This window comes from Mesoplodon densirostris, chromosome 3 (assembly GCF_025265405.1).
Source record: "Mesoplodon densirostris isolate mMesDen1 chromosome 3, mMesDen1 primary haplotype, whole genome shotgun sequence".
NCBI classification, from domain to species: domain Eukaryota; kingdom Metazoa; phylum Chordata; class Mammalia; order Artiodactyla; family Ziphiidae; genus Mesoplodon; species Mesoplodon densirostris.
In genome coordinates, this window is record NC_082663.1 from 12741549 (window position 1) to 13318264 (window position 576716).

General features: G+C 42.0%; 3 protein-coding genes and 2 long non-coding RNA genes across 10 annotated transcripts; 3 read left to right on the forward strand and 2 right to left on the reverse strand.

Annotated features, from left to right (window-relative positions):
* Positions 1–4142: 4142 nt before the first annotated feature.
* Positions 4143–25934, forward strand: OTULINL (OTU deubiquitinase with linear linkage specificity like). Its single transcript, XM_060092737.1, has 8 exons — positions 4143–4322; positions 19212–19371; positions 19458–19489; positions 19596–19687; positions 20465–20614; positions 23030–23158; positions 24062–24331; positions 25147–25934. The coding sequence occupies exons 1-8, from the start codon at positions 4259–4261 to the stop codon at positions 25318–25320; spliced, it is 1071 nt and encodes a 356-aa protein (XP_059948720.1). The 5' UTR covers positions 4143–4258; the 3' UTR covers positions 25321–25934.
* Positions 19067–81304, reverse strand: LOC132486059 (uncharacterized). Of its 4 annotated transcripts, XR_009531438.1 has the most exons (9): positions 81198–81304; positions 72311–72414; positions 68481–68605; positions 66459–66548; positions 65115–65322; positions 35055–35205; positions 29308–29515; positions 26354–26542; positions 19067–25173 (listed from the first exon to the last, which is right to left on the reverse strand). It is a non-coding gene; the product is annotated as an uncharacterized LOC132486059 (long non-coding RNA). The 4 variants fall into 4 exon arrangements; XR_009531437.1 differs by lacking the exon at positions 26354–26542 and having other exon boundaries at positions 68517–68605; XR_009531436.1 differs by lacking the exon at positions 26354–26542.
* A 170-nt stretch (positions 81305–81474) lies between these two features.
* On the forward strand, positions 81475–115244 carry OTULIN (OTU deubiquitinase with linear linkage specificity). 2 transcript variants are annotated; one of them, XM_060092739.1, is made up of 8 exons: positions 81703–81783; positions 84595–84687; positions 89754–89830; positions 94906–95000; positions 98839–98982; positions 104349–104474; positions 107115–107384; positions 109954–115244. In XM_060092739.1, exons 3-8 carry the CDS (start codon positions 89764–89766, stop codon positions 110146–110148), a joined length of 897 nt encoding a protein of 298 aa, XP_059948722.1. In that variant the 5' UTR covers positions 81703–81783; positions 84595–84687; positions 89754–89763; the 3' UTR covers positions 110149–115244. The 2 variants fall into 2 exon arrangements, with proteins under 2 accessions (XP_059948721.1, XP_059948722.1); XM_060092738.1 differs by lacking the exon at positions 84595–84687 and having other exon boundaries at positions 81475–81783.
* Positions 115245–123770: 8526 nt separating this feature from the next.
* On the reverse strand, positions 123771–269182 carry ANKH (ANKH inorganic pyrophosphate transport regulator). Of its 2 annotated transcripts, none has more exons than XM_060092740.1 (12): positions 268738–269182; positions 188061–188277; positions 179313–179431; positions 175942–176025; positions 169181–169351; positions 166616–166750; positions 164393–164485; positions 160750–160845; positions 128822–128951; positions 126899–127022; positions 126172–126271; positions 123771–125721 (listed from the first exon to the last, which is right to left on the reverse strand). In XM_060092740.1, the coding sequence occupies exons 1-12, from the start codon at positions 268831–268833 to the stop codon at positions 125608–125610; spliced, it is 1479 nt and encodes a 492-aa protein (XP_059948723.1). In that variant the 5' UTR covers positions 268834–269182; the 3' UTR covers positions 123771–125607. The 2 variants fall into 2 exon arrangements, with proteins under 2 accessions (XP_059948723.1, XP_059948725.1); XM_060092742.1 differs by lacking the exon at positions 268738–269182 and adding an exon at positions 243533–243606.
* Positions 269183–388295: 119113 nt separating this feature from the next.
* Positions 388296–394251, forward strand: LOC132485112 (uncharacterized). Its single transcript, XR_009531391.1, has 3 exons — positions 388296–388499; positions 389479–389592; positions 392986–394251. It is a non-coding gene; the product is annotated as an uncharacterized LOC132485112 (long non-coding RNA).
* The last annotated feature ends 182465 nt before the right edge of the window (positions 394252–576716 follow it).

Here is a 576716-nt window from a genome sequence, read left to right on the forward strand (position 1 = left end):
AAATGCTCAACATCCCTAATCATTAGGAAAATGCAAGTCAAAACCACAGTAATATATCACTTCACACCCATTAGGATGGATATTATTTTAAAAATTGAAAATGTGCCGGTGAGGATGTGGAGAAAATATAATCTTTATGCATTATTGGTGGGAGTGTTTTCTGCTGTGGAAAAAAGTATGGCTATTCCTCAAAAAGTTAAACATAGAATTACCACATGATCCAACAATTCCACTTCTGGCTTTATATTCAAAAGAATTGAAAGCAGAGACTCAAACAGTTATTTGTACACTTAGGTTCATGGCAGCATTATTTACAATAGCCAAAAAGTGGAAACAACCTAAGTGTACACTGATGGATGACTGGATAAGCAGCAATATGTGATATACACATACAATGGAATATTTTTCAGCCTTGAAAAGGAAGGCCATTGTGACATGTGTTACAACAGCAATGCATCTTGAAGACATTATTATACTAAATTATGTGAGCCAGTCACCAAAGGACAAATGCTGTACGATTCCACTTGAGGTTGTTAGAGTAGTCACATTGAGAAAGTAGTCAAAGGCAGAAAGTGGAATGATGATTGCTAGGGGCAAGGGTTAAGGAAGGGGGAGGAATGGGGAGGTACAGTTTAATGGATACAGAGTTTCAGTTTGGGAAGCTGAAAAAAATTTTGGAGATGGATGGTTGGTGATATTTGCACAACAATGTGAATGCACTTAATGCCACTCAACTATACACTTAAAAATAGTTAAATGGTAAATTTTATGTTATGTATATTTTACCACCAAAAAGAAAGACAATGAACTTGGATAAGGACAGTTGGAAGTGAGTACAGTTGGGAAAATTCCCCTGATTCTTAGTAGTAAGTCCAATCATTGCCTTCACTCACACATTCACTCGTTCTCATTCAATGAATACTGAATAAGTACCTTCCACGTGCCAGGCACAATTCTTGGGGCAGGAATTACAGCAACCGACCAGCAACTCCCTTTGCAACCTCCCAGCTAGAGGAGGATATTTAACTAGAAGCCCGTTCAACGAAGCAAACTCTCAATAGAAATGAAGATTGCAATTATTGCCCAAAGGTGTAACGAGTTCCACTGTTCTCAGAACAAACGTCAACTTGTCCTAGCCTGAGGCTGATCCAGATATGAATGAGTGAGCCTTGAGTAACGTGAAAAGTTTGGCATAGCAATGGAGAATACGTTTTGCAATGTCTTCAGGGGTTCTGGATATTCACATTCCATTCTCAGAGTTCAAATGGTCAAGAAAACTTTATGAAAACAAAAATTCTCAGAAAATATTTGCTATGCTTTATTGACCAGTGAGCCTCCCCCTCCCCCCACCTTTCTCTCTTCTGCTGTGGACCATATCAGTTCCGTCCATGTGATTAACTGGAGTAGCCGTTGCCCCTGGCCACTCAGTCCAAACTCTCCAGCATCACAATCAAGCGATGTGCTTCTAGGCACAATGCTAGGCACTGACTTTGTCTTCAGTTGTTCTAAGGTCAATATTTCCGTGAGTGTAATAATATGTGTCAGCATTTCAGCTGAGGCAATTGCTACAGGCATCTTTGTTGAATGCAACCTTTATGAAAGTATGGCCTCACCCATTCAAAAAATTCAAGCTCTACATAATAGGTCCATGAAATATGATTTTATTATACTGGGCTCAGTGATAGTTATTTTTCTAGTGCAGCACCAGCCAGATAGTTTTTTTAAGCCTATGTATTCAAGATGTGATATAATGTAAAAGGCAAGAATGTGTGTTAGTAAAGGCAATAAAGGTTTGTCACAGTCTATATATATATATAAAAAAAATTCAATCACTGAGCTAGACACTAAGGATTCTAGATCAGAATTCTTGCCCTTAAAAAGCTCACAATCCATGTTGATAAAAAAGATCGATAGCCTCGTAACTGTTAAGACAGGTAGTAAATCACACTTGGGTAGACCAGAAAGCCAATCAGAAATCTCTAGGTGTAGTTACATCCTCTACTTGATGAATAATTATGTGGTGTTTATTATGTGCCAAGCATCACTCTAAGGGTTTGGGATATATTTAATTACTTCATCCCCATAACAATGCCATGAGGAAGATACTCATTTGAGCTCCATTTTACAGATGAGGAAACTGAGGCACAAAAAGTTTAAATAATTGAGCAAGTCCATATGGCTAGTATGCAGCCAGGCCAGGCAGTCTGGTTCCAAGGTCTAGGTCTGTAAGTACCACACAAAGAGGCCTTCCACTCAGCTTTCAGAATAACAGTGAACATTACAGCAAACCATGGAACCCTGACTGTGAATTAATTGAAAGGATTTTAGGCTGAGTCCAAACAGCTGTGCTCATAAATTTTCTCTTGTGGGAGGAGGGGAAAGTTACTGGCTCATTTGTTTTGTGGTTAAAGGACTCAAGAAAATTTTATTTTATTATATCACAAGAAATTAGTCCTGGTACTTTCAGCTTCTAGAATAGACAATTTATACTCATCACAGCTCATAACTTTGTTTAGGTTTAATTATACACAGCAATTTTAAGTCATTTATTTTGTATAACAGGGCTCTATACACGCAAATCATGGTTTATGGCTGTGGAAAACTACCCCTCTAGGTTAAAACCTGACTTGGTTAGAAGGGATTTTTTTTTTTCTAAACATGCAGCAGAGTTTGGGAACGTTTCTTATTATCTTCTGTGAATCGTGGGTTGCAGAATGGTGGGGTGGTTGAGAGATCAGACCTAGGTTCAAACTCTGCACCAGCATTTACTGAGCCTCAGTTTCCTCATCTGTAAACTGGAGATAACAATAGTACCTACCTTGGGACTTCCCTAGTGGTCCATTGGTTGAGAATCTACCCTTAATGCAGGGGATGTGGATTCGATCCCTGGTCTGGGAACTAATATCCCACACGCCCCAGGCAACTAAACCTGGCCGCAACTAGAGAGAAGCCTGCAATGAAGAGCCCACGTGCTGCAGAGAAGACCCAGCGCAACAACAAAACAACCAATAGTACCTACCTCCTGGGCCAGTGTGAGGATTAGGTGAAATAATACGTAAAATAAGACATAAAAGGATTACCAAAGTGCCTGGCCTGATGTCAGCTCTCAGTCAATGTCCAGCATGATATTAATTGCTGTTGCTCTGATTCAGAATTTTCCTGAAGGTGCCAAAGACCTGTGGGATCCTCTAATCATTTGCTCTGAGACTCAGCGGGGGGAAGCGGTTACTTGCAGACATTGCCCTAAGTATACTGGAGCCACCTAAAATTCCAGGGTGTTTCCCACATCTTTCTTTAGTTATGGAATTTTTCAAAAGGTACCAAACCATGTTACATGCAAGTCTGTTTGTCTCTGGAGTTGTGTATATTGGAGAAGGAGGAAGTGTTCACCAAGATTTTAAGTTTCTTCCTTTTTCTCGTGAAAAAAGAAGGTCATCTGACAAGGAAATCAGGGGTGAAAGAACCTTGTTGTGAGTGCCTTTTTATTGTTGGACTGTTTATTTTTACTATTCGTTACTGCCTTGTTTTTTCCTTTTGATAAACCACTTTAACAGATGATCAGCTTTGTCCATAACCGCTCCTAATGTAAACTGAGTTCTAAGTAAGCACAACCCCGTTCTGCTGAGCCGCAGGGAAATCAAGATCAGGAAATCTGCCCAGTCTAGTGGAACAGGCCCTGGGTCAACAGCTGGATTCCAGTCTCGCCCACCCATAACCTTGACCGACCAGCGGTTTAACGTATGGGCCAGGGAAGGGAATGCTGTAACTTTGCCATGAGAGGAAAATGGGACCAGTCCCTCTCCCACACCATCTCACCCACCCGTATTCCTTCCTTCCCACTCAGTGGGCCTTCGATATAAAGTGCCAGGGAGGTCGTAGGACCCGTCCAGGTGGAATCCCCAGGATGTTTCCCGAGAAGCGGCGTTTGCATCCCAGCAGTATCTTTCCCAACCCCGCCCCGCGGAGTACCAGCGGCTCTGCGCAGCCCGGGCTGGCGAACCAGAAGGCGCAGAGACCCCGCCCACCCCGCAAGGCCCCGCCCTCAAGGCCCCGCCCCCCCGCCGCGGCCTCCCATTGGTGGCCCGGTGTGTCAGTCGACCAGCGGGCTCCCGGGGCGGGAGCGCAGGCTGCGGTCTCCTCCCGGCGCCTCTATCGCACGCCAGCCGCCGGGGAGCAAGAGGGGGCGCCGGCCGGCTGCCGCCGCGTCTGACAGACCCACCGGTCGAGGCTCCGCGCACATCAGCAGCACGCGGCCGCCATGGCGGCGCGGAGGAGCCCCCAGCAGGAGCGGGAGCGGCAACGACCTCGCGACCCCGCCGCAGGTGGGCCCGGGGCCCGGTGGGGCGGGGCGGGAGCCGCGGGCGCCCGGGAAGCGCTCTCCCCCGCCGGCCGTCGGCGCAGCCCTGGGTTGGAAGGTTCGGGGCCCACCATACCAGGGGTGGGAGGTCCGGGGCGCCCTGCCCGGGGCGGGGAGGGGGACGGGCTGCAGGGTTTGGGGGGGCCGTCGGGGGCGGGGGTCGCCCCTCAGTGAGGAACTGCGCCCTCGGGCCGAGGCAGCGAGCGACCCTCCGAGGCAGAGCAGTCGGGTTCCTGGAAAGAGAAAGCGGGTCCTGCGGGCTCGGATGCGTTGCGGCGGGGTGAGGTGCCCCGGCAGCGGCTGGGGTCGGGCCCTGGTGTCCACTGGCGCCGGTGTCCCCTTCTCGGTGTCCCCTCCGAGCCCTTGATTGTTGTCGGAGGGAAGTTGACGGGTTTCGCGCTTTGCTGGCAGAGGATGTGGCCCACACCTTCGCAGCAGTCGAGACCTGATGAGAAACAGAGAAAACTCTGGCTTTTGAAACAAAACTGTCACCAGGGCCGGGAGCTGCAGCACAGTGTATGGCACAGGTGGCCGGGGACGCCGCGCGCCACCTGTGTCGCGGCGTCTCTGCCCTCTGCGTGCGTCGCGGGGCCCTCACCGCACGAGTGAAGGGTGCTTTCCTTCCCATGCTTTCAGCCCCAGGTCTGAGGAAGGTGAGCTGCTTCTCAGCTTGGAGCACATTCCCGATTGTGTATTTCCCTGGAGGCCCCCCGGGGGTGAGAGCCCACTGGTGAATTTGGGGAGCACGCCTGTTCCAGGTGCCACAGCGTCAATGGGAAGTTCCTGGGACTGCTTCTTAGTCCGGATTCTTGGTCACAGCAGGAGCTTTTGATTCGCACAGCAAAGTGTCGGGTGTGGTGAAAGCAGCCCGGTTCTAGGAGACAAGACATGAGTTCTAGACATCCTTTTGCCCAGGACTGCGGGCCTCGAAGCTTCTGGGTCCTGGTCCATAAAATGAGGGCACTGGGCTAGCTGATCCATAAAGCCCCTCCCAGTCTAGAATTCTGTGATTGACGTATCTCCCACTCTCAAAAGTTTGGAGAATGAACTCATTTTCAACCTTTCTGCACCTTGGATTCTTACAGAATTAGCCAAATATTTCCTGGGGGTGTATCCATCTGAACTTTTTCTTATGTGATTTTCTTCCCGTCTCCCTGTGTTGTTTCGGCAGAGCAAAGCTGGAAGCGGAGGTGGGGCACAGCTGGGAAAAGCTGGCTGGGGGGCGCGGAAGGGTATCTACTCTGGGCTTAAGGTAACTGTCAGGAATTTTCCCTTCCAGTGCACCAAGTTCAAGGTGTGCCGGCACTGTGAGCACAGAGAGAATTCTTTCTTCAGCTCCAGCCTAAAAGGAAACATTTTCCTTCCTTAAAAAATAGTTCGAGGGCTTAGGAAAAGGAAAACCAACACTGCAATCGAAAACACATGCCCGCAACAGAGCCTACAAGAGAATGCTTACAACCAAGCGGTCCACAGTTGCTATTTTTTGCCAGCCTGTTTGTCACTTTTATACTTCCACTCTTACGTTTCTGTGAGATGGATTAAATAGCAAATAACATGTAAGTTTTGGCACCATGTGTTTCAGCTAAGTAGAAGTTCTTGATTGGCACAGTGACTGAATTTGAAAGTGATCTTTCCCCTGGCTCCCCGCAGCGGGTGGGCGCTGTCCTGTGTATCTGCAGCCCCCAGCCTTGTCCCTGCCACAGTAACAGTGGGTAGTGGAGTTCTCTTCACAGTGCTGGACGCGGAGACACTGCCCATACGTAGTCTTATGTAATCTCTACAACCGCCGTCCTGTGATGCTCCATTGAATGGTCACGGAATTTCCTCAGAGTTTCCAGCTAGTAAGTGGTGCCGGGATTCAAGCCCTGGCGGCCTGGCTTCTCCTGCAGCATGTTCTTAACCGTTGCCCGCTTCTGTCTCCTAAAACAGTCAGGCTTATACCTGGGAGCACTCCAGGTTCCAAGGGTACCTCATCACAGTTAAGCTGTTCTAAAGTAAAGTTGGCTTATCAACTTAATACCACTGTTGTTGCTCAAGGGAACTCACAGGTGTGTGTGCAGGAGAAAAAGTCATCGTTATCAAGCTAAAACTTCCTACATGTGTGTTTCTTTATACGTGGCTCTGAAGTCTCTATGTACCATTTAAAGGACTTAGTGGACTAGCGTATCTGACCTTTCTCTCCTGCCCACTTGAATCCTCTGGTCCATGTTTAGTTACTTAGGACAATCTGTTCTCAAGACGCAGAGGTTATATACACATTTATTGATTTGTAATTAATTGAATGGAAGAACACTTAAATGTCACTTTACAATAAGTCAACAGGGAAAAGTTTTTGTTTATACACTCATTTTTCCATTGATCTTTTGTTCTAGTCATACTCTATTTTTCTACTTTTTCATTTAATTGAGCTGGAATAGACAGGTGCCATCATGTTTAAAATAAGAGGATAATAAAATGTTTATGTTCATTTCTAGGAGACTAAGGACCCTTGTCTGTTAGTACTGTTGCTGGGATTCCCAGGTAATAAGCAACAATCCCAGAAACTGTGGCACGTAAGATGCTATGCTCAATAAACCCCTGAATTAAGTTTAATAGTAAGTCTTTCATTGTTGATTTAACCGGGTGAGTCTGACTTTGAGTTTACGTGGGACTGTTGGATGTTAGATACATAGTAATTGAAAACACCTTATTAGCTCTTTCTCTGCTTGCCAGTGTTATTGATTTTTATTGAATATGAGTTAGGGTTAGTCTTCTGGCAGAGGGAGTAATAATGTATCGATAATTGGAAGTTAGCTTCTCAAGAGTCCTCTCCCAACTTAGAAGCAGAATCCCAGCCCGCTTCCCTGAGCACCAGCAGCTGCCCAGATACCTGGGTTTGGCCTCTTGGGTGGGGTCTGAGTGCCTGTGACCCCCAGAGCCACAAGATGCCTTCCTGACCTGGCCTGGACTGTGGGTCGCCCGCACTCCGGGTGGGCTCTGTGCCGTGGGCCCACCTCAGAGGTCAAGCAGGACATCCAATGCTGAGGCCCAGGCAGCCAGAAGGGACCCAGAAGACCTGGGGGTCCCGGTCTCGGCCTGTCAGGCTGTCCTGGAGGCACTGCCCAGATCTGGGGGGGCCAGGAGCCCAGGACCACCCCTACCCCTTTCTGAAATCTTGTTAAATATAAATCAAATACAGCTGTCTTTTTCACTGGGGAAAAAAAAAAAAAAAGTATCCTGCCTTCTCGTGTGCCCGTACAGTGGACCTGAGCTCCTGTTCCCCCCAGGCTTGGAGGACCTTGTGGGCACAGGCCAGTTCCCAAGTGGTTCAGGAGTGGAGGTGGGCAGGAGCGTGGGCTTTGAACCTTGTGTATCTCTCCCCTAAGCCGGGGCAGAGAGGGTTCCCCGGAGCGTCTTGTCTCCCAAGTTGAAGAGAAGTGGACTGAACTTCTTCCCTGTAAAGAGAGAACCTTTCCCTGGGTCTTGGAGTGACACCAGGCACATCGTGGGTATATTTGTTGATCTGTGACAAGAAGGCCTCAACTTTGCTGTGAGATCTCTAAAGTGACAGGAAAACTGAGTGCCCTGTGTCTTCCAAATCGCCTGCCAGGATAGGTTGAAATGCTGTGGGAGAAGCAGAATGGCTGAGAGGACAGGGGAAGTGGAAGAGATGGCCAGCCAGGCCGGCGTGGGCGAGGACAGTCAGTCACCATCCAGATGTGAAGGGCTGAGTGGCACTGAAGTCAGCGGACCCGATCAGCTCTGTGTCATTTTACTTGGTATTTAACAAAGGAACTGGGAGTTCAGTTCGTAGCTAAGGCTGGCCTCGCACCTTGAAGTGCAAACGTAGCCAATCGAATTATTAATATAAATGTTGGGTCCCTCAGTTTTGCACCTGAAGCAGTGCAAGCCTCGGGTGCATCGATTCCTTCCTCTGAAACCTGAAATAAAGAGAAAAATCACTCAACCTGAGAGTTTATTCGATCAGTTTTATCCACGGTGTATCCCTCTCTTTTGTTTCTTAAACATTTGTTAAACTCAGTTTGGGGTACTCAGCTGATTGTCATAACAGAGGACTGGTACGGCCACTGCTTATAGACCTACCTTGTACTGCACTGTTCCTCATGCTTGGATATTCCAGCATCTTCTCCCACATATACCTCATGATTCATTCAAAGTTTGGAGCCTCTAACATGTGAAGGTACAATTCTCCTTTCCCTCCCCGCTCCCCCAGGCTCCTTGACCTTCCTCTTTTATTTCTTGCTGTCATTTAGAAACGGGGGTTCCACGCAAGCCCTTGTGGAAAAGGCTCTTTATCACAATTCTGCTTTCAGGTCAGCTGGTGTAATAGACCTGCAGACCTAAGCACGCATGTCTCGGGTGGAGTATTTGCTGGCATTTGTCAAGGTCTCATGTATCTTCTGTACACGCTCAGGCATCTTTCCTGTAGTGCAAGTTTGGAGTAATGTTTTGAGTTTAGTGGAACATCAGTTGTTTCACAACTACTTAAAATCCTGTGCCTGTACCCCAGCGTGACTATTTCACTAACATAACTCTGAAACATGTTAACATAAAGAGGCGCTTGGAGGAGGATGGCGGTGAGTGGCCTGGCCTCCTTGTGTTTGTTTATAGGGGAGGAAGCTGAGGTCCAGGTTGCTCGACTGTCTAGGACCAGACCTGGAGTTGAGTTCCTGACTCCCTGGGGCCTGCTCATTCCACTACCCTGAAGCCATCCCCCGAGGTGACCGCTTCACAGCCTCACTTCCTGCTTTATATTTACATGAGTGTATTTAAGGGAAGGGAAAACAGAGTGGTGGCTCACCATTTCGTTTTTTTCTTTTCTTTTTTGTTTTTTTGCCACGCTGCACGGCTTGTGGGATCTTAGTTCCCCGACCAGGGATTGAACCTGCGCCCCCTGCAGTGGGAGTGTGGAGTCCTAACCATTGGACTGACAGGGAATTCCCACACCATTTCTGACATGCATGTTAGAAGTCAGAAGGGACCAGCAAGAGAGAAGCTGGTAGGCAGGATTAGGTATGGTGGGATAACAGAACAGCCCCAAATAAGTGAATTAAGTTTATTTCTTTTATGGCAAAGCTCAGACGTGGCTCCCCAGGGCTGGAATGGGCTCCACAGTGTCAGAGGCCCAGGCTCTTTCCACTTTGTTTCCACCCTGCATGGGTTTCACGCCCACAGCTACTTCCTGGTGCAAGATGGCTGCTGAATGTCAGTTATCACACCTACATTCCAGCTAGTAGGGAGGTGGGAGGGCAAGGAGTACACACCCCTCTCAACAGAACCTTGTGGAAACCGCACATCACACTTCTTGGCCAGAATTCACGTACATGGCTATACCCAGCACTTAGGGAAGGTGGAATGTAGCCTTTATTCTGAGTAGCTAGGTATCCAGCCAAAGTCAGGATTCTATTCCTGTGGAAGAAGAGAGAACAGATACTGGGGTTGGCTGGCAGTCTCTGTCGTGGAGACATGTGGACTGGATTCCGACTACATCGATTCATTTTATTTATTCAACAAATATTTATTAACTATCTACCATGTTTCTAGGGACCAAGAAAGCAGAGAGAAAACAGACACAGTCCCAGTCCTTAAGACATTTCCCTACACAGGGAGACAGACACTAATCAAACACAAACACAGTTGTGTAAACTGTGATGAGTGCTGTGAAGGAAGGAAAAGAACACCGTGTGCTGTGAGAGAGTGGAGCAGGGGTTTGACCAAGCCTGGGGGTTGGGATTGTGTGCCAGAGAAGCTTGGCCCCAGGAAGTGACATTTGAGCTGAGAGCTGGAGAATGAGCAAAGTGAAGGGTGTTGCAGATGAGGGAAGAGCATGGGCAAGAGTGAGCCCTGATGGAGGACCTGAGGGCCGCCAGTCATCTTGGAGCCAGAGGAGGAGGTGAGAGAATAGGGGAGAGTCAGGGTCAGACCAAGGGGCACCCTGGAGGCAGGATGAGCACCCGTCCTGGTTTGCCTGAGACCAAGGATGTCCTCGGCCGAGGAGCTTTTCACCACTAAAACTGGGGGAGTCCCAGGCAAGCCAGGGGGAGCTGGTCAGCCTCCCCGGAGGTCACATGAGTAGTTGGGTTCCTTTATTATTGATTTCAGCAAAGTTCTTTTTTAGGTAGGCATAGATCCCAGCCTTGGAGAAATAGCAGCTGACTAGTAAAAGTAGCCCCACCTTGGCCAAAGGGAAAGAGACACAAAACACAGGCAGCACTTACTTGTAGCTGACCAGTGAGACTTTTCTCTATCTGGCATGATTTCCCCTAAGGGTAATTTTGGAAATCAGTTGGCGTGTGATAGTACATTTGAACTAACAGAAACAGCCGAGGATGGAGGAAGCCCTGACTCCAGAGCGGTGTGTCTCGCCACCAGTGATACATTGGAATCACCTGGGAACTAAAGAAAAGACCGGCGCCCAGCCAATAAATAGATTCTCTGCAGGTGGAGCCAGGGCAAGGATGGTTCCCTCTCGGTGGCAGCGCCTCCCAGGCTTTGGTTACGCTTGAATCACTGGGGATCTTGTAGAACACAGATTCTGCTTCCATGGGGCCCGAGGATTGTCTTTCTGAGTGCCCAGCTGGGAAGAATGTTGCTGATCCATAGACTTTGAGTACAATGCTCTATAATGTTTGGCGAGTTTGTTTTGAAGCCTCTGGTTTCTTTTCAGGAGAGCAGATCTGAAGGACCACGTAAAGGTAGGTGGGTCCACGAGGGGTAGAGGCTAGGGGAGGAGGACAGGGACGCCCCCCGCCCTGGGCTCCCATCAGGGGTGGGCCCAGCCCGACTTCTCAGTTGGTTTCACCAGTGGCTGGGGTTACGTGGTGAGGCCGGTTCCTGGTTACGGGAAGACCAGCTCTCCGAGGCCTGTGGCTGGGATGGTGCAATAGGCGATGCCCCATCACTCTCTCACTTGTTCAGAGGCCTTTCCAGATGACTCCACTGGCTGCCAGGATGTGGGTCTTTCCTATAAGTAAGAAAAGCCAGAAAGATTTTTGAATAGGAGATGACACGTCCATTGAATGTAAAGAAAGATACAAAAAACAAACCAACAAAACACACACACCATTGGCTTCAGAGCGGAAAATGGCGTTGGAGAAGGGAAGCCAGTTAGAAGGATGAGTAACCACTAGCGACAGAGGCCGAATGATTCCGATTAACGGAAAAATCACTGTGTGGCGAAAGTGGCTTGTCTCAGGGTGTACCTTATTTCTCTCTTGGTCACGTGTTCATAAATGATCTATTTTGGGATGTGGAAGACAAGCTTAATTTTTTTTTTTTTTTCCCCTTTTTTTGCGGTATGTGGGTCTCTCACTGCTGTGGCCTCTCCCGTTGCGGAGCACAGGCTCCGGATGCGCAGGCCCAGCGGCCATGGCTCACGGGCCCAGCCGCTCCACGGCATGTGGGATCCTCCCAGACCGGGGCACGAACCCGTATCCCCTGCATCGGCAGGCGGACTCTTAACCACTTGCGCCACCAGGGAGGCCCGACAAGCTTAATTTTTGAAGGTCTAAGAGTTGAGAGAGGGAGCACCACGGAAGCCATGACAGGTCAGAGCAGTGACCAAGTCCAGGAACGTGCAGTTTAGCAGGGATGTGTGTCAGCTCCTGGGTCTAAAAAGCACGGAGCTTGCACACGGGATCTGGATAACCCCTTGCTTCCCTTCCCAGGTTCAGAACTAACTAAAAGGTGGACACGGAAGTCAGGGATTTTTTAAATACCGGCTCAGTCATAAAATCCCTGTGTCTTAGTCAGATGGCCAGATGGGCTTGCAGGCGGTGCCTGAGCTGTACTCTCCCCTCAAAGGTCAGGCCTCTCTCCCAGAGACACAGCAGCCCCGAGGGCACCTCTCGGCAGGCAGGCAGATCCTAGTGGAGAGGAGGGGGCTGAGCTGAGCAGAGGGTCTTACACCTGCCATCAGGTAAGTCTCCCGCCCTCAAGAAAGAGGAAGAGGAGAGGCTAGAGGGGTGGAGGCCAGTACCGGGTCTCCAGGCCAGTTCTTGCGCCTGGAGGTTTGAGGACAGTGGGATGAGAGCACCTCTTCTCTTTCCCCCTTCAGCAGATGGGAGACTTGCTGAAGCAACAGGTCTGAACGGCTTTAGGTTGGTGGCAGGCTGAATACTAACACAATTGCAGGCTGCATTAGTGTGCATGTATCATCTAGACAGAGTCTGGCCAGCCACGGCCCATGGGCCAGATCTGTCCCACTCAGTTTTTATATGGCCTGTGACCTATGAATGGTTTTTACATTTTTTAATGGTTGGAACAGAGATCAAAAGAAGAATACCATTTCCCGACATGGGAAACTTCCATGAAATTCAAATTTCAGCATCCCTAAAAAAGTTTTCTTGGAACACCACCCCGCTGTGTACTGTCTGATGGCTGCTTCCCCTGTGTCGGGGACGATCTGAGTGGACGGGACGGAGACCAGATGGCTGGCAGTGCCTAAAATACTCTCTGAGCCTACACAGAAAACTTGCTGACTCCCGCTGGAGCATGAAGAAGTGGTCACGTGGTTGAATTCTCTCCCGCTTGGTCACACTCAGGACAGTGTGTTCTGACCAGCGGTCTCACTCTGAGTGTGGGGTGGGTCCCGAGAAGAGTGACCGGGATGATGAAGAGACGACGCCCCTGCCCCTCGCCACCAAATCACGTCAAGTGAGGCCTGGGGGAGAGAAGGGGGCGTGTCTGACCTAGAAGAGAAAAAGGCACAGCGGGAATGACGGCTGCCTTCTGAGGTCATGCTTGTTAATTGTTCTGAATTCTTGAAAGAGAATTGCTCAGGAAGCGCAGTTGTGTAGTTAATTCAAAGGGCACTGACCTTGGGTCAGAACATGTGGGTTCAAGTTCAGGCTCCTGCTTGCTTTCTCCGGGCTTCAAAGATGAAGTGTGTGTGTGACAGCTCATCAGGTGGCCAGGTCCACAGTGAGTTAAGCTTCAGCTTTCACCTCAAAAGTGCTTTCCAGCCAGTGGGGGACGCACTCATGAATCCACTGAACCGGAACCCACCTGCAGTGTGGACAGTGTGTGTGTGTGTGTGTGTGTGTGTGTGTGTTTGTGTGTGGGGAACCGGGGGAGAGATCCATTCTGCTTGAGGGCCTAGTGTGACTCAGGCCTTGGAGAACCAGTGGGATTCCAGCCCCTTCGGCCCAAGCATCCCGTGTTTCTGTCAAAGATCTAAAAGGCTGTCGTGTGGAGGAAGAATCAGACACATTCCTCGTGACCCCAAGCAGTAACGATTCAAGTTGTGGTGACAGATCTGGTCACACAAACCTCTTGCCTCTTTGTTGAGACAAAGTGATTCATCTGAGGTCCCGCAGCTAGAAAGTGGAGGCATAAAGACTGGGTCCCAGCCGTGTTCTGCCAGCCTGCTGTCTCCACCAGGCCAGGGCCAGGGAGTCTGCCTGGCTGGGTACAGTGACCTGGAGTTCTGGGGTCCCCGAAGCCTATCCCACCTACTGCTTTTGTGCTTTTGTAGTTGGGTGGGTCTTAAACCTCTGCCACGTGGTTAGAAAATTAACGTGATGGGTGGAATTGAACACACCTAATGCTGTGCCCAGTACATGAAAATGCTCTGAGCTATGATGTTATTAAAAACACGCACACAGTCCCCTCAGTGTTTGGCAAGGAGCATTTCCTGCTGTGTTTGATGACTCTTGGTTGGCAGGAGCCTCGGGTGAAGCGTGCCCAGTCCCATGGGACGTGGGATTGCACGTATAGCCTTGTTACGTTGGTTGCACGACAGGGCTACCCTTGTGTGTCTCGCTGGTCATGACTTTCGAGATTAAAATCTTCCACGTTGGGGGTTCTCTTCCTCAGTGGAACTGATCTTGTAGTTGTTGGTTATAGAACTCTTCTAAGTGGGAGGCCGTTGTTTCTTAACTGAGCAGGATTAATACGTGAAATTCAAAAGTGTAGAAAGTCTTTTGACCTCACCATTTCAGAGATTTATTAAGGGGATATTTGTTGGGGCTTCCCTGGTGGCGCAGTGGTCTGGGCAAGCTGATCAGTAGCCTTTCCTGACAGCAGAGCATCGCGCCTCCAGACCAAGAGCTCCCTGGGGCCAGAGCAGGTGTCTTTTCAGCTCACTGCTCGCCAGCCTGGCGCTCAGCCCAGGGTAGGAAGAAGTAGGCGAGGGGCAGGAGGGAGGGGGGCTTCCCGGGTGCTCCCAGCCCACTGTACCACGTGGCTTGTGTGTACTCCTCTCTGGGGCACCCCCACCCCTTCAGCACTCCTGCCACAGAGAAGGGGCGCGGCCGTCCCGGGCCCTATTTGCTTCCTAACCCATCCATCTCTCTTGGCCACTCTTCCTACCTGCTAATCAGCCAGAATATGGCATTGAAGCTGATAGAAATATCTGTTGTATTTATTATATTAAATTTAGTATTTTTCACCTTAAAGTTGTCAACAAGGTGATTTTCCCATGTGGTATGTCTCGCTGCCCCTGCTGTCTGCAGTGTCGAAATTAGATCGCCTTTTCCGCCGTTTAGCTCAGGCCTAGTCTCCGCCCCGCTCAGCCCGCCCCGGTCAGTGGGCCGGACCCGGGGCAGACGAACCGAGGGTGGAGCGAGCTCCCCGTGCGGGGCAGGGGCCGGGCCCACGGCAGGTGTGGAGGCAGGTGTGGAGGCCAGCCGGACCCCGGGGCTCTCCCTGAGAGCGCGCCTGGGCTGGGGCCAAGTGCTGTCAGGGTGATCACTTGGTTTCCGGCTCCTCTGGGGCTTTTAAGTTTTGTTTTCAGGTTTGTTTTTTTCTTTTTGGTTTCCTGTTTGAGTGTTTGAATTATTTCAGTTTTGGTACAGTTTAGAGAACGGAAAAAAAAAAAGGCTGAGTAGAATTTTACCACAAGAGAACAGTGGCTTTTTATTTTCTCAGTTCTAGTCAATGGTCTCATCTGCCACATGTAGCCTGAGTGATCACAGGTCAGAGTTCCGTGTCAGATGGCCCCACGGCTGGCTTCAGGAGGCTCTGGTGTCATTACCCAAAGGACGTCGCAACTACCTGAGTGTTACCTCGGATTGTGTGGGTTGAGGTCTCCGCAGACGGTCACGCTGATGACTGGGGGGACGTGTAAGACCTAGCTCATCCTCTTTCCGCTGTCATAGGAATGTCTGGTGCCTCATGTATCACCTCATTCAGCCACCACCGGAGCGGTCCAGCCCAAGAGGGTTAAAAAGAAATTTCACTTTTATCTCTTGATGAGCATTAAAAAGGATCAAGTCCATAATTCCTGGCAACGCTTGTTTTCCGCCTCTTCGTTGCCAAAGCCACCCCTCGTCCCCTACTGCCTGGTTTCTTGCCCTTGTCCTCGCGCCTCTGTTTATTATGTTGAAAGACTGACTCCATGGTGCTGGAACTTCTCTCTTTTGCTGTTAGTCCGGGGGGCGCCCCCCAAGGCCAGCTCCCCGTTAGGCAGGGCACTGGGCAGCGGAGGGGAAGTTGGGCTGGCGGGTGCTGACTTCTCCCTGGCCGGCCGGCCGAGGGGACCCCGGGAGGATCCTGACGTGGAAGATCTTATCCCGTCTCGGCTGCTTTGGGGGAAATGAGATTTGACTCAGGAGATCATCAAAGCTGTGATCACGATAGTATTTTGCTGGGTGCCTCATTGATGGCGTTCTCCTCCGTGTCTGTTGTTTTGAGTTGTAACCCAGTTATTGACACATGCAGGAGAAATTTTTTAAACTCTGTTTTTAAAGAGTCTGGATTCCACTTGCTGTAGCAGAGCTGGCTTGGGATTCACTCAGCTCCATCATTCAGAGGCAGGGCAGGCAAGTGGGACAGCGTCCAGCTTCCGCATCGCAGTGCCCCGTGCGTTTGAATTCTAGCTCTGCGGCTCATTTCATCTTTCTCTCCCTCGCAGTGTCCTAAGGTGATAAAATAATAATGAACATGCTTTGGGTACTTGCCGCGTGCCGGGCCATGAGCTCGGCACTTTTCCCAGCATTTCCTCGGAGCATCCCGCAGCTCCAAGGGGGCCTCCGTGTTGCCAGGGTAACGGCAGCGAGAGGAGCCCGTGAGCCGCCCTGCGTCCCCGGCGCTGGGCTGTCCTGCTGCCCTCCCTCCCGGGGTTAAGGGACAGGCACTTGGGGGCACGGAGTCACCCACCCCGTGTACTGCAGGGCCAGGGCCTCCTTACGCCACTGCGTTTCTAGGAGCAAATGAGACAATTCCTGTAGAACGCTTGCCCCAGGGTCTGGCACATAGCAGAAGCTCAAACTGTAGCTCTTTTAAACTGTCACAAAAGCCCCACTCCTGATAATATTTTCATACGAAGTTATGTGAACACCTCGGGGTTCTCTCTGAGCTGCAGCCCACTCCCCTGTGACCTCCTGAGTCCCGCCTCCAGGCCGCTCCCTGGTACCCGCACCGGCCCCCATGATCCGCTCCCCGGCCCTTCTTGGCTAGTACCTGTGGCTGCACTGGGTAGAGTGGATACAAGGAGTTTAGGCTCGTATTCCTGGTTTGCGTGGAAAGGGGGTGTTCAGCCCTCACATGTTTTTTTCTGAGAAGTTGATCGTATCGCCCTTTCTTGGGTGGGAGGTGGGTTTAATTTCAAGGATTAGGGCAGTAGGCTAGGGAAGTGCGTGCGTGCGTGTGTGTGTGTGTGTGTGTGTGCACGCGCGTGCATGTGTGTGTAGGTGTGAGGAGACCAGAATCTGCGGTGGGTCCCCTTGGAGGCCCTGGCAGCTGTCGAGAGGCCTCAGGCTCAGGAGAAGCCCCCATTTCAGGGGTCTCAAGTCAAATACCCCGAGGGGCCGGGCAGCATCTTTTAAGAATGCAGCACGTCGACTGGAGTCTGTGTGTGACAGATGAGAGCAGTGCCCATGGAGCGGGCAGCAGCCAGACCCCAGCCCAGTGACTGCAAGCCCTCCAAGTCCACACGAAAACCGGGACGAGCCGGTGGGAAGCAGGCAGATGCTCTAAAAGGCTCTTCACAGAGGAAGAACTATGAACGTGTTACTGCAGCGAGAAATCATAACCGGTCCTGGGGTTTAGGGAAATGGAGGCTCGTACATGTGGCGGGAGTGTCAACTGTTTGAGGGGGCGCTTTGGCAACATCTGGAACATCTGGAAATGTGCACACCCTTTGACCCAGAGTTTCCTCTTCTAGAACTTAGCCTAAAAGATACCGTGAGTCCACGAGGACTGTTGGAGGAAAATGTTTGTAAAAGTGAAAAACTGGGAAACAATCCAAATGCTCGTCAACAAGGCAGTGAATATGTATACATGTGATGCTCTCTCTTTATACTAAAATATTATGCATTCTTTAAGAAGAATAATGTAGACTTTTTAATAAAAGTCTGAATTATATATGCAAAGGCATTATAGCTTACATTTTTAAACAATTCATTAAAAACTTCGTACTAAATATCTAGGTAGAAGTAAATACATAATTAACAGCTAATCAATTGTTCTAAACAGGTAAGTACCTGCTTTTGAAAATGTACTTTTCCAGTAAAGGGTACATGATGTCTGTCTCTTGTAAGCTTATTTCTTAGAGCTGCATATGAATGTACAACGATCTAAAAATAAATAGTTTAATTGAATAATAAAAAAATGTACTTTTAAATAATTATAAACATGCATATTTTTATTTGCTGGTAACTTTTATTTCTTTATTTGCTGGTAAATTCTTTCTTTATTGAGAGTATATATATTTCTTTATTGAGAATGTATAGCAACTTTACTGAGATATGCATATCAAATATCCATAGGATCAAAAATGCTAAAATTGTAGATTCTGAATCCAGGAGGCTTTTACTACAGTTAATCATTGGAATTTTACTAAACCAATGTGCCAGGGAGGGAACTATTTCACAATGAACCCCAGGAGGTTTGGCGACCATTCAAAAGTTCTCTTCCTCATTTGTACTTCAGCATTTTACGTGTTCAAACATAACATAATTAGGAATCTGCTGCACATGGTAAAATATTGCAAGTATGTAGTTTGGGCTCTCCTGGCCTGTGAATTTTCTCTCCTATCACATCAGGAATCGTAGTGTACCCTGTAAGCTGCACACCTAGCTCCACCCACGACTATTCTAAGTGGCCCACTTTCTGGAAATGATGTCTCTGTGCCTGCTGAGTCTCGTTCTGTGCGTTCAGATGATGGCATGTGTTATGGCCCATAATGACCCAAGAGTATCGCCGTGGGCAAAAGTGGGTGGTGGCCACATGGCAGGAGACGCCCCTGGTGTGACTGACTCCTGTGGGCTCGGTGCTGAGCAGACTCCCTTGATCATTCTTGGATTTAACAGATATTCTACACAGTGCAAGGCGCACTGTGCTAGTTCTTAAATGATTTCATTCCATCTTTCTCCAGCGAGGTCAGTATTTTTACTCCCATTTTACGGTCAAGAAAATTCAGGGTAAGAGAAATGAGGTGTCCCACAGTCAGACAGCTGAATAAGTAGGAGAAACGGGTTTTAAATTCGGGTCTGAGGGATTCCGGAACCCATGCGCTTTATGTTCCCTATTCCTCTTGAATTCTGTAGAACAGAGATATCTTTATATATGACACTGATTATAGGAGAACTAGGTGTTTCTTTAATTTTTAGATTGAATTTTCAAATGCTTTAAAAATGTTTATATAAATCAATGATAGACTCTTTACAGGTAAAATTATCCAGTGTATCTTTTTTTTCCTCTTAAACAAAGCAGGCTTGTGTAATTGTGATGTATGTTTATTTTATTTTTTATTGAAGTATAGTTGATTTACAATGTTAATTTCTGCTGTACAGCAAAGTGACTCAGACACATATATACATTCCTTTTTATATTCTTTTCCATTATGGTTTATCGAGTATATTAAATATAGTTCCCCATGCTATACAGTATTATTATTATTGAATTTTTGTAGGAAATGACCAAGTGCACTCCTGGACACTCGTCACCAGCCAAGCCTTGGATACCGCGTGGAGAGTCGCAAAGGGGTCAGTGACGCTGGCAGTTTCATTTCTGGTGGGCACCCTCTGGTACTTCAGAAGGCTACATTTATATTTAGGGCACCGGCTGAAAAGGTATGTGGCTATGTCGTCTTTAATTTTCAAAAATGCCCTTGCTGTTTAAAGTAGAATTTTGATATTATCGTTCCCTTATCTTTTAGGTGGATTGGATATCTGCAGAGGAGATTCAAAAGTAAATATTTTCATGCATATGTTTCCTTATTTTTAAAGTGCAGAGAGGGTTCAAGAAGGGAAAGGAAAGGGAAAATTCACCACCTTGTATCTTTGATTTGGTTCAGGGAACCTCAGTGTGGAGGCAGAAGTTGATTTACTCAGTTATTGTGCAAGAGAATGGAAAGGAGAGACACCCCAGGCCAAGCTGATGAGGAAGGTGTGTCTGTTTATACAGCTCGTGGTGGGTGGAGAATCTGTGTGTAAAAATCGGGAAACACGCATTCCATTCTGCTTCACCAGATGTGGCACCAGGAACCACTGTGGCTCTAATTAAAAGCCAGACAGCTGCTAGACGTTGCCTTCGGGCCTCTCACCTAGAGCTAGTGCCTTCGAGGACTTGGGTAGATTAGGCCCGTAATTTCAGGACACTTGAGCCTTGTACCCTTTTCAGCTCCCTCCTGGCCAGGCCTATGAACCCATCTGAACATGCAGTGGAGACTTCTGTCCTTGAAGGGATTCAGGCATCTTGACATAAAACATCTTGAGGATTTTTAGAACTTTCCATCAGACCAATCTTGGTAAATATTCCCAGCAGTGCTGTCCAACCTTGTCACTAGCTAAAGCTCCCCGCCCCCCGCCAAAAAAAAGAGTGAGAGAAAGAAAAAGAAAAGTACATTTAAATGACACTTTAGCATGGACTTAAAAGTATATATGGTATTTTTCACTGTGTTCAAGTTGTAGACATCATCTCCCCAGAATGACATTTCCTGGCTCTGGGCTTCCAGGAAGTTACCAACTAAAGTAGCATGTAATGGACTCCATACACACACAGGTCACTTGAAAATTGCACGTGTTCGCATTCATAACTTATAATGGTTTTGTTTCTTTGTCCGCTTTATTTGGGAGTAACACCTTGCTGCAGATGCAGGGGGTTTGCTTTCTTTGTTCTCTCATCCAGCGGAACTAAAGACAGCCTCTCCCCCCGTGCTCATAGGCTTACGAGGAGCTGTTCTGGCGGCGGCATATTAAATGTGTTCGACAAGTAAGAAGAGACAACTATGATGCGCTAAGGTCGGTGCTCTTCCAAGTCTTCAGCCAGGGCCTCTCTTTCCCATCCTGGATGAAAGAAAAAGATATCGCGAAGGTACGTCCTCACACCGGAAATGCGGGAAAGGTCGCACTGATGGGGACTGCAACACAGATGCTCGGGGTCTTCTGTGGGTGGCTTTGTACACAGGGCGTCAGGAGACTGAAGGTCCTTTAGCCCAGTCCTCTGTCTCTCATGTCAGTTTGCAAACAAATCATCTCAGAAGGATAGTCGCACTCCATTTTGTTTGTTTTTAACGCCGGCGTCTTTTCTTGAGAAGGGCATCTGTCCTTTATAAGTTAGGTGGTCTGCTAAAATTCACTTTTCTACTCTATGGCTATTTGAGTGTTGACAAGCACAGTGTGTAACCTCCACCCCAGAGAATCCCTTGTATCCCTTTTTGTCAAGCCTTCTCTCACCCCCAACCCCAGGCGACCACGGATATGTCTTCCGTCCCTTTAGTTTTGCCTTTTCCAGAATGTCACATAAATGGAATTATTCGGTGTGTAGCCTTTTGAATCTTCCTCTTTCACTTAGCATAATGTATTTGCAGTTCATCCACGTTGTTCCATGGATTTGTAGTTCACTCCTTTTATTGTTGAATGGTGTTCCTCGATATGAATATCACATATTTTGTTTATCTATTCATGAGTTGAAGGACATCTGGATTGCTTCCAGTTTATTTATTTGGGTCTTAGTTGAGGCCGATGGGCTCCTTAGCTGCAGCTCGCAGGCTCCTTAGTTGTGGCATGTGAACTCTTAGTTGCGGCACGCATGTGGGATCTAGTTCCCCGACCAGGGATCGAACCCGGGTCCCCTGCCCTGGGAGCATGGCGTCTCAACCACTGTGCTACCAGGGAGGTCCCCAGATTGCTTCCAGTTGTTGGCAATGATGAATCAGGCTGTTATAAATATTCCCATACAGGATTTTGTATGAAGGTAAGTTTTCATTCCTTTTGGGTAAATACCTAGGAGTGAGATAGCTGGGTCACATGATAGGTTTATGTTTAACTTTATAAGAACCTGCCCACTCTTTTCCAAACTGGCTCTGCCATTTTGCCACCAATAACGTATGAGCTCCAGTTGCTCTACATTCTCAGGTTCGTTGTTTTGGTTTTTAGCCATTCGAATAGGGGTGCATTTGTATCACTGCCTTTTGTTTGCATTCCCCTAATGGGTAATGATGTTGAGCATCTTTGCATGTGCTTATTTGCCATCCACATTATCTCCTTGGAGAGGTCTCTGTTCAGATCTTTTGCCCTTTTTTTTTTTTTTTTTTTTTTGCGGTTCGCGGGCCTCTCACTGTTGCGGAGCACAGGCTCTGGACGCACAGGCTCAGCGGCCATGGCTTACGGGCCTAGCCACTCCGCGGCATGTTGCATCTTCCCGGACCGGGGCACGAACCCATGTCCCCTGCTTCGGCAGGCAGACTCTCAACCACTGTGCCACCAGGGAAGCCTCGCCCATTCTTTATTGGGTTGTTTTTTTTTTAATATTGAGTTTTGAGAATTCTTTATATATTCCGAAAACGAGTGCTTCATCAGCTATGTCATTTGCAAATATTTTCTCCCAGTCAGTACCTTGTTTTTTTCATTTTCTTAACAGGTGAAGCAGCACAGTCTTACGAATAACCTTAATTTTTATTTGAATGTAGCATGCCTAACCACAGGTGTACCTTTAAGGATGGAGGAGCAAAGAAATATAAAGTATTTGCACATATATAACTACACATGGTCTATTTCCTTCACATCTTTTATTTAGAGCTGTTTTTAGTGGTAGTTTAAGTGCATCTAGTGGTTAAGTGTATGCTGTGTGCCAGCCCTGCTGCTAGTTGCTGAGGGCAGAGAACTTAGCTGAGGCCCCGGGCTCCACAAGCTCAGCTGGGTGGGAAAATGTATCAGATACCCCCAGTGGATCAGGTTCTTACGTATTGTATAATCTTACTTAGTCCCAACAAGAGGCCTGCAAAATGGATCGTCCTGTCGTTGATTTTTGACAGTTGTCATTGTCTCCATTACAGTGGAGGATGAGGCTAAGAGGTTACATAAACAGTGCTGGGTGAGTCATCTCTCGGCAGGCGAGTGACAGAGCTGGTTTCCAACCCCAAAGTGCGTCCTTGTACAATCTACATTCCCCTGATGTACTGTGTTACTCTAACGGCGCTTGGCTAAAAATAATTTCTAAAGGGGTATACCCAGGAAGTTCGGGAAATGTTTCATCCAAAAAGATTGTTTCTGTGGACGTAATCTGCATTTAGGTTTTCATCAGTTGTGAAACTGTGCATTAAGAAGATGATCCAGATCACTTAATCCACAAATCTAAAACAAGACTGTGTTTTTACTTAACTGTTGTTATAGTCTTTTAAAACGAAGATTTCTGAATGGGATAAGATTATCTCCTGTGACATAGTCCAAATTGTGTGTCAGACACGTTGAGATACTGATCACTGTTGGCATCTACTTCCTTTTCAAGCTTCCTGAAAAACTGCTCTTTTCACAAGGTTGTAATTGGATCCAGCAATACAGTTTTGGTCCTGAGAAGTATACAGGTTCGAATGTGTTTGGCAAATTACGTAAATGTGTGGAATCATTGAAAGCACAGGTGAGTCTTTAGGGGGGAAAGCATGCGCCCCACACGCAGCCCCTTTTCTCTCATGCCAGGCATGTCGCTCTATGCCCCGCTAGTAGAAAGTGCAGCAGGAATAGTCTTCTGGCAGCTGACCACTTCCTTCCCTGCTCTTCTGTGTCCTTCCCAGTAACGAACGGGAGCGATGCTGTTCTACACGATGATTACACCCATCACGGGCTAAGAGGGCTTTTGTGGACTGGCCGGGAAACCTTAACAATCACGTACCTCTGTCGTTTCCCCAGAAAAATGTGGTGCAAGGTCCAGACAAGGCACTGGGAAATGCCCTTCTGAAATGTGCCTATGTGTAACTTGGGGACAGGACAGATGTTATAATTTGACTAAGATTGTTTTTCCTGCCCTGAATAAACACAGATTTTTAGATCATTGAAATGAATCCTCCTTGGGAAATACCATTTCTCTGCCATGGTTTTCTGATCTGTAAAACTAAAATATGAATAGTCTTAACCCTGTACAGTTAGTTATTGTGACGTTTTAATGAGAGAATGCACGTAGATCGCTTTATACTCCGCCCTGGCACACAGTGAGTGGTAAAGAAAGAATACTAATTAGTACTATTGTCACTGGAATGTCCTTTGTGTCACCCAGCACCCTTAGAGGCAGCTTTAGGAAACTGACTTGTTTAGTATTTTACCTAGTGGGTGGTGCTTTTTTGAAAAACTAGTTTAAATGAAATATTGTAAAAGTAATAAGTACTTAGGGTTAAAAAAATCAGGGTCAAATGATATAAAATGAAAAGTTAAAGTTCGATTCCCCTCTATTAATCTCTGGTTTGTTTTATAAGTACTTTAAAAATTATGCAGTAGTGTATGTATTCACCTTTCCTGTTTAAGTTTCACTTTACATCTGTGTTTTTAGTGGGCTGAATTTAGTGGAATTAAAGATTATCACAAGAGAGGAAGTATGTGCAACGTCCTTTTTTCTGACGCTATCCTGGAATATAAACTTTACGAAGCTCTGAAGTTCATCATGCTCTATCAAGTCACTGAGGCTTATGAACAGATGAAGACCAAAAAGGTCATTCCCAGTCTTTTTCGACTCCTGTTTACCCGGGAAACCTCTTCCGACCCTTTAAGCTTCATGATGAATCACCTGAATTCTGTAGGTGACACGTGTGGACTAGAGCAGGTAAATGGGGCAGGAGAATCGTGTGTGTATAATGAAGGATGATGCTGGCAACACTTGAGCACATAGGTGTTTGTTTGTTTGTAGTTTGCTTTCAGCCATGATAAGTCCAGCTGCAAAGAGGTGGCGGGTGTGTATGATTGCCCTCAAATGAGGAAAAGAAGAGTGATAAACCTTCCTGCCCGGTGCTGGCTGCTGCGTCTTTGCAGCCCTGGGGCTGGCGAGTGGCAGTCCTGGGAGTGTTCCTGACCTTCCCGCTGCCTCTCAGGCAGTAACAGGCTTTCCCACAACAGAGGTTACCCAGGAGGAAGTCCAGCTGCAAACTGAGGCAACATCTGGAAGAGCATTTGGCTACTTAGTGCAGACAAATAGAAGTTATTGACATTTTAAAAGAAGTCCAGACAATGCTTTCATTTCCCCATAGAAAAGGGCTTTCGTTTTGCTTTGCTTTGCTTTCCTTTCCTAGGAGGTGCTCAAAATCATCTGACATTTTAATAAAAATTGATTTAAAACGATTAAAAAAAACCGTTGGAAAAACAGTGTAACTTTCACTGTAAGCATTCCTTTATTAGATTTTTTTTCCAGGCAGCTTTCCTTGTGATTGCTTCATGCTACTCCCCAGAGACGTTTCTCTGCTTGTCCTCTGCCCTCCACGCAGCGGACGTTCGTTCCCAGCTCTGTGCCCACTCCCTGGTTCATGTGTGGGTCAGCAAGTACATCGTCATCTCATGAGCTGCAGAAGAATACCCGCCCTCTGCTGGTGAGAGGTGGGAAGTTGGAAATGTGTATCTGTGACCTCTCTTTCATCTCTTCCCCAGATTGATATGTTTGTACTTGGATACTCCCTGGAAGTAAAGATAAAAGTGTTCAGACTGTTCAGGTTTAACTCCAGAGACTTTGAAGTCTGCTACCCAGAGGAGTCGCTCAGGGAGTGGCCGGAGGTCTCCCTGCTGACCGAGAATGACCGCCACTATCACATTCCTGTCTTTTAAGTCAGCCTGGACCAGGCACCAGCTCTCGCCGGTGACAGTGGTCACACTTGCAAGTAATGTTTCTAGAAAAGCAAAGCTAGTATTGCTGCCATTGGAGGAATCAGGGCCTCCCTCTCCAGGATGACAGGTACACTGGACGGAGACCCACGTGCCTTCCCTTTGTTTCCAGTGATTTCCTCCAGAGCCCCTGCACTGATGTATTTGTGGGTTGGTGGTTTGACCTTGTCTGTAAAGGCTCTGGTCATTTCACACACAACAGAGCACAATGATATTTAGTTTGGGAAGAACAACAACAGGAAGAAACCGAGAAGAAAATAAGTAGGGGAAAAGGACTAAAGGGAAAGAATTTTTTGTCTATAATCTTTATGTTCTTTGTTAAGAATCTTGTCTTTGACTGATTTTGGATCTTCATAAACATGGCCTTATTTTATAAGCATTACCTTCCCAGGAATTTCTATGGTATATTGATTTTCCAGAACCATTCGATTAACTTTAAAATTGTGTGTGTGTGTGTATTTACACTCACACACAAACATGTATAATTTTATCTATACATATCTAAACACATACGTACACATAGCCACTACTTTGTAAAATTTGTTTTATATCTTTTTTTTTTTTTACTGTTGCATCTGGCCAGTTTAATATGTTTTATATAGATCAAAAAGATACATTCTGTAGATTAAGGCAACTGAATGACAATTATTGTACTGTCACAAAAATATTAAATGGTGTATTTAATGTGTATTTACATGTGTATCTAATGTGTGTAGGGAGAATCCTGCATCCTAATCCCCAGAACCTGTAAATATGTTGGGTTAAATGGCAAAGGAGAATAAGGTTGCAGGTGGACTTAAGGGACTAATCCACTGACCTTGAAATAGGGAGAGGAGTCTGGGTTCTGCAGGTAGGCCCAACATAATCACAAGGGTCCTTAAAGTGGAAGAGGGACTTGGGAGAGGGTCAGTCAGAGGGAAGTGTGAGGTACGGAAGGACAGAGACAGATGCAACATTGCTGGCGTTGGTTACTTACAGCAGATACAGGAAGAAAGTTACTGCAGGTTCAGGAAGGAGCCACAAGCCAAAGAATGTGGGCGGCCTCTGGAAGCTAGAAAAGGCGAGGGAACAGATTCTCCCCTAGAGCCTCCAGAGAGGAACGTGGCCCTGCCCACACTTTGATTTTAGCCCAGTGGAGCCCGTGTCAGACCTCTAGCCTACAGACCTGTAAGACAACAGATACGCTGTTTAAGTCGCTAAGTTTCTGGTAATGTGTTACAGCAGCAGTAGACAGCTCATATACTCAGGCTAACTAGCTTTTGGTCATCTTTATTCTGGAAATACTTTTTCAGTTTATTGTGGTAATCTTTATTTTGGAGGTACTTTGCTCGTCTGTTTTGAATTTCAACAAATATTGAATACAAAATAACCTTTAAAATCTTGGCTAATGATCTACTACTTCAAAGTTACACATCCCTTCTAAGAACGTCTTAACATGTTTGACGCTAACGTTTTCTCACATTTCTATATTTGACTGTAAATAAAAAAGAGGTATGTTAAATGCTGTGGTGTATGAAAATAACATTCAGATTCTTCTGTAATGGGGACGATCACCTGTATGTACTACATAAGCCAGTGCTGTGCCTGCGGTCATTTTGTTTTCTGGGTGAAGAGTTGGAGAGTAACGAGCTCGGATCCAGGGGCTTGCATTACCTTGACAGGCAGGCGGAGCAGGAGTTCTCACTAGAACTCTACAGCCCTTTCCTGCTTGGAGGCATCTATGGTTTTGCATCACCCCTGTCATTTAATTGACACTGTTGCAAGTTATCCCCTTGATGTGTTACTGTGACCAAGAAGAAATGGAACTCTCCCCTCTGTGTTCACAAGCAGATATGATGACAGCCTGCAGCAGTTCTGCTGAGACTGATACACATAGAATTGCTGCCCCGGACTCCTGGCTCCACCTGAGCCTGTCCAGGTATGTACCTGGCACGTGTGTGTTCCCACTGGCCTTGCATCTCCTTATCCAGTGCAATGATTTCCACATCAATCCAGGACTGAAAGGAAGAACTTTTTCACAGGGATGGGCAGCCTATAACTCTGTGACATATCAACCCGTGATGTTTATCCTTAACTGTGTTGGGGCGATGGGGCAGGGTGGGAAAAGAATTCTTTAAAAAAAGAGGGGCAAGACCAGAGATTGTGGAAAACATTTCGATTCAATGAAAGTAAAAAATAAAGACGACTTCTCAGTAGTTGCTGTGTTTTGGGAAAGCATCAAAACACAAGATTTTAAGGGAAGAGGTACTGGGTGTTTTTATGTTTTTAATTCAGTTGTATAATTGAATGTAACAAACTAATTAAAAGGAACTGCATATAAATTAGCACCACTTTTAAATGCCAACAATAAATTGGAAGTGAATTTCCTGTGTGATGCCAACATTTAATGTCTCTCTAACCTTATAGGGTTCAAATGATGAGAGGAATTTTAGCAAAGATGAAAACATATGCCCTTGTCCTTTTTTGATTTTAGAATAAGTTTCTCTCTTAAATTTTGGCCATGTGTGTCCACACTGAGGGGTTGTATGAATATTAGTACAAGACTGACTTTTTTATTGTGGTAAAATATACATAATATATAATTTACCATTTTAACCATCTTTAAATGTTTAGTGGCATTAAGTACATTCACATTGTGCAACTATTATCACCATCCATCCTTAGAACTTTTATCTTCAAGACTGACTTTTTTGATAAGCAAGTTTAATTCCCCTGCTTGGTACCTGGATTTATTTTCCCTTTCACATTATCTTTCTATCGTGCCCTTCTAATCTCTTTCCTCCAGCCTTAAAAGACCCTCAGTGTAAAATCCAACGTGAGGGAGGTTTAGGTGACCAAATGAGTCTTGCAAATTGTGTTTTGCTTTGTCTCCAAAGTAAAGAAATAACTACAGATGGCTTCTGGTTTCACCCTAGGAACACTATCATTTGAAAGGTCCCCAAGAAACTGTATTAGTTCAGGGCCACCTTAGTGACTTGAATTTCTTGGATGTGGGCCTTCACAGCCCTGAACCAAAGTCATTTCCACTCACGGGGGAGCCAGGGGAAAGCCCCAGGGCCTTCTCTGGTGTACGGGAGAGCCCAAGGCAGAGCTAGCATAGATAGGTTCAGCCCAGCCTCCAGGAGAGAAGAGCAGCCCATATCAGGGGCATTCCTGTTACTTTTCCAGGGACTTTCTGCAAATGAATTTTGGATGGAAATATTTGTTTTTGTTATATATCAGATGATTTTCTCATATTTTAATGAGATCTAAGAAAGACCATTTTAATTCTGTCCAAGCAGGCCTTGGGGAGGAAAAAAATATATCTACTTTATGAGTACTCTGAAAATGTTGGGAATCCACATTAAAGAAGGTATATGTTTTTTAACTGATAACGGACTTGATATGTGAAAACCTATACAAATAGGAATAAAGGAATGACTAATTCAGAATTAGTTCTCTTAAATAGCAAGTTTCTAAAGCTGTGTGATTCTTTTTATAAGAATGTGTTTCACACTGCTTAAGACTAAATTGTTACCGTGTAAATTTTTAAAATATGTATTTTTATAGATCTAAAACTTTAACGGTCTATTGGGTTGCTTGTCATACGTTGAATATTGTTTCATTACCTTAGTATTGACTATACTTAGGTTTCTATACTTTTATACTATATAGTATAAAAGTATATAGATTATACTTTTCTCTATAGTCACTCCGTTTCCTTCAAGTCCTGTTTGTCACAATGTTTGTTTCATAGTCAGACACAAAATTAAGTGGGTCCAAACGGTACAATCACTTCTATATTATTTGCTGCAAACAGTTGAGTCGTCCGTCAGTTCACGTTGGTTTTAATCCTGTCATACTCCTCTAGGCTAAGAAAATGAAAGCTTATCTGGACTACATTTATGCTTAATATCAACATGGTTTATAAGTGATAGAAAAACTACTCACATATTCAATCAGCCCTGGGCCAGAAGGCTCTGTAGAACAGCCGGAAGTGCATGCCATATGTCTGCACTGGAAGACCATAGAATGCGCTTTAGGAAGCAAGAGCTCAGCGTGGAATGAGTGTGATTCAAAGGCAGCGTGGAGGCGTGGACCCCATGTGGGACGTTCAAGTCATATTCCTATCCGGTGTCTCTGGGGAAAATACCACTCTCTGTTTAAAAAAGAAAACACACCGAAGTTCTGAATGGAATTGACCCATTGGTCCTCACAGTCAACGTCATCAGGTCTCAGATTATGTAAGTCATTTTGCTGCCACCTCTGTCAGTCACTGGGACACTTTAGTCGAGACAATTTCCTAAAATTTTTTTTTTTTTTTTTGCGGTATGCGGGCCTCTCACTGTTGTGGCCTCCCCCGTTGCGGAGCACAGGCTCCGGACGCGCAGGCTCCGGACGCACAGGCTCAGCGGCCATGGCTCACGGGCCCAGCCGCTCCGCGGCATATGGGATCCTCCCAGACCGGGGCACGAACCCGTATCCCCTGCATCGGCAGGCGGACTCTCAACCACTTGCGCCACCAGGGAGGCCCCTAAAATTTTTTTAAATGCTCACTTTAAGTATTTTCAGCTTAGTCTAGATGGGTTGTAAAACCCAGTTCTGTACAAGTAGTTTATTTAATAAGGAATGTGCCCTAAGAAGCATTCCTGAGGTACAGAAATACTTTTTCCATGGAAATAATATTCTTTGTTTACGAATAGGCTTTCTTATTTCTAACTTATAAAACCTCAGACGGAACATCTGGACAGAACCATGCAGAGGATGGTAGTTAAAACTATCAGCATAGCATTCTACTATTCTGTTTTACTCATCCTCGAGTTTGAAAAGGTGGGGTGAAGGTCAAATCAGTAATGCTAGAAGGCTTCATGGACAACGTATAACTTTACTCCATTGCTCCTTAACCATACATCAACACCTTTACAAGGACAAACATGAAGGCCTGAGACTTTCCTGGCCCCATGTCTTTTTATCACTGTCATCCCCAAAGACAGAATCTGGGAAACCACTTGGGATCTACTTCATGTAAATTCAAGTCTCAGCTTTTGTCCACTGCTCAGTGTGTGCATGGACTTCCTTTGGGTGCTGGCTTCTCTGTTGTCATGAGCTTCATGGGAAGGACCCCAGGGCTAGGTGATGAGAAGCAGCTGGTGTAAACTGACAGTGGGGGTGAAGACCTGAAAAGTTGCGTGAATGTTCTGGAACTTTCCGTATGTGATTCCAAGTAGACACATTTATGACTCCCTTAAATAAAAAAGGAGCAGAGATGAGGTGATACCTGGTGAAAATGATGTTTATTATAAAATATTCGTATCATTATAGCTAAATAGGAAAGATAACTATATGTTTATATCTCTCTTATCAGAAACTACCCTTAGCTATAATTAAGCATGCTGGACAGATTAAAAGAAAAACTCAGCACTGGTGTATATTTGATCTATGTTTAAATTCATTAGTCAGAAAGTGGTAAATGAGAAATTAATTTTTCCACTTGGTTTATATTTCACAAGATAAGAGTGGACACTTCAGTCTGCTTGTGAGGCCAGTTGTATTACTGGTTTCATTTTCAGCTGTCCCTCCTGTGTGTCTTTCTAGGTGCTAGCAGACTGGAAGACACTCCATGTACTGTACAGGAAAAGGAAATGTCACATGATTCTCTTTTTAAAGCAGGAAGTAAAGTGGCTTTTTCCCTTTGAAAATTGTAACAGAACAGTGCTTATAAAACTATCTGTGGTGAATCTGTGGTGATGGACCCGTTCTTAAAATTTCCAATTCTTTGCAGACTGGCACTTTTGTAAAATTAAATTAAAATGTTGCACTGAGATCAAATTGCTATAGAAGTTTCTAAACACTTGCTCTCAGTTTCTGTACACATTCTTGCAGATGCGCAGAAAGAGTTTGCTGTGTGGCACTGGTCTGTAGAGCACGCTTTAGCAGCAGTGAAACATGAGTTTCAGGCAAGGGTCAATAGCTTCTGATATTTATCTGGGAGTTTGGGAGTTTGCCCAGAATGGGAGGGCAGTGCTTTTGTTTTGTTGTTTTGCTATTGGTCCAACTTTTGTGTAGAGTTGTCCAGTACGTGCCTTGCTCAGGGCACCTGACTGAGGAGGTGCATGGGGGCTGGGATCTCTCCTCTGAGTCATACCCTCTGCTTGGCAGAGGTCCTTGGATCAGCCATCAGATAGTCCCAGTTACATTTGCTACTTTTTTGAGAAGGCTTCCATAGGTTTCTACATTCTCTTAGTTGAAATCAGCAAGAACCTCCTTTTGATTTCAGTTCATTATGGTTAACAAAAATCTTCATCACATTTATTTCTTTACTGGATTTCAAGCTCCTGTGGGAAGGAGTGTGGGTCTTATATGTGACTAGTACAGTGCTCATACTAATATCAAATGAATTCTGAATTGCAGGTTGATAGTGAAAGCCACACTCAGCTGTTAACCTTCTTGAAGAAGCAAAGAATCTCATAGTGTGATGATTTTTTTCCTTCTTTTTTTTATTGATCCAGGACTTGAAGAGACCAAGTTTTTAGATGTAGTCCTGGGGAGAGAAGCTTCCTGAAGTTAATGATACCCCATATTCATCCAGTCAGAGAGGCCTATGGAATGGCCACAATAGACATAAGAGGTCAAACCAAGTATTGTTAACATTTTATCTTTAGTGAGGTTAAAATTAACCAAGGACATTGAGTTCACTGAGAAACAGGTTCTTAAACAAATATAGCTCATGAAAAAACCTTGCTTATTGGGGTCACGGACTCCTAACAATGAACAGAACCTTAATATGTCTGGGGAATGCCATGTTGCACTGCTGGTGGAAGAGGCCTGACCCCAGCCTGGACTCTGCAGAGCCTCCTGGCAGGTTGCACGTAGGGGACAGTGGTGTAGGGTGAGGCTGGTGTGGCAGACAGGGAAGCAAAGGCATAGCAGCCTGAGACCACCTCAGGTATTTATCAAAGTCAGAAGCAGGACGCAACCCTTGGCGTACACAACTGACATCAGGAAAAATGAAGGCCTGGAAACTTACCACCAACACAGAGGAAATAATTTTTGGTGGCAAATGGGACAGGAGAGAGTTCTTAAACAAAGGTGGCTTGTAACGGTCTCTTCTCACCAGACACATCCATCATGCCTTGGTCCTGCGGGTCTTCACGCATCTGACAGGCACACTGTGTTTGACCCTCACAGGCCTCGTCGATGGTGGCCTGAAGAGGGGGCATGGGCTCAATGTCTGTAATAAGGATGAGTTTTGAGCAAATCCATGAATTCCAGTTCTGTGTGGGATTTTAGTGTCAATGACAAATGTTTATGAGCCTAAGTTGCTGTTTTATGATTAATATGAAGTACTGCCTGAGCCTAAAAGACAGTCTTGCCAGAAACGCAAGAAGTATGTTTCTAACATATTTTGGGTTCTGTTCAAGCAGTTAGGTTGTGAGGATAGAAAACCACTAGTCAGTTCCATAAGGAGAATCCCACAGGCCGACAGGGCAGGAAGTACAGCCCGTCCTCCTGGAAGGCAGCTGAGACCTAGAGAGCCAAGAAGTAAAGCTTCCAGCAGCATCTCTCACAATCCACGGAGAGACGGTCTCATCGCTCAAGATTTCCCCGCCTCATTCACTCTGTACATGATCTCTCTCTCCTTCCTTTCCTCTCTTGGTCTCTCTCCACCTCCATCTCCCACTCTTCATCCTCCGGGCACACAAGGGTGCTCCTGCCACTGAAGGAAGCTGCATCTTAGTTCACCAGTCCGAAATCCTGAGAAGTAGAATCTGATTGGCTCAGCCGACCTACGGTCCTTGAACCACGTGCACAACTCTATCCAATCATCCGTGGCCAGGGCATGGGGCCCGGGCGCCTGCAGCACAAAGTTTCTGGGAAGCAGGTGTGTTCAGGGCGTGCCTCAAACCATATCAAATACACGTGGAGTTTTCACAGGTCAGGTGCACACACGAGTGACCTTCAGCGAAGGAAGAAGAATCAGCGTAGTTCAGAGCGCCTCGTAATTAAGGTTGGTGATCATCCAGTCAGCATCTTTGCCGATGGAAATGTTAACGAGCTCATCAGAGAAGAGCAAAGACAAATGCAGATGACATCAAAGCCTTAGGGTAAGAGTCACACAAGGTTGCCCTCATGAGGCAGTTTTCTTAGTGGTTGGAGGGAAGATAGGAAGAAAAAGAGTTACAGGTGTCCAGAGGAATTCCCTTCGTGTGCAGGTTTATTGCTGTTGATCTGCTTAAATAGCCTAAAAGACACACACGTGCTGTTTTTAAAATGCAGACCGAAGTCCTGCGAGCTTTCCTGCAGCTTTTTGATGGAAAGGGGATTTACAGTTCTGTCCTCTAAACCTCAACTACGTGTGTTTGCAGCCCCATTTTTGGCCTGCGCTTGGCTAGCTCTGTAAAGTGCTCTGGCTCCAGTACTTGCACTTCATGTTGCAAAGGGTAAATTTGGCATTGTCTGCGTCCTCCAAGTTCCATGACGACTTCCTTAATTTGTTGTTCTCTTTGTGCCCTGGGTAGTAAATTCTTACCGACAGGGGAGATTGGCTCCTGCACTCTTAAGCCTAAGCACCAAGGTTGTCTGGAACCTTATGCACAGAATTCCCAACAGCTCTATCACAGGTTAGTTTAATGTTTACTGTAATGAGGTATTGTTTTCCCTATGCCTCTTATTCCTTCTACAGGATATTATATGTGTTAAGACACAGCCTGGAGCCAGGGAACAGATCAGAGAGCCCAGACCCTTAGAAGGGTAAACCTGCTGGTTGTTCTCATCTGTCAGATTACGTTTGTGGCTTTCTAGACACGAAGTAAATAAAAACAACGGGAAACCTTTGGAGAGCCTCATGGTGGATATCAGGAAAGACCGTTTGGTGTCGTAAAGGAATGTTCACTAAATCTATTCCTGGGCCAACTTGTGTTGGGGACATTAAAATTACCAACATTTCAAAGGTTAACAATGCAACTAAACTAAGCCAATGTAAGTTTAGGCTTAAACATACAGAGAAGGGGAACTATTTCCCACAAGCTAATGGTCGGCAAGACCTAATGGAATGAGTGTGTTGAACAATGCTGTAAAAATCACATAACAAAAGCAGTCAGACTTAAAGCTTCATTTTAATAACCTCAGACACCAGGTTGAATATCCATGTGGGAAGAAGCAAACACCTTATAAAATAGATATTGTTGGTGCTAAACCTATACTTACCCCAGCTCAGGGAAAAAGAAGTAAATAGATATGGTGGAATGATTTCAAATGGTTCCAAGCCATCTCCCTTACTTTACTCTTAAACCATCCCCAGATAATGAGATTTTCAAAGTCAGTTATTGTGTTGAACAAAGGACAGTGATGAAAAATAGTAACCAAAGTCATTTTCAAATGAGTGAAACAAGATATGCTTCTTCAAATATGAAGAAATCTCTCAACATAAAACCATTTAACAACTTTTATGAAGTTTAGGAATTAAGCAAAGACGTGGTAAAGGACAACTGCTTCAAAATTGTAGCAATGCCTCAAAGTTCCTATTTGTAGGCTGATGGTCATAAGGAGATGCATTAGGACCTCGCAGATTAATGCAATCTTCAGTGCCATTTAATCCTAACAGGGACCAGAAAGTTTAGCATTATCTATGTAGCAGGCCAGAAAGCTGCCAAGTCCTTGTATACAGAGAGAATCAAGTATCACACTGAATTACTGACCTGGTAATTAATGATCCACTATCCGCCAGCCACTTTTCTTTACAGGAACATTCTAACTGTTTCTCAGCATCCAGCCATACGTTTGGTCCCTCTATGCAACTGCAGGCAACCTCAGTTCCATGTTCCCCCACAGCAACTCTTTGGTCTCAAGCTGTACCATGTGGAGAGAGGATTTTATAAATCTCTTGCCAAGGTTCTTTCAGGTCAAGGTCAAGCCACGAATCTTTTCACATTATGCCTTCAAGAGACCAGCAGCCAAAGTGACTGTTCAAGAGACCCAGAGGGTCACACCTTAGTAGTAGAGCTAAACTAGCCCAGAATAGAGACTACTCCAGATATACCCTTAAACACTTAAAAAGAAGCCACGAAAGGATCAAACCAATCTGATCTTCCAGGACTTTAACTAGCTTCCAGAACAAAACCAACATTCTTTAAAGGAGGATAGCTAAGTTCAGATACTCAATGACCTAATAACTCCATGTTCAGGATCCAAAAAAAATGACTAGACATGCCAAGAATCAGGAAATATGACCCATAACCAGGAGGAGAAAAAGAGTCAATAGAAAAAGACCCACCAATGACAGAGATGGTGGAATTAATATTCAAAGACAATGAAATAGCTATTACAAACATGCTCAACATGTTTAAGGATCTTTAAATAATATGAATATAATCAGGAGAGAGAGTGAAGACATAAAAAACCAATTGGAACTTCTAGAGATGAAAATTAAGATATCTGAAGTGAAAAAATACACTGGGTGGGACTAACTGCAGCTTAGACGTGGAAAAAGACCAGTGAACCTGAAGCTGTAGCAGTACAAACTATTCAATCTGAAACATTAACTAACTAACTAAATAAGCCAGGCCTCAATGACCTGGGGATAATATAGAGTGGTTCATTATATGTTTGATTGGAGTCCCAGAAAAGTGTGTGTTGGCAGGAGGAGAGGAGAGGGAGACAGAAAGATATTTGAAGAAATAATGGCTGAAAAACTTCCCAATTTAATAAAAACTATGAACCCATAGATCTAAGAACCTTAAGGAACCTGAAGTAGCATAAACACACACACACACACACACAATAACATCAAAGCACATCAAAATCAAATTTCTGAAAGACAGTGATAAAGAGAAAATCTTAAAATCAGCCAGAGGAAAAAGGCACGTGGTGTACAGAGGAATAAGGATAAGAATGAGAGCAGATTTCAGAAATGATGCAAGTCACAAGACAATGGACATCTTTAAATTGTAGAATGAAAAAAAAAATACTGTCAACATAGAATTCTATATCCAGCAAAAATCTTCTTTAAAAATTTTACCTTAAGGTGAAATAAAGACTTATTAAGACAAACAAAAGCTGAGAGGCTTTGCCATTTAACATCACTATAAGTATTGTTAGATGAAGTTCTTTAGATAGAAGAAAAATAAAACCAGATGGAAACTTGGATCTAACAAAGGAATAAGGAGTACAAGAAATGGTAAATATGTGGGTAAATATGAAAGTATTTTTTCATTTTTAAATCCCTTCTATGACTAGTTAACTATATAAAGCAAAAATAAACATGTTGTGTTCATAACTTATGCAGAAATAAAATGTACAGCAACAATAGCACAAAGGAAGGAAGTAGGTTGTTAGAAGGTTATGATACAATATTGAAACATTATTAATTAAAGTATACTTGGTAAGTTGAGGATATGTATTATAAACATTAGCACAACCACTAAAAGCTCAAAGGAAGAGGTATAGCTAAGAAACCAATAGCAGGAAATAAGGGTAAAAAATGAACAGAGAACAGATGGGATAAATAGGGAACAAACATCCAGATGGTAGATTTAATCACAACCATTCCATGTAAATGGTACAAACACTCGAAATAAAAAGCATGAATTAGATCCAGCTGACTGGAGGGAATTCCTCATGCCCTGTGAAGTGGAAAAAAGCAACATACAGAGTTGCTGTTAGTATTTGTTTATCTATGGGTAGTAGGAGGGAGAGGTGAGGGAAAAACAAAAGGAGACTGACAAAATGGAAACATATGCAGGATAAAATAACAAGAAGTGTTAAATATAATCTATGACAGTGTTGTTGATAATAAAAATGTGTTCTGAACATAGACCAAGATTAGAAGATGACATGAACATGTGAAAACACTGAATTGACCTAGGATGTGATTGTGGTTAATTTTATTCTTAGATTCTTGACCTTCCGTATCGCTTTTATAACAAAATATTGAAATTTAAAAATAAATGTATGAGGTTTGAAGATACAGAAAATCATGACCCAAATTCCCTTTATAGTGAGTGGTTCTTGGACTCTCTCGTTTCGTGGAAGGAAAATGAAGACCTTTTGTGCAATAATTCTCCCAAGATAGTTCCAGCCCTGTAAATGCTTTAGCATCTTATCTGGTATTAGCACAGGGCACTGGCTGTTGTTGTAGGTAGTCATTTAACATGGAAAGAAACTCCACCTGAAGCTAGAGTTGGTCAGAGTTCTTTGGTTGCAGGTAGCAGGAACTGACTTTGGCTGACTTAAGGGAGAGAAAATCATTGGGAAGACCAGAAAATTAGTCTTGGAATTGAGGCAGCTCCAGAAGGAGGAAGCAGGAATTCCAGGGATGGTCCATAGCGGCAGCAGGCTGGTTGGGTTGCTTCCACTGGAACTAGTGAATTCCAGTCTTACTTCAAACTTACATCACGGGCTCAAGTGTCAAAGTCCCAGAAAAAAGCACTGGGCTCATCATGTGCTCACTCTCTAGATACACTAGGACCTACTAGGAGGTGCTCAGGACCCCTTAGGGTCTTGGTAGCAGGAGGGCTGCTTCCTGTAATCACAGTTCTACCAAAGTCACATGCACATAGAGAGGGAAGGCTGTTTCCCCAAAAGAATTCAGGGTGTTCTAAGGAAGGGCTCATGGACACTGGGTGACCAAAACACCTTTCTTGGTACTGGAAAAAGGAAGAGGAATCATGGGAACTTTTTCACAGGGTTGAGCGTCATACCAAGAATGTGGAGTCTTGGGCCTCCCTGGTGGCGCAGTGGTTGAGAGTCCGCCTGCCGATGCAGGGGACACGGGTTCGTGCCCCGATCCCGGAGGATCCCACATGCCGCGGAGCGGCTGGGCCCGCGAGCCATGGCCGCGGGGCCTGTGTGTCCGGAGCCTGTGCTCCGCAGCGGGAGAGGCCACAGCAGTGAGAGGCCCGCGTACAGCAAAAAAAAAAAAAAAGAATGTGGAGTCTACCTGCAACACAAGATCCCCCTGCATTCCTGAGTCTGGGGTCCAAACTGAGGAGGGCAAGGTTTGCAAATGCTTTTGTGCTACGAATCTGTGGGAATTGAATTTATGATCCAAAGCCCAATATAATAGACACGATAAGGCTTGCCTTTAGCCTAAAGGAATTTGATACAGTGGTTTGTGTTGGTGGCTTATTTATAAATATTATATGAATTTTTTCAATATACATTTGTTTCAGTCTCTCATCTCAAGTGCTCCCATAAATATGTATTAATTATTATGGGTTGGGGTTTTTTCTGATGGGGCTTTAAAACTGACCAGAAAGAAACCACATTAATACATTTGGGAAAAAGATATTCTAAATATAATAATGTTGCTGGGTGATATGAAATGATATGGCATGATTAAATTAAACCTTGAAGAAGAGTATAGACAGGTGGGCAAGTCAGGAAAATCATTAAGGAAATGAAGCAAACTGTTGAAATTCTGTGCCCCACAAAAGAATAGCCATCTTGCTGATGGGCTTATAGTTGAAGAAAGCAATAAATAATCACTAAAGGAGAAAGTAAGGGTTAGATAAAGAATAAATGAAATGGAAATGGGAAGTGTTTGCTTTTGAAAACATTTGGACTCAAGATCCATTCCCAGCTTCTCAGAATGATAGGGGTTCCTGTGTGTGCCTGCTCAGGGTGATGCTCTTCCTTTTCCTCAGAAACAGAAGTACTATTTATGACGTTTGTGTTAAGAAATTCCAGGGCTCCTACGGAAATGTACTTTGACCTCTTACACAACATTTTTACTTAAGCCAGAGCAAAGGAAATAATGGACGTTGAGAGATCAAATGGCTGCCTTCTACTCTGTTCCCTTTAAAAATCAATAATTTTTATGTACTTCTTTTTCTTCTTAAGGAAGCAGCATCTGGCTTCATGGAATTTGGCAGAGTTAAGCATCCTGTTCTAGTTATGTTGATTTTTAAATACAAATAGGATTGGTAAATGGCAACTAAAGTTGAACCATGTGAGTAAGAATGAGAATAATGAAAGCCAGTGAGACTGAACCATACATTTTTAGTTAGGTCTTTGTAGGTCATCTTTTCCCTCTCCCACCCACAGTCATACGATGAAAACATGACGTCACATGATTTGACACAATTTTTCTGTTCAAACATTTGTGGGAACTTTCTATATAATTTCTTATTTTGAAGTGCTATTTTTTACACAATTCTTTTATAACAGTGTTGTATGAGGTTAGAATTAACATCTACCATACAGATAAAGTCTATTATGACAGGACTGATCACATGGAAATATGTATAGGGGACATGCAGCTGCAATTATGTGCTGAAGTTCATCTTTGGACTAAATTTAGAAAGGTGAAGGATTGGATACATAGCTTTTAATCCTTTCCTCATCTTTAGGAAAGGGGCCCATTTCTAGGCCAGGGCCAGGATTACGTCTTAGAAATTTGTGCCCATGTGAAGCATGGTTAAGAAGATGATTCTTACCATGAAGGCTCTTAACAGAATTAATCTTAAGCCTGAGTATGACCCAGACACTAGTCTGGGCTTCTAGTGTCACAGGATATTACGTGCGCCCACAATAAAATAAATTGCTCAATAATGTAATGGGATGATTTGCTCAAAAATTCGGTAATAAAAACCTTTCATGAATACAAGTCATATGACTTATTTCACAAATATTGTCTTAGTTTATCATGCATGTATAATTATTCACAAGGTTTAGATAAGAAAATGAAGCTAATAGAGGCAAGTGACTTGTCTAAGAACTCATGCTGAGTGAGTGCCTGGCATACAACTATATATTTTGCTAAGTGGATTAATGAAGTATTGCAGCAGATCCTTTGTCTTCTGGTCAACTGCTTATGAAATGTACAAATGAAGACGAGCATGGCTGTCATAATATACAGCAGTGTTGAAAAGAAGAAAAGCATAATAGAAATGTCACTTTTAGAAAACTTTTGCAGGACTTTAGTAGCCGTTTGGAAGCTAGTTTTGAAAAGATGGCAGGCAAGGGAGCTGTCCTTGGTGCTGAACCTTCCATGAGGCCAACAGGTCAGAGGATGGCCTTAACCAGTTTTCCTACATAATTTCTTCTGGGCTTCTATTACCAATGACAATACTATCAATAAAAACTTATATTTCTAGGAGAAGCAGAAGATGGCGGAAGAGTAAGATGTGGAGATCACCTTCCTCCCCACAGATACACCAGAAATACATCTACACATGGAACAGCTCCTAGAAAACACCTACTGAACGCTGGCAGAAGACCTCAGACCTCCCAAAAGGCAAGAAAGTCCCCACGTACCTGGGTAGGGCAAAAGAAAAAAGAATAAACAGAGACAAAAGAATAGGGATGGGACCTGCACCTCTGGGAGGGAGCCGTGAAGGAGGAAAGGTTTCCACACACTAGAAGCCCCTTCACTGGCGGAGACTGCGGGTGGTGGAGAGGGGAGCTTCGGAGCAGCGGAGGAGAGCGGAGCAACAGGGGTGCGGAGGGCAAAGCGGAGAGATTCCCGCACAGAGGATCAGTGCCGACCGGCACTCACCAGCCCGAGAGGCTCGTCTGTTCACCCGCCGGGGCGGGCGGGTCTGGGAGCTGAGGCTCGGGTTTCGGGTTTCAGTCGGAGCGCAGGGAGAGGACTGGGGTTGGCGGCGTGAACACAGCCTGCAGGGGCTAGTGCACCACGGCTAGCCGGGAGGGAGTCCGGGAAAAAGTCTGGAGCTGCCGAAGAGGCAAGAGACTCTTTCTTTCTTCCCTCTTTGTTTCCTGGTGCACGAGGAGAGGGGATTAAGAGCACTGCTTAAAGGAGCTCCAGAGACGGGCACGAGCCGCGGCTAAAAGCGCGTACCCCGGAGACGGGCGTGGGACGCTGGGGCTGCTGCTGCCGCCGCCAAGAGGCCTGTGTGCGAGCACAGGTCACTCTCCACACCCGCCCTCCAGGGAGCCTGTGCAGCCCACCACTGCCGGGGTCCCGGCATCCAGGGACAACTTCCACGGGAGAGCGCACGGCGCGCCTCAGGCTGGTGCAACGTCACGCCGGCCTCTGCCGCGCAGGCTCGCCCCCGCACTCCGTACCCCTCCCTCCCCCCGGCCTGAGTGAGCCAGAGCCCCCAAAGCAGCTGCTCCTTTAACCCCGTCCTGTCTGAGTGAAGAACAGATGCCCTACGGCGACCTAAACGCAGAGGCGGGTCCAAATCCAAAGCTGAGACCCGGGAGCTGTGCGAATGAAGAAGAGAAAGGGAAATCTCTCCCAGCAGCCTCAGAAGCAGCGGATTAAAGCTCCACAATCAACGTGATGTACCCTGCATCTGTGGAATACATGAATAGACAACGAATCATCCCAAATGGAGGAGGTGGACTTTGAGAGCAAGATTTATGATTTTTTCGCCTTTTCCTCTTTCTGTGAGTATGTGTATGCTTCTGTGTGAGATTCTGTCTGTATAACTTTGCTTCCACCATTTGTCCTAGGGTTCTATCCGTCCGTTTGTCGTTGTTTTTAAATTTTTTTCTTAATAATTATTTTTTATTTTAATAACTTTATTTTATTTTACTTTATTTTCTTTCTTTTTTTCCTTCCTTCCTTCCCTCCTTCCCACCCTTCTTCCTTCCTTCCTTCCTTTCTTTCTTTCTAATTCTACTAATTCTTTCTTTCTACATTTTCTCCCTTTTATTCTGAGCCGTGTGGATGAAAGGCTCTTGGTGCTGCAGCCAGGAGTCAGTGCTGTGCCTCTCAGGTGGGAGAGCCAACTTCAGGACATGGGTCCACAAGAGACCTCCCAGCTCCACATAATATCAAACGGCAAAAATCTCCCAGAGATCTCCATCTCAACACCAGCACCCAGCTTCACTCAACGACCAACAAGCTACAGTGCTGGACACCCTATGCCAAACAACTGACAAGACAGGAACACAACGCCACCCATTAGCAGAGAGGCTGCCTAAAATCATAAAAAGTCCACAGACACCCCAAAACACACCATCAGACATGGACCTGCCCACCAGAAAGACAAGATCCAGCCTCATCCACCAGAACACAAGCACTAGTCCCCTCCACCAGGAAGCCTACACAACCCACTGAACCAACTTTAGCCACTGGGGACAGACACCAAAAACAACGGGAACTACAAACATGCAGCCTGCAAAAAGAAGACCCCAAACACAGTAAGATAAGCAAAATGAGAAAACAGAAAAACACACAGCAGATGAAGGAGCAAGATAAAAACCAACCAGACCTAACAAATGAAGAGGTAATAGGCAGTCTACGTGAAACAGAATTCAGAATAATGATAGTAAAGATGATCCAAAATCTTGGAAATAGAATAGACAAAATGCAAGAAACATTTAACAAGGACCTAGAAGAAGTAAAGATGAATCAAGCATCGATTAAAAACACAATAAATGAAATTAAAAATATTCTAGAAGGGATCAATAGCAGAATAACTGAGGCAGAAGAACGGATAAGTGACCTGGAAGATAAAATAGTGGAAATAACTACTGCAGAGCAGAATAAAGAAAAAAGAATGAAAAGAACTGAGGACAGTCTTAGAGACCTCTGGGACGACATTAAACACACAAACATTCGAATTATAGAGGTTCCAGAAGAAGAAGAGAAAAAGAAAGGGACTGGGAAAATATTTGAAGAGATTATAGTTGAAAACTTCCCTAATATGGGAAAGGAAATAGTTAATCAAGTCCAGGAGGCACAGAGAGTCCCATACAGAATAAATCCAAGGAGAAATACACCAAGACACATATTAATCAAACTGTCAAAAATTAAATACAAAGAAAACATATTAAAAGCAGCAAGGGAAAAACAACAAATAACACACAAGGGAATCCCCATAAGGTTAACAGCTGATCTCTCAGCAGAAACTCTGCAAGCCAGAAGGGACTGTCAGGACATATTTAAAGTGATTAAGGAGAAAAACGTACAACCAAGATTACTCTACCCAGCAATGATCTCATTCAGATTTGATGGAGAAATTAAAACGTTTACAAACAAGCAAAAGCTGAGAGAGTTCAGCACCACCAAACCAGCTTTACAACAAATGCTAAAGGAACTTCTCTAGGCAAGAAACACAAGAGAAGGAAAAAACCTACAATAATGAACCCAAAACAATTAAGAACATGGGAATAGGAACATACATCTCGATAATTACCTAAAATGTAAATGGACTAAATGCTCCCACCAAAAGACACGGATTAGCTGAATGGATACAAAAACAAGATCCATATATATTCTGTCTGAAAGAGACCCACTTCAGACCTAGAGACACATACAGACTGAAAGTAAGGAGATGGAAAAGATATTCCATGCAAATGGAAACCAAAAGAAAGCTGTAGTAGCAATTCTCATATCAGACAAAATAGACTTTAAAATAAAGACTATTAGAAGAGACAAAGAAGGACACTACATAATGATCAAGGGATCGATCCAAGAAGAAGATATAACAATTGTAAATATTTATGCACCCAACATAAGAGCACCCCAATACATAAGGCAAATACTAATAGCCATAAAAGGGGAAATCGACAGTAACACATTCATAGTAGGGGACTTTAACACCCCACTTTCACCAATGGACTGATCATCCAAAATGAAAATAAATAAGGAAACACAAGCTTTAAAATGATACATTAAAGAAGATGCAATTAATTGATATTTATAGGACATTCCATCCAAAAACAACAGAATACAAATTTTTCTCAAGTGCTCATGGAACATTCTCCAGGATAAATCATATCTTGGGTCACAAATCAAGCCTTGGTAAATTTAAGAAAATTGAAATTGTATCAAGTATCTTTTCCGACAACAATGCTATGATACTAGATATCAATTACAGGAAAAGAGCTGTAAAAAATACAAACACATGGAGGCTAAACAATACATTACTTAATAACGAAGTGATCACTGAAGAAATCAAAGAGGAAATAAAAAAATAGCTAGAAACAAATGACAATGGAGACACGATGACCCAAAACCTATGGGATGCAGCAAAAACAGTTGTAGGAGGTAAGTTTATAGCAATACAATCCTATCTTAAGAAACAGGAAATATCTCAAATAAACAACCTAACTTTGCACCTAAAGCAATTAGAGAAAGAAGAACAAAAACCCCCCAAAGTTGGCAGAAGGAAATAAATCATAAAAATCAGATCAGAAATAAATGAAAAAGAAATGAAGGAAACGATAGCAAAGATCAATAAAACTAAAAGCTGGTTCATTGAGAAGATAAACAAAATTGATAAACCATTAGCCAGACTCATCAAGAAGAAAAGGGAGAAGACTCAAATCAATAGAATTAGAAATGAAAAAGGAGAAGTAACAACTGACACTGCAGAAATAAAAAGATCATGAGGGATTACTACAAGCAACACTATGCCAATAAAATGGACAACCTGGAAGAAATGGACAAATTCTTAGAAAAGCACAACCTTCCAAAGCAGAATCAGGAAGAAATAGAAAATATGAACAGGCCAATCACAAGCACTGAAATTGAAACTGTGATTAAAAATCTTCCAACAAACAAAAGCCCAGGACTAGATGGCTTCACAGGTGAATTCTATCAAGCATTTAGAGAAGAGCTAACACCCATCCTTCTCAAACTCTTCCAAAATATAGCAGAGGGAGGAACACTGCCAAACTCATTCTACGAGGCCACCATCACCTTGATACCAAAACCAGGCAAGGATGTCACAAAGAAAGAAAACTACAGGCCAATATCACTGATGAATATAGATGCAAAAATCCTCAACAAAATACTAGCAAGCTGGGCCTCCCTGGTGGCGCAAGTGGTTGGGAGTCCGCCTGCCGATGCAGGGGATACGGGTTCGTGCCCCGGTCTGGGAGGATCCCATATGCCGCGGAGCGGCTGGGCCCGTGAGCCATGGCCGCTGAGCCTGCGCGTCCGGAGCCTGCGCGTCCGGAGCCTGTGCTCCGCAACGGGGGAGGCCACAACAGTGAGAGGCCCGCATACCGCAAAAAAAAAAAAAAAAAAAAAAAAAAAAAAAATACTAGCAAGCAGAATCCAACAGCACATTAAAAGGATCATACACCATGATCAAGTGGGGTTTATTCCAGGAATGCAAGGATTCTTCAATATACACAAAGCAATCAATGTGATACACCATATCAACAAATTGAAGGAGAAAAACCATATGGTCATCTCAATAGATGCAGAGAATGCTTTTGACAAAATTCAACACCCATTTATGATAAAAACCCTGCAGAAAGTAGGCATAGAGGGAACTTTCCTCAACATAATAAAGGCCATATATGACAAACCCACAGCCAACATCGTCCTCAATGGTGAAACACTGAAACCATTTCCACTAAGATCAGGAACAAGACAAGGTTGCCCACTCTCACCACTCTTATTCAACATAGTTTTGGAAGTTTTAGCCACAGCAATCAGAGAAGAAAAGGAAATAAAAGGAATCCAAATCGGAAAAGAAGAAGTAAAGCTGTTACTGTTTGCAGATGACATGATACTATACACAGGGAATCCTAAAGATGCTACCAGAAAACTACTAGAGCTAATCAATGAATTTGGTAAAGTAGCAGGATACAAAATTAATGCACAGAAATCTCTGGCATTCCTATACAGTAATGATGAAAAATCTGAAAGTGAAATCAAGAAAACACTCGCGACTTCCGGGTAAGATGGCGGAAGAGTAAGATGCGGAGATCACCTTCCTCCCCACGGAAACACCAGAAATACAGCTACACGTGGAACAACTCCTACAGAACACCTACTGAACGCTGGCAGAAGACCCCAGACCTCCCAAAAGGCAAGAAACCCTCCACATACCTGGGTAGCGCAAAGCGGAGAGATCCCCACACAGAGGATCAGTGCCGAGCGGCACCCACCAGCCCGAGAGGCTTGTCTGCTCGCCCGCTGGGGCGCGCAGCGCTGGAAGCTGAGGCTCGGGCTTCGGTCAGAGCGCAGGGAGAGGACTGGGGCTGGCGGCGAGAACTCAGCCTGAAGGGGGCTAATGTGCCACAGCTAGCCGGGAGGGAGTCCGGGAAAACTCTGGAGCTGCCGAAGAGGCAAGAGACTTTTTCTTCCCTCTTGGTTTCCTGGTGCGCGAGGAGAGGGGATTAAGAGCGCTGCTTAAAGGGGCTCCACAAACGGGCGCGAGTCGCGACTGAAAGCGCAGAGCCCAGTGACGGGCGTGGGACGCTGGGGCTGCTGCTGCCGCCGCCAAGAAGCCTGTGTGCGAGCGCAGGTCACTGCCCACACCGCCCTTCCGGGAGCCTGTGCAGCCCGCCACTGCCGGGGTCCCGGGATCCAGGGGCGGCTTCCCTGGGAGAACGCACGGCGCGCCTCCGGCTGGTGCAACATCACGCCGACTTCTGCCGCTGCAGGCTTGCCCCGCACCCCGTGCCCCTCCCTCCCGCCCGGCCTGAGTGAGCCAGAGTCCCTGAAGAGGCTGCTCCTTTAACCCTGTCCTGTCTGAGCGAAGAACAGACGCCCTCCAGCGACCTACACGCAGAGGCGGGGCCAAATCCAAAGCTGAGACCCAGGAGCTGTGAGAACAAAGAAGAGAAAGGGAAACCTCTCCCAGCAGCCTCAGAAGCAGCGGATTAAAGCTCCACAAACAACTTGATGTACCCTGCATCTGTGGAATACATGAATAGACAACATATCATCCCAAATTGAGGAGCCAGGAGTCAGTGCTGTGCCTCTGAGGTGGGAGAGCCAACTTCAGGACACTGGTCCACAAGAGACCTCCCAGCTCCACATAATATCAAACGGCAAAAATCTTCCAGAGATCTCCATCTCAACACCAACACCCAGCTTCACTCAACGACCAGCAAGCTACAGTGCTGGACACCCTAAGCCAAACAACTAGCAAGACAGGAACACAACGCCACCCATTAGCAGACAGGTGGCCTAAACTCATAAAAAGTCTGCAGACACCCCAAAACACACCACCAGACGTGGACCTGCCCACCAGAAAGACAAGATCCAGCCTCATCCACCAGAACACAGGCACTAGTCCCCTCCACCAGGAAGCCTACACAACCCACTAAACCAACCTTAGCCACTGGGGACAGACACCAAAAACAACGGGAACTATGAACCTGCAGCCTGCAAAAAGGAGACCCCAAACACAGTAACATAAGCAAAATGAGAAGACAGAAAAACACACAGCAGGAGAAGGAGCAAGATAAAAACCCACCAGACCTAACAAATGAAGAGGTAATAGGCAGTCTACCTGAAAAAGAATTCAGAATAATGATGGTAAAGATGATCAAAAATCTTGGAAATAGAATAGACAAAATGCAAGAAACAGTTAACAAGGACCTAGAAGAACTAAAGATGAATCAAGCATCGATTAAAAACACAATAAATGAAATAAAAAATACTCTAGATGGGATCAATAGCAGAATAACTGAGGCAGAAGAACGGATAAGTGAGGTGGAAGATAAAATAGTGGAAATAACTGCTGCACAGCAAAATAAAGAAAAAAGAATGAAAAGAACAGAGGACAGTCTCAGGGACCTCTGGGACAACATTAAACGCACCAACATTCGAATTATAGGGGTTCCAGAAGAAGAAGAGAAAAAGAAAGGGACTGAGAAAATATTTGAAGAGATTATAGTTGAAAACTTCCCTAATATGGGAAAGGAAATAGCTAATCAAGTCCAGGAGGCACAGAGAGTCCCATACAGAATAAATCCAAGGAGAAATATGCCAAGACACATATTAATCAAACTGTCAAAAATTAAACACAAAGAAATCATATTAAAAGCAGCAAGGCAAAAACAACAAATAACACACAAGGGAATCCCCATCAGGATAACAGCTGATCTCTCAGCAGAAACTCTACAAGCCAGAAGGGAGTGGCAGGACATAATTAAAGTGATGAAGGAGAAAAACCTGCAAACAAGATTACTCTACCCAGCAAGGATCTCATTCAGATTTGATGGAGAAATTAAAACATTTACAGACAAGCAAAAGCTGAGAGAGTTCAGCACCACCAAACCAGCTTTACAACAAATGCTAAAGGAACTTCTCTAGGCAAGAAACACAACAGAAGGAAAAGACCTACAATAACGAACCCAAAACAATTAAGAAAATGGGAATAGGAACATACATATTGATAATTACCTTAAATGTAAATGGACTAAATGCTCCCACCAAAAGACACAGATTGGCTAAATGGATACAAAAACAAGACCCATATATATGCTGTCTACAAGAGACCCACTTCAGACCTAGAGACACATACAGACTGAAAGTAAGGGGATGGAAAAAGATATTCCATGCAAATGGAAACCAAAAGAAAGCTGGAGTAGCAATTCTCATATCAGACAAAATAGACTTTAAAATAAAGACTACTAGAAGAGACAAAGAAGGACACTACATAATGATCAAGGGATCGATCCAAGAAGAAGATATAACAATTGTAAATATTTATGCACCCAACATAGGAGCACCTCAATACATAAGGCAAATACTAACAGCCATAAAAGGAGAAATCGACAGTAACACACTCATAGTAGGGGACTTTAACACCCCACTTTCACCAATGGACAGATCATCCAAAATGAAAATAAATAAGGAAACACAAGCTTTAAATGATACATTAAACAAGATGGACTTAATTGATATTTATAGGACATTCCATCCAAAAACAACAGAATACACATTTTTCTCAAGTGCTCATGGAACATTCTCCAGGATAGATCATATCTTAGGTCACAAATCAAGCCTTGGTAAATTTAAGAAAATTGAAATTGTATCAAGTATCTTTTCCGACCACAATGCTATGAGACTAGATATCAATTACAGGAAAAGATCTGTAAAAAATACAAACACATGGAGGCTAAACAATACACTACTTAATAACGAAGTGATCACTGAAGAAATCAAAGAGGAAATTAAAAAATACCTAGAAGCTAATGACAATGGAGACACGACGACCCAAAACCTATGGGATGCAGCAAAAGCAGTTCTAAGAGGGAAGTTTATAGCAATACAATCCCACCTTAAGAAACAGGAAACATCTCGAATAAACAACCTAACCTTGCACCTAAAGCAATTAGAGAAAGAAGAACAAAAATATCCCAAAGTTAGCAGAAGGAAAGAAATCATAAAAATCAGATCAGAAATAAATGAAAAAGAAATGAAGGAAACGATAGCAAAGATCAATAAAACTAAAAGCTGGTTCTTTGAGAAGATAAACAAAATTGATAAACCATTAGCCAGACTCATCAAGAAAAAAAGGGAGAAGATTCAAATCAATAGAATTAGAAATGAAAAAGGAGAAGTAACAACTGACACTGCAGAAATACAAAAGATCATGAGAGATTACTATAAGCAACTCTATGCCAATAAAATGGAAAACCTGGAAGAAATGGACAAATTCTTAGAAATGCACAACCTGCCAAGACTGAATCAGGAAGAAATAGAAAATATGAACAGGCCAATCACAAGCACTGAAATTGAAACTGTGATAAAAAATCTTCCAACAAACAAAAGCCCAGGACCAGATGGCTTCACAGGCGAATTCTATCAAACATTTAGAGAAGAGCTAACACCTATCCTTCTGAAACTCTTCCAAAATATAGCAGAGGGAGGAACACTCCCAAACTCATTCTACGAGGCCACCATCACCTTGATACCAAAACCAGACAAGGATGTCACAAAGAAAGAAAACTACAGGCCAATATCACTGATGAACATAGATGCAAAAATCCTCAACAAAATACTAGCAAACAGAATCCAACAGCACATTAAAAGGATCATACACCATGATCAAGTGGGGTTTATTCCAGGAATGCAAGGATTCTTCAATATACACAAATCAATCAACGTGATACACCATATTAACAAATTGAAGGAAAAAAACCATATGGTCATCTCAATAGATGCAGAGAAAGCTTTCGACAAAATTCAACACCCATTTATGATAAAAACCCTGCAGAAAGTAGGCATAGAGGGAACTTTCCTCAACATAATAAAGGCCATATATGACAAACCCACAGCCAGCATCGTCCTCAATGGTGAAAAACTGAAACCATTTCCATTAAGATCAGGAACAAGACAAGGTTGCCCACTCTCATCACTCTTATTCAACCTAGTTTTGGAAGTTTTAGCCACAGCAATCAGAGAAGAAAAGGAAATAAAAGGAATCCAAATCGGAAAAGAAGAAGTAAAGCTGTCACTGTTTGCAGATGACATGATACTATACATAGAGAATCCTAAAGATGCTACCAGAAAACTACTAGAGCTAATCAATGAATTTGGTAAAGTTGCAGGATACAAAATTAATGCACAGAAATCTCTGGCATTCCTATATACTAACGATGAAAAATCTGAAAGTGAAATCAAGGAAACACTCCCATTTACCATTGCAACAAAAAGAATAAAATATCTAGGAATAAACCTACCTAAGGAGACAAAAGACCTGTATGCAGAAAATTATAAGACACTGATGAAAGAAATTAAAGATGATACAAATAGATGGAGAGATGTACCATGTTCTTGGATTGGAAGAATCAACATTGTGAAAATGACTCTACTACCCAAAGCAATCTACAGATTCAATGCAATCCCTATCAAACTACCACTGGCATTTTTCACAGAACTAGAGCAAAAAATTTCACAATTTGTATGGAAACACAAAAGACCCCGAATAGCCAAAGCAATCTTGAGAACGAAAAATGGAGCTGGAGGAATCAGGCTCCCTGACGTCAGACTCTACTACAAAGCTACAGTAATCAAGACAGTATGGTACTGGCACAAAAACAGAAAGATAGATCAATGGAACAGGATAGAAAGCCCAGAGTTAAACCCACGGACATATGGTCACCTTATCTTTGATAAAGGAGGCAGGAATGTACAGTGGAGAAAGGACAGTCTCTTCAATAAGTGGTGCTGGGAAAACTGCACAGGGACATGTAAAAGTATGAGATTAGATCACTCCCTAACACCATACACAAAAATAAGCTCAAAATGGATTAAAGACCTAAATGTAAGGCCAGACACTATCAAACTCTTAGAGGAAAACATAGGCAGAACACTCTATGACATAAATCACAGCAAGATCCTTTTGGACCCACCTCCTAGAGAAATGGAAATAAAGACAAAAATAAACACATGGGACCTAATGAAACTTCAAAGCTTTTGCACAGCAAAGGAAACCATAAACAAGACCAAAAGACAACCCTCAGAATGGGAGAAAATATTTGCAAATGAAGCAACTGACAAAGGATTAATCTCCAAAATTTATAAGCAGCTCATGCAGCTCAATAGCAAAAAAACAAACAACCCAATCCAAAAATGGGCAGAAGACCTAAATAGACATTTCTCCACAGAAGATATACAGACTGCCAACAAACACATGAAAGAATGCTCAACATCTTTACTCATTAGAGAAATGCAAATCAAAACTACAATGAGATATCATCTCACACCAGTCAGAATGGCCATCATCAAAAAATCTAGAAACAATAAATGCTGGAGAGGGTGTGGAAAAAAGGGAACACTCTTGCACTGCTGGTGGGAATGTGAATTGGTACAGCCGCTATGGAGAACGGTATAGAGGTTCCTTAAAAAACTACAAATAGAACTACCATATGACCCAGCAATCCCACTACTGGGCATATACCCTGAGAAAACCATAATTCAAAAAGAGACATGTACCAAAATGTTCATAGCAGCCCTATTTACAATAGCCCGGAGATGGAAACAACCTAAGTGTCCATCATCGGATGAATGGATAAAGAAGATGTGGCACATATATACAATGGAATATTACTCAGCCATAAAAAGAAATGAAATTGAGCTATTTGTAATGAGATGGATAGACCTAGAGTCTGTCATATAGAGTGAAGTAAGTCAGAAAGAGAAAGACAATACTGTATGCTAACACATATATATGGAATTTAAGAAAAAAAATGTCATGAAGAACATAGGGGTAAGACAGGAATAAAGACACAGACCTACTAGAGAATGGACTTGAGGATATGGGGAGGGGGAAGGGTAAGCTGTGACAAAGTGAAAGAGCGGCATGGACATATATACACTACCAAACGTAAGGTAGATAGCTAGTGGGAAGCAGCCGCATAGCACAGGGAGATCAGCTCGGTGCTTTGTGACCGCCTGGAGGGGTGGGATAGGGAGGGTGGGAGGGAGACGCAAAAGGGAGGGGATATGGAAACATATGTATATGTATAACTGATTAAATTTGTTATAAGGCAAAAAATTAAAAAAAATAAAAATAAAATAAAACTACTCCCCCTCCCCCCCCAAAAAAAGAAAACACTCCCATTTAGCATTGCAACAAAAAGAATAAAATATCTAGGACTAAACCTACCTAAGGAGACAAAAGAGCTGTATGCAGAAAATTATAAGACACTGATGAAAGAAATTAAAGATGATACAAATAGATGGAGAGATATACCATACTCCTGGATTGGAAGAATCAATATTGTGAAAGTGACTCTACTACCCAAAGCAATCTACAGATTCAATGCAATCTCTATCAAACTACCACTGGCATTTTTCACAGAACTAGAACAAAAAATTTCACAATTTGTATGGAAACACAAAAGAGCCCGAATAGCCAAAGCAATCTTGAGAACGAAAAACGGAGCTGGAGGAATCAGGCTCCCTGACTTCAGACTCTACTACAAAGCTACAGTAATCAAGACAGTATGGTACTGGCACAAAAACAGAAATATAGATCAATGGAACAGGATAGAAAGCCCAGAGATAAACCTATGCATATATGGTCATCTTATCTTTGATAAAGGAGGCAGGAATATACAGTGGAGAAAGGACAGCCTCTTCAATAAGTGGTGCTGGGAAAACTGGACAGGTACATGTAAAAGTATGAGATTAGAACACTCCCTAACACCATACACAAAAATAAACTCCAAATGGATTAAAGACCTAAATGTAAAGCCAGAAACTACCAAACTCTTAGAGGAAAACATAGGCAGAACACTCTATGACATAAATCACAGCAAGATCCTTTTGGACCCACCTCCTAGAGAAGTGGAAATAAAAACAAAAATAGACAAGTGTGACCTAATGAAACTTCAAAGCTTTTGCACAGCAAAGGAAACCATAAACAAGACCAAAAGACAGCCCTCAGAATGGGAGAAAATATTTGCAAATGAAGCAACTGACAAAGGATTAATCTCCAAAATTTACAAGCAGCTCATGCAGCTGAATAACAAAAAAACAAACAAGCCAATCCAAAAATGGGCAGAAGACCTAAATAGACATTTCTCCAAACAAGATATACAGACTGCCAACAAACACATGAAAGAATGCTCAACATCATTAATCATTAGAGAAATGCAAATCAAAACTACAATGAGATATCATCTCACACCGGTCAGAATGGCCATCATCAAAAAATCTAGAAACAATAAATGCTGGAGGGGGTGTGGAGAAAAGGGTGTCCACTGCTGGTGGGAATGTGAATTGGTACAGTCACTATGGAGAACAGTATGGAGGTTCCTTAAAAAACTACAAATAGAACTACCATATGACCCAGCAATCCCACTACTGGGCATATACCCTGAGAAAACCATAATTCAAAAAGAGTCATGTATCAAAATGTTCATTGCAGCTCTATATACAATAGCCCAGAGATGGAAACAACCTAAGTGTCCATCATAGGACGAATGGATAAAGAAGATGTGGCACATATATACAATGGAATATTACTCAGCCATAAAAAGAAACGAAATTGAGCTATTTGTAGTGAGGTGGATGGACCTAGAGTCTATCATACAGAGTGAAGTAAGTCAGAAAGAGAAAGAGAAATACCATATGCTAACACATATATATGGAATTTAAGAAAAAAAAAGTCATGAAGAACCCAGCGGTAAGACAGGAATAAAGACACAGACCTACTAGAGAATGGACTTGAGGATATGGGGAGGGGGAAGGGTAAGCTGTGACAAAGCGAGAGAGTGGCATGGACATATATACACTACCAAACATAAAATAGATAGCTAGTGGGAAGCAGCCACATAGCACTACCAAACGTAAAATATATACACTACCAAACGTAAAATAGATAGCTAGTGGGAAGCAGCCACATAGCACATGGAGATCAGCTCGGTGCTTTGTGACCACCTAGAGGGGTGGGATAGGGAGAGTGGGAGGGAGGGAGATGCAAGAGTGAAGAGATACGGGAACATATGTATATGTATAACTGATTCACTTTGTTATAAAGTAGAAACTAACATACCATTGTAAAGCAATTATACTCCAATTAAAAAAAATAGTCAATAGGAACAGTCATTTGAATTTTAAAAGAATGACTTGGATGGAAGCATGGAAAATGGAGTGAGATGGAGGAGAGACATCAGAGGCAGGGAGATCAATGACAGGGCTTAATGACCAATTGGACACATGAGGCGAAGAAGAAAGAGGAATTTAATAAAACTGGGACTTTTTTGATAACCTATATAAAATAGCATATTTTGTCATTCACTATCCCTTTACTCTGCTTTATTTTTTCCCTATAGAGCTTGACACTAACACACCACGCGCACACACACACACACACACCCGTTTATTTTAGCTATTACCCATTTCACCAGTACAATGTAAGATTCATAAGGAAGGGGATTTCGCTGTCTTTACTGTTATATCCCCAGTGCCGACCACCAAAAACTACTTATGAAAGGATGAATTAAATGGCTAAGTGAAGAGAATAAGTGACTTGCAATATCATCAGCTCGGATAGGAAATAGAGAAGGGATGGCAGGGTTGTGAGACTTGGGACAGATTCGGTTTGAGGTGGAACCTCGAGGTGGGATATATGGTCTGGAACTTGATAGAGAAGATGGGGCTATAGATTGATATTTGGAGGTCATGGGTGCTCGGCTATCAGTAAAAGAACACATTTCTGACTGAGGAGACGTGATATACTGTGTGTGGATCTCAGAGTTTTGTGTGACTTCTGGCCATCAGAACTATCATCTTAATTATCTGCCTCTGGTTCACAGAATTTGTAGGTATGCTTTACAGATGTTAAGGCCATTGGGAATGCTGTTCCTGTGGCCACACCTAACACATACCTGCCTGGCTATCCCTGTCTGCTCTGTCATTGACTCCAGTTTACTTTGGAGGTGACAACTTATATATACGTTTTCAATTCTTTGGACAGTTTTAATATTGTTGGCTGGGAAACATATGTATATGTATAACTGATTAAATTTGTTATAAAGCAAAAAAACAAAAATATTGTTGGCTGAGCATGTCTGCTCTCTTCCCATAAGCCACTTGAAATAACCGCTCCACTCCCTACACACAAAACACACACAAACACACATGCATGCATGTGATAAACCTAGAAACTAACAATGAATACAACAGGAATAAGTGATTTGAAAACTCATAAAAGATGTAATGGCAATGAAGATGTTCTACAATTCAGTATTTAAGACTATTTGGGAGGTAGCCAAGACATCCCTTACTATTGAGGGTCAACTACTAGAGGTCATATATTTTTGTTCCTTAAAATAGCAAGGGCATAATGGCCTGTAACAAGTATAACCCATGTCATCTCCCTTCTCATTTTCCAATGTCACTTTAATTAAAAATTACCTGGATGTGATAAGACAGCTCTCAATTTGACTGCCATTCTGCATGTATCTTGAGTCCTCACACTTTTCACAGCAATTTGATGTTTCACATGTTTCATGAGAAAAATAAACTGTAGTATAATTTACTCCATTGGTTTTTAAGCAAATCTGAAGGATACAGTGTAGTAACCAGCATTAACAGTTGGATACAGAGGATATCAAACATAATATTTGTTATAGGCTAAGACTCATCTGTCAAGGTTCAAATTGGATGAATTATATTATTCAGTTATTAAATACTTTCATTACATTTCATTTAAAATGTAATTATTGTTTCTATGACTATCAAAATATACTTTCCCAATGACCTTCATTCGGGGTTGTGCTCCTTTTAGGAAATGTTGCGACTTTAGGATAGCCACCTCTGTACTTAGATAGAACAGTAGTAGTTCTGAATCAGACACCTCTGACTGTCTTAACTGACTCCTTCCTTCAAAAGACATGGCTTAACTCCTAGACTGTGCCCCCTCCAGCACCATTTTTGCTGCATTTGTCAGACTGGCTGAAGTCTGAGTTATAGGTCCAGGCTTGGAGTCTCACATGCTGTTTCCCTCCCTAACTTCTGGGTTTGGATGAAATGCTACATCATGCACAATGGAATCTAGCGTCCTGAGTGGCCACTGAAAGGCTTGATGACACCACACAGTAACGTGGTGAGTTAGCTTTCCGTGGGGGTGAACCTTGACTTACAGGAAATAGGAGATGGGGGTGGGGGGTGGGAAGTCAGGCAGGTAGCATCTTCCTACCATGGAATAGTCTGAGATGGAATTCTTTCTTGCAGCCCTTCTGGAAGAGTCCAATGTGCCAAGCCATGACCAGCCTTTTTTCTTTCTTTTTTTGAAGTTTTGTATGATGTGGTAGCCAGCCTGGTAACACATTATATCACTTTGCCTTGGTTATTTTCCCCCTCGCACTCACTGTTTTCAATTTTCACCTCCTGTTATGCACTGAATTGTGTCCCCTGCCCCAGTCCAAAATTCACAGGTTGAAGCCCTATGACCAATGTGACTGTATCTAGAGACAGGCCCTTTAGGGAGGTAAGTAAGGTTAAATGAGGTTGTAAGGGTGGGCCCTAATCCAGTAGGGTTGGTGACCTTTTATGATGAGGAAGAACAGAGCAGCCAAGATGGCAAAATAGAAGGACCCTGAACTTACTTCCTCTCACAAGCACACAAAAATCACAACTATCTGCAGAACAATCATCAATGCAAAAGCCCATCAAAAAAGATCTTCTACAATTAAAGCCATAAGGAAGGAACCACGGGACTTCCCTGGTGGTGCAGTGGTTAAGAATCCACCTGCCAATGCAGGGGACACAGGTCCAAGCCCTGGTCCAGGAAGATCCCACATGCCGTGGAGCAACTAAGCCCATGCAACACAACTACTGAGCCTGCGCTCTAGAGCCCACAAGCCACAACTACTAAAGTCCACACACCTAGAGCCTGTGCTCCACAACAAGAGAAGCCACCGCAATGAGAAGCCCGCGCACTGCAACGAAGAGTAGCCCCTGCTGGCTGTGACTAGAGAAAGCCCGTGCACAGCAACGAAGACCCAACACAGCCAAAAATAAATAAATAAAACAAAGAAATTAAAAAAAAAATAAAAGAAGGAACCACAAAGACACAGGTAGGAGGGGTGGACTCACGATATAATTAAATCTCATTCCCTCTGTGTGGGCAACTCACAAACTGGAGAATAATAATATTGCAGAGGTTCTTCAATGGGACGGAGAGTTCTGAGCCCCATGTCAAGCTCCCCACGTCAGGTCTAGCGCCAGGAAGAGGAGCCCCCTGAGCATTTGGCTTTGAAGGCCAGGGGGGCTTAATTGCAAGAGCCCCACAGGACTGGGGGAAATAGAGACTTCACTCTTAAAGGGGGCACACAAAATCCCATATGCACTGGGACTCAGGGCTAGGTAATTTGATAGAAGCCTGGGCTAGACCTACCTGCTGGTCTTGGACGGTTTTCTAGAGAGGCAGGGAGCAGCTATGGCTCACCCTGGGGACACAGACACTGGTGGCAGACATACTGGGGGACATTCAAACACCTGAACACTGCTGTTGGTGGCTACCATCTTGGTTCATTAATGCCAAGACCTGGCCCCACCCAACAGCCTATAGGCACAAGTGCTGGGGACACCTCAGGCCAAATAACTAACTGGGTGGGGACACAGCACTAACCATCAGCAGATAGGCTGCCTAAAGACTTACTGAGCCCACAGCCATCTCTAGAAATACCCTTAGACATGACCCTGACCACCAGTGGGCCAAGATCCGACTCCACCCACCAGTGGGCAGGCACTGGCCTTCCTACCAGCAAGCCTACACTAGCCTCTAGTCCAGCTTCACTCAGAGGGCAGACACCAGAAGCAGAAAACTATGATCCTGCAGCCTGCAGACTGAGCCTACCAGCAGCAAGCCAGAGCATACCCTGGAACCAGTTGAACCCTGGCCCTGCCCATTAGCAGGTCAGTGCAATCTTTGGAACATCCTGGACCCCATACACAACTGTGTCAGGAACTTTCCCCCTCCCAACAATCTGAAACAAGCTCTGGGATCCCTAGGCCTGCAGCCAGACTCCAGAAGCCAGATCTGCCTGCAAGTAGTTTGGCACTGACTGCAGGATCTGGCTTCACCTGCAAGTGGGTGAGCAGCCACCCCAGTCTTTTGGACCCTGACTCTGCCCACCACTGAGCAAACACTAACCCTGGGGCCCCCTAGGGTTCTGCAACCAGCTGCCTTGTAACCAGGCACCACTAAACAGCAGCCAATAGCATCCACAGAAGGCAGGGCCTGGCAGCCAACTGGACTAGGGAACAACCAAACCTACCAGTCTGCCCACAGAGTCAGCCTAACACAACAGAAGGACCCATGCAGCCCTCTTAGGGGGAACCACCAAGCATACAGCTTGGGTAATGAGATGGGAGTGCACTGCTGGGATGCATAGGACACCTCCTATAAAAGGCCACTTCTCCAAGGTTGAGAAACGTGACTAACCTACCACATATATAAAATACAAATAGCAACTTAGGAAAAATGAGGTGACAGAGGAATATGTTTCAGACAAAGGAATAAGATAAAACCTCAGAAGAAGAACCAAGTGAAGTGGAGATAGGCAATCTACCCAAGAAAGAGTTCAGAGTAATGGGCCCACAGAGCCTACATAGGGAGCACTCCTAGAGCATATAGCTCTGGTGACCAGAGAGGACTGCACTGCTGAAATGCATAGGACATCTCCTACAAATGGCCACTCATCAAAGATTGGGAAAAGTAAGCAACCTACCAGAAATAAAAACAGAGAATTAGGCAAAATGAGGCAACAGAGAAATATGTTCCAAACAAAGGAATAAGATAAAACCCCAGAAGAAGGACTAAGAGAAATGGAGCTAGGTAATCAACACAATAAAAAGTTAAAAAATACTGATCATAAAGATATTTGAGGGATTTCCCTGGTGGTCCACTGGTTAAAACTCCACACTTCCACTGCAGAGTGTGCAGGTTCGATCCCTAGTCGGGGAACTAAGATCCCACATGCCACATGGCATAGGCAAAAAAAAAAAAGAAAGATGCTCAAAGAATTTGGGAGAAGAATAAACAAATACGGTGAGAAGTTTAACAAAAAGGAAAAATAATGAAAGATGAAATGGAGCTTAAGAATACAATAAGTGAAATAAAAAATACACTAGAAAGAATAAACAGTAGATTAGATGATACATAGGAATGGATCAACAAACTAAAAGAGAGAGTAGTTGAAATCACTTGAACTGAACAGAAAAAAATAAAAATGAATAAAAAGAGATGAGGACAGCTTAAGAGACCTATGGTACAATATCAGGCATACTAACATCCACATTATAGGGGTCCCAGAAGGAGAAGAGAGAGAAAGGGGCAGATAACATATTTGAAGACATAACAGCTGAAAACTTCCCTAACCTGGGAAAGGAAACAGACATTTGGGTCCAGAAATCACAGAGTCCCAAACAGGATCAACTGAAAGAGAACCATACTAAGATACATTGTAATTAAGGCGGCAGAAATTAAAGAGAGAATATTAAAAATAGCAAGAGAAAAACAACGAATTACTAGAAGGGAACTCCCCTAAGACTATCAACTGACTTTTCAGCAGAAACTCTGCAGGCCAGAAGGGAGTGATATGATATATTTAAAGTGATGAAACAAAAAACCTATGACCAAGAATACTCTACCCCTCAAGGCTATCATTCAGATTTGAAAGAGAGATCAAAAGTTTTACAGACAAGCAAAAGCTAAAAGAGTTCATCACCTTGAAACAGTCTTACAAGAAATGTTAAAGGGACTTCTCTAAGCAGGAAAGAAAAGGCCACAACTAGAAACATGAAAATTATGAAAGGAAAAATCTCATTGGTAATGGCAAATACACAGTAGTGGTAGTAAGTCAATTACTTATAAAGCTAGTAGGAACGTTAAAAGACAAAAGTAGTAAAATCATCTATATCCACAATAAGTAGTTAAGGAATACACAAAACAAAAGGATGTAAAACATGATGTCAAAAACAGTAAACATGAGGACTGGGAGTAAAAATCCCAGGTTTTAAAAATGTGTTTGAACTTGAGAGATTGGCAACTTAAAACAATCAGGTAAATATATAGATTGCTATATATAAACCTCATGGTAACCACAAATCAAAAATCTATAATAATACACACACCAAAAAAAGGGAAAGAAATCCAAACATAACTCTAAAGATAGTCATCAAATCACAAGGAAAGAGAGCAAAAGAAGAAGAAAGGAACAAAAAAGAATTACAAAAATAACCCCCATACAATTAACAAAATTGCAATAAGTACATACCTATCAATAATCACTTTACATGTAAATGGACTAAATGCTCCAATCAAAAGACAGAGTGGCTGAATAGATACAAAACAAGACGCAAATATATACTCTCTACAAGAGATCTAAAGACACACACGAACTGAAAGTGAGGGAATGAAAAAAGCTATTTCATGCAAATGGAAACAAAAAGGAAGCCAGGGTGTAGCAATATTTATATCAGACAAAATAGATCGTAACAAGAGACAAAGAAGGGCATTACAGAATGATAAAGGGATCAATCCAAGAAGAAAATATGATAATTTTAAATATATATGCACCCAACATAAGAGTATCTAAATACATAAACCAAATATGAGCACCTAAATACATAAACCAAATATTAATAGATATAAAAAGAGAAATTGACAATAACACAGTAATAGTGGGGGAATTTAAAACCCTGCTTACATCAATGGACAGATCATCTAGATAGAAAATCAATAAGGAAACACTGACCTAAAACAGCATATTAGACCAAGTGAACTTAACAAGTATACATAGAACATTCCATCCAAAAGCAGCAGAATACACATTCTTTTCAAGTGTCCATGTAATGTTCTCCAGGATAGGTCATATTGTAGGCCACAAAACAAGTCTCAGTAAGTTTAAAAAGACTGACATCCTATCAAGCAACTTTTCTGACCACAACACTGTGAGACTAGAAATCAACTACAAGAAAAAAGACTGCAAAAGACACAAACATGTGGAGGCTAAATAATACGCTACTAAACAACCAACTTGTCACTGAAGAAACTGAAGATGACACAAACTGATGGAAAGATATATCATGCTCATGGATTGGGAGAATTAATATTGTTAAAAATGACCATACTACCCAAGGCAATCTACAGATTCAATGCAATCCCTATCAAAATACTAATGGCATTTTTCACAGAACTAGAACAAATAATTTTAAAATTTGTCTGGAAACACAAAAGACTCCAAATAGCCAAAACAATATTGAGAAAGAAGAACAAAGCTGGAGAGATCATAATCCCTGATTTCAAACTATACTACAAAACTACAGTAATCCAAACAGCATGATACTGGCACAAAAACAGACATATAGATTAGTGGATAAGAAAAGACAGCCCAGAAATGAACCCACAGTTATATGGGCAATTAACCTACAACAAAGGAGGAAAGAATATACAATGGGGAAAAGACAGTCTCTTCAATAAATGCTGTTGGGAAAACTGGTCAGTTACATGCAAAAGAAGCAAACTGGACAACTCACACCATGCACAAAAATAAACTCAAACGCATTAAAGATATAAATGTAAGACCTGTAACCATAAAACTTCTAAAAGAAAATGTAAGAAGTATACTCTTTGACATTGGTCTTAGTAATATTTTTTTTGAATATGTCTCCACAGGCAAGGGAAACAAAAGCAAAAATAAACAAATGGGACTACATCAAATTAAAACATTTGCACATACGGAAACTATCAACCAAATGAAAAGGCCGCCTACTAAATGGGAGAAGATATTTGCAAATGACATACAGTAAGTCCCCTACATACAAACCTTCAAGTTTTGAACTTTCAAAGGTGTGAATGTGCGTTCCATCAACGTCAGGCGTGAGTGAAATGGCAGCTTGCCCTCCGTCTCCTATTGCTGATGATCCTTCAGCTCTACCATCTCCCACCTCCTCTCCCTCCTCCAGTAACTCTTCTTGCCTGTTCCCTCGATGCCAGCTGTTGTACTGTACTACTGTACTTTTCAAGGAAACATACTGTAAGATTAAAAATGTTTTCTTTATTTTGTGTTTGTTTTTTATGTATTATTTGTGCGAAAGGTACTATAAACCTATTATAGTACAGTACTATATAGACGATTGTGTTAGTTGGGTACCTAGGCTAATATCACTGGACTTACGAACAAACTGGGCTTATGAATGCACTCTCAGAAAGGAACTTGTTTGTAAGTAGGGGACTTACTGTAGCTGATAAGGGGTTAATATCCAAAATATACAAAGAATTCATACAACTCAACATCAAAAAAACAACCAAATTAAAAAATGGACAGAGGACCTGAGTAGACATTTTTCCAAGGAAAATATGCAGATGGCCAACAGACACATGAAAAGATGCTCAACATCACTAATCATCGGGGAAATGCAAACCAAAATCGCAATGAAATAATCGCCTTTATATCGGTCAGAATGACTATTATCAAAAAGACAACAAGTAACAAGTATTGGCAAGGATTGGAAAAAAGAACCCTTGTGCACTGTTGGTAGGAATGTAAATTGGTGTAGCCACTATGGAAAACATTATGGAAATTGCTCAAAAAATTAAAAATAGAACTACCATATGATCCAGTAATTCCACTTCTGGATATTTATCCAAAGAAAATAAAAACAGTAATTAGAAAAGACATATGTAACCCTATGTTCATAGCAGCATCATTTACAATAGCTAAGATATGGAAGCAACCTAAGTGCCCATCAACAGATGAATGGATACAGATACACACACACACACACACACACACACACACACACACACACAGTGGAATATTACTCAGCCATAAAAAGAATGAAACCTTGCCATTTGTGACAACATGGATGGCCTAGAGGGTATTATGCTAAGTGAAATAAGTCAGAGAAAGACAAATTATGATATCACTTACATGTGGAATCTAAAAAACAAATGAACAAACATAACAGAGACATAGATACAGAGAACAAACATGTCGTTGTCAAGGGGAGGAGTTGAAGGGGAGATAAGACATAGGTGAGGGAGACTGAGGCACACATTTCTAGTTACAAAATAAATGAGTCATGGGTATGAAATGTATAGTGTGGGAAAAATAGTAAATCATTATGTAATATCTTTGTATGGTGACACATGGTAACTAGACTTATCGTGGTGATCAATTTGAAATGTATAGAAATATTGATTCACTATGTTATATATCAGGAATTAACATAGTGTTGTAGGTCAATTATACTTCAAAAGCAAACAGACGCATGGAAAAAGAAATCAGATTTGTGGTTACTAGGGGCATGGGTGTGGGTGGGATATTGGGTGAAGGCAGTCAAAAGGTACAAAACTTCCAGTCATAAGATAAAAAAGTACTAGAGATGTAATGTAGAACATGATAACGATAATTAACACTGCTGTACTATACATATGAAAGTTGTTAAGAGAGTAATCCTAAGAGTTCTCATCATAAGGAAAAAATGCTTTTTTCCCTATTTCTTTAATTTCATGTTGATATGAGATGATGGATGCTCACTAAACTTATCATGATAATCATTTCATGATGTATATAAGTCAAATCACTATGCTGGACACCTAAACTTATACAGTACTGTATGTCATTTATATCTCAATACAACTGGAAAAAAAATTAAATTCTAAAAAACTTGTTTGTATTAGTCAATATTGTGTAGGTTAGCATTCTCCAAGTGTGGTCTGGGGACATTTTCCGTGGGTCTATGAGGTCAATTTCAAAATCAATGATTAAATGCTAAAATGTTATTTGCCTTTTTCATTCTCAATCTCTCATGAGTGTATTGTGGAGTTTTCCAGAATGTGATACTGCAGCTCTTTGAATGCAGAAGCAGACCCCAAAATCCAGCTTTATTCTGCTTAGCCAGACATTAAAGAGATTTGCAAAAATGGAAACAGTGCTACTCTTCTCACAGTTATTTGTTTTAGAAAATATATTTTTCATTAAGGTATTACTATGCTAATGTATAATGGATTCATTTACATATTTTTAAAATTTCTGTTTTAATATCTAAAACAGTAAATATCAATATATAGAACCCACATAAAGAAAAGCCCATTGAGGTCCTGTTTTAAAATGTAGGCTCTATTATTACTCGGGTATGGTTAGGTCAATAGACCAGGAGATGACTGTCACTGAAAGGGAAGTCTGTTCCCAAGAGTAGGAGGCCTGTCATGTCACACAGGGACACACAGGGACACCGGGAAGCACTAGTCAGTCAGAAGGTTGAAGGCGTGAGGGGAAAGCATGGGTGAGAGCCTTATTGTGGTTTTTGCAGAAAGGAACAGGCAAGGCAGGGTAAGCAGGTTTAGGATTGGCTAGTTTGAATAATTTCAGCAGGCTCTTAGGTGTGGGGGCTGTCCTAGGGTTTCCTGGATCTGGCCCTGAGGTGACTCAGACAGGTGAATACAGGCATACCTCGGAGATACTGCTGGTTTGGTTCCAGACTATTGCAGTAAAGCAAATGGGGCAATAAGGCAAGTCACACGAATTTTTTGGTTTCCAGTACATATAAACATTATGTTTACACTATGCTGTAGTCTATTAAGTGTGCAATAGCATTATGTCTAAGAAAACAATGTACATACCTTAATTAAAAAATAATGCTGGGTTTCCCTGGTGGCGCAGTGGTTGAGAGTCCGCCTGCCAATGCAGGGGACACGGGTTCGTGCCCCGGTCCGGGAAGATCCCACATGCCGCAGAGTGGCTGGGGCCGTGAGCCATGGCTGCTGAGCCTGCACGTCCGGAGCCTGTGCTCAGCAGCAGGAGAGGCCACAACAGTGAGGGGCCCGCATACTGCAAAAAAAAAAAAAAAGTCATAATTTCAGAACAAAAGAAAATCATTTAAATTGAATTACTTTAGCTTAATGAGAAACTCCCTATATTATCCTTATTTGCTCACTTTTTTATCAGGAATTAGTGAGATTTCATCACTACTTAGGAAGAGTTCAGGGACTGGTGCTTGGAAATTTCTGACATCTAGGACAATTGTGGATGGAAATGACATGAAGGAGAGGAAAGACCTTACCTTGTTTATATGCTGAAAGGACCCAGCAGAGAGGGAGAAGATTGAACATACTGGAAAAAGAGACACCTGAGAGAACTCCTGGAGGAGGTAAAAGAGCAAAGGAGGGAGTGGTCTGAAATAGGAGGATAGAGACAGAAACCTCTCCTTCGAAAATTGGTTGGATAGGAGAGGGTGCTCTTGAAGATAAGTTAGTTGAGGGAAGGAGAGAAGCTGAGAGAGTCCACCCCGAATGGCACTGATTTTCTCTGTGAATCACAGGCAAGTTTACTGCTGAAGGTGAGCAGCGCAGGGAATGTTGAAGGTTTAGGCCCATTGCAGGGATTGGTGAAGGGAGCCCACGGAGCACAAACAACAGGAGATGGCACAGAACTGAAGGCCCAGCTGAGTTTAGACCTTAAATAGTAATAGCATGAAACACATGGTAGCCTGCCTTTTCTAACTCAGCTTCTTAGCCCTGGCATTGAATAGAGATGGGGTTGGGGTGAGTGTAGGGAACTGATGTTTACTGAAAGGCTGTGTAGGGTGATGGTTAAGAGCACGGCGTTTGAAGTCAGCTGGCCTGAGTTAAAATCCTGTCACTTTCCTATTCAGTAAAATGGGGCCAATAATAGTCTTGTGGTGCTGTTTTATGTGCGTAACAGTGGTTTTGTGGAGTTGTTTTGAAGGGTAAATGACTAAATATATGCTGTGGATCTTCTTTCCACATCCCTGCTTCTGGGGGTTAAGGGACCCACCTAGGTTTCAGGGTTTCACGATTAGGTGAATGTAGGACTCTTGAAAAGGGACTGTTGGGCTGCACCCCACAGGCCTGTGAGCCCAGTATTTGCCCAGCTTGAAGACCGTAGAAGGACCCCAGAATCAGTGACAGAGACATCAGTGGTGTTAACGGATAGGGGGATCTTACCTGTGTGAAGCGAGGTCCGGGCGTGACTCCCCGTCCTGTGGAGCAGACAGCGGACCGTCTTCACTACCACGGGGAGAGGGAGGCTACCAGCTGCAGGGGGAATTGATGTCAGGTTGGCTCATCGGTTACCAGGGAAACCAGCAGAGGAGCATGCCCCTCACCACCCCTTTGATGAGCTAGCAAGGTGCAGATGTTCTGATCTAATGAGCAATCACTAGTTGGGGCCCGGGGTGAGTACGTAGCCATTTTCTGAGGAGGGAAGGTCGGTCAGGTGAGTAGGTGTAGGTGAGGCAGGGACTGGTCAGCCAGGGGATGCACAGAGAGCAAGGGAGCAGCCATCGTGGGGGGCCCGACCGTACGGGGCCAACCCAGCCCCTCTGCCCTCCCTGCCCGTTTCCTGAGGCTCCTCCTCCGTGGTCCTCATGATCCCCTCTGGTTGTGGTGGGGAATAGAAGGCAGGTATACCTGGGTCTCCCGTTTTGTTTCCAAAGTATATTTTGGCATAATGTCTAGACCCTACTTTCTTCGGGCCTTTAGTTTTATATCTCAATGACCTGCTTTAGAAGTAAACTACACCCTGCCTCTGATTCGCGTTTTACTCTGATAATCCCAGTCTACCTATTCATCCACGTGCCCTCCAGAGAAGTACCTCTGCATCGCAGGGAGAGGTCACATATGTGGAAGAGGCGAAAGATAAAAGCATAAAAATATGTTTGAGAAAATCTCTTCTTACCTACTAACTCTCTTAATTCTCCTGTGGGTAGATGTTTTCATCCCCCTAAAATACCCAGTGCTGATGCTCAGAGGGATCCGTAATGTGGGCAGGGTGACTTACACAGCTGTTCGCTGTCAGAGTCACAGAACAATTCTACGCCTGTGCTCTTCCACCTGGTGCTCTGTGCGGCCTCAAACAAAGGGCTGCATGGGTCCTGTGGGGGCCTGAGGGCTGGAGGCATCGGAGCACTGGGGTGAGGGAGTCCTAGGTGCTGGGGAGAGAGTACAGAGCCTAGGAAAGAAGAGAAGGAGGGGCTCTGTGCGCAGAGAGGCGGGGGCTGAGCAAGTGGGGAGGGGAGAGGACGGGTGACTTCTGGAACGATGGGACGTGAAGCTGATGATTTTAAGCGGTTCACTTCCAGAGGATGACGAGTAGCCACAGGACTACTGAAGAGACGCTGAGCACCACTGTGTGGAGGACACTAAGAAGCATGAGTTTCAGCTGTTTGAGTGAAAGTTGAGAAATAGATTTGATGTCAAAGTCCTTTACAAATGTTTGAGGAGTGAGCTTGTGGTTGAAAACAGAGTAGGCAGGGGCCAGGGTAGCAGAGGCCCGGAGCTGGTGCAAGGCAGGAGCCTCCCAGGAAGAGGGGCTGCAGAGGTAGAAAGAACCTTGGTTTTTAATCGTAGCACATGGCAGTTCTCATACATGACTCTGTATGGTCCTCCCAGCAATTCTGTGAGATGCATACAGGTCGGGAAATAGACTTTCTCCACAAAAACCAGCTGCGAAGCATCAGCACTGGGACTCAGACCAAGCCTCCCGACTTGACCCGCGCTGTTTGTAGTTTCCCACGCGAGTCTTGATTCTCTGCGTACTATTCACAGTAGGAGAGCAACCTCTTAGAAAGAAAACTTATAGACTCTACACAGAAATGAAAGAACTTTTCTCTAAGTTTTCTTCACCCTAGACTCTATGTGAAAAATCTTCAGGCTGTAAATTGTGAGAAAGAGCTGTTGGACTGTCAGGAATTGGTGCAGGTGAGGTTCTTATGGTGCCATCTAGTGTCCGTGATTGGACTTACAAAACTTTGGCTATAAGTATTCTGAAAAATAATTTATGTAAGGAAATAGCAAGTAACTGATTAATTTTGCAAAACAATAGACATTAAAACACCTAATATTTTCCCCTCCCTGCCGGGAAGATTTATGAACCTGGCCTCTTGATCACCCCGAGAGCTAGACCAATGCAGTGAATTACTTCATTGCATAACACAGAAATTATGACCTAGTGAAGTCCAAGGTTACCTTATTTTCTTTCCATTATACCAGTTGATCCAATACCTTAAAGATCATGAAGCTTGGTGCTAGAAGTGTCTGAGGCATTCAGGTCTTCATTCAGTAGAATGATGTATACAGCAGTGCTTCATAAACTGTAAAATGGTAAGCAAAAGTATTATATAGAGCTATTATTTCACATATACGATTCCATACCCTTGACACACCTCCCTTCTAAGCCTCATAACATGTTTATAAGATAGGAGTTGCTATCTAGACTTTACATCTGAAGAAGCTGAGGCTCAGAGATGTTATATGACTTGCCCAAGGTCACAGAGCTAGTTTTCTCTTTGCTATACTACATTGCCGCTCTGACACTGATATAAGGAATTAATATGAGTTTATTCAGCAGAAATTTATTAATGCTCACTACTGCCATCCGCTGGGTTAGGAACAAGGTATATAACGATTTATGAGTGTTGGGAACTGAATGTTTGTGTCCAACTAAAATTCGTATGTTGAAGCCCTAGCCCCTAATGTGACATATCTGGAGGTAGGGGCTTTGTGGAAGTAACGTTAAATGAGGTCATAAGGGTAGGGTCCTGATCCAATAGGATTACGTCCTTAAAGATAGGAAGAGAGACCAGATCCAGATCTTGCTTTCTCTCGGCAGGCACATGCAGCAAGAAGGCAGCTGTCTGCAAGCCAGGAACAGAACTCTCAACAGAACCCGACCATGCTGGCACCCTGATCTCACTTTCAGCTCCAGAACTGGGAGAAAATTAATTTCTGTTGTTTAAACCACCCAGTGTATGGTATTTTGTTATGGCAGCCCAGCCCAAGCCAACTAAAACAATGAATATCTACTCCCCCTAAGCTGCTTCCAACTTTGTTAGGGAAGTCAGCTGTTAGATAAATCACAACCCAACTTGCTGAGATAGATGTATGGACACCTCATATTTCTAAATGATTGCCTTAGAAAGAATCCTAATGAGACTGGTGGTGACAGGCTACCACAGATGTCAGACAGCTCTAAGCTCAAATACATTTAAGAGATGACCTCTTACTTAGAGGTACCTTGTCATTAATAAACATGGACTTTCTCTCAGAACCCCATGTGCCCTCTTTGCGTAGGAGATGGAATGGGGTTGCAGAGCCAGTGACTGAATGTGGCTTTGGGTTCTGGTTCAAGAACAGAACTTGTGGTCCTCAGCTGCTACATCTATAAAATGAGACGGTTTTGACTAGCTGCCATCTGAGGCAGTCATCAGAATATTTTTGCTCACTTTGTCCCTAAAAGAGTTTTGAAAAACTGTGAAACTGTTTCAAAATATTATAAATTTTGAAAGTTGACATCTAAAATTTTCCATTAGAAATGTAGTTTTAAAGAATGTAATTTCCATTATACTATAAATATTGACACTTTAAAATAAAATCACCACATGACTCATGTTTCCAGTACCATCAAAATAACATATTTATTAGAAAGTCACTATTATTCATAAAAAAGACTGCATTTCACATCATTCCTTTTTCTCAATGAAATATTATTTTCACTCCATTCTCCATTCCCAGAATTTTATGTAATGCAGTGTATTTTTATGTTTGAAAGTCTTTTAAAATTAAAATTAAAAATTACCTGAAAGTTTTATTATAATTGTCAGTAGTTAAAATTTGAAACAATATATTATAAATTTTGAAAATAATTACACATAATTCGTAAAATTTTATTGGATACATCTCTCAAAATCTATTGATGAATGTTATTTATTGTTAGAAAGAGATAGAATTTAATCTAGACTCAATTTCTATTTTGGGGTTTTACAGATATAAGCACTCAGACACACTGTTCTCATAAATAGATGAGAATAGTTTTATTATAGTAAAGTCATTCAATTATTTCAACTTCTGAATTGCATGCCAGAAGTATCACAGTAATCTCTCATTAAATGTTATTTTAAATCATCAACTTTAGGTTCTCCATCAAATTTGTTGAAAGCAAAGAATGAGAAACCCCCTGAATTACAAAAGGATTGATTATCCAGTCTTTACAGTCAATCTGGGACTATTATAGGACAATCATCTCACTTATAAACACTAATTCTAAGGAAGAGTGCTAAGTAAGGCAGAGAGCCTTGCAATGAGCATGTCGCCTGGATGACCTAAGATGCTACCAATGTTTCTTACCTATACTCTGCTTGGTTCTCTCAACACTCTCACTCAGGAGCAATGCTTTCTTTGAGTAAAATTATCATCACTCTTATAACCACACTCTACATTATATCTGAATGAACATATTGGGCAAACTGTTCTACTGAATATCAAAGTACCCACTCATAAAGAGAAGAAAAGGAAAGACACAAAGCCTGAATGCAAATTTTTGATGCCTTATATGGGAGACTTCTCCGAAAGCAGAAGTGCCATCCAATAGAAATATAATGTGAGCCATATAATGTAATTTAAAATTTGTTTAAAAAGCAAAAAGAAGCAGGTGAAATTAATGTTATATGTAATGCAATATTTTCAAAATATAATCATTTCAACATTCAGTCAATATAAAAAGTTAAAAATGAGGTAGTTTTACATTTTTTTGGTACTATTCCTTGTAGTATTTTATACAAGCAGCAAATCTTAATTCACACCAGCTACATTTCAGGTGCTCAATATCCACATGTGACTAGTGACTATTATATTGGACAACACAGCCCTTGAGAGACACACTGTAGTAAGATTTGGGATGGATAATAGAGCAGTCTTTTGTTTTTGTAAAGTAAGAATATGGTGAACATAAGAGAAGTGGTCAGAAAGGAAAATAGTCCTATCCATGCCCTCGTACAGCTGTGAAAGGTATCTTTCACCCCAGGGCCTACACTGCACAGCTATACGAAGTGGCCCTGGTGTACCTCAAGAGATAGAGGTACCCCAATTTGAAGATCATTATTTTAAGATGAATTCTAGCTGCCAGGGTCTTTGGAAAATAATGCAATGATAATGAAATTATGCAGCCTTATCTTCTGGAGAAGACCTAGTCAACTATTCTCTAAAATACTGGAGCAAGTAAAAAGAAAAAATTCATGAGACAATGATTAGCAAAAGATCCAGAAAGCCCTTGTTACTTTGTCAGCAATATCCTGGTATGACTTTTCTAAGGTATGGTTGACAACCTACCATATTGCAAGTAGAGAGTTTTTGGTAATAGTAGGGTGATGTTTTCCCCTCTGACTTTGATGGAGATAAGATGAGGTTATATGAAAATCATCAACCTAACATCAGATTACTCTAGGAGGTGAAGATTTCTTATGTTAGGGCACAGAAATGACTAAGAATCTCTTCCTTACTTTTATTTTCTTAGGAAACGTCTACAATTTGTCCCTCTAGCTCTTTCTAAATTCCAGTGTACAGTATGAATGTTGGGCTTCCTTTCCAAAGGAACACAGATGCTTGTCCTAAAAGGTAAGTATAAAGAAGTATTCTATGATACTGTCTTAGTTGGCTTGGGCTACCATGACAAAATACCATAGACTGGGTGGCTTAAACAACAGAAATTTATTTTCTCACAGTTCCAGAGGTTGGGAAGTATAAGATCAAGGTGTTAGCTGATTTGGTTTCTGGTGAGAGCTTTCTTCCTGGCTTTCAGATGGCTGCCTTCTGTGTCCTCCATGGCAGAGAGAGAAGCCTGGTGTCTCTTCCTTTTCTTATAAGGACACCAACCCTGTCAGATTAGGGCCCCACCCTTATGACCTCATTTCACCTTCATCACCTCCTCACAGGTCTTATCTCTAAATGTCTTAGTGAATTCAAGCTGCTGTAACAAACTACCATACACTGCATGGCTTAAACAACAGAAATTTATTTCTTACAGTTCTGGAGACTGGAAGTTCAAGAGCAGGGTGCCAGTATGGTTGAGTTCTGGTAAGGAAAGTTTTCTGATTTGTAGACTGCTGACTTCTCCTTATATCCGCACCTGGCAGAGAGCAGAGAGGAAGAGCAACTTTCTTGTGACTCTTTTTTAAAAAAATTAATAAATGTAATTTATTTTTGGTATTTATAATTTTTTACTGAAATATAATCAACTTACAATGTTTCAGTTGTACAGCAGTGATTCAGTTATATATATATATACATATTCTTTTTCAGATTCTTTTCTATAGGTTACTCCAAGATACTGTATATAGTTCCCTGTGCTATACAGTAGGTCCTTGTTGTGTATTCTATATATAGTAGTGTGTATCTTTTTATCCCAAATTCCTAATTTATCCATCCCTCCCTCCTTTCCCCTTTGGTAAGTGTAAGTCTGTTCTCTGTGTCTGTGAATCCATTTCTGTTTTGTTAATAAGTTCATTTGTATCATTTTTTAGATTCCATATATAAATGATATCATATGATATTTGTCTTTCTCTCTCTGACTTACTTCACTTAGTATGATAATCTCTAGGTCCATCTGTGTTGCTACAAATGGCATTATTTCATTCTTTTTTATGGCTGAGTAGTATTCTATTATATAAATATACTATCTCTTCTTCGTCCATTCATCTGTCACTGGACATTTAGGTTGCTTCCATGTCTTGGCTATTGTAAACAGTGCTGCTACAAACATTGGGGTGAATGTATTTTTTTGATTTAGAGTTTTCATCTTTTCCAGATATATGCCCAGGAGTGGGATTGCTGGATCACATGGTAACTCTATTTTTAGTTTTTAAGGAACTTTCATACTGTTCTCCACAGTGGCTGCAGCAATTTACATTCCTACCAACAGTGCACAAGGGTTCCCTTTTGTCCACACCTTCTCCACCATTTATTATTTGTAGACTTTTTGATGATGGCCATTCTGACTGGTGTGAGGTAATACCTCACTGCAGTTTTGATTTGCATTCCTCTAATTATTAGCGATGCTAAGCATCTTTTCATGTGCCTGTTGGCCAGCTGTAGGTCTTCTTTGGAGAAATGGCTGTATAGGTCTTCTGCCCATTTTTTAAAAATAGATTTATTTATTTTTATTTATTTAGTTTTGGCTGTGTTGTATCTTCGTTGCCATGTGTGGGCTTTCTCTAGTTGAGGTGAGTGGGGGCTACTCTTCGTTGTGGTGCATGTGCTTCTCATTGTGGTGGCTTCTCTTGTTGCAGAGCACGGGTGCTAGGTGTGCAGGCTTCAGTATTTGTGGCACTTGGGCTCAGTATTTGTGACTCGCAGGCTCTAGAGCGCAGGTTCAGTAGTTGTGGTACACGGGCTTAGTTGCTCCACAGCATGTGGGATCTTCCTGGACCAGGGCTTGAACCCATGTCCCCTGCAATGGCAGGCAGATTTTTAACCACTGCATCACCAGGGAAGTCCCTTCTGCCCATTTTTTGATTGGGTTGTTTCTTTTTTGATATTGAGCTGTATGAGCTGTTTGTATATTTTGGAGATCAATCGCTTGTTGGTTGCATTGTTTGCAAATATTTTCTCACCGTCTGTAGGTTGTCTTTTCATTTTGTTTATGATTTCTTTTGCTGTGAAAAAGCTTTTAAGTTTAACTAGGTCCCATTTGTTTATTTTTGGTTTTGTTTCCATTACTCTAGGAGACAGACCCAAAAAAATATTGTTGCGATTTATGTCAAAGAGTGTTATGCTTATATTTTCCTCTAGCAGTTCCTGTACTCCAAAAACTATATGATGAAGATGACACAAACAGATGGAAAGATATACCGTGTTCTTGGATCGGAAGAATCAATATTGTTGAAATGACCATACTACCCAAAGTAATCTACAGACTCAATGCAAACCCTATCAAATTACCAATGGTGTTTTTCACAGAACTGGAACAAAAATTTTTTAATTGTGTGTGGAAACAGAAAAGAAACTAAATAGCCAAAACAATCTTGAGAAAGAAGAACAGAGCTGGAGGAATCATGTGCCCTGACTTCAGACTATACTACAAAGCTACAGTAATCAAAACAGTATGGTACAAAAAAAAGACACATAGATCAATGGAACAGGATAGAAAGCCCAGAAATAAACCCATGCACTTATGGTCAATTAATCTATGACAATGGAGGCAAGAATATACAATGGAGGAAAGACAGTCTCTTCAATAAGTGGTGCTGGGAAAACTGGACAGCTACATGTAAAAGAATGAAATCAGAACATTCTCTAACACCATATACAAAAATAACTCAAAACGGATTAAAGGCCTAAATGCAAGACCAGATACTCTTGTGACTCTTATAAGGCACTAATCTCATTCATGAGGACTTTACCTTCTTGACCTCATTTGATCCTAATTACCTCCCAATGGTCCCACCTCCTAATACCATCCCATTTGAGTATAGGGTTTCAACACATGAATTTTGGGAGGACACAAATATTCAGCTCATATCACCAAATATAGTTACATTGGGGGTTAGGGTTTCAACATATGAATCTGGAGGGGCCATGATTCAGTCCATAGCAGATATTAAGGTACTAAGGGTATGGAATTCCATTTTAGAAGCTCTTCAAATAATTTAAGATAATCAGCTGCCTGAATTATTTGTTTAGGATGAAATTCTGTTTAGCTGGAGGCAAAAGACTCATTTAATATTGTCTAGAATTCCAAGTCTTTTTATAACATCATCCTCTGTCATTTCCTTATGTATGAAATGGTTTGAATTTCATGATAAAATTTCATTATGACACACTTCTCCCAAGAAAAACTCTTGTGGACAATTTTGGGGGTTTTCAGGTAAGCTATTACTAGTGCAAGATATTTTTTAATGAACTATTTCTCCTAATTTTTTCCCTGTAAAGTTATTTCTTCTAGTCTCAGAACTGCAAAAAAATAGTAGCTCCCACCCCCAAAGTCCTATATAAAAATAATGAGCATTCTACAATCAAGAGACATGCTGAAAAGGGGGGGTGTCTTTCAAATAAATACACAGGTATTCCTAGAGTAGTTAATTTTTAAGTGAAACTAGTGATACTTCCTGCCAAGCTTGAGTATAGTACATGAACCTGTGAAACTAGAATAAACTAAAAAGTACCTGTGACTACTTTAGAAACTGATGTACGGAATACACTTGTAGTCTATTTTTTATAGCTCTGACATTGGGAAATTCCATAGAGTAAAAATATAGGGTGTTTTAACTTTGCTGTAAAATATGAGTTTTTGGTATTGAAAAGGGAGATATGCGTCCAACTTGTACTAAGTTCCTTATAGAGAACTTAAAAAATCAATCATTCCAACAAACAAATAAAAACTGTAATGGCTCAGTAGTATTCTTCATGAACAGTTACTGTAAATAAGGGCTGAAGTATTCAAAGAAAAGGAGCTCAGAATCTTTCATGCATTAACTATTCTAGGAAAGGCCATTGAAGAAGTAATATCAGTTTGAGATGGTTCAAAATATGTTACCAAGTCTAAGGACTTACACATTATTATGTCACCATTTTGCTTTTAGTTATCTAATTTAGGAATGTTTGATTTTAAGAGGAAGCTGGAAACTAACTGGAATTGTCTCTAGCAATGTTATTATATAGGCTTTTACTTAGGCTTATAGATTTTTCTGCTATGTTTTTATTCATCTTGACATAACAATAGGCTAATTGTAATTATATCACAGTTCATGGGCTTACGTTTCACAACTTCCTCTTAGAAACTCTGATTTAGTTTTTGACTTATTTAGTTTACACACTTGCTCTCTAATAATTTAGTTCTGTAATGCTGGTTAAAAAATTTTTGGACATTCCCAATATGCACATATACATTAAAAATACACGTGTACCTCTGTGTTTATGTATTATGTATACTATAAAACACATACACAATAGCAATTTTAAGGGATTAAAGATGAAATAATTAAATTTTAAATTTAAATCTTTCTATTGAAGTACAAAATAAGAACATGATTTGACATTCTTCCTTATTTTGGAAAGTGTTGGTTTAACATTTTGTGACATGGTGATTTGAGTTTGATTTTTTTCTAATAGACTTTGGGGGGGAATAGTTTTATATTTATAGAAAAATGGATATGAGCTCCTATATACCCTGTACCCAATTTCTCCTATTACTAACATCTTACATTAGTATGGTATGTTTATTCCTTAATGAGCCAATTTTGATCCATTATTGTTAACTAAAGTCCACAGTTTATTCATACTTCTTTTGTTTAACCTAATGTCTTTTTCTGTTCCAGGACCCCATCCAGAATACCACATTACATTTAGTTGTCATGTCTCCTTAGGCTCCTCTCGAGTGATCGTTTCTCAGACTTTGCTTGTTTTTGGTGGCCTTGACAGTTTTGAAGAGAACTGGTGAAGTAATTTTTAGGATGCCCCTCTAATGGAGTTTGTAATTTGTCCGGCGTTCCTCTCATTAGACTGGGGTTATGGGTTTGGAAGATCACAGAGGTGTGGTGCCCTTTGCATCAGATCATATCAAGGTTACATACCATCAATATGATTTATCACTGAGCTCAGGTCACATTGTAACTTGGCCCATGGGTAAGTATTCATTTCTGCTAAGGTCCATCAGCAAGCCCAAACTTGTTTCTCACAAGGAGAGTAGTTATCTTCACAGGATGGCAGGGCTTTGCTACAAAATCCTCAAGGTTTGCATTGTGATTCACTTATATGTACTTGCCAAAGACTCCAAATATCATCTCTATCTGCCACTTCAAGCATCACTGGATCAACTGAATCATATGACCCAAGTGGCAGAGTAAGTTGCACAGCAGCCCGGACCGTTGCAGAGACTTCTCTTCTCTCACTTGGTGTTATGCCTCTTTTTTTTTTAACAGTAGGAGGGCCAGATGTAACAACTTATCCTTCACTTAGAATTGATATCTTGATATACTCAACTCCACTGGACCCCTAGAAATTTCACTGAGGTAGGAGGCCTCTGAATTGGGGTGGATTTATTTTCCATCCTCTGACATACAAATATCTTATCAGTATGTGTACAGTAATTGGTACTTCCTGTCTACCAGGACTAATCAGCATATCATCATCAACATAATAGACCAGTGTGATGTTCTGTGGAAGGGGAAGGGGATTTAGTCCCTGCAGACTAAATCATGACATACGGCTGAAGGGTTGATATAACCTGTGGTGGGACAGTGAAGGTGTGCTGCTGACCTTGCCAGTTGATTCTTTCCGGTGGTCTTTTTCAACACATATAAAGGAAAAAGCATTTGCCAGATCAATAGCTGCACACCAGGTACTGGGAAATGTGTTGATTTGCTCAACAATGAAACCATATCTGGAATAGCAGTGTAACAGGGATCATCACATAATCGGACTTACAAAAATCCAGTAATGCTCCAAGATCCATCTGTCTTGCACATGCCAAATAGGTGAGTTGAAAAGGGATGTGATGCGTATCACAACCTTTGCAACTTTCAAGTTCTTGATAGTGGTACTAATCTTTGCAATCCCTCCAAAAATGTGGTATTGTTTTGGTTTACAGTTTTATAGGTAGCAACAGTTCTCGTGGCTTCCATTTGTCCTTTCCTACAGTAACAGCCTTCACTCTACAGGTCAGGGGACCATTGTGGGGATCCTGCCAGCTGCTGAGCATGTCCATTTTTTATGCATTCCGGAACTGGGGAAATAACCACAGGTGTTCAGAGACCCACTGGGCCTAATGTAAGATGAACCTGAGCTAAAATTCCACTGATAATTTGACCTTCATAAGCCCCTACTCTGATAGGTAGATACTACAGTGATATTTTGGGTTTCCATGAATTAGGTCAAAGCCACTGTCTACTAAGCCCCCAAAGTCTGGTTATTTCCTTTCCCCCAATGAACAGTCACTCTTGTTGATGGCTATAGGACCCTGTGGGGAAGGCTGGAGAAAACATTAACACTATACATTTTTGTCACTGAAGTAGGGTCCTTCCTCAAGAAGACCTGGCCTGCCCTTCATTCAGAGTTCTGGGTATGTAAGTTGGCTCAAGCCTGGGAACTGATTGAGGGGCTGTGACTTTCTGTTTTGGTGACACAAGTTACGGTTTCATAGATCCAGAACTCTTCTGCTAATCTATTTTTTGGCTGTGCTGTGCAGCTTGTGGGATTTTAGTTCCCTAAGGATTAAACCAGGGCCCTCGGCAGTGAGAGCACTGAGTCCTAACCACTGTACCACCAGGGAGTTCCCAGAACTCTTCTGCTTATAAAGACCAAGTAAGAATTTAGTAATTATCCATCTATTTCTTTTCTAGGGACACCATGATCAACTATCCAATACCACAGGTCTCTGCGAGTCAGACAATTCTGATTACTGCTTTGGCTCAGCTGTCCATTACAGCAACCACACTGGTACCTACCTGCCACCCTGAGATCCCATCATCACCACTGCATTTAAGAATCTCAGTTTGATGATAACAGGTTCCATTGTAAGATACATCTGAATACAGAGAGGAGCAATTGCAGATCTCCTCAAGGGTGCTGGGACTCACTTCACAAATTACTTCTCGTAGTCATGTTGATGGGTAATGTCCTCTGGACCCTCCCAAGGTGGGTGAGAAAGTCTTACATGATAAATCAGCTCTAAGATTCCCATCTTCCCAAGACTTTGGAGATCTTCCTCTACAGTATCCTAGGCAGTTCAACTTCATTTAGTGTAGGCACTTTTGGGTGGAAGGAAGTCAAGTGATCAATGGTGTTTTCACTCAGTTTCTTCTCACAGTGGGTCCATTGGGCTCTGAAAGCCATCTTGTGGTTATTTTCTTAGTTCCACAGGTACAATTGGAAGAGACATACTCAGCAAACAATCAAACAAACTCAATCTTTTTCTAACCCTTTCTAGCCCTTTGAGGTAAAATGTATCTGCTTTGTAGGCTCTTATCAATAAATTCAGCCTGGCAGGATTTTACAAGCCTTCATCTTTATCCCTGTATTAGTTTCCTAGGGCTGTTACTGCAAAGTACCACAAACCGAGAGGCTTAAAACAACAGCAATTTATTCTCACAGTTCTTGAGAGTAGATATCTGAACTCAAGTTGTCAGCCTCTCCTGCAGGCTCTTTGGAATAAGCTTTGTCTTTTCCTAGCTACCAGCAGCTCCTGGCATTTCTTGGCTTCAAGCTACATCACCCCAATCTCTGCCTCCATCTTCACATGTCCTAATTCCTTCTGTGTCTATATATGTCTGCATCCTCTCTTCTTATATAAGGATACCACACATTAGATTTAGGACCACTCTAATCCAGCAGGACCTCATTTTACCTGATTACATCTTCAAAGAACCTATTTCCAAATAAGGTCACATTGCATTTCTAGTTGGAGAATGAATTTTAGGGGACACTAGTCATCCCACTATAATCCCACACCCTTAACATCCATACAAAATTTGACTGCATATTCTTTTGTATGCTCTGAATTTTTTTAGCATGTGTATTTTACTTTTTCAAATAAAATTAAAGCAGAAAACCCGCCACAGTTTTTTGCCATAAAATGCAAGTATTCTTTTCAGCCAGTTTCTACCTTTGATGCCCATTACTACATAGTCTCCCTATATTGATTTCCCTGTCTTGCCCTTCTCCAACCTTTTCTCTAACTGCAGACAAAATGACCTTGTAAAATAATCTCCTTCCGATCTTTCAAGGAGGATCAAACACAAGGTTCCTCATCAGCTGAAGGAGGCTTTTCAAGATCTGGTCTCCAGTACCCTTCTTCCAGGTTCATCTTTCAATAAAACCCCATTATGAACCCGTTTTACCCCAGAACCCCTTGTAGGTTTCCAAACTGCCCAAGCCATTCCCTTCCTCCATACTTTGGCCTGCGCTCTTTGCCCCTTGCACCCATGACTGCTGCTCATCTTTAGCAGCTACTCCGCTATTCCCTCCCTGGACAGGAAGCATTTTTGTCTTCTCATCTTTGAAGTCTGTTAATATTTTCCCTTTGCTCTTGCTCCTCCTAAATCAAATTTCCTATTAGTTTTTTTAAAATAGATTTTATTTATTTATTTATTTATGGCTGCGTTGGGTCTTCGTGGCTGCAGGCCTTCCCTAGTTGCGGTGAGTGGGGGCCACTCTTTGTTGTGGTTTATGGACTTCTCACTACAGCAGCCTCTGTTGTTGTGGAGCATGGGCTCTAGGCTTCAGTAGTTATGGCACGCGGGCTCAGTAGTTGTGGCTTGTGGGCTAGCACAGGCTCAGCAGTTGTGGCTCAGCAGTTGTGGCACGTGGACTCAGTAGTTGTGGCTTGCAGGCTCTAGAGCGCAGGCTCAGTAGTTGTGGCTCATGGGCTCTAGAGTGCAGGCTCAGCAGTTGTGGCACATGGCTCAGTAGTTGTGGCGCACGGGCTTAGTTGCTCAGCAGCATGTGGGATCTTCCTAGACCAGGGCTCTAACCCGTGTCCCCTGCATTGGCAGGCGGATTCCTAACCACTGAGCCACCAGGGAAGCCCCCCAAATTTCCTATTTTAAAGAATGTAGTCTAACAACACACACACACACACACACACACACACACGCTGCTGCGCTGGCTCACCGGTTGGGTAGGACCGTGTCCCCCTTCTCACGGAGGGGATGGCTGTTAACTCAGCTCTGGAGCGACAAGCCCGCACCACGCCGAAGGCCAGAGCCCAGCGGGCTCCAGGCTCGGGGCAGGTGGTGATGGCATTGCCCCTGGGAGGCCGGTGAAGCAGCACATCACCCACTTGGACCACATCCCTCGCTCTACAGCCGAGGAAACTCCTCCGGCGGAGGGCGAGGCTTCGAAGCCCAGAGCGACACTGTAAGGCGCCCAAACATATTAACGCCCTTCACGCCCCAGGCCGGCCCTCCTCCTCCTCACCGAGGCCGAGTCCCGCCGCTCGTCCAGCACTTTCTCTCCCTCACGCCCGGGGACGCGAGGACAAGGAGCTGCCGCGACTCTTAGGTCAATGACCGCGCGCGGGGAACTCTGGGGCTGACCGGCGGCGCGCGGGGGTGGAGCACGCGCAGTAGTACTTCGCCTGGGCGGTCCTCTCGGGCGGCTCGGCCCGCGCAGGCGCATGCGCAGGCTCCGCGTCGCAGGACTCCCAGCCGTCGCGGGCCGCGCCCCCTCGCCGCGGGTCAGAGGCCGCGGGGCGGGCGGTGGTGACGCGCGCGGAAGTGTCCTGTGAACCGTCGGTAGCCGGCGGGCAGCAGAGCTGCAGCGGCGGCCACGGCCTGGCGCCCAGACGGGAGGGGCTCCGGATCGCTGGGAGGCGGCCGAACCCCTGCGGCGCCGCCGCCGGCGGAGGCCCCATGAGTCGGGGGACGATGCTTCAGCCCGGAGCATGGCCGGGGGAGAGCTGTGCCGAGAAGCCGGCGCGGGAGGCGGGGGCCGCGGCGCTGGAGGGCGAGAAAGCGGTGGCCGGGGGGCAGCCGCGAGCCGCCGTGCGGTGCCCGGCCGAGCAGTGAGTGCGGGGCGCGGGGCGGGGACGGCGGGGGCGGCGTGGGGCCCCGGGCTCGGCACCCACGGGCGGGGGAGGAGCCGGCGGAGGGCCCTTCACCCCCTTGCTTTTAAGTAAGGTTGTCGGTGAAGACACTTTTGTATCCAGTGTGTCCGATGACAAAAGTTTTTACGGAAGGCGCGCTTTAAAATTATGGTTATCCAGTACTCCCCCCGCTTTTTTGACATTTCCCTAGCTCTAAAGCTAAAGAAAGCTTCAGCAACTTGGGAAACAGACTCCAGAAGCATATTATCTTATAACCCACTCTATTAGCGCTTCCCCCCAACCTGTCGCGGCAGCGGACTAAGGTTGTCGCTGTCACAACCCCAGGAAAGCTGAGCCACGCGACCTGTTTGTTCTTGGAAGGCAAGTCTGTGCTTGATGAGCATCCCGCCTGTTGGACAGACTTTGGACGGAATCTGCCCCCATTCTTTTGCCTGTTAGCTGCTTAACTAGATGTCCCCAACCGCCTTGATTTTCAAATGCGGAAAGGCAGTGCTGCTTAGATCAATTCCTTATTGAACTATAAAGGCGGCTGCGTACATCGGAAGAGTTTACAGTTTCTGCAAGGATTTGGGGTCAGGGGTGGAAGCAGAATATAAACTTGAAGGCTGAAACTTTTCTGCACTTTCAAGTTCTAGTCACATATAAATGCTTTTGGAATTCCAAAATCGACAAAAGCACTCAGGTAACCAGTTTGACAGAGATCTTAATTGGCCGGAAAGTGTGCTTTCCACCCCCCCCCCCGCCCCATTTCCTAAAAAGGGGTCCTGGGGGAGCTGTTATTGCAGATAATGTATTACAATAATTCTCGCATGCATGGCTCTTTATCGTGGGCTTTGACCTTCTCCTTGAGCACCCAAGCCCCTTGGGGTGGTATATTATCCACACTTAATGGGTTAAGATTTAGAGCAGGAGGTCTCAAACTCCTGCCCCCAGGAGCTAGGCAGGTGTCCCATGGGCTCCTGGAGATCTGAGTCCTATGGGGACAGGGTCCACTAAGTTCCAGCCTATAGAAGGTTCCAGATATTCTGACTTTTGTTTGAAATGTCCTGATTTTTATTTTATTTTAAAATTACATCCAGGTGTTTCACTTTTATTTTTTAAATTTTTTTGTCCGTGCCACACGGCTTGCGGGATCTTAGTTCCCCCGCCGGAGATCGTCACCACTGGGCTTCCAGGGGATTCCCCTGATTTTTAAATAGTAGCCTTTTATTTTTTAATTGAAACCACTGTGCAGGCCCATGTGAGCAGAGGTGGCTGCAGTTTTGCTCCCTGGGTTTGAGCCCTACCTAAGAGTCTGCAGCGGGTGAAGTTGGGGTGCACATGGGGGCGGTCTTTGCCCCTGCCCCTCCCCAGCCCGTGCTTGTTCCTGCCTGCAGCTTCCAGGCTGACTGCTGCTGCTGCACTTAGGCCCCGGTGGTCTCAGCTGTGCTCCCCACCTAGCGGCCCTGGCCCCCAGATGCTGCTTCTCAACCTCAGCTGTGTCGTGCCCTCCTGGGAGACGCAGAAACTTTGAAGTCCAAACCACGGTCCCCCAAATACACAGAGTTATTTGGCAAGCATTTCTGCTGGATGTGGTTCCCAGAGTCTGAGCACCTGGGGAAATGGGTCATAGTGCAAAAGGAACACTCTGCCCGGATGAAAAGGTCCTGCGGCACCGATGTCTCTTCTCTCTACTGTCAGTAGAATTACGGGCATGCAGCTGAAGGGAATGTAACAACCCAACCTAGGTTTGTCATTTTATCGGTTAGGAAACTGAGTTGCAGATTTGATAGGTGCAGCTTGGCCAGGGAGGCACAGGGAGTAGGTTTCAGGGCCAGGTTCCCTGATGCCTGGGTGGTGACCTCCCCCCATGTCTTTCTGGCTTTCTCAGCAAAACTCGGTAGAGGGACATGACATATAATCATGCAGACTTCACTTTTTTTTTTTTTCTGGAATAGATATTCCAGTTTGACGTTTACTTACTAGCTTAATTTCTTTTTCTTCCTATTTTTGTTGTCTTTGATGATCTCATTCTCTTTTAACTCTCATAAGAGAGCAAGGGGGAGCCAGGGAAAGGAGGTGAAGATAACTTCAAATATCAGCTTCTGAGCATCATATCTTACGTTCTGGGCTTCCTTGTTTATTATATGGGCAGTGGGGCTACTTCTCATTGCACTCTGATATTTTCTTAAGGGCTAGAGAAACTGTACTGCAGCATCTAAACATTGCCATTATATAGTTTGCAGTATAATGTGTGCACATCAGTCCTTACACGATGATATATGCAGCCTAATAGTTGAGTGTAGATATAAATAAAGAGTGCAATGCCTAAACTAGGTCCTAAAATAGTTTTTGAATCTTGTGCTGGTCTCTCATTGGAGCCAAATCCCTTCTTCCCACCCAGAGAGTTAGGTTTGACCTGCACAGGAATTGAGTAAAATATTTGCATCTGGAAATGTGAAACACCATAAAATGCAGATGTTTTGAGATACCCCGCAGAGTCATTTTAATTCATTCAGTGGCTAGAAATTATGAAGACAAATCACAGCCCAACTTTTGTAGCCATTATATTGTACATCTGGGCTGTGACTCTGAGAGGTACAGTGAAGGGTAGGGGAAGGGATGGCTCATTTCCTACAGGCTGTACTGTAGGACACAAATTCCTTGTGACTAAGCTCACTGTGTTTTGCAAGGGAGTGAAATAGTGGGGAAGAAAGACATAAAAATCATATGGATAAGCTCCTTCCTAAATCTCTTTCCTTCCTTTCCTTTCTTTCCTTTTTTTCTTAGTTCACCTGAGAGCTGTGGTTGGCTGACATCCCTTGGACAAGCCCTAAGGATGGCTCACAAGATGATTCAGGGTCCCTTTTGAGGAAGTATTAGGTCGGACCAGATTCAGTTGACTTTTTTTGGAAATGTCCTCGCTCCTCCTATCAGCAGGTCTCCTGTACTCCATCCCCTGCTCACCTGACCCATACAGTCGAAACTTAGGCTGTGTCGCTTCTTCCTCTTAGCTAAGCTAGTACTACAATCCTTGAGGACCAGGATGGTTCTGGGACATGGTTGGTGGCCAGGCTAGACATGCTTAGGGAATTGAGAAGTGAGACTACTCCATGGTCCTTCTCTGTCTGCCTGACGGTGGGACAGGGTTTGAATCTGGGGTCCACAGGCTGGCTGTGTGTAGGGGGGAACATGATGTGTCTGTGTACCCCTCTGAAGTGGAAGGCAAAATTGTGCGTGTATTTATGTTTTTCTGGACTGAGGTTCTGAGGAGAGCTGTGGATTCTCAGAAGGGCCGTGCACAGCCAACTGTGACGCCGTCGTCCTCGGGTGTTGCTCAATGTGCTTTTGTGCGAATGTGTTTTCCCACCCACCTTAGCAGCCCCGGGGAGGGGGGTGGCTGTCTTTGACGGGGTAACAGCGACTCCCTCCTTCCCCTTCCCCCTCCTGGATGTAGAACCTGCTTCAGAGCTGGGATGCCTCTGAGAAACCTCCTTGTTGAGGGTGTCTGGGTTGTCCCCAGGCACCTCTGGAAGTCACGTGGAATAGCCCGAGCCAGTCGTGGAAAGTCCACTTGCAGATGGGAGGTGGAATTTCAGCCTGGGTGCCGGTACTTTCCCGCATTTGATGTGTTGTTCACTCATCTCTACAACCGCTGAGAGGTGGAGAAAGGCTGGGTTGAGTGGTCTTTGCTTTTCCTGTGCCTGTGTGGGATGGTGCGTGGTGTCACAGTGGTTGACACTTCAGCAACACTGCCTGGGCCATTAGTCTTCTAGGACAGGCCAAGTTAAGCACGAACTGCCGCGTTCAAGTCCAGAGAGCTGAACAGAGCCATACTCAGATGAGCTTTTTTAGATAACTAAGGGAAGCTTGGTGCAGATGCTCATAACAGTGAGTGATTAACGTGCTGTCTTGTTAGCTTTGCATATATGTTAGCATTCACTTTTTCATATCATGTGTTTACTTGTATCAGAAGTTGAAAAATTGGCTTCACAGAAATGTCTTCTGCTTCACTGAGCCCTGGGTTTTTAGTTTATGGCTTTTGTTTTGGGGAGTAGTGTAATTTTGTCTACATGTAGTAAGCATTTTAAAATTAAGTTTTCAAACATTTATTGTTATCCAGGTCTTTGAAAAGAGCAAGAGGAAGGTTATAATTCAGTAGACAATGTCATGTAACCTACTCAATGGTGTATATTGCCTTAATATTGAGAGTAAAATAATTCATCTCTGAGAGAAAATGGGAGCTTGAAAATACTTTAAAGTAACATTATGGTACTAAACTAATAATTTTCTAAGTAGGAATTATTAGCATTTTGGTTTTAAAATTTAACTCGACTGTGTACTTGAGTATGACTCACATGCCAGCGTCCTCAAGAAATCAAGTCAGATTTAAGACTTTTACTTTTCTTTTTTTTTTCCTTTTTTTTTTTTTCTTTTTTTTGCCGGACACGGGCCTCTCACTGTTGTGGCCTCCCCCGTTGCGGAGCACAGGCTCCGGATGCGCAGGCTCAGCGGCCATGGCTCACGGGCCCAGCCACTCCGCGGCACGTGGGATCCTCCCGGACCGGGGCACAAACCCACGTCCCCTGCATCGGCAGGCGGACTCTCAACCACTGCGCCACCAGGGAAGCCCAAGACTTTTACTTTTCTTTACTACTTTTCTAGTGATGGGTATGTTTTCTAGAAGGAAACTTTTTGCTCTGGTGATCATTTGAGCCTGTGGACTTCAGTGGCCTCTTTGTACTAAGTGGTGGACACTCCTCATCCCCACCCCAACTTGACACACACAAAAGATTGCCCAATTTCTGAAACTGGTCAGCATCAAGGATTTTATCTTATCATATAATATCCCCTTTCCTTGCATTGTTTCACTGTCTTCCCTTCCCATGACAAAAATTTAAACTTCTAGCTATTTCAGATTCCCAACTTTAAATATAATTTCTTTTCGTTGTTATTTTCAGCTTTAATATTTTGATACTTAAAAAAGTTAAAGCAGAAGTTTATTGAGTGAAGTATTTTCTTAAATAAAATTATTTTAATTTTTCTTGCTTTCACACATCTCTCTCACTTTCCAGTTGATGGTCCTTATGTTGGATGAATATTTCATTTTGGCTGTTAAATGTCTTATTTTCTGATCATATTGATTGAGCTTTATTGCTTGAACCTCTAACTTATCTTCTCTCCAAGGAGATACAGTGGCTTTTAAAAGCCATATTATAGTTTCCCTGGTGGCCTTGGCAAGTTAGCAAATGTCCTTGGCCACATGTCCTTGGTGGCCATGGAAGTTCGCAAGCATTTGTGCAGGGAATCTGAATGAAATCTAGTGTGGCTTAAGTCATTTGAATATACTCCGGGCCTCCCATTCCTCAATTTCTGCTTTACTTCTTTTGTATCTCTTGAGTTACCGCATTTCTACTACCAGTAATCTCCCTTTCTGCTCTGTCTTCCTTTTGCATTTAGTTCTCCCGTTGACCTCTTTGCGTCCCTTTCCTGTTGGTCTTTGGCGGAATTTGTATTTGCGGCTGTGCAGAGGGATGCTTGTTTAGAGAACCTCCTCTGGGCACTGGTGTTGCCATTGCACTTTGGTTATTTTGTAGGTTAGAAAGGAAGGAGACAAGAGTGCCGGCGAATATGCCTACCCGTAGCCACAGAATTTGCTTGAAGTGTGAATAGATTCATAGTCTGTTAGAACTAAGAACTGGAAGAGGAACCATGTAGATCATTTAGGTCTTGTCTAGCCTTCTTGTTTTGAAGATGGGAAAACTGAGGCCAAGATTAGGGAAGTGGCTTCCCCAAAGACATGCTTCTGATAATGATACTGTGAAAATGATTCACTTAAATGCCTGTTTTATAGGATCAGAATTTCTCTCCTATTTGATAAAGCTAGGAAGGAGGCCAAAAGATAACATTAAACTATTGAAAAAAGACCTTAACACATTTAGTCACTTTTTATTTTAAGCATTTGATGTATAGTCCCTGCGAGTTTGGTTTCTGTTTGCTTTTAACCCTGGCACGGGCTCCATGGGTGACATCACACCTGTTACTTGAAATCTCACTGGGGTTAGAGCACATGGAAAGTACCTTTTCCCTAGTATGTCCCCTCAACCTCACAACGTTAAAAAAAGACAGGCACACATGCCCCATCACCTTTATGTGGAGAGGAGAAAAGGAAAAAAGGAATAAGAAATGATCTTACCACTGCTCTACACGAATGGATGTAGCATGAGAATTAATCAGGCTAGCTAACGCTTTTGAGTGTTGAGTATTTATGCGTCTGTTTTCACAGCAGTCTCTTGAGGTGAGCGCTCTTACTGTCCTTTTTACAGGTGGATACATTTAGGTGGTGAGAAGTGTGGCCCCTTGAGTTGCACGGTTACACGTATGGCTATAGTGAGGAGTGGTTGAACCCTGGGTGACTCCAGCCATGGCACCCCCAGCGAGGCCACCCGCACGGCATCTGCCCTGAGGTGGTAGGTGGTAAGCCATTCGTGCCGGGGCCTGGATGGAGCCAATCACAGGCATGAAAGCGTAGGCTAGGGTCGGTCAGGTGTTTGGACACAAGTGTTGGGTGTGTGTAGGGCAATCGCAGAATACAAGCTGGAGTGGCGGGACGGGTCCAGATGTAGACTTCCTTGCTTATATGGGAGCCACTGAAGGGTTTCAGCGGGGCGGAGGGTGTGTTAGTGCCCAGCGCAGCCTGTCTGTCTCAGCGGCCCTTCTCCTGTCTCTTGCTTCCTCTCACCTGGTCCCCTTTCCTCCGGCGGGGCTGATGGACGCGGAGCTGGGGGGCTGAGGGAATCCAGGGTGTGAGTACGTCTCTCGAGTCGCTCACCTGTTTCCTTGGTAACTCCTCCTTCCTGTGTCCAATGTCCAGGGTGCCTGGAGCCTCCTGTCTTGTGTGAGGAGTGGGGGGGTGCTGTCATGGGGAGGGAGTTCTGGGAATTGGGGGTCTGATCTCTCCTGATGTGTACACCAGCCAATTTCCTTGTGTTCAGCCCTGGGTGTCTCCTCTACCCTCTGAAGCACTGGGCACCTCTAGTTCCTGAGCCTTCCTGGCGCCCTGCAGGGTGTACTGGTCTTCCCTTCCAGCAGATGCCCCTCCGCTGGCCTCGAGGCTTCCCCTCTCCTCCGTCCCTTCCAGCCCCTTCTTCCACTTGTGGATGGTTTGGGCTTTCACGTGTCTTGTGGTTTCAGCAAAGATAGAGTTGGCACTTCTCCTTCCCATCATTGTCACGTTGTGGTGTATCTTGAGGGGAAAAGGAGGCATCTTAAAACTCAGAAGTCCCGTTTTTCATCCTTGTCTGGCACCCAGTGGGGTCTTCTCCCTTTCCAGGACTTAGTAGGTTCTTGTTAGCACACTGAAGGAGCCTAGAGACTCTTTTGGGAGCTGTTGTGCTAAGTCCCAGTGAAAGTAGGCGGGGTGCCGGGATGTGCTCGGCAGAAGGCGGGTGGCTGCTTGCGTGTGGGCCTCAGGGACCAGGAGGGGCCTGAGGGAGGTTTTGTAGCTCCGGGGACTTGTAAATCTCCTATCCTTGTTTTTAGAGTCGCTCTCATAAAATTTGTTTGCGACATACTAAAGTTGGCACTTGGCCTGCAGTCCTGTAAATTTTATTAGCACCATCTCCAGCATGGCATGGCTTCACTGATAAGATGCACGCTAAGATGCTTACATACGTGAGGCATTAAAGACGTTACATTTAAAATGGCCTCAGAGCCGTGCAGCCAGTGGAGTGGTGTAACATGTCTCATTTAAAGTAAAAAACTGAATTGGAATGCTAGAAACACGAGTCTAAGATTAAAGACCCATATTTTATCCGACTGTCATCATGTAATGTGAAAAAGTTAAACTTTGAGTGTCTTATAAATTTTTTCAGCAGTTGCATGTTGTGATAAGAGGGAACATGTCAGTGCAACAAATTTTTGAAATGTCTAACTTGGTATGATTTCAGCGAGGAGGACATGTATCGTGCGGCGGATGAAATAGAAAAGGAGAAAGAATTACTTATACATGAAGGAGGGTCATCAGGTATGTTTGGAATTGTTTTCTTTATAGAGTTCCTACTGTTTATAGTAGAAAATGCAGTTACCTCGGTATATCCATTTCCATGAAATATTGAGATGTACTTCCTAGGAAACATGCGTGTACGTGTGGTCTTATCTGTATTGGATTATTCATTTTGCTGAGGTATGTTTGGGGAATACTGTTTCCTGAGGTTTTACAGTTTTAATACATATACTTCCCCTGCGTTCTTTACATTCATATGGGTTTTGCACCCGTGAGGCTTTGTTTAATCTCTTGACACCACTCTCTCTCAGTTCTTGACTTCCTGATATTCTTAGAGGGAGAGTTTGGGTTTGAAGGGCATTTTTCATTTCAAGTGGAAGGACTTACTGAGAATCCGGCTCTCCGGGTCTTTGCGTGCAGAAGGCCATGTGAATTTGATTAACTGATAAGGAAGAAGGGTCATGGGACTGAGAGCACTAATTCTCCCTCCATTTCATGATCTTGTGTCCATGCTTCTGCTCAGTCGTGCCTGCTCTGCTCGCCCCACCAGGACCCATGGACCCACGGCTGCTAGGGTGAGCCTCTGCTGGGGGCACGGCCGGCGGGGCTGTGTGTGGAGAAGTGCCTCCTGCCTTCCCGGCTAGGCTCGTGCGGGAGCCCAGTGAAGATGCTCCGATGTCGGGGTGTGCCACAGATGGTTCACAGGTGGCATTTTCTCGTGCACCACTCGTGCGATGTGTGTGTTCTGGTTTAAGAACTAGCTCCTGTTTGTCGTATGGTTAGCAAAGCACCATACGTGTAATTAGGAACAAAAGAGACAAAGTGGGGTCTTTGATGATAATTTTTGAGTCTTCCTCACAAGGAGTTGGTGGACCTCTTCACCGTGGTAGCCAAGGGAGATGGGATTTGTCCTGGTCTGGTCCCCCATAACCTTCAGAGGATGCTCGAATCTTCCGCTGCAGTTGCACACAGTTCACCTCGGATTCAGTCCTTAGCAGTCATGTTCCTGAGGAGGAAGTGCTTCTGCAGCCCTGGTTTGCTCCTGCTGTGTGTGCAGGGGCCCCTTGCTTTCTCGCTCCCTCTGCAGGCCCTGTGTTGGAATTCTCCTCTGCCCCCCAGGGAGGGCCTGTGCAGGTGCTCTAGCTTTTCAGGGGGCCTTGTCTGAGGCCTTGTCCAACTTTAGTCTGAGGTCAGAATGGATCCCTTTATACCCTGAATCTCAGTCCTCCTGGGTTCATGGCCCTTCCCGCAATAACATCCTGTGGAAGTGCCTCTGGTGGGAAGCTCTTGTCCATATAAAAATTTCTTTATTTTACTTTCTTTCTTGAATAACCCCAGATGACTATTTGTTTTTTCTAATTTTCTTGATGATTTTATTGCATTGTCTTCTGGTTTCTGTTGTAGTTGAAAGTACTGCAGTCAGTCCCATCCTTGGAAATCTGTGTTTTTTTTTTGTCTTCTCTTTGTCTTTGGTGTCCTACAGTTTCTCCTTGAGGTTTCTTAAGTATGGATTTTTTTTTTTCTTTTAAACATTTGCTTGGGATTTTTTTTTTTTTTTTTTACTTTTTGAATCTGAGGATGGCTAGTTTTCATCAGTTCAGGAGAATTCTCAGCCACTATCTTTCTGAATATTGCCTTTTTCCTATTCTCTCTACTTACTCCTTTCATAGCTCTAATGAGGAGTCATTAGTCATCCAGGTCCCTCTGTTACACACCCTTTTAATGTTTTCTGACTTTCAGCCTCTGTTGCCTTCAGGACAGTTCCTTCGGAAATATTTTCTTTTTCTTTCTTTTTTGGAAAAGTTCTATTTTCCCTCTGAATTTGCTTGGTCTTTTTTTGATAGTGTATTGCTCTTTGCTCATGTTTTTATTCCTTCTTTTATTCCTTTAAGCATGTTGAACATACTCTTTCAGGCCTGATAATCCCATTATCTGAAAATCCTGGCAGGCCTAATTATGCCAGTTGCTATTTTTCCTTATTTCTTGTTTCTTCAGAGTTTGAATTCTAAGCTCAGCTTTTGTGTATCTGTGTAGAGTTTATGCAGCCTGTCTTGAGTGTGAGAGAATTTGGCCTTGTTTCTGCCAGGCACCCAAGGAGTCACCTGCCTTGGGCCACGTTAGGTTAATTTCTGGGTTTGAGCTTCCAGGGTCTTGCAGCTAGTGTAAAGTCACACCCTGTCCCTGTGTGAGAGCCGGCCCGTGGTTATGAATTCTCAGGGGAGGCTCCCTCTCTCTCCGAGTCAGAGCCCAGGCCAAGGCAGAGAGTTTCTGTATGCTCTCTCTTTGTTAGTGAAAAGGTTTTTTTCACCTAGTCCAGGGGTCAGCAAACTATAGCTCCCTGGCCAAATTTGACATGGCACCTGGTTTTGTAAATAAAGTTTTATTGGAACTTCTTGGTTTACACATCACCCATGGTGATTTTCATGCATAGTAAAGTTGAGTAGTTGTGAGAGAAAACTTTATACCCTCAAAGCCTACGTTACTTACTCTCTGGCCCACCAGAGAAAAAGTTTGCGATTCTTGCCCTAGCCTCTCAGTTGAGAGTCCCAGCGTTCTGGAGGGGTTCAGTTTTAACTTCCCATCCTCTGAGAGTCGGAATCCTTGTCTTTGTCACCACATGGTGGTTAAGGAACAAACCTCTTGGTTATTTTGGCTTCTGGTTGCCACTCTGATTTTCATCTTCCCCCCTTGTGTTTTTCTGTGTTTGTCTTTGTGGGGGTTTTTTGCCACTAGAGATGCTCTTTCCTGGGAACAGTAATCAGTCTGTGTTGGATGCAGTTAAACAAAGCAAGGAACTGTTGTATACTTAAACCGCTTGAGGTCAGGCACTGCCTGTCCTGTGTCTCCAGCTTCTAGCCTAGAGGAGGGCATGCCGTGGCTGCTGGAGTCCTCCTCCCAAAGAATGGCAGCAACATGGGACTGAAAGTATGATTTTGATGCTCGCGCTTTGCGAGCACCCCTTTTCCACCCTCAGCTGTGCCCCGCGGACCTCTGATTCAGCGCAGGGCCGCCTCAGAGCCCGCTGAGCCTCCTGCCTCCTCCCCTCAGTCCTGAGGTGTGGCCCGCCTCCCTGACCAGGGGCCGGGTCCTGCCTTGGTGCACACAGGAAGAGCACTGCAAGTGAGGAGAGTGGCAAGGCTGGACCTTCTTCCCGGGAGGCCCTTCCTGAGCTGGAAGCATGCTCTGCCTTGTGGCAGAACGTGCCCCGATACGCGTCCTCAGCTCTGGACATTTGTACTTCCTCAAGCTTTGTGGGGAGGTGAGTAGGAAGGCGATAAAAGGGAAATCTTCCCTCCACTAAGTAGACACTCAAACAGTGTTTATTGACTTCAGACAATGACTGGTTTGTATTTGAGGGTTGGCTCTGCAGCGGTGGTATGTGTGGTCTCCGTGTATTATGCTCCGGGGTCTGTTTCACCTTTAAGCCAGTCCTGACTTATGCCACAGATAAATGTATCAGTTATCTGTATATGTGTTATTTTCCCTTTTGTATAAAAGGTTTGTTTTCCTTGTGAAAGGATTTACCATGAGATTTTTAAAACAGGCAGTTCTTACATTTTTGTGTTTAAAAAAAAAATTGGTTTACCTGAACTGCAAACAGGGATTAGGGGCTCCTCCTGGGCTCCTGCATCAGTCACCCCTCATCTGTCACACCCTGCGTGGTGAGTACCTGTGGTCCTTTCTTCTTCAGTAGTCTCTAAACACATTCAGGACAGAATCTGGGGCTTTAACGTCTTCATACCCACCGTTCCTAGCTCAAAGCTTGGCACATACTAGACACGCAGTAAGTGTTTATTGAATTGAGCTGAATATAACATCTTTATTTTGTGTTCAGCTTCCTCCTGAGTAGATATGTTGTAAGGTACTTCTGTGTTTATATCCTCGTTTCTTTGCAAACATTTACTTCTTCAGTATTTTAAAAAGGAAGTCAAGAGATGCCTGGGAATTTACCTCTCTTTCTTCCTAGAACATCCACACAGACATACGCATGTGCGTGCATATGCCACAAAATCAAATCTCAAACCTCACACGTTAAACAAGGAAAGTTTAAAGGCCGTTTTTTTACTATATCATTGGATCATAAGTTGTATTTTTTAATTTGGGGGGATGTGTTATTAGAGTCAGACAAGGCCTGTGGTTCAGTTAATGTTGAGAGCTCCGTTAGTATCTGGCTGATTATCAACAGTTTATAGCCCTTTGGGATCAAGGCAGGATGTAACTAAATAAAGACAATTAAATCTACTTTTGTAATAGAGGTGTTATCTCTTTGTATAATGGATGTAAAAAACAAATTACAAATCATTAGATGTATCTTCTCAGAGCTTAGACTGCTACGTATTTTATTTGAACATTATTCATGGGCACCTGGGTCCGTGTGGTTACAGGTGCTGAGGGCACAGCTGAGAAACAAAACAAAGCCCCTGCCCTCAGGGAGCTCATGTTTTGCCGTGTGTGTGTGTGTGTGTGTGTGTCTGTGTGTCTGTGTGTCTGTGTAGGGGTGGGGAAGGCAGGGTGCAGAAAAAGAAATATGTCAGGTGTTGATCAGCGCCAATAAGAAAAGCAAAACCATGTAAGGGGAATAGAGTGAAGCGGTGTATGTGGCATTTTGATACTGGGCATCAGTGTCAGGAGGTGAGCAGAGACCTTCAGGGAGTGAGGAGCGGGTGCCATGCAGGTAGGGCAGGCACCGTCAGCGTGGGGAGAGGTGGGAGCTGAGGCCAGAAAGGCAGCGGGCGGCCCGGGCTCGAGGCCCTTGTAGGTAGTGCGGGAGTAGCATCGAGTGTGATGGGAGCCCAGCGGTGGGGGGTAGCATCTGACTTACGTTTTAAATGCACCCCTCTGGCTGCCGTGTGGAGAATGGTTGGTAGGGTGCAGTGACAGGGAGGCCCACCGGGAGACCTCGGTGGTCACCTAGGAGCGAGGTGCTGGAGGTCTGGACCAGGTGGTAGGCAGTGGTGGAATTCTGGATTTGGGGGGACTGCAGTGAGCGAGAAAGGAAATCTCAGGTAAAGCAGTACCATTATTCTGATGATGCTTTGTTTCATTGTTTCCCCCTCCCCACCCCCTACCCCCTTTTTTTTTTAATTCTTTAACAGAATCCAGATTAAGTGTAGCTCCTGAAATGGATATCATGGACTATTGCAAAAAAGAATGGAGGGGAAATACGCAAAAAGCAACATGTATGAAAAAGGTATGATGCCTGGATGCACGCATTTTGAGTCTTTCCAACAGTCTATCATAAGTAATTATTTAATGTGTCCTTTTGCATTTTTAGATGTTAGTTATGACAACTGCCACTAGACGATGTAATTACTGGTGTTCTAACGTTAGAGATGAGGAAACAGGCTCCAAAGATAAGGGACTTGTTGGGAGTCACAGTATTAACATAGAATCATAATCAGTTATTCAGTAACTTGATTTCTTTGGAAAACACATAAATGGCTCTGTGCTGTTCAGGGTTGGGCCAGCCATTGGTTGTCCTCTTGGGATCATTTGGGAGCACTGCCCTTCTGGCCTGGTGAGGTAAAAGGCACAGACGTCATACATCTGCTGTCCCCACTCAGGTTTCTTTCCATGTCCTCCAGTTCTAGGGGCCTGGACTGTCCTGTACCTTCTAAGCAGAGGGATCTGGAACTACTTCCTTTATTTAGGGCAGCGGTCCCCAACCTTTTTGGCACCAGGGACAGGTTTCGTGTAAGACGATTTTTCCACGGACTCGGGAGGGGGATGGTTTCGGGATGATTCAAGCGTGTTACATCTATTGTGCGCTTTATTTCTATGATTATTACATCATGACACATAATGACATAGTTATACAACTCACCGTAATGCTGACAGGAGGCGGAGCTCAGGCGGTAATGTGAGCGATGGGGAGCGGCTGTAAATACAGATGAAGCTTTGCTCACTCGCCTGGCGCTCACCTCCTGCTCTGCGGCCCGGTTCCTAACAGGCCACAGACCGGTACCGGTCCATGGCCCAGGGGTTGGGGACCCCTGATTTAGGGCATCCCAGGAGCTGTCCCCCTTTCAGTCCCATTGCATAGATTGGTGACCCTGAGGTAGTCCTTCCAAGGCTGTGGGACATCAGGGATTCCCATGACATGGTCCCGCTGTGCCTATGACTGGGTTGGGTCATTGCTCGAGTCAGGCCCCTTGACCCACTCCCACTGCACAGCAGGTCGAGCAGCACACCCTACTGGTTCCCCCTCAAATGTATTCTGAATCCAGCGTTCCTTCGTAGACTGAAGTTGCTACTCCAGTTGACGCTTGAAAAACACAGGTTTGAGCTGCTTGGGCCCACTTCTATGCAGATTTTTCCACTAAATATGGACTACAGCACTACATGCTGCATAGATGCAGAGGGCTGCCTGTAAAGTTACGTGTGGGTTTTTGACAGAGTTGGGGGCCAGCGGTACAACTGCGCCCCGCACGTGCACCCCGGCACCCGGGCTGTTCAAGGCATGGCCATATCTGACTTCCTCCGAGCTACGGAAATGGCAGTTTCACCCTAACGCTTCTACCACCTCTTGTAACTTATGGATTATACCCTTTACTTATTTTTCTCTTGGGATTATTTACGTTACAAGTTTGAATGCACTTCTGGCACGTTAGGGATACTGACCTAAAATTTTTGTTTGTGTAGAACTGTACTGTTTAGTATTTAAAATTGTTAAGTATTTGAATGTATTTGTTCTTGTCCTCAGAGCTTCATTTTGTAGAAAATGTTGTGCCCCTTTCATCAGGCGCCTCAGCTGCCCATGCCTGCCCTGAAATGGGCTGACCATACTCGAATGTCACTGCCACTTTTGAAGCTCTGAGAGCCAGTGTCAGCCCTGTTTCCCGCAAGTCTGGACTGTAGACTGCTTGTGTCACAGACACTCGTTAGAGAGCTCAGTCACGACATACCTGGCACACTCAGTTCCTGCCAGAGCTTAAGAACGTTTAGATTTGTGTGGCCATCTGCTGAATATGCGTATTGGCTACTCGTAGATTTTGTAAAAACCTCCAGCTCTGTATCAAAGTAGATAACCAGAGGCCAGGTATCTAAACTGTATTTTCTCATCTTCCCCAGAAATGCTTACACTGACTTGCAACCTTATTTATTTATTTTTTTTTGCGGTACGCGGGCCTCTCACCGCTGCGGCCTTTCCCGTTGCAGAGCACAGGCTCCAGACGCGCAGGCCCAGCGGCCACGGCTCACGGGCCCAGCCGCTCCGCGGCATGTGAGATCCTCCTGGACCGGGGCACGAACCTGTGTCCCCTGCATCAGCAGGCGGACTCTCAACCACTGCACCACCAGGGAAGCCCGCAACCTTATTTTTTGATCTCAGTCTCTTTAAAGGATCTCTTCTAACAGTTGGCACCTTAAAGCCTGTAATTGAAGATGTTTACTAAGTTATCCAAGTGTTCCATATTTTGGAACTCATGCTGAAGTCATTCCTCTATGATTTCAGTTTGAGGTAAAGATATGACCCTATAGTTGGACCCTTCGGTGACCAAATAATCAAAGGCACATCAGTTAGAAAAGCATCCCATCGGGACCCGTGGCAGTCATTAGAGCATTTCTGGGCCTGATAACAGCTTGGATCTCAGTTATCTTTTAGTCCTTATTTGTCTTAAAATTGTTTTCTTTTGGATATTCATTTACACACTTGGAAAGATACAGTTACTGTTGAACTAGCCATCGTGAGTATTTGGGGTAACTAGGGGTTCACCATAGGGAAGATGTGCATATCAGCAGGCATGAGGCTGCTTGACAGGCCCTTACATTGCAGCGGTTGGGCTGCTGAATAAAAATGCAACTCTCAAAATTTTATTATTGGAAAGACGTACTTTCATATCCACTTAGAACATCATCCTGTGACTTGAACCTTGAAAACAACTAATAACAGGGTCCAGTGCCTGGACACAGGATGACTGTCTACATGGTGCCCACCCCATGAGGGCGACACTTCTTCTTTTGTGTAAATGTGGGTAGGAAGCAGGGTTTCGAGAGATTGTTGCGGAAGAACAGGACTAGGGAAAGGTCCGCGAGGTCGGGTGCGAGTGAGGTGGGGAAGCCGCGAAGTCGACGCCGACGCCCGAGCAGCGTCCAGCGGAGAACTCAGTCATCTGGGTCCCCGGACCAGGTCGCTGGGATTTTATGGTGTCCTCTTTGGGGGGCATGCTCAGAGTGGTCCATTTGGATGGCTGTATTTGAGTTGACTGAGCGTGTCACTGAGCATTTTCATTTCCTTGTTTCACTTCCAGGCTGAACAAGAATGACACTTAAATCCACTTTTTGAAAAAGTCTAACAATTTATCCAGGCACCTCCTAGCATGTCGCTTTTTTATGTATTTCACGGAAATTTGGGATTTGGGGGTATTATTATTATTATTATTATTTTTTTTCCGTACACGGGCCTCTCACTGTTGTGGCCTCTCCCGTTGCGGAGCACAGGCTCCGGATGCGCAGGCTCAGCGGCCATGGCTCACGGGCCCAGCCGCTCCGCGGCATATGGGATCCTCCCAGACCGGGGCACGAGCCCGTATCCCCTGCATCGGCAGGCGGGCTCTCAACCACTGCGCCACCAGGGAGGCCCGGGGGTATTATTTTTAATGTGGAGATACGAGCTGGGTACATCTCTCTTTTCTTTCCTGTCTCTTCATTAAAGAGTTTAGGGTCAATCTAAACACAGATTAAAGCCTTCAGAATGTTGGTTATTAATAAATGAATGTTACAACGGTTGCTAAGGGGCATATAACTCCAACTTTGGGGGTGACTAGTGTTTTAATAATACTTGGTGTATTATTTTATATGTGCTGGTATGTTGCATCTGCTACATATGCTGATACCATGTACAGTACTAACATTTGTTAATTTCCTTTGATTAATTAAAAAAAGAATTCAAATATCTTACATGAAAGACTCAGCCAGTCTTGTTTCCGATCTTCTAGTGATCGGGGCACAGTTTTTCCACAGGAATAAAATTCTCCCCACTCTCTGAAGTCAGTAATGACCATTTTGAATTCTCTGATGCTTTTGTCCAGGGCTACGAGGAGGTGTCTCAGAAATTCACCTCCATCAGGCGCGTCCGTGGAGATAATTACTGTGCGCTGAGGGCCACGCTCTTCCAGGCCATGAGCCAGCCGGCCGCGCTGCCCTCCTGGCTGCAGGACCCGGAGCTCACGCTGGTACGCTGCTGCTGCAGGTTTGAGTCTGCAATGTTTCCAGTTGCTTTTGTGAGAAAGACTTCCCCTTCTCTGCCCTGTGCTATGTGCTAGTCCTGTCTGCAGTGTGATGTCAGTGTGTGTGTGGGTTTATTCAGTTTTGTGGGGCTGAGATGCTTTTGCATAGCAAAGTGACCAAAAATGATTGATATTTCCCCAGAAGAGGAAGATGATAAAATTTCTTCAGTGCTTCAGCTGAATTAGAGAACAGGTGTTTAGGGTTTGTTCAAAGCACTAAGGGCGGTTTGACTTCAGTGTTGGAGTCTACCAAGTGGGCTGTATATTGCACTATCTGAGAACCTGCTGGGGTTTTAAGAGGCAGATTTCTGTGATTCTAGCTCCAGCTCAAGGAATCAGCACCCTCTGCAGAGTGTTAGGAGAACTGGCTTGGCAGGCAGCAGAGCAGCAACACTAGAAGAGAGATGGTTGCTGTCCGCCTGGGAGAGGCTTCCTGGGGAGGTGAGGGTCCGGGGCTACGTACCATGCCTGGCCGTCTTTAAGGTTTTAAATCTGCAGCCTGGTCGTGACACCCCAAGAAGTCACATTATCAGTGTGTCGTGTATCCACGACACACATCAGCTTGAGGTCATGATAGGCTGGATGATAGAATATCCCAAAAGAGTTTGGAGGGCAGGCACGATTGAGCAGAACTCACAATATGACATTACTTGGAAGAAAATAGGAAATCTTGTGCCTGTATTAAAACAAAACCCCAAACCAAAACTCAAAGTGCTAGCTGTGGGAGATCTGCCTTACCAGCAGCTTATGAGGGGGGCAGAAATAGTCAGGATTTTAATGGATTGCAGGCCCAGCACGAGCCCACTGGTGTGTGATGCCTGCAGTGATAAGGAAGCCCTGTCTTAAAAGGAACACTTCTAAAACACAGGCAGTGACAGCCCTGTCTTGAACAGGGCTGGTCAGATCCCATCTTGAGGACCGAGTGCAGCTCTGTGCCCGTACCCTCAGTACAGGTGGGAGTGTGCCCAACAGGGCTCATCTGCTTTGGGGAACAGTTGAAGGAGCTGGGGTATTTGCCTAGAATAAAGACTCTTAGAGGATACCGGTTGGCAGTTAAGCTAACTAGAGGTCTCTTAGGTGGACGGGGTATCACATACCCTCAAAGAGCAAAACCAGGATCAGTGGGTGGAGGATACCACCTGTCTCTCAGGTGATTATCTACTTTATAAACTGGTATAAAATCACGTGTGTATAAACTATTTAAATCATATCTGTGAAAGATACTTTCTTCTAATCAAAGATACATCATCTTTTTTTATATAAATTTATATTTATTTTATTTATTTATTTTTGGCGGCATCAGGTCTTTGTTGCTACGCGCAGGCTTTCTCTAGGGGTGGCGAGCGGGGGCTACTCTTCGCTGTGGTGCCTGGGCTTCTCATTGCGGTGGCTTCTCTTGTTGAGCATGGGCTCTAGGCGCATGGGCTTCAGTAGTTGTGGCTCACGGGCTCAGTAGGTGTGGCTCACGGGCTTTGTTGCTCTGCGGCACGTGGGATCTTCCCAGACCAGGGCTCGAACCCGTGTCCCCTGCATTGGCAGGCGGATTCTTAACCACTGCGCCACCAGGGAAGTCCCAAAGATATGTCATCTTAAGCAGATTTCTCAGTATTAGCTTGTTTTTTTTTTTTTTGAGAAAGGAGCAAAAGAAATTGATACACTAGGCTATTTTTAGCTTTGCAAATTAGACATATATTAATACTGAAATACTTCAGAATTGTTGGTCAGTCAAAAGCATGCCTGTGGACCTGAGATACTGCTTGGGAAGCAGACATGGGTGATCTCACTGTATTTTGCTTTAACTTTTGTTGGACAACCATAGCTTTATTTATTGGTTGTGACAAAATCCTCCTCAATTTTAGGCTGTTTTCCTTTGAGTCTTTTACTTTAAGGGGCTGCTTAGATTTATGGACTTAACTGATGTAATGAATTTGAATTTTTAACTTTCCCAGGAACTCTGGTGCAAGTAGTGTGCTACGTAATTAAACATACAAAATACGCTCCATGAAAGTAAAGCACAATTTTTATTTTGCTAACAGGATACATTTGGGTAAGGTTATCTGCCAAATTAAAAATAGTCTAGGTAGGTTGTGCTTGGTTTCTGATCGGTATAGAGCACGTTGCGTATATGAGCAATGGGGGCTTTAAGGTGGTTTTCCTGACTTCATTTGAGTCATGCGGAAATTCTCAAGTACTCTTTCTAATTTCTTCCCTTTTCTGTATGTATCAGTCAACAAGTAGAGTTTTTCTCTTGGGAGCGTAATTAGTTGGTCACAGTGGTATTATTTTTGTCATCTAACCTTTCTCGAATGCCAAGAGGCCCACGTCAGAGAGAAAAAGCACATCATACCTGTCCGTGAGTTTAGTATGAAAGTTTATTAAACTTTTCTTGCTCTCATCCAACTAGGAGACTTGTCCCCGTGTTGACTTTTCAGCCCCCAGCAGATTCCCTCGATTTGAGCACTTTCCTGACAGGGTCTGTTTCGCTGTGTGTCTTGGGCAGGTGACAGATGCACCACATGCTTCTCATTTGAAGTGCCAGTGCAGGAAGGGGTACATAGACTTGGTTGTCGCACTTGACCAGACTAGTTTTTAACCGCCTCCCAGGTGTCTCAGGCAGCCTCCTGTGGATGACATTCCATCCCTGTTCTCACGCCGGCCCTTCCGCCTGGTCTCCTGTCGGAAGGTCCACACTGACAGGGGTCTCGCTGAGTGAGCGAGAGGGCGGTGCAGCGTGACTGGAAGAAGTCAGGGTGGAACCAAGTACGAGTACCGCCGGGTGGCGAGGCCTGCAGAAGCTGGCGGCGCACCGTGGTGGTGGGGTACCCGGACCTCCTCGCCCCGCGAGTGGGGCCTCTCCGTTACCAGAGACCACTTGTGTAACCGTAATAAGGAAGCGTCTTAATATTTGTTAACGCCCGTGATTAAGACAAGCAGATCAGGTGATACTTAACTCTGTTCTACAGAACAAGAAGGTTTTACAGGAGTTTTGGTATGAAAGTCTCTGTGCCCATTTCCTACCCATCTTCCTACTAAATCAGAATAACTTGTATCCTGTCACGTTAATTAAGCCACGCTTGCTGTTACAACTTGGTATAAATTACGGGCTTTAAAATGGGGTAGGCTCACTGTTATAAACACAGTAACTATCTGACAAATAAGTCCGTCTCAGTTTACCCTGATCCTTGATCTTTCTGAATTGCCAAGGGCCTCTTCTGACCACTACCCTGCATCCAGTGACAGTCATATGTCCTGGTGTCCACGGGGCTTTTAGAAGTCCTTGGAGCACTGACCACTTCTGGGGACGTAAAAAGGCTGCTCTCAGCAGGCAGGTTGGAGGGAACCAGTTTCAGCATCATTAGGGTCTCCTGAACTGCCCAGGCTCATTTGCTAGAGACAACAGGCTGTTTTGATATTTCGGTCACCCATGAAATTATACCTAAGCTAATTGCCTGCTTTATTAAGTATTTCCCGTCATTGTTTCTTGTTTTTAATTTTGTTCCTTCTTTACGTCTCCCTTACCCTAACAGAAGCCCAGTCTCCATGTGTGTAGTGTACAAGGATGGCTGTGTGTGTGTGTTGTATGTGTTGTGACCCCCTGAAAGCATTGAAAGCTATACTCATGTTTTCCGTCTGAGTACAGAATGTCAGCTCCATTATTCTTTCCTCGCAGTTTCTTCTCACACCTCAGTTCTGGGCTTTCTCCAGGCTCTCCACAGCTCCCAGCACATACAGCCCTTGATAATTATTCCAGCAGGACTTTGGCCCATGCATGGAAGGAATGAGGAAACGGACCTTTATTTGGGTTTTGCTCTGTGTCGTTAGATCTTTGGGGTCTCTTGAGTAATCGAGTATCGCGCCTGCTTTTTAGGTATATGCGCAGTGTCACGTGATGCTCATGTTTTCTGGGCCTCCCTCCACCCCGTTTCCCAGCTCACATCCGCGTGGCCAGTGTCTTCTGCTCATTGCACTTCTCTGTGCCCAGTTGTGATTACAGCTTATTGCCACTCGAGGGCATTTTAGAGTCTGCTGATAAACCAGAGAACCTGATAGAAAGTTTGCAGCAGAACTGCCCACATGTTGCTGAAATGTAGGACAGTGTGGGCACAGAGCTGGGCGGCTCTTGGCCGGGTGGTCATTTGCCATCATCATAAGGCGAGAACACAGCCCCTCCCCCATCAACGCCATCATTGCGGTAACCACCTGAAGAGGAATTTACGTCCCTGTTGTGGTTTTGTTTTTTTGTAGAGATGAAACCACCTTAGTTTCACATGACTGCTGTAAAGTGAAGGTAAAACTGGAGTTCCCATTCGTGAAAGGGTCTTCAGAGCCTTAGATTCCAGGGGAACTGAACACATGGCCTCATTTAAAACTGTATTATAACTGTTAAACAAACTCAGCTTCTAGGGAGGAATTAATTATTCTCTACTGATCTTTTGACTTGGAGGTGAACTCTTTTTTCCTTTCTGCATTTTATAGCACTGAAGGGACATGCCTGTGCCCGGCCTAATTATATGGATTTCTCCAAGACTGTTGGGAAAGTCTGAGTTCCCATGCTGACATCGATCCGGTTATGTCCCAGCTTGCTTTTCAGACTCCAAATTCTATTGATGATGAGGGGAAGACAGAATAGCAAACGCTCCAGGAAAAAAAAGGAAACAGGCAAAATAATCGTTCAGCTGTCAGTTCCTTAATGAGCTAGCCCATCACAGCTCCCTTAACCCCTGCTTCTTATCCTCAGTTGTATTTTTTTATCTTACTACACTGATGAGTTAAACTAGATACCATATTGTTTCTTTCTACTATTAAAACTTTGATGATAGCGTAAGTATCAGAAGATAGGTTTTATTTTCCTAGTCAGGAAAGGAACAGGTTTTTACCCTATCCTGGACCATCTCACAGACCCAAAGCGCCTTCCTGAGTCAGGCATTAGGGAGTAGTAGGGAGGCACCAGCGAGCCCCGCAGCCGCTTGGGTGGTTTATGCGAAGACCTGGTGTGAACGCTGCCTTCACGTACCCTTACAAAGTGCTGTGGGACGTTCCTGCCCGCGGCTGGAACTCAACCAGGTACATTGTGCCTTTGGGTCTCAACCAAAACTGCCATTTCACTGTAGAAGCCCTCCTCAGGGTGGGTCTTTCTGAGATCCTGACTTCCAGATTTAGGTCCGCCGTCCTAAACCCAGACAGATGTGCAGGAACTAATTCTGGAAACGAAGGTAGGTCTCGTAGGCTTCATCGTTTCTTATAGCTTGGATCGTGTGATGGCCTTTCTGGAATGTTAACATTCTCTCTCTCTCTGTTTCTCGATACTCTAGTTACCAGAGAAACTCATAAGCAAGTACAGCTGGATCAAGCAGTGGAAGCTTGGACTGAAGTTTGAGGGGAAAAGCGAGGCCCTGGTTGATAAAATTAAGGAGTCCCTCACCTTACTGAGGAAGAAGGTTTGGAACGTGTAGTTTCCTTTCTGTGATACGTGCAAAGCTCTCGCCCCCGAGTGCCCCAGCACACCACTTCTTAGTCTTCACTTAGTGGATTACCACACGCTCTTGGCTGGTTTTTAGGCAAAATAATTCTAAACGAACACAAACACTTCCTCCTATGAAATGTTCGGTAAAATGAATAAATACCAACATCGTGTATTTTCGGAGGAGGTGATGTGTTTAATGAAACGTTTAACTTTGTTTAAAGGAAACCGTACAAATGTAGTCTTTTCTTCTAAGTTCTTTCAAGTTTCAGGGATATCATTTGGTCCATATCTCTTACAGGATGATCAATGATAACGAATTCACATTTATTAAATTCTTCCCAATTATGTTCATGTTTTAAGATTCTGTCCATATTTATTAGACTTGTTTTCTTTCATGATGATTTTCCAGTGGAGCAGATTTAGTAACTTTTTTTTTTTTTTTTTTTTTTTTTGCGGTACGCGGGCCTCTCACTGTTGTGGCCTCTCCCGTTGCGGAGCACGGGCTCCGGACGCGCAGGCTCAGCGGCCATGGCTCACGGGCCCAGCCGCTCCGCGGCACGTGGGATCTTCCAGGACCGGGGCACGAACCCGTGTCCCCTGCATCGGCTGGCGGACTCTCAACCACTGCGCCGCCAGGGAACCCCAGTCACTTGTCTTTTGACAACTGTCCTGAGGGTTTTTCTGAAACAGAATTGTGAGGAGGCACTTGGCCTGCTGATTCCCAGTGCTTTGGTTATTAAATGCTCCCTCTTCTGTGGCTTTCTGCTGCCTTATGTGGGTCGATATCCTGCTTGCACACTGGCCCACACAGATCTCTAGGTTGCTGGCCTTTGAACAGCCTAAAAGCTCTCCTCACCAGGGACCCTGGATTGAGGGCCTGTTAATTGCTCCAGGCTTTGTAGCTGGAGGAGGGAGGCCGGTAAGGAGGTGTCAGGCATTGGCTTTCAAGATTCCCCCAGCACATACCCCGGTTGTCGGTCTGTTCACTTGACTGTGGTCTGCCCCCATGAGACTTTCAGCTTCACCAGAGACTGTCCTGTCGATTCCTTTACAGCCAGTGCTGGGCATTGAGCCTGACACATAATAGGCATTTGGTAAATACTTTGTTGAATGAGTGGAGGGCCCTGAGTTCCTGGAGCCTAGTTTTTATTTACAAATATGGGAAATGTGTACTGGAAACTATACTTTCGAAGGAAGACTAGTGATGAAGACATGGGAGCAAGAGAAGGGGAGAGGGGGTCTGTTCTTGTTGCCTGTTGGAGGAGAGCACAGGATTCGAGGGGGCTGGGGGACCTGCGCCCGCCCCGGCCCTGGGTTAGCAGGGGGTTGAGCACAGGGCTCTGGCCCTGTGGGAGTGAACAGGAAGGCTCTTCAGCTCAGCCACTGGTGACAGTTTCCTTTTTAACTCTTTTAAGTTCTTGTGAGGCTGCTTTATTAGCTGTGCCTACCGTAACTAGATCCTCATTCGGGGGAATGTTTAAGTGATTCCAATTTGTAATAACATTAAAATTATACATTAACACTCTGAGCCAAAAAAAAAGCCTCTGAGCCGGCATCGTTAGCACTTTGTACGTGCCAGGCTGCACACTAAAAGTTTGATATATTGTTTAATTCTCACGACTACCTGGGTATCGTTGCTGTGGTTTTCCTCACTTTGCAGATGAGGAGACGGAGGCCCTGCAGAAGCCACCAGCTGCTCGGTGGCAAGGCCTGTGCTCCACCCTGACTCTCTGACTCCAGAGCTGTGTTCTTGCCTGCCAGCTTGGTCCCCTTCTGGAAACTATGAGGTGTTCCAGCTTGCAACCCAAATACTGGAGCGAGTCCGGTGGCACAGTCATTACTATGAACACTTACTCTTGTATTTAAAATTTTAATGGCTTTTGGGAGGAGCAGTAGTTACTGGTTATTCATAAGGATTAGTTTTCTGTTGGCATCTCCTATCCTCATTCACTTTAACTTAAAAGCACACGTTTATAGGCTTTTCTTTTTCACTTAAAGAGTTTGCTTATGTTAGCTGAATACCCGACCCTCTAGCTTTACTCTGAATCAGAAGTCGGTAAGAATTTCCGGAGTGGATTTATTCATTTGAAACTCAAGTGTATTTTTAAGAGGTTAGAAGGGTAAGTGTAGTAAACAGATATTCAGGATACCCCGCAATCTTCCTGGCGCCTCTCCACGTTTGAGGGTTGGCTTGGTGTTTCTGGGTGGTAACGCTGCCATAAACCCCTTAAGGGGAGGAGTAGTTTCAGCTTCGCTTCACAGCGTCTCACACAGGCCTCACACACGTGTGTTAGCTCTCCTGTAAGTATTTCTGATTGGCTGGTTTGATCTCTTTGCCTGGGAAGATAAGGGAGTTGAAATTTCCATTCCATGGCCCTAGAGGTCTCCTTAGTGCATTATACTTTTGTTTCAAGTTAGTGGGGGAAGAAGTGAATAAGGAATTCCTGAGGTCTAAAGAGTGCCATCGTTTGAGCTGGAAGCTTGAGCGTTGAGCGTTGGTACGTGACCCATGGTCGCCTGCCTATTTTGAAAATAATTTTGTGCTCATCGTGTGGAATTTTACCAGGGACTTTTAGAGCAACAATTTAAGTATCATGTAACTTTCTTATTACAGTGGACAGGCTTGGCTGAACTGAGAACTGCCGAAGCGAGGCAGGTAGCTTGTGATGAACTGTTCACGAATGAAGAGGAGGAGTACAGCCTCTATGAAGCTGTCAAATTTCTCATGCTAAACAGAGCCATCGAACTATACGACGATAAAGAGAAGGGGAGGGAAGTGCCGTTCTTCTCTGTGCTTCTGTTTGCTCGGGACACGTCCGGGGACCCCGGACAGCTGCTGAGGAACCATCTGAACCAGGTGGGGCACGCCGGTGGCCTTGAACAGGTGAGCTGGACCCTTGGGAGTCTATTGGCCCAAACAGCAGCTTCAGCCGCCAAACCTCATCCCAGTTCTTGTGGGCCAGGAGTCAAGGAGCCAGCTGAGCTGTACGGCTCTGGCTCAGGGTCTCAGGAGGCTGCAGTTGGATCTTGTTCAAGGCTGCGTTCATCTGAGGGCGTGATTGGGGCTGGAGGGTCCACTTCCAGCATGGCACACTCACCTGGCTATTGGCAGGAGGCCTCAGTCCCTCACTGGTAGGTGGTGGGAGGGTTCTGTTCCTCACCACGTGGGGCTGTCCATAGGGCTGCTTGGGTGTCCTTGTGACATGGCGGCTGGCTTCTCTCAGAAAGTGATCCAAGAAGAGAGCAAAGAGGAAGCTCCAGTGCCTTCTGTGATCGAGTCTTGCGAGTCACGCACGGTCAATTACACTGTATTCTGTTTGTTAGAAGCAAGTCACTTAATCCTTCCCACATTCAAGTGAGGAGTGCCAAAGAATTGTGAACCTATTTTATAACCGCCATGGTTATCTCAGCCTGGGCTTGCTTCTGTAGTGTGGTGGATGGGATCAGTACCCTTGGCTCCAGTAAACAAATAAACCAAGCTCTTGGAAGAGTTCTCTGAAGGGTCTTTTTTTTTTTTTTTTTGCTGCGTTGCATGGCGTGTGGGATCTTAGTTCCCTGACCAGGGGTCGAACCCGTGCCCCTTGCAGTGGAAGTGCCGAGTCATAACCACTGGACTGCCAGGGAAGTCCCTGAAGGGTGTTGTTTAATCTTGGAAGCTGTAGCTGTATTAGGTAACATCCTTTAGAAATAGAAATGGAGTCACTTTAGCCAGTAGATCCCAGCCTGCTCTTAGAGCTTTCACAGATACGCTAAGTTTGGAGTCTCACACAGAGACCCAGTACTGTCCTGTGGGTCAACAGTTGACTCACCGCACCCTGCACTCTCTACCTTTGGTGTGTTCATTACGTTGCCCTGAACAGCTGAAGTGTTTTTTTAGTGGCATAGCCAACCACTAGAATAGCATTAAGCCTCTCTATCCAGAGTGCTACTTTCCTGCTTGCACGGCTGACTCTGGTGCTTACCTTTTCCTGGGAGAGAGGAAAGAGTAAAGATGGTGGTCACTGCTGGGTCAGGCAGGATTGAAGATAAAACTATTTTTAAAAATTATCTGTACTCCGAATGTACGTTACTTAGGTCTCCTGAAGCATTACAGATACCTTGCAGTAACAAGCCTGGTAGAGCGTGGTTTGCATATTAGCCTGAAGTTAGTCCTTTCCGAGTCCCTACAAGGTCTGCTGTAACATTTTTTAAATAACGGTTTTACTGAAATATGATTTACATATCATAAAGTTTACCCTTTTGACGTGTGTAACTCAGCGGTTTTTAGTATGTTTATAGAGTTCTGCAGCTATCACAGCAGCTAATTTTAGACCATTTTCTCACCCCTGCAGGAAACCCCATGCCCTCATTCCCTTTTTTCCAGCCCTAGGCAGCCGCTAATTTACTTTCTGTTGTTATAGATGTGCCTATTCTGGGCATTTCATATAAATGGAATCTTATAATATGTGGTCTTTTATGACTGGCTTCTTTCACTGAGCCTGCTGTCTTCAAGTTTCATCCATATTGCAGCATGTATCAGTACGTCATTCCTTTTTATTGACAAATAATATTCCATCGTATGGATATATCACATTTTGTTCATCCATTTGGGTTGTTTCCACTTTTTAGCCATTATAAATTATCCTTCTGTGAACATTATTTACAAGTTTTTTGTGTGGAACTATGCTTTCAGTTCTCTTGGGTATTTACCTAGGAGTGGAATTGCTGGGCCACATGGTAATTCTGTGTTTAAAATTTTGAGGAACTGCCAAACTTTTCAAAAGCAGCTACACTGTTTTACATCCCCTCCAGCAATGTTTCAGAGCCCCATTTCTTTACATCCTTACCACACTTCTTTTTTTTTTTTTTAATTGAGGTGAAGTTCATATAACACAAAATTGACCATTTTAAAGTGTACAACTCAGTCACTTCCGGAACATCTGCGGTGTTGTGTGACCATCACCTGTGTCAAGTTCCAAAACTGTTTCCTTCCCCTGAAAGAAAACCTGGTGCCCGTTAAGCAGTCGCCCCCAGTGATTATCTGTTTGATTGTAGCCATTCGAGTGGGTGGGAAGTGGTTTCTCATTGTGGGTTCGGTTTGCATTTCCCTGATGACTTTTCATGTACTTACTGGTATTTGCATATCTTCTTTGGAGAAATATCTGTTCTACTCAAGTCTCTTGCCCAGTTTTTAAACTGGTTATTTGCTTTTTTATTGTCGAGTTGTAAGGTGTTCTTTGCATATTCTGTACACGAGTCCCTGATCAGACATAGGATCTCTTCTTGATGATGTGCTTGTTTATAAGGACCCATATATACAAAAGGACTGGGGCTGGGCCCACGGGGAGGAAGAAGGGTTGTGACTGAGCCGTGCCGTGCACCTCGGGGACGCCAGGGCGGGAGTGGATGGGTGGTGAGGCTTATCCTTCACCCTGGCTTCCCGCCACGTCCTTCAGTGTTTGCTCTTTCCCCAGGTTGAAATGTTCCTTCTCGCCTACGCTGTGCGCCACACCATCCAGGTGTACCGGCTCTCCAAGTACAGCACTGAAGAGTTCATCACCGTCTATCCCACCGACCCCCCCCGGGACTGGCCGGTGGTGACCCTGATCGCCGAGGATGATCGCCACTACAACGTCCCCGTCAGGGTGTGTGAGGAGACGAGTGTGTGAGACCTGCCGGGCGGCCTGGCAACTCGGCCCGGTCCTCGGGCCTGCGGGTCGCTTGGGATGACCTCTGAGGACTCTTGGGCCCTGTGAGCCAAGCCGGACTGGAATGTTCTGAAGACTGGCTTTTGATAATCAGAATTAATCAAGTTTTCTCCCTCACCTATGATGCACTATGTTTCACTGGGGGCCTTCAGAGCACACCTGTTGAAAGGTGCAAACTGCATCTCCATAAAACAAACCGATTTGTATCAGAGGAGCCTTATTTTGGAGAGGAATATGGTCAGAGCGCTCTCTGTTAGTAAACTGGCTTTCCGTTTTTTTTAAAGATGGTAATTTTTTTGTTTTGGGGGTGATGGGTCTCTGCGGTGCCCTTCCTGTGCACCTTCGCAGTCTGCTTACATGGTGGAGTTCTGGGACAAAGCCTGTCAGCGGCCCAGCCGTCACGTCCTCTGGTAGTCTCATCGAGCAGTGGTTTGGATTTACCTGTTAATTAACGCTGTTCGAAGCAGATTGTCTAGTGGAAGGTTAAGAACTGGGTCCCCAGTAGTGAGTTATTTAAAGGCTGGAGAGGGAGCTGCAGAAACAGGCAGTGGCAGCAGGATGTCCTGGCTCTGAAGAACGTGACAGGCGCCTGCGGTCGCGAACACCCCGGGTCTGGCGCTGGGTGCAGGCGGTAGTTGGCGGGCGAGCGCGGCTCGTCGCTCTCTGGGGTCGGGGCTGCTCCTTAGTCTCCACTTCTGTGGATCCACCATTTTATAGTCAGAACAAGGCTTAGATCCACCTGCTTTTTTAGAGGAGACCAAGGCCAAATGATCATTTTTGTGGAGAATGCTTCCATTGCCAAATCCGTGTGGCTCCTCTGTTGGATGAATAAGAGCAAAGCGTCTCAGGCTCTTCATGGGTAAGTTTAAACAGAGCGTGTGCTTAAAACTGACTGTAGAAGCATGGCCGAGCTGCACCTGCCCTTGATTTGGCTGTGCCTGGGGGAGGCAGCGTTCTGGCCACGAGTGATTGCGTGTCACAGGCTAGGGTGGTGCCTGGGGGCTGGACAGGGCAGCCCAGCTGAGCGTGGTCTGCATTCGGGCCCGAATCATCCACGTGGGGCGTGTACTGTGGCCACGGTGCAAGGGATGGGACGCGTCACTCTTTAGGGCTGTGTCAGTGGCATCTGAATTGGCTCAGTATTTGTGGACGTGGTGTTACCCTGAAGCACTGAACTTTACTTTATAGTAAGTAAGATCTTTATTTGGTCCAATTTAAGCTTTTAGTTTATAAGATAGCTAATCTGTTGGGTTTTTTTTCTCAGAGGGGCAAACCTTTTGTGATAGTGTTAGTTTTGCTTTCACTTAAAAATTAAAATTCTTGGTTGAGAAAACTCAGAGGACACATGAAACTATGCAGACTGTTACATTAATATTGATATTTTTCCCATTACCTCATCAATAATACTCACCACGTTTAGGTAGCTACTTATGCATTGGAGTGTTTGAATTAAATTCTGCTCTAAATGTGTGTGAATGTGTTGGAGAGGCTTTGTTTTTCACTGTGAAATGCAATGGTGCCTCAAATAAGGAGGTACCTAGAAGCCAAATGAAAGTAAAAATGATGAATTCTTGTTGGCTTTGATGCTTCATTTTATGTAACTTATTTTTCATGTAACTTAAAACAGGAAATGCTTACCATTCATTCTTGAACATTTTTAAAAGCACAACTTTAAACACTTAGGTTGTATAAGGCAGTAGGGGTCTGTGTCCATCCGGTTCATAGCTGCTGCTGAATTTAATAATACTCACGATCACCTGTCTTTGCATTTTGAGAATGTTCTAATCTTAGTGAACTTGAGTTGAGCTGGGCTTCTGGGCAGCTTGTTTACGTTTCATACTTTTTTCTTGTTCCTGTGTGTGATATTGTTAGAGTGTGTGCAGAAATTGTGGTCTTAACCACCCCACTGATAAAAATTCACAAGGGTGCGTTTAAGTTGCTCTCTGTCCCAAGAACTTATTACACTCTGCTCTCAGACTGCCATCCAGGCTTAGAGGGATCACAGCATAAGAGAAGTAAAACTTTCAGAGAGACAGTACCTCAGGAAATATAGATGATTGGCCAACTTTAAAAATGTTTTTTTGTGTGGCAACATGCAACTACGGTTGCCCCAGGTTTTAATTCCATTTTTCATTCCTGCTCTTGGCCTGGTCGGGTGACATCAGCAGAATTGAAATTGAACTGAGACCAAATGGATTCAGGAGGATGATCTACTCAGAGGGAATTTCTAAAATGATCGTGTTCCAGAAAGAGGAAGGTAGTAGGAACGACACTGTGCTTACTTTCTATCCCAGAGTTTATTGCAAGAGTTCAGTGGTTTTGGGCCCTATGGTCTTGGCAGAAGGATAATGTCTACCTTAAACAGGCCTGACTTAAACCTTTGAGCTCATTTAAGGTGCATTAAACCTAAAAGAATTTCCCTGTAACAAGTTCCAGGAATTAACGCTGCTCCCTGAGAACTTCTCCCGCTTCCCCTCCTCACCTGCTGAGCTCCGACGTTTACAGCATCCACTGATTTCACTCATAACACACGGAACAGTGAGGGTGGCAGTTGAGAACAAGCTGCCAATGTGCGCTCTTTCACGTATGACCTGAGCGTCGGGGGGGATTTGATCTCAAATGTCAGTTCCTCTTCCTTAGAATCCAGCATATCCAAAAATGCTTTAAAGGCACAGAACAGGATTGACCCTGCTGTCTAGATAGAGCCATTTACACTTCTGTTATTCTGTTATACATTCGGTTAATATCTGATAAATACTGGTGTTTTTCTTTGATTGCGGAAAACAGACATTGCCTTTGTTTTCTTTCATTATTCTTCTTTCCCTCCAATTCTAGAGCTTATCAAGTAAAATCTCAGGCCACCTGAATCTCACACCTCTGTCGGAAGAAACACCTTTGTTGGGTTTTGTGTGCTTGTATTTTCCTTTGTTTTTTAAGAGGCTGTGTTATTCCTCCTGCCCTCTTCACCCCAAGGCACTCTTTGACTTGAGAGTTTGTCGTCTGCTTTTTGAAGAGCTTCCAGATGGTGACGGTTAGGTGCTCTCTCCCCTTTAATGATCTAGCATTCTTACGTCACAGCGCAGAAGTAGGACTCAGATAGATTTCCTGGCTTTTTCTCCTTTTTGGTGTTAAAGTTTGATTGTTTTCCTCTCTCTCTCTTTCTAAAGCAAGACTTGGCAGGTACTCCCCCTTTGAAAGCCAGAAAGTGTTTTCAGAAGTGTAAACCTCCGGGGAATGTTACTTGTAGGCATACACAAAAACACATAGGTGCCTTTTAAAAAAGATCTGTATCTACTTAAAAGCAATAAAAAGGAAGCCCTGAATGTGTGTGGAGTGAATCTGAATCTGAAATGTGTGTGAAAGGTATAGAATCCCCAAATAGTTGAGCAAAGGCAGGGCACAGTGTCAGGTAATTTAAAAATGGCCCAAGGAACTGTAAGAAGTGAACTGAAGAAGGAGGAACTGATTTTAGATTAAAAATGCCTTTTAAAAACAAAACAACAGATGCCTGACAGACCTCCGTGGCTCACGTTATACAAGGATAAAACTCGGAACCAGTGGAAGACTTCTGTGCGTGGATCCTGCAAATCCCTTTTCCTAAAGTTTAAGTCCCCTACTTAACAGAAGGAGACTGTGTAATGCTTAACTCTTTCGGAAAAACTTCTTGGTGATGTCTTCTGAGGGGCTGGAGAGATCAGGGAGCCACTGCTGAGTTATGCAGTGAATTAAGACGTGGGCAGCCGATGATTAATACCTGTGTGATCCAGTTAATAACTTGGAGCCATGAGAAGCACAAAACTAAACTGGTTTGGCTGCTCCCCCCCTCCTTGGTAGCAGTAGCAGTAGGAGCAAGGCAGGCTCGGCCGTGACCAGAAGGGAGGTGTGCGTGTGTATGAATGTGCCTGCTTGCTGGCCTGCAGTTGCACTGGGACGTTCTTACGTACGCGAGGTCCCACAGCCTGAGACCCGGCCACATTTGGGAGGGTGAAGGTGAGCTGTCCCGTGTGCATTTTTTTTTCATGGTAAATTGATATTTATTACCGGGGATGGTGGAATGGCTTAGTAGGCATAATTGAACTATACAGAGTGGTCGTTAAGTCTAGAGGTAATAGGTGATTGTAGTGAAAGTCTTATCAACAAGCCATTTATTATGTATATCTCTGTTCCCAGGCCTTTATGGCCATCTGTATATTTCCATATTTTGAATACTCATTAATAGGGAGAACACTGACCAGAGCTTTATCGCATTCTTGTTGATTTCTTGGGTGTAGCTGTGGGTCAGGGGTGAAATCGCCAAAACATGGGTAATCCAAGAAAAGGATACGGGGCTGGAGATAACCACAGTCTCGGCAATCTTTTGGGTGGTTGAGCTGAATTCTGAACTTTAAAATAATTTTTTGTACTCAAGACCTTTTGTATAGTGAAAAATGCCTTGATCTGTATCCTCATAAATGGTGCTAAAATACGGTACTCCTACAGGAACCAGAGCAAGCCACGGTAATGCTGGTCACCTCGAGTATTTCACTGTGGGAAGAAAGCCAAAGTGAATGTATCTAATGAGCTCCCTTCTCGTTTCCATTGTCTTTATAAAAATGTTTTGGTGTTGTTACTCGCCTTTTAGCCGCTTCCGACTCTCTGTGTTGTGAATTCGGAGAGGGTAACGACCGACCTCCTGTCTCTGGTGGTGGTTTTCCTTCCTTGTCAGCCGGACTGCAGGCTGCAGGGGGAGGGCGGCCGGGAACGTGGTGTGAACCTGGCCCGCTCGTCTTGGCTTGTTTAGCAGTGTCCTGTTTACACTGTAAAGTGTCAGCATCTGTCAGAAACCGCGCCTGCTCAGAAAACTGTGCCCCCCAGGCTCCCGTCAGCTTGGGGCCTTGGTCCCACCTGCGTCCGCGGCAGGAGTTTCCTCCTCCGCGACGTGTTGGGTCTTCGTCGTCTTCACCGTCAGAGGCAGAGGCTACTCGGTGTTTGCTGATGCCCTGTAGCAACCTGGCCACTAAGGATTGTAAAAATAAATAACAAAAAACAAACTTAGAAAATAAAAACTCAGAAGCCTGGCTGTGTTGCTCTGGTTAAATGCCTGACTTTGAGGACCTGGGAGATTTGGGTTCAGTGCTTTAAAGTTTCCAGCATCTCCAAGACGGGCCTGTGATGCCCGATGACTTCACAGTGCTGAGCCTGTAGGAAGTGATCCGCCCAAATTAGGTGCACACTCCTGGGCTTCTTGGGTCTGGATTCAAGACCAGTCTCCTCACCCACCACTCGGGGGAGCCGGGCCCAGTGACCCCGCCTCTGTAGCCTCAGTCCTCACCTCCAGCACGGTCTGTCTCCCCTGCGGGTGGGGGGAAGCAAGGTGCAAGCACTCAGCAGAGGCTTCCAGGAAGATCCCCTAGGCCTGCAAAGCAGGGCTGCAGTCACAGTCCAGACCCAGCCTGGCCGTGTGTTTGCCGAGGAGAGGCCCTCAGCGTGTGCAGCATTGTTAGGTGTTCAAGAACCATCCAGACGGATGGGAACGCACCCAGAGGTGTGATAGCAGGAACTTGTATGCACTGCGTGTGAATCGGACTGCCGCTGACAGAGGTTACTCATCTGAAGAACGGGGAAGACAGCGGCCTTCAGAGGTGTTCTTGGGGTTAGAGGGCGAAGTTTCAGCCTCCGGTGCCCTACCTTCCTGTGAGCCAAAGAACTGAGTCTTGGCAAAATGGTGCTGGGCTTCTGAAGCACCCACTGCTTAGGGGTTGGGCATCCAGAGAGCAGCAGTGGCAGGTCGGTGATGGCAGCAAAAAGACCTCCCATATGCTGAACAGCAACAGCAAGCTCTCCTGCCTTCATTGCCCCATTCAGTTGGGTTAATAAACTAAATGCTGTAAATACACTCTCCCCTTTCCCCCTCCTCTTGTCGGAGTTGTGGTGCTGTCCTCAATTCCGAGGGCATTGGTGTTTCTGGCATTTCTCCTCCATCGCCTCCCCCCATGGTAGGAAGTGTGGAGAAAAACAGGGATCTGGGCTATGGATCCTAGGGAGGCCCTTAGGAATTATAACCATCAAATGATCAAGAAAATACCAACTGTCATATGTGTGTAAAACGAGAGTATTTATGTGTATATACAGTGCATTCCCACTTACCATGTCTCCCTTGCTCGAAGTCTGGGCGTTCTTTCTGCAGATTCTCTGAATTGTCTCCCCTTCCAACTCCTCCGGCCCCTGCCTCTTGTCTGGGCTCCATGTGAGTGGCCTGGTAATGATCTTCTGACTTGCTGGGTCTGGAGGCTTCATCCCAGACTTCCGGCCCCCAGCACAGCTCCAGAGGCAAAACTGATTTGGCCCTGGGGTGGAAAAGCCCAGGGTGACACTCTCCCAATCAGCTCCCTAGGGCTGAGTGCGGATTTTTCCCCTCCCCTGTCCATGACCCTGCAGCCCAGCCCTGCACCCTTGCAAGACCCTAGCAAGATGGCTGAGAGGTCTGGTGATGGTGGGTTTTCGTTCTCTGTTACAATTTGGAATATTCATTTAAGCTATGGACACTGTCTTCCAAATACCCGCCTAGTGCCGTCTCCCGAAATCAGGAACTGGGATGCAGTTTATGGCAGATAAAAACACTGCCATGCGGTGCCATTCCTGAGGAGACCCTAGTCCTCAGAATGTTGGAGAGAATGCTGAGAACATAGCAAACACGCCATGGAAGTTGTCTTTTACGTTCTTGGAGATCACATCCTAATTGTGCTGGATGGTGAGGAACTGTGATACACTAAGGGTTAAAAAAAATCTTGAGAACAATTATATAATTAACATCATTGACTATTTCCAGTGTTCTCAATTATAAGTAGTGCTATAATGAGCCTTCTGATTCATCGATCTTTTTATGCATCCTTAAATTGACCCTGTTTAAGGCTCTTGGAACGTATTTCCAACCTTCTCTTAAAAGAGTTGCAGGGGTGTTCCCTGGTGGCGCGGAGCCTGTAGAGCTGGATTCCCAACTGAGGTGGAAGCAGGCCTGGGGCCTGGGGTGTAGGAGGCCGCTTTGAGTCTTTCTTAAAGAGAGTGGAATTAAATAGCATTGAGAAACACAGTTGGAGGGTGAGGAAGGCTGCTGAAGTCTGGGCCCTGGCAGCATTTAGGGGAAGGCAGAAGAACAGAGCTGAAATAGGACGTGGCATTGCCAGGCATGGGGAAGTAATTGCTTTTTGACTCCATCATGCGTCCTCTGTCCTAACAGGGCCCCCGGGCTGGGGGAGACCGGAGCCGACCACAGGCAGCTTTCCTCAGCCACTTCCCATCAGAGCAAGAGAGCCTGGTATGTGAAGCAGATGAAAGGATTTTAGGTGTGTAGTATAATGTAAAGTTTGATAATAATAATTCTATTTGTTCATTCTGTTTTGGTCTTTGGATTCAAAGGTTCTGAACCTGAGATACGATTAGTCTTTGTTTTGTTCTGTAAAAGCTCTAGTAGTTTTTCTTTGTTGAAGGCAGGCCGGCAGTAATGTTCATAGGTTTGTTGGCTGGGGCACTTCCAAACCACTTGGAAGGTTAGCAGACGTGCACGCCTGTCTTCACACACTGCCATCGACGGCTCTGCAAATCCTGATGTCGCAGTAGATGAGGCCTAGAAAAGATCTCGTTCTAGAGCAGGGGAGGCGGAACCAGAGGCATCCAATAACTTGCCTGGCTCACAACAAATAAGCCACAGAGATAGAATTAGGCCTCGCGGCTCCTGATTTCTTTTGTTCCTTTTGCACAAAGACCAGTGTGTTGAACTGTGAAATTAGCAGGATATGTACTGGCTTGCATCGTCCAGTAAGAAACCTGGAGCTTGCTGGGGGCAGAAAGTAAGAATATAAGCAATGCCAGTGTACCTTTCATCCCAGCACTGCCTTTGACAGTGTTGAAAAGGAAAACTTAGAAGAGGGCATAGTTTTCTCCCTGATATTAACCAAAACCCCCGTTAGATTGTATCTGTGAATGTATCCAAACTAGTTATCATACGGGGAAACATTCTGGAAGTTTGCTACCATTGTATAAGGTGTGGATGTGGTGGCTTGGGATAATTCACAGATAGGTAAAGAGGGGAGGGGCAGGCGTTTCAAAACCAGGAACTGGCTCATGACGGTTACTCTGACATCCTCCTGATTGGAAGCCCTCAGCCCTCATAAACGAAGACAGGTATGAACACTCAAGGTCTTCTGCAGTGTGAGACAGGGTGGGGGTGAGGTGATCTGGTGGCTGGGAGTGGTTGTGCAGGTTGGCACTGCAAAACTCTTGGAGGTGCCATTTACATCGCTGTCCAGGGGGACGCACGAGCCTGGAGAAGGAAACTGTTCTGGAGGCTTCTTTAGCATCCGGGCCTTAGATGACCAGGAGCCCCTGAGCTAAGCCAGTGGGACTTAAGCTGCAGAGGGAGGGAGGGATGTGCGAGAAACTAGGAGGGAAACTGATTGGGGTTAGTGGGACCCCCACTGGTGGGGGATGGGGGTGTTGTGGAGTAGGTTTTGGGGAGGCTGATAATGTGATTCATCTGGGACATCAGGAGAAAGTGTGGGAGGGGTGAAGATTTGCCCCTTGTGGTAGGACTGCACCCCATGGGGAAAGCTGACGATGCTTGGGCCAGCACAGCTCCACATCCTGGCATCACAGCCTAGCAGGAAGACATGCCATATCCCAAGTGCCGTGGGTGGAAAGGACGATGACCTCTTAGACTTCAAAACCCTGTAATGTTAGAGGCAGTAATAGGGAAGCATGGTAGAGGTAGTGCTGAGATCTTTGATTTAACTCAAAAACATCATGAAACAGTAAAGAAAATATGCGATCTCAAGCAAGTCAGTAGCACGCTAACATCCTTGTTGATTTCAGGCAGGTAATAAAACACATTATATAATCTTTCATAGGAGGTTAAAAAAGAGAGCCATCAGTCTCTGAGGTTAAGACGTTAGGGTTTAAAAAGAGAAATGCTTTTCACATAAAGACAGATAAGAGCAAGAGTCCCTTAGATGTGGGCAGGAGGGGTTTTCACCTTCTGTTCTTCTCACTTTCCTAAAGCCGGGCTATCTGGTATCCCCATTCTAGAAGGGGTGGGGAGAAGCCGGGCCTCAGAGAACTTTCAGTATTATTGCAGTCATGGGAAGTAACAGTTCATTTTAGTACAGAATAAAATTTGAAGAAATAGGTCATATTTAAGTAAGACACAGAGTTTGGGGAAATATCCCAGTGGGTAGAGGTTTCAGCTCTTTACCAAGGCAAAGGGCGAAATTTTAATATCCATGTATGTTTGACAAAAAAAGGGAAATTGTAGTCAGAGTTATGTAACCACGTAATTTGGGGTGTGTAAACAGACTAATGGTTAGAATAAGAAAATCAAGAAACTAAAAGCAATCTCAATCAATACACTGACAGTTTAAGCTTTACTTAAAGTAAAATTAGAGTATGAAAGCTATTTGACAATATATGAGCACAAATTTCCTCCCCTCCCAAAAAAACCCGCAAAAGAAAAGCACATATAAATGCTCGTAACAGTGCAAAAACTTACATCTATTTAATACATACACAGCACTTGTTTAAATGCAACATATATTTTATACCGACCTCTGCAGTCAGTTTTAATCAAGGCTCCACAAATATTTTTTTTTTTTTTTTTTTTTTGCGGTATGCGGGCCTCTCACTGTTGTGGCCTCCCCCGTTGCGGAGCACAGGCTCCGGACGCGCAGGCTCCGGACGCGCAGGCTCAGCGGCCATGGCCCACGGGCCCAGCCGCTCCGCGGCATATGGGATCCTCCCAGACCGGGGCACGAACCCGTATCCCCTGCATCGGCAGGCGGACTCTCAACCACTTGCGCCACCAGGGAGGCCCCACAAATATTTTAATGTGATTGGTTTTGACAGTTTAAATTAAACCCACAGTGATGAAAAACTGAAAAGCTTGTAAGCTGACAGCCACACAGAGAAAAATGACTCCCAGAAGACTTACTTTTGTTAAAAAAAAATTCTGGATCACTGCTAATATTCAGATCTGAAACGGAGAATGAGGTAATTTTATTTTTCCATTGCAGGATCCCGTACCGTGTTCTAAACCCCAGATCCTGCATAGACTGTTAGACCAGGAAGGAGCCTTAGCAATAATGGCCTGAGCTTCTCATTGTTCAGGTGACCAACCTGGACAGAATCCCGTTTGTGGCTCTGTCAGGACTCCTGAAGCTCTATGACTAGCTCCTTGATCATTCCAGCTTTAGATATTTGCCCTCTCAATACATCACTAAGCAAACCAAATAGCGCATGGACCCAGGGAGCAGTGTACTTGCCCAGGAGCCCTGCGAATGTGGTACCCCTGGGGGCGTGACCTGCTTCCCAGTGACTGCTCCATGCTTTGGCTGCTGGGTGACTGGTGGTCACGTGAACCCTGTACTGCCTTTGTTCCACCAGAGTAGCTTGAACTTCTCCTTCAGTGTCCGGTTCATCCAAGCTGTGGGTCCCCCATGTCCGCAGCCCCACACTTCAGGGAACCAGAGTCCACCTGGCCGTGGTGTTTCCCACCCCCAAGACACCATTTCTTGTCCCTGGTTCATGGTCGGAGAACATCTATGCCTCTAAATCTTATAGTAACGAGCAATCTCCGTACGTCACTGAATTTCCACGAAGCTGGATGGTGAGCGAATGGTACAAGCATTTTTAGCTGGTCTGCCCCGTCTCCCCACTTCTTGGACCTAAGGAGACCACATATACTGCTGGAGAGAGAAAGGCTTCCTGGCTCTTGTGCGCTTCTGTTTGCATGTACGGATTGTAGAAGCCGATGCCAAATCTTGTTAGTGAAGTGCACTTTGGGTTACATCTCCTAACTTAAAAAAGGGTACCATATAGAAACGTGTGCTGAAGCCGTGGGCAGCTGACAGCAATCTATAGAAGTGCGTGGATCTTACACAGTCTTTCAGAGACCCTGGTTGATTGCAAATGAAGCAGAGAAAAAAGTTCTTCTGGAACCACTTGGCTTGGCAAGGATGATTTTTAAAAAAAGACTTTGGAGGCACATCTTTGGCGCTTCTTTGCGCAGAGTGCAATAGCTAATAGTTCTCGCCTCCCCTCTGGAGGAGAAAGTGAAATCTTCAGCTCTCACCAGCTCCTCTTCATTGTTTTCCCTTTTGAGATCAGACAGTAAACTCTATAATTCGTTACACCTTTTCTGACTTCGGAGTGGGGTTTGGGCTATTTTGATTATGTAGTAACATAGCCCTCATTTTGCACATTTGGGTAATTTTAGACATAACCTTTAAAAGGGCAGGCAACAGGGTCTTTCCGTGTATCTTCAGATTTTCTCTACATCCTGTTTTATGTGTGGTTAGATCAGTCGATGAATCACGTGATGTTTTGCTGCTTCAAAGGACAGAAGTAGAGACTCCCAGTAACCACACAGAGGAGGATCCTGAATGTTTACCAAACACGTTGCTTAAAAACATGCTTTTCTAGGTTCAAGTGCTTTTTATGGAAGAGCCGTGTGAGGGCGCTGCCCGAGAGTGCCTGTCTTCTCAGAAGGCGGGCAGGAGCCTGCTTTTAGGGAATTGGCTGCACGTGCAACACAGACGTCTCAACACAAATCTCCACGAGCTGTACAGCCCTGCTCATTGCACTTTTGGTTATATATTTTAAGAAAAAGGTTAGGACTTAGAACATAAAAGGCCCCTTTCCTGGACCAGGCATTGCTTTGATGAAGACTTCATCCTAGGTTTAGAGGTCAGCTCACCTGCAAAGAGGCCAGAAACCCTGACTAATTGGTACACACCAGCTCATGCAGTCCTGGGCACTGGTCTGTGTAGAGATTTACAGAAGTAGAAAGATGATTAAATACAAGAAAATATTTCTCAAGATAATGTCATTTAATTACAACTATATAAATACTTTCTCAGTCTCTCTCCCACTTCAGTTTGAAGAAAAAAAAAAAAATCCAGTCAGAGAACTACTGAGTCTTTAAATGGCTGTGCTTCTGGAAACTCAGGGTACACAAAAGTGGCTCTCCCCCTGCCCTTTCCTTCCAGAAGACCCCCAAATGAGAATGAGGTAGGAGGGTAGGGAGGTGTTAACTTTTTCACCTCTTGCTCTAGAGGTATCACTGAATAACTTTTCTGATATTGGGGAAATGCAGTGATTATCCCAATTCCAAGAGAGACCAGAAAAGGCTGCATGTGGGGACCACAGAGCTGGCTTCTGGTTGGGAAGTGCCCTGGGGTCTTGCTGGAGCTGGACTACAGCGGAGCCGCCGGGCCGCCTTTCTCGTGGGCCTCCCGGGCACCTCCCGAGGTTATTTGCTGGGAGGACTCAGGGAGTGAAAAACCAAGTGCTTTTGCTACTGTCGTGAAGCCTGGCCCCATCCCATATGCCCTCAACTATCACTAAAAGTTTCCATTTCTGAGCGTATGGGCCATCCCTGGACAGTTCCAGAGCCAAACCAACTGCTGGTGCAAAACACACGTGCCAAACAAAGAAGATGGACTTTTGCACAAGACCAGCCTGAGGCGGGCAACGAGGGGGGCGTGACTGGCTCTCACACAGTGACGTAAACCAGTGACCTTTGTGCCCAAATTAAAGAGTCTCAAGCAAGTGAGGGCTTGCAGCTAACGTGCAAACCTCTGGACACGCCCTGAGCCGAGTGGCGGCTGGCAGGTCCCGGCCTGTCCTGGCTTCCCTGGAGCAAGCCCGGCCTGCTTCCTCCGGCTCAGATCTTGGTGTCTCACCCACGCCAGTGACACTGAGGTCCCGCTCAGAGCCCACAGCAGCTGCGTTGAGAATGACCTCGCCTGTGCCCCTCAGAAAGCAGAGAGGCCACGTGACAAGCTGCTCTTGACCTGAACTGGCCCAGAGAAGGCCCTCAGGATGGAAGGACCACTTTGAGCAGCCCAGACTCGCTTCTCAGCATCTAAATACAAGCAGCTTGATGGCCCCGTGGTTTTAGATCCTGTGTGTCTGCGAGGCATGGGTCCACACTGAGGTCACGTCTGGTCTTTCCACAGTCCTTGACCTGAGACTCTCCAGGCACGGCTCCCTAAACACTTCTGTCAGCTGAGCGACTCACATGAAAAAGGAAACCTGGGTTGGAGGCACATTTCTTTGGGCGCCGAAGTCAAAGGGGTGCCCCCCTCACCCTGAAAAGTGGGAAGGAGACCCATTCCTCTTCCTCTCCTATCTGTGTTGGTTAGAACAGCTGCAGAAGAACCTGCCAGCAGCGGGTTTTGCTCTGGAAGTTAAGGTGTGTGCTTGTCAGCCCAAGCTGTGAAGTGACTTTAGCAGCCCAAACGAATGAAGGAACCTGGGAGGAGAGGGCATGTGGCTGGAGGAGAAAGGTTTTGGACATGTGCGCCCTGCACAGTCGGCAGCCCCGTCATCGCAGCCTGGGTCGGGGCTTGTTTCCTGTGTTTTCTGAAACTCTAACAGAACACCCTGGCCCGTGACTCTTCATCACCGAAGGTGTCTCTGAGGTTGTAATGCTGTGTTCTAATCGCATAATGAAGAGCCTAGCTGGTCTTCCCCGATTCGGAGGGAAAGAATTTGCTTTTTCAACTTAGTCTTTAAGCTCCAACCCCACAAGCATGAAATACTAGTCACACATGTTAAAAAATACTGCTGTTTAATTTTCTAGTCATGTACTTTAAAAAAGCCGATACAATTAGGTTTTTTTCCCCATCTTCTCAGATCTGCCCCTGAAACCACCCCAAAGCGACGCATCTTAATTCTCAGCGGAAAACCCGCTCAGAGGAAGCACATGAGGATTTGTCCCCCGGGGTCACTGGGTGTCCAGACATGTGAACGAACCCTGTGATATTCATGGCTGACTCCGAGCCTTTACATTCTTTTTTCTGTGAGGAACAATATGATTACACGGCACTGAAAGCAATGAACGCAAAAGGCTTGACTTGTTTCTTTTTTGCCCTTCTAGCATATATTTCCATTCCCACTATTGTCTACATCAGCTGACCCATTTATACCCCTGTTGCTCATAACGAAAAATAGTTCTCTTGTCATTTACTGACCCTTACATTTATATACAAATGACAGACTGTAAAACTGCTGCAAACAAGACACACTGTTCATCGATACAATACGTTTCAACTGCAGGTATGTTGAGCACACGAGCTATCACCGTATTGTATTAGAGACATTTTATTGAAAATGCGAAAATAGGAAATGTATCACATAGCCTAAAATAAATTACATAACATATACAGTATATATTTATATCTTTAAAATATTTTTGTGTTTAGGTTCTTTCAGTCTAGGAATTTTGACTAAATCAAGAATTTAGTGAACCGTGTCCATAATTTTTTTTTAAAGAAAAAACCCGCTTTCCAAAACTTAGAAAAATATACTGCACTGAATGGATTTCAAATGTGTCGTTTCAGGGAATATCACATAGTGACTTTGCTATCGTTTATAAAATGTCTTGCTTTCTCTTGTGGTGTGAGAGGGGCGTACAGGAGTACACTCGGAATTACCTGTGCCGCACGGTTAGGACTAAGAACGGCGGGCGGGACCAGGTCATAAATCTACTTCCAAAGTGATGATACAGCAACCTGGCATTAGAATGCTAGATTATGACTTAAAGCTTCAGTTCACTTTAAAAACTAAAACGTAAAGTTAGAATGCTCCATCCGTTTCCCTTGCTCTAGTGCCATCTTCGGGAAAGGTGAGTGGAAAAACAAGCCTTCAGGGAAAGTCATGCCCAAGGACGCGGCAACTGGGAGATTCGCTTCAGGACAACTTTAACAAGGCAGCTCACGTATGTACAGGACAGGGCCTGAAAGTGAGCGCACGCTCAAATCTAGGAAGAGGCGAGGTGAAGTGTTATCGTTTGCATGTGTCAGTTTCTGCCCCCAAGGCACCTCACACCTTCCCACGGGAGATTATTTCCATCCGTCCACCTGTCCAGCGTGTTCACACGTCGCATCCACGGTGCAATGCCTCTGAGCCACATCTCTTGACACAGTCACGTTACTGGGAAGCCGACCAAAGAAAGCCGAGTTGTCACCTGTCGGTTCTCAAGAGCGATGCAAGGGGACAGGGTCAGTCTGTGGCCCGCCGGGCGGTGGTGTCTAAGGGGCGATGGACGGCACAGCCGCGGTCCTTTGGTTCCAAGGGGAGACTGTCCGAGGGGGTGGGGAGGCAACGTGGGCTACGAGGCAGCTATGTCTTCGGGGTCCTCACGGAGCGGGGGGCATGAAGTCAGTCGTTTGGTTTGTTTCCACAAAGCAACGGCGAGACCGTTCTGCAGGTCCTCACATCAGCGTGGGCATACCCAGTATGCCAGAGTGGCCGTGAAACCGTAAGATCAAGGCCTCTTTCCTTACCCAAACGAAAACCAAAGACGAAAGCGGAACAAAACACGACGGGAGAGCAGATGACGCTGACGTGTCATCTCGGCCGTCCCTGCAGCGCCCGGGCGTCCGCGCCTCATTCGCGCCCCTCCTGCATCTCCACGGCGTCCGTGCCCTCCTCTGCTGGAGGTATGTCCGTCATCGCCGAGTCCTCCCCCTCGGCGGCCGACTCGTTTTCCATCTTCTTTTTCTAGACCAAAGCAGACTCATCAGCGTGGGGCTGGGGCAGGGACGCAGCGCAGCGGAGCCAAGAGCAGGGGGAGGCCACGGGGTCTCAGGGGACCCCTCGCCGCGGACTGGGATCTCGTTTATGGCTGGGGCGACCTCGCCGAGGCTGCATCTTAGGCCAGCATGTTCCTTGCAGTGGGGTTACTCGGGAGTGGGCTGTGTGCCTGGCTCTTGTGTTAAGCATTCGGGGCGCGGGTGAGGGGTGGGCGGATCCTGTCTCCCACCTCCCCGCCCGCCCATCAGCTGATGGAGACCTGCCTCTGCCTGAGGACGCCCCTTCCCTGCAGCCCTTGCCAGCGAGGGCTGTGCCCTCCCCTCCCCCCCCCCCCCATGGCCGTATGCAGACCGTGCAGACTGTCTCTTACACCTGGGCAGGGCCAGGCAGGTGCGCGGTTCTGGTGCCACCTCTCACCTGTTTCCGATAGACGTAGCATGCTGCTATGGCGACCATGGTGGATTCTCCCACAAACCCCGCGAGGAGGGAGCCCACGCCCAGGGTGGCTCCATGTACCCTGGGGATGAACACACAAAGGCCATTTGTCTGTTAAAGCCCCGCTGAGGCACAAAGAGAGTCAAAACCCAGCCAAAACCCAGGAAGGGTGTAGACAACAGGGGGACCGGACGATCGTGTTCGAGATCTGCTGGTTAGGGCTGCAGCTAGTAAACGGGCCACCTGCGGGGGGAGGGGCCCGGAGTACTCTCCTGCTTCAGGTCTCAGCTCAGCGTCTCCTGTGGGAGGGGCAGGGCCCCCGCGTGTAAGCCCACAGCATCCCGCCCGTCCTCTCTGCACCGTGGGGTTTCCCAAGCCGTGGGAAGGACCATGCCCCTTCCCCAGGGGACCGGGAGCCCCTGAAGACCAGGGCGACACCCTTGCTCCCTTGTGTTTTTCACCTTCCCGTGCCTGCCACGCCGTGATAGATGCTCCATGCGGTTTGTGTATGGGCCTGACCCCGGAAGTACTTTTCTAGAATGGATCTCGACAGCCTCCCACCTGGTCCTGGGCAGCGAACCAAGGCATCCCTCGGCATTTCTAACTCTAGACGTGCTTGGGGATTTCCCGGGAAAGAGCAGACGTAGCCTTCTGGACAGAGCATGTAGGTGGCGGCAGACCTTGCAGCCCCAGCCCCCCGACAACGTACCCCAGGTAGGGCAGGACCACGAGGCTGGTGATGAGCACGATGATCCGCAGCACAGAGCTGGGGGCCAGGACGAAGGTCTTCTTCAGGGTCATCAGCCACCCGGTGAGATGGGCCCTCACGGTGACTGAGGGGAGAGCCGAGGACTCGTCAGCAATGCCCCGCTTCTCCCATCCTGCCGCTTCTAACCCCCCAGAGCCCCCCGCAGCACATCCAGGGCCCCCGGGCGGCTGCGTGGGACGCAGGCCTTGCTGCCATTGCCCTGCGCTGGTCACCTCGTCTTCCCGCCGGGGCTCCTGATCCCCGCCTCTGGGCCTGGGGGAGCCCCGTGCCCACCTCGGCTCCCTCGCTTCACAGCCTTAGTGTCCAGAGGGTGGGTTGTGGGCAGCCCCTTTCGCCGCCGTGACCGCCATCCCTGGGGCATGGGGCTGCTGCCGGTCCCTCCCACCCCGCCCCAGCCCCCGCCTAGCCTCAAGCTCTGATCACGCCTGTCTAGAAAACTCAGAGAGAAGCGGCAACTTGATGGTGATCCAGGTTGACTCTGGGAAGAGAGCAGCTGGACCAGAAGCTGGGTTTCCCAGCCCACAGGCTGTGGGGGGGGGTGTTGCGGAGGACGGAGGTGTGGGTGAAGAAGAGGGATGGGCATCCCTTCCCTGTGTCCTCCCCAGCATCCTGACCACCGGTCCGCAGCTGGCTCCCTCGTTTTCATAAAGGCCTCACAACGTGTTCCCTGTACCCCATCTCCCCAGCCTGACTTGTGAGCTTCCGGAGGGCAGGCAGGGCACCGGCCCCAGCGCCAAGGAGGGGCTCCAAGGACAGCATGTCAAGTATCGACGGGCTGGTTTGGGGGCACAGACACCCTGGGCAACATTTAGGTTTGATCTGAAACCAGGTGGGGTTTGGGGAAGCGGGAGGCTTAGCCCTTCATCCCATGTGGGCGGCAGCAGGCATAGGCCTATCGAGGGGGAGGAAGTGCTCACTCCTGGGGTGACAGCTCGTGTCCAGGGTCCCTCTGGAGAAAGAACCTGTAGTCTTCCTGGTCTGACGCCGTGCTCCGCCCGCCCCAGGTGGAAGCATTGAATTTATGAGACATAGACACTCACTTGTGTTTGGCCAAGGGAGAGGGTGAGGCCACACGGGCGGGATGCTAACCTGATTGGCCCAAACCCAGCAGGTGGCAAAGACAGGTGGGGCCGGCTGTCTGCACGCCCGCCCGTGGTCTGACAGGCGAGGAAAGATGAAAGGCGAGTCCCACCCCAGTCCCAGCTCTGGCACCTCCAGCCCCCGCTCAAGTCCAGACTGGGGAGTCAACGACATGCGCCTTGATCTCCAGCAAGCGCAGCCTCTTCCAGGTGGCGCCAAAGCTTGGCTCCCCCGGTGACCCCCACCCCACCCCCAAGGACCAGAGGGCACCCCAACAGTCTCCAGGAATGCTTGGCATCTCAGAGCAGGGGCAGCTCGTGGCCTGACTTGGGAACAGGCACAGGGTGGTAGGTGTGCCATCAGCCCCAGCTTCGACTAGCTCCACGGCCCATTTCTGGCCTCCGCTTTGCCTCTGGATTCTTCTTTTCTCCAGGAGTCCTTTTAGAGCCTCAATACAGGCATAGATTTGTGTAACCGTCACCACAGTGAAGACACAGAACTATTCTACTGCCCCCGGAACCTCTCATGCTCTCCCTTTGGGCTCCTTTTACTGAGTTTGCAACCACTGTACCTTTAAGAAACACATGACGCCTGATCGACTTGTTTCTCAAACTTTCAACTGACTGGATGATGTCTTTGCATCGTTTTAATCCACTGTGAAATTTAAACACTTAAAAAAATTTTTTTTTTTGGCGGGGGGACAGGACTGCAAACGTTTGCCAACAAAGAAGACTGAATCAGGCATGAGGGTAAATAAGAATTTTTCTTTCATTCTCTGTTTACCTGGAACCGGGAAGAAGGAGAAGATTCGCAAGGGAACAACGCAGAGTTCTGCGAAGGCAAAGTCCACGCCAATGATGTCTATCAAAATTTTCTCGGAAACATTGGGGGTCCAGAACATCACAAAACAGAGCTGCGGGGAAAAAAAGCAGGAAGCAAGGTTGTTAGAAAAAGGTGTATATAAGTGAAATGAGAAGGCAGGTATCACGTGATCCCTGAGGAGCTAGGAAAGAGGGTGAACCTGCCCGATGGGGGGACTGGCACATGGGTCCTCGAGCTGCTTCCGCCTTGCTCTGTTCTCACCTGACAACATAGGCCCTGGCCCATGCGCCACACTTGCCCCAAAGGGAGCCTGGCAGTGGGGCCCATGTGACAGGCAGGCATCTGAGCGGGTAGCCGGGCCAGTGTGGAAGGCTTACCTAGGCTGCTGGACAGCTCAGTTAGTTCAGGGTGAGCATGTTGATTAATGTAATTTTTACATTAATTTTAACCAAATAATAAAAAGTGACCTGAAAGCGTTTGGATGCAGGCAGAATTGCATTGAACCAGATCTGGGAGTAGGAGAAAAGGCGAGGGCAGGTTGGGAGAACAGCTATTGAGGGGACCAGTTCTTAGAGGCCTGACTTTTTAAGCTTTGTGTGTGTATAACCGATTGAAAAGCTGAATTTAAAAATGTAACGCTAGGACTTTGGAAGAGAATGTTAGAAAAATGCCAGTTGCATAAAATACTTCTCTCCCTTTCTTAAGATGCAAGTGATTCTTCTCTAAAATGAAAGTGAATGCATTATAAAATGAATTGCATTCATGTAAAAACAGAACGCTGAAGTTTTAGAGTATAACGACCTTTAGGCTTTGGGTAAATTAAGTTTCAAGGAATTAGCCTGGTCCTATTTATTATGTCATGTTGAAATATGTTTAAAAAATACCTTGGAGGGTCTGTTATAAATATGTTTCACTTTTATCAGTGCAATGGAACTTTTATTCTATCTTGTATTTTTCAGCATCTGGGAAGAATATCCCACTTGATTTTCAAAGATGACAGATGTACTATCATTTAACCCTACTGCCTGATGCAAGTACTTACACCCCATCTCTGACATGAAGGGAAAAATACTTCCTAAGATCTAGCAACTCGGAGCTCGGAGGCTTTATTACCTAGTGTCCTGGACAAGTAGCCCTGCCATCTTTTCTCACTGCAAAGCTGCCAGCCTGAAATGGTGAGCTATCACTCACGCCTACGGCCCAGGAATAGTGGCAATTTCATGATACATTCACAACGACACTGAGCACAGCACTGGGACACGGTTCATTTTCTTGACAAGTGGATTGATCGTCCCTCCCTTCAAATATTTTCCACAGCAGTAAAGCTGTAAAGAATTAAGATAAGTGAGCATTGCCCCAGCTCTGGATTTGACTGTGCGTCAGGACTGATGGAGGATAAGCTATCCTGGGTTTCCTCTCTGGCTGGAGGGAGCTCTCTAGGCTGCGTTCTGCTAAAAAAAAAACCCTTAAGCTTCCAGGAAAACCATCGGCCTTACTTATTTTGTAGCCAGTGATTATCTGAATGTGAGATAATGCCTCCTGTTGCAATCTCTCTGTGCCTTGCAAAATCACTGTGAAGTACCTTTTAAATGACAACAAACCAAGGAAAAAGGAGCATGTAATTGCATGTCAGAGAGGAAGGTGCAAGCAGGCACCGGTGGCAAAGGACAGTCCTCCCTCTGGCTTCTCTGCACAGATAATGGTCACCTGGAGGCTTTCCACTGCCCTGGAGGAGAAGGTCAGTAACCTTTGGAGGAGTCCAACCTGAGGACGCAAGATAGCAAGTGCATCCAAATTACCGGAGACACTGACATAAATATCGAGTAACCAGGGCGGGTGACTGCAGTTCTGGTCCCTTGAAAGCAAAACAGTAAGGCTTGGTGGATCTCTAATAGAGCTTCCCAGGAGGAAGGCTTGACATGTCATTTCTAAAAGTCTACAGTATGATTTAACTTGACACCACTAAGCCCCTCTGTTCTCCATCTGGTATCTGTCTGTGCCAAAGACACCCTACAGGCCCCTATCGAGGCCACGTGCCACAGAGGTGCTTCTTCTGGAGTTTTCAGCCTCACGCACCTACAGCCTAGATTGGGTCTTTCTAGATCAGTGTAACTGAATGCTCTCGGTCTAGTCTGGGGCTTCAGCAATCACAGGTTTAAAGGGAAGCAATGCCACATGGATCGACACTTCCTTTCTTTTTCTCCCTGAAGTCTCTGAATTTGACCCTTTGCCTTTGCTATACTTCCAGTATGAAAATGCTCCTTACCTTCCAGCAAGTTCTTTAAAAAAAAAGTGACTTATTTCCAGCATTGCCCAGAAAGAAATACATGCAACTCAGAAGTAGGTTTGGTTTTGGTTAAAAGCTGCAATCCCTATATGCCGATCAAATTTTTCCAAGAAACATACTGACCCTAGCATCATAATCAGATGAGATTTAACCAGCCTGTTTCAGAAAACAAGAAGCTCTAGAAGCTAATCTAACAAAGAATATTTCAGGAAAAGTGTCTTTCTGATGAGTTCACCCAGAATAGTGTTGACTTAGAACACGCCCTCCTAGTTGACCAGGACATGCAGTGTTCCTCAAATATTTGCAGAGCCTAATGACATTGACTTTTCCGAACCAGAACGCAAACCTAATAAACGACTGACAGTGAATATGATTTGTTCCCGGGAGTAGCTGCAGGGTTGGGTTTTCTGCTGCTGAGCTTGCTGTCAACATTGACTCATTAGGAAGCAGCCAGAAAAGCAAAACAACCCACTCCATGCCCGGATCTTGGTTCTTCTATTTATTCTCCAATAAAAGGAACCAGGGGTCCTTGGAGAAATGGCTCACTCTAGGACCAGGGTGGGAAATATACAAGACAACCAGCTTGGAACAATACATCGAAGGACACAGGAGTCCAGAAGAGAGAACTCCCACTGGCAAAGCTGGAGGAATCTGAGCAACAAAAAATGATGTAGTATTGAATTATGAGCCACAGCACAGAGTAAATACCCATGAGTCTATACTGATATATCTAAATAAATAGGGACAAATCTCCAGCACAGAATTACAAGTAATTTCTGTAGAATACTCCCCCCTTAGGGAGGTGGAGTCATATCTCCCCACTCCTGGAGTGTGGGCTGATCATAGTAACTTCCTTCCAAAGAAGGACGAGATGGAAAGGGGGGAAATAACCTTCACGGTGGAGAAAACTGGCAAACATAATGGGCCAGGTGATCAAGGTTAACATCATCAGTGATGTCATGTTGATAGCACGTTCTCTTGAGGAGATGTGATGAGAATGGCCCTTTAACTGTGTGGTTTTCCTTCCGAAAGCCCACATGCCCCGTCTAACCATGAGAAAAACCCCAGACAAACCCAAACTGAGTGACATTCTACATAGTGCCTCACCAGTGTTCCTTGAAACTGACAAGGCCACAAAGACAAGCAAAGTCTGAGAAACTCTCACAAACCAGAGGAGGCTAAGGAGACAAGATGACTCACTGTAACGTGGCAGCATGGATGGGATCCTAGAACAGAGAAAGGACATGAGGAAAATGCTCATGAAATCTGAATGAGCTGTGGAGTTTAGTTCACAATAACGTACTGGGGTTGGTTCCTTATTTGTGACAAATGTACCACAGCGGAGTAAGATGGAGTGTAGGGTGAAGGGTCCATGCTAATCTTCACAACGCTTCTGTAAATCTAAAATAATTCTAAAACAAAAAGGTTAAAAAAAAAATAGAAGACCCATGACCCACTCCTCTTTTATTTGGCAGACTGTGACTATTTTTCTGAGGTCCAGGCACTGACCATGAAATGTTTACTTTGAATTTTGAGATGCTTATTTGTTGTTTTTCTTTTTCTTTTCTTTTCCTTTCTTTCTTTCTTTCTTTTTTGAACCAGTGACTTGTTTGCTTGCATCATTTTAATCCATTTCTTGGGAAGATGCGGCATCTATGTTTATGACAACAATGATGGGGATATTAAAGTAGCAAACACTACACAGCACTTCTTATGGTCCGGGAGCCAGAAGAAATGCTTTGTACATACTAAATCATTGCATCTTTACTTTCCTATGAGAGCTGTGCTATGACAACCCACTTTACAGATGAAGAGACCAGGCACATAAAGTTTTCTTCACTTGCTCAAGATTACACAGCTAGCAAGTGGCCCAAACAGGACCCCTGCCTCTCTGGTTAAGCCCCCAAACATGTGATGAGCATGTCAGTGTTGTGGGCATGATTCCAGAGTAATTTTCAGGACAGGGTCACTGCCACCTACCATCACAGACAAATTTACAAACGTACGTAATGATGAATACACATTGATTCATTCACAACATTTACCTGCCCCAATGCAGCTGGAGAATACCTGAGCTCCCCTGTGTATCTTTGTGGGGATAGAGGTATGGGTCTTATACCTGCAGCAGATCACAGTTTCCAGGTTGGGAGAGACAAGCTTGGTTTCTACAATCTCAGATTCTCATGCATCCCTCTAGGGGTCTCCCCATTTGAACCCCTACCCTAGATACTGATGAAAACAGAATCTACTTGAATTATTTACCTTGTTTTTTAAAGTTTAGGTAAATGAGAGTATCACGTTATTTAATACATTTATTAATAACATTACTCCATCTATTCTTATTTACCCAGTGCATTATTTACCTATCTACTCTAGATGAATTTTTGTTTGTTCTTCTTTCTCTAGTTCCTTTAGGTGTAAGGTTAGATTCTTTGAGATTCTTCTTGTTTCTTGAGATAGGCTTGTATAGCTATAAACTTCCCTTAGAACTGCTTTTGCTGTATCCCATAGGTTTTGGATCGTTGTGTTTTCGTTGTCATTTGTCTGTAGGTATTTTTTGATTGCCTCTTTGATTTCTTCAGTGATCTCTTGGTTATTTAGTAACGTATTGTTTAGCCTCCATGTGTTTGTGTTTTTTACATTTTTTTCCCCTGTAATTTATTTCTAATCTCATAGTGTTGTGGTCAGAAAAGATGCTTGACATGATTTCAATTTTCTTAAATTTACCAAGGCTTGATTTGTGACCCAAGATGTGATCTATCCTGGAGAATGTTCTGTGTGGACTTGAGAAGGAAGTGTAATCTGCTGTTTTCAGATGGACTGTCCTATAAATATCAATTAAATCTACCTGGTCTATTGTGTCATTTAAAGCTTGTGTTTCCTTATCAGTTTTCTGTCTGGATGATCTGTCCATTGGTGTAAGTGAGGGGTTAAAGTCCCCACTATTATTGTTTTACTGCCCATTTCCTCTTTTATAGCTGTTAGCATTTGCCTTATGTATTGAGGTGCTCCTATGTTGGGTGCATATATATTTACAATTGTTATATCTTCTTCTTGAATTGATCCCTTGATCATTATGTAGTGTCCTTCCTTGTCTCTTGTAACATTCTTTATTTTAAAGTCTATTTGATCTGATATGTGTATTGCTACTCCAGCTTTCTTTTGATTTCCATTTGCATGGAATATCTTTTTCCATCCCCTCACTTTCAGTCTGTGTGTGTCCTTAGGTTTGTAGTGGGTCTCTTGTAGACAGCATAATATATGGGTCTTGTTTTTGTATCCATTCAGCAAGGCTGTGTCTTTTGGTTGGAGAATTTAATAAATTCACGTTTTCTTTTTTCTTTTTTTTTTTTTTTTTTTGCGGTACACGGGCCTCTCACTGTTGTGGCCTCTCCCGTTGTGGAGCACAAGCTCCGGATGTGCAGGCCCAGCGACCATGGCTCACGGGCCCAGCCACTCCGCAGCATGTGGGATCCTCCCGGACCAGGGCACAAACCCACGTCCCCTGAATCGGCAGGCAGACTCTCAACCGGTGCGCCACCAGGGAAGCCCAATAAATTCACGTTTACAGTAATTATCGATATGTGTATTCCTATGACCATCTTCTTAATTGTTTTGGGTTTGTTTTTGTAGGTCTGTTTCTTCTCTTATGTTTCCCACTTAGAGAAGTTCCTTTAGCATTTGTTGTGGCGCTGGTTTGGTGGTGCTGAATTCTCTTAGCTTTTGCCTGTCTGTAAAGCTTTTGATTTCTCCGTCAAATCTGAATGAGACACTCGCCAGGTAGAGTAATCTTGGTTGTAGGTTCTTCCCTTTCATCACTTTAAAAATATCGTGCCACTCCCTTCTGGCTTGTAGAGTTTCTGCTGAGAAATCAGATGTTAACCTTATCGGTGTTCCCTTGTATGTTATTTGTCATTTTTCCCTTCTTGCTTTTAATAAATTTTCTTTGTCTTTAATTTTTGTCAGTCTGATTACTTGTGTCTCGGCATGTTTCTCCTTGGGTTTATCCTGCCTGGGACTCTCTGAGCTTCCTGGACTTGGGTGGCTATTTCCTTTCCCATGTTAGGGAAGTTTTCGACTATAATATCTTCAAATATTTTCTCTGGTCCTTTCTCTGTCTCTTCTTCTGGGACTCCTATAATGTGAATGTTGTTGCATTTAATGTTGTCCCAGAGGTCTCTTAGGCTGTCTTCATTTCTTTTCATTCTGTTTTCTTTATTCTGTTCCGTGGCAGTGAATTCCACCATTCTGTCTTCCAGGTCACGTATCCGTTCTTCCGCCTCAGTTATTCTGCTATTGATTCCTTCTAGTGTAGTTTTCATTTCAGTTATTGAATTGTTCATCTCTGTTTGTTTGTTCTTTAATTCTTCTAGGTCTTTGTTAAACATTTCTTGCATCTTCTCGGTCTTTGCCTCCATTCTTTTTCCAAGGTCCTGGATCGTCTTCACTATCAATATTCTGAATTCTTTTTCTGGAAGGTTGCCCATCTCCACTTCACTTATTCGTTTTTCTGAAGTTTCATCTTGTTCCTTCATCTGGTACAGAGCCCTCTGCCTTTTCATCTTGTCTTTCTGTGACTGTGGTTTTTGCCCCACAGGCTGCAGGATTGTAGTTCTTCTCGCTCCTGCTGTCTCGAGATACCTATTTGTATTTCAAGATACATTCATCTCGAGTAGAGTGTAAACCACTCCAGACAAACCTTCTGTCTCCATGATCATTGGCTTCTTCTTCTTTTTTTTTTTTTTTTTAAATCATGATAACCTGTGTAGAAACTAACCAAAGGGCTGCAGCCCTTTTATTCACAAGCTTAACATGAAGTTTCTGGTCAGCATATGTATCACGGTCACATTTCTAATGAGGGTTTGGTTGGGCAAATCAATGAGTAATCTAACACCTCCCTTGGAAGCAATCTGTTAGCAGGCTTTGGCTGTATGTAGTTGTTCTATATTGGGGGCAGTATTTAACCTGGCACTTCTAAGTCCATGCAATAGTGAGCTAAGTTCTGACACAGTTTTACCATGTATTGAGATTCCCAAATAGGATTAGAGTGTAGAGCAAGGATGAAGGAAGCCCCAAAACTTACAGAAATAACACTTCTGGGCCTAAGATGTTAGAGTCTGAATCAATGTGACTAGAACCACACCACAGGCATCTTTCCCAAGACCTTCCTCATCCACAGAGTCAGTCCCTAACTTGCCCTGGGACTGAGTCTCTTTCTCCAGAACCTGGGATTGGAATTTGAAGAAGCTAATTGTCTCCCTCAGCATTTGAACTCAGAGAACTTAGAAAGACAGCCGTTCCCATGCAACCTGAGAGGATTCCATTCCACGAAAGAACACTGCCAAGAACTCTGGTTTTGACTTAATTTCCAGAAGCTGTTGACCACGCTTTTGAGGAACTCACAAAGCTGTCTCCATTACCCTGAATAATCAGGATTAGCATCAAGTCAGACATTCTGAACCCCTGCATTTAGAAGAAGTGAAATACATGCAGCTGTTTTGTATTACAATAGCTGGCCCTGGGTATCAGTCTTATTTGGAGGTTTTACTTAGAAAGAAGGCATCAACTTATGTTTAATTGGGGTTAAGCCTCCACTGGGTAAACCAGTGGTAACCCTCAACAATGCCGCCCACACAGCGGTGGTTACAGGCTGGGCTCTGGACTGTGTGCTTGATGAGTAAGTTGACTTACATTCTAGTGCCAGCTCCTTAGGGCACCGCCAGCACATCTGGGGGCCCAGGCTGAGGGGCCCAGGATCTGCACAAAATGCTCCTACCAGTGCCGGGCACGGTGAATGTGATCAATCTCAGCTATCATCACTGTAAAAGGTTTCCTGGAACCGCAATAAGATACCAACGGTGGGTGTTGAGATTAGGATTGATTTTATTTCCTCTTTGTACTTTTCCCTGTTTTACCACAAAGAGCGGGTCTTCTTTCTTCTGGTTCAGAAAACATTTTAGAATAAAAAGGACCCCGTGCGTCTGTCTTCAAAGATAAAGTCAACCTTCGTACATGCCGATGACAGGGATGAAGCAGTCTTGCTTCAGAACGAGGGGAGGCTTTCAGAGGTGTCCGCCGGCTCGGTTTTCAAACTTCATCTAATGTCCAGGCAGAAGGCACCCTGATTCGATTTACTTGAGGGTTGAGGTTGGAGGCAAAAGAAGGCGGACTCGATAGGATACACACACGCCTACCTCGCTTGAGTTTTCAGAGACCCGGGAATGCCATTTGGCCTTTCGGTTCTTAGCATCACGGTATTGCGCTGTCTGCACACGTGTGGTGGGAGTGGAGGAGGGTAGGGGTGGGGCAAGGGCATTTCCCGAAGGGTTTTGCAGGTCATGGTTGTGACTCTGGGAGCCTCAGGACTTTGTGGACTGGAGGAGTGACGCGATCGGACTGCTGTTTTGACAGGCTCTCCCAGGGCCGTGTGAGAACAGACTGTGGAGGTCGGGGGAGTCCTGTGGAGGAGAGGCTACTGTAATAATCCAGGGGAGAGATGGCCTCGGACCAGGAGGTGAGAAATGGTCAAACCTGGAGGCGCCTGAAGTTAGGGCTCCTGGGGTGTGCTGAGGTGTCCCCGTGCAGCGTGAGAGGGTGTGATGGGACGTGACTGAGCAAGCATCGCTCTCCTTCAGGCTGGAGGCCTGGCTGCCCACGGGGGGCCCTCCCGGCCTGCACTCTCCACGGTTACTCTCCGTGCTGGCCGCTGCCTGAACTCGACGGGGCCGTTTCTAAGAGCTTTCCTACTGCCGTCGGTGAGTTCATGCGAAGTCGCCACATCCCCAGCGGAATGACAGCATTTCATCAGGACTGACTCTTGAGAACCAGGGTGAGTCCCAGTGTTGAGGGAAAAAAAGTGCTGTTTTACTAGTGTGGAAATGCTCAAGCAGACCATGTGTGAGAAGGCTGACGAACCCAATTCCTGGGAAGCAGCATTAAAGGGGGTGACAGGAGCAAGCCTGTAGTAATCTCCAGAGGCAACGGGCGGCTGCCCCTTGGAGCTGCCGACCGGGGACCGCTGACCCATCCTCTGAAGAGGTGAACAGCCACGTGGGCACGAAAGTGAAGGCTCAGCACGGGAGGAGGCGACGGAGAAAAGCATTTCTGGGCGGGACAGAGTCATGGGTAGGACAGTGAGAATTACAATAGTGTACAGTGAAGAGATACGTAAAAAGGGTGACTTCTGATGTAAGGTCAGGCCCGCAAGAGGTTCAGTAGGCTGCAACAGATAGAGTAAATCACCTCTATTACTGAGAGAAACAGAGCTTGGTTTTCGGTTAAGCTAGGGAGCGTGGCAAAGCCTGGTACCGAGTATTTAGGTACCGTCTAATATTCTCAGCGTGGCTTGTTGACAGTTACAATTATTATAAACATCTACCTGGAATATTTTCATAGGGGAGTTGACGTAACCATGAACGGTTATAGCACATTTTGGATAAAATATTATATGAACATTTTCAGATGTAATTTTAAAAATCAGCTTAAGAATATGAAAATTAAATCATCCCTGTTATCATTCAGATTCAGTGAAATTGCCATATACACACTTAAGAGCAGTTGGTGCATTTTTCCCATGTAAGATGACTGAATTCTTGGTAAGAAACAAAGGGTTGATTGAAAGAAACAACACACTTCAAACAGCAGGGGGCGCCATGCACCAAGGCCGCAGGTGGCTCTCCAGTTGTGAACTCCCACCCATCCCATCTATATCTGCAGAATGGTATTTCTTTCCTTACCCGATCTGAAGAATATTTAGAAAGTTCCAACCTTAGCTTATGTTTAGCCTTTACTTTTTTTGACTGCTAGTAGTCAAACTGGAACTTGCTAGAGGCTGCGTGTGTTGGGGGCGGGTATAGAGAGTGATTATTTAATGGGTAGAGAGTTTCCAAGTTCTGGGGATGGATGGTGAGGACAGGAGCACAACAATATAAATGTGCTGAACTGTACACTTACACACGGTTCAGGTGCTAAGTCATATGTGAGGTGTATTTTACCACAATTTAAAAAAATAAAAAAAAATTGGAACCTGCTTATAACAACACAATATGCACGTGCATTTGCTAATTGCTTTAAGAATTGCACATGTGCACTGTTGGTGGGAATATAAACTGGTGCAGCAACTACGGAGAACGGTATGGAGATTCCTCAAAAAACTAAAAATAGAGTTGCCATATGATCCAGCAATCCCATTCCTCGGCATATACCCAGACAAAACTATAATTTGAAAAGACACATGCACCCCAATGTTCATAACATCAGTATTTGCAATAGCCAAGACATGGAAACAACCTAAATGTCCATCGACAGATGAATGGATAAAGAAGATGTGGCACATATAGACAATGGAATATTACTCAGCCATAAAAAAGAATGAAGTAATGCCATTTGCAATAACATGGATGGACCTAGAGATGATCAGACTAAGTGAAGTAAGTCAGAAAGAGAAATACAAATACCTTATGATATCACTTATCTGTGGAATCTAAAATATGACACAAATGCACTTATCTATGAAACAGAATCAGACTCACAGACATAGAGAACAGGCTTGTGGTTGCCAAGGCAGGGCCGGGGGGAGGAGGGATGGATTGGGAGTTTGGGATTAGCAGATGCAAATGATTAACATCATTTATAGAATGGATAAACAACAGGGTCCTACTGTGTAGCACAGGGAAGTATATTCAATATCCTGTGATAAACCATAATGGAAAAGAATATGAAAAAGAATGTGTATATAGGTATAACTGAATCACTTTGCTATAGAGTAGAAATTAACACAACATTATAAATCAACTATACTTCAATAAAATAACTTCAAAAAAGGAATGCACCTGTGGATTTGTACTGTCATTCTATTATGAGGCAGAGATTTGGGGACCAGTCTCAATTGTTTTAATCTCCCCTGAACAAATCAATCGAACCCTCAAATCTACAACATATGATGACTTAAAAAGCAAATGCTGGACGACTGAAGCTTTGGGGAGAAGTGTGAAGGAGGGCAGAGGCTCAGTGGGAAGGGACTAACTCTTATCAGTTATCTACTATTTGCCAAGAGCTTTCCATAGGTTATGTCATTTAATCCTTATCCCAGCCCCAGGGTCATGGCTTTGTTTTTGGGTCTTCTATTGAGGACAGCAGGGCCCAGAGGGGCTGTATGACTTTCCCCAGGTCAGCCCATTTGTAAAGGGTGGGGCCAGGATTTCAACCCCGGCCTCGGGGACTCAGAAGCCTTGCTCCCCCCATGTCTCTGGGATGTCTAAAGGCACCCAACTGGCCCAATGGTACCCGGTACACAGACACCGTGAGGGACGCCAAAGGAGAAAGTCTTAAATTCAGCATCTTTGGTCCTTTCCGTCCTTCCCCCATGCACAAGAGGTCCTTTTCTTCTCCCGTATGTGAACAATGAGAAGGCAGTCTCGGGGCACGGGGGTAGGGCAGCCCAGCAGGAACAAAGCCTCAAACAGGCCGTCCTTGCTGGAGACACAGGGCCAGCGTGGTACCACGCTCAGAAAAAGTCCACTAGTGTCCACCACCCTGATGGCTGAGGGACAGCTCGTGGGTCAGTTTAGCCACAGGAAGTGAGACTGGGTCACCCTCATGAACTGAACTTTTAACTCTGAGCACAGGCTGAGGTCCTACGGGATGGTGGGTTTTGCTATTTCTCAGCTCAGATTTTGCTGCTGTCCAGCACACAACTGAAGAGCTCAGGGCTGAATGCTTTACTGAGATGCAGCTCTGCCTGGTGGGACGCAACTAAGAAAAAGGGATTCTTGATGTGCTTGTTGGATGTTGACATATGTTGGACGCTGACATATGCTATCCCGTGAAGCAGCAACAGAGGAGAATTAGTGTGCTGACCAGGGCACTCGAGATTGTCCATTATATATGGAAATGGAAGTAGGGGAGCTCATCCTGAACTGCAAGATGCCAAACTGATCCTTAAAAGATGAAAAAGTCCTCTAACTGGGGGGAAACTGAGGCTGTGACAGGCAGGACTGGACGAGACTCCAGGCCTGTGAACTGCGCGCAGGGCATTTTCTGGTGTTTTCTACCTCGCGGGGAGCAGGTGGCCAGAGCTGACCTGGCAGGATTAGAGGCGCTATAAATACTGCCACTGTCAGTGACCTCGCTGTCTTTCAGAGGTGGTGGCCGTTCTGCGGGGAGGGGCAGAGTGGAGTTCCTCTGTTTGTATCTGTGGGATTTGTGCCTCCCGAGGACATACCTAGTGTGAACCACAGAAGTATTTTAAGGTTAGCTGAACCTCCCCGAAAGGGATTATTTCAGTGTGTCACAGAGAAAGAAGCTGATGGTGCAGATTTTTTCGACTGCTTCTTTCTCTGATGGAAAGCCTTTTTGCTTTCTTTCCCTCTGGGAGGGTACCTGTGAGGCCCTGAAGTTCTGAAGCTTTAGGACCAAAATGTTTTAAATACGAAACATCATCACCTTAAATTTTACGGTGGCCTCCACCCCTTGGATGACGCGTATTTTCGCGCTGGCTTTGGCAAGATGGAACAGGCAGCCGGGGGTGTTGCAATTCCGTGCCTGGCTTCTGCAGAGCACACACTCACCCCGTCCCTCTCCAGCAGCCTGCAAGCTAGCCCCCCAGACGAGGATTAGCTCAGGAAGCTGGGGACCAAGACGAAGAACAGCCTCATTGGACGGAACGGTGACCATCAAGGAGGAGATGGCCACTCACGTGGCAGAGAGTGACCACGTCCTTGTTAAGTTCACAGTGACCAGGGAAATTTAAAAAATGAAATAAAGAAAAGAGATTTCGGGCTTCCCTGGTGGCGCAGTGGTTGAGAGTCCGCCTGCCGATGCAGGGGACACGGGTTCGTGCCCCGGTCCAGGAAGATCCCACATGCCGTGGAGTGGCTGGGCCCGTGAGCCATGGCCGCTGAGCCTGCACGTCCGGAGCCTGTGGTCCGCAACGGGAGAGGCCACAGCAGAGAGAGGCCCACGTACCGCAAAAAAACAAAAACAAAAAAACAAACAAAAAAACAAAAAAAAGAAAGAAAAGGGATTTCAAAATTTGTGGGAAAGAGTCAAGTAAGATGTGATAACACCAGAGATTCTGAAAGGAGCTGGAAACCTCTCGAAAGAGAAAATTTCCCCCCCAACCCCTGCGACAAGTGGAAAAGAGAACAGAAGGCACCTGAAGACGTCAGGTGGTCCCCAGGCTGCTCTCGGCGGGGAGGGAACATGCCAGCTGGGGAAGGGGGTACCGGCCATCTCCCTGCCTTCATTTGCTGGCTCACAGGCTCTCTCTTCCCCAGTTCCTGAGAGGTAAGCCTAGATAAAGTCTAAGAACTACCACGTTCAAGGGCTCACAATCTCATGGATGAATAAGGACAGGAAGGCAAAAGCCCAGATACGCTGAATGGGTGCAAGTGCTGAGATCCAGAGAAAGGGCTCTACGAAACTACACTCGAGGTAAGAAGAGGAAGAAGAAAGAACCAGTAGGGGCCGAGGGTACATTCCAAGCTCCTCCTCCAAGCTCCTCCTCTGAGTCTGCCTTTCCACGAAGGAGGGTCATCTTAAAATAAATGAGCAAACATGGTTAAATGGAATCTGAAGACCGAAACTGGTAAGAGGGAGTGAAGCATTTTGCCTGTGCAAGTCCCAGATCACTAACATCACCTGAAGTGAAAACACTTGTTGGCGTGGCTGAGAAAGCAATGAAGTGGGGAGACACCAGGAAGCTCGAGGTTGGCAAATCCCCCGAAGATGGATTCGAGAAGGGGCCAGCCCCCGACGATCATGAGAATATGGCCAACTGGGTCTTACTGTTGGCTAACAGTGCCATGTGGCTAAATGAAAAAGCCCATGTAGGCTTAGGCTGCATTAAGGAAAACTATAAAGTGAAAACTGGACAATTCTAGCCCATCAGCCGAGGTCAGACCGGATGTGGCGTTTGTGCCCCACGTTCTCAGAGGCCGCTGACAACCTGGAACAATTTCAAGGAGCACAACAACCAAAACACCGCGGGGTCTGGAAGCTAAGCCTGTTCAAAAGGCCTGGAAATGGGCTTTGGCTATTTGGAGGGCTGCCACATGGAAGAGGGATTAGATGGACACTAAGGGCAGAGAGGAGTGTCACCAGCCCTTCGTCTGTGGACACTGCAGTCCGTCTTCACAGCCTCCTTCCCGCCTCTCAGGGAGTCGGATCTGTTACTTCTATAGTTTTGATTCTACAGTGACCTACTGATTCCCGCAGCGATCCGTTTGTTATTATGACACTGGGCTTCATACATAAACTCACTCAAAAAATAATTACTGGGCACCTGTCCTGGGCCAGCCACTGTGCTGGATGCTGGACATTGACAACGGCAAACACAGCAGAGATGACGCCAGTGCTCATGGAGACCTGGTGGCTACAGAGCGCTGAGTCACGAGGGGGGACTTGGGGCATGACGGGGACAGCGGGGGCCTCAGGGGGTGGGAAGCTGGCTGACAGTCCAAGTCACATACGCTGAACAAGGAGTCAGGGAGGGGGTTTCAGGCCAAGGGGACAACGTGAGCAGAGGCCTGGGCTGCGCGAACACACAGTGGCCCCTCAGCTCCACGTGCTCTGTGCGGCTGGAACGGGGGGCAGGACATTGAGATGCGCCTTGTACTGCTTGACTAGGGTTTGGCCCCTGGAAGGTCTCTACACCAGCCGCTCCATGAGGACTCGTTTGGAGGGCACGTGTCTAGAGCCCCACTGGGGGCTGTGGTCCCCGTTGAGCGGGAGCTGTAGAAGCACAAACAGGGAAGCGATATGGGGAATGGAGGGGAGGGAGGTCCGAGGGGTATGGAGGGGGAGGCTAAGGCCCGGCCCTGTCCCCGAAGGGATGTCAGGGTGAGGAAGAGAGCCGAGCTGAGGATGAGCCCAGGCTTCTGTCTCTGGCAAAACCAAGCAGGCAGGAGTCCTTGCTAGTCACTGAAATAGGGAGCAGAGAGGAGAAAAAGCCCAGGGCCACGAGCAGGCCATCGAGTCCGCTTTGGGACAGGAGGAGTTGTCAGCGCCCCTGGGAAATCAGAGTGCATCTCTGGGCAGGAGGCAGTTAGATGTTTGGGCCTGAAGCTCAGGAGGAGATGGGAGTCAAAGACGCTGCTCTGGGAATCAGCCAGACACGGCACCTGAAGCCACGACCTGCAGAGAGAGGGCTTAGGAGGGAGATGGGCAGAGGGGGATGCTCACTCAGAGTGAGGAAGAGGGATGTTCCACCAAGGAGCCTGTGCGGGAACACTCAGAAAGGAAGAGGGAAAAGCGGCCGAGGAGAGGGGCGCAGAAGCCATGGGAAATGAGCAAAGGATGCATCAAACACGGCAGGTGAAAACCGGACGGCGCCCGGGGGAGCTGGGGCATTAGCCCGCAGGGACCGGGGCAAGCTCTCTAAGGAGACAACAGGGAGTGGTGACAAGAACGCAGCCCACAGGAACCATCTAGGAAGGAAGTGGGGCCCTTTGCCCCTGAAGAAGGAGGCGGGGGGCTGCGGTGGGCACAGCAGATGGCACAGGTGGGGAGCACAGATGTGGCCAACAGCAGCGGGAAGGGTGGGCTTGAGGTGCTTTTGCATAATTCTTTCAAGGAGCTTGGATGCCAAGGGGAGGAGAAACGTAGGGGGGCTGCTGGATAAAGACATGATTTTTATGTTTTCTTTAGATTTTTTTTTTTTTTTTTATGAAGTTGGGAGACTTGAGCACATTGAAACGTAGATAGGAAGGAGAGATTTGGGAGAACTTGGCAGTGGGGACAGGGAGACACTGAGCAGAAAGGATGGCTGAAGTAGTGCAGGTGAGTGCATGGAGGTACCACTCAGCCGGGGGTGGGGGTCTGGGGGGGGATGTCCCTGCCTCCACGGCTGCGAGCGCACAGAGGGCACTGGCCTGCAGGACATCCTGCTTACTGTAAATGTGACCCCTTAGTCCAAAACAGCATCTCCCTCCTCCTCTTTTCTTTTACTTCATTTTTTTCTCCCAAGCAGCTGTGTTTCCCTGTAGAAGGCTGCATTATGGCCACCCAGAGAGATAGTCCCTTCCTAATCCCCAGAACGAGTATTCATTCCTTTATATGCTCGACAGAGGTGATTAAGTTAAGGATCTTGAGATAAGATTGCTTGGGAATGTCTGGGCGGGGGGGCCCTAAATACCATCACGAATGTCCTTATTATAGAAAAGGTAGGCACACAGAGGAGAAGGCGACGTGAGACAGAGATTGGCATGATTCAGCCAAGGAATGCCGGCCGCCCCCAGCAGCTGGAAGACTCAAGGAATGGATTCTTTTCTAAAGCCACTGGAGAGAGTATGCCCCGTTAGAACCTTGATTTCAGCCCAGTGAACTGAATTTTGACCTCTGGCCTCCAGAACTAGGAGGGAATAAATTTCTGATGTTTTAAGCCGTCAGGTTTGTGGTCATTTGTTACGGGAGCCACAGGAAACTAACGCACCATCCAACACCATAGTGTATGTTAATTGCCTGTCTTCTCCATGAGATTATGAACCCCCCCTAAGAAAAGAGACTCTGTGTGTTAATTTCACCATGGTAGCCCTGGGACCTGGTATACAGCAGGGGCTCAAGCATTTGTTGAATGACTGCGTGAACAAATATGCACGTGCTCCTTCTCTGGGGAGCTGTGCTGTAAATAGAGAAACCCTAGGCATCACCCATCCCACTGAAAGCGTTCCATCACCCACGCTCTAGACAAGTTTGGCAACGCATCCAAGTGTGCTTAAAAATCTTTCCTCACTGGCATTTCTAATATTTGGTTGGTGTGTACTGATGTATCAGACGTCTAAGCCAGAGGACTAAATATATCAATTTTTCTCTTTCAGCGCTCGCTGAAGCTTGTGGGTAACTGACATTTCTGAATTAACAAGAGGAACAAAGGCTGGAACGAACACTGTCAGCACCGGGGATTGGAGGCTTTAAACAGGAAGGGGTGATGGGACATCAGGGAGAAAAATGCACGATATGTGTCTCGTGTGTGGGTGAGGTCTGTCTAGAGAAGGTATGTATAAATCTATCAAGAAGCTGAATTTATTTTAAACACCAAAAGAAAAGAAATCCCACAGAAATTGGGAAGGGTATTATAGATATCACTAGAAAAATTCATAAAATTATTCACTGGCGTCGAAAATACCAGTAGCCACTTATTTACAGATACAGCCGTCCTTTCCTTACGTGGAAGCCCACGTGTCTGGGGACCAAGGAGAGAGCTGGAATTCTTTGCTTCCAGCGTGCCAGGCGCTGTATGCTAAGCTATTACCCCTTTGCAAAGTCTTATAAGGTGGGTATTCTTCTCATGCCCACATGGCAGCTGGGGAAGCCCAGGCTTATAGTTTTCAGAGACCACCCAGCTGGTGAGCGGTAGGGTCAGGGTTTGAACCCAGGCCCTGGGGCCTCTGGGCCCGCATCCATGAACACTGTGTTATGTGGCCCTGAATTCAAGCCTAAGCTACTCCCTCTCCTTTGGTTCTCTGACCCTTCCCCACCCACCCCTTTTAAATCAAAATCCTCAAAGAGGGCAGTCAAGTGTCACAGAGCCCAGGGCCCTTGGCACCATGCCCAGCCCTGCATCTGAATCCATCTCCGGTTCACAGGGGCCGGCTCTCCAAACCTTCTTGTTTTTGTTTGTTTGGGTAAGGGTCGATTCATTCCTCGAGCCACATTGGTTAAGAGCCATCTCTGAGGGAGGATTAAAGGCAGGCCTTTGAAAACTGTCTGGTACCTGACGAATGATGAGGAAATTTCTCAGGCACTATTATTTGCCACACGTGCTTTTTCTCAGTGTCACACGGTGGTTCTTTGTGGCTGGCCCTGGGCTCAGGAGGTTCAAAAAGACTCCGGAAATAATCTCACGGCACAACTCAATCGTGTTTCCTTCACTGCCTGAACAAGTGGGCACTCCCACCCAGAGCTGGAAATGCAGTAAAACGCTTTAAGGTAAAATAAAGAACATTTTCAGTAAAGGCCATGTATCCGTTAGCTAAGACTGACTTTACTTCCCCGTTCACTCTATTACTCTGCCTGCAGGTGCAGAATACACCTAAGTGCCGGGAGAAGTAAAGCAGGTATTAAATTCTCCACTTGCTGTTTCCATAAGACATCTCTGTTCTTGTATTTCCAGCTTCTCCAGGTGAGAATCTGAACGCAGGATTTGCTTAGAAATACTGTTCATGCAGGTCATCACTGTCCCCAGATTTATGTGCTTAATTATGTCTTTGCTGATGGGGCTTTTAGGGGGTGAGGGTGGAGGGTGGTTGGTATCACAGCATCCAATAGAAGTACCAGTGTTTGATTTATGTTACCTTAATGTTTTGGGGAAATACCTCTGTGTAACCAGAATAATCCTTGATTGTTTTCTCTTGTTTCTGGGTCCAATGTTCTCTGGCTTCACTAAACACAGAATGATCACTTAGCGCACCTAACGGCGTTTTACGTACTCATGTGCTGATTTCACTACGTCTATTCAGTGTTTCCTAAGATAATTTACAAAAAAAGTTTTAAGATATTTTACATGGGCTTTGCTGACCCCTTACATGTCTTATCAGCATAAATCCACAGGATATCAAAGTTCACCAGGAAGTTGCTGGTGTTCAGAGCCCAAAGCACCTGGGAGCGAGAGCAGATGCTGAAATCAGAAAACCAAGCGGCCACGAATATCACGGCATCATTCTGTCCACACGTCTCATCGTGATTATTGCGGGGAGGGTCTGGACCACACATCTGACCATTACATACTGTAATGTGCCCACCGGCTAAGAAGAAAAATGCTCCCCTACTGCTTCTGTCTTTAAGCTGAGATGAATAAAAGTGATTTTTGAAAAAGCCACAGAGAGTCATAAAATATAGCTCCCGGAAGTCTATGAATTGATCCCCACTGGGTTATCTTGAATATTGTGTGGAACGATTCCTGACTGCCTTCTCCCTCTGATAAACCTGCTTTTGCACCAGAAAACCCTCGGAGTGGAGCCTGTGAACCACATCCTCGATGTGAGGCTGGGGTCCGGCAAGCAGCACTGGGAATGTGTAGGATCCACGGGCCAATCAAGACTCTTCTGCAGGAGCTGGGGGAGAACACAGGTGTCTTCTCCCTGGTTCCCAAACCCCTTCAGGGGGCGGCTCTGCACCTGTTCTTTATAGAACACAGGTGTGTACTGACAGGTGATGCTGAAACTAAGTAATTTTTACGGTTTTGTGCCAAATCAGATACTACTGTTTATGCAGGAAGCAGCAGAAGGGATCAAGGTTTTGAGACAATTTGGGGGTATAAATACTACTGGATAAAATACTAGCAACTTAATTTGTTCCTTGAAAATTGTGAACATGTTTTGGCTTTTCAGTGCTCGTGATGGTGGCTCTGCAGGGCCGGGGTGAGATGCATTGGATTGTTCAACTAATGGAAAGCAGAATAAACCCAAAAAGCAAAACAACCTAAATAGAACGCTGGTACTTCTACTGGATGCTATGATGCCAACAACCACCCGCCCCTCAAAAAAAGAGCCCCATCAGCCCGGACATAGTTAATCACATAAATTTGGGGACAGGGCTGACCTGCATGAACAATATTTCTAAGCAAATCCTACACTCAGATTCTCACCTGGAGAAGCTGGAAACACAAGAATACAAATGTGTTATGGAAACAGTAAGTGGAGAATTTAAAAAGAAAGCAAATCAGTTGATTAATTAGTTCTGGTCAATCAATCCATGTGGCCTTAAATGACAAGAGGACTCCGTTCTTTCAGAAATATCAGTGTATGAGTTTGCTAGGGCTGCTGTAACAAAGTACCACAAACCGGGCAGCCTAACAATTGATTGTCTCATAGTCCTGGAGTGACACCAAAATCAAGGTGTGGGCAGGGCCACGCTCCCTCTGAAGGCGCCAGGGAAGAATCTGCTCCAGGCCTCCAGGTTTCTGGCGGCATCACTCCAGTCTCCACATACCGCCCCCCAGCCCCGTGTGCATGTCTGTGTCCACACACCCCCCTCCTCTAAGAACACCAGTCAGACTGGATGAGGGGTCCACCTGACTCACCTACCAGGACCTCATCAGAACCGTATTTCCAAATAAGTCCTCATTCTGAGGCACTGGGGCTAGAATGTCAATATAGGAATTTGGGGTGGACATAATTCGCCCCATAATCATCAGAATAGAAGATTCGGGGTAGAGTGCAGAGTCGCACTTTCCCTTTTTACCACGCACTGATGTCAAAAGGCAAGGCTCAGGGTGGATCCAGAGTAAACACCTATTTTAACTCTTTTTTAAAAAGAAATAGATCCTTAAGTAGTAACAGCCACTGGCCTCAGATACCCTTGCATCCTACTGTGTGAGGCACTGTGGTTGGATGGCAAGTCTCCCTTCTCTCTCTGCCTTAAGTGACGGAAACACACACACACACACACACACACACACACACACACACACCCCACCGCCACTGCTGCCGCTGGGGCCATCCCCACGCAGCCTCCATTTGCTGAAGCTGAGGGAGGCCAGTGTGACACAGTCTGGAGACCCTGGCACAGTCCCATGACCTCAGCATAATTTGAATCTGGGGTCATGAAGCCCACCCTGGAGCAGCCTGTTAAGAATCACTCTTCACGAGTCCCTCCCATCAGGAAACTTCCACAAGCCTCTTAGATAGCCTCATCCACCAGAGGACAGATGGCAGAAGCAAGAAGAACTAAAATCCTGCAGCCTGTGGATTCACAGAAAGACAGACAAGATGAAAAGGCAGAGGGCTATGTACCAGATGAAGGAAGAAGATAAAACCCCAGAAAAACAACTATATGAAGTGGAGATAGGCAACCTTCCAGAAAAAGAATTCAGAATAACGATAGTGAAAATTATCCAGGACCTTGGAAAAAGAACGCAGGCAAAGATCAAGAAGATGCAAGAAACGTTTAACAAAGACCTAGAAGAATTAAAGAACAAACAAGCAGAGATGAACGATACAATAAATGAAATAAAAACTACACTAGAAGGAATCAATAGCAGAATAACTGAGGCAGAAGAACGGATAAGTGACCTGGAAGACAGAATGGTGGAATTCACTGCTGCGGAACAGAATAAAGAAAAAAGAATGAAAAGAAATGAAGACAGTCTCAGAGACCTCTGGGACAACATTAAATATAACAACATTCACATTATAGGGCTCCCAGAAGCAGAAGAGAGAGAGAAAGGACCCGAGAAAATATTTGAAGAGATTATAGTCAAAAAATTCCCTAACATGGGAAAGGAAATAGCCACCCAAGTCCAGGAAGCCCAGCAAGTCGCATACAGGATAAACCCAAGGAGAAATATGCTGAGACACATAGTAATCAAACTGGCAAAAATTAAAGACAAAGAAAAATTACTGAAAGCAGCAAGGGAAAGATGACAAATAACATACAAGGGAACTCCCATAAGGTTAACAGCTGATTTCTCAGCAGAAACTCTACAAGCCAGAAGGGAGTGGCATGATATACTTAAAGTTATGAAAGGGAAGAACCTACAACCAAAATTACTCTACCTGGCAAGGACCTCATTCAGATTTGATGGAGAAATCAAAAGCTTTACAGACAAGCCAAAGCAAAGAGAATTCAGCACCACCAAACCAGTTCTACAACAAATGCTAAAGGAACTTCTCTAAGTGAGAAAAACAAGAGAAGAAAAGGACCTACAAAAACAAACCCAAAAGAATTAAGAAAATGGTCATAGGAACATACATCTCGATAATTACCTTAAACGTGAATGGATTAAATGCTCCAAACAAAAGACACAGGCTTGCTGAATGGATACAAAAACAAGACCCATATATATGCTGTCTACAAGAGACCCACTTCAGACCTAGGGACACATACAGACTGAAAGGGAGGGGATGGAAAAAGATATTCCATGCAAATGGAAATCAAAAGAAAGCTGGAGTAGCAATACTCATATCAGATAAAACAGACTTTAAAATAAAGAATGTTACAAGAGACAAGGAAGGACACTACATAATGATCAAGGGAGCAATCTAAGAAGAATATGACAATTATAAATATATATGCACCCAACATAGGAGCACCTCAATACATAAGGCAACTGCTAACAGCTATAAAAGAGGAAATTGACAGTAACACAATAACAGTGGGGGACTTTAACACCTCACTTACACCAATGGACAGCTCATCCAAACAGAAAACTAATAAGGAAACACAAGCTTTAAATGACACAATAGATCAGATAGATTTAATTGATATTTATAGGACATTCCATCCAAAAACAGCAGATTACACTTTCTTCTCAAGTGTGCACAGAACATTCTCCAGGATAGATCACATCTTGGGTCACAAATCAAGCCTCAGTAAATTTAAGAAAATTGAAATCATATCAAGCATCTTTTCTGACCACAACGCTATGAGATTAGAAATGAATTACAGGGGAAAAAAAGTAAAAAACACAAACACATGGAGGCTAAACAATACATTACTAAATATCCAAGAGATCACTGAAGAAATCAAAGAGGAAATCAGAAAATACCTCGAGACAAATGACAATGAAAACACGACCATCCAAAACCTATGGGATGCAGCAAAAGCAGTTCTAAGAGGGAAGTTTATAGCTATACAATCCTACCTCAAGAAACAAGAAAAATCTCAAGTAAATAATCTAACGTTACACCTAAGGAACTAGAGAAAGAAGAACAAACAAAACCCAAAGTTAGCAGAAGGAAAGAAATCATAAAGATCAGAGCAGAAATAAATGAAATAGAAACAAAGAAAACAATAGCAAAGATCAATAAAACTAAAAGATGGTTCTTTGAGAAGACAAACAAAATTGATAAACCATTAGCCAGACTCATCAACAAAAAGACAGAGAGGACTCAAATCAATAAAATTAGAAATGAAAAAGGAGAAGTTAAAACAGATACCACAGAAATACAAGGCATCCTGAGAGACTACTACAAGCAACTCTATGCCAATAAAATGGACAACCTGGAAGAAATGGACAAATTCTTAGACAGGTATAATATTCCAAGAATGAACCAGGAAGAAATAGAAAATACGAACAGACCAATCACAAGTAATGAAATTTAAATTGTGATTAAAAATCTTCCAACAAACAAAAGTCCAGGACCAGATAGCTTCACAGGTGAATTCTATCAAACATTCAGAGAAGAGCTAACACCCATCCTTCTCAAACTCTTCCAAAAAACTGCAGAGGAAGGAACACTCCCAAACTCATTCTATGAGGCCACCATCACCCTGATACCAAAACCAGACAAACATACTACAAGAAAAGGAAATTACAGACCAATATCACTGATGAATATAGATGCAAAAATCCTCAGCAAAATACTAGCAAACAGAATCCAACAACACATTCAAAGGATCATACACCATGATCAAGTGGGATTTATCCCAGGGATGCAAGGATTCTTCAATATATGCAAATCAGTCAATGTGATACACCATATTAACAAACTGAAGGAGAAAAACCATATGATCATCTCAATAGATGCAGAAAAAGCTTTTGACAAAATTCAACACCCATTTATGATAAAAACTCTCCAGAAAGTGGGCATAGAGGGAACCTACCTCAATATAATAAAGTCCATATATGACAAACCCACAGCAAACAACATTCTCAATGGTGAAAACCTGAAAGCATTTCCTCTAAGATCAGGAATAAGACAAGGATGTCCACTCTCACTGCTATTATTCAACATAGTTTTGGAAGTTCTAGCCTTGGCAATCAGAGAAGAAAAAGAAATAAAAGGAATCCAAATTGGAAAAGAAGAAGTAAAACTGTCACTGTTTGCAGATGACATGATACTATACATAGAGAATCCTAAAGATACCACCAGAAAACTACTAGAGCTAATCAATGAATTTGGTAAAGTTGCAGGATACAAAATTAATGCACAGAAATCTCTTGCATTCCTATACACTAATGATGAAAAAGCTGAAAGAGAAATTAAAGAAACACTCCCATTTACCATTGCAACAAGAAGAATAAAAAACCTAGGAATAAACCTATGTAGGGAGACAAAAGACCTGTATGCAGAAAACTATAAGACACTGATGAAAGAAATTAAAGATGATACCAACAGATGGAGAGATATACCATGTTCTTGGACTGGAAGAATCAATATTGTGAAAATGACTATACTACCCAAAGCAATCTACAGATTCAATGCAATCCCTATCAAATTACCAATGGCATTTTTTACAGAACTAGAACAAAAAATCTTAAAATTTGTATGGAGACACAAAACACCCCGAATAGCCAAAGCAGTCTTGAGGGAAAAATACAGCTGGAGGAATCAGACTCCCTGACTTCAGACTATACCACAAAGGTACAGTAATCAAGACAATATGGTACTGGCACAAAAACAGAAATATAGATCAATGGAACAGGATAGAAAGCCCAGAGGTAAACCCACGCACCTATGGTCAACTAATCTATGAAAAAGGAGGAAAGGATATAAAATGGAGAAAAGACAGTCTCTTCAATAAGTGGTGCTGGGAAAACTGGACAGCTACATGTAAAAGAATGAAATTAGAACACTCCCTAACACCATACACAAAAATAAACTCAAAATGGATTACAGACCTAAATATAAGACTGGATACTATAAAACTCTTAGAGGAAAACATAGGAAGAACACTCTTTGACATAAATCACAGCAAGCTCTTTTTTGATCCACCTCCTGGAGTAATGGAAATAAAAACAAAAATAAACAAATGGGACCTAATGAAACTTCAAACTTTTGCACAGCAAAGAAAACCATAAACAAGACAAAAGGAGAACCCCCAGAATGGGAGAAAATATTTGCAAACGAATCAATGGACAAAGGATTAATCTCCAAAATATATAAATAGCTCATGCAGCTCAATATTTAAAAAGCACATGAAAAGCTGCTCAACATCACTAATTAGTAGAGAAATGCAAATCAAAACTACAATGAGGTATCACCTCACACCAGTTAGAATGTGCATCATCAGAAAATCTACAAACAACAAATGCTGGAGAGGGTGTGGAGAAAAGGGAACTCCCTTGCACTGTTGGTGGGAATGTAAATTGATACACCCACTGTGGAGAACAGTATGGAGGTTCCTTAAAGAACTAAAAATAGAACTACCATATGACCCAGCAATCCCACTACTGGGCATATACCCAGAGAAAACCATAATACAAAAAGACACATGCACCCCAATGTTCACTGCAGCACTATTTACAATAGCCAGGTCATGGAATCAACCTAAATGCCCGTCATCAGACGAATGGATAAAGAAGATGTGGTACATACATACAATGGCATATTACTCAGCCATAAAAAGGAACGAAATTGGGTCATTTGTAGAGACGTGCATGCATCTAGAGACTGTCATACAGAGTGAAGTAAGTCAGAAAGAGAAAAACAAATATCGTATATTAACGCATATATGTGGAACCTAGAAAATGGTACAGATGAACCGGTTTGCAGGGCAGAAATTGAGACACAGAAGTAGAGAAAAAAACGTATGGACACCAAGGGGGGAAAGTGGTGGATGGTGTGGGTGGTGGTGTGATGAATTGGGAGATTGCGATTGACATGTATACAGTGATGTGTATAAAACGGATGACTAATAAGAAAATAAATAAGTAAATAAATGAGCATTAAAAAAAAAAAGAATCCCTCTTCACACCTGCCATCCTGAAACAGTCCAGTTCACCCAAAATCAACCTGTGAAATAGCCTATTTGGCCAACCAACAATTTGTCACAGTTACTGGTTTCTTAAAAACCTACCTCTTTTAAAGTTTTCTGAAGTTTACAGTAATATGCCTTGGAAGGGTTGGCAGGGCCCTGGGGGGCTGTGAAGGCTCTAGGGGTCTCTGGGGCCTTCCCTCCTCCCCACGGTCTACTGTACCCACCTCTGTCATTCTGCTCCATTTCCTCTGACTCTCCACCTCCCCTTTCTTTTCCCGACCCATGGTCTCTCTCCGCTTCTCCTTCTGAGCTGCACTCTCCATCTCCCTGACAGTGTCTCTCCCATCTCCTGCTCTTTGCACTTGCCCTCCTGCCCCTCCGGGTTCAGCATCTGGGCGGTGCTCGGTGTGACCGTGTAGGCTGTTCGCTGCACAAAGCTGCCATGCTGGCTCTGCCTACCAGCATCCATCTGGATGCACTCCCATTTCCATTTTGTAAAAAGGGGGTTGGGGAGGCCTCAGCAGCAGCCCAGGCTGTGCTTTGCAAGGATTCTTCCCCACCCCTCTGGCCCCAGAGGGGCCCCCTCTCTTGGCAACAGCTCCCCCAAACTAGAGCAGTGGGGAGCTTAAGAAAACACCAAATGTTTAAAAAATGCCATTGTGAAGTCAAAATGGAAACTGATTAACTAAAATCATCTAAAGCTGTTAAAACTTCCCCATTTAATATGATTTGCCACGAACTTTAGAAAAAATTAAAAAAAAAAACCCACACGTTTGGGGTAAGTTGGCAAGTCTGGTAAATTTAGCAAGCCCATCCATTGGCTTCAGCAAACTGGCCTAACATCCCAGAATATGGAGGTCTGTTACCTTTTTTTTTTTTTTTTTTTTTTTTTTTTGCGGTACACAGGCCTCTCACTGTTGTGGCCTCTCCCGCAGCGGAGCACAGGCTCCGGACACGCAGGCTCAGTGGCCATGGCTCACGGGCCCAGCCGCTCCACAGCGTGTGGGATCCTCCCGGACCGGGGCACAAACCCGCGTCCCCCGCATCGGCAGGCGGACTCTCAACCACTGCGCCCCCAGGGAAGCCCCTGGTCTGTTACCTTTTGAGGATGCTGCTCTGCACAAAAAAGGCTGTTGAAAAGACATACCCTACGTTGGTTCATGGTTACTATCTTACCCCCAAATCTGGAATCCAGGAGGGAATCGTGGTAAGTCCCAACGGGTTTACAAGTGGCCATGTTTCTGTAAGTTTAGCATTACCAGTTCCTCTCCCCAAGAGGAAGGAGCGATGCTTCTGCTTCCTTATATCACAAGCTCGTTGCCACCACCCTCTGTCTGTGATCACCACGGTTGTCTACTAGAGAAACGCGGCCTTTCAGGACACACTAATCATGATGGGGCTTTACAGTCAGTCACATAAGCAACGGAGACCATGGTTCTACCAGAAGGTTCAGGGCAAAACTGGCTGTTTGCTTCGGACCCCAGCACCGCTTCAGCCTTATTCTCTGTGGTCCTGCCTTCTCCTGTGCAGCTCTGATGGCTGGTCTGTGATGCTTTCTCCTCTGTGTGGCCACTACACCACAAGCGCCCACCAAGCAGCATACCATCTGAAGCTGTTCTTCCAAATCGATTTAAACTGTACATATTTTTGAACTGTGTGTTCCTTTGCCCCTAACAGCGGCGTGTCAGTCTGCAGTCACCTTGCTAACCCTGGTTTGCCTCGTGCCCACTCCTTTGTTGCTATTGAGGGGATTAATTTTGATCTGATAGTTCTACCATTTTGAAGGTAATCTTCTAGATCAGCTAAAGCTCCCCCTGTCCTCATTCGCATCAGATGGTCTAAAGAAATCAATCAGCACTCCACTAAGCGTTCCTAAGGCAGCTCTGAAGGCAGGAAAGCCAGGTGCTACTTGGGAAATACTTCTATTTTCCTACTCTAGTCTCCTCCTAGATCCACTTCCTCTTCCAACTGGGCAGAAGGCATTTGCTGCTTTTCTTGAAGCCCAGTGGATCAGACAGACTCCTGGATGAGAAAATGAGGGAAGAACCAACTTTTAGAGTTAGATAGACACTCTAAATTTAAATTGAAAATCTATACTAGGGAATAAACACATACATGCATTGTAGCATTCTGAAATATTAGTCTCTTACTAACTGTCAAAAGTATCTTTCGGGCTTCCCTGGTGGCTCAGTGGTTGAGAGTCCGCCTGCCGATGCAGGGGACACGGGTTCGTGCCCCAGTCCGGGAAGATCCCACATGCCGCGGAGCAGCTGGGCCCGTGAGCCATGGCCACTGAGCCTGTGCGTCCGGAGCCTGTGCTCTGCCACGGGAGAGGCCACAACAGTGAGAGGCCCGCGTACCGCAAAAAAAAAAAGAAAAAAAAGTATCTTTCACAGGCAAAGGAGGGTGTTGAACCCAAAATGTCAGGGCCTGAAGAGTAAACCCATCCTGACTGCAAGATGAGTTTTTGCTGTAGACAGTACACCTCTTCGTTTGAACAGCAGTTAGCGTCACTGGGTCATTAAGTGTCTGCAGGATCTGTGGGGTCAGCTCTTCTCAAAGTCCCAGGCAGAAGAGCTATCTATGCCCAAAGGAACAGAGCTCAGGAAAGTGCTCTAACACTAGGCGATGCATAGAAAGCTGTGGGACCATCAGAAGGCTCGTACTTTGTACACAGTATCATCCACTGGAATCCACATGATGTGCTGATCTTACGTGCTCTGCTACGTTAACTTCCTGACACTAAGAAGTTTCAAAATTAAAAAAGGGAAAATAGACTTGAGAGTAAAGGGCATCTTCAAAGCTTTAAAAATAGAATAAGCTGAGTATAAATGAGGAGATTGTTGCTCATGGTGGGGGGTGACATCGGTGCCTTTCTGATCCTTATCTCACAGGTAAGTATTAATTGATTCATGTATTTGTGTTCTGCTTATTGTGCCCCTTCTGTGTCAGGCAGGATGCTAAGCCCTGGGGATAAGAGGTGACTAAGCCACAGACCCTGCCTAGGGAAGTTCAGAGCCTACAAGGAATAACAGATGTGAAGAACAAATAGATAAATACTGTAAAAAGGTGTACGCTTTATAGTGACAGTGAAGCACTGAATTTAGGGGGAAAAAGCCCTAACATTTTTTTCTGTGTATCTTTTAATGGCAATTCCTCTAGCCAAGATGTTGGACCAATTGATTGAATCGTTATAAGGATAACGATATGTATGTGAGATATGTATGTAAGGATATGTATGTGAGACACACCATAAGCTGCAAACTCAGATACTACTGTTTTTAGTGTTGAAGAAACCACCGCTTCAAGCATGCCAGCAAGTGCCTCAGTCCAGAGCCTCAGGGCCAGATACCTGTTCCTGCCTGTTGGAAACAGCACAATACAGAGGAAAGGGCCCCAGAGAATGAGCTTGGAAGTCTGGCTTCCAGCTAGCGTTGTTACAGGCAGAACTCGGAGATACTGCAGGTTTGGCTCCAGAGCACTGCAGTAAAGTGAATATCACGATAAAGCAAGGAAAAAATTTAAGTTTTATTATTTACAGGTATACCTTGGAGATATTTCAGGTTCAGTTTCAGGCCACCACCATAAAGCGCAGGTTGCAACAAAGCGAGTCACGTGAATTTTTTGGTTTCCCAGTGCATATAAAAGTTATGTTTACACTATACTGTAGTCTCTTAAGTGTGCAATATAGCGTTATGTCTAGAGAACAAACGTACGTGCCTTAATTTAAAAATACTTCGTTGCTAAAAGATGCTTACCATCGTCTGACAACTCAGGGTTGCCACAAACCTTCAACGGGTAAAAAAAAAAATGCATTATCTGCGAAGTGCAATAAAGCGAGGTCTGCCAGTACTGGGTACTGGGGCAAGTCACTTATCCTCTTATCCTCTCTGGGTCATTTCCTTTACTAAAAAATGATGGGATTTGATCAGTTCATCTCCAAGTTCCTTTCCAACACAGGATTCTGAGTCTCTGTTTCTACGGGGACAAATCTACCGAGATACTTCTAGTTACAGATGGTAGGATTAGACTAATTGAATTTATTAAGTAAATAAAACCTCTACATGGGAAACCAAAGCGTTTTTCTAGATCTTACTTGGTTATCATTTCAAGATACACTTGTGGCTCTTGTTTGAGAAGTACAGGTTATTGCCCGTGAACTGAAGGAGGGAAGGAATATCCTCAAACCCAGTCTGGTAAAGTTCTCCACTGGACTCAAGCACAGCTGCAGGAGGAGGTTTAAATGCAGAGACGGGAGACCCGGCCGGACTCTGGATAGCAGAGCGAGCAATGACCGAAAGCTCCCAGCTCTCGGCGACGGACGAGGTCACAGTCGCAGAGCCTGGCACCCGAACCAGCTGAGCTCTCAACTCCCAGTCACTTAACACAGTCTCCAAAAGCTGAGGTCTGTTCCTGGGGCAGAAATCTTCTCTGTTTTTTCCCCCAATACTCTTTTGAACGGTTTCAAGGTTGTGTAGTGTTTCGCTAATATTTTAGGGAACTATGGAAAAACGTGCCCACCACAGGGAGAAATAAGGCAACCAGGAGAGCAGGGTTGCCGGGGGCAACCCGTCCTGACTCAGCCAGGCATGCTACCAGAGATTCCCCCCACCCCTGGGACATGGCCTGGAATAGGCTTCTGACACCCCCCCCCCCGCCCCTTGCGGTTTCCCAGTTTCAGGAGGGAAGGACTGAGGGGGGAAGGGCTGGGCTGGAGTGACGGGACAGCTGAGAATGCAAGGTCATGACTCGGTGTCAGAGGTGTTGGGTGATGGGCTCTATATCTTGTGTTGCCCTTGATACAATCTATTCAGGTGTTGGATCAATGGATCAAATATTAAGCTGTGGGTTTTGAAAAAAAGTCCATAAAAGGCTTAAAATGTGTGTCGGGCTTGATTTTAAAGGACCACTATGAGGGCTTATCTAGCTAAGTGGTTCTTGTGATAATGGCCAGAGGGACAGTGGTCAGTGTGTTCCTGTCATCAGCATGTCCCCAAACCTCATTGCCTTACGTCCACCTTATCAGTCATTTATGATGGGACTGCACACACCCAGGCGTTTCTGCTACATTCTTACATTGTACTATAAAAACGGAGAACTGCTACAGGACTTAATAGGACACATGTAGTCACAACAACAAACAAGGAACTGAGTTCAAAAGACCCCTATTTCTTTTTAGCCTCTTCTCATCTCCATCTTTAGAACCCAAAAGGCACCGTCTACAATGTGAAGTGGATGATGTTATTTTCTTACGACTGTTGATAAATGTCATAAACAACCTTAAATTATACACAATGTGCTTTGGATTATAGAGCATGTAGGAACCTTTTCCATGTTTTTTTTGAACGTTATGTCTCCTACATTTGAATTACCCAGGGGAGTTGATAAAGGAAGGATGTGTGCTGTTTATTTAAGGCTGTGCAGAGTCACTGACAGGCCCTGCCAACAGTGAGGTGTTATCCACACTTGTTCACACCTGTATCCCTGAAGATGGCACAGGGCTTGGGATCCAGTACGTGCTTGACAAGCAAGTGTTGAATGATAAATAAATAGGGAGGTTACATCAGCGTACACGTATGAGGAAAGGCACTTTTACCAGCGAAACAAACAACACCAATTAAATTTGGAAAAGGGACAGAGATGGTTATATAGTTGACTCTGGGTGTTTAACAATGGGCTGGAAATTATCAGTAAGAGTATTAAACATTAAAGGCAAAGCCTGCCTTTCTTCAGCACGTAAGAAGCCCTTAGAAACGCGAGAAGTTGACTCTCTATTCTTAGACTCAACACCCTCCTTGAACAATGATCGCTCATATTTTGGGATGAAAATGTCTCGAAGAGGTTGTTATCTAATCTAGCACAACATCGTATTATGGAATACAAGACCTCTCCCTTTAAAATGGCAATTACCCCCCTTTCCAAAAACAAACACAGGCGGGGGCGGGGATGGGTCTCTCCTTACCGTCAGTGACAAGGCCATGCAGACGAACGTGAACTTCTTGATGTGTGCTGCAGTGACTGTGTTGCTTGTGCTCACCAGCTTATTGCTGGGGTTATTCTAGGGGGGCAAGAAAAGGCTCCAGGTTATCCTTGGCTGACCACACGTGCATCTTACAGAGCATCTCGTTTCTGTTTTACTTGATGCGTCTGAAGTGTGGATGTCAAGTGACAGCTTAGAAGACAGCTGTCGCTCTGAGTCTCTCTCAGACAGCTGACATGTTTCTGGACATGAATGCTAACGAGAGGGAGTTCTGGACTGAACGCCCGGCAGTGTCTCCTGAACGAGTCCCCTCTCCTGGGCGCTGGGTGCCCACCCAGCTAGTCCAGGGCCCCAGCCCATCCTGCAGTTCCCGACCACCCTGGAGCTCTGCAGGCAGGCGTGGCATCTGGGCCCGTATTTGAGGGCACATGTCAAGGCCCTGTGAGGTGCGCGTTTGCTCTCCGAGATAAAGGACTGCGTGTCTCACCCATCTCTTTATTTTATTTTATTTTTTCAAGATTTGTTTTTTGATGTGGACCATTTTTTTAAAGTCGTTATTGAATCTCTTACAATATTTCTTCTTTTTTTTATGTTTTGGTTTTTTGGCGGCGAGGCATGTGGGATCTTAGCTCCCCGACCAGGGATTGAACCTGTGACTCCTGCACTGGAAGGTGAAGTCTTAACCACTGGACCACCAGGGAAGTCCCTCACCCATCTCTTTAGCTCCTGCAACTTAGCACCATCTTTCTTGAGTAGAGAAGATGCTCAAACAGGCTTTGTTAAATTGAAATGTAAGCAAATGATGCAGATGGCCCAGAGGTCCTCTGACACATGCCTGAGGGCTTGGTGGGGCCATCCCAGGGTCACTGTTAGGCGTGCCCGTCACCCAATCAAAACGAGCGTCCGGCCCTCAGCCTTGAAAGGCAGCAGAGGAAAAACAACGCCAGCCTCCTTACGGATCCCATTAGCCCCAGAGCTGACTCACAAGAACTAATAAGAACCTCCTGTATAAAAAAGTAAACAAAATAAAATTCCAAAAAAGAAAAGAACAAACGGTGAGCCCCTGGCTCCCATATCCAGCCCAATGAAAGACACACAAGCGGAGGTGTCATAGGTCCCACTTGCAAAAGAGCTTTTGATGTTTGCTTCCCTTCAGAGGCTGAGGCAACCTCTCGAATCCCTTCCCCTTTACGCCACCTCTGGAGGGGCTGACATTTTCTTAACTCCGGTCTCTAAAGCACATCAGCCTTTCTGAAAAACAGACTGTGCACAGTGCAAATCACAGCAGGTAGGATATCTCTCCATCTCCTCTCCCCCAAGGATCTGCGAGGGTGGTGCCCCGGTGGCCTGGGCGAGAAGGAGGCCATGCCGGAAAGAATTAGGAACCTCCAAATGCACACGCCACCCATGGTGACAGCCACGGGCTCCAGCTCCTTCAGGTGCGCTTTTATTTTTTAAATAGCAAATATTTCTGCAAGTACGGTTGGGATAAACTAGCACATATCGTTAGATTAACATCTGTGTCTCACCTTGTTTGCCCCATCTGCTCTTTTGCAGAAACATAGTCTTTTGCATATAATAACCGAACATTAGAGAGAATGTGGACGAGTGGAAAACTCTCCCAGCTCACTGTTCAGCTAGAAACGGCAGAAGTTATGCGAGAAAGTTTAAATCTCTTATTCTGGAACGCACAAGGAGGCTAAGGATTTCAACTGTCAGTGCAGCAGATTCTGGAAGTCCACACAGAGGTGTCTTAAGATTCGGGTGAATAGACGGCATTCGTGGAATGGCTTGGAGTAGCGCAGTGGAATGCATGGCAACAATGGGGGAGGTTTCAAAAGCGTTCTGAGTCACTCCAGCCTCTGGCTAGAGGTGCGCTCCATAAAAGAATTTTTTTGCAGTGCGTAACCTCTGTGATGGTGACTAAAACAATGCTTATCTAGGCTTCCTGGTGGCGCAGTGGTTGAGAGTCCGCCTGCCGATTCAGGGGACACGAGTTCGTGCCCCGGTCCGGGAGGATCCCACATGCCGCGGGGCGGCTGGGCCCGTGAGCCATGGCCGCTGAGCCTGTGCATCCGGAGCCTGTGCTACGCGACGGGAGAGGCCACAACGGTGAGAGGCGCGCGTACCGCAAAAAAAGAACAACAACAGTGCTTACCTTGGACGCTCTTAGTGAAACTGTATAGCGCTGCATTGTTAAGTTTTACTATTTCAAGGTAGCCACAAACAATTTCAGGTGAGACGCTCACAGCCAGGAGGTTCTAACACTTTAGAACCTGCTATTGAGTTTTATTATATAATCATATTCCAAGAGCTGGACATTTAGCAAGATGACTTATATCCATTTTGGTTTCTGAGGACTTACTTCTATACACATGTTCCTTGACATGAAAACACTGATTTCTATCAGTGGAGTGGATTAAACCCACTCAAACACAGCTCTCTTCTGCAAGTGACTCAGGCCTTTGGAAGTCCACTCTCAAAGGCCTAGGAAGCAGGAATCAAAAGAATTTTTTCGGAAATGCTCTGCATCCTAATGATGGGAATGAATGTTGTCAATCAGTGGAGGGTCCAGCTTATCGTTTACTGGGGAAGTTCCACACCCAGTAAAGAGTTCTGGGCAATAGCCTACCCTCTCTCACGTTAGGCTGCGTGGGGGCCATCCCTGAAGCACTTGGAGGTGAGTTGCTATTTGTGGGTGATTGATTATAGGTGTGGGAATAGAGGCAGGTAATCTGCTGGGGACCCTGGTGAAGAGGCTTCCTCTCCTCACCTCCCAGGGCTCTTTTTGGGATCACATGAAATGATATCAGCAATGGCTCTGAGCTAGTTCTATAGAAATTCAAGGCCAAAGAGTTGCTATTAAGAGTACAAGTGGCAGGTTCTGTGCTTCTTTCCTATTTTTTATTTTAAAACATTGTACACTATCTTGCTGGGGGTCTGTTTTTCTACTTATTTGTTTCAGGATACAAGTCTACAGGTTCAAATAATTAAGCTTTAATGAAATAGGCATTTCTCAAATGATCTGCACGCAGGTCAGTCCTGACCTGGCCTCAGGTTACAGGTCTGAAGGCTTATGCGCCTTCTGGGCTGTGTCAGCAGCTGTGGAGGGACGCCGTGGCCATCACCAGAAGCTTCCAGCTGGAATAACTGCACCACATCCCAACCAGCCTGGACCCATGGCTGCTGCATGGACAACTTTGGCGTGCATGTACCCCAGCACCCCGTAAGAGAGCCTTAAGCTTATGAACTTAAGCACACAACATCCTGTACCTTCACATCTGCTATAAAGTATCGGTTTAACTAAAAAACAACAAAAGAGAAATGAAATCCAATATATTAAAAATTTTTGAGAATATAATTTCCCTTTTTCAAATAATTTCTTGACAGGAATAACCTTGAAGTGAGTATCGGTTTGCAGAGGCATCATGGAAGCGGCATCAAGGCAAGCGTAAGTTCGCCTCTGTTATTTTCTGAGTTACGTCTGCCAGCCCCAACGCCTCATTAACCTTGCAGAGCGAGATGAGGTTAGAAACATCACGGCGTCCATCAACGGCGATCCCTGTCTATCAAACACTAATTTTAAAGAGTGTGTTTCAGAAACCACGCCGCAAGCGGTTCTCACCTTGTCAAAAGCAGGGTAGACAGCACGGATTTCCGTCAACCAGCCATATGGCATGTGACCCACGGGGTACGTGGCTGTCAAAATTGCCACGGCCTGCAAGAGGAAGAGCCGGCGGTTAGCAGGGCATCCGCAGAGCCTGTGTCCAGCCGCTGCCCGCCGTCTGCCACGTGGCGGAGCAAGCCGTCTCGGGTGTGGTCCCCCCTGACAGGTCACCCCACCCTGGGTGACAGAAGGAGCAAGGGGCAGGCGCTCCCCTGCATCCCGGGAGTGGGCGGAGTGGACCCAGGGTGTGCACCCGAGACCAGGGGGATGCGTCTTGTTTTACATGAATCCAATGAGGAACGGGTCCAGATCACTGCCTGAGAAGCCAAGATTTCAACCCAGGTCCGCCAGATTCTCACTGAGCTAAACCAAACCTTCTAGTCTAGCCCAATTCTTGAGTCTCCAAATGCGACTCTGAGCCCCACCCCTGCTCTCCGGATACTCTGCACTCAACGTCCACTGCTCCGTCTGCACGCCATCCTCCAGGGAAGCTGACGGTGTGCGCCGGTCGATGGCTTTATGGTATCCTCCATCCGACTCAACTCACTTTCAATCTGTTCAGCCAGGAGAGCCCAATGTTGATGTTTAACTTGAAAACTAAATTAATACGTCTCACAGGAAGCCTCACAGGCTCATCCATGAAAATGAGCGTCTCATTTCTTAGGTGAATGAAGAGGAAGAAAATTTAAAACAGGGCACCTAACCCTACCTTTTTGGCAAAGTTCAACTCCCTAACGAGCTAGGACGGGAGGAATCGGGCTTCGTCTGTTCTAATGACCATAACAGCGATGCCAGGACCGTGAGCGAGGTGGGTCCCCAGTGGGTGAAGACACTGCTGTGAGGAGTGGGTGGTGGCATCAGGCGGCCCTGGATTCAAACCTCACTTCATCACTTCCCAGCTGTGTGAAGCACGAACGCTCTCAGGCCCCGTTTCTGTTCCTCCGGCAAAACCGTAAGAATAACGATACCCATCGTGCAGGGGTGTCGGGAGTCAATGAAACGTCCATAAGTGCCGACATTATCAGAAGCAGATGATCAATTTATGTCATTTCTGTCGCCGACCCTAATGCTAAGGTCTGTCTCTGTGCACTGAGGTCATTTAGAAATGGCTCTAATGTATAACGTCTTGGTTTTTTTAGGGGAAGATGCAATTCTAGCACACAGGTGATGGGGGTCCCACACTTTTTACTGGGCAACTGAAACTGAAGTATTGAAGTGAAAAAGCTGCTGTGTTACAGAAGCCAGCCCAGATGGCATTCATGATTCAACAAACAAAATCCAGGAACCAACGGAGACAAGGGAAAGCCTTCTGCTTGTGATTTATGTGCTTCTTGTTCCAAGCCAACATGAGCTGCTTCCCAGGACATGGAAACTGGCAGCAGATCCCAGCCTGGAAACATGCTGACAGTGCATTCAAGGGCAATGTGTAAACAGGAGGCTCTCATGAGTAGCCACCAGCCTTCCTGAAGGATCAGCAGTTCTTGAGACAATTAATTCTCCAGAGGGCAGCGGAGGAGGAAACAAATGAAGTCATTCTGCTTGTTCATACCACATTTGAAAGATGGAAAAAAGCGCTTCAACTCTGTCTTTGGAGGAGCTGCCAGTTTCCAGATCAGTTTCTTGAGTTGAGTACCTAATGGAGACCCTCCTTTGGAGGAGGGCAGATTGCCAGAGTACATAAAGCCATGGTAGGCTCGGTACAGGAGGTGGAGAAAGGACAGGTGAGACTAGGTGGGTCAAAATGGAGGCATCAGCCCTTCACCCCCTGGTACTTTCACTTCTGCTGCTGCACATGGCATGTTCCACTGTCCTCTGCAAAGAGGCACCAGGCTGACTCCATGGGAAAGTGGAGAGGCCGTTGAGTGGAGAGAGAAAATCTGGATTCTAACACTAGCCCAGCTTCTTGCTAGTTGTGTGTCCCTAATCTTGGTTTTCTCATATGGTAAAAGAGAGGGATGAAGGAGATATTTTCTCCCATACTCATAAAAATATAAAATCACATGATTCTAAGTCACTGATGGAGATCCTTATGGGTTCCTTGTGTGAAGTGTCACATAATTTAGTATCACAGAATTTCTTGAGCTCTCAAGAGGAATTGGAAACAAATTTGTAATCCACCTCCCCCGCACCCAGTTTTTACACGGTGACAGTGGGGACCCACAGCCCCAGAAGCTGCCCTACCTCCGTAGCTGCAGAACTGCCACCAAGGTCCCGGGAAACAAAGAGGTTGACGATAGGCCTACTGATTCTCTGTGTAGCCAAGATGAGAGCCAAAGGCCACCAGAAGCTCAGCATCTTTCTTATTGTTGCATCTCCCTGCATCAAGAAAAGGGGATAAAAGTTCACTGAACTCTGGAAGCAGAATAGAAAAAAACAATTCAGAGCCAAAGCGTTTTCTTTCTATATCAATCATGAGTCAATTCACTACACTTAAAAATAATATAGAAAAAGCCTCTGTAGACAAGCCAAGTTGAATTAAAGTAAAATGTACAGTCTTAATAGAAATGAAGTCAGACAGCTGGCAAGCTACTGTGAAATCAAAACACATGTTTAAGCTTGATGGATCCAAATGCCTATTTTCCAAACAGGGCAACTTTAACCCAAGCAGAACCCAACTTCATAGCCCAAGAAACAGGCTGGAAATTAGTTTCTGTTTAAATTATCAAACTGACTGGCTAGAAGCCATGTCAGTTAAGAGGTAACTCTTAGAAGTAAAACATTGTTATACTTTATTTTGGAATCAGTCTGCTCACAAATGTGCCTAATTATTTGGGCACTGTATAAATCTACTCAGAGGTTCCTATTCTCAAAGCTCTGACAGAAGTCATGTAAATGTTCAGAAGCACAAGCCAAATAAAAGCATGGTAACGAGAAGGCGACTTATTAAGAATTCTACAGTGAACATGTGCACTATCTTATTATTATTATTATTTTTTGCGGTACGCAGGCCTCTCACTGTTGTGGCCTCTCCCGTTGCGGAGCACAGGCTCAGGACGCGCAGGTTCAGCGGCCATGGCTCACGGGCCCAGCTGCTCCGCGGCATGTGGGATCTTCCCGGACCAGGGCACGAACCCGTGTCCCCTGCATCGGCAGGTGGACTCTCAACCACTGCGCCACCAGGGAAGCCCAAGATGTGCGCTATCTTTAAAGCCTGGCTTTCATCATGTGATTTTGGTTTTGATTCTTCATGAGGGTAAGAGTTCCATCATGGAACCATCTCAGTCACTTTAACTTATTTCCCTTTGCTGGGAGCTGAATGTTGAGGTGGATTGTTACAATCAAGACCAACGTGATGTGGTTGTCCTTATGATGGAAATATTGTAACTAGATCTGATATTATTGATGGCCTGACCTCACATCAAGGTGGGTGGTCAATACAATTACTGGTTTTTTGGTTATTTTTGGCTGCGTTGGGTATTTGTTGCTGCGCACAGGCTTTCTCTAGTTGTGGCAAGCGGGGGCTACTCTTTGTTGCGGTGCGCAGTCTTCTCATCACGGTGGCTTCTCTTGTTGCGGAGCACGGGCTCTAGGCACGTGGGCTTCAGTAGCTGCAGCACACGGGCTCAGTAGTTGTGGCTCGCGGCCTCTAGAGCACAGGCTCAGTAGTTGTGGTGCACGGGCTTAGTTGCTCCACGGCATGTGGGATCTTCCCGGACCAGGGCTCGAACCCGTGTCCCCTGCATTGGCAGGTGGATTCTTAACCACTGCACCACCAGGGAAGTCCCGCAATTACTGTTTTGACATGACAAAAGTAACACGTGGTCAAAGGTGGGACCAAGGCGTGGAGTGTGGTAATTTATTCAGGGCCATATTTATATAAATATAAATATATATATATATTATATATATATATATATATATATATAATATACATAATCATGCATATCTGCCTTATATCTAGATGGATACCAACCCAAATGATACCTAAGGATAGAGAAATTAGCAAACATATAAATCAGATACTGTTTATAATGATGATGAACAGAACGCTTTGGTCACTTGTATAAGATTGTGTCTTGCTTGTACCGTATTCACCTTTCGAGGCACAGGCCAAGCTCTGACTCCATCAAGGGGGCTTTTTAGACCTCATCCCTATCTACGTTCTCTCAGCCTCAGTGAGCGAAGTTCTTGAACTCCCATTGCAGTCTCTGTACTTTCTTGGGTTCATGTCTGAATGTCGCTTCTGTGTTGGATAAGCCAAAGGGGACGTAAAGCTGCTTGAGGCCAGAGACCGTCTTTAAAACTTTCCTGTGTTGCCCTGTGGTACCTAAATACTCCGCTCCCTCCATCGAAGGCACCTGAATGAGTGATTGTGTTTGGCCAGCACAGAAAGTACAAACACAGCCTGGATCCCTGGTGTGAAATTAAAAATCATCAAATGTGAGTTCCATGGTACCAGGGGTCCTAAAATCTCTGTCGAGCACAGAATGACTTCCTTTTGATAACAGAGAGTAAGGAGGACGTCAATGCTGTGTCTCCTCCTCGGCCTGGCATGACTCAGTGTGACTTGGTCTCCTCGTATGGAGGCCAGGAGGCTGGAGCGTGACCTCTAAGGACTCTTTCATCTCCAGAGTTCATCAGTTCTCCAACTGTCTTTCCCTGTGGACACTGTGAAGCACTTGGCCTGGAGATATAACATCCCAGAGCATGTGCTTGTTACGCTGATGTCTCGTTTCATACGTGTGGGGTGAAACTATATTCCACGTGGATGGACAGACAGCATGTCCTCGAGGTCTAAGGACCTACCCCCAGCTCCGGTCCACTCCTGTCCGGGATGATGTCGTGGATGTTCTTGTAGTAGCCCAGGCACAGGGTGGTGCAGCGCACAAGGGCACCCATGTACAAGGATAGGATGGGGATGAGCAGAGGCTCTCTGCATTCCAGATGACTGTGAAGCAAAATGGCGACAAAAACGACCTGAGAGATGGGGAAACAAGAACAAGTCAGTAGGGAGAAGACGGAACCAATCATTGGAAGTGCAGCCCGACCTCTTGCACCCAGGTGAGATGTATCTCTGAGCGAAAACCTTGACACTGATGAGAAGGAGAACAGAAACAGTATTGGGCTACAGCTTGATACTGCTCTCAGAGAATTCAGGGTCATGCATTTGGGATTCCCTGGAAGAGCACACAATCATTCTGTTATATTCATCATTAAGATTCTTTTAAGGCAACTGCACATCTGGTTAAGGTTATCGATTAAAAAAAGTCTAGAAACTTTGGATTCCCAGACCCCAGAGGATGCAGAACAGCTTTGCCCCATCGATGTACACATGTAATCCACACCAGAGGACCTAAGTGACCTTCCACAAAGGATAGAACAGTGACCAATGATGGTACACAGAAAAATGGACACTAACATTTATAACATGAAATCCACTAAAAATGCTGCAAAAGCACCAATGCTAATTATTATAAAACAAGATAATTACAATTTAAGATATTAACTTACAGAAGTGGCATAGGTCAAAAAATACAAAGTCAAGAGGGATTGAAATAATAGTAAAGTGTCAATCTCTACTGAACAGTACGGGCTCTAAAGCAAACTTATCAATGTATTTAACCTCCTATCCTGCAGAAATCAGAGAATCAGCCCCACCTCTGCCCAGAGTCCCTCCTGGGATTCACATGTTTGGAAGACCACTGAGGCGTACTGAGTGCACAAATAGGGTAATGGGGGAGGGGAGAGATTGTCTGGGCTACAACAATCTTTTTTTGTTTGTTTGTTTGTTTAAAAAATTATTTGTTTAACTTATTTTGAAGAGGAACACGGTGATTAAATATCAAGATTTATAAAAAGTCTACGTAGTACCTTTGAACCCCATCCATCCATTTTCTATCCACTACAGCAATGAATCTGTTTGATTATTTTCAGGAGTAATATTCTAAATATTTACCAACAGACTGAACAACTGAACAGAACAGACAACATGCCTGGCTATTATGGTAAGAACCAGCTGAATATCAGCCCTACATTAGTTTTGTATTTGTCCTTAGAGATTTTGTTAAGTAGTATCCATTTTCCTCTCCTTTTATTTACTTATTTATTTTTAATTTTTTTAATTTTTAATTTTTTTGGGGGGGCTACATCAATCTTAATAGCCAAATATCCATGGAATGATAGGCTTGTGAAATACACCACCACTAAATGATCCTGACCAAAGGAGGCGTACCCTGATCACTGCATTCTCAAGAAATCAGTGATGACAGAAAGTTAAAAAAGAAGCTGGAGAATGAGCACAGTTCATCACGTGAGTGCGTTCAGTTGCCACAGGGAACAGAGAAAAGCAGGGTAATCCAGGGAAACTCTTCTGAACGCAATAATAGTATTAGATGTTAGAGGAGGTTTGCTTGTAGCACAAACCGACACTTGTGCCCGGGTTGCTGTTCTCAAACCGGTACATGGGACAGAGACGTCCTTAGGGGAACGCAGGGGACAGAGCTACTACCGCTTGGCTGCATGGACATGACCAGGCTGCCCAGGGCATGGACGCGTGAGTGTCCACTCACGCTCACGATCACACACTCACATTCACTTTCACCAAGGGTACAGTGGAGCCCGTTGATGGAAAGAAAGATGCCCGTGACTGTCTCCATGCCTGTTGCTTCCCAGTGGAACAAATGTACTGTATTAACTGAGGGATGCAAAGACCAGCTGGGGGAAGCCTTGTGAGGGACCCATTGTGTTTGGAACAGAAGATTGAGTTCTGTAATGTGGCCAAGATGCCCATTTATTTCTCTAACTAATCAGAGGCCTTAAGGGGCCCTAATATGCAAGCAGACTAGTCTGTCGGCAGCAAGCTTAAGATTCGACATACACAAACCTACAGTGTACACGAAGATGGTCATGTTTAAGACTGAAAACACACTGGAGGGAAAATGGATATGTGAAGACCAACCCCTTCTCTGCCCAGTGCAGAAAGGCTCCCGGTGACGCCATCAGGATGGCCATGCAAGACGAGCAGGGCCAAGGAAGCGGATGTGGAACTGAAGGAAAAGGGAGGGGGAGGTGTGACAAGAAAGTGGCCCGACGGGCAGAGCGGGCTAGAGCGTGACAGAGGGCAGGCGGGAGGCATTGGGCCAGTAGCGATCAAGGCCGAAGTGAAGATTTTCTCAGCCTCCTTCACGGTACTAGCTTGATGCCATGTGGTCCAACACATACCATACATCTTACATCTTCACCGTGGGTTGTATCATTTATCAACGTAAAATACCACCTGGGCCTTTTGCCATTCCATCCAGAATTCAGATGTTTGATTCTGATGCCACCATCAACACTGTGTTGGATTATTTTTTGCGGGTAAGCCACTGCCTCAGTGGTGAGGAGTTTCCCCGGGAAAGCCTGTTATGTGCTGGCCCCGTCCTGGGCGCTGGGGATTCAATGATAGAGACGATTGTACCAGGCTCTGTTCTCCTGGAGCTGACAGCCTCGTGGGGAAGGCAGAAATGGTCATCAACCTGTGAGAAGGCCTGTGAAGGAAAGAGGGCAGTGGTGCCGGGAAAGCCAGGCTGTGGGGGGAGGGAGGGCACCCCATGAGGGGTGCATCTGAGCCGAGACCCAATGCCTTGGAAGGAGCCGGCAGGGGCTGACAGGAGCCAGGGTTAGGTGGGGAGAGCCGAGGCAGGGCGTCTCCTTCCGGGGAGAAGGATCCAGGCAAAGCCCCCAGGGGGAGGCAGCTTGGCCACACTGAAGAGGTCGGAAGGGAGGACCGTGGCTGGAGGGCCACGGGGACAAGAGGAGAGTGACGGGGCTGGGGAAGAAGCAGAGCCTGTGGGGTTTCAGCACCTCATAGACCATGATCAGGATTTTGGCTTTTTATCTCAAGAACACCAGGAGGTGATTCGAAAGCAGGTTCTAGGCAGGGGGTGAGACGGCCAGAATTTCACTGAGAATAGATCCCTGTGGCCACAGTGGGGAAGGATGGAGGAGAGCCGGAGCAGAGGGGCAGGCCCGAGTCAGGAGGCATCGCTGAGAGTTCAGGTGGGAGGGGTGATCCCTCAGACCAGGGCGAGGGCAGCAGAGATGGGGAGAAGAGGGCAGATAAAGAAACATCTAGGATTAAAAAATTTAGACGGATGGTCCTGAAGAGGGATGCTCCTAGGGTGGCTCCCAGGTTTCTGAGCTGATGTTAGGGGCACAGATTCATTCAAAACCACAATCATCAAGATCATGAAGAGTATGAATTGAGGCTTATGATGTCTCTGAAAGATGTGAGTGGAAATAGCACAGAGATATTTAGATGGCTTGTCTAGAGCTCAGAGGAGAGGTCTTGGCCACAGATATTTACTTGGTGATCATCAATCATGTTACAGATGGTTTAAACGTAGGGCATGCAGTAGATTCTTCATGAATAGAATACACAGTAAGGAGAGAGATGGATCTTGAGGAACTTCAACATTTACACATCAATAGATGAGCTCGGCCATCAGAAGTAGGAGAAAAACCAGGACGTGGTGGTGTGAGACCCAATGGGAAGGGATGTTTCATGGACGAAGGAGCAGTCAACAGAGTGACGAGTTGCTGAGACATCCATTAAGTCAACAAAAAGTGCCCGCTGGATTCAGTGGCAAGAGGGTCACTAGTGAGAACAGTGTGGGTGAAGTGATGGGAATGGAGGTCAGCGTGGGGCAGGTAAAAGGAAGAAAGAGAATTGAAAAAGTGGAGACGGTGAGAGGAAACTGGCCTTCCAAAAGGTGTGGCTGGGAAGGAATAGAGAATTGTAGCTAAAGACATACATGAGGAAAAGCTTGTTGTTGCTGTTGTTATTGTGTTAAGATGGCAGATGTCTGAGCATGTTTCCATGTCAAAGAGAAATGATCCAGGGGAGAGAGAAGGAGTCACCGATAACCGATCAAATAAGGTTCCTGAGAAAGCAGGACAGGATAGGCTTCAAGGCACAGGAGGAAGAAGTGGCCTTGGACGGAGGAGGGACACCTCCTCTCCTGTAATGGGAGGGGGAACGGAGATGAGGCAAGGGTCTGAAAGTAGGCATGTGGGTTTAAATTTCCCAGTGGGGTAGGGAATGAGGTCACCTGCCAGGGAGAGTGAGGTGGGTGGAGACCCTCTGACATGGTTACTAGAGTCCGCCGAGGTGAGTGATGAGAGTATGAATCTATACTTTGATCAGTTTGTCCCGCTGTGTAACTTTTTGCTGGAGTGCTTGCTACCTGGGTGCAGGTGGTGCAAGGTGCACACCTTTGGGTGGTTCAGGACGGGGATCTTGCCTGAAGGCTGAGCTGGAAAGGCAGGAGACAAAGGGACCTACAGTAGTGCAGCCAGATTACTCAGCTGGGATCCTGGGATCCTTGGATCCCATCCCTGGGATCTCAGCTGACTTCAGAAGGCCAGGGCTGATGACAGCACAAAGGGGAAAGGACTAGAGGTCCCACTGAGGCCCAACACCCCATGAGAATTCTCATTTGATACTGAGCAAGCTGAGAAAATCTAGATGATCAAAAAGTAAATCAAAAACATATGACTATTACAATAATGGTGACACAGAAAAGCATGGCATGTTAGAACCAAAGCAAGAGGGTTTTCTTGTATTATGATGTGAAATTAATTAGCTTAGTAAAATTTTTTCAAACTGAGAGTTGCCACTGAAATTCAAGGCATTATAAACTCTTTTCATTTTATCATTGGTGATTACTCCCTATCTATCTGTGCCAAGGTGGTATTTCAAAGGACTTTGCCTAGGATCTATTTATTCATTACCAAGTCTGGTAATTAACAAATGCTTTCAAGTAATGAGAGGACTGAAGCTGGGGGTGGGAGTGGGAGCAGAAAACTTAAGAACAAACATTGAATTTATTCCACCAACCAAATTGTGGCAGGAACTCCAGCTATAAGGTTTAAAATAGAAACTTCACCAGGAAAAGCCCAAGGCCAGATGGCACCTGAATCCAGCTTCCATCGCCCCTACTAACCAGTTATGCTTATTCTGAACTTTTGAGCCCTCCCAACAGGCAGCGGCCAGGACCAGGTTTAAAATTAAGAAGGAAAATGGCTGCAGGAACACTGGCAAAGAATTTTTCAGGGATATGATTTTTTCCTCTACCCTTGGATGCTGCTATATTTATCTTAGGCAAAGATAGGTGGGTTTTTGGGTTTTTTTTTTTTTTTGCTTTTGAGATAACATATCTACAAATGCTCACTGAGTGGCTGATGCTAATGCTGAAAATAAGAGCTGTTTCCTTAATTTCAAATTAAGTGATTAGAGTGAACAAGACAGTTTAGTTCATCCCTCAGAGGATGAATTAAAAGTAAGACCAGGCAAAAAAATCTCTAATCACTCACCAAGAAAACTAACAAAGATATATCAGAGAATGACGTTAGCTAGTATTCAAGCATGTGTGTGTGCACACACTCACACACACAAAATAATGTTAGCAGGAAGTAATTTTAATTACTTTTAATAGTGATCCATGGAGTAAATGCAATTAATTTGGAAATTTAATTCTTGGTCTTTAGGAGGTACTGACAGTTGAACAGTAGATTATTTCAAAAACGTGGCTGAAAGACTAGCGTGTGCAAAAGGGAAGAACCAGGAAGAAATGCACGGACATGTTCGTAGAATGGAACTGAGAATTGGGAAGGGAGCTTAGAAATCAGTCCACCTCCTTCTCCGTGAAGAAATCGTTCTCCAAACCCCTGACTGTAGGAACTAAGTCTCACTTAGAGACTATGGGAATTAAATCTAATTTGCTGCTAAAATTTTTCATGGAATCTTTGGAGGAAGAAGACAGGAAGGAGAATGGAAACCAGGGCTGGTGCCAGACCTCAGGGAACTGGCCAGAAGTATAATGTTCTCAGACGAAGCCAACCTCCTGATTCTTTCCAAACATGGGAGAATGATGCGTGAGTGGCAGCCCCAGGTGACAACAACATTTAAGAATAATTCCTAGGGCTTCCCTGGTGGCGCAGTGGTTGAGAGTCCGCCTGCCGATGCAGGGGACACGGGTTCGTGCCCCGGTCTGGGAAGATCCCACATGCCGCGGAGCGGCTGGGCCCGTGAGCCACGGCCGTTGAGCCTGCGTGTCCGGAGCCTGTGTTCCGCAATGGAAGAGGCCACAACAGTGAGAGGCCCGCATACGGCAAAAAAAAAAAAAAAAAAAGAATAATTCCTAGGAGCGTTCTCTAGAAACTAGCACCTAGTGACTTGGCCACACAGAGGCCCATGTGTGCACATCGACCCTGTGACCACCCACTAGCTTTGACTTCAGAGTCATTTCACGTGCAAGTGCCTTAACAATAAAGGGCAAAACCTCTGATAGTAAATTTAAATTCCTACAACACCCATTCCTGCAAGATCCTATGTGCTTGTATCATGCGGGGGGGGGGGTTCCATTTTCTCATTCACTTAACAAGCATTTATGGAAGTTCACGTTTGATCTGAGTAATGCAGGGATGCTCGCGGAGTGGATGTTTGTAAAATGAGGCATCAGCCGGTTCTGTCCATCACCTGAAAGGGGCTCTGAGCAGCTTTGATGGACACACGGACCACTTACCTGAGCTATGACGTCTGAGATTGAGGCACATCCAACCAGGAAACTGTATTTGTGTTTTAAGAGAATGCCAGCATGGGTCCATGCCTGTCAGGAAGGAGAGAATAGGGTATGAGATACACCTTTGGGATTAGGTTATTTCTGGTCGTTACGAGTCCCTGGGCATTCCTGCAATAGAATAGAAACGCACCCCCCAACCTTAGTAGCACAGGTTTCATAAATCTTTGATTGGTAAAATGACTGTAACTTAGCCTGGTGGCTAGGACCACATGAGACTTTTAAGTGGAACCAATGACTGCACAGTGTTTATTTGGTACCAGTTCTATGCAGACTAGTGTACTGGTTTGTGTGCCTGGCAGGAAACCTGGCTGAATACCAGGAATGGGGGACCCGTGGGAGTCACAAAGCACAGCATTCTCCGTCCGTGAAGCATGTTCTAATGAGGGCTCTAAACTGGATCTGAGTTACTACCGTCATTGCAGGCACTCACTGTCTGATCAGGGTTCTACTATTTCCTTCTCTTTAAGTTTGGGCAGGATCCATCTGTCACTTTGTGCCTTTGAGGAAAATTAAGAGGAAGGTCCTCCAAGGGTTACAGACAATGAAAGTTCCAGGGGATGGCAGGTTTGGAGAAGGTTTGAAGTTCAAAGTAGGATCCGCTTAAGCATCATCCTTCTAACCAGTAAAGGCTGAACTGAACTGACAAAAGAAATACCATGTCACGTGAGCTAAACATAATCAGACAAGTATGATTTATTTCCTAGGTCTGTGTCAAGACTTTATAGCTGCTGCTACATCGACTTCCTCCTCAGTTCGTGGGGCCAAAGGTGCTAAATGTGAAAAGAAATGCAAAGTGTAGATAACATTTGCAAATTGTGGCCTGTAGGCTCTCTTTGTTGACCAAAAGCTGTCTGGACGATAAGCTTTGTGATTTGCAAATATTATCTCTCCAACAAATACATCAGGGCCATGCTGCAAGGTGTGTGTGTATGTGTGTGTGTGTGTGTGTGTGTGTGTGTGTGTGTTTGGGGTGATGATATGTATTATTTTGGTTTTTATTAGCAATCTCTTACTACTGGGCTTTTTGGGGGAGTTGAGAGATGAAACATGGAAGAAAAGGGTGTCCATCACAGACGTTCTGGTGTTAGACTGAGTTTTGGAAACTTCCGTGGCAAATAATCAAAGAAGGGAAGTGGAACCCAGGGCACTAAAGAGTCTGTGAGTCACTTTTAGTCCTGAGTCCCCTGAGTTCACTGTATACTTGTAATTCATCTATGTGTTTACACAGTCCCAGTAAAGATAGGAGGGCAGGCATTAGAGCAGAATCATGGACTCTGCTGAAGAAGCTGGGCTTTTACTCTCTTAGGTTGTGAAAAAGGTCACTCCATTCAGTTCTCTCACTGCTTTGAAAGCACTGTGGTGCTACCGCAGTCCAGCCTGGGCCCAGTGGGGAATCTGGTTCTACACACTCCAAACCCTTGGCTGTTTTCTTTTTGGGGTAGGGGGTATGGGAGCAAGGGGTATGCGTCAACTACCAGAGTAAACACACCTGGTGATAAGCAAGAAAAAGAAAATAAAAGAAAATCCAGGTACAAGTGTTCCAGTGGCCAAATTCTCCAACTAAAGTGAGGTCACGACAACTGAAAATCGGGACCTCCGGTGGAAACTAAGGGTTTAATATCTAAGGCTCCCTGGCCCACCAGTAGGAAGCTGTCAGATTCAAGAAGGCTGCCCCCATAACCCAGCTACAGGCACATTAAGGCTTCTGATGACATCTGAGAGGATGGACCACATACATTTTTACATTGCCTCATTCCTCCGAGGATTTGGGGCTAATGCCATACCTCAATACCTCCATTCATCTCACATGTCTAATGTATATAGAACTGGAGGTAAGGAATGGTAGAAAAACCTATATAGATTATCATATGTTAAAGTCTCCTTCCAAGGGTAATTTAAAATGGAGCCCAAAGAAAAGGTTTATTTTCTAGCATTAGACATTGTTGGAAATATATAAATATAAATATATATATTTGGCTAAGTCTCTTTTATATCTATAACACCGATGAATAGGAAAAAAGCATTCTCTGAGGACTCTTCAGTATCAGAACAAAGAATTTAATCTATGGAAGTCAGCCACCCTTAGCTAATCTAGCAAAGCTGGCTATTAAAGTAATAAAATCCTATCAGTATATTCAAGCGAGTCTTTTTCTAAAAAGCTTTGGGTGCTTATACCACACAAGTGGTAAGTTTAACTGAAAGCTATTCTGATCCCTTGATCCTGAATATATCAGAAAGGAATTTATATTTGAATCAAATTTTCAAACAAGCTCTCTTGCCTACTGCCAGAACTTGTGGCAAATATAGATAATTCTCATAAAATAAACTGAAAAGATGGACTGGTTAAAAGTCAGCGGTCAGTTGGAGCCCTTCTGCACTGCTGGTGGGGATGTAAAATGGTGCAGCTGCTGCTGAACTCAGTATGACGGGTTCTCAAAAAATTAAAAACAGAATTACCATATGATCCAGCAATTCCACTTCTGGGTATATACCCAAAAGAATGAAAGCAAGGGCTCAAAGGGATATGTGCACACTCATGTTCATAGTGGCATTATTCATAGTAGCCAAAAGGTGGAAGTAACCCAGGTGTCCACTGATGGATGAAAGGGTAAACCAAATGTGGCGTACACATACAAGGGATACTATTCAGCCTTAAAAAGAGGGACATTCTGACACATGCTGCATACAACATGCATGAACCTTGAAGAGATTTTGCTAAGTGAAATAAGCCAGTCACAAAAAGACAAATATTGTATGATTCCACTCACGAGGTACCGAGAACAGTCAAGTTCATAGAGACAGAAGTAGAGTGGTGGGAGCCAGGGGCTGGGGTGGGGGTGTGGGAGTTAGTGTTCAATGGGGAAGAGACTCAGCTGGGAAGATGGAGAGGGAGGAGGGTGGACGGCGGTGACGGGAGCACCACGATGTGAATGCACCTAACGCCCCTGAACTGGACACTTCAAAATGGTAAGATGGGAAGTTTTATGTTATATGTATATTATCACAGTCGTAAAAAAAATGTGGTGGGCGGTGAAGCCAGCCTCAGATGTGCTGGTCATTTCTGGGGGGGAATAAGTGGAGCCATTTCCATTTCTGGGTTGCCAGGGGCTGGGGGAGAGGAGGATAGGGAGGCAGTGTTTAATGCGAATAGAGTCAGTATCCCAAGATGAAAAGAGTTCTGAAGAGTCACAGCAATGTGAATATACTACATGCCATCGAACTGTATACATAAAAATGGTTAAAATAGTAAAGTTTAGGTTATGTATTTTTTACCATAATTTTTTTAAACAGTGCCAACGATCTTCTCTACTCACCATTGCATCCATAAAAGGGAAGGCAGCAAGATACAGGAAGGCCCTTCTTGTTTTGTTCCCCACTGACTCATCCACGTGGTGCAATTTATTGATGATGTAGTAGCCTAAGTCGCTATATGCTGCAAAAGGTAAAGCAAAACAAAACAAAACATGGCAAAATTTGAAAACATTAACCTTATAAGCTTTTTATCTCAAAAGTTTTTTTAAAAATAAATTTATTTATCTTATTTTATTTATTTTTGGCTGCGTTGGGTCTTTGTTGCTGCCCACGGGTTTTTCTCTAGTTGTTGTGAGCGGGGGCTACTCTTCGTTGCGGTGCGCACGCCTCTCATTGCAGTGGCTTCTCCTGCTGTGGAGCACGGGCTCTAGGCACGCAGGCTTCAGTAGTTGTGGCTCGCGGGCTTAGTTGCTCCGTGGCATGTGGGATCTTCCCGGACCAGGTCTCGAACCCGTGTCCCCTGCATTGGCAGGTGGATTCTTAATCACTGTGCCACCAGGGAAGCCCTCAGAAGTTTAAAAACAATTTTAAATATAATATTTGGGTTTTGGTACAAAAATTAGAAAATTCAGATAAGCAAAAAGAAGAAAATCATCTACAATCTCATTCATCCCTCTACCCAGAAGGGGTCACAGTTGACACTCTAGGTTCTAAGTGCCCAGTTCTTTCACAGGTGTGTGTGGTGGGTTATGCGTGGGTGTTTTAACATAACAATGGGATAACATACCTTTCAATAAAAATGTTAAAGCTAGCTTTTCACTGTTTGTCATTCCTTTTGTATCATTTTTTTTGGGAGGAGGGTGGTAACTGTGGGTATAGTCTCCCCAGTGGAAAAATGCTATCTCTGTGCTTTCCAAGTCCCTCCAACATGAGGACCTGTGACCAGTGCGTGAATGGAACATAATGGGCCTTAACCAACACAGGCTTAATGAATGTGTTGGTGCCAAAGGGAGAGAAAGGAAGAAAGAGAAAGGTCTCCTAGTGTCTGCTAGGCATTCTGGCAGACATTGGTAGTAAAGGTTAAATACAATATTAAGCTATTTGCTACCTCACTGATACAATGTTTAGACTATATAGGAAAACAACGATCTTTGTGTGTTCATAGTGCTCTAATAGTAGTGTTCCCGCTGTGTTCATTCTTTTATAAATATGAATATTCATGTACTTGACAACTGCAGAAGCTGCTTTGAAATCAGAAAGGACATAAAATTTAGTGTCTCTCTCACTTTGTGAAATAATAAGAATCCCTTCCCCCATTTCAAAGTTTGGGGGACGACTTATTACCATATAAACTGGTAAAAAGAAATAATCCTCCATCCTCTGTTGGGATTAGTCTGGAATTATGGGGATGTTGGATTAAGTGTGCTCTTCAGGATGATATCAAAGTTATTTAAATGTCTATAAATAGAAATCCCAGCGAGGGTAGAGGTACAAGTAAGTGACTTCAAGGGGTAGGGGGCTGGAATGGCTAAGACATCCAGCATACAATGCTGGTGGGACAGGCAAATGCAGGAGAGGAGGTCCCAGTCCTCCCAGGAAGGGCAGAGGTGGAAACCAAGAGGCAAGCTGCCAGGTGAGCCCAGGCGTCAGGTGTGCAGCGTGGCGGGACCAGCGAAACCACTGAGGCAGCAAGAAGAGAAATCCAGGAGGGAGGGTGGCACTTGGCAGAAAGAGAAAAGACTGGGGAAATGGGATTAGTTACGGCCAGGGACAAGGAAGGCAGCTGTGATGCCCTGCTTGGATCAGAAGGCACGTGGGTGACCTGATCCTGGAAAGCAGGAGGAAGCCCTCCAGCCCGACTTGGCAGCGAGGTGAGAAGTGCATTCAGACCTGAGATTAGCTGGTGGAACACAAAGCCAGGATAAAGATGTTGCTGGATCACACACACAGCTGAGTTCGGGTGCCGAGATTTGGAAATTGTGGCCGCTGTTGGTTTGTACACTCCTTTTCATTCAGTCAAGTTCATTGCACTGAGACCTGCGCAGAGATGGTCCTGCCCCTGCCCCCCCCAACTGCCCCTCCCAGCAGAGACCGCTGGCAATAGTAAAGGCAGCCATGCTGGGCGAGAAGAGCAATGCCAAGTGCACGAGCCCGGGGCTGGTTCTGAAGAGCTCAGGAACTAAACTTCCCTGGTAAAGGTTAGTGCCCATACAAACACCAGCTGACTGGACTGGACTGGATGGCTAAAGCTGGGACCTTGAGATTAGAAAAGGCTGAGATCCGGAGGGCCATGTATGGGTTGACCTGTGTCCCCGCACAATTCATTTGTTGAGTCCTGGTCCCCAGGACCTCAGAAGGTGACCTTATTTGACAACCAGGTCATGGCAGGTATAAGTAGCTGAGATGGGGTCACACTGGAGAAGAGCGGGCTCTTGGTGTCCTTCTAAAAAGGGGGAATTTGGACACAGAGATAGACACGCACAAGGAGAAGCCCATGAAAACATGAAGGCAGAGATCGGGAAGATGCGTCCACAAGCCAAGGGACAGTGCACGTTGCAAACCACTGGAAGCTGGAGAGGGGCCTGGGACAGACTCTCCATCACGGCCTCGGAAGGAACCAACCTCACTGCCACCAGCTCGACCTTCCAGCCTCCAGACCGTGAGACCACACACTTCTGCTGTCTGTGATGCTTTGTTAGGACAGACCTAGCAAACTCATACAGGTGGCTTCTAGGAAGGAGAGAATTATTTTCCCGTGAGACTCTGGGGTAATGGCAGGAAAAGAAGGGACGTGTGAGTTTGAACCGCTGAGAGCAGGGCGTGCAGTTTGCTCATGTGGCCTGAGTGTCTAGGGATCAGTAGAAAGAAGCTTCTCTACTTCTGTGAATATACCTAAGTGTACCAACTTATTAGACTATTTTAACTAAAACATCAAAAACAGTGCCTTTATGTAGAGCAATGAAGAGCTGACATCTAAAGTGTAACAGGGTCTGAAGGACTGCTGGGTGCTGAGCTCAACCAAGCCTCTGACTCTGCCAGGATGTTCCCCCCACCTCACCCCCTTGCTTTGTTCAGACTGCAGCTCCGGGGTCCCCAGGTGCCAGGGGTACTTTGAGACCAATGGGCCCAAGGATGCTTTGGCTTCTTTTTACTTCTTGTCCTCCTTTAGCTACTAGAGAAAAACTTCAGAGGCCAAGGGAAGAAGCTTTCTTCCCGTCTTTCTTCCTTCCTTTCACTCCTCCCATATGCAGTAGAAGAAGAGTCTGGTTATAACTACAAAGGTTGTTTCCACTCTGTGAGCTGGGAAAGTAAAATCCCAGCGGCTGTTTTCCACCCAGTATCCCCTCACCCTCCCCTCCCGTGTCCCAGAGCTGTTTCTGGCTGGAGGTATAGGCTGGGGGTAATTTGTTTAAAGCACTTTGCATAGAGTCTATAATTACCAGGCTAGCTGCCTTAATGACATTTAGTAACCTTTAACTTCTATAAGCTGCCTTACCAAGACTCTTCTGAAATAGCTTATATTCCTTATGAAAAGTAGAACGTTAGAAAGAAAAATTAAGCAAGGTTTTTGAATAGATGTAAATGGAGTTCATGGCTGCAGCAGGACACAGACTTAACCTATTTACAGGTAGACAGCTTTGAGCTGCCCAAACAAGAAACAGGAAGGGCCATTCGAATCCCTAGCTCCTCTGACCTCAGAATTATTTTCCCGTGAGACTCTGGGGTAATGGAGCGATGGACCTTTTCAGAATCACTGGTTCTCAAACTTGTTCATCCAGAGTCGCCAGCACTTGTTGCAAAATGCCATGAAATTTAGTATTAATCAAAATAAGCCTCATTACCTATAATTTTCCCGTGGGAATTGAAGAAAAAGCCTCTTTCCATTTTTAGTAAAAGAATAATATGTGCATTTCCAAGGGGCAAATTTGGGAACCCTTATTCTAATTCTAATTCCTTAGTTCCCATGTTTAAAAGTCTCACAAGTGCTACGGATTGACCCACTGTGTTCTGTTTAGCAAGGCTCCTGCAACTTGGGTATCTTGAGCCAGGCTCCAAGTACACATAGAATAGATATCAACTTTTTGGCCAGCGGGTCTCTAGATTTTAAGTCTGTCAGTCCAACACAATTCCAAGTGTCTACTCATTTGGCTGCTAATTGCATAAGGTTTGGGGTGGTACATTTTCTAGAGCCATCTTTTCCTCACCATCTCCACCATACATTCCTGGGGAAGTGCCTGTGTGATCAGTGGGACCCACTCCAGCCATGTGCAAATGTCTGGGGAAACCCATAACCATGTGCAAATCTCTCAACGATGAGAGAATGCATGGCTTACCAGTCTGGTCCAAAAAGAGAAAAAAATCAGAGAAAATGAATATGAAACACAAGAAAAAACATTATTTACAGCAAATGTAATAAAAAGGACCTAGTGAAAGTTCTCTCCTTTATTGGGGCAGGCACAATAACAGCTGACCCTACAAAGGAGTGTTTGGTCCACTCTGACCAGAGTCTACCTCTAATGTCTCACTGTGGTCAGTAAACGGATGCCCAGATGTGACACCAGGTTAGTGAAGGAAAGGAGCTACAGCTGAAACTGGTTTTTCAAAGCTGGTGACGCTTAGGTTTGAAGTCCCTTCTAAGTGAGAAGATCCTCCAGCAGTTGGTAGATTATTGGTAGATACTGAAAGTTTGAAATGTCAAAGTTCATCCAGATCGGGGAAAAAAAATCTAAGATAGAGATCATGCTGGGAATCAGGATTTCTCCAATGGCTGGAGGTGCCATGGAACACACAAACTTTAAAAAAAATATCTTAAGAGTACCTTGCCCCAGCACTAGTTCATAACCCAGGAGATTATGCAGACTGACAAAATACATTGAACTTTCCTAAATATTAAAAATTTCTTTAGAGATCATAAGGTTATAAAGCAGTAAATAAGCAGAATATACAGATCTTCCTTGTTGTTAAAGCTGTAGTAAACATACTTACATGAACACTAGAATCAATCTGCTTTATTCAATATAGCTGTCCCTGAGATGTCACAAAAAAATTCTCACTGGTGTCAAAGGCTCTCCAAGGGACCCAGCTACAGCCTCAGAGCTCAATGCCTAACGCCCTCCCTGCTGGTCCTCTTTCTACTTTGCCCTTCCCTGCTCTCCTTCCCTTTCTCTCTTCCTCTCTTCCCCTTTTCCTGTCCCTGTTGCCTAACGGGCTCTTCTATAGTCTCAGGCTGCACACCTCCTTTACCTGGCTACCTGCACCCTAGCACTGGGCATCCACCCGGTTACCTGTGATATTCAACACTGAACTCATTTTCTTGCTTTATTCTCCCCTGATTCATAAATGCGTGGTGGCTGTGTGCCTCCCACTTCTTTTCCTCCCCAACGATGAATATCTTTTATATTTATCTCACCTCCGTACCCAACTTTTGATCAGTAGGACCTGAATGACATGCACGTACTATTTGTTCAATAAGTAATTTGTTGGACCACTGATAGGACAGATGGGGAGTGGACTATTTTAAAGGTGAGTTAAACAAAGGGAAATTCTTTCACTCTTGTTTAGTCAAAGCCCCCCACATTCAAAGCAGGAAGGTCAGCTCTACTAATACTAGTGGTGTGTCTGCTTAGGGTTAAACATTCATGTTAATGACATCATAAGGGGAAATGGATGAATTTTATCAGTGTTTGAGTGTATCTAAAAAAAGAGAAATATTCATTAAATATACAGAAGGCATCTTGCTGGGGAAAGTAACTAATATTGTAAAGAATAAAATGAATAAACAGGTAAATTAGGAAACAAAGCAAAAAGAAACCAAGGAGTTGGCCATTAAACTGAAAAAGCATAGAACACGGTGATTTTGTTAAAACCACGAGCCTGAGGTTAGACAGAATTAACAGAAATGTAATAGACAAAAAGAGTCACCATTTGTAATCTTATGTGGCTACAGCAAAGTATTCATTTAGAGCACTGGGTCAAATTCTCCACTCCATCTTGTATCAAAGGTAAGGGAAAAATCAGAAAGAGTTGTGCTGGAATACAAACAACACTTTCAGAGCCAGTTAAGAGATGACCCACCCCACAAGCCTTTCAGAACCAATCCCGAAGAGAAAGAACTTCTCCCTTCTCTATGCTCTTGGATGCCCTTATATAAATGCTATGGAAAAGTTAGAAGGTCTAGATAACAGAAATAAATCTATTAAGGAGATAGGGAAATAGCACCTAAAAAGGAAAGTTTAAGGCAATTAGACTAGTTTTGCCTAAACAAAATAATATAGAGAAATTTGGTTATAAGCCTAGATTACTCTGGTTCCTATCTCACTCTGGGCTAAGCTGGTGAATGTGTAACATGTGGCTTCTTGTACTTACTCTAAGCCCTACTGAGGAGCTGTTCATGTGGGGAATGCATACCCATTTCAGTATCAGGCCAAGCAAATACAATTAGGAAGACTGCCTGAGAGCAGACAATGGCTTCTCAAGTCAAATTATTTGGAATATTTGCTTTTGTGTTTATCTATGTCACTGTTCCCTTGTCCCAAGCATAGATAGCCGAGAGCTGACTGTTAAAGTAGAGATGTCAGTGGCTGTTTCTAGCATTACTAAGATGTGAAAATGGGTTTTAGTGTCTAGTGTAGGTGACACATTGTAAAGCAGAAACTGAACAGGGGGATGTTTATGGATGGTAGGAAAATAATGTTGGAAAAAGTGGAGGATGACAAGAGAGCAACATCCCACCTGGAGCTTGTGGTCAAGGTTATGGGGAAAAACTGGCAAGATCTGAGTATAGAAAAGCTTACAGGATTAGGGAAAAAATGGAGAAAGGAAGGTGAGCAAAGATGCCTGATGCAGCAGACAGTAGAAGGCAAGAGAAGAATCAAACCATGAGGCAGAAAATTGAAATGAGGCCAACAAACTAGAAGAGGGAAAATCATCAAAATTTGAGTTTTAAGCCTTTGAAAGAAATTGATATTGCTTTCTTAGTAACTGTAGAAAGCATTTGTTTCCTGGAAGGAAAAAAAGTGATAATTGTAAAAATATCAACAGTGATAAAAGCAATTGTTAAATATATCTGGGAGGTAGAACCATTTTGGTTCAAAGGTAAGATGTTATGATTCCATTTGAAAATTGAAAAACTTGCATTTAACTTGGAAAATGAATTTGATTTTTATTTCAGGGACCAAATGTCCCTCCCCACAGGGTCAATAACACAGCACACTCAAGTTTTCCTTAATTACTGACATCTTGTAATTAGCTGTTAGCCCCAAAGTCTCATTTGAGCATGACTACAACAGGGAATGTTGGGTTTATTTGGAAGTAAGTAGCTAAAAGGAAACTAACTTATCTTCCTTTTTAGGCAAAAATTTATTTAGACCCACTCATTTCACATATGGAATTTTCTCAAGTACATATACCATCTGTGAAAATGGCCCAGATCAAATGTAGCTGCAGAAGTTTTCTTTAAAACTCAGTGGATAAGTTAGTATTCGGGGTTTAAGTTAAGGGAAAGAAAGGCATCTCCTCTCTGCCCCATGCCCTGAAGCTCTGAGCCCAAATGAAATGATCAATTGCAACACTTTGCCTAGATATTTGGCCCATGAGAAGCATCCTCTTGCCCACATTGTTCTTAGCACAAAATCCTATGCTGTATTAAAAAGGAAGACCACAGAGGCCTCAGTCTATTTACTTTTAGATTCACAATTATATGAGTAAACATGAGTTGACACCTGAGTACACTGTAAATGGTTTGGCATGAGTAAACATGAGTTGACACCCGAGTACACTGTAAATGGTTTGTGTTAATCTCCTGGCTCTTCATTCACCACGGACATTCATGGTTCGCATACAACCAGTGCCAATTTGAAGACACACAATGGGTTTGTGAAGTATTGTTCACAGGCTTTACGTAACTGGGTTCAGTAGGTGTGCCATTCAACTTTTATGCCAGGTAAGCTGAACTGTTTTGAAGCCAAGAGGTTCTGAGATCATGCCCTTAGGGTTTTTTATCACCACCAAGAAGGCAGCAGAAGTAGAACTCCAGCTCTAAAGGAAGGGGCTTTCCTAGGTCTTGGTGAAACCATAGGCCAGTCACTGTGTGTGATAAAATTTTCTTGTTGTTTCATGGAAAGAATGTTATGCCCAGAGTATTGAGTCTCATCTGAAATAGAAACATGGGGCCCTAAAATGAGATAATTTTAATACATAAAACAATCTCATTTGTTTTCACTGCTGATAAGAATTAATCCTGAATAACACTCATTCTATTTTTATTCTTAAGATTGAGTCTGATAAGATAAACACCAAGGTCCTACTGTATAGCACAGGGAACTATATTCATTATCTTCTAATAAACTATAGTGGAAGAGAATCTGAAAAAGAACATATCTATATACTGCATATATATGATATACATATACACATATGTATATATATAGCTGAATCACTGTGCTGTACACCTGAAACTAACATAACATTATAAATCAACTATACTTCAATTAAAAAAGAAAAAAGGAATGTCTGTCTCTAACAAAAGCACCTGACATTTTTTTTTGACTTTACCTAATGCTAATCCTAGATCTGCTCACCTGTTAATGAAACTCCTTCCTGACTGACACAGGGTTTGGGAACCAGAGACATACAGCTTGCCAGACAAAGGACATTTTCTTTTCTAGACTTAGGAGCACAAACTCCATTCCTTCCATCCCTTAAAATTATCATGATATTTAATAATTATGGAAGAAATCACTTACTACAATAAATACACGAAAATGAATTAAGAGGAAGAAGGAATTAGCAAAGCTAGCCAACAGCCTTACCTATGAGGGTGTGGAAGACAGCAGCTATGGCACCAGCCACCACCATGCACAGGACAGCTTTGGTCCTGTCCCGCTTGCTGTTGACAAACACCAGGCCCACGTTCTTGAAGTCACTCATGGGCCCCGTGAAGAACTTCATTAAGGAGTAGGCCAGCCCATAGCTGGCCAGCATCTCCACTGCATCTTCCTTGACAGCAGCAATGCCCCGGTTCAAGGCCTGTGGAGGGAAGAAACCCACAAACAGCATTAGGAACGGTGTCTTGGGGCTCCCCTGGTGGCGCAGTGGTTAAGAATCTGCCTGCCAATGCAGGGGACACGGGTTCAAGCCCTGGTCCAGGAAGATCCCACATGCCACGGAGCAATTAAGCCCCTGGGCCACAACTACTGAGCCTGTGCTCTAGAGCCCGCGAGCCACAACTACTGAGCCTGCACTCTAGAGCCCGTGCTCTGCGACAAGAGAAGCCACCATGATGAGAAGCCACTGCAGTGAGAAGCCCGCACACCACAACAAAGACCCAACACAGCCAAAAATAAATAAATAAATAAGAAACGCCATCTTATATCTCCTACAATAAAACTCAGCAGGTCATGTTTCCATAGGCACTCTAAGCAGCTTATAGGGCAAATCTCACTGTAATTTGATAAAGGTTATTAGTTTTCATTATCATCCATATTAACTTCATTTTGAAATATCTTCTTGTGGGGGAGATAGCTGTCCGCTGGGGTGAAAGTAATAGAAAAAAACCCAACAAGCATTTTATGTTAATATCAGAAAATAATTCTGAGAAGTTCTGGTTAAAAGGTTAACATGTTAAATTTTATTTGTAGGCTGAACCTACATAATAGCAACAGGCATTCTGGAAATGGGTCAGCCACTTTATATGGAGTAGGTGATGGTTTCTCTGTCCCTTTAAGGAAGGTGTGTGTGTGTGTGTGTGTGTGTGTGTGTGTGTGTGTGAAATACTAGGTATCTGTTATGTATGTATCCTTCACAGCATAAAGTAAGTTCCATGCTATGAAAATAGGTATTGAAGGAAATTATTATACAATCAATGGATGCTATTCACCTGATTCTTACTGTATCTTAACTTGAAATAGATTCCTGATCTCTGTGCAGACAAACAGGAAAAGAAAAATCTTTAAACCAAATACACCGTTTTTGAATAATTCTTGCTGGAGAAGATGTGGTCATAGAATATTCTGTTTTAACCATCCTCCATGAGGGACCCTCTGAGGTACTGGTGGCCTTGTCAGGATGGCATTTCCAAACTAACTTTCCCACCTAGTAGACAATAAAGTAGACTGGAGGTCGTGGGAATGGATGTCCAGGAAGAAGCACTTTATTTTAAAAATGTCCCCAGAACATCACCTCTGTCTTTAGGCACAGGCAACTGACTGGGCAGGAGAGTCAGCTTTCTGTATAGTAATACACTTCTAATTAGTTAATCTATTTTTATTGAAGTATAGGTGATTTACAGTGTTGTGTTAGTTTCTGGTATACAGCAAAGTGATTCAGTTGTACATATGTGTGTGTGTGTGTATATATATATATATATATATATACACTTTTTCAGATTCTTTTTCATTATAGGTTATTACAAGGTATTGAATATAGTTCCCTGTGCTCTACAGTAGGACCTTGTTGGTTATCTATTTTATATATAGTAGTGTGTGTGTCTGCTAATCCCAGACGCCTTAGTTATCTCTCTTCCCACTGCCTTTCCCCTTTGGTAACCATGTTTGTTTTCTAAGTCTGTGAGTGTGTTTCTGTTTTGTAAGTAAGTTCATTTGTGTTATTTTTTTTGGATTCCACATGGAAGTGATATCATACGGTACTTGTCTTTCTCTGTCTTACTTCCCTTGGTATGATCATCTCTAGGTCCACCCATGTTGCTGCAAATGGCATTATTTCATTCTTTCTTGTGAAGCCAAGCTAGCTGACACAGGGGTATAAAAGGTCACCTCCCCTGCCTCACTGTGGGACTCATCACTCTGGTACAATTCATGCTCCAGAGCTCCCTGTGGGATCAGGTGGAAGCTAGTCTCCAGTGGAGAACACATCCTTGTTTAATTTTTCCCCGCTGCCCACTGCTTCCCTCTCCCCTTCTCCAGAGAGCACACACTCAATAAATCACTTGCACAAGAATTTCCCAACGCAGGTTCTGCTTCCAGAATCCCCAGCTCAATACAACTTCTAATTACGTTTCTCTCAGACATAGAGAACAGTGTATGGTTTGTTCTTTTTCCTTCTCATCCTTCCCCAATCCATGACTGAAAACTGTTTACTTTTTATTGCTAAAATACGTGTTCGAACTTAAATGATAAAACTGTATATTAGCACAAGTTTTAAAACTATATAGGAGGGCCCCTAAATAATGTAGGATTAGTCTTTTTATATGTCTTGTTGGCAAAATTTTATTCTTTGCTAAAAAGGCATTAGCTCTGGCTGGAGCATCAACGGCAATGCTTTCTATTTCCACCAACTGTTCCTTGATGGAGTCCTAAACCCAGCGCTGAGGCACGAGAGCAGAAAGAAGGGCACAGGGAAGAACAGCTCTGTCAGCAAGACTGGGTGTGAAAACTCCACTGAGCTCAACAATTACGGTAATTTGAGGAAAGAGCACAGGGTTTAGAGCCAGGCAGACGTGACTGGATCTGCTTTTACCACTTAACTACTGAGTGGCCTTGGCCATGGTACTTATTCTCGCTGAAAGAATGGATCTTAGATTGTCTATAAGTAGCGTACAGGGCACCACCCATGACTGGCCTAGAAAAGGCACTTGAAAGCAAGGATTTATGTCTATATTGTTTACCACTGTACACCTACCACCTTGCTACCTTATAAACACTCAAATATTTGTTGGATGAATGAATGAATTAGGTATTTTCTGCCAGGAATTTCAGCGTTGATACTAATTTGTAGGCACTTTAAGAAAATCACATTTTGATTGTAAGACGAAGAGGTTATTACTTGTAAGATTTACTATTGACTTAACATTTTTATTGGCCAAATTAAATGTACATCGTGATGGGAAAACATATCCTGATTTCAAGAAGCATTAAAATGCCAGAAGAAAGACCTTTAGAATTGAGTAGATATGCTATATTCTTATTATTAGCTTTTTTATTATTTCCATTTTCAGCACTTCCCCCAATTTGTTCACTTCCTAATTTTATGATTTTCTTTTGATACCAGAAATATTAAGTTATTATGTAGTTGATCCTTCATTTCATGGAGTTTCTTTCCATACTTTTGGACTCTGTCATTCTTACCCATCTTTAGCTAAGGTAATTTTGTCTAGTTTATAGTTTCATTTGCGCATTTAGCTTTTTACTCCTCCTGGAACTTATGCTGTGAGGTATGGCTTAAAATTCATTTTCTCATAATAGTTTACTTCTTCAACACCAGTTTGAATAAAACACCCATTGCCCACTTATTTGTGATGTTTTCTTATCAGCCATTAGTTCTTATACTTCCTTCCATCACGTATTGTTCACTTTACCTGTCTGTCTCAATTTGCTTACCCTGTTTTTCTTCATAGCATGTTCACTACCTGACATTATATTGTCTATTTACTTGTTATTTGTCTGCCTGTCTATCTTCTCCATTTGAATGTAAGCTCCAGGGCACAAAGAGAACTTTGTCTGGTTCACACCACATCTCCAGACCTAAACATGATAGGGGATCACATGACAGGTGAACTGATAAGGATAAAAGAATGAAGTGAAATATACACGAACAGGATAAACATTTCCTGTGATAGGAACTGAAGAAATGAAATTAATGAGCTGGGGTTTCCTTGGAGGAGCTTATTCAGATGAACTAGACAAGGAAACCCCTTGTCTTCAAAGAGGTGATATCTGAGCTGAGAGATGAAGAATAAACAGCTGTATAAAGAGTTGGAGGAAGGCACAGGCCTGCAGGAGGGCTTAGTGGTCTTAAGGAACAGAAAGGCAGGCAGTGAGAGTAGCGGGGAATAGGTGAACTTGGAAGAGAAGACAATGCTGAGGTCATTCCAGGTCACAGCGAAGAACACGGTGCTTTGTTCTAAGAGCAGTGGGAAGCCATCAAATGGTCCAAGCAGAGGTGGGATAGAGGCTCCAGTTGGCTGCAGGGATGGACGTGGCCTGGAGAGGGACAGGCAGAGCAGGAAGCCAGGAGTTCTGTGGTCATCCAGGTAAGAGAAGGCGATGGCTTGGACTAGGGGGCGTAGGGAAGACGGAGAGAAGTAGATTGACTTGAGAGCTTTTTGGAGGTAACATAAATGGACCTGGTGATGGACTATGTGGTGGGTGTGAGGAAAAGGGAGAAATCAAAGCTGACTGTTGACTTTTTTGGCTTGAGTCATTGGTCAAATGGTGTTGCTACTTACTGAGATGAAGGGACTGGGGGAGGGAAGGTTTGGGAGGAAAAGGCAAGACCTCCACTGGGGAGTCCCCTATTGGGTGTGAGACACCATAGCATTCCAAACACAGAAGTCAGGTAAGAGAGTTGACTAGGTGAGCCTGGTGTCCAGGGGACATCTCGGCTATGGATCTTTGAAGGTCGTCAGCATACAGACAGCACTTAAAGGCAGGAGACTAAACGAGATTATCTAGACAAGGTTTAGATAGAAGGAAGTCTGAGATTCAGCCCTAGAAATAACTTTACACATTAAGTATGTGGCAAGCCTTGCATGTTACCTGGGGGCTATAAGGATGCTGTCGTTCAGCATCCATCAGTTAGCTACTGCTATTCTGGCCATGTCACTCACAAACACTGCTGCACCTCTAGCCAACACCAGGAAGAATAGCCACTGTGGCTGGGAAAGAGGAAGAGCTATGGCCTTGAAATTCACCTAAGAAAGTGTCTGAGATGTCTTTGGAATGAATTAGGCCTGGAGTCACAATTCTGTCCCAAGATTGTTGTAAGTACAGAGGTTCACCGGCTGTTCAGAGGCAAGTGTCTATGAAAGGCAAGTGTCTAACCATTCATGGGCTTTCCAGAGTAAAGACACTTTAAATTAGGGCCACATCTACCGAGACTCCAACCACTGTAAATATGAAGCTGACCTTCAAGCCCAGCCTGGTTCTGGCCCCAGATGGCATGGCACGGGGGCCTCGTTACACTCCAGATCAGCATTCTCTGTGCTGTGGGTAGTCGTCCATATGTAATGTCTGACTTCCAAACTTATCTGGCTCCAGAAGGCTTTTCTTGGGTCCTACCTGCCTTAGTAAATCCCGATATCTGCCAGGTTCATGGTGTTCTAATGCCTAATTTTTTCCCCCAGAAAGTCAGCAAAATGACAGGATATTAAAAAGTGAAACAAAACAAAACCAAAAAACCACAGGCTCCAGGGAAATGGGTAACAAATCCCATGTGATCTCCCTGGTATGAACTGTCTTAGATCTTTAAACCCTAAAAGGAATCCTGACATTTTAAACTTGGGCTCTAGAGACCAGCAACATCTCTAACGGCCGACTGAGCATCTTGAAACCAAGAGTCACCACCTCACCTCCGTCCTGCCAATCATTTCACGCCAATGTTAACAGCGAGTGTTCCTTAACAGCTGGGCCCTGGCTGGAGTGTTGTACCTCCTCCCCTCCCCCGGCCCCAGGAGCGGGAGCGGGACCAGTAGGTGATACCCTGTCCCTGAGGGTAGGTCTGGTGTCCAGGCGGCACAGTTGATCTCCTGTCCGGGAGATCTGTGAGGCGCTCTCTGCCCCTCCCCCTCTAGCTACTCCAAACGCCATTGAACTCTTCACCCTCTTGACCGCCCTGTCTTCTCCCTCCTCCTGTCTGTCCTTCCTCACTCTACCGTACATTTCATAGTCATCACCTTAACCTCACCCTTGTCAGGACCCACAACTCACTGTCCGCAAATCTCTGACCTTGGACTCATCTCATTATTTACCTATTCCGCTCTTATCTAGATTTGCAGACTTCTACTTGGGCTTTGGGAGCGGCTGGAATCAAATGTACAACACAGGGAGCTGCCCCTACACTCTCATTGCCTCCATCCTCAACCGGGCTGTTCACTGTGCAGTTATCTGTCCATCTTTCCCACCCCTGTTCTCTGTATTCCCAGGCTGCCTCGTTCCCTCTTTCTCAGCAGATAGACTCACCTCTTCCTTCATCTGCAATATGGAATCCATCAGGCAGAAACTAAATTTCTTGTGGCTTCTCTCCCTAAAACGATCCTCCACAAAACACATCTGCCCCACACCCTTCGTCACCTCCTCTCTCTTGTTATGCTGGAAAGGCCAGTCTGAGCAGCGCGAGTCTAGGGCTAGCCCCCTGGGTCTCTGCATTTCTGTCTCTCTGACCTTGGCAGGAGCTGCCATCTTCCCCTCTCCCGCTTGTCTGATCTTGGCTACTTGACGGGCTCTTTCCCATCCTCGTTCTCACATGCTTAAGTCTCTTCCACGTGAAAACTAAACCTTCTCTGGCCTCCTCTCTTGCTCTTGTTACCGCCCTCTTTCTCACCTCCCTTTCACAGATGACTTCCGTAAAGTGGTACCTGTGCTCCTTAGTCCCACTTTTGTTCTCCCATCTACCCCTCAGCCTGTTAGAATAGCAGCTCCCGAAGTGCAGGAACCCCGTCTGTGGCCCCAGAACCACAGCTCTAGCACACTCTGGTCACATGACACACATAATGCTGTGTTGAGCGCACCCACTGGGTTCTGGCTTCTCTGTCCGCGGCCCTCACACACGCTCTTCCTGTTAAGCCAGACGGGCACTTGCTGTGGTCGTCTTTCTGACCCCTGGGCGGATCTACCCTGTGGGCCGCTCCCTCTGGGACACGCTGTTTCCTCCTTGGCTTCAGGGATGCTGAAGTTTCTAGGTTCTCCTCCTAGCTCGTCTATTCCAGCTCTTTCTCCTGGAGGCCTCCTCTTCCTGTGTCTCAAATATCGGTGTCCCCAGGGTTCTACCTGGGGCCCTCACCTCCGCTCCCTCTCCCCTCTGGCTCAGCAATCCCTCCCCCTCCCACAGCTTATTACTCCCTGTCTGCTCAGGAGTCCCTGATCCATCTCTCCAGATTTCTCAGGCTTCTCTTAAGCTCCAGACCCACCCATCTCCACCTGAGTGCCCCTGTGGCACCTCACACTCCACATTTCCAAAACTGGGTTCACCATCTACTAGACTACCTGGGTTCCCACAGACCCAACCTTCCTCTTGGGTTCCTTTTGAATGAATGCATCCCACCCAGAAGCCTGAGGGTCTCCCTGAATCCCTCTCAGTCCTCATAGGCACAGATTTCCTGGTCCCAAACATACTCTTTCCCTAGTCCCTGTTATTTTTCTTTAAATACATTTAATTTATTTATTTATTTATGGCGGCGTTGGGTCTTTGTTGCTGCGTGCGGGTTTTCTCTAGTTGCGGTGAGCAGGGGCTACTCTTCGTTGAGGTGCACGGGCTTCTCGTGGTGGCTTCTCTTGCTGTGGAGCACGGGCTCTAGAGCACAGGCTCAATAGTTGTGGCACGCGGGCTTAGTTGCTCCGTGGCATGTGGGCTCTTGCCGGACCAGGGCTCGAACCCATGTCCCCTGCATTGGCAGGCGGATTCTTAACCACCGCGCCACCAGGGAAGTCCGTGTAGTCACTCTTAATCTGTCCAGTTCTCTCCAGCCCCACCACCAGGCCTTGGGTCAGGTCACTCGTGGTCTTCTTGTCTCCAAGCCCTCCTTCCCTCCACACTATGGTCAGATCACAAACATCCAAATTCCTACAAGGGTATCTGAGGTGCTTCAGGGCTGCATCCTGTTCACAGACCGTGGGCCCCACAGATGTTGCTCTAAGTGTCTGTGACAGTGTCCGGCACACGGGTAGATGGCATCCAATAAGTATTTGTTCAATGAGTGACCACAGGCCACTCACGGTCTGACCTTGCTTGTCTGTCTGGTCTCTACGCTTGCCCTTGCACTATGTTTTATGAGGCTTAAACTGTTTGTAGTTTTCTGGATAGGCCATGCTCCCTTTCGGCTAAAGGTCTCTGCTCAAGCTCTTTTCTCTACATAGGATTGCCTCTACCCCCGTCCCCACTCCCACTCACCTGGTAAACACATAATCAGTTCAGTTCCCAGGAATCACATTTCTGCGAAGCCATCCCCTAGGCCTAGTCTCCTCTGTGCTCCCTGGCACCCTATACCCCGGGTCCCAATGCTGCACTCATTGGGCTGTACTGTGGTTGCCTGGTTACCAGACTGCCTTTCTTGCCAGATTACTTTGAGGCAGGGTTTGGGCTTACTTGTCACCAGCTTTCCTACATCTCCTCAGCACAATGCCTGACACATAGTTAAAATTCAATATGTGAATGAAGAATTGTGTTAACTAGCATCCAGCTGATTTATCTGGTCCTTCATAAAAATCTTCCAACTGCAGGTTTGGTTTTTTGGGTAAATAAACCCATTTTTGGTAGAATCTATAGATTTAAAATATGCAAAGAGATGGCAGTAGCACTATACACCTTCCTGTACCTCTGATATTTCCCATGAGATAGACAGGGATATCCACTGCTATTTCTATGATGTCACATGGGCACCCAGTAAGTACTGGGTAAAGGTGACTCCTTAGCTGCAGACACACAGACATAGACAGGATGCAACAGGGGGACACATGATTAGCCTCTTAAGTATAAACCTTAAACAAAGATTTTTTCCGACTTCTTTTTTTCCTGTCCTTTGGATGTCAACTGGCACACAGGACAAGCTGTTCCCCTATGAAGTCAAATCCTATAACAGAAGTCAGCTGCCGTGAAAAGAAAATCAGAAGTTTAGATTCAAAGGAGAACCTTCTCGGAGAAGCTGAGAGAACCCTGCTAAGAGCTAAGTGTGCCCTGACAGGTAACCAGGGTGATAATCTCCAAATTTGAAAAGATGGGTGCCTGTAAGGGCAACAAGGCTTGGAGAGAGATGGCCACACAGTCCAGGAAGTGCCAAGGGCAGTTGGACTCGGATCTTCTAACTGACATTCATGGCCATACGGTAAAAAAATGATCAAATTGCTCATATAGAAATGGCTCTTCAAATTCTTCCACAAAAAGGTGCTGAGTGGACACAAGTGAACACATCTACGAAACAGAAATAGACTCATAGACAGTAGAGAACAGACTTGTGGTTGCCAAGGGGGAGGGGGCATGGGGGAGGGATGGACTGTGAGTTTGGGATTAGCAGGTGCAAAATATTACATACAGAATGGATAAGCAACAAGGTCCTACTGTGTAGCACAGGGAACTATATTCAATATCCTGAGATAAACCATAATGGAAAAGAAAATTTAAAAAAATGTATATATGTGTATAACTGATTCACTTTGCTGTACAGCAGAAATTAACACAGCACTGTAAATCAACTATACTTCAATTAAAAAAAAACATATTGCTGTCAGAAAAAGGTGTTGAGCTGGAAACTGTTATTGTTCCCTAAAATAGCAGTGAAATTATTATATGAAAGGCTGAAAGTCCCCTTATTTTACTTTTAGTAAGATGAATACTTCCTTTACTTGCCTCATCCTGGATTAGGAAAACCAATGGGACACAGGGCTGGGTAATCTCCTGTCTTTGATAAAGGACCACTCCTCTGTCTACAGCTCCAACGCTCCCATTACACCTTCTATGACATGAAGCAAACTCAACCATTACTGTGGCAAAAGAATACAGTTTAAAAATCTTTCTCAAACCCAAGGTCCTCAGAAAATTTGCATTTGTGGAAGCGTGGAAAATTCAGAAGTACACGTGGAGGCAAAGCTACCTGTGGGAACAGCGTCTTCCAAGAACATAGATAGTCAGCAACCTTTGGATTTCAATCCCCTCAAAGAGTCTGGGTTCCTATAATTTCCCACTGTTACTGTTCTGTTCGTCTGTATTTTAAAAAGTGGTTTGGGTTGGGCTTCCCTGGTGGTGCAGTGGTTGAGAGTCCGTCTGCCGATGCAGGGGTCGCGGGTTCGTGCCCCGGTCCGGGAAGATCCCACATGCCGCGGAGCGGCTGGGGCCGTGAGCCATGGCCGCTGAGCCTGTGCGTCCGGAGCCTGTGCTCCGCAACGGGAGAGGCCACAGCAGTGAGAGGCCCGCGTACCGCAAAAGAAAAAAAAAAAAAAAGTGGTTTGGGTTAAATTAGATCATTTGTCTTCCCGGTAGTTTTCCAGCCATGTTTTATTTTCTCAAGGATCTATATACCCCTCTAAAGGAGACAGCTCACTCTGTCTAGCTGGAGCTGTGGCCAAGAACTTGACACCCACACATGAGGTTGTGGTTTACAGGGAGTGGCAGTAAAACGAAGCCTGGTCTCTTTGGTCGTCAGAGTCATTGCTCTGGGCAGTGTTATCCATACTTAGCGCTTCCTGGAAACAGAGACAACACAAGGGAAGTCCAAAATATACCCCTGGTTTTCTCTGTCACTTCTCACACCTGGACAGGAGTTCTACAAAGAACAAACTACCCAACAGCTACCACATTTGGCTAACTCAGTTTTCTCCTGTTGGTTTCTTGAGTACTTCAGGGAAAACAAAGAGCATTTTACGCTTGATGTATTAATCTAGAAAAGTGTTAGTTCGTTCCAGGATATATTTTAGTGTTATAGGCCCCTCCTCAGACCCTCTTGACCTTTCACTTAAACATGAAGCGTATATACTTAAATTTAACTTTAATTCAAGACGGTAGGAGGCTTGACCAGGAAGAAATATGACTATGAAAATTCTAGTGTATTTTAAAACAACCAAAGCTTCCCATGTAATTGAAGATTCCTTACTTATCTCTCACCTTGATCTCACATCTTTACTGTTGTGAAAATTTCCATTTCCTACTCATTTTTTAATCCTTGTAAGGTTATATGGTCCCCAAATGATGTTATCTCTTGGTTAATATCTTAAGACTGTCTATTCCACTGTAGAACCGAGTTTAACAGGCTTCTTTATTAACAAGACAAAACGAAACAGCTCACACAACAACTCCGTAAACAACAGTCTGGAATAGATTGACTCTGGGATCGGGGGAGTCTTTTCACTAACTTTCTATGCTTTCTCTCTGCCTACATACTTACGCACCCTGCTGACGTACATACTCGCTCCATGATTAGGAGTCGATTCTTTTTCTTGATTTCTCTAGCACCTTAAATCTGGCTGTAGATCTCTGAGCAAGCAGCTCCGAGGCTCTGTTCCTTTCTCTGACTCAACTGTAACATTCTGAAATGTCATCTATGAACATTTACAAATGCATTTATTCTAAGAGAAGAAGAAGCGAATGCCTATTTGCATTTGGAGCTTATGAAACCCAATGACCACCATCATAATGACGATGAAACTATCTCGGCTAACATTTCCTGAGTGCTTGCTCTCTGATGGACACTGTTCTGAGATCTTTACGTCTCCCGAGCACTCTGTGAGGGGTGTACGATTATTTCCCAGCTTACTGGTGAGAACACTGGTACACGGAGAGGCTAAGCCACTTGTCCAGGGCGACACAGAGCTGGGAGAAGAATCCAGAACTTCTTGACCTCTGGGCTTGAGATCCTAACCATCACTCTATTATCCTGAACCAACCCCTCTTTCCACTTTGAATTAGATATCGCAGTTGGGGCCAAATGTTTACTTTAAACAGAGAGGATTAGCTGAGCAGAACAAAGAGAACTTTTGGATAAAGATGGATTTTTATGGAAAATTCCAAAGACCCTGAAGCAAAGATTATTTTTTAAACTATAATGCGTAGCAAGCACTACAAGCATAAATGTGGAGGATGAACAGAGTGAGGCTGAAGTCATCATATATCTGAGCCATGCCAAGAAAATGAGGAAAAAAGAAATCAGGTCACTAATGCTCTGGCATCAGCACCACACAGCATGGCGAAGGGTACAGACGGAACCTGGGAACACAGCACCACGTGGGCTGTCTCCCCAAGCTCACGCACCAGTCTCCCATCACTAGGGTGGTAGAAATGCTAAGAGGCTCTCCACGGTGGCCCTCTGGAGACGTGGACAAGAATGTTTATGAGCTTCTTTTCTACATGGGATAATGCATCATCCCAGTATCTTTAACTTGTGCAAAATTTTTACTTGCTTCTCAACTGTGGGACTGATTTATTTCTGCTTGGGGTTCGGCTATGACTCACTGCTGGTATTTATATAACCGGGCACACGTCAAATTTTGTGAAAGATTTCTAAGGGCCTGGGGCGTTTGATCTGATTGTTTTTAGGAGGCTAGTGAGAGTCAACATTAGTCATTAAACAGGTTAGTCCATCCAGCCCATGGATGTTACAAGCCAGTGTTGCACACACACGTACACATGCTGAGAGAGGAACCCCGACAAAATTCAAATGGACCATATTTGATGTGACAAGCTGTCTTCAGTGGTTGCTTTGCTGTGGGCAAGTAGGTTTGTCACGGCCTCCCCATGACCCCATTGCTATTATTGGCCTAAATGACGGATCCGACTTATGAGATTCCAGGTAAAGTAAAATCATGTCACTGAATAAACTGTTTAGAACCCCAAACAAGAAAGGACAAAGAATGTCACTGCAGCACAAGCAAATCGGGAAAGTCCAACGGTGTCCATAGTGGTAGCAAGGATTTAAGAATTATATCTCCTGAACTTATTCTGTCTTTACAACTATAACCATGCTTTGTGCCAAATATTTTTCACCAAGAAACGTGATATGATCAAGGAATAAGCTACAGAATAGTGCGGGTAAAATTGAAGTGCTTTGAAAATTTCTAGACTAAAGAGAGAATGAATACATTTTTGTCACTTACTACTTCATGTACATAATAATGAGCTAGTAAACACACATGCTGAACTTCATTCTGTAAATCCAGATTTACTGTAATTCAGATTGTGGATCTCTGAACATCAGAGTAGCCTGAAGTGCTGTCTTGCTCTAGCCCTTTGGCCTACATGAACGAGAGGACGAAGGTGACCCAGTGAAAGGAGACATCTGCGCCCCTGTCCACTTGGCCACTGGAGCCCCAAAGGATGCTGCAGCCATACAGGCATATTTGTCGAGGGTGTAAATAATTCATTCAAGAAATCTGACTTATGGATCGCATGAAGGACGCCAACCTCCTACACATGCAGTACGGCTGAGTCTTTTTTTTTTTTTTTTTTTTTTTTCTTGCGGTATGCGGGCCTCTCACTGTTGTGGCCTCTCCCGTTGCGGAGCACAGGCTCCGGATGCGCAGGCCCAGCGGCCATGGCTCACGGGCCCAGCCGCTCCGCGGCATATGGGATCCTCCCAGACCGGGGCACGAACCCGTATCCCCTGCATCGGCAGGCGGACTCTCAACCACTGCGCCACCAGGGAGGCCCCAACGGCTGAGTCTTGAATGTACCTTCACACGTTATCTTATTGGCTGTATCTAACAATGCTACAACAACAGGGTAGGTATTGAAAATTCCCGTTTTGTAAAAAAGGGAACAACGTTCAAAGAGACTCCGTGACTTGCCCGAGGGTTTTGGTTAATCTATGGTGTAGCCCAAACCAGAAGACTGGGAGACCGGTAGCCTGGTGTTCTTCCCTCCTTCGACACTAGACTGAAGACGGTGGGTGGAGGGGTGGCGTTGGGATAAACATCCCCCCACTGTCAACAAGGCTGGGGGAGGGGTGTGCACGTCCTTACTCATCCAGACGGTTATTATTAGAGATAATTATTACTAAAGGAAATTGTTACTTTTACCTGATGGCAACGTAGTTAGGGGACTTGGAGAGCCCTTATAAGGAAGGTAGGTTAGGCTGCGTCACAACTTCCTTGAGGTCTTTCCCTTTTTTTTTTTTTTTTTTTTCTCGGTACGCGGGCCTCTCACTGTTGTGGCCTCCCCCGTTGCGGAGCACAGGCTCCGGACGCGCAGGCCCAGCGGCCATGGCTCACGGGCCCAGCCGCTCCGCGGCATATGGGATCCTCCCAGACCGGGGCACGAACCCGTATCCCCTGCATCGGCAGGCGGACTCTCAACCACTGCGCCACCAGGGAGGCCCGGGTCTTTCCCTTTGAAAGGAGTCAAGGGCAGGCTCCTGGCTTTGAGTGATGCTGCCTTTGGTGGCAGAGCGTGGCCTGGTCAGCCTCGACCCTGCAGTCTGGGCAAAGAGGTCCTACAGGATGAGCAGTGGGGAATGCTCCTTGGACCCAAGCTTCCCGTGACCACCCGAGAAGGGCGTCTGTTAAAGTCGTACAGCTCCATTCAAGGCCCCAGTGATTCCACACGGTAAGGTGGTGTCCCGGCTGACAGTGGGACAGGAGCTCGGGCACAATCTGGGTCCAGACAGGCCTACTGGTCACACTCAGTGTTCCTTCTGTGACTCCAGGATAGAGTCGACAGCTAATGGATCTCTCCTGGTACAAACTAAGAACGCACACTGAAGCTTCCCCCAAATACCCACTGCCCACATGGGGTTATTTAAGCCTTTTCAAGTCCTGTGACATTTCCACAGACTCGAGACCCCACAGGAAAAAGGACTGATACGTAGTGCCAGCCCTAAGTCTTACCAGTTGATACTGACATTAGTTTAAAGCATCATTTAAGAAAATATTAATATACATGGATAGGAGGAGCACACTCTAGTACAACTCCTTATCACATGTTTGTTATTTAAGAGTCATGTGTTGAGGAAACAAAGAAAAGCCCATTTTTCTTTGTTCCTGATGGCACAGTCTGTCTTATTAGACTAATAAACTGCCTCACTCCCATTATAAAAGAGAGAGAACTACACAATCCTTGGGAATAAATTCAACAAGGAGTATGGGTCTTAAATAAAGAAAACCATAGAATTTTCTTGAAGTTCATAAGACGGAACGAAAAAGACAAGCTATGTTCCTTGATGAGAAGACAGTGTTATGAATATAACAGAAATCTTTCTGAATTCACCTGTAAGTTTAATGGAGCTTCAGTAAAAAGTCCAGCAACTTGGGTGTTCATTTGCACCTGGGTAAAATGATTTTCAACTTTGTATGGGAGGATAACCAAGAAACTATGATAAAGAAGTCTAGTGGGGCTTCCCTGGTCGCGCAGTGGTTGAGAGTCCACCTGCCGATGCAGGGGACACGGGTTCGTGCCCCGGTCCGGGAGGATCCCACATGCTGCGGAGCGGCTGGGCCCGTGAGCCATGGCCGCTGAGCCTGCGCGTCCGGAGCCTGTGCTCCGCAACGGGAGAGGCCACAGCAGTGAGAGGCCCGTGTACCACAAAAAAAAAAAAAAAAAGAAGTCTAGCGAAGGGGAGCTTCGTTTACCAGGTATTAAAGTCCCCAAGAACAGGCGACTCACAGAAGGAAAAGTATCAATGAAACGTATATACCTGAAACAATGCTCTACTCTGAGAGTAAAGCAGTTAGGGAAGTAAAAATGGAAACAAGACTGCCATCAGATTAAACATGAAAACGACGGATAAAATCCAGGGCTGGTGAAGATACGGCAGAAAAGGAAATTTCATTGCAGTATTGGCTGGGTTGTAAACGGTTATAGTCTTGTGGCAAAGGAATATGTCAGAAAGTATTAAAATTTAAAGTGTACCAACTCCTTGATCCAGCAATGCCCCTTTAGAATCTATCCAAACAAAATAAAGCCCTAATACGTGATGCCACCCATACAAAGGCATTCACTAAAGCATTCTTTGAAATGGCAGACAGTTGACAACAATCTGTCTGCCAATATGGGAAAGGCTAAGTAATTATGGTTATTATTTGGTGCATGCACGGTCCATGTACATAGGGGCATGCTGACCAGCAATCATAGCGCATGAGGTGCAACTAAACACATCCAACTAGAAGGAAGCCCGTGACACAGTGCTAAGTAGAAGAAGGTTGCACCGTAAGCAATATAGTATATTCTCACTCCATTAAAAAAATAAAAAAGACACTCAAAATGTGCAAGTATATGGGTATGAGCAGAGAGAAGGTTGGAGAGTGACATATACCACACTCTTAATACTGGTTATTTTAGGAGAGGTGGGTGAAGGGGGGCAGGAAGAGGAAAATTCGCAACTTTACACTCATATCTGTATGGTTTTACTTATGACAAAGAACACGTTACTTTCATAGTTTAAAACAACCACAAGAAAAGAATACACACAAAATAGATGAAATGTCTAATTCTTAGGGGCACAGCCAGAGGACCACCCCACAAAGCAAAGGGTGGTAGGTTATTGGCGTGCTTTTTGTGATCACCTGGCATGATGCCTCTTAAAAGGAATCCTCCATTCATCTTGCTTGAAAAACGTCCTGATTTCCGACAGTTTAAACACAAGGCTGAATTCTAGAAGCCGTGTGCTGTCCAAAAGACAGCTGCAAGCCTCCAAAACCTAGACCTCTGAGCATGAGAAAAGAGGAAGCTTCTCTTGTGTAACTCACCCTCCTGCTGCCACTTGTTTAAGCCCTTTGTTACCTACTTCTGCCTTTTGTGACTAACACCTAAGTCATGATATACTTATGAATAAGTAACACAACAATTATAACCCAGTCTGACTATAGCAGAAGGGCATTTAATCCAGTCTGCAGGGGCAGAGAAGGCTTCTTGGAGTTCTGTGAACTTAACGGGACTATCAGTGCTCGCCTTGGGAACACTCCAACCTCTGAATCTCCTTGCTGTGCTAGCCCTTAATCCTAGCTGAAATGCCAGCATCTGCCCATCCTCTGAGCTCAAGGTTAAGCCTTTCTTTCCCCAGGAACCCCTCTCTAACCAGTTTCAGCCACATGATCGCTCCTGTCATGGGAATTATTGTCATCATTTCTTTATTCATGGAACAATTTCATTCATTCACATATACTTAATGAGTATAGAACATCTGCCTGGAACTGTGCCCTTTATTGACCAATAAACATGACACGATGGTCAGACTGTTAACCTTTTATGGCCACCATGTCATGCACACTGATCAACAAAGGGCACAGGGCCAGGCAAATATGCTGGACTCATTAAGTGTATTTGAGTATTTCTTTATATTCACCACAAACCTTAGAATTAAGGGCTTGTACGAATCGTTAATTAGTGAAAGACTGTCCTGAGGATTAGGGCAGTTTTGTATGACAAGGAGGAGGACAGACTCAAGGGGCTGAAGATGGAAAAAGCAGTGGGCAGGAGGGGGACAATACAAAGGCTGAGAGAGTACACATAGAAGGATTATTGCTGCAGCCAGTGCTAAGACACAAACATAGCAGTCCAGCTGTAAAAGAAGTACAGATAGTATGATAATTCTAATTGCTCAGAACGAGTGGAAAAGGGCACTTTAGAACACAGGTGTATGGAATGAGCCCTACATAGCTGTGCAAAAGGAAATGTATAAAAAAGGTCTACGCTTTGGATATAACTACATCTGAACTCATTTGGCATTACATATAACAGCATTTATAGAAGAATTTAAGAATCATTCCAACCTCAATGTTAGAATTGTTTTACCCAGTCTCACTCTTGAGCTTCCTTGTGGCTTAAATGCATGTTGTTGAAACCAACTTTAATATCCCCACTATACATTTAGGTCCACTTCAATTACTCTAAACTCGTGTGTCCCAGAGCGTTGGTGACAAAAACACTAAGCTCCTTTGCTAGAAATTCTTTGAAGTGCTCAGGATTTTGGCTTGATAACCTCTCCTTAACACTTAGGAATAAAGCAAAGTAAACTTTTCTTCCTATTTCACTGAGAGTAAAAGGGAATTACCCAAGGCTGTCTGTTAAGTTTCTAAATGGTAAAGTGCAGATTTTTTTTAATGGTACATTAAGGATAAAACCAATGGTAATTCTGGATTTTGAGTAGTAAATAGATTTCCTCATTGCATAAAATAACTCTGACAGTATATCTGAATCTGTTCTAAAGAAAGATTTATAATCCCTTTCAGTTGCTCAATATAGAATATCATGCTTCCTCACAAGTTAAAATGCGTTAAGATTTCTCCCTTGGTGTTACTAAAAGACCATTTCTACAGAATGAAAGCAAGCTCTTTCTCTATACTTACTTCTATGTGAAGATGAAAGGACACTAAATAGATAAAATATGACATAAACTATTATATCATCTCATTTCTAACGCACATATGAAAGTAAGACTAGTCCCATATGACCATACCACATGTTTTCCTGGCTGATGCAAAAATTGAAGAATTCAAAGAGAAAAACACTGATCAGGGAAAAACAGGAAGTTCCAACTTTGAAAAACACTCAATCCACCTTCTCTGCAAACCACAGAAAGATTAGGCAAACCAAGTTTTTGTTGACATTGGCTGTAAGTTTTGAAAGGGAATAGAACCTTAAAATATACCTGGAATGAGACTCAAATCCCATTTTCACTGGTTCTTTTTCTTTCTTTTTGGAAAATGTATTTTAAAGGAACTGCTAGGTAGAAATCTAAACGTACATATTCATCCCTGTAGAGATTAACAGCTTTGTATGAAGCGCTGACTGTTTTCAAGTGCTCTCCTAAATGTGTATAAGTGTCTGTGCTGGCCATCTTCTCATGAGTTTGTCACAGTTCATTTAATCCTTCTGAAAACCCAGCAAGGTAGGGAGTCTTAGTTCTTGTGAGAGATGGAGGGGCTGACGCTCATAGGGAAAAATAATTTACCCAAAGTCAGAAAGCTATTAGTGGCAGAATTGGGACTTTGGCCTCTAAATCCAGCAGAGTAAGCTGGGGAGCATGTGGCCCATCAGGTCAGATCTGAGTTTCCCCCCTACTGGCTGTGTTCTCTTGGGCACACGACTTTACTTCCCTGAGATGCATTATGCTTAGGAAAATAGGAATGCTCACCCAAACTGGTCTCCTGTAGGACAGATTTTAGGATTAACAGAGATTATGTCCATGAAAGTGCTTACTACCAAAGGAGGCTAATCACCAACCCTTTCTCCCTCCCCCAAATAAGAATTCTGGAGACACAATGGACGTCTGCTCTGACCTAAGCCAGAGCACATCAGGGATCTCCAGGGTCCCCATGGGATCTCAGGATGAAATTTTGGTTCAGGGTAGATTGAAAATTACTCCTGAAGACCTGTGGCAGGTCTAAATATCTTCTGGAATTTACTTGTTTTTTAGAGTAGCCACAGCCTGTGGAGAGATTCAGGCCAAAAATTCCATCCAGATGCCCTGGGTCACACTCACGTGGCCCTCAGCGTGGTCACACGGGGTTGGTGCAGGACCCTATTTCTGGGTGATGGATGAGTTTAGCCCTCCAGCAGTGACCGTGTTGACTCAAACTGCCTGAAATTTAAAGCTCCCCTGTCAGTGGGGAGGAGAGGGGCAGCAAGAAGATAACAGTGATAGGTGCTTTGTGATGTCCATCAAAATCGCAAAGATAAATGAAGGAATTCCCAAAGCACCTTCTATACCAAGTCCCTGTGCTGCCAGCCAGTCCTCCAGCTTTAATAACCCCTTCCTGCCTCTTTTTTTTTTCTTAATAAACTTGGTTCCCTTGCTTAAAAGATGAGTGGAAATTGGTTTTGAATAAATTCAGCCATGCAGTCAAAATTAGTAGTAGCTAAGCAAAACCAAGCCAACTACTCATTACTCAAAATATATCCTCATTAATCTGACAGCTTTAGAAGGAAATGTGCACAGTGTGTGTAATGCAGTACTGGTTTTTACATGTTCAAAAGCAGCTTTCAGTGATAGCTCATTAAGTCAAACATAATACACAGGTATCTACCTCGGGGCCCTCCTAGCTCTTACTCTCCACCCAGGAAATCTCTGCCACGCAGGTGCCACGTGGACCTGGCCTGTCTGGCAATCACTTGATTAGGAAGACTGACTGGTTCAGTAGCTCTTATGTGTCCAGTGCTATGGAGCACACAAAAGAGATGATGAGGTCCCTGCCTTCAAAGAGGCTATGGTGAGAATGTGGAACCAGTAAAGCGTGATTAAAATGCTCCGTGGTGGTAATTATAAGGACGAGCAGTGAGACAAGTCCAACAGCGACAGCCACTGTGTGCCCAAGAAGACCTGAACGGTCCTGGGCTGGCTGGGAGGAATGGGCACAGCTCTGGTTGGGGGATGGGATTGACGGATTAGAGCCTGCTCTGGGCTCAAGGAGAAGAGGCTGGGCCTGGGGGAGTGGAGAGATCTGAGGTCAGGTGGGGTCAGGTGACCCCAGGCAGGGGAGTTTAGATTGGATATGACTGGCCACAGGAAAGACCGAAAGCTTGTGAGTGTAGAGTTTAGAAGGCTGATCTGGTAGGAGTGTGTGTCATGGACTAAGACGGGAAGGAAACAGCCAGAAAACCACCTCTTATCACAATACCACAAGGAACAGGTGTTCAGTCCAGGACCCATGGTGCTGGTAGAAGAGAATGGGGGCCACCATTTATGTGGATGCAAGAAGTAAGATCTGCTTCTCATCTGCCTTGAGCAGCCTTTCCCGGGTCAGTCTCCCCGAGGGCAGGGCCTTATCTAGGTTGTCAATCAACACTGGTGAAAGGAAAGAATGGTGTCAGGGTTTCTAGCTGAGGTACAGCAGGGGTGCCACTGCCTGAAGCTGGGTGCCAGAGAACGCAAGCTGAAAATGCTACCTGGGACTGTCCATCCTCCAAGTTATGAAAAAAACAATAATAAAACAATACTTAGCTACAACAGAGCCTTAAAAAAAGAGAGGCAGACATTCTTACCAAGTTTAAAGAGGAATACAGTCTTTAGGGAGGGATGTTTGACCAGAGCCAGGCTGCCTTGACCTTGACGTCTAAGGATCTTGGACTTGAAAACTGCCCACGGGATACTGTGAGCTGCTGCGGGCTCCACTGAGTCCACACTGTGTGCAGTGACAGCTCATGGGACCCAGTTTATCTCTGGACCACGCATGGCCACAGACCTCACCCTAAGTGTCCCCCCCGGCCTCATATCTTTGCTCAGAAATTTCCCACAAGCCCGAGGGGTTGTGTCCATGCAGCGCTCGCAGCCCGGCGAGGCCTGCAGGGATCGGGGCCAGTGAGATCCCCTGACATCCACCAGCACAGTTTGCTGGAAGGTACCCAGGCTACGTGGTCTGAGATGCACAGGGCACGAAGAGGCGGAATACACAGGCCAAGGGCCAGGCAGCCAGAAGCAGGAGATCTACCGGGCCCCGGAACACAGAGTAAGATGGCAGGATGGGTGACAGGCAAGATGGGACCCCGGTGCTGCTCAGCTTCACTGTCTCTGCTCCTCGCTTGAGAAACGCTATCCCAAGTGAGTTTGCCGTGGACATTTGCAGGTGACACCTAGTGGCCTAGCTAGCTAGGTGGCCTCAGCAAGGGCAGCAAGCAAGGTCCTGGCAGGAGCCGTTTCCTGCCCCGTTCGCTGTCTCCTGGGGCAGTCGGTCGTCTCCCTCTTCGTTTGCCGTCACTGATTTTCTTTGTTGGTGACTGCCTACTGGGGGAAAAATGTGTTTCTCTAAGTGTTAGAAGTCGTGCTAACCAAGGATGCCTTCGAGTCTGCAAAGTAAACGTGTTGGCTAAGCTAACGCTTATCTGATGGCAAACTTCTGTTGGGATAAACAGAAATATCACCGGGATCTGTTGACACTGGTGAGAACGAAATCCCGTGGGCTGCAGACGGAGTCCGTGCAGCTGCTCTATTCTCTCGAGCAAAGGGTAACACGGTGTGTGCACCCTGGGAGGTCCTCACAGTTTCAGACAGGGAAGCATCGTCGGGAAGTGTGCTGGGAACACCAGCTGTCCTGGGGCAGCAGAACCCCTTTTCAAAGGACACTTATGTTAGCCACACTGGAGGCCTGGAAAAAAGCTGAAGGACTCAAGCTGGAAGTGTAACGCGCAGCTTCCTAACGGCCAGCCCTGCCTCTGCATCTATGGCGACCCCAAGAAAGGAGGAAGAGGGGCTTCAGAAAAAAGCCCTGACCGTGACCGGAAGGCAGCTGGTGCAGCACCGGAGCTTTGGGGATGTTCCAATGAAATCCCCTTTTTCTCTCTCCTTTCTTCATTGTCACCCTAATTTGTTAATAGTTCTCCTTTCGCAGAAAATCCTTTTGCTTGCTGTTAGATCAGTTTAAAGATACATCTTCTCAGGTTTACTAACTGCTGTAATTTGTAAGTGTGCTGTGGTTAAAAGCTGAACCCACACACAGAGCACTTCTTTTTTTTTTTTTTTTTTTTTTTTTGCGGTACACGGGCCTCTCACTGTTGTGGCCTCTCCCGTTGCGGAGCACAGGCTCCGGACGCACAGGCTCAGCGGCCATGGCTCACGGGCCCAGCCGCTCCGCGGCATGTGGGATCTTCCCGGCCCGGGGCACGAATCCGTGTCCCCTGCATTGGCAGGCGGACTCTCAACCACTGCGCCACCAGGGAAGCCCAGACAGAGCACTTCTTAAGGCACTGCTGAATTCTTCCCATGGAGGTGATAAACCTAATACGCAAATGACAGCTTAAGATAAATCATAACGGTAAGCCTGCTTTTTAACAGACATGGCCTTAAGATCTGTACACCAAGGTTTGGAACAGACCGGTCTTCTTTTCTTGGAATTGGATTGAGGTTGCACTTAGCACTTAGCACTACCTTGTCCTAAAACTTCCAAGAAACCCATATTGCGTTCGCTTCAGCACCAGGTGAGGCAACGGAAATATAATTCCTTTTGTGCTTTGGGAGGAATGCTTTTGTGTTTCCCTTTGCTGTGCTGTACGTTTCCGGAGGTCATGGAACTAGAAGGCACAGACACAGTGTGTACTCTCTGCTACTTGACTGAGGGACAGCAAATGCCTGGACCCAGGTGTGGTCCAAAGCTTATCCGCCACACCTCACTCATCACACACTGCTGCAAACAGCTGCTCTTTTCTGAAGCTGGATTTTTCATGTTCCTGCTCAGAAACATTTACCATTTTCTCTATGGCATGCTACTGGCCGCACAGAATTTGGTCACTGATTTGGAGCCCCTATCACCAAACATCAAAATCAAGCAAGAAGAGGGTGGAAACAATCGACCTTCTAACATAGTAAAATCCAGTCATGACCTACTAAGCATCGTTGTTTGCTATTTGAACAGGAAGCATTTTTTTGCATTTGAGAAAAAAAAAAAAGATGCAGCTTTTCTTCTAAATTAGACAATTCCCTTAACAATACTTTGTGGTTCTTAAGCTCACTTTAAGTGAAAATAAGTCCAAAATCATGTGAAATTGACTAATGAGATAGGAAAAAATGAAGAAGGAATATGCTGGATTCTTTAAGCAAACCCTCACCCTTTTCAAATGAGAACTTAATAAGACATAGTGCAAAAGCACGTTGTAGCCCAAAATATATAAAAGCAAATATCCTGAGATGAGCCCAGAGACTGTGAGTCTGGTTAATTATTCCTCTTGCAATGTAACACCTTATTAGTGTTCTCTTCCTTGGAGCCTGGTAGAGTTAAAATTATATTGGACACATTTTCCTTTCGGATTGTCAGAGTAAATCGCGGCTGAAAAAATTCTTTTTCATGTGATATTTTTTACCAAGGAATTTGTATCTGGGCCTTTTGAGTATAATTTGATGTATATATTTTAGAAGGTTTAACAGAATCACTGGACTAAAATGTTTCTTTTTACCAGGCTGTTTCATTTACCTCTTCTCTTTACATAGGACCCTACTAGATGCCTCTAAGTCTTTGAATTCTCCTGAAAACAAATTCCACTATTTCCACTCTGTCCCTAACGCCTAACCTGGGGATTATCAACACCACTCTGAAATAGTCTAGGTTTTGAAAGCTAGTGTTTCTGAAAGTATGTTCCAGGAACAGTTTCCTGCATGTTAATAAGTGCTGTATATAAAAAAAGCACAAGGGGGAGAGGGGAGAGATAAACTGGGAGGTTGGGATTGACATATACACACTACTATATATAAAATAGATAACTAGTAAGGACCTACTGTAGAGCACAGGGAACTCTATTCAATACTCTGTAATGGCCTATATGGGAAAAGAATCTAAAAAAGACGGGATATATGTGTCTGTATAACTGATTCACCTTGCTGTACACCTGAAACTAACACAACATTGTAAATCAACTACACTCCAATAAAAAATTTTTAAAAAGGCTAGGAGATGAGCAATAAATAAATAAATAAACGAACAAATAAATAAATAAATAATTTTTTTAAAAGCACAAGGCAGGCAAATAACTTTAGGATACAAAGTTAAACTTTTTTTTTTTTTTAAGAACATCTCAAAGCCTTTATATGCCAATGTGTGTTATAAACCTCTAAGGGGACAACTGTATTAGAGAGTTTCCCAAATGCTTTTGCTTACAGAATCCCAGTTTTGAGGCACATGTCACGCTGCTGACTTTTCTACATAAGATATGGTCTTGCTAGGTGTGCACACACAGCTGAGGAAATGGATACAGAGTAGAGGATATTTTTTGAACAGGAGAATAAAGACGAGTTATCAGTCCTCACCGAGGGCTCAAACAGGGTGATACTGTTAGGAGCTGCAGGCTCCTTAGGATCTGGTTCCTGCTCTGGGACAAGTGGCTTTGGGATCTTGAAGAAGTCACTGGGTCACCTGGCATGATTTGGATGGCCTCTACGTTTCTCGAATTGTGTGATTCCCAGTATATTTATATGACAGCTAGAGGTTACCCAGGACTCTTCTGAAAGCTAGTTTAGCCTTTCTTGCTTCAGGAATTTATTCTGAGGCATCTAGTTTGCATGGAATCTGCCTCATCCTTCTTAATTACCTTTTAGGTATCTATAGACCTAATCTATATACTTCTTTTCTGTACTAGATAGTAATTCACATTGATTAGTTGACATATGTTATCAAGGCTGGATGTATGGCAACTTTGTAGATGGTTCCATCCACTGCAAAAATATTCACCTTGCCTTCCCACACGAAGTTAAGACAACACTGTCACTGGGTAGCACGTGATGCTAGCTGTTTACCCAGGGCTCCCGATCTAACCAGGTGCCAGTCAATAGGTAGTTTTGACAATCTTCCAGCTCCAGCGGTCTGTGCTTTTCAGTATTTTGATTGGCACCTGAGCTAGACGTTTTGAGAAGATACATATAACATTAATAGGTAATTTCTGACTCATTCACAATCTAGGTGGAGAGATAAGATAAACTTATAAAACTTATACAAGTAGACATGTAGTTATATGCAACGTGGGTGCAATTTTGTAACCATAATTTTCAATTCTTCCACACTTCTGCCATCTCAATACATTTGTGTCAAAAACACCAAAGGAACAAGCTGCCTAATTCAATAGTGGTTGAATAAAATAAAACCATCGGTTAAAGAGAATTATCCCCTGTAGCACCTCTCTCCTCTCACTACCTGTCCCCAGCCCCCCCAAAAAACAACAGAACTCTAAACATCCCGTCATAAAATATATTTGGGAGGGGAGAAACAATCTATGTAAGCCTACAGCTTGCACAGAGTTAAAACAAGGGATTTTAATGTATTAAATGGAATGTTCATCACAACTTTAATAATTACCATTTAATAATTATCTCGGAATCCAACAGAACACTCCGCTTCCGGCAGCATCTGATGAGCATTTGCTATTTCACCTTCACGCACTAAGAACCTTCTTCTCAGGAAGTCAGGGGAGTGATGCTCGCTGTGGCTGCAGCAGGAGGTCACCCTCATGCTAGGAGGGCAGGGATGACTCCATAGAGCATCAGGAACCACCAGGGCAAGTTCCTGTGTGTGTTGATCTTGGAGACCCTTCTAATGGGAATGGGCCGTGGCTGCTCTTCCATCAGATGTGATCCATCTGCAAGACAGTTTTAACTGTCCCCTTGTGACCTCTTGTAAGTATTATAAGGAAATGTGGAAAAGACAGTGAATCCCTGAACTGATACCTGATGAAGTAGCAAAGGAGAAAGACAGCGGGCATGCAGTACCTTTGCATGGCAGAATTATTTTAGATAGAAAATCACAGTACCGGTTGTCGTGAATTCAGATTCAGATTTTCAAAATCTCAGCTTCTAAAAAAATTAAATGTGATAATATGTTTCTTATGCCTCTTCCTTACTAGCCCAGCCTTAAACCAACTATCATGGAGTCACAGCTACACAGGTATCCTTCCTATCTTATCGAGTCAACACATTGAGTTCGTGAGAGCTACGGATTTGAATACTTCCTGGTGGTTTAGGTACCAATTTTCTTAACCTGAATCCGTTGTGAGAAAGGGAAGCCTATTGAAATATTTTCAATTTTTGTGTGTACATGTTTACACGTACCTTCACTAGGGTCATCTATTGAGGTTATAAATCTCTAAAAATCAGGCACTGTGTCCCCTACAGTAAGTCTATAAGCCAGCAAAGTGGCACAGGTAAGGGGGGTGTTTAAATGCTTTGATGAGATATGTATCCATCACAGCAGAAAGCTCTGATTTCCCCCCTCCACCCAGTTTTCTATTTCTTCTTGAAACCAACTGTTCATGGGATGAAAGGATGCCTTTCTATAGAGATACAAGGCAGAAGTGTGTCCTACAGATGTTCAATTCTTATTCTTCTGAGCTCCCCAGGCTTTTCAGGCGAAGGCCAGGGACCACTTGGATGAGAAGCCTCCAAAGAAAACTCTGGACCCACAGGAAGTGGAGTGGATGACTCAACAGGACAGCTTCTTCCTCTGAGTCAGCCCGGTTGGTCTCAATGTGACCCTGGAGTGGGCACCAGGCTCCTGACGCCAAAACAGAATTAAGATCTGAAACCAAGCTTTTGCTCACAAAGGAGCCTAAACAGGAAGTTAGGTTTTGGATGCCAGCTGAATTGCAGCCACAGACACCGACTCTGTTTTCAGTCTCTGGTGGTGTTGCTGCCCATTATTCTGACGTTTCGGGGGCTGTGTACCACAAACAGTTTCTGAATCCCATCCAAGGGAGGGAAGATGCAAGATGCAATTCTGAGTTGCATGGGAGAGGAGAATAACACTTATGAAAGCAAGCAAATTATTAACTTTTTAAGATGCAAAGTAGAATAATGAAGGGCATGTTTGCACCTGATTGCACTGATAAGTTTGCCCAGGATTAACTTTCATTGATTTTGAGTTTAAAGTACCCAAGTGACAAGACTAATTACATTAACCGTGAATTCAGTGCCTGGCCATTCACCCCCGTATTTTCAGGATTCAGGAATCTCTTGCAACACTAAGAAACTAAAGAGACAAGTGCATGTTTAACTTCCACTTCTATGGCCTGAGGAGCCATTACGTGTCCTTGGCTCCCAACTTATCATTCCACGGTGGACTTTTTGTTTCTAAATTAAAAAGTCAGCAAAAGAACAAAAGATTCAGTATGAGATCAAACCTTGTGAATCACTGTCAAGGTCATTTTTTTTTTTTTTACCTCTTCTACACCTAGACCACTGCATGGTATAGTGCATTCATAAAATTCCAGATTCAATGCTCTCATTTCCATGGTGACAAAATGTCATTTGACAGAGAATTATGACTTCAACAGGGCACCATGGGGTGAAGAAGGGAGGTGGGAAATAAATGGACTATTAAAAGCCGAAGATAAATTATGTTCCCGCAAGTACAGCTCACGCTCCCTCCGGCACAAGCCCACACAGCCTCCTAAATAAGGGAACCTCTGTCCCCAGCAGCATCTTGCATTCCCAACACTTTACTTCGGCTGTAATGAAATAGTTACTTGGCTCTGCCAATGAAACAAACTCAGCCACTTCATGACCTGACTCACACAGAAGAAAAAGACAGGGCTGACCAAGATGGACAGCCCAGAGACAGGGGAGACGGAAGAGGTGAAACCAGGAGTCTGGGCGTCCGGACTCTCTTCTCTGATGACTCCACTGGGCACCCAGACTAGATACATTATTCTTTTCCAGATGAAGAAGCCCCATGCACAACTGTGCAAAGTCAGTGGGAGGCAGGGTTGCTGGTTTCAGCTCATAAAAACCCCAGTACACTGTAGAGCCCTTTGAGCTGCCTGGTGGGCGTGCACTGCTGGAACTAACAGTGTAACAGCATTCTGATGACGTTACTCATTGTCCCCAAGTGCAAGACAACAATTAACCTTGTGTGACACCACACGAATAAAAAGAAGACTGAAACTTCTATCGTCAACCCACTGGATTTTTAGTTTACTAACATTTGAACACATCTCTGTTTCAGAGGAAACCCCTTTCCTTATAGTCCTAGGGTCTAACGCAAAGAGAAACTTTGACCGCTTTCTGTTAAGTTCCTGTTTTCTGCTGAACAAATTCTTGACTGCTACAAACCCTTTCCCAAGTTAAACAATCACATCCACCATGGCAGCAAGGTCCCAGAGCTGGTATATCTCACCCACTTTTTCATAAAAAGTCATGCTTGCTATTATCCATCTTATTTTTTTGCGGTACGCGGGCCTCTCACTGCTGTGGCCTCTCCCGTTGTGGAGCACAGGCTCCGGACACACAGGCTCAGTGGCCATGGCTCACGGGCCCAGCCGCTCCGCGGCATGTGGGATCTTCCCAGACCGGGGCACGAACCCGTGTCCCCTGCATCAGCAGGTGGACCCTCAACCACTGCGCCACCAGGGAAGCCCCCGGTATTATCCATCTTTATTCAATTTCTTCTTAATTATTCAAGGTCTGAAGACCAACAGGAAAATACATGGCACCACTGTGGCTCATTAGAAATCCTTCCTCAAGTTTGAACATAGAAAATAATGTATTTTTCTACTTTAATTCATGGCACCATCAGAGTCCTTTCTTCCCTCTCCCCCTCCATATTTCCCTCTATAAAATTCTTGATTGGATACTTTAAATCATTTGATCCTGAAGTTAGCTGTTTTTTTTGTTTTTTTGTTTTTGTTTTTACAGTTAAGAGTATTTATTTTTAAAAATAAACCAAATAGGGCACCAAGAAGTATGAAAGCTACCAAGGGAAAACAGATTTTTCTGTAAGGGTTAAAGCTTCCTCAAGTTAAAATCAAAATCAAAAAGTCATTTTCTACCAAAATGTAAGTAAATTGGGTAGCCAACTTTTGGGTAAATGTTTCTGATTTGGACAATGTTCTCAAAATGTCCCTTCCCTTTGCCCATGTTAATATACTGGCCACCTCCTTCCTCCTTTGACTGTTACACAAATCTCTAATGATGCCTCTTGGTCTGGAAACAAACTGTACAGGGGCATTACAGGTCCTACACACACACACACACACACACACACACATGCCACGTTTTCCAGGTTTAAAACATCAAACAAGCAATTCTGGGCCTTGTAGCTGACAAGACTCTCTCACTGACCCAACATCAGTTGGGTTCCTCTGAGCCCTCTTTTCCATTACGTCTCATTGACCTTGGGCCCTGTTTTCAGCCTGCTTAGTCTATTTGTAGTGAGAATCCTGCCATGTCAGTTTAGCAAGAATTCTCCTACCCTTGATATCGGATCACCCTCAATTTCTGATCAAACGCCTCATCCCCCATGCTTGGCCTGTCTTGAGCAAGAATTCTGTTCGGTCAGGTTAGCAAGGATCCTCCAGTCCTTGATGTCTCCTCTTAGTAATTTTCCATCCCTGACCCCCTCCCTCTGCTCATTGGCTATAAATCCCTACTTGTCCTGCTGAATTCAGAACTGAACTTGATCTCTCTCCCTTATTACAATAGCGTTAACCCCTATTGCAATAGTCCTGAATAAAATCTGCCTTATCATTTTAACAAATATCAGACTAATTTTTTCTTTGACATGGGGGGCAATCAAATGATGAATAAAGTATATATGCTCTCAAGCAACTGACTGTCTAGATGGGGAAAGAGACCTGCAGTACAACCAACATAAATACAAGGCGTCATGAACTGACTGCTGTTAACAGTTAACAATACAAGCAAAGTGCTGTGTTTTAATTTTATTCTGTGTAATCATCCTTGTCATAGTTATTTATGGTTGAATAGGTTCTTCTGAGCATAACCCATTTTTCAGTGCACATAAAGGTTTTAGGACGTTCCAAGGTGGTGCTAAAATAGGCTTCACAGATACTCTTGAGAGTGTGAATTTCAGCAAAAATACTGTGCAGATTCACAATGCCAACTGAAGCCTGAATTCCCTAGGGAAATGTGAAGTTCAGGTGACTACTACAGAGTTATTTTGGCCAAAATATAAATAAAGAAGAGTCACAAGAAGTCACAAGCAGAAAGGAGAATTAAATTTAATCAAAATGTGTAACAGCATCCTCAGTATCCTTGTAGTGCTAAGTGATCACAAAGTTCCGTATCATTCTGGAAACTACCAATGTGAAGAGGATCTATATTTGTGTGCACCAGGATACCCGTCCATGCCTGGATTCTCCCTGTGGACCCCTGGGTGGGGCATCACTCAGAGGCTGAGCTTTACGGGCACTTGGTTCCCAATGAGTATATCTGCCACAGCTTATCAACTTCAACTCGAATTTCTTTTTTTTTTTTTTTTTCTTTTTGTGGTATGCGGGCCTCTCACTGTTGTGGCCTCTCCCGTTGCGGAGCACAGGCTCCGGATGCGCAGGCCCAGCGGCCATGGCTCACGGGCCCAGCCGCTCCGCGGCATATGGGATCCTCCCAGACCGGGGCACGAACCCGTATCCCCTGCATCGGCAGGCGGACTCTTAACCACTGCGCCACCAGGGAGGCCCCAACTCGAATTTCTTAGTTCTCTTATTGCTTCTCTATACTGCTTCAGGGTCATCTTCTTAAGACATGGACAAAATCATGCCACTTCCATCTTCAAAACCCAATAAGAACTCCCACTGGCTACAACCATAAGTCTAAACTCCTACCTGTGCATGATCTGTGCCAGGTCCTTTTCCAGCTTCTTCTCCTCCTGTCTTTCCCTGCATCCCATGTTCCAGGTGCCCCCCAACTCCTCACTAGCTCCTGAGCATCACTCCCCTCCTACTTCGCTTGGATCAGTTCCTCAGGTCATGCACACCTCTCTCCTAAAGCCCTCCTTATCCTTCAAGGTACAGCTCAGGTGCTAAGGTCTTTGAGATGGCATTCCCACCTCTCACATCAGAATCAGTCATTCCTTTTTTCAATATAGTTTCGACAGACAATTGTCAATCTCTGCATGACATTGACTTCATTCACATACAGCTTTATAAAATTAGTTATTTATATGTTTCCCTGCTCCACTAGATCACAAATCATGGGAGGGCAGAAGACTGTGTGTGTGTGTGTGTGTGTGTGTGTGTGTGTGTATGAGAGAGAGAGGGAGGGATATTAATGTACTAGTCCAGCTTCTGGCAGATATCAAGTATCTAAACATATAAACAAATGGACCCCAAAGTGGATGGATTAAGCCAGATCTATTCTTTTTTAAGTTCAATAGTCTGTTTCTGACACCAGGTGCATTTTATAGCATTCTTTGACTCCGACTCAAGGATACACCTTGGCTCTATCTATTTAAGCACTTATCTGGGGCTTCCCTGGTGGCACAGTGGTTGAGAGTCCGCCTGCCGATGCAGGGGACATGGGTTTGTGCCCCGGTCCGGGAGGATCCCACGTGCCGCGGAGCGGCTGTGCCCGTGAGCCACGGCCGCTGAGCCTGCGCATCCGGAGCCTGTGCTCTGCAATGGGAGAGGCCACAAAAGTGAGAGGCCCGCGTACCACAAAAAAAAGAAAAAAAGAATTTATCTGAACAGCTCATGCTTTCAACCTACAGCATCTCCTGGGGTCATTAAATTCACTCATAGTCTCCCAATCCAGTTCTTTCTCTCCCTCACTCCCTCTCCTCCCTAAATAAAATTTTACTTCTTTCAAATTTCATGCAGGGTGCTAAGGGCAGTGGAGTCCTAAATCAAGAGAGCCAATATTTATTAAACAAGGTTATTTTTACTCACTCTATACTTGAAAATAGAATTGGAATACTTCACAGAGTTTTCATCTTTCTGGTCCGAAGAGCCCTAACCTCTGAAGTACGTTCTTATACACCAGCATCTTATTATCTCTGTCTTTTTGAACATTTCACTTGGCCCTTTCTGGAAATTCTGTCATTCTACATAGACAAACTATGCTCAATATTTTAGGTCTGTGGCTATTTAGAAAAATAAGGTAACATTTTCTGTTTCATTTTCAGCACCCTCCACCTAATGATACAAGGCTCTAGCAGGACCTCTGGGCTGATGTGTTCAAGAGAGATTAACAAGTCTCCTGGGTTGTACCACAGGTGAAGATTTAACAATTGATGCCCATTGTGCTGTAATAAAAGGGATTCCCTTCCCCCATAAATTCACTAGTTAATAGTGTGCATGTATGTGAATGGGTGTGTGCATGCAAGTGCATGTGTTGCAATAGCACGAAGCCACAGCCTTGACATTTCTCATTGATAGCCATTCTTATCATTTGTAGTCTTAGCTATTTCACCATTTACTTCCTTCCACAGATTATTATAAAAACATGAGAGATCTTGATTTTCCATATAATTCCAAATCCATATGATTTCCAGGGAACTCCATGGGTTCTACATTTCCCTGGAGATGTGCCGTTTCTTTGGTCAAAGTCAGTTCTCATGGACGACAAAGTCTTCATTGGCTCTTACCAAGGAATATTCTTTATAAGATGATAACCACAGCTTGGCCATTTCTAGAAAAATACAACAAGGAACACCAGGGGTCCATACAGAGACAGGGGCTACAAGGCAAACAGAAACAATGACCAGAGTGTCAAAGAGCACAGAGGCACCAAACACAGAGACCAAAACTGTTAAAACAACTTACTATTTCGAATGTTGCCCTGTTGAGTCTAGCCATTCTAAAAGTCAGCTTGCTCAGACTCTTAAGGTAAAGATCAAGGGCTCCAGCCAGTAAGCTAGGTGGATGGATTATTGTTATACATTGCCAAGTCTGAGTTCCAGTCCCTATATTTTTCTGTTTGCAGGTCCCATTCACTGGACTGCCCAATCCAGCTAAATGTATCGTTGGTAAATCAGTTGACAAAGCACCGAAGATAAGCTGGTGAGAAAGTATTCCTGATCTAAAAATGCCCCCCATTGTTATTCTAATGTGGAGACATATTATGCTGAATTTTCCTTTTCCCAACCTAAAAACCTTCTACTTTGTTAACCTAAAGCAGTTGAAGGAAGGAGGTGGTTGTCTTAGGACACATTCTACTTCTGGATCTGCCATATCTGAGTGTGTTACTTTCAACAAATAACCTCTCTGGGGCTCAGTTTCCTTATATAAAATAAAAGAGGGTTGATTTAGAAGCTATAAGAAAAGAGAGAGGAGTTACTTTAAATGAATCTAAGTTTAGTTTCTTCTAAACCTCAAATAACTGGACTGGTGATTTTTTTCTCACTGTGCTTTCACTCCCAAATGATCTAATTCAGCACCAGAGAGTGATTCAGAGCATACGAAAGGAACAGGACCTAGCATGAGAGGGAAGAGAATGGTTCAGGTTGGAAAGTGTTAAGTTTAGAAGTGGGAATAAATCATGACCGCCTTATAAAGGATGTAGAAGTCTTGTTGATTTCTTGTTCTCTGGCTCTATTCTCTCACAAAAGGTTTTTATTCAGGCATCAATATTTTCATGAGGCCCATGAGTTTCTTGGAACATGAATGTCAAGTATACCTAACTGCTCCTCAGTGGAGCCTCTGTAATAGCCTGGTCTGGAACCAAGAAAAGCTTCTACAAAATTCACCCGACCAAGAGGAAGGGCAGTTGACACGACAAGCCACGAGTTTTAGCCGCTCTGCAACATGATGGCAAAACAAACTCTCCCACAGGGAAAAGAAAAACACCCCTTTGGGATGGGAAGAAAGAAAGGGAAACATGAGCTTTTACCTAATTCTATGGATTTTGGCTTCATACATGTATTGTCACGAGTTTCTGTTGGATACATTTTTTTAAACTAAAAAATAATATAAAATCTGCTTTGATCATTCCGTGGCATGGTATTTTCTAAATTCAGATATTTCACTGGATAAAGTGCTTCAGTTCCTTTATGACATGGGTTCTCATTTTTCTGTTGTTTTTGCCAAATAGACAGATGGAAAGGATGTATTGTGTAAGAGTCTAGGATTGGACACCGTGGGGTAGAAATGATGAATCAAAGCTTACGGTTTCTGTTTGGCTTTCTGTGGCGTACTTTGGCAGCCTTGGGGTACATGTGTCAGAGGCTGTCTGACCCTGCATGCTGGTCAATGGAGGTAGAATTCGGCATGTGCTGCTAAAACACAGGGAAGAAAACAATGGAAACTGTTAAACATGGGTGGAAATGAGTGAAGTGCAAGAATGGAAATAGGAAGTGCCAAAAGGGAATGAAAGAAAAAACGAAGAGCTCGCGTGCATGTAAGCAAGAACACAGATATTTCTCAAATACCATGAAATGAAATACGTTCGTAGTGTTGAATTAATCCTCTGCCATTTATACACTGTGCATCTACCAGAGATTGTCCAACCAGCTTCCTTCTTTCTCTTCTGCCCTCCTTCTGTATTTATCATAGATAGAAAGAGTCAAGAGGTGAGACTTGGCTTCAGAAAGTGTGACACCTGCCATCACTTTACATGTCTACCCCTCCTTGAGCTGTCCAGCTTTATAAAAAATTTTTTTTTAATGAAGCAAAGGAGGAAAAAGGATCATAAGCATGTAAGTAAGCACATCTATGCAAATTGGCCTCCATACTACCCCCAGTATCACCGCTGTCACTTTTCTAATATGAATATAGTGATTTTGGAAAGAAATAAAAAGCGACACTGAAATACTATCATTTCAGTCTACGGCTTGTTGAAATGTGCACACAATGCACACTCAGTAGACGATCCTACAGCAAAGGTCTTAACAAAGAACTTATATTTAATTGCTTCTGTGCAGCTACTTTTGAAAGAGCTAATTTTTTAAAAAAATCATTAAATATTTTATTCTAAAAACAAACAGAAATTTATTGATGTTTTAACACAGAGATTGAAAGTGGCTTCACGATAAGGCTCAACTCTGAATAGGGAATTAATGATTAGGCCACTGGCACAAGCTGGCCCTTGTCTGTCACAAATGGGTACTGCCAGCCAGTGTCCAGAAAGAGCTGATCTAGTTCTGGAAGGTGACTCTTTGGGAAGTTTCCATAATTATCTTTGGAAAAATGAAATACCAAAACTACAGATTATTCTGCTGGCTTTCTCTCTTTCTTCTGCATAACTTGTAAAATAACTAAACCCTGAAGAAAGACATTCTGGCAGGAAACAGACTGATACACAAATCTACGTACCCATACCTTAATCTAGGATGATTTTTGTGTAACGCCGTCATGAAGGTGGACAACGTGGGTCAGGGCTGTCTAAAGAAATAAGCCCTCCTAACTAGCCCAGCACTTATACAAGGAGGTCCTCTCTGCAGTGAAAGCTGTTCCAAGGTTAAATGGAATTCTTTCTCACCTTCATTTTAGTCTTATTTTTGCCATAGAGAGACCACTTTCCAAGCCAAGTCCTATGGACTTCCTGCAAGTGGGTTAAAACAAATTAAGCCTCATCTCAAATGACCTTTGCAGCTCACTAGAGAACATCACAGGGAGATATACATGCTCACATATTTTGGACCAAACACTGTGCTAGAAATTAAAAAAAACTTATTCCTGCAGAAACAGTTAAAACTAGAGAAATCCAGTATTTTATAAATAAGCTTTTTATAGTTTTAGGCCAGCTTCTACACATTGGTGGTAAGTATAATAAAATGTCTACATAAAATGAGAGTAATAGATGAGAGGACTTTCTAAGTATGAGCTTCGATTCTAACCATAGGCTTGACTTCAGCCTGCTAAAGTAGTGTTTTTAGTTGGAATGAAATAAGAACTTACTGTGTACCATTATACAATAAAATTATCCTAAAGTTTTAATACATGGGATTCCTATGCAACTTATTATTTTGTTACTGGGGAAGTTATTCTTATCTATTTTTTATTGAAGTATAGTTGATAGGAAAAGTATTCTGACACTTGTTAAGACAGTAAAGATTTTATTCAGGACTATTGCACTAGGGGGTGAGCACTGCTGTAATGGGGCTCAGCTCTGGAAACAGCCGGACAAGTGGGGATTTACAGCCAATGAGCAGAGTGAGGGGGTCAGTGGATGGAAAATTACATCAAGGATGGGGGATTCTTGCTAAGAGCAGGCCAAGGGCTTATACATCAAAGTTGGGAGATGTGGAACTTGATCAGATATTGAGGGTGATGAGATGGCAAAGGTGGGGCATTCTCTCTAAACTGACACAGCAGGACTGTTGCTAAAGGCACAGACCCTGAAGGTCAAGGTCAAGGCCTAGTTCAGAAGAAGGCTAGCCAAAACTTGGTTAAGGAGAGAATCTTTGTCAATTTCTACCATGAGTTTAAGTTATTAAACTTCAAAAACATGCGAAGACTTTATGAGAGCCTGACAGCACAAGGATGATAGATTTGTGGGTTTGTAGAGACATTCCAAGTTAATTCGGAGAACATGCCTCTATTAGTCATCCCGGGAGGGTAATAATCTAGCAAAACCTCTGTCTCCAATGAACAGTAATAAGCTCAAAGGTCTTAGCTTCTTCAGAGTGAGGGCCATCTGGTTGGCAACAACTCTTAATTGGCCAGAAAGACAGAGCCTCTTATCACCTTACTTAGAATTACAGTAACAGCTCTGGGACTGCAAAAACTGAATGACATGAAATAGCCTATATTCCAGAGGAAGCACTGAGGGAGGAAAATTGTCACAAATAAAGACTCCGTGACAGGTTCTGACTAGGAGTTAACACTAATTGTTTTTGTTAATTATGGCTTATACTTGCTGTAAGTGAGGGCTTCAAAGCATTTGAAATGGCATTAATATGCCATTTTCCCACTGACCGTACTAAATAAAAACATGAGCCTTCATTAACCAAAACTTCCACATTTTCAGTGGGAGAAAAGTCCAATACAGTAAAAAACAACCATTAGTTGAAAAGGAATATGATAACTAAAGAAAGTTTTGGAACTATAATTGGAGACTTTAATTTCTATTGGATCTCTTCCATGTAGCTATGGCAACAGCAGACCCAGATAAAGGAGTATAAAAAGGAATCCTTTAAGGTTCTCTGATGTTGATTTTTAATTTCCTTTAAGTAACGACTAACATTAAATCAGTGTTTGTTTGCTTTTCCATAAAAATAAAGTCAGTTCTGCTATGGAGCAGCATTTGACCTGTACAAATAAACAATTCAAAAATCAAGTTGTATTTTCCAGAAAGTCCTGTCAACATTTTCCTTTTCAAGAACTGACATTTACTTGTCTGCAAATGAGCAGACATTTCACATGATTCCTCTCTTCTTCCTATCTGAAGCTGCAACTGAGCCGTTCATGGACTTACTCTGTGAAAACATTAGACCTGGGCTGTTCACTGCAGCAACCACTGGCCACACGTAGCTACTGAGCGTTTGAAATGTGACTGGTCTAAACTGAGTTGTGCTGTAAGTGTAAAATACACACTGGCTATCAAAGACTTAGTACAAAAAAAAAGACTAAATGTCTCCTTAATAATTTTATTTTGATTACATGTTGAAATGATAGCATGAAATATTAGGTTAAAGAAAATATAGCACAATTGTTTTTTCACCTTTTAAATGGGGCTACTAGAAAATTTTTAGTTACATCTGTGGCTCACGTGACATTTGCGTTGGGCAGCGCTGCATCAGGATAGTGCTCTGGGGTAGGCTGTTTTCCTAGCCATCTGAACAGAATGAAGAGTTCACACTTCAGAAATAGCACACCAGCAGAATCACAGAATGACCCTACAATGGGTCCATCTGCTCAGATACTGATTTAACTCTGTTACGTAATCTTTGGACTGCATATTTAAAGGTAGTGGCCTTCATTTTTCACGATATACAGCACGCATTCAGAAGCAATGCGAGCCGCAATAGTAAAAACTCTGCCAATAAACAACAGAAATTTCATGACCACAAATCTACAAATCCAAGAAATACATGAAAACCACTTTGCCCTTTTCTTCTGCCCTAAGTACCTGCCATTAAATATTACCAATACTGTACTAATTTGAGGTTATCTGGGCCTGGCGAAATTAAGTATACCATTATGAAATTTTACAACTCTAAATGAAACCAAACTTTCAACTATACATCTGATATTGACTATATTTGTTGCAAAGGGCAAAGTATGAACTTCAGTTTACTGCTAACAGTTGCTTGGGCCATCAGAAAACTGAATCCATACTATTTTACACCTATCATAGAAGAAAATAACTTTAGTTCATTTGTTTTATTGGTCCTAAGTGCTTTGAACTGTGATTCATTTAAATGTCAGTGTGTCTATCTCCCAGAATATCAGGAATAACAGTAGCAATAATTTAAAAATAAAAATAATTTTAAAAAAGGAGAGAGATCTTGGTTATGAAATCAACAATTGTGGAAATGAACAATTTACAACGTTATATGGCAAGAAAGCATGGAGTATGAGTGGGAGATCCTCTTACAAATAATTAAATAATTGAGAGACTGAGAGAGGAAAAGTGGGTTATTTTCAAGCAAACGGGGGAGCAGAACTACCAAATGACTTTCAAGTTCACAGCCTCTGATGCATAAGAAGTCATTTCCACATTTAAACTTTCCTTTCTTCCTGTGGTGCCGTTGCCCAGATAAACAGGCAGCAGACAGAAACCCACTGAACAAGTAGGTGGTAGCAAGAATATCTTATACTGACGAACAGTCTGCAGAATCTTCAGACAGCCTTGACTGAAGACAAACACCATCTCTGTTACATTTTGTCTCCACAAATATAAAGGCTGAAATGATCTATCTCCAGCAGGATTATATCCTTCCTTGTAAGAGGGAAAAAAAATAGGTTCTGATGAAACGTGAATAGGAAAAAATTAAAAAGTTACGGAAAGCTGATTTTTCCTCCCAGATCTCTGGGGGCTGGAGAGGGGATTAGACTTGAGCAGACCTAGCCTAGAAATTGTCTGCTGCACACACCCTATTCTTGATTAGAAATCAAAACCAAAACTGGACTAGAAACCTAAAGGGCAATAATGACAGCGATTTGTCCTAGAGCACAGATAGAGAAAAGTGGTTTCTTTCTTAATGTTAAAATTGAGCTGCGGCTTCCCTGGTGGAGCAGTGGTTAAGAATCCGCCTGCCAATGCAGGGGACATGGGTTCAAGCCCTGGTCGGGGAAGATCCCACATGCCGCGGAACAACTAAGCCCGTGCGCCACAACTACTGAACCTGAGCTCTAAGCCCACAAGCCACAACTACTGAGCCCATGTGCCACAACTACTGAAGCCCACACGCCTAGAGCCCGTGCTCCGCAACACGAGAAGTCATGACAATGAGAAGCCCGTGCACCGCAACGAAGAGTAGCCCCCGCTCACCACAACTAGAGAAAGCCCGCGCACAGCAACGAAGACCCAACACAGCCAAAAATAAATAAATAAATAAATTTAAAAAAAATGGAGCTGCATTTGAATTAGAAAAGGAATGAAATGCATGTCCATGGTCATGAAATCTAAAACACAGCAACCCAATGTGCCATAAGAACCCAAGATACTCTCAATTTAACTCATGGAATGAGAATTACCATATTAGGTTATTCATCATAAATATAAGCAGTCATTTCCAAACAATGCCAGCTAATAAATACAGTGAAAAGTCCTCCTGCAGTTTGTGCGATCATTTAACCACCTGATATGAGTGATTACTCCTGGTTCCTAGTGTGTTATGAGTAGCCCCGGCTCTCAAGAATGAGGTCCCAAGTCCCAAGTCCTTACTTAATTACGTATGTCACAGCCCAAGAAGTTGGCCCTGGATACTTCCATTTCCTGCCTGGCCCCAGCCTTGAAGCCTGGCCTCCGAGCTCACCTCAGTGCCCCAGGGCTCTGGTTACACACCCTCTAAGGCAGGCAGTGTCACTTTCTCAATTCAAGGAAAATTACTTTGAAGAACAAATATGAAAAGGAGATATGATATGGATAAGGAAAATTATAACTTCACACAGTGGAAAATACTCTGAGATCTAGAGGTGAAAAGCATAGGATTATCACCTGTTGGTAATGGACAGCTCTGATGGTTAGCCTAAATTCTCCTCATGTTGTTATAAAACAAGGCAGCATGGAAAAGAAAAAAAACATGGCCATAAAGCCAAATATTCTGAAGTAGGTGCTTTCCTTATTCAGCTGCCACACTGAGACTTTTCAAAGGCAGATGAGGCCACAAACAACTGGGCACATGCCCTTGAAGCTTGGCCAAATGTGTAGATACGCCGGCACACAGAAATTCTACTTACTCAGCTATTCCATGGCCTAGCAAAACCCTTTGTACTATTACACATCTGCTGCTTCCATCTGACATCTGTTTAAATCTCAGCTTTTTCAGTACTTAGAGTAAGCTTATCTTAGTTTCAAAGAGGGACTTACAGTCTATGGAACTGATAAAGATGGCAATAAGCTGACTCATTTTAACTGATCATGCAGAATCTCTTAAGAAAATAAACTCCTCATTCAAGGATCAGTCTTTCCACTGTCCACCTATGGGGGCTCACAGAATTGTGCTTTATCTTTTTTCTTTATAATGCTATATTCAAAAGATTAAAGCACACATACTAGTGACATCAGATTATTTATCTCTGTGATTAAAATACTAAGATCTGATACAAGTTAGGAAACTGATTTTTCAAGGAATATCTAAACAGATATCAGGTTAAGACAGTAAAGCTACTTTTCCAGACTAATGAAACATATGCATGGTTCACCTGGTAATAAACACAGCATGTTTAGCTAAGCAAATAAACTAAAATAAACCAAAGGATAAAGTACACACCAATGTGTGTTTTTCCATGCGCATGTGTATCAGGTTTCCTTGACAAACCACCCAGCTCGTGACAAATTAATGAGTGCTGTGTCAGGTAGAGTGAACACCCCATACTGTATTAAGTCTCTTCTGCTGTATATCTAGATTTGGTCCCCGAAGAAGAAAAGAGTTGATGACTTTAATTTGCTCTCTACCAAATTTTGTTAATCTCTGTTAATCCTGTGATTCTTCATCAGTTCATATATATATATTTTTCAGTTGAATTAAGAGCTTCTCTGTAATTCAGTTTCTTCACCCATCAAATGCAGAAAACGGTGGTAGCTACCTCATTAGGGCTGTGGTGGAGATTGAATAAATTAATTTCATTTTGTTAAATAAGATAAAGTAAGCATGTAAATTGCTTAGTATGATGGTATACAGTACATGTTCCATAAATGTTAGCTTTTCTTATTATTTTACTCAGAAATGATAATGGAGCTAAAGTTCTACATGAACATTAGAATTTGAGTGTTGTGTGCCAAAACGAGGGAGTGGATTTTCCCATTAATTCTTAAAATTAAACTGAGAAATGCTTATGCTTTATCGTGAAACCATAAACCAAAGTCAAAATCATCTATTTGCTATTGGTTTATCCATGTTCTAACCAATATCCACCTTCTTCTCTGCTTCCTGGGCACACAGCTAAACTACATTTCCCAGTCTCCTCTGCAGTTAGGTGGGGCCATGTGACCAGTTTTGGCCAATGAAACATGGGAGAAGTAACAAATGTGAAATCAAGTCACTAAAATGTGGGCAAAGTAATGAAGCCAATGAAACATGGGAGTGTGGGAGAAGGTCTGGTCCCTAAGAATTCCTTAGCAAACAAACCTCTTTCCTCACCTGCCAGTTGAATGCTGAAAACTCAAAATATGCCCTAGAATATGGCACAACTATTGTATACAAGGGACCTAGATTCCGGATGTCTGCTTGGAGCACAGCCACCTTATTGACCAAAAGGCACCAAAAAGAAAGAAACTTTTAACATGCTAAGTGACAAATGTCAGTATTTTTTGCTCCGGGAGTTATCAGATCATTATCCATGGTTTTTCCTTTCTGCAGGCATGAATATAACATACTTTAGTAACAGTAACAGCTAATACTTTTACCATGTGTCAAACATTGTTCTAAGTGCTTTCCATATATTAGCTCTTTTAATTCTCTCCACAATCCTAAGAGCCAGGTCTTTTTTTCAGACAAGAAAAATGAACACAAAGAGTTCAATAACTCACCTAAGGTATCCAGTCAATGTAAGTTGATGAACTGGGGTGCAAACTGCAGTCTAGCCCTAGAGCCAGCATTCTCAACCACTAGAATAGACTGCCTTTTAAATATAAATGCACACACACCTTTGGGATTATTCCCTTTGGTATTACGTAGGGTCCAGGCCCAGTGGAGAAGAAGGCTGGTTGTCAAAAAAGGATCCCCAAAGCAACCTTTCATAGCCCACCCCACTTCCTCTGTTAAGTGGGTATCACTCCATTCCTTTGGCTTCCTGGGGCTCCTAATCTAAGGGTCCTGTCTGGGCACATTCCATAAGTTTATGGAATTTATCTCTCCTTTATCAAAACTGCTCTGTCTTAAATCCTATTTTTCTTGGGATCCTGCTCATAAACTGATACATTATATCAAGGTTCTCCTTCTCTCAGATTCTCCATTTCAACGGAGATTTTAACAGAGATCTTCCACAGACAGTGCCACAATCTGAAATGGTAATTTGATTTCCGACAGTTTCCAACATCTCCGGCTAGGTATAGGAGCCACATTTGTTTGGAGAAAGGGGAGTATTCAGCACACCTCAGATCACACCATGTGGGCACCTACTCTAGACCGGGGTAAAGCACAGTAACCATAGACAAACTGTACAACATGTCGCCTCATTTCTAGGCTGTGGCTGCAGCACCCTACTTCAAGCACCACCTCTATTTTATGCCAGTTAGAAAAAGGCACCACGGTAATCCCACCCCACAATTGGACATGAAGCTGTACATGACAGGTTGGCTTGGACACCACCCAGTGATATCTTCTATCATAAAAACAAGTTTGTCTTTAGTGTATTGCAGTCCTTTGGGTCCATACCATGGAGTAAAAACCATTGGTAATATGCTCTCCAGCGAGGATCTCATTATATGGAAAATTTACTTGTGAAAATGTTTCATGGCCTAGATTCTAGCTGTGCTACAGGAAAATACCAGCTTACCAAAATAAGGCATTACATCCAAATCAGAGGTAAAAGAACAAGCTAGCAAATGACTTTGTCCAAGTCAAATGTCCCTATTTTTAAGGTCTGAATTACTCAAGGGAATTCCTTATGGGGCAACGACTCAAAGAAGCAATTTCAAAGCATGAACCTCTACTGCAGTTTTAGTTAATTGATGACTTTTGTTGTATATTATAATGAAGAGGAATAACAGAATCCAGAAGAACTGGTCAAACATTCACTACCACCCTATGAAATATGTTTTCTATTATCTTTTTACCAGCACTTTACAGAGGAGGAGGCAGGCTGAGACAAGTTAAGTGACTTAATCAAGATCACACTGTGAGTGAATGGCAAAGCCTGTACTTGAACTCAGGTGAATTCATCGGTATTTTCAACCACTACCATACTGTGTATAACCAGAAACACTTATTTTGATATACAGATGCCTTCTGTTCTCCTTCCTCATCTTGGTGGTCAGATTTCTAGAAATAATCCAATCAAACAATCAAAAGCTGAACATACTATACAGATAAGAGTCAGCTTCTATTGGAACATATCAGAGTTCTACAAATAACACAGCCTCTCTCTGAGATATAAGAAGAAAAGTGTCAAATTCCTACTTTATAAATAAACTACCAAATGCTTAGGAAAAATGCATTTGGGCAAGTTGCCTGTCCTGTGCGGCAAATCAACAGGAATGCTTGATATATGATCTAGAATTCACTTCAGCCAGACTAGTGCTACTCAAATATTACACATTATGTGTCTCTTAAGACTGAGTCTTTGAAACCACCTCCCCTCAAAAAAAAATCAAATCAAATAAAAAGAGTTATTAGACATGTCCTGTATTTTAGGCAAGGGACCTAAGACAAATATAAGGTGTTTTCCCCATCCTCAAGATCTATAAGGGACGTAATACATGAGTAAGTTCCGTGTCTTCATCAAAGTTTGTCAGTTCTCTTCTAACTGACCACTAAGTTCAGCCAAGAAAATATCCACCTAGCCTCTAAAATGACCCTTTGCAATATTAGTACCCTGTTCTATAAGTTGGGGAATTATTAATGCTCAATTTCTGATCCTGGTTTTGCAATTTTGGGATAGGGGGGAAGAAGCCATCTCTCTATTCCTTATCTGTAAGGTGGAGGGAGGGATGAATTAATGACAGGAATGTACAGTGGTTTAAGTTGAAAAGCACCTCTTTAAATGATATGCTAAAATCACCAAGACAGACTGAATACATACTTAAAGATAACCACTGAACAGGTTTTTAAAAAATGGATGTAGTAAGCAAGACTGTTAGGCAGAAGTCTTCTTGGGTGTTTGCCCTTCACAACAATCCTCTTTTGTGCCTGGGCTTGTTGGGCAAGTGTGTTTTCCTAAAGCAGGGCCCAATCATGCGGAGAACACGTTACTTGTGGCCAGACCCCAATGTTGGCACTACCTCGCCCCTTACACATACCCACACAGGCGGAACACCCGAAGGTGGGGATGGCACCAATAGGAACATTGTCCCTGTGTTGAGTGAAAAGGCCAAACCAAACACACTCCGGGGCCTGGGGGAAGGGATGGGGGGAGACATGCCCGGAAAGATACCCCCTGATGGCTTGGGATATTTACAAGGTGTGGGCTGGGGAGGGTGAGAGTGTGTGTGCGTGTGTGCGTGCGTGTGTGTGTGTGTGTGTGTGTTGTGGAATGGGGATGGGAGTGTGATGCTTTGGGGGTAAAAAGCAATATTTCTAATTTAGAAAAATAATTTGGTCAGAACCGAGAGATTCCAGAAGCAGCAAACACAAACACCTTAGCAAAGAGCTACTTAAGAGCCCAAGGTCTTGTCTGTTTCCCAAAGTGCCTTCCCACTGGCCATCTTCCCAAGCACTGCCCAGGAAGGCCAGCCCTGGAGTTGGCCCTGCCCGTGAAGCACTGAATTTGATTCCCACCTTCCGTCACATCTAGCCTGGTGCCTGGCATTCAAAAGGTTTGCCTGGGACTTGTCTGGCTTTAGAACTGAGAGTCTCGGACCCCCGGAAACCCCTCAGTCCTGGGCTGACTGGGCCTGTTGGTCCCTGGAAAGGTATCTCATGTTCTCGGTAAGCCTTCACGGAGAGGTAGTTCAACTGTCCTTTTTTTTTTTTTTTTTTTTTTTTCCTTTTTAAGGACACACTTTTAGATGAAGCGACTTTTTTGATCAATAGAATATAATTTGAGGGAAACTATAATTTTGAATATTCCCAATACTGGACCACATATAAGGTGACATATCCAAACACATTTAAAGCTGTTTTAAAAGTCATATAAGGCAACCTCTCATGTATTTTGGTTTTACATTAAGATATGTTATTTATAGTGCTATTGCTGGTGCGTTTAAAAGCAATATACTTGCAACCCAAACGTGCACAAAGTTTCACGACTTTCATAACCCCCAGAAGCCCCTGAGCTGGGCTGCGGCTTCCCCTGTGGAACTCCGCCCCTAGAGGTGGGGAGCGAGGCAGGAGCGAAGGGGACCCATGGTTAATCCCTGATCTCCAGCCTCCACTTACTGATACTCGGCTCCACCCGTTCTCCACTGCCGTTCCTAAAATGCCAGCTTCCCATCCTAGAGTCCTTCACTCACACTCCCAAGGCAGAGTGGGCAGGAAAAGGCTGAGGACGCAAGGAAGGACCCCAGCAAGGAAGGGCTGCAGGATTTCCTCATTCAGCCATGACCATGATTTGGCCCTTGGTGCAGCAAACTCCCTGGGGCCACTTCATCAGGCATTTGATTGCCCCTACAGGGTCCTGCATGACCCCAGGCTGCCTGCCTGAAGGCATCCTTTCACTCAATTGACTGCTCTGGGATTCTGGACACAAAGCGTGAGGCTGCCTGGGTTTTGTTGTTGATTATTTGTTGGTTTTGAAGTAGTCATAGAACCCCATTTCTTTCAATGGGTGTTTACATATATGCTCATCATTTGCAAAGATCAGGTATCAGGAAAAAAAATCTTTGAAAATGATTTTACTGTAGTCAACCCAACTTTGCCCAAACTTACTTGATCACAGGGTCCAATTTTCACCAAAGGCTTCTTATTATCCTGCAGTATATTCTGGGAAATGTACTCAACTAAGGGATTCCCAGAACTGAAAACAAGCAGTATCTTTTCCTCAACTAGCATATTAATCTTGCTAATTGAGGAAAGGCAGTTACCAAATCGTAGGCTATTTCCCATAGACTAATCTTTTTCATCACCAAGTTAAATTAAGAAAGATAAGGAAGAGAGACAAACTTTAAGGAACAAAGATTAACCATTTATGAAAGATGTTCTGCTTTTAAAACTTAACCTAAAAAAAGGAAAAACTTAACCTAAATTTTGAGGGTAAAAATTCCCTGCCCAGGGCCTCCCTGGTGGCGCAGTGGTTGAGAGTCCGCCTGCCGATGCAGGGGATACGGGTTCGTGCCCCGGTCTGGGAGGATCCCATATGCCGCGGAGCGGCTGGGCCCGTGAGCCATGGCCGCTGAGCCTGCGCGTCCGGAGCCTGCGCGTCCGGAGCCTGTGCTCCGCGACGGGGGAGGCCACAACAGTGAGAGGCCCGCATACCGCAAAAAAAAAAAAAAAAAAAAAAAAAAAAAAAAAAAATTCCCTGCCCAGCGAAATACCCAATTCTCCCCCAGTATTTCCTAAGAGCTCTTAACACCAACAGTGCACAGCTCTACTCAATATTACAGTGAAATTTCCTGGTAGCGTCCTACCAAGAAAAGCAATTTTTAGATCAATAACCTCCAAATACAAGTTTTAAAAAATATTTTCTGGCCTGAAAACCATGTGAATAAATTAGTCTTTAAGCAGTTACCTTTCCAAAATAGAATGCAATTCAAAAACTTTAAAACATAACAAAACGTATTTTAAAGTTATTAAAAGGTTGCCGTCACAGACATAAATTTTATTGTCTCATTGGAAATTCTGACAGCTTTCCATGTGTAAATAAATATTACTTCCACTATTGGGCTTTGTTATAAGGTCCCTAAATAGTTGCAATGAGGGAAAAAATTTTCTAGATTATAAACAAGTGGTATCCTTTCCAAAAAAATTCAATAACCAAAGCTGATGATCCAATTGCTACTTAATGGTCCTAGGGGTAACACACAGGGGAAAAAGCAAAATAAACAGATTACATTTAGTAGATAAGCAGACTTATAGAACTGTTCAAGTCATCTAGAAAACATAGCATGAGAATTAAAAACAAATTCTAATAGGTTTATTTAAAACTGCTTCAAGAGGAATCAGAGGAGGCAAGTTCCCCAAAAGTTGAAGTAAGTTTTAATTGCTATTTGTGTTTTAGTTTTCTAGTTCTAAAATGGGACTGTGGATATCTGTTCTACCTTGAAAGCAATGAGAAAGTAGGTAAGACTATGACTATCAAGACACTGGGAAATGCATCAACACCTAACCTTTCTGAAAAGGAGAAACTGGACTAGTTCACAAAAATTACTTCCAGCTACCTTCCAATTGACAATTAAAACATATCTAACTACAGCTGAATGCCTGCAGGGCCAGAGACAATTTCTGGTGCTTAATACGTTTTTAAATTCTTGACGTAATCACACAGTTGCTCTGGTGGGCCCCAAGCTCGGCCAACTTGGTTCTTATTCCCTGTCTCAGATGGAGCAGTCGGGCAGCAAACATAACCGTGCTGAGGTCAGTGGCTTTTCTGCACTCATGTTAAGGCTCTCGATAGATCATATGTCCCCAGGGCAGGTGAATACTCATTCCATTCTTTTTTTTTTTTTTTTTTTTTTTTTTGCGGTACGCGGGCCTCTCAATGCTGTGGCCTCTCCCGTTGTGGAGCACAGGCTCCGGATGCGCAGGCTCAGCGGCCATGGCTCACGGGCCCAGCCGCTCCACGGCATGTGGGATCCTCCCGGTCCGGGGCACGAACCCGTGTCCCCTGCATCGGCAGGCAAACTCTCAACCACTGCGCCACCAGGGAAGCCCTCATTCCATTCTTAAATCAGACTGTAGCCAGTCATTTTGGAAGTTCTACTAGAGAAGACTGGAAAGAAGAACTGACAGGCTCATTAAAAATGAGGGGTCTGGGGCTTCCCTGGTGGCGCAGTGGTTGAGAGTTCCCCTGCTGATGCAGGGGACACGGGTTCGTGCCCCCATCCAGGAGGATCCCACGTGCCACGGAATGGCTGGGTCCGTGAGCCATGGCCGCTGAGCCTGCGCGTCTGGAGCCTGTGCTCTGCAACGGGAGAGGCCACAACAGTGAGAGGCCTGCGTACCGCAAAAAAAAAAAAAAAAAATGAGGGGTCTGTGTTGATATTCTGATACCTCCTACCTGTAGAGCTCAGGTCCTGGGGTGGGGATGAGGTTCATTCACTGACAAGACTGTTAGCTAATTGCACGGTAATTGGTAACAGGCTGGCCAAAGCTCTCACCTACTAAAAACAAACAAAGAAAAACTTTACAACGTAGAAGCTGTGAGTCGAGTTTATTCAGGGTCTTACTGAGGACTATAGCCCGGGAGACAGCCTCTCAGAGAGCTCTGAGCTCTGTCCTGAAGAGGAGGGGTGGGGAGGTCAGTGTATATAAGATTTTGGTGAAGGGGTACGTGCAATCGTCTAGGTAGACGGTTGCTGCTGGTCACGAGGAGGTGTCTTCATTAACAATTCTAGTGCTTTTCTAGGTTGGGTTCATCCAATTCTTGTGAAACGAACTCTCCGAAGGCCTGTTCTGCCAGTATTTCCAGAGCACAGTGCCTCATTCCTCATCTCCACCCTGAATTCCTTTTGGGCTGTGTTGGAGGTCAGCGGCTGCAGTGATTAATGACCTAATTCTTTTTATTTTTTTTTTGCGGTACGCAGGCCTCTCACTGTTGTGGTCTCTCCCGTTCCAGAGCACAGGCTCCAGATGTGCAGGCTCAGCGGCCATGGCCCACGGGCCCAGCCCCTCCGCGGCATGTGGGATCCTCCCGGACCGGGGCACGAACCCGCGTCCCCTGCATTGGCAGGCGGACTCTCAACCACTGCGCCACCAGGGAAGCCCGCGAGCGACATTCTTTAGTTGGCACCTGTAGAGCTTGTTGAGCTGTTAGCAATACAGGTTCCCCCCGGTATTCGAAAGCAGGGCGTGGCTATGAAAGCTTTCCTAAGCCAAAATGGTGCAAAGTGAAGATACGACTACCTTAAGACACATCTTGGTAATGGATGCACAAAATAAATCAAGATGAAGCACAGGTGTTCACAGACACAGTTCAAAGCTATGGCAGCTTGATGCTGAGGTGCTGAGTGTGGATCCCAGGGAAGGAGCTTGGAGGTGCTACTCTCCCGTCTCTGGGTGTGAGCTGCCTCTATAACGGTTCTCTGAGAAACTAATGCTGAATGCTATTTTGCTTTTTGACTTTTTTCTTAAATTTGAAAATCCTCTTCGGATTTCTTTCAGTTAGCAACAAGGTACTAATGTAGGTCTTTCGTAAAAGTGAAGTGGCACAGAGCGAACTTTAGAAAAGTTGGGAATACCTGTACCCATGCTCGTAACACCCGAAGCTTGCTCTTTCCCTGGCCTGAGTGTAGGGTCTTAGGGTTGATTCCCAAGGCTATGGGAATGAAAACAAGGATGAGGGTCACATTAAGCCTTCAGGACTAAAAAGGCTGCTGCACAACCTTAAAAGCAAGTGATGATATTTGCCAGAGATGTTTGAAAATAGCCAAGATGCTACCTTTGTGGACTGGCCTATGCTGGGCCCAAGAGAGATGAGCCAGGCTGACCTGATGAGGTCCCTGCCAGCTCATCAGATTCTGCAAGAAGAGAACGACCTGGTACATAATTACATCCCCCAGTGGGTCACTCCTTTGTTCACATAACAGAAATCTTTATGTGCAAAGGGACTGTCAGGGGCTCTGCCATCCTCCAACAGCACGCTCCCTTCTCTCTCTTGGGTTAAAACTCTTCGCAGTAACACACCACCTCAGACTTGGCAGCAGGAAGGAATTAGGAAACCAAACAGCACCCCCGTGGGGCTCGCGTGGGGCTCATGCTGACATGCATGCGCTGTGCACTGACCTGGCTTAAATTCAGAGCGTGGTTCCCCTTCCACAAAATGCACAAGCATCTTTAAAATACGGAGATGACTACGGTGGATTTACATACGATTTTAAAGTACAAGGAAAGTAGGACCGGGGACGTGGCAAAGAACACAAGCTCTGCTGTTGGCCTGTGGGCACGGAGGAGAGCGCTGCTGTCTGACCCTGGACAAGTTATCTGCCACCTTCAACTTCAGTTTCCCCGTCTGTAAAATGGAGATAATCACAGGAGCCGCAACAGGGGAAAACACCCATTCAAATACTCAGTCTTTGCATGGTCTAGAGTAATAAGCGTGCCATAAATGGCGATGGCCATTATTATTCCTGTTGTTAATTACGGTCAAGGCAAGCATGCTCAAAGAGTTAGGGAGAAAAGGGCAGTGTTAGGGCACAGACACTGACAACTGACTAGGAAATTTCCTGAGACTCTTAAAAAAAATATTAAGATCTATTGTGTGGTCTTGGGCAAGTCAGTTATGCTGTCTGTGCCTTATTTCCTCCTTTGGAGAAAGAGGATTCTAACAGTCACTGCTTGGTCAGGTTATTTAGCAGATTAATGGATTAATACACATAAAGCACTTAAAGCCATTACCTGGAACAGAGTCAGGGCTATTTAACCTTCTGTTATTATTACCATCATTAAGACAAAGCAAAGCACTGTTCTCAAACAGGTCAGCCAAGGTAGAGAAGAAAATGTTACTTATTTTACTGACATTTATGAATCAAGCAGGTTTAATCATGACTCCTGATACTAGTATAACTAATTTTTATGGTGGTATCCTTACAAGGTTTTTTTTTTTTTTTTTTTTTTAAGTTATAATTCTGGATTTGGACAGAGATGGTTAAATTTTAAAGTGCTTCCATAAATATTTTTAATTCTGCTGAGACTTGTTGCTCAAAGAGATGAATGTGTGCCTCTAGTTAATCATTCAAATAATTTGTCTCTTGGAAGTCTGTCCTGTTGCAAAAGGAAACCTTAGAACACCTGACAGTCTGTACCCACGGCCAGCTCTGTGCATGTTGAAATGTTTTCTCAGCATCACTGACATTGCAAACCACGATTACAATTGGGCCGTTAATCCTTCTGAGAGTTAGGTGTGCTGGTGAAACAAAAACAGCACGAGTCCCACCCTGTACCCTAGGAGGGACCTACCACATCCTGCTCTCCATCATTTAATTTCAAGCCACGGGAAGATCCAGAAACACCAGTGCAGTGTTACTATGAGTTTGGGGGTTGTGAGATTCTACCAGATGCTCCTGCTGGCTGCAGATTACTTTTCCTGTTTGTCTTTCTGCTTAGCCAGGCACTGTCTGCCGACAGAATCAGGCTCGGGAGGTAATCCTCTCTACTGTCAGAAAACCACAAATATCTTTTACTCCAGAGCTATGCTCTTCTGCTGTGCAAGCCTGGGATTACAAAGCCCTGGAGGGGCCACTCCCTTGCCTGGGGTGACAGAGAGGGAGGAGACAGGAAGGGAAAAGCTCCAAAACAAGCGACTGGTCCCCGAGGGGCTGTTTGCTTAATTCCACCGGGATTGTGTTATTTGGCAGCCGCTTCTCTGTACACTTTCTGATAAAGTGTATTTTTTCAGTAAATCGCTTAATGAGCATAACAAAACACTCCACGAGTGAAATTCTTCTGCCAGGGTATGCAAACTGCAGGTGTGCCCAGGCAAAAAGCCCACCAAATCCCTCCCGGCCCCTAAGGTTGGCCACGGAACAGAATCACTATCCACGTGAAGACAAAGAACATCAAGGGCCTGAGCGTTAGGGACTCCGGTGTTTGCTAATAACATGAGAATCTCTTTGAACAATAAGGGAACTGAAAAGCTGTTCAGGGCTTCCCTGGTGGCACAGTGGTTGAGAGTCCGCCTGCCGATGCAGGGGACGTGGGTTCGTGCCCCGGTCCGGGAAGATCCCACATGCCGCGGAGCGGCTGGGCCCGTGAGCCATGGCCGCTGAGCCTGCGCGTCTGGAGCCTGTGCTCCGCAACGGGAGACGCCACAACAGTGAGAGGCCCGCGTACAGCAAAAAAAAAAAGCTGTTCATAAACATCTCAGCAAAGTTCCTTAAAGTAATTTTGATCTAGTCATCCCAATGGATCTTTACTTCATTTTTAGCAAATTGAGCCTAGTCTCATGCTAGTTTAACAAGGGGAAAGGTCTAGAAAGTAAAGCAAGGGATGTATAAGTGATCAACATAGTGACCATAACATCCAACATTTTTACTTCCTGACCTGCATCCTTAAGTTTAAACCCAAGTGAAGAGTAGTGAAGACAGGTAAAAAGAATGCTAACACAGGGAAGTAAAACTTCATAATTTGAAAGCGCAAGCACGCGTGTGCGCGCGCGTGCACGCACGCACACACACACACACACACACACACGATTTTGTCTTACCGGCTGACTTGGTCTTCTTAAAGAATATCATACCAGCGTATTCCGTCAAGGTTAAGCGTCTAGACTCCACTCTTAGAGATTTATCAGTTAAGGACAAAAAACAGAGAGAGTCCTTTTTTTTTTTATCCTCAGTTTTAAAAAAAGGCTTTTGCTTGGTTCTATTTTCAACACTGGCTAGATTTTGATCAGTCTCCAAACTCCTATTACCTTTAGGCTGAAATCAAGACTAGAAGATGCCAAGTCCTAGATTTTCCTTTTCCTAGAAGAAACTACCAGACACTGGATAACAGAATGAAAGTCCTAAGGACAGTCACTTTTGACCTTTCATTCTCAATATTCTAACTCTGCACCATAAATAAGACACTTTACGCATGTCATGGATGTCTGTGGGACCCAGCGTTTATTTTGACCTGTGAAGACAGAATATTCACCACCAGAGTTAGGAACTCCCAGCCCTGATTGTCAAGTACATGTAACCAATCACAAGTCAAACCTGCTAAAATGACCAGTGTCTGACTTTTTTGTGACCTAACATATTATAATAAACATCCAGGCTGGCCTCATCTAAGACATTTAGCCACGCCCCTCTATGACTGTCCCAGAAACCTTCTGAGAATAAGCAAGAGAATATATGCGATGTTCTTAAATGTCTTAAAAGGGGAGGGCGGTTCTTGCCACACAACTGATGAATGGTAACATCTTGCTTCTGTCCTGACCACACCTCACACCTCCTGTAAACAGTTTGCTCATGAAGCAATCCCAACACTCTTTTAAATTCTCAACAAGTAGAGCATCTGGCCAAAGCAAGGAATTCCCCCAACGCTTTTTAATAATAGTTTGCTTTTCCTCTCTCTGTATCCAAGTTATGGTTCCTAGGTTTTAAAGAAGAAACATTATTCTAGCAGAGTATATGTGTCTACGCTTTTCTATTTTGTGCTAGGACTAAAATATTAAGAACCACATTAAGAAAGTTCTTTCTGCTACAATTTTCTAGGAAGGAGGGGACTGCTGAAAAAAATCAGAAACATGGATTATTCTTTTCTGGATTCAGAACTCGACCAAATTTTGATTTTTTTTTTAACTTGGTCTTTACCACGTTAAATTTGAAATCAAACAATCTATTTATAAGGTTAATTGATCTGTGCATTTTCTTGATTTGTGACACCTACTGTTTTTTCATTACATATCATTTCTTCTTCTCTTTAAATTTTTTTTATAAAACAGCTTCATTGCTGTATTTAACATACGTATTGGAGGTGTTCAATTTGATATTTTGACATACATATATGCCAGCGAAGCCATCACCACTATCGAAATAAACGTTTGCTTCCACTTTTTTTTTTAATTGAGATGTAATTGACATCTAACACTGTATTAGTTTTAGGTGTAAAATGTAATGATTTGATATATTTATATATCGCTAAATGACCACCCCAATAAGTTTAGTTGACATCCATCACCACACATAGTTACAACCTTTTCTCTCGTGATGAGAACTTTGAAGATCTGCTCTCTTAGCAACACTCCAACATACAATATAGCATTATTAACTAGAGCGTGACGGTTATTCTAATGATTGGTTTAGTTGCCAGCTGTAAGCAAAGGTATACGCCTTTGAATTTGCTGTATAAGATGGCTTCTGGAAATGACAAATGATTTGATGTAGTAAGTACTGCATTTTCAGATTTGCTTCCTAATTCTACTGATCTGTCAGCACTCCCTCTGGCTTTATAATGATGCCCAGGCAGTCTCACTCAGAGTCTGTCCAAAAGGAGAAGGTTTGCACCTAAAGACAGCCAAGGTGCATCCCAGAAGGTGATTCCAAGAGCATCTATGAAATAGAAAATGAAAGGAAAACAGGGAAGTTCCCACTGAGTGAAGCCTCGGTGAGAGAACCCACAGTTGCTCCAGATCAGTGTGCCTGCTAGTTTTACATAACTTGACGGGCCAATACCTTAATCATGATTTTTTTCTTCACCCTGCAGCACATGTCTGGAATTGTCCTAAAAGTTTCAAGGGGGAGTTTATATGACTAACACACATAAAGGTACTAACTGTCACTACTGCTTTTACATTCGTTAGGTAGAAATGGGCAAACAAGATGTCTGGAGAGACAAAGAGCTAACACACAAATTTTTGTTAAAAATCAAAAGAAAAAACAGGACCTCTTCAATCTGGACAAACGAGGGATCCATGGGAAAACAAAGCATAAAATAAGTGATAATCTTTTTCTTTCCTGAAATTTATTTTTTAATTGTGGTAAAAACACATAATATAACATTTACCGTTTTAACTTTTTTTTTTTTTTTTTTTTTTTTTTGCGGTACGCGGGTCTCTCACTGCTGTGGCCTCTCCCGTTGCGGAGCACAGGCTCCGGACGCGCAGGCTCAGCGGCCATGGCTCACGGGCCCAGCCGCTCCGCGGCATGTGGGATCTTCCTGGACTGGGGCACGAACCCGTGTCCCCTGCATCGGCAGGCGGACTCTCAACCACTGTGCCACCAGGGAAGCCCCATTTTAACCATTTTTAAGGTGTGAAGTTCAGTGGCATGAAGTACCTTCACACTGTTGTACAAGCATAACCACCATCCACCTCCAGAACTTTGTTCACCTTGCAAAACTGAAACTCTGTACTCACCAGACACTAACTCCCCATGCCCTGCTCTCAGCCCCTGGCCACCATCATTCTCCTTCTGTCTCTGTGACTTTGGCTACTCTAGGTATCTCTCTAGTGGAACCACACAGTATGTGTCCTCTTGTGACTGGCTTCTGTCACTTTGAGTGATGGCTTCAAGGTTCATCCACATTGTAGCACGTGTCAATATGTGATAATTGAGTTTTCCCCAAATGCTACAGTTCCAGAATTACATGTCAATTCTGAAGTTCTAAGGAGTTAGCTGGGTTTTTTTTTTTTGGCTCTTTTTAAGAAAAATTAAGTGGACCAGTGCTTTACAAAGGGATAATAAACGTTGAGTTATTTCTACCCCCAGAAGATAGTAAAAGGCTAACTAGATAAATGCTTTCACTAAAATTAGATGGATTCCTAGGTAACAGATGCATAGAAGTCTATGCATTGTGAGGAAATTTAGAATATCCTTTCAGCCTGCTCTGTTTAAGGCAGAGTTGGTAAAAATATTAGTTGGTCTCCTCTATAATACTGATCTCACCTAAGAGCCACTTGAGGCTGGGGTTGGCGGGTGGTTTCTTACCAGGATGATGGCCTTGCCTATCATCTCCCACCTGCCAGGTCTGGAGACTGCTGGTATGTTTCAGGCAGGAGTGGACCACATTGAAAGCTCAGCTCACTGGCAGATCTGAAGGCCAAGGACAGAGACCAGCTCTGACCAAGCAACACCCCCAAAGCGCCTGGCCTGCAGGGTCCACGCCGGTCCAGCAACCTCTTCTGGAGCCTTGGGGCCGGCCAGTCATTCAGGTTTGGCCAGCGTGGTTCAGCCTAGAGGACATACGGGTGGGTGGGCCCCACCTAGGTCTTCCTCGGGAACCAGCTCCGGCTCACCCTGCACAGACGTGGGGAAACAGAAGTGAGTTGACCATCCACGCGGCCTGTCGAGCCTTTAGCGTGCAGCATCCTGAGACGACATTCAGCTAAGCTTCTTGGGCTGGACTTGAATCAGATGGTGCTGGGGGCTGTGGGAGCGGGAGCTTCCTTCTCTCTCTCCCAAGTCCCCTCCATTTACTCAGTGCTCAGGAGCCATGACCGAGCAGTCATGTCACCCCTGAACAGTGGTGTTCCATGCCTTTTCCTCTCAGTGGTAGAGCCTAGAGCAGAATGTTCTGGATGTTCTGGACACAAGGCAGAACACATGAAGATGCCTAGAGAGAAAAGCTGTCCTCCCCACCCTCTCCCCTGCTCCCACTGTGGTTCCACGGCAGGACGGCAGTCTTGAGAGCTTCCCGGTAAGGCGGGTGCTGAGCTGCGGTCAGAGCGCTGGGGTGATTAGAACATCCCAAGGATGTAACTGCCTGCCCTGCGGCAGTGGGAGCCCATCTCCTGGGCCATTCAGCTCCCCAACCAATGAGCGTCCTGCTTCTCATTTCTCTATTACACTCTGGACCTCAACAGATAGGAACTTCTGCCGATGAGGACGGGGGCTGGCCAAAAAGGAAGGAAAAGAGCCCATCTCCTGGGAGCAGAAGAGGTGAAGCAGACATCCCTGAAGCAAGAGCGGGCGGCCAGGCCCTGGTCAGAAGCCTGAGCCTGAGCAGGCAGTGGGCGGGAGGCAGGCAACTCAGCTAACGTGGGCTCTTCAGCCGCCTCTACGTGCCCTGGCTCTTGCCATAAGCGCTGAGGTTATGGGCCTTCACCAAAGAAGAACTACACAAGAGAAGCAGTAAGGAGAACCTTCCAGGCTTCATGAAATCCCAGCTTCCAAACTGACAGCCAGGCGGCACCACTCATACAGCGCGCACGCGTTTTGCACACTCAGGTAAGTAAAGATACCTGGGATCTATTTTAGACACCCGAACGTGACCTTTTCGTAACGGACGTGACGCTTTTCTCTTCCTCCTGTGAATCCACGAAGCGGGGGTAAAGGGGAAGAATAGGGTGTTCTTGCATCAGCCCCGAGATGCTGACCTGCAGTCAAGGTCACATTCACAGTACAGCAAATGAGCCCCTTGGCCGCAGAGCAGGACGACTTCATTAGCTAGGCTGTGGGGTTTGTCCTCCTCTGCCTCATGCCTTACACTTCCCCTGAGTTCAAGTATAACCTAAAACCTTTAAAAAATTTTTTAACATCCCCAAGGTTGGCAGTCTTGGGACAACTCTGATGTCTTATGTTTCTCCCTGCAGCCCATTCTTTCTCTGAACGATAGGCGGACAGGTTCCCTTACTTCCTAAACACACAATTATGTTTCACTTGCCAAGTTTCCCTGACCTTACTTTTGGCCTAACGTGTTCCTAGCTACATGTACTATTTCAGCGTTTTCACCAAACTTCCTGACTGTCAGCTCAAAAGCAGCAATCAAACATTAATTTAGAAGAGGTCCTTAACCTAAAGAAAGACATTCATGCTGTTTTGATCTCCACTGTAGCCTTCTAACTCTTTAGGTTTGCCCTCACTTTGGTGAGCTTTCACAGTGACTATTTAGATTTCATTAAGGTGTGTAGCTGTAACTCAGAGATGTGAGGACACAGAGGAAGTCAAAGATAACTTTACATTTTCCATATTTCCAACCGCATGCGGGAGCCAGGCCACCTGGACTCAGATGAGCCCCGTCCACTGTGTGTAGCATCCCGCTTCATGGCGGCACAGGAAGAGCCTGCAGATTTGGGAATTGTTTACTAGCACACTCTCCACACTTTAGGGATTTTTTTACATTTGCTTTGAGTTTGAGACTTATTTCTGTCTTTCTTGGCCCCCTGCGCCCCCGCCTTTCCTTTGTGTATAACAAGCTCTTTGTCTGGATCTGAGAATTCTGGTGCTTCTAGGACCGTCTTTTAGGGAGGATCGGAGCCATCAGGTTGGTATCCATTTTCTACTTAAAAATGTTTCCTTCGGGGGAGAAATTACTTACCAGCCTATCATATTATCAACTTTTCCCTGTTCTTCTATTCCTGTTTAGCTAAGCATGCAAGGGGAAAACAGCTCTTTCTTTATCACTGAACTTTCAGAGTAGACTTTAATAAGGTATCTGATCATTTAACATCCAGATTAGTGGTGTTGACAGAAACGAGCTTTCCAATAAATCCTCCATTTTGTTATTTTGGCAAAGAACAAAAATGAGTATCGTTTTACCTGTTTGTCTAACAGTGAATCTGGTGAAAGTCTAGTTTGGGTGAATAAATGAGTCCAGAGCTGTCTTTCTTCCCTCTCTCCTGCACGTGAAGCCACCACCCTGAGGTTTAAAGGCTTCACTGCTGGCAGAAGAAAATAGGGTGGTTTTTGTTTGTTTTGTTGTAACCCTCCTGGTTTCATTAAGAAAGGACCAGGAAAGAAGACCGTATAACGTAATCAAACAAAACCGGTGTGTGTGTGTGTGTGTGTGTGTGTGTTTAGGGGCTGGTGTCCAGGAAGAGCTATCTCAGGAGTTCTTCATAAGACCTTAGTACCTGCCGCTTTTACCATATAGGGCCATAAACTTACAGGGTCTTCTGTAAGACCCTACCCAAAGACTTGGGCTGACAATGACTTGAGAGGAAGTTACTCTGGGTCCAGCCCTAGGAGAAGCCACACAGGGCTGCTGGAGTTCCCCTTGGATTCCAATCCACCAAGGGAGAAGGAAGAGCCTAAGCTGACTCTCCCCACACTGGGCTCTGGGGGCTGCCTTTAATGTCCTATGACACTGGTCAATGACCAAAGGTACAAGGGGACCCAGGGTATGTCTGACCAGCGACGTGCCAAAGGTAACAGGTTAATCACCCAGGACTGCACACTGGCCACTGAAAACTCTCCTTGTGGGCTTTTCACCATCTAAGAGATCCCAGTAAAACTCTTATTTTTATTTTATTTATTTATTTATTTATTTATTTTGCGGTACGCGGGCCTCTCACTGTTGTGGCCTCTCCCGTTGCGGAGCACAGGCTCTGGACGCTCAGGCTCAGCGGCCATGGCTCATGGGCCCAGCCGCTCCGTGGCACGTGGGATCCTCCCGGACCGGGGCACGAACCCGTGTCCCCTGCATCGGCAGGCGGACTCTCAACCACTGCGCCACCAGGGAAGCCCTAAACTCTTATTTTGACACAGCCAAATTCTAACCTCATGAGTATCTTTTGGTAAATCATGCTCAAAGCACCAGGTCAAACTGCTAGGAGGTGGTTGTGATGCTTAACATTTAAAGGCTGTTACCAAAGTGTCTACGATGACTATTTCCATGAGTCAAGGGTTGAAGAAGGCATTGCTATCATTTACATGTATGTAGTGTAAACAGTCAGTGGAGTTTGGACTATGATAAGAAGTGGGCAAGATTTATTTAATAACCACTTTTAAGTGCTTTTTAGTCATTCAGCTTTTCAGAGGATTTCTTTTTCAGCTATTTCATATGGGGGCGACAGAATGGTTGTTCAAGTGTAAATGATGAAGCCATAGCTAAGCAACTGATTCTCGGTTCTTGGGCTGTTTCTAGGAGAGATCTAGTTTCCATCATCCAGCAGAACTCCTATGAGAGAGAACACACCCATCTCACACACTGGGAAATAGACTAAGAAGGAACCTCAAGTTTGGTGCTTTTCAAACTGTGGTCTTGCAGGTTGTCCTATAAGATGAAGGGTTCTTCCTCAAAAGCAGTGCATGGCTCTTAGGGAGAGGAAGGGGGCCGATGAACCACTGAAGGCACAGGGTTAGCCGACAAGAGCAAAACCTCTGTTATTTTTATCCATACTGGTGGGGGGAGAAAAAGATGTAAAAGTAGGCATGTCAAAATGAGCGATTATGCGGCCAGTAAAGAAAACAGAGATCCCTGAGGGAAAAACGAGATGTTACTGGTTTTGAAATGAAGTCTTTGCTATGGAAGCTGCACTGTAGTGCTCTGGATAACAGCTGTGTACGAGGATGCCCTGACTGCGGAAGCACGGAAGGTACCTTCCTTCCTGCGGGACCGGCGGGTTCAGCCAAGAGAAGCAGCAAGCTCACAGCACTAAGTGAACAAGAGGGTCGTGATCAAGAAGGATGGTGTGTATCAGGGACTTCATCTGTGCTCCCGTGAAGCAGCTCTGCACAGGGCTCATGCTTTCATCTTAGCTGTCCTCTGGGACTGCCAGGGCCACATCAGCCGAGGACAATCTACTGCTCAGGCTGCCCAAACATATGGGTGGGCAAAGGGACAGGCCATTTGTCCTGTGCCTGCACACTCGGACCATGGACCCAGCCTTTCCGACAAGCTTAGGTTAGAGAGAAAGGGAGGATCATGTGCTTCCAAGTAACCGCGGCTCGTTAGGAGACGCCCATGAAAAACTACAAGTGAAAATTCAAGAAGGATTTTTAGTTTGTTTTTTTTAAGTTTAACACTGCTCTGTGATGATGAGAAACTTCAAATGTCACAATTGCACCTTTCTATGATAAAGCGGTAGTAATTATTAGGAAGAAGGTGACATCTTATTATGAGGAAAAGGAAGGTATACATTGTTTTTAATGCTCTGTTGAAAGAAAAAGAGTGATTTATCTCCCTCCAACCTCCCCCTCACCTCACCCCCCTCCCCACCAAAACAAAACAAAACAAAAACAGAAGAAGCAAAAAAACAAACAAAAACACACCTCAGAAGAGATAAAAGAAGAAAAATGCTTTCATGCCTAGGAGCTGTCCACCCTTAAAAAGGACAATAGTACGTGTATAAAATGGTTATTTCTATTGTACATTTTTGGAAACCACAGCAGCATACAGACTAGAGGAGCCGACAGTCACCAAGAGGTTAATTGTACTGTGTTCTCATCCAGTCTGGGTTGCAGGCTTTATTTTTTGAAGCCCCACCATCAGCTTTACAGGAAATCCATGCTTTGCTTTCTAAGGTTTTCCTTTTTTTTTTTTTCCTTTTTCTAAATTGACTCCATCCCATTAAAAAGAAAATCTAGCTTATTTCAAACAACCTATGAATATTTTACATCATTCATAGGGAAACCTCAAACAACCGAAAACTATCAAAATGTTGCCAAGGTTATGTACTCAATGATTTAATAACCTCAAAAGGGAAATACATGTAAACAAGTACATATCACAGTTCTGGGTTAAGGAGGGCAGGGTTTACTTTACCAAATAGTGTGTTTTAAAAACATATCACTCTAGGGCTTCCCTGGTGGCGCAGTGGTTGAGAGTCCACCTGCCAATGCAGGGGATGCGGGTTCGTGCCCCGGTCCGGGAAGATCCCACATGCTGCGGAGCGGCTGGGCCCGTGAGCCATGGCCGCTGAGCCTGCGCGTCCGGAGCCTGTGCTCCGCAACGGGAGAGGCCACAACAGTGAGAGGCCCGCGTACCGCAAAAAAAAAAACCCCAAAAACCAAAAATAAATCACTCTTATTTCCACTGTTGCACGTCAGCCTCAGTTGCTAAGGACTGGCATATACTGGAGACCAGATTTCTTCTTTATAAACTTGTTACAGCAGGTAAGTCCCAAATGCATGCTCTCTCTCATCTGGATTTTGGGGAGGGAAAGCAGTCTAGTTCTATTCTTGCCCATATTTTCTCCCTTGTGTAATGGTAAATGATGTAGTAAAAGCAGAATCCTTACGGCAAAGGACTTTCCCCTCTTGCAATGTTAAATACACAGAGATAGCTTATAAACTATGATTGCTAAACTTTATTTGTTTAGAAATCCTTGCAGGTCATTAGGCTATATATTGGATAGACAGAGAGAGGGAAGGCAGGCTTATTAGCAATAGTACTCGCTAGCTATCAGATTACTATTACTTCAGTGTTGTTCTGTTTGGATCCCATGCTATAACATGTAATATACTATTGCATTGCTATGACATATAATATGTCACATTCAAAGCATTTTGGTTTGGCCACGGCCCACACTGATGACCAAAAGTGCAAAGTGCAGAAGACTCTTTACTAGGGGACAGTAGCTAATATTATAGTGCTGTTCTACACATCCGGGTCTACTCAGCCTAATTCCAGCCATGGTTGTGCAGGATGATTCCTCTGTCCTGGATAGAGGTACCTGGCAATCAAACAAGATCGCCATATGCACTAATACACTCTAATGTCACCTGTTCTGCACCCCTAAAGAGAAGCTGCTCTTTGTGTGCTCTCAGGACCGAGGGCTGGGAGTGGACAGGGGTCTCCCCAGCACCCTCCTCCACGTCCCTGGGATGTGCCCTGCAGGGTTAAGGCCATCTCCATATCAGGGAGCACCTCAGTGGTCGCAAATCACCCTGACTCTTTCCCCCTGCGTGAGATCACCTCCCACAAAGGCATCGTTTTGCATGGGGTTTTTTTTCACCAGAAAATGATTTCTCACCCAAACACAAGAATAACTGGTTTTCAAGGTAGGTAGTCTCACTAGTGCCTACATTATGACCGGCTGACAAACCCGAATATCAAGCCTGTGCCGCTAGTAAGCCCTCCAGATTCAGCACTGGAGGCGAGCTGCTTCCTGGCTGGGGGAGAGGGAGACCACCTTGGTTGCACACTGATGCGCTGTCCCCCTCCGGCCGCACACCCCCAGCGAAGCAAGCTCGGGGTACTGCGCTTAGGAAGACATCGAGTGGACTCAGAGAGCTGTCCCTCCATTTAGAGGAACAGACGTGCTTCAGCTGATAGAAGATGGGGGACGTACACGCTAACCCTGAGCCAATCGCATTTGTCATGTGGCTTATATTTTCAGGCACGGGGTCCCTTCACCCAGTGATTTCACCCAAGCCCTTCTGAGGTTCCATCTGTGCCCAGTGCTGTAGGAAAGGGAGCCGGAAGGCAGGCACAGTAGGTGACATCACACACACCAGTCCTGCCCTGGGAAGGGGGGCGGCTCGCAGGGAGATGGGGAGACAGATGGGTAACTATGGAGACGTCGCGGGCTGTGAAGACAGAGGGATGAGGCACAGAGGGCAGTGGCCGGGCGTCTCCGGGAAGAGAGGAACGCAGGCCACTCTCTGCCTCTCTGGAGGCGGCTGCCGTGAAAAAGCAACAAACTCGGCAAGGCAGAAACCCGTGGAAACCAATCTGAAATTCATGGATGCCTGGAAGGAAAAAAATAATTTTTTTTTTTAAAAAGACACCTGATAGGGCTTCCCTGGTGGCGCAGTGGTTGAGAGTCCGCCTGCCGATGCAGGGGACACGGGTTCGTGCCCCGGTCCCGGAAGATCCCACATGCCGCGGAGCGGCTGGGCCCGCGAGTCATGGCCGCGGAGCCTGTGTGTCCGGAGCCTGTGCTCCGCAACGGGAGAGGCCACAGCAGTGAGAGGCCCGCGTACAGCAAAAAAAAAAAAAAAAAAAAAAAGACACCTGATTTATGAAAAGGTGATGAAAAGCAAGGAAACTCAAAACGTCGGCCAGAAGGCACAGCCAATGAGAGCCCACATGGAGTGTTTTTTTTTTTTTTCACCTGATGATTAGATTTGAAGAAAGTAATACTCTTGTAGCATAAATAAGGAGAAGGAATGCAAGGCCCTCAGGTTCGGAGGAGGGAAGGTGGAGGGGCGGGGGAAAAGCTTCCGGTGGTTTGGGGAAAGCAGAGCCACAGGCTATGATATTGAGGGAAGAGAGCCATGAATAAATATGAGGATGGAATTCCAGGAGGACCCAGGTGGAGCCCGCACGTGACTCTGAACTGCTAGGCCTGTGCCGTGACCCCCTCCCCGCGCCGGCCCAGTGCTGAAAGGGAAGTACCCCCATCCTCTTCCTGAGGACAGAGCAGACCCTCACACCGAATGGGGAGGAGGCTTGGGTCAGGGAGACACACAGGAAAGGAAGGCCGTCCTCCGGCTGTGGTCCTCTGATCGGAGCACAGATCGCGGATTCTCAGGGGTTCCCTACAGGTCATGCCATGTCTGTGACTCCAAGACTGGACTCCATACTCCTCCGTGCTCAGGAGGACCCCTGCTAAGGAGCACCATCCAGGGCACGGAAGGAAGACGGAGCTCACCTCACAGAGGGGTATGTGGGCTTTGGGGTGAGTGGGCTCTCACGTCCAGGATCATCTCGTACAGACACCCGCTGCGGGTGGCCTCCAGGCAGGGTCCCCCTGCGTGCCCATGGGTCGTGGAACAACTGTTGCATTCAGTGAGAATATACTTTACAAACTGTGAAGTACTCTACAAATGTGAACTGTGCACCAGGCAAAGCAAAGGGCGATGTTTATTTTGTTGCGTTAAAACTGAGTCCCCCTACGACTGAGTTCCCTTGCTGAGTTTATGATTAATCCCTCTATCTGAAACTTTATTTCCTTTCTTGTCCCCTCCGACCTCAATTCTCTGTTAACTGAACACTAATCAACCAGAGTCAGGACTAAAATTGCCGTTGTTAACATCGTTATTGTACTATAATTGCTATTATACGTATAATCATTAACGTACAGACTCAGGTTGTTCCTCCAGGTCAAGATGAGCGAACGGACCTGCAAACCATGGACCACCTGGCCAGAGAACGCACACTGGGGACATCCTGACCCCCTGAAACTCTGATGAAGAAATGTCAAGAAAGGTCACAAGAGGATGATTAGCCCCAGCTTCTTTTCTCTTCCCCTTTAAACACTGCCCCCCGCAACTCAAAGACCAAATAGGAGTGGATCTGAGGCTTATCTCTCACTCCCTTGCCTAGCGCCCTGCAATAAACCCTTACTTTGTTGCAGACACCGGCTCCGAGCTGGCTTCCTGAGCCTCGGGGCACACCAGCCCTTTCTCAGTTACAGCCTCCTGAAAAGAGACTGTCCACTTCTGCTGAACGTAAAAGAAAACACTGGGTTAAATGTTTGTTTTCCACCCGCTTAATTTAAGGTATTTGTATTAATACTGGCCGATTCTTAAAAAAAGAAAGAAATGTACAAATATATTTATTTATTTATTTATTTAGAGGTGCTCCTTTTACAATATGGATATGGTCCAATTATAGAAAATATTTTCATTTCCACAAATTTTCACCTCAGTTCAGAGCTTCCTAGTAGCTTCTTGGTTTCTTACTATTAAATGCTGCATTTTGACTATTTTTCAAGAAGGTATCAAGATATCAATGGAATGAGGGCACAGGTAAGCCTACATCAATAGATACAGGTAGATGTTTTACAATTTTGTTCTCACTAGAAAACTTAGCAATAACACTAGAAAACTTAACGATAACACATTTAAAATTAGAATTTGAATGCCACTTATGGACTAATCAGGGAAAAGGAAACATGATATAGAAGTGGCAGGCCCCTTGGAAATTAGCTAGGCACGTAAGACATGATTAGGTCACAATAAATTACGGGGCGGGGAGCGTGAACTTTAAAGTCCAGGTAGCTACTGATTGTGAACAGCAGAACAAGTATTTCTCTAGCCATGAAGAAATCAGAGTTATTTTGCATGTGAAAACATTCAAAACTGCCTTCCATGTCGCACTAGCAGGGGACAGCTCACTACTACAGACTTTAGATGACATCAGCTTACAGGCAATGGTTTCTCATGGAAATGGCAGAAGGCACGTGACCTTCCTCTTATCCCCATCACCACCCCCCGCCTCCCTAGCTGTCCTGGGTCTGGGACGCCAGCGGGAAGCACGGGCCCCACAGCAGCCTGAAGCGGCGTCCAGCCTCAGGCTCCCCTGTTCTTCCGTCTCCTACAGTCCACCCAGGAGAACCTGCCCAGTCTTGCCTGTTAATTCCACCCCAGGGGTTCTGTTTCACATCCACCCATCTCCCTTCCAAGTCTTGTCAATTCATCCTCCTAGGACTGTTGGACACTCCCATTTATGAGTTCTCAAATGACCACAAGCACAGCCTTGAGGCATGTGGATCCAGAAGACATTTTGATTTTAAATTCACCCGGTTTCGAAGGCCCGTGGCACCGACCTCCTCCCCTCCCACGTGCCAGCACCTCCCCTACATTGTTATGAAGCCAACTGTTCATACAGGTAATTAGGACAAATGATAGTTTTCAACATTACTGCTTTTTCCAATGACTACTATTCTAACAGCAAGGTTTTCTACTGCTGCTCATTGCAAATAGATAATAGTTTAATATCGTTAGGGGTAATGCAACTTTGGTCAAGTGACCTGGAAACGTAACCACAATTTATAATATTATTTCTACAGCAAAATGTATTCTAAATGATTTTTATGAATTACAACCAGGCTGTAAGCTGTAGACAACACCAAAATACAAACACACAAACATAAAGCCGTAAAAAGAACCCCTCTAAGGTTGGTCCACTGCCTGCTGTTTACACAGTAAACATGTCATATACAGAGAAAGGGAGCAACACCTCATCAAATTTAATTCCAGATGACACCTCTGCTGTCACCAGGCCCTGGTCTAACTGTAATATTATCCTAAGCACAGCACAATGATGTTGAGGATGAACTTGCTTCCCCCAGAGTCCTAATGTATTCCAATGCCAAATATTCTGAAGTATTTTGAATTTTCCAATCACCATTTCATTTAAGCAAGTGGCTGAGAACTGACTGTATTATAATAAATCAGTTTTAAAGCTTGAAGGAAAAAATGAATATTCATAGTATTTGCATTTAGGTGAAAATGCAAAGAGCTCCCATTATGGATAATGGAACGCAGTGGCCCCTTGGGGAGAAGGGGAAGACAGGAACCGAGCGGCAGTGCTATCCAGACACTAAGTATTTCTTGTTGTTCCCACGGAAATGCATCATTTGTATTCTCTCTCAGGCCAGCAATGTAAAACATCTCACTAGATCTATCAACGAATTTCCATGACTGAAATGGAACTCATTCTCTTCACCAGCTCACTCCAAACCAGCTCTTTTAAAGTTGGGTAACATCATTGTCAGCTTCATCCTCTCCCGGTGGCCAAGTCCATCTGATTCTAGACAGCTTTTCTCTTTGAGCACTCCCTCCCCGCCCCCAGCCCTACTCCAGGCCTCCTGCCCCTCGCCCGTGGTGGCCACAGGAGCCTCTTAATTGGCTTCCCCACCTCTGCTCTCACCTCCCTCTAATTCATCAGCCACACCGAAACCAAAGTTATCTTTCGAATATGCAAATCCAAGCACATCACACCCCCACTGAGAACCCATCAGCATTCCCCAGTGGCCTAATGCTCAAGGCCAAACTCCTTACCCGGACTGACGGGGGTACTGTCCCACTCACAGTAAGCATCTGCCCATCTGCCGTTTTCCACCGGGAACTCTCTTGCTTTCCAGAATAGCAGATACGCCACTCTCTTTAGATCTCAGGTCTCAGCTGGAACCAAAGCTTCCCTGACCCTTAGGATGGGCTATAGGATCCTGGGATAAACACCCTATGCTTCCCCCATCTCAGACCTGATCACATCCTCTGGTAGGTGCCTGCCTGTCTGTTTGCCCTTCTAGATTCATCGCTGCACAGCTAAAAGTCAGTCCTTTTTCCTGCTCCGTCTTTAGTGACTAGCACTGGACCTGCCACGCCGTAGGTGTTCAAGAAACATCTGTTGAATGAACACATCATGAAGACACTCTTGCCCCCTGCATTCCATATTCTCCATTAATAGTGAAACTACTCTCCATTTAATAGGGAAAACACTCCAAAACGATACAGTAAGCACCTGAGAAAGAGGGTTACAACTTTCAGCTCATTAAGCAGCCCCATAATTTGTTTGAAACACCTTGGTGTGTTACTGCCACAACCGTCAACAAATTTGAAAAAGGCTTGGTACCATTTGTAGGTCTAGATTGGAGAAGGGGCCAGTGGTACATGTAGCTACCTTCCCCAGAATCTGTGTCAAACAGCAGCCTATGATAAAGAGAAAATGAAATGTAACTTATCATTTCAAAAAGTGCACGTTACCTAAATCCTAGTAATTCAACGAAAACCAACCAAACAATCAAAAAAAAACCAACAACAACAAAAAACCCACTACTGAGCAAATCCAGCCTGAAACATCTTTTCCCCAAAGTAGGAAAAAAAAAAAAAAAAAAAAACAGCGAAAGTATTGCTGACGCACATGTAAAATCCAAGTGTTTCCAGCATCTGTCCTCCAGCATGCTTTTGTCCCTGCTTGCCCCTAACCCAGCTGGCTCTGGTTTAGCAAGTCCCCTTAATGAGAGTCACGGATTCAACACAGAGCAAGAACAGTCAGTCGGCTCTAGTCAGGGATGGGTGACAATAAACAGGTGTAGCAGCAGCATGCCTGGCTCAAAGTCTTAGTCATACTGCTTTACATAGGGGCAGGACTTCAGACTTTTCAAGCTCTTTTGTGTCTGGTCTCTGTGTGGTCTGCCCTTCCAAAAGAAGGTACAGAAACCCTTTATACCCATTTAACAGCTGGGAAAGCTGAAGCCCCCAGAAGTCAAGTTCTTTGCTCAAGGTCAGAGAGCCAGTGGGTGCAGGGATGGAGGAGGTCAAGTCCAGGGGGGCCTATCAGGAGTGGACATTCTTTCTCTCATAGTCAGCTTGCAGCACTACTAGAAACTACAGAGAAGCCACAGGGACTCAGGGCCTCTCTCAATAAGCATAAACTATTTCCCCTCTGTTTGCTCTGCTGCTTTTCTCCAAGGAGGGCTGTACATAGCAAGAAGACCAGTTTAAACTGAAGAACCTAGGGGCAGGGTGGTAGCAAAGAGAGAAGAACACCTTCTGTTCTATTTCCCCTAAATATCACTAGCTCCGCATTCCCCTAGAACAGTCAACTCCAAATACTCTCCTCGGAGACCCTAAGCATGAACTATTGGTCAGAGTAGACTGGCTGCTCTGCAGAGAGACCGAACGACCTGGCACAGCTGTTCAATCTGCTCATCTTTAAAGTGGGGAAGGTGACGACCCCACCGTACATGCCAGGAGCCTCAGGCAGGACCTGGCACCTTGGAGGTTGGTTAAGTTTTTCTTCCTCTCCCAGGAGTTCATCCAGGAAGTTTGGGGATGCAAACTTCCTGAGCATCACTGAACTCATCCAAAAAAGCACTTTCCTCTGCCGTGAAACCTGCAGGGACAGATATCTCCCCAGATGTATGAGTAAAACCCACTCACCCCTTTTCTTTCTTTCTTTTTTTTTTTTTTTTTTTTTTAGTTTCTGCTTTATAACAAAGTGAATCAGTCATACATATACATCTGTTCCCACATCCCTACCCTCTTGCATCTCTCTCCCTCCCACCCTCCCTATCCCACTCCTCCAGGTGGTCACAAAGCACCGAGCTGATCTCCCTCTGCTATGCGGCTGCTTCCCACTAGCTATCTACCTTACGTTTGGTAGTGTATATATGTCCATGCCTCTCTCTCGCTTTGTCACAGCTTACCCTTCCCCTTCCCCATATCCTCAAGTCCATTCTCAGTAGGTCTGTGTCTTTATTCCTGTTTTACCCCTAGGTTCTTCATGACATTTTTTTTTCTTAAATTCCATATATATGTGTTAGCCTACGGTATTTGTCTTTCTCTTTCTGACTTACTTCACTCTGTATGATAGACTCTAGGTCTATCCACCTCATTACAAATAGCTCAGTTTCGTTTCTTTTTATGGCTGAGTAATATTCCATTGTATATATGTGCCACATCTTCTTGATCCATTCATCCGATGATGGACACTTAGGTTGTTTCCATCTCTGGGCTATTGTGAATAGAGCTGCAATGAACATTTCGGTACATGTCTCTTTTTGAATTATGGTTTTCTCAGGGTATATGCCTAGTAGTGGGATGGCTGGGTTGTATGGTAGTTCTATTTGTAGTTTTTGAAGGAACCTCCATACTGTTCTCCATAGCGGCTGTACCAATTCACATTCCCACCAGCAGTGCAGGAGGGTTCCCTTTTCTCCACACCCTCTCCAGCATTGATTGTTTCTAGGTTTCTTGATGGTGGCCACTCTGACGGGTGTCACTCACCCCTTTTCCTCCCTGTGCTTCTGCCTAATCCCCAGGGGAGTACGAATTCGGTCCAAAGTATGCTTACTGAAAAGAATGAAAGTCCTGAAAGAGTTTAAACGTATCACATGATGAAAAACTGAATGGATGTCTCAGCATCTAAAAAAATGCTTTTAATAAAAGAAATCATTTGAAGGAGTTCAGTACCATGTGGCTTTGAAAGAAGTAGAACACAGTTTCCGGGGGCAGAACTCACTGGACGGTAAAATGGCATCCTGATTGGGATTGTCCACTGGGGGCCGGGGCCACATTCAACAGGCGCCTGCAGGGGAAACTGGGACAACTTTCTACAATGCGGTGTCGCACACAGTGGGAGGCGTGAAAAGGTGTGCATGTGCACAAGTATTTCTAGTGTTAATCCAAAGAAATAATCAGAAGCAAAGATCTCTGAACAAAAATGTTTCAGAGCGCTATTTGTAATAGAATGAAACAGGAAAAACTGAACGTCTAGCTACAGAGTATTGTTAAGTAAATTATGGCGTATCCTTGTGAAAGAATGCCATTAGTCATATTTGAGATGAATACTTAAAATCAAGGGAAACTGCCTGTGATATAAAGTGGAAAGAGGTTACAATTTTGTTTGAAAATACATGGATAGAAAAGAGATGAGAAGGACATGCACTAAAATAATAAATAGCAGTATCTCTAGGTCGTGGGCCTAGAGATAATGCTATATAACCTCATTTTCTTCTTGATACTTTTATTTATTTTTCTTCTTTATACAATGACTCTAACCAGTATAAAATTAACAAAAATTTTTTTAAAGAGAGATCCTCTTCAAAAGCCACCAGCTTTCTGAGTAGCTTATGAAGTTAATGAAAATTTTTCAAATGTTGATAAACTGTACATAACATAAAATTTATCATTTTAACCATTTACAGTATACAGTTCAGTGGCATTAAGTACATTCACAATATTGTGCAACCATCACCACCATCCATCTTCAGAACTTACTCATCCCGAACTGAAACTACCCATTAAACAATAACTCCCGGGGGCTTCCCTGTCCCTGGTGGCGCAGTGGTTGAGAGTCCGCCTGCCGATGCAGGGGACACGGGTTCGTGCCCCGGTCCGGGAAGATCCCACATGCCATGGAGCGGCTGGGCCCGTGAGCCATGGCCGCTGAGCCTGCGGGTCCGGAGCCTGTGCTCCGCAACAGGAGAGGCCACAGCAGTGAGAGGCCCGCGTATCACAAACAAAACAAAACAAAACAAAACAAAAAACCCCCACCAAATCGTACAAAATAAGGGGAAAAGTTATTTTACACAGAAAGTCAAATTTTCTACCTGCCTTAAATCCACTAAAATCCACAACATTGAGCCATAGTTTGCAACAGGAAAGAGTAGTAGCGCTACACAGTGTAATACGGTGAGTGGCCGCGAACTCAGTTATCTGGGACCAAAGACATATGTGTCACTTTGTCTTAGCAATTAAAAAGGCTCCCACAGCACTCAGGACAGCTGTGGCCTTGGAGGGAGGGGCACCAGAAACCTTCTGGGCTGATAGAAACCCTCCGTATCTTGCCTGGGGTGTGGGTTATGTACGGTGTGCATCTGTCATTTGTCAGAACTCATGGACCTGTTCGTGTACGATCTGTGGACCTCACTGTAGGTAAACGATACTGTGATTTCTAAAAAGGAAAGAAAAACAGGTCCACCAGCCTCCTCCCCTGACAGAAGACGTATTAAGCCTAAAAGAAATTAGAGTAAATAAGAATTTTAGGAAAACAAAAGTGGTTCTGCAGCTCAGCTACTGATGCTCGCTGCCACCGACTGCTTAAGGCCCTTTAGTGGATCTTCGGAACTCAGTCCAAGCTCCTTTCTCCTCGCTGCTGAAACACTGGTTCATCCGGGGAAGACTGGTAAACACTTGGACTAACTACCAACAGTGTCAGGGAATGGCCCAAGTTTGGTAAGCAGCCCAATAGGTGTGAGGCCCAGGTGGTGTTGGCCCATAAAGGTGTGGGCCTTAGTGTGGGAGGAGGGGAGGTACGCCCTGACCTCAGGTGGGGCTCCAGGTGATGCAACGCTGCATCGGAAAAGGGAGGGGATGAAAACCATAACCCATCCCAAGAAAAAAACCACAGTTGAATGTGAGTCTGGAGCAGAGAAGAGACCCTTGACTTCCTGTTTTGGATCGGGCTGGTGGCAAGGGTCTTTCCAGTTGCTTCTGCGCTGGTCTTGGCTAGGATCATGAAGAGGTGAAAGTTACCTCTTTCTTACGAAGCGTGGTTACTTGTTACTGTGCTCTGCGCTGTCTGTCTTTATAAAATGTCAAGTTTAGGCCACACGTCGTGGGAGACCGCTGTGTCCCAGCGCGGTAACTTTCCTGCCAAACCATCTAGAGCGCTCAGACAATTTGTTTTTCTTTTTTGTCATCTGCTATTTTAGATTCTCCACACTACCATTCCCCTGTATTGAAATGCATGACCCAGTGGCCAACAGATCTCCGGGCTGTTTATGGAGCAGCCGTAAGCATAGCTACTTCTTATCATCCTAAAGACAGCTTTGAAAACACAAAGCAGCCACACCTAAGCCAACTGGCACATGAGAAAACGACAGTCCGGGACTCAAAAACTTCCCTAGATTTAATGTTATATTTCTAAAAAAAACGGAGCAGGGGTTCTGACAAGCTGACTGATGTGGACTCATTATTATTTAGTTCAGAAAACAACCAGGAGTGACCAGCTTTCACCCTGTAAAAGCTCTTGCTGGGCCACAACCCGGAAAGCTTCCTGACCCAAACTAATCCTTTCTGTCTCTCTGACAAAATAAGCTACTTTTAGTTCTCACATCCTGGGAGGATTACGGCCACAAAGCCCACTTCTGCCTTGTCTCCTTCCTGCCTCAGCGTTCTCCCTAGAAAGTCTCGTTAATCTGCTTTTAAAAACATTCAGCTTTTCAGCCATTTAATTCCAACTGAATGTCCTGCGGAGCCTCAGCCTCACCCTTCTAGCCACCCTTGAAAGTTCTTATCCAGGGAGTCCCACGTTTGCTTTTAACTTCCTCCCAGCCTGAAGTCACAGGTCCCCAGGGCCGGCTGCCGTCCCCATCCAGGTGGGATGAGCCCAGACGAGGCACAGGAAGTGCACTGGGAACGTGGGCTTGGAGGTGCCTCTCGCCAACTTGTGCTGGAGAAGAAGGAGCCATACACACAGCCCCTCCCCCCGCCCTGAGGTTGGGGACAGAGACGTGGACCCACGTTAGTAAGAGGGCTGCCCATTCATACTGACAAACCCATCTACAGAAAGGCAACCCCGTAACGGCGCTGGGTGCCAGGCTCATGGAAAGCCTCGCTGATCTTGGGATATCAAAACCCCATAAAAAATGTAAAAGCCAGCTGGGGCCCGTGAGCTAACTTAGACCAAAACGTACTCTTCCCACAAGAAATGAAGCTGGTCTATCTGTCCCTTGGGACCACGTGGCATTCCTGGACCAGTGGTCCAGGCTGTTTTCTGATAACTCATTATCTAGGAGAATAAATACCACCTTTGCCCTGACAAATAACTAAGTTCTTTCCCTTCCCAAGGTGGACTTGGAAAACATTTTTGGCATGGAGAAGCAGCCATACAGAACCAGAAAGCTGTGACGCATACGTCTTCACTTGACTGAGGTAACTGTAGTCTTGGTCATCTTAAGCTCATTTGTTCTCAGCATCGTGAGCGGTACTTGGTTTTTGGCACAGCCGCTGAGTGATCCCCAAACCACAGAAAGAGCAAAATTAAAACAAAACAGAAACAAACCTGGGGTTTGTATGGCTTGATATGAAGTCTGCTAATTTCCCTATCCTGGGACTCTATTCTCATCTTTGCAGATGGGTGGTATCCACTTTGGGGACAGGAGAATTTACGGAGAATGAAGCAGGGGTGACAACCTCCAGATAAGAACTGCCTCTGTGTGGTTTACTGTTCATCGCCATGACCACAGACTCACCGCGCTACTGCAAGTACGGAGTACCCTGCCGTACGTCAGTTATCACAAACTGCAGCGTGCAACCAGGCGTCTCACTCTGTGATGCTCTGACTGCAAAAGTGTTTCATGTATGTTTTCTCAAATAGGACCTGATTTGAGAGCAGGGCCTGGGTCAAATCTGGCAACACTTCCCTTATGCAAAGGTCACTTACCTGACATTGACTCTAGAATCTCTCTAGAACAGAAACCAAAATAGGGCAGGGCAGGAGAGCTAGTTGAACAAAGTGTATAACTTTTTTCGCAAGGGAGACCTCCAAAATTATTTATTCTTCATTTTTTCATGGATTTCAAATGGATTTTAGTTTTGGGGGCCCAGAGCAGATCCAAAGCAGAAAATTAAAAAGCAAGTATTCAACATGTATTAGCTGTTTTTATTAATGATTATTTTTATTTTGTCAGTCGGTGCCAAACTCTTTGTTAAGTATTTTGAGTATCACCTGTCAGTGGATATCCTGTCAGCTGATTGCCAGCACAACAGTCACAAGCCACCAAAAAAATGTTCATTGAGTTTTGCATATAGTATTTATCTACTATGGTAGAGAAAGGTGCAATATAGATTTCTTGTACTACAAAAAGAAAAAGAAAACCAGTGATTTGCATTTTAAAGGATGAGCTTCAGGGACTTCCCTGGCGGTCCAGCGGTTAAGACTTCACCTTTCAGTGCAGGGGGTGCGGGTTCAATCCCTGGTCGGGGAGCTAAGGTACCATATGCCTCGCGGCCAAAAAACCAAAACATAAAACGGAAGCAATACAGTAACAAATTCAAGAAAGACTTTAAAATTGTCCGCATCAAAAAAAAAAAACTTTAAAAAATATAAAGGATAAGCTTCAGTTATCAAGAAAATGCACTCACAGAGGTAGCTCATATCTAGATAATTCTGCAATAAAACAGGGTTTTCTATATTTCTATGACATTGCCACATCAACTAATAAAGTCATAGGTGTTTAAAAAACACTGGATTTAATTTTTTAAATGTAGATATGACCCAAGTCACTCTGGTGTAAGTTTAAAGAGGTTTATTTATTTCAGAGCAAAAAGACATGGAAACCAATTACTGGCCATTAATATAAAACTGGGCTTGTCACATCAAAAAAGTGAGATGATGCTATAAACGATATTACTTGGTACGCTTTTAAAACTGCTTTTAAAGAATCAGATGTACAACTAGAAAGAGATTTAGATATTGTCTTGACATAAGAAGTATTTGATTATCTTTTGAAGGAGATGCTTGGGAAGATGTATTCTGACAAAGTAGTAGTTAGGCTGGTCATCAAACCACCTCAATAAATAAATGAGTAAAGAAACAAACCGCAGAATTATACCTCTGTGGCTCTAGAAATAATCTACTTACCTAAGTGCAGTGAAAGAGAGGTACTATAAACACAGATGTACCTCTAAAGGAAACTGGGAAACACAGTGGAGAAGTGAGTATCAGTTGGACTAACGAGGTCACGGTGTCCTTGACTAAATATGGACTGCCAGTGACCTCATTTTCTATGTATGAATGAGAAGCTGAAACAGGCCTCAAATTATGCTAGGCATAAAGCCCAAGGCAGTCAGAGAAAACACATTATCTACTTATTACACAGAGATGCTCACTGAAACTTTATGTTGGAAAAAACAAACAAAAAACCTCAGCATTTAAACAATAGGGGAATATACAGCAAAGGAAATTACTGTATGCTCATGCAATCACATTATACTGCTATTTAAATCACAGTTAAATACTTTTAAGTGATATGGGAAAAATGCCTGTGTTCTGTGAAATATATATATATATATTATTTATTTATATATATATTATATATATATATATATATGTACACACACATATGTATATCCTCAATTATGTAAAAAAAAAAAAAAAAATTGGCAGGAGATACCCAAAACGTTAAAGGGGTTTTTTCTTCAGAGTCGAATTAGAGGTATTTTTACATTTTTCCTCCATTTTTTAATATGTAATCAAACTTTAGATGGTATATGTTACTTTAATAATTAGAAAAAAATAAATGTTGTTTTGAGATTTAGTCCATTAGTATAGAATAGATTGGAGGAGAAAAAAGTCTCTCACCGACAGTTACTTAGAAACTTAACCTGGGATTTACTTTTCCGTCTGTAAGTACTTTGGAAAGTGGAACATACAATGGACACTTTTGTAATTACTAAGGGCAAGCTCTGCCTGGGGAGGTCTCTTCCATCACTTAGTGAACTTGGATGACGAATCCCTGCCCAGTAGTGGCCAGTGCCGTGCACAACATTCACTTAAAAAGAAAAAATTCCTGTACCTCCTGGAGATCTTTTTTTAAAGCGGGGTGAGGTGGGGGGCATTTCTCTACTTAGTAGATGAGGAGAACATTTATTAAGCTACTTTTCCTGGGCTTCTCTCTCTCTTCCCCCCCCCCCCCCCCCATTTTGTGATGTTAGTAACTTGAAACCCTCTTATACTGTGGAAGCCTAACTCTAGGTTTCTTAAGTTAGAAAGGAGGGCTGGGGAAACATGAAACATTCCTATTATACATCTTACTCTAGTAATCAACAATCCATATGCAAAACTCTTCGTTCACAGATAAATCCCTTGGGTCTTTGATCTATTATATTGGACCCAACCAAATTCAGTGATTCACTCAGGGTTAACTGAAAGAACTCAAGTAATCTCCTGAGTGTCAAAGAGTAGACTGCCCGGCACTGAGCAGAACACATTTCTTCTAAAGTGAGAACAACTTCAACTTTTTCTCTTTCAAGTCTTCACAAGAGCTGTCCTTAACATTTTAAGTGTCATTAGGCACCTTATAAAAAAAAATCACTGATTTATTCTACCTAATTTGGTGAACTTGGCTTTTAAGGAATTCAGGGACTTTGTATCAAGTTTAATGTTAAACAATTCACAGTCCTCTGAATATGGTGAGATCCCATGGACATTTGCAGACCCTTCTGAAGGAATACATTGTATTTCTTCAATGTATCTTCATATCTTCCATCTTTCTTTAGCAATCTATATTGCTCTAATGACAAAGACTAAGTGATTTCTAAATAATTTTGTGAAGTATCAGTTGTTTCTCATCTTTTTTTTCCTCTCTTTTAATCAAAGCCTATGCCAACCTTGTCAAAATAAGATAACAGCATTGATTTAATTAATTATCTGGATAATTTGGCCCTTCTTACATGTGGCCCTCTTGGTCACAATCTCCCTTTTCTGAGAAGCCTTGTTATGATTGGCTTACATCTGTTGAGTCTTTAAAACTCAAACTATGACAGCTAAGATTACATTTAAGCCAAGGCTGGAACTCCAAAAAGCCAGAACTTACTTCTAAACGTCTAAGAACTCCTGGGGGTGGTTCTCAGTGTGCAAGCAGAGAGCAGAGTGGCTAAGGGCCAGGAGGATACGGCTGGAGCCCCAGCTCTGGCCTGCACTGCCTGTGTGAACTTGGACAAGGGCCTTAACATGCCTAGGTCTCTTATTCTCTCCTCATATGTAACACGTGCTGAGATGTTACAAGCACATGCTAAGTGCTCGATGAATGGAAGCAATGAATACTTTTGCTTCTCAATCTGTAAAAATAGAAATAAAATGCTAATTCCACATATACTGCAACTACCTTCAAGTGTTCTACACAGCTAAAGGGTTCTACAAACATTGTTTTAGTTTCTGCAATAAGGGTGTATTCTCATTTCTTCCATGGTGCCTATGCTTAATATTAAAAAGCAGGTCATGGGCTTCCCTCGTGGAGCAGTGGTTGAGAGTCCACCTGCCGATGCAGGGGACACGGGTTCGTGCTCCGGTCCGGGAAGATCCCACATGCCGTGGAGCGGCTGGGCTCGTGAACCATGGCCCGTGAGCCATGGCCGCTGAGCCTGCACGTCCGGAGCCTGTGCTCCGCAACGAGAGAGGCCACAACAGTGAGAGGCCAGCGTACCGCAAAAAAGAAAAAAAAAAAAAAAGCAGGTCATTTTATTCCATACAGCTTTTTTTTTTTCAGTGTAGAATTCAACACTTGCCTCCACCCCTAAATTACTGCCACCATCAAAATTGAAAAATGTGATGATAGATTTCATTAGAGTAAATATTCCATAATATTTGGGTTTCTTCCCTGACTGGCCTATAACATTACAGGGAAAGCTCTACATAACGGGTAACATTCATGGAAAACATCAGGAGGCCCTGGACGGGCTGTCACAGGCTTCTTCACAGCAGCCCCACACGTGGCACTAATAACTCTGAGATAACGTGTAGTTCCTTCACACAGTCACATGTGCTGCTTATTCAAATTTCAGTGGAATCTTGCCTATAGCTGAGTTTTCATTTTAAAGGGTCTGTCCACATTTCCGACAGAAACCACAAACCGAAATGTTTATTATCAGTAAAAAAAAAACAAAAAAACAACTCATCTAGGGAACATTTACAATGATTTCAGTATCCTTCTGTTCTTGACAAATTAGAGACTTAAAAGCTAATGAGCTATTTTATTTTTTAATTTGGGGTTTCTTCATCATCTCGAACACCCGTGAACCAAGGACTGTTTTGACCTTTGGACTCCCGTGTCACCTAACCTACTTTAGAATTAGTAAATTACTGAAATGTGAATCATTGTTCACTCATAGCAAGGTATACTATACACCTGCCCACTCTGAAAGAAGAACGGTAGAAACCTACGTGTGTCCATCTGTCCATAGAACATGACAAGACTCCACCTCAAGAGCTGCATACTTTCACAAGTCTCCCGTAGACCCGTATTTGTATATAATAGGTTCACTGCTCCTCCTCTTTATTGTGTCTCAAAGCAGTTGGGGTACAATGTTCTTTTATTCATGACCCACCTATGACCAGGTCACTCTTTAGCTCACACTGCAATTCTTTCCCTCCAGTTTAACAGTAAGAAAAAGTAAGTTCTGTTCTTTGCACCCTGCCCCATTTTGCAAAATTATCATCTGATACCGGAAGGCAAAGCCAGGTTTTGGAAACATATCAATTTCTTCCCTCCATCTCCCCACCCCTAACTCTGCTAAAATACCTCTACCACCAGGCAGCCTGTAACCTCATAAATACACTGGTGCTTAAGGGATAAGGACCTCAAAGGACACTTACTGATAAAACTTGCTTCGGTGCAACAAGACAACTCTTCCAGCACTTTGCTTATGTCACCTATGACAAGGAGGTTAGCAACGTCTCAGGATGAGTGTGAATTATTAGTCCCACTAGGATAGACCACCTGTGTAGTCGTGTTTTATGTCTAGCTTCCCTTTTGTGACCTCAGGGAGACCCCTTTCTTTACACTCAAATCAAATCCTTAGTTATATCACCTTGCATTAAATCAAGGCAAATGTGAGGCAATACTGTGGTATGTTTCAGGCCATTTAATTATGGCAAAGAATACTCATTTCTTCAGTTATCCCTATATAATACACACACACACACACACACACACACACACACACACACACACACACAGCTGCTACATTTCAGGGAGAAGCGATCAGGTGAGCAGCCTGGACTTTCTGCCAACCTTTGGGGCAGCTCCAATTAGATAAGCTTTAAAACAGTAAAAGGTTGAGGTGAATACACGGCACTTGACTCATCTAAAATGTGCAGTGTAATAAATTCAGGCCTAAAAACCTTCCCAAAGATTAGATGAAATGCCCAAAGTCAGCAGTTAATTATGCAAAAAGGGAAGGGTTTGGGGGTGGGTGGGTGGAGGTGGAGCATCAGAGGAGCCCTTGGGGGACCCAGGGGAGGTGCGGGCAGAGCAAAGTGGCAACAGAAAAGATATAATATTTCATCAAAGGAAATAAATTGGCTTACTAGCTAGACAAAGGTCTCCAGAGGCTATGCTGCAATACATTGTGAACACTTGTCAGCAATAAAATTCGAACTAAAAAGTAGCTTACAAGGTGGGCTAAGTACCCGGGAGCTAAACAGTTGCAATCAGTCAAAAGTTCTGAGCACAGAGAGACAAATGCAAGCAGACATTTATCAAAGGGAGGAGTCAAATGAACCCCCTTCCGAAAAACTGTTTGGTTTTTTAAAACTAAAGGTGCATCAAGATAGGTGCCTTTTCTATATAAACCTCCTTTGAGGTCTCTTGACTTAAAGGAAAAGAAATAAGAGTACTACAACGCCAGGAGCTGCTCAATCACATGCCGGGGCCAGTTCCGACCGCTGCCCATCAAGGTGACAGGCTGCTGCCCTCTTCCCCCAATCCTCTTCCCGGCCTTAAAAATGCAACTGCATCCCGCCGCAGGCCTGCGAAAACGGGCCGCACAGGCAAAGTGCGGAGTACCGGTGCCCCGCTGCTGGAGAGGCTGCAACGCTCGATTTGCAATGACGCCACATGGAGAGAAATGGGGGAAAACATGTAGAAGAAACAAGGATGAGAAGGCAACAAACAAACATGTGTTCCCCTTCTTTAGTGGTGCAAGACGGAAAGAAAGGAAAAAAAACAACAACAACAAACAACAAACCACCCCCCCAAACTAGAGATGGCCAATGGTCGGCTTATCAGGACACACATGGGACGCCTCTAATCCATACATGAGCTTTAAAAAAAAAAAAAAAAGAAGTACCTGGGAAATCAACTTGGACACTTTCTAATACAAAATTCTCCCCATGATCACATCACCACAAACTCGGGATAAATAAAACCCCCAGCACTCAAGCTATTAGGAACTACATTTTACTTACAAACCAGAGGTTTACATAATCACAAATTACATAATACTCCTTCTGTGCACTAAAAATCCTTCTGTAGGTGAAGCTCCAAACCCTCCGGTCGTTTAACGTTTTCCAGGGAGAGCTGGAGAAGTCTGCGGAAGAACTGGGGGGAGGGGGGGCATGGAATGCTGGAAAGTCATCTTTGACAAGCTGTCAACCCAACCAAATGTTCCAGGATAAAAAGAGACTCGGAGCAGGTGACTCTCCTCTGTCCCCATCCCCTGCCGCACGGGCGTCTAAGGCCAAGGCAGAGGGAGCAGGGCGCAGGGTGCGGGGCGCGGCCGGGGCTTACCTGCTCCCCGAAGTCGATGGCTATGTTGGTGATGCCCAGGGGCACCAGGAACCGGATCAGGGGCCAGTAGTGCGTGAGCGCCGGGAATTTCACCATAGTCCCCGCCGTGGGCGGACCCCACACACATCTGCCGCCGGGAGGAGACTCTGCCGGGAGGCGCGGGCCGAGCAGGCCGGGCGGGGGCGCGGGCGGACTGAGGCCGGGACCGGCCGCGTCTCGGGGCGGCGGCGGCGGCTCCTCTTAGCGGCTGCGGCGCCCTCTCCAAGCGCGGCTGCTCTAGCAGGAGATCCGCAAGCTCAAGTCCATCCCTGCTGCCCTCCCACACAACAAAGATCTGTCGGGAAAAAAAAGAGGAGGGACGGCGGCGGCGGCGGCGGCGGCGGCGGCGGCAGAAGGTTCCGCTGACAGCGGCTCCATTATAAGCGCTCTGGGGCCCGGAAATAAATAACCGCGCGCACGAGGAGGCGCCGCCGCCGCCGCCGCTGCCGCCGCCACGGTGCAGAGGAAATCAGGGGCGGGCGCGGAGGCGCGGACACCGCCGGCGGCCAGGGGGTGGGCGGCGGGCTGGGGAAGGGGCCGGGCCGGGCGGGCGGCGCCCTCCTTCCCTCTTTCCCTCCGCCGCCGCCTGCGCTCGACGCGGCCGCAGGGGGCGCTGCGCACGCACAGGCCGCGGAGCCGCAGCCTCCGCCGCGTCCCGGCGGCGCGGGGTGGGACTCGCCGCGGTTCCCCTTGTCGACCGAGGGGCGGCGGCGCGACGTTGCTGGGGAAGCGGGCCGAGGGCGGCGCGTGGCCCGAAGCCCGAGGGCACCGCGCGGGGAGCCTGAGGGGCGGGCGCACCCAGCGATCCGAAGGCCCCGGGGCATCTCGGGCTCCCTGGCCGGGCCTTGTCGCCCGAGCCCCGCGGGGCCCGGGCCTGGGGTCCGCGCGCTGTCCGGGGACCGGCCGGGGCGTGTGGGAGACTGGTCGCCAGGGCCGGCGAAGTAAGCGCGGATGCGCGAGGAGGGATGGGGCGCGCAGGGGCCGGGAGGGAGCGGGTTTGGGAAGCTCCCACTGCCCGCCTGGCGGGCACCGCGCCAGCCCCCATCCCCGGGTGGCCGCCTCGAGGCAGGCGGGGACGTGAGGAGGAGGCCACTCCCGGAGGGGACCTTCTTGGGGCCCACCTGGACAGCTGGGGGCCCGGGAGAGATGGAGGCGTCGCTCTTGGCGGGCGCGAGAGACCGAGAAAAGGAGCATCTCTCTCAGGGTGTCCAGGGGCGACGGGGACCATATCCCGGAGGTAAATGCGAGGAGAGCCTCGCGGACCGTCCCTGCAGGCTTCCAGGCTGGGCCGGCCGGCCTTCGGGGTACCCAGACCTGCCTCCAGCGGACTCTGCCTACTGTGAACTGAGATTCTCCTCAATGCACCGCTATTGTAAGAACAACCAAACTCGAAAAGTCTCTTTTCAATATAGAAAGAGAAAGAAAAATCTGTTTTACAATACCTGCCCCAGTGATTTCAGGGTTAATAATAGCCATGCTGAGTGTTTTACCTAAACTTTAGAACAGTACGGCAGGCAGCAAAGCCAGCATGCATCTCTGGCCCAGCGCGCTGTGACCAGAGGGTCGAGGCCGCGAAAAAAAAGCGCCTCAAGAAGGGAGAGAGTGCGTGAAAATCATTGTACCTAAAAGGAGGGTGAAAGAAGGCCTCGTGTGCAGGTCTGGATTCACCGGTGTGTGACCTGGAGGCTCGCAAAAGTCCCAGGACTTAGAAGAAGCTGTGCCCGGTTTAATGTTCTGCCTCTGGAAATTAATGACTTTTGAAGGAGGGGTCGGCAAGTTATGTAGCCTGTCCTGCTTATATTATTTTGCACTGCCCCCTCACAACGCATCTTTTAAAGTTTACTGAGCATAAGTTAATTTATTATTAAAAGTAATAAAGTGTGCACCCAGGAACGAGCCTATTACCTCACATTTCGCAGTGTAAAAGTTGTCTTCATAGTCAGCATGAGATCTCCACCTCCTGGGTTCAGGTATTTCACAATTATTAGAAAATATTAAATGTTTTCTATATTTTATGCCTTTAAAAGACCTTTTAAAATTCCAAACAGAGCAAGGCCTTGAGAAATAGGAAGCAATTTACCTCGTAGCTCTGATGTAACCTCAAATTACATGCCCTATAATTAAAATGAAATTCTGGTAATTATTTATTGTGTTAGATATGTCAAATAGTATTATTTAAGAGATGTCCCAGCAAAACAGGAAGTTCTTGGGTACAGGACTCTCCTCAATAGCAAGTTCCTGAGAGGTGTGTTTTAATATAGTTGGATCTTGTTTTAAATATACCGAGACAGCCTATTATTTAAAGGAATTCTCAGGGAAGGTGTTTTTTTCTAGAGCAAATATCATCTTATGGTTTATCCATTCTGTCGATTAGCAGTTTTACTTAAAGCAATCTCATTACACTGACCTTTGTCTAGAATGTGGGGTTGATGAGGTTCTCAATAGACCTTCAGCAAGCCCGGTTTGCTTTGGTTGGTCCCTGGACAAGCACCAGCCGCATTGCTGGTGCTGATACAAACGCACACCTTGGTCTTAAGAAGGAACGGTGAGAAAGTTCCAGGGAATCAATGAGAGGTCATCATCCTTGTCTGAGTATTCTAAGTGTGCTTTTTTTAAATAAATGATTTAATAGTGTCATCTTTGATTATGGCAAAGAGCACTTTTTAGGTTTGAAAGGGCTTTGCATTTCAATCACACTATGGCAATAGTGGAACTGGATGGAACAATTAATTACTTTTTTTTCTGTCAAAGTTTAAAAATCTGATAGATTTCAAAGGGAGTTTTTGACCTTTCTCTCTCTCTCTTCCTGTTTTTAACTTAGCAGTTGTTTGAAAAGATAACTCCATAATACAGGTGATGGTAATGAATAGGAAGTTTTCTAAATTACCTGGAAGCCAAGAAGAGATCACAAAGTCATTTAAATTAGATTCAGAGAGTGTTGTCTTTCAGAGGGTATCTATGAAATTGTTTGGGGAAGAGTAATTTTTTCCATGCTCTGAAATCAGTGCTAACTTGTACTTCTAAGGAAGTTTTGTATCTAAAGTTTTTAGTTTAGGTTTGATTGCTTTCAGCCAAAGACCATTACAAGATCTACAGACTTTATATTCAACAGTGTAAGAAAAAATTATGTACCTATAGGAAAAAATGCTGGAAAATAATATGGTCAACTATTAACAGTGGTTAGTTACAGCTGCATAGTGTTATTTTCATTTATACTTTTCAGTATTTAACACAATGGGCCTATATAAGTTTATAAAAAGAAAAAGAGAGTTTTAAAAAATATTTACAAAACTTCCTTAGAGGTACAAGTTAGCATTGATTTCGGAGCATGGAAAAAATTACTCTTCCCCAAACGATTTCATAGATGACTAGCAATATACTATGATTTTGATGCCTAAAATTATTAATGCTAAGTTTTGAAGACGCTAATGTGAAAAGAGAAACTAAAAGTTACATATGTGTCTGATTTACTTTTTTCTGTAATTGATCATAAATGAATATGTTCAAGTTACACTCAAGGAGCTTCTGCTTCAAAGGACAGAATAAAAGGTCATGTTTAAGATCATCCAATTCTAGAACTCTACAACTCAGTGTTCTTGATTTGAGGAGCCCAATGGGATCAAATTGGAAACATAGCAATGGACTTGGTCTGGAAGCAGTTGCCATAAAGATTTGTGTAAGATTGACTTCATAGAATTATCTACACTGGTCACACAGAATTATCCCATATCATGTATTGAGTATAACCAACTTATTTAACAGATAGGTATTTTTTGTTTTGTTTTGTTGTTGTTATTTTTGCCGTACGCGGGCCTCTCACTGTTGTGGCCTCTCCCGTTGCGGAGCACAGGCTCCAGACGCGCAGGCTCAGCGGTCATGGCTCACAGGCCCAGCCGCTCCGCGGCATGTGGGATCCTCCCGGACCGGGGCACGAACCCGCGTCCCCTGCATCGGCAGGCGGACTCCCATCCACTGCGCCACCAGGGAAGCCCTAACAGATAGTTTTTATGGAAGATTTAGTCCCAGATGTTGGTGTCCAGTTTTGAAATGATCAGTAAGATAGAGTAGACTCAGCTCCAAAATAGAGTAGACTAGATATAAATTCAAGCCTTGTGGTCCTACATCTGGGCCTAGTGAAGTGTTACCACGTGGCTCACTGTGAATGCAGTGAGGGGGAGCTTCTGATTCTAGATTACTTAATTGTGTTCCTATAAATATTGTCCTATTTCATGAAGTCATGATTTCTGCCCATATCCAGGCTTCCAGAGAACAAAAAGAGAAGTTGTTTCCTTCCCCCAAACTGCAAGTTTTACTTTTGCCCTCTCTGTGTCATTCCAGCCCAAAGCCTAGTTATAATTTGCTCGGCCTAATTATCAAACCCAATTTTATACTCTCAGCATATCTCAACAGTTGGAGGTAGGAGGTGAGTGGCATGGGTAAATTATCCTGAAATCGAACATTTGCTGTAGATAAGCTAGAATTTGCTAGTTCAGTTCTGTCAAGAGTTCTAGTTCTCCAGACTTGTGGTTGCCAAGAGGACGGGGGGTGGGAGAGGGATGGATTGGGAGTTTGGAATTAGCAGATAAAAACTATTATATGCAGAACGGATAAACAAGGTCCTACTGTACAGCACAGGGAACTATAATCAATATCCTGTGATAAACTACAATGGAAAAGAATATGAAAAATAATATATATATATAACTGAGTCACTTTGCTGTACAGCAGAAATTAAACAACATTGTAAATCAACTATACTTCAATAAAGTTTTTAAAAAAGAGTCGTAGTTCTCAATTTTAATAAATTCTTTAATAATATTTTTAAAGGGACCACACAGATGCTTCAAAATGTTGTGCTGTAAAGAGGAATGGAGATTTCTACATCCTAGTATGGCGTGATCTGCAGAATATTTTGAAAAAAGCAAGGTGGCAAACCGTGAAATGGTATGCTATTTGAGGGGTAAAAAGGGAGCGAAATATGACTATGGCTCTGTGTGCCTCTGTGTATTTACTTATATTTGTGAAAAGACACACTGGAAGTATAAATAAAAATTATTCAAATGTTTATCTATGGGAGAAGAAGAAAGAGACCAGCGTGGAATAAGGACAGAAGAAGAATTTCTCTGAATGTACCTTATTATCTAATTTTGGCTTTGGAAACATTTATGCTTTACATGTTGAAACATAAAGTTAAATCAAAAGAAAATAATTATGGACAGCAGATAGATAAATCTCATGCATTTTTTTGTTTGTTTATTCCTCTTTTATTCTGAGAAGAGGATTTGAGGCAGCTTTAATCAGAGTACAGGTGTATGCCTTATGCATTTTATAAGTATCGATTTTTCTGTAATTGCTAGGGAATAAAACATTCGGGGAGCCCCTTGCCAGGTCAGTTATGTAACCTGGTGGCATTGTGTATTGGTAACTGGTAACTTACTCCTACATCTGAAAAGTGACCTAAAAAACAAAAGTAAGTTTTGGGATGGATTCTGCTCTTGCCACTCAAAACACCATCACCACCACCACCACCTGACTTTCAGGATTCTATAGGGATTCTTCATATAGGTGAGCATTTGATGATTTGCTGACTTATATTTGGCTCCTTATGGTGAAACATACAAGGTAAGTGTGTATGTAATTCACCCTGACTCCTCAAACCTTAGGTCTGGCAAATCTTAATGAATAGAATGGAATGGAGGATGGAACAGATGAAAATGTAGCTACTTTTCATTTCCCTTTTTTCTCTTTCTCCAACTTCTGCTCTTGCTTTTTTTTTTTTTAATGACCAGGATAACATAAAATGTCTGTAATTATAAGCATTCCTCATCTGATTGCCTTTTGCTTTATTGTGCCTCACAGATATTGCTTTTTTTTTTTTTTTTACAAACTGAAGATTTATGGCAACCCTGTGTCAAGCAAGTCTATCAGTGCCATTTTTTCAACAGCATTTGCTCATTTCCTGTCTCTGTGTCACATTTTGGTAATTCTCCAAATACTTCAGACTTTTTCATTCTTATTATATTTGTTATGGTGATCTGTGATCAGTGATCTTTGATGTTACCACTACAACTAGCTGAAGACTCAGATGATAGCATATTTTAGCAATGAAGTATTTTTCAATTAAGGTATGTACATTGTTCTTTTAGACATAATGCTATTGAACACTTAATAGACTACAGTGTAGTGCAAACATAACTTTTATATGTCCTTGGAAACCAAAAAATTTGTGTGACTCACTATATTGCAATATTCGCTTTATGGTAGTGGCCTGAAACCGAACCCAAACTATCTCCAAGGTATGCCTATAAATACATTTAATAAAGCTTAACTTTTTATTCTCACAACCTATCCAAGGTCTATTTACTTTTAAAAGCACTTTAAAAATATCATTAAAATATCTCACAAAGATATCCTGTGTAATTCTAGCTCACTTTGATAATTTCTCTTCTGTTTTATATTTTGACAATCAGAATGAGAACTGCATTAGTCTTTACTTCTAGTTTGTAAGTCTGACATCGGCCACAAAATATTAAATTTCCTGAGGCTGGGAACTATTTAAGGTGTTATTTCATCTGGTTTCACCCTCTTACTTCTCACCTGCATCCCAGGACAATAATAGACATTAAATAACACATTTTGAATTGAGTTTTCCATAAGCTTTTTTTATGTTTAACCTCCAAGTTGACAAGTGTATTATCCTTTCTGTTATACAGTTAATACTGACTGGACATCCTTAGCATTTGGGTGATATAAATAGAAATCAGATTTTCCAGCTTCTCAGACTTTACCATCCAAGAGAAGAGGTAGGCAAACAACACTCTTTTAATTGTTATTGCATTTTAATCAAATCTGTTTTTCCTTTGCAGTGTTACTAATTATGGTAGAGTAGGTATTATTTGATTAATTAATCAAGCAAACAAGTAGTGCACAGTCATCTTCACATTAAGTACGTAGGTCATCCCTAAGTTCCTCTACCTCCACCAGAGCATTTTTATCCTTGAAAATGTTCCTGATTTCAAAATGGTATCCTACTACTTATTTACATGATTTTGCTTGTGACTCAGTAGATAGACTGGTTGGACAAGGGGTTAACATAACTGATGTCATTTTAATCTCTATATAGATCAATTAACTTTGTTTTAATTCATTCAGCAACTTCTTTGGAGTGTCTACTGTGTGCTAGACATGGTGCAGGGTGCTGGGTATATAGTATTGAACAAAACAAACATGATCCCCCTAAGGCTGGGAACAATGCAAGATGTGCTCTCTCACTCCTATTCAACACCATGCTGGAGGACCTAGCCAATGCAATCAGGCAAGTAAAACAAATTAAAGACATACACATTGAAAAGAAAAAATAATTTTTTATTCACAAAAGATGAAATAGTTTACGTAGAAAATACCAGAGATTCTGTAAGAAAGCTGCCAGAAAGAATATGTGAGCTTGCTTACCAAGGTCACAGAACAAAAAGTCAATGTACAATAATGAATTGTATTTATGTATACTAGCACTGAAAAACTGGAAATAGAAATTTAAAAAGCTAACATTTAAAATCCACAAAATACTTAGGGATAGAGCTAACAAAACACATGCATGTTTTTATTTATTTATTTATTTATTTGGCTGCATTGGATCTTCGTTTCTCCACGTGTACTTTCTCTAGCTTTGTCAAGCAGGGGCTACTCTTCATTGCAGTATGCGGGCTTCTCATTGCCATGGCTTCTCTTGTGGAGCATGGGTTCTAGACATTCAGGCTTCAGTGGTTGTGGCATGCAGGCTCAGTAGTTGTGGCTCTCGAGCTCTAGAGTGCAGGCTCAGTAGTTGTGGCACATGGGCTTAGTTGGTCTGTGGCATGTGGGATCTTCCTGGACCAGGGATGGAACCCATGTCCCCTGCATTGGCAGGCAGATTCCCAACCACTGCACCACCAGGGAAGTCCCAAAATGTGCATGTTCTGCTGAAAACTACAAAACATTAGGAATTCAAAGATGACGTAAATAAATGGAGAGCTGTGATGTGTGAATGGCTCAGAAGCCTCAGTATTATTAAGATATCAGTTCTCCCTAAATTGGTCTATAGACTAAACAGAATCCCTATCAAAATCCTTTGGAAAAAGAAAAAGCACAGAACTGAGAGTACCCAAAACAATTTTGAAAAAGAACAAAACTGGAAGACTCGCCTGGCCCTGAACCAAGATGGCGGAGTAGAAGGACGTGCTCTCACTCCCTCTTGTGAGAACACCAGAATCACAACTAGCTGCTGGAAAAACATCGACAGGAAGACACTGGAATTCACCAAAAAAGATACCCCACATCCAAAGACAAAGGAGAAGCCACAATGAGATGGTAGGAGGGGTGCAATCACAGTGAAATCAAATCAAATAACTGCTGGGTGGGTGACTCACAGACTGGAGAACACTTATACCACAGAATTCCACCCACTGGACTGAAGGTTCTGAGCCCCATGTCAGGCTTCCCAACCTGGGGGTCTGGCAACGGGAGGAGGAATTCCTAGAGAATCAGACTTTGAAGGCTAGTGGGATTTGATTGCAGGACTTCGACAGGACTGCGGGAAACAGAGACTCCACTCTTGGAGGGCACATACAAAGTAGTGTGCGCATCAGGACCCAGGGGAAGGAGCAGTGACCCTAGGGGAGACTGAACCAGACCTACCTACTAGTGTTGGAAGGCCTCCTGCAGAGGAAAGGGGTGGCTGTGGCTCACTGTGGGGACAAGGACACTGGCAGCAGAAGTTCTGGGAAGTACTCCTTGGTGTGAGCCCTCCCAGGGTCTGCCATTAGCCCCACCAAAGAGCCCAGGTAGGCTCCAGTGTTGGGTTGACTCAGGCCAAACAACCAACAGGGAGGGAACCCAGACCCACCCATCAGCAGTCAAGCAGATTAAAGTTTTACTGAGCTCTGCCCACCAGAGCAACAGTCAGCTCTACCTATCACCAGTCCCTCCCATCAGGAAACTTGCACAAACTTCTTAGATAGCCTCATCCACCAGAAGGCAGACAGCAGAAGCAAGAACTACAATCCTGCAGCCTGTGGAACAAAAACAACATTCACAGAAAGATAGATGCAAAAATCCTCAACAAAATACTAGCAAACAGAATTCAACAACACATTAAAAGGATCATACACCATGATCAAGTGGGATTTATCCCAGGGATTCAAGGATTCTTCGATATATGCAAATCAATCAATGTGATACACTACGTTAACAAACTGAAGGAGAAAAAGCATATGATAATCTCAATAGATGCAGAAAAAGCTTTCGACAAAATCCAACACAGCTTTATGATACAAACTCTCCAAAAAGTAGGCATAGAGGGAACTTACCTCAACATAATAAAACCCATATATGACAAACCCATGGCCAACATCGTTCTCAGTGGTGAAAAACTGAAACCATTTCCACTAAGATCAGGAACAAGACAAGGTTGCCGACTCTCACCACTATTATTCAGCATAGTTCTGGAAGCTTTAGCCACAGCAATCAGAGAAGAAAAAGAAATAAAAGGAATCCAAATCAGAAAAGAAGAAGTGAAACTGTCACTGTTTGCAGATGACATGATACTCTACATAGAGAATCCTAAAGATGCTACCAGAAAACTACTAGAGCTAATCAATGAATTTGGTAAAGTTGCAGGATACAAAATTAATGCCCAGAAATCTCTTGCATTCCTATACACTAATGATGAAAAATCTGAAAGAGAAATTAAGGAAACACTCCCTTTTACCATTGCAACAAAAAGAATAAAATAGCTAGGAATAAACCTACCTAGGGAGACCAAAGACCAGTATGCAGAAAACTATAAGACACTGATGAAATAAATTAAAGATGATACCAACAGATGGAGAGATGTACCATGTTCTTGGATTGGAAGAATCAATATTGTGAAAATGACTCTACTACCCAAAGCAACCTACAGATTCAATGCAATCCCTATCAAATTACCAATGGTGTTTTTTATGGAACTAGAAAAAAAATCTTAAAATTTGTATGGAGACAAAAAAGACCCCAAATATCCAAAGCAGTCTTGAGGGGAAAAAACAGAGCTGGAAGAAACAGGCTCCCTGACTTCAGACTATACTATAAAGCTACAGTAATTAAGCCAATATGGTACTGGCACAGAAACAGAAACATAGATCAATGGAACAAGATAGAAAGCCCAGAGATAAACCCATGCACCTATTGTCAACTAATCTATGACAAAGGAGGTAAGGGTATACAATGGAGAAAAGACAGTCTCTTCAATAAGTGGTGCTGGGAGAACTGGACAGCTACATGTAAAAGAATGAAATTAGAACACTCCCTAACACCATACACAAAAATAAACTCAAAATGGATTACAGACCTAAATGTAAGACCAGGCACTATAAAACCCTTAGGTTTTATAGGAAACCCTTAGGAAAACATAGGAAGAACACTCTTTGACATAAATCACAGCAAGATCTTTTTTGATCCACCTCCTAGAGTAATGGAAATAAAAACAAAAATAAACAAATGGGAGCTAATGAAACTTCAAAGCTTTTGCACAGCAAAGGAAACCATAAATAAGATAAAAAGACAATCCTCAGAATGGGAGAAAATATTTGCAAATGAATCAAGAGACAAAGGATTAATCTCCAAAATATATAAACAGGTGATGCAGCTCAATATTAAAAAAACAAACAACTGAATCCAAAACTGGGCAGAAGACCGAAATAGACATTTCTCTAAAGAAGACATACAGATGGCCAAGAAGCACATGAAAAGCTGCTCAACATCACTAATTATTAGAGAAATGCAAATCAAAAGTACAATGAGGTATCACCTCACACCAGTTAGAATGGGCATCATCAGAAAATCTACAAGCAACAAATGCTGGAGAGGGTGTGGAAAAAAAGCAACACTCTTGCACTGCTGGTGGGAATGTGAATTGATACAGCCACTATGGAGAACAGTATGGAGGTTCCTTAAAAAAACTAAAAATAGAATTACCATATGATCCAGCAATCCCACTACTGGGCATATACCCAGAGAAAACCATAATTCAAAAAGACACATGCACCCCAATGTTCATTGCAGCACTATTTACAATAGCCAGGTCATGGAAGCAACCTAAATGCCCATCAACAGATGAATGGATAAAGAAGATGTGGTACATATTTACAATGGAATATTACTCAGCCATATAATGGAACGAAATTGGGTCATTTGTTGAGATGTGGATGGATCTAGAGACTGTCATAGAGAGTGAAGTAAGTTAGAAAGAGAAAAACAAATATCATATATTAACGCATATATGTGGAACCTAGAAGAAGGGTACAGATGAAGTGGTTTGCAGGGCAGAAATTGAGGCACAGATGCAGAGAACAAATGTATGGACACCAAGGGGAGAAAGTGGCAGAGGGTGGTGAATTGGGCGATTGGGATTGACATGTATACACTGATGTGTATAAAATGGATGACTAATAAGAACATGCTGTATAAAGAAAATAAAATTTTAAAATTAAAGCAACAACAACAAAAAACTGGAAGACTCATTTTACCTGATTTCAAGACTTACTATAAAGCTACCGTATCATCACAGTGTGGCTCTGGTGAAATAGATATACAAGTCAATGGAATAGAATAGAGAGTCAGAAATAGGACCTCACATATACAGTCAATTGATTTTTTCACAAAAAAATTGCCAACGCAATTAAATGGAGAAAGAGTAGTATTCTCAACAAATATTGAGACAATCAGACATCCATAGGCAAAACAATAACCCTTCATTCTTTTGTATATACTTCATGTCATATATACAAATTAACTAAAAATAGATTACAGATTAAAGTAATAACTACAATAGTTCTAGACAAAAGCTTAAGAGAAAATCTCTGTGACTTTAGGTTAGGCCAGGATTTCTTAGATACATATCAAAAGCACAAACCATATGCAAAAAAGTCCTAAATTGGACTTCACAGTTTAAAACTTCTCTTCAAAAGCTATGGTTAAGAAAATTAATACTAGCCACAGATTGGGAAAAAATATTTACAAAACATATATCTGATAAAGGGCTTGTATCCAGAATGAATATATATACATGTATACACATATATATATGACTATAATATTATATATATACTTTCAAAACACAATAATAGAAATTCATATAACCCAATTAAACAATTCAAGAATGGGCAAAGATTTGAAAAACTGCCTCATTAAAGAAGATGTAAGGAAGGCAAATAAACACATGAAAAGACTCTCCATTAACCACTAGAGAAATGCACATTAAAACCACAAAGTATCTATAAGAATGGCTAAAATTAAGAACAAACAAACATCTAATGTCACCAAGTGCTGGTGAGGATACAGAGCAAATGGGACTCTCATACATTGCACTGCTGGTGGGAATGCAAAATGGTACAACCGCTTTGGAAAACAGTTTGAGAGTTTCTTAAGAACTTAAATATACACTTATCAAACACCCCAACGATCCCACTTCTAGGTATTTACCCAAGAGAAATGAAAGTATATGTCCAGAAAAAGACCTGCATGTGAATGTTTATAACAGTCTTTATTCATAATTACCAACTACTGCACAAAACCCAAATGACCATCAGCTGGGGAATAGATAAATTGTGATATATCCATACGTGGAATACTACTCAGCAATTAAAAGAACAAAACACTGCTGCATGCTACAATATGGATGAATCTCAAATGCACTATTAGAAGCAAAAGAAGCCAGAGTATGTATAATACAATTTAAATGACATTATGGAAAACACAAAATTGTAGGGACAAAAATCGGACCAGTTGTTGCCAGTAGCTGGGGAGCTGAAGGGATTGCCTACAAGGTGGTACTACAAGGGAACTTTTTGCGGTGATGGAAATAGTCTATATTTTGACTGTGGTTGTGGTTCCATAACTCAGAGAACTGTCCACCTAAAAAGGGTGAATTTTATTTATATAAATTATGTCTTGATAAACCTACTTTAAGTAAAGTATATGTGTACATTAAAACAAAATAAAACATAATCCCTTCTTTCCTGGAGCAGCTATTAAACAAATAAGCATGCAAATAAATACGCAGTTGCATACTGCTTTCAACAACACAGTTGGCCGTCTCATAAAGAAGGGCTGGATAAGGAAGTTTGCAATTTATGCTTGAATATTAAATCAATCCAATTAATGTGCTTTAGAATTTGGTAGAGTCTTCTATTTGCTATATTACAAGTCATAGCTAAATTATAATCTTTCTGTAGGCCAGCCACTATACTAGATTCTTTACATACATCATATTATTATTCTTTTTTTAACATCTTTATTGGAGTATAATTGCTCTACAATGGTGTGTTAGTTTCTGCTTTATAACAAAGTGAATCAGCCATACATATACATATATCCCCATATCTCCTCCCTCTTGCATCTCCCTCCCACCCTCCCTATCCCATCCCTCTAGGTGGTCACAAAGCACTGAGCTGATCTCCCTGTGCTATGCAGCTGCTTCCCACTAGCTATCTATTTTACATTTGGTAGTGTATATATGTCAATGCCACCCTCTCACTTCATCCCAGCTTCCCCTTCCCCCTCCCCGTGTCCTCAGGTCCATTCTCTACGTCTGCGTCTTTATTTCTGTCCTGCCCCTAGGTTTTTCAGAACCTTTTTTTCCTTAGATTCCATATATATGTGTTAGCATACAGTATTTGTTTTTCTCTTTCTGAATTACTTCACTCTGTATGACAGACTTTAGGTCCATCCACCTCACTACAAATAACAATTTTGTTTCTTCTTATGGCTGAGTAATATTCCATTGTATATATGTGCCACATCTTCTTTATCCATTCATCTGTCAGTGGACACTTAGGTTGCTTCCATGTCCTGGCTACTGTAAATAGTGCTGCAATGAACATTGTGGTACATGAGCATGAGTCTTTTTTTTTTTTTTTACTGGTACGCAGGCCTCTCACTGTTGTGGCCTCTACCGTTGCAGAGCCTAGGCTCCGGACGCGCAGGCTCAGCGGCCATGGCTCACAGGCCCAGCCGCTCCATGGCCTGTGGGATCTTCCCGAACCGGGGCATGAACCCGTGTCCCCTGCATCGGCAGGTGGACTCTCAACCACTGCGCCACCAGGGAAGCCCCACATGAGTCTTTTTGAATTATGGTTTTCTCAGGGTATATGCCCAGTAGTGGGATTGCTGGGTCATATGGTAGTTCTATTTGTAGTTTTTTTAAGGAACGTACATCACCTTATTTCATCCTCAAAGTAATTCTATACATTTGCTACTATTACCCCCTTCTTTTTATGCAATGGAAGCATGAACACAAAAGTTCAGCAAATTGTCTAAGTGCTCAGAACTAATAAGCAGCAAGGTTGGTACTCAACCCAGACATGCATGACTTAAAAGATATTGATCCCCACGCCCTGGCCTTTTAAATGTTGTATGCTTACAATGCAGAATCTCAGCCCTCCCCTAGAGCTTGGCATTCAGACTGAAGAGCAGGGCTAGTCCTGCCTTTTTTACAAGCAAACCATGAGATTCTGAACAGATCTCCTGATTCAGACTGTTTACACTAGTTTGTAGTCTGGATGGTCAGTAGAGTTGTGTGGATTGTTAAGGTAACTCAGAATCACACGATAGCAAAACTGCAAGGGATTTTACAGATTATTTAGTCCAATTGTGTACTAGCCCCGTGCTTTAGGTTAAAAAGAGAAAAGGCAATGACTGGACCCCTGGAGGCACTGCTGCTGCTTTCTCAGAAACGGGGAAAGGAGGGATGGCTTGGGAGCAAGGCCTGTGTCTCGGGCTTGTGAGAAGAGACAGGAGGCAGTCAGGGTTTCCCAAAGCTGGAGGCAAGGTCATCAGCTAGAGCAGTGACAGGAGCTGCCTTGGTAATAGTTGCACAAGTAGCCTCTCTATATGCTGCGTCCTTTGCAAAGTACTGTACTTATCGTATGAATTACATTACTTGTTCATAGCTGATCTGTGAGAAGGTATATTGGTTGAATTCTTTTGGTTGAATGTAAGAAAAATCAGCTTAAACTAGCCAAAGCTGAAAAGAAGGATTTATTATGAAGATATAGGTATATCCCGGCAGAACCCAGCCACAGGAAGGACCTGGAACAAGGGGCTGAACATCATTAGGGTTCTCTCTGCATCTCTAACCACGATTTCTCTCTCTTCTCTCCCTCCTTCCCTCCTTCCCATCTCTCCCCTCTCATCCTCTGCCTTTCTGGTCCATGTAGTGATTAGGAAGTGTACAACCACAGCTCTTGAGCTCAGTCATCAGGTTCTTTTTGTTCCCAGTCCCAAAAGGGATTCAGGGCCCCTTTTGCTGCTGTATTTCAACAGAAGGGACCCTGAGTGGGCCAGCTTGGGTCAGGTGCTTACCCTGCTTTAATCAGGGGAGTCAGGGGATGGGATCCTGTTGTCCCCAGTGACTACTGGGAACCCCAGAGAGGAGGAGCTGGCAGGCAACTCAGCAGGCATCCAGCACTTGGCCCCCTGCCCCTGGCTATGTAACACCTATACGCATCATCCCTTACTTATGATTCTTCAAAGATGCCTCTGCCTAACAAGGCCCACTCTTCTAGTTACAACTGCAAATGTATACTCTCCTTCCCCAACAGAAGACAGCTCAAGGTCCTGTCCAGCTGCTCTCTGCAGAATTGCGGTCTACGATTCGTGGACAATCTCACCTTTGCCATAGAAAGCAATAGCCACCCTTTTGCCATAGTAGGTGTTGTCCTCAGGTTCCAGGCAGTAGGTATCCTTGGATACCGTTATGTAGCCTATCACAAGTCTCTCTTTTTGTAGGATGGGCTTTGCCCAGGAGATAAACATCCATGAAGCTACAGTGCCCACTGACTAGGAGAGGGCTGGGAAAGACCAGCTGTCTGGCCACTGGAGACCCTGAGAGCAGCTTGAGCATGGGAAGAAGAATTCAGGGGTGTCCCTTCTCTACCAGGGAGCTGGCCTGGTAGGACTGAGTCCTTGGACCCTTGGACCCATTACCTTGTTGCCAGGAAATTAAAACACAGAAAAACACCCATAGCTATCCACGGGGTGGTCCTGCTTTGTCTGCACAGCTGAAAATGGTGGACATCGGACTTTAGGTCTCTGATTTTCTCCCAGCTACTGTTCTCTTTTGCTTCTAGTTTGACCACATCCGTGGAGGGTTTGAGCCAGGGTTGCCGCCTGAGGTGGACTGAGTTAGGGACTGCTTATGAAGCAGGCCCCTGTTGGCCTGAGGTAGGGCATCACGCAGGCAGGGCCAGGTCTGTGGCAGGCCAGGAAGCAGGACAGGCCAGGGTGTGATCCCTGCGCTGAAGGAAAGACTGTAGCTTCGGGAGTAGCTCTAGGGCCCGGCCCGAGGTTAGAGGCAGTGACCGGGGCAGTTCACAGAGACACTGGTTTTGGGTGGAGGAGAACTGCTGAGTTGTTTATTTGGGGAGGTGAACTGCCCCACCCAAGAAAGTTCCAGTCGAGTCTTCAAGGAGGTAGCTCCTCCAGAGAGGGTCTGGTTTTCCCAAGTCAGTGGTTTTGTCTCCTTCTATCTAAGAATCCTGCCAGTTTGTCTCCAAAAGAGTGTTTTGCCCTCAGGGAGGATGGGGACTCTGGTGGCCCTGGACCTAGATAGAGTCCTCTTGGCCTTTGGGTTAGTAATTTTCCAATTCCGTCCAGAGCTGGGGCCACAGGTGGGTGTTTGATGTGAGCTTGACGCTATAACTAGCCTCATCAGCTGCAGGCGCCAGGGGGTCTGCACAGAACAGGAGTCCCTGACAGGCCTTATCTCAGGTGAGTCGGCTGCCTACCAGGCCAGGGAAGCTGCTTACTCAAGGCCTCAGCCCAGCAGTAAAGAAAAGCATCTTGTCCTTGCCCCAAGCGTTCCCAAGGACCCTGCTAAGCCTTTTTTTCAGGTGTGTTTACAAGGATGTGTTTGTTGCATGTGTGCTCACCTCTCCTTGACATGTCCACACAGAATATGTGGCCCAAAGCTCAAAAATATGTGTAGATGAATAACAAGTCAGATTGGATGTAGATCTATTTATATAACAGTTGCCATATAAACTGTTATACACAGTTTATATGCAAACCATACAAACTCGAGGACGAGTTTATATGGTTTGCGTTTCCCAGGGTTTACCTAACTTTTCCCCACAAAATTCCCCATATTTAAATTTGTACAATCTCCAGAACAACACAAGAGTCATTAAAGGAAAGATTGGCTGTGTTTTCTGAATGCCCCATACTATTTTGTGCTGCTTTTCAAAGTCAGTCTGGGAGGTGTAATTTGGAGGCAGAAATATTTACGTTTTAGCTGGTATGTGGAAAGGACAGGACACATTATTGGAACTGAGGCTGCCCAAAACTGCATCCAGGGCATCTGATGGCCATACCTGAAGACAGTTTAGTCCAACCATCCGCCTTATCTGTGTATCTGGCAGAAGCAAACTCTGTGACCATAGAAGAGGGTTGGCCATTGACATTTTTTTCTTGCCATGGTGGTAATCTCCATCACTGTCTTCTGACTGTTCTTAGGTTCCAATGGAGAGATTTGGGCATGGCAGGGGGAAGTCTAAAAAGTCGAAGGGCCAGGAGGAAAGGCAGGGTGTGTAAAGCACCTAAACAAATAATAATTAAAAATAAAAAGAACAAGCACAGCAGCAGGTAGTATTTATGAATTACATACGACACACCGTGCTATGCTTAGGGCTTTATATGTAGAACCTCGTTCATTGATTCATTCATGCATTCACTTATTCATTTCTTTATTCAGTTGTTCAGAAGTTATTAATGTGCCCAGTAGTGTTCTAGGTACCAAGGATACAGCAGTGCATGCAACAAAGTCCTTACTCTCCTACAGCTTACATTCAGGTAGGGAGATAGCTGACCAACAGATACATATATAATGCAAAGTAGCTGAGTCCTTAGAAGAAAAATAAACCTGAGCACGGGATGAAGTGTGACAGAGGGTGACCGGGGAGGTTGCTCTGTCAAGTAGGTATCTGTCTGCATCCCAGGCAGAGGGAACAGCAGTACCCTGATCCTGGAAAGGGCATGGCTTCCCAGGAGGGAAGGAAGGAGAAGAGAGGTTGGGGATGAGGTCCATGGGGCAGCTCGGGATTCAAGTGGAATGGGGAAACCCTTGGAGATTATTGAGCAGGGACATGTTTTGACATAGGTTTGAAAGGAATTACACTGCTTGTTTAGTGGAGAAAAGGCTGCACTGGGGGTAGGGATGGGAGCAGGGAGCCCAGTTAGGAAGCTACTGCAATTATCTAGGAGGAAGATGGTGATGGCTTGCAGCCATGACCTAAAATTGGAGGAGGTGAGAAGTGGTGGATTCTGGAAATACTCTGAAGTTATGATGGACATATTTGCTGATGGATTGTGATGTGTGGTGAGAACAAGAGAAGAGGCATGTTTTGACTTGAGCCAAACTAGTGGTACCACTTACCAACATGGGCAGCTGGGGAAGAGGAGCCGCTCCGGACACGCAGATTAAGAGTTTGGTGCAGACACAAAGCATCAAACTTTGTGATGCTTCTTGCACATCCGGTGACATCAGAGAGAGACCTGAGTGACGAAGTTAGTCAGGGGCTCAGAGGGGAGGCTGGACCTTTAGATTCGGGTGTCATCAGCAAAAAAGGGCTTTGTGAAGTCACGGTCCCGGATGAGGCCAACAAGGGAGTGAGAAGATAAGAGGTCCAAGGTACTCCAGCATTCATGCATAGAAAATGGCTTCCCTGGTGGCTCAGCGGTTAGGAATCTGCCTGCCAATGCAGGGGACATGGGTTCGAGCCCTGGTCCAGGAAGATCCCACATGCCGCAGAGCAACTAAGCCCACATGCCACAACGCTCTAGAGCCCGCGAGCCACAACTACTGAGCCCACGTGTCACAACTACTGAAGCCCACGTGCCTAGAGCCCATGCTCTGCAACAAGAGAAGCTGCTGCAATGAGAAGCCCGCACACCACCACAAAGAGTAGCCCCCACTCTCTGCAGCTAGAGAAAGCCCACGTGCAGCAACAAAGACCCAATGCAGCCAAAAATAAATAAATAAATTAATTAATTAATTAATTAATTAATTAAAAAAAGAAAAGGAAAAGGGGTACATACTGGGCAGAGTCCAGACGGGAAGGAGGAAGACCAGGAGTGCTTATTGTGACAGTAAATCAAGAAAGTGACCCCCTATGTCAAGTGCACGAATCAGTTGAATGAGATGGAAACAGAATTGACCACAGGGTTGAGCAACTTGTATTTCATTCATCACGAAATCTTAGGCGGTGGGCACTGTTTTTATTCACACTTTACCTATGAGGAAGCCAAGGCTCAGAGAGGCCCAGTAACTTGCCGGGGGGCCACACAGTCAGAGATGGAGCCAAGGCACATTAAACCCACTAAACCCAGAGGCTCCCTAGGGCTACCCAGGAGACACACATTCCCTTCTCTACTTCCAGTTGATGAGTCCTGGGCTTTTTAACCTCACCTCCCAGGTAAACAGTGCTCCAGGGAGGAAACCTTTCTCAACTCCATTTGGGGGAAGACAGATTATTGCAGGATCTTCAGAGAGAATGACTCAAAATGAGGACAGAGGGAGGATAATGTAGAGCATTTGAGAGAAGCCTGTCTAGGTTTGGGGCTCATGATTGCTTTAAAAATGTATTAGCGTGAAAGCGAAGGGGAAAAGAGGCTCAAAATAGAAAGTGTTTATACCAAAAAAACCGTGGGTGATTTGCAGGCTTTTCTGACAGATTGCAGGCTACATAACAGATTTGTGGGTGAAGTCTAGGCTCTTTCTGTGTGTTCCTTTTTCATTTCCTGTATTTTATGCTTAATGCCCATTTAAGAAAAGTTAATTAGGATACTATAGAAATAGCATAAGTAACCCTCATCCCTACATAATGTTATCTATCGACTACAAAATATTTTGCATGAAAGGGCATTAATGTCTTTTGAGAAAAAAGTGGCTGAGGCACTGCCCTACTTTATATATATTATTTTCTGACTGTATATTCTTTTTTTTTTTTTTTTCCAGTACGCGGGCCTCTCACTGTTGTGGCCTCTCCTGTTGCGGAGCACAGGCTCCGGACGCGCAGGCTCAGTGGCCATGGCCCACGGGCCCAGCCGCTCCGCGGCATGTGGGATCCTCCCAGACCGGGGCACGAACCCGTGTCCCCTGCATCGGCAGGTGGACTCTCAACCACTGCACCACCAGAGAAGTCCTGACTGTATATTCTTAAAATCAGGAATGCTCTGAACCTAGATTTTCAAATCTGGGTCTTCCCATGCAAAATCGCATAGATTTAGAGTAGGTAAGTTTTAAAAGGCTCTACGCAGCAGTACAGTTTGTGGACGACAGTCACAAAACGAAAGATCCTTTGTTTCAGTGTGAATTAGTTTCCTGTGGCTGCCATAACAAATCACCATAAACTGGGGGGCTTAAAACGACAGAAATTTACTCTCTTGCAGTTCTAGAGGCCTGAAATTGGAAACCTAGGTGTTGGCCAGGCCCTGCTCTAGGGGAGGTTCCTTCCTTACCTCTTCCCGCTGCTGGAGGCTGAGGCATTCCCTGGCACGTGGCAGCATGAATCTCATCTCTGCCTTTGTCTTCACGTGGCTTCTCCTTCGAGACTCCTGTGTCTCAAACCTCCCTCTGCCTTTTTCTCATAAAGACACTGTCCTTGGATTTAGGGCCCAGCAAAGACCCGTTTCTGCAAACAAGGTCACAGTCACAGGTTCTGGGGCTTAGGATTTGGATGTATATTTTTGGAGGCTCTCCAAAACTCTCTACCCAGTGTTAGACCCTAAAGTGGTGGGAAGGAATCAGAGGCCTAGGATGTAGTCTTCCCTGTGATGTCCACTTTTGTAAGTTTGCGCACAACACCACATTCAAGAGAATATAACAAATATGTGCAAGAAGTTTCCAGAAGCACAAGAGAGAGAAAGGAGAGGATGCTCACTTTGCAATCCTTCCTTGCAGGGATCCAAATCCCGCAGAAAGGGAATGTGCTCTGGATCAGACCCAGCTGGGCTGACACTCATTCTGCCGCTTGCTGGCTGTGTGACCTTGGCAGTTTATTTAGCTTGGTTTCTGTCTCTTCATTTGTGAAATGTGAGTTGTAATACTGACCTCAGCATAGCACTGAGAAGATCAAAAGAGCTGTCAAGTTTCAAGTCCCCAGCACAAGCCTAAATGATTCTACGAGTGGCCACACCCCCCTTCTCTCCAGGCCAAGCCATGCTGCCTGTTTGCCCTTCCTGATGCATTCAGCATTCAGCTTGTACCCTTGGAGCCCCCAGCTATGGGGTGAGGAGAGAGCCGGGGTCTGGTTCCTCTTATCCTGCCTTGGCCAGCTGGTCTGTTCAGGGTCTCTGTTCCCACAAGATGTTTCCGACTCACTGACTCAGTCCCTGCCCAGAGGTCATGGGAGATTTTCTCATCTGTTCCTTAGGAAACCTTTGGTAGTCACTCTTTATCTACCCAGTTCATCTCCTTGAAGCATCAGGTTGGCTTGTGAGGAATACAAAGATGAATGCACTAGTCCTGGCCCGCAGGACTAGGAGACTACTTGAGATGTTTCCAAGCTAGCTAATTAGGGGACCCAGAGCTAGGCTTCCGGTGGCTGTCCATGAACTGAAAGCAGCAAACAGTGGACTTGGTTGGCAACTCAGAGCTGTGGACTGAACGGGGCTGCTGGTCAAGGGACTGGAAAGGCATTGCGACTGGTCCAGGTGGGACCATCTTCTCAGCTGGAGCAGATGATGGGCTGCTGGGCTTCAGGGAGGAGCCCTGGTCTTGAAACCTGAGGACGTGTGTGTGGACCCAGCAAGCTGTCTAATGTCTCTGAGCTCTAGTTTTCTCCTGTGTAAAAAATGAAACAAGGGGGCTTCCCTGGTGGCGCAGTGGTTGAGAGTCCGCCTGCCGATGCAGGGGACATGGGTTCGTGCCCCGGTCTGGGAAGATCCCACATGCTGCGGAGCGGCTGGGCCCATGAGCCATGGCCACTGAGCCTGCACGTCCGGAGCCTGTGCTCCACAACGGGAGAGGCCACAGCAGTGAGAGGCCCGCGTACCGCCAAAGAAAAAATAAATAAAATAAAATAAAACAAAAAAACAGTTGTAAGTTGTTTGGGAATATAAATAAGACCATGGGCATACATTCAAGTAAATGTTATTAAACTTCAACGTATCTTCAATCATCTTACATTTAAGATAATTGGGCAGGTATAAGTCACACGCCTCTGGGGTAGCCCTGCTCTTTGATCCACAACTATTATTCTTTAATGCATAGAGGTGAGGAATGAATGCCAAGAAATGAAAGCAAAGTCAATCCAAGTCAGCAGAGGGGTTTTAATGCTGGTCACTTCCGGTCCAGTGATCATCTTTTTTTCACCAAGAATTAGGCTAGGGTAGCACATCTCAAACCTTCATGTACAATAGTTACCCATCCCCTGGGGAGCTTGTGGAAATGCAGCCTTTTCTTAAAAAAATTTTTATTGGAGTATAGTTGATTTACAATGCTGTGTTAATTTCTGCTGTACAGCAAAGTGAATCAGTTATACATATACATATATCCACTCTTTTTTATATTCTTTTCCCATATAGGCCATTACAGAATATTGAGTAGAGTTCCCTATGCTATATAGTAGGTCCTTATTAGTTATCTACTTTATATATAGTAGTGTGTATATGTCAATCCCAATCTTCCAATTCAACACAGGAATGGATAAAGAAGATGTGGTACATATATACAATGAAATGCAGTCTTTCATTCAGCTGCTCTTGGCTGGGGCCTGAAATTCTGCATTTCCAGCAAGTTCCCAGGTGATACAGATACTGCTGGGTGGAGGACCACACTTAGAGTAGCAAGGGGTGAGGCAACACCCTGGGATTCAGTCACTCGAATACTCTGGTCTTCTCAAAAGATCTACGCTCAGGATTTCCCGAAAACTAGCAGCTGTAACTTCTCTTTCCTTTTTCACTGAAAATTCATCTTCTTCAGGTCCGAATTGGCAGAGAACAATCTTCTTAGGGCAACCCAAACAGGATGGAGACAGTAAGACAGAGGGAAATTACTGTTTTGATGAGCCAATTCTTCAACCAATAAACATGCTGAATAATAAACATGCTTTTTTGTCCCCTAGGCTTTAATTTGCACATTTCAGGTCTAGCACTACAGGTCAGTCTAGTTCTCATCCAAGAGCCTAATAATTCTTTTGCTTTGTTTTAATTGTATATTCCTTAAGATTTTGCTCTGACTCCACCTCCTCTTCTCTTTTCTTTGTTCTCTCAAACCTCTACAAGCCCCCGTGGCTTCCAAGCTTTGGTCTCTATTTTAGCACTGGTTTCATTGAATCTGGCCCTCCTTTTGTGAGTCCCCCTCCTTAAACTATAAACTCCTTGAAGGAAAAGATGGTGACTTTTGACTCTGTGTCATAGAGGTCTTGAACAACGTCTGGCATGTTAGACAACTCCAGTTCTAGCAAATGACTGGTTTGTTGAAACAAAGACCCTTTGCTAATCCTCACTTAATCCTCTTAACAACTGGGTGAATTTTGCTGTCCCTCCCTTTTGTGGATGTGAGAATGGAAGCTTAGAAAAGTTAAGGGACATACCTAAAGTCACCTAGTTGGCAAGTGGTGGAGTTGGGCCTTGGTTGAAGGTATGCCTGGCTCCATGGTCCAAGTTCTTTCTAACTGCTTTGGAATGACCGAATGAATAAATGCACCCACAGTGAACTTTATGTTTACCATGACCTGCAAAGTTTAGGTGGCTAATCATAGCTTTGACCAGACATGTCAACATCCAGAGTCATGGCTTCCGAGTGCTGGTCCATGGGCCAGTTCCAGCTCAGGACCAAAGATTCACCAGTTTTTGATAGTAGGAAAATATGAACATAAAGTTAAATTTATTTAGTTGAAGAACTGCCTTCATGATGGGACCGTGTCCATTCTTTTCTGATATTCAAGTGATCTTCCTTTCGCGTGATAATGGCAAGAAGAATCGGTAGTTATTATTATTTTTTAACATTCTTACTTGGAAAAATAGACCGATCATACTGAGTTGAAATCCTATTTTTATAAAAAAGTTATTTCTGTGAAATCCCCTAATCTGGGAATGACTGCTCTAGAGAAAGTTAAGAAACAATCAACAACAGAGCTTCTACTTGAGGGCAAATAGTCACGTCCCTTTAATGGGTGATTTTGAGATTGTAATAAAATTTCCTGCTCATGAATATCCTTTTTCCCACCATGGCTCACTGACTCTGGGCAGCTGTTGATAATAATAAGACCACAAATCCATGAAAGGAACACCCCTTTAATTTGAACAAAATGATTGCAGGCTTTATCTTTTAGAGTTCCATTCAGGGACTTCGCTGGTGGCACAGTGGTTAAGAATCCACCTGCCAATGCAGGGGACACAGGTTCGAGCCCTGGTCCGGGAAGATATCCCACATGCCGCAGAGCAGCTAAACCTGCGAGCCACAACTACTGAGCCCGCGTGCTGCAACTACTGATGCCTGCATGCCTAGAGCCCGTGCTCTGCAACGAGGTAAGCCAATGCAATGAGAAGCCTGCACACTGCAATGAAGAGTAACCCCGACTTGCCACAACTAGAGAAAGCCCACGCTAAGCAATGAATAGCCAACGCAGCCTTAAAAAAAAAAAAAAAAAAAAAAAGAGTTCTTTTTAAGCGGGCAGTCTTTTTTTTTTTTTTGGCCGCGCAGCAAGGCATGAGGGATCTTAGTTCCCAAACCAGGGATCGAACCTGTGCCCACTGCAGGGGAAGTGCAGAGTCTTAACCACTGGACTGCCAGGGAATTCCCTAAGTGGGCACTCTCTGAGGTGCTTGGAGAGCACACATTTCTATAGACTGAGAGTCAGGCAACCAGAATTTCTAGCTAGGCGGGTGAGGAGAGGGATGGGAACAGGGACTGCCCAGGAAGGCCAGGGGTGTGTGGTTGAGGGGTCAGCGCTAGGGAGAGCAGTTCTCGAATAATGGGCACCCCCAGAATAATGTTGAACAAATACACAAAGAGAAGGTAAAAGAATGGGGAGTTCGGATTTTACTTATTAATCTATCTTAAAGCAAAATCCCAAATCGAAATAAACACAGCCAACAAAACTCCCATGATATCATCAGAAATGGTCCAGTTTCTACATGGAAGTATCAGACGAGCTGCTGGAATTTTTATAGTTTCTCTAATTCATGCAGGATCATGTGTTCAAATTTTATTACAATCTCACTGTGTTCATATCATCGTCTGGTGATTAGAATGACTGACAGGATAAATACAGGTAATTATAATCCTCTCCTTACCCACACTTCACAATATTCAGCCCTACCTAACAGAATTGATCTGGTACCGATGACTACAAAAAGAATATCCATGTGTAAAGCAGTAGATCACAGAATACAAGACACAGTTAGGCATGCACCATAACTCCAGAAAGGGCTTGGTGTGTGGTGGACCTCATTTTTATTGTCCCCTCAGTGAGTCATGACCCAATAAACCCTTGACACACTTTTCAGGTGAGCAGAATTCACTATCCCGATAGTAAAACTACCCCTCATCGCTAAGTAGCTTCAAAGTTAAAAAGCCACCGTTATGAGGTAACAAGCATCAGAGCAACATCAGACAGACTGTATATGATGAGAACACCTGGAGCTATCTTGCTATAGAATGGGTTTATTATGTCTGTTGTATTATATATTATATAATGTTGTATTATGTATCGATATTATATTTATTATATCTGTCGTATACTTGATTTTTTTCTGATCCAGCTATTGTTGACATTAGCCATGATTAAGAATCAAATCTGGTGGCATTTCACATCTGTGAAATTTTCAATAATTATAAGGAGACAGAGACTTCTGGCTAACAAAGGAGAGATTGGTCCTGGAATATTCCTTCCCCATGAGAGACCTGACCCCAAAATTGAGCCAAAATGTATCTGATGTCTTTATTGATTTGTTGGGTGAGGGTGGGATTGAAGTGTCCATAGATTTTGCATGTGGGTGGATCTCTCTGTTGAGTAAACCAAGCCAATACCCTCAGCGTCTATCTCCCAGGAAAGTGTTTTAGATTTGGCAACATGATAAGTAAGACGGAGTCTCTATTCTTAAGGTGCTTACAGTCTAGATGGGAATGTAAGATGTGTGTGTGCAGAAAGATAGAAAATGGTGATGTGCTGGAGAGAGATACAGAGGAAGGGAGAAGGGGAAGTTTCTCTGAGCAGGGGCTTGAAGGGTAGCTTCATGGAATGTGTGCTATTTGCACTGAGCCTTCAGGGATGGCGCCTAGGAAGAGGACGGCCAAACATTTACTACCTTAGTCATTACGGCACGTCAAGATATAGAGGAGTGCATAGCACAGGGAGGTCAGCTCGGTGCTTTGTGACCACCTGGGTGGGGGATAGGGAGGGTGGGAGGGAGGGAGACGCAAGAGGGAAGAGATATGGGGACATATGTATATGTATAACTGATTCACTTTGTTATAAAGCAGAAACTAACACACCATTGTAAAGCAACTATACTCCAATAAGGATGTTTAAAAAAAAAAAAAAGATATAGAGGAGTGCATTCCTGAACAATGAAACAGTATGTGCCTGAAAGCCCAGGCTTTTTCCACGGGGGTCACGTGGGCAGATGGGATGTAGGGATCCTAGTGATGAGCCTTGGAGAGTTAGGTTGAAGACAAGATGGTGGGGGGAGGGCGCTTTGAAAACCAGACCAAAGAGTTTGACTTTTATTCTGTATGTGATTATTGCAGACAGATACTGTTGTTTGCCTACGCAGCAGATATTACTTACTCACCTTTTTCCTTTGCTAACAGAGCCACAATGATCATAAACTTCCCACTTTATAGACCGTCAGCGTCTGTAAAATAGTTTTGTAGGTGTTTGATCAGAGGAATAGTGCTTGAGCTGATTGGTCCTTTATATGGACAACACTGGTGAGGGGGCTGGAGATTTGCGGGCAGGGAGAAAAACTTGACCAGCCAAAAAGATTAAAATGAAGGTCATGGAGCATAGTAGCAGTAGGACACACCTGAAAACCCAGAGACAGAGGTTTTTCTTTTTGTTTGTTTGTTTTCTTTCTGTACAGGAAAGGCCAACAGAGGCAAAGATTGGCATTATTCTGCCACAAGCCAAGGAACAGCAAGAATTATCGCAACCCTAAGAAGATAGAACAGGCGAAGAAGCGTTCTTCCCTAGAGCCTTCCAAGGAAGTGTGGCCCTGCTGACACCTTATTTTGGACTTCTAGTATCCATGCCTTTGAGAGAATAAATTTCTGTTGTTTTAAGTCATTTCGTCTGTGGTGATTTGTTATGGTAGTCTTAGGAAGCTAACACCTAGACCAATCACTGCGACGAAAAGATCAAGATTTTCATGCTGAATGAGAAGCAACCTATATGCTGTTTATAAGAGACACACTTTAAATAAAAAGACACAGGCTGAATGTAAAAAAAAAATGGAGAAAAATATACTTGGCAAACTCTAGCCAACAGAGGCTGTTGTGGCTTTATTAGTGTCAAACCGGGTAGACTCAGACCTAAGGTCTATCACAGGAAAAGACGGAGCGCTCTTACTGATAAAATAAGATTTTCAACAGAAACACGTAACAATCTTAAATTGTATACACCTAATCACATGGCTTTAAACCATATGAAACAAATACTAGCAGAATTAAAAGGAGAACTACCAATCCCTATCATAATTATGGATGTTGACAGCACACATCTCTCAGTAACTGATAGAATAAGCAGGAAAAAAAAATCAGTACACATAAGAAAATATTTGAGCAATACAATTTACCAACTGGACTTGAGCCATGAGCCTAAACAGGGCAGAAAATTCACTCCACGCCACTGACAGATAGATGTCCATGGTGTGGGGTCATTCCCAAGTGTTGACAGGGCTCTGATTTATTTATTGTTAGCAATACCAGTTACACAGACATTGTATAAAGACAGAGGGGGGAATAGCTTGCAGCTTTACTACTTTATTTCCCGCCCCTCAGTGCTTTGGCAGCAGGATATTAGTGCCAGACAAGAGGAAGAAAGGGATCAGGACACTCAGGATTTGAGTGGCTCCAGAAATATATAAATGATGACAAGATCAGAATCATAAATACAAAGATTGATTTGGGGGGCGGTGGTTAAGAAGCCATAGCAGTGTAAGCAGAGCAGCCAGTGTGGTTGACGAGCATGGACAGGAGTCAGAGTCCAGACTCTGAGCAGCAGAGCAGACTTGTGTCTCTCCCTCGTAGCAGGTGAGAGGCAGGCTGTAAAAAGGGAAATGAGATAAGGAGCAGGCTAGTGGAAAATTACGGGAGGCCTTGGGCACAGAGGTTAAGAGTGTGGACTTTGGAGTCACACTGTCTAGGTTTGAATCCATTTACCTATGTGACCTCAGGCAAGTTACTTAGCCTCTCTGTGCCTCATTCTCCAACTGAGAAAATCTGAGGCTTAAACAAGTTGATAAGATTTGTGTTGTTTGCTACTTCTGGGAAGAGGCATGTCAGGCATATAGTTGTAGGTGTCCAAGCATTAGAAGGTATTAATGCCAAGGTCCAGGGCAGGACAGAGGGTGCCTGGTTAAGGACCTCTGGGCCTTCATATGTCTTCATAGCACAAGAGAGTCCTGAGGCTGGTGGCCTCTGGAGGGCCTGGGGCAATGTGTAAAAAACTCGAGTCTGGGAAGCAGAAGCGCTCCTTTCTCTAGACTTGGCAGTATCCTCCATCACTTTTCTCCTTCTTTTATACTTAATGACCTTTTTCTGATTATGAAGGCTCTGCATTGCAGCATTATTTGTAATAGCTAAAAATTGGAAACAAATGTCTGTGAATAAGGGAATGGAATAATTAATTGTGGTATACTTGATGAATACTCTACAGCAGTTAAAATAAATGAATTATTTCAATACATAGCAACCTGAATGGCTATCAAAAATCTAAAGTTAGTGAAAAAAGTAAGTGGCAGTGTGATAAAATTTATATAAATAAACATATTACATGATGTTTATGAAAGCATAATGTGTAGAAAAGTATACAAACACAGATTAGACGGATGCATTCTCAAGAAGAGAGGGGTCTGGAACTAGGAACAAAGTGGACTCAAACTTCATCTAGAATATTCTATTCCTTCATTAAATATTTGAAGCAAAAACAACAGTTAATTTTGGGTCCATTATTTTCCTGTACTTTCTTCTGTTTTTAAAAACTTTTCCTGGCCATTGTAGAAAATAAAGTATAGAAAAAGCAAGTAACTAGCATTTAGATATAATCACTATTATCATTTGTCCTATTACAATGTGTGTGTAGAGGTGTATTTAAAATTATACTGTATATACAGTTTTGTAAAAGGCTTTTTAAACTTGATGGATTATGTTTTCCTATGCCATCAAATGTTCTTTAAAGATATGATTTTCAGTGGCTGCAAAATAGTTCACCCTCTGAACATGCTGCAGTTGTTCCATCATTTTTCCATGACTGGATCTATAAACTATTTCTGACTTTTTGGCACTGTAAATAATGAGACTGTGAACATTGTATATTGCTGATTATTCCATTAAGATACATTTCTAGGAATAGAATTATGGGTTCAAAATGCATGGGCATTTTTAAGGCTATTGATACACCTTGACACATTGTTTTCCAAAAGATAGAAACAGTTGATATTCCCACCAGTTCTGTATGAGAGAACGGCTGATTTTAAGGTCCATTAATTGGATAAAACTCCTAACTCACTCCACCTCTACTGCAAATTTGTTTAGCCTGGTCCTCCAGTCATGGTTTAGACCTCAGGAAGAGAGTGGCTTCTGGCTGGAAGACAGGCATGGTGGGTGATTCCCCTAATATTTGCTCAGGTGGGAGCCTCAGAGCCAGCCTCCTCCCTCTGATGAATTCTGTCACTTCCAGTCATTAGGATGAGGGCCAGTCTTATTACTGCTCAGCACCTCCTACTCTGTGGCTGACACCTACACTGCAGTCTGCCTTCATAAAGGAAAGACAGCCTGTTATTTTGTACTTGTTGCTGTCTTATATCAATAAGAAGCCAGTGACACTATTCTCAGCAAAAACACAGGTTCACCCTAAGTGGCTGTCCCTTTCTAAATGGGATAATCCAGACCTGAAGTTCACTATGACTGTTCTCTTACACATGGGAACACCTCTCTGTACCTGAAATTGAGTCTGGTCACGGGGCTACTGATGAGTATCAAATGGCTCAGTAGAAGAATTAATGGTTTAGTCCTGGCCTATGAATTGACATGTAACATATACTTGTTACAGACCACGTATTTACTTCTAGGATATCTGTAGAGATGAGCCCCAACTCTTTTGAAAGAGCCTCCCACCTGGTGATACTGTGTCACATTTAAATTTACACTGATAAAATAAAACAGAAATTATTTCCACAATCAACTCTCACCATATGACTTCAGACATTTTAAAGTAAAAAAAGTAGCTGCCTCCCACTGTTCTTAGTATAAATAGCCACATCCTCACCATGATCTGCAAGCCTATTTGGTCTCATTACGTGCAGACTCTCCCCTTCAAACCTCCTTGACTTTCTCTCTAGATCTCAAACTCAGCATGAGCAAACGCTCACCTCAGGGCCTTTGCACATGCAATTTCCATGGTATGGAATAGTCTGCTTCCTCCTGTATTATTCCAGACCTAGCAGGTCCCAGCCCAGGGGGCTCCTTTGCCCAGTCTTAGTGGAATCCCTTAGAAGAGCTCAAAAAAAAAAAAAAAAAAACACCTTCAGGAAAGGCAGTCCGTGATACCCCAGACTACATCTGGACTCTCTGATGAATGGTATCATAACATGTAGTGTTTTTGCTTGTGATGCTTTATAGTTTTCCATTCAATGTTTATCTATGTCATTATTGTTTGTTTGGTTTGTTTTTTTTTTGCGGTACGCGGGCCTCTCACTGTTGTGGCCTCTCCCGCTGCGGAGCACAGTCTCCAGATGCGCAGGCTCAGCGGCCATGGCTCATGGGCCCAGCTGCTCCATGGCATGTGGGATCTTCCTGGACCGGGGCACGAACCCGTGTCCCATGCATCGGCAGGCGGACTCTCAACCACTGCGCCACCAGAGAAGCCCCTATGTCATTATTGTTTGATGTCTGTCTCTCTCATTGGTTTTTTTGTGCTCCATGGGCAAAGAGGCAGCTTTTCTTGCTACCAGAAGCATGATGGCCCGCACAATGTGGGGCAGACAGGTGCTGAATCACTGCTCGTCAAATGAATAAATGGATACCAACATAGTATGGCTGATGGCTTGCTCGGGTTAGTGCAATGGCTGAGTATCCTTGCATGCAATTTCCTTGCAAGGGGATGACCTATTTCTTATGCCATAGAAGAGTGTCATTCATAGTAGAGCCTTTAAGACAGCTGGCAGGTTTTTTCATCTGCTTTCTCACCTACTAGTGCTGAGAACTCGTCACTACATTTGCCTCAGTCTCATTTAAAAAATGAAAACAATATCTTCACTTTTCCTTCATCCTAAGACATCATTATCAAGTGACATCATTTAATAATAACTTTTCAGTGGAACAAACCAAATATACCAAAAAGAGCAGCATTGTTCTCACATTAAATATATATATTGATTGTAAAACACCCACTCCCGGACATGTTAACGTGTGAAAAAAATGAACATCTTAGAATTTAGACAAAATTTGGCTGTCCTGCCACAAAGACTGGTTATGAATATTAAAACAGCATGTTAAGTATATTGAGCACTGGCACACGTGCTCAATAAAATGATGCTTATTACTATTATTACCGTCATTTTACTTTGGGAGGATTAACCTGATTTTAGCCTGTGGGTTGTATATTCCCAGTGATATTAAAGGGCCCATGTCCTTGTCTGGGAGGAAGAAATTTTCCTCCACCCTTCTGGCTTCTTCTGACAGGTCTAAGAGTTAAATTGACAGGAGACAGATTAACAGAAGATCAAACAAATGTGTAATAACATGTATACATGGGAGAGACCTAGGAAAAATGAGTAACTCACCAAAATGGCCAAATCCCTCACCTAAATACCATTCTCAGCTAAAGACGAAAGAGGATGTCAAGGGTGGGGAGAGCCAGTCATAGGAGGTGACGAGGAAAAGCACAGTATACAAGGGTAAGGCCAGGGTAAGGCCGTTAGCAGATTTAAGTCTCTAGAGATCTGGTCATCTTTCTTTTCCCAGTACAGTGAGGGAGACACACTTACAAGTGGAGATTTCCCTTATAAATGTAAATATTTCTTGTAAAGGGGTAACTTGTACTTGATTTTCAGAGCTTTCCCCCTTGTCTGCTGTTTCTTAGAAAATAACCAGCTTAAAATAATTCATACGCCAAAGAGACATAGTTAAGTGTGGCAAATTCTGCTCCCCTTCACCTTCTCTGTCTTGATGAATGCAGTCTCCCCTAGCGTTTGGCAAGATGCAGTGAACACACAGGAGATAGGCATCACAGTGTAGATAGTGAGGAATACAAACCATGAAGACCAAGCTGCTTTGGACCCTGCCTCCTGCATGATCTTGAATGAAGGAAAAGAAGCCAAGAGAGTGGGTCTCTGGTCTCCCTCAGACTGTAGGCACTCAGTATCCAGCTCAAAGGAGCTAAAGAAAAGCCCCCTTTTAGTGGGCCTGCTTTTGCTATCCCTCTATTGTGGTCAGGATGTTATTCTCATCTTTTCTGTGCTTTCACAAGATAACACGGGAGCTTATATATTTCAAGAAATCACTGTTGGGCATTTCCGGTCCCACTGCCACACCCTAGCCCAGACCTTCACTGCTCACCCCCACGCAGTCACTTCCCACCTCCACACTTTCCTGCCTTTAACCCACCCAGTTTAATTCAATTCAGTACAAGCACCTTGCTGTCCCTGGAGTCATCCATCTAAGTTATAGACGGGCTCTTCTTTCTCACCCCCCTTCAGTGTCTGGTTAAGCAGAAAAACTCATAGTCATGGAAAGCATTCTTCTTCTTCACACGTAGGGAATAAAGTCCCTCCCCTTGGTTAATCTGGTATCTGAAGCTTTCCCAAGTCAGAGCCCATTCTAACCTCCCAGCCTCTCTTCTGCTCAATCCGGTTTTGTTCCTGACTCCCTGCCAATCCCATCTCTCAGTCTCCTCTGCTTTCTGGAATAATCTCCCTCACTCTGACCTCCCTTAGCACTGTCTGGGCTTATCCTGCAGCACTTGATTCCACGTTTCTAGCTTGCAGTGCAGTCAGACATGTGCACAGCTGGTGTACCTTCTAGACTGTAAACTCCTTGAAAGCAGAAACTCCACCCTCCTTCTCCTTATATTGTAGTTTTTACCTATAGTACATGCAGTATGAGTACATTACTTTTCGGTTACTGAAACATCAAAAGGAACAGTAATTAGGTATCCTTTATGTGTCACAGCAATTAAATCTGCAAGAGAATAAAGGTGCCCAGTGAAGGGATCTTTCTTTTGCAAGTCATTTCTTCTCTTGTGTGTTCTCCCTTTGAACTAATTTAATGGTGCAAAGGGGCTTTCCTTGTCTCTGGTGGACAGAGGAGGGAGGTAAAGGCTGACAGATGATGCTATTTTAGCCATGCGTCCATTCATGCGTGGATCCCATGCTCGGAATGCAGCCAGTATACATTGTTAGATCAAAACCAGTGCTTCACTGTATGAAGGGTGGGTTGAGTTCAGATGGGAGTGTTACTGAACCAAACTTGAGTCTGCTCGCTCTCCTGTAGCGCAGTAAAGCTGCTCCACTGACAACTGGGCTGTGAGGAAGGGGAGGGCAGCCTTTATTATAAGCCTGCAGACAAGGAGTCTGGGCAGCATCAATGCTCAGAAACTTGAAGTCTCCAATAGGTTTCAGGAAAGCATTTTTCAAGGCCAGGTGAGGAAGGGGAGTCCCAGGGTATGTGATCAACCCTTGCACAATTCTCTGATTGCTTGATAGTGAGATAACAGGGCAGTGTCACAGGGGTTAACTTTATCACTACTCAGGCTCCAGGAGGTCTGGGGGCTACGTGCTCATGATCTGCAAGTGGTTAACACCTTCCCTTTGGTGGGGGGTTTGGCATGTGTAAAATGGCTCAGGCCATGTGCATCAGATACTGTTATCTAGGTAATTCAGAGAGGAATGAAAGCAGAGGACATGGGGGGAGGGGTTTGTCCTGGGAAGGCCCCGTAGGGTCCTGCTTGGTTACATGAGGACCAGGAGCTAAAGATGGGCTCAGCCACCTGGATTTAGGGCACAGCTGGGCAAGTTCCTGGCTCCCCCAGCTGCCTCCTTCTCAGCTGCAGTGCCTAGGGGAAAGAGTAGCCACTGAACATTTTGATCCTTAAGAGCTAAGCTGACTCTACCAACTTTCAAAGAAACAGGTGTCACAGACAATTATTCTAAGCCAATGACACTGGGATATCCGCAAGTGTAAGTTCTTGGTGTTTTAGGGTGCGTGACACAAATAATTCTGTAAGCAACATAGCCTACTGGGTTTTCCATATTGTGTTTTATGGCTCCCTTGAGTTTTAGGTGTTCTTTTGAAAGTAATGACTTAGTAAATTTGTCTACCGAAAAAAAAAAAAAAACCACGCAACGTAAGAGCAGTGAGTTTCAGTTTTATTTGGGGACCTTACTGAGGATTATAGCCTAGGAGACAGCCTTTCAGATAGCTCTGAGAAACTGTTCGAAATAAGTAGGGAAGAGCTAGTATATATATGATATTTTTTTGGCTGGGAAATACATGTAGTTAAGCATAAAAAGATTACTGCTAGTCACAAAGAACAGACATCTCAATGAATGATTTTAGTGCTTTTCTATGTGTGGGAAGATGCTAGAATCTGGGGTCATTAAAATTCTTCCTTAGACATGCAACTTGACTATCTAGGGGCCCATTTATCCAAAGCACAGAATGCTCCATCCTGTTTTTTTCCATTCTGAATTCTCCTCAGGGTGCATTGTCCTGGGTGATGCAGTGGGTTTGACTTAACATTTTGTATAAAGACATGATGGATGACACTCTTTGTTCTTTCTGTTTACATGTATTTTAAAATTGTGCATGGGATATAATTTCTAAATCCAATCTCTTTTCTTTTGCAGTGACCAAATTACATTCATGTCTTTATCTTGTGGCAGACGTGTTTCCAAGTATCAACAGGCTCTGAACAATTAAGTCAACAATTTGATTTTCCTGATTGACAGATGATTTTCAGATTTCTTTTAATTATTGCAAAGTCAAAATAGCAATTCTGAATTAACCAAATAAAGCTGAAAAGCCCTGGTAAATGTTCGAACAGGCTCAGGGGTTAGGGGATGTGAATTCCAGCCTCCTGGAGATGATTGAACTTGGTGATATTGAGCACATTCTTTTTTCCTTTCACTACTGACCTCTCCAGCTGTAGAGCAGAGACAGTGGTGACGGTCCCCCCTCCTCCCAAGATGTGAAGTATGTGGAAATATACCCTCAGACTAAAAGGTCACACATACGTTTGAATTAAGTAGAGAGTCTATGATGTTTTTAGGTGTGGTTATTTCTAGGTAGATCCCTTATACAAAATTTCCATCTCAGTGACAAGTGACAAGTTGCTCATCTGTCATAAACTAGTCCATCGAAATCATTTATCTTTCCCTCCTTCTCTGCATTAACATCTTCATTTTCAGCACTGCAAAAATGGCCTTGTTTTCAATGACAGACGTAATCTGAGTGGTCATTCTGGGTGCTCCATGTCACCTTATCCCTTTTGAGCTATGTGCCAGTTCCCAGTGATGGGAACGAGCTTCCCACCACAGTGCTGGCCTCTCGGGTAATGATCAACCATAGAACTGTTCCAGGACATGAGGTTTTAGGGCAAGGTACTCCTGAATCTATTTTTTCTTGCATTATTTTAACCAGATGCTAATAGAAATCTACAGGAGAGTGACCTCTCATTAAACTTTGGGAAATTTCTTAGGTAGAAGCTGTGCAATGAGAAATGTCATCCTCTAGCAATTTCAGAGTCTTGTGATTTTTATCAGAATAGAGTTATTTGCCTTAAGGATTTTTCTAAACCTATTACTTTCCTATAAAAGACTTTCAATTGAAATAATACGTTTCTCATTATGTAGTTACTTTCATTGCTGGAGACTCTAAATACTTGAAAAATATTTTAAACTCCTATTTAAGGACCATTTTCACCATTGCAAAATTCACATAGGGTGATATACAGGTTTAATACCTTGCTGCCATATTAATAAAATCCAGCTGTAATCAGAAAGGAAAGGATCCTATATTTTAATAATATCATAGTGCTCTTTCAGAAATGCTGAATAATCACTCTGGCTGGACTTGGGGAGGTAAGGGCAACCCATTATTTGAAGAGCATCATATGGTGCCTAATGACTTAGAGAAACTATGACCACACTTTCTATCTTATCCAAAAGGTAGCCCTCCTTCAGATCGTTTTTGTGGGGATAATTCTTCTCAAGGCCACACTTTCTCATATGCCTTTTTCTTTCAATTCCATGAAAGACACTAGCTTTAGGGTGGATCTCACATTATCACTGATGGCGTGTTGCATCTCAACCCTTTTCCCCTAGATTGCAAAGCACATCTTTGAAGGGTTGCAACCTTATCTACTCACAGGTCTGCTTAATCCATTGGAACTGCCAACCTTGGCAGTGACCTGAAAGCTTATATAGCCTTGTGCTTTGCATACAACTCTAGTCTGGCTAAAATGCTACCATTATTCAAAACAATATTGTAGAATTTCAGCATCTTTTACTTAAAATGTTTAAAATTGTTTTGTAAGAAGGTGATTTTTCAGTCTTACTTGTAAAGTGAGAAAACTCTCGAGAGTATTGGCTGTAAGGTTAGAAAAGGAATCTCCTTAGAAGCCTGTGCTAGCAAAATGGGATTTTCTAGAGCTGATATATTTTTACTTAAAAATAGTTGATAAGCCAATATTTAATTTTCCCCCCCTTCACAGGAAGGACTTCCCGAGTATTAGTAATATTTTAGGCACACAGTTGTTTTATTCCTAAGATGTCAGTGCCTGAAACCATTCATTTTAATACATAAGGAAAAATTCCCCCAACTATAGCAAAAAAGGGTTAAGTTATGTGCTTAAGATTGTAATAAAGTGCATGGTAATTGTGCCACAGAAATGCTTAGAGCCCTTTGTGCTTTTATCTTATATTTTAGCAAAGGATTCACATTTGTCTTAGTATTATTGCCCAGCTGGTACTTGTTTTGCCCTACCGATGTTTGGTTGTTAGTGGGTCAGGAGAACATCTTAAAATTCCTTTGCCAGTTGTCTTTCAGGGTGTGGGGGGATAGGAGTGCAGAAGGCACTCATTGCAGGAAGCACACCCGTCCTCTGCAACCGAGATGGAATGTCCATCAACATCAATTGCGTCATAGATGGTGCTGTTACCACACCTGAAAATTAATGCGCAAAGAAAAACTGTGACACAACATAGAATGGAATATAGGTGCGTCAGGTGGCAAAACACCTTCTAAAGATTCCTGAGATCATATTTCTATTTGTATTAACTTATGTTTTTGAGATATGTGAATGAACAGCTATTGAGTGATAGAAAAATTATCCTGCAAATGATGTCCTGAATATGAAAGCTTGCTAGCCCCTGGTGATGATTGCTTTCGGTGTCTTCCCTTTTCTCAGACCTCTTTCTTACCCATATTCTGTATTTGTGACACAGCAGATCCTCTAGAAGGCTATGGTCTGTGGTGGCATTTCCCTAACCGACTAGTCTTCTTGGAATTCTAGTGTCTCACAAAATTTAATAGTTGTTTCATGGAAAACGGATTTTCCTGGCTGTATTAGTCAGGGTTTTTCAGAGAAACAGAAGTGACGCATGTGTATATAATTGAAAGGGATTTATTCTAAGGAATTGGCTCATGTGATTATGGAGGTTGACAAGTCCAAAATGTGCAGTGTGGGCCTGCAGGCTCGATACCCAGGAGAGCCAATGGTGCAATGAAACCTGAAGGCATTTTGCTGGAAAATTCCCTCTTGCTTGAGGAAAGCTGGTCTTTTTTGTTCTATTCAGGCCTTCAACTGATTGGATGAGACCCACCCACATTGTGGAGGTGAATTTGCTTTGTTCAAGATTTACCATTTTAAATGTTAACCTTTTCCAAAAACACCCTCTAAGTTGACAAATACTATTGACCATCACAAGTCCATCCCTTGTCAACATGGCACCCATATGCATCTCTTTCAAACATAGATAAGGAACTAAGAGGGGAGAAAGCAGACATTTGCTTAATACACACACATGCACACACACATATGCATAAAAAAGTAACATGAAACAATCATGACATTCTCAGTCCTCACTTCTGTAACTGGTCATGGTAGTTGTTGGTATTCATAACTACCTTCTTCCACTCCCCATCTGTATTCCCTTTGCCTCCAGCAAGCACCTCTGGTCATGGTTCTTCACCTGGTGGGGTGAACCAGAACTCCATTCCTGAAGCATCTAGGTCATTAGTAGTTCTACCTTGATTGGGTTGTTATAGGTTTTCAGCAACCTTAATCATAGCGTGTGGTAATACTTAGACACACTCTAAGAAATCCCCTGTATTCCAGGCATACTCTTGCTTGGCACCCTAATTTCTCTCAGTGGTAACAGCCAATCATTCCAGCCAGCAGAGTAACTTCCTTGTTTGCCTGTTGATTCAGAGGCATGAAAAGCCCAAAGTGGATGGTGGCAGTCTTAACTTCCGGTGCAATGGAATCATTGCTGTGTCTCCTGGTAGAAGCATTCTTCTCTCTGGCACTAAGACCTCCAGACCTGCTAGCCTAGAGTAAGGTCATGAGGACAGGAAGCAAAAATTTTGCAAGTGGGTTACTAGGGATAATAGTGAGTGGTGCCACTCTCATTCCTACCCCTTGATTCCTGGACCCATGAATCCTATCACAGAAATAGCACCATTTGTTGGACACTGATTCAGACCATATATAGCCTCCTGGAGAACCCTGCCCCAGCCCTGCAAGGTATTGTCAACTAGTTGGCACTGTAACTGAGTCTTTTTTTTTTTTTTTTTCGGTGCGCGGGCCTCTCACCGCTGTGGCCTCTCCTGTTGCGGAGCACAGGCTCCGGACGCGCAGGCTCAGCGACCATGGCTCACGGGCCCAGCCGCTCCGCGGCATGTGGGATCTTCCCGGACCGGGGCACGAACCCGCATCCCCTGCATCGGCAGGCGGACTCTCAACCACTGTACCACCAGGGAAGCCCGAGTCTTTTTTTTTTAATTGAGGTATAGTTGATTTACATTATTAATTTCAGGTATCCAACATAGTGTTTCAAAATTTTAATGATTATACTTCATTTAAAGTTATAAAATATTAGCTATATTCCCTGTACTTTACAATATATCCTTGTGGCTTATTTACTTTATATATAGTAGCTTGTGCTTCTTAATCCCCTACCCCTATCTTGCCCCACCCCCTTCCCTCTCCCCACTAGTAATCACTAGTTTGTTTGTTCTCTTGTAACTGAGTCTTCAAAAGGCCTTTCCACCATTCTATTAATCCAGGCTCTTCAGGATGATGGGGAACCAGTGAATTCCATGAGCATGGGCCCATTGTCATGCTTCATTTGCCTTGAAGTGAGTTCCTTGATCAGAAGCAATGCTGTGTGGGTATCATGATGATGTATAAGGCATTCTGTAAGTTCATGACGACGGGGTTAAATTGATGATATCAACTTCATTAACTGGTTTCATTAACTGAATCTAGTAGCCTAAATGGGTATTTATGCATTTGATTTGTTGGATGCTTATTATCAGTACTTGTACCAATTGATGGGAAGTGAGGTATAGAAATGGGGATAGGATGGGACTTCCCTGGTGTTCTAGTGGTAAAGAATCCACCTTCCAATGCAGGGGACGTGGGTTTGATCCCTGGTCGGGAAACTAAGATCCCACATGCCGCGGGGCAACTAAGCCCACAGGCTGCAACTGCAGAACCCACACGCCCTGGAGCCCAGGCACCACAACTAGAGAGAGAAAACCCACACGCCACAACTAGAGAGAAGCGTGCGCGCCACAACGAAGAGCCCACTCACTGCAACTAAGACCCAACGCAGACAAAAAAATAAATAAAATCAATATTAAAAAAAAAGAAATGGGGGTGGGAGTGTGTACTGTCAAGATCATGGACATAAATGGTAATGTCTAATCGGGGAGGGGGGCAATACTGCCCGTTATGTCTCATTCCTGATGAAAAGCCCAGCTGAAGCAAGGAACAGTGGCCGAGAGGGCATGATGGCTCTACACATAACTCAGTGTGTAGAGAGGGTCCCCAGCACAGGATTCCACACACAGCTGGTGAGATGTGAAACGCCAGGTACACTTACCATTACTGTCAGCACTAACACAGAATCGCCATCTGAGAAAGACACAAACAGAAAAGGACTCATAAGCAAAAGAAAACATAGCCATTATTTTTTTCCACTTGCGTATTCATAGGTTTATGATTTCTTCTTCAACTCAAGGAAAGAATGAAACGTCTTTAATCCTGTGCTCCTGGAAAACTTGATGAGTAAGTGTCTGAGTGCCAAAAGGCGCGGAAATGTAACATTTGATAAAAATTTCCTGAAGTCTGCATTCAGGAATGTGACAATCCTATGTGGATCACAGGAAACGGTCATGCTGTGTAACTTTACATGAAACCAAATACCAAGTTCGTCCCGTTAATCCATAGACGATTATCATATTGAGATAGCAATGTCTTCATCACAGGTGTTATCCCCTTTCTCTGTTGACTGAAACTCAGGCACCATCCCGGGTCCTCAGTGGCTGAAGGAGGCATTGAAAGGAGGCAGGTAGAGCGGAGAGGTGGAGAACAGAAGACTGAGGGCTCGGAAAAGATGCTCTTGCAAAGGACAGTCTCTGAAAAGGTGACGTGTGTGTTAAACTACGAAGCATGGAAGATGTGGAGAAGCACTGGAGAATTTTAGACAGGGAGTGATATGAATAAAATATGCATTAAAATTATTCCAATATCCACTGAAGCATAGATTAGTGGGTGTGGGGTGATTATGGGGATTCTGGTGAGAGCAAGTCTTGGTATGCTTTGTGGGTACCCATCTTCGGTATTTAATAAGAACATAGCTTCCAGAGCACAGGTACGTGTCCTTGTTTAGAGTCCAGTCTATTTTGCTGTATTGTGGGCTTCTAGGACATGAACATACTCACATGCAATTTGTTAATAAAAGAATAAGGTCAGGACTTCCCTGGTGGCGCAGTGGTTGAGAATCTGCCTGCCAATGCAGGGGATGTGGGTTTGAGCCCTGGTCTGGGAAGATCCCAAATGCCGCGGAGCAACTGGGCCCGTGAGCCACAACTACTGAGACTGCGCGTCTGGAGCCTGTGCTCCGCAACGGGAGAGGCCGCGACAGTGAGAGGCCCGCGCACCGCGATGAAGAGTGGCCCCCGCTCGCCACAACTAGAGAAAGCCTTCGCACAGAAACGAAGACCCAATGCAGCCAAAAACAAACAAACAAACAAACAAGTAAATAAAGAGGGTTTCATTTTTTAAAAAAAAGAATAAGGTCAGTATTGAACGCAGGTTTGCCGTCTTTCCAAATTGCTGGCCCTACCCCCTGCATTCCCTTCTACCCAGCCAGAGAAGCCTCCTGATGGCTTGGGCTGCTAGCTGGTTTCCAGCGAGTTGTCTGTCTCCCCTAAATGTGATGGCCAGCTGCAGTGCTCATTCTGCCCAACCGGACCCTGCTGCTACCTGGGCTGGGGTGGGACGTGTGACACAACACAGCAGAATTCATGCACCTTGGGGTCAACTTTACCAAAGAAGGATAGGAGACAGAAAGAAGCTGGCAGAGAAATTCCCTCCCCACCCCCCCACCCCACCCCCCGCGCCGGCATCTTTCCTGTGTTGCCATGGTTCCCAATGACCCAGAGTCAGGGGGTGTCCTTGTGACCCCGTGGCCATCTTGGCAACAACTTTAAATCTGTTCCCTCCTTCCCGGCCTCATTTTCCTTTTCCTTTCACTCCCGCGACCACTAGCCCGGGCGAGGTTTGCCTCAGGGCTCTATTTTCCAGGGAAGTCAGCCAAGACAATGCCAGTGTACTAACACAGAAGTCATTTTGGTTCAGATGTGGGTTTTCCTTCATGAGGGGGGCCAGCATAGATAATGGGAGTGGAATTATATAGCCTTCATCCCGAGAGCCTTCAGCCCAGCTGCTGAGGAGCCCTTCGCTTGCATTTTAAGAGAATTAAGATGAATGCCTGTGTCTGGGGCTCCTTCCTTGGAGAGACACAGGCTGGCTGCCTGTGGCTCTGGACCGGGTCAGGTTGCCACGCCTCTGGGCCCATCTTCGCAGGTCTCCCCCAGCTCAGCGCTCTCCTCCATCTGCATTGTTCACATCTCCAGCTCAGCTCTAACTAGCACTCTGCTAACGTTTTCACCCTGTTGTTTCTGGGCATTTTTAACAGGCCGAGCTGCCTGTCTGCTGCTGTGTTCAAGTTATCTCCCCTGGAACCAGTTAGACCGTTTTTTTGTAAGGACTCAGGTTACAAAGTTGCATAGGTTTGGCGTGGTCTGCCCAACCCTATTTTTCTTGTAAACGGTCATCTTAGTGCCTGATTTTTGAGAAGGTGAGGTATGTTCAGGTAATGCTTATGTTGCAATCCAGCAGAAGTATCGGTGTCTCTTTTCAGGTAGACAGGAACTAAAGACTTGTTGAATGAATAAAATGCATTAAAAATATTTCTAGGGTTACGGAAAGTAACTTTCCATATAAGAGAATAATTTTTTTCCCCCTTTCTCTTTATGTCAGGGAATATTTAAAGCTCTCACATTGTAGCTGACTCAAAAAAAAGTTTCCTCACGGCAACAGTGTATCTCCGGATAAGGGGGCTGAATATCTTTGCCCCTCTGAATCCACTCTCCCCCCTTCTCCTTATGTTCTGTGCTTGGGAGGCTGGACTTATTGGGCCACACACATTGTGACTCTCCTGCCATCTGGCCTCCTATTGGATCCAGCCAGTGGGATGCAAAGGAGGGGAAAGGTGGATGGGAGAAAAGTGAGTTGGAGCACCCACACCTTTGTTAATATGGGTGCCCCCTAGTTCCTGCTGTGAGCCTGCTGGCTAAACAACTTCCTTTGAAGGTTTGTGTATTTTCCAACCTTCAGCAGGCGAATGAGTAAAGCAACTTTTTTAACACGTTGTTATATTCAACAGTGACTAATAAGACATTCACAAGAAATGGGGGGAGATATTTTACTATGTCTTTAAATAAGAGTGAAGAGTATCTCCTCCTTGGCAAATGTGTGTCTGAAAAAAAATGGCACTATAAAATATGTTTGGAAAAGCGCCATTTAGCACATAATTCCATCTGTCTTGTAATGATTCAGAAGGTATTTCAGTAGACAGCAGTGTCTCAAGAGCCATGATCATGTAACAATGACAATAGTACTAAAGATGTATGGAAAGTCTGGTTCATAGATAGCCAGAGACTAGAGTTTTCTACCCTTTGGGTATAATAATCCTGTGTCTGCTATAAAAATTCCCTATGAACACTGCTAAGTTGCTAATAAAACAGAGACCCAGAAAAAGGAGCCCATGATAAGTTTTACTCTTTTTGAATAATGTCAGAACTATTTGTTGATTCTCTCCTACATTCCAGACACCATTATGGTATGTTTATCAAATTTCCGTTCATCTTCAGGGCAGCCCAACATATTGGGTTTTATTATCTCCGTTTTATAGATGAGGAAACAGGCTCAGAAGAATTAAGTTACCAGCCCAAGATCACACACCTGGGAAGGGGCAAAGCCTGGCTAAGAGGCCAGGTCTGTTTGATTCCAAAATCCAAACTCTTACACTAGACCAACTGCCGTTTCAAGGAATGGGAATTTAAGAATTCACAACTTGGTTTTTCTGAGCTTGCATGGAAGAGGAGGTTAATCCCAGTTGGTGATGGCAACTAGTGCTTTACTTTCTTGTTTTTTCCTTCTAGGTGGAACTGATTCTTATGACTCGGGCATTGCTGTGTGTCATTACCCACTGCAACGGCATAAGGCACCAACATTAGCCAGCAAGACAATCCTTCATGGTAATGGCAGCAGCCATTGTGCTGGGAGACCCTAGGATTGAACTTTTCACATGAGGAAATGGTAGGAAGCCATTCTTTCAGGCGATCACTTACAATGCCGTGCATTAAATCATAGCATTTTAGAGCTGGAAGGGAGTACTTATAATGAAAGCAATAATTTTTACTTGCTCTTGAAAACCTGTCTGAAAATCGTAGACTACACTTGGCAGGCAAAAAAAGCAATCTTTATTTTCCACGTCCCGTGAACAAGGCAACAAACTCTGAGTGAGAAGGTAAAATAAAGCCTTATCTTTCAATATTTTATGTTCCTCAGACTTATATCTGAGTATGTGTTAAATCCTGATGGGCCACCCAGACCTGGAAAGTTAATTCGGGCTAGTCCGGTGGCCGTGGCAGGCAGTGGTAGCAGAGGAGGATGGCACAGCAGAGGAGCTGTGTTGGAGGGTAGCCACGTGCCCTTTGCTTGGAGCCCGCTCTTGGCTGACAAGCCAACGAGGCAGTAGAGATTTTAAGAGCCAGGGTTCTGAAGAGAGACTGCCTGGGTTCCTATCCTGACCCTGACACTTACCCCTCGGGGTCTCAGCTTCTCTGCCTGCAAAATGTCAATAACAAGCACGTGCTCCTCAAGGGGTTGCTTTGAGCCTTGGGTCACGCATGTGAGAAACCCAGATCAGTGCTTTGCACAGGGTAAAACTTATATGTGTTAGTGGCAATGATTACAGTTCTCAGTTTGCAGAGGCTCAGAGAAGTGAATCAATTTGTCTAAGGCCACACAGCTAGCAAGTGAATGAATTGGGACCAGAACCCAGGTCTCCCCAAATGCAAAGCTCGTTCCTCTCTTCTGGGCCAAGAAGAGTGACCCAGGAGAGTTGCTGTAAAAACTGATGATGCTCAGATGATGTCCTTGGGCTGATACTTCGTGTATAAAGTGGGGATGCTCTGACTAGGCAACCCCAGGGGCTGCCCAGGATAGGTGGAGGGTGTGGAGCCCCCCATCTTGGAACTGCCCAGGAGACCCTGAGGTTAGACCAGGGGAAACCAGGGATGAGTGAGTTTGTGGTGCCAAAGGCAAGAGTCAACACTGAAAACCAGACCCTTCTGAGATCCCAGTCAAGAGAGTTCTGCAGACGCAGCTTCAGTGCTCTGTGGAGAAACATGTGGGTCCTGGCAGTGGGCTATGAAGGATAAAGACATTCCTATCTCTTTGATATGACATTTGCTCAGTGTTCTATCTCTAGTTCCTAGAACAGTGCCTGGAGCATACTTGGTGCTCCCTGAATATTTGTTAAATGAATGGATGAATAGATGGAGGGGAGGAAGAAGGGAGAGACAAATTATTATTATTATTATTATTATTATTATTTTTTGCAATACGCGGCCCTCTCACTGTTGTGGCCTCTCCTGTTGCGGAGCACAGGCTCCGGACGCGCAGGCTCAGTGGCCATGGCTCACGGGCCCAGCCATTCCGTGGCATGTGAGATCCTCCCGGACCGGGGCACGAACCTGTGTCCCCTGCATCGGCAGGCGGACTCTCAACCACTGCGCCACCAGGGAAGCCCCGGGAGAGACAAATTATTGAATAAACTTTTTGCGTGCTGAAGGAGGGCAGAGAGGAGATTTAGTGAACCTTACTCGGCGTCCTCCAGTCTGGGGCCAAATGTGAGTCCCAGGGCAGTTGGCCGGGAGATCAAAGCAGGATGTGTGAGAGGGTGGGGTCTGCACAAGCCTCTGCACACTTCCCCTTTGCCTTCTCCCCAAGTGGGCAGAAGTGCTTGGACATGGATCTACCCACAGGAGACAGTGGGAGCTTTCAGGACACACAAGCAGAGTGAACCACAGGCGTGTCCCCTTTTCACTTCCTAGGTCAGAATGACTCCTGGAGCGTAAAAGAAAAGCACGTTGTGCATCCATCAGGGGATGGAGGTGGAGGAGTGAGCTTGGCACCAGGTGGTTGGGAGGCTGTTTCAGTAATCCAGGTGAGAACCATGAGGGCTCGCATTCAAACACAGGTGGTGAGGCTGGCCTGGAGGTGACGTGGTCTGGAAATATGTGTAGGGAGGAGCATCAGTACTTATTGACTCATCATATCCTGCCCTGAGGCCTTAGATGTCCCCAGTAATGTGAGTTTATAGTTTCCAGCTGAGAATGTTGGCCAGAGAGAAGTGATTGCTAGGAACTGGCTTTTTTAGAATGACCACTATATTTATTGTTTTTGAAGTTCTGAGTACCATCTGTTTGGTTCTGCAGTGTTTCTTTCCATACTTAATAAAGACCCGTTGAAACAGCATTTAATTCAGAATTTTTGCACCTATGAAGTCACTGGGGCTTTCCCCACCCCCCTAGCATCGCAGCACCTCTCCGTCTCTGTCTCTGTCTCTTCTCCCCTCCCCTCCCCCTCCATCTGCCTCTCCCATCTTTCTGCTTTAGCCATGGACTGGCTCCACACATTGCAGGAGCATCCTGACCTATAACTTTAATCCTAATCCCAGGAAGGGATAATTTAGGTAGCTCAGAGGCACCCTGAAAATGCATTCATGATTCCCCTGGCCCCGATCTGCAGGGTCCAAAGAGGAGGCACCAGCAGGGAAAGGGCACATCTGGTGTCAGGGCCCCTGTCCTTCTAAAGGCTGGTTCTCACTCGTGCCTACGCCCTTCCATGAATTCTCCAGTTCTTTACTCACCCGGGGAAGCCTCTCCAGATTTGTGCTGCAATCGCTGACAGCTTCAGGGCCCACCCTTGTTCGGGTGAGTGACACCTGCCGCCAGCCATCATCTGCCCATCCCAGGAAGGTTGCTTAGAACAAGGCGGAGGGCAGACCATGCTCAGTCCACTGTGAGGATCTGTTTTGTGCCGTCCTCTGCAGACCTGCACCATTGCTCTTACCAGTTTTCTGTGCTTGGTTCCAACCTTGTGGCTCTTCTCATCTGCATGTTCCTGCTTACCTGGATACCTGGGTGCTGGCTTCCTGGACTCAACTTTACCCAAGTTCTGACCTACGACTCACTGCCCAGCTTGGACCTCTGGATGCCATGCTCTGTCTTGGAACCTTCTCTGTGCTCTCTGGTTTGGTCTGGGGACCTGGGCGTTCATCTAGCCATTGCCCTTTCCCTGTTGGTCCTGTCGTGTGGTGCTTCATGTCCCCCGGGGGGGCATGAAGCTGTTGGCCTGGCTTGCTCCCACTTGAGTCTGTTTTGCTAAAAGAATTTGTGCCCTGGTTCCTGGCATTGTTATGTGTGACACCCCTTCTGGGCACGTTTCAGTCATTCCATATTTGGACTTGAGATTTCTAAGTTCTACCTCTCCCATCATTCACCCAAACTTGAAACTCTAACTTCTTATATAGAAATTTCATTCAATGAACTCAACTGCTTTGATTACACCTTTTAGATTTAAGTTGTGCTCATTGGTCTGTGTATAAGGAGTGCATCTGCTTACTTGGGTACCTCCTGTTTTCTCTCTTGGAGGGCAGGCATTACCTTTCTGCTTAAATTACTTGGTAATGTAACCAAAGCCACCACTTATGTTATAATGCAACCAAGAATCAGTTTAGAGAACATTAATGCTATTAGTGATTACTAAAAGATGATTTCTTCATGATATGAAAGTAATATTATGGAAGGTATCAATGTGCTTTATCTTCTGCACTTTCGCGTATGTTATAACCTTATCCCTGATCACCCCGAGGATTCCATCTGCCTCATGGGTGTGGTGATGGGATAACTAATAGGGATTTGTTGACATTACAACAGAAATGTCAAGGGAAATTAAAAAATTAATATTCAACTTGTGACATTCAAAATAAGCTTTTACTGCCAAACAGTAGGCTTGAGGTTTTTGCTGCGAGAGGATTCGCACATTGGCATATCAATGTCTGAAACCCAGCCCTTCTGTTTCTGAAGGAATAAGACATGTAGTCTTTTTCCCACCCCTGTTTTATTGAGAAATAATTGACAATTAAAAATTGTATATATTTAAGGAGTATAGCCAATGATTTGATATATGTAGACATTGTGAAATGATCACCATAATCAAGGTAATTAACATATCCATTACCTCACATAATTACTTTTTTCTGTGTGTGATGAGAACATTCAAGACCTACCCTCCTAACAAATCCCAAGTTACAATACAGTTTTGTTAACTATAGTCATGTTGCTGTGCATCAGATCTCCAGGATTTACTCATCTTGCATAACTAAAACTTCGTATCCCTTGACCAACACCTCCCGTGTCTCCCTCCCTCCAGCTCCTGGTAGCTACCATTCTACTCTCTATTTTAGATTCCATGTATAAATGAGTTTGTTCAATATTTGTCTTTCTACATCTGGCTTATTTCACTTAGCAAAATGTTTTCTAGGTTCACTTATGCTCTCACAAATGTCAGGATTTCCTTCTCTTTTTGAAGGCTGAATAGTATTCCACTGGACATACATACCACATTTTCTTTATCCATTCAACTGTCAATGGACACTTAGGTTGTTTCCTTATCATGACTATCATGAACAATGCTGGCAATGAATATGAGGGTGCAGCTATCTCTTCAAGATCCTGATTTCAATTGCTTTGGGTATGTGCCCAGAAGTGGGATTGCTGGGTCATATGGTAGTTCTATTGTTAATTTTGAGGGGAACCTCCATACTGTTTCCATAGTGGCTGCACCAATTTACATTCCCACCAACAGGGCACAAGGGTTCCCTTTTCTCTACTTCGTCTTGATCACATCTTTCTGGAAGAGAATCCAGAGAAAGGAGGGGTGTCGTATTCATTGGTGAGACGCTGAAAGTGCAGAACCTTGACTCCAAGTTTATGTTTGGAGCTCTGGGAGCAGACTCTCTTGTAGGCTTCTCACTCATGAACCTGGGGACAACCCATCAAGGCAAACTAGGAAACACAGAGTGGGCTGGGCTTTCACTGGCCTGAGTTGCTCTTGCTTCTGGAGGGGCATGAATGGGACCTAGACTTTCCTTCATGCTTCTGATGTTGAGAGTCGGGCAGGAGACACAGAAGGTAGCTGGGTTTTAGGCCAGCAGATCAGCCCAGGTCTCCCTGTGGTGAGGGGGAAGGTGGACCTTTAGCAGAGGCCGGGATGGACCACTTAGGCTAAGAACTCAAGGAAGATGTGCTGGCAACTTGGGCGCTCCAGTGACAGGGAGGCAGGTCAGTGAGGAGGGAACACCTGCCCAGGTGTTATTAATTAGTCATTTTGACCTGATAAAGGAAGATGAGCAATGTGACACACAGTCACATTGTCCTTAAGAACAAAACCTGGAAGGTTGTGCTTCAGGGCTTGGTGGTGGCCGCATCGTTGTTAGCATTATAATCTTTTCCCTTCTACCTCTCTAATTTTATAAAAAGAAAAAAAGCTATCTTTAAAAATAAAAAGCAAAAGAGAATCTTGCTGGATGCATTACTCTGCAACTTTTAATATTTCAAAGCCATCCCTATAAGTCTATAGACCTAAATCTCTCTTTTCAAAATAATTTCTTGAACACACACATATAACAGAATCATATTGTTTTTGGTTCAGTCTCCTTTTTCCTGTTCCTTCTAACCTTTCCCCTCCCCCCGTACCACTGCCACCACCTACTACCCCAGGTAGTGTTGGCGACCTAATATGTGTGCTTTTTTCTATGTAGATATATACAAATACATATGAATATGTATAGATATGTATACATCATATACATGCATACAAACATTTAGACACACACATATGTAAATACATTTATAGGAGCTTCATCTCTGCATTTTGTCTTTGGTGCTTACTCCACCTGCTGGAAAGCCCTGCCCGTCAACTGGCGTAACTCCAATTCATTTTTTAAATGGCTCTATAATATTCTATGGTGTTGTCACATGATAATTCTTTCATCCATCTGTGAGAGTTTTGAACATTTCTTTTTTCTTGTTTCCTGGAGATGGTGGCTATTTGGCTACTGTCATTTGAAAGCTTACTATATGTTCTATATTTCAAGTAAGTTTGGCAATTAAGTTTTATTAATCTGATGATGTTAATACACCTAGATGTTTATCAGCTTACTTCTAATGACATTCAAATGTTTTACTCTATTTTAGGACCAAGAGAATAGTCCTTGGTTAATGTGAGTGCTATGGAGTAAAATTATAGGACAATTAATGAATAAATATTTGTGAATATTATATAAGTTACCAATTTCACTTTCATTAGTGGTTTCCCACCAAACTCTTTAATAGCACGTGTGTGAGGGATTTCTGTCGAGAGATTAAAACTAGGCCAAAAGCAAGAAGGTAGTGACTTCAATTTGAATTAATCAGTTGTTGAAAAGTGGGCTTGATCTTCAGAAGGCAATAAGGTTTTTACAGTTATACTGGAACTTTCCTTGCAATTATTGCATATAGTATTTTGCATTCAGATGTAGGTCATATCTGATTTTTAGAGGTTAGTAAGATACCATTAGCTTCTTACTGTCAAATTCTCCTTGATCTTTCTAGTAATTAGCTTATGCCCAAAAGATCTGAGTTACAGATCACCAATACTTAACCAAGATAACTCTTCTATATATATCTAAGTCCAACTTTTGGAAAGGTTATATACATATAAACCCTGATTTAATTTTTTTTTTTTGCCTCTTTTGGGTTGTGAATCTCATTGTTTGACAGTGGGTGAAGATGCTACTTTTTATTTTGTTTGCCAAGAGTTTTAAATCATGCCAACTAAATGAGAGAAAAACCAACATCACTTAGCTGAGTTAACTCTCTGATAACAGTTTATAAATCACTTCCTATTATTTTAACTGCAGGAATGAGAAGTTTTTAGCCTGTTATACTTGTTTTAAATGTCTAACCCTGGCTTCTATTACAAACAGAGTCTGTAAAACATACTCACCCACTGCCATAAACGTTTGACTATTAAAAACAGGTCGGGCTTCCCTGGTGGCACAGTGGTTGAGAATCTGCCTGCCAGTGCAGGGGACACGGGTTCGAGCCCTGGTCTGGGAAGGTCCCACATGCCGTGGAGCAACTGGGCCTGTGAGCCACAACTACTGAACCTGCGCGTCTAGAGCCTGTGCTCCGCAACGGGAGAGGCTGTGATAGTGAGAGGCCCGCGCACCGCGATGAAGAGTGGCCCCCGCTTACCACAACTGGAGAAAGCCCTCGCACAGAAACGAAGACCCAACACAGCAAAAATAAATAAATAAATAAATAAAGAATTATTTTAAAAAAAGAATACTGTGTAGATAATTAAAAAAAAAACACACAAAACCAAACATGTCATACAACCTTTTGCTCTTAAACTTAAGTTTAAAACCAGGTGTGAAGGCAAAGAGGTTTGTTAACACTGAACATGGGTCTTCAGTCACATGGACAATTTGTAGTGTATGATGGATAAAGTTGATTTTTTAAAAAAAATTACATTCTTTTTTGTAGGAAATAGAACCAGAATTACCTGAGAATCTGCCTCCATGTTCTTTTTTTTTTTTTTTTTTTTTTTTTTTGGTGGTACGCGGGCCTCTCACTGTTGTGGCCTCTCCCGTTGTGGAGCACAGGCTCCAGACGCACAGGCTCAGCGGCCATGGCTCACAGGCCCAGCCGCTCCGCGGCATGTGGGATCTTCCCGGACGGGAGCACGAACCCGTGTCCCCTGCATCGGCAGGCGGACTCTCAACCACTGCGCCACCAGGGAAGCCCCCCTCCATGTTCTTTTAACTGTGTCAGTCGTTTGACTCTGGACGGAAGTCAGGGCATCCTTAATACACAGCCCAGAGAAAAGGGAAAATGAAGGTCACATAAAGCTAATGGCTTGTAGAGAGTGGCAGGGTCCCCTTTGTAATAACAGTGCTTAATCACCACCTTTGCCTTCTGGGTGTTTTTTCTACTATTGTGTCTCATTTCCAAGGCTGGCCAGAGAAAGTGGGATGCAGGCAGCTGTGGTGAGAGATTTGGTGTGAGAGAGCTCTCGCTACCACCCACACATCCCTAACCCAGTGTGGGCCGAGTTCCGGCCAGCCAGCCTTTCCTAACATCCAGGCTGACTCACCCAGTGCTGGTAACCTAGTCATATCCCCTGTCTCTGCATTTTGTCCCACAGGCTGGGCTGGCCCCGGCTCAGCAATAGTGGGCCAGGCACCACTGTCCTCTCGGGGTCTTCAGGTGTTAGATAGAAGAGACCTTGGTGCCATTTCCTCCTCCCCCTTGCTTTGCTGCTAATGGGACTGAGGCCCAAGGAAGTTGAGTGTCTTGTGGTCAAGTCCTAAGTGGGTCCACGTTCCTATCCTCTGGGTCTGTGGGGCTCTCTCTACTACTTGGCTACTATTCTCCCTACTGAAGGCCGCCCCTGTGGAATGACCAGAGTCCTCGTCAAGCCAGTTACCCTCGGAAGAAGTAGTCTTGACCAACCTGAGTGCGGAATTGCCAGACACCTATCTTGGTAGGGAAGATGGTTGTATGTCAGGGTGCTGAGGGTATGGGACTGCTTTGAATGAGATGACAAGATGTCCTCTGAGGCATGAAGCACTGGTCTGGGATGCTGCTGAGAGCACAGGGGGTCAGCTGAAAGCAGTCCTTTTGCTTACATCCCTGTTTCTTCTATGGCATCCCTTGCTCCAAATCTCTCCTAACACCAGCACTCACAGTCAGCTTTCTCCACCTGGAACGCTAGTCTGTGCATCTCAAGAGCCTTTAGGAGGTGCTGGTATCTCTGACTTCATTCAGCTTTGAGCTTCTTGCCTGAGAGCAGTTCCATAGAGAGAAAATATTATTATTGATACTTTCGGATCATTAAGACTTCCAGCTGTATTAGCCTCTCTTGTCCTGAAATATTTTCATTACCAAATGAAGGAAAATTGACTTCTAATTCTGGATCATGTCAAATTGTGACAAGTCCATCAGGATGTAGGTAGAATTAAATTCTTTATAAATATTGTTTATATTTTTATAGTTTAAATACTGAATGGGCCTAAGTGACTTCCCCATGCTTTTTCTTTACTTCAAAAAAATCAGAAATTGAGCTATATTTTTACCTTCTTTTCCTAGAGCTTCCCAAAGAAAACTACTAGAGGGCACCAGCAGGTACCAGTAGTGAATGACATAAAAGGCTCTTTTGGAAATATAGAACCATTATTGTGAGAATTAATCACTATGTTTTAAACGAATGATGTAAGCAAACCTTAGCTAGAGGCAGCATCTGAACTCCATTTTCATCGGTGTTATTCACTGAAGGCTTCTCATCAAAGAAAATCTTTTTTTTTTAAACAGCTTTATTGGAGTATAATTGCTTTACAATGGTGTGTTAGTTTCTGCTTTATAACAAAGCGAATCAGCTATACATATACATATATCCCCATATCTCCTCCCTCTTGCGTCTCCCTCCTACCCTCCCTATCCCACCCCTCTAGGTGGTCAGAAAGCACTGAGCTGATCTCCCTGTGCTATGCAGCTTCTTCCCACTAGCTATCTATTTTACGTTTGGTAGTGTATATATGTCCATGCCACTCTCTCACTTCGTTCCAGCTTACGCTTCCCCCTCCCCGTGTCCTCAAGTCCATTCTCTACATCTGCGTCATTATTCCTGTCCTGCCCCTAGGTTCTTCATAACATTTTTCTTTTTTTTTCTTTAGATTGCATATATATATGTGTTAGCATACAGTATTTGTTTTTCTCTTTCTGACTTACTTCACTCTGTATGACAGACTCTAGGTCCATCCACCTCACTACAAATAACTCAATTTTGTTTCTTTTTATGGCTGAATAATATTCCATTGTATGTATGTGCCACATTTTCTTTATCCATTCATCTGTCGATGGACACTTAGGTGGCTTCCATGTCCTGGCTATTGTAAATAGTGCTGCAATGAACATTGTGGTACATGACTTTTTTTGAATTATAGTTTTCTCAGGGTATATGCCCAGTAATGGGATTGCTGGGTCGTATTGTTGTTCTATTTTTAGTTTTTTAAGGAACCTCCATACTGTTCTCCATAGTGGCTGTATTAATGTACATTCCCACCAACAGTGCAAGAAGGTTCCCTTTCTCAAAGAGAATCTTAATTCAAATTACTTTCAAAATTTCCCTGTTTGATTCCACGAGATGCCATAGGTTATTTTCCAAAAGGAAACACTAGCTACAGATTTTTTGCCCTCTAAATTGTATTTAAAAATTAGATGTGAGAAGACTGTTTAATGCATATGACATTCCATCCATCACTGACATGGAGACAGCCTTTTATTTACTTACTGCCAAACTGACGAGTGCTCTTTGAAGATCACTCGCCTGTGCTGTGTCCTGTCTCTCAATTTCAATACATATTAGTCATGTTATTCCATGCGTAAGGGTACCAACCAGTTTCATTACTCAAATTCACTTCCCAAGATCTACCACTGACAGAGGAACTTTAAACAGAAAAGTGAGATATTGTGGTACTGAGACTGTGTCTACTGTAAACAAGCTGAAACATGAATACTTTAAAGAGATTATAATCACAGTCTTTGGTTTCTATAAAAATTACTCAAGATAAGCTACACATTTAAAAACAGCCCAATTCATGATTACCCAAATATTATAACACCAGCACTTCACATCTCTGCCTTTGCTACAGTGTACTCATAAGAAATAGGATTTTTCATATTACAGCACCGCAGTGAGAACAAAATATGCAAACATGGAGTACTGCATAGTTGCTGAGATCCTGGGATTTAGTGTAACAAAATGAGTTCAAATCCAGACTCCAGTTATTTACTCTTACTTTGAGTATTATTTAATCTCACTAAACTTTTGTTTTCTCATTTACAGAATGAAAAAATCAGTAGCAGATAGACGAAAGGGTTATTTTGAGGGTGAATGTAAAAAGTTTCAGGCATTACGTAGTGATGGCCAGAGCAGATCGGCTATTTTTATTAGTTATTATTCACACTGCGTCTTACATCAAGATTGGATTTAGCAACATCATTCTTCCTTCTAGCAGCATATTAAAAAAAAATTAAAAATTTTTATTTCTCAATTTATTGTTTAGTCTATTACAAAGTTTACAAATCTCAAGTAAACTTGGGATCATTTTTTATAGCAACTCAAGCTAGTATTTTATCTTAACTCCTGTTAGGATTTAAGAGTGTTTCTTGGTCAAATGACCTTGGGAAGTGGTGACATAAGCTATCATTTATCTATATTAAGATTTAAAAATTACTAAATGCAGTCAGAACATTGGAAAATGGCTTTTCTAAGCTACTATATATCATATTTGATTTAAATAGTCTCATACAGTTGGACATTCAAGTTGTTTCCACATTTTGCTACTGTGAATAGTGAAGAACATGAATAATTGGTAGAAAACAAAATTTAAAAAATCATACTAGTTGAAAACCCTTTCTAAATGACTATAAAGTAGACCCCAAAACTTAGAAACATAAAAAGTGTGACTCATACATAACCAGTGGAAATATAAAATGGTTCAGCCACTGTGGAAAGCAGTGTGGCAGTTCCTCAATAAGTTAAACATAGAATTATTACATGACCCAGCAATTGCACTGCAAGATATATACTCCCCCAGATTGGAAACAGATGTTGAAACAAAAACTTGTATATGAAACTTGTACTTGTTCATCACAACACTATTCACAATACCCAAAAGGTATAAACAACCCAAATGTTCAGAAAGGGATCAATGGATAAACAAATTGTGGTGTATCCATATAGTGGAGTATTATTTAGCCTTAAAAAGGAATGAAGTACTGAGACATGCTACAACAATGATGCACCTTGAAAACTTGATGCTACGTAAAAGAAGCCAGACACAAACGTTCATATTTGTATGGTTACATTTATAAGAAATATCCAAAATAGATAAATCTACAGAGACAGAAAGCAGATTAGTGGTTTCTTGGGGCTGAGGGGGAATAGAAGGGATGTCACTGCTTAATGAGTAGGGGGTTGAAATGATGAAAATATTCAGGAACTTGATAGTGGTGATGGTTGCACAACATTGCTAATGTCTCAAATGACACTGAATTGTATACTTTAACATGGTTTAATTGGTAAATTTTAATGTTATGTGTGTTAACCTCAATTAAAAATGGAAGGTTGCTCCATGGTGCCCCGCAAAATACTGGTATGTGGAAAAACCTGTAACTGGAGATGTGCTTTCAAATAATTTGTCCTCTTGATCCAGTGCTCATCTCACCCAGATTGCTTCTGGTCTAATTATTTCCTTCTAAACTATGAAGAGTCCCTTTTCAGTGAATGGTGTTAGGCATTTTTGCCCTGTCCTCCTGGACTGGACTTGATTGAATGACATTTTGATCAACATAGGAAATTTGTTTAGATGAGGGACTTCAAGGGTTAGAATCACCTCTTGTTCATATTCTTCTTTTCATCCCCTCTTTTCATTTTTTTCTTCTTCCCATACCTCTTTGCATCTTCCCCTTAACTGTTGCTTATATTTCAGGCTTTCCAGGAATACAGAAGAACATTCTCTTGGTGATACTCAGAGGTGGAGGTGGGTGGTCTTTTTTTGTTGTTGTTAGATTGAGACAATCAGGTCCTTAAAAACATTCACTAGACTTATTGGACTCTGCTAAAGAATCTCCCATGCTTGGATTCATGTCAATTTGTATACTGTAACATAACTTTCTTTTCAAAACAACAGCAGGGAATTGCTTCTATTCGTCATCTATTTTTGGTTAATTCTTTTTACAATTTACTGTCAAATAGCTTTAAAAGAGACAGGTTTATCACTTTTTAAACTTTTTGTTCCTAAGAGTGATTTTTTTTTAAAGCCAATGTGATTGATATTTAATACGAAAAAGTATGAGAATAAGGAACACTGGACTGGAATTTAAGAAATACAGTATTATTTACCGAAAAAGTAATGGCTTTTTTTTTCAATTGAAGTGAAACCCACAAACCATACAATTAACCATTTTAAAGTACACAATTCAGTGGCATTTAGTACATTCACAATGTCATGCAATTACCACTTCTTTCTAGTTTCAAAACTTTTCATCACTCCAGAAGAACAGCCTGAATGTTAAGTATTCACTCCCCATTTCTCTCTCCCCCAGCCCCCTGGGAACCACTTATATGTCTCTACAGATTTGCCTTTTTTAGATATTTCATATAAAAGAATCATGTAATATGTAACCTTTTGTGCCTGACTTTTTTTTATGGAGCATAATGTTTTCAAGGAGCATCAATGTCATAGCAAATGTGTGTCATTCTCTTTTTATGGTTGAATAATATTTCATTATATGGATATACCACAATTTGTTTATCCATTGATCTCTTTATGGACATTTGGGTTGTGTCTGCTTTTTGACTATTATGAATAGTGCTGCTATGAACATTGGAGAACACATTTTTGTTTGAACATTTGTTTTCAATTCTTTTGGGTATATACCTAGGGGGAGAATTGCCAGATCATATGGAAATTTTGTGTTTTAACTTTCTGAGGAATCACCAAATTGTTTTCCACAGTGGCTGCAGCATTTTAAATTCCCATAAAATATGTACAAGTATTCTTATTCCTTTACATCCTTGCCAGCACTGATTTTGTTGTTGTTGTTATAGCCATCCTAGTAGATGTCAAGTTGTAGCTCGTTGCGGTTTAATTTTTATTTCCTTAATGACCAATGATGTTGAAAATCATTTCATGTGCTTGTTGGCCATTTGTATATCTTGTCTGGAGAAATGCCTATTCAAATTCTTTGCCCAGTTTTTAATTAGGTTGTTTGTCTTTTTGTTGTTGATTTGTAATCGTTGTATATAATCTAGATACTAAGTTTTTGTCAGATATATAATTCACAAATATTTTGTCCCATTCTGTAGGTTGTCTTTTTGTTCTCTTGATAACATTCTCTGATGCACAAAATATTCTAATGTTTATAAAATTCAATTTATCTATTTTTTTCTTTCATTGCTCATGCTTTCAGTGTCATATCTAAGGAACCATCACCAAATCCAAGGTCATAAAGATTTACCCCTGTGGTTCTTCCAATAGTTTTTATTTTTATATCTTATGTTTATTTAGGTCATTGATCAATTTTGAGTTAATTTTTTATTATGGAGTGATAGGGGTCCGACTTTGTTCTTTTGTGTGTGTTTATACACTTTTCCCATAACCATTTGTTGAAGAGACTATTCTTTTCCCATTTATTGATCTTGGCACCCTTGTCAAAAACAATTGGCTATAGATTTTTTGATTTATTTCTGGACTATCAGTTCTGTTCCATTGGTCTATAAGTCTCTTGTTATGCTCGTAGTACAGTGTTTTGATTACTGTAGCTTTGTAGTTAGGTTTGAAATCAGGAAGTGTGAGTCTTTCAACTCTTTTTTCCTTTTTCAATATTGTTTTGGCTACTCAGAGCCACTAGCAATTCTATATAGATTTGAGAATAATGTTTCCATTTCTCAAAAAAAGACCTTCAGAATTTTATAGGGATTGCATTTAACCTGTAGAATGCTTTGGGGGTATACTGCCACTTCAGCAATATTATGGCTTCCTATCCATGAACAGTGGATGGCTTTTTATTTATTTAGGTCTTTAACTTCTTTCAATAATATTTTATAGTTTTCAAATGTACAAATTTTTCAGCTTTGTGGTTAATTTCATTGGTAGGTTTTTATCCTATTAGATACTATTGTAAATAGAATTGTTTTCTTAATTTCTTTTTTGGATTGTTCATTGCTGATGTAGAGAGACACAGCTGATTTTTGTGTGTTGGTTTTCTATCCTGAACTTTGCTGAATTTGTTTATTAGCTCTTGCAGTTTTTTTTTTTTTTGATTCATTGGGATTTTCTGTATATAGAATCATGCCATCTGCAAATAAATATAGTTTTAATTCTTACTTTCCAATTTGGTTGTCTTTTATTGTTATTTTTTCTTGCCAAATTACTCTGGCTAGGACTTCCAGTACAATATTGAATAACTGAAATGTGAATAAAACAAAGATACCCATTTTCACCAGTGCTATTCAACATTCTACTGAGAGTAATGGATTTTGCAGAACATTTTTCATTTATTCCAATTCATGAACTAAAGCCAGTGGTTTAATAATGGCCCAATATTTCTGAGGTTAGGTGTTTTGGCAAATTTGCTATCTAGAACATATCTAAGAACATAGAAATATTGGAATAGTCCTCTTAGGAGGAAGACAATGACTATCACATAGCTATGTGTCTTACTTGACTACCTATTTTGTGATGAAAGCCCACCCACTGAAGATCTTTTCTAAAATGAGGACTACTGATTTAGCAAGGTTGGTGTTTTCCTTAGTAACTTGTGGTTCTTTCTAGTTTATTATAACACATAATGAATTAAAAGCAGTGGAGAGAGTAGGGAACTGCCAATAGCTGACACTTGGAGAAATGACAGTTAACAAAGGAGAATGGAAAAAAAGCAGAGATAGATAGAAAAAATTTGGTGAAAGGGCAAACTAAATGCTAACTACTTCAGTGGCCATATCACCCCACTATGCAATCAATAATATATATACCTTGAGTTAGCAATGAGAGACCATATTATGTTTAGTATAACCCATTCAGTATGTTTAACAAAAAGTTTTATAAACATGAAATTTAAATGTCTTCAGAAGGGAAAGGTTCAATTTCATGGATTTTTTATTTACATTGCATGTCACATACCTAGTCAATGCCAGGGAAAAGAGTCATTATTTGAAATGAAACTAACATACCATTGTAAAGCAATTATACTCCAATAAAGATGTTTAAAAAATAATAATATTTTTTAAAGTCTTATATATATTTTAATTGAAGTATAGCTGATTTATAATATTATATTAGTTTCAGGTATATAATATAATGGTTCAATATTTTATAAATTATACTCCATTTAAAGTTATAAAATATTGACTATATTCCTTGTGCTGTATAGTATATCCTTGTAGCTTATTTATTTTATACACAGTAGTTTGTACCTCTTAATCCCATACTCCTATCTTGCCCCTCTCTCCTCCCCTCTCCCCACTGGTAACCACTGCTTTGTTCTCTGTATCTGTGAGGAGCCTGTTTCTGTTTTGTTATACACATTCACTTGTTTCATTTTTTAGATTCCACATGCAAGTGATTTCATACAGTATTTGTCTTTCTCTGTCTGACATTTCACTAAACATAATACCCCCCAGGTCCATCCATTGTGCTGCAAATGGCAAAATTTTATTCTTAAAACAGTCTTTTAAAACAGAGTTCTCTGACATATTTCCGATGAAGGGGATAGGGAAAGGATGTGAAACATCACAGTAACTCCTCCTTGTGAAAACATATTGATAATTTTCTTCTACAAGGGAGTAATTTGAGTATAGCTCTACCAGTAAGTATTTAGACCAATGAACAGATGGTCATTTCCTAAGCAACTAAATCTTTGGGGACAACATAATTTATTATCCAAACCAGAACCCTTTTGAGAAAAGGATGCACTATTAATTATACCAGGATAAAAGGTGTAAATCAGTAGTGTCTTGGGAAAACAGAGATGATTGGTCATTCTAATGAAAACCACTTGAATTTTTATTCTCAGTGTTATTGTTGATTTATCATGGAAAAAATTAGTAACAAGAGAAATTTTTATTCTTCAAAGCTATAAGCAGATTTTCAGTGGAGAGGAAAATGAGTTGAGTCTATTGTTATGGTGGTTGCCCTTGTAGTTTTCCTATGTGCTTTTCTACAGTGGCCTATTCTGGTGGTGTGAGCCTAGACCGAAGTCAACCCAAATCAGTTTGATACTGAGTGTGGTCAAGACAGATCTGCCTGGTGGGTTTGGGCCCAGGCAAAGACCACAGTGAAGGGGAGCTTGCTTCAGCCAAGATCTTTTGGGCCATTCTCATGCCCCTTTTATTTATTTTTATTTTTTATTTTATTTTATTTTTGCAGTACGCAGGCCTCTCACTGTTGTGGCCTCTCCCGTTGCGGAGCACAGGCTCTGGACGCGCAGGCTCAGCGGCCATGGCTCACGGACCCAGCCGCTCCACAGCATGTGGGATTTTCCCAGACCGGGGCACGAACTCGTGTCCCCTGCATCGGCAGGTGGACTCTCAACCACTGTGCCACCAGGGAAGCCCTCTCATGCCCCTTTTAGACTTCATATCAAAACAAAGCAGCCTGGGACCACCTCCATTTCACCAGGGCCCATACAATGAGGAGAAGCCATCAAATTTGGCTTAACTGGATTCATTCCCAGGGATTAGCAGGAAATGAGCAAGAAAACTTCCCTCATTAGGAATAATTTTACTCCCTGCCATTCCCTCGATAAGTAAATTTCACAGCAAAGCAATCACCATGTAATAAAAACTATTACATGGACATACTTAATCATGTAGATGTCATTTATGATTCCAAGGGCTAAAGGTAGAGATGGTTAAAAACCAGAAATGAGTTAGTTTAGGTAAACATGGTAAAAGGTACTTGTCTGATTTTACATTTAATAATCACTCTGTGATATATGATTGTGTTTCTGTATCCCTATGCTGAAAACTTAGAGGAAAAAGGCTGTTGGAACAATGGTAAAAGTAATGAGGATCATCCGTGAGCATCTACTATGTACTAGGCACAAGTAGTTTGCCTAAAGTAACAAGGTTAGTTAGTAGCAGTGAGGAACAGAGCTGGAATTAAAACTCTTACCCTTTTCACTCTGCTGTCCTGATCCCTAATTGTAGACAATGGAAAAAGCATTGAGGTACAGATCAGGGGGCCTGGGTCCTAGTCATACATGTGTCTTTAATAAGGGCAAGTCATATGATTTTGCTGAGTCATAGTTTCCTTATTCTTTAAAGGAAGTTAATAGAGGACCTATCTGAATCCCAGGGTGATGGTGCACATCAAATGTGATGCACAGAAAGTACTTTGAAAATACTTCTCATAGCATAAAGCACTGTGAAAGGAGTTATTAAGATTCTGTCTTAATCACAGTTATAGAGTGACCTGTATGAAATGTTTTTTAGCTTTTTTGATTTTCTTCTCTGTACGTAGAGATGCAAAAGATAGGGAGAGAAAGAATCCACCCCCCCACCCCCACTTCTTCCCAGGCATTCCTTGTAAATACTTTTCAAAATGATTTCTATGGAAGTGCCTTTGCTGGCTACTTTATGAGTTGTTTGCAGGTAATAATTTCTACATAGATAAGGACAATTCTGAGTGCCTCCTATACCCTTAGTGATGATTAAGAATTCCTGAGATTTTAAATGTTAAAAGAAGCTGTTAGGACAACTTAAGTTATACCAAACAGAAATCGCCAACTCAAATTGATTTAAACGTAAGGAAACATAGGGATTTTTAAATCTCTCTTAACAAGAATTGCATAGGTAAGGCAGCTCCTGCTGTGGTTTCTCAGAGCCTTAGCTTTGTTTTCTGGAAATTCTGTTTACTTTGACCTTCATCATGCGCTGACGTCATGGCCATGATTCCAGGTATTAAAGCGTACAGGGCATCATCCAAAGGAAAAAAAGGAAACTTTATCCCAAAGTTTTTTGGCCAGGATTGTACTGAATGCCTCCTCTAAGCTAATTACCAGCAAGAGGAATGGGATCACCACAGCTAACCATTTGGAGTGGGATGGGTTTTAGGGACTCAACCACCAGTACTACTGTAATAAGACAGATTGGAAGGGTTGAGCCATTTGACACTTTGTAACTTTCAGGCAAACTCTTCAGAGTAGACTTCTTACAAGGCTGTTTTGTTGATGGACGTGGCAAAGTTTCTGCCATTTTGCACACATTGTTACCCACACAGATCATGACCAGTGTGAAGAAACTGATAGTCCCATCCCTATTCTGTTGCCACACTAATTGGTTTATTCTGAGATTTCTATGTAGCTTTTCTGGGAAGGTACGTGAAGGATGGATGTACCTCTCTCCTTTTTCCATTCAGTGTACCCACCCCAATGCAAATATATTCATTACAACGATTTTGCACACAAATTTCAAGGAAGGCCTTTTGGGAAATGATTTCTTAGCTTCCAGAACTGTATGTGAGACTATAATATGTTTCCAAATGTTAGTATTCACAATATTTTGTTAATGTTGGCATCCTGGAAACTCAAAGAACATTGATAATAACAAGCGAGGCCACTGGAATGGCCTTTTATAGGTTCCTCTTTTTCTGCATTTATTGATTGGCTCAAAGTAGTGCATTGAAACTGTTAAAAGTGGGGTGCTCTGGACTTAGTGTACTTGGATTCAAAGCTTGGTGTTCCATCACTTACCAGCTGTGTGACCTTGAGCAAGTTAATTAGCTCCTCCATACCTCAGTTTCCTCCTTGGAAAAATAAGTGTAACAATAATGCCTACCTCATAGGGCTGTTGTGAGGATTCAGTTAGATAATATATGTAAGGTGCTTAGCCTGGTGTCTAGAAACCAGAAGTGAATTGCTCTTTCTGATGAATCTTTCCAATTCATGTTCATTCCTCCTGCTACAACTACTGCTCTTACTGCTGCTACTGCCACAACTGTTACTATGCACCCATGGGTGTGTTGTTCTGAACAAAAAAAAAGCACAGCATGAGATCAGTGTATTCTCATACTGTAGTTTGATGGGCCAGAGGTTGGAGAGAGAAAAGTGCTAATTAGCTCTGCATCACTATCAAATTTCTTATTTCTTTGAGGAAATAAGAACAAGAAAGTGAGTCAGAGTCAGGGGATGTGAGCCTTATTTTCCTCTGTGGATTGGACAAAGTCCTGTAGTGATAAATTTTAAACCATGCACCCATTCTGTTTTTCGATTAGACTGAGTCTACAATTCCAACTGAAGACACTGTGATGAAAGAAAATTTCTACTGTTTTTGGAATGGCAGAGGAAAGCCACAGCTGAAGTATTCCAAGAAGAAATTGGTTCTATATTAAGATGACTTTTGCATCAAAAAATGAGCCTCAGGGTCTTGGCAGGAGAGAAATGGTACCTCTGAATCCTGACATCTCTCTCCTGGGCAATTTGTTGCCTCAGTTTTAGTCATGATGTTTGGATTAGCCTGTAGTCAGTCTGGCTAGAATACTATGACCCAGTGCCAAAAGGACAACTAACTAGTTGGAGACATTCCTATCTGTTCCTTGATAAAAGAAACAGTTCTCGTCTGATGAACAAGAAATAATTAGCAAGAAGTTATGTATGTTTTGATGGAATGAAAAGTGCTCTTCTTGATGAAAGCTTGTTGGAATAAGGTACTGCATCCTTATTTATTTTGTGTCTTCATCTACCAATCCACAATGGCAGCTATTTATCATATTTATAATTAGAGTCATGCCAGTATGAAGAACCATTTCTATTTTTCCATTCCCTGAAGGAAAAACTTGAGAACCCCAAGCTTCTGATATCAATTGAGATAATCTGCTGGTAAATTCCTGCCCTGGACAATTTACCTAAACTGTTCTGTAACTTGTTTCCCTGGATGACTGACATCTGTTTAAAATATCATGTGCAGCTTAGCATCTGCATTTTTGCTTTTCTGTCTTCTGTAGCTTTTCTTACATTTGAATGAACATTTGATGTTATGGCAGGAACAACCCATTATGCTTATGATGAAGCACAAAAACCATCTAGAAAAATATCAACTGATCATTTACCCATGAACCATGACTAATGGAATTAAGGGTAATGACTCAAAGAAGTTCATAGGGAAACAGTGTTCAGTGCTTCATAGCAGTAACAACTGAAGAGTAATTTCCCCTTTCTTTTACAGAAACGTTTACCCTTTAATCTCAAAATGCTTAGCAAAAACTTTTATATACCCTGGAATAATTCTTTTTTTAAAAAGTTATTTATCGGACTTCCCTGGTGGCACACTGGTTGGCAATCCACCTGCCAATGCAGGGGACACAGGTTCAATCCCTGGTCCAGGAAGATCCCCCATGCCACAGAGCCACTAAACCCATGCACCACAGCTACTGAGCCTGCTCTCTAGAGCCTGTGAGCCAGAACTACTGAGCCCAAGAGCCAGAACTACTGAAACCCATGCACCCTAGAGCCTATGCGCCACAACTGCTGAACCCATGTGCCACAACTACTGAAGTACGTGAGCCTAGAGCCCATGCTCCGCAACAAGAGAAGCCACTGCAACAGCAGCCCGCTCACTGCAACAAAGAGTAGCCCCCATTGGCCACAGCTAGAGAAAGCCCGCGCGCAGCAACAAAGACCCAACACAGCCAAAAAAAAAAGTTATTTATTATTTATTTATTTTTATTGAAGTATAGTTGATTTACAATGTTAGTTTCAGGTGTATAGCAAAATGATTCCTTTATACATGCATCTCTCTCTCTCTCTATCTATCTACTCTTTTTCAGATTCTTTTCCCTTATAGATTTTTACAAGGTGTTGAATATAGTTCCCTGTGCTATACAGTAGATCCTTGTTGCTTATCTATTTTATATATAGTTGGAATAATTCCTTTTGAAAAGCCTTACAATACTGTCCTCAGGAACATTATATTATAGAGAAGTGACAAGAATAAGCTTGAGGTTGACCAAATTCGTCAAAAGAGACAATTTTTAAATGCTCTTAAGTCAGTGATGTTATCAACTCCCCCCCCCCCGCCCTCTTTTGGGAATGGCACCTGTATTATATGCTTTTATATTCAGAAAAGATATTTTCTGAATATTCAACCTCAGGGCATTTCTTGCCTTTGATTTTTTTTTTTTTTTTTTTTGCGGTACGCGGGCCTCTCACTGTTGCGGCCTCTCCCGTTGCGGAGCACAGGCTCCGGACACGTAGGCTCAGCAGCCATGGCTCACGGGCCCAGCCGCTCCGTGGCATGTGGGATCCTCCCGGACTGGGGCACGAACCCATGTCCCCTGAATCGGCAGGCGGACTCTCAACCACTGCGCCACCAGGGAGGCCCTGATTTTAGTTTTTAATATAGCTAGAGAGGGCAGAGACTCCTGATAGAGGATGTCCTTCCATTATGCTTTGGAATTAAAAAAGATATAAGTGATAGATATTTCTTTCCTTGACTGCAGTGATTTCTTGAGCTTAATATTTGGCATCAGGGGAAAATTAATTCCTCAGAGAGTGCATTTTGGCTTGAAGGTACAAAGAAGTGAAGCGCCTGGTGTAATATCCTGACACAGGACCCTAATGCTCAGCTTTTCCCAGCATCTCAGTGGATAGTTGAAAGGAATTCGTCTAGCTGAAAATCCTACCTCCTATGGTTACAGACTTAGGGGGCTTAGAGCCATGGAGTGTGTTTCCTTCATTTTTTGTGGAAAACTAACCTATCAAACCAAATCAAATCAAATCAAGTGTACTTTTCATCTTAGACATACTTCTGGGTTATCTTTTCACTTCTCAGCATATAGGATGGCTCAGCAGCTTCAAAACTGTGACATTAGCTTGGTTCAAATGTAACCCTCTGAATTCATTATCCTGCTCTTATATAACAAGTAGGATTTGAGAAAAACATCACTTGATGTATTTTTGTTCTATGTTTTAAGTCTATTAAGCACCAAACAAAAATAAAAATAAATGGAAGTTAAGACAAAAAACCCTGAAGTCTATTTGATAGTACACATCAAAATCCTTGTATTCATAGAATGCTTTCCTCCAAATTTCATTGGCTCAGGAGAACTGCATGATCTCCAGATATTCACAGAGACAGGAGTTAAAGGATTACCTGACTTCCAATCCCAAACCTGACAGCTACTTACATATGTCAAGTTAAATATAGTTTGATTTCTTTACCTTACTCACCACTGTGACATTTATCAAAGCCTCACACAAAGGTGTAGGTGGTGGAGAATGACAAGATCATATTATTTAATCGACTCCTAAATTCAACTAAAAATAATGAAGTTTCACTTTAGATATCATTCTTTTTTTTGTTTAGAGTTCAAATGAGTGTTGGCCAATATGCATATAAGCCACTCGGGCTGGGCTTACATTTCAGGAAAGGGGTTAATTATCTGAAGTGACTTGTACTTGGAAATATTGGTATGAGAGGGAATTGTTTAGGTGCTCAAGTTTTTCATAGAGATGACAAGATATCCTGTTTAATCAACTGTAAATGATATACCTGAAGAGAAACATTATAGCCTTACAAACACACGCATTAGACCCTACAGTTATATAGTATAATGCATTGTTCACAATTCTCATTTTCATCAGTCCTGTCTTATTTTACGGTATCATGCATCAAATGAATAAAAAGATATATCAGGATCCTGGAGCCAAGAAGGGACTTCTTCAGGAAAATTTCTCAGGTGTCTTTGATTATTCATGCTGCCACTACTGTTAGCTTTCATCTGATGTCATACAAAGCATATCTGCTCTTTCCAGAGTTGTTTAACTTTTCATCTCTCCTTAGGTAGTTTTTTCTTCCAAAAGTCAAAACTTCCCTTTTACTTACATGCTGGCTGACTTTAAGGTACACAGGCTTGAACGTGATCCTACATCTCCAAAGCAAGTCTTTCTGTCCAACTCAAAGGCCAGGGTTGTACTTTTGTAAAAGCACAGCTGTCATTAGAGCTGTTTTTTTGTATTGTTGTTTATGATTAGAGATATATGACTTAAGTCGTGGGATAGGTTTTAAACAGTCATAACAATAAATGCATCCATCCTCAAAGTGGGCATTGTATTTGCTCAAATAATGGAGCATTTTTGGAATTCCCTTGAGAAGGTTTATCGCCCACATAAGGGAATGAGTCATTACTTCACATTGAAGGTTCCGTCTCTGGTTGTCTCACCCTCTTTCCCGTGTCACTCACCTGACCTTCATCCAGCCTTACCCTGCTTTCTCAGCCACATTAGTTGACTGTTCATGAGTCTGTGAGCAAACCTACCCTCTCTCTCTGGACCCTGCTAGAATCTACAAACAAAAACTGCCTGAGAACTAAAGCAATCTTTCCCTACAACTCAGCCCAAATCAAAGATCCAACAGAATGATTCTTCTCCATCAGTTAAACTATCTTCTGAACTCAGTTTGTCTAACTGTCTCCGGTTTCCTAAATATCACAGGTTTCTTTCCAGCAGCTTTATTTCCCATGGTTCACCCACCCAGAGAGGTGATATAGAGTCATGCTTCTATTTACACCTCTTCTTGTCTTCTTCAGGAAAATAGGAGGGTTTCTAAATCTCAATTATCATTACTTGATTAACAGCCAAACTAAGAGTACTTAACACTTTATACTGGAATGCTTTTCTGCTGTATGTTGAGCTTTTTCATTGGCATCCTTAAATATTATAGAGTAGTTACCATTAATGTATAGTAACGTTAAATAATAATAATAATTGCAATTCTTGGAATGATCCTTCCCCGTCCCAAATCCTTTATATACAGAGTTAATGAGTATTTTTTTAAACTAAAAGTATTTGAAGGGCTTTGACATAGTTAAACTTCAGGGGGAACTTCTGCTTAGCTTGCATGTTTAAAGATTGTCCTAGAGTGTCATTTCATTGAAGTTGACAGCTGCGTCTACTTTTGTACACCGTTGCATTTCCCATGTTTAGAACAGTATTTGGCACACAGTGAGTTCTCAATGACTATGCAGTCTGCCCTTTAGCTACTTTGAGAAATTTGAAGATATTGTTGGCAGTGTTGGTTTGTGAATCCAAGCGTGGGACAGTAGGCGTTCCATACCTGGTCCTGAGTAACTTGGAACTTAGAATTATGTCGGCTACATCATGCTCCAAATGATGAAGATTGGAAGCTGTCTAACACGTTCATACAGTGAGAAGTAAATAGGGAGATTTTGATTTCTAGAACATGTTAATTGGATGCAGGTTTAAAATTTTGCCCAGAACAACTTTAAATGCCTCTGATTCGCAATCACATCCTGGCCAAACATTTGGGAAAATAGAAGTAAAAATTTTCTTCCTGTTTACGACCATCTAGCTGGTTAGAGTAAAAGAATGATGCTGGGTTTTGGCTCCATTTTAAGAATTATTTTTGTTACAGTGCACTGTTGTAGTCCTTGATATGTGAAAAGCAAGGAACCAGAAGTCATGGGCTTAAACAGCAAAATCGCCAGGTTGAGGCTCAGCTCAGGGAGTGTAACCTTAGGTTCTCAGGATGCAAGTTCCTGGCTGGGAATGGATGAAGAATGGCTGCTTTACAAAATGCCCAGTGAATATTCCAGTGTGTGTAATAAAGCACTGGCATATGTACCACATCTTCTTTATCCTTTCATCTGTCGATGGACTTAGGTTGCTTCCATGTCCTGGCTATTGTAAATAGAGCCGCAATGAATATTGTGGTACATGTCTCTTTTTGAATTATGGTTTTCTCAGGGTATATGCCCAGTAGTGAGATTGGTTAGTCATATGGTAGCTCTGTTTTTAGTTTTTTAAGGAACCTCCATACTGTTCTCCATAGTGGCTGTATCAGTTTACATTCCCACCAGCAGTGCAAGAGGGTTCCCTTTTCTCCACACCCTCTCCAGCATTTATTGTTTCTAGATTTTTTAATATTACTCAGCCATAAAAATGAACGAAATTGAGTTATTCGTAATGAGGTGGATGGACATAGAGTCTGTCATACAGAACGAAGTACGTCAGACAGAGAAAAACAAATACCGTATGCTAACGCATATATATGGAATTTTAAAAAGCTATACTGATGAACCTAGTGGCAGGGCAGGAATAAAGATGCAGACGTAGAGAATGGACTTGAGGGCACGGGGAGAGGAAGGGGAAGCTGGGACGAAGTGAGAGAGTGGCACTGACATATATACACTGCCAACTGTAAAATGCATGGCTAGTGGAAAGCTGCTGCATAGCACAGGGAGATCAGCTTGGTGCTTTGTGAGGATCTAGAAGGGTGGGATAGGGAGGGTGCGAGGGAAGCTCTAGAGGGAGGGGATATAGGGATATATGTATACATATAGCTGATTCACTTTGTTGTACAGCAGAAACCAACACAACATTGTAAAGCATTTATACTCCAATAAAGATGTTTAAAAAAAAAAAAGCACTAGCATATACCAACCAGTGGAGGGCACCAGGACCGAGCTCAGCAGTATAGCCGCAGTACCAAGACAGGCTTTGTTTTGGTTTTTAACCACTGTAAAAGGTTTATCAGAGTATCAGTGTTTACACCTTGAAGGGGCTTAGTAACCACCCATTCATATACAGTATCCATTTTGCAAAGACATTAAATGCTGATAAGTTCCATGAGCTGGCCAGCACTAAACAGCTCATTAGAAACAGAGCCAGAGTTTAAATTCAGCAGCGTTTTCCCACTTTCCTATTTCCTATTTCTTTCTTTACTGTCTCCTCTGTGAACATTATATTCATCCAGACTCTAACAGGAAGAACTTACTGCTGCAGTGCAAGCCACATAAGCTCTGTTGGAACAACCAGGGTGAGGCAAAATTCTTCCTGTTGAGAGATTTTGCCCTGGAAGCTTTGCCCTTTACAATGCCACAATAAGCCTTTGTGGCATTCCTCAGGGAAATGGTCAGGATGCTCGTTTCCATTTCTGAGCTGTTGTGGTGCTTTGGGTGGCACTGATATAGTGAGGCGGAGATTTGGGTTTAAGAGTTTAATTTTTTTTCTCAAGCCTTGACGTGGTATCGATAGTCCAGGAACAAACAGGCACCATTTGTTGACTGTACTATGAAGATTTCTTTAGGGCATTCAGAAAATGGATTGGAAAAAAATGGAATGAGACATAAAGCAACAAAAGGTCATTTCAATGTGCAAGGAAATTGTATAATGCTTTTGGAAGTAATTTTTTTGAGCTTCTGTGTGGTCCTCTAGTCTTGTAAAGCTTCCAATTCAAATTCCAGGCAAAATCAATCCCTTACACAGTGCTACACCTATATATTTTTTAAGAAATAAATGTCCCCCAATCCAAAAACAACTGTCGTGTTGTTTATATACAATAGTAAATGTATATTTTTTGTACCTTATAAAATAAACTTTTTAAATTGAAGTATAGTTGATTTACAATGTTTCAGCTGTACAGCAAAGTGATTCAGTTATATATATATGTATATATATACACACACACATATATATTCAGTTATATATGTATATATATATATTCTTTTTCAGATTCTTTCTCATTATAGGTTATTACAAGATATTGAATATAGTTCCCTGTGCTATACAGTAGGTCCCTCTTATTTATCTACTTTGTATATAGTAGTGTGTATCTGTTAATCCCAACTTTCTAATTTATCCCTCTCACCTTTCCAAAACATAAACTTTTAAGTAAAGAATTACAAAAATAGAAAAATATATTAATTTTCATAAAGTGAACAGAAGTTATAAATGCCATCCAAGCCAATATACAGAATATTACTGACAACTCAGAAGCCCTCCTCAAGACCCACCCCAAAAGGTAACCAATATCCTTATTTTAATCACTGATTGTTGGTTTTGCAAGTTTTTGAACTTTCTGTAAATGAAATCGTATGGTAGGTACAATTTACCTTTAGTGTCATTTCTTTCACTCAGCATTTGCCTGTGAGATTCATTTTTTGTTACCTGTAGCCAGTTTGTTCATTCTTATTGCCAAGAGTACTCCATTACTGAATATACTGCCATCTGTTTACTGTTGATGGACTTTTGAGTTGTTTCCGGTTTCCGGTTACTAAGCCGAGTGCTTCTATGAGCATGTGTGCGTCTTTCAGTACACAAATGTCCTCATTTTCTTTGGGGGGATAAACTTAGTAGTAGAATCGCTGGTCATAGGGGAAGCCTATGTTCAGCTTTAGTGGGTATGGCCACACTGCTTTCAATTGGTTGGGCTAATTTACATTATCAATAGCCTTCTGTTGGTGAATCCTTTTTTTTTTTTTTTTTTTTTTGCGGTACGCGGGCTTCTCACTGTTGTGGCTTCTCCCGTTGTGGAGCACAGGCTCCGGACGCAAAGGCTCAGTGGCCACGGCTCACGGGCCCAGCCGCTCCGCGGCATGTGGGATCTTCCCGGACCGGGGCACGAACCTGTGTCCCTTGCATTGGCAGGCGGACTCTCAACCACTGTGCCACCAGGGAAGCCCCTGTTGGTGAATCCTTTTGCTTAATATCCTCACCTGAAGTTGTGTTCTGGTGGATGCATACTGGCATTTCATTGTGGTTTTGATTTGCATTTTCCTGGTGCCTAAAAATGAGCACCTTTTCTTTGTTTCATGGCCATTTGGATGTTCTTTCTGCAAAGTACCTGTCCAAGTCTATTGCTTGTTTTCCTGCTGGATGGCCTTTTGTTTTTTTTTTCATTGACTTGCATGAACTTATGTATTCTGGATGTGAGTCCTTCATTGGATATTTGTATTGCAAATAGTTTCTCCCAGTTTGTTGTTTGCCTTTTCACTTTCTTAATGGTGTCTTCTGATGAACTGAAATTCTTTTAAATTTAGTCAAATTTATCTGTCCTTTTATTTATGGTTATTGCTGTTGTGTCTTCTTAAAAAATATATATTTTTTACCTACCCTATAGTCATAAAGATATTCTCCTTTTTCCCCCCACCCCCAGAATCTTTATTTTTTTATTTTTATTTATTTATTTTTCAGAATCTTTATTTTATTTCCACCTCCTTTTACATCTACAATCCACCTGGAATTTATTATTATGTATGGTGTGAAGTAGGAGTTTAAGATTTTTTCTTTTTATATAAGTTTCCTGTTGCTTCAATGCAATTGATTAAAAAGTCCATTCTTTCCTCCTGGACTGAAGTGTCGCCTTTATTAAAAATCAAGTGACAGTATTTTCACCCTCTGTTCTGTGACATAGGTCTATTGGTTTATCCTTGAACCTTCTAGATCGTCTTGGCTGTTCTTGGACCTTTGCATTTCCACATAAATTTTAAGTCAGATTATAATTTTCATAAAAATTCCTGCTGGGATATAGGTTTGTTTGGGAATCACTGACACCTTTACAGCATTGAGCTGAGTTTTTCAATTCATGGTCATGGTATACTTTTCCACTAAATTAGATTTTAAAAGATTTCTCTCAATTTTTGTAATTTTTGGAGTAGAAGTCTTATAAATCTTTTTCAGATTTATTCCTTTTTTTTTCTTTAGTATTCTAGCTGAAACTTCCCATTGTTTGAATACAAGTGATCATAGTGGCATAGTTATTTTATTCTCTACCTCAGAGGAAGATCTTTTCATATTTCACCATTAAATATGTTGTTTGCTGTATAGTTTTTGTAGATACACCACATCAGGATAAAGAAGATTTTTTTCTATGTTTGCTAAAAGTTTTCATTTTTGTTAACATGAATAAGTGTTGAATTTTACCAAATGCATTTTGTGCATTTATTGATGTGATCATATGACATTTCTTTCTTTTTTCCTGTTACGGGATGAATTACATCAATTGATTTTTTTAAATGTTAAACTAATATTGCATTCCATTCCTGGAATCAAGCCAATTGGTTGTATGTATTGTTATTTTTAATATAGTGCTGGATTTGCTATGTGAATGTTTGATGAGTAATTTCCACCTGTCAATACCCTCAAGCCAAAGACCACCAGGAACACACATGGAGTTGAACAATTTGGGTTTATTGCTCATTGGAACGAGGGAAACTGCACATGGTGGGAATCATGGTATCCCAGTAAGAGGGAGTTAAGAAGAATTTATTATAAGATTTGGTGTTTTTAGGGTGGGTTTTAGGAAGCAGAACTTTGCTCCAATCATGCTGTCAAGAAGCTGGGGCTATTCTATAATTGCGGGGGGGGGGAGGTCTTTATAAATCTTATCTATTAGGCAGGAGGAATGTGTGGAGGCTATAAGCCAGGACAGAGGTGGGGTAGTATTTAGTCATTTTTATGGTTTGAACAATGCACTTGGTTTAGTTGTGTTCAGACACGATAATCTCAGTTCGTCTTGATGCATTCATGATTAGAGAGGGAGCTTAGCTGATGCTGGTGTTTTGTGGAATGGTTTATGTTCAGCAGGATAACACAAGGCCTGGCTGATAGTAGCAGCCAGCTCCCAGCCAGATGTCAGGGTCTGCTTTTCTCTTTCTCACATCTATGCTTGTAAGAGAGATTGGTGTAAGGTTTTTCTTGTTTGTAATATTCTTTTCAGATTTTGGTATCAAGTGTATGCTAGCTTCATAATATGAGTCAGGAAATGTGATCTCTTTTGCTATTCTGTAGAAAAGTATGTTTAATACTGGTATTAATTATTCTGTAAACATCTGGAGAAACTCCACTGGTGAAGTTGCCCGAGCCTTGACAAATACCCTCTCCTTGAGCAAACTGTAGTCAGGCTCCACTGAGCCCTTTCTCACCCAGGCCTTCACCTTGGAGACCAGCTTTGCTCGGCCTGCATGGCCCAGTTATAGCAAGAATCCTCCTAAGTCAAGTTAGAGGGACTCTCCCCCCATTGATATCTGCTCACTCTGACGTGATGTCAGCAAGAATCTTGTTAAGCTGGTTCAGCAGGAATCTCCGCCTTCCCCCCACTTTCCATCCACTGAATCCTACATGCTGTTTGTTGGCTAAAATCCCCAGCTGTCTTTACTGTATTAGGAATTGAGCCCAGTTCTAAACTGAGGTGTCTAAACTGCTGTGTGACTCTTATTTTCTCCAACAGCCTGGAGATATCTTCATAGAGTTAATATCATGATTACACTTTCAATTTCTTTATTAGATATCTCACTATTCAGATTTTCTATTTATTTTAGTGTCACTTTCAGGGATTTTAAAAAAGGAATCTGTCCTTTCATCTGCATTTTCAAAATATAGTTTTGGAATACATTTTATAAGATCGCCTTAAGATCTTTTATGTACCTGTAGGATTGGCAATGATATCCCTTTTTCTACTCCTTATCTTTATATTTTGCAGAATTTCTTTTTCTTTTAATCAGTCTTGTTAGATGTTTGATTCTGCTGATAGTATCATGTTTAAATCTCCACAAGACATTAATATTTTATTACTGTTTTGTATAATGAATACTTATTTAGATTTACATAAATATACATTGCTCATTATTCCTACATGTTGCTGTGTTGTAGTCTTCTGCCTGCCATACTGGGGAAAACCACTGCTAAGTGTTGTATTCATTCTTGGTGTCCTCCTTCTTTTGGCTACCTTAGGCTCTCAAGGCCTCTTCTGCAGCCTCAAAGCCCACTTTGTCTTCCTGGCTCTCTGTAAAACTGCTTAAAGCTCTGTTCACTTGTCTGCCTCACCAAGTCCAGCCTGCTGTGGATGCCAGAAATCCCTCAATAAGGAACAGATTCTGTAGGTAGAGGACGTTTAAACTTTTCAAAACTCTGAGAGCACGGGATAACAAGCTGACTCTGGTGAATGACAGACAGCAGATTCTCCCTTCAGAGCAGGACTCAGGCACGGGAGAGACACATTATGACAGAGAGAAAGAGGCAGAAGGGAGGAAAACAGTCTGCCAACATTTTGATCATGTGTCTGGCAGTGTCTGGACAGAGGCGAGTGGTCCTTCCATTGTCATAATAACCAGAGGGGCCCGGAGGATTGATTGTCTTAGTCTCCTACTGGGACACATAGCCCTTCGGTAAATGGGTAAAAGAAGGTGTTACCGATCCGCTTTCTGATCACCTTTACCCCTGTGCCGCGGCCTCCCAGGTTGCAGTTGTGGCCCAGGAGGACTCAGGTGGCAGGAAAAATGACCCCACTGTATGTTCTTCCACTCTCTGGGATTTTATTTTGCTCATAATCTGCAGGGGGCACAGCCCTTCTGAGAAATTGATTATCGTGGAAGCGTGGTGTGCTCCTCATGTATAGATAGTCTCTCCTCATCTGTTGTCTGTTTGCACATGGGGTTTATAAATACACTAATTGGTGCCACTTTCCATTTAACTGTCACTGCTGTCCCTTTCTTTGACGAGCTTCTATTAAACTCTTATGATGTAACAAAATAAAACCACTCAGCCGTAGGGGTCTATTTTGGCAGAAGAGGAATGTAATGGGGAGAAAGTTTGTAGTCTTTTGTGGTGGGGAAAGGACTGTTAAACTCATCAGTGATAGTTTGCATGAAAAATTCAGAGTACAATTCTTTCTTAGATGTGGATTAAAGCAAGAAAAAAAAACAAAAATAAAAACAAAAACAAAAAACCCAAAACAAACAAAAAAAACAAACCTGCAGGAAACTACTGAAATAAGGCAGGTAAAGTGGAATTATCAGAAGAACAGCTGCAGCTTAGAAAATGGGCTGAAACCGATTTCAACTTCATTTTGTCATACTTATTTTAGATGACTTTGGTTTTGGTAGTGTTTCAGAAACCATTTTCCATATGTGTTCCTTTCTGCTTTGAAAGGCTGTAGCTATTTAACAATGAAAACCCAACTAGCATAAATGCCAATTTCTTTTTTATATGTGTGTTTTTAATTTTATTATTATTATTATTATTTTTGGGCACGCCATGCAGCATGCTGGATCTTAGTTGCCCAGCCAGGGATCGAACCTGTGTCCCCTGCGGAGGCATAGAGTCCTAACCACTGGACCACCAAGGAATTCCACAAACATCAATTTTTTTTTAACATCTTTATTGGAGTATAATTGCTTTACAATGGTGTGTTAGTTTCTGCTTTATAACAAAGTGAATCAGCTATACGTATACATATATCCCCGTATCCCCTCCCTCTTGCGTCTCCCTCTCACCCTCCCTATCCCACCCCTCTAGATGGTCACAAAGCACTGAGCTGATCTCCCTGTGCTATGCGGCTGCTTCCCACTAGCTATCTATTTTACATTTGGTAGTGTATGTGTGTCTATGCCACTATCTCACTTCATCCCAGCTTACCCTTCCCCATCCCCATATCCTCAAGTCCATTCTCTACATCTGCGTCTTTATTCCTGTCCTGCCCCTAGGTTCTTCAGAGCCATCTATTTTTTTTTAGATTCCATATATATGTGTTGGCATACGGTATTTGTCTTTCTCTTTCTGACTTACTTCACTCTGTATGACAGTCTCTAGGTCCATCCACCTCATTACAAATAACTCAATTTCATTTCTTTTTATGGCTGAGTAATATTCCATTGTATATATGTGCCACATCTTCTTTATCCATTCATCTGTCAATGGACACTTAGGTTGCTTCCATGTCCTGGCTATTGTAAATAGTGTTGCAATGAACATTGTGGTACATATGACTCTTTTTGAATTATGGTTTTCTCAGGGTATATGCCCAGTAGTGGGATTGCGGGGTCATATGGTAGCTCTATTTTTAGTTTTTTAAGAAGTCTCCATAGTGTTCTCCATAGTGGCTGTATCAGTTTACATTCCCACTAACAGTGGAGGAGGGTTCCCTTTTCTCCACACCCTCTCCAGCATTTACTATTTGTAGATTTTTTGATGATGGCCATTCTGACTGGTGTGAGGTGATACTTCATTGTGGTTTTGATTTGCATTTCTCTAATGATTAGCAAAGTTGAGCATACTTTCATGTGTTTGTTGGCAGTCTGTATATCTTCTCTGGAGATATGTCTATTTAGGTCTTCTGCCCATTTTTGGATTGGGTTGTTTGTTGTTTTGATATTGAGCTGCATGAACTGTTTGTATATTTTGGAGATTAACCCTTTGTCCGTTGATTCATTTGCAAATATCTTCTTCCATTCTGAAGGTTGTCTTTTGGTCTTATTTATGGTTTCCTTTGCTGTGCAAAAGCTTTTAAGTTTCATTAGGTCCCATTGGTTTATTTTTGTTTTTATTTCCATTTCTCTAGGAGGTGGGTCAAAAAGGATCTTGCTGTGACTTACGTCACAGAGTGTTCTGCCTATGTTTTCCTCTAAGAACAAATATCAGTTTCAAGTGTCTTTTCAGCTTGATGGAAATTACGATTGTACAATAGAGTATATTCTTACTAACTCCCATCTACACAACATTTAAGGACACAGTAGCAAACCATTTTAAAGGTCTGCTACTCTGTGTTCTAAAGATTACAAAACCAGTGTTTTGGGATTTGTCAACTGACTAAAATTTAGGATATAACGGGGGCCTTTATTTCCCAATGAACTTAGATTGATGCCATCCCAGACCAGTTGACTGGTATATCAGTCAGGGTTCTACCAGACAAACAGAACCAGTAACTAAGGGAGCTGGCAAGTCTGGCATCACTAGGGCAGGCAGCAGGAAGAACTGTCTGGAAACTCTCAGGCCGGAACTAATGTTTCAATCTGCAGGTGAAATTTCTTCTTCCACCAAGAAACCTCAGTTTTGCACTTAAGGCCTTCAATGGATTGAATGAGGTCCAATCACATGATCAAGAGTAATCTCCTTTCTTTAAAGTTAATTGATTATAGATGTTAATCACATCTACAAAATACTTTCACTTAGACTAGTGTTTGAGCAACTGGGTACTGTAGCCTTGCCATGTTGACACGTGAGACTAACCATCACAACTGGTCATGAAAAACTCTCCTCTGTTTTGAAAGGAATTATCTGGAAGTGCCATGCAGTGTAGTCATTAAAAGCAGCATCAACCGTGAGAGGCCTGCTCTGCATGGTCTGCTTTCCAACTCCTAAATGGTGTCCTTCTTGTGGTGTGAGAGGAAGCCCAGATCATGCTGTCCTGCTCTCAGGGTTCCTAATATCTTGACAGGGGACATGTGCTCAGAACACTAGACTTGAAGGCAAAACTTACTTATTTTTCATGAAATAGGCACAGAATGAATAGCCACACTCAGTCACCATTTCTTTGCCTCTTCCCCTTTGCTTCTGGAGAGTGGCGTAAAGGGAAAGGCCTTTGAGAATTTGTAATCAGTGTTTAGTTCTGAAGGATGCTTCACTGGAAAGGTATCAAAATGTATACATTTCTGTAGGTATGGATTCTGTACATATGGGTAATGTTTCTTTTTAGGACAAAGCATGCACTTGGCCAATCAATATTCATCCACAGTAACTTTCATTGTGGCTTCATATTTTTAGTAGCTGGAGTAAAGTTTATTGTGGCTCATATAATTTCTTTAGTTTGTTCAGTTTTTTTATACTTTTCAGTACGTGTTACACTGGATCGTATAAAATGAATGCTCTTAGAATGAATGTAACACGCATTCAATGAGAAAGAAAATGACTTTGAACTTAGGTCTAGATTCTATTCGTTGGTCACTAACTACTGACCCAGCAAAAGTGGTGTACAAAGGGGAATAACTCCTCAATTTATTTGTTAAGTGTAGTTTGTCATGGGATTGTAGAAATTCTCCTTCCACCGAAAGCTCTTTTGATCCTCTTATTTCTTGGGTAGCCTGCATTTCATCAAATGTAACTTTAAAATTCAAGTTCTGTTGATAAGAACATATTAAACACATACTAAGATGCTTTGATGTTTCTGGGGCATGACAGATATTCCTTATAAAAACTTGGCTTTTTATTTTTTAAGACCTCCAAATTCTATTACTATAATGAAGAGGAAAAGGGAAGTTGAAATATTTTGATTTTGATTTTCACAATTATCTCACGAATTCTAAGGGGGAAAAAACCCCAAGCAACACTGCAATATTATTTATTGCCTGAATAAAAGGCAACATTGTCCTTATTTTGTGCAAATGGGAGGTGACTCCAGGTGTCCCCAGCGGACAGCCAGCCAGCCAACAAGAGCAGGACCCACAGGGAAGCCATGTGGGCACAGTGAGGGCGGTCAAGCTGGTGGCCCAGGGCATCCTTTCAACTTGTGGTGGTGAAACTCAGGGGTTGGAACCTGCTGCATGGAAAGGAAAATTTTTATCCCAATCCTTTTCATCTAGATTGAAGCAAAAATATAAATGGGAGTGTTTGTGTTAGAGGTTCTTGCAACAGATTTCTTGGAAAGCGTTTCTTCTTAAGTGTTTTCTTAAATCTTTGAAATTGAAAATGCAGACTGTGGGATTCACTGGTTTGTCCATGGATGGTCTTCAAAGTCTGGACCAAGACTCGGTGTTTGCCCATGTGGGGTGACTGAGGTGTGGGTAGGCCTGGGCACATTATTTCTGAGAAATCTTGAGAATAAGCCACATGATTTTTCTGCTTTCACCATCCTGCAGTCCCAGAACACTGGTCCCATGGTATCCCAGTGAGGTCATTCTTCAGAGATTCACAGAGCTGGAAGGACCCTGTTCAGTATGGAGGGGCCTACTCTTGCCTCTGAACACTGCCTGGTAAAATGTTTTGCTGATGTGCTAAGCCAATAAGAGCGGTTCTTTATTTATAGGTGAAAACCCGGCAATCACTGGGATTTAGGTAGAGAAGTCCCATTTCTATTATAATAGTGCACAAACTTTTTGATTATGAAAGATACATCTTACATTGTGACTTAGAACACAACTGCATTTGTGTATGTGCACACACACTTACATACAAAACTTAAATAGAAGTTTCACAGACCAGTTCCCAACCTTGTTACCTATGATTGGTTCTGATATTTTCTATCCTAACCTATCTATCCTATCTTATCCATTCCATTCCATCCTATTCTATCCTATCCATCCATCCTATCTTATCCCATCCCACCCCATCCCATTCCATCCATTCCATTCCATCCCATCCTATCCTGTCTATATCCAAAATGCTAGTCGTGACTCATTAAATTGATTTTATGACACATTAATGCCAGGTAGAAAACACTGGATGTACTCCTAGAAAATAAAATCAGTGGTGGTGCAGCTTTGTGAGCCATGACAATGAAAGAAGCTCTTCTGGACTGAACAGTCTGGGTCCCACAGATACACTGATTTCTGCCCAGCCCTCCTCCTCCTCAAGGTGAGAAGGAAAAAGAGGAGAAAAGGTAAAGGTGTGCTCTTTCAGTGTGATGCAGTTACGAACAGGGATGTGCTACTCTTTACCATTCATAGGCCCCAAACTTGACTTTCCTTTCCCTGAAGTGGCATGGGAAAGAAGAAAATCAGTGTCAGTTGAAACTGAGCTGGACATGGATTAGTGCTGGGAATGTGAACTCTCCTTTCAACCCTCACACCTCATCCAAGCTAGTAGTAAACAGAAGTTACTACCAGACAGGACTTCAAGTAGACCAGTTGGTAACCTGGATTAATGTCTTGATGTGGCATTGGTTTGCTCTCTGTGGTCAATTCTGGCGGACATTCTAAAAGCCCCTGAAAGGGAAATTAATTGCCTATTTTTTCTGTGATGTTAATGGTGCTGCCTTGGGTTTTCAAAAGCAACTATCAAAGGAGAATGTGACTTGGTCCATAGTTGTGTTTATGTTTTGGTTTTTCCAGTGTCTGGACTTCTTTATTAAAGGCTTTCAACCTAGGGTTTTAACCACAAAGATTTAGCACCATGTTTTTAAGGAAAAGGGGTTAATGAAAGTTAAAAATCTTTGACTCTCTTGTTAGGTCTCCTTTACCGACACTTGTTTTGCCACCGTCTCTTGTCTGGGTACACCAGGTCATTGCAGACCAGCAGGACCAGAGGAATAACAAAGCAAACATTACCAATGGTGGCTGTCAGCTTCCTTTTTATTCCCCTACCAGACAAACCTCTTTTTTTCCCCCCTTTAAAATTTTGTCTGTATTTGACATTTTGAATCACCTCAGAAGGTGGAATATTGTGCTTTCTCATTTTTTGTGGGGTTTTTTTTTGAAGCCACTGAGTGAGCAGCTCCTACCTACTTTGTCTGGAAAAAGCCCCAGACATCCCTTTTCATTTGCCTCTGGCCTAGGAAAATACTGCTCCTCCCGGACTCGCTGGGTCTGACTCTCAGACTGTGGCTCATGTGGCTTCACGCATGGAGGAGATCCAGTGTGGAGACAAATACCAGAGCCAGGGTACCTGAGCACCATGGAATTCAGCTCCCACGTTACACATGGCCCTGAGCCCTAGTCTAGGAGGATCATTAACCTTCAGTGTGACTGCCGCTCAGATGAACTGAAATGCTTCCACCCCTCAACATGCTAGTGACACAGGGAGTGAAAATACTGAGATTCTTAGAAGAGGCATTGGTTGAAGCAATAGAAGCAGGATTATCATAGCAAAAATGTCTTGTCACCACTTTGCCTAATGGACAGATGGGTCCCGACACTGGGATATAATTTCTCAGGCTGAGTCTCTGTCTCTGTATCTCAAAATAGTCACCGTCTACTTTCTTGTTCTCCTAAGAGCCAGCTCCAACCCAGATCTTTTATTTCCCTATCTAGCCAGTCCCTTCTTTTAAAATGCTAGTTCTTTTTCTCATAGCAGGCAAATACGTTAAAAATCTCTCCCATTTTGGAAAACAAAGTCCTCCCTTGACCATCCTCCTCTTCCTTCCACCAATGGTTTCTTCTCCTTCTCTCCAGGTGTAAACTTCTCTAGGTCTGGCATCTCAAACTTTGGCATGCGCCAGGATTGTCTAGAGAGCTTATTAAAGCATCAGTAACTGGGCTTCATCCCCAGAGTTTCTGATTCAGTAGGTTTGAGGTAGGGTCCAAAATATGCATTTCTAACAAGTTCCCAGGTGATGCTGACACCTGGGGACCCAGTGTCAGACCCACCGCTCCAAAGAACACTACATTTGCTGGCTGCCTATTATCTTATCTTATTATATTATCCAACATGCTGCAACCTGACCTCTGCTCCAACACCACTGACATCCATATGTTGCATTCCATGGACACTTTGTGTCTTATTGAGCCCCCTGTGACATCAGTCACCCAACCATGTCTCTCTCTTTCCTCATTTGGCTTCCATGACATCACTCTCTCCCCAGTCACCTCCTTCCTTTCCACTCGCTCTGTCTGAGATGCCTTTTCAGGAAGCTCTTCCGCTCATGGTGTGTTTCACTCTTCTCAAAGCACTGTCCTTGGCCGCTGCTCTTCTCACTTTATATTCTTCCTGAGATGCCTCACCCATGCCTGGAGCTTCGAGTGGCATGCCAATAATCCCAGTAGACTCATCTATCAGAGGCCTCTCTTCCAGCACCACATCTGTATATCCAGATTTTTGATGTTTAACGTATTCCCAAACAGGCTTATGGTATTTACCCCAAGTCTTCTCCTCTTGTTTTTCTTTTCTCCTTAACTGAAACCCATTTGTCCTGAGCCAGAAATCTGCACGCCATTCTTTTTTTTTCTCCCTCATTCTTAATCCTGAAGTCCAATTCATCATCAAGATCTCTCTTAAGTTTGTCCTTCTTTCATTTCCCATCACTAAGGCTTTAGTTTACTACTGTTTGCCGATATTACTGAAGCAGCCTCTTAACTGTTGCCTCTGTTTCCAGGCTGGGAGGAATATAGGAGTAGCTCATGGGATCAAAGGAGCAAAGTCAAGGATATTAGCTTTATGGTGTCTCTGGGAGCATTTTTTAAAAGTCTTTATTGAATTTGTTACAATACTGCTTTTGCTTTTTTTAATTTTGGGGAGGGTTTTGGGCTGCGAGGCATGTGGGATCTTAGTTCCCGAACCTGCACCCCCTGCATTGGAAGCACAGAGTCTTAACCACTGGACTGCCAGGGAAGTCCCTGTCATTCCTGATTTGGCTGTTGCTATCTTTTCTTTTTTTCTTCATGGAAGACCACTGCTGAGGCCTCCCTTGATTTGGATTCAGTGCTAGGAAAGAACTTTAAATACAACAATGCAGGTGGTATGTATTCTCAGCTCCATTTCACAGATGACACAGAGGCTCTGAGAAGGTAACAGAGTTAGAAACCAGTGGAGCTAGAGACACAAACCAGGTCTACAACCAAGCACATTGTAGAAAATGAGAAATGTCTAGCTCTTTCTGGGTAGAATCTGTAGCATATAGATTCATCCTTTTGTTGAAGTGCTGTAAATTTTAATAAACTCAGGCATCCTTATAAAAAAGCACAAGTGAGAAAAGTACTAAAGCCAAATATAATCTGGTGACCATTTTCTATATATAATTTTTTTCTTTGTGTGTGTGTGTGTGTGTGTAGTTCTATGACAATTTAAAACTTTTTATTTGGAAATACTTATAGATCCTCAGGAACTTGCAAAGATTGTACAGAGATTCTGGGCACCTTTCATCCGGTTTCCCCCAGCATCTTACATAACTATACATCTTACATAACAATAATGTGATATCAAAAAGCCAGCAAATTGACATTGGTACAATGTGTGTGTGTATATATATTTTTTTGCCATTTTGTGTCACGTGTAGGTTCACATTAGCACCACTGCAATAAAGATACTGAACTATCCCATCACCAAGGAGATGGCCCTCGTGCTCCCTTTATAATCACCTCTTCTTCCCCACACCATTGCTAACCCCTGGCAACCACCAATGTGTTCTCCATCTTTATAAATTTGTCATATTGGGAATGAGCAAGAGTGGAAATCCTGACTGCTGCTTGGCCTTTGCTGATGGAAGGGAGGGTGGAGCCGTGTGTTTTTCCATGGTGTTTGGCTGGGGTAGGGTGGTTATTGTTGAAAGTGTTTCAGTCTTGCTAGGTTATCTCTTTCCTGGTCCTTCAGATGGAGGGAGCCACCTTTTCTTGGGGCTTTTTGGTCTGTTCCTATTGTGGTTTCTGCATTGCTGGCCTCTCTGGCCCCCTGTATGGGATTCATGAGGCAAAAGGAAAACCCAGGGAATTTAGCAGAGTGCTGTCCTGGGGTCTCAAGGCCCCTAGTAGGTTGGCCTTTCCTCTCCACCTTCCAGACTCTTCTTGTGTTTGTTTTGTACACAATGTCCAGGATTTTTAGCTGTACTTTATCTTCACTTCTTTAAATAAGATGTGGTTGTGCTTTCTTAGGAATGTTTCCCAAACACGTACTAATGATCAGTGTGTGCTAACATAGATGACCTCTTCTCCAGGCTTCTGACCTTCCTAAGCATCTATTCCTGGATGTCCTACAGGCACTTAATCTCAACACGTTGCCCTCAAGTTCCTTCTTCTGTTTTCACTGTTTCAAATGGTGATACTACCATCAGCTCAGTCATCTGAGGCCAAAATTGGGAAGTCAGTTTAGACCCCTTCTTTACATAGGCAATCATTCATCATGTCTGACCGATTCTACTTCTTTTTTTTTTTTTTTTTTTGTGGTATGTGGGCCTCTCACTGATGCGGCCTCTCCCGTTGCGGAGCACAGGCTCCGGATGCGCAGGCTCAGTGGCCATGGCTCACGGGCCCAGCCACTCCGCGGCATGTGGGATCCTCCCAGACCGGGGCTCGAACCCGTGTCCCCTGCATCGGCAGGTGGACTCTCAACCACGGCGCCACCAGGGAAGCCCTGATTCTACTTCTTAAATATCTTCTGAACTTAACGGCTTCTGTCCATTCCCTTGTCTTTATACAAGACACCATCATCTCTTGCCTGGACTGTTGTTGCTATAAATTTCTAACCTATCTATCTCTTTGCCTCCACTTTGCTCCCTCTGACCCATTCCCCCACTCTTCTGAAATGCAACTTTCCAAAATGAGCATTTAGTTCTTACTTCCTCTTCAAGTCCTTTTGCAGATTACCCAAGCCTGTTAGCCAGTGGGCTGGGCTCTTGTGATTGGGTCTCAATCTCCAGTCTCACCCTTAGTCATGCCCTTGTGGGATGTTCCATCACTGTACCACTTAACCCTCCTCTTACCTGCCAAGCTATCTCATGTCGCTGTACTTTCCCCTGGGTCATTGCATACCCTTTTTCTTCTCTTGGGAATGGTTCTCCCACTCTTTCCTTGTCTATCAATCAGATCCTCAAAATTTAGGAAATGAATCACTTTCTTCGTGAAGCTGTCCTAGATACTTAATTCTATAATTGTACTTAGTACAAGGTATTTCAGTTATTCTAGTTTATACCTCTGCCTCTCCTAGAGACTATAAATACCTTTCTGGGATAGGATCTTATCTGACCATGTGGCAGCATAAGAGAGCGCTTAAAAACAAGGACCCTGGAATCCTGAGTTTAAATCCAGACTTCTGTGAATTAGTTCTGTGATCTCAGGTAAGTTTCTTTACATCTTTGATAAGAGGTCTGTCATATGTAAAAATTTGTCGAATGTGAAGTAAGGATTATTAGTGAAAGTTGGCCAAGATAACCTAAATTGAACAGCATAGTGCCAGGAACAAAATAAGCTCTCAAAGTTGTTACTTATTATGATTATTTTTATTATAATTTACTAAACCATCCTCCTCATTGTTGAATACTTGAGTTGCTTCCATTTTTTCCCTCTTTTTGCAAATCAGCCCCAAAGCCTCAAAATCAGCATGAATAGGCACTTTCCAACTGTATGTACCATCCTGGGCGGGTTATCTTTCTTTGTCCCTGAATTACACTGGGAAAAGTTCTAGCTGTTTCCCAGAGCAAATACCCCGAGATAAGAGCATTCATCTGGGGTACAGGAACAGTGAGCAGGGAGGTAGTGCATCTGGGGCAGACATGAATCACCTTGATAAAAGCAGTCAATATGGTTAGTATATAAGTGTAAGTCACCAAACTCCAAAATGTGGGGTATATTTAATATCATTTACATGTGGACTGTGTTTTTACTCCTTGTTAATTCTTAATTACAGTTTAGCTCATCTATCGAAAACCCAAAATCTTTATTCACTTTTGTTTTTGGCAATGGTTAACTCAGCCTATAATTCTCCCCTTGACTGTGGTCTTTATTATATAACATTTATGGCCTCACTTAAAAACAAACATGGGAAATGATTCCTGATGACTTCATGTTTAGATCATATGCTAATGCTTTTCAGAATTCCATACCTTAGTATGAGGAGAAATGAATAAAAATCCATTGAGTTAAACAACGTGAGTGAAGTGCTAATTTGTTTCTATAAAACCTCTCAACACTTCAAGCAGATTTCACAGCTCTATGACAGAGTGACTTTCCTTGCTAAGCGGCTATGGCCAAGGCACATTTCCCAGACTCCTTTGCAGTTAAATATGGTTATGTGACTGAGTTCTAATCAATAGAACATGAGTGGCGGCGAAGGGTGCCATTTCCAAGCCTGAGCCATAAAATCTCTGAGCTGTTTCCCTTTCAAAGTCAACCTTGGAGGGAAAATGTGGAATACAGTGAAACCACAAGAGAGAAGGAACATGGATCCCTGAATAATTGCTTGAAGGAGAATCTTGATTAGAAACATCCATTTCAGAATTTTCATGAGCAAAAATAAAGCTCAGTTACATTAATCTTCTGAGGTTTGGGTGTTTATCTATTTTATTTTAAAAACTTTTTAATTTTTCTACAATTTTTAGAGGTTACTTTCCACTTACAGTTACTACAAAATATTGGCTATGTTCCCCATGCTTTACAATACATCCTTGAGCTTACATTATACCCAATAGTTTATATCTCCCACTCCCTTACCCCTATATTACCCCTCACTCTCCCTACTGGTAACCACTGCTTTTTGCTCTATATCTGTGAGTCTGCTTCTTTTATGTTATATTCACTAGTTTGTTGTATTTTTTAGATTCCACATATAAGTGATTTCATACATTATTTGTCTTTTTCTGTCTTATTTCACTTAGCATAATGCCCTCCAAGTCCATCCACGTTGCTGCAAATGGCAAAATTTCATTCTTTTTTATGGCTGAGTAGTATTCCAATGCATATGTATACCATAGCTTTTTTTTTAACATCTTTATTGGAGTATAATTGCTTTACAGTGGTGTGTTAGTTTCTGCTTTATAACGAAGTGAATCAGTTATACATATACATATATCTCCATATCTCTTCCCTCTTGCATCTCCCTCCGTCCCACCCTCTACCACAGCTTCTTTATCCGTTCATATGTTGGTGGACACAGGTTGTATCAATGTCTTGGCTCTTGGGAATAATGCTGCTATGAACATTGGGGTGTGCATGTCTTTTCACATTAGTGTTATTGTTTTTTTCAGATATATACCTAGGAGTTGTTTATCTGTTTATCAGCTGGCAGTTCCTTAACCAATATGATAAGCCTAGGTTTTTGGCTCAAATCTAGTTCTCATTTTTCAGCTTTTAGAATAATACTGTTGTTAAGACCGTGAGATCTGGAATCATGTAGACCTAGGATGGAATTCCCTTACTAGCTCTGCAGATATTTTAACTTTTCAGAACTTCACTGTTTCCCCATCAAGTAGTGGACAGGATTTTGTGGTTGTGTCAATGAACAGAATGTGGCAAAGTTGATGTTGTGTGACTTCTGAGGCTAAGTCATAGGTCATGTGGCTCCCACTGACTAACTTTCTCCCTTTTTCAGGAAATTCACCCTTACAACCAGCCACCATGTTGTAAGGGAACCCAGGTAACATGGAGTTGCTGCATATAGGTGTTCTAGTGAATAGGCCCAGGTAAGGCCCCAGGGAAGTGTCAGCATCAGTCTCCAGAAATGTGAATAAATGAGCTTTCAAGCAGCCTCAGCTGACCCTGAGTGGAGCAGAGATGAGCTGTCCCCACTGAGTCCTAAGCAATTCGCAGATTCAAAAGGAAAATAAATGTCATCATTGTTTTAAGCTTCTAAATTCTGGGGTAATTTGTTAAACAACAATAAATAGCGGAAGCACCTCCTCTATGAAGCCACTCTTACAACCACTTGGTTTTCTCTCTTGCCCAGAACTAATTGCTTTTTTCTGTGATTTCTGTGTTTTCTGTGTTCCCTTAGTATTTTATTTATTTTACTAACACTTAACAGTTTGCTAAAATTTATAAAATCTTTGAGGGTAAGGATCAAAGCTTATCCTTTTTTTTTTTTGTACTCTTTGTAGCATCTAATGCAGTATGTAGTATAGTGCAGGTACAGAGCAAGTATTTATTAAATGACGGTTGAGTTTATGTTGCCTTGCTTTGTCAGAGCTATTATGCCCCATATAGGAATTTCCACTCTATATTAACCTCTGGGGTCAAATGCATCAAGCAATTTGCATGAAGTTCAAGGATGGTGATGACTATCCTGGATTTGGTAACGAGAGTAGATGGGAAAAACCACCAGAATGACATGAGAGGATGTCCAGTAGTTATTAAGCAATACTTGCTATCTTTTCTGGTACTCTATATAGCAATTTTAACCTGTGCTGTCAGGTGATTTAAACATTATGGAACCCTTGATTACTCTTACCAGAATATCTTTTGTATAAAGAAATATTAAAAATGTTACGAGTTCACTGTGACTCTCAGTGATGCTCTCTTCAGCTAGATCATAAACCTGTGTCACAAAACGTTCAGATGTACTTAGGAAACACAATTCTCACTTTCTATATCCATTTTCCACATTCTATCATTAACAACTTTGGTACAAGGAGATACATGTTAATTCCAAGAGCTTCAAGGTCACTTATTTCTCAGAAATGGAAAGAGCTTTCAGCTGAAAATCTAGGGACCTGATTTTTCATCCTTGCTCTGCAATTGGCTGGGTGTGTGATCCTTGGGAAAATCCTTTCTTTTCTTCAGGGTTCCATTTCCTCACTTATGAGATGGGATGAAGATTGATGGTCTCTGGGGCCATGTCAAAGTCTAGCTCTAACCATTCAATGAGGAAAGAGATAACACAACGTTTTTACAGAGATACAGATGGAAACTCAGTGTCCTTAGAACTTCCTGACCCATAAACAAAACTGAGGGTGTAGGGAGCATTAGGATTTTGAAATTATGACTACCTTCTCAGTGGCTACACAAAACTAGCCTATTCATCAGCTATTCTTTTTGCAGACTGGAACAATACATTTTAACCACTAAGAAATGATTATAGAGAGACACTGTTCTGAAGACAGAATCACAACAGTGCTAGTGGAGGCAAGTCTTTGCTCTGCCCTATCAGATTCCTCTAACTGTGTACATTCACTGTGCTGTAAGACTAAAGAAGTTTCTATGACCCCTTTAAAGCTAAATCCATTTGAGGTTTGTCTTGAAGAGAGACTGAGCAAAGGTTAAAAAAAATCACCCTAGGGTTGCATTTTGAGACAATCAGAATACCCACCAATATGATATAGACAACAACTGGCAAGCAGGGCTACATTTTTTTTCCTGGTCTGTTCTTTGAAGGTATTCTCTAATAAAACAGAATGGAACTTGTCACTCTACAGCATTTTCCAATTTTTCTGGGTAGTCAATAAAAGATAACATCGTCACCATCATTTTTTCTCACTCGATCTAGGAGATTTTTCTTTTTGTTATTTTTAATGCTTTATACTAAATTATAAAAGTGTTTCCAGCTCTTGCATTGTGCCATAACTAATAATAGGAAATGAAAAGACAATTTGTTTACAAGCCTTAAAATAACAGGAAACTAAGTGAATAAATAGGTGGCAGGTTGCATGGCATCTATTTTGTGACATGAGAGCATTTCAGGTTTCATCTCATACCTTCAAAATCAGGTCCTCTTTGCCCCATTTCTATTTCCTCATTGCTCCATGCTCATATATGTTTATGGAACATTTGTGGGTATTTCAGGTCATCTTTGCCCCATTTCTATTTCTTCATTCCTCCATGCTCATATATGTTTATGGAATATTTGTGGGTATTTTAGCAGTGACAAAGATTCAGATAGTTCAGTCTCCAAGAGCAAAGTTGAAACAATGTTTCCCAGGGGACAGAACATACACCTAGTGTGACAATAGCTCTGCAACCACAATGGACTTTTGGTGCTGGGAATCAGGGCCAGGCTTATTCTGCTACTTCTCCCCATTTTATGATCTTGTTAAGGTTGGCCTCTACCTATCTGGTGGTATTTTTTCCATAAAAATAAAATTCTTAATTGGGCTCATTTTCATGAGTGACTGTAAAATTTTTACTTTCAACCCCACCTGTTAACAGAAGGAAACAGCCCTTCCTTCTCCTCTATACTTGGAACAAATGGAATAAAAACAACAAACAGAATAGCTACTAGAAATACTAGACTAACTGAAAAAATGGTATTGAGTTTAGTCTTAAATGGTGTAAGATTCTCTAATAGTCCTCAAATACAGTCTTTCATTTAATTTAAAAATGCCATGTGACTCTAAAACACGTCTCTCTCTTCCTCGCCTCCTCTACCACTACTCCAGAAATTCTTTTACAATGGAGAGCTTTCCGTGGTAGAATTATCACAGTGTTCATTTTAGATATGGGTTATTTCTGGGACAATGGCAGATTAATTGACAGGAAGCCGGGGCAATCTTTATTATCAAGTATTGCTGTCCTTAAATACTTAATAGATAATTTTCTTGATTAAATTTGTTAAACATAGTGGCTTTGATAAACATTGCATGAGGATACAGTAATGCAACCTTTCTTATAGTGCCATAATATTTTATTTAAGTGGGTTTTTTAATCAATAGAGATTTATTTGGTCCTCAGAGATGAATAGGCAATTCCCATTGTGTGTGTGTGTGTGTGTGTGTGAGAGAGGGGGGGGGGTGGAGAGGCAGTGTGGACTCCTGGATCCAGCTGTACCTAAAACCATATATACCTCCAAGGTTTTCAATTTCAGGAACGAATACCTTCCTTTTTTAACCTGAACTAGTTTGAATTGGGTTTCTGTTACTAGTATAAAAAAAAAAGAATTTAAGCTTAAAAGAATTACACTTAGAGGGCTGAAGAAAAGTTAAGGAGTAGGTAATAAAAGCCTACAGAGACAAATCCAAGAAGGGGGGAGACTACCAAAGAGGAGGGGGACATAACATGTCATGTGGTCACATGTCAGGGAGCAAGGGCTGTGTCAGGAAAAACCCCGAGGGAGTGCTCTCAGCAGCAGAGGGGCAGAGAGGAAGGGGCGCTGCCAGGTGCTGGGGAAAGAGTGGGCGGTCTTCTCTGTCCATAAGAGGGCTCCCTGTCACTTGGGCCTGAAGCCTTGGCATCAACTCTGCCGCCTCTCCTGCTACAGCCCGCACTTCCAAACAGCCATCTTGTCCTGTAAACTCTCCTTCTGAAATTCCTCGTGGACTCATACCTTCCTTTGCCTTCCCACTGCCAGCAGCTGGGTTCAGGTGCCCACTAGTCCTTTCCTGGAACCTGTAAAGGCCTCTGTGCAGCTCTCATGCCCACAGTCTTCACCTCTGTCATCTGTTTTTTTATTTTGCTGCCAGATTATTAGCCCTAAGGCTCGGTTGTGATTATAAAACGGCCACACATGGTGAGGGGGCCTTGGATCGGGAACCCAGAGCCAGCTCTGACTTGCTATGGGACCTTGGGAAAGACTTGGAACCTCTCTAGGTAATGGGGCTCTAATCTTTGAGGAGAGGGGTGGGACCAGGTGCTCTGACATCCATTGCCTCCGCCTTGTCTGTAAAAAAAATCCTAGGGCTTCCCTGGTGGCGCAGTGGTTGAGAGTCCACCTGCTGATGCAGGGGATGAGGGTTGGTGCCCTGGTCTGGGAAGATCCCACATGCCGCAGAGCGGCTGGGCCCGTGAGCCATGGCTGCTGAGCCTGAGCATCCGGAGCCTGTGCTCTGCAAGGAGAGGCCACAACAGTGAGAGGCCCGCATACCAGAAAAAAAAATCCTAGCCCTAATTTAACTCTTTCAGCTGTAACTCCTTTAACATATGTACACCTTTGCCACAATGAAATACTTTTTGTCCCTTACTGGCCTCCACGCCCCCCACCTTGTACATTCCTACCCTTGTTAATTTCACCTGCAAACCTTTGTCTGTCCATATGGAAATCCTATCCACCCTCCCAGGCCAAGTTCAAGTGCTGTCTGTGAAGCTTTCCTGAACTCCCAGCTGAGAGCCAAGTCACCGCATCTTGTCTGTCAGGATGCTTTGCCATGTCCTATTGTTGTCTGAGCACACATCACGCTTCCTGCCAAATTATTAACAACTTGAGGATAGAACCTTGGGGTATTCATCATTTTAGCTGTCGAGGCATCCAGCGCAGCAATTAATTCTCATTAAATGGTCGAGTGAATGAAAACGCATCCTTTATTCCTGCGTGGCCAACTCAGTCACCTTGCAAAGCCCCCAGGAACAGTCTGATGTTATAGGTCGGCTTAATCGGATTGTGGAATAATGAAAAAAGGGCCTTGGAATTTCTTGGTGAGTGTCACTGGAGCAAGCGCTGACCTCATTCCAACCCGGGCTAGGCAGGTGTCAGCGCTGCTGAGTGTTGGATGAAAGTCTCATCCAGAATCCTTCTATGGCTCCATGTTGAGACCAGTTTAGCCAACCTTCTCCTTACTCTTTGCAAGATAAGGATAAACTTGTTCTGGACAGAAAAGAGTGGTCCCCTTCTGGTACAGCTCTTGACAATGGAGAGGAAGGTAGAAAGTCTAGTCCAGAAGAATGAAGAAGAGATAAAGGGAAGGAAGAAAAGTTCAGGAAGGTGGAAAGTCTAGTCCAGAAGAATAAAGAAGAGATAAAGGGAAGGAAGAAAAGTCCAGGAGGGTGGAAAGGGTAGTCCAGAAGAATAAAGAAGAGATAAAGGGAAGGAAGAAAAGTCCAGGAGGGTGGAAAGGCTAGTCCAGAAGAATAAAGAAGAGATAAAGGGAAGGAAGAAAAGTCCAGGAGGGTGGAAAGGCTAGTCCAGAAGAGTAAAGAAGAGATAAAGGGAAGGAAGAAAAGTCCAGGAGGGTGGAAAGGCTAGTCCAGAAGAATAAAGAAGAGATAAAGGGAAGGAAGAAAAGTCCAGGAGGGTGGAAAGTCTAGTCCAGACGAATGAAGGATAGATAAAGGGAAGGAAGAAAAGTCCAGGAACGTGGAAAGTCTAGTCCAGAAGAATAAAGAAGAGATAAAGGGAAGGAAGAAACGTCCAGGGGAAAAGGGCAGGTAAAGAGTACTATGGAGTATGGAGATGACAACTGTCCCATAATCCTTTTCCTGGCAAGATGATCGACTCCAGATCCGTCCACTTGTTGACATGCTGTGGCGAGACAGAATATTGACAAAACCAGTACCCAGAGCCAGGAGCTAGAATTATGTGGCTCTCTCCCACCTTACGCAATGAACCTGGAGACCTTCCTCTGGAATGCCGGCTTTTCTGCAGGGCTGAGGGGAAACGGGCATCTGGAATTGCGTGAACCTTTGCTCCTTCATTATTGGCTTCCCCTCTCTACCCACAACAACTTAAATCATTAAAGTCCTGTATAATTAAGATTTCATCCAAGTTCCACCAGTTATGTTTGCTGGCCACAGTGAAGCATATAAATATCTTAGAAAGACATAAAGACAGAGGCTGCTTCCTGCCCGCGGTTTGCCCCTCACACAGGATGCTGTCTGCTACTGTCTGCTATCGACAGCCCGGGGAAGCCTGAACTCCTTGCTCCCACTAGCCCTGCTCTCACCGGGCCTTTGTTCCCTAGGTTTATTTACAAAGCCCAGGTCTAAGGGTCCTTGTTGTCTGGGGTGGCTGGCTTTGCTCTGCTCATTACAGGACGTGGGCTCTTGTTCTCTCTCTCTCTCTCTCTCTCTCAATTTCTCTCTCTCCATCTCTTTCTCTCTCCTCTCTTCTCTCTCTCCATTTAGATTTTGATCTCTTGCTTTTGCATATATTTACATTAAAATATCTAAATAAATGCTTCTTTCTTCCATTTAACTGGAAAACTGGAGTTTATCTCCTTTCCTCCCCATCCTCTATATCAATATCAGATTGCTTTCTCTGGTATTGCTGTTTCATTGCTCAAAACCCCACAGTGGTTTTGCATTACTTACAAGATGATGTTGAAAGTTTACTGCACGTTCATTCACTGAATAACTAGTTATGAGCACACATCTCATGCCAGACAGTGTCATGGGCTCTCTTGTCATAGATTTCCCAACAGCTCTAGAAGGTTGTGAAAGGATTAGCCTTCAGATTGGTCCCTAGTGTGGGGTTCTGGAGACCTTGTGTTGTGGGCAATGTGTGTATCTCTAAGTCCGGGGTGTGGGGTATCATTGAACTGGTGATGACTCTGCGGTGGCATCACCTTAACTGAGATGCCTGTGACACCTTTGTAATCAGAGTGTGTCTTGGTTTGGGTTCCCATGTAGCTGACCTTGAGACGGGGATCTGAGTGCAAGTCGTTTATCTGAGAGATGGTCCCAGGCATGTGAGACAAAAGGGGACAAAACCACTAAATATGGCATAATTAGATCAGTGAGCTGTAGGCAACAGGAGCCCGACTCCTCCAGGGAAATCTGGGAAGCAGTGCAGAGCAGGCCTTGGACTTATCCCAGCTGAGGCTCCAGGAGGCTGGGTATCATCTGACCTGTGTCCCCAGACATAATCGTTGAGATGACAACAGTTCCAGGGTCCTGGATGTGATTGAACGTCTTGCTTGTACGTCCTGTGGTCAGTGAGAGGGGGTCGGGGTCGCCAACCTTGCTCTGGACAGAGGGACAAGGGCTGTGGGGATACGGCAGATTGACTGATGGATTCACTGTAGCAGGGAAACCCCTGTTTCTGCTTGTAGAGTCCCTTGTACTGTTGATTCTCATTATTTGCAGTAATGTTTGATAAAGTCACTGTGGATACTAAAGGATAGAGCACAACTATTGCTCCAGGAGGAAAACACAGGGTTACGTACCTGCCAGCCATTAGTCAACAGATCAACACATAACCTTGTTTTATATGTTTCTGTTTAAAGACACCTTATTTAATATACATTGTTCACTAACATTGGACTCAAGACCAACTGCACTTAATTATTTATTTATTTTTTAATTATATCCAACTGCACTTTAATTCACACCTGTTGAAGCTTGTCTAACACACGTTTTCTCACATAAGGCCCATCACAACCTTTTTGCTCTGTGGCACTAGACACTAGACAGCACTATGCTTGGGGACAATTTTAAACAACAAAATCACCAAAAATAAGCACAAAAAATGTGAAAACTGTGGCACTAACTAGACCACAAAAAGGATGCTTGTTTACAGTGTGAGAGCTAAAACAAGAAGGCAGCGTGTTGCCTTGTTAGACCTCGCTGGGAATGTGTGCGTTGGGCAACTCGAATTTTTTGCTGTGCTGCCTGTGTCTGTGAAAGATCATGAAAGTGCCCGGAGTTTCACTGATTTGGGGGTTACAAATTAATTTTATTGAGTAGGTGAATTCGCAAATACGGAATCCATGAATAATGAGGATTGACTGTTTTTCACCTTAAGATAAATACGGTAAAAGCCTACCATAAGATATGAGGATATATGTATATGTATAGCTGATTCACTTTGTTATACAGCAGAAACTAACACACCGTTGTAAAGCAATTATACTCCAATAAAGATATTTAAAAAAAAGGCTTAGTGGGGGTCTATCCAGCTCCCTCCTGGTGTTATTGGGAGGCTAAAGAAGTGACTAGGGCAGGCCCGTGCAACCGGTTGAAGTCTGTTAACTAGCTATCCGCCCTTAAACAGTCATTTAAAAACACCAGGAGGTTATGCTCCTTAATAAAGAAATCTCTTTGAATCAGAACAATATGTCCCTGGCAAATTTGGATTTTCTTGGAGACACCAGTATCTTTATTTGTAGGGATACAGAGAGGTCAGGACCTGAATTAGATGAATATCCCTAGAATTATTACATGAGTACATTTCAGGTCACTTTTTAAATGTATTGTACATGAAGGAAGGGGCTTAGAAATATGAACTGGTTTAGGAATAAGAAAGGGAAGCAAGAGATATTAATTTGTATAAGTAAGAGAGGAAATAAGATAACATTTGCGTGTGTGTGCATATATTATATATAAAAATACAACTTTTATATAAAATATATGTTAGAAGATATATATTTTAAATGAAAGACAAACCAGTTAGGGCTGATGCTATATTTTCTGGAAGCAATGGAAAGCACTGGGCAGAAGGAATTAGAGTTTGTGGCTGATCTTGGCCATTTCTAAATGGCATATAGTTGGGTAAAGTTGGTTAGAAAATTAGAGAAAAGAAAGTGCTAAAACTGTTTCCGTTTTCTTCTGAAGGATTTTTGCGTTGCTTTTGTCCACTGTCTCTCTGGGTTTAATTATGGCCAGTGCTTGGTTATGGCATGGAAAAAATTTGAAGAATTATTTCTGGATACATTTTGAGGATAACATGATAATGTGTGATAATGAACATCGTCTGTGAGTTTCTGTTCATTAAATCCCACTAAGATGCAGTCTTTCACAGTATTTCAAAATGAATGCTTGCCTTCATTCATTCATTCATTCACTTGTAGGTCATACACTGTGTGTTCACTCTGCCAGACATCCTTCCGGGTATTGTGGATACAGTAGTGAACTAAACTTAATTCCTTCCCTCATGGAACTTCCTCAGTAGCTGGGAGAGACAATCACTGAATAAATATATACGTGAAACAGAACTTCAGATGCTGGTAAGAGCAATGGAGGAACACAGAGCAGGGACGGGAATGGGGCTATCCTTGTGGGCTGCTTCATGGTCCTCCCTTTGACCCCAACTTTGCCACCAAGACCAGTCTGGGCACACTTTGTCCAGCTGCGCCAGAGCTGCACAGAGCTCTGGGGCTTCCCTGATACTGAGCCCGGGACACTCCATGGAAACCGGCTTTATATTCAGATGTGTGTGACCCCAAAGTGCAGGCAGGAGGGGGTCAATAAATGCTTCTTGTTTTTGTCCCCCAGAGGTGTAGTTCTGATGTGCATTTCCTAAGCTTCCTCCTAAGGCACCAGAAGGATCAGTCACTGCAGGGAGACAGCCAGCTGGATTGCACATCCTTGGCAACCCTTCCCACCTTGCCTCTTTCACTCACCTGGCCCCGCTTTTCTGCTCCCTAGGGATTGAATTCTCAAATAAGTCCCTGCATGTAAGCCTTTGTCCAGGCTCTGTTTTGCGGGATCCCAGGTCGAGATGGAGAACACAGCGATTGGGATGGTGTTGCAAATATAAATGGGGTTTCCAGGAAAGGTATCGCTGAGACAGTGTATTTGAGAAAAGACCTGAAGAAGAGAGGTAGTAATCATGCAGATAATTGGGGTGAGAGTGTTCCAGATACAAGAGATGATAGCAGAGACAGAGGCCCTTTACCAGTGTGGTTGGAGTGGAGAGAGAGTGGAAGAGTGAAAGGAGGTGCAGACAGAGAGATGAGGGAGACCCAGACCCTATCCCGTGGCGCCATTATTAGGACCTGGGTTTCATTCCAAGTGAGTTAACCAACTTATTCTCAGAAATTTTGCCTGCTTTGCCCATTTTATATTTTACTTTATTATTTTATGTTTACATGACACACTTAGATCCCCATTTAATAAGCGGGTAAGTTCAGTCTTTAATAAATATTGTTTACTTGGTGAGAGCTGTGTATTCTTATTCTCAGCTTTCTTGGGTTGCTAACTAAGTGGTAACTTCTTTGAGGAATGCACTACAGATATTATTGTACTATATTGATGCATGTTGATCCTGGAGTATCATTTCTAACTTCATTTATTGAGCAAATATTGACTGAGTGCTACTATGTGCAGAACACTGTGAAGCAACAGGAAGACACAAGACCCCAAGTGCCTGAGAATGTGGTAATGCACGATGGCTTCTAAACCAGCCAGAACACAATTCCTGGAGGTTTTCTAATTAACCATGCCATATTCAATTTGTCTCTTGTACACTATTTTCTTTTCTTTTGCTTCTATTTCTCCCCTTTTGCGTTTATGGGAAGAATTTCATACATCAAACCACATTCCTGCTTACTTCAAATTTCATAAATCCTATCTCTGTTTTTAGCTGTCTTATATCTCTTCTCTAATTTGTCCCTACTGACTGCAAATGTAATTCTTCTTGGGAATATTTTGAGAGAGAAAGAGAGAGGACTAACTACGTAGGGTGCATATATATTTATAATTTTTTTTTCTTCGATTGATAGAGAGGACTAACCACAGAGTGGGAATTCTTCAGTGGAAATGAATGAATGACCTGAGATAGCTTGAAGAATTTGGAAATTAAAGGAATAATGTAGGTTAATGCTCAACTCTTCTACTTCCTGTGTTCCTTCAACGTGATGGGAGTTCTCTAAGGGGCGGACATGTCCCATGAATGTCTTCTTCTTGCTCCAAAGGGAGCTTCCTCCGTAGCTTTAGATGTTTTCTTTGGCCTCACCTTGTCTTGGCTTTGGCACCCCTGACTTTATGTTTACAGGTCTTTTTAGTATCGTGCCCTTTATTGTGCAGAGATCGTTTGTGACTGTGTTGTGTGATTTTCTTATTCATGGGCTTCCCTTCCTGCTTGAACCATCTCAGTCTGCGGGATCCTACCTCTATTTCCCTGGAAACTGTTAGGAGCGGCAGCAGGACTCCTAAGCACGCGTTGGATTTCACATCTCCTGGAAGTTCCTCATAATTAAGGAGAATCACATGCAAAGTAGCAGTTCCTTTGTCACTTCCTTTACTTTCTGAGAAGTGAAATTGTAAGTAAGGCAGGTTAAATCCAGACATTTATCAGATGACCTGATTTTCAGATGGAAAGTTCCAAAATTTCTAGGTCACTGAAGTCTCTCCTTACTTCCATAACTTGCCAATGTGCCAATATTTTTATCAGTGTCAAGATTAACCAATTTCTTCAGCATACTGCCATTACAGTACCTCCTTGGTTCTTCTCTCTCTCTATTATACACAACTATATGTGTATCTACGTGTGTATATATTCTACCATTACCTAGATTTCTCTACTAAAATTTTATTCTTGTATTTATAGATTTCCCCAAAGGTTAGAGTGACCATATGTTCCAGTCTGCCTGAGACAGTCCTACTTTATCTGTTCTTCCTGGGGGAACTAATAATTAGTACCTCCCCTTTTGTTTTCAAAAGTGTGCTAGTTTGCACTCTAAATTAGATGATTACTCTGTCAAGGTTTTTTTTTTTTTTTTTTTTCTCTCTCTCACATTCTGTATCCTCTCTCAAAGGCTGAATCCTAGGCTGGAAATAAAGATAAAAAGCAACATCTGTGCTTCCTGGACCTTTAATTTCCTGACCAGAACTTCTAGCCGTTGGGCATTTTTCCAGTCACATGCTCCTGGCTATGTCAAGTCCACATCTGGCTGGACTGTGCCATCCACCCCGATGGGTTTTTTTCCTCTTGGGTCTTTGACCCTTTAGTTTCAATGCGCTGTTTCCTCTGACTCTTTCCTGCAGGATGTGTCGTTTTGACCAGTCCTCATCAGGTCATCGTTCAGAGTCTGTGGGAAGATGGGCTACCCCTTTTGTACAGGTGAACAGGTTCTGAGTGTCTTCTTTTCCTCTTCCTCTTCTTTTGCACCAACCCATATCCTGAGAATCTTTGATATCTGGAATTGTTATTTTCTTCTGGGACCACGTTGCTGTGTGTAACCAGCAGGCATGCAGACAGGAGTTGGTTCCACCTTTTCTACCTGTTCTTCAAGCAGGGAGACCAGCTTGGACAAAGGTGGTCTCCAGCAGAAAAAAAACCCTAGCACGTTCCCACAGGCCACAGAAGCAATCTGCTCTGTTTCTCTACTTCTTGGAAAATAAGGTTTATTGAGTGTCAAGCCCTTTGCTTCTGCCCTAACGCCTCCTGGAGAGAGCTCCTCTTTGACCTGTTCCAGTTGGAGGGAAGCAGCCTGTCTCAGCGGTCAAGATCATGACCTTGGAGTCAGACAGCTTTGGGTTTCGTTCTTCACTCTGTGGCCTCAGGTAGGTTACTTTATTTCTAAGTCTAAGTTTCCTCATTTGTAAAATGAGAATATCAATTCTTACCTTATTGGATTTAGGAGAGAGTTAAATGAGGTCATGTACAGAGCAGGCTAAGCATTGTGCCTGGCAATTAGGATATAGTTAGTAAAGAGTTGTTATTCTTATAATCACAGCTATTAGTATTAGTTTTAGTGTCAGAATTATACTGAACGATCAATTCATCAGATTCTACCTTACGAAGGTGACAGCAACCCCTAACACAATGACAACAATCATTGAGCCAACAGTGAGGTTCTGAAGGCAGCCCTGTCCTGTTCTCTTGGGTGGCTATTGATGGCTAAGAATGCCAGAGCCAATTAACCAGCCTGTAGATCATGTGATGGAATAAAAATGATTCTCTCTGTGTGAGTAATTGGGTGACTCTGATTTTTTGTTTTGCAGATTCCTCCCTTTTTAACTCAATAAGAGATAACATCCACTGTAGCTTTTCTTCTTGGAGAAGGGTAACATGGTGTGAATGAAGGGTGGAGAGAAACCAAGATCTCATGTAGATCTTGAATTGATAGCCTGACCAGATGGGAATTCCGAAGAAGAGTTATTGGTATGTCTAAGAGTGTGACCCTCAAGTGAAATTTGAGTGTTTCTGTTGAGTTACTTTTTCCTTCTGGAGGCCAGGGGTCAATTCCTGACACCCTCTCCTATAGGTTCTTGGTTCTTTGACTTTTTTTGTCCTTCATAAATTGCTTTCCAGATACTATCTCAGTTGATACTCATACCCAGCTGAACCAACACTTCCCAGAAGAGTTTTTGATAACTCCTTTCAGTTGGTAGAGTTAATTAGAGGAACCTGTTTTTCTTCTATAGCCAATATTACTCATTTCATGAAGCCTTGTATTCAGACGGTATTATTTCTTTTTAGAGCCAAACTTATTTCTTATTTCACATTGTTAGATGATCTGATTATTTCTGAGCTCCAACTCTAGGTGGGAAAAGAGTGGATAAACTGAAGCTCATGATGTTTAAGTGACTCTCCTAAGATCTTATGATGAGTCAGGGAATAAGACAAGAATAGAAACCACGACTCTAGTCTCCTAAACTGTTTTTCTGACCACTAGACCACACTTCCTCCCCAGACTATGAAACACTGGAAAATGGGAGTCAGGCAGAGAGTAAATATGGAGGCGAACCCACAGAAACACAATTTTCCTTGTACCCAAATCACGTCATTTAGCAAAGGAAAACAGAAAAACACCCCAGTCTCTTTGCTGTCATCAAAATTATAACTGAAACCCATAAGGGATATAGAATAGGAAATGAGTCTGCCCTGAATTGACATACTTTTTCCGTTTAAAATGAACTTGAAAAAATTGTCCATTTTTTAGTCCTGATATGTTTTTCCCTTATACAAAAGGAGAACCTAACCATTCAGTTTTTTTTTTAATGGTTCTCCTTGTTTTTTTTCTTTTTTAGATGTTGGGGGTAGGTGTTTATGAATTTATTTATTTTATTTTTGCTGTGTTGGGTCTTTGTTTCTGTGTGAGAGCTTTCTCTAGTTGTGGCAAGCAGGGGCCACTCTTCATCGTGATGTGTGGGCCTCTCACTATCGCGGCCTCTCTTGTTGTGGAGCGCACAGGCTCCAGACACGCAGGCTCAGTAGTTGTGGCTCACGGGCCTAGTTGCTCCACGGCATGTGGGATCCTCCCAGACCAGGGCGTGAACCCATGTCCCCTGCATTAGCAGGCAGATTCTCAACCACTGTGCCACCAGGGAAGCCCCAACCATTCAGTTTTATTTAGATTTAAGGGTATTGTGTTACTCTCATCCTTCACACAATAAAGACCAACTAATAATTATTTATTGTGCATTTAAGGCTTTGTGGGAACAATAGGTTTATTAGACATAGTCTCTGTCCTCAAACTTAACATTTAGTTGGGCAGAGACTACATATACCCATGAAGAACTGAAGGCAGTTGATGATGAATATCAAATGAGCAGGAGTGATTAAGAAACAGTGTCTGATGTACAAAGACTTGGGTTTGAGTCCCAACTGTACCACTAGCTAACTTTCAATCTTGGACAAATCAGATTCTATGCATCAACAGGAGGTAATAGCAATTGCTTACTTATCTTCCAACAGCCTTGGTGCAGAGACCAACGTGAGAAAATGCATGTAGAATGGGCTGTGAGCTGGAAGATAAAAATGTGGGAGGAATTCAAATTCTGGGAGGTATCAGAATCAGGCCAGGGTTGCACAGGCAAGCCTTTCTCCTTTGTATCTAGAATCCCCCATGCTCCAGCTTTCAAGAGTTATTCAGCATGCCCAAATGGAAACTAAAACAAGAAATTAAAAGCAGGCTTCCTTTGAAATTACTTTTGGTGATGAGAACAGAAAATAACATGATCTTTTCCATTTGGCAAATAGCTCCTTGCCTCATCCTTTGGAATACGGGTGAGCGAGAGAGAGCTGAACACCTTGTGTGAAATCTGCTAAGGTTTGTGAAGGGAGGACTTTTCCATTGGGAGGAGAAAGGCATGAAACTCAGGGAAGCCGGGTCCTCTGTTGACTGGGACACAGAACATCCAAAGCCCTGCCCACCTGTGGTTCCCAGGAAGCAACAGCAGGAGCATTTCATCACCCGGGCGATGTGGCAACCAACGGGAATCCTTGAATGACCCTTTCATGGAAACAAGCCTGAAACTGTGTTCAGGGTTTCCATCTGTGGGTGAAACTGGGTACTGTTGATATGGTAAACTTGAGAAAAGGCAGAAATTTACTTTTAAAATTAGGCAGGGAAAATTTACCATAATTATTGTTAGTTAGAGTCTGTGAGGGACATTTTAATTCCAGGAGGTCATGTGATTTTTCTTAATCGAGGAAACAACTAACTGGAACACTTTTGTCTTAGATGCATTCATTCATCTCTGTATCAAGTCATTCTTAATTCATTACATTTTACATTTAGCAAAAAATGTAGATTCTTGTATTGACTGGGTGACCCTAATTGTGATATCAAAAGGAAACTATTTAAAGTTGTCCTCTATCTAAAGTAAAGCAATTGGAATACAATCCCTGTCTTTTTCTCGGGGTAGTGCATGGCCTAATGTAAGTTAACACTGTGGAGTCTTTGTGCAGGGACGTAGAATAATAGGGCACATTTAGAAAATAATACTCTGGCGCCTGCCAGCCCTCAAGCATATTTTTTGATTGTGCAATTTATATGAAAAGCATTGTGGGTGGTTGTAACATATTAGCACCACCTAGTGGTGCTGGGCAAAGCTGCCTTTCTTCACTCCCATGACCCTAATCAAACAAATTACCGCCAAAGCACAGCTGATTGAACTCTATTTATAGTCTTTTATCTAAATTCGTTGCCAGTTTCCACTTTGAAAGTTAAAGATACTGCGCAATTGGGGTAAAAAGATGGAAAAGCGTGCAAACCATTGTAATAAGAGCAATAATAATAATCGCTAATATTTCTTAAGCACTAACATGATAGACTTTGTACTAACTGCTCTTTATAATCTGAGGCTGATATTATTCTTATTTTTCCTATTTTGCAGGTGACGAAACTGAGGCACAGAGTGCTCAGATAACTGGCCTAGGTTACACATCTGGTATTTAGAGGACAAAAACCTTCCTTGTCGTACTGACATTAAATTTTCAGGCCTTTTCATGTTGGTACATTAGGAGCACCTCTGCTAGGATATTATGAGTAGGTGGGGCTAAGGATTTTTCCCAAACTGCTAAAGGACCAGCAGCTAGGGAAGCAGTGGGGAGTACTGATTGAGAATGGAAGCTCCAGGGTCAGACTAGAACTGGATTCAAGTCACAAGCCAGTCAGGTATTCCCCCTGTATCCTTGGACAAATTATGGTATCTACTTAGAACCTCTTTTCCTTCTTCTGTAAAATGGAGATAATACTACCCTACTCATGGAGGAGTTGGCAGTGTTGGGTGAGATATGTGTGCTTAGATTCTGGCTCATAGGGAATATTGAAGGGCTGTTACTAGATTACTATTTAAAAAATTTTTAAAGATTCTGTGGATTTCTATTTTAATTTCTTTGAATGCTGAAATCATACAATGATTGGAGTTCTCTACCTCTGCCCAAGCTATCAAAAGTCTCATTTTGTAGATGGAAAATAATGAGACAAGAAGCCTTTGTTTTAGGGTTCAACAGCAAATCTGGAGTAGAACAGAAAGTAGTGTAACCCCGTTTCTAATTTGTCACCTATCGTGGAAGGAAGGAGTGGCTCGTTCACATCGCAGCGTTGCTGCTGTTGGCAAGTTTGCTCCCACGAGGCGTCCAGAGAAGGTTCACACGGTGACCCATGGTTCTTCCTGCCTGGATAGCGCTGTGGGTGGTGGAGATTTGGGAACAGCCCTCTGTCCTCTCAAGGGCACACCCTCCAGCCCTGGCAGAAGGCACTTGGCTTTCTTTCTCGATTCTCAGGGCACTGTGGGGATCACCATGGGTGAGCAGAGAAATCTCCTGCTTCAGGGCTCTTTCTTCTCTGTGACTTGTCTCCGCTCATGCAGCACGGTCTGAGGTTGCTGCCGGAGGGGTGGAGAGTATGGAAGGAGTGAAGAATTTAAGTCTAGAGGATGGAAAACAGAGGACAGTGTATGGGAGGGAGTTGGACCCGATGTGGCTCATATAAAAGAAAATCAGACACTTCCCATTGCTCAGGGTCAGCTCAGAGAACACGACTCTTTTCTCCTTTGCTTTGACACGACCATGACCCCATTCCTGCTCTTTCTACAGCTCTGATCTACTTGAACATAGAGTCTTGGTTAATATCATGATGTCATATCACCTCTAATACACTCCCTGCCCGGCAGCCAGAGATGCCTCTTATAAACACAGGCCTGATGATTTCACTTCCTTGTCTACAGCCGTACAGTGGCTTCTATTGTTCTTACTAAAAAGTGTGAAATCTGTGGCTTAACTTACCAAGGCCATATGTGCTCTAGCTCCTGCCAGCTTCTGCATACTCATCCTCAGCATCATCTCCTGATCCTCTAGGCCTCCTCCTAACACTCCAGATGCTTTGTTTCCAGATGTGCTGGTTCCTTCCAACTGCAGGGCCTTTGTACATGCTGTTCCCTCCACTGGGACCATCTTCACTGGACCCACCCTTACTTATCCTTAGACTTGTGGTCCCAAACTTTGCTGCACATTAGAATTGCTTAGGGAGTTTTAAAAATTCTGATGCCCAGACTTCACCCCATACCAGTTTAATCAGAATCTTTGGAGGTGAAACCCACGATAAAGTATTTTTTTGAAGCTCCCCAGGTGATTACAATCTGCAGCCAAGTTTGAGAAAAATTGCTTAGATTAAATATTTTCTCCACAAAGATGCCTAATTTCCTAATTTCCCAGTCTACTTTGGATTCCTTCATTAAATGTTCTTGTAGTTCTCTGTACATTTCAGCATTTGTTGATCACCCCTCCCACTAGACTGTGTCTGTTATGTTCACCTATCTACTCCAAGGGTGTAGCACAGAGCCTGACACTTAGGAGGGAAGAATGTAAGCTGGAATGTGGGTTTATTAGTTTTCCCACCACCTGTAGCTGGCACTCTCCAAAGGATGGGCTGCTGCAGCTTGATATGGCTCAGGTACCTGCACCCACATGGTGAGTCAATGGAAAAACTGCTAAGAAAAGGAGGACTTCCTGCTGGGATACAGCCTCAACTCCATCATCTGGGGAGAGTGTTTCCCTGCCTTTGGGAATGCATCGATTGCTGGGCCTTGGCAAGAACCAGAATTACCAAGGATTACATTTGATCACTGGGCAGCCCTCCCACAAAGCACTGGCCTATTAACTTATTTTGAATTAATTGTCTTCAGGAGTGAACATTTACCAAGAAAAACATTCTCAATACTCAATAGACAGAGGATACTTCCACTTGACTGTTACTCAATTTTTTTTTAATTGAGGTGTAGTTGATTTACAATATTACATTAGTTTCAGGTGTACAACATAGTGATACAAAATTTTCATAGATTATGCTCCATTTATAGTTGTTATAAAATATTGGCTATATTCCCCATGCTGTATAACATATTCTTATTTAGCATATTTATTTTATAAATAGTAGTTTGTACCTCTTAATCCTCTACCCCTGTCTTGCCCCTCTCCCTTCCATCTCCCCACTGGTGACCACTAGTTTGTTCTCTATATCTGTGAGTCTGTTTCTTTTTTTTAATATTCACTAGTTTGTTTTATTTTTTAGATTCCACATATAAGTGATAACATACAGTATTTGTCTTTCTCTGTCTGACTTATTTCACTAAGCATGATGCCCTCCAGGTCAATTCATGTTGCTGCAGATGGCAAAATTTCATTCTTTTCTATGGCTGAGCAGTATTTCATTATGTGTGTGTGTGTGTGTGTGTGTGTGTGTGTGTGTGTGTGTGTGTATGTTGCTTAGGTTGCAACTTACTTGGCTATTGTAAATAATGCTGCTATGAACATCAGGGTGCAAACTGCTTTATTTTTTCTTTTTTTTTTTTTTTTTCTTCTTTTTGCGGTATGTGGGCCTCTCACTGTTGTGGCCTCTCCCGTTGCGGAGCACAGGCTCCGGATGCGCAGGCCCAGCGGCCATGGCTCACGGGCCCAGCCGCTCCGCGGCATATGGGATCCTCCCAGACCGGGGCACGAACCCGTATCCCCTGCATCGGCAGGCGGACTCTTAACCACTGCGCCACCAGGGAGGCCCCAAACTGCTTTATTGACAGTGTATTTCTCAGTAAATATTCACTGGTATGGACTATTAATTAAAAATAAGTTAATAGAGCAATAGATTTGCATGAAAGCAGCCTAACAGTATTAAGATAGCTTTAGATACTTTATGGAGACCAGAAATAGGCTTGTTTATGGCCCCCAATATGCTATCTTGAGGGGTAGGATAAATATGGTATCAGAAGGATAAAAAAATTAAAGGCATGCTGTTCATGTATCATGCACTGTATAATCAAAGCTCAATAACAGGACAATCCTGACATCAGTCTCAATAGTTTGCCTTTTTTTTTTTCCTGCATTCACTTCTACAGATTTGTTGTATTATACCACAAACATGGAAAAATATCTTATGGAAGGGAAATGTAAGAAGTAGTTACAGCTAATGAATAGATATCTGAACTAGCATCTACCAATAGATTTTGTATCTAACTCTTTCTGCAACTGAGGATGATTCATTTTAGTCTCTCTGTTTCTCCACACTTAGAATGAGTGTAATAAAATTTGCCTTTAATTAAAGTCTCTATTTTTAAAAAAACTCTTGGGAAGTTGAGGCCAATGGAAAAATGAAATACTCAAGGATATGACTTAACCTGTGCTAGAAATTTTATAGGCAGTTCACCAAGGATTTTTTTTTCCAAGTGATTTGCACAATATGCAAAATGTATTTTAAGCTGAATGTTTTGGACTGAGAGCCGCACACAATAACCTGTCCCAAAAGGAATGATCACATCAGGACACACCCGTTGGGATTCAATGCTCCTATTTAAAGTCTGTCCAAACACCACAGCCCACGTGTATAATGGCTTTGGCAGGAGGGTGAGAACCAGCATCTGCGAGAGCCTTATTTAACTGAGCAGGAAATGGATGTTTTCTGAACCAAAGTTTTGAAAGTCGAGAAATACCTATTTTGTGAACAGGATTTATGGTTTCATTCCTCTGAGAAGGAGAAGTAAAATCAAATGGACAAAATTTAATTCCATAAGGAAATCACAGCTCTGGAGCCCGTTTTCCAAGGGAATTGAGGGTGTTTGTGGAACAAGTTGGCTTGAGAGTTAATCTCCTTGAAACACAGGGACTTTCCTGAGTGTGAAAAAATATTTTGATCTCTATCTTTGACATTTCAAGTATAGCATTCAGTGCAGACATTGCCTTTTCGAGGAGGTCTTTGCTTCCTCCCCCTGTTCTCTGGGTTAGAAACTCCTTTTATTTATCTATCTAGTTATTTATTTATTTATTATGCTGCATGTCTCTCACTGGGTTTCCATATTGTTTTGGAATTGTCCTCTTCTCCGTTAGATCGTGAGTTATTGATGGATGACCATGGTTGCCACTTCATTCAACTTTGTTCCTGCTGTAACTAGCATGGTTTGAACAAGAATCAATCTTGGGAGATTGGGATTGACATATATACACTACTGACACTATGTATAAAATAGATAACTAATGAGAACCTACTGTATAGCACAGGGAACTCTACTCAGTGCTCTCTGGTGACCTAAATGGGAAGGAAATCCAAAAAAAGAGGGGATATATGTATACGTATAGCTGATTCACTTTGCTGTATGGTAGAAACTAACACAGCACTGTAAAACAACTATACTCCGATAGAAATTTTAAAAAGATATTTACTAAGAGATAAACCAAAAAAAAAAGAATTAATCTTGTTCAAGAGACGATTGCTGTATCAATGGACAAAGGCATTAGTATATCGTTACTGTTATAGGCTTGGTACAGTGTAGGTGGTGATACTTGGAATCCAAGCAACTAAAGCTAGTCAACGGCTACTCTTCTTTGCACATGACGAACGGTACCAGGATCTTGTGTCATCCAAAGGCCGAGGGACCAGCATGTGAGGAAGCACTGTGGTTCCATTCAGCCAGTGTATTTTGGCAGTACTGGCTTCTTGGAGTTGCCTGCCACAGTGATGCAGGGAGCAGGGAGGCAGGTGGTGGGAAGCCAAAAGTAATCTCTCAGCAGTAAAAGCCTGTCTTCTTCAAGGGCCTCTCTTTCCTTAACTCTAAGAGAAAGTACTATCTTAACATATCATTCCTTAAATCACCTTTGAAGAGGAGAGAGACATAGAAAATCACTTAACAAAGAAGGTCAAGAATTATTCTGGGGGCTTCCCTGGTGGCACAGCGGTTGTGAGTCCGCCTGCTGATGCAAGGGACACGGGTTCGTGCCCCAGTCTGGGAAGATCCCACATGCCGCAGAGTGGCTGGGCCCGTGAGCCATGGCCGCTGGGCCTGCGCGTCCGGAGCCTGTGCTCCACAACGGGAGAGGCCACAACAGTGAGAGGCCCGTGTACTGCAAAAAAAAAAAAAAAAAAGAATTATTCTGCTTCATGGTACTTGGTGACCACCTAGAGGGGTTGGATAGGGAGGGTGGGAGGGAGATACAAAAGGGAGGGGATATGGGGATATATGCATACATATAGCTGATGAACTTTGTTATACAGCAGAAACGAACACACCATTGGAAGGCAATTATACTCCAATAAAGATGTTAAAAAAAAAAGAATTATTCTGTGTCAGTGTGATTCCAGGGGAAAATCTGCTTTGGCTCAAGGCCCGGGTGGCCTTTGGTTTTCTGTGGAAGATGCTTTTAGGAAGTCTCAGAATTATGGGTGGAATGTTTAGACCAACCAGGCATATCGGCAGGTGGGTCAGGGGATTCTGGGTCAGAGCTAGGCACTTGACGTGATAATTAAAGGTGTTTGCTTAGGGGCAGAAGAAAGGGGCGGAATCCTGCACAACCATGGTGTGAACTTGAGAAAAGGTATCCACATTAAAATTAAAAAGCAACAAAGATGACTTGGTTTTTTGAGCAAAGGACGTGTGATGTGTAGTTTTTTTCCTCAAGGAAAGCTCAAATTAACTAAGAAATATGGCTGATTTACACTCAGTGGTGCATAAAATTCTTCCAATTCTTAAAATACTAAAGTAAAATTTTGTGAGAGAAAAGTGCCTGTATTTAAAACTGCCCCCCCCCATTATACAGAAATAGGTGACTTTACATACTTGTCGTAAGAATGCCCACTCTGGGGGCCTGAACCAAGATGGCGGAATAGAAGGACGTGCTCTCACTCCCACTTGTGAGAACACTAGAATCACAACTAGCTGCTGGACAATCATCGACAGGAAGACACTGGAATTCACCGAAAAAGATACCCCACATCCAAAGACAAAGGAGAAGCCACAATGAGATGGTAGGAAGAGCGCAATCACAGCAAAATCAAATCCCATAACTGCTGGGTGGGTGACTCACAGACTGGAGAACACTAATGCCACAGAAGTCCACTCACTGGAGTGAAGGTTCTGAGCCCCATGTCAGGCTTCCTAACCTGGGGGTCTGGCAACAGGAGGAAGAATTCCTAGAGAATCAGACTTTGAAGGCTAGTGGGATTTGATTGCAGGACTTCGACAGGACTGGGAGAAACAGAGACTCCACTCAAAGCACACACAAAGTAATGTGCCCATCAGAACCCAGGGGAAGGAGCAGTGAACTAAAGGGAAACTGAACCAGACCTACCTGCTAGTGTTGGAGGGTCTCCTGCAGAGGCAGAGGGTGGCTGTGGCTCACCGTGGGGACAAGGACACTGGCAGCAGAAGTTCTGGGAAGCACACCTTGGCGTGAGCCCTCCCAGAGTCTGCCATTAGCCCCACCAAAGAGCCCAGGTAGTCTCCAGTGTTGGGTTGCCTCAGGCCAAACAACCAACAGGGAGGGAACCCAGGCCAACCCATCAGCAGTCAAGTGGATTAAAGTTTTACTGAGCTCTGCCCACCAGAGTAACACACAGCTCTACCCAGCACCAGTCCCTCAGATCAGGAAACCTGCACAAGCCTCTCAGATAGCCTCATCCACCAGAGGGCAGACAGCAGAAGGAAGAAGAATGACAATCCTGCAGCCTGTGGAACAAAAACCACATTCACAGAAAGGTAGACAAGATGAAAAGGCAGAGGACTATGTACCAGATGAAGGAACAAGATAAAACCCCAGGAAAACAACTAAATGAAGTAGAGATAGGCAACCTTCCAGAAAAAGAATTCAGAATAATGATAGTGAAGATTATCCAGGACCTTGGAAAAAGAACGGAGGTAAAGACCAAGAAGATGCGGGCCTCCCTGGTGGCGCAGTGGTTGAGAGTCCGCCTGCCAATGCAGGGGATACGGGTTCGTGCCCCGGTCTGGAAGGATCCCATATGCCGCAAAGCGGCTGGGCCCGTGAGCCATGGCCGCTGGGCCTGTGCATCCGGAGCCTGTGCTCCGCAACGGGAGAGGCCACAACAGTGAGAGGCCCGCATACCGCAAAAAGGAAAAAAAAAAAAAAAAAAAGATCAAGAAGATGCAAGAAATGCTTAACAAAGACCTAGAAGGATTAAAGAACAAACAAACAGAGATGAACATTACAATAACTGAAATGAAAATTACACTAAAATGTATCAATAGCAGAATAACTGAGGCAGAAGAACGGATAAGTGACCTGGAAGACAGAATGGTGGAATTCACTGCTGCGGAACAGACTAAAGAAAAATGGATGGAAAGAAATGAAGGCAGCCTAAGAGACCTCTGGGACAACATTAAATGCAACAACATTTGCATTATAGGGGTCCCAGAAGGAGATGAGAGAGAGAAAGGACTGGAGAAAATATTTGAAGAGATTATAGTCGAAAACTTCCCTAACATGGGAAAGGAAATAGCCACCCAACTCCAGGAAGCACAGCGAGTCCCATACAGGATAAACCCAAGGAGAAACACACCGAGACACACAGTAATCAAATTGGCAAAAATTAAAAACAAAGAAAAATTATTGAAAGAAACAAGGAAAAAATGACAAATGACATAGAAGGGAACTCCCATAGGGTTAAGAGCTGATTTCTCAGCAGAAACTCTACAAGCCAGAAGGGAGTAGCATGATATACTTCAAGTGATGAAAGGGAAGAACCTACAACCAAAGTTACTCTACCCGGAAAGGATCTCATTCAGATTCGATGTAGAAATCAAAAGCTTTACAGACAAGCAAAAGCTAAGAGAATTCAGCACCACCAAACCAGTTCTACAACAAACGCTAAAGGAACTTCTCTAAGTGGGAAACAGAAGAAAGAAAAGGACCTACAAAAAATACCCCAAAACAATTAAGAAAATGGTCATAGGAACATACATATCGATAATTACCTTATATGTGAATGGATTAAATGCTCCAACCAAAAGACACAGGCTTGCTGAATGGATACAGAAACAAGACCCATATATACACTGTCTACAAGAGACCCAATTCAGACCTAGGGACACATACAGACTGAAAGTGAGGAGATGGAAGAAGATATTCCACGCAAATGGAAATCAAAAGAAAGCTGGAGTAGCAATACTCATATCAGGTAAAACAGACTTTAAAATAAAGAATGTTACAAGAGACAAGGAAGTACACTACATAATGATCAAGGGATCAATCCAAGAATAAGATATAACAATTATAAATATATATGCACACAACATAGGAGCACCTCAATACATAAGGCAACTGCTAAAAGCTGTAAAAGAGGAAATTGACAGTAACAAAATAATAGTGGGGGAAATAAGGAAACACAAGCTTTAAATGACACAATAGACCAGATAGATTTAATTGATATTTATAGGATATTCCATCAAAAACAGCAGATTACACTTTCTTCTCAAGAAGAAAGTGTGCATGGAACATTCTCCAGGATAGATAACATCTTGGGTCACAAATCAAGCTTCAGTAAATTTAAGAAAATTGAAATGATATCCAGCATCTTTTCTGACCACAATGCTATGAGATTAAAAATGAACTACAGGGGAAAAAAATGTAAAAAACACAAACACATGGAGGCTAAACAATACATTACTAAATAACCAAGATACCACTGAAGAAATCAAAGAGGAAATCAAAAAATACCTAGAGACAAATAACAATGAAAACACGACAATCCAAAACCTATGGGATACAGCAAAAGCAGTTCTAAGAGGGAAGTTTATAGCAATACAAGCCTACCTCAAGAAACAAGAAAAATCTCCAATAAATAATCTAACCTTACACCTAAAGGAACTAGAGAGAGAAGAACAAACAAAACCCAAAGTTAGCAGAAGGAAAGAAATCATAAAGATCAGAGCAGAAATAAATGAAATAGAAACAAAGAAAACAATAGCAAAGATCAATAAAACTAAAAGCAGGTTCTTTGAGAAGATAAACAAAATTGATAAACCATTAGCCAGACTCATCAAGAAAAAGAGGGAAGAAAAAAAGGGAGAAGACTCAAATCAATAGAATTAGAAATGAAAAAAGAGAAGTAACAACTGGCACTGCAGAAATACAAAGGATCATGAGAGATTACTACAAGCAACTATATGCCAATAAAGTGGACAACCTAGAAGAAATGGACAAATTCTTAGAAGAGCACAACCTTCCAAGACTGAACCAGGAAGAAATGGAAAATATGAATAGACCAATCACAAGCACTGAAATTGAAACTGTGATTAAAAATCTTCCAACAAACAAAAGCCCAGGACCAGATGCTTCACAGGCGAATTCTATCAAACATTTAGAGAAGACCTATCACTTATCCTTCTCAAACTCATCCAAAATATAGCAGAGGGAGGAACACTCCCAAACTCATTCTACGAGGCCACCATCATCCTGATACCAAAACCGGATGAAGATGTCACAAAGAAAGAAAACTACAGGCCAATATCACGGATGAACACTGATGGAAAAATCCTCATTAAAACACCAGCAAACAGAATCCAACAACACATTAAAAGGATCATACACCATGATCAAGTGGGGTTTATCCCAGGAATGCAAGAATTCTTCAATATATACAAATCAGTCAGTGTGATACACCATATTAACAAACTGAAGGAGAAAAACCATATGATCATCTCAATCGATGCAGAGAAAGCTTTCAACATAATTCAACAACAATTTATGATAAAAACCCTGCAGAAAGTAGGCATAGAGGGAACTTTCCTCAACATAATAAAGGCCATATACGGCAAACCCACAGCCAACATCATCCTCAATGGTGAAAAACTGAAACCATTTCCACTAAGATCAGGAACAAGACAAGGTTGCCCACTCTCACCACTATTATTCAATATAGTTTTGGAAGTTTTAGCCACAGCAATCAGAGAAGAAAAAGAAATAAAAGGAATACAAATTGGAAAAGAAGAAGTAAAGCTGCCACTGTTTGCAGATGACACAATACTATACATAGAGAAGCCTAAAGAGGCTACCAGAAAACTACTAGAGCTAATCAATGAATTTGGTAAAGTTGCAGAATACAAAGCTAATGCACAGAAATCTCTTGCATTTCTATACCCTAATGATGAAAAATCTGAAAGAGAAATTAAGGAAACACTCTCATTTACCATTGCAACAAAAAGAATAAATACCTAGGAATAAACCTACCTAGGGAGACAAAAGACCTGTATGCAGAGAACTATAAGACACTGATGAAATAAATTAAAGATGATACCAACAGATGGAGAAATATACCATGTTCTTGGATTGGAAGAATCAATATTGTGAAAATGACTCTACTACCCAAAGCAATCTACAGATTCAATGCAATCCCTATCAAACTACCAATGGCAATTTTTAGAGAACTAGAACAAAAAGTCTTAAAATTTGTATGGAGACACAAAAGACCCCGAATAGCTAAACCAGTCTTGAGGGGAAAAAAATGGAGCTGGAGGAATCAGACTCCCTGACTTCAGACTATACTAAAAAGCTACAGTAATCAAGACAATATGGTACCAGCACAAAAACAGAAACATAGATCAATGGAACAAGATAGAAAGCCCAGAGGTAAACCCACGCACCTATGGTAAACTAATCTATGACAAAGGAGGCAAGGATATAAAATGGAGAAAAGACAGTCTCTTCAATAAGTGGTGCTGGGAAAACTGGACAGCTACATGTAAAAGAATGAAATTAGAACACTCCCTAACACCATACACAAAAATAAACCCAAAATGGATTAAAGACCTAAATGTAAGACCGGACACTATTAGACTCTTAGAGGAAAACATAGGAAGAACACTCTTTGACATAAATCACAGCAAGGTCTTTTTTGATCCACCTCCTAGAGTAATGGAAATAAAAACAAAAATAAACAAATGGGACCTAATGAAATGTCAAAGCTTTTGCACAGCAAAGGAAACCATAAACAAGATGAAAAGATAATTCTCAGAATGGGAGAAAATATTTGCAAACGAATCAACAGACAAAGGATTAATCTCCAAAATATATAAACAGCTCATGCAGCTTGATATTAAAAAAACAACCAACCCAATCCAAAAATGGGGAGAAGACCTAAATAGACATTTCTCCAAAGAAGACATACAGATGGCCAAGAAGCACATGAAAAGTTATTCAACATCACTAATTATTAGAGAAATGCAAATCAAAATTACAATGAGGTATCACCTCACACCAGTTAGAATGAGCATCATCAGAAAATCTACAAACAACAAATGCCGGAGAGGGTGTGGAGAAAAGGGAACCCTGTTGCACTGTTGGTGGGAATGTAAATTGATACAGCCACTATGGAGAACAGTATGGAGGTTCCTTAAAAAACTAAAAATAGAATAAGCATATGATCCAGCAATCCCACTACTGGGAGTATACTGAGAAAACCACAATTCACAAAGACACATGCACCCCAATGTTCATTGCAGCGCTATTTACAATAGCCACGTCATGGAAGCAACCTAAATGCCCATTGACACAGGAATGGATAAAGAAGTTGTGGTATATATATATATGATGGACTATTACTCAGCCATAAAAAGGAACGAAATTGGGTCTTTTGTTGAGACGTGGATGGATCCAGAGACTGTCATACAGAGTGAAGTAAGTCAGAAAGTGAAAAACAAATATCGTATATTAATGCTTATATGTGGAACCTAGAAAAATGGTACAGATAAACTGGTTTGCAGGGCAGAAATTGAGACACAGATATACAGAACAGATGTATGGACACCAAGGGGGGAAAGTGTCCAGAGGGTGGGTTGGTGGTTGGATGAAATGGGAGATTGGGATTGACATGTATACACTGATGTGTATAAAATTGATGACTAATGAGAACCTGCTGTAAATAAAAGAAAAGTGATCAAATGTATTCTATTGGAAAGAAGCAAAAATAGATCATATTTACTGTCTAAATTATATAATAATTTAATGATATTTAGCATCTATTGCAGATATATTTATTATTGCAGATTGTATTTGCTTTATCAATGTCTTTGGTTATCAAAAAAATAGAATTAAAATAAAATAAAATAAAAGAATGCCCACTCTACACCAAAGAATCGACCTCTTAATGTCCCTGAATTGCGCAAGTCAGCTTAACTTTATCTGTAGTGACTTAGTTCCCATGGTCTCAAACCCAAGGAATTATCACCATTTGTAACTCTCTGCCTCTGTCTACATTTACTTTCCAAACCTCTGCAATATTTACTGAGGGGGTAAATAAAACCTAATAACAGCAGCTAAATTATTTGTTCATAAAAGGGTATCTTTTGTGTAGAAGATTCAAGAAACATCCATTGACATGTTCTTGTGATATCAGTAAAGAATAAGTTAATATCTGTGTTCATACTATAGCTAACTTTTTACCAACTTTATTTTTTAGGTCTTGTTCTTTTCACCAATCAATCAGTGAAGAGCAGGACAAAATATTACCTAAGCCAGCATGCTTTATACATCTAAGATATGAATCTTTCATTCAGAATGTGGGATTTCCTTACAGAAAAGTTGTAGGGGCAATGGCAATACAATATCTACTACGTGTCAAGCACCACATTACATATTTTGTGTTTCATTTATTCTTTCCCACAGTCCTCGAGAGGTGTTGCAAGTCTGGACAGGTTACAGATGTCCAGATATGGAAATGAAGTCAGAGAGATAAAGATGCTTGTGTCACGTGTCATGGTTTGTCAGTAGAGGAGCTGGGGTTTGAACAGAGGTCTGCTAGCATCGAAGTTCCAGTTCTCACCCACTTCAATATTATGTCTTCCATAAATGAAGCCCAACATGGGGCATGTTTATAAGATGTTTTAACCCTAACAGAAAACAAACCCAAATGTAAAACAACAAATGTGCATGAAAGCAACATTAATATAACAAGCCAGGCCGTATCTTGGCTTACACACTTTTAATATGCAAACCAACTCCAAGTGAATTCCAAGCCACTTTTGGGACTATGTCTTTTCTTTCCAGAATATTTACAAATAGAATCACTTAAGGCCTATGAAGAATTTACATGTTTGTGCTTCTCATGAAGATGGGGAATCATCAATTCTCCATGACTGACATGGATAGAGGCAGGTGGGAGGAAAATAAGGGTGGAGGAGGATGATGTAGGAGTTTGAGGTGTTAGGGTCTGATCTCCTTTTTTTCCTTCCTAACTTGAAAGTGAAATTGGGTTTCAAAAAAGTGGAAATGGGTTGAGGGGCATGAGGTCCCCATGCAGCACATTTCAAAATGATATTACTGAATTCGAATGCGTTTTAAAAAGTACTGGAAAGACAAAGCATGGCTTCCTTAAGAAAAGACCGTAGTGTTTTGTTCTATCCAAAAGGGCTATTGGGCCATTAAAAATGCTTCTTGTTGAAAGATGTTCACTTACTATTACATGAAAAAACCAGCTGTGAAACAGTATGCACATTAAGATTCCACTGTTGCAAAAGGCATGCATACGGAAGCACCGATAGATGAATATTAGTGTATTAGTTTGCTATGGCTAACAAAGGACCACACACTGAGTGGCTTAAACACTTTTGGATGCTGGAAATCTGAGATCAAGGTGTCAACAGGGCTGGTTTTTCCTGAGGCCTCTGTCTTTGGCTTGTTGATGGCTGTCTCCTTCCTTTTCTTCAAGTTGTCTTCTCTCTGTGTCCCAAAATTTCCTATTCTTACAATGACATTGGTCATGTTGAATTGGGGGCCACCTCATGATTTCATTTTAACTTAATCATCCCTGTAAAGATCCTTTCTCCAAATATAGTCACATTTTGAAGGACTGGGGGTAAGAACTTTGACATATGAATTTTGGGGGAGACAAAATTCAGCCCATAGCAAGGCATCCTGGGTGGGAGACCTGGGTACCAGTTCTCACTTTGCCAGGATGATGGGTAGCAGTGTCTGGGGGGCAGGGCAATTCTGGGAAAGGAGAATTGAGTGAGTCTCCCTCTCAGCCCTTGACTTTTCCAGTCAAGAAAACTTCAGGTCTTGATAAACTGACTGAAAATTCAGTCAAGTCTTGGATCTCAATTTTCCCAACCCAGTTATCACAATAAAAAAATTTTTTTTTTCTTCCCGGTACGCGGGCCTCTCACTGCTGTGGCCTCTCCCGTTGTGGAGCACAGGCTCTGGACGCGCAGGCTCAGCGGCCATGGCTCAGGGGCCCAGCTGCTCCGCGGCATGTGGGATCTTCCCGGACCGGGGCACGAATCCATGTCCTCTGCATCGGCAGGCGGACTCTCAACCACTGCACCACCAGGGAAGCCCCTAATCAAGATTTATTAAACTCCCACTGCATGACAGATATGGTGCCAGACTGTTGAGTACATGATGGTGGGGACAATAAAGCAGGTTCCTGCTCTTACTAAGCTCAAGTCAGGTGAAGATGGAAAACAACTAAACACATATTTAAAGTGAAGTGAGATAAGCATAAGCATGGGGGAATGTCTTTCAGATTGCTATCTTGGTGATTGCTAGTACTTCCTACAGACCAAGTCAGAAAGTCCAGAAGACAGAAAAGATAATGAATCTGGTTTTGGACATGTTGAGTTTAAGGTGGAATATACAGAAAATAAGACGTTATTTCCTAGTGCCATCGAAAAATAGGAATATTTTTTCTAAAAGTGTGTCTTCTTCATATATATATATGTATGTACACACATACATATATACACATGAATATTATATATATACACATATATACACATATATATTATATGATAGTCACTATTTTAATCCTGGTTTAGTAAAAGAGTGAATTTTCCTAGTTTAGTATGAAGTGAATGAAGCAGACAAAGTTACTGGCATGTGTGGAGTATATTTCCTACTAGAAAAAAATAGTTTATATGAAAAGCAAGAAGATAGGCAAAAACAATATAATGTATGGAGGAGAAATATGCATTATGGATGTAATTTTTACCAGAGTGATGAGGGAAAGTCTTTAAAAAAAAAAGGTGATTTTCATAAAGAGCTGAAGGAATGTCTGAACACACGAGAGGATGTGGGAAATGAGAGGTGACTAGAGGGTTTGGCCATTGCTAGGAACAGAGGCTGGAAAAAGTGACTGTAGAAAACAGTATGGAGTTTCCTCAAAAAATTAAACATTGAATCATATGATCCAGTGATTCCCCCTTCTGGGTACCTTCCCAAAAGAATTAAAATCAGAATCTCAAAGAGATATCTGTATTCCCTTGTTCACTGCAGCATTATTCATCATAGACAAGGCGTGGAAACAGCCTAAATGTCCAATGATGGATGAATGGATAAAGAAAGTGTGGTGTATACATACAGGGAAATATTTCTCAGGCTTAAAAAAAGAGAAATCCTGCCATGTGAGACAACATGGATGCACCTGGAGGACATTATACTAGTGAAAGAAGCCCATCACAGAAGGACAAATGCTGCCTGGTTCCACTTACAGGAGGTATGGAAAACAGTCAGCTCATAGAAACAGATAGTAAAACGGTGACTGAGGTTGAGGGGCTGGTAGGGGAGGGAACGGGGAGTTTTGTTCAACAGATATAAAGTTTCAGTTACACAAGGTGAGCAGGTTCTAGAGATCTGCTGTACACCATAGACTGTACAGCTAACAAAACTGTATCGTACACTTGGAAACTCGTTTAGAGGGTAGACCTCGGGTTAAGTGTTCTTGACACAGAAAATGGGGGGGCTGTGAGGGGGAGAGCAGGAAGGAGCTTTTGGAGGTGATGGTCTCATGGGTATATGCATACCTCCAAAGTCATCAAATTGAATATATTGAAAGGGAGTCTTCTTAAAGGGAAGACAAAAATAGTAAGGAATTTTATACATCCCTAGTTTTCCCTTTGTGTATATATTTGAGGAACAATGTTGCCCTCTAGCGTTCAAGCTCGTTTCTTTTTATTTCATGCTGGGAGGGGTGGCGGATGGTTCAAGCGTGACTGCAAGGACAAATCCATCTTGTTTATTTCAGGTCTCTGTGGCATGTTTGGTTAAGGTTTTCAATTTGAACAAAGCTGAAAATGTCACTCGTGCTTTCTTTTGCTTACTAGAAATAGTCCATTAAAAAAGACCAGTTTGAATAATAGTGTAAAGCTTGTGTAGTACGTAGCAGACCCTGATATGGAGTCTTAATCCATCTAAGATTCAATGACAGCCAAACCGTTTACATTGTTTTCAGGTGTTTGTAAAATGTTCAGGGTTTCTCTTAGTGTGACACGGTAGGTATATGATACATACACGTGTGTGCACGTATGTACACATACACATACACGTGGCAAATTTTTATACTCAGTATGTATAGTTTGGATTTTTATTAAAACCATTTTTTCAAAACAAATATCTTGAAATAAAATAATTTTTAACCATCCCCTCCCCATCTTGCTCTGAGTATAATCAAATAAATTTTTATTTTGAACTCACAGGGATGCTGTCTTTGGGGAAATCAAAGTCAAGAGAATGATCAGGATAGTGATGTTATTTTCCATTTATAAATGGAGGGAAAAAAAGCATGTGAATTAAAAAATGACACCATGCAGGTAAGTTTGGTCTGCAGTGTGTAGCTCCCGTCCCCTCTTAAAATTTTTCTCTAGAAGCTGTGAACATCCAGGGCCTCTCTAGCTTGTGAGAAACTGTAACACAAAATTGACACCACGGGCAGGCAGACACACCTGAGTGAGTCAAGACTTGCTAGTTTTCCCTGAGATGCAAATGACCTTTGAATAGCAGTTTCTGTAAAATGGGAAAAGTAATCTAATTTATCTCTTAGAGACATAAAATTAAATGGGATAAAGTATGTGAAGGCATTTAGCACAGAGCCTAGGACAGTATACATTAGCATTAACAAAGGAGACCATGACATAAAAAACACATCACAGGTTCTTTGCAATAGTGAGTTTTGCTATCAAATAAAAAAGGTACTCTGGAACCAAATAAGAATAGATTTTTGCCTTTGGAATTATTTTCAGCGATGATGTATCAATATACAGTCTAAATCCTAAAGCAAATGTTATAACCCAAACTGTAAAGCCCTCTCTCAAACTCTTGCAGGCAAAGCGGTCATCATTTTTGTTCTCTGGACTGAGCAACGTACTCTTTGCTGTTGCTTCCAAAATTGCCTTGACACTATTGCCAAAAATTGTGAATCTTTTATAAAATTCAAAGAAAGAGTGAACCCTTTCATAAGAGTAGATCTCCTCTTCCCGTAAATATTATCACTAAAAGGACGATTTAGAAACTCCTTTTGCCTTTAACTTCCGGTTAATCAATTGTTTAAGATAATCTTCCTTTCAGAATTGGCTTCCTGTCTTGTCTATTTTTATTATTCTTAATGGACTTTGGAACAAACTTTCCATTAACTTAAATTTTTCTTTGAGAATGGCCTTCAGTCAATGTGGGACAGGATTCCAGCGTATCAGCGTGATCTGATGTGATGGGCATATCCCGTACCAAGCCCCATTCCAGCATGTGAGGAATGAGATTTGAAATCACCCTTCCCAGCAACCACCAACCTCAGAACTCTGTACAGCTCAGGACTCTTTCAATTGAAAGTTACAGGAGCCTGACTCAAATTTGTTTAAGCAACAAAGAGAATTTATTGGTTTGAGAGACTTAAGCATCTAGAGTAGATATCTTCTTGGGGAGACCTCAGAAATACTATCAGGATTTTATCTGGGCTTGGCAGTTTGTTTTATGAGTGTTGTATGGAGGACACAGTCAGAATTTTGTCTTCATTAGGATGTTTCAAGATTCAGTCTCCGGGAGAGCCGTGAATCTACTATTGGGTCCCTTCCAGCTTTGTGCAAGGACAGTTCATCTCCCAGAAATCCCTTGAACACTGATCACTGTCTATGGGGGACCTTTAGCTTTCAAATATTCTAGGCAAGGCTGGCTACATAATCGGCTGGGCTCAGCGCTAAATGAAAATGCAGAATCCCCTTTACAAAAAGCAGGAAAAAGTGCCATTAATATACTAAAATATAAACCTCTTCATTTCTTCTGTGGTCTCTCTCCACTGTTCACAGTGTTTTTAATTTTCTGTTTAACGTCATGCTCCATTGGGCATGGGGATACTGGCCAGGGGAGGCTGGACATTCAAAGACACTGGCACCCCTAGTGCATTCTGTAAGGCAAGTGGGAAGTGAAATACATTTATCAACCATTTTGACATTCTCTTTTTATTGGCATTCCATTTTGTTTTTTAACAAGGGTTTCGTGCATGTCTTCTAAACCATGTTGATGAGTCATTTGATTTGTATTTTCTAAGTCATACCAGTAAGTTTTTGAAAATGTCATGTCTTGTTTCCCTAGCTTCTCCTTTGACCTTATTTGACCTGGCCTGTTGAAAGGCATTTTTATTACTGTTTAGTTCAACATCTTCTTACTCATCATCCTTGAGTTAGGACTTTGGGAATGAAGGGCATGAGAGGGAAATTAGTTCTGTGTTTTGGGCCAATATTGCCATCTCTTGGCAACACTGAGTTCAAGATAAATGATGTGGTGACCCAGTAACTTTCCCAGTTTTGAGCCCAGTGCCTTGTGTTTAATGTCTTACTATATCTAACTTTTGAGATTTCAAGCGTGAGTATTTGTGGCTCTGCTCTGAGTTCCCAACCTGGGAAGAGACCAATAAATATAGTAAAAACTCAAAGCATCTTTTCTTCCACTCACTTGAAAGACAATGTGATAATTTGAGCATTTTTTCTTTATGGGTGGAATCATTCCCAGACCTATACGGTGGAGCTGAAAGGATCAGGCAAGTTAGATCTCTATCTACTATGTGCCTGGTGTCAGAATGACTCAAATAGCCCATATTCTTGCCTAGAAAGAATTCCACTCCCTCTTGAGCCTTTGTGTAGATTCCTACTATTCAGTTCACTGCTGATTGCATGCACACATTTATATCTCTGTAGGTTCCTCATGTACCTATAAATACTCTCACAAAAGCCAGACCTATCTGATGGGCTATAAAGTAGGACAGTTTTAACCCACTTTTGTCCTAAGCTCCCAAATAATCTTCCACTGAAGACCAATTTTCCTTAAATAGGTTTTACAAGGCCTTCACGGAAAAATTACATTTACATTTCACCACTTTTCCCTCTTGTAATCACATATTTTAACTTAACGTTCATCTATTTATTTAACTTATTGGATAGCAGACAAGGTCATTTGTATTTTTAGTTTTTATCTATTAAACCTTTTATATTTCTTTTAGATAAAGATTTACAACGATGAACTTTTCTTATCTTTGTCAAAGAATAATCCTTGAAGTCTTGTTTCCAATGTAGGCTCTTCATTTTGAAAATACAGCCATTCAGAAAACACACGTGATGGTTAACAATGGTGTTATGACAACATTGAGAGTGACAGCTTGTATGAATCACATGAGGAGAACCCTGGGAGAAAAAGTTTGGAGAACTGAGATAGAGTTAGAATTACACCCTCGATAGAGACCTTTTTAAAGTTTCCTTTCTTGTAAAACAGAAAAATTAACAGCAATGTCAACTTCCCAACATGGCACCACGCTATAGAAAGGGCACAGAAAAGAAAGATAAACATGAGTTTTATTTTATTTTTTATTTATTTAATTTTTTCTCTTTCCTTTTTGCGGTACGCGGGCTTCTCATTGTTGTGGCCTCTCCCGTTGCGGAGCACAGGCTCCGGACGCGCAGGCTCAGCAGCCATGGCTCACGGGCCCAGCCGCTCCGCGGCATGTGGGATCTTCCCGGACCGGGGCACGAACCCGTGTGCCCTGCATCAGCAGGCAGACTCTCAACCACTGCGCCACCAGGGAAGCCCCTGAGTTTTATTTTTAAAAAGGCATAGCACCAGAGTAATCTTCAGCTGAGTTTAATGGAATGAGCTCAGTAGCTTTTTTAGCAAAAGATCTTGAAAAATATATCTAATACATGTATTGTTGCTTTATTTTCTAGATTACTCGGTACAAACCATTTTCGCGGGAAAAAGCCTGATGAATGTGAAGATGCACAGGAAGGTCCCTCTAGTGGAGTGAGGCTCTAGCACGTCTGCCATATGCTATCCCTCTGTTTTTCTTTTCATATTCCTTAGGCAGATTCCTTCGTTTCCCCAAGGAAAAGGGGGCTTCCTCAAGTTCGAAGCAGAAGCAAAACCTAACAACAGTGGCAGAAGGTAAAGGAACCCAGGGACCAAGTGCAGCATGCCAGAGCTGCACACATTCTTGGCAATAAAAAAAAAAAATGCAGATTTTCTAGGTGGAAGTAATTTCCATGGAGCGGGCAGAGGTTCTTTGGCAGCTGCCCTCACAAATAGATTTTAGTTTTACTTTTGGACTTTTGGGTCACAGATATTTTCAACAATAGATCCAGTTGGAATTGAATTAATAAACTCTTGATATGCAAAGAGGTCAGCCCTTGAAGTTCAGGTGAACAATTAGCATTCCCTTAGGTCGGCTCTGGTCTCGCTAAAGAGGAGTTTCAGAGGCCACCTAAGAGGCCAAGCATGTCAGCACTTGCAGCCCGTGTTGTAAAAGCCAAGAAAATGATTCTCAACTCAGAGATGACTGCAGATAAGGCTGCTGTTTGAGGCATTTTGAAAGTAATAGTGTGAAAAGGGCCTTATCTACTATAATTTCTGGCATGTGGGGGAAAAAAATGTAAGCTGCTCTTCCAAGTGCCTTAAGGAATGGAATTCAGATTCAAATCCAAGAATATTAAGAGACTCCAGAAAAAGCAGATTTTCCCACACCTTTGCTTCATTTCAGTTAAAAACAACGCTTGCAACGTTGAGGATGGGTTCCATTTTATTGCTGGCAATCGCTCTACAGCAGAATTTATTCTCTTTTTGAAATGACAGAAGGGTCAAAATAGAATATTTATCTACTTTTAAAAGACACTAGCTTCTGTGTCTCCTGTCTTCTGTGTTCTATTGTCTCTACTATGATGGTTTTATCCCCCAGGGGACATTTAGCCATGTCTGGAGACACTTTTGGTTGTGTTGGGGTAGGAGGTACTGCTGGCATCTAGTGGGTAGAGGCCAGGGAGGCTGCTAAACATCCTATGATGCACAGGACTGTCACCACCACAAAGAATCCACCCCAAATGTCAGTAGTGTTGCTGCTGAGAAACCCTGGTCTCTTGGACACGTCTTCTTCCATCCCCTACATGCTCCTCCAGCAGCCAACTCCGTACCCATGTATGGAAATGGATGATGCCAACTGTGCTTTATCACTGCTAGTGGGCTTACTACTTATTATCAGTTTGCCTAAAATTAATGTTAGACAATAATATATGTTTTAACAGCTTATCCTTTCTTTTTGAAGAGTCTTTTTTTTTTTACATCTTTATTGGAGTATAATTGCTTTATAATAATGGTGTGGGGTTTCCCTGGTGGCGCAGTAGTTGAGAGTCCGCCTGCCGATGCAGGGGACACGGGTTCGTGCCCCGGTCCGGGAAGATCCCACATGCCGCGGAGCAGCTGGGCCCATGAGCCATGGCTGCTGAGCCTGCGCGTCCGGAGCCTGTGCTCCGCAATGGGAGAGGCCACAACAGTGAGAGGCCCGCGTACCGCAAAAAAAAAAAAAAAAAAATAGTAATAATAATGGTGTGTTAGTTTCTGCTTTATAAGAAAGTGAATCAGTTATACATATACATATGTCCCCATATCTCCTCCCTCTTGCATCTCCCTCCCTCCCACCCTCCCTACCCCACCCCTCTAGGTGGTCACAAAGCACCAAGATGATCTCCCTGTGCTATGCGGCTGCTTCCCACTAGCTATCTATTTTACAGTTGGTAGTGTATATATGTCCATGCCACTCTCTCACTTTGTCACAGCTTACCCTTCCCCCTCCCCATATCCTCAAGTCCATTCTCTAGTAGGTCTGTGTCTTTATTCCTGTCTTACCCCTAGGTTCTTCATGACCATTTTTTTTCTTATATTCCATATATATGTGTTAGCATATGGTATTTGTTTTTCTGACTTACTTCACTCTGTATGACAGACTCTAGGTCCATCCACCTCACTACAAATAACTCAATTTCGTTTCTTTTTATGGCTGAGTAATATTCCATTGTATATATGTGCCACATCTTCTTTATCCATTCATCCGATGATGGACAATTAAGTTGTTTCCATCTCCTGGCTATTGTAAATAGAGCTGCAATGAACATTTTGGTACATGACTCTTCTTGAATTATGGTTTTCTCAGGGTATATGCCCGGTAGTGGGATTGCTGGGTCATATGGTAGTTCTATTTGTAGTTTTTAAAGGAACCTCCATACTGTTCTCCATAGTGGCTGTACCAATTCACATTCCCACCAGCTTTAAAAAACATAATCAGAAATAATAAAATATAATTTCAAATTTTGTTTAAAACCCAAATGATCCTCACAAACATATATACCAAAGCCTAATTAAAATAAGTTCTAAGATGCTATCCAGTATTCTAGAGAGCACTGGAGATAATTATGTTGTGTTGATCATTATTGCAAATAATGGCACGGAGAGTAATTTGGTGGCCAGTGGCATCCCTGGTTGTGTATGGTTGCCTTGTTTATGGGTGAAGGGCAGGGCTGGAGCATGGGGGTGGGATGAGGCATAGCCATAGTAGGAAATTTTATTTCTGGTCTCATGTTACTTAAAATATTCAGGTGACTGTTGCATTTTATTTCCCAATGTAAAGATAACACTTTAAACTGCTTATCATTGGAAAAAAAATGATGCCCAAGGAAGGTGAACCCCATTTGTGTTGGGGCTTAGAGTACCTGAGCATATTAACATGTACTCCTGAGGGTAAACTCCTCTCAGTTTGAGAAGCACAATTATAAGGGATGGGGGGGAACAATACAAGAAAAGACAGAAGACTTGGATTCCAGTCCCAGCTTCCACATTTACTCGCTCTAGGACTGTAAGGAAGATTTCATCCAGGGCTTCCCTGGTGGCGCAGTGGTTGAGAATCTGCCTGCCAATGCAGGGGACACGGGTTCGAGCCCTGGTCTGGGAAAATCCCACATGCCACGGAGCAACTAGGCCCGTGAGCCACAACTACTGAGCCTGCGCTTCTGGATCCTGTGCTCCTCAACAAGAGAGGCCGCAATAGTGAGAGGCCCGCGCATCGCGTTGAAGAGTGGCCCCCGCTTGCCACAACCAGAGAAAGCCCTCGCACAGAAACGAAGACCCAACACAGCCCAAAATAAATAAATAAATTTAAAAAATATATATATTAAAAAAAAAAAGATTTCATCCATTCATTTATCTATTCATTCAACAAATACTTGTTGCCTGTCTATGAGGCACCAGGTACTGTGAATCAGAGGTGAACAGGGTCCCCACTTTTTGTGGTGATCTCCCAGGGAGAAAAGAACAGTAACAACAATGGAAACACCAATGATTGAGCGTTTGCTGTGATTTGATTGTTATAAGGGCTTTATGTATATTATTAGTTCACTTAATCTTTACATCAACTTTTTACCATTGTTGGTACAATTTACCAGAGGTCACAAAGCTGGTAAAAGGCAGAGATGAGATTCAAATCCAGGCTGGCAGACTCAGAGCCCAGACTCTTAAAACTCTATACTTCACTACTTCTCAATATATAATTAAGTGAGGAATTGCAGGAAAGGATGGTGATAGTTATAATATGAAAAACAGGGTGCTATGGGGCCATTACAATAAGGGAAGGTTTAGGAAAGGTCTTCTGGAAAAAGTGAAATCCATTCTGAGACTGGAGGACAAAGGGAAGCGAGCTAAAGGGGTTATAGGTGGAGAGAGTGTTCCAGTCTGGGGGCAAATGCGTGGCGAGGCCTCTAGGGTGGAGTGCGGTGTGGTCTGAGGAACAGAAGGAAGTTTAGTATGCCTGGAGTCTGGAGGTGCTCTAAATTGAGGAGGGGAGGGAGTCAGTGGGGGTGGGATGTATCACAAAGTGCATATGAAGCTTTTTACATGAAGGGTAAAGGGGAGTTAGGGGAGCCTTTATAAAGAAGAGGGACACATTCAGGTTTTATTCAAGGAACGTCATTTCTGTTGCAATGCGGAGAATAAGTGGGAGAATAAACATGAGATCAGTTAGTAGTGGTTGCTGTGTCCATGTGGGATTTGATAGTGACCTGCATAGGGTAGTGTGAATAGAGAGAAGTAAACATCGTGTGCAAGTGACTGTGATAAATGTGAAGAAGAGAGGAAATCAATCAGATAAGGAATCAGAGGATGAAGGGATAAGGCTGAGAAGGTGACATGTGAACAGAAATATGAATGACTGTGCATCTGAGGAAGGGGACTGGCTGACCTCCACAGAGCAAGTCATTTTGTCCACCTGATTATTGAGTCTCCTCTGCAGTGGATGCCCTTTGGTGGACATTGACCTGAGACAAAAGTATCTCACAGTCTTAGAGGGTCACACACATACCTTTCCCCCAGATTTCCTTGCCACCCATCTTCCAAACTTGGAAGTTCCCAGAACTTTCAACTTCCAAGTCCCAGACCATCCAGCCAAACCATTTGTGACACCCCGTGAATCAGTGTCGAGCCACACCTATGGCCATCTTTCACTCAGCATACTGGACATGTGCTGCTCAGTTGGCTGCCCAATGGAGGATTTTCGTTCACCTTGAACTTCAGTGTTGTCCCTGGGTGGGGCTGTAGCGCTGCAGCTTCCCACTTCCTGGTGGTGCCAGCACATCATCCTGAAGTTCTTTCTTAGTCAATTGGCCATAGGAACATCCCAGGAGGCCACTGGCATAGGTTGAGGGACAGGAGACAATTCTGAGAGTCACCTGCTCATCATCGGCAAGTAACTTATTTGTACCCTCTGGATTTGCTTGAGCTCTTTTGATGCTTATGCAATGTGGAGCTGGCTAAGCAATCTGTGTAAGGCTGTTGTCTCTGCAGATCCACAGAGCTTGTAGTCAGGAAGGACAGATCATAAGTAGACTGAAACCTGGTGAGCATGAGCTGGGGCCCCATGAGGACAAACCAAAACCTCTGACTTTGATGACCCTTTATCATGGAAGTAAAACACATACATACCTGGCCCAGAACTCAGGAAATCTAAAGGAAGATATAGTATAAGAGAGCATTTGCAGGCCTAGGTGCTGCTTCATGTTAACGAGGTGGGTCAACAGATGAGCAACAACTGTATGTGCATGACACACAGCTGCTTCTTCTTTTCAGCCTTCTAAATGTCTCAAGAATCTCCCTTGTGACCCATCATAACCGGAAACATATGAGAAAGGGAATTCTGGGAAGTGTAGTTCAGCCTAGTCCAGTTGACACACTATAAAGCTATCATAATACCATTTATATTTGATGATAGATCACTGCACACCCAATCTAATGGCTGGGTGGGTCAGACCACGCTTGGTTCATGATGGGAAACTCAGGATCCATGGTCACGTGATGACCCAAGATGATTAGGTCTTCAGTCTTTTCCAAGGTGCACTATCAAGCCAGAAGCTGTTTCTCAAAAGGAGTTTAAATCTCTGATTTATCACATTAACACTTCTAATGAAATCTATCTCAATATAGGCTTTCTATTTTTTTTTAATATTTATCCATGTTTGTTCATGTACTAAGACCAATACAACATCACCATATTGTATTAGCTGATAGAGCTTTATAGCTTTTTTCAACATTTGGTAGGTCAAGTTCCTATCATTGTTCTTTTTTATTCAACATTTTCTCTTTTATTTTATAATTAACTTGTCAAGTTCGATAAAAGGTCTGTTGGAATTTTCATTTACATCTCACTGAATTTTTCTAATTGGATTTAAAAATTTTACTAACTGGACTTTTGAACTCTCACAAGTAGGCTTCATATTTTAGACTTTATTTCATGCCTTCTTTTCATCCTCCTGTACAGAATTTTGAAAGAATTTTTCAGATCCATCCTCCCACTTAGTAATTTATTCCTCAGGGGTGCCTATTTTGACATTAGTATATTTGAGACTTTTATTTTCATAATCATGTTCTTTTATTTCCAAGATATCTAATTGGCTGTTTGTCAAAATAACTCATTTTAATTTCATAAATGAGATAGCCTCTCTTGTAACTCTGAGGTTATTAATTATACATCGATTAAAGTCCCCTCTTTTTTGTTCTATGGTGCATGTTTTTCTACTTGTTGCCTTTGTGCCTCTCTGTCAAAGTATTAGTTTTCCTTAAATATTTTCTGTTTCTTGCTCACATACTCATTTAAAAAATCTGAGATTCCCTGTTGACTCACTTGACTGTGTTTCTGTTTGCAGCAGGCTGCCTCGAGTGATTTTGGAGGAGATTGGAAGTTCTCCCTGGTGGAGCATTTGATTACTCTGTCTTCTGGGCTCGGGGCCTTCCTTTTTCTCCTATTTGTCAGAAGTTACTCTTGTTGCCAACAGTACCACCTTGAGCATTCGAACTAACTGGCATAGTCTAGGAGAAAATGCTCTCTTCTGATTGAAGTGGAGGTGTAGAGTGAAGGGTCAGTGTAGGCAGGAAGGACCTGCCAGGCTGCTCTATATGCTCCAAATGTGATCCCATAACCCTGAAGACTCACCAGCTCCCTGTAAGAGCCAGTCCACACTTAGAGCACACCCAGCTCTGCTTTGATTTTTCATGGCTTCTCTCTTGTGGGCTGAGTTTTGGGCTCCTGTTTACTCCATCAAACCAACATCATTTGCCTTCTATCTTTTGGGAATCAGCCACATTTCTGGTGTACTGATAGATCTTTCTCTCTAATGGTGATAAGCAATTATTCCCTTGTACACACACATGCACACACACTTCTTCTCAATTTCCCATATTTATGGGGATTTGGGATCGAGAGGAGGTAGTCTATCTTGATCTTATTTGATCTGTTGTTCTTCATGTGATCTAGGTTGTTGCCTTTTGTGATTCTATAATGCCTCCAACCCCAAGTTATCCCAGGCCCATTCATGTCAGGTGAAATATTCACAGTCTTGCAGCTTAAAAGCACTAGAGATAAAGCTACTGGAACATAATGACTCATAGTAATGAGGTTCCATTTGAGGGTAATATGAACAATTGGGGACTCTGGTCTTTGCTGTCTGAATTTTGGAATGCTTTCACATTGGGAAACAGGAGGCAATGGCTATTTCTGTGGCTTTTGTTCACAGCCTCTCTAGCACACAGTCTGCTTGATGGATGTATTTTTTCATTGTTGGTGATAATTCTATAGGGGGTGTTTCACTAGCAAACGGAGGCTAAAGCAATGCATTTCCCTCCTTCTACACACTCAAGCTCATTCACTTTGCTATTGGTTCCCAATGTCCATTTCCTCTACTCAATAAATCACCTTTTGATGAGAAAAAAGTACAAAATATTATACACATGAGGATTTGGATCATGTTTAATTTAGCATCAATGAAAAAATTTTCTCCTTAATCCAGTAGCTGTCTGGAGCCAGCGCCTGCGATTGCCAATGCTTCTGTTCATGCACCATCTGAAGCCCAGACAGCTAGCTCCCAGACCAGCCCGGGGCTCAAGGGATTCGTGCTAAATTCCTGTTACGGTCTGAGACACTAAGCCCGGGGGTTAAACTGTAAATTAGGAATGACTCTAAGTAACAACTTTGCTAAATCCAATCTTACTCTTCTTTCTATGGAGTTTTCTATTCTTTCACTTTTCTATTCTTCTATTACTGTGCCGACCATCTTGGTTCCACTTTACCCTCATACCTCAGATTAAGAGGCACAGGGGAACTGTGAGAGTACCCAGCTGCACCACCATTTCCATGGAGAAGAGATGGATGGACACTTCTCTGGGTATAAATTCGATCCTTGCATATCAGTAACCAAGTGACAGACTATGGGCTCATCTCTGTCTTAGGTCTGACCTACATACACAATTAGAGAGCAGGTTGATCACAATGGTTAGATTGGTGTGTGTGTGTGTGTGTGTGTGTGTGTGTGTGTTTACTCCCAGACTTAAGTTAAGGACGTGAGAGGTGAAGCTGTGAACTGAGACTGTATTCATACTTATGTTGACCACTCTGTCATCTGTAGGGAAAACACCATGGGGCCAACAGACAGACTCTGAGATTCAGTCACAGACTGGGTTCTCCAGAAGTGGTAGCTGACATGCAGCTTGGGGTGCAAGATTTTATTAGGAATCAGCAGCTGCAAAAGTAAAGGGGAAAACTGTGCAGAGGAAAGAGTGAAATAGTACTGTCAGCCTGAGAAATCTTGGCCAACCTTGTGGGGACCTCTAAGGGGGGCACCCCCATCAATGTTGTCCTCATGGGCCAAAATGGTGGCATCTTCATACACCTGCCTTGCTCAGTTGCTGGACAAGGGCTGACCCCAAAAGGGTAGGACCTCAGGTATGGAGGCTCTGAGCAGCTGAGTCAGAACCCGAAAGACCTGACAGTGGAGGCTGTCTGCTGACTGTACTTCCTTGAAGGGCCATCTGGCCAGCACATCTCTGTGTCCGCCTCAAGTAGGGTAGTTAAAGGGAAGAACATTTACCTTGGAAAGAGAGAAAGTATAGGTCCCCAAACTTCTTCTGGGGGCAGTGGAAGGGGGTCACAGGGGTGGGACAACTATGAGTTCTTGATATTTATTTCTCAGTCCTCTTTTCTGATAAGGTTACAAGGAAGAAAAAAGTTATACTAGGAAGCAAGTCACAGGAAAGAATTGTATTGTTTTAAGCCTCATTAAAAAAACAGATAAGAGGCAGCTTTGATTTTGGCCTAAGAGCAGAATTCAGAAGAGGGGTAAGAGACTGAATATACAAATGGACTATGGCCATATTATACATACATGTAAAAATAGAGCTCTGACCCGACCAACCCAGGAAACCAACCCATTATCGATGGGTACCCAGCCCAGGAAGCCAGTGTGCTATCTATGTCAGACTTGTAGCAAGTCAAACCACTATCTTTAGCACCAGTTCAGGAAGCCAAACAATAACTCCTGTAACAATCAACCCTAAATGGCCAGGACTTGATTAATAAGTGATAGCTTTCCTAAATTTGGTCCCTGCTTCCAGCTTAGGACTAACCAGAGAAAGTCAAATGTGTACCCCTAAGCAGTCACATAGGGTGTCCTGCTTTTCCCTAGCCCTCCTCCAGCTTCTCCAGGACAACAGCTTCCAATCAGGACACACCTGAAGTCTGTTTTCCACTATGAAGCTTTCCCACTCCTCTACCTGCCTTTGAGTCTCTGCCAATGTGCTAACAGGGTGTCAGGGGATGAGGGGAGGTCTGAGAAGCAGTGGGACCAGCATCTACCTGTAGGAGTCAGGGCTCGGAGGGAGGGTCCTTGGGAACCATGTGGGAAGCACCTTTGAACCAGAGCAGAGGGCTTAGGGGCTGTCAGTCTAGCAATTATTGTATAGGAACTGAGTCCAAGAATCTACTCTTATTTTAAATTTACTGTTGACCCCCAAAAGGCTTCCATCTGGGAAAAAGTGGACATAACCTAGCAACTAATTGAACACTGAATACATGTCAGGCTTAGTGCTAGGTACAGGAGACAAAATAATGAATGAAAGAGACATCTCACAGGCTTTATTTTTTCCACATACAGCACTCAGCACTAGTAAGCATTTAATACTATTTTTATAATGTAAAAAATCAAATTGATAGGAATGTGCATTAGTGTGGCTTTGAAAAGTTTCCTGACTGACAATCCTAAACCATATGAGTAGATGCCCGAGGGAAGGAATACTTTCAGAATCTAGTCCTAACTCTGTTACGTGTATGTGTGTGTGTGTGTATGTGTGTGTGTGTGTAAACACACACTTGGATGTTGCCTTGGGCTATTTAGCATCTCTAAACCTCAATGTCTTCATATAAAAATGTGATTAATAATAGGTCTCTTTTCCCTCAAACATTTGAATAAAATAATAAAATAAATATAGATGTGCAAAAAAATTTGCAGGTACTGTTATTTCCCTCCCTCCCATCACCAACTGTAGAGCTTGGAAAGAGTGTATACACATAAATATTTCCAGGGTGGTCAATTCTCCTTAGATTTCAGTGGATGACATTCATCACCCTATGATGGGGTCCAATTCAGGTCTATTCCTTCCATGAAGGTTTCTCACCTTCTTGGCCTCTTTCTTTGCTGAATTCTTATTACTCTTAGGTTCGATGCCCAGTGGTCAGAAGGGTGATATGATTGAGACAGGATCACTGGACTGGTGTGGTTGGCTGGCTGGGTTCTGCTTCCTCTCTAATTCCATGTGTCTCCCTCCACAGATTGGCCCTGAGTGGAGAAAGGCAGAGATTCCCAAGGAGGAGGGTTATTCTTGGGTCAAGGGTATAGAAGTTGATGCAACCAACCCCCAGCTTGAATCACAAAGCAATCTCTTGCCCGCAAGACTGCAAGGGCTTTGAACTCTGAATCCCCTCTGCATTCTTCTAACTCATTTTGCCCAGAGTTGCCAGAGTAATACTTTGAAAATATAAAACTGTTCATATCACAGCCCTGCTCAAAATTGTTTAATGACTTCTTGCTGCTCTTGTCAAAGACATGAGGACATTCCAAAATTAAATCTGATGTTATTTTAATATCAGTTAAAAACTGTGGATCTAAAAACAGGAAGAATAGGACAAGAATTGAGGACAGACTGAAGCAGTATATAGATTTGTTAAATGCAATCAAGTGGAGAAACCACTTGGATGGGGAGTATAGATTAAACTGACATGCAAATTCAATGACAATTCCTAGCTATAAAAAGGACTCCTAAACAGGACTTGGCTTGGTAGTCAGAGTGGGAAGTAGAATTGCCCTGGATGTCCGCAGCTCTGGATATTCTAATGCCCAAGATTTGGTCTGGTTATTAAGCAGTCTCAGTATGCCAAGAAATCCTAAATATTCCCTGGGGAAAACAAGCTCAAAATTATTTGTAGTGGCAGGATTTCCTTCTTTTTTATGGCTGAATACATTTGTGACAACATGGATGAAGCTGGAGGACATTGTGCTAAGTGAAATAAGCCAGAAGAAAAAGGTAAATACTGTATGATCTCACTCAGATGTGGAATCTAAGAAAAAAAAAGTCAAACTCATGGAATCAGAGAGTAGAATGGTGGTTACCAGGGGCTTGGGGATGGGGGAAATAGGAAGATGTACCCAAACTTCCAGCTGTAAGATGAATGAGTTCTGGGGATCAAATGTTCAGACTGGTGACTATAGTTAACAACTGTGTAATATATTTGAACTTTGCTAAGAGGGTAGATCTCAAGCATTCTCACCACACATACAAAAAGCTAACTATATAAGATGATGGATATGTATACTAACTTGATTGTGGTGATCATTCCACAACGTATACCAAATCATTACATACACTTTAAATATATACAGTTTTATTTGCCAATAATATCTCAGTCAAGCTGGCAAAAAATTGTTTGAGGTGACGTAGTTTTCCTTTAGTGGATAAGCCCCTTTAACTCCAGGAAGGCTTAGAATGAAGTATAGGTATAAAGAAAATTATAGTTCATAGTACGGCTTCCCTGGTGGCACAGTGGTTGAGAGTCTGCCTGCTAATGCAGGTTACATGGGTTCGAGCCCTGGTCTGGGAAGATCCCACATGCCGCGGAGCAACTAGGCCCATGAGCCACAACTACTGAGCCTGTGCGTCTGGAGCCTGTGCTCCGCAACAAGAGAGGCCGCGATAGTGAGAGGCCCGCTCACCGCGATGAAGAGTGGCCCCCGCTTGCCACAACTAGAGAAAGCCCTCGCACAGAAATGAAGACCCAACACAGCCAAAAATAAATAAATAAACAAATGTGGGATTAAAAAAAAAAAGTTCAGAGTAGTTAGTACATTTGTTAGACTAAGTATCTGTAATATTTAAGAATAGTTCACATATTAGAGGGTCAATAGTTTAACCTTGTGATTTCAGTTTAAAGATATAAAAATGAATAGTTATTTTAGATTTGTGATTAATTTGAAATCATACTAAGCTTATACATATTATAGGGACATTTAAGAGAGTTTAAGAATCATTGTATTTCAATGTAATTGAAATTAAGCAATTACTTAATTGCTTAAGTACTTAGGAAAATTTGTCAGACAACTGTAAAATTAGAAAAAAATCAAATATTAAATTTGCTTTTATAATTCTCCCTGAGTAGAATGTACTCATCGTGAGAGTGGGAGGTTTGTCTTGTTTACAGCTGACTTTGGCAGTTAGTAGGTGCTAAATAAAATTTTTTTCAATAAATGATTGAAGTGTATATTTATGTTTAAAGCAAATATGGGGTCACACTATCCTGTCTCTTCAGGAACTTCTTTTTTTTCGTCTAACAATGACTGAATAATTTTTTCCAAGTTAAATATATAAATTATATAAATTACTAAAGACATAATATACCATTATAAATGGATACATTGTAGTTGGAAGAATGAAGAGCAGAAGATTTAAATTTTAATGTTTTACCATTTAAAAAATAGAGAAATAGAGGAAAAAATCATATATTTAAAATAGTTGATCCTCAAGGAAAAAGAAATACCTGAAAATCACTTATTTTAAGAATCAGAAAAAAAATGTTAGAAAATCCTTTAACAATAGAGGAATTCATTGTTATGTAACAGAGACAGTAATTGTAAGGGAAAAAAACAGGTTAAGTTTAAGATACAAACAGGATAATATGAAAGCAGATATAAAAGAGATATGGAAATTTTAATGAAAAATTAAATCTATAATACTAGAGTTAAAATTCAAATTGACATAAAATAGGCACTACAGAAGATAAACTTCAGAAACCCTTAAGGAAAAAGATCAAGCTGAGAAAATAATGACATAGAAAATTACAAATAGAGACATCCAACATAAAAACTATACATGTAAATCAGAATAACTGTAGCATACCTTCCATATAAGAGAGAGAATACAGAATTGATTATTTTCCTTAAATGTTTTCACACTATTTAAGATTAAATAACCAAAGAGAAATACATACCCAGAGAAATCCTAGCTAAAATTTTGAACTGGGATGACAGAGAAGAAAATTACCCAAAATTCCAACAGAAAAGTAATACGCTTCTGCAGAATCTAAAGACCATGAACCATGGAGAGAAATCTAAAGAGGTTATAGGGAAAACAGTGTGATCAAATGATTTTATGTATGGAGAAGTTGTCTCTCATAGGAAAAGTATCAGAAATAAACTATCAGGTATGCAAGTTTTCAAAATATAAATGAAGAACTCAAGGATGTGGATGTTGTATATTCTTTTTTTCAATTGAAATATAATCGATGTATAATATTATGTTAGTTTCAGGTGTACTACACAGTGATTGAACATTTGCATACATTATGAAATGATCACCATGGTAAGTCTAGTAAACATGTGTCCCCATAATAAGTCATTATAGTATTACTGACTATATTCCTTATGCTGTATGTCACATCCCTGTGGTTTATTTATAAGTGGAGGTTTGTACCTCTTAATCCCCTTCACCTATTTCGTATATTCTTGTGTTGAAAGTTGGAAGGTTAAATCAAGAACCCTCTGTATTACTTGCTGTCCTTTTAATTCAGGAGCTCACTGTGAAACTTGATACTTCCTTGCTTTCCTCTTAGCTCTTCTTTGCCTTCTTTCTGTACGTCAGGAAACGTATTTTATGTACCTCTCTTTCAACGCACTGTTCAGATTGACTTCTTGACATATTTGATAAATTTGTAAAAAAAAATTACTGTGCTTTTCAATTTCCAGCACTTGCTAAGAATACCCCAACTAATAATACAGCAGGACATAGTGTAAGGAGAATTGTTAAACAAAAAGCCTTTTTTTTTTGCTCTCACAAAAGCAGAATTGCAGAGAATTCCACAATGGCCATTTAGTTTCCAGGGAATTTAACCATTTTGAACATATTATAGTAAATGGACTGAGTCATTTTTTAAAACTATTCAAATAACAGATATTTTTAGTCCCTAAACTCTTGTTCAAATGGTACTCAATCCTGCATCTGTGTGTATTACTGAGTTAGCTATCTTTAAATATCTCTCTATATATTCCTTGAGCTATAATCTCAACCATATAAAAAAGGCATAGAAAGCACTTTAAGGAAATTCACTGAACTGTTATCTTGGCAGAAGGAGGTATAAAAAATTAACAAAAAATTTTGTACACCATTCCAGCAATTTTCCCTCTCTCTTAAGTAATATATTTCTTGGTGCTGTCTTGATCATTCCCGTCAACATCTAAGGATGCTGCTGGAGTTTCTCCTGTCTGAAAAGCCTTGTCCTGACCTTACTTCCTACCTAGCTGTCACCTCATTTCTCTGCTTCCTTTTGCAACAAAACCTTGAGAGAGTTGTCTAGATACTCGCAGTCTCTGATTTCTCCAGTTCGGTCTTAAATCCACCCTAATCAGGTTTTGCTTCACTGAATTTTTCTTGTCGAGGTCTCCCACAGCCTCTAGGTTGCCAAGTCCACCAATCAGCTCTCCTTCCTCATCCTACTTGACCAAACAGCAGCATTAGCCAACACTCCTTCTTCACATACTTCCAGAACCACCCTCCATAGTTTCCTCCTGCATCACTGTCCTTTTCTAGATCCTCCTTCCCCTCGGCCTTTTGCAGTAAAAGAGCCTTCAAGCTCAGTCCTACATCCTCTTCTCTATCAATATTTACTCCCTTGGTGGTTGCATACAGTATCCATGTTTTAAAAGATACTGTGTTATTTGTAGCAAATTATCACAAACTTAAAACCATTATTCTCTCTCAGTTCTGGAGGCTAGAAGTCCAAAATCCAGCAGAACTGGAGATAACAACTCTCTAGAGGAAAACACTTTTAGCTAATGATCAGGAAATAATAAAATCCTCTTCTGAGGAACCCTCCCACTGTTGGTAGGAATGTAAATTGATGCAGCCATTATGGAAAACAGTATGGAGGTTACTTAAAAAACTGTAAATAGAGCTACCATATGATCCAGCAATCCCACTCCTTGGCATATATCCAGAAAGGATAAAAACTCTAATTCAAAAAGATACATGCACCCCAATGTTCACAGGAGCACTATAGACAATAGCTGAGACATGGAAGCAGCCTAAGTGCCCATCAACAGATGATTGGTTTAAGAAGATGTGGTGTGTGTATAGAATGGAATATTAGCCACAAAGAATGAATATTGTCATTTGCAGCAACACAGATGGACCTAGAAAATATATCAGTGAAGTAAGTCAGACAGAGAAAGACAAATATTATATGTTATCACTCACGTGTGGAATCTAAAAAATAATACAGATGAGTCCATATACAAAACAGAAACAGATTTACAGACATGGAAACAAACTTATGGTTACCAAAGGGGACAGGGGGTCAGGGGAGGGAGAAATTAGGAGTTTGGGATTCATAGATACAAACTACTATACATACAATAGGTAAACAACAGGATTTGCTATATAGCACAGGGAACTATATTCAATATCTTATAATAACCTATAATGGAAAACAATCTGAAGGGGAAAAAATATATAACAGAATCACTTTGCTGTGCACCTGACACTAACACAATATTGTAAATCAACTCTACTTCAAAAAAAATCCCCCTTTGAGAGCAACTCTAAACTCTGATTCCAAGGGTCTTCAGAAAAGTACACATCATCAATAGCAATTGGCTCCCATTTTTTTCCCCTTGCTTTGGCAAGAACAGAGAAACCGGAATGTGAGCTATGCAGTCAGGAGGAGTTTATCTGCTGGGAGAGATTCTTAGACTCTGTTGCCCCCAGCATCCAATTCTCTCAGAGGTTTCCCACCAGATAATCCATTAGCATTTTCACTATGTTTACTGTTTAAAACTTTTTCATTTGTATTATTTTCTTTGAGTCTTATGACAGCTTTACCTTGCAGTTGGTAAGACTGAGGACTTCTATGGCATTTTCCAGATGGAAAATCTGAACTTCAGAGAGGTTAAGACCTGTCCAGTACAATGCTAACAGGTAGAGCAGGACCTCAAGTTCTGACACAAGCCTGCTGATCTGCCCTCTCATACGATGCTTATTTATTTTATGTTGAACCTGAACTCCGTGAGTACTATTTCTGTGTTTGAATTGAGTTTATAGTAAATGTTTGCAAAAGGTTGGGGGAATTTTCTTCTTTCTTCACCTGTCAATATTTAAAGTTGGCAATGCATCGATGACACATTTTACTCTTTGTTTTCTGCTTAAATCAATATAAGATTTCATCAGGTGGGTTTACAATAAGCATGTGGTAAATAAACAGTTGTAAAATGAAGATGTATTGAGTTGAGAACAATGGAGAATTTGTCTGACTATGTTTTATGAATTATGTTAACATTTTCAGCGTGGATCACAGAAGTGATTTGCAATTTCTTACACATCGGTATAGAATAAGTCATTGAAGCAGGTTATTTCCTTGGATTTGCAAAAGGGTAATATTTCACTCCCTCGAGGGCTCAGAAACTAGGGACTTCATGATTAAATTTTCTAGTGGTGAACAGCATAGACTTTGGAGTAAGACAACTGAACTTGAAGCTCAGCTGTACTATGAACAAACTATGACTCTTAAATACTTTACTTAATCCTCAGTTTCTCCATCTATAAGATGAGGATAATACCAGTACTTACAGGATTGTTAGTATATACAAAGAGAGTTTTTGGTGCAGTTAAATGGTATTGTGGCCATGGACCTAGGATGTTAAATTCTGTCCTGGTTGGGATCCTTCCTTGCCCACATGTTCCCAAGAGGTTTGTAAACACCTAGAACAATAGCAGACTGGTGATTTTTTAATGTTTGGCCAGATTTTGTTTGTTTTCATTAAGGTAATTAGTCCAAATAACTTAGCCTGCATTTAGCTGAACTGTGTCTTAGTTGTGGTAGTTGCTTTGTTGTTGCTTTTAATTATACTACCTTTTCCTGAAGATGGAGAGTAAAGCCAGTGAAGCCCACGTGTATCAGCCTGCAGGTTTTTTTTTTTTTTTTTGGCTGCATTGGGTCTTCGTTGCTGTTCAAGGGCTTTCTCTAGTTGTGGCAAGCAGGGGCTACTCTTCGTTGCAGTGTTCAGGCTTCTCATTGTGGTATCTTCTCTTGTTGTGGAGCACGGGCTCTAGGTGTGTGAGCTTCAGTAGTTGCAGCACGTGGGCTCAGTAGTTGCGGCACGCGGGCTTAGTTGCTCTGTGGCAAGTGGGATCTTCCTGGACCAGGGATCGAACTCATGTCCTCTGCATTGGCAGGTGCATTCTTAACCACTGTGCCACTAAGGAAGTCCCCAGCCTGCAGCTTTGTTTCCTTAGTTTGCGATGGATTCCTTGGCCAGAGACAACATGGTGTGGAATACCACATGATGGACAAAGCCTCAGTAAGCCCTCAGAGGATGATACCAAGACATAGCAGATAAGAAAGGCCAACCCAAGTGGTTCTCCCCTCCATGGCCTTCCATTATTTGACCTGCCACAAGGACTTGATGCTTTGAGGTATAGTGCCTTATTCCAGGACTGAGTAGGTCAATGGTGCTGGAAAATCAGGAACTTAATAGTCATTGTAGCCAGGTTGGCATTTGAGGGGAGCCTTTGTTATTATCAAGGCCATGCAAAGTCCACTCTGCCATCATAGTTGTTTTGTTCATAAGTCCATTGAGGAAGGAAAATGACCAACATTTATGGAGTTGTTCACCCTGGCAAATGATGGCAGGTCTCTTTGCAGTAGACTAAAGGAGTAAAGGGTTATCACAGCCTTGCTCAAAGATTTCTTAAACCTTCCTATTTAAGAGGTTCCAGTTAGTAATATGATTCACTGTGAAAAATATCAACTCTTCAGTTTTGGAAATTGTGAAGAATATCTCTCTTTGGTTTTAGTCCAGCTTCTGTCCTTCAGGCCTGGGGTTCTGGTGATATAAATTTTGGCAGGTTTCATTATGGGTTCCTGTGGTTCATCCTTCCCTGCATCCCTCATTCGTCATGGTGGAGTGTATTTCCTTCCTTCTTGGCTTTCAGACTGCCCACATGATTTTCTCTGGCCAATGGTATAGGGGTGGAAATGAACGTGTGCCTGTCTGAGCCTAGGCTTCAAGAGGCCTCATGCCTTTCCACTTTCCCTCCTGCACCTCCGCCGTGTTTTGGGGAAAGCATGTTCTGGCTAGTCTGCTGGTGTGGGGAGCATGAGAGACACGGAGAGCAGAGCCATTCTAGCTGTGGGATCCTGACCCAGAGCCACCCAACCGATCCCAGCTTGGGTCAGTAGACTCCCAACCGGCAGGGCGATGGATGAGTGACACTACATGATTGTTTGAAGTCGCTGACGTTTGCAGAAATAGCAGACTAATACAAAAATTAAGCAACTCTTAGTGGGCTGCCTGTATTTCATTCTCACAAACCTCATGTGCTTGGGTGGGATCCCTTTAGGCATCATGGGGATTCCCGTCTCACCTGACTGCCTTCACAGAGGAGTATATGTATGTATGTATGTATGTGTTTCCTTTCGACCGAAGTCTTACTTTCAACTCTCTTTTGCTTTTAATCATTGCTGCTTGGGATTAGTCAGCTCTGGCACCATCTCCATTGCTATCAATAATTTCATTTTGATTACTTTCTTTTGTTGTCATGTCCAAGTCATATCCAGAGGGGGTGCCCATGACCCACAGCCGCTTAACAACTGGGCAGATGAATGGGTGGCAGGGTTGGGTGGCATCCTGTCTTCCACAGGCTTTGCTTTCTGTCTTCCACATGGCATTAGTGTCAGCCACCATCAACCAGGGTTTGATTCAGCCCCCAGTTGCTAAATAGGTAAGCTTGCCCCACTGCAACGAATTTGGCTTGGTCTAAAATTGTATTTGGTTCTTCTTGGATGAGCTTCTGTAAATTGCTTAGCAACACGTTCTCTCTCTAGGCTTCATCAATCTTCCCTATGCAATGCCTGTGATTTCTTTTGAGTATAATTCTTCTCTGTTCAATTTTTAAAAATTGCTAAGCCTCATGCTGTGTTCCTATCCTCTTGAGCATGTATGAGCCACAATAAGGCAGACTGATCCACTTGCTGATTCATTGGAAGTGTCTGGGGAATCCCATGGTTTGGGGTTCTCCCATACTGAGACTATAGTTTTTGCCAGTTTTGCTTTAAGTGAAACCCTGGCCATATGTGAATCCAAAAGACCATAATCTTTAGTAGCGCTTGATGATTGTCATCGGTCTTTGGCCTTGGTTTGCTTCCCAACTGAGCAGAAACCTTTTCCTGCAGCAGAGTTCCACAGTGACCAGTTCTGTGTCCTTATATGCCTCTGCTGGGCAACCTGGGACCAGCTTTCTTCTTTGCAAACAGTCTGTTGCTGTGGGAAGCTGTGTTCTAGCTCTTTTGGCTTGTGTTTCTTATTCCCTTTGAGTTGCCCCTTAACACAAGGGATTGGAAGCAACAGCTGTGAATTGCTTTGTGTAGTAAGGCATGGACTGTCTGCTTTCCAAGTAGCTGTGGGGAGAACCTCACAGCTCTCTCCCATTTCAGGTGCTAATGTTCATTCTACATCCTCTTTGAAAAGTTGTTTAGAGTCTGCATCTTATCAGTTTCTTCTGTGTCTCAAGGAACTGAAAATGACATACATAAGCTACTTTCAGAAAAAGCTGTTTACTTTAAGAATATAAGCAGCATCAAGCTAGAATAGGAAATTCATTGGGAATTGTAACCCTCTTGGGCCCCTGCTGGTCTTCTTAATCTCTCTTGTGGCCCACATGATCTCTTTTTCTTGTGGCATCTCTATTTTATGCTGTGAGTTTGCTATGTTTTCCATCTGCTACCAGCTAACCAATCTTCTCCTTAATCTCTAATGAAAGTACAGTTGACTTGGTTAATTACCATTGTAATGGTTCCCTTACACAACACCTTGGTCTCTGGCCTGCCTTGTGTCAGATGCTCATACCTGCTCCAAGCAGTGTCTCCCAAGCAGGGGCCAATGTAACCTGGAATAGGAAAGGAGGAGTGGGGAAGCTTGTTGGGCATCACAGGGACATGACCAGGACCTCTATGTCCCAACATGTTCCCAGGGCCACTTATATTCAGCAAATGAAGAATATGAATGAAGAATACTTTTCACATGTGTGCATGGCCTGAACAGTTTCCTCTGAGCGTGTCTACTGGGGCAGTTGGCTCCATCCTTCACTGGCCTAGTGGTCAGTAGGGCACTCTGACCACTTTTCCTGGGCACTTCAAAGCCATCACTTCTGATATTGCCCTGCTTTTTCTGACATGATCTGACCATTGATTCTAGCACACTTAATCCTCTTAGCTAGTGATCTGATAACACTTATCAATCTGAGACTTTTTCTTATCTACCTTTATTGCCTGAGGCTGAGTCAAATCTGTCATCAGGGTGGATCCTATGAGTAATCAAAGTAGATAGTTCATTCATTCACTTTCACTCAGTGTATATTTATAGAACACTTTGAAAGGCATTGAGGGTTTACAGCAGTGAATGAAAGCCACCGTAATCTACCAGAGAATAAAAATGCTAAGTAATTCAAAGGACTATGAGTGTTGTAAGGGTAAAATACTGGGTACTCTTATGAGAGGGAGAAGCATTTGAGTGCTGGTGCTCATTCATTCACTCATTTGTGCATTTATGAAAACCTATTCACTGAACACCTACTCTGTGCTGGGCACTGATCTGGCTACTGGCCTATAGCAGTGAACAAGATAAAATCTTTATCTCAGTGGATTTATATTAAAACATGAAAAACAATAACATTTTAAGGTTTGGATAAGTCCCACTAGGAAATCAAGGTGAAGGGCAGGAAAGAGATGGAAGGGAGGTGCTACTTTTCACATGTGCTTACAACAGACTTCTCTGAAGAGGAGACAATTGACCTGAGCCCTGGTTGAAGTGAGGAAGGAAACCCTGTGAATATCTGGGGGGAAGTATTCCAGACAGAGGGACCAGCAAGTACAAAATCCTGAGTCAGGAGTGTGCCCAGCACATTCCAAGAACAGCAAGGAGTCAGGTGCAGACAGGAGGAGGATCAGAGGCAAGGTGTGCACCTGGAGACATTGTCTGGGACCAGATCCTGCAGGGCTTCCGAAGCATGGAAAGGATGTGATTCTGGTGAGGTGGCTCTGAGCTAGGGAATGGGGAGTGACATGATCTGAGGTCTGTTTAAAAAAATAATCACAAAGCTCAAAATGGATTAAAGACCTAAATGTAAGTCCAGAAACTATCAAATTCTTAGAGGAAAACATAGGCAGAACACTCTATGACATAAATCACAGCAAGATCCTTTTTGACCCACCTCCTAGAGAAATGGAAATAAAAACAAAAATAAACAAATGGGACCTAATGAAACTTCAAAGCTTTTGCACAGCAAAGGAAACCATAAACAAGACCAAAAGACAACCCTCAGAAGTGGAGAAAATATTTGCAAACAAAGCAACTGACAAAGGATTAATCTCCAAAATTTATAAGCAGCTCATGCAGCTCAATAGCAAAAAAACAAACAACCCAATCCAAAAGTGGGCAGAAGACCTAAATAGACATTTCTCCAAAGAAGATATACAGACTGCCAACAAACACATGAAAGAATGCCCAACATCATTAATCATTAGAGAAATGCAAATCAAAACTACAATGAGATATCATCTCACACCAGGCAGAATGGCCATCATCAAGAAATCTAGAAACAATAAATGCTGGAAAGGGTGTGGAGAAAAGGGAACACTCTTGCACTGCTGGTGGGAATGTGAATTGGTACAGCCACTATGGAGAATGGTATGGAGGTTCCTTAAAAATCTACAAATAGAACTACCTTATGACCCAGCAGTCCCACCACTGGGCATATACCCTGAGAAAACCATAATTCAAAAAGAGACATGTACCAAAATGTTCATTGCAGCTCTATTTACAATAGCCCGGAGATGGAAACAACTTAAGTGTCCATCATTTGATGAATGGAAAAAGATGTGGCACATATATACAATGGAATATTACTCAGCCATAAAAAGAAACGAAATTGAGCTATTTATAATGAGGTGGATAGACCTAGAGTCTGTCATACAGAGTGAAGTCAGAAAGAGACAAATACCATATGCTAACACATATATATGGAATTTAAGAAAAAAAATGTCATGAAGAACCTAGGGGTAAAACAGGAATAAAGACACAGACCTACTTGAGTATGGACTTGAGGATATGGGGAGGGGGAAGGGTAAGCTGTGACAAAGCGAGAGAGAGGCATGGACATATATACACTACCAAACGTAAGGTAGATAGCTAGTGGGAAGCAGCCACATAGCACAGGGAGATAAGCTTGGTGCTTTGTGACCACCTAGAGGGGTGGGATAGGGAGGGTGGGAGGGAGACGCAAGAGGGAGAGGATAGGGGGATATATGTATAGCTGATTCACTTTGTTATAAAGCAGAAACTAATACACCATTGTGAAGCAATTATACTCCAATAAAGTTGTAAAAAAAAAAAAAGATAATCACAAGCGCTTCCCTGCTGGCGCAGTGGTTGAGAGTCCTCCTGCCGATGCAGGGGATGCGGGTTCGTGCCCAGGTCCAGGAAGATCCCACATGCCACGGAGCGGCTAGGCCCGTGAGCCATGGCCGCTGAGCCTGCGTGTCCGGAGCCAATGCTCCACAACGGGAGAGGCCACAACAGTGAGAGGCCCGTGTACCGCCAAAAAAAAAAAAAAAAAGATAATCACAGCTACCCTGTGGACAACAGATTATATTCTTGAGCCAACTTACGGCTGTTCTCTTGAAGAAACTCTATGAATGTTCTGGTTGGCTTGCAAATACTAACTGTGATCTGTGAAGTGCAGAGTAGGCTTAGTTCCACTTTTCTCTTAAACAGCAATTTTCTGAATTGCTATGCCTAGGTGAAGGCAGATTTATTAGTGTGAAATAACGAAACCATGATAATTCCATTAGGAAGACCTGATAGTATTTTTATAATGGCTGGGACTTTCTAAACATAAAAGAACAATATGCTATTACCCTCCTTTTTATAATATCTCATACTCTGTTTGGCTCCCATCTGTGAACAATTTATTGGTTCCCTTGCTTATGAGGGTATCAAAGCAAGTCAAGTTCAGTCCTCGTTATTCGTCATGGCCATATTCCATCCAGCAGGTCATGAAAAAATGAGACAATGGACCCGGAGAAAGGAAAACTTCTACTGCCTCTGCCCAAAGAGCTTATGCTCTAGTGCAATGTGAAAAGTGGCTGGGGTTAAGGGTCAAGAGTCTAGAGTGGGTCTTGACTATGTACTAGGTGAAGAATTAGCAAAATGAAAAGAACATTTTGTTCACTGAGCAAATATTTTGTCAAAACAAAAGTGCCTTATGAAAAGCAGCTATGTTTTTTGAAAGGGCTGCCAAATGATGTTTTGGGCAGAAGTCTAACCTTCTTTTTAATAAGTCACTAAAGGAAGAGTCTTACTGCCTTCAGCAGATTGGCAATTTAATGAAATCACAAGCAGCAAAGCCATGAAGAACTAAGACCTATGATTCTATAGTTGTTGTTGATTTAACAGCTCCTTAGGTTGGGTACTTTCTTTGGGTTTGGTAGTATCCTGGAGGCATGGCTAAGTTCTAATGACGTTTTCTAGCATGGGCTAGCCTGCGTTTTGGTAGATTTCTTGAAGGGACAATGGCAAACATGGGAAGGATGATTGGATCAGATGACTTCTGAGGTCGATTTCAACCCTGAGATTCAATGATTATAGGATAGAATCTTTGAAGTCCAGAGGTCTTTCTATAATCTAATCTCCTGTGGTTCAAAATTGATCTGTAGAACATCTTTTGAGTTTCTGCATGAGTTTGAGAAAAGCAATTTTCCTTCTGAGAAAAGAATGTTTCAGCCCTTGAACGTCCATTTAAACCTATTTTTTTAATGATAGAAAAATATGTGTGTGAAAAAATTGCAAGACAGCCGCTGTCCAAAAGAACTGCAACAACAAATGTTCTATATGTCTGCTGTCGCATTCAGTTGCCACTAGACTCCTAGGGATATTGAGCATTTGAGATGTGGCTTGTGCAGCTGAGAAGCTGAATTTTAATTTTATATAATTTAATTAATTTAAATGTACATAGGCACATATAGTTGGTGGCCAACCTATTGGCCAGTAGAATTCCAAGATAACCTGACGAATTATTCCATACTAAATAACACAGAAGATTGAATATTCAAACATTTCTATTTTACCCTAAGTCAAGTAAGCATGGTTATTTACCCGCATTTTATCTCCAGTCCTGTTATATATGTGTGCATGTACATATACATTACTCTCTCTCTGTCTCTCTCATCTCTCTCTTTCTCTGTCTTAATCATCTATCTATCTATCTATCTATCTATCTATCTATCTATCAATCATCTGTCTATCTATTTCTCTGTCTCTCTCTCTATCTAATGTCTTCAATAGCACACTTTTCAACATGTGGAGGGAAATATGAGGGACTGGAGAATAGAAATAATATGATGACGTTTCTTTGCATGCATTCCAAATATAAAATTATCATTTTTTAAAAGGAGAATAGAAAAACAAACAAACAAACAAAATGGGCATAGAGAAGTGTAAGCAACCTATCTGTTTAGTTTTTAACACTTCATTAGGGCAAGTCAGTTTCAATGGTGCCTGGAAATTCATTTGGGGGATTAAAATAATATACTTCCTGGAAGCAATTCAAGATTTCAAAAGAATAATTTCTAGGTCATTTGATCTTTGTAACACTTTGTGCTTTACAACATATAGACAAAGGTCAGGAAAAAAAGTGTTAGACCACTGAGTCTTGTGTTTACTTTTCATAACTTTGATGCTTTTTTGTAATGACTTTGAAGAATGAGAACTTTTAAAGAGAGGGTAGTAGGAAAGGGTAGAGTGGAGTTTGATAAGAGCTTGTACGAGGGTATTAGCTTAGCGGGCATAGAGTAGAAATAAGATGATTAGAAATTTTAATAACCTATAATGGAAAAGAATCTAAAAAAGGTTATATGTATATGTATAACTGAAGCAGTTTGTTGTACACCTGAAACTAACACAACATTCTAAATCAACTATACATCAATAAAAATGATAAAAAAGAAATTTTAATAAATGAATAAGTTCTTCCTTTATCTCCACTGAACATGCAGTTATGCAAGGAATGTTAATCTTAAAGCCCAATCACTGCAGATCCAGTATTTTTCATCTCAAGTTGATTCTCCTCTTAGGTTGATAAAATTCATCTACTTTGAACTCTATATGGCTTCTCATTGCTTGCAGAATCAGGACACATTCTATGAATATCTGCTTCTCTCAATTTTTCACTGACGTATATCTAATGGGAAGGACCAGAACTTGAACCCTGGGAAATCTGGGGAGTGGCTTGAAGCCACTGCAAGTGGAACACTCTTTAGAAGTTTCATGTTTAACCTTAAAAATTCATGTGTGTTTGTCACATCCAAACAGTTCTGTATTTCTCTGGTTATAAAAATAATATTTTAAAATACTTACTCTCAGGAAAAAAAAATATGGACAAAAAGGTGAACTTCCTGAAACCCTATTTCACTGGGTGGTTGGTTTATGAGTAAAATATTATTGTATTGAATTTATCAGTTGTAGAAACTTGAAGAGCAATGAACTAATACCTGAGATTTGAGTTTCTTCTTGGTGTCACAATATTTCAATAACTCAGACTAAAACAAATATGTAAATATATATAGTATTTTTTCCCCTTCATTCTTATAAGAATTTTGTCTGTAATCTCTGGAGAGAGGGGTCCAAAAGTTGCCAGAAAGGTGAAGAGTGACAATTTCAGGCTGCTGAAATTAGTGGACATTTTTTTTCTTTTTTTTTAGTGGTACGTGGGCAGAGTCACTGTTGTGGCCTCTCCCGTTGCGGAGCACAGGTTCTGGACGCGCAGGCTCAGCAGCCATGACTCACGGACCCAGCCGCTCCGCAGCATGTGGGATCTTCCCAGATGGGGGCACGAACCCATGTCCCCTGCATCGGCAGGCAGACTCTCAACCACTGTGCCACCAGGGAAGTCCTTGGTGGACATTTTGATGAGTCCTTCTTCAAGAGGAAAGAGAGTTGAATAACATGCACACTGGAAGCATTTCTGATTCATGAGTCATATCTCTTCTATTGCCTCAAGAAAACACTCCTCAGAAGAGATTTTTTCAGAAGAAATTCGATGTTTTGATTTTTTTTTACCACTGATCATATTAATCAGATTAAAATGAACCAACAGTTTTAACTCTTATTCCCATGATCTACTTTCTTATCTCTCACATTTAATTTTTTTTACTTTTTAAATTTTTATATTAAATTTTATAACACTTATTGGGACAATACATGTGCATGTTTAAAACATCCATGCCATGTACAATCATTGTCTGGGAGAAGCCCATGGGAAAAGTGACTTGATGTGAATGTGTGGGTGAATTTCAGAGCGCTGGAGCTGTACTGTCAGTCAAATGCTCTTCCTCTCCTAGACAGGAACACTGCTATTTGTTTGCCCTGCCCTGAGGACTTGCCCCTTTGAAGTGTAGTCTCATACTTCAGGCCTGCGTAGGTCACTGTTGCTGGAATATCAGGAACTTGCTGTGGTCATAGTCACGTTGGCCTTAAAGAGGAGATACTCACTATCAAGACCACACAAAGTCCACTGGGCCATCATAGCTGCTTTGTTCATGAGTCCCTTGGACAGGAAGAGGCTAAACGAGGAAGGAAGGTGACTGATAGTCACAGGGCAGTCATCCTGATCTCTTAGTGGTGCGCTAAGAGGAGGGTGCTCCTTAAAGGTCTCTCAAAGATTTCTCAAACCTCTTAATATAAGGGCTCCCAGTTGGTAAAATGAATCACATCTGGAAACTGTAAAGAAGAGCTGATACTGGTAGTATCAAGTATTTCAAATGTCTGGAATATCCCCTTTCCCTGGATACTATCTTCTGGAGCTCTCTGTCCTTTGGCTCCCTTCTAGGCTGGATGTAGGAAGGGAAGAGAGGAGGTGCTTGTCCCTTGTAATGATGCCAATGAACCTCCTTGATTTCAGGCCCTCTTTTTACTCCTGCCCTCCATCATTCTTCCCCCTCCAAGACTGGAGTCTTAAATCACCTCATTTCTCTCTTTCCTACAACCTGCTTTATATGTTTTCTTGGCTTCGACTTCCTCAGCCCCTACGAATCAGTTGACATTTCTTAATCCATTTTCTGTCTTGCAGAGTAAGTTTTCAAAATATCTTCCCGTTTCATCGAAGATGTCTCTACGCACTCATTATTTAGTCTTGTTTGTTTTACCGAATTGCCTGTTTTTACAACCCCATTGAAAAAAATGAGAAAATCAAGAGGCAAGCACTTTATTCTTAGTGAATGATGAAGTGAACGCTGATGCATTTGCTGTTCTTAGTGGTCTGGGGTCTGACACCAGCCACCCCAGCAGTTTCGTTTTGTCTGCATTGATTTGGCTCCACATTTGCTTTTCTATTTAATTTTTCCAGTTCACCCAATATCCACTAAAACATTCACAGATCTTTTTTGTTTTTTCCTTTTTTCCTCACTGGCTATTTTCCATCAAGTATTTGCAAACTGACATGTTTTCACAGAAGACTGCCATTAAAATGACTAAGTATTGAACATTTATTCTTTCAGGCAGCTGTACAGAGAGAACCTCCATTTCTCAGTGAGCTTTTCAATATATCTTATGAGCATATTAAATTATGCCTTATGGAGATTTACTTTGATAAGGACACGGTTTACATTTGTTCTTTCTTTTTGACCTAAAAGAGATCTATATCAAAGGGCTTTATCAAATCTCTCCTATTATTGAGTTTCACCTTGATTATTATTATTGTTAATTTTTATTGAAGTATAATTGATTTACAAATTCTGTTATTTTAGGTGTACAGCATAGTGCTTCTTTTTTGTTTTCAGATTATATTCCAGTATAGGTTATTACAAGATATTAGGTATAATCCTTTGTGTTATATAGTAATTCCTATTGCTTATCTATTTTATGTATAGTAGTTTGTATCCCATACTCCTAATTTGTTCCTCCTCCCCTCCCTGTCCCCTAAGGTTTTCTCTATGTCTATGAGTCTGTTTGTTTTGTATATAGATTCATTTGTTTTATTTTTTAGATTCCACATATGATAACATATAGTATTTGTCTTTCCCTGTCTGACTTATTTCACTAAGCATAATATTCTCTAAGTCCATCCATGTTGCTGCAAATGGCAAGGTTTCATTCTTTTTTATGGATGAGTGATATTTCATTATATATATATATATATATATAATGGAATATCATATATTATATGATCATATATGTGGGTATATATATGTATGTATGTATGTAGGTATATATATATATATATATATATATATATATATATATATATATGCCATATCTTTTGAAGCCAATTGTCAGTTGATGGGCATTTGGGTTGCTTCCCTGTCTCGGCTGTTGTAAATAGTGCTGCTATGGCAACATATAACTTGGGCTACATATAACTTTTCCAGTTACAGTTTTTATTTTTTTTATTTTTTCAAATTTTTTTATTTTTTTGCGGTATGCGGGCCTCTCACTGTTGTGGCCTCTCCCGTTGCAGAGCACAGGCTCCGGACGTGCAGGCTCAGCAGCCATGGCTCACGGGCCCAGCCTCTCCACGGCATGTGGGATCTTCCCGGACCGGGGCACGAACCTGTGTCCCCTGCATCGGCAGGAGGACTCTCAACCACTGTGCCACCAGGGAAGCCCTAACTTTTAGTTTTTTTAAGGAACCTCCATGCTGTTCTCCATTGTGGCTGTACCAACTTACATTCCCACCAACAGCATATGAGGATTCCCTTTTCTCCACATTCTCTCCAGCATTTATTATTTGTAGACTTTTTGATGATAGCCATTCCAACTGTGAGTTTCATCTTTTAATGCATTGCTTACAGCAGCTGAAAGGTAGTGTAAAACAATATTTTTTGTTTGTTTAACTGTACTTTTCATTTGTGATTACACTCTAATGATTTTTCATATAGATTGAACTATTACTGCAAAAGTGATCTTTCACGTATTTATTGTTAACATGTTTCTTATATGAGACATTAAAATTAAGTTCATTTGTTATTTATTTACCTATTGAAAGACATCTTGATTGCTTCCCATTTTTGGCAGTTATGAATAAGGCTGCTCCAGACATTTTATTTAAGTTCCTGTATGGACATAAGTTTTCAACTCATTTGGGTAAATACCAAAGAGCATGATTGCTACATTGCACAGCGAACCTATGTTTAGTTTTGTAAGAAATTTCCAAATCTGTACCTGCCTGTACCATTTTCCATTCCCACCTGTAATAAATGAGAGTTCCTATTGCTCCACATCTTTGCCAGCTTTGGGTGTTCTTCAGAGAGAAGGGAAATGATAAAGGTTAGAAACTTGGGCATAAAGAAAAGACAAGCATTAGAGAAGGAATAGGTGAAGGTAAAATATAATCTTTCCTTTTTCTCATTCTTAGTTGATCTAATGGATAACTATTTGTTCAAGATAATAATAGCAACAATATATTGGTTGATGATCTTGTGAATAAATGAAATGAATGACAGCAGTTACAAGGAACGAGAGGGAGGATTTGGGAATACTTTGTCATAAGGCATCTGCACTGTCCATGAAGTGGTACAACGTTACTTGAATGTAAACGTAGATTAGCTGTAAATGTTCACTGCAAACTCAAGGGAGACAGCTAAACTTTTTTTAAAAAGAAGTATGTTGATATACTAAAAGAAGAGAGAAAATGGAAGTCCCATCTTTCTTACCAAAAAATCACTTAGCATGTTATCAAACTAAGTGACTATTTGTAGAGCAGATATATATTTGTAGTTGGTTTTATTTTTAAAACTTATTCTTAGCTTGTGAGGTGGCCACTTCATATATATATATATATATATATATATATATATATATATATATAATATATGAGGAAAGTGATACTTAGACACTGAGAGAGGCCAACCCACATCTTTTTTATGGCTGTATAATATTTTGTAGTATGCAATATCTTTATGTACCCAACTATTTTATATATCTTATTTTATATCCAATTATCTTATTATTGATGAATATTCAGCTTATTTCCAGTTTTTTCTGTGTAATAAAAACATAAATTTGTTTTAAAATTTATGATTTAAAAATCAACAATGGGTTTTCTAAGTACTGAGCTATTTAGATATGTTGGAAAAGCAAGTATCTGGCTTGCTAAATAAAATTGGAAAACTTTCTCAGCCTCTCTGAGCATCTACTGTTGTTGGTTTTTCCACTAAAAACTGTGCATAATAATGTCAAAAATCATAGTTTTTTGGTGAGAATTGAATGAGATAATAAATGTCAACACTTTGTGTAATACCAAGGTACTATGCAAATTTATTAATTCATAGCATGGCTCTCCTTATGAGATGAATTGTGTCTTTCCAAAATTCATATGTTGAAATCCTATCCCTCAGTACCTCAGAACTTGATTGTATTTGGAGATAGGGCCTTTAAAGAGATGACTAAGGCAAAAAGAGTTTATACGGGTGGGTCCTAATAGAATATGACTGATGTCTTAGTCTGTTCAGGCTGCTTTAACAAAATATCACAGACTGGAGGACATAAAAACAACAGGAATTTATTTTTCACAGTACTGGAGGTTGGAAAGTCCGAGGGCAAGACACTGGTGGATTCAAGTCTGGTGAGAGCCCTCTTCTTGATTCATAGATGGTCTTTTTGCTGTGTTCTCACATGATGAAAGGGACTAGGGATCTCTCTGGATCCTCTTTCAAAGGCAATAATCCCATTCATGAGAGCTCCACCATCATGACCTAATCACCCAAAGGCTCCACCTTCAAATGTCATTACACTAGGGGTTAGGATTCAACATATGAATTTTGAAGAACATATTCAGACCATAGCAAATGAAGCCTTAATAAAAAGAGGAGATTAGGACACAGACACTCACAGGAGGAAGACCATGTGATGTCACTGGAGGAAGATGGTTATTTACAGCACAAGGGGAGAGGCTTAAGAAGAAACTGACCCTTCAGATACTTGATCTCGAAGCTGAAGCCTTAAGAACTATGAGAAAATAAATTTCTGTTGCTTAAGCTACCCAGTCTGTGGTACTTGTTATGGCATTCAGAGCAAACTAATACAACCTCTTAATTAGTTTGCCCCAGAAAACAGCTGGCTAAAGACAAAAGGCTTTTGAGCAAAATGACTATTATAGAAATATTCTGGGTAAAGTCTTTTCCCTCCTTATGAGCACATTCTAGAAAGGAGTTCTCTTTACAAATACTAAGCAGCCAAGAAAACAAATATCCAGAATTTGTATATTTGAATATCCCTTCTTCACTCACTCAGACTCTCAAGATTTTCTGAATAGGTCTTACAAATTATTGTGTCACCAGCACATTTTAATCCTCTTTTTGAGTATATTTTTATTGTTGGTTTGCACAAGTATTTTCTGATACTATTTGTCTCACTACCAGGATAATATTTTACACACGTGCAAGCTTAAACACAGAGTGAAGTAAGATGCTGAGCAGCAGTTACTCTTGTGACTTTTTTAGCAAGAGTCCAGACCATGGGAAATCAGAATCTTGAGGGTCCTGCTCTTGGGAGCCCTCCCACTGCATCCCTCCTGGGAATGGGTAATGCTATTTCCAGCTGACCAGTTAAGATCAACCCCTCAGTGTCTGCTCTGATGGACCATTTCACACAGGCAACCACTCTTGGGGATCCTCAACCTGGAGGTAGTCTTTTCCATTGCCCCTTTCTTCAACAGCCTGTGCTTCTTGAGAGACCTAATATTTCAAATATTCTCACACCAGAGTTAACAGGTGTTGATACCTTAAAAAGGGGGGTGGGCTCTGGGGTTGGGAAACTGATGCTGGGAAGAGCTTCCCTTAGAAAGAAGGCAGTGGAAGTTTTTGAGGCTTTTTAAAAATGGCAGGCACATGAAAAAATGCTTGGCATTAGCCATGAGGGAAATGCAGTTATAAGATGAATAAGGTCTTAGGATCCAATTATAACATGGTGACTATAGTTGATAACACTATTGTATAATTGAAATTTTCAGCTTCAGTTTGTTTTTTTTTCAGCTTCAGTTTTGTATGATGCTTCCATACCTATGGATTTTGCAACTAGTTGGCATTTCAAAAATGTTTACCCATAACCTTATTTATTATATTCTCCAAGCCAATATTTGATTTCTGTGACTTCCTTTCATCCCCTTCTTGAAGATCTCATCTACTGCATGCTTTCTGTGAACTCCAGTGACTTTCTGAAATAGGTCTTGATCAGTTTGACATTTAAATATCCAGAGGGCAGAGACAGAGCCTCATGTCTGCATGAATACTGTTTGATTCTGGCTTTGTTGAAATTCAATATTCTTTAATTACAAGAATTATCTCCAAGGTATATAAAGCAGCCTCTGTTCTAGAAAGTCTAAGACACTCTAAAATATGAAAAATGGAGAAATGGTCACTGAGGCTTTGTTGACTGAATGATTAACTGAGAAATGGGAATCAACTAATGTGAAACAATTTCCAGAGAGAAACTCAACCAGCTGCTGTAAAATAAGAAAATTGGTCTCCTTTGTAAGAGACTCTCCACACCTCGCTTTTGAGATACGGCAATGAAATGCTGAGAAGGACACACAGAGGTGAAAATTGATTTTCCATGAAGTTCACATTGGACATTCAAAGCCAAAATTCTTTCAACAAGATTAATAAGTGCTATTCACGACGTTCGTTCCCTGGGCAGATCAACAGTGTGAAGAGCATGGGTAGAGGCTACAAAATCCTCTGTCTTCAGATGTATTTGAGCTGCAGCCCACCATCAGAGGAGCTCTGATCATCTTTTGGTGGAGGGAGGCACACTCTGGAGGGCCAAGTTACAAAACACAAGTCATTTTTAGCCAAACCTGGTGGTTAATTAAATGGCTAACTTGTAAGCTAAAGATCTTTACTTGAGACTATGGAACTTTCCTAACTTCTAACTTGCAACCCTCAGGAATATAAAATGAGAAATCCTCCCTCAGGCTACAAACATAGGGTAAGTCAAGATGGACCCAGGCCAGATGGAGGGGTCAAAAATTAGAAACACAGGGAAAGATCACAACTGCATATGCTTCTTTCCATTCTGATTAGTGATTAATAATTAAAAGTCAATTCATAATTTTATTTATTTAAAATAACAATTGGAATTAATTTCTAATTCCAGTAATAATGTATTTGAAAAATAAGTGCATTGGGACTAAGAAGACCTGGGTTTGGACCTGCCTGCTTTCAACTTCTGTGACTGTAGGCTATTCTTTTCTCCTCTCTAAGATTCAGTTTCTCTATCCATATAAGGATAGGGCTTAAAAATTCTAAGATGCCTTCGACTTCATGATTTTATGATTTATGAATCTTGTGTTTCAGAGCTGGCTGACTCCCTGATGATTTATCTGAGAAAAATAATATTATTGACTCGCCAATGAGAGACTAATGTTTCCTGTGGGTGAAAAATTAATTTTTAGCTATCACTGTTGCCAAACCAAAGAAAATATCCTGACTCCAATAAGAAATTTAAAGAGTCTGTCCAAAGATAGATGGCTAGGAACTAGCAGTGTGTGAGTTCCCATAATTAATTAAAACTTCACATAGTAATCCTTCTTAATTTATGAAAAAATTCTGTGGTTCCCTTTCTTTTCCAAACTAAATATTTTCAAAGAAATGAAAATATGCCTAAGGAACATACTTAGCTGGGAGCAGCTATATTGTATTTTCTTATGAAGAGTGTCTAACTCTTTAAATGATGAAACTAATATTACAAAGTGCTAATCTACCATTTGTAATTTTTATTTAATCTCTAAGAAGAAAATGAATCATCAGACACTTCAAATATAGACCTGAAAATTGGGTGCTATGAAATTTGGATGAACTAAATAGATTTTCCTAAGACCATTTTCATAACCAAAAGTGACCACTTAGTCATAGTTGTTTTGATCAATGATTAAATATGTATATTATACTGTCATACAGAGTGAAGTAAGTCAGAAAGAGAAAAACAAATATCGTATACTAATGCATATATGTGGAATCTTAAAAAATGGTATAAATGATCTTATTTGCAAAGGATAAATAGAGACATAGACGTAGAGAAAAAACATATGGATACCAAGGGGGAAGGGGGGTGGTGGGATGAATTGGGAGATGGGGATTGACATATATACACTATTGATACTATGTATAAAATCAATAACTAATGAGAACCTACTGTATAGCACAGGGAACTCTACTCAATACTCTGTGGTGACCTAAATGGGAAGAAAATCCCCAAGAAGAGGGGATATATGTATACATATACCTGATTCACTTTGCTGTACAGTAGAAACTAACACAACATTGTAAAGCAACTATACTCCAATAAAAAAAAAAAGCAACAATAAGAATGAAGTGAAAAATTGTTGAAAAGATAAATGGTATTTTTTCCCAGTGGGAAAAAAAATATAGATGTCATAAGATTTTCCACACACACAAAAAGTATGTTATACTATGACAGTGGATGTTTGAGGATTTACCAGTGAGGATGCTTTTGGATGCAAACATTGACAACAACAAAAACCTTGAACTGACTTAAACAATGAGGCAAGAAGGAGGGCCGGATTTGGGATGGACGTGACACAGACCTCTGTCTTTGCTTCCTGATAGTCTCTCGTCTCCCTAACATGTTGGTCCATCCTCAGTTTGGATGCTGGCACCAGAGTCAGGCTGTCATAATTTCTACTCTGTCTCTGTCTCTCTTTGACAGACCGCGGTGGCTGGAACACAGTGAACACACCATGAATAATAAAAATTGCGATAAGTGCTCACGTTTATCGAGCTCTCATTACATGATCTAAGTGTTTTGCATGTATTGATTCATTTACTCTTGACCACAATCCTGTCAGGCATCGTGGTACTTAAAACAAATGTCCTCACATTCTTTGAGATGCTGCCCTCAAGAGGTGAGGTCTAATTTCCCTCCTCTTGAATGTGGGCTGGACTGAATGACTTGTTCTAATGAGTAGGATAAAGCTAAAGGGACGACGTGTGACTCTGGAGACTAGGTCATAAAAGGGCTGTGGCTTCCGTCTCGGTTGCTCTCTCTCTGTCTGTCTTGGTCTCTCTCTCTCTCTCTCACGTCTTGGGGACACCCAGACAGGCCCGTGAAGAGGCCCATGTGCTGAGGAGCTGAAATCCTCAGCCCATAACCATGAGGCCTGCCCACAACTACATGAGTGATCCTGGAGGCAGGTTCCCCAGTGGAGGCCCCAGATAACTGCAGCCCGTCGGCAGCTTGACTACAACCTCACAAGGGACCCTAGCCAAACCACCAGCTAAGCCACTCCAGGATTCCTGATTCTCAGAACTTGTGTGACATAGTAAATATTTGTTGTTTTCAGCTACTAAGTTCTGGGTAATTTGTTACATAGCAATAGGCAAGTACTACGATTATCCCATTACAGATGAACAAATTGAAGCACAGGAAGGTAATGTAACTTGTCCCAAGTCACACAGCCAAGAGGCTGCAGAGGCAAGATGCAGATCCACACAGTCTGATTTCTGAGTTCACATCCTTAGCCTCTGCTGTACATAGCTGTGCCCTGTCTTGTTTATTCTGAAATCCTTGATCTTTCCTTTTAAATTGCCCCCAACGTTCAATGTTAGTGGATAATTTCAAGGGGGTGGAGATGAGTGATTAAAAGAGAGTGTAAAGCCTTCTTAAAAATTATTTTATTTGTAGTTAAAAATAATGTTATGTCTTAAAAGCCATCTAGCATTTATATGTCTTAGAACCTTATATCACAGAAAACAGATGTCAGAGGCAGCTCATAGCTTTTGGAAAGGGGTAAGGAATTTGCTGAATTTCCACTTAAAGGGAGAGATTTGAATTTAAATTCTCTGTAAAATCAGATTTTACTCATTAAAAGTATGGCGATGAGATAGTCACACGTTAGAAGTATTTAATTTTATAAATTCTGATAAGCATAATTCTAGTTACCTCAGGTGTTGGGTGGTTTCTCTAGACATCAAGACAAGACTTGATGAAGTTACTTTGTTCTGAATTCATGTGACCATCGATCTGAAAGTCAAGAAAGCCTAGGGTTTAGTTCTTGTATTGCTGCTGAGTTATCCTGGTGAAGTTCCCACATTGTATTTCTCCTTATCATTTGCAAATCTCTGTGTCCTACTTCTCAGATGGAGAGAGAAAGAGGCCTGGAGCCGGCTTCCTCCCAAGTTTCTCAGTTCTCCTTACTTTATTGCCTCTGACCCCTCAGTTGGGTGAGGGCTGTGTGGACTGGCTGTGAGCTTCGGGGACCACAAATGACTATTCCTGTTTTACATGGAGAGTTCCCTCTGCTTCCTAAAGAACCAGAGCCAGAGAGGGGAAGTTGCCTGCCCTAAGTCACTTGGAGAATGAATGACAGGACCTCTTTCTACTGTGATATTTAGAATTTGCTTCCAACTCTTAACTTGAGGGTAGGATGATTCTTTACTCAGCCTTGGGAGGCAACCTATACAACATCCATCTTGTATTCCTTGTGCCCTGATTACTCGGGTTTCTCTTACCTCCCTAATAGATTAGAAACTCTTAGAGGCAGAAAAATGGGAATAGTGCCTCACCTTGAGCATAGCTCAATATATACTAATGCTATTGATCAGTGGGAGTGAGAGTGGAAGGATGGATGGATGGATGGATGAATTTTCCTACAAAAGTTACATTGTTAGATGTGCATTGAAATAAGAAAACAAAATCTTATGTATATCTTGAACTTACAAAACAGGTAAATTTAAAACAGGTATTATACTTTAAATAAAAATTGCATTAAGAATAAAGTTCATTTCAAAAATTCATTTTACAGTAAACTTTTTAGTATTTAATCTATTGATGAGTTTTACAGTAAACAATAACATATTGGTTTACTCAAAAAACTTATAGCAGACTACTTTCTAGCTTGGTAGTGGTCCCATTTTAACAAATCTCTTGTATTTTGTGTATTTCTACATTCATAAATCAGTTTCCTTTTGACTGGGAGTGGAAAGTTAACTGATGATTGATTTATATTCTGCCTTTCCCCAGAAGGATTGTTTACCCATAAATCATAGTGCAAAACATCAGTCTACATGTCTCATAAACACGAGGTGTTTGGCATTTGTTCCGCTGCACCACAGACCAAGTTACAATGCATCAGATTAAAGATGCACAAATGAATGGCTTCAGGGTAGGAAGAAGCAAAAAGGACAGTTTTCTATAGCCAAAGAAATAAGATGGAGTTGGGATGGGGTGATGAGTATTGATGCTCAGTGATCACATAGAGAGTGGAGAGTTAGACTTTGGCTGGTCCATCTAGGTGCTGGCCACTGAGTGGGGAAACATGGCTATGAAACTCAGATGTTGATAGTAATGTTTGCAAGTAATTTTGTATTATAAAAGTGTCTTTCTCATTAAGATTTAATTGACATCAAAATTTACTATTTACTAAATGCCTAGGACACTGTGTGACATACGTTAGGCACCCAATAAGCCAGTAGCAGGTTTATTCATGGGTAAAAATATATAAATGAATTTCTATCATCTATCTATCTATCTATCTATCTATCCACCTACCTACCTATCTATTCATAGGTTAAAATAAGAAAAACATATTAGAAAATAGTTCTGCATCCTCAAAGGAATATGAATAATTTTTGATGCTATGAAACTAACCAAAATATAATCTGAAATAAATAAACCAAAATATTGAGTTCAAAAGGGTAACTGTTGGACAAATTACTGAAACTTTCTGTGCTTCGGAACGCTCATCTGAAAAATGGAGCTGATAATAACACTACTCACTTTATAGGGCTGTTGTGATGAGTGAATATGGTAAAGCACATGATACAATTCCTAGTGCACAGTAAGTGCTCAATCAGTACTAGTTGTTATACACACAGACGTGCCCTTTACTTTATCATAATGTTTACAGTACCTTTTCTAACTGCTTGTTTAGTTACATCTTTCTTTCTTGACCATAAGCCTCATAAGAGCACAAGTCACATCTTTTCTCATTGTAGTAATTCTAGCATCTGGTACTGACCTTGGCATGTATGAGGGTAGTCAGTAAATATTTGCTGAATATATGAATGAATAATTTTGGACAAAATCTCTCAATTATTTTTAACATGGTATGTATCAAATAAAACACATATGAGGGCTACATTTGGCCTGTGGACATCCAATTTGTGATTTCTGCGAAGAGTACAGCCATGATAATTTAGCATAGACATTTTTCAGACATGTGCTATCAATCTTCTATATAACTCTAGAAGACTCAACAAACATCCACAGTTTGTCTAATTTTGAACAATAAAGATGCTGTTGAAACCATATTTCATTAGCTCAGATGATTTCAAATGTTTCTCTCCCAAAGTGAAAGAATGACAAAGATTTTATTCCGTCTCCCTTTAAATTAAAAACAATTCTCCCTGATTTAAAAAATGGCATGTGTCTTGATCACTCCCTTGTTATGGCTTATAGCACTGCTCTTTCTTGGGGACGTGGTTCATCTGTTATTTCTTTTTTTTTGAATTTTATTTTATTTATTTTTTTATTAGTTATCCATTTTATACATATAAGTGTACACATGTCAATCCCAATCTCCCAATTCATCCCACCACCACCCCCCTCCACTTTCCCCCCTTTGTGTCCATATGTTTGTTCTCTGCATCTGTGTCTCAATTTCTGCTCTGCAAACTGGTTCATCTGTACCATTTTTCGAGGTTCCACATATATGCATTAATATACGATATTTGTTTTTCTCTTTCTAACTTACTTCATTCTGTATGACAGTCTCTAGATCCATCCACGTCTCTACAAATGACCCAATTGCATTCCTTTTTATGGCTGAGTAATATTCCATTGTATATATGTACCACATCTTCTTTATCCATTCATCCGATGATGGGCATTTAGGTTGCTTCCATGTCCTGGCTATTGTAAATAGTGCTGCAATGAACATTGGGGTGCATGTGTCTTTTTTTTTTTTTTTTTTTAATTATTATTATTATTATTTTTATTTTATTTTACAAATTTAATCAGTTATACATATACATATGTTCCCATATCCCCTCCCTTTTGCGTCTCCCTCCCACCCTCCCTATCCCACCCCTCCAGGCGGTCACAAAGAACCGAGCTGATTTCCCTGTGCTATGCGGCTGCTTCCCACTAGCTATCTACCTTGCGTTTGGTAGTGTATATATGTCCATGCCGCTCTTTCACTTTGTCACAGCTTACCATTCCCCCTCCCCATATCCTCAAGTCCATGCTCTAGTAGGTATGTGTCTTTATTCCTGTCTTACCCCTATGTTCTTGATGACATTTTTTTCTTAAATTCCATATATATGTGTCAGCATACAGTATTTGTCTTTCTCTTTCTGACTTACTTCACTCTGTATGACAAACTCTAGGTCCATCCACCTCATTACAAATAGCTCAATTTCATTTCTTTTTATGGCTGAGTAATATTCCATTGTATATATGTGCCACATCTTCTTTATCCATTCATCCGATGATGGACACTTAGGTTGTTTCCATCTCCGGGCTATTGTAAATAGGGCTGCTATGAACATTTTGGTACATGACTCTTTTTGAATTATGGTTTTCTCAGGGTATATGCCCAGTAGTGGGATTGCTGGGTCATATGGTAATTCTATTTTTAGTTGTTTTTTTTTTTTTTGCAGTACGTGGGCCTCTCACTGTTATGGCCTCTACCATTGTGGAGCACAGGCTCTGGACGCGCAGGCTCACTGGTCATGGCTCACGGGCCCAGCCTCTCCGTGGCATGTGGGATCTTCCCAGACCGGGGCACAAACCCATGTCCCCTGCATTGGCAGGCGGACTCTCAACCACTGCACCACCAGGGAAGCCCTATTTTTAGTTTTTTAAGGAACCTCCATACTGTTCTCCATAGTGGCTGTATCAATTTACATTCCTACCAACAGTGCAAGAGGGTTCCCTTTTCTCCACACCCTCTCCAGCATTGTTGTTTGTAGATTTTCTGATGATGCCTATTCTAACTAGTGTGAGGTGATACCTCATTGTAGTTTTGATTTGCATTTCTCTATTAATTAGTGATATTGAGCAGCTTTTCATGAGCTTCTTGGCCAACTGTATGTCTTCTTTGGAGAAATGTCTGTTTAGGTCTTCTGCCCATTTTTGGATTGGGTTGTTTGTTTTTTTAATATTGAGCTGTTTATATATTTTGGAGATTAACCCTTTGTCCCTTGATTCATTTGCAAATATTTTCTCCAATTCTGAGGGTTGTCTTTTCATCTTGTTTGTAGTTTCCTTTGCTGTGCAAAAACTTTTAAATTTCAACAGGTCCCATTTGTTTATTTTTGTTTTTATTTCCATTACTCTAGGAGGTGGATCAAAAAAGATCTTGCTGTGATTTATGTCAAAGAGTGTTCTTCCTATGTTTTCCTCTAAGAGTTTTATAGTATCCGGTCTTATATTTAGGTCTGTAATCCATTTTGAGTTTGTTTTTGTGTATGGTGTTAGGGAGTGTTCTAATTTCATTCTTTTACATGTAGCTGTCCAGTTCTCCCAGCACTAGTTATTGAAGAGACTGTCTTTTCTCCATTGTATATTGTTGCCTCCTTTGTCATAGATTAGTTGACCATAGGTGCTTGGGTTTATCTCTGAGCTTTCTATCCTGTTCCATTAATCTATATTTCTGTTTTTTTTTGCCAGTAATATATGGTCTTGATTACTGTAGTTTTATAGTATAGTCTGAAGTCAGGGAGCCTGACTCCTCCAGCTCCGTTTTTTTCCCTCAAGACTGCTTTGGCTATTCGGTGTCTTTTGTGTCTCCATACAAATTTAAAGATTTTATTGTTCTAGTTCTGTAAAAAATACCATTGGTAATTTGATAGGGATTGCATTGAATCTGTAGATTGCTTTGGGTAGTATAATCATTTTCACAATATTGATTCTTCCAATCCAAGAACATGGTATATTTCTCCATCTGTTTGTATCATCTTTAATTTCTTTCATCAGTGTCAGAGTTTTCTGCATACAGGTCTTTTGTCTCCCTAGGTAGGTTTATTCCTAGGTATTTTATTTTTTTGCTGCAATGGTAAATGGGAGTGTTTCCTTAATTTCTCTTTCAGATTTTTCCTCATTAGTGTATAGGAATGCAAGAGATTACTGTGCATTAATTTTGTATCCTGAAACTTTACCAAATTCATTAATTAGCTCTAGTAGTTTTCTGGTGGTATCTTTAGGATTCTCTATGTATAGTATCATGTCATCTGCAAACAGTGACAGTTTTACTTCTTCTTTCTCAATTTGTATTCCTTTTATTTATTTTTCTTCTTTGATTGCCACGGCTATTGCTTCCAAAACTCTGTTGAATAATAGTGGCAAGAGTGGACATCCTTGTCTTGTACCTGATCTTAGAGGAAATGCTTTCAGTTTTTCACCTTTGAGAATGATGTTTGCTGTGAGGTTTGTCCTATATAGCTTTTATTATGTTGAGGTAGGTTCCCTCTTTGCCTACTTTCTGGAGCGTTTTTATCATAAATGGGTGTTGAATTTTGTCAAAAGCGTTTTCTGCTTCAATTGAGATGGTCATATGGTTTTTATTCTTCAGTTTGTTAATATGGTGTATCACATTGATTCATCTGCATATATTGAAGAATCCTTGCATCCCTGGGCTAAATCCTAGTTGATCATGGTTTATGATCCTTTTAATGTATTGTTGGATTCTGTTTGCTAGTATTTTGTTGAGGATTTTTGCATCTATATTAATCAGTGATATTGGTCTGTAATTTTCTTTTTTTGTAGTATCTTTGTCTGGTTTTGGTATCAGGGTGATGGTGGCCTCATAGAATGAGTTTGGAAGAGTTCCTTCCTTTGCAATTTTTTGGAAGAGTTTGAGAAGGATGGGTGTTAGCTCTTCTCTAAATGTATGATAGAATTCACCTGTGAAGCCATCTGGTCCTGGACTTTTGTTTGTTGGAAGATTTTTAATCACAGTTTAAATTTCATTACTTGTGATTGGTTTGTTCATATTTTCTATTTCTTCCTGGTTCATTCTTGGAAGGTTATACCTTTCTAAATATTTGTCCATTTCTTCCAGGTTGTCCATTTTATTGGCATAGAGTTGCTTGTAGTAGTCTCTTAGGATGCTTTGTATTTCTGCTGTGTCTGTTGTAACTTCTCCTTTTTCATTTCTAATTGTAATGATTTGAGTCCTCTCCCTCTTTTTCTTGATGACTCTGACTAATGGTTTATCAATTTTGTTTATCTTCTGAAAGAACCAGCTTTTAGTTTTATTGATCTTTGCTATTGTTTTCTTTGTTTCTATTTCATTTATTTCTGCTCTGATCTTTATGATTTCTTTCCTTCTGCTAACTTTGGGTTTTGTTTGTTCTTCTTTCTCCAGCCCTTTTAGGTGTAAGTTTACATTGTTTATTTGAGATGTTTGTTGTTTCTTGAGGTAGGATTGTATTGCTATAAACTTCCCTCTTAGAACTGCTTTTGCTGCATCCCATAGGTTTTGGATTGTTGTGTTTTCATTGTCATTTGTCTCTAGGTATTTTTTGATTGCCTCTTTGATTTCTTCAGTGATCTCTTGGTTATTTAGTAATGTATTGTTTAGCCTCATGTGTTTGTGTTTTTTACCTCTTTTTCTCCTGTATTTCATTTCTAATGTCATAGCGTTGTGGTCAGAAAAGTTGCTGGATATGATTTCAATTTTCTTAAATTTACTGAGGCTTGATTTGTGACCCAAGATGTGATCTCTCCTGGAGAATGTTTCATGCACACTTGAGAAGAAAGTGTAATGTGTTGTTTTTGGATGGAATGTTCTATAAATATCAATTAAATCTATCTGGTCTATTGTGTCATTTAAAGCTTGTGTTTCCTTACTAATTTTCTGTTTGGATGATCTGTCCATTGGTGTAAGTGAGGTGTTAAAGTCCCCCAGTATTATTGTGTTACTGTCAATTTCCTCTTTCATAGCTGTTATCAGTTGCCTTATGTATTGATGTGCTCCTATGTTGGGTGTATATGTATTTATAATTGTTATATCTTCTTTTTGGATTGATCCCTTGATCTTTATGTAGTGTCCTTCCTTTTCTCTTGTAACTGTCTTTATTTTAAAGTCTATTTTATCTGATATGAATATTGCTACTCCAGCTTTCTTTTGATTTCCATTTGCATGAAATATCTTTTTCCATCCCCTCCCTTTCAGTCTGCATGTGTCCCTAGGTCTGAAGTGGGTCTCTTGTAGACAGCATATATATGGGTCTTGTTTTTGTATCCATTCAGTGAGCTTGTGTCTTTTGGTTGGAGCATTTAATCCATTCACGTTTAAGGTTATTATGTATATGTATGTTCCTATTAACATTTTCTTGATTGTTTGGGGTTTGTTTTGTAGGTCCTTGTCTTCTCTTGTGTTTCCCACTTAGAGAAGTTGCTTTAGCATTTGTTGTAGAGCTGGTTTTGTGGTCTTGAATCCTGTCAGCTTTTGCTTGTCCATAAAACTATTGATTTCTCCATCGAATCTGAATCAAATCTTTGTCAGGTAGAATAATCTTGGTTATAGGTTCTTCCTTTTCATCACTTTAACTATGTCATGCCACTCCCTTCTGTCTTGTAGAGTTTCTGCTGAGAAATCATCTGTTAACCTTATAGGAGTTCCTTTGTATGTTATTTGTTATTTTTCCCTTGCTGCTTTCAATAATTTTTCTTTGTCTTTAATTTTTGCCAATTTGATTACTATGTGTCTCGGTGTGTTTCTCCTTGGGTTTATCCTGTATGGGACTCACTGGGCTTCCTGGACTTGGGTGGCTATTTCCTTTCCATGTTAGGGAAGTGTCGACTATAATCTCTTTAAATATTTTCTCAGTCCTTTCTCTCTCTCTTCTGCTTCTGGGACCCCTATAATGCAAATGTTGTTGCGTTTAATGTTGTTGCAGAGGTCTCTTAGTCTGTCTTCATTTCTTTTCATTCTGTTTTCTTTATTTTGCTCCACAGAATTGAATTCCACTATTCTGTCTTCCAGGTCACTTATCCGTTCTTCTGCCTCAGTTATTCTACTATTGATTCCTTCTTGTGTAATGTTCATTTCAGTTATTGTATTGTTCATCTCTGTTTGTTTGTTCTTTAATTCTTCTAGGTCTTTGTTAAACATTTCTTGCATCTTCTCGATCTTTGCCTCCATTCTTTTCCCAAGATCCTGCATCATCTTCATTATCGTTATTCTTAGTTCTTTTTCTGGAAAGTTGCCTATCTCCACTTCATTTAGCTGTTTTTCTGTTTTATCTTGTTCCTTCATCTGGTATATAGCCCTCTGCCTTTTCATCTTGTCTATCTTTCTGTGAATGTGGCTTTTGTTCCACAGGCTGTAGGACTGTCTTCTTCTTGCTTCTGCTGTCTGCCCTCTGGTGGATTAGGCTATCTAAGAGGATTGTGCAAGTTTCCTAATGGGAGTGACTGGTGGTGGGTGTTGCTCTGGTGGGCAGAGATCAGTAAACTTTAACCTGCTTGTCTGCTGATGGGTGGGGCTGGGTTCCCTCCCTGTTTGTTGTTTGTCCTGATGCGACCCAATGCTGGAGCCTACCCAGGCTCTTTGGTGGGGCAAATGGCAGACTCTGGGAAGGCTCACACCAAGGAGTACTTCCCAGAACTTCTGCTGCCAGTGTCCTTGTCCTCACAGTGAGACACAGCCACCCCCCACCTCTGCAGGAGACCCTCCAACTCTAGCAGGTAGGTCTGGTTCAGTCTCCTATGGGGTCACTACTCCTTCCCCTGGCTCCCAATGTGCACACTACTTTGTGTGTGCCCTCCAAGAGTGGAGTCTCTGTTTCCCCCAGTCCTGACAAAGTCCTGCAATCAAATCCCGCTAGCCTTCAAAGTCTGATTCTCTAGGAATTCCAACTTCCGTTGCCAGACCCCCAGGCTGGGGAGCCAGATGTGGGGCTTAGAACCTTCACTCCAGTGGGTGGACTTCTGTGGTATAAGTGTTCTCCAGTTTGTGAGTCACCCGCCCAGCAGTATGGGATTTGATTTTACTGTGATTGCGCCCCTCCTACCGCCATTGTGGCTTCTCCTTTGTCTTTGGATGTGGGGTATCTTTTTTGGTGAGTTCCAGTGTCTTCCTGTCGATGATTGTCCAGCAGTTAGTTGTGATTCTGGTGCTCTCGCAAGAGGGAGTGAGATCATGTCCTTCTACTCTGCTGTCTTGAACCAATATCTCTTTATTAAAAATTATTTATTTTATTTATTTATTTTTTGCTGCACTGAGTCTTCGTTGCTGTATGAGGACTTTCTCTAGTTGTGGTGAGTGGGGGCTACTCTTCTTTGTAGTGTACAGGCTTCTGATTGCGGTGGCTTCTCATGTTGTGGAGCACGGGCTCTAGGTGTGTGGGCTTCAGTAGTTGTGGCACACGGGCTCAGTAGTTGTAGCTTGCAGGCTCAAATGCAAGCTCAGTAGTTGTGGTGCACAGGCTTAGTTGCTCCACGGCATGTGGGGTTTTCCCGGACCAGGGCTTAAACTCAAGTCCTCTGCATTGGCAGGAGGATTCTTAACCACTGTGCCACCAGGGAAGCCCCTGTTATTTCTTTATAACCCAAAGTTGCTGCCCTTGGAGGAGGACCAGAAGCTATACGGAGGACGTCTCCTCAAATAAGTCCTTGATGTCCATATTCTGTGCTCCCTATTGTTCCTTGAAATGCAACCTTTCCATCCAGTATTTCACTTCATGTCATTTGGTACTCTGACACTATTTGAAAAGAAAAGAATAAAAAAACTTCAGTCAATGTAGCATTAAAAATATTCCTTGGATTAAGAATTAGTATAGAAATGGTGAGACACATTTCCCAAGGCATCATTTAGGGTTCACTGTGAACAAGTGTTAATTGTAAAAAAAATTACATAATTAAATACTGCAGTTTCAATAACCTTAACATGTTCCTTATATAATTATGTGCACAACTATTTTAATCAATATTTAGTCACTGTCTAGACAGACTGGTAGTGTATCTTTATCTGGAATTTAATTAAATAGAGATTAAAAAACTTTAAGAGGAAAAATGCTGTATGGCTTTGGTGTCTTTTTTTTTGAAGATGTGGATTGGAGATGAATAAACATATAAAGAGGGAAAGAGAGAATGCTGGTTTTAGAAATGAGATATTGGGTAAAAAAGAGTGAGAGAAAGAAAAGGGTTAGAAGGGTTAGAAGCTGTTATATTTGTGAAACCACTATTAGGGATTATTCTGTAATTCACTGGAACTGGTCCATAGTAGATTTCATGTGTAAATAACATCAATGTTTGAAAAATGGCTTTTCCCTTTCCTGTTCATTGTCTCATGATTTCTGTGTTGTCTTTTCTGCCGTTCTCCCAAGTAGGAGGTCTCTGCAGTTATGACCTATCTTTCAGTTTTTACTCTATTAGTATGTTTCTAACCCCAAATTTTACATTTTAGAATGTGGTTTAAATAATGGATGCAGTAAGAAAACAATCCCAGCTTCAACCTGGGGTCTGGAAGAATCAGACATGGTTAAGCAGTCTGCAGAGAGAAACTGGGGAAAAACCCTAATCAAAGTGTAAAGTTTTACAGTTTATGATGTAAGGGAAGGTTTGTAACTTCTGACATGAGGCCATGAGAGCATTTTCACTTCTGTCTGAATCTTCTGGAACCCATTTTCTGGAGGAAACCAGCTGTCATGGAAGGAGACTACCTTGAGCCTACCATGCTGGGAGGAAGACCAAGTGGTCCCATCCTTTCCCATTGCTTCACCTATTGTGACAACTTCCAAATATATACATATGCCCCCCTCTCTCTGAGCCTCAGAGTCATGTGCCCACAGGTCTACTGCCCATCTCTGCTTGGAAGTCCCATTCCACAAGCATCACAGTGTTAATTTTGGAGACTGCATACTTGATTTCTAGTCCCCCCAAATCTCTCCCTTCTCCAATTTCTCACCTTGGAAATTCGTTCCAACATCTACCCAGTGCTCTATTCAAAATCTGAGTCAGCCTTCATTTCACCTTCTTTCAAACCTCACAACTAATCTATCCACACGTACTAGTGATTCTGCATCCACCAGCGTACCTTGAATTGTTTTCAAGTTTTCTGCATCCCCACTGTCTGCATCATCGTGTCTTTCAGTAACTCCTTAGCTGACTCTTGCCTCCTTTCCTACTACCCTTCTATCCATTCTAACCTCACCAACTACAGTCACATTTAAAAATGTTAGGTGGATCTTCCTGGGCCCCTGTATCAACACTTGAATGCTTTGCTAAGGCATTTGAGTACAATCCCAGTCACAGAATGTGACATGTGTGGCCCTACATGGTCTTCTACTTCGTCTTGTGTCCCTCTCCCCTCGCTCAGTTATTCTAGCCCATAAGCCCTTTCTGACCTAAGGACCTTGGTAATGATTGTCCTTTGCCTGGACCATGCCATAGCTTGTCACATTCTAAGCTTAAATATCAGGGAGGCCTCTCAGGATGGCCCCATCTAAAGTGGGTTCCCCCAGTATCTTCGATCATGGCATCCTATTTATTTACCATAATGTTTGTACCCACTGTAATTATTATTTTTTAATTATTTATTTTTATTGAAGTATAGTTGATGTGTTATATAAGTTACAGATGTACAATATAGTGATTCACAATTTTGAAAGTTTATACTCCATTTATAGTTATCAAAAAACATTGGCTATGTTCCCTGTGTTGTACAATATATCCTTGTTGTTTATTTTATACATAATATTTTGTACCTCTTAATCCCTAACCCTTATAGTGCCCTTCCCCCTTTCCCTCTTCCCACAGTAACTATTTTGTGTTTTTACATTTAATATCTATTGTCTAGCTCTTTATAGTATCCTTTAAGCACCATACACTCATGACCCATGTCTATTTTCTATACACCTTTTGTCCTTGGTACTCAGCGTAATGCCTGGCACATATGAGGTGCTCAATTAACTATTCTATTGAATAAATTAACAAATACCAAAGGCTTGGGAAATCTCAAGACAACCATGTACTTGGTTTAGGGGAGAGATTTAGAGAGAGTATGAACTTCCACAGTGAGAAAGAGTGGAGAACTAGAAACAGAAGACCTGCTTTGAAGCATATCACCTCAGCATTATACCAGGGAGACCTAGTCCCCACACATCTCCTGTTATACCTCTTGGACTAGTTGCCCAGCCTTTTATCACTCAGGTTCCCATCTTTCCCCTCATCCTAGAGATCCAGCTCCCAGGTCTCACTCTCAGCAGCCCTGCCCTCTTCTCTCTCATCTCCACCTGTGACTCCACCCTACCTAAGATCCATCCCCACGCCAAAAATGCCCCTACCAGCAGCTTGAAACCACAAGTCTCCAGTTCCACAACTCAGTGAATGGGGGAGGTCTGGTGGGGGGCCCATAATCCTCAGTTCCTAGGTCCTACAACTGTGCTCCCAGCTCCCAAATTGACTGAGGTAGAGATGACTGTGGAATTTTCAAGCAAAGATGCCAAGTAAACAAGAGAGTACATGACTCTGAGGCTCAGAGGAGAGTTTTAAGCCAAATGTATACTTCTGTGAGTCATCACAATAGATAAAACCTTGGGAAAAGATAAGACCCATAGGAAAAGGCATTTGAAGGAGGAGGAAAGAGGATGGCTGATGGAAATAATAAAAAAATAACTGGATAACTGCTGTTACTGAACACCAAGTTCGTGTGCCTGATGCACAGTGAGGCCAAACAAATTGAAATGTCAGAGTTTGGAGCAGAGAAAGGCTTATTGCAGGACATGCAAGAAGAACGGGTGGCTCATGCTCCCAAATCCCTGACCTCCCTGAAGGGTTTCAGCAAAGCATTTTTAAAGGCCAGGTGAGGAGCGGCATGGTTGGTTGTTGAAAACTTCTTAGTGTCAGAATCCTTTGTTCTTGCAGCTGTCCATGTAGGTCAGGTCACGATGCTCTTGTAAACCTACAGCAAGACAAATGTTATTCTGTGTTCTGCAACTTTTTATCTCTGTATGAATGGAAAAGTATTATACCCTTAAAGGTCAGAGCCTTGAGAATGGGCTATCCTATATACTTCAGGCTCTAGGCAATATTTTTAATTCAAAGCAAAAGCAGTAGAAAAACAAAGCTTAAAGTAAAAGAAACAAATCTAATATGGAGTCAGATTTGTTCTTCCCTATTACACTGGGAGGAAAATAAAAGTTCTTCTTCTCCTCTGACACTAGGTCAGGATGGGAAGAGACTGTCTACAAAACATATCAGCTCCTGATATAATCTCTGCTTCTCAGACATCAACCTGGAGAAACAAGGTGAAGGGACCTTAACGTATTTGTCTGGCTTTTGATCCTAGTATTACAATATCCCCGGTCTCCTACAATTTTACCAATTTCTTCCATGAAGCCCATGAAGGTTGTGAGAAGTGCTTGGGAACTGGTCCTTTTTGCTACCATGTGGAGCTCACCGTTTCTCGCTACCATGTGGAGCTCACTGTTTCTCTATGCGCTCACTTGGCGGCCTGGGTTCCTGTAGCCGGAGTGAAAATAGAGTTACTCCCCAGCCACAGGCCACCTTCTGCCAGCTCCAGGCCTGGGAGCAAACCCCTGGGCATTCCTGTGATGCCCCAGACTATCAAAAGGTTTTCATACCCTTTTCCTCATGCGTAAGGATTGTTGTGTCTATAGGAGGGAATGGAATGGGAACAACCAGAAGAAAATGTAATCTTGGGCTAGGGGGAGCAATATCATCTATAGAATTTTTGTGCCCCTTTTTTCATCCAGGTCTAAGGTGAGTACCAGTCCTCTTTCAAGATGTCCTAGACATTACAAAGCCAATAAAATCTCCTGAGATTCTGTGAGCCACGTTGATCCCTGTTGCCTCTTTATGATAGAGTGTCCCCTAAAGGACCATGGTGACTGCATAAAAGAAGAGAATGGCACTCATGATGTAGTTTGACCTCAGTTTTGTGTTTTAGACCCTCTTGAAGGATACCACCAATGCCAATACTGATCCAGACATTTACTACTGTCAATTAACCAGTCTCCAGAAAATTACTTTTAAGTTATAGGGGAAAGCATAATATTTTCTCTTCCTTTGGTGAATTTTAGCTTGTCAAGAGTTAGCCAAGCTACTGAGGAAGAGTGAGTTGGGTTAACTCACAAAACAATACATTACAGTGTAAAGAAAACTTAAAGAGGAAGAGACAGACATATAAGCATGTCATAAATCTTTTGCTAAGAATTATAAATCCAATTTATTTATCCATTAAAAAAGAACTGTCATTAGTAAAAATGTTAGCCTAGATGATAAGAAATAATGCAATGAATAATCTGCATAGCAATTAGGAACCAAATAATAATCTCTGAGACATATATTATCAGGTTGCACTGGTTGCAAAATCAATATGACACTGGACTGTTGTGAAAAGCTGCAATGACTCTGGAATTAGGGAATTTGGGCGTTGTGAGTAGGAGTGGTATTTACTTGGTTTTCAGCTCTTGAAAGAGGCAGTTTGTTTGGGACGTGGGTGGCTTTGTGTACAGCATATGTGGCATATTTAATTCTACACAACATGGATAGAATACAATTGTTATATTGACTACTTTGTATTCCAATGCGTCCTCTCTCATCATATTTCTGTTTTGACTTTTGTTGCTGCCTTTACCTTCTATCCTAAAAATTTAACACCCCTTGGAAGCATGAAGAGCCCTGATTGTTAGACTTAGTAAGAGGATGTGCCATGCGCGATGTCAAAGCAGGTCCTGATTTTATTAAGTTGCATTAAACTTGACAACTGTCGGCCCTGAGCACATTCAACCTCTGTCTCCCTGTGGTCAGGAATAATGTAGGAATTTTAATATGATTCTCTGCAGTGGATGATTTGAATTTCTAGGACAGTAATTAGGGAAGAGGACATGTTCTCCATTGAAGACTGCCTCTTCCAGGTGTTATGTCAAATGAAAGAGCTTCGGGGTATATTTAAAATGCCCACTGCTGTAGTCTGTGAGAGCCTACAAAGAGACGAGTTTATTAGACTTGGCGTCCTTCTTTGCTAAGTCAAGAACTGTGCAACATACTGGCTTGCCTTCAGAAGTTGAAGGAAATCTACCAGCCTGGCCTTACCCTCATGTAACACACAGTTACACCCCCATAGTTGTGGAGCTTGTTCTTCTAAACCCCAGCTGGCAGTCTTTGAAAAGAAACCTATTTGACTCGCAGTCGTGCAAATCTACAATTTCCTGCACTATCCGGATCAGAAATTCAAGTGGAATGAGCAGAAATAGCCACCGTTTTTTTTTTTTTTTTTTTTTTTTGAGAGTCAGAGTTAATGAGTGCCTATCAACTGCTTATATAGACGATAATTTGACATGGTGAAGAGACAGGACAGAAATGTATGGGCTGGTGATATTTAAAAATCAAAACTTCTAGATTAGAATCTGGGCTATAAATGTGCTATTATTTTGGTGCCTGTTTCAAAAATTGTATTTAGTTTCATTTGAAAGTTTAATCTAAGTTCCAGTGACCTGATATATAATAAACTACATATGTATGTGTATCTATCCATATTACTTACATATATGATATATATACACATATATACATAAAAGGATATAGATATAAAAAGAATATATAAAAATGATCCATAAATGCCATTTTATATCTATATCCTTTCTCTCTCTCTCTCTGTAGACATATGTATGTATACATATATATTTTTTTCCTTCTTATATATATTCTTTTCTTTAGGGAGAAAACAACCTTTCCATTGGAAAGAAACATTGTTCATTTGTAAAGGCAACTGAAAAAGAAAAAGAAACATTGGACTGCTGTGGTAGCCGCATCAATTTGCTGAAATTTCAGTCTTCTCTCGACAAATTGGACTCTTGATGATCTTGAAGAATATGTGGGTAAATACTAGACACAAAAGAATGTCAACTTGGCCTTTTTTATGAAGATAATGTCTTGTAACTGCTTTCAGCGCTGAGAAAGTAGCTTACAAGGATAACAGAATTACACCTGGTATTTCTTTTTCTCTCTACTATTTAAACAAAAAACTTCCTCTTAGGAGGAAGTTAAGGTTCCTGAGACCTATATTTACTGCTGATTTTTAACCATGACGTTTGCTTCTTCATTCTCATGTTACATCTTGGTCATCAAAACAGTCTCATGTTGTACAGCCTCAAAAGGGCCCCCTTCATGCTCAGTGACCACTCTGTTCTCCCTCCCAGGATAAGATGTGTCCCTAGGGCCACCTGGGAAAAGATGGGCTATGAGTTTCCTCCTCAGCAGTGGAAAGATTTGATCATTTTTCTAGTGCTCCACCATTCTGGTAACTTGGCCACTGTTTTTTAGTTTCTTCTGCTCCTACTGTAACAGTACAAACCTGACTCCATATTGGATCTTTTCTTTTAGCTCTAACCTTTGTGCTGTGTTGCCTGTGCTTAGTCATGCTGGCTCTGCACATTTTGTAAAAGAATGTTGCCTCTGGCCTGAAATATACATGATAGCCCATTCTCAAGACTCTGACCTTTAAGGTATAACACTTTTCCTGTTCATATGGAGACAAAAAGTTGCATAACAGAAAATAACAATCGTCTTGGAGGTTTATAGGAACATTGTGAGCAGAGCTGCTGAGACAGCTGCAAGAACAAAAGATTCCTGCACCAAGAAGTTTGCACCGATGAGCCACACCCCTTCCCCTTTTGGTATAAAAGAAGACTGAATTCTAACCCGAATAAGATGGTTCTTTGGGACACTAGCCCACCATCTTCTCAGTCTTCTGGCTTTCCCAAAAAGTCATTATTCCTTGCCCCAACACCTTTCCTCTCAATTTATTGGCCTGTCTGCGGTGAGCAGTACAAGCTTGGACTCTGTACGCTACTGCCACCTACTGACCAACTCTGTCTCTCTCTCTCAATGTCTCAAGTTCACATTCCCCAAGGAAGACCTGATCCTGTTAGCCAGTCACTACCTGGCCTCTGCACACGTGCCTGTTGGCATTGGATGAGACCTCCATCCCTGGTCTAACCTAGATGGGATCAGAGCGGTGGGGTCACGTGGCAAAGCACAAAGTCACTTGTGCCTCCTGTATTGAGGGCAGGTTTCTCTCAGGAGGGGTTTGGACATTCCTCTGGACCGTATCTGACTCTGGCCCCATGTAGGAGATGATAACCCTGCCTCACAGGGTGACTGTCAGGCCTAAAAGAGATTGGCAAGTGCCCAGCATGGTGGAGGCTTAGCAAAGCAACAGGCTTTCCCTGTGAAATTTCTCATAATTTCTTGTTTGCTTTTGCCTTTTTTATTTGTGTGTCTTAAGAGTGATGCAGATGAGTCATATTTAGGATACAGCAGTAAAATAACATATTTTATTTTTGTATGACAATGATGATGATGATGTGATGATGATCAAGGCCACCCACACTGAATGCTGTCCGTGTGCCAGGCACTGTGTTAAGTGCTTTGCATGAATTATCTTATTTCATCCTCATCTTAATACTACCGGATAGGTTCTGTTTTTGTCCCTATATTATATTGAAGAGGCCACAGAGACACTCGGGAAGATTAGGTAACCTTCCCAAAGTCACATGCTTGTGGACTTGGTTTTGAACTCCACTGAAGAACTGAAACTTCAAACAGCAAGTAGGTTGAATTGTTAGTTTCTGGAAAGTTATTTTGGTGACTGTCTTGCTGTTAGAGAATCATTAGTAGTTTGTTAATTTATAATATTATACATCCCCAAAGTGGCTGGAATATAATGGTGCACATGAAACTGACTTTTAAAAATTACTAACCATCACTTTAAATGTTAAGGATATCAGACAAATCAATGTTAAACTGAGACAAGAGACTCAAGTGACTTCTGGGTATGTACATATAATAGAGAAATTGATAAAGTTATATTTTAAGAAAGCAATCAAACATAAAATCTGTAAGCCATACTTTTCTCATGGTGGTTATAGAAACGGATGCTCCGAATTTACTGCTAATTTGGATTGATGTATGTTCCACTAGCAGCTCATGAAAAAAATGTTCTCCACATTTTATTTTTTAAAATATGATGTACAACCATTGCAACCAGCACATTTGATACCTTATGTTAAATATGGAGTAACTTTGAATAAACAACCTATTTTCATTGTTTGATTCTGTCATCAACGGCATAAACACACTTTGTTTATTTCAATGTCTGGAGCTTCTGCTCTGAGGACATCTGTGAACAGTTATATCACCCCACCATCTTGACCCACCTTTTTTTAAATAAAAAAAAAAGAATAATTTGCTTTTTTTCTCTCCTCTCTACCTACTGTTAATGTACTTGTATTTATTACTTCTAAATGAGATGACAAACATATCAATAGCTCTTCTCTTTGAGAAGGTCAAAGGGTGTGACATTTGGATATTTTTTGCGGATATTTGAAATGGATCTTTTACTATATTGGGTAACAGCTTTCTCGGCTTTCATTGAAAGGAAACCATAAATCATTCTTTACATTTAGTAATTTAAGTAAATTTACAGCAAAGAAGTAAAAGAAGCATCAGTTTAGTAGTTCTGGAAATAGATGAAGAATGAAACTCTCTACTAAGGCTTAGTGTAGGTAATAAAAATCAAAAAGACAAGGGACAAGGCTCCCCTGGTGGCGCAGTGGTTGAGAGTCCACCTGCCGATGCAGGGGACACGGGTTCATGCCCCGGTCTGGGAAGATCCCACATACCGCGGAGCGGCTGGGCCCGTGAACCATGGCCGCTGAGCCTGTGCGTCCGGAGCCTGTGCTCCGCAATGGGAGAGGGCACAACAGTGAGATTCCTGCGTACTGCAAAAAAAAAAAAAAAAAAAAAAAGACAAGGGACAGAATTTTCATAATATTAAAATATGATCAGTGTGAAATATGCTGTTGTACCTTCTTATAATAAACTGCCATGGCAAGCATTATAAATCAAACCATAAAGTTGTATAAGTAGAATTTACATACCTGTGTATATAGGCTTAAGTGATAAGTGCATATGGAGTGAATGAATGAATCTTAGAGATGGTACAGGATAGTGTTTAATTGCACAGACTCCACTACTTTTATTCAAATCCTAGCTTTATCACTTCACAGTTATGTGCTCTTGAGCAAACTGCTTAATTTCTCAGGTTTTTTTCTTATATGTATAATATAAATAGTAGTGGTACCTACCTCATAGTATTGTTTCGTGGATTAAATGATTTAACATATAAAGGATTTAGACCTTCTCTGGTACACGTGTGCTTATATGTGTTAGCTCTTGTTATGCGATTGTTTTTCATTCTCCTTCTTCTAGAAAGAATAAAGTCGGAGCTAATAATAATAGGACTAATCCATACTGAGATGATGCAAAACACTCAAACATCACAAGGATAGACTTCTGAAGTGGGTCCAATCCTTATGAGTTAATGAAAATCTCTGATACCCAGAACAAAAGTGACCTACAAGCAGAAAACAGAACGTCAACTTGTCTGCCTCCTCCCATCAGTTGATGGTGAGGACTTGAAATGATGAATTGAGAAGTTGGCGAGGTCAGTGTGAATGGGGGGGAGGAGCAAGGTGTGACTGAGTGAGGTTGCCAAGTGCCCTGGAACTGGGAGTGCCTAACATGCACCACATATTAGCCTTCCTCCACCTACTGCAAATTCATGCACCCAGACCTGCTGATTGAGCCAAACCACTTCTGGAAGAATTCAGAGTGAGAGAGACAGTTTATCTCTGTCATTTTAGCCAGGACATAGGTCTCCATGCTTCTATCAGCTGAGGCCAAATGTTCAGCCAAGCACAGACAGGAAATCCTGCAGCTGCTGGCCAAATAGTCCTTTATCATGTGAGGTGGAACCACTTTACTAAAATTTCCTCTTCCTTGGCAAAGGCCTCTGTTAAATGCTCCTGGACAATATATTTGTGATGCCCTTTATTATGGGCTTTTAATTTTTTATTACAAAGTAAAAAATTTTATCATCTGTGAAGAATTTCTACACCGCTACCTTCAAATTCCCAAAGGATCTTGTCTAATTCTATTATTTATTCTCCTTAGCAGTAACTCACTAGTCAGTTAAATCTGCAAGTCTTATGAATCATCTTAGCAATTGCTGATGCACATTGAAATCAACATATCAAGCATGTTGGGATATATGAAGAAGCCTGAAAAATAAAGCATTTTATATACATTATCTCATTAAGATTTGTAAGCATCCTAGAGGGTACCTATTATCAGTACTCCTATTTTACAGATGAGAAAACTGAAACTTAGAGAGATAAGTACCTTTTCCAAGATTAACCACCTAGAGGTTGATTTAGCTGGAATTTCAGGTAGATTTGACTCCAGAATCAGAGCTCCTCAGGTTATTTGTTTGTTTGTTTGTTTTTGTTTATTCTGATTAGTCTGTAGGCACTCTTCCTCTTGGTGTAGGAGAAGGGTTTTGTGGCCTTGTGAAATTTAGTTCCATGAAAAAGAGAGAAAATCAGAATGGCCAGGTTATAATTATCTGGTATTCAAACGTTACATAGGAACTGACTAAGCACTAAGGGTAGGAAAGATCAACTCTCGGCTTGGGTCACACCACTGGACAGGTCAGTCTTACTACCCCAGTATAAGCAGAGTGTCCCTTGGGCCAGCACAGCCTTCTTCCTAGATCTGGTATCAGATTTTGGCTGGAGTCATCAAGAAGGACTGGACAATGGAGTATTAGAAATGGAACATCATTTGGGAGTAGGAGGAACCAGATAGGGTTGTGGGTATATGATCTCTTGATATTGATAAGTTCTATGTTATGTGCTCATAAAATAACTGAAGAAACCTACTAAGTTCTCATTCAATGTAAGACTGCAAATAATTATGCAAGTGAGCACAAAGCATAACCTGAAAGGACTCCCTTTGGATGCACTGGTTACCTGGATGATGGCAGATGCATGGTTTAACAGTGGTGAGAAATACACCATATTCTGCAGCAAAAAACTCACCCTCTCAGATGCAAATAATCACGATGGAGAAGGTGGAAAATGATATAAGACAGGGTGGGATAGTTTTTGAAATTTGATAATTTCAATCTATTTTTGCATGCCTTGACCATATTAATGCCATTTTCTTTAAAGACAAGTTTTGGTCAAAATATCTGTGAACATGGGATTGAAAATAAGAGGATAGAGCCCAACTCTGCTCATGCCCATGGCAGCCCCAGATGGCCCGGCCATGGCTGCTGCTCCTGCTGCTGCTCAAGAATCTTTCTAGCCTCCGGTGTGCCCACAGAGTTCCTATCCACTGCTGTGTGGCTGACAGGATCTTAGTGCTCGGACCGGCTGTCAGGCCTGTGGTTCTGAGGTGGAAGAGCTGAGTTCAGGACATCTATCAGAGACCTCCCTGCTCCACGTAATATCAAACAGCGAAAGCTCTCCCAGAGATCTCCTTCTCAATGCTAAGACCCATCTCCACTCAATGACCAGCAAGCTACAGTGCTGGACACCCTATGCCAAACAACTAGTAAGACAGGAACACAACGCCACCCATTAGCACAGAGGCTGCCTAAATCATAATAACGTCACAGACACCCCAAAACACACGACCAGACGTGGACCTGCCCACCAGAAAGACAAGATCAAGCCTCATCCACCAGAACACAGGCACTAGTCCCCTCGAGGCACCAGGAAGCCTACACAACACACTGAACCAACCTTATCCACTGTGGGCAGACACCAAAAACAATGGAAACTATGAACCTGCAGCCTGTGAAAAGGAAAGCCCAAACACAGAAAGTTAAGGAAAAGAGAAGACAGAGAAACACACAGCAGATGAAGGAGTAAGGTAGAAACCCACCAGACAAAACAAATGAAGAGGAAATAGGCAGTCTACCTGGAAAAGAATTCAGAGTAATGACAGTAAAGATGATCTAAAATCTCGGAAATAGAATGGGGAAAATACAAGAAACGTTTAGCAAGGACCTAGAAGAACTAAAAAGTAAACAAACAATGATGAACAATACAATAAATGAAATGAAAAATTCTCTAGAAGGGATCAATAGCAGAATAACTGAGGCAGAAGAATGGACAAGTGACCAGGGAACATAAAATAATGGAAATAACTACTGCAGAGCAGAATAAAGAAAAAAGAATGAAAACAATTTTGGACAGTCTCAGAGACCTCTGGGACAACATTAAATGCACCAACATTCAAATTATAGGGGTCCCAGAAGAAGAAGAGAAAAAGAAAGGGACTGAGAAAATATTTGAAGAGATTATAGTTGAAAACTTTCCTAATATGGGAAAGGAAAGAGTTAATCAAGTCCAGGAAGCACAAGAGTCCCATACATGATAAATCCAAGGAGAAACACGCCAAGACACATATTAATCAAACTGTCAAATATTAAATAAAAAGAAAAAAACATTAAAAGCAACAAGAGAAAAACAAGAAATAATATACAATGGTATCCCTATAAGGTTAACAGCTGATCTTTCAGCAAAAACTCTGAAAGCCAGAAGGGAATGGCAGGACATATTTAAAGTGATGAAAGGGAAAAACCTACAACCAAGATTACTCTACCCAGCAAGGATCTCATTCATATTCGACAGAGAAATTAAAACCTTTACAGACAAGCAAAAGCTACGAGAATTCAACACCACCAAACCAGCTTTACAACAAATGTTAAAGGAACTTCTCTAGGCAGGAAACACAAGAGAAGGAAAAGACCTACAATAACAAAACCAAAACAGTTAAGAAAATGGTAATAGGAACATACATATCGATAACTACCTTAAATATAAACAGATTAAATGCTCCCACCAAAAGACATAGACTGGCTGAATGGATACAAAAACAAGTCCAATTTATATGCTGTCTACAAGAGACCCACTTCAGACCTAGGGACACATACAGACTGAAAGTGAGGGGATGGAAAAAGATATTACATGCAAATGGAAATCAAAAGAAAGCTGGAGTAGCAACTCTCATATCAGGCAAATAGACTTTAAAATAAAGACTATTAAAAAATAAAAATAAAAAAATAAAACAAAATAAAGACTATTACAAGAGACAAAGAAGGACACTACATAATGATCAAGGGATCAATCCAAGAAGAATATATAGCAATTGTAAATATTTATGCACCCAACATAGGAGCACCTCAATACATAAGGCAAATGCTAACAGCCATAAAAAGGGAAATCAACAGTAACACAATCATAGCAGGGGACTTTAAGAGCCCACTTTCACCAATGGATAGATCATCCAAAATGAAAATAAATAAGGAAACACAAACTTTAAATGATATATTAATCAAGATGGACTTAATTGATATTTATAGGACATTCCATCCAAAAAAACCAGAATACACTTTCTTCTCAAGTGCTCATGGAACATCCTCCAGGACAGATTATATCTTGGGTCACAAATCAAGCCTTGGTAAATTTAAGAAATTTGAAATTGTATCATTTTATTTCTGACCACAACACTATGAGACTAGGTATCAATTACAGAAAAAATATGTAAAAAATACCAACACATGGAGGCTAAAGAATACACTATTTAATAACGAAGAGATCACTGAAGAAATCAGAGGAAATAAAAAAATACTGAGGAACAAATGGTAATGAAAACACGACGACCCCAAACCTATGGGATGCAGAAAAGGCAGCTCTAAGAGGGAAGTTTATAACAATACGACCCTACCTCAAGAAACAAGAAACATCTCAAATAAACAACCTAACCTTACACCTAAAGCAAATAGAGAAAGAAGAACAAAAAACCCCCACAGTTAGCAGAAGGAAAGAAATCATAAAGATTAGATCAGAAATAAATGAAAAAGAAATAAAGGAAACAATAGCACAGATCAATAAAACTAAAAGCTGGTTCTTTGAGAAGATAAACAAAATTGATAAACCATTAGCCAGAGTCATGAAGAGAAAAAGGGAGAAGACTCAAATCAATAGAATTAGAAATGTAAAAGGAGAAGTAACAACTGACACTGCAGAAATAAAAAGGATCATGAGAGATTACTACAAGCAACTAAATGCCAATAAAATGGACAACCTGGAAGAAATGGACAAATTCTTAGAAAAGAACAACTTCCGAGACAGAACCAGGAAGAAACAGAAAATATAAACAGACCAATCACAAGAACTGAAATTAAGACTGTGATTAATAATCTTCAACAACAAAAAAAGCCCAGGACCAAATGGCTTCACAGGTGAATTCTATAAAGCATTTAGAGAAGAGCCAACACCTATCCTTCTCGAACTCTTCCAACATAGAGCAGAGGGAAGCATACTCCCAAACTCAGTCTACGAGACCACCATCACTGTGATACCAAAACCAGACGAAGATGTCACAAAGCAAGAAAACTACAGGCCAATATAACTGATGAACATAGATGCAAAAATCCTCAACAAAATACCAGCAAACAGAATCCAACAACACATTAAAAGGATCATACACCATGACCAAGTGGGGTTTATCCCAGGAATGCAAGGATTCTTCAATATATGGAAATCAATCAATGTAATACACTATCCTAACAAATTGAAGGACAAAAACCATATGATCATCTCAACAGATGCAGAAAAAGCTTTTGACAAAATTCAACACCATTAATGATATAAACCCTCCAGAAAGTAGGCATAGAGGGAACTTACCTCAACATAATAAAGGCCATATATAACAAACACACAGGCAACATTGTTCTCAATGGTGAAAAACTGAAACCATTTCCACTAAAATCAGGAAGAAGACAAGGTTTCTCACTATCACCACTATTATTCAACATAGTTTTGGAAGTATTAGCCACAGCAATCAGAGAAGAAAAAGAAATAAAAGGAATCCAAATTAGAAAGGAAGAAGTGAAACTGTCACTGTTTGCAGATGACATGATACTATACATAGAGAATCCTAAAGATGCTATCAGAAAACTACTAGAGCTAATCAATGAATCTGGCAGAGTAGCAGGATACAAAATTAACACACAGAAATCTCTTGCATTCCTATACACTAATGATGAAAAATCTGAAAGAGCAATTAAGGAACCACTCCCATTTACCATTGCCACAAAAAGAATAAAATACCTAGGAATAAACCTACCTTAGGAGACAAAAGACCTGTATGCAGAAAACTATAAGACACTGAAGAAAGAGACCAAAGATGATGTAAACAGATGGAAAGATATACCATGTTCTTGGATTGGAAGAATCAACATTGTGAAAATGACTCTACTACCCAAAGCAATCTACAGATTCAATGCAATCCCTATCAAACTACCAATGGCATTTTTCACAGAATTAGAAGAAAAAAGTTCACAATTTGTATGGAAACACAAAATACCCCTAATAGCCAAAACAATATTGAGAAGGAAAAGTGGAGCTGGAGAAAACAGCTCCCTGACTTTAGACTATACTACAAAGCTACAGTAATCAAGACAATATGGTACTGGCAAAAAAAACAGAAATATTGATCAATGGATACAAAGCCCAGAGATAAACCCACACACATATGGTCACCTTATTTTTGATAAAGGAGGCAAGAATACACAATGGAGAAAAGATGGCCTCTTCAGTAAGTGATGCTGGGAAAACTGGACAGCTACATGTAAAAGAATGAAATCAGAACACTCTCTAACACCATACAGAAAAATAAACTCCAAATGGATTAAAGACCTAAATATAAGGCCAGACACTATAAAACCGTTAGAAGAACACATAGGCAGAACACTCTATGACATAAATCACAGCAAGATACTTTTTGACCTACCTCCTAGAGAAATGGAAATAAAATTAAAAATAAACAACTAGGAGCTAATGAGACTTAAAAGCTTTTGCACAGCAAAGAAAACCATAAACAAGATGAAAAGACAACCCTCAGATTGGGAGAAAATATTTGCAAATGAAGCAACTGACAAAGAATTAATCTCCAAAATATACAGGCAGCTCATGCAGGTCAATATCAAAGAAAAAACAACCCAATCCAAAATGGGCAGAAGACCTAAAGAGACATTTCTCCAAAGAAGATATACAGATTGCCAACAAACACATTAAAGAATGCTCAACATCACCAATCATTAGAGAAATGCAAATCCAAACTACAGTGGGGTATCACCTCACACCAGTCAGAATGGCCATCATCAAAATATCTACAAACAATAAGTGCTGAAGAGGGTGTAGAGAAAGGGAACCCTCTTGCACTGTTGGTAGGAACTTAAATTGATACAGCCACTATGGAGGTTTCTTAAAAAGCTAAAAATAGAACTACCATATGACCCAGCAATCCCACTACTCAGCATATACCCTGAGAAAACTATAATTCAAAAAGAAGCATGTACCACAGTGTTCATTGCAGCTCTATTTACAATAGCCAGGACATGGAAGCAACCTAAGTGCCCATCGGCAGATGAATGGATAAAGAAGATGTGCACATATATGCAATGGAATATTACTCAGCCATAAAAAGAAATGAAATTGAGTTATTTGTAGTGAGGTGGATGGACCTAGAGACTGTCATACAGAGTGAAGTTAAGTCAGAAAGAGAAAAACAAATACCGTATGCTAACAGGTATATATAGAGTGTAAGGGAAAAAAAAAGGTTCTGACAAAACTAGTAGCAGGAAAGGAGTAAAGACACAGACGTGGAGAATGGACTTGAGGACATGAGGAGGGGGAAGGTTAAGCTGGGACGAAGTGAGAGAGTGGCATGGAGAAATGTAAAATAGATAGCTAGTGGGAAGCAGCCGCATAGCACCGGAAGATCAGCACGGTGCTTTGTGACCACGTGGAGGGGTGGGATAGGGAGGGTGGGAGGGAGACACAAGAGAGAGGGGATATGGGGATATATGTATATGTATAACTGATTCACTTTGTTATAAAGCAGAAACTAACACACCACTGTAAATCAATTATGCTCCAATAAAGATGTTTTAAAAAAAAGAAAATAAGAGGATAAGCTTTTAATTTCTGCTTGTGTAGATGTGGCAGAAGAGAATAGAGTCTCTGAGAGTAACTGCCACTCAGCAGAACTGTTGTCCACTGACCCACCCACTTTGAAAATCCCAGGACTCTGAAAACCCCAGGATCCGTTGAGATTTGACAAAGACAGGCAAGTTGTTTAATATCTCCTGGTTCCTCCCAGAGGGACTCCAGTGCCCATCCTCGCGATGCACAGAAAAAAATTGTTTCATCTTTAATGAAAATGAGAGATGTAAGAGAGGGTGACATCAGCGAACATTGTCCTCTGAAGTCAAAATATATGAAGAAGTTCAGAATGTTGAAAACAATGTAGAAAATTGTCTGCACTCTCCAGACACTTTAATGTCATGAACCACAAAAATGGTGATGGTGAGGAGTGATCCTAGATGAAAAGAGGCTGAAGAGACAGAATAATCAAATATAACATGTGAATCTTGAATGAATCTTAGATCAGGAAAAAAAAAGGTGTGAAAGATGTTTTGGGGAGCAACTGATAATAATTGAAATATGGACTCTGTATTACATAATGTTATTGGTTTGAGGTTAATCTTCTTAAGTGTGGCATTGATATCCTTGTTATAGAGAAGACCCTTATTCTTGGAACACAAATGGTAAAATTTTCAAGCTGAGGTCTAATGATGACTTCAATTTGCTGTCCAATCATTCAGAAGAAAACAAGTAGGTTGAAGTGGATAAAACAGCCAAATATTAACAGCTGGTGAATCTAGGGGACAGGAATACAGGTGTTTCATGATATTATGTATTGAGGTTTTTTGAGGATTTGAAAATTTTCCAAATAAAGTGCTGGGGAAACATGGTCCCTAATACAGTCCCTTTTTTCTGGAATGCCATGTACAAAGTTCATCTCACAAATCAGTAGTCATCCTCTGAGTGTCCTCTGTGTGCAGGGGTCTTCTTGAGACATATTTTACTTTTTCTTTTTCTCAATAATTGCAGAAAAAAATTTTGGGGCAGTGCTGACATTGCTCAAATTATTTTATTTTTCTTTAACTGTTTCTTTCTTTGATTCTATTTTGTTTTTCCCAGAATGGTGCCTTGGCTGTGTACACAGCACTCTGGAAATAAGTGATATAATTGTTTAAAGTTAATTCTATTTTAAATAACTGTCACTTGTACAATGAATCACCTTGGGTATGCTACTTCACATTTTGGGGGGTGTTATCTTCCCCATCCCCAAAATGCCCTTTTTTGAACACTCAATCTCCCAGATTTCCTCTCTTGGGTGATGGGTGTCTGAGGTGCCCAGGGCTCATGCTCTCTCTGGGAGTGGCCACAAGATGGCAGTGTTTCAGACATTGTTCTATTAGGACGGAAGGCCTGAGAGTGTGGCTGAGGGCTGAAGGGTGGGGTGGGGGGCATCCATGGCAGAAGGTTGGCAGATCTGATGCTGTGCTCATCATCCAAAAGGTTTGAAACAAAGACTTGGATGGTGTATTGGGGAAAAGACAATATGAACTGTCTTTGCTGTATTCTTTGCCTAGAGCTCAAGCAGTTTATATGGCAATAATCCCATGAAACTCCAGGAAGTATTTTCTTGTCTGTACCAATGCTAAGTTTGTCATTTCCTCTAGCTATTTATGTGGCAATGTGCTATTGCAAGGGTGCCACCTGGCAGTTCTCTCTGTTAGCACATGACTTATTCAGTTTACTACTTAAGAACTGTAAACTACGTTCAACTCTCTTTTTGTGGCATGAATTCTAAACACAATTAGAATATTCTTCCCTCCTAGGGGTATCCATAGAATTATGGATGGATGAGTGTTTCTATTACACTTCCATTAACCTCAAAATCAAAGAAGAAAATGTTTCTCAATTAGAACCTTTATATAAGATATAAGCTTTAGTAAGTTCACTCTTTAAAATATTGGGCTTTCATATAATAGTCTGTGAGGAGCTAATGATTGAAATGTATGGTTCCTATGTTCCTGTGACAAAGAAAAACAAGGTCATTTTTGTCCAAAGTCCAGTGCAGACTCAGTAAATTCCAGAGGAGGCTCATAGACATAAAACTTGATGGCTCTGCAGTTATCTTTGGATGAGCTTCAAACTGAGGCTCTAGATCACTGTAAATGTCTAGGAGAGTTTGGGGTTGGTGAAGCCAAACCCAAAACTTGTGAAGAAGTGAGGAGGCTGCCATGGGACCCTCTCAGCAAGTGTGGTCTCCCTGCTCCATAAATCTGCTTGTAGGCTCATCTCTGGTGTGGCTCCTTGCCAGGGTCCCTTCTCAAATCTGCAGAGTGAGCTCAATGTCTGGAGAAGCATCATTTGGGTTCTTTTCCTCTGACAGCCTCTTGATGAATTCTTCCCCCAAATGGACACTTGACCAACTATGCTTAATGGATTATTATTATTATTATTATTATTATTATTATTGCAGTACGCGGGCCTCTCACTGCTATGGCCTCTCCAGTTGCAGATCACGGGCTCTGGATGCACAGGCTCAGCGGCCATGGCTCACGGGCTTAGCCGCTCCACGGCATGTGGGAACTTCCCGGACCGGGGCACGAACCGGTGTCCCCTGCATCGGCAGGCGGACTCTCAACAACTGCACCACCAGGGAAGCCCTAATGGATTATCTTGTTAGAGCAGTATAATTTTAGGATTATCCAAGGCTGAATGAAGTGCAAACGTTTGTCTTTCACTTGATGGACCCACAAACTGAACGAGCCTCGGCTCATTGATCAGGTCAACTGACAAAATGGCTTTCTGGTGTGTAAGGATACAGTGATGTGCATGGCAAAGCCCATGCCTGGGTTTATATCTATGAACCCAAATAATCATAGTCTGCTTAGTGGGTAGAGTATATTTTGCTATTTCGAAATTATGGATTACCTTTTGTTTCTGGTTTCTAAAAAGTCCAGGGGTTAATTGTGGGGTCTGTTATTTTGCTTATAAACACCCTAAGTCGGTACTTTGCCTCTGATGACAGGACACACTATTGTTATCAAGACTTGATTCCTAAGATCTGCATTGATTGTAGGTTAGTATCTCCTCCCGATTGGAACTCACTTTATCACCCTTTAAAATAACGACTAGAGCTCAAGTTTTCATAATAGATCTTATCTTTTCCAGTTGCTGGTAGAACTTTAACAACAGGAAAGGACCAGAGTAATTTAGAAATGCATTCAGGCAGCTATTTCTCGATTAGTTGCATGAAGTTACCACAGCTTCTAACATTTGTTCATTTCAATATGTTAGCAAATTGCACGGTGGTAGCTCGTTAGGGCAGAAACAGTCCAGGGCATCCCATTTTGTTTTTTCTGTTTTTTCTTAACATCTTTATTGGAGTATAATTGCTTTACCATATTGTGTTAGTTGCTGATGTATAACAACGTGAATCAGCTATACATATACATGTATCCCCATATCCCATCCCTCTCGTGTCTCCCTCAAAACCTCCTTATCCCACCCTCTAGGTGGTCCTGGAGCACCAAGCTCATTTCCCTGTGCTATGCAGCTGCTTCTCACTAGCTATCTATTTTACATTTGGTAGTGTAAAGATCTCCATGCCACTCTCTCATTAAGTCCCAGCTTACCCTTCCCCCTCCCCGTGTCCTCAAGTCCATTCTCTATGTCTGCGCCTTTATTCCTGTCCTGCCTTGCCCCTAGGTTTGTCAGAACCTTTTTCTTTTTTTAGATTCCATATATATGTGTTAGCATACAGTATTTGTTTTTCTCTTTCTGACATACTTCACTCTATATGACAGTCTCTAGGTCCATCCACCTCACTACAAATAACTCAATTTCATTTCTTTTTATGGCTGAGTGATATTTTATTGTATATATATATATACCACATCTTCTTTTATTTATTTTATTTTTTTATTAGTCTCTGCTTTACAACAAAGTGAATCAGTCATACATATACATCTGTTCCCACATCCCCTCCCTCCTGCGTCTCCCTCCCTCCCACCCTCCCCCTCCCACCCTTCCAGCTGCCACAAAACACCGAACCGATCCCCCCGCGCCACGTGGCCACCCCCCACCATCCATCCACCCCACGCCCGGCAGTGTATACACGTCCATGTCTCTCCCCCACCCCGTCACAGCACCCCCCCTCCCCATATCCCCAAGCCCACCGCCAGTAGGTCTGTGTCTCTATTCCTGTTTTACCCCTAAGTTCTTCATGACATTTTTTTTTCTTAAATTCCATATATATGTGTTAGCATACGGTATTTGTCTTTCTCTTTCTGACTTACTCACTCTGTATGACAGATTCTAGGTCTATCCACCTCATTACAAATAGCTCAGTTTCGTTTCTTTTTTTTTTTTTTGCGGTATGCGGGCCTCTCACTGTTGTGGCCTCCCCCGTTGCGGAGCACAGGCTCCGGACGCGCAGGCTCCGGACGCGCAGGCTCAGCGGCCATGGCTCACGGGCCCAGCCGCTCCGCGGCATATGGGATCCTCCCAGACCGGGGCACGAACCCGTATCCCCTGCATCGGCAGGCGGACTCTCAACCACTTGCGCCACCAGGGAGGCCCTCGTTTCTTTTTATGGCTGAGTAATATTCCATTGTATATATGTGCCACATCTTCTTTATCCATTCATCCGATGATGGACACTTGGGTTGTTTCCATTTCCGGGCTATTGTGAATAGAGCTGCAATGAACATTGTGGTACATGTCTCTTTTTGAATTATGGTTTTCTCAGGGTATATGCCAAGTAGTGCTGGGTCATATGGTAGTTTTAATTTTAGCTTTTTAAGGAACCTCCATACTGTTCTCCATAGTGGCTGTATCAATTTACATTCCTACCAACAGTGCAAGAGGGTTCCCTTTTCTCCACACCCTCTCCAGCATTTACTGTTTGTAGATTTTTTGATGATGACCATTCTGACTGGTGTGAGGTGATACCGCACTGTAGTTTTGATTTGCATTTCTCTAATGATTGGTGATGTTGAGCATTCTTTCATGTGTTTGTTGGCAATCTGTATATCTTCTTTGGAGAAATGTCTCTTTAGGTCTTCTGCCCATTTTTGGATTGGGTTGTTTGTTTTTTGATATTGAGCTGCATAAGCTGCTTGTAAATTTTGGAGATGAATCCTTTGTTGCTTCATTTGCAAATGTTTTCTGTCATTCTGAGGGTTGCCTTTTCATCTTGTTTATGGATTCCTTTGCTGTGCAAAAGCTTTTAAGTCTCACTGGGTCCCATTTGTTTATTTTTGTATTTCTTTCCATTTCTCTAGGAGGTGGGTCAAAAAGGATCTTGCTGTGGTTTATGTCATAGAGTGTCCTGCCTATGTTTTCCTCTCAGGGTTTTAGAGTGTCTGGCCTTATATTTAGGTCTTTAATCCATTTGGAGTTTTTTTTTTTTTTTGTATGGTGTTATGGAGTGTTCTAATTTCATTCTTTTACATGTAGCTGTCCAGTTTTCCCAGCACCACTTATCGAAGAGGTTGTCTTTTCTCCATTGTATATTCTTGCCTCCTTTATCAAAGATAAGGTGACCATATGTGCATGGGTTTATCTCTGGGCTTTCTATCCTGTTCTATTGATCGATATTTCTGTTTTGTGCCAGTACCATACTGTCTTCATTACTGTAGCTTTTTATTATAGTCTGAAGTCAGGGAGCGTGATTCCTCCAGCTCCATTTTTATTTCTCAAGATTGCTTTAGCTATTTGGGGTCTTTTGTGTTTCCATACAAATTGTGAATTTTTTTGATCTACTTCTATGAAAAATGCCATTGGTAGTTTGATAGGGATTGCATTGAATCTGTAGATTGCTTTGGGTAGTAGAGTCATTTTCACAATGTTGATTCTTCCAATCCAAGAACATGGTATATCTTTCCATCTGTTTACATCATCTTTGGTCTCTTTCTTCAGTGTCTTATAGTTTTCTGCATACAGGTCTTTTGTCTCCTAAGGTAGGTTTATTCCTAGGTATTTTATTCTTTTTGTGGCAATGGTAAATGGGAGTGTTTCCTTAATTTCTCTTTCAGATTTTTCATCATTAGTGTATAGGAATGCAAAGATTTCTGTGCATTAATTTTGTACCCTGTTACTTTAGCAAATTCATTGATTAGCTCTAGTAGTTTTCTGGTAGCATCTTTAGGATTCTCTATGTATAGTATCATGTCATCTGCAAACAGTGACAGTTTCACTTCTTCTTTTCTGATTTGGATTCCTTTTATTTCTTTTTCTTCTCTGATTGCTGTGGCTAAAGCTTCCAGAACTATGCTGAATAATAGTGGTGAGTCGGCAACCTTGTCTTGTTCCTGATCTTAGTGGAAATGGTTTCAGTTTTTCACCACTGAGAACAGTGTTGGCCATGGGTTTGTCATATATGGCTTTTATTATGTTGAGGTAAGTTTTCTTTATGCCTACTTTTTGGAGAGTTTGTATCATAAAGCTGTGTTGGACTTTGTCAAAAGCTTTTTCTGGGGCTTCCCTGGTGGCGCAGTGGTTGCGAGTCCACATGCCGATGCAGGGGACACGGGTTTGTGCCCCACTCTGGGAAGATCCCACATGCCGTGGAGCAGCTGGGCCTGTGAGCCATGGCCGCTGAGCCTGCGCGTCCGGAGCCTGTGCTCCACAATGGGAGAGGTCACAACAGTGAGAGGCCACCATACTGCAAAAAAAAAAAAAAAAAAAAAAGCTTTTTCTGCATCTATTGAGATTATCATATGGTTTTTCTCCTTCAGTTTGTTAACGTGGTGTATCACATTGATTGATTTGCGTATATTGAAGAATCCTTGCATTCCTGGGATAAACCCCACTTGATCATGGTGTATGATCCTTTTAATGTGCTGTTGGGTTCTGTTAGCTAGTATTTTGTTAAGGATTTTTGCATCTATGTTCATCAGTGCTATTGGCCTGTAGTTTTCTCTTTTTGTGACATCTTTGTCTAGTTTTGTTATCAGGGTGATGGTGGCCTCGTAGAATGAGATTGGGAGTGTTCCTCCCTCTATGTTTTGGAAGAGTTTGAGAAGGATAGGTGTTCACTCTTCTCTAAATATTTTAAAGAATTCACGTGTGAAGCCATCTGGTCCTGAGCTTTTGTTTGTTGGAAGATTTTTTAACAGTTTCAATTTCAGTGCTTGTGATTGGTCTGTTTATATTTTCTGTTTCTTCCTGGTTCAGTCTCAGAAGGTTGTGCTTTTCTAAGAATTTGTCCATTTCTTCCAGGTAGTACATTTTTTGGAAACATAGTTGCTTGTAGTAAGTGCTCATTATCCATTATATTTCTGCAGTGTCAGTTGTTACTTAATTTGAGTCTTCCTTTTTTTCTTGATAAGTCTGGCTAAAGGTTCAATTTTTTTTAATCTTCTCAAAGAACAAGCTTTTAGTTTTATTGATCTTTGCTATCATTTCCTTCATTTCTCTTTCATTTATTTCTGATCTGATCTTTATGATTTCTTTCCTTCTGCTAAGTTTGAGTTGTTTTGTTCTTCTTTCTCTAATTGCTTTAGGTTTAAGGTTAGGTTGTTTATTTGAGATGTTTCTTGTTTCTTGAGGTAGGATTGTATTGCTATAAACTTCCCTCTTAGAACTGCTTTTTCTGCATTCCGTAGGTTTGGGGTCTTCGTGTTTTCATTGCCATTTGTTTCTAGGTATTTTTTTTATTTACTCTTTGATTTCTTCAGTGATCTCTTGGTTATTAAGTAATATATTGTTTAGCTCCCATGTATTTGTATTTTTTACAGTTTTTTTTCCTGTTATTGATATCTAGTCTCATAGCTTTGTGGTCGGAAAAGATACTGGACATGATTTCAATTTTCTTAAATTTACCAAGGCTTGATTTGTGACCCAAGATATGATCTGTCCTGGAGGATGTTCCATGAGCACTTGAGAAGAAAGTGTATTCTGTTGTTTGTGGATGGAATGTCCTATAAATATCAATTTAGTCCATCTTGTTTAATGTATCATTTAAAGCTTGTGTTCCCTAATTTATTTTCATTTTGGTTTGTCTGTCCATTGGTGAAAGTGGGGTGTTAAAAGTCCCGTACTATGATTGTGTTACTGTCGATTTCCCCTTTTATGGCTGTTAGCATTTGCCTTATGTATTGAGGTGCTCCTATGTTGGGTGCATAAATATTTACAAGTGTTATATCTTCTTCTTGGGTTGATCCCTTGATCATTATGTAGTGTCCTTCTTTGTCTCTTGTAATAGTCTTTATTTTAAAGTCTATTTTATCTGATATGAGAATTGCTACTCCAGCTTTCTTTTGATTTCTATTGCATGTAATATCTTTTTCCATCCCCTCACTTTCAGTCTGTATGTGTCCCTAGGTCTGAAGTGGGTCTCTTGAAGACAGCATATAAATCGGTCTTGTTTTTGTATCCATTCAGCCAACCTATCTCTTTTGGTTGGAGAATTTAATCCATTTACATTTAAGGTACTTATCAATATGTATGTTTCTATTACCATTTTCTTAATTGTTTTGTGTTTGTTATTGTAGGTCTTTTGCTCCTCCAGTGTTTCCTGCCTAGAGAAGTTTCTTTAGTATTTGTTGTAAAGCTGGTTTGGTAGTGCTGAATTCTTCAGCTTTTGCTTGTCTGTAAAGGTTTTAATATCTCTGTCATATCTGAATGAGATCCTTGCTGGTTAGAGTAGTCTTGGTTGTAGGTTTGTCCCTTTCATCACTCTGAATATGTCCTACCACTCCCTTCTGGCTTGCAGAGTTTCTGCTGAAAGATCAGCTGTTAACCTTATGAGGATTCCCTTGTATGTTGTTACTTTTCCCTTGCTGCTTTTAATATATTTTCGTTGTACTTAATTTTTGATAGTTTGATTAATATGTGTCTTGGCATGTTTCTCCTTGGATTTATCCTGTATGGGACAGTCTGTGCTTCCTGGACTTGATTGACTATTTCCTTTCCCATATTTGTGAAATTTTCAACTATAATCTCTTCAAATATTTTCTCAGACCCTTTCTTTTTCTCTTCTTCTTCAGGGACCCCTATAATTCTTATGTTGGTGCATTTAATGTTGTCCCAGATGACTCTGAAATTGTCCAAAATTCTTTTCATTCTTTTTTCTTTATTCTGCCGTGTGGTAGTTATTTCCACTATTTTATCTTCCAGGTCACTTATCCATTCTTCTGCCTCAGTTATTCTGCTATTGTTTCCTTCTAGAGAATTTTAAATAATTTTACTGTGTTGTTCATCACTGTTTGTTTGCTCTTTATTTCTTCTAGGTCCTTGTTAAACGTTGCTTGTATTTGCTCCATTCTGTTCCAAGATTTTGGATCATCTTTACTATCATTACCCTGAATTCTTTTTCAGGTAGACTGCCTATTTCCTCTTCATTTGTTTGGTCTGGTGTGTTTTTACCTTGCTCCTTCATCTCTTGTGTATTTCTCTGTCTTCTCTTTTTGTTTAACTTACTGTGTTTGGGTTCTCCTTTTCGCAGGTTGTAGGATCATATTTCCCTTTTGTTTTGGTGTCTTCCCCCACTGAATAAGGTTGGTTCAGTGGGTTGTGTAGGCTTCCTGATGGAGGGGACTGGTGCCTGTGATTTGGTGAATTAGGCTGGATCTTGTCTTTCTGGTGGGCAGGACTGTGTCCTGTGGTGTGTTTGGGGGTGTCTATGACCTTATTATAATTTTAGGCATCCTCTCTTTTAATGGGTGGTGTTGTGTTCCTGTCTTGCTAGTTGTCCATCACTGTAGCCTTCTGGTTATTGAGTGGAGCTGGGTCCTAGCATTGACATGGAGATCTCTGGGAGAGCTTTCACTGTTTACATCGGGCTGGGAGGTCTCTCATGGACCAATATTCTGAACTCGGCTTTCCGACCTCAGAGGCTCTGGCCTGACACCCGGCCAGAGCACCAAGACCCTGTCAGCCACATGGCCCAGAAGAAAGGGGAGAAAAAATAAGAAAGAATGTTATTAAAATAAAAATAAAAAAATAATTAAAAGAAAAAGAAAGAAAGAAAGAATGAAAGAAGAGAGCCGCTGAACCAAAACACAAATCCACCAATGATAACAAGCACTAAAAACTATACTAAAGAAAAAAACAACAAAAAAACGGACAGACAGAACCCTAAGACAAATGTCAAAAGCAAAGCTATAGAGACAAAATCACGAAAAGAAGCATACACATACACACAAAAAGAGAGAAAGGAAAAACAATATATATCTATGTATAAAGAAAAGGAAGAGAACAACTAAATCAGTAAACAAATCTACTAATGAAAATAAACTCTAAATACTAAACTAAGATGAATATAAAACCAGAAACAAATTAGATGCAGAAAGCAAACCTCAAGTCTACAGTTTCTCCCAAAGTCCTCCACCTCAATTTTGGGATGATTCATTGTCTATTCAGATATTCCACAGATACAGGGTACATCAAGTTGATTGTGGAGATTTAATCCGTTGCTCCTGCTGGCAGAAATTTGCCTTTATCTTCTTTGTTCTCATAGCTCCTGGGGTTCAGCTTTGGATGTGGCCCCGCTTCTGTGTGTAGGTTGCCTGAGGGCATCTGTTCTTCGTTCAGACAGAATGGTGTTAAAAGAGCGGCTGATAGGGGGCACTGGCTCACTCAGCCTGGGAGGGGGGAGGGGTACAGAAGGTGGGGCAAGCCTGCAGTGGCAGAGGTCGGCGTGACGTTACAACAGCCTGAGGTGTTCCGTGTGTTCTCCTGGGGAAGTTGTCCCTGGATCACGGGACCCTGGCAGTGGCGGGTTGCACAGGCTTCCGAGAGGGGAGGTGTGGATAGTAGCCTGTGCTTGCACACAAGGTTCTTGGTGGCTGCAGCAGCAGCCTTAGTGTCTCATGTCCGTCTCTGGGGTCCGCACTGATAGCCATGGCTTGCGCCCATCTCGAGCTCGTTTAGGCGGTGCTCTGAATCCCCTCTCCTCACGCACCCTGAAACAAAGATCTCTTGCCTCTTTGGCAGGTCCAGACTTTTTCCTGGTCTCCCTCCCAGCTAGCTGTGGCGCACTAGCTCCCTTCAGGCTGTGTTCACACAGCCAACCCCAGTCCTCTCCCTGGGGTCTGACCTCCAAAGCCTGAGCCTCAGCTCCCAGACCCCACCTGCCCCAGCGGGTGAGCAGACAAGCCTCTCGGGCTGGTGAGTGCCAGTTGGCACCAATCCTCTGTGTGGGAATCTCTCTGCTTTGCCCACTGCGTTCTCCTCCTTGGCTCCAAAGCTTCCCCACACCCACCTGCCGTCTCCACCGGTGAAGGGGCTTCCTAGTGTGTGGAAACTTTTCTCCTTCACAGTTCCCTCCCAGAAGTGCAGGTCTTGTCCCTATTCTTTTATCTCTGTTTTTTTCTTTTTTCTTTTGCCCTACCCAGGTATGTGGGGAGTTTCTTGCCTTTTGGGAAGTCGGAGCTCTTCTGCCAGTGTTCAGTAGGTGTTCTGTAGGAGTTGTTCCACAGGTATATGTATTTCTGATGTATTTGTGGGGAGGAAGGTGATCTCCATGTCTTACTCCTCCGCCACCCTGAAGGACCCCTCCCCATTTTGTTTTTAAAGTGATTCCAGTATCCTGCAAGATTTAAAGATTCCAACATTTAGTAAAAGCTGGTGATTACCTAGACTTTCAGAAACAAAGATTTCAAGACAACAGTTTAATTGAGAAGACGTCCTCTCTTATGGTTCAAAGAATGTAAATTCTAAGATGTTTTAAATAGCAAATGCATCAGAGTTGCCTTCATTTGAGTGGAAATTCAGCACTAAATCCCTCAACAGAGATTAGTTTATTGTTGGAGATTTGATTTCGCCCTGATTGCTATGTCTTTCAAGGCATGGGTCCCCACTGCTGTTAGATGTGTTACCATCTTCTCTCCTTAGAATGTTAACTATTTCAGATCTTAGAAGACAGTACAGCTCCATGGGTCATCTTCTGTTTCTTTCTGTTACTTCTGATATTTAAAGTGAAAAATCCTTGGCATATTCCTCCTTTAAGAGCAGAAACATCACAGAGTAGGATCTGGGACAATTTTGGCAACTCACCCCTGTACTCCTAAGCCCTCTCTCCCCATCCTCCCCAACTCTGAGAATGTAAGTGAATGTGACAATGTCTGTAATAAAGTGACAGAGAGCCAGAAAAACATAGTGGATGAGATAATTTTTCCAAATGGGCTTACCAGGACTCTAATTCTGGATGACAGGCCATTTGATCCAGGCCTTGAAGGGTATGCAGTATTTTAAAAGGCACTTTGGGGAAAGTGGACCTTTAGTCAGCAGTGGCCGTAAGAACAGATGTGAAGAACGTTTGGCAAATTTGATGAATGTCAGGTAGCCCGATACACATGGACAAGAGTGTGTGTGTGCCTGAAGCATAGAATACAAGGGAAACCTGGAAAGTTAGGTTAGGTCTAGAGCAAGGATGACCCAGAAGGTCATGCAGAGAGGCTTGATTTCCAGTCTTTAAGCAACATGAGCTACTGGCAGTATTTGAAAAAAGGAGTGACTGGAAACCTACTCAGATAATCAGTAATAAGGCACGTCCCTTGTGCAGGCCCTGTTCCAGTGCTTCTCATATACTAATGCATTGCATTTTCTCAACAATCCCATGGAATAAATACAATTGCCCTCACTTAGATGGAAGCACAGGGAATTTGAGCAATGTGCTCAAGGTCACATAGCAAGCAGTGGCAGAGCCAGAATGGTACCTGTAGCCTGGCTCCTGAGCCTGGACTCTAAACCTTTACATTGTTTGGGAGCAGGGTCAGCCTGGAGAGAAGTCAGAGGGAAGGAGAAGGTGTTGCGATAACAGCAAGAGACAAGAGGGGCTCAAACTAGGGAGTTCAAGGGGCAGAGTGGAGATGACAAAAGAGACAGATGCAATGATCTTGCAGAGGAAACAGTAACTTTGGCCTTGGTAGAAAAGTAAATCGGGACTTCCCTAGCAGTCCAGGTCCAGTGGTTAAGACTTTGTGTTTCGGTAAGCTGTGACAAAGCGAAAGAGCGGCATGGACATATATACACTACCAAACGTAAGGTAGATAGCTAGTGGGAAGCAGCCGCATAGCACAGGGAGATCAGCTCGGTGCTTTGTGACCGCCTGGAGGGGTGGGATAGGGAGGGTGGGAGGGAGACACAAAAGGAGGGGATATGGGAACATATGTATATGTATAACTGATTAAATTTGGTATAAAGCAGAAAAAAATAAAATTAAAAACTTAAAAAAAATAAATAAAAAGATTGGAATGAACTGTGGAAGAATGTAGCAAGATTTCAAAACTGTCTTAAATCTATGAGGGTGAAATATTTGATGGTTATATAATGCCAATTCCCTAAAAGAATTAACTTTTTCTTTCTTGTAAGAGCGACACTTTAGGATGCAGGACAATTAAAACCTGACTGACTCTAAAAACAAAACAAAACAAAACAAACAAACAAACAAACAAAAAAAGACTTTGTGTTTCAAATGCAGTGGGTGCTGGCTTGATCCCTCATCAGGGATGTTGCATGGTGTGGCAAAAAAAAAAAACACAGTCAGAAGGCACAAGATATGAAGTCCCAGAATATTAATACAAGAACATAGAGAAACCCTCAAAAGAGTGAGAACGAATAAAATATAATCTTATTTTAAAAAAAGAAAAGAAAAGTAAAAGTCAACTGTTCACATGTCATGGTTTCAAATCCACCCACTGTTTTCTTAACCACTCCTCCCATACTACTCACCTTGCACTTAGCTACTTCCTTCCATTCTCCAGGTAAGGTCTCACCTGGGCAGAGTCAAGGAAGGTCACTACTTAGTTCATCCTAAACACTCAACATTTGTGTTGATGTATCACTTTTCTGGAAGCTACATCACCTTGTTTGGTGAAACTTGTAAGTCTATTCCCCATGATGACTGTGATGTGTCTAGAGATGTGTCTAGAGAGATGTACTTGTCTTTTTTTTTTTAATCCAAAGGAAAGACCTTATATTTAACCCAGGTCTTAAGTGTTTTTAGAAAATATCTGAATAGAATAGAATGAAAATGTCATCTCATTCAGTTTTGGAACTCTCTGCTCTCAACTTTGGACCACTCACTTGCTGTATGTGGTTTATTAATCACTTAGAACAACCTCTCTGGTTTCCTTACTGCATCTTGCTTTCATGAGAAACCTTGGCTGGAAAAGGCCTCTCTCAAGCTAGGAATTCTTATGACAGAGGTTCTTGTTAAAAACATTGAATTGTGATATTAGTGTGGTATCTTAATTTATTAAATTTACCTTAGTAAGGGAATTGATATCCTTGTAACAATATTGATGATGGCATGTCTTGGGTTTATAAAGAAACTTTTTACCTAACTGATTGGGAACCATCAGGGGAAGACAGGAAACCCAATATTGTAAATAAATTTGACATTAATAATTTCTATATGCTTCTTGAGTCAGCCATCTAAAAAAGTAGAAAGTGTCATGATATTAGTGCAGGTATTGCACAATGAGCTGAAAAAAAGACTATATTCAACAAGCTTGGAGAAGCAATAGTCTAGGAAGAACTATAAAGAATGTCTGGATGGGCACCAGTCCTGGGAAGTTGAGAAGAAACCATAGAATTGGGGTTTGTGGCATGTGGTGCTAGACAGGTCTCCATGGGGCTGATTCTAGCAGGATGAAAAGTTACATTTATTGAGTGTCTATTGACAGCTGTGCCTATTCCAATGGTGTTAAGCCTAACCATTTTCTGGGTGTTTTTTGTCCCAGAGAAGGCTATTTTCCATAGTCCTATACAAGTAGTAAGTTATGGAGTTAAGCTTATGATCCCGGTCTGCCCGACTCTGTGACCAAGCCTTCTGTCTCAAGTGACTGAAGGTAGCAGTCATCCTTAGTAGCTCAACAGGGTCTTCAGCTGTGGAAGAGACTCTATCAATCATTTTAACATCGCTGCTCATCAGCGATACAGAAACTTTCTCTCCTTAGGGATATTTATGTGAAAACATAATCATAAATAATAAAACGTAAGTAATAAAAACCCGTAATCTTTGTTTCTTAACAAAGTTACAGGAGCATCTGTGTTTGACTTGATTTCTCCCTTAATCCTGAAATGGTGCTGGTGGAATCTAGAGATAGGTAGAATTTATGATCAATGGTAATTGTGAGCAATGTAATAGTCATGACAGCAGTGACTTAGACTTCCATGTACATTCCTATCCAATAACTCAAAGGGAAATTCATGTAACCCATGATTTACAGAAATGTGATGTCAACATATTCAATACTTTTCTTGAGTTGGTAATATAAAAATAATTGTATAGGGACAGGGAAATTCAAAATGGGACATGGAATCATAGATTTCAGATTCTTGCCAAGTAGCTGATTATCTAGAATGGCTAAAGTATTAGTTCATGAGTATCATGTAATGCACTGCCACATGTATTACCATATACTACCATGTTGAGTGTCATCCAAACTCCATGGCAGTGCTTTCTCATCTGGTCAGTCAAAAAAATTCACTTGCTTTTCTCTAGAGAGGGAGAGGTTGGTCAGAGAGGAGAAAAATTCCTATAAGCAAAAGGCAAGCAATTTTCAACATTTCTTGGTTTGTTTACCTTCATGATGCCTTCTGTTCTGCTTACCCAAGGTTTCATATTACTCCAAGAGTAGGATGAAGTTTAATTCGATATTGCTAATTTTTGTGGCTTTACTGAGAAAGAGAGAAGTTGATCGTCCAAGTGCATCACATGGAACTACTGTCCTGCCAAGAAGAGAATGGTGATATTCAGCAACTTCCACCTTCCTGGCTGTGCTTACATAACCCACTAATTATGCAGAATAAACCTGTTCCATGTCATCTCCCTGTAGCTTTGATACCCCCCATTTTTCTTTCTCTCCTTAAGGATATTTACATGAAAACATCTTTGTTTCTAGAGAGTTTGTTTTTCCTTCTCTTTTTGAGGGCTACCCTCCCTTTGAAAATACTGACTTTTGTTTCCCACCTCAGAAGGATGGGTTCGTACTGCTCTGCTTTTAACAACACAGGTCAGTTGCTAGGGAAACATGTAACTTCAGTGGAAGGCTCTGAGTTAAAATAGACAAGCTTTTAGTGTAATTGGAACCAACGATATGCATGAACAGTAACGTTTGCTGATAAATTCTGTATTAATGAATTGGACTTAGCTTCTTCCCAAAGGGCCACTGTTAGCCTTCTAGCAGAAGGTGATGGTCTTGAAAAAATCTTGTAAAAAGACTCCTTGGGCTTCTCTGGTGGCACAGTGGTTGAGAATCTGCCTGCCAATGCAGGGGACACGGGTTCGAGCCCTGGTCTGGGAAGATCCCACACGCCGCGGAGCAATTAGGCCCGTGAGCCACAATTACTGAGCCTGCACGTCTGGAACCTGTGATCCACAACAAGAGAGGCCGCGATAGTGAGAGGCCCGCGCACCGTGATGAAGAGTGGCCCCCACTTGCCGCAACTAGAGAAAGCCCTCGCACAGAAACGAAGACCAAACACAGCCATAAATAAATAAATAAATAAAATTTTTTTAAAATTAAAAAAAAGACTTCTTGCATCCTGACAAATTATAAAAGATCTTTTTAAAGACCTCTTTAAAGGATCTTGCATCCTTACAAATTATTTAAGGATTCTTAATAATATTAAACATATTATAGCTAAATTTTGAGCCCTTGCTTTAAGTTAGACACTGTGCTGAGCACTTAGCAAGCATTAACAGGCTGAAGGTGAATTATTAGTTACTATGGTAGTTTCAGGTAGGGGTTTTTATTTCTGCATTTTACAGATGAAGAACTCGAGTAACAGAGAGGCTAAATAGCTCAGCGAAGCACATCTGGGCAGTAAAGTGGGGGAGTGGTGATCTGAACTCAGGGCACCTGTCATTATGGTGGTAGATGTCCTTAGCTGTTAAGTTATACTACCACCCAATCACGATCACGTTGGTTGTTCATACATAAATTCAAGTTTAAAAACTTGATAGTTAAACAACCAGAAAGTAAGAATTCCATAGGATAATCAACATTTTCCCACAATGGACTCTTTTTTTTTTCTTTCTTTGTCAATTGTAAAGTAAATAAGAGTCTGGGTTATACAGTAGGTTTTGTTGGTTATCTATTTTAAATAGAGCAGTGTGCAGGGAACTCGGCTTGATATTCTGTAATAACCTAAATGAGAAAAGAATTTGATAAAGAATAGATACACGTATATGTATAACAGAATCACTTTGCTGTACACCTGAAACTAACACAACACTGTTAATCAACCACACTCCAATATAAAATAAAAATTTAAAAAAAAGAGTCTAGGTTTATTTTGGGGCGGGGGAGAAGGGGTGGTTTCTTCTTCATGCACAGACAGAGGGCTAACCTCCAGAACATCATTTATTTCTAAAGTAATTTCAATCATATCAATCCTTAGCAAAATGGCAGTCGTGGGGCTGGAGGTGACCTGGCTCAGCCCACAGGAAACAGATCTGCTCTCACTTGTTTCTTACCATCTCCTTTGAACTGAATTATTTCTTAAGCTATTTATTGGACAAGACATTCAATGAGGAGACAGAATCAAGATCTGGTGGGTGATGAATAGCCGCCTAGAAGAGGTGTGTGTATGGGATTAAACAGAGAGATAAGCTGTTCTTCCTCAGATGTGCTTTTAAGGAACAGCATCCTTTTCTCTGCAAAAGAAATAGTCTTTCCTCAGAGAGCTGCTACAACGAGTAAGTGTTCTTGAGATCAAGTGGGCTGTCTCCTTAGTGGTGCTTTTCTGTATATACATAGAATGATGCAGGAGTCCTTTCAAAATGGAAAAGTAACATGAACTTGCAATGAACTGAAATAATAAATTAAACTAATATAAACAACAATGAACCTTTTCGACTTTTCAAAATTTTTTAATTAGGAAATATTTTTAGGAAGAACAGAATGATGCTCTCCTATAGTTCCTGTTTTCCACTGAAAAAGTCTCAGGATTAATCACAGGCATATCACTGAGGTCTTTACAAACACAGTTCTCAGTTTGGCTGGATTAGATTTGGTCTTTTCCCTCATTGTCTCCACTATTTCAAAGAACACCGTATATTTTAACTTTTGTGAAAACTCCCTTTAATGAAAACAAAACTAATAATTAATGGTCTCAGTAGCTTGGTTGCCAAGAGTCCCTGTGGCTCTTTCCTGCTTATATATCTGCAAGGATGGACACTGCATACCAACAAGACTTTTGACACATTTTCTGTTTCCTCTTCTCTGTGTACCTTGTAACCAGCTAATGTCCAATAGCAAGGTTAAAAAATATTTTTTATTATTATGATAGAAAATCAGTGGATGAAATGTGTCCCTTAAATGCAAAACATACTTTTGAGTAAGAGGCAAATCATGCAGATGCTTTAGATCAGGAGTTTGTCATCATGTTGGCTTTGGGATGGTCTGGACCAGTGTATGTGTGTGTGTGTGTGTGTGTGTGTGCACTTAAGTGGGCATGACTGTGCTGGCTCAGAAAGGACCTGAGCATATGGGGACATATGTATACGTATAGCTGATTCACTTTGTTATGCAGCAGAAACTAACACACAATTGTAAAGCAATTATACTCCAATAAAGATGTTAAAATAATAAATAAATAGATAAATAGATAAATAAATAAATAAATAAATAAATAAAAGGACCTGAGCGCACACAGTACAATATTTAAGGAGGGCCTCACTCTCTGGGTTGTACAAGTGCAGAGTTCGTACCTGGGAGCCACAGCTTCCTTAACTATTGGCTCTCTGTCTCTCTGTCTCTCTCTGTGTGTGTGTGTGTGTGTGTGTGGTAAGCTTAGTCCTGGCCCTGTAGTGGATTCTCTAATAAGAAGGGGTGAGGAATGGAGGAATTGCTGGCTTAGTTCTCTGTCCCCTTGTGGATAGTGAGGCCTGGGGCACCACACTTGGGTAATACCTGTGAGCTGGGCTAGATGTGGCCAGGCTCTCACCTCTCCCAAGATATTTAAAGTGAAAAAAGCTAAAGCAGAGTTGCAAAATTTGTGGTGAGTTTAAAATGCTCACAATTTAACTCATCAGTGCTTCGAATACACCCCAAACAAAATGTATTATAGTTGTGTCATTCAAAATTAATGTTATGATTTATAAAAATATGAATTCATGGTAGACTCTAGGTGGTACAGTTTATTAGAGGCATTCGTGTTTAAAGCTGTCAGATGAAAGTATTCTTTCAAACCTTCCAGTGTATCTTTCTGACTGCATGAATCCAGTCATTTGTGGATGAGGCCAGGAGTCTACATCTGATACCCTCCATCTATGTGGGGCTTGAGGCATGTGGCCCATTAGTCCCGTCCTCCTCTGTGTAGGTCCCATATTGGAGGATAAAACTGGCAACAGCTGTGGGCAGTCAGTGTTGAGAAATAAACACCCATTCCCGACAGTGTCTTGCTCAAAATGGGTCTGCAGAGAAGCAAAGCCATGGGTGATTTCTGAGAATACGCAGTGGAAGGAAACTTCAAGATGAAAAAGAGAGATGGACCAAGACATTCACCCTGAGAAACAGAGACATTCGGATCAAGCAGTGACTCCCCACCAGCTCTGCATTAGAACTTTCCGGAAAGCTTTAAAAAATACTAATGCCCGGAAACCTCCTTAGACCCATGAGATCAGAATCTCTGAGATGGGTTGGACGTTTCTATTTTTACGAAATTTTCTCGAATGTGCAACTGTGTTGTCAGGTATCTTATGAGGAGCTAGTAGTGGTTGACAAAGTGCCTTTACCAGTTCTTTCTACTAAAAATTTGTGTGACCTCTGTTTGTTGGGGGCAGGGAGGGATGGCTCTAAAGGGCAAGGAGACTAGAGAATTCCTAGAAAAGGTGTCATTTCTTGGTTCCTACGGCCTGGGGAGATAAGAGCCATCATTTGGGGGTGAATGGGACATCCATTAATCCTGTCAATGAGAAATGGAGAGAGAAATGAAACCATTCTCCCTAGTTTCATTTCAGACCCCCTAACTTCTCTCCTACAGCTGCAACCATTTCTGAACCTTGTGCCCCAAAGATGTGTGAGGACAGAGAACAGCTAATAAAGTTCTTATTCCTGATAATCCAAGGCAGCTATAATGATTTCACTTCCATTCAAGACCTAGTGGCCAAAGGGATGCTGGTTCTCAAATGAGAGAGATCAAGTTGACTGGAGATGAGATTGCTTGTTTCCATGGTTTAAAACTTCAACCCATCTCTCTAGCTTGAGTGATGCAAAAAATAAAGACAAAAAACAAACCAGAGGATTACATCATCTATTCTGGAAACCTATGAAGCATTTAGGCTGAACCTAAAAAATTCAGTAAAATTTTCCATACATAACTGGAAACTTTCCCTGTTGGTTTTCTCAGGGGACTGAATTCAAATGTCCGTGGCAGATCTGTGGTTAATATAAATGTTAGGAGTGGGCTTGTCTTCAGATGCTAAGTTTCTGGAACTGTGACCAACAGTGGTAACCTAGGTGCTTTGCCTTTTAAAATACTGTGTAAGCATATTTAAAACAGCCGAAGGAAACCCCTGCTCAGGCGTAAATGCCAACAAGTGGCTAGTTGGAACTCTCTTCTTTAGATGCCTAGTCACGTTTTCTCCTTCCAAAAAATTCTATATTAGGCTTTTTTTTTTTTTCCAGGAAAGCATTGATCGGCATGGGTTTTTGTGTTGCAGAAAAGCAATTCTTCATGTGTATATCATGGGTATATGCAGGAACCTAGTGGAAAGAACATAAACTTGATATATACTTAATTTCATGTCTGACTGGGCTGTGTACCAGCTGTGACTGTGGGTAAGTTACTAATTCTCTCACCTCTAAGATGCAGATAAGAAGATCTTCCTGGCACATGGTAGTCAATCTACACAAGCTATTTCTATTTTTCCTCTACCATTAAATGAGACACATGTGAAATGTTTAGCTCAGGACCCAGCACATAGTCGGTGCTCAATAAATTATTGTGTTCTGGTGTCAAAAGCATTGTCTAGCCTATAATATATGCTGAAAAATTCTTTCCACAAATGAATAAATATATCTACCTTAATGCCTAATTCTTATATCATGGTTCCTATGTGCTAGACCCTGTTCCAACCGCTCAACTTATGTTGACTAATTTGATCTTCTTACTAATCCTATGACATAGGTAATATGAATAAAACATTTTATAGTTTTGGGACACTGGGGCAACAAAGACTCAAGTAGAATTGCCCAAGGAAGGACCTCTGCTACTGTGTCTACATATACCAGGTATTTCTGTAGTATTTATCTTCTGGCGATGACAAACCCATACTCACTAACACAATGGAGAGAGTTTCACAGGGGAGATTCAAACCAGAGTGTAGAAAAATGAGGCACCAGGATGGGGGGGTGGCAAGTTTAATTCAAGGACCCAAAGTCGTAGATAGGGGCTTGAACTACTGCGTCTGCAAGACTTTGTTCTAAGCATCTTGTAGACCTTCTACTGAGGTCTTCCCTGCACCCCCATACAAGTATTTAAGACTTTCCACAATTCAAAGTCAAGTCAGCAAATAATGGAAGAACTATTTGCAGTGACTTGGAGGGTGTGGGTTTCCCCAGGTCAATGTACTTCTGTTGGCCCCTTGTCTCCATCCTGGCAGCCCCTTTTATCCTGACTTGGTGATAGGCTACTTCCTGGCTGCTTGCCTGATCCAGAGGGACCTGGTCTTTAGCTAAATCTCTCTGAGGTCAGAATCCTCGTTTTGTGAAGAGCAGGTATCCCGTATAAGGACATTCACAGAATAAATGAAGTCCCGTGTCCTGTACTGCCTTTGTAAAGTACCTTGAAGTGGCAGCAAGAGGGACTGTCTTTTTAATAAAGCTCATTCCTTACTGCTCCCACGACTTATCTATTTGGACTCTGTGCTTCTCATTATCAGTAAATGGAAATGTTATGGGTAGAATTGGTCATTGTGGAAAAAAAATCATAACTGTCACTGCCTTCTGCAATCTAGTCTTTCATTATACAGATTTAAACCCTTATCTTTTTTCCTCCTCAGTAAAGTGCTTTGTGTATATGCGAGTGTGTGTTTATTTTAAGTCTCAGCCAATAAAGACAAAGTATGAGGAGGAAAATCCTATAATTTTAGAGTTCCAACTGTGAGAAAAGGAAAAAGGGTCACTTTGATTAGGACATCATGTGTGGCAAATGGAAACTTCTGAATTTTTCATAAATCCTCACTCATCAGCAGAAACACCATGGTCCTTTTGTTCCTTCCAGCCCTAATCCAGGGAATTATATTTTCTCGGTTTGATCACTTTTTTAAAAAATCAATGACAGATGCATTTCCCCTCTTCCTTCAGTAAATAGCATTTTAATTCAAAAGTCAGTTTTTTCAACTGCATTTTGCTAATGAGATGAGTCATCAGACAAGGGGAAGTGATGCATTTTTAATTTTTTTTTTCAAAAACAAACACATGGAGCAGCCTGTAGGGCATCTTTAGCTCACATGTAACTTGTTAAATGTTCATTAAGGGACTGAAATTGAATTTGTTTGTGTAACCAGTGTTTATATTTCTCTAGCTGATGATTTATCACTTATGTTACAGTAGCACTCTCCCTAAGACATAGGCGGCCTGTGGATTGTGACTCAGACTTGCCCATGTTTCTTTGTGTCCTGGTTTTCAGTTCACCTGGATGTGGACCATCCCATTTGCTTGGAAGTTTCCTGGCTGTCATTCCAGAAGGAAATGTCCTCATAAAAGCAGACTCTGTAATATAAAGCAGCTTAAAACACAGAGATTTAAGAGCAAATTAGTGGCTTACTTTGTCTAAATAAGGAAACTAAAATGTCATGATATTATTTCATATGATGTGCTTAGCAGATTTGGGAAACCTGGGCAGTTTAGATGTTTGAAAACTGGAGAAATGCAATTTGCCTGGCACTATTGCAGTTTGTCAAGCACTTGCATGCACAATATTTTTTGGACCCTCCAAACAACTCTGTGAGATGAGTAGCGTGGGGACTATTATTTCTTTATGTAAATGTGCCAGCAAGGTTCCCAGAGGTTGGAGGCTAGACTTTCATTCACTTAATAGTTGCAGACAGAGCTTCTGAATGGCTGAAACAAAGTTTGGAAAAAACTCTCTACTTCAACTCTTCTCTACTACTCTCTACTAGTTCTTTCCCCATTTTCTCATTTTTATCTAATAATTTCTGCTCCCTTGATTACAGATGCCAATTTTAGAATTGAAAATTCTACTAGTAAATGTTAGTCACCTGTGGGCGTGAAGGTAGCAACGCCTTTTCCCTTTACTTTGTTTCCATGTGAAGGGACTTCCATTAAAGCAAGGTTCCTGGCCTAATACTTTGACCTTCACTATAAAGGTGTTTCATGAATTTGGGGGAGGTCACTTGGTGTGCTCGTACTGGTTTTGTGTTTTTGTTTTTTGTTTTTGATCAGTATTAAAGCTGATATCTGTCTCCTGGACCTGGTATTTATACTCCACAATTCTTAATTTAGTTAGGGAAATTATGGTGCTTGATTTTTATTAGAACTCCCATCTCCATTCCTTAACCTTGACCCACAAAACTGTTAACAAAACAGTTTTCCTCCCTAAGCAAATGGCTGACTTAGTATCCATTTGCTTTTCAGATTTTGATGGTTGGGGGAGTGTGGTAGATCTTTACGATGCCTTTAAAACATGTCATTGATATGCTAGGTTGTAACCGACCCAGGGATTTTTTTTGGCATGAGTAGCAGCAATGTCTTATTCTTCTTTGTAGCTTCCTGGACACAGTTTAGTCCCCATTGTTGAGTAGTTTGAACTGGATTGAATAGGAGTTGTAGTTATTGCTATGCCTGCCTCTCTTTGTCTGTAACTATTTGAACTGAAATCGATACTATCTGTCCTTTTATACTGCTTAAATAAATTATATATATCATATTTTCGATTACCTAATTTAGAGCTGCTTGTTGTAACATGCAAAAGATTAAAGAGCGTGACAAAAGAAAATTATCAACAGACCTTAGAGTCAGTGCATGAATTGGATTTGGTTTGTCATTCTTCCCTCAAACTATGGATAGACTGGCTTTGGAAAGAAGAAATGGTTGAAGAAACCCTCACTGAAGTTTGAAAAATCACTTTCAGTGCTATTTTTAAATTTTTAAATTGTGTTTATCCATTCATCCACCAATAGATACTTTGGTTATTGTAAATAATACTGCTAGGAACATGAAGGTACAAATATCTTTTAGAGACCCTACTTTCAATTCTTTTGGGTATATGTCCAGAAGTGAAATTGCTAGATCATATGGTAAATTTATATTTAGTTTTTTTAAAAAATGCCATACTGTTTTCTACAGTGGCCGTACCATTTTGCAGTCCCACCAGCAGTGCACAAGGATCCCAGTTTCTTCACATCCTCACCAGTGCTCATTATTCTCTGTCTTTTGTTCTGTTTTTTGATAGCAGTCACGCTAATGAGTGTGAGGTGATATCTCACTGTAGTTTTGATTTCTATTTCCCTAATGCTTAGTGATTTTGAGCATCTTTTCATATGCTTATTGGCCATTTGTATGTCTTTGGAGAAATATCCATTGAAGTCCTTTGCCATTTTTGAATCTTTGTTGTTACTGTTGTTGATGAGTTGTAGAAGTTCTCTGTATATTCTGAATGTTAACCTCTTATCAAATATATGATTTGCATGGATTTTCTCCCATTTGGTGGTTGTTTTTTCACTCTGTTGATGCCAGCATCACATTGATTTGATTAGCTTTGTACTAAGTGTTGAAATCAAGAATTGTGAGTCCTCCAACTTTGTTCCTCTTTCCCAAGTTTTGGCTTAACTTTATTTTAAAATAAAATTTATACTGAATTTATATCATAGTGGTTTTTATGCCTTACTTAACAGAAACAGGTTCCCACTGAAATGACTTTTCCAGCAATAAATTACTACAAATCTGTTGGCTATTTTAGGTACATTGTTTCTTTGAAATTATTTCCTTGTCCTCATGGTTTATTGGAAGGAATGCTGCATTAAGAGTTGGGGACTGGGTTTTGAGGCCTCAGTCTGCTGCCAATAAGTGACTGTATCTTCAGACAGTTCACTTAACTTGATAAAGATCTTAGTTCCCCCTCCCAGTGAAACTTTAGGGAAATGTGAAGATTTGATAAGATGAGCCTTAGGTTCTCTTTCAGCTCTGAGTCCAAGTCTTTATAAAGCAGATCAGCATTCTGATGTTTGCTGAAGGATTATTCCTTTTGATTTAATATAAATGCTCTACACTTAATCTTCCCACTTGTTTATCATGGCATGTACACAGTGATCTGCGAAATCCTTTCCTCTTACAAGCTCAGCTGAGAATCTCAAACATGGAACTAACTGGGCTCCTAAGGTGCAAAGACAAAACAACTTTATTCTTTCTCATCCAGTCCCATTGAAATTCATCTATGAAAGAGCTCTTTCTCAACTTTGGATAAAATCTTGGGCATCTCAGTAGATCTTATTTTTCCTAGGTAATTTAAAGTTCACTCCAGTTGAAAAATCACATGATGTCATCTTTTCAGTTCTACTTTAGAGCTCCTCCTCTCTTCTGGCCCAGGTCAACCTCTGATTCAGATGCCTCTGGTGGGTGTGGTGGAGGGAAAAGCTGACACTGACACTGGCTGGTTCTCTCTTTCCAGTCTCCACCCCCTTCCTTACCCACTAGCTGCTGTTTGGAGACATGGAGGAAGAGGGACTAGAAAGAAAGGTAAGGAATGTTTTACTTTCCTGGCAGAATTGTAATCTGCTGTTGGTTCTGTCCAGTGTGATAGTGTGCATATTCTCTTTTTTTTTTGCATGCATCTTTGTCCCTGTAGACTCTGGAAGTTCATTCAGTTCATTACCTCACAGCCAACCTTCTCATCTTTAGACAGGTGGGAATCAGGTTGCTATCTCCTTGTCTCCAAAATGCTAGAGGATACGTCAGTCTATCTATGGAAATCTCTTAAAACCTTTCTCGGCTTACAGGGAAGGAAAAAACAAACAAAGCAAATCAGAGCACTGTCTGCAAAGGAGGTCCTCATGACTGGATTCATCAAAAACCCAGGGGTTTCCCTGGTGGCGCAGTGGTTAAGAGTCCTCCCGCCAATGCAGGCAACACAGGTTCAAGCCCTGGTCCGGGAAGATCCCACATGCCGCAGAGCAGCTAAGCCTGTGCGCCACAACTACTGAGACTGCACTCTATAGCCCACGAGCCACAACTACTGAGCCTGAGTGCCACAACTACTGAAGCCTTCATGCCTAGAGCCCGTGCTCTACAACAAGAGAAGCCACCGCAATGAGAAGCCTGCACACCACAACGAAGAGTAGTCCCCGCTCTCTGCAACTAGAGAAAGCCTGTGCAGAGCAATGAAGACCCAAAGCAGCCATAAAAAAAAAAAAAAAAAAAAAATCCAGGGGATGCTCTGTTTTCTGTTATGCAGACTGGAGGGAAGCAAAAGGGCCATACCTGCAAAGCTGTTTCATCTCTTGTTCCATCCTTCCTAGATGCTCTAGATTCTTGCTATTCAATGTGTAGTCCTTGGACCACAGGCACTGACTTCACCTGGGAGCTTGGTAAGTACACAAACATTGAGCCCCTCTCCCACCCTTCAGAACCAGCATTGCAACAAGATTCCCAGGTGACTTTTATGCTTATTAAAAATTGAGAGGTAACAACCAAGAACTTAGAATGGTTGGTGCTTATAAAAGTGCTTAGGAGCCCCTGTTGAGACCAGGAAATGTCACATTTAGCATCTGGTACATATACATGCACCACAAGATTTATTTTTTTGCAGTGTTTTATTTTTATTTTTATTTATTTATTTATTTTGCATTTTTATTGCAGTACAATTGCTTTACAATGGTGTGTTAGTTTCTGCTGTACAGCAAAGTCAATCAGCTATATGTATATATATATCCCCATATCCCATCCCTCTTTCATCTCCCTCCCACCCTCCCTATCCCACCCCTCTAGGTCATCACAAAGCATCGAGCTGATCTCTCTGTGCTTCCCACTAGCTAACCATTCTACATTTGTTAGTGTATATATGTCTGTGCTACCCTCTCCCTTTGTCCCAGCTTCCCCATCTCCCCCATGTCCTCAAGTCGGTTCATAAGGTTCTAAATAATGAAATACTGAGACAGGAAATAAGTGAATTGAAAGAAAACATGAGGTGGCACATTTTTAACACTAATTAAGTCACATGGAATACGTTTTAGAGTTAGCAAGGGTTGCATCTGATGCCATCACATAAGCATGTGTAGAAGTTTTATTTTCAGCCGCGTCTCAGTTGCATGCTCTTTTTCCCCATCTTTTCTTAATTGCTTTTTCCTACCATGTCTTAATCTTCACCCTCTTAAATCCCTGATGCTAAGTCAGCAGTTTGGGTTCTTTATTTGTTTAGTTCATATGAGTCAGGGATTTCTTTTTGTAAACTTGGTAAACTTTTCCATATTTACAGTTATATTGTTAGTGGGTTTGGAGGATTTCTTCCATTTACAGAACCCTTGTTGAAGTTCTTGAGTCTTGGAATCATTAACTATTCAGTTATGTGTCATAAAAATGCGGTGTGTGTGTGTATTTAATGAGAGTCAGTTAAAATAATTACAAAGAAATTCCCTGAATTAGGATTTTTGTTCTTGAGGCTGAATAAAACTGCAATTTGTTGTTTTGTCAGTAGGCCAGTGTGCACTGCTTACACATGAAAAGCATACACAGTTCAACGTTTTGTTTCCTTTAATTTTAACTGACTTATCTGAAAAGCTTTGGGCCGGTCTTCATTTCTGTACACCATCTGTTACCACTGGATCTTAGACCATTCTGTTTGGCTCAGGCACATAGCGTACAGTTCATTTACCCATCATTAGTCTGAATGCAACTATTTATATTGCATTTTGTCATGTTAAACTTGTTTTGATATTTCCCCCTCCCCCTCCTCCCCCACCACCTCCTCCTTATTTTGGCAAGTCAAACCTTTACCTTTGCTTGGAATTTTTAATAGTTGAGGAATTTTATGGTAAGCAAACAAGGACTTTTTTCTACCCTTCCTTCTATTTCCCTGTTTTACACCCACTTACGCACCCTTCCAATGTCTCTTACGTTTAAATATCACGATTCTCACTTTATTTCTCTTATTATCCCTTCTCCCATCCCAGGGCTAGCCTGAAGAAGATCTATATAGTTGGTCTTTGGTAATGCAGCCTTTTCAAAAGCTAAGCTTTTTATTTTGGAACAATTTGAGATTTAAGAAAAAGTGGCAGAGAGTTCCCATACATGCCTCACCCAGTTTTTCCTATTGTTAACAGTTGAGGTAACTGTGGTGTATTTATCACAACTAGGAAATTGACACTGGTGTGTAACTATTAAGTGAACTCTATACTTTACTTGGATTTCTCTAGTTTTTCCACTAATGTCTCTTTTCTCTCTCAGGATCCCATTTGGGATATTCTATTACATTCAATTGTCATTCCTCCTTAGTCTGTGGCAGTTTTTTAGTCTTCCCTTGTTCTTCATGACCTTGTTAGTTTAGGGATTTTGTAGAATGTCCTTTTACTTGGGTGTGTCTGATGTTTTTCACAAGGTTGTACGGGAGTTATGAAGTTTTGAGAAGAATACTACAAAGGGCAGGTGAACTGCCCCTCTCACTGGCTTCACTCATCATTGGTGAAGTTAACCTTGACCACTTGCCTCAGGTCCTGTCTGCCAAGAAGCCCTTATTTTTAATCTTATTCCCTTACATCCCACTGTCTACAACATGACCTCCTTCTTCTTACTCAGTGTGGATTCCCTTTCTCAACTTAATGTAGGTCTCTCAGAAAAATATTTGAACAAATTATATGTAACCAAGAAAGTATTTAAATATTGTTTCCTCTCCAGAGATGCTTAGAATCTCAGCTTTATCTCTAATGATGAAATCATGAAAGAGAAGCTTTTTATCCTGTTAAAATTATTTGGTCATCAAAAATGCTGACAAGCAGTTTGGCAAAGATTTAGTATTTCCTTGGGTCATCATGCAGGCCTAGGAGAGGAGGCCTTTGACTGTTGTAGTTAATCTGCTGCCTTCCTTACTAAGCAATAAGTCCTGCCCATTTGTAATACTCTTTTTAATAAGGTAGGAAACCATGGCCTGGGGCTGGGTCTAAGTGAGGTCATGTTCCCATTTGAAAGAGGAGCAGGCTGGATGTGTGGGTACAAGGTTGGGTTTCCCAGCAGGACAACTGGGTAGTACAGACTAGACTTTGCATGTGGTTCTTTTCTGAGACAGTTGCTCATTTTCATTCTTCCTTTCTTCCTTTCTCCCTCCCTCCTTTCCTTCTTTCCTTCCTTCATCTCTCCTTCTGCCTTTCTATCTTTTGTCTTCCTCCTTCTCCTCCTCTACTTTTTTTTGTTTAACAGGCTTTCTTTTCTAAGTCTTCTTTGTGTCTCTCATGGTTTCTGCCTCCCATCTGTTTTGGATGTAACTGTAGCAGGTACCTGATGCCCTGCACATATCCCTGCAGCCATTCCAGAGGTTATCTGTCAGTAATATCTGTACATTTATGTGTAACTCTCAACCTGAGAGTGGTCTCTGGTAGAGGGAGCAAACCAGAAGGCAAGGTAACTAAGGCTCCACGAATGACCCTTATCCAGTAAGGGATGAGAGTTGGTAGATAATTACCTCAGCTTCCTTACCCATCACATGGGACATTTCTGTGCTGGGGCTGACACCAGCACTGCCCAATAGAACTTTCTGTGATGGTGGAAATGTTCTGTCTTCTGCCTTGTCTAACAGGGTAGCCATTAGGCACATGTGGCTACTGAGCACTTGGAGTATGGCTAGGGAGAATAAAGAACTGAATTTTAAATTATAGTTAGTTTAAATTCAAATTTAAATAGCCACAATGACTAGTGGTTACCATGTTGGACATGCATTCACACCGTCCCTCAGAGAGTCCTGGGGAAGGCTGAGCATCAGTTGCCCATGGTGGTTACCCACTCATTAATAAATCTGCCTTTCCTGCCCTGTGTCCTCTCTTCTCCCTGGAATTACCTCCTGTAATGCTTGGTTTTATGTGTCAGCTTGATTGGGCTAAGGGATGCTCTGATAGCTGGTAAAATAGTATTTCTAGGGTGTCTGTGAGGGTGTTTCTGGAAGAAATGAGCATTTGAATCCATAGATTGAGGAAAGAAGATCACTCACGCCAATGCAAGTGGGCATCATCCAATCTGTTGAGGGCCTGATTAGAACCAAGAGGTGGAGGAAGGGTGGATTTGCTTGTTGCTTAAGCTGGGGCATCCATCTTCTTCTGCCCTAAGTTCTGTGCTATGTTCTTGGTCCTTCAGACTTGGACTGGGACTTACACCACTGACCCCACTAGTTCTCAGGCCTTTGGTTTGGACTGGAAATATGCCATTACATTTCCTGGGCATGTAGCTTGCACATGGCAGACCATCAGATCTTTCACTCTCCACAATCATTTGAGCTAATCTCTCATAATAAAATATATCTCTCTCTACATATGTCCTATTTTTTTATGTTTCTCTGGAGCAGCCTGCCCATCTCCCCCGGAAACTACTGGCTTAGAATTTCTTTTCTCAGGGACTGTTCTGAGGGGGGCCCAACCTAAGAAGCATTTGTCCTCAGCCTCTCCAAGTCCCACTCTGTCTGTCTGCTAATGTCTCTGAATTTCTTCATACGCTTCTGCCTCTGAGGCCCTGAAATCAGGGTGTTGATGTGGGACTTTCCCCATGCACAGCATAGGCATAAATACAGTGCTGTGATGAGTGGAAACAAGCTTCAGGTATTTGCTTACATTCTCAAGGGCTTCTTTCTGAAATTGCTGTGTACTACAGAGGAAATACAAAGAAATAATTTTCTTCACTCCTCCTGACTTTTATTTTGTTACTATAGAAATGCATAGAAATCAAGTCACCTATGTATGCTCTGGGGCTTTTGCTGCAGGTCAGATTTATCTCTTGTAGAAATAAAAAGAAAAGATGGAATAGAAATGGCTATTGCATATTCAAAGAAAGATATTTTTCAAAAGACTAAAACAGTCTACTTGTGAAGAAAGACATATTACCTTGTTCAAACTATCCATTTCTCAGCTCTCCACTTGCTTAAGGTTGACATTTGTTGTAGGGAAGGCAAAGCACAGGTGCAGGGGACTTGAGCTTTGAACACATTTGATGCTCCCTCCCCCACATAACTCTTGGTGCCTCTCCAATCTCACAGTGCAAGTAGTTTTGCTCTGCCTGTACTCACTTCTTGGTCTGTTGGGTATTTGTATTAATTCACAGCAGATTTACTGAGAGCAAGAATTCTTAAGCCAAAGTTTACTATGGCATCCCTGTAACCATGTAAGATGATGAGAGGGGGGCTCCTGAATTAAACACAGGTGATGCTTCACTAGCCAAGAAAAGTACTTTGCTTTCAGGAAGCAATATGCTGCTTGTCACTCTAAGATGCTAACGTTAAAATAAGCATAAAGACACATTACTCTTGAATATGTTTGGGATTTCCTGTTATCTGTTATCTTTTTATAATTTTTCCTGTTACCTTTATTCCTTATATATTTTAATCCTGGAATTGGTAAGAAGGAAGCATTATGGGCAATAATGTGACATTATTCCCAGATGACATAACTGTATATGTAGAAATTCCTAAAGAATGTACAAACTGTTAGAATCCACAAGTGAGCTTAGCAAGCCTTCTCAATTATACTTCTTTTTAAAATACATACATATATATATATATATATATATATATTTATTGAGGTATAATTGACATACAATATTATATTAGTTTCAGGTGTACAACATAGTGATGTGATCAATTATATTTCTATACATCATCATCAAACAAAGAGAAATTAAATAAGACTTTATAAATGGAAAGGTATGGACTGGAAAACTCAATATTATTAAGACACCAATTATCCCCAAATTGATTCTTAAAGTAATGCAATATCCTTCGAAATCCAAGTAAAAATTTTTGTGTGCATGCACAACTTGACAAGCTGATTACAAAATTTATTTGGAAATGCAAAATGCCAAGAACACACAAGGCAATCTTGAAGAAGGATAACAAGACTAGAGTACTTAAACTAAAGCTATGGAAATTACAGCTGTGGTGTTGGAATCAAGAAGAGACAAACTGACCAACAGAAGAGAAGAAAGTCCATGAACAGACCCAGATGTACACTTTTATCTGATTTATGGCAAATTCAACACTGCAGTGCTGCCAAAAAAGGATGGTCAATTGAATAGTGATATGGAAAAGAAATGTATGTGGCCCCTACCTCACACCATACAATAAGTAAATTCCAGATGCTTTGTAGATCTGAGTGTGAAAGACAAAACAATAAAGCTTTTACAAGCAAAAAATTTAAGTTACATTTTCCTGACCTTGGTATTGGTAAACATTTCTTTGAAAAAAGTATTCACCATCAAGTAAAACCTGATATATTAGACCATACTAAAATCAAAAACTTCTGTTTATGAAGGTCATCACTGAAAGGTGAAATAGTCAACCCACAGAGTGGGAAAAAAACATTTGCAATACATATATTCAGAATATATGCGTTCAGAAAGAATGCAACAAATAACAAAGAAAAATAGGGACAACCAGTAGAAAAGTGGGTAAGAGACATCTCAAAAGAGGGTATCTGAATTGCCAATAAGCATATGAACTGGTGCTCAATCTCATTAGTCACTGAGGAAAAGCAAAATAAAATCACAATGAGATGCTACAGCACACCTATCAGGATGGCTAAAATGAACAAAGAATGGAAATGCCAGGTGTTGGCTTTTTGTGTGTAATGTTGAAAGTTTATAGACTATTTCAGTTATCTCTATGATCTCATTTTTTGTCAGGGATAATAAGTTAGTTGGTGCTAACTAAGGCTTTTTGTTTTAACAGATGAAAACAGGACAGTATCCATTGTTGGCATCCACACCCTCCATGTGTATTTTAGTTAGGTTTTCATCTGATATGTTAATTGGAGGCATGTGATTTCTGTAAATCCATGGAGGAACAGAATTTTGAAATTCTTCAAAAGCTTGTTTCTGTCAGACATTTAAAGTTGACAAATGAATCTATTTAATCCCTTTTGTTGAGATCAACGACACATTAGTTTGATATTTTATTCTCTCTCAAGGTCCACTTCAGACATATTTCAACAAAAAATAAATAAAATGTCATATACACAGTTCACATTGTTCATAGAAAAAATTTTTTTCATTTTCTTCTTTCCTTTCTCCTCCTCTCCCTTTTTAAAGTTTTTTCTATCTCCTTTCTTTCTTAAAGTCACTTGAATGGAGGGAGAAAAATAATCTCCTGGTTGTATCCTATCCATTAGGTTTTCTCTCTTGTTAGAACACTTAGTCTTTCATTTGCTCTTATTTTCTTCACAAGAAAAATGTTGGATACATTTTGTTTTCCCCTACCCCATATTCATCACCGAATTTTCCTAAAGTATCCTGTTGTCAATTTAATCCAATCCCCATTTGGGTTTATGCAAATCTTTTCTCACAATCTGTGCTTTAATCATGGCATATTGCTTGGGATGTCCCCAACCTGCTTGGTCTCTGCATCTCCCCTACCTTTGCTTATGATGCTTCCTTCCTTTGCTGGGAATGGCTCCCACCATCTCCCTGCCTTCCACTTGCCACAAGTAGGTTCCTTCTTCAGGACCCAATGTACATTCTCAGCAGTTTTCTTCACTGTTTTCTCTGTAGTTCTGCCCTAACACATTTTAGTGCATTCTGAAAGCATGTACCGCTCAGCCTGTGTTTGAATTAATTGCATATGTTAAAAATCCATTTCTCCCACAGTAAGACTAACATCTTTGATTGATGTTGATAATTCCTTAGTATCTAGCATGGTGCCTTCCTCATAACAGGCGCCTAAAATGTATTTAATGTTGCCATTTACTGATTTATTTCAAGACATTTAAATCAATAAAGTGTGTGCTAAGGACTTCCCTAGCAGTCCAGTGGTTAAGACTCTGTGTTCCCAATACAGGAGGCAAGGGTTTGATGTCTGGTGGGGGAAGATCCCTCATACCGCGTGGTATGGCCAAAAAAATAAAAATAAAGTGCATGTTATTAATTTTCTCAAAGTTGTAATCATTTGAGGAAATATTATGATGGAAGGGGCTTCTAGGGTGTCTGTTAAAGGCATTCTGAACCAGAATATGTTGGAATTAATGTGGCTGAATCACAAAGTGGTACACCTTTGACTCTGATAATCTGTTTGAATTCAAAAATTTCTAATGCCAGAAAATCCACAACACTAATTCAGGCAAATAAGAGAGAAATGGCCAACCCAAATGACAGATTAATTAAATGTTATATTTTGTGACTATCAAGTACACACAACTATTAGATTTAGGTATCCTAACATTTTTCCTTTATTTTATTATATTTTATTTTTATTGAAATATAGTTGATGTACCATATTATATAAGCTACAGGTGTACAATAAAATGATTCACAATTTTTAAAGGTTATACTCCATTTACAGTTATTATAAAATATTGGCTCTATTCCCTGCACTGTACAATATACATTTACTTAGCATATTTATTTTATACTTAGTAGTTTGTACCTCTTAATCCCATACCCTTATCTTGCCCATCTCTTCATCCTCTTCCCCACTGGTAACCACTAATTTGTCCTCTATATCTGTGAGTCTGTTTCTTTGTTGTTATATTCACTAGTTTGTTTTATATTTTAGAGTCCACATATAAGTGATAACACAGATTACTTGTCTTTCTCTGTCTTATTTCACTTAGCATAATACCCTCAAGGTCCATCCATGTTGTCATAAATGGCAAAATTTCATTCTTTTTTATGGTTGGGTAGTATTCCATTATGTGATATATATAATGGAATACATATATATATTTCATTGTGTGATATATATATATATATATATAAATATATATATCTCACATATTCTTTATTCATCTGTTGATGAACACTTAGGTTGCTTCCATATCTTGGCTATTGTAAATAATGCTGCTATGAACATTGGTGTGCATATATCTTTTTGAATTAATATATATATATTTTGGGGGGAGGTATATACCCAGGAGTGGAATTGCTGGGTCATATGGTAATTCTACTTTTAGTTTTTTGAGAAACCTCCATAATGGTTTCCACAGAGGCTGCACCAATTTACATTCCCACCAACAATATATGAATGTTCCCTTTTCTCCACATCTTCACCAACATTTATTATTTGTGTTCTTTTTGATAATGGCCATTCTGACAAGTGTGAGGAGATATGTCACTGTGGTTTTGATTTGCATTTCCCTGATGATTAGCAATGTTGAGCATTTTTTCATGTGCTTATTGATCATCTGCATTTCCTCTTTGAAAAAACATCTATTCTGTACGATCCATTTTTCAATTGAGTTGTTTGATTTTCTGATGGTGAGTTGTATGAGCTGTTTATATATGTTGGATATTAACCCCTTATCAGTCATATCATTTGCAAATATTTTTTTCTATTCAGTAGTTTGTCTTTTTGTTTTGTCGATGGTTTCCTTTGCTGTGCAAAAGCTTTTAAGCTTATGTCTCATTTGCTTATTTTTATTTCCTTTGCTTTAGGAGACAAATAAAAATATTGCTACGATTTATGTCAAAGAGTATTTTGCCTATGTTTTCCTCTACGAGTTCTATATTATGCAGTTTATAGTTAGGTCTTTAATCCATTTTGAGTTTATTTTTGTTAGATTTAGGTATATTAAATTTTGACAAGTGAAATATTTTTATAACTTTCTTCAGTAAAATAGCTATTTATAATGAGTACATATTGTTTGTTGAAAAGAAGTTCTCATCACTTTAAAGAAGTTTGTTGTCACAGGTGAAATAAGAGTCGACCCAACTCTTTTTTATATGTAAATTTTTTTTCCAAATCCCTTTCTACAGTTGAATTATGAGTAAACTTTACTCCAAATCAATAATTCCAAATTAACACCATGTGAATTAATGAAGATTTTGCCAACAGCACTTAATTAACACACACTCAAACTGAAATCAAGCCATGCATCATAACTCAAAATCAGCTACATTCACTTTTGAAAAAGTTTCCATTAAAAAAAAAGAATAAAAATGCAATTCTATTGAATGACTAGCTATTGCCTCAAGTAAAAGGACTGTGCTGTTCTAAAATACTGTGGACTATGTTTATAAAAATAACTATTTATTGGCCCAAGGTGCCATTAATTCTGCTTTGGGTAGAGTAAATTGGAGGAGTCACCTAACGAGTTTTGCACAGGTTGGATGTACATAAACTTTCTTGAACTCTTGCTTTATCTAAGCCTCAAAGTTTCTTACTTCTAAATCCTGTTTACTTTCAGCAAAATGTGACTCCTTTGCTTTAAAGTAAACAGGCTATAAAAAAAATCTCATAAGTCATCTTGGGATTTAGAAAGCCCTTACAAAACAAAAATCTTAATGGGTTCAGTGTCCATGATTCAGAAACATACGGATTGAATTTCCCTTTAAAATACACATGAGCTTGAAAGTTAAGGGTGAAAGTGGTTGGGCAATTGCACTTGGGGTTTTCTGAGAGCCAAGACCTTCAGAAAGACACTTGAGACATTTTTCTATATCCTCAGATTCAACCAGGTTTTCCAGTTCAGACAGACCTCCTTGTAATTACAAATTCTGTGTGTACATAGCTTTCAATGGTCCCCCAGAGGTTGTACAGCCTTTGTGAAGACCAAGTGCATATGGCACATTATGTAATCAAGATAATGTGCTTCCTTTTTAGAAAGATATCAACACACATCACTCATTGCCTTTTATCTCCAAGATGAAACAGCTTAGTCTTGGACGTTCCAAGCATGACAAAATTATGAACCCTAGTAAGTAATTTAATGTAGGTGATACACATCACTAGTTTAGACAATTTTGTGAGTTGCCATGACATCTATTCTTTTCTCTTTTAAAGAGGGAGAATGTATAAAGTCTTTTGTTTTCCCAGAATACACACAACCAAAGTTTTTGCTTATGAGTGTATATGACAGATTTCTCCTCAATAGCATATGTACAAGATACTGAGACAAATTTTGGTAAGGGATGTGAGCACTTGGTACATTTTTTAACCATTCTTGATACACATTTGAACTGATGGAAAGAATTGTAAAGCAAAGACAGCCAGTATTAATTTATATATATATATATAATATATATTATATAATTATAAGTATATATATATATAATTATATATATATTAATTTATATATTTATATATATATATATATATATATATATATATATATATATATATATATATATATATAGCTTTTGGAGGTTTTATGTTCTTTCGAATCTGGAGGGTGGTTTCTTCACTGCTAGGAAAGGGAAAACACTAATTACATTTTCTAGCTTTAAGATGAGATCATTTATTTAAATGAAACTTTTAATGTGGTGGTATTTTGCCACTGTTTTAGCTCTTTAAACTTTGCTTGCAGTTTGATATTTGGTTTGGTATGGAATCATTTAAAGAATGTATTTTTAAAATCTTTGAACGTGATATGGCATGGTACATATTTAATCTGGTAGGATGCCATGCAAATGAAGAAGAGCTCTGCCTGGTGACTCCCAGCTGGTTAGTGGACAAGGCCCAGAAACATTTACTCTTTCCAAATGAACCAAGATGGTCCAGTCTTTCTTCTTCAGTGTAAACAGCCAAAAGGTGGTCAGCTTGGTGACATAAGTGTTAGAAAGTTTTGCTTTGTAAAACCTAAATGAGGTGTTGTTCTGATACACATTTTCTTTCTCGTTGGAGATTGAACTGTAAGATGAGATATGTTCTTTACAAGAGGATTTCTGTGTAATTTTTGATGGGCTAACTGAAATCACTTCTTTAAAAGCTCCTTTATTAAATTCTATGGCTTCAAACACTTCAGAAAAGAGAAAATTTATTTGAGGGATCTGGACAGAGACAGGAAATATTTTCACACAAAATGTTTCTATATCACTTCTATAGATAACCACGTGAATGAGGTCATGCTGAGATAAAAAAACAATCCCCAAATCTCAGTGATTTAGAATAACAAAGGTTTATTTCCTGCCCCATTGAGGGATGTTTGGGGGTTCTGTCCCCATACTGACACAGTCCTTCCTCTCTGAGCCAGGCTGGACTTGCACATACCAATTCTTCTGCTCAGATTTCAGGTCACAAGGCTGTACTTCAAGTAGCTGGTGCATTTCCACATGTGCCTGGAAGGAGAGAGCTAGGATAATTGTGCAAAGTCCCAAATGGCTCCAACACAATTTTGTATACTTACAATCCATAAAAATCAATTTAATTTTCTCTAAGGGCTTTATTCATTTGTGTATCTCTTGGGAATTATTAGAAGTGAGAGTTTTGGGACCCTTGGAGACCATGCATTGTTCCTTCTTACCACAGGTAGAAAATCATGGCTTGTCACAAATAATAGAGTAATTGACGAGAGGAAGCCATTTTCCTACCTGGAAAAGGACACTTCATTTAGATACTTAGGAGCTTGGCTGAGTGTACTGACACTTTCTTCAAAGAAAGATAATCTAAGGGCAAGTTTAGAGCATCCATATTGAAATGTGTTTTTGTTATGTAGGTTGAAATGAAATAATAATAACAATTAGTTTAGTGAACGAAGAGAGTATTACTCTAGTACCCATGAAATTATTTATGATTAGACATTGCTATAGAAAATATTGGTTTGATTTAAATACATTTCACTTGAATTTTTATTTAAATAATTAAATTATTTATAATTCATTCAAAATAGTAAATATTAATATTTAGTAGTATTTGCTTAAAACATTAATAATTTAAACTATTAAAATTTCCTTTAAATAAATTTCAAAAGTTTAATTAAACTTTATTTAATTTTAACTTGGCTAACTCCAGACTTTTGTGATCTCTTCATTTGCCTTCATGTGATGTCTGTTTCATCTTGCTATTCACGTATCAATTGACTTAAAGCTACGTGTTTCAAAATAACTGTCACAGTCACAAGTGGGACATACAGTCATTTTCATGTGTTATAACTAGGGAGTTTTTCTAAATAGAATATAAAATATTAGAATTCATTACATGGTGTACAGTTTCAGGTGTATGACATCATGATTCTATGTTTTATAGGTTATACTCCTTTTAAAGTTATTATCAAATATTGGCTATAAGGGCTTCCCTGGTGGTGCAGTGGTTGAGAGTCTGCCTGCCGATGCAGGGGACACGGGTTCGTGCCCCAGTCTGGGAAGATCCCACATGCTGCAGAGCGGCTGGGCCCGTGAGCCATGGCCGCTGAGCCTGCGCATCCGGAGCCTGTGCTCCGCAACGGGAGAGGCCCATGTATCGCAAAAAAAAAAAAAAAAAAAAAAAAAAAAAAATTGGCTATATTCTCTGTGCTGTACGTCACATCCTTGTATCTTAGTTATTTTGTGCCTAGTAGTTTGTACCGCTTATTCGCCTTCCCCTGTCTTGCCTCTCCCCCACCCCTCCCCACTTATAACCACTAGTCTGTTCTCAGTGTCTTTGAGTCTGCTTCTGTTTTGTTATATTTGTTCATTTGTTTTTTTCTTTAGATTCCACATATAAGTGAAAAGATTCAGTATTTGTCGTTTGCTGTCTGACTTATTTCACTAAGCATAATATCCTGTATATCCATCCATATTGCTAGAAATTTCATTTTTATGACTAATATTCCTTTGAATATGTATATCACATCTTATTTATCCATTTGTCTGTTGATGGACACTTAGGTTACTTTCATACCTTGGCTATTGTAAATAATACTGCTATGAACAGTGGGATGCATGTATCTTTTCCAATTCCTTCAAATATATGCCCAAATAGAATTGCTGAATCATATGGTAATTCTATTTTTAATATTGTGAGGAATCTCCATACTGTCTTCCATAGTGTATGCACCAATTTACCTTCCCACCAACAGTATACTAGGGTTCCCTTTTCCCCATATCCTTGCCAACATTTGTTATTTTTTGTCTTTTTGATGATAGTCCTTCTGACAGGTGTGAGGTGATATTTCATTGTAATTTTGATTTGCATTTCCCTGATGATTAGTGATCTTGAGCATCATTTCATGTGTCTGTTGGCCTTCTGTATGTCTTCTTTGAAAAAATGTCTATTCAGGTGCTCCGCTCACTTTTTAATTGAGTTTTTTTTAATATTGAATTGTATGAGCTCTTTATATGTTTTGGATATTAATCACCTATCAGTTATACCTTTTGCAAATATCTTCTCCCATTCAGTAGGTTGCTTTTACATTTTGTTGATGTTTTTTGCTGTGCAAAAGCTTTTAAGTTTGATCAGGTCCTGTTTGTTTATTTTTGCTTTCATTTCCCTTGCCTGGATCATGGTTTATGATCTTTATATATATTGTTGTATTATTTGCTAATATTTTGTTAAGGATTTTTGTATCTCTGTTCATTAGAGGTATTGTTTTGTAATTTTCTTATTTTGTTGTGTCTTTGTTTTTGGTATCAGGGTAATGCTGGTCTCATAGAATGGGTTTGAGATGGTTCCTCCCTCCTCAATGTTTTTGGAATAGTTTGGCAAGGATAGGTATCAGCTCTTCCTTATATATTTGGTAGAATTCCCATGTGAAGCTGTCTGTTCCTGAACTTTTGTTTGCTGGGAGTTTTTTTTTTAATTACCAATTCATATTCACTACTAGTGATCACACTGTTCAGATTGTCTACTTCTTCCTGATTCAGTCTTGGAAGATTGTATGTTTCTAGAAATTTATCCATTTCTTCTAGGCTGTCCAATTTGTTTGCATATAACTGTTTGCAATTTTCTCTTATAATTTTTTGTGTCTCTGTGATATCAGTTTAATTTCTCTTCTTTCATTTCTTATTTTATTTATTTGGGGGCTTTCTTTTTTTCTTGATGAGCCTGGACAAAGGCTTATCAATTTTATTTATCTATCAAAAACCAGCTCTCGCTTTCATTGATTTTTTCAATTTTTTTGCCTCTATTTTATTTATTTCCTCTCTGATCTTTAATATTTCCTTACTTATGCTGATTTTGGCTTTGTTCTTCAATTTCTAATTCCTTTAGATGGTAGTTTAGTTGAGATTTTCTTGTTTCTTGAGGTTTCTTGTTTCTGTATTGCTATAAACTTCCCTCTTAGAATTGCTTTTGCTGCATCCCATTGATTTTAGAATGTTGTGCTTCCATTTTCACTTGTCTTGAGGTATTTTCTGATTTCCTCTTTGATTTCTTCATTGACCCATTGGTTTTTTAATAGCACGTTGTTTAGTCTTCAAGTGTTTGTGCTTTTCTCTTTTTTCTTCCTGTAACTGATTTTTAGTTTCATATTGTTGTGGTTGGAAAAAATGCTTGATATAATTCCTACCCTCTTAAATTTGTTGAGACTTGTTTTGTGGCCTATCATATTCTATCCTGGAGATCATTCTATGTGCACTTGAAAAGAATGTGTATTCTCCTGGTTTTGGATGGAATGTCTTGTAGTCCAAATGGTCTAATGTGCCATTTAAGACCACTGTTTCCTTATTAATTTTCTGTCTGGATGATCTGTCCATTGATGTGAGTCAACTGTTAAAGTCCTCTACTATTATTGTAATACTGTCTGTTTCTCCCTTTTTATCTGTTAATATTTCCTTAATATATTTAGGTATTCTTGTATTAGGTGCATATATGTTAATGAGCATTATATTCTTTTCTTGTATTGATCTCTTCTTCAATATTATTATGCTCTTTTTTGTCTTTCATATTTATTTTAAAGTCTATTTTGTCTGATGTGAATATTGCTACCCCTGCTTTCTTGTTATTGCTGTTTGCATGATATATTTTTCCATTTCCTGATTTTCAGTCTGTTTATGTCTTTAGCTCTGAAGTGAGTCTTGCATAACCAGCAAATAGATAGGTCTTGTTTTACATATACAATAAACCACCCTATGTCTTTTGATTGGAGCATTTAGTCTGCTGTAATTAAAAGTGATTATTGATAGGTATGCACTTATTGCCATTTTGTTACTTTTTTCTGGTTGTTTTTGTAGTTCTTCTCTGTTTTTTCTTTTTCTTTTAGTTTCTTCCCTGTGGTTTCATGAGTTTCTTTAGTGGTATACTTGTGTTTCTTTCTGTCTAGTTTTTGTGTATCTATTGTAGGTTTTTGATTTGTGGTTACCATGTGGTTCATATACGTTGACTTATAACTATATGTATTTGTTTAAACTGGTAGTCATTTAAGTTCAAACACATTCTAAAAGATCCACATCTTTTACTCCCCTCCCCCTCATTTTGTGTTTTTGATGCCGTATTTTTACATCTTCATGTTTATCCCTTTACTGATTATTGTAGTTACAGGTGATTTTACAATTTTTTGTCCTTAATCTTTATAGTAGCTTATTTAAGTGGTTGATCATCGCCCTTTACTATATATTTACCTTTATCAGTGGGGTTTTTACTTTCTCACAAATACTTACCTCTTGTTATAGCCTTTTCTTTTTCACTTAGAGAAGACCCTTTAATATTTCTTTTAGGATAGGTTTTGTATTGATGAATTCTTTTAGTTTTTGCTTTTCTGAGAAGTTTTTTTTATCTTTCCTTCAATTCTAAATGATAATCTTGCTGGGTAGAGTATCCTAGGTTGCAGGTTTTTCCCTTTCAGTACTTTAAATATATTATGCCACTCCTTTCTGGCCTGCAAAATATCTGCAGAGAAATCAGCTGATAGCCTTATGGGGATTTCCTTGTATATGGTCTTTGTTTTTCTCTTGCCACCTTTAGACTTCTCTTTTTGTCTTTAACTTTTACCATTTTAATTATGCTACATCTTGGCATGGGTCTGTTTGGGTTCATCATTTTTGGGACCCTCTGTTGTTCCTATACCTGGATATCTGTTTCCTTCTCCAGGTTCAGAAAGTTTTCACCCATAATTTTATAAAATACATTTTCAACCCTTTTCTCTCTGTCTTCTCATTCTGGGACCCCTATAATGTGAATGTTGGTACACTTGATATTGTTCTAGAGGTCTCTTAAACTGTTCTCATTTTTAAAATTTGATTTTCTTTTAGCTGTTCTAATTTTGTGATTTCCATTTCTCACTCTGGGCCTGAGCCACCTTTGTCCTTCACAACTGAGCTCTACCCTCAGCTACCACAGCCCTCGCCCAATGTGGAGCTATGCTGTGAAGCCAGAAGGGCCAGAGTTGGCACTCAGTTCAGGCTGGGGTTCACACCAGGGTAGTCTCAGGAAACTGGCCAGTGTCTCATGCAGTTTCAATCTGCCCTCTACACCCTGTTTTGGGGGTAGGCAAGCATGTGTGCATTCTTCATGGGTGGAGGCTAGGTTTCCCTATTAGTCCCACTGGCCCTTTAACCAGCCAAGTGGACTTGTCTTCCTGATGTTGGGCCCAAGGGCTGGGATGCCCAATATAGGGCTTGAACCACTCACTCCCGAGGGAGGGTCTCTGCCCAATGTAATCCCCCTCCTCTTCTGAGTTCCCTCCCAGGGGCATAAGTCCCAATCTGATCACTTCTCTGCCCTTTGTACCTGATGCCTTGCAGATATTTCTTACAGCCTTGGTTTTACAGTAGCCTTTCTGCCTCTCCAGTTAATTGTCAGTGAGGATTGGTCCACATGTAGATGTATTTTTGATGTGTTTTTAGGGGCAGGTGAGTTCGGTGTCCTCCTACTCTGCTCTCTTGACCTCATCCCTTGATTAAGTCAGAATTTATAGTATTTATAGCCAAACTCGGAAATAAAAAGTCATCCTCCTAATTCCATACATCAGAACTTCTATGGCGCTTCATTGCCCTCAAAATATAACCTTCACACATTATCTAGCTACTTAAATGCCGTTTTACTCTTACCCTAATCTGGGTGCTTTTCATGTGGAGTTATATATTTTGTTTTATTCTCCTTCATCTCCATCCCCCAGATCGTGATTGCCCTATTTTCATGTATATATTTTCTCTGGTTCTGATTTTAAATTTCTGTCTATATATATAACCATGTATAGTTATGGTAGTATAAAGAAATGGATTGTTTAGGAAACACATTGTTATACTTAAGACATTTTTTGATATTTAGTTAGTTATGTCTGTGAGCAACCCGAGGACAGGGATTTTGACGTTGCATTTTTGTACACCCAGAGCCTGGTAGATAATAAATGCTCCAAAGAAAATGCTCACATAATTACTATACAAATGGGCATTTTGCATATGTGTCATTGAATGGTATGAGCCAAACATTACAGAATGTTACGTATTCTGGGACTGAGTTCTTAAGCTGAGAAGCTCAAGAAAAATTTTAAAGAAAGTATAAATATTGCGATGGTCTTCGGACCATCAGGACTTTGATAAATGGTGATGGGGAAAAACTTCTTTCTTTGGCCTTTTTCCACATTCAGTTCCCTCTCACTTACAATATCCTAATGCAAAGAAGACAAGTTTTCTCTCCTGTGCCAGCTCTGAATCAAAATAGTAGCTTCCAGGAGCATGATGTTGGGAAGGATGCTGAGATTCAGTCTGGTCAGGGCAGACGTCTTCATAGGTGCTGAGCAATTGGATAGGGTGGACATAATAGCTCATTTTAAGGAGTAGAAATAGACTTTTGACTACATTTTGTAATACAAGGAATGGCAAGGTAGTTCTGTGGGAAAACAGCCCCACTGTGATCTCTCAATTCTACTCCAAGAATTTACTGTTTTATGATAAAGTTTTTCTACTTCTAAGATGAATCCTGATAGTCAGGTTACCCCACCTATTATTTCAGAGGCCAGAATAACATACTAGGGCTTTCTAAGTAAAATGATAATCCCCAGGGTGTGCTGTAGACACTTTTGTACATCTCAGGGTTTTGAATTAAATGATTATGCATAATCATGGGTATTTACATGGGCTCTTTGTTTGATTCCAAGTTCCTGTGATAGATTGCAAATTAATGTTTCCTCCAAATGGTTTGACAGAGATCTTGGGGGAAGAGCAAGGCAGTGTGCCAACACTATGGTTTGGGCTGCCTTCTTGGGTGGAAGTCTGCCTTGGTCCTACCAGCCTCAAGACATATTGTGTGTCCAGGCTGTCACAATATTTATTCACAACAGCTGGCATATGACAGAAGTGAGGTCTGTGCCTTCATTCAAATTAGACCCATGACTTGGTTTATTTGAACTGGTACAGAAGAAGAACAATCTTTATTCAAAATGACATCTGGGAAGAGATGTACTTGCTTTTCAAAACATTAATGATATCATAAATGCATGAGTTTCTAAGACCACTGCAGATGTCTGAATGGTAAATAACACAAAGAGAGAAAAATGAAAAGTAAAATGGGTTTGAAGGGAATTGTACTCTGGCTCTTCAGTTGTTTCCTGCAAAAACCTGAAATAACTACTGAATTTCTCTCATTAGTCAAACAGGGACAGAGGGGATGGTGTGGCATAGTGACTCTAACTGTGGAGTGTCACCTACTTGGCGACTGTGATCATGACCGTCGATAAGACAGTTGAGCTTTTGGGAAATGGTTGGCTGGACAGGGAGGGTAGGAAGGGGACATCTCTCACCAGGGGACAAACTCACCTGGAAGTTGAGTTTCCAGGGTGATGCCATGACAGATGTGTGATCATTTGTAGACTGAGTTCTGCTGGGAGGGTGGCTGGAGTGTACCCGTGCTGTCCACTCCAGGTCACTGATGACTGTAATGTTGCAAAAGCCATGGAGTCTTTCCTATTCCTGCTAAACCTCATTGCTCAGACACATGGCAGGTTTTCATCCTTGACTAGGAGGGGATGTGGGTCACAGGGAGAACTAGTCTTTGGGGTAATATTTCGAGTGCCAAGGGTCCTCTTATCTTTCATTACCGAGCACTTTTAGGCAAATAATATTTCATGATGCTAACTGACACACTTTTCTTTTTCATATTTTATTATACTTGACCCTCTCCCAATTCATCCAGAGACCTCCACTGCACATGGGAGATTATGATTATAGCAAAAATGCAAAAAGAATGAGTTAAAAGTTTTACAATTCCAAAATAGACTCAAAGTCAATTTCAGAGACAATATTTGTGAAAGAGAAATGCAAAGCCTGTTTTCAAGGGCTTTTTGAGAGAAATATTGAGTGCGTTTTTGTTTGTTTGTTTGTTTGTTTTTAGAATATAAAGTCAGAGTGCTTAACCATTTTTTATGCCATGGACCCCCCTTGGCAGTCTGGAGAAGACCATGGACAACTTCTAAGAATACTTTAAAAGCATTAAATGTAATACATTTATTATAAAATTACAACTTTCTTGAAATACTGTTACCAAAAGTGTAAGGAATGACATATGTCTTACAGAATAGTATGTATGCTTCTTTATTAATGAATTAGATGACAAGATCTAATGGTGGGTCCAGTGACATTGTCATTTTTAAATAGTGATGAGCACAGATATTGATATTGAGATATCTGTAACATCTATAAGGTGATATAAAAGCATATGTGATGGGTTATTTTTGGTAACAAAGTCACACATTTTTCAAATACGACTGTGGTTTGTTTCCTGCTTTTATCCCGATTCCAGTTAAACGTTGGTGAAAATAAAGATTTTCCCACATTTAAATTCATAGAATCCCTGAATTCTTTAAATCTGCAGACTCAGGTTAAAAATTCTTTTTTTTTTTTTAAATTAAAAAAAAAAGAAACATTTTTAATTGGGTTTTTGCTTTTTTCATTTTTGGGGTTTTGTTTTTTGATGTATGGTTGATTTACAATATTGTGTTAGTTTCAGCTGTGCAGCCAGCAGTGATTTTTATATATTTTATATATATATATATATATACATATATATATTATATATATTCTTTTTAAATATTATTTTCCATTATAGGTTACTGCAAGATATTGAATATAGTTCCCTGTGTTATACAGTAAATCCTTGTTGTTTACCAATTTTATATGTGGTCATGGGTATCTGTAAGAACTCTTGATCTAAAGGCAAAATTTTAGTGGAACAGGACATAAAGTTAATTTACATACAATAGAGGGTGGGTAGAAAGCTGGACCTTTCTGCTTTGTGGGAGGGGATCAGGGCTTGAGGAATTCAAAGACAGAGAATGGTAGTAAGGGTTTCAGCACCTGGAGCTGCCCTGCCTCTGCCGAAGGAGCTCTGTCTGGCATCCTCAGGAGTGCGGGGTGTCCAGCCAATGCCAACAGAGGTCCCTCACCACACAACAAGCAGGGCATAGTTTCTAGGATATAGATACAGGACCTCAGAGGAGTAAAACTAGTACAAATGTATGTGTCCCACTCACATAGCACTCACTCATTTGTTCAATATTCAGTCAACAATAATGTCTTGAGCATCTATCATGTACCAGGCACTGTGCTGGATGCTGGGGATGCAGTGGCGGGGAAGACTCTCATGGTGCTTGCTCTCATGGAGGTGGCACTCTGGTGGAGGATGGAGGTAAGTAAGTATCAGTTAAGAGAGAATGAGAAGTGCTGAGAGAGTGTTGTCGCCATGTTAGGACACACCAGAGGGGCACACACCCAGAACATAGGGATTAGGAATAAACCCCGGAGGAAGAAGATGGTAGGAGCAAGGGTAGAAAATGATTCCTCCTGGAAGAAATAAAGCAGGAGAGAGAATAGCATATTCTGGAAACCAGAGAATGGCTGGTATTTAGACTATGGGAAGGACAACAAGGCAAGGAGTAAAGCTGGAAAGGTAAGGGGTGGGAAGGGAAATCAGATCACCAGAGACCCTGAGAGCTGTGTGACGTTTCCTGTGAGAGCACTGGGGAGCTGCTGAAGTGTTTCAAGCAGTGCAGTGATAGAGCCAGATTTGCACTTTAGAAAGATGGATCAATCTGCAGAGAGGATAATGGGTTTGTGGGAAGGGACGGGAAGAGGTAAGAACAGAGGCAGCAGCCAGGCCTGAGGGGGAACTGCTATTTGACTATGCACCAGGATGGTGATGGTCTGGATGGTGGTGGTGGCATTTAGAAGGGAAATAAATAGGCAGATTAAGGAGATATTTTGGAAGTAGGCTTCACAGAACTTGATACATGATTAGTTTCAAGGAATGAGGAAGAGGATAGAATCAAGCATAACTTTCAGGGTTCTGGCCCAAGCCATCACCCCAGAATATCATCGTTTCAGGGAAGAGCAGAGAATGAAAGGTCCAAAAACTTTACAAAGATAGAATTATCAGAGAAGAAAAATAAAAGCCTACAGAGCATATTTCCATAGGACAGAGTGGTCAAATGCTGCTGAAATCTCAAGCAAAGTGAGTTTAAGCAGTGACCATTGCACCAAGAATAGAGGTATTTAGGGAATTTGACAGCAGCAGTGCCTCTGGATTGGTGGGGAGGGCCTCAGACCCCACTGAGCTAAGAATGTATGAAAGCGTAGGAAAATGGAGGAAAGTTTTCCAGACACTGGCTGCAAAGGGAAATAGAGAGAGAAAGGATAACTGCTGGAAGAGATTTGTTCAGTAGGAATCTGTTATTCCAAGAAAGGGAAAACCAAAATCAAAGTGGCATAAACGCAAATGGAGTTTATTGTTCCATGTGGCTGAAATTAGATGGTGATGTCATCTGAAAGTGAAGGGGACACGGTGTGACTGTATGTCTGTGAGGGGAGCAGGGGGGCTGCTAAAGATAATGGGAAGGGGAGCCATCTAGGGAAAAGGAGTCACAGCTAACAGGAGGGCTCAGTGGAGGCGGGGCATACAGGAGATCAAGGTGCGACTCATCAACTACTGTTTCCTTTTGCGTCAAGGTGCTTTAAGATACAAATCATTTACTAATTTTTGATGGGCTTCTGTAATTTTGATAAATGTTGCCATGCCATGCTCATTGAGTTCATAATGTCTTTTTGTATTAAAGTTCTATTGCTGCATAATGAATTATTACAAACTTAGCAGCTTAAAACAATAGCCATTTACTATCTCACAGTCTCCATGTATCAGGAGGCTGGGTACAGGTTAAACTGGGTCCTTGGCTTGGTGTCTAAACAGGCTTAAATCAAGGTTCTGGCTGGAGCTGCAAACTTGTGTGAGGTGCGGGTTCTTTTTCTAAGCTCATGAGCTGTTGGTAGAATTCAGTTTCTTGCAGCTGTAGGGTTGAGGTCCTGGTTTTTCAGCTGGTTATTGATGGGGACCACTCTCAAGTCATTGCCATGTGGCCCTCTCCCGCATGGCCGCTTACTTCTTCAAAGCCAGCAGGACAATCTCTCTGAGTTCCTCTTGTTAGGACTCACTTGTTTAGGTCAGGAGCATCCAGGATAATCTGCCTTTTGATTAACTCAAAGTCACTGATTAGCAACCTAATCATGGAAATGAAATCCCATCACATTCAAAAGTCCTGACAGCACTTAAAGGGCAGGGGATGCTTCAGGGTGTGTATATCAGGAGGTGGGAATCTTGGGGGTGTTTTTGGATTCTACCTACGACACTTTTTTATAATTGCCTTTCTTTTTTTAAACATAGCACCTTCATCTTTTTACTGTAGTAAATTGAACAGTTGGTTCCCACGTTTCATTCCTCTGTTGGAGCATTACACATCTGCATACCTGACATGGCTTTATGGTGGAGAGAAGTTAATTTTTCCAGCCCTTGCTTTTGACATTGACCAGGTGATGTGCTTGGAAGAATAAAGGGTATGGAGCTGAGAAGGTGGGAAGATTGTAGACCCAAGTGCAGACCTGGCTGGAGCAGGAGAGGGAGAAAGAAGAAGGTTGGAGAGGAGACAGACTGCAGGGCAGTCCAAGGAGAGTTTTGGCCAGACTCATGGGAAATCCTCAAGCCAAAGTCACTCAGTTAAGGAGTGCTGCATCTTGCAGGAATGGACCTGCATTGGCATACTTTATTCCTGATCTCAGTCATTGTCCAGGAGCAGCCCAAGGGAAATGTGGCCCCATCATGAATATGGAGGTGAACGCACAACAGCAACGACTGACACCTTCAGTTGGTTAATTTCCCTGCAGCAAGATATCTGAGCAGTGCATTCTTATGCCTCCCTTGGGCAGAGACATGTTATTAAATGTGATGTGGACAGAGGCTTACAAAATGCTTGCTTGGTGGACTTGCCATCTGATATTGCTGCCGTTGCCAATCCCTTGTAGCCAGCATGAGAAAGGTGGAGCAGAACCTCCCCCACTAACCAGCAGAGTCAAGAGTGTACACCTCTGAGATTTTGTGGTTGTTTCTCACACAGCAATAGCTGGTTGATACAATGGCTTAATACAAAATGCCTTATAAAGCATTCCTGAGCATCATAAACTAAAAAATATTAGATTTCTATTCTTAGGGCAATAAGGGAAAGAAAAATGTATACAGAATCATAAAATTAAAGGAACACAGTATTTCTTATATAGATGAGTAAACTGGGATCTAGAGAGGCTAAATGAAAGGTCCCAGTTCACACATTAATTTAGAAATGAAAAATGAAGTTAGACTAGACTGGGTCACCACATATACCTCTCTTGTCAATAAAGCAGATACTGGGAAGTAACTATTGTTTTTTACACATGAGATAGATTTAAAATCTCTTGAATAATACTTGATCATAACTTTTTTTAATTAGAACCAGAAATGGAATAACTTTAAAATGGAACATCAATTTTATTAGAGTTGAGTCTGATTTTCTAGTATTTTGACTTTCTGAGATAGGAAGTTTGGAAAGAATTAAAAGCAGGAGGGAGAAAATATGGGTATGTTAGAAAAGACCTAGAATTATAGAGATTATAATGCGGAAGCTCAGACCCTCTGAAGATGTGTTTTGTTTGGCAGAGACTTTTTCTAAATTGAATGTGATGCCTTTAGGAGGGGTGGGTATCCCTCAATCCCATCATTTTCTATTGTTTTATACCTCGCCTACTTCACTCATGGATTGCATCTACCTGGACCCTGAAGGTATTTGAGTTCACAATCCCCCATCCAGAATGATCTAATATGATGTTATCCTTGTATCCATAGGGCCTCCATTAGTGGCTGCTACATTGTAATTCCTCAATTCACTAATTCATTTATATATTCATTCAAGGATATCAAGTCAGTGCCAATCTGGACAGATGCTCTTCTAGGCGCTTGAACAAAACTGACAAGGATTCCTTTTCTCATGGTGCTTGCTTAAAATATGATATATAATATGCATAATAAGTAAATTATATAGAATATTAGAAGATGATAAATAGTATAGCAAAAGAGAGAGCATGGTGAGGGAGAGGAATCGGTTTTGTAATTTTAAATCAAATGGTCAGTGTAGACCTCATTGAGAAGATAACATGTGGATATTTGAGCAAACACTTGATGGAAGTGAGGGAGGGGATTTTTAAAAAAATTTTTATTGGATTATAGTTGATTTACAATGTTGTGTTAGTTTCAGGTGTACAGCAAAGTGAATCAGTTATGCATATACATATATCCAGTCTTTTTTTTAAGATTCTTTTCCCATAAAGGCCATTACAGAGTAATGAGTAGAGTTCCTTGTGCTATAGAGTAGGTCCTTATTAGTTATTTATTTTATATATAGTAGGAGGAGAGGATTTTGGAAATGAAAAAATGAGGAGAGGAATTATTCCTGTGAGTTGAAATGTTTTTATCTAAAACATCTCAAAAAGATAATATCTTTTCTGCTTCTGAAAGAATAGCAGGAATGTGACACTTGTTGCTTACATTTTTAAAGTTCAAGTCTTCTCTGTTTCTGCGCTTTCCTAATATTTCAGGCACCATCATGAGAAGTCAGCTTGCACCTGCCTTTTCCTAGGGTTTCAGTGTCACCTGGCTTATCCTAGCACTCAACAATGATGCATAACTTACTTTTGTAGAGAGAAAGTGGGATGACTGGCTGTACTTTAAGAGAGGAATCTGCTGGTAGAAAGAGGGATACGGGCACAGCACCATTCGGAAGGCATGAACAGCTCTGTTGTGCAAGGGGCACATTTTACCCACATGGATGGCTTCTACGGAACAGAGCTGGAGCTGAGCCACAGACAGAAAACAATTTATGTCAAAGGTGGCGGAATAAACCATGGACAATCCACTGAATCACAGTCACAGGCTTTGACTGGTGTAGCTGAGTCCAGTTGAAGCTTCCATTTCACTATTGGGAGGAACTTCCTTGGGAGACGCTGAGGTATGCATTATCAAAACAAACCTGATCCAGAACTCAGAATTTCAGAGCTGCAGAATTTGTTACATTGGAAAAAAATGCTTCCCCTTCAGACACCTATACTGTACTGTACTGAAAGACCCCAGGGTTTACAGCCGATATCTGATCTAGCATTTAATACTGGAACACAGTATTTGTACCCAGACCCTATGGCCTAATTCTTGAGATTCAAAGAGGTGGTTACAATGTTTATGCTTCAGAGAAGGAGACTATGAGAATGGGCACCATTTCAAAAATGCTGATTTTGGAGAAGTAATCCTCAATAAAAGGCCTTTTGTTTCTGTCCCTCAAGAAGAAATAGTACTATCCAGCCCCAGCTAGCCTGAGGCTGAATTACTGCAAGGACTGTTTTGTGTGCATTTTCTCTCAGTTGTCAACACCAAAGCAAAATATAAAGAAAGCCTTGTCACTCCTCAGGAATTTCTGGGCTATAGCTCACACTTAACTTTTCCGGGCATGTTCATGGGCTTTGGGTAATATTTTGGTAATTTCTATCTAACAAACTTATTGGCAAAGCAAACAAATTGCTTTCTTTGAATCTGGTGGTGGGTAGAAAAGGAGAATGGGGAATTGTCAACTGGATGTGGAACTATGCTGAGCATTAAACTTGGTCTCATGTCTCTTTTGCGAAAGAATCATGGCCCTCATCCAGCAGTGGAGGGAACCTAAGAAAGACTGCCCCACATCCAGCTGAATCTTAGAGGAATGAGCTCAGGTTGAAGCCAATGTGTTGGTTTGAGTTTCCCCCAAAGCAGACCCTGACATAAGCATCCTAGTGCAAGTAATTTACTTGGAACAAAGTAAAGATGTGGCCAATGAAGGGAAGGCGGCCAATAAGATAAGCTACCACTGTGGGTGACGGGTTTATTTTTTCTGGGAGATTCTAGGAAATGACATAAAACAGAGCCAATCTAGTTTTCTCCCAGCACACTAAGATACTTATCGATCCATTTATTCAACAAATATTTCTGAGGCTCACTAAGGCCAGACACTCTTCCAGGCACAGGGGTGATACATTAGTAAACAAAACAAAAACTATGTCCTTAGGTAGTTTTCATTCTGGAAGGAGAGAAAGACAAATGCAGGAAAATTAAGTAAAGTCTAGACCTGTACTCTTCAATATGGTAGCATCTAGCCACATATGCCTATCGAGCACTTTAAATGTGGCCAGTCCAAATTGAAATGAAATGATAATAATAATTAAGATATATGGGGTTAACTAAAATATGCTACTAAAATTAATGTCTCTGATTTATTTTTTAAAAGCAGCTACTAGAAAATTTAAATGCACACTGTGTGGCCTACATTCTAGCAGCATTAGCTTTAGCTGGAAGCTTCTTAGAAGTGCAGAATATCTGGTTCCACCCAGTCCTGCTGAATCAAAGTCTTCAATTTAACAATTGTAGGCAATTTGTAGGCATATCAGTGTCCGAGATTTATTGATCTACAGTGTGCACTTGTTAGGAGCTAAGGTGAAAAGCAAAGCAGGGAAAGAGGATATGACATCTATGTAGCTTATGGTTTTGTTTCATCCAATTTTAGATGTGGTGTAAACGTCCTCTCTCAGTCTGGGGTAAGTCCTCACTAGGAACATAATAAGTAAAATCTAAAGGAAGGGATGGAACAGCCATGCAAGTATATTTGGAAATAGAAAGCCATGGGCAGATTTTGAGCAGAGGTATGACATGATTTGACTTTCATTTCAACAGGAAGGCTCTGGCTGCTGTGTTGATAAGAGATTGTAGTGGGTCAAGAGGAAAAACAAAATTGATAGATTTTGATTGATATTGATATTAAAATAATCTAGTCAAGAAACCATAATGGCTTGAACTTGAGTGGTAGCAACAGAGGAAATGAAAAGTGAACAGTTATATTGATTATTTTGAAGGCAGATTCAGCAGGATTCTTAGAGTAATCAATGGTAACTAAGGTATTTTGGCCTGAACAAATGGAAGAATGCAGTTGTCACTTTCTAGGATAGTAGAGAGTGGGGAAAGAGCAGATTTAGGGGAAATATCAGTATTAGAAGCTTGGTTTGAACAAGTAAAGACTGAGATACTCATTGATGTTTAAGTAAAGTTTAGGTAAGGAGGTAGATATATGAATCTGGGATTCAAAGGAGTGATCTTAGTTACAGATATAAATTGGAAAAATTTTTCACATAGACAATAATTCCACAAGATTGGGAGAGAATCACGAGAGATTGAGAGTATATAGATATGAGAAAAGGTGAAGGATTCAACACTGGGATAGATGACAGGCAGAAGGAAAGAACCAGTAAAGGGTGGTCTGAGAGGTAGCAGGAAGATCAGATGAGTGTAGAGACCTGGAAATCTAGTGAAGACGGTGTTTGGAGGAGTAAACAGTTATCAGGTAGATCATAGAATATTGATGGTCAAGCAAGATGAGGATTGAGAACAACTGTAGAATTTAGTATTATGGAATTGCTTAGTGATCCTGAGAAGAGAAGTTTTTGTGCAGTGTAGTGAGAGCCAGGCTGGACTTGATTCAAATGAGAATGAGAAGAGAGAAATTGGTGGTATAATTATAGTTATCATTTTTGCTGTAAAACAAAGGACAGAAATTTGATGGTAGTTGGAAGAGGAAAGTGGATATCAAAGGAACTTTGATATTATGGGAGAAATAATAGCATGCTTGGTAATGATCTAGAAGAGGGGAGAGCTGATGATGTGGGGGAGAGAGATGAAACCATGGTTGGACTGATGTCCTTGAGTAGGTGATAGAGCATGGTGTCTGGTGGAAAGTGGAACAATTTTTCATTAGCTGGGAATACAGATCATTCATGCAGGAGAGAAGCAAGTGACTTGGGGGCAGACATGAAGATAGGTGTGCAGATTCAACAGTGGGAGCCTTAGCAAAGTCCTTTCTGACTACTTCAAATTTCTCAGTAGAGTAGGAAGCAAGCCCATGAGTTGAGAGTGAGTGTCCATTTGTGATGAGAGGATGAAGGTGTGACATAATGGTCCAAAACAGTGGGAGAGAAAATGCAGGCTTGCCGGGCAACACAGAAGATACATTTGACGTTAGTAATTGTGGCAGTGACTAAAAACTGTCAATCAAAACAGTTTCTCACTTTCCTCCATAGTCACAGAATCTTATCTAAGGACTTGGCTACCCAGCCAGGTCTATGTTCATGGCTTCCTTCCTAGTTTTATATGGCTATTTTACTAAGTTCTTAGAAACAAACTCTGAGAAGAGATGTGTACCACAGCCAAGTCTGGGCCTGAAACATTGGACATAGACTAGTCCACATTCTTTCCCCCTGTTTTCCAGCTGGACTTTTGACATGGAAGCTTCCCAGCTTTGTCAACACAGACAGCAAGAAGACCCCAGGGGGTGTCAGAACAAGATGGGGGGTAGGTGAGTGTCTGAATGACCATATGAGGCAGTGACACTCTGCCAAACTGGATTGAGAGAATACATTTCTAAGTTACTTAATCCAACGATTACTGTGTTTCTTGGTTATAGCAGCTTAGCTTGATGCATGATACTGTGATTGTGAGTTGAAGGTGAGACCAGTCAGCACAGTTGTGGTTTTTTTCTCCAGTTGTATGGATGCCGCTGTGATTGCAGACTTGGAACATGCAGAGATTTGGATTTAATGAGAATTGGAGTTTAGCTCAGTGATTACATCAAATGCAAGGGTGATAAGGTAGTGGACAGTAGAAAAAAAAGGAGACATTTGTAATAATTGATCATTATATTAAAGAGTCATTCCACTCTGATACAGCTTCAATTGATTGCCTTCTGAAACATCAATAGACCATTAGTCTAACGATTTCTCCTTTAAAAATAATGCATCTTGGGGGCTTCCCTGGTGGCGCAGTGGTTGAGAGTCCGCCTGCCGATGCAGGGGACACGGGTTCGTGCCCCGGTCTGGGAAGATCCCACATGCTGTGGAGCGGCTAGGCCCATGAACCATGGCTGCTGAGCCTGCGCGTCCGGAGCCTGGACTCCACAACGGGAGAGGCCACAAGAGTGAGAGGCCCGCGTACCGCAGAAAAAAAAAAATAATGCATCTTTTTCCTTTGGGCTGCTTTTAAGATATGGAAATAGATATAACTATAGGTAAGCTCTCTCTCTTTATATATATATATTATATATATAAAATATATATATATGTATATATGTATATATAAAATGTATTTCTACCATAAAAAAGCCATGCATTTCTTGGGATGTTACATCTTGGAATCCAACCACCATATTGTGAGGAAGCCCAAGTAGTCTGTGGAGAGGCCCATGTAGAGAAGAATTGAAAACACTGGCCCATAGTGCTGACTGAGCTTCCAACTTGCCAGTTATTGAATAAGCCATCATGAAAGTGGATCCTACATACCCCAGTTGAGCCTTGCTAGCTGATACTGTGTGGAATAGAGACAAGCCATCCCTGTCAAGCTATAACCAAATATCAGATTCATGAGTAAAATAAACAATTGTTATTTTAAGCCACTAAGTTTTGAGGTGGTTATACAAAAATTGAAAACTGCATCATATACCTAGGAGTGAAGTACATCCATAAAAATCTTGAAAATTTTGATATTGGCTTTGGGACTGAGTAATATGCAGAAGTTGGAAAAGCTTTAGGAAGACTGTTGTTTTTTTTAACATTAAAATTTTTAAAGGTTTTTTTTTTAAATCAAAAGTCATTTTATTTTAAATATAGCTGTGGTTACATGTCAATCCCAAACCCCCAATCTATCCCTACCCTCAACCTTCCCCCTGGTAACCATAAGTTCATTCTCGAAGTCTATGAGTCTGTTTCTGTTTTATAAATAAGTTCATTTGTATCATTTTTTTAGATTCTGCATACAAGTGATATCATATGATATTTGCCTTTCCCTAGCTGACTTATTTCACTTAGTATGATAATCTCCAGGTCCATCCAAGTTGCTTCAAATGGCATTATTTCATTCTTTTTAGTGGCTGAGTAATATTCTATTGTATATATATACCACAGCTTCTTTATTCATTCATCTGTTGATGGTCATTTAGGTTGCTTCCATGCCTTGGCTGTTGTAAATGGTGCTGCAATGAACATTGGGATGCATGTATCCTTTTGAACCATGTTTTTCTCTGGATATATGCCAAAGAGTGGGACTGCTAGATCATATGGTAGCTCTATTTTTAGTTTTTTAAGGAACCTCCATACTGTTTTCCATAGGGAGACTCTTAATGAGACCCCAGAAGACCTCAGGAGAATGTCAAAGAAGCCTAAAGTGAGGCTGACAGTGAGGGCTTAGAGGGATAAGAAAAATGTTATTGGAAGTTGGAGGAAGGGAAATCCTTGGTAATTAGTGGTGGGAAGTTTTGCAATGCTGTCATCTGCAGTAACATGGAAAATAATAAATATACCTAATGAACTCAAAGATTTAGATAAGTAGATTTCCAGGTACAATATTGAAATGTTTCCCTCTTGTTGTCTATGAAAAAAGTCAAGAAGAGAGAGACAAGCTAAAGATCTGAAATGTTTATATAAAGGAGCCAGGACTTTACCAGTTTTTCTAGACCTCAAACAATTCTCAAAGTAAGAAAGAGCCTCAGGCTAAAGATAAATCCAAGGTAGAATTTTAAGGTCTTTTTAACAGACATACTAAAAATCTAATCCCATACCTTTTAGAGTCTTTCTATGACTCTTAGGGTCTCTAAGGATCTTGAGGACATGCTTAAGTCATAGATTCTCTCCACTTAACAACAGGGCTTATAAGAATCCTAAGGGCTTAGTCCAGCATCATCATCAACGGGAGATAGACAAGCCTTATTGTGAAGAATTTTGTGGTTGTGGCTTTTGTCTAACAGAGAAAAGCCCAATAAGTTTGATAGAAAATCCACAGTGTTTTTAAGAGAATTTTCCAAAATAAATACTTCCAGAGTGGGCTAAAGAAACCCAGACATACTACAAAGTATAAAGAAACCTTTTACCACAAAAATTCTATTAGTTAGGCTGAGAAAACCACCTACCTTCAAAATGGGCTACTTTTAATATAAAAAGAAAGATCGTTCAGAAGAAGGAGACAAGAACTTTGGAGGATAACCCCAAGGAATAAGATTTAGCATTCACCAAGAAAGTGAAAATGTATGCCTGGCTGGATTTTAGAATTGCTTTGGATCAGTGACAACTGGGTACTTCTTATTTTTTAACAGAAATGTCTAAAGTGCTTACTCTATGCCAGTCGCACCACTGTATGTTGTGTGTGTGTGTTTAGTTCTTATGTTTTCAGAAAGAAAAGAATAATTCTCAAAGAGCTGCACCTGAGGAACTGCATTTGAGGAGCCTCGCCCATACCTGGATATGATTTAGGAGACAATATCCTGAACCTCAAGCCCAAGCCTTATGCTGCGTGGTGAGTTTGAGGTCTTGGGGGAGGAAGAGAGTAATTTTGTATGTGGGAAGGATGTGAATTGCTGTGTCAAATGAAGGTGATGACAAATCGTGTGTTCCAAAGATGGCTGAAAAAGTACCTCTCATTCTGCATATACTTGTGGAACTTTGACACTCTTCCATTGGAAGTCAAGTCTATCCCCTTTCATTGAATCTGTGCAGTGTTTGTGACTGGCTTGACCAACAAAATGTGGTGGAAGTCTTGTTATATGACTTTTCAGATAAAGTCATAAAAATGCCATGTACTTCTACTTTGTTCTCTTGGAGTACTAGCTATTGGAACTCAATCACCATACTGTAAGGAAGCCCAAACAGCTGGTGGAGAGTCCTGTGTTAGAAGAACCTGCCTACTGTGTGAGAGAGCAACACTGTAGGTAGATCAGCTCCCTGTTGAGAACCCTTGTCTGATGCTTCATGGGACAGAGATGAGACATTCCTGGCACACCCTGCCCAAATCACAGATTCTGGAGTACAATGAATGACCATCGTTGTTCTAAGTCAGTAGCTTTTGAGTTGGTTTGTTCTTCAACAATAACTAACTGAAACTTGATTATATTAATACATTATATGACTCTATTCTAGCTTCTACTGTTACTTTTCAGAAGCCATCTGTCAATTTAAATAATGTTCTTATTCTCTGTCTTTGTGCTTCTATTAAGAATATACTTTGCCTTTTGTGTTTTTCAGTTGCATTCTGATGTATCTAGGTGTCAATTTATTTATATCTACCTTGCTTGGGATTCATTTGGTCTCTTGAAACTACACTTAGATCTTTCACCATATCTGGAAAAGCTTCAGATATTGACTGTATTCCATCCTCTGTCCTCTTCATCTGGAACTATGTATATTCGGATGTTAGTGAATATTTGCTAGTTACAAAAATCAAACATTTAGAGTTTCAGGAAAGGAGAAGAATGGAACACAGGAATCATTTTAAGTGATAATGGCTGAAAAATTTCCAGATATGCTAATTTCCATGTCTCCTCAGTTGTATCCAATATGCTATTAAACCTGTCCATTGACATTTTACTTTCAATTACATTTTGCATTTCTATATAAAAGCTTTATTTTCTTCTGGCAGAAATGTACATTGTAATTCTTTGTAGTTTCCTTTACTTTGCAGATATTTTCGTACCTACCTTTCAATTTTTACTCTGAGTTTTTGTTATTGTTCATGGTTCCTTATTGCTTGGAGAATTAATTGTGAGAATTTCCTGAGGTCTAGAGTGAGGGCAAATTCCCCCAGATAGAATTTGCCAGGTCCCTGGGAGCCATCCCAATTGGAATACTCTTTAAACTAAATGCACTTCTTGAATTTGCTTATGTGAATTTGGACAAAAATTTGGACAAAGAACCTTGTCCTTACCATTTCTCCTTCCCTCCCTCTCTCTCTCTCTGCTTCCCACCCTCCCTCCTTTTCTTTCTCTTCCTTCCTTCCTTCCTTCCTCCATCCTTCTCTTTCTTCCTTTCTCTCTGTCTCTGTCTTTTTTTTCCCCTCTGCTTTTCTTATTACCAGAGCAACAAAGCAACTTTCCTTGCAGTCTTCAGTGAGGAGGGTGATAAATTTTCTTCCAGTTAGTCCTTAAACCAAAAATGGAATCCTTTGGGGTCCCAACTTCATGAGAAGAAGGCTTGTTATTAGACCACCCACTTTGCTTCTGTTCTATATGCCCAAATGAGACCTTGAAAATCACCTCTCAAGTTTCCACTTTGGCAAATGCCCTCACTCCAAAGAGGCTAAGGTACAGATTTCCTGTTATAGCTTCTAGCTTTCACTTAGATTTTGGCCTCAGACTTTCTTACTACCTTGCAGCTCACCAATGCCTTTAGGAAGATATATTTTTTTGGTTTATTTTTACCTGCATTTTAAATTATTTTTCATAAGAAAACTTATTCTAATACCGAGGCCATCATATTACCAGAAATGCCTCTCACCCTGTATGGCACAGTCAGGCCTTCTCCATGCTTTCAGGCACGATTTAAGTCCTTTGGGCCTTGTTCCATGTGGATTTTACAAACATGAATTTAATCCAATGGCCAAACATGGAGTATGGACTAAAGATCCCCTAGTCCCATTGACAGAACAGATGGGATCTACTTCTATCACCACCCCATGATGGGGGAAATGGAATTAGCAAAAATAATTTTGGAAATTGAGGGAGTTTCTAGCAGAGTAACCAACATTACGTTGTCTTTTTTACACACATGGTATGTTTAATCAGAAAGTAGAATTTAAATGCCATAAAGGCTATATGAATAGCCTTCAATAGTCTTCAGCTTTTGATTAGAGATTGAAAGAATAGGTCCCCAACTGTGACTATTTGTTCATTTGTTGGCATAGGAATTCTAAATGTTATGTAGGGCAACTGTTCACTTGTGGTAGGATGGCCCACTAAAAGTACAGATGGCTTGTTAGATGGACTTTATCTGTTAAATTTAAACCCATAAGGGATTGCCAACAGATAAGAAAATTAGATGATAAGTTAAAATACTGAAAATAAAATTAGATTTGTTTTAGAGTACAAGTGTTTAAAGAACTATCCAGGCACAAATTTACCTTAATTTTTTCAATTTCTCACAATTGTACATCTCACTCTGGAGTGAGTGTTCATGATTTTGAAGAATGCTTATGTATATTTTACAGTCTTAAGAAATACACATTTCCCAAGGGTATAATTTCACAAGAAAAAATACTACCCACAAAATTAGAATTTACTAATAGATAAAAGAAATCTTATAATGACATTTGCAAAAAACCTTCAATTACCTTGAATATAATTGTAGATACTTTGAGCTAGGAACAGAAAGGACTTAGACTAGGTCTGTACTGCATGGTTTATTCTTTCCCAGGAGCCTGCCACATTCACTCTCTGTTTCTGAGCAAAGAAGTAATAACTTATTTTCTAGCTAGATTTCCATGCTTTAGATTAAAAATAATCATATATCTGGCTGCTACTGATGAGACCAGGGAAACTGTCTGGGTATGAGGAAGGTGAGTGGTTTAAAATGTGGTTTTGCATGAAATAATGACAATTGTAGGGTCATTCTTCTCCTATTGGTGGTAACTTTAACAAATCAATTATATCTTCTCTTTTGAGAAATTTGAAAGTAATATAAGAAAGACCAAAATAGGTAGTAGAATAAAACAGAATTCAAGAGATGCTGAAAGAGTAGGATACAAGCAGAAAGCAATGAGTCAGTAGAACCTGTGAACTGGCAGAAACCAGGAGGTAGAGTGGCAAGTAGAGAGAGGCAATTAGAGTGGCCCCAGGAAAAAGGAATAAAGGGAAGGTCAAAAAGAAAGTTATTGGGTAATAGTGTACGGTGGGGATGCTGGTTTTGTTTTAGTTTCATGGAAAGTATCCAGCTCTCCATGATGGCTTTTTGCTTACTGCATGTGTTATCTTAAATTGCTTATGTATCATTTCAATAAACTGTAATTACCTTAAGAAAATATGTTTCTGTTTCTTAACAATGGAAAGCTATTAATCAAACCAGCTCTGAAGGAAAACAGACAATGACAAAATTGGCTTTTTAGTAAATTTGTCAAGAGCAAATTAGTCAAGCTGGCAGAGTAGGTGTGTGTATATTTTGAGACTCTTTCTTCTTCAAATAAAAGCAATGATAGAATATAAATTGATACACATATAATTGATATTTACATATAATTGATGTATATAATATATATGTATATATATCAATGAGAGCTAAACATTTAAAAAGAGAAAATAAAAATCAAAGCCATAGTCACACTCTAAAATCAAGTTATGCATCTCTAGAAATGAAGCTGAGCTGAATGTAAGTGACAATGCAGCACCCACAGAACTACAGTGGGATGGATCTGTCGACTCAAGGCAAGGAAATTGGCAGAGGTGCCTGGGAGTTCTACTCCTGTGTGTTAATGGAAAATAAATAAAAGTGCTCTGTGTGAGGTGAGTGACTGTGGTCAGTTTACTGCTATAAAGTCTGTGAAAGGAAGACGAAAAACCTGTGACTAGCTTCTGGCTGTGGCCCACATCTTAGGGAAAGAGAGAGAGGTAATGCCGGCCTCACCAGCAGGATGTGGGCCAAATTGCCATTGGTTCAGATGCCATGAAAATAATGCCCTTGATATTACCTCAGGACAGATCCTTGTGTAGCTGGATAAAGGCAAAACTGCTCCATGGAAAAGGATGAGCTCAGAGCCAGAGATAAAAAACAATCAAAAAAGTGAACAATATCTTACTCAAACAGAAGAAGCAATTCGGACTTGAGACTCCAACATCAACTGTCACCTGAGCTTCCAACCTGCTGACCAGCCCAGGTTTCAGACCTGCCAGCTCCCATAATCAGGTAGATTTATTTTACGATATAAATATATTATAATATATTATCTATTATTATATATAATATTTCATATATATTATTATATAAATATCTTATCGTGATTGAAGAATCACTATTTGAAAACAAAAGGTCAAAGAAACTTCCAGAAATGAAGAAACTCTATGGGCCCTCAGATTCAAAGTATAAACTGAATGCTGAGCAGGATAAATAAAAATCAATTCACACCAGACACATCAAAATGATATTATAAACATTAGGAGGAAATCCTAAGACCCACCAAAGGAAAAGAAGCAACCTTAAAATCTTAAACTGATTTGACAAGAAATACAGATTACCTGCAAATGAACAACAGTTAGACTGACAGCAATTTTCTCCATGATAAAAATAAATGATAAAAAGGTAGTGGAGGACTGAAGAGAGAGGTGGGGAGAAGACTGAGAAGACACGGGCATGGGAGGAGGGTCTTGGTGCTCTGGCAGGGTGTCAGACCTGAGCCTCTAAGGTGGGAGAGCTGAGTCCACAACATTAAACCACCACAAACCTCCCAACCCCAAGTAAAATCAATTGATGAGAGCTATCCCAAAGATCTCCTGCTAAACAGTAAGACCCAGCTCCACCCAATGGCCAGCAAGCTCCACTGCTGGACACCCCATGCCAAACAACTAGCAAGACAGGAACACAACCACACCCATTAGGGGAGCGACTGCTTAAAATCATAAGTTCACAGACACCCCAAAACATAACACCTGATGTGGTCCTGCCCACCAGAAAGACAAGATCCAGCCTCATCCACCAGAACACAGACACCAGTCCCCTCCACCAGAAAGCCTACACAACACACCAAACCAACCTTACCCACTGGGGGCAGACACCAAAACAAAAGGGAACTACAAACTTGCAGCCTGCGAAAAGGAGACCCCAAACACAGTAAGTTAAACAAAATGAAAAGACAGACGAATACACAGCAGATGAAGGAGCAAGGTAAAAACCCACCAGACCAAACAAATGAAGAGGAAATAGGCAGTCTACCTGAAAAAGAATACAGAGTAATGATAGTAAAGATGATGCAAAATCTTGGAAACAGAATGGAGAAAATACAAGAAATGTTTAACAAGGACCTAGAAGAACTAAAGAACAAACAAACAATGATAAACAACACAATAAATGAAATTAAAATTTCTCTAGAAGGAACCGATAGCAGAATAACTTAGGCAGAAGAATGGACAAGTGACCTAGAAGATAAAATAGTGGAAATAATGACTGCAGACCAGAATAAAGAAAAAAGAATGAAAAGGATTGAGGACAGCCTTAGAGCCCTCTGGGACAACATTCGAATTATAGGGGTCACAGAAGAAGAGAAAAAGAAAGGGACTGAGAAAATATTTGAAGAGATTATAGTTGAAAACTCCCCTAATATGGGAAAATAAATAGTCAGTCAAGTCCAGGAAGGGCAGAGAGCCCCACACAGAATAAATCCAAGGAGAAACACACCAAGACACATATTAATCAAACTATCAAACATTAATAAAAAGAAAGAATATTAAAAGCAGCAAAGGAAAAACAAAAAATAACATACAAAAGAATCTCTATAAGGTAAACAGCTTATCTTTCAGGTGAAACTGTAAGACAGAAGGGAGTGGCAGGATATATTTAAAGTGATGAAAGGGAAAAACCTACAACAAAGATTACTCTACCCAGCAAGGATCTCATTCAGATTCGATGTAGAAATTAAAATTTTACAGACAAGCAAGAGCTAAGAGAATTCAGCCCCACCAAACCAGCTTTACAACAAATGCTAAAGGAACTTCTCTAAGCAGGAGACACAAGAGAGGGAAAAGACCTACAATAACAAAACCAAAACAATTAAGAAAATGGTAAAAGGTACATACACATCGACACTTACCGTAAATGTAAATGTATTAAATGCCAAACAAAAGACATAGACTGGCTGAATGGATACAAAAACAAGACCCATATATATGCTGTCTACAAGAGACCCACTTCAGACCTAAGGACACATACAGAATGAAGTGAGGGGAAGGAAGAAGATATTCCATGCAAATGGAAATCAAAAGAAAGCTGGAGTAGCAATTCTCATGTCAGAAAAAATAGACTTTAAAATAAAGACTATTACAAGAGACAAAGAAGGACACTACATAATGATCAAGGGATCAATCCAAGAAGAAGATATAACAATTGTAAATATTTATGCACCCAACATAGGAGCACCTCAATGCATAAGGCAAATGCTAACAGCCATAAAAGGGGAAATCAACAGTAACACAATGATAATAGGGGATTTTAACAGCCCACTTTCACCAATGGACAGATCATCCAAAATGAAAATAAATAAGGAAACACAGCTTTAAATGATACATTAATCAAGGTGGACTTAACTGATATTTATAGGACATTCCATCCAAAAACAACAGAATACAGTTTCTTCTCAAGTGCTCATGGAACATCCTCCAGGAGAGATCATATCTTGGGTCACAAATCAAGCCTTGGTAAATTTAAGAAATTTGAAATTGTATCAAGTTTCATTTCTGACCACAACACTATGAGACTAGATATCAATTATAGGAAAAAATCTGTTAAAAATACCAACATATGGAGGCTAAAAAATACACTATTTAATAACGAAGAGATCACTGAAGAAAGCAAAGAGGAATAAAAGAATACCAAGAAACAAATGACAATGAAAACATGATGACCCCAAACCTATGGGATGCAGCAAAAGCAGATCTAAGAGGGAAGATTATAAAAATACAATCCTACCTCAAGAAACAAGAAACATCTCAAATAAACAACCTAACCTTACACCTAAAGCAAATAGAGAAAGAAGAACAAAAAACCCCCAAAGTTAGCAGAAGGAAAGAAATCATAAAGATCAGATCAGAAATAAATGAAAAAGAAATGAAGGAAATAATAGCAAAGATCAATAAAACTAAAAGCTGGTTCTTTGAGAAGGTAAACAAAATTGATAAACCATTAGCCAGAATCATCAAGAAAAAAAGGGAGAAAACTCAATTCAACAGAATTAGAAATGAAAAAGAAGTAACAACTGACACTGCCAAAATACAAAGGATCATGAGAGATTACTACAAGCAACTATGTGTCAATAAAATGGACAACCTGGAAGATATTGACAAAATCTTAGAAAAGCACAACCCTCCAAGCCTGAACCAGGAAGAAATATAAAATATGAAGTGACCAATCACAAGCACTGAAATTGAAACTATGATAAAAAATCTTCCAAAAACAAGAGCCAAGAACCAGATGGGTTTACAGGTGAATTCTATCCAACATTTAGAGAAGAGCTAACACCTATCCTTCTCAAAATCTTCCAAATTATAGCAGAGGGAGGAACCCTCCCAAGCTCATTCTAAAAGGCCACCATCACCTGGCACCAAAACCAGACAAGGATGTCACACAACAAAAAGAAAACTACAGGCCAATATCACTGATGAACATACATGCAAAAATCCTTCACAAAATACTAGCAAACAGAATCCAACAGCACATTAAAAGGATCATACACCATGATTAAGTGGAGTTTCTCCCAGGAATGCAATGATTCTTCAGTATACACAAATCAATCAATGTGATACACCATATTAATAAATTGAAGGAGAAAAGCCATAGGATAATCTCAATAGATGCAGAAAAAGCTTTCGACAAAATTCAACACCCATTTGTGATAAAAACTCTCCAGAAAGTAAGCATAGAGAGAGCCTACCTCCACGTAATAAAGGCCATATATGATAAACCCACAGCCAACATTGTTCTCAGTGTTCAAAAACTGAAACCATTTTCACTAAGATCAGGAACAAGACAAGGGTGCCCACTCTCATCACTATTATTCAACATAGTTTGGGAAGTTTTAGCCACAGCAATCAGAGAAGAAAAATGAAAAAAAAAAAGGAATCCAAACCAGAAAAGAAGAAGTAAAACTGTCACTGTTTACAGATGACATAATGCTATACATAGAGAACCCTAAAGATGTTACCAGAAAACTACTAGCGCTAATCGATGAATTTGGTAAAATAGCAGGATACAAAATAAATGCACAGAAATCTCTTGCATTCCTATACACTAATGAGGAAAAATCTGAAAGAGAAATTAAGGAAACACTCCCATTTACCATTGCAATAAAAAGAATAAAATACCTAGGAATAAACCTACTTAAGGAGACAAAAGACCTGTATGCAGAAAACTATAAGACACTGATGAAAGAAATTAAAGATGATACAAACAGATGGAGAGATATACCATGTTCTTCAATTGGAAGAATCAACATTGTGAAAATAACTCTACTACCCAAAGCAGTCTACAGATTCAATGAAATCCCTATCAAACTAACAATGGCATTTTTCACAGAACTAGAACAAAAAATTTCACAATTTATATGGAAACACAAAGGACCCTGAATAGCCAAAGAAATCTTGAGAAAGAAAAACAGAGCTTGAGGAATCAGGTTCCCTCACTTCAGACTGTACTACAAAGTGACAGTAATCAAGAGAGTATGGTACTTGCAAAAAACCAGAAATATAGATCCTTGGAACAGGATAGAAAGCCCAGTGATAAACCCACACCATATGGTCACCTTGTCTTTGATAAAGGAGGCAAGAATATACAATGGAGAAAAGGCAGCCCCTTCAATAAGTGGTGCTGGGAAAACTGGACAGCTACATGTAAAAGAATGAAAATAGAACACTCCCTAGCATGATACACAAAAATAAACTCCAAATGGATTAAAGACCTAAATGTAAGGCCAGACACTATAAAACTCTTAGAGGAAAACATAGGCAGAACACTGTATGACATAATCACAGCAAGATAATTTCTGACCCACCTCCTAGAGAAATGGAAAAAAAAATGGGACCTAATGAAACTTAAAAGCTTTTGCACTGCAAAGGAAGCCATAAACAAGACAAAAAGACAACCCTCAGAATGGGAGAAAATATTTGCAATTTAAGCAACAGACAAAGGTTTAGTCTCCAAAATATAGAAGCAGCTCATGCAGCTCAATATAAAAAAAAACCCAATCCAGAAGACCTAAATAGACATTTCTCCAAAGAAGATCAACAGATTGCCAACAAACACATGATAATATGCTCAACATCACTAATCATTAGAGAAATGTAAATCAAACCGACAGTGAGGTATCACCTCACACAGGTCAGAATGGCCATCAGCAAAAAATCTACAGACAAACGCTGGAGAAGGTGTGGAGAAAAGGGAACCCTCTTGCACTGTTGGTGGGAATGTAAATTGATACAGCCCCTATGGAGAACAGTATGGAGGTTCCTTAAAAAACTAAAAATAGAACTACCATATGACCCAGCAATCCCACTACTCAGCATATACCCTAAGAAAAACCATAATTAAAAAAGAGACATGGGGCTTCCCTGGTGGCGCAGTGGTTGAGAATCCGCCTGCTGATGCAGGGGACACGGGTTCATGCCCTGGTCTGGGAAGATCCCACATGCCACGGAGGGGCTAAGCCCGTGAGCCATGGCCGCTGAGCCTGCACATCCGGAGCCTGTGCTCCGCAACGGGAGAGGCCACAACAGTGAGAGGCCTGCGTACCGCAAAAAAAAAAAAAAAAAAAAAGAGAGAGAGACATGTACCACAATGTTCATTGCAACACTGTTTACAATAGCCAGGACATGGAAGCAACCTAAGTGTCCATCGACAGATCAATGGATAAAGAAGATGTGGCACATATATACAATAGAATATTACTCAACCATAAAAAGAAATGAAATTTAACTACTTGTAGTGAGGTGGATGGACCTAGAGTCCGTCATACAGAGTGAAGTAAGTCAGAAAGAGAAAAACAAATACCGTATGCTAACACATATATATGGAATCTAAAAAAAAAAATGATTCTAATGAACCTAGGGGCAGGACAGGAATAAAGACTCAGATGTAGAGAATGGTCTTCAGGACACGAGGAGAGAGAAGGTTAAGCTAGGAGAAAGTGAGAGAGTGGCAATGACATATATACACTACCAAATGTGAAATAGATAGCTATTAGGAAGCAGCTTCATAGCACAAGGAGATCAGCTCGGTGCTTTGTGACGACGTAGAGGGGTGGGATAGGGAGGGTGGGAGGGAGACGCAAGAGGGAGGGGATATGGGGATATATGTATACATATAGCTAAATCACTGTCATACAGCAGAAACTAACACAACATTGTAAAGCAATTATACTCCAATAAAGATTTTTTTTAAAAAAGATAGTGGAATAATATCCTGAGTGTTGAGGAAAATATGTCTTGACCTGGATTACTATATTCTATTAAGATATGCTTTGCACATCAGGGTTAAATGAAGACATTCCCAAGAATCTAGAGTGTGCCTGCCGGAGTTCTTCCCTGGAAGAACTAATTAAGGGCATAAGGCAACTCAGAAAAGAAGTAGGATGTAAAACGAAGCAAACACTCATGAAGAGAAAATTCTAGGTAAATTAAATTAAGTTTTGACTGCAAAAACAACTACTAATTTTTATGTTTAAAAAAGCGACAGAAAAGAGTTTTCTATGAAATAAAATATATGATGGCAGGCATGCAATCCCTAGGCGAATTGTGTGTATTGGCCTCACATTTAGTGGGGAAGAATAGAGACCCCAATTAACTTGAAAGGACACTGATTTACACTGAATTTTTGTTCAGAGTATTTCAATATACTAATGCTCATTTACAGCCATGCTAGATAACGTAAAGAAATAAAGAGCTGCTTGCCCCTACAGAGAATTATATGAGTGCTACTGCTACAAATGCAGAGTGATATTGGTGTGTTTCTCTGGTGACTCAAATATGATTAGCAGTGTTGCCTTCAGTAACATGAGTTCCAAAATATTGACAAACTTTTGGTAAAATCCTGAGCCAAAGTGTCATTTTCCTTTGGTTTTCATTGTGCATTTCTGAAAAATTCTGTATAAATTAAAGCTGTGCAAAAATACTTTGTATATACAGTCAATCCTCATTATTCATGGATTCTGTATTTGCGAGTTTTTCTACTTGCCATAATTTATTTGTAACCTTAAAATTGATACTGGCACTAGTCTTGCCATCTTTGTTGGGAGTGTGCAGGGCAGAAAAGAATCTGAGTCACCAGCGTGCATGTTCCCAGTAGGGATGGGACAACATGGCCTTGTCTTGCTCCTCCAGCTCTCGTACTGAAAACAGGGGTCCTTTTGTGGTCTATTTGGTGCAGTGCTTTTCACATTTTTGTGCTTTTTGTTGGTGATTGTGCTGTTTAAGATGCCCTCAGAACACAGTGCTGAAGTCTTGTCTAATGCTCTTAAGCACGAGAAAGCTGTGATGTGCCTTATGGAGAGAATATGTGGGTTCGTAAGCTTCATCCAGGCATGAGTTATAGTGCTGTTGGCTGTAAGTTTGATGTTAACAAATCAACAATGAATGTTTTTAAATAGAAATAGACATAAAACAAGGTTATGTATCGATGGGCTGATGAAAATGTGACCAGAGGCTCGCAGCAACCTAACTCTGTATTTCCCTTAGGAGCAATGGCTTAGTAGCTGCTAATTCAGTCTTTATGCTGACTGTACAGAACACAACTACCACAAATTATGAGAATCAACTATATTGGTAAAATGGAGATGTCCAGAATAAAGAGAAATTTTTGCCTCCTTACTGTCTGGTAGGACTTTTGAAAATTGCGTGCAATTTGAGACAATTCTTGTTGTGCAGGACTGTCCCATGAATTGCAGGCCATCTAGCATCCTTGGTCCCACCCACTAAATGCCAATAGCACCTCCTTTTCACAAAGATGCCCACGACCAAAGACTTCATCTATAATTTCCAAAATGCTGCCTGGTAGAGAACCACTTCCATAGAGAAATGCCTTGGATATAAGGTGGGCCTTGAGTTCCAGTGAGTCTGTGCCATACATTGAATTCTAACTTCTACTCAACTCTGATGCCCAAAGTCTCTAGGACCTGGCATGTTAGCATGTTTTCTCCAGAAAAATCAGATTCCCCATAAAGGTGTTCTCAGGTCAGTTCACTTGCTGGGAGTTTCTTTAACTTAGATTTCAGTCTATGCTCAAAACAGCCACTCTAGTTCTTTTGTTGATGGAGCAGTAGAATATTCCAGGAGACTCTGGTCTTGAGCGGAGAAGAGCTTGTGGAATCTTCAAGCGAAAAAGGGATCATCAGTTGGGATTAGCATTAAATGGAAATCCAGGAGGTCTCAAAAGTCACTGCTCATCAGATTAATACTGTGATGTTTGTTTTCATTTTTCTTCTTCAATTTCTACTTTCACCCTTTTTCCCCTCTCCAAATGGAGAAGGATTGCAAAAGCACACAGTGAGCACTACCAGACCTTGTATTTATTCAAAGGATCATCCTACCCTGCTTACCTGTAAGTCAGGTCTTGTCAATGGTGTAGGTTTAGGAGGTGCCTCAAGAACATACATTTTTGTGCTTCCCTGGTGACGCAGTGGTTGAGAGTCCACCTGACGATGTGGGGGACATGGGTTCGTGCCCCAGTCTGAGAAGATCCCACATGCCAGGGAGCGGCTGGGCCTGTGAGCCATGGCCACTGAGTCTGTGAGTCCGGAGTCTGTGTTCTGCAACAGGAGAGGCCACAACAGTGAGAGGCCCGCGTATTGCAAAAAAAAAAAAAAAGAAAAAAAAAAAGAAACAAAACATACTTTTTTTTAAAGATTTTTAGAAATTTCATGTAATATCGGAAACATTTATATTAACATATTTCCATACAAGTAACCCAAAGAAAGTTTAGTATTAGTTGTTTTTACTGTTTGTTTGTTTGTTTTTTATACTGCAGGCTCTTATTAGTCATCAATTTTATACACATCAGTGTATACAAGTCAATCTCAATTGCCCAATTCAACACACCACCATCCCCACCCCACCGCAGTTTTCCCCCCTTGGTGTCCATACGTTTGCTCTCTACATCAGTGTCTCAACTTCTGCCCTGCAAACCGGTTCATCTGTACCATTTTTCTAGGTTCCACATATATGCATTAATATATGATATTTGTTTTTCTCTTTCGGACTTACTTCACTCTGTATGACAGTCTCTAGACCCATCCACGTCTCAACAAATGACTCAATTTCGTTCCTTTTTATGGCTGAGTAATATTCCATTGTATATATGTACCACAACTTCTTTATCCATTCGTCTGTCGATGGGCATTTATGTTGCTTCCATGACCTGGCTATTGTAAATAGTGCTGCAATGAACATTGGGGTGCATGTGTCTTTTTGAATTATGGTTTTCCCTGGGTATTTGCCCAGTAGTGGGATTGCTGGATCATATGGTAATTCTATTTTTAGTTTTTTAAGGAACCTCCATACTGTTCTCCATAGTGGCTGTATCAACTGACATTCCCACCAACAGAGCAGGAGGGTTCCCTTTTCTCCACACCCTCTCCAGCATTTGTTGTTTGTAGATTTTCTGATGATGCCCATTCTAACTGGTGTGAGGTGACACCTCATTGTAGTTTTGATTTGCATTTCTCTAATAATTAGTGATGTTGGGGCTCCCCTGGTGACGCAGTGGTTGAGAGTCCGCCTGCCAATGCAGGACACATGGGTTCGACCCCTGGTCTGGGAGGATCGTGCATGCCACAGAGTGGCTGGCCCCGTGAGCCACAATTACTGAGTCTGTGCATCTGGAGCCTGTGCTCCGCAGTGGGAGAGGCTGCAATAGTGAGAGGCCTGCACACCGCGATGAGGAGTGGCCCCCACTTGCCGCAACTAGAGAAAGCCCTCGCACAGAAACGAAGACCCAACACAGCCATAAATAAATAAATAAAAATTTTAAAAATAATAATAATTAGTGATGTTGAGCAGCTTTTCATGTGCTTCTTGGCCATCTATATGTCTTCTTTGGAGAAATGTCTATTCAGGTCTTCTGCCCATTTTTGGATTAGGTTGTTTGTTTCTTTAATATTGAGCTGCATGAGCTGTTTATATATTTTGGAGATTAATCCTTTGTCCGTTGATTCGTTTGCAAATATTTTCTCCCATTCTGAGGGTTGTCTTTTCATCTTGTTTATGGTTTCCTTTGCTGTGCAAAAGCTTTGAAGTTTCATTAGGTCCAATCTGTTTATTTTTGTTTTTATTTCCATTACTATAGGGGGTGGATCAAAAAAGATCTTGTTGTGATTTATGTCAAAGAGTGTTCTTCCTATGTTTTCCTCTAAGAGTTTTATAGTGTCCGGTCTTACATTTAGGTCTTGAATCCATTTTGAGTTTATTTTTTTGTATGGTGTTAAGGAGTGTTCTAATTTCATTCTTGTACATATAGCTGTCCAGTTTTCTCAGCACCACTTATTGAAGAGACTGTCTTTTCTCCATTGTATATCCTTGCCCCCTTTGTCATAGATTAGTTGACCATAGGTTCATGGGTTTATCTCTGCGCTTTCTGTCTTGTTCCATTGATCTATGTTTCTGTTTTTGTGCCAGTACCATATTATCTTGATTACTGTACCTTTGTAGTATAGTCTGAAGTTAGGGAGTCTGATTCCTCCAGCTCTGTTTTTTTCCTTCAAGATTGCTTTGGCTATTCGGGGTCTTTTGTGAAAACAGGGGTCCATACAAATTTTACAAATTTTAACAAATTTGTTAAAACAGGTGTCCATACAAATTTTAACATGATTTGTTCTAGTTCCATAAAAAATGCCATTCATAATTTGTTAGGGATTGCATTGAATCTGTAGATTGCTTTGGGTAATGTAGTCATTTTCGCAATATTGATTCTTCTAATCCAAGAACACAGTATATCCCTCCATCTGTTGGTATCATCTTTAATTTCTTTCATCAGTGTCTTATAGTTCTCTGCATACAGGTCTTATGTCTCCCTAGGTATGTTCATTCCTAGGTATTTTATTCTTTTTGTTGTAATGGTAAATGGGAGTGTTTCCTTAATTTCACTTTCAGATTTTTCATCATTAGTGTACAGGAATGCAAGAGATTACTGTGCATTGATTTTGTATCCTGCAAATTTATCAAATTCATTGATTAGCTCTAGTAGTTTTCTGGTGGCATCTTTAGGATTCTCTATGTATAGTATTATGTCATCTGCAAACAGTGACAGTTTTACTTCTTCTTTTCCAATTTGTATTCCTTTTATTTCTTTTTCTTTTCTGATTGCCATGGCTAGGACTTCCAAAACTATGTTGAATAATAGTGGTGAGAGTGGACATCCTTGTCTTATTCCTGATCTTAGAGGAAATGCTTTCAGTTTTTCACCATTGAGAATGATGTTTGCAGTGGGTTTGTCATATATGGCCTTTATTATGTTGAGGTAGATTCCCTCTATGCCCACTTTCTGGAGAGTTTTTATCATAAATGGGTGTTGAATTTTGTCCACAGCTTTTTCTGCATCTATTGAGATGATCATATGGTTTTTATTCTTCAATTTGTTAACATGGTGTATCACATTGATTGATTTGTGTATATTGAAGAATCCTTGCATCCCTGGGATAAATGCCACTTGATGGGATTTTAATGTGTTGTTGGATTCTCTAAATGTTTGATAGAATTCACTTGTGAAGCCATCTGGTCCTGGACTTTTGTTTGTTGGGAGATTTTTAATCACAGTTTCAATTTCATTATTTGTGACTGGTCTGTTCATATTTTCTGTTTTTTCCTCGTTCAGTATTGGAAGGTTATACCTATCTAAGAATTTGTCCATTTCTTCCAGTTTGTCCATTTTATTGGCATAGAGTTGCTTGTAGTAGTCTCTTAGGATGCTTTTTATTTCTGTGGTGTCTGTTGTAACTTCTCCTTTATCATTTCTAATTTTATTGCTGTGAGTCCTCTCCCTCTTTTTCTTGATGAGTCTGGCTAATGGTTTATCAATTTGTTTTATCTTCTCAAAGAACCTGCTTTTAGTTTTATTGATCTTTGCTATTGTTTTCTTTGTTTCTATTTCATTTATTTCTGCTCTGATCTTTATGATTTCTTTCCTTCTGCTAACTTTGGGTTTTGTTTGTTCTTCATTTTCTAGTTCCTTTAAGTGTTGGTTAGACTGTTTATTTGAGATTTTTCTTGTTTCTTTAGGTAGGCTTGTATAGCTATAAACTTCCCTCTTAGAACTGCTTTTGCTGCATCCCATAGGTTTAGGGTCATTGTGTTTTCATTGTCATTTGTCTCTAAGTATTTTCTGATTTCCTCTTTGATTTCTTCAGTGATCTCTTGGTTATGTAGTAACGTATTGTTTAGCCTCCATGTGTTTGTGTTTTTTACGGTTTTTTCCCTGTAATTCATTTCTAATCTCATAGCGTTGTGGTCAGAAAAGATGCTTGATATGATTTCAATTTTCTAAAATTTACTGAGGCTTGATTTGTGACCCAAGGTATGATCTATCCTGTAGAATGTTCCATGCACACTTGAGAAGAAAGTGTAATCTGCTATTTTTGGATGGAATGTCCTATAAATATCAATTAAATCTATCTAGTCTATTGTGTCATTGAAAGCTTCTGTTTCCTTATTTATTTTCATTTTGGATGATCCGTCCATTGGTATAAGTGAGGTGTTAATGTCCCCCACTATTATTGTGTTACTGTCGACTTCCTCTTTTATAGCTGTTAGCAGTTGCCTTATGTATTTAGGTGCTCCTATGTTGGGTGCATATATATTTGTAATTGTTTTATCTTCTTCTTGGATTGATCCCTTGATCATTATGTAGTGTCCTTCCTTGTCTCTTGTAACATTCTTTATTTTAAAGTCTATTTTATCTGATATGAGTATAGCTACTCCAACTTTCTTTTGATTTCTATTTGCATGGAATATCTTTTTCCAGCCCCTCACTTTCAGTCTGTATGTGTCCCTAGGTCTGAAGTGGGTCTCTTGTAGACAGCATATATATGGGTTTTGTGTTTGTATCCATTCAGCAAGCCTGTGTCTTTTGGTTGGAGCATTTAATCCATTCACATTTAAGGTAATTATCAATATGTATGTTCTTGTCTATCTTTCTGTGAATGTGGTTTTTGTTCCACAGGCTGCAGGATTGTAGTTCTTTCTTCTGCTGTCTGTCCTCTGGTCAAGACATAGTTTTATGAAGACTCACAGTGGTGCTAGATTAGCCACTGGGGATGCAAAGATGTTGAAGCACTCTTGCCTTGAGAAGCTTGCAGTCCTTTAAGGAAGATAACAAAGACCAGCACATTTCAATATATTGAGATGATGTGGCAGGTAGTCCCAAGGAGAGTCCCATAACTCATCCCTGAGGAGGGAGTGAGGATGGGTCTGTTAGACTGTCTGGAAGCGGTGTTATACTTGAGCTGATTCCTCAAGGAAATCTAAGAGTTTCCCAGACTACCTATGCCAGCTTCCTTAAGGTTAAGGGTCACTTTTAAGTCACCTAAAACTCTTTCTAACCACTCTTGGGCCAGATGTATTCCATCCACAAATCCACAGCTATATCATAGCAGTGAATTGTGTAGTTGGAACAGTTGAACATTTTGCTTCCAACACATTAAGTTAGTCATGAAAACTCCCAAACAGTTCCAGCACATTTGCTGGATTTATTTAACATCTTTATTTTAGGGAGGTCTAAGCTTTATAGACTGTTTCATTTATTCTTATATCAAATATCACTGAAAGGTTAAGTTTGGTGTTCAGTGACATTCTCCAGGCAATCTTTCCAAAGCTAAAACTGAAAATAATGGATGTGACATTTCTTCCAGGAAATCTTCTCCACCAAGTCCAGTCTTGAACCCTTAGAAGACTGAGCAGTTTTGGACTGTATCAGACCTGCCAGTTTCTTGTGATTGGAGCTCCAAATAGTTCAACTGGACAAAGTGTCAGCCGACATGGGTTCTTTTAGCTGGAAAGAATTCAAAAAAGGGAGGAAGGAAGGGAGATAGAGAAAGGGAGAAGGAAGAAGGAACGGAAGGAAGGAGGAAGAGGAGAGAGATAGATAGAGAGACAGAGACAGAGAGAGAAAGAAAGTAGTTGAACATCAAGAGATGCCTCATCCCCATCACTGATGAAAAAGAAATTAAAGGAATTAAACAGATGATCCCTTTCTAAAGAGGCACTGTGGTACAGTAGGAAAAGCTGGGAATAAAATCTGAATTCAAAGCCATTTCCATCACTTACTAACTGTGCAGTCACATGAAATTAAACTGAGCTTTGGTCTAGTTTAGTGAAGAAAACTGGCTTGATAAAAGCACCTAATTCATGCATTGCTGTGAGGGTTAAATGATGTAAAAGATGTAGAGTACTTAGAAGAATTTCCATTTAATAAATATGTTATAATAATAAAAATAGTTATCATTATTTATGATATATTATTATAATTATTAGTAGTGATAGTACAATTTTGACTTTATTGAAAAACACAGAAGGAAAAGTGAGTGCAGTGTGTCCATTTGGGTTAGATATCTACTGCCAATCTGAAATTTGTTGGGATAACTTGAAGGACAAATACATATTCATTTCCTAGGCCTGCGGTAACAAATGACAACAAGCTGAGTGGCTTAAAGCAATGGAACTTTATTCTAAAGTTCTGGAGGTCACAGATCAGAAATCAACATGCCAGCAGGGGTGTGTTTCCTCCCAAGGCTGTAGGGGAGATTCTGTTCTTTGTCTCTTCCAGCTTTTCATGGCTTCCGGTGCTCTTTGACTTGTGGCCTCATCATTCCAATCGCTGCCTCTCTGGCCACATCCTTTCTCCTTATCTCTGTCTTTTCCTCTGTGTGCCTCTTATGAGGACACTTGTCTTTGGATTTAGGGCCAACCTGATAATCCAAGATGATCTCCTCATTGCAAAATGATTAACTTAATTATGTCCACAAAGATCCTTTTTCCAAATAAAGTAACATTCACAGGTTCCAGGGTTTAGGACATGGATATATCTTCTGGCAGGGGGCTACTACACACATATGTTTGTATATGTATGTTTTAATCACATGATACTTGGGGTGTAAGCAACATTTTGTTTTCAGAGAATGAAAGCATGTAGTTAAAATGTAAAATAGATAGCTAGTGGGAAGCAGCTGCATAGCACAGAGAGATCAGCCCAGTGCTTTGTGACCACCTAGAGGGGTGGGATAGGGAGGGTGGGAGAGAGATGCAAGAGGGAGGGGATATGGGAATATATGTATACATATAGCTGATTCACTTTGTTATACAGCAGAAACTAACACAACATTGTAAAGCAATTATACTCCAAAAAAGATGCTAAAAAAAAAAAAGTTGGAGACCGTCCCAGGCAGTGAGTAATGTATGATGGTTGTTAGCTGTAAGGACAACAAGCTGAGGTGATTGGGCACATGGAAAACATACAGGCATCAAGACTTGGAATGTACTTCATAGTCTATCACTTACCAGTTGCTTGTCTTTACCTGCTTTCCTTTCCCAAGTGTCAACAGTCTTTTAAAATGAGATGATTTGCTCTTGATACCCAGGATGTTTTAAGTATCAAAATAGACACTCTACATAAAAATGCTTTGATAACCCCAAGAAATATCTTCCTTTTGAACACTGCACTCCTCCTCCTTCTCCACTGAAGTGTCGCAGGTAGGCTTCCCTGCTCTCTGTTCACTCCAGGTTCCTGGCATCCTCTCTCCGGGCACACTGCACTTACTCAACACACAGTGTGAATGTGTAAATATATCATGTCAGCAGCCTAATCTCTGTTTCCCCCGAGCCCTGAGCTTCCTGCGGTAGAGACTGCAATAACCCAGGACCCAGGATAGCACTTGGTACACAGTAGTCATTCAGTCATTGGAGTGTTAAAAGGAATAAATACTTCTCAAGTGCATGCACCTCAGTGATGCTCATCTGTGAAAAAATGAAACAGACACACTATGAAACTTGCTGATGCAATAAGTATAGGCCTGGAATATTTAAGTTGTTGAAAAAAATGAAGGATGGAATGAATAAATAACCAGCCTGATGAGTTAGTATAATAAATGAATAATAAAATAAGACTGCTTGATGGAAATATACTTACTGAATAATTTAATATGTAAATAAGATATCTATTTTTTAAATAATTAAGCATTCTTAAGGCACAATAGTAACATAATGTCAAATGTTAAATGACGTTTATAAAGCTCCTTATATTTCCTCAAAGATTTCTCATATTTTTGCTAAGTATATTTGTCAAAGGATGATGAGAACACCACTTATTATCTGAAGTTAAAAAAAGACATGTTGCTTATTGCTGACTATAGGGAAAGAGCTATGCTGGTCAGAGACAGTCTCTCCTTCTGGGATTGGTGACTTTCAGAGGTATAAGTGGGCTCTTGTCACCAGCAGAAGTGTGGTTACTCAGGAAACACTGTTGTTGATTGGTGGGCATTTAGGGGCGTGGCCATTGGAAGAGTGCACCTCTGACTGGCTAAACTTTTTCAGAAGCAACGGGCTGATGATTACTGGTTGATGTACAAAACTGTATTTATGGGAGGTAAATGGTCCTTGATCAATTAAGCAGGTTTAAAAATGATTCTTATGGTTATTTATTATCATGACTAGAACATCAGTCTTTGCCTAAGCTAGGAAACTTAAAAAAACTCTCACTTTATGCTTGTTCAGATTCATTTATTTATTTTTTTAATAGCTAATTATTGAGTGCCTATTATGCTTCCAGAAAATACAAGTGGATAGGACAGTGTTCCTGTTCTTATAGTCAAGTGAGAGAAACAAATAAACAGGTAAATAGAGAATATATTGTGATGATAAGAGCTAAGGAGACTAATAAGGCAGGTGATGTGGAGGCCACTCTGACTGATGCATTGAGGATATTCTGCAGGTTGGTGTTATGGGGTAAGTTGTGTCTCCCCTCCCAAAAGGTATACTGAAGATCTAATCCCCAATACCTGTGAATATGACATTTGGAAATTGGGTCTTTGCAGAGGTAATCAAAGTAAGATAATGTCATTGGATTTAGCCCTTTTGGATTAGATCCAATATGCCTGGTGTTCTATATGAAGACGAAAACATGGGTAAAGACACACAGGGAGAATGGCATGTGAGGACAGTGACAGAGACAGGGGTGATGCTGCTATAAGCCAAGGAATTCTAAGGATTGCAGGCAACCAACCAGAAGCTAGGAAGAGGCAAGGAAGGGTTCTACTCAGAGCCTTAGAGGGAGCATGGCCCTGCTGATACCTTGAGTTTGGACTTCTAGCCTCCGGAACTGTGAGTCAATAAATTTCTATTGTGTCTAGCCACTCAGCTGGTGGTATTTTGTTAGGCAACCACAGGAAACAGATAAGGTTGGCAATGGCAAAAGAGGGCAGACCAGTCAGCGGACTCCTGCAAGAGCCACGTGAGAGATGCTGATGGCTCAAACCAGCCTGCTAGAAATGGAGTTGGTGAGAAGTGGTTGGATTCTGTATGTATTATGAAGATAGAACCAACCAGATTTTCTGATGGATAGAATGTGAAGTGTAAGAAGACAGGAGTCCAGGATGACTCTAGGTTTTTGGTCCAAGCAACTGGAGTTACTATGTACTAAAATATTGATAAAATCTATTCCAGGTAGGTGGGAAAGGCTTGATTCAGAAATTTAGTTTTTAAATTTGAGATGTCTAATAAACATCAATACAGAGATGTCAAACTCAGAATCAGATATATGTGTTTGGAGGACAAAGAAAACTCTAGGTGGGGAAATAAAGTTTTGAGTTGTTAGCTTATAGATGGCATTTAAAAGCATGAAACTCAGTAAGATCGCTTAGGTGAAAAATATATAATGAAAACAAAAGTAAGTCCAGAATTGAGCCTTGCGAGGTAGACAAGACAGGTATCACATGTTAAAAACAAGAAAACTGAGACTCAGAAAAATTAAGAAACTTGCCCAAAGAGAAGTAATTAGAAATCATGCCATAATTTCAAATTGTTTTTTTTTACTTCCAAATTCTTTCTTGTTTCTAATATATGCAGCATCTCCCCACGTAAAATTTTCTGTAATAGGGAGAATTTGATCAATACAAACTGATTCTAACCTGTTCTCTTTCTTACTGTAACCCTTTGAAAGATGTAGTCACTAAAATAAATCTAAATTTTAATTATTTTATAGACACATGACTTCTTCTCTGACCTTCCATAATAGCCTACATTGTCACTTCAACCATATGTTGAACATCAGAAATAAGTTTTCACTTGAGATAATCAAAGTTAATTTCATTAGTTACAGATCAAATTCTGTACTTCATTAAAATGGAGTTACACTTTGAAAGTTTTATCTAATGGTATCTTATTGATGTTCTTCCTATTTCCATTTTTGGAATGGATAACTTATTATTGACTTATTGTATATTGTCTTATGCAGTTGCTATTCTAAAATATTTTTGGTTAGGTGCTTGACAGTTTTGTTGAATCAAGTACATTTCATATTCCTACTTGGTACAGTAGTTATACAGTTTTTAAAGTGGGACACTACCCAGTACTATTAAAACAAAAACAAAAAACAATCTTTCTTTCAAAGATGGAAAGAGTGGATTCCAAAAGCACTACTCTGTGAATGTGAGAATGGAAAGAGACTTTATAAATCACAGATTTTAACCCTTTCCCTTTAGAGCTAACTAGATCTTCACTTTAGAGAAAGCTACGGTCTAGAGAAGTTTGGATGACCTACTCAAGGTAACAGCTGGCTGCCACAGGCTGGCCTAGAATTCCAGCCTTCTTCCTGATCCTGGGTTCCTAGTCGACAGCTGAGAAAAGAGAAAAGGAAGAAAGATCAATGCCTATGGCTGATAACCTTCATGATAGCATAGATTTAGAGGAGAAGAGAAAATCAGGAAAGAAAGGAACAAGGCCAATTTTCTGCAGTATGTGGTAGTAAAAGTGTTTCAGTGAGCAGCATGGCCAAAGCATGTGAAGCAAACCCCACCTTCACCACTGAACATGTTACTTTAACTCCCCCTGCCTCTGTTTCCTTTTCTGAAAAATAGGGATAAAAGTAACGGGCTTGTTTTGAGGATTGTGTGTAATCACACACAGGAAGTGTTTAGAATAGTGCTTGTCAAGGAGTAAGAGCTTAATGAATGCTAAATATTTTTATTAGTAATTTTTAAGAATAAAGCCAGAACCCAGGCTGATGTCCTAGCTCTTCCTCTAGCCCTATAAACTTAGCAAGTCACTGAAGTTTTCTGAGTTTCAGTTTCTTCAATATAAACTGGGGTCATAATACTTTACCTGCTGACTTTATGGTGATAATATGCACGAAGACTAGATGAGAAAAATAAGTGCGAAAATTCTGAAAGTGAGAATTGCTTTTCATAAATTCTTATTTCCATGTCCTGTCTGTATTATTCTTTCCTCAAATGCCTTATCTGAATACATTTTTAATCTCAATGTTTGCATAGTTATTGCTACATTAGCTGAAAGAATTAAAAGAGAGCAGTTTGTTTTCATATGGAAGGAAAGGAAAAAAGATGCCATTAAAGACCAAATATTAAAAGTCTAAAGAATGTGACCTAAAAAATTATTTTATATCAAACAAGACCCTCCTAAAATAATTAGGGAAAAGTACCCATTCAGGTAGTTTTCCTGGTATACTGATGTATTAATCCGTTTGTTTTACTTAAGTGGTTGGATGAATTTTTTTTTAAGTTAAAATTAAACATCCTGGGCTTCCCTGGTGGCGCAGTGGTTGAGAATCTGCCTGCCAAGGCAGGGGACATGGGTTCGAGTCCTGGTCTGGGAAGATCCCACATGCCGCAGAGCAACTAGGCCCGTGAGCCACAACTACTGAGCCTGCGCGTCCGGAGCTTGTGCTCGACAACAAGAGAGGTGGCGACAGTGAGAGGCCCATGCACCGCGATGAAGAGTGGCCCCCACTTACTGCAACTAGAGAAAGTCCACACACAGAAACGAAGATCCAACACAGCCAAAAAAAAAAAAAATTAAACATCCTGAAAGAGTCTAGTAATTGTGAAACTTTTCCTTGTGGTTGCATTTTAAAATGAAAAAATGGGACAGGAAATGATCTTTGGTAACTAGTGGATAGTTGAGAATCAGAAGCCATGACACTTGCTTTTCAGCTCCATTCAAATTTTCTCCAGGCACTTTATTCATTTATGCCTCACTTATTCCATCTTTTAAGGTACTGTTGATTTTCAGCTGTTCAACCCACAACATAGAATTATGAGGCTTGGTTTCTAATAGTTCCCCTCAGTTAGTAACAGAATGTTAGCTGTTTTGGGATTATTACCCCTGTGAAAATGTTATTTTAATTGAACAAAGGAAATATGTTTAAAATTACAAAGTGCAGAATATAGTATGGCATCCTTTTATATATTTATAGTCTTAGTTTTCAGTGGTATGTTCATTATCTTTTTGTGTGTGCTGTTTACAATTTTTAAAAATTAGTAGCTTTATAAATCAGGTTATTGTGCCTAACAAAAATTTGCACAAGAAAGTTTGAATTAAGAGAAGTAAATATCAGTTTTCTTCGATCATGTCAAACATCAGACACATTACATTTCTGTATCAGTTTTCAATGAAAGATGCTGTAAAAGGAGGGCTGAAATAAATGATAATAAAACAGGTTGCTTTGTGGGTTGTTCCCAAGGTTAAATTGTGAAGCAAGTAAGTTGTCTTTGTTACAGAAAGTTGGGTCCGGCTGCTCGCTGCTCCTCGAAAGCCAATACTTGAGAGGCAAGGTTGGTGGAAAGGAAAGTTTGCTTTATTTCAGAGACTGGCAACCAGAGGAGAGGGCAGACTCGTGTCCAAAAGCCACCTCCCCCCTGACAATCAGTGCACAAGAGCTTTTAAAGAGGAGTTTCAGGGCTCAATAGACAGAGGGAGAGGGCTACAGGCAGAAATAGCACAAGTCAGCTCTGACAGTCATCTTGATTGTTTTGAGTACAGTTAATTTTCAGTTCTGGGGTCAGTTTGTTCCCATTTCTTTAAGTCCAGTTCTCGGAATTGTGGCAGCTTATGTCATGGCGACACTCTGGTCATCAAGAAGGTAACTTCCTCCACCCAGTGAGGGTTTCAGTATCTACAAAACAGCTCAAAGGATGTGACTCAAAAAATCCTCTCTAGTCCTTGAGGAGGAACTAAAGGTCCTTGACTTTGTTTAATTAGTAAACTATTATTATGTGGTCTTGTTTGACTGTTTTCCTTTGCTTCTGTGTTTTCTCACTTCTCTGATTAAATTTATTTGTTGACTAAAGTTTTCCTACAGACAAAAGTTAGGTGGAGAACACGGAGGGGAAGGACCATAGCGTCCTGCTTCATTTCATCTCAGCATCAGCCCATTTCTGTTTCTGGATTGTTTCCCATTTTCTTGGTTTATTCCTCAGCTCCCCTTTGGCAGGTGGAATTTTCCTTTCCTCCCTGTGTGTTTTATCAAAGCATGCGCTAAGGAAGGGATTTGATTTCATTCAATTTTTCTCTAAGTGAATTGAAACCAGAGAATCATTCTCCCACGGTTATTTGCATTTTAAGTCTTAGCAATAAATGCCAAAAAAAATGCTTTCTTCCTGGTAATGTACATTTCAGTTCTTAACAGGAGGGGGGAGTATATTTTAAAGCATAAAAACAAGTCTCTTTAGTCCTTCAGTGATTATACATTTAATGCTTAAGATGGGTCATGATGACGAGGACAGGAGCAAACATTCCAATTCAAAAACACCTGTGGGATAAAGAAAGTAGATATGTGAAGAATTTTGCCTTTGAGAAACCAGAGGCATATTTGAAAAAGTGTTTGAAAATCTTTGAGAAATCAGCTTATTCAACCTGGTTGCAACTCTCAAGCTTCCTCTGAGGTCTTGTTCTCTTTTGAATTTTATCCTTCTTTTGACAGAAAAAAAAGCAAGGTCTGCATTCTTATTAGTTGCTTATTTTATTGAAAAAGTCATACTTACATGCTTATTTTTCCTAGAGACCAAATCGCTGAATGATATTTAGATAATATTTAAATGAGAAACATTCAAAAACTAGAATGAAACTGTAAATACAGACCATTTGTTTCTAAGGCACAACTATTATCTCATTAACTAGACTGTTTCTGATAGACAATATGTTTCAGTGGAAAGGTAAAGCATTCTACACAGGAAATGATTGTTGTAAATCAAATCTGAAATCTGAACTATTTGCAAACCAGGAAGTACAGAATCTGTGTTCTCACCACTAGTTTAACTCTGCCCCCTTGTGTGTACAGGATGCATTGAAATGAGGCCAATAAACTTCATAGGAAACAAGGCAGGAATATATCACAAACTGCATTAAAATCATATTTAGGAAGAGGATATCCCTCTAAAATCAATATAAACTTTATGCTCTGTGGTAAAAATCATATCCTAAGAATCAACCAGTACAACAGACCAAATGGTGAAAAAGTGACATGTTACTATACACCCATGTGATCCTTGGAATAACTCCCTGTTTTACCTCTATTACATTCTTAGTTAAGACTGCACTTACTAAAAAAGAAAACATATTTTTGACTCCAACTTATCAAAAGAATATTGGTTTTCTTCTAATGTATTCACTACAGTTACTTTAAATACCAAACAACTCAAATTCTTATAAAGTTAATTGACTTTTTACAGGAAAAATCTTAACAGTGTACTGAGGGGCTTGTGATATTTTAGAAATAAAATATACAACAATAATAGCACAAAGATGCAAGAGGGTTATGGAATTAAACTGTTAAGAGATTTGTAAATTATATGGGAAGTCATGTAGTATTAATTCAAAGTTGACTGTGTTAAGTTAAAGATGATGCATAGTATGATCCTTGGAGCAATCACTAAAAATCATATATATATATATATATATATATATATATATATATATAGAGAGAGAGAGAGAGAGAGAGAGAGAGAGAGAGAGAGAGGTCAATACAAGGTCAATAGAAGAAATAGAATGGAATACTTAAAAAACACTTAACAATCCAAAAGAAAGCAGAGATGAGGATCAAAAAATAAAACAACAACACAAACAGAAAGAATGACTAGAAGACATCTAGCAAAATGATAAACACAATTCTATCAATAATTGTGTTAAATCTAAATATGCTAAAAATTCTATGTAGAAGGCAGATTGTCAGACTAGATAAAAAAGTAATATTCCACCTCTGTTTATAAGAGATTCCCAATAAATACAAACACAAAGATTGAATGGAAAATGACCTACCAGACAAGTTCTAAGCATGAATTGTGCCATATATCAGCACACAAAGTAGACTTCAAGGCAAGGTGTGTGTTACTGGAAGTAGAGAAGGTGATTTCATAGTGAAAAAAGGGTCGATTCATCAAAAACATAAAGCAATACTAAATGTGTACTCATTATGGCAGAGCTTCAACATACATGAAGTAAAAATTACAGAACTAAGAAAGAAATTTAAAAGTCCACAGTACTAATTGGAGACATCAATACCACATTCTGAATAATAAATAGAACACATAACCAAAAAAAAAAAGAAAATTCAGATTGACTAAAAATTCTGACACCCAAAACACAATCATTTAGAACATTATACCCAACAACTATAGAATACACACTCTTTCCAAATACACATGAAACATTTATCAAAATAGGTATAAAGCATATCTTGATAAATATCAAAGGATTGAAATACCCAGTGTGTTATTCTTAATTTAAGAGAATTAAGTTAGGAATCAACAATGTAGTATATCCAGAAAATCATCAAATATTTGGAAATAATGCATCTACAAACAACTAATGGATTAAAGAAAGAAATTACAGGATGAATTAGAAAATTTCTTCTAATTAAGTAATTGTTTATTATAGATTTTATCTTTTTAATGGTAGACAATCATCATTTGCCCCAACAACCATCTGCAGCTAATAGTCTTAATTTTAAAAATCACAAAGTTGTATAAATGTTCTCTTCCTTTTTGAAAACCATGTTCATTTTCTCCCCATGAACAGGTCTATCTGGAAAGCCTTGAACCACAACATAACCCACAACGTTCAGTTTGGCTCATCAAAGCAGTGACACAGCTGTTGCAATAGGAGATGCCTTCTCTAGAAGTATGAAGCCAGTGATTAGTATATACAAATCAGCTTTGGCCAACATCGTCCTTGGCTGAGGACAGCAGTCAGTTGATATGACATTATTAGACTCATTATTTTAAATTTTATGGTATATATCTCATATATATATGGTATATACCATATATATATGATATATTTTCCAGAATACTGAGATGCATGACCCTGAAGTCCAGTTGCTTCATAAGTTTCTTTGTACAGTGATATTGATTTCCCACTTGACAGCAGGGCAACAGTATTATCTTCATCAATATTTGTGTTGTAAGCTGGTGCAAGTCACAAATCTGGGAATTGGGGTTCTCCTCCGCTCTCAGCAGATCCTGGGTAAACCAGTAATTGACCTCACAGATGCCTCAACTTCCATAGCCTGTAATGTAATATTGTGTCTCCCTGAGATGTCAGGGTTATGAATAGTCATGGCAAAGTTAAGGTTGGTGGGCCTTTTTTTGGGAAACTACTGATGTCAGTAAATTTTTGCTCTTCCCATTCCAGGACCAAAAAGTGCCCCAGTGCCCCTTGCAGCCTGCCCTGCCCTGGATGTGAATTAAATAATTTTTAAACACATCAAAATTTATACAGTGCAGCCAAAGCACAGCTTAGAGGCAAATTCATGGCTATAAATATTTACATTTAAAAAACTATAAAAAGAAGCTATAAAGAGAAGAAAAATATCTTAAAAATAAGAAGTTAAAAGCAAAGTTATAGGAGAAAAGAAATAATAAACATGAATGTAGAAATTAATAAAATGGAAAACAATGAAGCAAATCAATAAATTTCATATGAAAAGAATAGTGAAAGTTATAATCTCCTATCTATATTCACTCTTCACCCCCCCACCCCAAAATCCCACAAAACAAAGAGAGAGAATACAAATTACCAATATCAGGAATAAAGAGGATACCTCACAACTAATCCTACAACCAATACAAAAAGAATAAATGAGTATTATGAATATCTTTGTGAAGTAAGTTCAACAACTTAAATGAAATGGGAAAATTTCCAAAACAAATACAAGAAAATTTTAGAGCTCTGTTTATTAAAGAAATTGAATTTTTAATTAAAAATAATTCTAGAAAAATTGCCAGACCCATATAGCATTACTGATCAATTCTATAAAATATTTAATGAAGAAATAATACTTACCTTACACAAATTATTTTAGAAAATAGAGGAGAAAGAACATTCCTTAACTCTTTTTATGAGGTCAGTGTATCCCTGTTACCAAAACCTGACAAAGATGTTACAGGAAAACAAAATTTTAGACCAGTCTCTCTCTTGAAGTTAGACTAAACTTCTCACTAAGTTACAAGTCAAATCCAGCAATGTTAGCAAATGAACAATTCATTATCACCAAGTGGGTTTTACCCCAGGAATGCAAGGTTGGTTTAATATATGAAAAATCATTAAATGTAGTTTACCACATTAATAAATATAGAAAAATGAAAACATATAAGAATGTTGATATACACAATGAAAGTGGGACAAAATTCAATACACATTCAGAATTACAACAACAACAAAACCTCTCAGCAAGGCAGGAATTGAAGAGAACTATCTTAATCCAATAGAGCACATACATGTAATACCTATCAATGACATTATACATAGTACATGTATGTACTATATGATACATATACACTTGTATTACATATAATTGTGAAAGAATGGGAAGAGCAAATATGTAAATTTACTGACATTAGTAGATTCCCAACAATAGGCCCATCAACACCACTCTACAATAATGTTCCAGGTTGACAAACTCCATCTACATGTTCAGGGATTCCAAGTACATTTTCATTTCCCCATTGTGAATCAGGAGCAAACAACCAATCATGAGCAGACATCTAAGGAAGGCCACTAAAGGTAGAGATCCAACAATAAAATAGAAAATAAAGGCAACCCAGAGATACAGAAAATAAAAAGGAAAACTTCAAACCAACTTTAACCTTAACATCCTGAAGGGTGAGAGAATATCTTGCATCCACAAAATAAGAACAGGATGCATTAAAAATAAAAATAAAAACAAGAAAAAAATCAGATAACAAAACATTGCTCTTGGTAATTGAAAACTTGACAGCAGAAATAAAAAGTATTTGGAAGAGTTAAATGAAGTTGAGAGACTCTTGCAGAAAGTAGAGGAAAGAGATGGACAATAGGAGAGAAAAGGTAAGAAAATTTGAGAACCAGCCAAGGAGGCTTAATATTTGAATAAGAGTAGTTCTAGAGGGGAGGATATGTATGGGGAAGAAATCACCAAAAATAATTCAAGAACATTTCAGAAAGTAAAGGACATGTCTTCACTTCTAGTCTCATGCTACAAACCCTAAGAGATATTATCCATTTTTTATGGTTTGTTTTCTATTGTCTTTATATGGCTCTTCAGCCCATACTTCTCTCTTATATGTCAAAATGCAATTTTATTGCTACCAGACTTCTTGCACTGGAGGCATAATTGTAAAACAAGGAGATTTACATGGTACTTTAAAGAAAGCTGTGCAGAGCATGTTAGAGTTCTTGGGTAGAACTTGAATTGAAGTGAGACTTGAATTGAACCTTGGAGCCTTATATATTAGTTTCCCATTGCTGCTGTAACAAATTACCACAAACTTAGAGGCTTAAAACACAAATTTATTCTTATAGCTCTGGAGGGCAGAAATCCAAAATGGGCTAACATCAAAGTGTCAGCAGGATTGTACATCTTCTGTAGGCTCTAAGGGAGAATCCATCTCCCTGCCTTTTCCAGCCTCTAGGAGTTGCCGGCTTTCCTTGGCTCATGGCCCCCTTCCATCTTCAAAGTCAGAAATCACATTGTTCTGATCTCTGCATCTGTCGGTACATCTCCTTCTTTGACTCTGCTTCTCCTGTCCTCCTCTTTCACTAATAAGGACCCTTATGATTACAGAGTCCTATCAAGATTATCTAGAATAATCTTCCCATCTCAAGATAATGAATTTAACAACAACTGCAAAAGCCCTTTAGCCATGTCAAGTAAATTAATAACAGCTTCCAGGAATTGGGGGTATTATTCTTTTTATTACAGCTGGGTATAATTGGGATAGCTAGAGAGGAAGCATTTTCCATATCACAAAAAAAATGAATGTAATATGTTTCAGGGCAGTGAAGAAGCTGTCTGGCTGGTTCAGAGTCTTATGTTAGGAGGTACTGAAAGAATGGATAGCTGAGAGGTGCAGTGGGGAAACCATATTATGAAGACTCTTGGTTGCAGGGATCAGCATCTTTTGACTTTTCTGAAGTCAATGGGAGAATTTTGAAACTTTTAAAGTATAGAATAAAGGGTTCTACAGCTGTACAGACTCTTATGGGAAGTTCTGACACCATGCCCTGCCTTCAGGAATGTAAAGTGAGATGATGCCCATTTTGAAGATAAGACCACAAAAGTGCAGCTGTTGTCTTACCTGAGGCATGGATTTAGAGTATTAGCCAGCTGTCTCCTGTTACTTATTGAAGGGTAATTCTGCTTTGGGAGTGGTAATACAAATTCTCTATGCATTACCTTGCAGAGTCATTGATTTATTAACTTTTCCTTTGGCCACATGGAGAAGAACTGGAATGTGTCTGAGCTCTACTGCCAATCAAAATTTTTGGAGTTACAGATGCCAATTTCAATATGGATACCATGATAATCAATTAACATATAATATTTTTACATTCCATGGGAGATAACATTGAACCTTTGCAATCCACCTGGATTCAAGGGGGATTTTTATAGACAAATTTAAAAGAATGCATGCTTGTTTATCAAACCTGAAAAGAATTTAATTCTTGTGAATAGTCACAGCCTTCAACCTTATCTATCAATATCAAATTTCTTCTAAACCGTTTTACTCTTTGGAATTCTCTTTCTTATGCCTACTTAAACACCCCATCCTGTATTTTCAGAATTCCTTATACCAACATATCTTATTAGGAAGGCCTGTATATCCGTGGCTATAGACAGATTTTGTTTGGTAAAAATGGAATCAGAAATACAGGTTCTAAAGGAAACTGACACTTAACAAAAGACTACAGAAATCAGTCTTTAGGAAAAGATAAGGCACTTTAATATTCTTCTATAGTTATCCTTCTTGATGCCTCTTTTGGCACCATATTATTTCAAAGTTAGATCTGAATAAAATGTACTTTCAGATTTTAAAATCCTTTCACCCCTAAATTTGTATACATGTATTGTGTTTAATATCTTAGAGATATCTGCCATTTTTAAAAGGTGCAACTTTTTTTCTAAACATCTTTATTGGAGTATATTTGCTATACAGTGGTGTGTTAGTTTCTGCTGCATAACAAAGTGAATCAGCTATACATATACATATATCCCCATATCTCTTCCCTCTTGTGTCTCCCTCCCACCCTCCCTATCCCACCCCTCTAGGTGGTCACAAAGCACTGAGCTGATCTCCCTGTGCTATGTGGCTGCTTCCCACTAGCTATCTATTTTACATTTGGTAGTGTATATATGTCCATATCACTCTCTCAACTTTAACATCACTTATCAATATCACTCTTAGATATAACAAGATTTTAATCCTCAGTATTATCAGAATACCTGAAGCAACTTACACCTCTTGGTTTCATAATAAGTACCATATCTATCATACTTCCTTTCATAAAACTACATTATTTTTCTTCAGCGTGATCTTACTCCTTGAAAATGTTACTTTTTGAGCACAGCCCAAGATACAATTCTAAGATACCAGTATCATTATTGGAATAGCATAGTAATCTAGGGACTAGAGTTGTTAATTGAAGGATAAGTGCCTCTGTCCTTTTTCCACTGTGAGAGTGTGGGGAAATTCCAGATTTTTAAAGTAAGGTTTTGCCATATGCAGAAACTTCGGGGAGATTTTCATCCCTTGATGTTTAATTGTTATCCATTTCAATCCAGGTGAAATGATATCTCTTCAGTGTTGTGTGGCACATGAAAGAAGTTCAGCATGTAGAAACCTACATGTCTTTCATATCTTGAAATAACAGATGAAGGACCGTATTGTTCTTAGGTCCTTGTGCTCCAATAGACAAAATGTAGTAGCAGAAAAATACAGACCCACAGTTTCCAGCAGGGGCCATTTTTAATTAGCCCATGACAATGAATCCTCTTTATCCTACAGTTTAGACTTTGGACCACATCAGAGAGATTAGGAGCAGAGGAATGACGAGCGGCTCCCGGGGTGTACGCTCACTGCTCTACACATCATCTTTAGTTATGGACTTTCTTTAATGGATAAGGGACAACTAGCAATCGTGCTGTGACAATGGCTAGCAACGGGTGGTGTGACAGACCCAGAGTAGGGATAGATCACGCATTGAGAAAAGTGATTAAATCACATCTTGCAGAGAATAGAATATCAGTGCATCAGTTCTGTCTCCAAATGTGCTGTCCCTTGACCTTGTCTAAAGGTAGTCAACAATAAAATTATTTTAAGATGACAATGATCACCTATAACATATATGAGATATTCAAACTTAGATGGAAACAGTTTTATTGTTGACACAAGTCAAGTGGAAATCCTTTGGAGATTATTTTCTGTATCACTTGAAGGGCTGAGTCCCCTTGGACCAGTCAAGGGCATTGATTGACAACTCTTGCCCCAGGGGGTAGATTTTACTATCTACAAATTATAGCTGAAGCTTAAGAGTTACCAGCTAGGTTTGTGTGGCTTGAGTCTACAAGGTGTCCTCGTGGACTGCCACAGGACTGGTTTATCAGCTCCTGAATCCAAGAGCTAAGAAGCTGGTAAATAGATGGGGGCAAAGTTGTAGAGAATTTAGACCCATTGAGGGCAGCATTAGCAATCAGTGAGTTTTGGTAATGTCCCTGGCAGTGGGGTTCAAGGGCATCTTTCTTTTCTGTAAATGCTCATCTCACAGATACCTGCATGACTGTCGTATCTCCAAGTTTTTGCTTAACCGTCACCGTTTCTTAATGGCTATCCTATGTGAAAATTGCAATATGACTCCTTCTACACTCTCCTTACCTTCTATGCTACACTATTTCCTCTGTTTTTTCATAGTACATTTTATGTACATTCTTATGTACTGTATTTTTTATTTTTTTATTTTGTTTATTTTAAAATTGTTTGTCTCGATGATAAGCTTCAAAGAGCAGGGATTATTGGTTTTTTTTCAGTGCTAAAACCCCAGGATGGAGCCTTTTATATAATAGGTGTGCAAAAATATTTCTTGAATGAATTAATGAAAAGAGCAGATTCTGATACATTTCAATAATACTCTAAAATAATTGTAACCCAACATTAGGCAACACACAGTTACATCAACCACACAAATTCCAGGGCCAATACCGAGTCTAGAATCATCAGAAAACGTAAATCTTGATAAAATCTTGCCACTGGAGGGCCCTAAGTAATGGAAAATCTTGACAACCTACCCGTTAATATTTTATCTGGTGCAAATTCCAAACTTTAACTTGTTGAAGAGCTCAAGCTCTTCCAAGTTATGCACGGTGTATCTAGCAACTTCATGCATTTGCGATACATACTTTTTTTTTTTTTTTTTTTTTTTTTGCGGTATGCGGACCTCTCACTGTTGTGGCCTCTCCCGTTGCGGAGCACAGGCTCCGGATGCGCAGGCCCAGCGGCCATGGCTCACGGGCCCAGCCGCTCCGCGGCATATGGGATCCTCCCAGACCGGGGCACGAACCCGTATCCCCTGCATCGGCAGGCGGACTCTTAACCACTGCGCCACCAGGGAGGCCCCATACTTTTTAAATAAATATTTTATCCTTCAATTGAGTTTTAAAATTCTCCACTTGGAAGGCATAGTTTCTAGGAGGAAATTGTATTAGTACCACGTCTTCTGATTGCTAATATATTTAATATATTTATATCAATTACTAAGTTTAAATAACAAGCTTCAATGGAAGAAAATCCTTACTTACAAAATCCATGAAGATCAGTGCGGGGCTTCCCTGGTGGCGCAGTGGTTGAGAGTCCGCCTGCTGATGCAGGGGACATGGGTTCGTGCCCCGGTCCGGGAAGATACCACATGCCGTGGAGCGGCTGGGCCCGTGAGCCATGGCCGCTGAGCCTGTGCGTCCGGAGCCTGTGCTCCGCAACGGGAGAGGCCACAACAATGAGAGGCCCGCGTACTGCAAAAAACATAAAAAACAAAACAACAACAACAAAAAACCTCGTGAACTTACCTCTGCCAGCTTCAGACTTCTCTTCTATATCTTCCTTACCTCTCTCAGCCTTCATAGAATTGAAGAGAGGTAGGGCCTTGTTCTGAATTGGCTTTGGCTTAAGGGAATGTTGTGGCTCATTTTTATCTCCTATTCAGACCACTAAAACTTTCTTTACATCAGCAGCAAGGCTGTTTTGCTTTCTTATCATTCATGTGTCCACTGGGGTAGCAGCATTTTTACTTTCTTTCAAGCACTGTTTTTTTTTTTTTTTGGCTGCATTGGGTTTTCATTGCTAGGTGCGGGCTTTCTCTAGTTGTGGCGAGCAGGGGCTACTCTTCGTTGAGGTGCACAGGCTTCTCATTGCTGTGGCTTCTCTTGTTGTGGAGCACGGGCTCTAAGCACGCGGGCTTCAGTAGTTGTGGCTTGTGGGTTCTAGAGCGCAGGCTCAGTAGTTGGGATGCACGGGCTTTGTTGCTCCGCGGCATGTGGGATCTTCTCAGACCAGGGCTCGAACCCATGTCCCCTGTCTTGGCAGGTGGATTCTTAACCACTGCAGCACCAGGGAAGTCCCAAGCACTGTTCTTTTGCATCCACAATTTGGCTAACTGTTGGGTGCAAGAGGCCTAGCTTTCAGCGTATATTTATTGACTTTCGATATGCCTTCCTCATTAAGGTGAAATAAAGTTTGAAATATTGTGAGTATTACCAAAGTGTGACACAGAGACACAAAGTGAAGAAATGCTGTTGGAAAATGGTGCTCATAAACTTGCCTGATGCTGGGTTGCCATAAACCTTCAATTTGTAGAAAACACAATATCTGTGAAGTGCAATAAAATAAGGTATGCCTGCACATAGAACTACTGTGTCATAACTAGGTCTGAGACATGATGACTTAAAGAATGAGTTTAATGATTCTCTGTTTGGCTTTATTTCAATTTGCTCTCATCTCAGTCCTGGGAATATGGCCATTATAGCTGATTAGGATTTCAAAATGTTTTATTTCCTTCTGAGATTTGTAGTAAAGGAAAGGGACAAGCAAGCAGGAGCACTATTTTGAAATCTACTCAGAGATCAAATCTGAAAAAGATTTGTGTGATATAGATGGTTTAAATTGGAAAGGAAGGGTTAGGGGATATTGTCAGTGTCTTGAGACTCTTTTAACACTGCAGAATTTTGCCAGTTTCTTCTTTTAGTCTCCACCATGTAAAGCTTACACTTCTAAATCCTGGTGCGTGATTGAAACAAAGTAAATATGAATATGATCCATCTTGGGATTAATTTGTATAAGAATCTGTGCTGCATAAAAGTGGGTGTATGTCTACTGCGCTGACTACATATTTATCCTAAGGTGTCTAAAAAAACAAAATGTTAAGTGTAATTACTCTTTACATCACTTGCCTATCCAGAATTGTCTGAGATGCTCTAGAGCAGTGGTTCTGGGGTAGAGGTTCTTTTTTGAAATTTCCAACGTGTCCCCATCTGATACATGGTCATACTGCACATGAGTAGTGGGCAGCTCATGCCACACAGGATTCATCACAAGAGTCTGACCATCCCCAAAATACTCCATACCTGTTCACAAGGTGATCTCACTGATCATGTACTTGGATGATCTGGCAATGGAAAATTGCTATTAAAATTTCTAAGTACTTACTTTTGATTTCTGTGCTTATCTCACTACAGTGACAGCTAGATCACAGACTGGCCACAACAAAAGAAAAGGTACGCTCTGCACCAGGGGAACTGATCATCTTGTGGGGAGGCTAACAATTGAGGAAGGGAAGTCATTATTCTAAGACAGCATATAAGAAAGTATGAGTGCTGTATCTTCAATGAACAGACCTGTAGACAAGAATTTAAGTGGAGGTCGGTCATGGGGAAATGATCTCAGGAAGTACTTTTACAGGTGTGGGGATATGAGGAAGGGAAAGGAAAGATGCCAGTACAGAGTGCCTTCATGAGCAGGTTGTTGCTATGGAGACTGAGATGAATCCTGCTGGAGCCCTTAGATTGCACAGGGACTGAGTTGTCTTACACAAGACAGTGAGAAACTGGGAGAATTTAACTTCCAAAGGTCACCGGTTGAAGGTTGCTTTGTTTCTGGGGCATTCTGGCCATTTCTCGTGCTCCACACACATGCTGGTGAGTATGTTCTGTTGACCAGAGAAAGCCTTCAGGCAGAGTCACAGGCTCTTGGAACACAAAGCCAAAAGTGTGTAAGGGAATGGTGAGGAATGAAAGGATGTGGGTGGGGCATGGCCAGCATCTGCTGCTGTCATGTATAAATATATAAATAACCCTAGATAATTAATAACCATAAATATAAATAAGCCTTAGAGACGGGAGGCTATCAAGCATTATTCAAGGAAGTTTTCTTGGAGGAAGTTTATTTTGAATGGGTCTATAAAGGATGGGTACAAATAAAATGGCAGAGAGAAGGGGGCCTAGCACCTGTCAACAAAAAATTAATCCATCGGGCTTCTCTGGTGGCACAGTAGTTGAGAGTCCACCTGCCAATGCAGGGGACATGGGTTCGTGCCCCGGTCCAGGAGGATCCCACATGCCGCGGAGTGGCTGGGCCCGTAAGCCATGGCCGCTGAGACTGTGCGTCCGGAGCCTGTGCTCCGCAACGGGAGAGGCCACAGCAGTGAGAGGCCCACGTACCACAATAAATAAATAAATAAATAAATAAATAAATAAAAATAAAATAAAATACCAGTTCTCACATCCTCTTAAAAAAATTAATCCATCGATTTAAGAAAGAAATGGAAAATTTTATTCAAGCCAAATTTGAGGATTATAACCTGGGAAGAGCATGTCAGAAAGCTCCGAGAACTGTTCCACCTGTTAGAAGTCAAGGCACAGTTATATAAGTTTTTTGAAACAGAGGGCTATATATCATATGATGTATTATTGACAGTTTACACAATCCAGTTCTAAGTACCATGTGACCCCTTACCAAGAAGGAATGCTATCTTTAAGGAGTTGTCTTATTGATGTTAGGAGAATGTTGATCTTTATGGTTAAGCAGGTATTCCTGTCGATGGGGGAGGTTTGGGCGATGCATAATGCAGATACACAATTCACAGTGTGGGGAGAGAGGTAAAAGGGCAGAGAAAATTTTTATGTTTAAGTTTTTCTTTTCTTGCCATAAAATATGAGTTTTATTTCACATATCCTGGGCAGAGGTAGTGAAATCAATAAGGACAAAGACCCTCTAGTGAATAAACACAGTGTGGCATCTACAAAGGAGAGCTTGCCTGGAAGAGAGGTGCCATATTGGGGAACCGGGGGTACTGTTGACCTAAAACAGACTGCCAGATACTTCTCCAGCAAAGATGGGTTGATTTGAGATCAGCAGAGAATTGCAATTTTGGGGTCTGCAACCATGGCGAGCCATGTGCAAGTCCCTGTGGCAAAGGAAGAATGCTTTTATAGAGGAGCAAAGGAATTTGGGAGGGCTATAGTAAACAAAGAGTCCATGGCTTTTTATTGGCTGCATCCTTGCCAGGAAAGGTCTTTCTTCCTCTTATTGGGCTCTGTAGGGTGTGAGAGCTCCCCCTTCTGGCTACTTAGTTGTATTTAATTGAAGTTTCCGTTTATTAATTTTTTACAGTGTACTGATTGAAGATGTCATGAATGAAAGATAAATAATAAAATATGATTATAATTGCAGACATGTAGTAGGAATTTATATAGGTTTATTACTGTGCTGAGCACTGTATTTTCATTTTATTATCTTTTATTATGTAACATGCATGAAACTTTATTCCATAACATCCTGGTATAAGAAATTCCAGGTTAAAAAAAAACAAACTCCAAATCAATTTAAATTTGTTCCTGTGATATTGTGATTTATAATAAAAAATATATATTTGATTTTTTGTTTCTGGCACAGAGCTCCTAAAACTCTTGGAATTTCCTAATTGATAAGAGACCTAAAGGCATATTTATGAGGTGAATTTTGGACCGCACCTAAGGATTGGGACTGGTTGCCAGGAAAACCAACCCTGTGATTAGAGGGTTAGAACTTTCAGTCTCACTCCTTCCCCCACCTCCGGAGAGGGGAGAGGAGATGGAGCTGCCAATGGGCAATGATTTAATCAATCATGTCTATGTAATTAAGTCTTCATAAAAAACCGAAAGGACTGGGTTCAAAGATCTTCCAGGCTGGTGAACACGTGGAGGTGTTGGGAGAGTGGTAGTGCCTGGAGAGAGCCTGGAGCTCTGCACTCCTTCTTCACAGCTTGCCCTATGTATCTCCTCCATCTGGCTGTTCCTGAGTTATATCCTCTGAGATTAATAATCAATTAGTAATCAGTAAGCGAAATGTTTCTCCAAGTTCTGTGCGCTGCTCTAGCAAATTAATCAAACCCAAGGAGGGGGTTTTGGGAACCTCTGATTTATAGCTATTCATTCCAAAGTACAGGTGACAACCTGGGCTTGTGACTGGTGTGTGAAGTCCAAGGAGGGCATTCCTGGAACCTCTAATCTACAGTCAGTGGCTCAGAAGCACCTGAGCTTACGACTAGCATCCAAAGTATGGAGGATGGGGCAGTCTTGTAGGACTGAACCCTTAACCTGTGGCACTTAATGCTATCTCCGGATAGAACTGAGTTGAACTGGAAGACGCCCAACTGGTATCTGAGATTGCTTGGAGATGTGAGGGGACTGCTCCACCAACAGAATTAGTACTAGAACACTCAAGTTAGATCTCCATTCCTACTCACTCAGCTGATGGGATATTCTCTCTTGATTGTGTTTAGTGGGGACTGTTTCTCTCCATTAGACCATGCTGAGTCCCAGGCCAGAACATTTTAGAGATGAGGCCACTGGCTCTGATTTTACCTTGATATGCTTAGTTTCTAAGTTGGTGGGGTTCCTTGAAAGCAAGTGGCTCTGTGTCATGTATGGGCACATAAGTAAGCACCTAGCAGCTTTTCCCACTTAAAGTTCTAAGGCTTCCTCAAGCCACTTGGGGAAACCAGGCACTGGTCCCACTGTTCATGAACTTGAAATGTCCCAGTTAACTACCTTCTATGTCTAGGGAAGGGCTCTCAAAATCTCTCATTTCTAAGTTGATCTACTTCTGCTCTCTGAGACAATGAGACCATTCTGGTCTGGGGATATTAGGGGGTGCTTGGAAATTTCTATTTTCTTCTCTATGATTCAAAATCCTGAGGCAAGAAATTCAGAGCTCAAAACACAATGTCTGTCTAGCTTCTTGGGACATGAGAAGACTTTTATTCCTTTTAGTGCTCTAGGTCTATGAGCACAAAAACCTAAGTTGATATTTCAATTGATTATCTTGGCACATTTCACTGTCATAACAACCCTATGAGGTAATATTATAATGCTCATTAAGGAGGAGGAAGTTGAGGCTTACTGAGGTTTTAGAAGTACACCCAAGATTACGTGGCTAGTGGGGAGTCTGCCTAACTTCATGGTTATAGCATCCTAAGGCTGTGTATGCGGTTATTTAAATTTGATTTGATAGTCGACTGCAGATCTTTGCAAATTCTGAAGCTCTTGTGCAAGTTTAAGAGAGCAGTCTTTTGAATGTTTTGGAGAACTGAGAGAATGGAGACGTGGAGACTTTTGAAGAAGCTGGATCAGCAATCCACAGCCTGAGGATCAAAACCATCTTTTAGGATGATTCATTGATTACTTAGAGGGAGAGAAGAAAGGGAAGTTGAGAAGAGACAAAGATGAAGTTAGGTTTCTACATCTGTTCTCCCTATACTCCTGAAGGTCTCATTAAAATATTTAAGTTTTACCTTACATAATTTTAACACAAATGGCTACATGGGGCAGTTAAAATCTAAGAATCCTGTCATCATGGTCCCAAAGCAATTTGCTTACAGTTATCATTGAATCTGAATATTAAACCTTTCTGATGAACTTTAAGTTCAATTTGCCAATGGAACAAATCCTTTGGAACTTTGATTAATATTGTATTAAATTTATAGAATACATTTTAGATGAGTTGGCAAGATCATATTATTAAGGTTGTCCAGGTTGGAACATGATATGCTTGTCTATCTTTTCCATTTTTCTTTTATGATCTTCAATAAAGTTAATTTTTTTTCTTTATATCAAGCTTGCACATTTCTTGTAAAGTTAATTCCTATACATTTTATATTAACTGTTGCTAATATAAATGTATTTTTTTCATTATATTATGGAACAGGTTATTGCTAATATAAAAGAAAATTATTATTTTGATGTATTTATCTTGTATTAGACAATTATTATATAGATCTTAGGGGTTTCAACAGTTTTCATTATTTGGGGGAGTATTCTAGATGGATAAATCACATAATTTGCAAATAATAATTACTTTCCAAGAACAATACCTTTCCCCTTTTGCTTAGTGTATTGTCAGGAAATACAGACAATATTGACAGATAGTGATAGTTTTAAAACTTTTAAACCTTTATAGCAAGCGGTACGAGTCTGCTGAAACCAACTATAAATCATTTAATACTCCAAATTATTGTTTTGGATTAGAATTGTTGAATAAAGTGCTGTAGTTGTGTTTATTCAACAAACCATAATTCTGAGGCAACTCACTTCTTTAAAAGGAAACTCATCATGAATGGGAAATTGCTGAGTTCCATAAGACACTAATATCTTCGTGGGGCAAGGTCTCAGTACCTGAAATATTAAATATGTGACATATGGTTGAGTGGTTCATTTCCAGAGCATTTTTGGCTCACTCAAATGCAGCTCTACTACTTTTGAAAATGTCTCCTTTGGGTGAAGGGCACATGGGGAAGTTTATACTCTCGAAAGCAGCAGTAAATACAACATATAGTTTGTTGTTACAGGGACGTGGAAATTTTTTCATTTTAAGTGCTTATTTCAAGCATGGGTGTATGACGGTTCACTTTTACTCTTTGCCATGTACTAAAATAAAATGACATCATTAAAAATCATCTGAAAATAATTAGGATTGTGTCTTTACTTGGATTCTGAGTGGGAACAAATAGGCACATTGGCAGGGAAAGTGATCAGAGGTAGTGCTAGGGAAACATTGAACATTGGAAGAGACAAAGATCTTGCAATATTGCCTGAAGTGGAGTCATGTGCCCAGGGGAGGATGCTGGAGAAGTGAACCCAGTGGAGGAGATTACTGACCCTGGCCAAGAAATAAAACAGGTGTCCAAAAAAAAAAACAAAAAAACACCACAATTGGCTCTTAGGTTGCAACAGGGGTCAAATCCCACAACAGAAAACACGGTGTCATAACCACCAAGACCAAACCTCCAAAGCTAATGTAAAATGGATAATTGGAACAATTTTGCCTGTTGTCTTTTCTTTATTCTGCCAAGCACATGTTTTAGTGATGATCTTACAAAGTTACAAATACCTCAGAATAAGCACCCATGGGTTCTTATCTGATTGATTCTAGATGCTTAATTAAATCGTTTCTTTGGTTTTAGATATGAAATCCTGAATAGGATAGTAGCAATTGAAAGCCAAGTCTAGCTATGAGTCTACACTGACACAATCCCTTGCTTTTCTCCAAATTTTTTCTCCACATTTTTCTCCAATTTTCCTTTAAAAAGAGATGTGTTTGGAGGAAAATTGGCATAAGCAAGTTAAGATAATAGGGGTGGATTATCCAATAGAACAACAACAACGAATGAATTAAGTACACATAGTAGATACTAAAGAAATAGTGAGTGCATGGAATTGAATTAATGATGTCATATGACATACAATCCTGCCTTGCTTCACACTGAACAGATGCTGTAAGGTACTTGGATAATATCTATGGAATCTACATTTTCTGATCTGTAGGGTCAAATGTGCACTTCACTCAGGTCTAGCTAATAAAAAGTCTGTTGAGTAGACAGTGCATTCTGTGCTCTTTACAAATGTTTCCACCATTTTGGTCCTTGATAAGACACGTACTCATTGTTATATAGTAACATTTCTTTAGCAGACAATATAATACAACAAAAAGAATGGTATTAAGTGTATTTAAATAAAAATATAGAAAATTTCCACTTAGCCAGAATATTAAATTTAACTGGTAAACCAATTATTTTGGTTGTTTGAGTATTATGCATTTGGAATGCATACATCAAATAAAAATAGCATGATTTAGTCAATTTCTGATAGTCCACAAGGATTGTCTCATTCCTTATGTTCCTTATTTTTCAGTAATGAACACTGTATGGCACCATGTACAAAATCTGGTCATTTGTTATTTGATTTAAATGTCATTTAAATTCTAGGTAACTAGAAGTTTCAATACATAATCCTGAGTTAATTTCCAGAGTGTCAAGAAATGTCCTTGAAAGAGAGATCATCTTCAAATGGCTTTGCTGTAAAAGAAGTATATTTCCTGGAAGGTGTATGCATCAGGGAACTCTGTAGCACTGAGAACTTGTTTATGATCTGACTAATAAACCTTACATTAATTTTGGAAAGCAAAAGGAGAACCCTGCAGTGGGGAGAGTGGACACCCAGTCTCTGTGGGCTTGAAAGCCCTCCAGGCATCACGGTACCTTAAAATGAAATTTGCATGGGTCTGGTACAAGTGAGCAAAAGAGACCAGATTCAATTTTCATGATATTAAGAGCACATTATAACAGAAATTAATAATGATTGTACAAGGTTCTAAACACATTCCACATACTAATAAACACCAGAGCTGAAAGAAAATATGTAATTAATGCCATAGCAGCTGCTGACTACTGCCAAACTCTGCCACCCATAAAAAAAGTTCCAACATTGCTGCACTATTATTACATTCTATGCTCTATGCAAATATTTCATTTTCAATAAAAAGACCCATATGTAGCAAAAATACTTAGCTTACTTTTGAAAATCCTCTGGCGTGACTCTAGGAGAAGCAGTAAAGGAGAAACATTCAAATACAAGGTCCCAAAGCACTTACTAGGAAATTTTGTGGAAACAGCTTATGGTTCTCCTGCTGTAGATGGGCCAGAGGAAGTGCCATATGACTAAAGCACCTCTCCTCAATTTTTAAAAATGGGCACTTATTGTTGAATTTCCCAACATCCTTTTCTTCTCCTTTTGAGGATAACTCAGCTATTTTAGGGGAACTGCTTATTCTTTGGTCAGTGATAGTACCCTGTCTGCCAAAACCACCCCTCTTCTGCTGAAGACACAAAGGAGGGCACAAATACAAACTTGGCCAGTTAGGCTTTCCTTTAGGGTTTTCCAGTTGTGACCTAGAGAAGAGTAACTCTTACTCTTAAGTGGCAAAACCAAGGCATGAGTCAGGGAGCTGCTAACAGCCTTTTGGTGAAAGCCAGTCTGCCATAGGAGATAATAAAGCTGACAGTCAGTACGAAGCAGCAGCCAGATGCAGGGATGGCTCACAGCCTCAAGACCCTAATTCCCACTATATGCAGCTCTAGTTGGTCTTTCCCAGTGGTGTGAGCCAACGAGTTCCCCTTTTTGCCTAAGTTGATTTGAAATGTGCCTTGACATACTCTCTCCCTTTCAAGAATAGAATGATGCTAGCTTTTATTTACTGCCTCGTGACCTTGCACAATCTACCTAATCTCTCTGAACGGTTTCCACATCTCTAAAATTGGAACCATAATGTTGAGAGGATGAAATGAGCAAATAAGGATGTAGCTTGTATTTATTTGTTTATCATCAGTCTCCTTCACTAGAAGAATGAGGACAGGTACTATGGTGATTTTAAAATATGGCCCCAAATTATTTGACATTCCTTCCAATCAAGAGATAGAACTTTACCTTAGTCCCGTGGATCTGGGTCAGTTTGTGACCATTTTAACCAATAGAATGCTGTGTGTGTGTGTGTGTATAAGTATAAATATAATATATTTATAATTTATGTATATATATAATTTATGATGAGTAAAAAATTATACACTTGCTATTTTATTTTTTAACCAAAGTTATCATGTTCCTTTAGTTTTTCCAGTTCTTTTTAGATTTTCCAAACTTTCAAACATGCTAATTAATCAAACTGGAAAACAAAGCAAAACAAAACTTATTTATTTATCTATTTATTTACATCACTCAGCCTGCAAAATTTTATTGTTCTTCAAGTCTCCATTCAGGTATCATGTCCTTCATGAAAACACATATATCATTTCATGTACATCTGCCAAAAATTCTGTGTAATAGATACTTTATGTAAGATAATTGAATCAAAGGGGTTATGCATTTCAATGTTGATTCACTCTGCCATATTGCCCTCACAAAAGGTTAGACCAATTTACATTCCTACCAAAAGTATTTAAGACTAACTGTTTACACCATGGTCAACATGAGATATTACCAAACTTAAAAATAAATGCCAATTATGAGCAAGAATGATCTCACTGTTTCAATTTCTAATTTCTGATTTTAGTTAGGAAATACTTCTGCAATTTTTTTTTTAATTTATTTTTGGCTGTGTTGGGTCTTCGTTTCTGTGCAAGGGCTTTATCTAGTTGCGGCGAGCGGGGGCCACTCTTCATCGTGGTGCGTGGGCCGCTCACTGTCGCGGCTTCTCTTGTTGCGGAGTACAGGCTCCAGACGCACAGGCTTAGTAGTTGTGGCTCACGGGCCCAGTTGCTACGCGGCATGTGGGATCTTCCCAGACCAGGGCTTGAACCCCGTGTCCCCTGCATTGGCAGACAGATTCTCAGCCACTGCACCACCAGGGAAGCCCCTTTGCAAGTATTTTAACACATTTTTTCCCCTTTTTCTATTGAAGTATAGTTGATTTACCCTGTTGTGCCAGTTTCTGGTATACAGCAAAGTGATTCAGATATATATATATATGTATATAGATTCTTTTTAAGATTGTTTTCCATTATAGGTTGTTACAAGATATTAAATGATTAAATGTAGTTCCCTGTGCTATACAGTAGGTCCCTGTTAGTTATCTATTTTATATATAGTAGTGTGTATCTGTTAATCCCAAACTCCTAATTTATCCCTCCCCCCACTTTCCCCTTTGGTAACCATAAACTTTTCTGTCTGTGAGTCTATTTCTGTATTTTAGCACATTTATCTGAAGTCTTAAAATGAGTTTGGGCAAAAATATCAGCAAAAAATATTTTTTATCAACAGTAAAATTATCCATTATTGAAAATGTATTAGAACAAACAAAATAAGTTTTAAGGTGTCTGGATATAAGAGCAATATGCAATCAATGGTTTTTAATTTGTTGGAATGATATTAGCTAAGCAGTAACAAAACTATTTCTATTTTATTCAACTTATATAATGAATAATAATTAGTAGATATAGGCATGAAATATAGACAGTAAACCACACATAGTAAAATTTAGATCTGATATATATTGACTCAGGAAATTCTTACTTGGTATAAACAGTGGTTGTAAAAATAAACTTACAATGGCATCAGCTCCAATATGTAAAATGGTTCTTAAACTTCAGAACACAACTTCCAAAGAGAACCTGATAAAAGTTACAAATATTCTCTGAGCAAATGAACACACACACATGTACACAATTTCATATACATTATCACATAGAATATTAGAGAAGTCTTTGATTAAGAACCCTAGGTTGGTAGAAAATATGCACACTGGATTATTAATTATTCTTATTATTCCACTTGGTATTCTTGAGAGATGAGTAAAAGATATTCCCAGATGGTTGCTTTATGTCCTATACAAATTTGTTACTTCTACATTAATTTATCATTGTGAATAGACTATTTTAAATGTATATAATATGGAATTTGTGACTCCCTAGCATGTAGATGTCATTTTGAACCACAAAAGAAAATTATATTACATATAAGGACAAAGTAGATTGACAAGAAAAAAGTTTTTCGAACCAGGCCCAGGCTATTCTAACATCTCTAGATCTTTCAGAGGAGGAGAAATCATCAGAGGAGACTGAAAAAGAAGAAACTTTTTTTGGTAGATGAAAAACTAGGAAATTAAGTGAGTGTGATGCCATTAAGTTAAAGGAAGAAAGAATTTTGTGGCCAATGGAGTGGGTCAACTGTGATGAATTTGCTGAGATGTTAAGTAAAATAAGGGTGGATAACCAACCATTGGACTTGGAGCAGTGAGGTTATTGATCTTGACAAGAGTAATGTCACTGAAGTAATGACTATAGTAGCTACATTGCAGTGGATTGAGGAGAGAATGGGAGAGGAGGGATTAGAAACAGTGACAATAGACAAATCTTTTGAGGAGTTTTGTTTAAAAGGGCATGGCTAAATGGTGGGTAGAAATGGAGATAGTTGGAAAGACATGTAAAGACAAAGAAGGAATCTGTTTTTAGATTGGATTTACTAGGGCTTGACTGTATACTGGCGAGAATTGTTCAGGAGCAAGGCAAAACTTGGTGGGGCAGAATTGAAGTCCTTGGGAAGGTGAGAGATGATGGAATCCATAGCATTGGAGGGATTGGCCTGGGATAGAAGTGGAGACATTCCTTCTGCTTCTAACAAGAGAGCAGGCAACAAGTCAGGCCCATATTATGGAAGATTAGTACATATGGAAGGAGGAAAGAGGAAGTTTCCAGTTGTTGTTTTTTTTTTTATAGTTTCTCTGTACAGTATGAGGTATGGTCATCAGCTGAGAGGTATGAGTGGGAATAAGTGGCAAAGAGTCTTTAAAGTGGAAGAAATAAGTGAGAAATAGGCATTTTGGAAAGCGAGAAAGCAAGCATAATTAGCAAATGCAATAGGAGTGATTAGTAATGGTAAACTGCTACTTGAGATTCGTGGTAACAAATTTAAAGTGAGACCAGGTAGCCTAGTTTTGACATTTTCTTTAGTGAACATTCAGCTACTCATGTTTATGGAAGGAATCAGCAGATTTGGGGTTTTTCCAGGTGAATATGAGTGAAAGGAGTGGAGTCAGGGGAGTTAAGACTGTTTGCAAGAAAAAGATTATAATGCTTGACTGTGAAGTTTAAGTTGGGTAAAAGGAGAGATGAAGACACTCAGATGAATATGGATAGGGAAAAGGTTGTATGGCCAATATTTTGTTTAGAAAAATGAAATGATGGTATTAAATAATGAGCTGGAATCATAGAATGTGGTTATTCCTGAGTGAGAAGCTTGAAACAGAGGATTTCAACATAATGCAAGAATGAGAGATCCTGAAGTCAAGTAGATGACTGTGAGATTGCTAATGGGAGGTGAAAAATAAGATCCCTGAAGGTGAGGAGCTCAAAGGCAGACAGGTGAAGTTTGGGGGGATCATTTATGTAGAAGCTGTAGCCAAGTAAAATGATAAAGGAGTAGGAGTGAAAATAAAGGCAGTGATGCAGGTGCTATACTCATCATCAGAGAATGAAGGGTGCGATTGGGATATCGGTAGATGATGACTGAAGAAAGTTTATTGAGCAGCAAAATCAGTTGGCATGAACTTCCCAAAAAGTACGAAGTTTGAAATAAGAAGTGAGATGATTTGGAAGTGGCAGTGAAGAGCATGGAGGAAATTTACCCTACCTCCAGGGCTTGAAAGACACAAACAGCTATGGAACAGCATCCACTGAAGAAGGCAACAGGAATCAGTATTATAGGCAAGAAGGTGAAGGAAATTTTCAGAGAAGTTGAAGGTCATAGGGGTTTGTGGATGACAGAGTGTTCAGATGGCACAATTCAAGGGCCAAAAGTAAGGGAGATTAGAAAGATGGATCAGGTTCAGGGAGGTACAGAGGCCCTGGGGATAAGGAAGGACCTGGGAGACACTCAAGCTTCTTTGACTGATTGATCCGGACACCTTGGGGGAAGGCAGGAAATCCATTCAACCTGGAAGGTCTGGAGCCACAGATGTAATTACTGCAGGTTCCTGTTGTGTGCAGGGGCAGCTTGGGAGATTTGTGCAAAACTCTGCAGAGGGCTGATCTCTTAGGTAGCCAAGAACATGGGATTGTTGGGGCCTCTTGTTTTCTATAGAAGAGTGGTGTCACAGACCCTGGATTGACTATCTCACCTGGCATAAGTAGCTTTGAAATGACCTCTGCTCTCTTCCTCCCCATGTATTTCCAGAGCACTAAATGACAAAAGTTATCGACAAATCTTGAGAAATTTGAACCTTTGGAAAGACAGAGCTTCACTCTCTCCAGATCTCCATACGTGGAGCTGTCTGTCAGGTCCCTCCCTCTAGGGCACACTGCACAACCTCACTCCAGAATTCCCTGTGAAATATCACTCTCTCAGAGATCCTCTCCCTAAGGAAACAAGGGCCTCTTCAGTCAAGTTTATTTGCATCTTAACCTCTTTCAGACAGAGGCTGGGGTAAATCATTTTTTGCTCAAGGCCAACAAGAATCAGCGAAAGAAAGTGTTAAAAAAGCGGAGACAAGTCAGCCAGGAAGATAATCTCTGGGTGGAGAATTCCTTCCTAGTCTGGGAGAAGTAAAGAAATGGTAATGGAAGGGAAATGACAAAAGCCTAGGAGCTGGTCTTGAAACAGGCAGTAACCTTGCTGGCGTTGCTTCCGAGCTGCTAATCTCATATCACACAGTCCTAGGGCGCATGGCCAAGTGGCGTAGCTGGGCAAACTTTCTTCTGTGTGTTTCAGGAGAGGAAAATCTTACACTATCATATGTGTCTTGAAAAAGCCACACCCCTGACCTGTGAGCATAATCCTGAAACTCAATGTCCTTGAGTTCCCAGTGGTGCTACTCAAAGGACCCAACCGCATTTGCTCAGTTTCTCAAAGAGCTGCTATTTGGTTTTTTTTTTTGTTTTGGTTTTTTTTTTTAATTTATTTATTTATTTTTGGCTGCATTGGGTCTTTGTTGCTGTGCATGGGCTTTCTCTAGTTGCAGCGAGCGGAGCCTACTCTTCATTGCGGTGCACAGGCTTCTCATTATGGTGACTTCTATTGTTGCAGAGCATGGGCTCTAAGCGCATGGGCTTCAGTAGTTGTGGTACGCGGGCTCAGTAGTTGTGGCACATGGGCTTAGTTGCTCCACAGCATGTGGGACCAGGGCTCGAACCCGTGTCCCCTGCATTGGCAAGGGGATTCTTAACCACTGCGCCACCAGGGAAATCCAAAGAGCTGCTATTTGTAAGGACCCTGACTAGTACTGCAAGTATTTTCTAAACCATTCTCCCATTATGAGAACTTTAAAACAATAACCCCTTTTCAATTGGTGTAATGCACAGAGAGCTGCTCTTGGAACAGGTCACTCCTTGTTCTGGTCTCAGTCCTGGTACAGATTAGGAGAATGACTTAGGGAAAGACATTTTGGCTTGCTGGCCTCAATCTTTTGCTCTGTAAATAGGAGAATCAACCTCTTGCTAGGTCTAACATCCTGTGAACCATAAAAGAGAATTCTAAGAGCGGGGTTTATAATGTCCCTTTTAGCCAGGAAAGTTGTACCCCACTGGTCATCAAGGAAATGAAAATTTCAAAGCAAAATTATTTTAATTTTTGCTCATTGAGATAATGAAGGTAAAAGAAATGAATGTCTGGTGCTGCTGTGAGTGCAGAAAAATAGACTCTTTCAAGTATTGCTGATGAGGGGGTAAAGTGGCACAGTAGATCAGAATGTGAGCTACCAATACTATCAATAAATTTAAAAGCATACAAGTTCAACAAGTCAACGTCTGGAATACCTGTTTATATTTCCTATAATAAATATCTACTTATTAACTATAAGGAAAGAAAAAGAACATGGAGGAAGGAAGGAAATGGGAAAGGTAAGAGGGAAGAAAGGAAGAAGGAAGAGGAAGAATGAAAAAGGATGTTGTTTTTTATTTAGTGAGATAAGAAAGAATGTAAGTTCTTTTTTTTTTCTTTTTCTTTTTTTTTGCCAGAGAGAATCAGGAGTTCAATTTTTGACATGTTGAGTTTGAGACGGATATTAGACCTAAAAGTGGAGTAATTGAATAGGTTTTTTGGCTATAAATGAATTAGATATACTCCATTCTTTTATTCCAATATTTCTTTTGCTTCATGGCAGGCATGGCTTATGACTTGGTTGGGAATGAAATTTGGTTTCGGATTATGTAGCAGTATTTAAATACTGAATATAATAGTACAGACCTAGGCCCTGTGGGATGCAGCCTTCAGTTGGTAGTTGGTAATTTCCTGGTAAAATCATCATCCTTTACATATTTAAGATTGACATATTTTGGTAAAAATAAAATGTTTAATTGCACGTGCTCCTCCTTGTTTGAGAAAGTCTGTACTTCTATAGGTTTTCTTCTAGAAGAAGCATTCCCACTTCAAAGGTCCCTTTAGTGAAGGATTGCGGAATCTACTATGTGCCAAAGGATTGTCTGCTCTATATTCAGAGAAGACTCCATAGATACTCACAAAACGTTGCAGAGTTGAGGGTAAAAGGTCATTTACCTGATTCAAGAAATGTGTTCATTCCACCATGGTAAGGGGCAGGAGAAACACAGCTAATTGCCATCCTGAAGCATTTTCCTGAAAATGTGTCCCTTCTTTGTTTCAAGTCAATCCAAAGTGAAGCATCTTTCTTAAAATAAGAAAAAGAGGGGCTTCCCTGTTGGCGCAGTGGTTGAGAGTTCGCCTGCCGATGCAGGGGACATGGGTTCATGCCCCGGTCCGGGAAGATCCCACATGCCATGGAGCGGCTGGGCCCATGAGCCATGGCCGCTGAGCCTGCGCATCCAGAGCCTGTGCTCCACAACGGGAGAGGCCACAACAGCGAGAGGCACGCGTACCGCACAAAAAAAAAAAAAAAAAAAAAAAGAAAGAAAAAGAGCATCACCACTTTAATAAGAAGTTGGTTAAGTCACCAGTGAGAGAGAAATGATGATGGTTTTATTTTGCAGTCTTAGCTCATCTTTGACATTTCCTTTCAGAAAACCAAGTGGCCTCACCCTTTTTTATGCCCCTCAGAGGAAGTAGCTGCAAGAAAGGTACTGCTGCTACTGGGCATATACCCTGAGAAAACCATAATTCAAAAAGAGCCATGGGGCCTCCCTGGTGGCGCAAGTGGTTGAGAGTCCGCCTGCCGATGCAGGGGATACGGGTTCGTGCCCCGGTCTGGGAGGATCCCATATGCCGCGGGGCGGCTGGGCCCATGGGCCATGGCCGCTGAGCCTGCGCGTCCGGAGCCTGCGCGTCCAGAGCCTGTGCTCCGCGACGGGGGAGGCCTCAACAGTGAGAGGCCCGCATACCGCAAAAAAAAAAAAAACAAAAACAAAAAAAAAGAGCCATGTACCACAATGTTCATTGCAGCTCTATTTACAATAGCCAGGACATGGAAGCAACCTAAGTGTCCATGAATGGACAAAGAAGATGTGGCACATATATACAATAGAATATCACTCAGCCATAAAAAGAAATGAAATTGAGTTATTTGTAGAGAGGTGGATAGACCTAGAGTTTGTCACACAGAGTGAAGTAAGTCAGAAAGAGAAAAACAAATACCGTATGCTAACACATATATATGGAATCTAAAAAAAAAATGGTTTTGAAGAACCTAGGGGCAAGGCAGGAATAAAGACGCAGACATAGAGAAAGGACTTGAGGACATGGGGAGGGTGAAGGGTAAGCTGGGACAAAGTGAGAGAGTGGCACTGACATATATACACTACCAAATGTAAAATAGATAGCTAGTGGGAAGCAGCCGCATAGCACAGGGAGATCAGCTCGGTGATGTGTGACCACCTAGAGGGGTGGGATAGGGAAGGTGGGAGGGAGACACAAGAGGGAGGGGATATGGGTATATATGTATATGTATAGCTGATTCATTTTGTTACAAAACAGAAATTAATACAACATTGTAAAGCAACATACTCCAATAAAGATGTTAAAAAAAAAAAAGAAAGGTGGTGCTGGAGGCTGATGAACTCTGACACGTGATCAGAGGATTTCTGGGAAATTGAGCACATCATCTTTAGAATGTGTTGTGTTTTCATGAATAGAGTAGTTATACCATATTTTAGGCAAAACACTTGGTATTCCTTGAGCAATTTTAAAAGCAAATGTTTACAATAAATTTTAAAGAATTTTTAACTTAAAGGCATGTCATTGCTAGAAATATTTAAATAACATATAGCTGCATATCTAGAAGAGTATCAAGTCATAGTTAAATATTTACTGGTAAGATAAGACTCAGGTCCCTGCTTTTGTCAGGAATTTTTCAGTGGTGTGTGAAGGAAAGTTAACCCCAAGGGGCTTAACTGTGGGAGGGGCTTTGCTGGCTCACAGAACACCAGGGCTAGGATAGATAATACCAGGCAAGGCCAAAGCCAGGCACTCACACAATGATGTCTGACACCTCTCTCTCCCCATCTCCTGGACCTCCTTTTTCTGTGTTGGCTTCATTCTCAAACATCCCTTTCTTTCATGGGACAAGGTGAATCCCAGCAGCCCCAGGTCTACATTCCATTAGCTAAGCAACCTCAGAGGAGAAAAGAATGTCCCTTTGCCCAGAGCTCCAGCACCCAACCTGGGGCTCAATCTGATTGGTCTGGCTTGGGTGGAATGCTTGACCCTGAGCCAATTTCTGAGATCTGGAGTGGAACTTTGGATTGGATGGGCTCAGGTCACCTGCCCACAGCTGGGATTGCAGGGGTAAGGGGAGGATCATTGCTACCTGAACCCTAGGAGCAGAGTTGTGTATTAGTTTGCTAGCACTGCTATAACATAATACCACAGAATGGGTTTCTTAAACAACAGAAATTTATTTTCCCACAGTCTAGAGACAGAAAGTCCAAGATCAAAGCTATGGCAGATTTAGTTTCTCCAGAGGCGTCTCTCCTTGGCTTGCAGATGGGTGTCTTCTCACTGTGTCCTCATGTGGCCTTTTTTCTGTGCATGCATCTCGTGTCTATTTCTCTTCTTCTTAAGACACCAAGTCCTATTGATTAGGATCCCAAACGTCTATGTGTGTCCTTATATCCACAGTGAATCTGTTATAGACAGCGTATAATTAAATCCTGTTTTTTTTTTAAATCCATTCTGCTAATCTATGTATTTTGATTGGGGAGTTTAATCCATTTACATTTAAATTAATTATGATAGGAAAAGACTTAGCTATTGCCATTTTGTTATTTGTTTTCTGTTTGTCTTGTAGCTTTTTTCCCCTCATTTCCTCTTACTGACTTCCCTTGTGTTTAGTCAATTTTTTATAGTGACACTTTTGATTCCCTTCTCATTTTTTTGTATGTATATTCAACAGATATTCTTTTTGTGGTTACTATGGAATTACATCAAATATTATAATGTTATAGCAATCTATTTTAAACTGATACCAGCTTAATTTCAGTTGCATACAAAAACGCTACTCCTTTACAGTTCTGTACCCCTCTTGGTGTTATTGATGTAATGATTACATCTTTATATATTATGTACACATTAACATAGATTTATAATAATTTTTTATGCTTTTGCCTTTTAAATCTTATAGAAGAATAAAAAGTGGAGTTATGAACCAAAATTAAAATAATACTGATTTTTGTATTCATCCACATATTTTCTTTTACCAGAACTCTGTATTTTTGTATGGCTTTCAGTTACCATCTGGTGTCTTTTAATTTCTACTTGAAGGACTCTCTTTAGTACTTCTTGTGGGGCAGGTCTAGTGGTAATGAACTACCTCAGTTTTTGTTTACCTGGGATATCTTAATTTCTTCCTCATTTTTGAAGAACAGTTTTGCCAGTTATAGACTCTTCAGTTGACAGAGTTTTACTTTTCTTTTAGCTCTTTAAATATATCTTTCCGCTGCCTTCTGGCCTGTAAGATTTCTGCTGAGAAATATACTGATAATGTTTTTGAGGAGTCCTTGTATGTGACCATTTCCTTTTCTCTTGCTGCTTTCAAGATTCTATCTTTGTCTTTGGCATTCAACAGTTTGATTGTAAGGTATCTCAGTGTGACTCTCTTTGGGTTCCTCCTCTATGGAGTGTGTTGGTCTTCTTTTATTTGTATATCCATGTATTTCCTCAAATTTGGACGTTTTTGGCCACTCTTTCTTCAAGTAAATTCTCTGCTTCTTTCTCTCTTCTCCTCCTGGGACTCCTCTCCCCCTCACCCCCACTCATAATGTAATATGTATATTGGTCTGTTTGATGGAGTCCCATAAGCCCTTTAGGCTCTCTTCATTTTTCTTCAATCTTTTTCCTTTTTGTTCCCCAGACTCAATAATTTAAATTAACTTTCTTCAAGTTTATTGATTTTTCTGCCTGTTCAAGTCTGCTGTTGAACCCCTCTAGTGAATTTTTCAATTCCAGAATTTCTGTTTGGTGTTTTATTACTTCTATCTCTGCTGATATTCTCTCTCTTTTTTTTTTACCTATCATTTTCCCAATTTCCTTTAGTTCTTTGTTCATGTTTTCCTTTAGCTCTTTGAGCATATATGAGACAGTTGCTTTAAAGTCTTTGTCAAATAAATCTAAGGCCTTTGTTCTTTCAGAGACGGTTTCTGTAGATTTGTTTTGTTCCTTTGATTGAGCCATGTTTTCCTCTTTCTCTGTATGCTTTGTGATATTTTTTTTAAATTGGGCATTTGAAAAAATAGCTACCTTTCCCAGTTTTTACAGACTGGCTCTGTGCAGGGGAAAACCTTCACTAATCAGCCCAGCATAAATACTTAAGTTCTTCTGAAGACTTTCCATGGTGTGAATCTTTTCTGGACGTGTGTGTGTGTGTGTGTGTGTGTGTGTGTGTGTGTGTGTGTGTGTGTTTCCCAATTCTCCCATATGCACAGCTGTTTTTAAGTGTCTTGATTTCCCTTAGAGTCTCACCCCTGTTTCTTCTTGGGGGCCTTAACTGTTCTATTTCATTCCTCACTCAGAAATCTCTTACCATAAGCATCTAGGGTTGGTCATCTTCTTACAGTTTTCACAAGCTGTGCCTGATACTTCCCAGTTTCCCTTAGTTTGTTTGAGATCTCAGCTGTTTTTGAGCATATGAACTCAAAGTTAGATGACTCAGAAACCAATCTCTCAGGCAGCATGCAGACAAGTTAGCACATTGAAAATTCACTCTGCTGTATTATCTCTCTGGCTAGTGGAAAGTAAATGGGAATCAAGCCACTGCTTCTCCCAAACTGTGCTGTGCCATGCCAGGTAGGAGGTGGGGAAAGGGCAAATAAAATTTCATGAAGTTTCCTACCATTCTGAATGTGACTTTTTCTTGACTGGGCATTTGTTTGGTTTTTGTAGCTCTTCTACTGATTTCCAGAGCACCTATAAAGTTATGTTAGTCAGTTTGTAGTTTATTTAATGTTTCAAAAATGAGGGCCTGGAATTTCTTAGTCTGCCATCTTGCTGATATCACTCTTCTCTCCCTTTTAAAAATATAATAGGAACTTGGACCGCAACATATGCCGTCTGAGAACTGATACGCATTCTTGCCAAAGTGAGCTCTCACCTGGTCTAGAAACTGGAATGGATTCTCAGCACATTAGCGGGACGTTGTAATTCCTCCTTTAAATTAATATGCATTCCCATAGGAGCCTCTGAGAATTGGAAGGGCAGAGGCAACCAGTTTCAAGCCTTTCTTTGTCAGTAAGGAGGCCTTCTTCAAACTATAGGTCTTGGAAGACTACAGGTCAGGCACTCTATTTTCCCAATTAACATTTACTTCAGACTTCCTGCCAAAGATGGAAAGATTAGACAAAGTTGGCTGCCATTACAATCGTCCCTTTGACCTTTTCCTGAACACAGGAAGTAGGACCATCGGTTCAGATTTATGTCAATTTACAAACCAGAGTGGATTATTGCCTACTAGGTGTATTGCAGAGGAATTAACTTTCAATTGAGGTGACCCAGAAAGGGAAACTGTTTCAGCAGAGACCTTCTGCCCAAGAAATTGGCTTTTAATGACCAATTTCTTTTCATGTCAATTCACTAGAGGCAGTTATGTTCGGGAATCTTTTTTTATTTAACCCACCTCTGATGCTTTTATTCACCTCTGAGAAAGGATAGACATTAATTTGCTTTTGTGACAGGGAACTGAGAATGCCATAAGTCTGCTAAAGAATGTCAGAAAAGGAAGACAACATTGTGTGTTGTTAACAAATGGAACATCTAAACAATTAAGCTCTTGACCTTGAAGTTCCCTTATTGCAGACTAGCTTATACTGCTCAGACTTATAAAATGACTATGTACACAGGCTCATTAGAAATGATAATAATAATAATAATAATAATCACTGATTACCATTGTTATATGCCTTCTATTTCTCCTGCTTTTGCACAGTTGGTCTCCTTTTCCTGTTACATTCATGGATTCTGGTAAAAACTAACCCCTGTATAGTAGTCCATTTGAAAACTGATGTTAATTTAAAATTTTTGTTTCTGTTTTCTATCTTTCCATTTTGTATTTTTCGAGGGTACTCAGTAAGAATGTGTCATCATGATAAAGTTGTGGAACTATTTTCTTATATGATTTAAAGAAATCTTGCACACTATTTTATAGTTATTACCTACGTTGTGGGACTTTATCTAAGGACTCTTTATGTTTAAGGAAAGAAAGAGACAGGTTTTTTGCTTTTGAAACAGGCTAAACAGCACGGGATTATTAAATTATAATCATGTTCTTATACTGACCCCCTGTGTGACCTAAAGAAAGTAAAGGGACACACAAATTGGAAAAAGGGGACAGCCTGATAAATAAAACAACGGATATTTAAATGCACTCATCAACAAACATGTTTTCTGAAGGAGGTACTATGTATAAATACATATGGTGGTAATCTTGCTTTGACAACATTTTAATTGAAATGGGAGTATTTTTTCTTCTCACTAACACTTACTTTCTTAAAGGAGTGGATGGAATAAGGGATGAAAGAAGTACAATGAATAATTTCTTTATTTTTAATGAGCTTTTAAAATAGAAATTTCTAAATGCTACATATTAGTCATAGTGTAACACATTATAAATCAGAGTTTTCTTTGGAAATATTTTTTTAAAAAACTACTATACAGATAAAAATAAATATCCTTTTGCATCAGTCATGCATAACAATCCCAGATTATAATCAGAAATCTCTCTGTTTGAAAGGAACCCTGAACACATGCAGCTGTTGGCGGACAGAAAGTGTTGTGAGTGTCAGTTTTAGGACAAACCATATTAACCCCAACCACCTCTTGAAAAACTGTTTTATTTTGATATCGCTAAGGGCAAGCCCTTTTCGCTGGTGAGTGCAGTCATCACTGCAATAGCTAAACATGCAGGGAACACATCAGAATGAAAAAATAAACAACAGTTTCCTAGCAAAAATCAGGAAGACTGTCTCTTCCATTTTGCAAAGGGAAGTCAGTGACCTTTAGCGGGAGTGTTTCACTCCTGATTGTAACTCTTCATTATTTCAATCATATTCTAAACTTTTAGGTTTGAAAAATGGAACATATGAGAAAAATAAACTGTGATTCAACATTGGCTAGTGTCTTGAAACCTGGGGACATCAGAAGACCCAGAAGTGGAGTGACCGTGATAACATGGCGAACATGCATTGGGATACTATTCCATAACATTTTATGGAAAAACCCGAATGGACGTTTTGGCCAACCCAATAGCATACTCAATAATCCTTCCACCTCCCCTCCCCAGGCAGTTTCCTGGGGCTGAGGGATAAGGAAGACTTACAATATTATTAATCCAAACATTTTTGCTGCCCCCAAAAGAAGTTTTCATAACAAGTTTCCCAAGCCCTGTTAACTGCCCGAAGTACGTCTGTTAAATGAAATTTATCTTTAATTAATAAATCTTCATAGTTTTCTATCAATACTCAGATCCATCTACCCTAAGAATTTTTCCCATTTCTTTCTTTGAAGATCAGTGTTTTGTTCCGCATATTCAGAGAAGCAGTACAGGAAAAGCAGTGCTATTTTACAGGTCCTAGGTGAGTTATTTTAAAACGAGAAGGTTATGTGCCGGAAACCCCCTAGTGGGAACCTTAACTTGGATGTTGGACGTCTTTGATCTCTCTCCTCACTGCTCTGTAGGAGGAGAGGCTGCTCCCAACTCCTGCTGACCCAGCTATGTTCTCAGCCATAGCAATGTTTTGATACCTGTGGTTTCCTGACCTCTAGAGGTTGTGTGTTTGGCGGTGGGGAGGGTGAAGGAGCAGGCAGCAGACCAAGGAGGTTTTTTTTGTTTTGTTTTTATTTTTGATTTTTTGTTACATCTTTATTGGAGAATAATTGCTTTACAATGGTGAGCTAGTTTCTGCTTTATAACAAAGTGAATCAGTTATACATATACATATGTTCCCATATCTCTTCCCTCTTACATCTCCCTCCCTCCCACCCTCCCTATCCCACCCCTCTAGGTGGTCACAAAGCACCGAGGTGATCTCCCTGTGCTATGCAGCTGCTTTCCTTAAAAAACTACAAATAGAACTACCATATGACCCAGCAATCCCACTACTGGGCATATACCCTGAGACCAAGGAGTTTTGCTTGAGATACGGGATTGCAGTCTAGGAGTAAAGCCTGAAAAGTCTAGAAGTCCTAGTCCCAGATTTCTGACCTCTTGTTTCTACAACCTAGTGAGCCTCCAGCATTACTAGTTTGGTGCCTGTTTTCTGATGAAAACTCAGACCATGGTGAACCAAAACATACAGCTCAATGCGAGAGAATGATAAAGTTAGTCATCTTAAAAGTATTTAAATAGTAATAAATAATTAAATGTATATAAACCAGACTCGATCAATCAAGCTTTTGAAAAGATTGTCAAGTACCTACAGTTCCATTTGTCTATCTCTCTACCCATTTGTAAAACTCAAACCTGTTTGAAGAATGCGTTGCTAAAATGTAATAACTAATCTTACATGAACTCACACAAAATAATACTAGGAGATAATTTTCACAGTAAGTCAAGTAATATCTTCAGTCCTTATTTATATGTGATTCACTTGGAGTGAGTTTTCTCAATGTTGCAACCCGAGTAAGTTAATAGGGGCCAAGTGGAGACAGAAATCCTGCCCAAGGGAAGAGGGGAGAATTCTTAATTACTTCCTGTGCCCAGGAAGAGTTATGGAAATCAAGGCCTAGAAGGTGAGATGGTCACCTCACATTAAGATGAACGACATCTTGGAAACAGAGAGAAGGTGGTTGCTCTTCGGTTTTATTTGTGTAAGATAAGTAGTGTTCCCAGAATATTCAAAATAATGTCATGTACCACTGCAGTGATTTCCAGGAGCCACAGCTTCAGTTAGCCATCTTTTTTATTGAGGTATAGCTGATTTACAGTATTATATTAGTTTCAGGTATATGCCTTAGTGTTTCAAAATTTTTATAGATTATATGCCATTTAAAGTTATTATAAAATATTGGTTACATTCCCTGTGCTGTACAATATATCACTGTAGCTTAGTTATTTTATACATAGTAATTTGAACCTCTTAATCCCCTACCCCTATCTTGCCCTCCCCCTTTCCCTCTCCCCACTGGTAACCACTAGTTTGTTCTCATATCTGTGAGTCTGATTTGGTTTTGTTATATTCATTCATTTGTTTTATTTTTTTAGATTCCACATGTAAGTGATAACATACAGTATTTGTCTTTCTCTGTCTGACTTATTTCACTAAGCATAATACCCTCCAGGTCAATTCATGTTGTTGCCAATGGCAAAATTTCATTCTTTTCTATGGCTGAGCAGTATTTCATTGTGTATATATATATATGTTGCTTAGGTTGCAAGTTATTTTGGCTATTGTAAATAATGCTGCTATGAACATCAGGGTGCAAAGCGTTGAACTGACAGTGTATTTCTCAGTGAATATTCACTGGCATAGACTATAAATTAAAAATAAGTTAAGAGAAAAATAGATTTGCAACAGATTTCTGTATATTAATTTTGTACCCTGCAACTTTACTGAATTCATTTATGAGCTATACTGGTTTTCTGGTTCAGTGTTTAGGATTTTCTGTGCTTAGTTTCATGTCATCTGCAAACAGTGACACTTTTACTCCTTCCTTCCCAATTGGGATTCCTTTTATTTTTTTTCCTGTCTGATTGCAGTGGCAGTTAGGTACCTTTTGAACATATTAGTGGTTCTGTTAATTTTACAACTTTGGAAATTCACCCACACAAGAAAATATTTGTTAAGGAGAGCCAGAAGCCCTCTAGATGGTTACATAACATAATATGGAAAGGAGAATGCACGCAAAGCTATTTGTTAAGCATAAATTGTTTAGGTTCAGGCAAGTTTGTTGGTTGCAAGATTTTATTTACCAAGTCAATTTAAGCTTCTTTCACTGGCAATAAACTACGCTTAATTTTTTAGCTTTATTCTTAGAATTTCTGATATTGATTTTTGAATGGTCTTTGGTATACAATATATTGTATAGCAGGCTCAATTTTTCATTAGTTCATCCATTCATTCTTTTCCTGTATTCTGCCCTTGGATAGAACAAAGACCATCCTATCCCTGCTGTTGAGGAGCCCACTGTTTAGAAAGGTTGTTGATGAATGATTTACTATAATACATATATAAATAACACTAAAAGGGTTTGAAACACACACTTGAGGTCAGAAGGATTAGCACAGTAAATCAAGGAGGAAAATAAAAATGTAAATAAATCCTGAAGTGATTTTTAAAAATAAATTTATTTGTTTTATTTATTTTATTTTTGGCTGTGTTGGGTCTTCACTGTGGTGCATGGGCTTCTCATTGCGGTGACTTCTCTTGTTGCAGAGCACAGGCTCTAGGCATACGGGCTTCAGTAGTTGTGGCATGCAGGCTCAGTAGTGTGGTACATGGGCTTAGTTGCTCCGTGGCATGTGGGATCTTCCCAGACCAGGGCTCAAACCCGTGTCCCCTGCATTGGCAGGCAGTTTCTTAACCAGTGTGCCACCAGGCAAGCCCCTGAAGTGATTTTTGAAAACAAAAAATCCCCATATTCTTATTTTGAATTCCCAAAGCAACTGGAGTATGTTTGGTGGATATTCAATTTATGCTTACTGAATGAATTCCACACAATAAAATGTTAAAAGGCAACAGACCATAAACTGCTGTCCCATAGGCTTGTTGTTGAGACATATTGAATTCAGAATGTTTTGACAGAAGGTTAAGGGCTATATGATTCTTCT

What these genes read in the sequence shown, in the direction of transcription:
- ANKH (XM_060092740.1), bottom strand. Translation starts at nt 268,833, where the DNA reads ATGGTGAAATTCCCGGCGCTCACGCACTACTGGCCCCTGATCCGGTTC. An exon ending in CCATCGACTTCGGGGAGCAG is followed by an intron (nt 188,278 to 268,737) that starts GTAAGCCCCGGC and finishes TTCCCTCCACAG; the next exon opens with GCCTTGAACCGGGGCATTGC. An exon ending in CTCCTTCTTCCCGGTTCCAG is followed by an intron (nt 127,023 to 128,821) that starts GTAAACAGAGAA and finishes CTCTCCCCTCAG; the next exon opens with TCACCGTGAGGGCCCATCTC.
- OTULINL (XM_060092737.1), top strand. Translation starts at nt 4,259, where the DNA reads ATGGCGGCGCGGAGGAGCCCCCAGCAGGAGCGGGAGCGGCAACGACCT. An exon ending in AGGCCAAGCTGATGAGGAAG is followed by an intron (nt 19,688 to 20,464) that starts GTGTGTCTGTTT and finishes CCGTGCTCATAG; the next exon opens with GCTTACGAGGAGCTGTTCTG. An exon ending in ACACGTGTGGACTAGAGCAG is followed by an intron (nt 24,332 to 25,146) that starts GTAAATGGGGCA and finishes TCTCTTCCCCAG; the next exon opens with ATTGATATGTTTGTACTTGG.
- OTULIN (XM_060092738.1), top strand. Translation starts at nt 81,632, where the DNA reads ATGAGTCGGGGGACGATGCTTCAGCCCGGAGCATGGCCGGGGGAGAGC. An exon ending in ACATGAAGGAGGGTCATCAG is followed by an intron (nt 89,831 to 94,905) that starts GTATGTTTGGAA and finishes ATTCTTTAACAG; the next exon opens with AATCCAGATTAAGTGTAGCT. An exon ending in TCACCTTACTGAGGAAGAAG is followed by an intron (nt 104,475 to 107,114) that starts GTTTGGAACGTG and finishes TTCTTATTACAG; the next exon opens with TGGACAGGCTTGGCTGAACT.